Source organism: Canis aureus, chromosome 21 (assembly GCF_053574225.1).
Source record: "Canis aureus isolate CA01 chromosome 21, VMU_Caureus_v.1.0, whole genome shotgun sequence".
Classification (NCBI taxonomy): domain Eukaryota; kingdom Metazoa; phylum Chordata; class Mammalia; order Carnivora; family Canidae; genus Canis; species Canis aureus.
Window position 1 is genome coordinate 42,094,696 of NC_135631.1, and position 487,587 is coordinate 42,582,282.

Sequence of the window (487,587 nt, forward strand, 5' to 3'; positions counted from 1 at the left end):
GAGAAGTTACAACTGACACCACAAAAATACAAAGGATTTATAAAAAATGACATGCCAAGAAATTGGACAGCCTAGAAGATATGGATAAATTCCTAGAAACACAACAATCTCCAGTTACTGAATCAGGAAGAAATAGAAAATATGAATGGAACAATTTCTAGTAATGAAATAAAATCAGTAATAAAAAAAACTCCTCAATGAACAAATATCCAGGACCAGATGGCTTCACAGGCGAATTCTACCAAACATCTAAGGAAGAATTAAACTTCTTAAACTATTCCAAAAATTGAAGAGAAAGGAATGCTTCCAAACTTATCCTATGAGGAAAGTATTACTCTGATACAAAAACTAGACAAAGATATTACAGGAAATAAAAAATGCAGACCAATATCTTTGATAAACACAGGTGCAAAGATACCCAAAAAAATATTAGGAAACTAAATTTAATAATACATTAAAAAGATCACTTACCATGATCAAGTGGGATTTATTTCAGGGATGCAAAGAAGGTCAATATATACATATAAATCAATGTGACACAGCATGTTAAAAAAAAAACCCGAAGAATAAAAATCATATGATCATCTCAATAGATGCAGAGAAAGTATTTTACAAAACTCAACATCCACTCATGTTAAAAATTCTCAACAAGGTGAGTTTAGAGGGAACATAATAAAGTTCATATATGATAAGCCCATAGCTAACATCATGCTCAATGATGGAAAACTGAATGTTTCTCCTATAAAATCAGGAACAATACAAGGATGTCCACTGTCACCACTTTCATTCTACATAGTACTGAAAATTCCTAGCCATAGCAACCAGATTAAAAAAAAAAATTAAAGAGGTCCAAATTGGTAAGGGAAAAGGAAAATTGTCATTTGCAGATGACATGATATTATATGTAGAAAACCCTAAAGACTCCACCAGAAAATTGTTAGAACAAATGAATTCAGGGAAGTGGCAGGATACAAAATCAATGTATAGAAATCTGTTGCAGTTCTATACACTAATATTGAGGTAGCAGGATGAAAAATAAAGAAAATAATTCCATTTAAAATTGTCTCAAAGAGGGACGCCTGGGTGGCTCAGCGGTTTAGCACCGCCTTCAACCCAGGGTGTGATCCTGGAGACCCGGGATTGAGTCCCACATCAGGCTCCCTGCATGGAGCCTGCTTCTCCCTCTGCCTGTGTCTCTGCCTCTCTCTCTCTTTCTCTGTTCTCATGAATAAATAAATAAATAAATAAAATCTTTTAAAAAATTGTCTCAAAGAGAATAAAATACCAATGGGTGAATTTAACCAGAGAGATGAAAGATCTATACTCTGAAGATTATAAGACACTGATGAAAGAAATCAAAGGTGATACAAATAAATGGAAAAATAGACTATGCTCATGGATTGGAAGAATTAATATTGTTAAAATGTCCCCACTATACAAAGTAATTGATAGAATCAGTGCAATCCTACCAGAAAGCCAATAGAATTTTTTCGCAGAACTAGAACAAAAAATCCTAAAATTTGTATGGAACTACAAAAGCCCCTGAATAGCCAAAGCAAACTTGAGAAAGAAGAACAAAGCTGGAGGTATCACAATCCTAGATTTCAAGCTATACTATAAAGCTATGATAATCAAAATATATGGTACTGGCACAAAAAAGACACATAGGTCAATAGAACAAAATGGAGAGTTCAGAAATAAACTCATCCATTTATGTCAATTCATTTACAACAAAGGAGGCAAGAATATACAATGGGGAAAAGACAGTCTCTTCAATAAATGGTGCTGGGAAAACTAGACTGCAATATGCAAAAGAATGAAATTGGACCGCTTTATTACACCATACACAAAAATAAACTCAAAATGGATTAAAGTCCTAAATGTAAAATATGAAAGCATAAGACTTTTGGAAGAAAATACAGGCAATAATCTCTTGGACATTGGCCTTAGCAATATTTCTCTAGATCCGTTTCTTAAGGCAAAGGAAACAGAACCAAAAATAAACTATTGGAACTATGTCATACTAAAAAGCTTTTGCAAAGTGAAGGAAATCATCAACAAAACAAAAGGCAACCCACTGAATGGGAGAAAATATTTGCAAGTGATACATATGATAAGGGTCAATACCCAAAATATATTTAAAAACTCCTACAACTTTACACCAAAACCCCAAATCATTTGATTTTAAAATAGGCAGAAGACCTGAATAGACATTTTCCCAAAAAAGACATACAGATGACTAACAGATACATGAAAAGATGCTCAACATCACTGATCATGAGGGAAATGCAAGTCAAAACTACGATGAAATATCACCTTGCACTTGTCAAAATAGCTACCATCAAAAAGACAAGAAGTAACACATGCTGGTGAGGATGTAGAGAAAAGGGAACTCTTGAGCACTGTTGGTGGGAATGTAGACTGGTATAGCCATTATGGAAAATAGTATGGAGGTTCCTAAAAAAAAACTAAAATATAAGTTCCATATAATCCAGTATACACTTCTGGCTATTTACCTGAAAAAAACAAAAACACTAATTTGAAAAGATATATGCATCCCTATGTTTACTGCAGCATTATTCACAATACCTGGATATGGAAGCAATCCAAATGTTCATCAATAGATAGATAAAGGAGTGGGATATATATGCCTATGAAGTGTATATATATATATATATATATATATATATATATATATATATATATATTGGAATGTTATATATAATGGAATGTTACTCAGCCATATAAAGAATGAAATCCAGCCATTTGTGGCAATATGGATATAGAGGGTATTGTGCTAAATGAAATAAGCCAAACAGAGAAAGACAAATACCATATGATTTCACTTATATGTGGAATCTTAAAAACAAATGTACAAAGAAACAGACAACAACAACAACAAAAAATACAGCAACAGACTCATCAATACAGAGAACTGGTAGATGTCAAAGGTTAAGAGTGTGGGGACAGACAAGATGGGTAGAGGAGATGAAGAGGTACAAACTTCCAGTTACAAAATAAATAACCCACAAGATGAAAAGTACAGCATAGGGCATATAGTCAATAATGTTGTGAGGGGTGACAATTTTATGATGTATTTAATTGTTGAAGTACTATACTTCAATCAGAAGTATTTTATTTATACTTTAATAAAAAATAAAAAAATTTAAAATAAAAATGCAAAAAAGAGGGGTGTGGCAGCAACAACTACCCTTATGACCTAGTAGTATGGCTTTGAGATCTAGCACAATATTCTATAGCATCTCCTCGGCCAGTTAGAAGTTTATATTCTTTAAAAATCTTACCTCAGATCATGGGTCTAACTGAAATATTTACCTGAAATGGGTTTTTTTTTTCATAAATGTTAAATTACAGTAGACTAACATTGACACTTTGCTTATGTGGCGGGAAACATGTTTGAGATTTTAAACTTTACTTGTTTTCTCTAAGTATTTCCCCTTCTGCTACTCAAGCACATCTTCAGCAGTGTTCAGAGAAAAGCTACAGAATCTCCCAACTCTTGGACATGCAAAAACTTGAGTCCATAAAGGAGGTGTTTCTGGGGAAATTTGTCAAAACTAAGCAGGAACTCCCCACCATACTCCAAGGTACCCAGGAGCAGAGGAAACTATTTTAACAAGCAGAGCCCCTGGGAGGTGGCAATACTCCAGGGGGAAAATGTGGAAATGACATATCTGGGTAGATAGGCAGTCTTCGCTCTGCTGAGATTTGCATGCTCCAGAGAGGCAAGGAAATAGCAGAAAAATACCGGTGCCTCTGCTCATCTCAGGAAGTAAGGCAGAGGAAGGCTGGAGATATAGCAGCTGGGAGGACAGGAATGGGGATCTCAGCCCTGACATGTGAGGGCCATACCCAAGACGACACCTGTAGGTGTCTCAGTGGACACTGTGGTGACAGAGACCTTGATAAGATGCCCCCATCACTGCCACACCATCCAGTGCCTTGGCCCCCTTGGCTCCTTTAATGCCTCCTGGAACTTAAGACAGACCTCGAGAAATGGAGACTCTAAATTGATCAAGTTTTCCATCATCCTAGAAGAATGTAAGCCAGAAAGAGGAGTTAAGTAGAGTAGTTAAGTATTTTCTATTTTAATAGAAAAATAAAGCTATATTTTATGCTTACTTGAATTTCTGGACTGTAATTCACACATGGACATCTGTCATTGCATTACTTTCCTTTGTATGTAGGGTAAACAATATATTTCCAAACACAACTATATTGAGTTAAAATCTGTAATGGTAAGTATTTGTCCTTTCTGATGGCTGAGTAATATAAGAAATAGCACAGAGGATCATAGGGTAAAGGAGGGAAGACTGAATGGGAAGTTATCAGAGAGGGAGAAAATCCATGAGAGACCTTTGACTGCAGGAAACAAACTGAGGGTTGAAGGAGGGGAGACGGGTGGGGGAATGGGGTAATTTGGTGATGGGCATTAAGGCGGGCACATGATGTGATGAGCACTAGGTGTTACACACAACTGATAAATCATCACACATACATCTGACACTAAGTATATACTTTATGTTGGCTAATTGAATTTAAATTAAAAAAGGAGAAAAAATCTATAATGATAATCTAATAAACTGTTGTTTGTTCTGTTCACAAGAGCTCTTGAGCACTTCCATTGTGCCAAGCATTGTGCTAAGGATTTTAAATTCATTATTATATTAATATTTATGATAACTTTAAAGGATAGAAATACTTATTAGTATTTTATAGATGAGAAAGTTATTGAAAGAATAAAAAACTTGCTCACTGAGGCATAAAAAGTTGCATCCTATTTGTGGTCATGGCTTCTTTCAAGAGAATATTTAGATGCAATATTTATGCTACAGTAAGAGTTCTCGAGGGATCCTAAAGCAACTACACAGTATAGGAAGCCAAGATCATCATTAAGTGGCTTTTATAAATTGTTCATTAGCATGCCAAGGCATTCATTGAGGGCCAATTTGAACTAGAAGCCATGCCAGAAACTAGGGTTAATGATGGGATCCTCTCCTTCAAACAAACCTGGCTAACATGGTATTATTAAAAAGCTTGTCAGGATATGATCTAGATTTAATTTCTCAAGCAGATTAGCTGTTGACTTAGGAAACCACAGCTTTCAGAACTTAAAAGGACCATTAAAAATCAGCTCAGCAAGTCACTATCTCACATAGGCAGGGCACTACTATTCTACCTCTATTGGTGCCACAATCGAGTCCCTGAGTGATGAAGAGGTATAATGGGCACTTAATACAGTACTCTTCCCACACTACCATCTTGTCCCTCCCTCATTTGCTCCAGAAGATAATTATTTCTTTTGTGGAAATACCCCAATATTACATGAGATGACAAAAAGCAGACAATGGAGATTTATACTATTCTTTATAGGTATCTGGTTTAATCACAACAAAATACCAGCATATTAGTTAGGGTTGTCCAGAGAAAGAGAATAAGTAAGATTCTCTCTCTTTCTCTCTCTCTCTCTCTCTCTCTCCCCTCTATATATCTGGGATTGATTTCTTTTAGGGAATGCCATTGTGGGAGCTGGTTCATGCCATTGTAGGAGCTGGCAAATCTGAAATCCACAGAGGATGTTAGCAGTGTGGGAATTCAAGTAGGAGTTGAAGCAATTTTGAATCCAAAATACACATGGCAGGCCATGCAGGCTGGAACTCAAGCAGGGTTTCTGTGTTGCACTTTTGAGGCCAAATCCTTGCTTCTGAAAACCTCATACTTTGCTCTTAAAACATTAAACTGACTGAATGAGGCCTACCCACATTATGGGAGAGTAATCTGCTTAAAGTCTACTGGTGTAAATGTTAATCCCATCTAAAAAAAAAAAATTCCCTTCACAGAACATCTAGACTGGTATTTGGGCCAGGCCAACTACAATCACTGACCCATGAAGCTGAGAAGACTCTTCTAGTCCAGGGTTTCACTATTCTAGTCTAAAAAAAGATTGCATGGGTTTTTAATAAGTATCCAACCCCAAAAATTTCCATGGTCAACTTTTTTTGACTTAATGTCAAACATATTTATCTATCTTCAAAAGCCTTATGATGCTCAGTGAATTGGGAATCCCCTAGGCAGGGACACTAGTTTTCTGTGATCTCTGGATCATATCATCTTTTTTTGTGTGAAAGTCATCTCTCTGAAACCAATGTTTCCTGATGAGACACCATGATCAAAATCAATCTCTCCTTTTATGCAGCTAAGGAAACTGAAGCACAGAGACGTGAAGGTCCTTGGATCACAGAGAGTCAGTGGCAATTACAGACCCAAGTTTATTGACTTCGGTTCTCTTTCCAAATGTAAAAATATAAGTTACAAAAACTGGTAATAAGTGGTACAGACTGGAGCTTTTCCTAGGTAGGTGTTTGAGCTGGGGCAGGTACCTATGATTGATTCTGTAACTGGCATTTCTACAGAGCAGAAGTTAGGTCTGATTAGAGTAGATGGTTACATGGCAGAAATGACAGCCCAGCTCACTTTGGTTGGATGAAAGTTGTGTGTGTGGATTACCAATTGACAGAATCCTCTTTTTTTCCTAGTGTTCTATTTCTCTAGCGAGAGCCCAGTGGCCAGGAGGGGGTGGGGGAAGAGGGGAGAGGGTGAGTGGATCAATCTTGGGATTTTAGGCAATTGCCTCCATTTGTTGGACTTTGAACATGAAGATGACAGGAATTCCCATGTTTAATAAATTATAAGAAAGGCTATAAATCGATGATGGCATGTCACACAGAAGAAGCTATCAGAGTTTAAATTAGTAGAAGAATATCTCCAGAAGTTCTTTACTAGGAATGTGAAAAATCATTCTCATATTGATTCTTTTCCTTGGCTACTGACTTGAGCAGAGGATATAAAAGCTATGATTTCAGATACACACATACACACCTATATTTTATCTTTACAATGTGTGAATTTCTTGGATTCATTTTTATCTTTACATTAAAGATAAAATGAGATATGAGAACTTTACATTAAAGATAAAATGATATGAGAACTCTTTTGATCTCATATCAGATAACATCATAATACTGTTCATATTTTCTTCTATGATAGAAGCATCAAATATAGGTGCCACTACCTAATTTATTAGCCACACACCCTAATGCTCTCAGAAAACTACAGTTAGGACTGAGACATATAGTGAACCCCTACAATTATTCCACAGGGTCAGACTAGTGTTGCAAAGAGTCTGAAATGGCTTGCAGTAGTACTTCAGAAACTAAATTTGAAAATAAGGAGATAATCATCTATGCATCCCTTTTTCCTCTTTATAATTGGTATGGGCCCATGATTAGACCCCAGGTCGTCATAATTCTCCTTAAGTTTTTATCTTAGGGTTAAGAGAATTTACACGTTTAATGACCATGTCAAAAAATAGTTCTTATTGGGTTTCTCACCCCTGTACCCCATCTGAGGCAATCATGGTTTCTAAAAAATGCAGTGAAATAGATGCTATAAGGCATACGTGCTTTCCTTAAACCTGGTATCTTGGGTAGGGGTTGGGAGAATCGGTGCCAGGGACTCTTGCACCAGTGATTTACTGAGGGAGTGATCTTTGGCAAACTGCAATGGAGTAAGGGAAGATAGTGCAGAGGAGGAAGTTAAATCAGATGTGGCTTCAGCTAAAGTCTGGCTTATCGGTTCTCATGGGGAACTCTGGAGCAAGGATGGTGCCATAGAAATGACAAAAATTGAGGCTTTTGGGGTTTTTTGTACCCCTGTATTGCTTAGTTAATGGCTGCAGGTCATCCTTGGGGAAAGTGTAACCACTCAGCCATTTGTGCGTGAGGGGTATCATAGTTCCCTGGAGGAAGATGCAGCAGCTAGGGGAATGGTGCATTGTTCCAGTAAAGGATATCTGGGTAGGTCACCAAGAATATCTATTATACCTAGGCATAGGTAAACATTCATTTTCTTATAGTTTGAGTGGCCTGGCTGGTTTTTTGGGGTCATTTTTTTTTTTTCCTGGGAGGAATTTTATTCAGATGTTGGCTGGGGCTACACTCATTTGAATGCTTCATTGGAGATGGAATATTGCTCCAGAGGTGGCCTGGTCATATGGCTGGCAAGATGGTGCTGATTGTTGGTGGGAGGTCTCCATTAGTCCCCACGTGGCCCTGGACACAGGGTTGCTTGAGTGTCCTCATCGTCTGGCAGCTAACTTCCCCAGGGAGAGTATTTCAACAGAACAAGGAAAAGCCCCAATGGCTTTATCATTTGGTCACCCAAGTCAGCTCTGATTCTGTGGGGAGGAGAATGCATAGGGTGTAAGCAGAAAAAGGTAAGGATCAAGGGCCATCATAGAGGTTGGCTACAATAGAGCAGGGCATTCTTATATTCCTTCTCAACTATTTTCCTGCTTACCCCCTCCGCCCATTTATCAAGAATATGGCGGCACTTTACCTCCCTACCCATAACTCTTCATTGTGAATCCTTGATATTTCTCATGACTGCTACTTGAATTGAGTCATATAGGATGTGAAGCCAAAAGTTTATTTAAATTAATTTCTAGCAATTTCTAAGCTTTCAGAGTTGTCTAGTAACATTGCAGGAGCCGGTGCCAACCCCATATTCTCCTTATCTCTAAGATTCATGATTACATAATCTTCGATTATGCCTACTTCTGGTCTTCATCATTTCCCGGAAAGTCCTCATTTATAAAGCATGTCTGTCCTCCTGCAGCTATTCCTCTGTCCTCTGCCTAGGTCTTCCACCACTCACTTGAGTTCTTTGTCTACTTAACCACAAAGGTCCCACAATGAAATCTCCTTCTTGCAAGGTGGAAATGCTGAGATATGGCTGTAGTTCAGCCTGAGTTGGAATTGTGAAAGTAGTCAGGTTAGCAGGAAAAAGCTAGAGGCAGAGAGGCCTAATCTCAGAAGAAAACAGGGCTTTTGACCAAAAGCTAGCTTCTGTGATGTCAGATGTCAACGAGAGTGATTTTTTTTTCTTTCACAGTACCTAGATCTAATAGAATTGTAAAATTCTGACTGTGAAGACAGAAGCACCACACAATGTTTATATAAGGCTCCCTGCTTATCTATATGGGGTTTGAGTCATTAATGAGAATCTGTTGAAGCTTGACCACTCTACTATCTGTGGGCCTCATCCTCTTCCCACTTCTGTGATACTTTTCTGAGACAGAAAAACTGTCCCACTGGCACAGGCAATACCCCAACCCTGCCAGCTGGCTTACAAAGTGTGTCATTGGTCACTAGAGGAAATGAAAGGAAGAGTATACTCTTCTTGGTTCAAAACAAATCTCAACTAGAGAGAATAAATATTTTAGGTTTGGCAGGCCACATATGGTCTTTGTCACATATTGTTATTTGTGTCTGTTTACAACTCTTTAAAAATGTAAAGACCAATCTCAGCTGTAAGGGATGTATAAACACAGGCCTCTAGTAGAATTTGGCCCATGGGCAAATTTGGGTAATTTTGCCCATGGGTAATTTGCCCATGGATAATTTGCTAACCCCTGTTATATGTCAAACAACTTACAGATACAATAGCTCCTATAAAATTGGGGGGAAACCCACTAAAATACAAGTCATAGCCATTTGAAAAGGAAAGGTGCTGATAACTTTAAACAGCTATTATAATTTTAGTATAAACAGGAACCATCTTGCTAAAAAACAGGCTCATTCAGTGAAAAGGATCAGGAAGTGAATTATTCAGTAACAGAACTTATTTCCCCAAATGGGAGGTCATACAGTTGGTAAGATCTTAATAATGTGAGCGTGTATAATTATTGTACATAAAATGCTAGGACAAGATCAGTACCAGAAGCTGAAAAGTTTCCAAACTCTCAAACAGTGTGACAAGTTGAAGTATTGAAGACACATTACATGAACTTGAGAAGGTTTTGTGAAATAAATTGAAAGGACACACAGCTTCTTTATTTAGACTGATAATACAGCAGGTTTCACCTATAAATGCTGTGCATTGGTAAGATATGCAAGTAAGTGTAAAATTCAAGATCAGAAAGCATTGCCCACAACAAGTGAAGGCCAAGATATAATTAATATTTAGCTTTCATATCTACAAACAAAAGGTCTCTCTTGGGAGAGCTGTGCTGATTTTGTACTAATGATCCCTTGCCAATGGATTCTATGAGACCTTTTACATCTTGCTGAAAAATACATCCTCACATTGTCATAACACACTACCTTCTTCACAGAGAAGTGCTATTGTCAAACACTCTCGGAGATGAAATAAAGGAAACTTTGGGATAATGCTACAAAATGGCTAAATTTGATATACAAAGACTAATTCACTTGAGAATATAAAATGTGGGAAAACCTGGACTGCTTCATAAATATCATACTATACACATAAATATGCTTACTGGAGGAAGAGCTTTCAACAGGATTTTGAGCTTAAAGATGAAATCTATTTTTTAATATTTTATTTAAATTCAATTTGCCAACATATAGTATGACACCCAGTGCTCATCTCATCAAGTGCCCTCCTTACTGTCCGTCATCGGTTACCCGATCCCCCGATTCTTTTCCCTTTCTGCAACTCTTTCTTTGTTTTCCAGAGTAGGAGTCTCTCATGGTTTTTCTTCCTCTCTGATTTTCCCCCCAGTTTCCCACCTTTCCTTTTTAGTCCCTTTCACTATTTCTTATATTCACATATGAGTAAAACCATATGATCATTGTTTTTCTCTGATTGACTTATTTCACTCAGCATAATATCTTCTAGCTCCATCCACAACAGTGTAAATGGTAAGTATTCACCCTTTCTGATAGCTGAGTAATATTCCATTGTATATATAGATCACATCTTCTTTATCCATTCATCCATCAATGGATATCTCAGCTCTTTCCACAGTTTGGGTATTGTGGACATGGCTGCTATAAACATTGGGGTGCAAGTGGCCCTTCATTTCACTACATCTGTATCTTTGGGGTAAATACCCAGTAGTGCAATTGCTGGGTCATAGAGCAGCCCTATTTTTAACTTCTTAAGGAAACTCCACAATGTTTTTCAGAGTGGCCATACCAGCTTGCATTCCCACCAACAGTGTGAGAGGATTCCCCTTTCTCCACATCCTTGCTAACACTTGTTGTTTCCTGTTTTGTTACTTTCAGCCATTCTGACTGGTATAAGGTGGTATCTCATTGTGGTCTTGATTTGTGTTTCCCTGATGCCAAGTGATATGGAACATTTTTTCATGTGTCTATTGGTCACTTGTATGCCTTCTTTGGAGACATGTCTGTTCATGTCCTCTGTCCATTTCTTGACTGGATTGTTTGTTTCATGGGTGTTGAGTTTGGTAAGTTCTTTATAGATCTTGGATACTAGCCCTTTATCTGATGTCACTTGCAAATATCTTCTCCCATTCTGTAGGTTGCCTTGTAGTTTGTTGACTGTTTTCTTTGCTGTGCAGCTTTTTATTTCGATGAAGTCCCAAGAATTCATTTTTGCTTTTGTTTCTCTTGCCTTTGGGGACATGTTTAGCAAGAAGTTGCTGTGGCTGAAGTCAAAGAAGTTGCTGCCTGTGTTCTCTTCTAGGATTTTGATGTATTCCTGTCTCACATTTAGGTCTTTCATCCATTTTGAGTTTATCTTAATAATGTGAGCATGTACAATTATCTTTGTGTATAATGTAAGTAAATGGTCCAGTCTCATTATACATGTCACTCTCCAATTTTACTAGCATTATTTATTGAAGAGACTGTCTTTTTTCCAGTGGATATGATTTCCTGCTTTTTCAAAGATGAGTTGAGCATAAAATTGAGGATCCATTTCTGGGTTCTCTATTCTGTTCCATTGATCTATGTGTCTGTTTTTGTGCCAGTACCATACTGCCTTGATGATTACAGCTTTGTAATATAGCTTGAAGTCAGGCATTGTGATGCAACCAGCTTTGGTTTTCGTTTTCAACATTCCTCTGGCTACTTGAGATCTTTCTGGTTCCATAGAAATTTAAGGATTATTTGTTCCAGTTCTATGAAAAATGTCGATGATATTTTGATATGGACTGCATTGCATGTGTAAATTGTTCTGGATAGCATAGACATTTTCACAATATTTTTCTTACAATCTATGAACATGAAATGTTTTTCCATCTCTTCGTATCTTCCTCTATTTCCTTCAGAAGTGTTCTGTAGTTTTTAGGGTATAGATACTTTACCTCTTTGGTTAGGTTTATTCCTAGGTATCTTATACTTTTCGGTGCAATTGTAAATGGGATTAACTCCTTAATTTATCTTTCTTCAGTCGCATTGTTAGTGTGTAGAAATGCCACTGATTTCTGGGCATTGATTTTGTATCCTGCCACATTGCCGAATTGCTGTATGAGTTCTAGCGATCTTGGGGTGGAGTCTTTTGGGTTTTCTATGTACAGTATCATGTCATCTGCAAAGAGGGAGAGTTTGACTTCTTTGCCAATTTGAGTGCCTTTTTTATTTCTTTTTGTTGCCCGACTGCTGAGGCTAGGACTTCTAGTACTACGTTGAATAGCAGTGGTGAGAGTGGACATCCCTGTCCTGTTCCTGATCTTAGGGGAAAGGCTCCCAGTGTTTCCCCATTGAGATTTTCTCTGTGGGCTTTTCATATATAGTTTGATGATATTGAGAAATGTTCCCTCTATCCCTACACTTTAAAGAGTTTTGATCAGGAATGGATGCTGTATTTTGTCCAGTAATTTTTCTGCATCTATTGAGAGGATCATATGGTTCTTGTCTTTTCTTTTATTGATATGATCTATCACTTTGTTTTATGTGTGTTGAACCACCCTTGCATCCCCGGGATAAATACCACTTGGTCATGGTGAATAATCTTAATATACTGTTGGATCCTATTGGCTAGTATCTCGGTGAGGGTTTTTGCCTCCCTGCTCATCAGGGATATTGGTCTGTAATTCTCCTTTATGGTGGGGTCTTTGTCTGGTTTTGGGATCAATAAATGAGTTGGAAGAATTCCTTCCATTTCTATCCTTTGAAACAGCTTGTAGAATAGGCATTATTTCCTCTCTGAAGTTCTGGTAGAGTTCCCCTGGGAAGCCATATGGCCCTAAAGATGACGTTTGGAAGTGCTTTCAAGGTAATATTGGCCAGATTTTTTGCTAAGTGCTTTGAAGATGGACATGGCGGTACAAACACAGCCTTCTCAGCAGTTACTTTTCATTGTGTGAACTAGTTGAACAAGTTTCTGTAAGATACTGAAGAAAGTTTGACTTCAAGTGACAGGATTCTTGAATTCATTCATTCATTTATTTATTTATTTATTTATTTATGATTTATTTTTATTTATTTATGATAGACATAGAGAGAGAGAGAGAGAGAGAGAGAGAGGCAGAGACACAGGCAGAGGGAGAAGCAGGCTCCATGCCGGGAGCCTGACGCGGGACTCGATCCTGAGACTCCAGGATTGCGCCCTGGGCCAAAGGCAGGCGCGAAACCACTGAGCCACCCAGGGATCCCCAGGATTCTTGAATTTAAAGGATAACTCAGGGATCCCTGGGTGACTGAGCAGTTTGGTGCCTGTCTTCAGCCCAGGGTGTGATCTGGCCCAGGGCGTGATCCTGGAGTCCCTGAATCGAGTCCCACATCGGACTACCTTCATGGGGTCTGCTTGTCCCTCTGCCCGTGTCTCTGCCTCTCTCTCTGTCTCTGTGTCTCTCATGAATAAATAGATAAAATCTTAAAAAAAAATAAAAGATAACAGAGTATTTCTGGTTAGGCGATGATGGAATAAGACTCTTCTGGAAACATTCCCTGCAATAAACAACCAGAAAACCAAGACATAAAGCAAAAAAACCCCAATGACTTGAAGATACTAGAGAGAGAACAGAAGCAGACAAACACTAGTGAGGAGTAAATACTTGGAGGAGGGGAGCTGTATGAAGTAACTTTCCTGTATCTGTTGCTTTTTGCCTAAGTATGTGGTCAGTGCATGGTGCTGAAGGTTTCAGCAGGAAATATACTCTCGTTAGTGGGGGAATTCATAGATGATGAAGAGAGTTGAAATATCCTGGAAGAGAAGGAGACAGAAAGAATATTCACAAATTTTATCTATTGCTTCCTCTGACTTCTTCCTCAAGCACATATACATGAAACAGATTCAAGCCGCCTGAGCTAAAGACAGATGATCTGAACTGAGACTGCAATTGCCATACAAGAAAGAGTTACATAAGCAAAGGGAAACCACTTGTTAGAGAAAACAACAAAATCAAGAATTTATACAACTTACCTTTTACAAACTTCAGGATAAATCTAAAATTTTCCAACATAAAAAAAAAAAACCATAAAAATTAAACACATTCTTAAGAGAAAGGAAAACCAATTGAACCAGAACTTGAGAGCAACTAGATATTAGAGATAGCAAACAAGGACTTTTAAACAGCTAATATAATGGTTCCCAATGAAGTAAAACAAAATATGAGCTCGATAAATGAAAGGAATGGAAAACTTCAAAAGAGAAATAAAAATAAACAAAACAAAAGGAAAATTCTAGGGCAAAAATAAATGTCTGAAATAAGAGATTCACTGAATGGACTTAGCTGGAGATGACAGACTAAGTAAACTCAAAGATCAAGGGTAATTCTCATTTTTACTATTCTTTTTTCCTTTTACTGTTTAGGTTGTTGCTTTTCATTACCATCTTTCAGGTTGCTGATCTATTCTTCTGCTTCTCTAATCTGCTAATGTATTTTTTATTATAGCTATTGAGTTCTTTTTTTTAAGATTTTATTTATTTATTCATAAGAGGCACAGAGAGAGAGAGAGAGAGGCAGAGACACAGGCAGAGGGATAAGCAGACTCCATGCAGGGAGCCTGATGTGGGACTTGATCCCGGGTCTCCAGGATCACACCCTGGGCAGAAGGCAGGCGCTAAACCGCTGAGCCACCAGGGCTGCCCCAGCTATTGAGTTCTTAATCTCTGATTGGTTTTTTATGTTTTCTATCTCTGCTGAAATTCACACGGAGATCTTCCACTCTTTTCTCAAGTCCAGTGAGTATCCTTATGGCCATTACTCTGAATTCCCTATCAGACATACTAATTATCTCTATTTCATTTAGCTCTTTTGCTTATCAGATTGGGTAAAATAAAAAAACACAAGAAATAACAAGTGTCAGGGATGTGGAGAAAAAGAAACCTTTGTGCACTGTTGGTGGAAATGCAAACTGGTGCAGCCACTGGAAAAACAATATGGAATTTCCTAAAAAAAATTAAAATAAAAATTACCATATGATCCAATAATTTCACTACTGTGCACTTACTAGAAAAACAACTCAAAAAGATATATGCACCTATGTTTATAGCAGCACTATTTATAGTAGCCAAAATATGGAAGCAAAATAAGTGTTCATTGATAAATGAATAGATAAAGAAGATGTGATATTTATACACCATGAAATACTACACGGCCATAAGAAAGGATGAAGTCTTGCTATTTGCAACAACATGGATGGACTGAGAAGATATAATGCTAAGTGAAATACGTCACTCAAAGAAAGACAAATACCATATGATTTAACTCATATGTGGAATTTAAGAAACAAAACAAATAAACAGAGAAAAAAAGAGACAAAAGCTAGACTCTTAAATAACAGAACAGACTGATGATTGCCAGAAGGGAGGTGGGGGAGGATGGGTGAAACAGATAAAGGGGATTAAGAGTATACTTATTTGATGAGCATTGAGAAATGTATAGAATTTTTGCATTATTATATTGTACACCTGAAAGAAATATAACACAGTTTGTTAATTATACTTAAAAAAAAACAACCCAGGAGTTATGATCCAATGCAAAGAACAGAGAGAAAAAAGATTGGAAAAAAAATAACAGAAACTTTTACATAAATACAAGTGCTCTAACTTCTGTAAAATCAGAATCCAGAAAAGAGAAAAAAATTTAATAAAACATGGCAAAATATTTCCCCAAATTTGATAACAGGAAGAAATTTATAAACAAAACATGTTTCAAGGAACATCAAATAGAATTAAGTATGAACAATCTGACATTAAGACACATCATGGCCAAACTGCTGAAAGCCAGAGGAGCAAGTCTTTAAAGCATCCAGAGAAAAGCAGAAACAACACATTATATAAAAGGGAACAATAATTTAATTAATGGCTGTGTTTTCATCAGAAGCCATAGAAGATAGAGAATGAAATATGTTTTAAGTGCTGAAAGAAAAAAAAATATTCATCTGGTTTCTATCTCTAGAGTAAAAATCCCTCTAGCATGAAAGTAAGATAACGATATTTTAAGAATAATAAGACTAAAAGTATCATCACCAGTAGACCTGAACTTTAAAAAATGCTAAAGAAAGTTTCTTAGGTTGAAGGTAAATAATACTAGATGAATATTTGTGTTTACTCAAAAGAGCAAATAACATATAATTGTAAATGTAAAAGAATAACTTTTCTTTGCTGTTTTCCTCTTAATTTCTTCATATGAATCACATAACTCTTTAAAGAAAAATTATAATGGTGTTGTGTAATTTATAAGAAAAATAGATGCATTATATATAATAATTGTAACATAAATCATGGGAATGTATGAAAAAATGGCTTCAGATTTCTGTTGAGTGGTATAATATTTAATGTAATTGGATTATGAAAAGTTAAGAATGTAAGAGCAATTACTAAAATAATAATTCAAAGAAATATAGCAAATTTCATTAAGATGGAGGAACAGAGACAGGATATACCTCCCTGTCTAAAACAATTAGAAAGTTAGGGAAAGAATAGAATCATAAAGACATTGGATGTCAAGAAATAAAAGATAGTAATCCCTAAGAGATGAGAAACAAAGTACATCCTAAAATTACCCCAGCTGACTGGAGAGAATTTCAGGTGATAGTGCAGAGAAGGGGAAGCCAAAAAGGATCTAGTTCCCAAAAGAGGGGAAGCCAAAAGGGATCTCAGTTACTCCCTGAGTTGAAGACTCAGAGCTGGATAGTGGAAAGATCCAGGCAGCTACAGTTTGAAGGGCAGGGTCAGAGAGAGACGAGAGAGAGAGAGAGAGAGAGAGAGGAGAGAGAGAGAGAGAGAGAAAGAGAAACACAAGTACGTTCTGGACACTGGTACTGGGTACCCTTAAGCCTTCAGCTGAGTACTGATAAGTGACAGCATATGTTTGAAACTAGCCAAAGTTGGAGGAAAAAAAACACTCAAAAGGAATTAGAAGGAATAATATCTGGAGATAGCACAGAGTCTTGAAAAGTTACCATTCCCAATAGAGTGAAAAATCCTATTATGGAGAATCAGGTAAGATGTGTGTCTCAGCAGTCAGGAAAGAATTGGTTTTAGACTAAACACTGCTCTGATTCTGCCTAAGAAAGCTTTAAAAGCATCCTCTGAATTGATCAAACTGTTGCCAAGTAACCAAACTGTGTTTAAGGACAAGGTCAAGAATATTTACAGGAATAATGATTAAGCAAGTTAAAATTAACAATACCTGGCATACAATAAGCCATTACCAGGTATATTAATTTTCTATTGCTCAAAGGAAACTACCACAAACTTTCTGGCCTACCACACACACATTTATCATCTCACAGTTCTGTGGGTCTTAAGTCTGAGAAAGCTCATTTGGGTTCTCTGCTCAGGGTCTTACAAATCTGCAATCAAGGTGTTGGCCAGGGCTGATGTCTCACCTGAGGCTCAGATATTTTTTCAAGTTCGTTTGACTGTTGGCAGATTTCATTTCCTTGCAGCTGTAGAACCCATGGAGATGTGTCTTCTTCAAGGCCAACAAAAACACATCTTTGTGACTTCTAGATTCCTTGATTAGAGCTTAACAAAATATGTCAGGTTCACCAAAGGCAATTTATCCCTGGATTAATCCAATTGATTTGGATTAAATTCCTTTTGCATTATAGGAGTCCAGAAATAAAAGAAAAATGGGCAGAAAACTTATTTGAAGAAGTAATAGCAGAAAACTTCCCTAATGTGGGGAAGGAAACAGACATCCACATTCAGGAAGCACAGAGAACCCCAAACAAGATGAACTTAAAGAGGTCCACAACAAGACACATAATAATTAAAATGGCAAAGATTAAAGATAAAGAAAGAATCTTAAAAGTGGCAAGTCAAAAGCAACCAGTTATTTACAAGGGAAACTCCATAAGGCTATTAGATAATTGTTCAGGAGAAACCTTGCACTGCATGCAGTGGCATGTTATATTCAGAGTGTTTAAAGGAGAAACCTAGAAGCAAGAATACTCTACTCAGCAAAGCTATCATTCTGAATAGAAGGAGAGAAAAGAATTTCCCTGACAAACAAAAGTTAAAGCAGTTCATCACTACTAAATAGCCTTATAATAAATATTAAAGGAACTTTGTTAAGTAGAAAAGAAAAGGTCATAGCTAAAAGTAAGAAAATTATGAAAAAAATTTCACTGGTAAATGCAATGGTATAGTAAAGGTAGTAGATCAATCACTTATGAAGTTAGTGTGAAGATTGAAGACAAGAATAATAAAATCAATTATATCTAAAATAATCAGTAAGGGATACACAAAATAAAAAAGATATAAAATATGACATCATATACATAAAATGTGGAGGGGATTAAAAATGTAGAGCCTGCAGAATGTGTTCAAACTTAAGCAACCACTAACTTAAAATAGTCTTTTATATAGATAGAATGTTATATATAAATGCCATGGAAATCACAAATCAAAAACCTATAACACACAAAAAGAGAAAGAAAGTGAAGCATAACACTAAAGAAAGTCATCAAATTGCAAAATAATGGAGCAAGAGAAGAAACAGAGAAGAACTATAAAAATAAGAGAACAATTAACAAAATGGCAATAAGTACATACTTATCAATAATTATTATTTTTTATGGTAAAAAAAATTATATTTAGATGTAACCAGCTGGACTCGATTTAGGTGATCCCAATTTTGTTGGCAACATCTGAAGCATCAGAGTCAGGAGCCAAGTGAACATGTGCCTTCGTCTCTCCATTGGGTATGATCAGGGTGTTGACCTTGGCCACATCAATGTCATAGATTGCTTCACAGCCTGTTTGGTTTGGTGCTTGTTGGCCTTGATATCTACAATGAATAAAAGTGGATTCTTGTCTTCTATTTCCTTCATGCTGACTTGGTAGTTAAAATTGAACTTGACAATGGCATGGTGGTCAAGCTTGTTTCTCTGAGGAGTGCTCTTCCCAGGATATTTGGGCTCTTCAGAGATTTGGGCCATCAGAAAATAGGTGACTTGTGGATCTTTTTTGTGTGACTGTGGATGCCTATCAGCACTACTTTCTTGGAGTTCAAAGCCTTTGCTTTGGCTTCAGCTTTGGGAGGGGCAGGAGCTTTCTTCCTTGCCTGGTGCCATCTTTGTCAAAGTTCAATTACTTTAAATGTTAATGGCCTAAGTGTTCCATAAAGACATGAGGTGACTGAATGGATAAAAACGAAGACCCAACTATATGCTGTCTACAAGAGACTCACTTCAGACCTAAAGACACATACAGGGATCCCTGGGTGGCTCAGCGGTTTAGCGTCTGCCTTTGACCCAGGGCATGATCCTGGAGTCCTCGGATCGAGTCCACATCAGGCTCCCTGCATGGAAACTGCTTCTCTCCGCCTCTCTCTCTCCCCGTGTCTCTCATGAATAATAAATAAATAAAAATATTAAAAATAAAGAAAAGAAAAAAAGACACATACAGACTGAAAGTTAAGGGATAGAATTAGAGATTCCATGGAAATGGAAGCAAAAACAAACAAACAAATAAAACAAAACTGGGACAGATGGCAATAATTATACTAGACCAAAGAGACTTTAAAACAAAGACTGCAACAAGAGACAAAAAAGGGCATTGCATAATGATAAAGGGATCAATCCATCAAGAGGGTATAACAATTGTTAAATATCTATGTAGCAACCTAGGAGTGCCTTAAGAAAATATTAACATACATGGAGGGAGAAATTGACAGTATTACAGTAATAGGAGAGGACACCCAAATTGTATCAATGGATAGATCACCCAGACAGAAAATCAGTAAAGAAACAATAGTTGTGAATAACACATTAGACCAGATGGAAATTAAAAATATATACAGAACATTCTATCCAAAACCAGCAGAATACATATTCTTTTCAAAAGCACCTAAAACATTCTCAAGGATAGGTCACATATTAGGCCACAAACAAGTCTCAATAAATTTAAGAAGACAATCTCATGAGCATCTTTTTCAAACACAACTGTATGGAACTAAAAATCAATTACAAGAAAAAAATTGGAAAAAACCCCATAAACATGTGCAGGTTACACAACATGCTACTAAACAACTAATGGGGTCAATAAAGAAATCAAAATATATCTTAAGGCAAATGAGAATGGAAACACAATGGTTCAAAATCATTGGGATGTAGCAAAAAGTTGTTCTAATAAGGAAGTTTATAGTGATATAGGCCCACTTCAAGAAACAAGAAAAATCTAAATAATCTAATATTGTACCTAAAGGAACTTAAAAGAACAAATAAAGTCCAAAGTTGGTAGAAGGAAGGAAATAAAGAACAGAATTGAAGAAAGAAAATAGAGACTGAAAAACAATAGAAAAGATCAATAAAACTAAGATTTTTTTTGAAAAGATAAACAAAACTTATAAACTTCAGCTAGACTCATTAAAAGAGAAAGAAAGAGGAAGGGAGGGAGAGAGAGGAGGGAAAGGAATCAAGTAAGTAAAATTAAAAAATGAAAGAAAAGAAGTTACAATGACATCACAAAAATTCAAAAGCTTATAGAAGATGACCAGAAAAAAATTAAATGCCAACAAACTGGACAGCCTAGAAGAAATTGATAAAATCTTAGAAACATACAATCTTCCAAGACTGAGTAATGAAGAAAGAGAAAATCCAAACAAATTACTAGTAAAAAAATGGAGTCAGTAGTCAAAAAAATTTTAACAAACAGAAGTCCAGGACTAAATGGATTCACCTATGAATTCCAACAAATATTTAAATAAGAGCTGATATCTATCTTCTTAAATTATTCTGAGAAATAAAAGAGGAAGGACTACTTTCAAAGTCATTTTACAAGGCCAGCATTGCCTTGATAACAAAATCAGGCAATTATATTATTAACAAAAGATAATTATAAGCCAATATCCCTGATTTAAAGAGATGCAAAAATCCTTAAGAATGTTGGCAAACCAAATTTTAACAATACATAAAAGGTTCATTTGCCACAATCAAATGGGATTTATTCCATAAATACAGTGACAGTTTAATAGCTGCAAATTAATCATTTTATACCACATTAACACAATGAGGGACAAAAACCTTATGACTATTTCAATAGATGTAGAAAAGGCATTTTACAAAATTTAACATCCATTCATGATAAAAAAAACTCTCACCAAAGTGGGCTTAAAGGAAACATAACTCAACATGATAAAAGCCGTATATGACAAACCAAAAGCTAATATCATACTCAATGGTGAAAAGCTGAAAGCTTTTCCCCTAAGATCAGGAGCAAGACAAGGATGTCCACTATTGCCACTTATATTCAACATTATATTAGAAGTCCTTGCCAAAACAATCATACAAAGAGGAGAAATAAAAGCCATCCACATTGCTAAAGAAGAGGTAAAATTGTCTCAAATTGCAGATGACAAGATACTATTATGTAGAAAATCCCAAAGACTCTACCAAAAAGCTATTAGATGTAATAAAGTGAATTCAGTAAAGTTTCCCAATACAAAATTAATGTACAAAAATAGCTACCATTTCTATACTCTAATAAGGATGTAGCAGAAAGAGATATAAAGAAAACAATTCTATTTACAATTGCATCACAAAGTATAAAATACCTAGGAATAAATTTAACCCAAGAGATGAAAGACCTGTAGTCTGATAAGTAAAAGATAGTGATGAAAGAAACTAGACACAACACAAATAAATGAAAGATATACCATGCTCATGGATTGGGAGAATTAATATCGTTAAAATGTTCACACTACATGAAGCAATATATAGGTTTAAAGCAACCTCCATCAAAGTACAAATAGTACTTACAGAACTAGAACAAAAAAAAAATACTAAAATTTGTATGGAATCATGAAAGAGCCCAAAGAGCCAAAGAAACTTTGGGAAAGAATAAAGCTAGAGGTATCACAATCCCAGTTTTCAAGCTGTACTATGAAGTTATAATAATCAAGATAGTACAGTACTGGTACAAAAGTAGAGTCATAAATCAAATGGGACATAAAGACCAGAAATAAATCCACCCTTATATGGTCAATTAATCTATGATGAAAGAACCAAGATACACAATGGGGAAAAGACAGTCTCTTTAATAAATGGTGCTGGAAAACCAGCCAGCTACATGTAGAAGAATGAAACTTGACCACTTTCTTATCCTATGTACAAAAATAAAATTTAAAAAATGGATTACATACCTAAAGGTAAGACTTGAAACCACAAAATTCCTAAAGAAAACATAAGCAGTAAACTCTTGGATATCAGCCTTAGCTATATATATAGCTTTTATATATATATTTGGATGTGTCTCCTCAGGCAAGGGCAACAAAAGCAGAAATAAACAATAGGACTACATCAAACTAAAAAGATTTTGCACCAAGAAAGAAATCATCAATAAAATGAAAGCCAGCCTATTGAATGAGAGAAGATATTTGTAAATGATTCATCTGATAAGGGGTTAATTTCCAAAATATAAGAAGAACTCATCTAGCTTAACACTAAAAGAATAATCTAATTTTAAAAAGGACAAAGGACCTGAATAGAGATTTTTTTCAGAGATGTACAGATGGCTAAGAGACATATGAAAAAATGCTCAACATCACTAATCATCAGGGAAATGCAAATCAAACTCCAATGAGATTTCACACCATTCCAAATGGTTATTGTTGAAAAGACAAGAAACAAGTATTAGCAGAGTTGTGGAGAAAAAGGGAGCCTTGTGGACTGTTGGTGGGAAGGTAAATTGTTACTATGAAAAATAATATGGAGGTTCCTCAAAAAATTAGAAGTAGAAATACCATATGATCTGGTAATTTCCAAAATAATGAAAACACTAAAAACATTAATGCCTGTGTGGCTCAGTCAGTCAAACATCAGACTCTTGGTTATGGCTCAAGTCATGCTCTTAGGGCCATGAGATTGGGCCCTGTGTTGGGTTCTACACTCAGCTGGGAGTCTGCTTGAGATTCTTTCCCTCTCTCTCCCTGCCCCCCACATCATGCTCTCTCCGATAAATAAAAGATTTATATACTCCTATGTTTACTGCAGCATTATTTACACTAGCCAAGATATGGAAGTCACCTGTGTTCATTGATAGATAAGTGGATAAAGAAGATGTGGTACATACACACACACACACACACAAATATTACTCAGTCATAAAAAGAAGGAAATCTTGCCATTTGCAATAACATGAATGGACCTAGAAGGTGTTATTCTACCTGAAATAAGTCAGAGAAAGTTGAATATTATATAATTTCAGGTAGTACTTTGAGTGAGGGAGGTGGCAAGTTGGGCAAAATAGGTGAAAGGGATTAAGAGGTACAAACTTCCAGATATGTCAGTCATAGGAATGAAAAGTAGAGCACAGAGAATAGAGTTGATAATATTGTAGTGACTTCAGATGGTAACAGATTATAACTACACTTACCATGGTGAGCACTTCTAAATGTATAGCAATATGTAGAATCAGTGTGTTATACACCTGAAATTAATATAACATTGTATGTTAATTATACTTCCACTAAAAATAAAAAAAAAATGAAAAAAGGAAAGAGAAAAGGGATTCAATCACTGACTTTAGCTTTCACTTTAAGAAATTAGAAAAGGAGGGACGCCTGGGTGACTCAGCAGTTGAGTGTCTGCCTTCAGTTCAGGCATAAAATCCTTTTATTAAAAAGAGAGAGAAATTAGAAAAGTAGCAAATTATTTTTATTTATTTTTAAAGATTTTATTTACTTATTCATGAGAGACACAGAGAGAGGCAGAGACATAGTGGGAGAAGCAGGCTCCTCATAGGGAACCTGATATGGGGCTCTATCCCTGCACCTGGGATCATGCTGTGAGCGAAAAGCAGGCACTCAACTGCTGAGCCACCCAGGCATCCCAGAAAAGAAGCACATTAAACCTCAACTAACTAAAGGAAAGGAAATAAAAAAGATTAGGGTGTTAATCAGTGATTTAAAAAACAGAAAAGAATTAGATAATTAATGAAACCAAAAGGATGTCCTTAGAGAAGATCAATAAAAATGATAAACTTCTAGGCTGATCAGAAAAAAAACTGAAAAGAAAGAAAAAAAAAAAAAAGAAAAAAAAACTGAGAAGACACAGATTACCAATATGGAGAATGAAAGTGGTAACATAACTACAGATCCTACAGTTAATAAAAAAAAATAAAAAAGGATCATAACTCATTATGTCAGTACATTTGAGAATTTAGATGAAATCAACATATTTTTTGATAGATACAAACTACCAAAGCTCACTTAAGAAGCAATTAAAAACTTGAATATCCCTATATATTTTAAAGAAATTGAATTATACTTAAAATATTGTAAGAAGGAGCAGCCCGGGTGGCTCAGCCAGTTGGCGCCGCCTTCGGCCCAGGGCCTGACCCTGGAGACCCGGGATTGAGTCCCGCAACGGGCTCCCTGCATGGAGCCTGCTTCTCCTTCTGCCTGTGTCTCTGCCTCTCTCTCTCTCTCTGTCTCTCATAAATAAATAAAATCTTTAAAAAAAATATTCTAAGAAGAAAATTTCAGGGCCACATGGCTCTACTGGTACCAAACATTTAATGAACTAATATGAATTGTATATAAGCTCTTCCAGAAAGCTGAAGAGAAGGGAATAATCTCAACTCATTGTATAAGACCAGTATTACACACAAAATAAAATCAGATGAGGATACAAGTAAAGAAAACCACAGCCCAATACATCTCATGAAAATAGATGCAACAATTCTAAACTAAAATTTATAAATCCATTAATATATTAAAGGGATAACATGTTATGAATAGCAAGGTTTATCTTAGAAATGTAAGATTGGTTTAATTAAAAAAATTAGTGTAACTCACTAACGGACTGAAAAGGAAAAACCATGATTATTAGAATTGATGGAGAGCAACATTTGGCAGAATTAAAAATCCATTCCTGATAAGACTTCCAACAAAGTAGATACTATAAGAGCTAAAAAGTGTCTATGAAAAACACACTGCCTACATCAAACTTAATGAGGACAGACTGAATGCGTGGCCCCTAAAATAAGGACAAGGGAATGATATCCATTTTTACCATTGCTATTCAACATTGTACTGGAAGTTCTAGATCTTGCAAATGAGTAGCAAAAATGACCTGTAGAGAATAAAGCATCATGTTGTGAGTGGCGGCTACAACTACAGTTGGAGTGAAACTTGGGGATGTGTGTGCTTTCCCTGCAGTTTCTCAAAGGAACACAGGTTTGGGAAGAGGACCCTCTAACCAATGGGACTTCATGTGGTCAAATGGGATGAGGGTTCAGACTGTTGTTAAGAATATAAAGCTGAAGAAGAACTTGAAGACATCTAGGTAATGTTTGTATATATCAACTTACTGCTTTTACTGGAGGACAAATACTTCATGAACAAGGAGCTTGTGTTTGTCTTTATTTCCTTCACCAAGCTGTCCTGAATACACCAGATGCTCATACCTATTTGCTGGGTGAATGAATGAATGAAGGAAGGCATGAATATATAAATAGGAACATGGACTCCTCACAGAAATGTCATTAAAGTTCCTTCAAGTGCTCTTATTGTAGAACATTTTATAATTGGGATGATTTCCATATCTTTCTATTGAGTACAGTACAAAATATTTTTGTTACCTCTGGCACTGAGAATTATTAGCACAATATTTATGGCCAACAACATCTCTGATATCTGATTGGCTTCGGAAGGCTAATTTCGAAAGACTAGTTTCAAAATCTTCCCAGTGTATTCAAGAAGAGCAGAGCAAGAGAAATAATTTTCCTTAATTAGGGAGACTTTCACTAGAAAGAATGATCTACCAAGGCATGACATTGCCAGTCTTGAGCATATACTTCCAGTTCCTAGAATAGTGCCTAGAATAAGTAAATACTCAATAAATATTTTTGGATAAATGCACAAGTGGTTGTCCCCTAAGTTAATAGGACGAGGATTTGTTGACCTATAGTCATTCATTCAAAATTTGTCTTCTCATTGCCCCACATGTTACTCATAGGATAAATCTTCCTGTTGCAAGGAAGGCTTTGAAGCTCTGACTTCCCATCTAGAGGTAGGCTGTTGGAAGTGAGGAACAGACATTTTGTTGAAATATAATTGGGAGGTTGTAAGACTATTAAAAATTATTCCAAAAGCAATACACATTTATTACAAGCATTTAGACATAATAAAATTACATAAAGTAAAAGGATAAAGAAAACTTGTGGAGTCTTAAGATTTTTGGGGAATTACTGCAAAAGTAATACTCACTGTAAACATTTATATGCCATAGAAATACATAAAGTAAAAGGTGAAAGCTTCCCTTCTCCCTTTTTTAAGTCGGCTATCTTGAGAAATCACTGTTGCTGGTTTGGAGTATATATCTCAGATTTTCCTCCAGACCTATCATGACTATAATAATAATTTTAAAAATGAGTCATGCAACTTTTAAATAATCTTAATATATCTTGGTTATGGTTCCACATCAGTGCATGTATATCAAATGCATTATTTTAATGGCTGGTTATTAATTCATTGTATAAATAGTCTGTAATTTATTTAAATTATCCCTATTGATTGACATTTGGATAGTTTCTTACTTTTTGCTATTATTAACTGAACTCTAATGAAACATAATTTTTAAAAAATAGTCTTATGTGTATTTCTATAAGATGAATTTTAGAAGTGGAATTGCTGATTCAATTAGAAACCAAGTTAGGGTTAGGTCTTTAAGCAAAGGGCAGACAGTCCCCAAGTTCTTACTCTGTTGGAGAAGGTCTTGTTCTTTCATGTGGCTGCTAGAACTGTTCATAGGATTCACTATCCTTAGGAGATGGTAAAAGGAAAAGCTACCTTTGGGAAGAATTGCAATAAGTACTAAAGAAAGGCAGAGTTCAGTCAGGTCAGGTGAGAGCTCATCTGTTACAAAAAGAGCGTGTTTATTTTTCAGGAAAAATAGGTGCAGTTTGCTGGAAAGAGCCTGGGCCAGAGGGCTGAATTGTGGGAGGTTTCTGCTATCCACAGCCTGACAGCATACATACTTTTGAAAAACATTAGAGTCACACAGCTTTCCTGCATGTATAGGTCTGAAAGGCATGAATGTAGGAGACCAAAGAAGGAAATTAGTCAAATTTTTGAGTACAAGCTGGTCATAAAGGTATAGACCCAACTTAGCAGTATCAAAAATAATAATAGTGAGATCTGACCATGAGCTATGACCATGAGCCCTATCCTAAATACTCTTTTCATAAATGGTCATATTTCATTCTCAGCCCATTTTATAGATTTTGGACCAGAGGAACAGAAGTTAGGTAATTGATCCATGGTCACACAGCCAGGAATGGGCAATGTGAGATTCAAGCCCAGGCTTGGCGCAGAAGGCACCTAGTAAGTGTACTTTGAATAAGATGATAAGACTAGCAGATCAAGATAGGACAGGGGCTTTGACAGTGTGAGAGGTTTGGATCTTATTACAGCAACCTGGGAGGATCAAGAAGTCCAAGATCTTCACCAACATTCATAGAATTAGAGCAGGTATCCATATTGTGCTTGTCCAGATACTTAAGTGCCAAAAGACTCCACATAAACTCTTATCGTCTATTGGAAACCAGAAACAGGGTCCAGTGAAGAGATTGGGCTCATTTTTCCACCAGCAGAAAGGAAGAGAGGGTTTGCTCTTTAACTTACCTTCTTTCTGCTACTCTGCCCATTTGGTTCCCAGAGGGCATGCACTCTAAAGGGTTCATGACTCCACTGCCACTCTCTCTGGGGATTACTGAAGAATCCTCTGTATGTCACCATAGGAAGATCTTACTGTCTTTTGAAATATTTCAACCCCCACATTTCATTTCTTAAAAGTCTGTATCACATTATTCTAAGATAGGTTACTGAATGCATGCAATTCCCAAAGAGGAGACAGTTGCAGCAGGATCGAGCTCTACTTTCAGGCTACAATGAAATGTAAGTCCCCTAATTTTATTTCTGTCTTGGAGATAACTGTGGATGGGATTAGAAGAGTCACTAATTTTCAATGCCACTGAGGGCAAACTATAAAGTGTACGATCATAGCAATCATTGCCCTATAACTGCTTTGCTAATATAAAAGAAGAATGTTTAACAGAGTTCTTTTACTTTTAATTTGATGATTTACTCATTCATTTCACAAGGGTTTATTGGATGAGGGCCAGGCTCTTTGCTAAGCATTGCAAATACAGAAATGAGACTCAGTGCCCTAAATTTCACACAAAAGGTTTGGCTAAGCTGTGTGTGAACTCAACTAGCAAGGTTATTTGGCAATCTGCAGGATTAAGTTATGTTTTTATTTTTCAGCTTCTCTGTTCTATAGTTGCAAGGAGTAAGATTTCTTTTTGCATAGTCATAGGAAGTCCCTAGTTTCAGTCATTGAAGAATTTCATCATCTTCAAATTTCTCATGTCTTTCAAACTATTTTATAATGGCGGCAATTCAGTTTCCCCAAAGCCATGGCTTCAGTAGATACTTGATGCCTAGTGACCACATTTAGTAATTTGGTTACTATCAGTGATTCCTCTCCTTGTGTGCCATAGGCTGTCAGTTATCCATCTCTGATTGATTGCTTCAACAAGACAGATAACTAGTCTCAGATTTTATATTTTATTGGTTGCAACCCACTCCTGGATCCATTTTTTTTTTTTTCATTAAATTCCTTGGTTGCAAAAACCAGAATCAATCCCAGGTTAATTTGAAAAGAGAAAAGTTATATTAGTTGGATATTTGGTAGCTTCTAGAGTTCATGAGAAGTCCAGAGAACTGGATTTAGGAAATCAATAGGAATGGTGGCTGGGCAGCTTAGAGAAGCAGAATCTGTTTATAATGCAAACACAGGCATGACTATCCTTTCTGGGTCCTGGCTGCCGCGGCCACTGCAGTCCTAAACCTTCCCTGCTTCTTTGTATCATTCAGACTCAATTTGAGGTAGGAGCAGCTAACCAGCCAAACCTAGGTCTAGTACCAAGCCCCAGCTTCCACAGGGCCAAGAGGACAAGCAAATGGATATTCACCAAGACTCACACAATGGCAGTTTCTTTAAGACAGAAGGAGTTCAAATATAGCTTCCAAATTACAAGATTTTCTTTATAGATAGACAGAAAGTAATATGGCCCATATGAATATCAGAAAGCAGGTTGGATGAGGGATTATAATGATTGGATATTATATGGGGCCTGATGGGAAGTGTCCTTGAACCTGAGATGATGGAGCTTGATAATTTACTGGGTGTGAAGAGGGAGAGAGAGAAGGGGAGAGTGGAACCTAGGACCACTGTCAGGTTTCCAGCCAGGATAACTGGGTGATTGGGTATGCTGTTGATCTTACAAAAATACCAAGAAGTGGGGTTAAATTCTAGGTCTCTAATTCTAAGCCAGGCAGTAATACGTCGTCTTCTTTAGTTCAACTCCTAGCTGACCATTTTCCAGTTGTAAGATTTTGGATGTGTGACTTAACTACTCTATGTTTCAGTTTCCTCATTTTAAATGAGGTTAGTAATAATATCTGACTCAAAGAGCGGTTGCCAGGTTGAATGAGCATCTACATTAAAGAATTTAAAATAGTGCCTGACACTATTAAGTTCTCAATAAATGTTGGTCACTATTGTCAGCTATTATCAATTCAGTACTAGCTCCAATTAATCCAAAGAGTTTTTTTTTTGGGGGGGGGGGGTTCTTTATATCCCTATGACAAAGTTGACCTGAAAAACAACAATAGCAACAACAACAACCAATAGAGTGGTCTTGAGCAGTTAGGGTCTACCGGTCATACTATCCACCATGGAGAAATGTAGATCAGCCTGAGTATAGCCACTTACAGCCATTCAGGCAGGACAACAGCCACTTAAAGATAGTGCTCCACAACATGTTGACCAGAAATCCATAAAATAATTTTTGCAGATCTAAGGCCATGCCTTCTGCATATTTGGATTTCATTTTGTGAAACTACTAAATCACAAGTTACTTATACCAGGGGAATGACACAGCATTATGAAACCTCCACTCTAACATGAGCAAGTCAAACAGGTTTTTTACATAATAAAAGCTCTGGCATTTCACCAAGGGATTGGCTCCTTGCCAGCTCCTCCATCCTCTAGAAAAAGGTACCAAGATATTTGCACAGCTGGGTTGGATCCAAGCTTAGGGCATATGACATAGGGTAATGAGTAGATCAAGGCCGTGAGAAGCCAGTTCTACTCTAGCTCAGAGTGACTCTGGAATATGTGAGGTTGAATGCAAGTGGGAGGCAAATGCTTGGAGACCCTGGTATTTCCAACTCCATTTCAGCCTGATTGGGGGAGTTCTGGATCTAGACTGATCTGAATCCAATGGAACCTTCAAAATTCAATCTCTAGGAGTTATCTGAAGGGTCTTCAGTTCTATATCATGCCATTAAAGTTGGAACTATCCTGAGCCTTTCCTGGGGCTTAACAACCAGAAGCTGCATGAAGCACTTTTACCCACATTGAACAGTTTGCATAACAGAGCAAGTCTAAATTTCCTACAGAATGAAGAACCCAGGGCCAAGAAAGATAAAGATCAGATTTCAAGCTGGAAAACAAATATCCTTCTCTGCCAGGCTAATGCAAAACCAAACCAAAAATTTACCAATGTTTTTAGCACAAACATTCCATTCATTTTTTATTCTGGACAGTTGGGATATTCATAGAATACTTGTATTGTGACCACAAGATCTGACTGGAAAGAGTTAGTGAGTTCTATAAAAGACATGATCCCTCTACTTTTCTGACTTCCCTTACTCAGACAAAAATGGCTTTGAGACTGGGTGGATCCCCACTTCTGGCACATGATCTAAAATTTGGGGTGTTTTAATGTTAGGGAAATTAATTTACCAGGATAATGCTATTTTTGACATTACGTCGAAAAAGAGACAAAATGTAAGCCCTACATGAAGAGGACAAATACTCCATTTTATAGGCATTTGTTCCTGCAATTTTAGTGGAAAGAGTCTTGTTGAACAGGTAGGATATTTCTACCTTAGCAATGAGGATTGCTACTATTTATTATCAGGTATTGTCTTTGGCACTTTGCATGTATTATCCTGAATTGTCATAATAAACTTGCAAGGTATGTATTATTGCTCCATTATAGGGATGAAGAATTGGGTTAAGAGAAGTTACTGCTAACAAGGGGCAGACTTGCTACCACAAAGTACAAGCTTTTTTCCCACCGTACCCATGCTGTCTTTCCCTAAAGAAAGGAAACTTCCCTAGAGTGAGGGTATCTTTTGGTTAAGGTAATTCAGAACTGACTCATATTTGGCGAAATCATTTGCCAAATGATATTTTGGGGGTGGAATCATACTTCCTATAAGGGTCAAAGAGTTTTTGTTCAAGTGTAAGCAACCAGAGCAGATTAGCATGGAAATACCTACAATTTGTGAGCAGCTCTTGGGCAAGTGCTATTGAGAGCAATACCTGTCTACCCATATCTTGTCCTGAAGGCTGTGTTTGAGAGAAACTCTGTGAAAATCTGTTCCCCTTTGGGGTAGTTCCTACAAATACGTAATCTTTTTCATCTGTGCAAAAAGAGCCAACTCATCCACCAACCAGTCCCAACCCCTTTCAGCCCAAACCTATCAACAGTTACATCCCTAGAGGACAGAATCTGTACAGGCAAACCTATGACATATTGCAGGTTTGGTTCCAGACCACCGCAACAAAGCAAATCTTGCAATAAAGCGAGTCACATGAAGTTTTTTTTTTTTTTTGGTTTCCCACTGTATATAAAAGTTCTATTTACACTATGCTATAGTCTATTAAGTTTGCAAAGCATGATGTCTAAAAATCCAATGTACATACCTTAGTTTAGAAATATTTTATTGCTAAAAAATGCTGACCATTATCTGAGCTTCCAGTGAGTTGCAATCTTTTTTGCTGGTGGAGGCTCTTGCCTCAATGTTGATGGTTGCTGACTGATCAGGGTGGTTGGGTGGCTGTGGCCATTTCCTAAAATGAAACAACAATGAAGTTTGTCACATTGATTGATTCTTCCTTTCATGAATGATTTCTCTGTAGCATGTGAGGCTGTTTGATTTACCCAAAGAAGAGCTTCTTTCAAAATTTGAGTCAGTCCTCTCAAACCCTGGTGCTGTCTTATCCACTAGGTTTATGTAATATTCTAAGTCCTTTGTTGTCATTTCCATAGTCTTCATAGCATCTTCTCCAGGAAGAGATTCCATCTCAAGAAACCACTTTCTTTGCTCATCCATCAGAAGCAACTCATCATTCGTTCAAGTTTTATCATGAGATTACAGTAATTCAGTCACTTCTCTAGGTTCCACTTTTTTTAAAGATTTTATTTATTTATTCATGAGAGACACACACAGAGAGAGAGGCAGAGACATAGGTATAGGGAGAAGCAGGCTCCAGGCAGGGAGCCTGATCCGGAACTCCATCCTGGAACCCCAGTATCACGCCCTTGGACCAAAGGCAAGTGCCAAAACACTGAGCCACCCAGGTGTCCCTAGGCTCCACTTCTAATCCTAGTTCTCTGGCTGCTTCCACCCCATCTGCAGTTACTTCTTCCACTGAAGTCTTGGATCCCTCAAAGTCATCTGGGAGGGTTGGGATCAACTTCTTCCAAACTTCTGTTTTCGTTGATATTTTTGACTACTTCATGCAAATTATGAGTGTTCCTTTTTAGAAAAGAATTCCAGTATAATTAATGTGCAGTGTTATATTAGTTTCAGGTGTATGATATAGCAATTCAACAATTCTATACATTACTCAGTGCTTATCATGATAAGCGTACTCTTAATCTCCTTCACCTATTTCACCTATCCCCCTACCCATCTCTCCTCTAGTAATCACCAGGTTGTTCTCTATATTTAAGAGTCTGCTTGTCTCTTTTTAATTTTGTTCATTTGTTTTTTTTTTTTAATTCCACATATGAATGAAATCCTACAGTATTTGTCTCTGACTTATTTCATTTAGCATTATACCCTTTAAGCCCATCCACGTTTTTGCAAATGGCAAGATTTCATTCTTCTTTTTTTTATAGCTGAGGAATATTCCATTGTATACATATGCCACCTGTACTTGGTCCACCTACAATTGTGAATCCTTTCCAGAAACTTTTTAATTGACCTTATCCAGATCCATCAAAGGAATCATTACCTATGCCAGCCGTAGCCTTATGAAAGTTATTTCTTAAACAAGAAGACTATAAAATCAAAATTACTCCTTGATCCATGGGCTACAGAGTGGATGTTGTGTTAGCAGTTATGAGAACAACATGAATCTCATTGTACATCTCCATCAGAGCTCTTGGGTGACCAGGATAATGTCAATGAACAGTAATGTTTTGAAAGAAATATTTTTTTCCCGAGCAGTAGGTCTCAACAGTGGGCTTCAAATATTCAGGAAACCATGTTGCAAACAGGTGTGCTGTCACCCAGGTTTTGTTGTTCTATTTATAGAGAATAGACAGAGTGATTTAGCATAAAGGCCCTCCTATTTCCAGAATGGTAAATGAACATTGGCTTCAAATTAAAGTCTCCAGCTGCATCAGCCCCTAACAAGAGAGTCAGCCTGTCCTTTGAGGCTTTGACGTCAGGTGTCAACTTCTTACTGAAAAGCTGTTGTTTGGTGTAGCTACCCTCATTAATGATCATGGCTAGATCTTCTGGAATAACCTACTGCTCTGTTATGGAGACGGTTTCTTCCCTTAAACCTCATGAATTGGCCTCCATTAGCTCCCACCTTTTTTTCTCAACCTTCATGGAATTGAAGGGGGTTCTGAATTAGACTTTGGCTTAAGGGAATGTTGTGGCTGGTTTGATCTTTTGTCCAGATCAGGGAAACTTTCTCTATATCAGCAATAAGACTGTTCTCTTTCTTATCATTCATATGTTCACTGGAGTCACACTCTTCATTTTCCTTCAAGAACTTTTTCTTTGCCATCACAGCTTGGCTAGCCATTTGACATAGAGGCCTAGCCCCCAGTTTATCTTGGCTTCCAACATGCCTTCCTCACTAAGGTTCGTCATTTCTAGCTTTTGGCTTAAAGTGAGAGATATGCGACTCTTCCTTTCACTGGAACACTCAGAGGCCATTGTAGGGTTCTTAATTGGCCTAATTTCAACATTGTTGGGTCTCAGGGAATAGGAAGGCCTGAGGAGAGGCAGAGATGGGGGCATATCTGGTTAGTGTAGCAGACAGGACACATATAGCACTTATCAGTAAAATTTACCATCTTATATGGGAGCAATCATGGTGTCTGTCCCTAAACAATTACAATAGTAACATCTATGAAGCATAGTAAAGCATAGCAGTAAAATGAGATGTTCCTGTACCTGATTTATCTTTGTATGTGTTATACAACATCACAAGCTTGTTGGTAGCTGAGGGTCCATAGACGTCTGTTGAGCCAACAGGTGGATGTGAAGCAAGATGCTACATGCTACAAATAATTCATACTTCTGTCCTCAAGACAGTGTTTTCTTAATGGAGTGATAAGAAATCATCAGAAAAAAAATGAGTTTGTATTTGAATTGAAGATCTAAGTTGCCTTCATGATAGAGATCACGAATGCAGGAGGGAGCAGGGTGGGCCAGAGTCCTCAAGGATACTTCACACAAAAGGAGAAAGCTGGAGAATGGGAAGGATTGGGGTAGGTAGGGGAAGTAAGGTGGATAAGGGGGGTGTACATGAGGAGTGGGGGATGGGGAAAAGGGAAAGCAAGTGGAGGAAATAGCATCTCTGTCAGTATTTCTCCCGCTTCCTTCCTTATTACATCTCTTCCAGTTGGTCCTCTCCACAAGTTTTTGTTGTGTTCCCATTTCTATATATAGAAAGCCCCACTGGAGCCCCAGTGACATGGTGGGGTGTGGGGGCGGGGAAGCATGCTACAGTTTGAGTAGGACTGTCTTTTCCTGAGCCTCTGTCCTGGGCTGTGGCGTTCTCAGGTGCTTCTCAATCCTCCTCCTTAGGTGAGGCAGGATGGCTAGAAATGCTGGTGCTTAATATTTCCCTCCTCCTTGGCTGCTTAGGCTCCAATAAAACCCCAGTTGAGTAGATTCTGGACAACAGTTTTGTGCGAGGGCAGGTCTCATTAAGAAGAACAGAGTCTTCTGGCATTTTTCAAAATGGCTGCTTTCCCCTCCTCCTACTGGAAATTGGAAGCCAGAGGGGATTTTTCTTTCATCTTCCCTATGAGAACCTAGTAGTGCTCCTGGGGATAAAACTGACAAAAGTGTAGGTGCTCTTCCTAAAACTGTCTTTCCCTGGAGTTTCTATCTCTTCAATTTGTCCATACTGAGCTTCCAACAATGCATCCATTAGAGTTTAGGTTTTCTTACCTAGTCCTTCCCACAGAGCTTTCTGCTCTGGTGACCTGTGATTCTCTGTATCTGCTTGTCTGCCTCTCTCCAATGTTGGGGATTGCAGTTTGCCCTCTGATCTCAATTCTTTGAGGAATCGAAGAGGTGTTGTTGGTTTCTAACTTGTTCAGCTTTTTGTTGTAAGTACTGGAGTGACAACCTCCAAGCTCCTTACATGTAGGATCCAAGCACATGTTTCTAAAGCAGCATTTTCCTGCAGTATATTCTGCAAAACATGAATTTGATGGAGTTCTACAGAATTTTAGTGTTTAACAACAGAAGGCACCCATGACCAAACAGCTTTGCCTAATACTGGGTTTCTTACCACAGGATTTTTAAGTGCCTTTATTATACTAGTATGCATCTGATTCTATTATATTGTTTCCTAGTTGACATGATCATGAAGTTCTCTGAGTATTTTATAAGACTATATTCCTCAGAAGTTCAGAAATGTTGTCTCACAATCTTTCTGAATACCTTCCCCTTGCCTGTTGCCCCACCTTTGCAGGCACAGTTGACATAATTAGTCCTTTTTATGTTCATTCATCCCACAGGCAGTGTGTCAGCTCTAGTGGGTGAATATTAAATGTTTGGAACATGGTGCCTTTTAGAGTTAAGAGTTTGATATGGAAAGTGAGAAAGAAATACACAAAAATAATTCTAATTCAAGAAACTTTAAGGAAATGCTTCCCCAACATTTCTGTTTACAAAAGATAAACCAAATTAAATCTAGAGAGTTAAAACTGAAAACAACAACAAAAAATTATAATTAGCTGTTCACTTCCCACCTTTTATTGAGGTGCCAAGTTGGCTTCAAGAGTGAAAAAGGCTCTGGGCAGGTCAGGTTTCTGGGCAGGTCTTCAGAATATCATTCTACATAGAGCTGCCCATAACTTGCCACCTCTCATTCACTGATCTGTGCTCACTGCAACATCTTCTTATGATGTTTCTAGGGGTCCCTTTGGGCAAAATCCAACAGGCAGGAAACCAAGGGCTGAGTGACTTACTCCAGATGCTTATTCTCAGCAGGTGTTAGGGCTTTGCAAAAGAGTGAAGTGTAGGATCTATGGCACCATTCACCCATCATCCTTTTGCCCGACTTTGAGACACAACTTTTTCACACTAAAGGGCCATTCTCCAGAGTATCACTCTATCTTTGACTTACTGACAATACAAGAAAACAAAAGACAGCTGCTTTTGCACTGGGCACAAACATCAAGAAGGAACAAAAATTGGTAATGACTAACCAGTATATCAATTATTATAAAAAGAAATGATTGTGTACCCAGCAGGCAGTTTAGTGCAATCTAAGAGGACTGAGGAAATGCTCTCCCAGGTCTTTTTCCCCACCTGGCTCCCTCACCAGATGCAGCTATGCCTGAAATCAACCCTTAGGCAGGCTTTCTTTGGCTTAAGCAGTTCTTCTCTGGCAGTCATCTTTCTAAAAGGCACATACCTAAGGAGAGGAGGATATGACAAATTACAGCCTTTGCATGGCTGTTGTCAAATGACAACTTCTTAGGACAAAAGGAATCAAGGGAAAATAATTTCATTTCTTATTCCTCAGTTTCCTTGTCTGTAAAATGACAAAAGTTGAATTAAGAAAGATCTAAGTCATGCTTCCATTTTATGACTTATTACCACTCCCAAAATTGAGACAGTATAAGGGTGCTGGTAACTCAGGAGGAAAGGGGGAGAAAGCCTCACAGGCATGAAATCCAGTTCATAGGAGGTATTTATTTTTTTATAATGGGCAAGAATAGAGAATACTAGATTGTGTGTAAAAATAAAAGTATTGTTTTGTGAATATAAGATGTATATTTGCCCACTGGGGCTTTCTCCAGAGAAACAGACAAAAGAGGGAGAGGTAGAGAGTTACAGCCTGGAGGAAGAATTCCCTCTTCATGGGGTCGTTCAGTCTGTTTTCTCTGAAGTCCTTCAACTGACTGGATGAGCCCCCCTACATTATGGAGGATAATCTGCTTTACTTAAAGTGTACTGATTTAATGGTCAATCTCATCTAAAAAAGTACCTTAACAGCAACACCCAGTTTAATGTGTTTTTTTTTTTTTTTAATTTTCTGTTTGTTTATTCATGAGAGACACACAGAGAGAGGCAGAGACACAGGCAGAGGGAGAAGCGGGTTCCATACAGGGAGCCCGATGTGGGACTTGATCCTGGGTCTCCAGGATCACACCCTGGGCCTCCAGGATCACACCCTGGGCCAACGGCAGGAGCCCAACTGCTAAGCCACCCAAGCATCCCCCCAGTTTGATGTTTGACCAACTATCTGGCTACTGTTGCCTAGCTAAACTGGCACAACAATTTAATTATCACGTGTGTGTGTGTGTACTGGGTAGTGGAATAATGTATTTCTTATAGTGGTTTGTGGCCAAGAAGGTTGAAAACCCCTGTGAGTCCATAAAACCAATATAACACTGCTTCTAAGACAGTACTGTCCCTGGCATAAGAAAGGGAACTATATCCCCAAATGTGCTTCACAGCCTGCCTCTTGTCCCATTAAAGGAGACCTAGACACCATTTAAAGCCTCGTATTTGAACATCATCTCAGACGTCCCCACTGCTCATTTTGCTCTAAGCATAATGGAACTCCTGTTCCTTCCTTCATAGTCTCTTGTGTTCGCTTCAGCAGCACATACACTTCCTTCATAGTCTGCCATGTGTTCCCACCTCAGGGCCTTTGCATTTCCTCTTTCCTCTACCAGGAAGGCTCTTCCCCAGATCTTCACCAGAGCTGACTCCTCATCTCTCAGATTTCCACCTTACTACTGCTACCTACTCAGAGGCGCCCTCCTTGGTCAGCCCATTTAAAGCAATCCCAGCCCATTCCCCCCAGAACCCCATACATTCCCCAGGAAACCTTTATTCTATTACACAATTTTATTTTCTCCATTGTTCTTTTCATTATCTAAAATATCTTAGTTGTTTCTTTATTTTTGGTCATTCCTTTTAATAATAAATTTATTTTTTATTGGTGTTCAATTTGTCAACATACAGAATAACACCCAGTGCTCATCCCGTCAAGTGCCCCCCCTCAGTGCCCGTTACCCATCACCCCCACCCCCCCACCCTCCTCCCCTTCCACCACCCCTAGCTCATTTCCCAGAGTTAGGAGTCTTTATGTTATGTCTCCCTTTCTGATATTTCCTACCCATTTCTTCTCCCTTCCCTTCTATATTCCCTTTCACTATTATTTATATTCCCCAAATGAATGAGAACATATAATGTTTGTCCTTCTCCGATTGACTTATTTCACTCAGCATAATACCCTCCAGTTCCATCCACATCGAAGCAAATGGTGGGTATTTGTCATTTCTAATGGCTGAGTAGCATTCCATTGTATACATAAACCACATCTTCTTTATCCATTCATCTTTCGATGGACACCGAGGCTCCTTCCACAGTTTGGCTATTGTGGCCATTGCTGCTAGAAACATCGGGGTGCAGGTGTCCCTGCGTTTCATTGCATCTGAATCTTTGGGGTAAATCCCCAACAGTGCAATTGCTGGGTCGTAGGGCAGGTCTATTTTTAACTCTTTGAGGAACCTCCACACAGTTTTCCAGAGTGGCTGCACCAGTTCACATTCCCACCAACAGTGTAAGAAGGTTCCCTTTTCTCCGCATCCTCTCCAACATTTGTTGTTTCCTGCCTTGTTAATTTTCCCCATTCTCACTGGTGTGAGGTGGGATCTCATTGTGGTTTTGACTTGTATTTCCTTGATGGCAAGTGATGCAGAGCATTTTCTCATGTGCGTGTTGGCCATATTTTTGGTCTTTCTCCAACACAAAGGTAAGTTCCATGTCTTTCCTGCTCACCTTTTATTTTCAGTACCTGGTATAGTGCACCATAAAAGGTTATAAAATGACTGAATGGTGTATAATTGTTCATACTAGTCTGAGATTTATTGTATTTCTGTGATATCAGTTGTAACTTCTTTCATTTCTGATATTATTTGAGTCCTCTATTTTTTTGTGTATTTTTTTATTGGAGTTCGATTTACCAACATACAGCAAATCACCCAGTGCTCATCCTGTCAAGTGCCCCCCTCAGTGCCCGTCACCCAGTCATCCCATTCCCCCACCCACCTCCCCCTCCATTACCCCTTGTTCATTTCCCAGAGTTAGGAGTCTCTCATGTGTTGTCACCCTCTCTGATTTTTCCCACTCATTTTCTCTCCTTTCCCCTATAATCCCTTTCACTCTTTCTTATATTCCCCATACGAGTGAAACCATATCATGATTCTCTTTCCCCGATTGACTTACTTCACTCAGCAGAATACCCTCTAGTTCCATCCATGTTGAAGCAAATGGTGGTTTTTCATAATTTCTGATGGCTGAGTGATATTCCATTGTATATATATATACCACATCTTCTCTATCCATTCATCTGTCGATGGACACTGAGGCACCGAGAAACACTTTCTATAGCTTGCATTAGGAGAAAAACAGATTGTTGTTTTGTCGCATCTATGGCCTCCTTGTGTGGGGTTTGATAGCAACTTCCAGGTAAAATCTGTGAGTTGCTGAGTTAATGTGGAAGCAGATAACTCCACAAGGGTGCCCTATACCGCATGGCTTTGTGACAAGTATGCAGGTCCTATCGGACCTGCTCTGTTTTGTAAATCTCTAGGTAAGATATGTTTAGTCAATCTCCTACCCAGGAGCCATTCTGAGCCATTCCTTGCTGTACATCTTTGATTTTTTAAGTGTAGCTAGTGATCATCTCCTTCACTGGGGGTTCAGGCAGTTCCTTAGCCCAAGTAAGTGAATTGTGATTAAGTCAATGAATCCAATTACATCCTATTTTTCAGTATCTGATTTAGGAATAGGCATGTGACACAGTTCTGGCCCATGAAGGCTAGAAATCTGCTGTGGGACTTTGGGGAAAGTTCTCCTATCTTTATAACAGGCATCCAAGTGAGGGGTATTTTCCATGCCACTTGGTTACTTTGTGAAGGTGTGATGCCTAGAGACATCATCTTTTCCACCATGAGGGGTGCCAGTACAAAGGAAAAGTCAATGAACTGGCCCAGAGTGGTGAGAGGAAAGAACCATGTCCTTCATTGTATTATGAGCTGCTGAGTTAACCTAGTTTGGAATTACCTTAACTTTGGACTTCTTATGTGAAAGAATATATTTTTATTTATTTAAGCCGCTTTTAGTTGAGTTTTTCTGTTGCAATTCAGAGCATTATGATACAGAAATTAAGAAGAACTAACAAATGGCTATTTGTGTATACTAAAGGGGAAAGCATCCTTGGCACTGGGTAGGTAAAGATATTGCATGCTTTTGGATAGGCAAGGCTATAAGAACATGTACCGGGTTGTGAGTTGTCTTTGGGGTGATCCATGTTAGAGCAGCAAAGGAAGCCACTTTAGGAGCACCTGAATTAATCTCAGTTTTGAAGAGCTCAAAATAAGGGAGTCAAGAGCAAAAAGCCACTGTTATGGTGTGTTCCTGTAAGGCTTCATTAGTTCACAAGGAAAATGCCAAGTATCCAAAAGGTCTGAAAGCCTGGAATAAAGGTGTCATAGCATCTGTGAAGAAGATACATGTATGTGTGTGTGTAGGCAATCATGAAAAAATGTAGGGAAAGGAGAATTTTAATTACTGTAGCACCTGGTGATATAACCCAGAGTGAGTACACATTTACTGTATAGTTCATGTATGGGATAATAAAAGAAATTCTTTGCAAAACAGCTCTGGATGGCAAAGAAAGCTGTCCAGCTCCAGCTCGATGTCCATAATGGGTTATCCCAAGCTACAGGCCTCTTGGAAATACACCAACAACCTGGTTTGTGTCAGGACATCAATTCCGTTGAGAACAACCAGAATGATGAAAACACTCTTGATACTTGAAACTGCTCATATTTTAATTCACTTGTTACAGGATAAATGTGTGGCCTCTGTGCTCTGAAACAAATTCTGATGTATTTCTTGGAATGAAGGAAACAAATTTTCTAATTTCACAGATACTAGCAAATCCTCAATAACCAGCAAAGAAAGACTAAAATAGAAGACCGGCCACTTTCTCATAGCCTCCAAAGGGAATTTGGGCAAAATGAAGGCTTTAAAAAAATTATTTTTCTTAGAAGTCCCTGAAAAAGGGAAAAGTAGCCCCTGACATTCTGGAGCTGGCCTGGCACTCACAACTGAGCCCTGCCGTTCTCTTGTTAAACACAAATAATTTCACAGAACATCAACATGGGACAAGGCCACGGTGTAATCATGGCAGATCGAGACAGAAACAAGTCTACTTTGTAATCACATGTGAATATAGACACAACTTGAGCACTGTTTAAGTCACAATACACCAATACACCAAGCATTCCACTTTCCTGGATAATGGGAGTGACCACCCCTTTCCCAATTACAACTTCAGCCTTGCTCTATTCTACTCTCCCTCTAGACTAAAGGCTTGTAAGGATATTGTAGGTTTCCTAGGGCTTCCAGAGCAGATTATGACAAGCCTGGTGTCTCAGAACAACAGACACTTATTTTCTCACAGTTCTGGAGACTGAAAGTTATGAAATCAAGGTGAAAGGAGGATTGGTTTCTTCTGGAGGGTCTGAGAGAGAATCTGCTCCAGGTCTCAGGAGGTCTGAGAGAGAACCTCCTCACTTCTGGTGGCTGCTGGTAATTCTTGGTGTTCTTTAGCTTATAGATATGTCAATTCAACGTGTGCCTCCTTCTTCACATTGCCTTCTCCCCTGTATCTCCACTCTTTGTTTCGGTGTCTTCTTTTCTTATAAGGATTCTTGTCATTGCATTTAGAGCCCATCCAGTTAATCTGGGATGACCCTGTTTCTGAAGCTTTTGTTTAATTATATTTGCTAGGACCCTTTTTCCAAATAAGGTCACATTCACAGGTACTGGGGATTGAGAATTGGGCATATATTTTGGGGAACCATAATTCAATCCACTACAAATCCCTAACTGTAGAATTACCCCAGCTTTCTGACAGCACCCAATTCAGAGCAAAGCCTCACTTCCTTAAACCTTCTCCAAAATATCTGACACAAAATCAAATATTAGAATAAGTCTTTTTAAAATTTAAATTCAATTAGCCAACATATAATACATAATTAGTTTCAGATGTATTGTTCGGTAACTCATCAGTTGTGTATAACATCCAGTGCTCACCACATCACATGCCCTCTTTAATGCCCATCACCCAGTTACTCCATCCCCCCACCTCCCTTCCAGAAAACCTCAGTTTGTTTCCCAGAGTTAACAATGTGGTCTATATATACAATGGAATATTGCTCAATCATCAGAAAGGATGAATACTTACCATTTATATCCACATGGATAGAACTAGAGGGTATTATGCTTAGTGAAATAAATCAACCAGACAAAGACAATTATCATGTTTTCACGTATAAGTGGAATATAAGAAACAATGCAGAGGATCATGGGAAGGGAGGAAAAACTGAATGGGAAGAAACCCATCTTCTCTATCCATTTATCTGTTGAAGGATATCATGGCTCCTTCCACAGTTTGGCTATTGAGGACATTGCTGCTATGGACACTGGGGTGCAGGTGCCCCTTCATCTCACTACATCTGTATCTTTGGAGTAAATACCCAGTAGTGCAATTGCTGGGTCATATGGTAGCCCTATTTTTAACCTTTTGAGGAACCTCCAAACTGTTTTTCAGAGTGACTGTACCAGCTTGCATTCCCACCAACAGTGCAAGAGGGTTCCCCTTTCTCCACAGCTTTGATAACATTCTAACACTCTCTTACTGAGGCAGCCTACAATTCACTGTGATGTGTTCCACTTTGCTGCAATGAGTAATGAACCCAACTTTTTCAACTGTAGGGATATTCCTGTGGGGGTCTCTGGCTGGAGGGCATTGGTACTCCCAATACTTAACATGTCTCGAGTATCCTAGTGTGTTAGGCACCATGTCAACGCTTAGGTGCAAGAAAGCATTGGATCTTTGTAGCAACACTATGAGTAGGTATGACCAATCCTCATTTTATAGCTGAGAAAATTGAAGCTTAGAAACCTTAATACCTTATTAGTCAGGGTCCTCCAGAGAAACAGAACCAAAAGGAGTTAGAGAGGAAGGAAGTGAGGGAAACAAGATTATTTATTATAAAGAATTTGCTATGTGATCATAGAGGTTGAGAAGTCCCAAGACCTGTAGCTGGCAAGCTAGAGACCCCAGGACAGCCAAAAGCTTTGTTTCAGTCTGAGTCTTAAGGCCTGAGAACGAAGAGAGCCAGTGGAGTGATTATAGTCCTAAGACGGGCAGGCTCGAGGCCCAGTAAGAGCCAATGTTTCAAATGGGTCCAAAAGCAGCAAAAAAAAGCTGATATTCCAGTTCTAAGGTAGTCAGGTATGAAGAAGCCTCTCTTCTTCAGAGGAGAGTCAGCCATTTTGTTCTGTTCAGCCCTTCACCTGATTAGAAGGGGCCCACCCACGTTAGAGAGGAATATCTGCTTTACTCCTTTTGGTTTTATTGTTAATATTTTCCAAAAACACTTCCACAGAAACACTCTGAATAATCTTTTACCAAATATCTGGGCACTCTGTGGTCCAGTCAAGTTGACATACAAAAATCAATCCTCGTAGCAACTGGTGGAGTCAGAATTCAGAGTCCACAGTCTGCCATAATGCTCATCAACAATCTCCCTTTTTACAGGTGGGCTTCATCCAGATACAATCTTCAGTAGATTCTAGGCTAACTCTCTCTGATCTTGGACTCTGCACCGCACAACTTGGAGCTGCATTATGTACTGTTTTATCGTGTGTGAGTTTTTCTCCCTTCTCTCAATAGGTTAATCCCATTGGGAACAAGGACTGTGTTTTAGGCTTTAATAACAGCTAGCATTATTAAATACTTCAAGAACTTTACATGTATCTACCCATTTAATATTCACAACATCACAAGGCAGCTACCTTTATTCTCCCCATTTTACAGATGAGAAGACTAGACCCTGGATACTGATCCACCTACATAGGGCTACAGGATAACCCAGGCAATTTGGTCCCAGACCCTGTGTTCTTAAATCCTCTCTACCATGCTTCCTGTGTCTCCCCCAGTTGGCCCCCACTCTCAGGATCCATCTCAGTGGGTGGCACACACATAGGCACCTAGGGACTCTCTTTAGGAGTTGGTTTCAGGGAACAAGAGCTCTTTGAGGGTGCTGAATGGCTTTGAAGTTGGCTGACCATGTGTGTGGGGTGGAATCCACTCTGCAGGGTACACCTGGCTTGAAGTTGGGCCAGTGTTGCTCTCTGGGGTTCCCCTGCTCCTCTGCTGGCCTCAGCTCAAGAACATACTTCCTGGGGGGACACCTGGGTGACTCAGCAGTTGAGCGTCTGCCTTTGGCCCAGAGCGTGGTCCTGGAGTCCCAGGATCAAGTTCCACATCAGGCTCCCTGCATGGAGCCTGCTTCTCCCTCTGCCCATGTCTCTGCCTCTCTCTCTGTCTCTGTGTCTCTCATGAATAGATAAATACAATCTTAAAAAAAAGAACATGCTTCCTGGGAAGCCATGGTTAGCATGCCCTGAAACACGTCCTCTAGAGAGGCTCTCAGGCTAGTCTCACCTGCCTGCATCCTGGTGCCAAAACTAGGTCTTGAAAAATTCAATGTCACCCTGCCAGGCATCAGCTGGCTCCTGCTGTAGGAAATTCTGTCCAACCAGGAGCAGTATGAACAGGCTTTTTGCAGAGGAGGATGTACAGGTGCATCCTGAGGCTGGCGCAGTGCCTGGGTGCTGGTCACCAGGGGTGGATATACTTAATCCTCTCTCAGGTTGCTGGAACAAATGCTAGCCCAGCACTCCAGGGGGTCAGAGCAGAGGATCCATCCCCCAACTCCCCACAAAAGCACAGCACATCCACATTACCTAAACAAGCAGGTGACACTTTCCAACTCCCCTAAAGCTGAATAATTCCTTAAGTATTCCAGGAAGACTTAAATTACCTGAATAGAGTAAAAATCAGAATGAGTGTGTAGTTTTCAAAGGAAAGTACCTCTTACTGGTGCCTCTAAAGTACCTGCATGTCCTGCCCTAGCTCTTTCATCAATGAGTCATTATCTTCTCTTTCAAAGGCTAGACCATGAACTCTTTAAGAGAAGAACCATATTTTATGGATCTTTGTGTTCCCAGCACCAAATACAGGGCCTGCAACATAAGGGTCACTTAGGAACATCTTTCTGAATGGTAAGATTTGTAGGATTTCCCCCCGATTACAAGAAGGCAGGAGGTTGTGGTTAGGTCTCAGCTCAGGATAAAAAAGCTATGTAACCTTAGCAACCTAAGTTTACTTTTGGATCTCAGTTTATTTATCTGAATGAACGATAAGATTAAATCTGAGAAACTCTTAAGGTCCCTTCTAGTTTAATCCTAAGACTCTGCATGTGAAATGCTTGGCATAGAGAGGGTGTTATAGGAATGTGGTTCCTGCTGTACATGAATTTGTAGCTCAAGAGTGATAACATTGGCACAGACACACTGACCTGCCCCTCCTCCTCCTGCTCTGAAGCTAGCATTTACAGGAAATGATAGGAAAAAGGGTGGATTTGATTTGGGGGTGACAGCTTTCCAGAGCCCTTGAGGAGATGGGACTGCAGTGGGGACCCTGCTTCATGGTCATGGCACCTGCTGCCAGAATGCCCACATTAGAGACCTTCCCTAAAGCTCCCCATGCCTCTCACATTGGTACTCTCTGTAACCCTGCTGTCAGAATCTGATGCAGGCTCTCCACCTTAGGCCATATGCTTGGGAAAAACATCCTTCTTGCAGAGACTCCTGAGGGAAAGGAAGGACATAGCTCTTTGATCTTGATCCCTAACAAAGAATTTGTCTTGGAGATCTTTGAAATCTTGGGGGAAAAAAAAGACCTGTACCTTCAAAGCTTTCCTTATTTGATATATTTTAAAACAGAAGTATAAACAGAACTCTGAGGCAAAAAATTCCTTTGTTCTGGGAGACATTACAGTGGATATTTGGTTATGAAAAGGGAAAGCAAGTATTCTAGAATGTTGAAACTTAGACCCGGCCCTTTCAAGGGGCTCTTGTGTCATAACATAAGTTGTTTTCATCATGAGTAGAATTGCACTCTGCAAATTGTTTTCTATAAGGAATTGTTTCATTTTTAAAGACTTAGTCTTCAGAGTCTCTGAAAGCTGTTCCCTGCTCTTGGAAAATACATGGTCGTTCTTGTGGGAATGAAGGCTGCAATCTTGGGTGCGGATGCAGGTGGGGGCATTGGAAACTTACCCTCACTCAGGCAGATGGAGGGATCACCAACAGCACCAGACTGGGCAGCTCAAGGCCCATCTGGCTCATGTGTTTGAAGCCTAACACTTTGCAATATTCTAGACTAATTAATCCCGATGTTGGAAAAAGACTAATGTTTAATTTATTGCCTTCCAGTTCATTGTCCAGTTAGGGATCCTGAGGCAAGACCAACCCTTCTTGAGTGGTAAGGACATTTCGACTGTTAATCATGCTGAGACATGACAGAAGGGGACAGAACATGAGAGAGTCTTGGTAACACTGAAGCAGGGACTACCGGGTAAGGGCCCCAGGGAAAGAACCATCTCTCTGATGGAAGGAAATGCACAGAGTCTAGAGCTGGTAAAGCAGGCCATGATGGGTGGTGGCCAGCAGAGCTTGTCCGGGGAGAGGTTTGACCTGTGAACTTTATGAGTCCTCAATTCTAGTACCAGTTTGAACTCTCTCGGAGCTGTCATTCCTGTCTATTATCTCCAAATGCATATTAATGCCTTGTTACTCACTAAAGCTTGGGATTAGCTGTTGGGAATTGAAGGCCTGACTGATCACAACACTAGCTCACCTGACGGGTCTAGGAGGACTGGCAGCAAAGTGAGTGGGGTCCATGGAGGAACAGAAGCTAGAGACAGGGTGGGACTGAATGTTGGAGGCACAACTATGGTTTCAGATTAATGAGGCAGCTGCTGTGAGATACCCCCTCCTCAAATATACTGGAAGAAAAGGGTCTTCAAAGAGGGAGACCGGGACCTACTATTTATGCTGGTGGCACTTAGCACTTAGCAAAGTGCTGAGCACTTTGCAAAAAATTGAGTTCTACTTAGTAAGGTTCTCCTTTGCCTAGAATAACAAAGGGCAAAGGCTTTGCCCTTTATTCTGAGGCAGTGATCAGCACACAGACGGCAAGATGGGACAGCAATAATGATAAGAATGAGTGTGTGGAGAGAAGGTTTTGTTTTGGAAGCAGCAAATTGTTACAGAGAGACCATCAGAGACTGGTGCTTTGTCCTAATTTTGCCACAAATGAGGTGCAGTCACTTTTCTTTCTCTAGACCCCAATTTCCCCACAGCGAGTGATTTGTTTACTTAGGATGCTTCCGGTGTCTCCTGCTGTGTTCCCTCTCTAAGCAAATTAGCCACCATCATGCAGCAGTTGGAGATCCCTCCTTTGTAGTCTTTTTCCTTTTTAGAGACTTTCAGGGACTCTATCTGGAGCAGCTCTGATTACAGGACCTACTGGTCACAGTAGGAAGTACCTCCATGGAGCTGTGCTCCTCGGTCTGGTTACTCAAATCCAGATATGACGGTTTAGGGAAAAAGTTGTTGTAAGGGCTTCATCAGAATGATATACCTCAACAGTGCTAGCAGTGGTAAGGGTGGACTTTGTCACTTCAGATGCCTGTTTCAATTCTGGAAGAAAGTCATTAGTGTCCTAGAACCTGAGGTAAATACTACAGACATATGAGTAATTACAGAATTCCTCCTCTGTGAACTCCAGGCTCTCTTCTGCTTGTATCCTTAGTGACAGCATTATCCTGGCACACGTGGGAACTTAACATATGTGTATTGGATAAATGAGTTAATAAAATCTACAACAGTTATGAGAATCATGTTTCCCAAGCCAACCATTAGGTCATATTGTCTGCAAAGATTTTTATGCTGCTTCCAGATGTGGGAAGGAGTTCGAGCGATGTCATTAGATGCTGAAACTGGAATTTGGAGACCATTTTGGAAATTTCTGGGGACTGGCAAATCATTAGCTCCTAAAAAACCAGGCATATAATTACCATACAGTATTTCAATGTTCTCCTTGCCTGTAAGTAGCTTATTATCATTCTCAAAGCAGGATTCTAGGTAAAAGCCTGAAACAAGTGGGGGTTATCCTCATTCAGCCTTTTCAGTTCTCCTTCTGAATTCTTCCCAAGAGGCTGGTGACCTTACTCCCTTCCAGGCCATCTAGGACTCCTCTGCTGGCCACTTTACTTTCCTAACATTGACATCCTTCCTTGTTTTCCCTCAACTGATCTGAAGAGCATTCACCATGTTCTTATTCTGCTTATGGTTCTCTTTAAATTTCTATGGTCTTTGGATGAGGAGGATAGAGAAGCCCTTGTGCCTCATCAAACCAATGTGGAGCCCTATCGATATCCTCTGGAGACCTTAGGACGGCTACATGCTTCGATCCACCCAGGAATTGAAACATGTGCATAAATAACCTAGCATAAATCCCAAGCTTACTTTGTCACTTCATTATTCTTTATTTTGTGGGATGTATGCATTTTTTTTTCCCCAGAGAAGCCCAGAGAATCTGTTGAAGACAAATATTTGCTTCCTGAATCTAGTAATAAGGGGAGCTTGGGAGAATATTCCAGGTGTGAGTGTAGAGTGGCAAACGTTTGGGCACTGGTGAATAGAACCTACAGGTTTTGGGTTTTTTTTTGTTCCCACTCTGATCAAAACATCATGTGTCCCACCTTTCCATTACATACCTTGATGGATCAGTTGACATTGGATTGCTACAGTAAGGTTTTTGGGTAAATGTAAGCAGGTCTGGTGGGGCGACAGCTAGAAAGGCAGAGTCATGGTTAAAACTATGACTTGGGAAATGATTGCCTGGCTTCAAATCCTGGCCCAGCCATGCAGAAGCCAAGTGTCCTTAGGCAGGTTTCTTAACCTCCTTAAACTTGCTTTTCTCATTTGTAAATACCTATCTCACACAAGCTATAGTTACCGTAAGAAAAAAACACTTAAAATAGTATAGCAGGTATGATATATAAGTACCTGCTATTATCATCCTAGGTAATCCTTGGTCCTGTGTTTTTCCAGAATATTTACATGATTCCAGAACATAAGATCCCCCCCACCCCACCCCCGGGGCTTCCAGTCAATGCCTAAGGCTTGTGAGGAGAAAAGGAAGTCAATTGCTATTTATTGGGCATCAGAGAAGTAGGCCTTGTTCTCAAAATCATGTGCCTCACCAAGAAGTTCAGTCAGATAAGCATCTACCAGCATCCAAAATGTTGCTGTTGTGGGGCTTGGGAGACTGGTGCACAGTGGGCTTTGGTGTTGCCCCCAACTTGATCTGCTCCATTCCCACTGAGAGTCCTGTATCTGAGTAGTTACAATCGTGCTTGGAGTCAGGGCCTTTTCCAGATTCAAGGCTACACTTCTCTTGCCCTATGAGGAGAATGAACAGCCTATAGACCTTTACACGGTGAAGGCCCTGATCTTAAACAGGTGAGCCCAATGCATGCAGTTTGATGGATGCTTCTCCTAATTATGAAAGTTGAGCTGAACAAAGTCACTAAGAACTCCAAATTGTTTTGATATCGTGTCCTCCAAAAGCCCCTGAAATTCTTAGAGAGAGAACAACACTTCTCTTGTAAACTGGGCATCAGAGATGAGTCATCAAACATCAAAAATTTGAGCTGAAATCCTCTCAAGTCTTACACATTTAAAGACCGAAAAGCAATTTCCTTCAAATAATGATTAGCTCACCCACTTATGGGTCGTATTTCAATATCTTCTTTTATGAGGCTTATTCCGTTATCTCAGGGAGGAAAAAAGCAATAGGAACTACTGAAAGTAAAAGGCAAAATTTCCTATTAAATCCATCCTTAATGTAGAAGGTGATGTTTTATCAAAAGAATTGTTTAATAATAAGAGTTACTAAGAATGTCTTTGGTTAAGCAAACAAAGCTATACACATCAAAATGCTTGACATCAGGTTAAAAGGGAATAGTAAGTGCTAGAAAAATCAGGTAGCAAGGCCTGGGCATGTCTACAAAGGAGCAGCTCAGGGCACCCTTGTCCACTGGATCACAGCTCTCCACACAGGCAGCCCAACCACCACTGTGGCCAAGAGGGCGGAGGGAAGGGCCTTGAGTTCTGCAAGAGCCTGAGGCAGGGTGAACTAGAAGAGCTTACACTGACTTAGAAATTCTGATTTTCCAAAGAACACTCAGGAAAGACAAAGGCAAATCTCATTCCTCTGATCGGCTCATTCTGCAACCTTCTACCTCCCACATCTCAGATTACACAAACAGGAACTGAATCATATGACTTTAAAAAATGTGGCATTTGGAAGTGGACAGGCAACCTTCAGCAGATCCAATGTAGTTTTCAGCTATTTTATCCTTCTACCAATGCTAGGGAGTGATGCTGTGAGCAAGACCATGTCATTTACTAGTTGGCATGGGCTTGCCTTGCCTTACCCTCGATGTTCACTGATGGAGAAAAATCAGTTCCTTTAACAAACTTTCATTGTTCACCCATTATCTGTTAGGCATGGGGCAAGGCGTGACTAAGTCAGATCTGATCTCTGCCTCATAGTAGTCTCATGGTGAAGGAAGAGAAGCAGCAAAACACATTGTAATGAGTCCCATGATAAATTCATGATGATTGAGACACATAATAGTGTGGGCTGTGAGGATGGGCAGGTAAAGAAGGATGAGGAGCAGGAAGTGGGAGGTGAACTCCAGGCACAGAAAGTAGCACCTGCTCAGGCATTGGAAACAAGAAAGTGGCCCTTTGGAGGAGACAGGTGACCAGGTGAATGTCACACAGTTGGATAGTTGCAGAGCTGTCTTGTCAAGGCCTGAGGCTCTGATTGTATTTAGACTTAACACTTGTAAAAAAAAAGCAGATTTATTTGATTCAGGTTTACTGTAAACTATGATGGTAGGGAGATACAATTAGGAAGTGCTATATAAGCATCTGAAGTTGCAGGAATTTTTTTTTTATAATCCGTATAAAATAAATGAATGGAGGAAAGAACTGCCCAACTCTTTAATAAATTATAAAAATTGAAAATTAGTGATAAACCTCTGTGATTTCATTGAAAATTCCTTTGTTTCTGAATTAACAGGTACGCCGTATGATATTTCACTGTCTCCTTCACTTGACTTTTTTACTTTTCACAATGATCTAAAATACATTTCTCAACATCTTTAAGTCCAGATGGGTGTACGTTTTAGGTAGATTAAAATACGCTCTATAATAAGACTTTGTAAGAATTTCCTTCTATTTATACTGAATGTCAAGTATTCAACAAGTGTTTTTTGAGTGTGCATTGTGTAGCAGGCAGTGTTCTAGGTACTGGGGACACAGAAATGTCCAAAACATATGCAGTAGCTGCTCTCAAGGAGCCTGCATTCTAGTTGGGGAACACGTTAGACACCAACCATTGATAACATGTCAGGAGGGACTGACGTTATGAAGCAAAATAAAGGAGGGTGGGAGAATATAGGGAGAAAGCGAGGTATTATTTGTAGGAAGGTCAGGAAACTCTCTGAAAATGGTTCAGATTCGAGTGGGTGGTAGTAGAATACTGTGAGAGGTGGGAGATTCTTGATAGATTTCAAATGTAAAACCAGTAAATTTATGGAGGATGGGAAAAGGGCTGTAACAGAGAAGACTCTTAGATCAGGCAGGTAGGAGAGGATTTGGAGGATTTTGCTAATGATAGACTTAGACCAAGAGTCAAAGGTCTGGTGGGTTGGAGTGGGCTGTGACCTTGGGTCATATATGCTGACAGACAGGATGATAGTGACAGCCCAGATTCTTGGGCTTTTGAGGTGATGCAGGTAGCCAGGGATGTAGGACATGCCAGCGTTGCTCCTGGTGAGCTCCAGAGCAGGTTGTGATGATGAGGTAGTGAAGTGATGGAAGAGGATAAGGTGACACTCCCAGGAGTACACGGAGCTTGGTGAGACCTCACCTCATGCCACCAAGGTTGTGTCAACTTTGGCAGAGGGGTGGTGGCTGGAGCAAGTCAAGCTCTGTCATTGCTTTCTGGTACCAGGGCTACTGCCCCCACGATACATAGGGCCCCAGGCAAACATGTTTTGTTGGGCCCCTAATCTATATAAACAGCTTGATTAAAAAATGTTTGACAAAATTCATGGGTCCATGGGAGATATAGGATTATATTGTAGATATAAGTATAGGATTCATTCATGAAAATTTAGAATAATCAGCAAGGAAGTGGTAATTATTTTTAAATTTTCCAATGAGAGCTTATGATGATTTGTTATAATATCTCTATGACAGTAGGACCATAGGAGCTATCTCTTCCTATTTAGGTCCAAAAACCATAGTATTCATCTCCCTCCTTGTGAAATGTGCTCTACTTGATGAATTTCATATCTCCCACCACAAGGAAATAGTGGTAATGCATTAATTACTCATAGTGCCATTGTCCTTCAGATCCTCAAAACAATGTGAATCTTCTTGGCCCTGCAGTTCTTTAATATCATCTGTTTAACACTGGATATGTCATAACTCACGGCGTGGCATCATTTTTCATGCCACTCATGAAAGCTGGCTTCCAATGACTCTCACTGTGTTTCATTGATGGTGACCACAAATGTAAGCCTTAACTGGAGCATTAAGAAAAATGAATGATATTTTGCTCTTTTGTCATGCTCTTTTGTCTTTTTTTTGGATTTTGATAATACAAACATAGGAAAACACATCTTGTATAAATTCTCTTGAACTCTGTAGGTCACGATTACTGCATTCTTAGAATATGATCTCTTTTAATATTGACTGTATTCTGACCTTCATATGGTCATCAGTGAGGGGGACAGGAAAGTGGCTCATGGGCAGAGCCACTACAGTAGTTCCATTAGCCAGTGTGTGGAATCTCTGATCCTTTCCTCTGAGGGTTTAGGTAGATCTGAGAGATCTTGAGGTCATGATATCAATCAGAAGCAAAGGAAGACTTCAATTAAAAATGCCTGTTGAAAAAAAAATGCCTGTTGGCATTTACTGAGCAGTGGTTTCAAAAGCTCTTGGGAGATAGTTGTGGCCAGCTACAGAGTGTGCAGCCAGATGTGAAGGGTAGAGCCTGTGAGACTGTGGGGTGATCCTGGGTACTAGTGACAGAGGCAGTACAGGTAAAGGATCCTGGTTGCCACCCCTGCTGCCTTCAGATACTGTAGAATGGATGCAGCATCATGGCCTGAACATAAATAGGAAGATTTGACTGGTGGGCTCACATGGAGAGTTAGTAGCCCAGAGTTCTGAGCTTGTCGTCTATCTAACATGAATGAAAATCATTCCAAATCAGTGTGTCAGTACCAGTCAGGTGGTCCAACCTCAAAAGAAATCCTCTCTAGCCAACAGGATTGATCAGCTCACCTGGTTCCTTCCTTGGGGACAGACCCAGGTAATGGGACCCCAGATAGCCCTACAGGCCCAAGTCCTGGAGCTACTCCAGGCATCTCATTAACCCCAAACAGGAAGCACTTTAGAGGGTTGGAGAGCAACTGAAGCAAAACGAAAACCAGGCCTATTCTACATGGTTCTCAAGTGGGGCTCAGCGACTCCACCTGGTTGGCAGCCGTAGGTGGGAGACTTGTACTCCCAAGTATGTGCTCCCATCCCTCCTCCTTCCTCCTCTATACTGCCCAGGTCTAGTGGTGATATTGTCCGGCACCACAGAATAGACCCTAGCAAAATCAAGTGTAATTTTGCTTTAGACCTTTGCCTCAAACTTCTTAGCAAATCGACCTTTGATTTGTCCCTGAGTTATAAATGATCTTTATCTTTCTACAGTTTTATCAGCACATAAAAGGTATTTACAACATTTACCTGGCTAACAAAGTGCTTTTCAAATCCAAGTGATTTACTCCTCAGTTTCCTTTTCATTAAAGCCAATTCCCTTTTAAAGAGAGACTTGTATTACTGAGACTATATTTCTTTCTGAAAATGAGGCCTTACTTACACTATTCTCATCCACAGGCTAGAATGCAGACCTCCTGGTACTAAGGCCAAGGTCACCCAGGACACACAAACACATTTGTGTGTTCTTGTAAGTACTGGAGGCCATGGGCAACACAGTGGGAGTGAACCGAAGCCCCACTTCACCTCTGCCACACGAAACATCAGAAGGCTTTCCCTCGCCATCCTCTCTGCTGGTGAGCCCTTTTGCTGGGAGCCCTGCCTGAGTTTAAAAGTTTTGGTTTAGGGGATCCCTGGGTGGCGCAGCGGTTTGGCGCCTGCCTTTGGCCCAGGGCGTGATCCTGGAGACCCGGGATCGAATCCCACGTCGGGCTCCCGGTGCATGGAGCCTGCTTCTCCCTCTGCCTGTGTCTCTGCCTCTCTCTCTCTCTCTCTCTGTGTGTGACTATCATAAATAAATAAAAATTTATAAAAAAAAAAGTTTTGGTTTATTTCACAGTCATATTTTTTCTCTTCTTCTACCTTTACGTTTACTCCAGTTGTTCCTACTACTTGGGCAGAGTCCAAATCTATACTTTTAGGGAAATTCACAAAATTTTGTGAAAAATTTTCTAAATTTAAGGGTTTCCCCATAAAGTAATGAGGAAGCAATTTCTTAATGTTTTATCTTTCATTTAAGATATGAGCAGCAGCTATTCTTCAAAGAGATTTAGGCAGTCCTTGACCTTGACACAACTTTTACAAGGTCTCCCCATTATCGCATGTTGGATCTCCAGAACTCTGCTGAACATTTATACTGCAGGTGACAAATAGATATTAAGCCATTTTATGGTGGTTCTGTATGCCTCTTCACATTCTATTTTTGGCAATCATTATTTTTGGGTACCCATCCAATTATCTGAATATCAATAATATTTTGCTTTTATTTTCTTGTAAATAGGAACAGGAGGTGGTAAAATGAGAATGCCAGTACCAGTGATAACGCAGTTAGGTATGCTGACGGCAGGTAATCTTGACCTTCAGTAGATATTACATGGACCTCAAAAGGTTGACTGCGAGTTTAGTTGTAAAGAAAAATAACCAACTAAAGACTACAATGGTGAATCAATGGAGAAATTGGATTATCTGCATAAGTGTGATTGAGAATGAGTAGTGACCCACATGCAGGGAGAAGTGCATGAGGTTGCTGCTGACCTCTTCTCAGAGAGGATGGTGACAGGCATTCCACTTTCTCTTGAAAACCATTTCAAGAAAACTTATCTGATACCACTAAATAGAATCCCCACCAGCTAGTCCTTATTCAAGCTTTACTTTTTTATTTTAAAAAAATTTATTTATTTATTTATTCATGAAAGAGAGAGAAAAAGAGAGAGGCAGAGACACAAGCAGAGGGAGAAGCAGGCCCCATGCAGGATGCCCGACATGCAACTCGATCCCAGGACTCCAGGATCACGCCCTGGGCCCAAGGCAGGTGCTAAACTGCTGAGCCACCCAGGGATCCCCCTTACTCAAGCTTTAAATAAGTTTTTTCTCTCAGCTGTGATAACTGGCAGCTGAGGTAAGAAATAATTTCAAAATCCATAATTTATTACCTATATATGTTTGTTTTTAATGTATTAAATGTGTTAAATAATCTGTACACATTGCATATTCATGCAAAAAATGATGTCTTTAATCACAAGCATAGATTTTATAATGTGAGCTCTCTAGAAGTAGAACCCTCTTTATGCCTACTGTTTGACTTTCAGATCCTTGACTTTCAAATATGCTTTCAGGAGTTCATTATATACCAATGTAAAGGACTTTAATTATATATGATTTATTGGGGAATGATCTATCTCTCTTGTTAAGAATGCTGTGGTGTTCTTTTGAAAAAGGATGTTCTCTCTTACAATGCAAATGTTGAATCTGTTTTCTGTATGTTTCCATAAATAAATGAAGCAGAAGTGTCCTTCAGTATCCAGGTCAGTCACTTGCTCACTGGCTTTCAGGATAGGGACTCTACCTGGAGACATTTAAAAGGCAACAAACAAATAACACTCTAAACAAAGCCACTGACAGTAATGGGTCTGACCATGTGCTAAGAACACTGTCACCATGATTCAAATAGAAATGACCATTATATGTTGAAGAAACTAAGAATCAAGAGGATGCAGTTTAATCTTCATAGGAAACATGGAGGTAGACCCTACACCCACCCCCAAAGCTTGCCTTTCCCTGGAATCTCAGGTTTAAACAAAATCAAAACTTTAAAAAAATACTCATTGACCTTCAAAGTAGATAAAGTATAGATTCTGTTGCCAATAGAGCTGTTTTTATTTTTCTCAAATATGTTACAGTGATCTTTCACAGCCCAAAGCTTCTGGTGACCTATTTTTTAAACAGTTCTAAAAACATAAATTTCTAAATACATGTTGCCTTAAGTAGTTTATAATCTGAAGTTATAATCCCTTGTCTGTGATTAAATGTTTAGACGTATCAAAGTAAAGGTTTTTGGTAACAAGATATATCTTATTTGTATTTTGGAGAACCTTAAAGAATAAATTGTAAAATCTAAATATTTAATAATTGTACCCATAAATTTTAAAATCTAAACGTTTAATAACTGATTTTCTAGGTTAGCCTGTGTTTAAAAGATAGATTCTCAGTGGAAGCTGAAGGTATTCCCCTAGGAGACAATGTAATTGAAAGATTTATCTAAGATGTTGATAGATTAGGCTTAGATAAAGGGTCAGAAATTTGAGAAAGTGCAATTGAGTCCATAATATATGAAAATAATTTGGAAATATATATGCACAGGAAAGAAAAGTCTGGAAGGATAAATAAGAAATTGTTAACAGTGATTATACAGATTTTATGGGATTAGGTGTTTTATTTCATTCTGTTGTTAAAATTTTTATAATAAAAAGGTATTTTTAAATAAAAATAATAATTTTTAAACACGGAAAAGAAAAATTTTGGAGTAGGGAGTTATTGCTGTTACTGAGGCCTGCTATTCCTCTGGCTCTCAGTGGTCTCTCAAATGAAATAGGTGTGGGAGAGGCTTAAGGAGCAAAGGATTTCAAATTTTGCATTATTCCATCAACAATGCAATAATCCCACTTTGCATTTCATCTGGGAAGTTTTAATGCTCTCTTTATACCTAATAATAGAGCTTAAAGTCACCAAATAGCTTAAGTTCTAAACCTTGAATAACAACTTTCTAAACTTGAAGGTTTTAAAATTAAAAAAAAAAAAAAGACTGAGCCAACACTAAGGAGATGGTGCTTCTGTTCAGGCATAATTTGATATTTGTAGATATTTATTACAGATAAAATACATACTGAAGCCAAAGATCTGATCTTGATTAATCTGATCTTAATCAATTAATTGATTAATTCATTGTAAGGACCTAATAATTTTTTTATAGCACTTGTTTGGTCATTAGGAACATGTGAGTTAATGTCAACATTGTTTCTTACTCTCTGTAAATGCAGACTAAGAAGTTTTTAACTTAGGTATTTTAGTTTGTTTTTCTCTAAAGCAAAGTGGCTTTTCCAGTGAAGGCCATGGAAAAGAGCTCCACAGTCAGAGCAAACTCCCCTTGTGTCTGGGGGTACTGGGATTATTTTAAATTGTTATGCTAGCCTACACTAGGCCTTTAAGAATACAGTTAAATTTTTAGCTGATTGCTTCTTGTTTTGTTTTTTTTTTAAGATTTTATTTATTCATTCATGATAGACGTGGGGGGTGGGGAGAGAGAGAGAGAGAGAGAGAGAGAGAGAGAGAGGCAGAGACACAGGCAGAGGGGGAAGGAGGCTCCACGCCAGGAGCCCAACGCAGTACTGGATCCCCGGACTCCAGGATCACGCCTGGGGCCAAAGGCAGGCGCTAAACCGCTGAGCCACCCAGGGATCCCCTTCTTACTTGTTTTTATTCGGATCACCTCATCCTACCTTGCTCTGCCAAAGGTAAGGCTGTTCATTGTGTCAAGCTGTCACTCTCCAGAATGTAGTTCACCTGGTTGTCTTATGATCTCAGTTTTTGATGGATTCAAGAAAATTTGTGATTTTGTCAACTGCCCAGCTCTGTCTCATCAGTGTGGGAGCAAAGTTCTCTGGAAGCTTTCTCTATCCTAAATGGAAGCAAAACCAAAATCATCTCCGTCTCTTATAATTGAGGCCTAGAAAAAGAATGGCTTTTCCATTCTACAAAACTTTGGATTTTTAAACAATATTTACTTTCATTTTTGTCTGCCATTTCTTCCTTGAGCTCCTCTCTTTCTTGTAATACCTAGCCAAAGACAGCCACATACACTATTTACATTTTGTTTTCTAACATGCTCCCGAACTGCTGGCACACTCTGATTATGCTCTGCCTCCCCAAATGATTGCAGGTGGAAGCTGTAGAAAATGTCTTGCTAATGTATCATTTGGATCAGCAGCATTTCAACCTGTAATATCTGTGTCTTCACTGCTTTCCTTTAAAGAAATGCAAGAAAACACCTCAGGTGTTTGTTATGTAGCCTCCAAAAGGGACCAACTTCTAGTCAGGATGAGTTATGCTATGCTGTGCAGATCTCTGGCTTAACATAAAGGATTTGTCTCTATTACAGGTTTTATGCACACTGGGGATCCCTTCTTTATATGATAGCATTTAGGACGCATCGCCTCAAAAGTCGCTATGCCAATAGAAAGATGAAGAAAGCACATTGGCTTTAAATCACCTTGATCTAAAAGTGACCCCTGTACTTCTTCTCATGTTCATTGGTCAGAGTTACTCATTGGAGCCAACCTAAACGCAACAATGTTAAGAAACAGGGGAGGCAGGAACCCTGGGTGGCTCACTGGTTTAGCACTGTCTTCGGCCCAGGGCATGATCTTGGAGACCCGGGATCGAGTCCCATGTCAGGCTCCCTGCATGGAGCCTGCTTCTCCCTCTGTGTCTTTGCCTCTCTCTCTCTCTCTCTCTCTCTCTCTCTCTCTCTCTCTCTCTCTGTCTCTCATGAATAAATAAATAAAATCTTAAAAAAAAAAAGAAACAGGGGAGGAAATGGATATTACCTTTGTTACCCTATACTCTGTTTTTCCAATATGTGATCAGCAAAGGAATAAGACTACCCTTTCTCTTATTACTATGTTGAATCAGAGTTAGTAAATATATGTCAGACGTAGCATCATCTCGTAATGCACTAGGCAGGGCTCAGGCCACCTTAAATTGGTCATTAACTCCTGCTCTCCCCTTCCTTATATTTTCCCATGAGGCTCAGATGAAACTAACATTGGAGGACATTTAAGCTCATACAGCTCCTCCATGCCCATACATCACTACAAATGATTTTCAGGCCTTGAAAGCACTGATAACCAGAGGTGACGTTAGACTGGCACACACCAATGTGGTACACTGTCCTTTATACCCAAGAGCCATTCGGGCTGGTTGAGTATCCATCCTGCTGGATCAGAGCCCATGCCTTATGATTATTTATTGTTCTGACTACCACTTCTTCTTCTTTTTCTTCTTTTTTTTTTTTTCTGACTACCACTTCTGTTTACTATTCAAATATACCAAATTACTTCTAGATTGTACTAGATCCTCCCAGGGCTTAGTGTTTTTTGTTTTTAGACACCAATTCAAACCAAACAACATGAATGATAATGTAAAGATTTATGTTAAGTTTCCTTAAAAAGGCAGCCCAGAAGGCTTGCTCAGAGCGTATCACCTGAACCTTTCCATACATCCTCTCTTTGCCTCATTTAGAACTTTTCACTCATGGCGACAGACAAAATTTCCTTTTTCTCTTTGTGCACACAGTCATATTTCTATGAAATGGCTTTTTGAGTTCATATTCTTTTCCTATCTTGCCTCCTTTTCCTCTACAAACTGTACACCTGGCCCTCCCTGCTGCACAAGGCCATTTGGTAGGGTAGACTGATCCTACCGGGCTGTTTTACCAGGACTTAGAAATCTGGTGAATATATTCATTAGTCACTATTTTATTTTAGATCATACCAATTCTTACATCAATGATACTCAGATTTTTGTCACAAGAAAAAATGAGAAGACACCACTCTCAAGATGCTGACTTTTATTTTTTGTGCCATAGGCAGAAGCTGAGTAGCTGGCTCACCATATTGCATCGAGCAGGTTTTCAGAAAAAGAGTGTTTCTATCTCAGTCATTGCTGATGAAACCCTCCATAAGACTGGAATCTGCCAACTTCATCACAAATGTATGTGAACGACAGATTTTCCCTGCCTCAGACATTAACAAACTGCAGATGGTAAATAGTTCTTTGCTTTAAAAGCTAGATTTATTTCACAGTCTGCTAAAATGCAAATACCCAAAAAAGAACACAGCTCCTTGCTGCCACAGGTTTGCCAAAGTCTTTGTTCTCAAATAATCTTAAATATAACTGCCCTTTGAGAAGTTATACTCTTGGAATAAGCAAAATTTAATGCTTGAGTAATCAAACTGATTTTGTCCATGATATTATTATAATTTTTAAGAGAAAAATAGCATCAATCCTCATAGAAACTGCCCTTCTCTAATAGATAGCTTGAAATCGCAATTATTTTGCTCCCTTCTTCCAAAAAAGATATATAGATGAAAGACAGACAAACAGGCAATTATTTAACAGATAAAGGGACAAATGGATAAGTGAAAATGGAACAGAAACTAACATCACAGAGAAGCACAGTGCTCGGCTAATTGGGGGCTAATGCACCTATGTGACAATAAAGAATTAATAAGGATTCTTCTGGTCTTAATGGTGATGTAATAAAGACCCTGAACTCACCTTCTAAATGGACACACTAAATCTACACTTATTTATAGAGCAATTCCTCCTAAAGAAGAACTGAAGGCTGATTGAATAGTTTCTGCACAACACATGATAAAGAGATCACAAAGAGAACAGCAAAAGAGATGGAGACCTGGTAATGAAGGGAACCCTGACCTTCTAGTGCTGCAAGCTGTAGCGGAGAATGGTAGTACTGAGGGACTGTGAGCAGATTTGTCTGCTCTGGGGCACAGAAAAAAAAGATAGCTGTGACTAAAAAGAGCAACTTGAATATATGGGAACCAATCCTAGGACCCTGCCAAAATGGGGGGTGGTTGCTGGAACTCTCTCCAAGTCAGAGGGGCTGGTGAGTGCCATGGCTTCTATTCCCCTTGCCTTCCACTAATGTAAGCCAACTATGGCTCCTGGACAGACTGAAGTAGGGTCTTGCCTTAGTGAGCCCCAGGCCCCTAGCTCATACCAATCCAAGATATCACACCAGGGCAGTGTGCACACCACGACCCCCTTGCTCAGTGCTTACTACAGTTCCAACCATTTTGTCAAAGTGACACAGGCACAAGGTACCCTGAAACACTCTAGGCCAATCACACCTCAGGGCCAAATGATGTGGTTGGGTATCTTGATGCAGGGCATTCTGAGACCTGGAAGGCCAGGGTGCCCTGCATGAGGAGTGCCCTGGAACTCCTAACCAGCACCTACTTTGGGTCCAGTTGTCAAGCAAATCTTGTGCTGAGTACCCAGGACACCTCCACCTCTACCTATTTCAATTCCAGCTGTTCTGCCATGATGCTCACTGTATGGAGGTCCCTGGAACCCCATGTTAGCTTCACCAGTCCTGCCTGGGCACCCTCTGCATAAAGAGCCAAGAAACATGCCCACTTCAGCTCTGGTCATAAGAGAGGGCAGCTCCAGCACAGAGTGCTCTGGGATCCCCTAGCCCACACAAGCCACAGCTCTGGCCAGACAGCCATAGTCACCAGTCACACAAAATCTTTACAGGGGACTACCATACACAGACCATCACTTCAAGCTTAGGAGAAGTAGTTGTTCTACCCACTTCATAGGAACAAACACAGGAATTCAAGAAAATGAGGAGACAGAGGAATATGCTCCAAATGAAAGAAGAAGACAAAACCTCAGAAAAAGAACCAAATGAAATAGACATAATCTACCTGATAAAGAGTTCAAAGTAATGGTCATAAAGATGGTCACCCAGACTGGAGAAAGGAATGGATAGACTCAGTGAGAACTCCAACAAAGAACCAATCAGAGTTGAAGAATACAATAACTGAAATGAAAAATATACTAGAGGGAATCAACAGCAGGTAAAACACGCAGAAGAATGAATCAATGATCTGGAAGACAGGGTAATGGAAAGCACCCAAGTTGAACAGCAAAAATGAAAAAGAATTAAAAAAAAAAAGATAGGTTAAGGGATCTCTTGAACAATACCAAGTGAATAAACATTTGCAGTATAGGAGTCTCAGAGGGAGAGGAGAGATAAAAGGGGGCAGAAAACCTCCTTGAAGATACAATAACTGAAAAATTCCATGAAGTGGGAAGGAAACAGATACCCAGGTTTAGGAAACCCAGAGTTCCAAAGATGAACCCAAGGAGGTCCACACCATGACACAAACTAATTAAAGTATAAAAAATTAAAGACAAAGAATTTCAAAGGAATGAGAGTGAAGCTACTAGTAAAATACAAGGGAAACCCTTAAAGATCTCAGCCAATTTTTCAGCAGAAATATTCAAGCCAGAAGAAAGAGGCCTGATATATTCAAATGAAAGGAGAAAACAAACAAACCAAACTATAATGAAGAATACTCTACCTGGCCAGATTTTCATTAAGAATTTGAAGGAGAAATAGAGTTTCCCAGACTAACAAAAGTTAAAGAAGTTTACCACTACTGGGGAGGGAGGGGCAAGATGGCAGAAGAGTAGGGGTCCTCAGCTCACCTGGCCCCACAAACTTACCTGGTAACTTTCAAAACATCCTGAACACCTATGAATTTGACCTGAGATTTAAAGAGAGAGCAGCTGGAACACTACAGAGAGAAAAGTTTTTCATTTCTAACAAGGTAGGAAGGTGGAAAAAATAAATAAAAAAGAATAAAGTGGGGGAGGGGAACCGTGAGTGGCTGGACTAAAGTGGACCAGAGAAAACCTCTGGGGCAGGAAAGCCCAGCCCTGGAGAAGCGGGAACTTTAAAAGTCCACACTGGAGTTTCTCTGGATAGAAAAGTGCTTAGCAGGGAAATCGGGTGGAATCGCAGGAAGGGCAGTGAAGCCTCAAGATTCCCAGAATCACTATAGGAGGAGGGGCACCTGGGGGAAAGCTCACCGCAAACTGTGATCCAATATCAGTAAAGGGCTGGAGCACTGCAGGCCTCTGGGGCATTTGGGAGAAGCCAGTCGGTTAGGTGGGTTGCCTCCGGATGGAGGTGGCTAAGCCCCGTTCCCTTCAGAAGAGGCATTCCCTGGGGGCACAGGTCCAGTGACACAGGCCCTCGCATCCCAGGGCACCCAAGTGGACAAAGCTGGGGATCCTGTGTTGCCCCTGGGACAGGCGGAAGTGGGGAAGGCACAGGAAGCCAAGAACTCTCCTGCCACTGGGAGCCCCCAAACTGTGCAGATCAGTGCACCTGCGCTGGTCCAGGAGCATCTAGGCCAGGGTGGACTGAGAGACTGCAGTTAGTTGCTCAAGGGGAGCTTGACTCCAAAGCTGGAAATCTGACATTGCCCCTGTTGTTTTTCTTCTTTCTCTCACCTTGTGCCTGGGAGAGGTGGGGCCTCTGGGGAACAAGGTCTCACGGGGTAAACAGCTCCCACTGAGTTTGGCACCTGGCAGGGGGCGGGGCATCTCCACCCAGGCACAGACACTTGAGAAACAGCACAGCAGACCCCTCCCCCTGAAGACCAGCTGGGAGAACAAGGGAAGAGCAAGTTTACTGACCAAGCAGCACTGGAAAGCTCCAGGACCAAGAGAAAGTAGTATATAGAACTAGACTGTTCTTTTTCTTTTTCTTTTTTTTTTTTTTTTTTTTTTTTTTTTACCATTATGACTCACTTTTATATCAGACTAAAAATATTGGAAATTTTTATTTTCTCTCTTTTCCTACCTTAACTACAATATTTTACCAGCTCTTCATTTTTAAGTTATTTTCCTTTTGACGTTCATATTTCTACAGTTACATGTCTTAGATATATTTTCCACTTCTGGATTCCCTTCAACGTATTCAATTTAATTTTGGTAGATAGATGAGATATGGGTTTTGTTTTTGTTTTTTTCTGCCTCATTTTGTATTACAATGGTGGAAGTACCTTCTAAAGGTACCTTTAGTACCCTCTAAAACACAACCAACATACACCCAGAACCAAGTGGAACACTGTGTTAGTTCATCTTGTGAGATTATATTCTCACCTCCTTCCCATTCTGCTCCCCTCTTTTATGTTGTTTATGTTTTGGCAGTCAATGTGGTCAATGTTGGGGTTTTATATAAGTATTGCTGGTTTATATAAAATTTATATAAAATTTGGGATTGAGCATTTTCTAACATACATAACAAAATACACTCAAAATCAGGAGGATCACCCTCTAGGATCCCCTCAGGTGGATTACATTCTTTGTCCACTACCACTTCTTCACCACCACCACCATCCCCCCTTTCTTTCTCTTTTTTCCTCTTTACTTTCCTGTTTTCTTTTTCTTTTGTCTTCTTTGTTTTTGGTTTTTGGCTTTTTATTTTTACTACTTTGTTTTAAAATTTGTTTTTCACTTTAGTGGTCCTTTTGTTTTATTTTGTTCTGTTCCTCTTTTTCTTTTATTTTCTGGTCTCTGACATCTTCAAAATCATCTAGGGTGTATTTTACTTAGGTTGTGGTTGACATTTTTGACTCAGCCCACTCATACAGCCACTTTGCACTGGACAAAATGACTAGAAGGAAGAATTCACCACAAAAGAAAGAACTGGAAACAGTACTCTCTGCCACAGAGTTATAGAATTTGGATTTCAATGCGATGTCAGAAATTCAATTCAGAAGTAAAATTATAAAGCTCTGAAAAAAAGCATAAGGACTCTCAGTAACTCTTTGTTACTGCAGAATTGAGGTCTACTCAGGCTGAAATTAAAAATAGATGAAATGAGATGCAATCCAAACTGGATGTCCTAAAGGCTAGGGTTAATGAGGTGTAAGAAAGAGTGAGTGACATAGAAGACAAGTTAATGGTAAGGACAGAAGCTGAGGAAAAAGGAGAAAAAAAATTAAAAATTAAGAGACCATGAGGAAAGCCTTAGGGGAATAAATGATAGGAAGGAAGGAAGACTATACATCTAATTGGGATTCCAGAAGAGTCTGAGAGAGGGGAGAGAGAGAGAGAGAGAGAGAGAGAATGAACCACAAAGTAAATTTGAAGAAATCATAGTTGAGAACTTCCCAAATCTGGAGAAGGAAATAAGTATTTAGATCTAAGAGAGAGAGAGAAACCCCCCCAAAATCCATAAAAACCATTCAAACCTTGACATTTAATAGTGAAAATTGCAAATTTCAAAGATAAAAAGAAAATCCTTAAAGTAGTGTGAGACAAGAGATTCTTAATTTATATGGAGAGAAATATCAGATTCACAGCAGACCTCTCCACAGAGACCTGGCAGGCCAGAAAGGACTGGCATGGTATATTCGGGGTACTAAATGAGAAGAACATGTAGCCAAGAATACTTTCTCCAGAAAGACTGTCATTCAGAATAGAAGGAGAGATAAAGAGCTTCCAAGATAGGCAGAAACCGAAAAAATATGTGAAATATTTTATTAATAAAATCATGAATGAAAGAGGAGAGATCACGGCCAAACCAAAGAAATATAAACTATTTTAAAAACATATTATCGGGCAACCGGTGGTGCAGCGGTTTAGTGCCGCCTGCAGCCCGGGGTGTGATCCTGGAGACCCGGGATCAGAGTCCCACATTAGATTCCCTGCATGGAGCCTGCTTCTCCCTTTGCCTGTGTCTCTGTCTCTCTCTCTATCTCTGAATAAATAAATAACATTAAAAAAACATATTATAAGTAGCTATATGCCAACAAATTAGGCAATCTAGAAGAAATGAATATATTTCTGGACAACAACAAATTACCAAAACTGGAACAAGAAGAAATAGAAAACCTGAACAGGCCAATAACCAGCGAGGAAGTTGAAGCAGTCATCAAAAACCTCCCAAGACACAAAAGTCCAGGGCCAGATGGCTTCCCAGGGGAATTGTATCAAATGTTTAAAGAGGAAATAATACCTACGCTACTAAAGCTGTTCTGAAGGATAGAAAGGGATGGAATACTTCCAAACTCGTTTTATGAGGCCAGTATCACCTTGATTCCAAAACCAGACAAGTCTCCATGAAAAAGGAGAATTATAGACCACTATCCCTGATGAACACAGATACAAAAATTCTCAACAAGATACTAGCCATTAAGATCCAACAGTACATTAAGAAGATTATTCACTATGGCCAAGTGGGATTTGTCCCCAGGATGCAAGGGTGGTTCAACGCTTATAAAACAAACAACATGATAGATCATATCAACAAGGGATAAAACAAGAACCATATGATCCTCTCAATAGATGCAGAGAAAGCATTTGACAAAATACAGCATCCATTCCTGATCAAAACTCTTCAGAGTGTAGGGATAGAGGGAACATTCCTCAATATATTAAAAGCCATTTATGAAAAGCCCACAGTGAATATCATTCTCAATGGGGAATAACAGAGCCTTTCCCCTAAGATCAGGAACAGGACAGGGATGTCCACTCTCACCACTGCTATTCAACATAGTACTAGAAGTCCTAGCCTCAGCAATCAGGCAACAAAAAGAAATAAAAGGCATTCAAATTGGCAAAGAAGAAGTCAAACTCTCCCTCTTTGCAGATGACATGGTACCGTACGTAGAAAACTCAAATGACTCCACCCCACGAACTCATACAGCAAATTCAGCAGTGTGGCAGGATACAAAATCAATGCCCAGAAATCAGTGGCATTTCTATACACTAACAATGGGACTGAAGAAAGAGAAATTAAGGAGTCAATCCCATTTACAATTGCACCCAAAAGCATAAGATACGTAGGAATAAACGTAACCAAAGAGGCAAAGGATCTATACCCCCAAAACTACAGAACACTTCTGAAAGAAATTGAGGAAGACACAAAGAGATAGAAAAACATTCCATGCTTATGGATTGGAAGAATAAATATTGTGAAAATGTCAATGTTACCCAGGGCAATTTACACGTTTAATGCAATCCCTATCAAAATACCATGGACTTTCTTCAGAGAGTTGGAACAAATAATGTTAAGATTTGTGTGGAATCAGAAAAGACCAGAATAGCCAGGGGAATATTGAAAAAGAAAACCAATGCCAGGGACATCACAATACTGGATTTCAAGCTGTATTACAAAGCTGTGATCATCAAGACAATGTGATACTGGCACAAAAACAGATCATAGATCAATGGAACAGAATAGAGAACCCAGAAATGGGCCCTCAACTCTATGGTCAACTAATGTTCGACAAAACAGGAAAGAATATTCACTGGATAAAGGACAATCTCTTTAATCAATGGTGCTGGGAGAATTGGACAGCCACGTGCAGAAGAATGAAACTGGGCCATTGTCTTACACCATACACAAAAATAAACTCGAAATGGTTGAAAGATCTAAATGTGAGAAAGCAAAAATAAACTATTGGGACTTAAGATAAAAAGCTTCTGCACAGCAAAAGAAATAGTCAACAAAATGATAAGACAACCTACAGAATGGGAGAAGCTATCTGCAAATGATATATTAAATAAAGAGCCAAGATCCAAGGTCTATAAAGACCTTATTAAACTCAACAGCAAAGAAACAAACAATCCAAACATGAAATGGGCAAAAGACATGAACAGAAATTTCACAGAGGAAGACATAGACATGGCCAACAAGCACATGAGGAAATGCCCCACATCACTGGCCATCAGGGAAATACAAATCAAAACCACAATGAGATGCCACCTCACACCAGTGAGAATGGTGAAAATTAACAAGACGGGAAATAACAAATGTTGGAGAGGATATGAAGAAAGGGGAACCCTCTTGCACTGTTGGTGGGAATGTGAACTGGGGCAGCCACTTTGGAAAACTGGGTGGAGGGTCCTCAAAGAGTTAAAAATAGAACTGCTGTACGCCCAGCAATTGCACTGCTGGGGATTTACCCCAAAGATACAAATGCAGTGAAACGCTGGTTCACCTGCACCCCAGTGTTTATAGCAGCAATGTCCACAATAGCAAAACTGTAGAAGAAGCCTTACTGTCTTTTGACAGATGAATGGGTAAAGAAGATGTGGTCTCTATATACACTGGAATATTCCTCAGCCATTAGAAACGACGAATACTCACCATTTGCTTCGACATGGGTGGAACTGGAGGGTATTATGTTGAGTGAAGTAAGTCAGTCAGAGAAGGACAATCATTATATGGTTTCATTCATATGGGGAATAGGAGAAATAGTGAAAGGGATTATAGGGAAAAGGAGAGAAAATGAGTGGGAAAAATTAGAGAGGGAGACAAAACATGAGAGACTGCTGAGTCTGTGAAACAAACAAGGGGTAGTGTAGAAGGGCAGATGGTCGGGGGATGAGGTGACTGGGTGATGCACACTGAGGAGGGCACTTGATGGGATGAAAACTGGGTGTTATATGTTGGCAAATCGAACTTCAATACAAACAAATTAAAAATGAAGTTTAGCACTACTAAACTAGCTTTACAAGAAATGCTGAAGGAACTCAAGTTGAAAAGAAAAGGTCATAACTAGAAGCAAAAAGAATTATGAGAGGAGGGATCCCTGGGTGGCGCAGTGGTTTAGCGTCTGCCTTTGGCCCAGGGTGCGATCCTGGAGATCCGGGATCGAATCCCACGTCGGGCTCCCGGTGCATGGATCCTGCTTCTCTCTCTCTCTCTCTCTCTCTCTCTCTCCCTCTCTGTGTGTGTGTGACTATCATAAATAAATAAAAAATTTAAAAAAAAAGAATTATGAGAGGAAAAATGTTCATAATGTAAACACACTAAAGGTAGTAAAGCAATCACTTATAAAGTTAGTATTAAGGTTAAATGAATAAAGTAGTATAGTCTATAATGTCCGAAAAATTAGTTAAGGAGAATCACATAAGAAAAAGATGCAAGATATTTTTTAAAGATGCAAAATATGACTATATATATTTATTTATCTATAAAACATTGAGGCAGGCAGTAAAAAGGAGTTTCTTTAGAATATTTCTGAACTTAAGTGACTATCAACTTAATATAGGCTGCTATATATGTTGGAATGTTATACATGAACCTCATGGTAACCACAAACAGAAAACATACAGTAGACATACAAAAAATATAGAAAAAGGAAAACAAGTATAACATTAAAGAATGTCATAAATCACAAGGAAGAAGAACAAGAGAATAAGAAAGGAACAGAAAACTACAAAAACAATCAGAAAAAAACCTAAATGTACATAGCTATTAATAAGTATTTTAAATATAACCAGTGAAATGCTGTAATCAAAAACATAGGGTGACAGAATGGATAAGAAAACAAGATCCATCTATATGCTGCCTATAAAAGACTTGCTTTAGACTTAAAGACATTTACAGATTGAAAGTGAAGGAATGGAAACAGATATATCATGCAAATGGAAGCAAAAAAAAATGTAGGGGTAGCAATATTTATATCAGACAGACTCTATAAAAAAAGCCTAACAAGAGACAAAGGAGGGCAATGTCATAATGATAAAGGGATCAATTCAACAAGAGGATGTGATAATTGTAAATACCTATGCACCCAACATTGGAGCACCTAAATACATATAGCAAATGTTAACAGACTTAAAGGGAAAAATCAATGATAAAAGAATAATAATAAGGGATAGATCATCCAGTCATAAAATCAACTTGCATAATTGGATAGATCATCCAGTCATAAATCAACTAGGAAACAGTAGCTTTGAATGACACATTAGACCAGATGAACCTAACAGATATATACAGAATATTCCATGTAAAAACAACAAAATACATGTCCTTTTCAAGTGCACATGGAATATTCTCCAGGATAAGTCACATATTAGGCCACAAAACAAGCCTCAATAAATTTAGGAAGATTAAATCATATCATACATCTTTTCCAACCAAACGGTATCAAACAAGAAATCAGTTGCAAGAAAGAAACTGGAAAACCACAATAATGTGAAGGTTAAATAATATGGTGCTAACTAACCAATGGGTCAACAACGAAATCAAAAAGAAAATTAAGAAAATACAGAGACAAGTGAAAATGAAAACATAGTGCTCCAATATCTTTGGAATGCCATGAAAGCAATTCAAAGAAGGAAGTTTAGAGTGATACATACCTACCTCAGGAAACAAAAAAAAAATTTCAAATAAAAAAAATCTAACCTTGTATCCAAAGGAATTGAAAAGGAAGAAAATAAGTAGAAGGAAGGAAATAATAAAGATCAATAGAAATAAGTGAAACAAAGACAAAAAATAGAAAAGATCAAAGAAACCAAGGGCTGGTTCTTTGAAAAGATGCATGAAATTGAAAAATCGTTAGTCAGAGTTATCACGAAAAAGAGAGAGAGGACCCAAATAAATAACATCAGAAATGAAAGCGATCACTCACAATGATCAAGTGGAATTTATTCTGGGGATGCAAGGATGGTTTAATATATGCAAAGCAAGCAATGCGATACACCATATTAACAAATGAAAGATAAAAATCTTATTATCTTTCCAATAAATGCAGGAAAAACATTTCACAAAATTCAACATCCATTCATGATAAAAAAAAATCGTAACAAAGGTAGTTTAGAGGAAACATACCTCAATGTAATAAAGGTCATGTATGACAATCTCACAGCTAACATCATACTTGGTAGTAGAAATGGAGAGCTTTTCCCTTAAGATCAGAAACAAGACAAGGATGTCCATTCTTGCCACTTTTATTCAACATAGTATTAGAGATCCTAGCCAAGCTTTCTTTTTTGGATAAGAAGAAGAAATAAAAGGCATCAAAATTGGTAAAGAAGAATTAAAATTGTCACTATTTGCAGATGACATGACACTACATAGAAAATCCTACAGACTTCACCAAAAAGCTATTCGAAGTAATAAATGAATTAAGTTGTAAGATACAAAATTAATACACAAAAATCTATTGTACTTTTATACACTGATAATGAAGGAGCAGAAAGAGAAATTAAGAAAACAATTCCATTTACAATTTCACTGAAAAGAATAAAATACCAAAAGTTCATTCTTTTTTTCACCAAAAAGAATAAACTTAACTAAGGAGATTAAAGATCTATCCTCTGAAAAATATAAAACATTTATGAAAGAAACTAAAAACAACAGAAACAAATGGAAAGACATACCATGCTCATGGATTAGAAGAACTAGTATTGTTAACATGTCCATACTATTCAAAGCAATCTGTGATTTCAGTGCAATTCCTATCAGAATACTTACAGTATTTTTCAAAGAACTGAAACAACTAATCCTAAAATTTGTATGGAACCACAAAAGACCCTGAATAGCTAAAACCATCTTGAGAAAGAGGAACAAAGCTGGAAGTATCACAGTTCCAGATTTCAAGATATACCATAAGCTATGGTAATCAAAACAGTATGGTACCGGTACAAAACCGGATATATAGATCAATGGAACAGAATAAAGAGCTCAGAAATAAACCCACACTCATATGGTCAACTAATTTATGACAAAAGAGACAAGAACAGGGGCAGCCCAGGTGGCTTAGCGGTAAACCACACCACACTCCCTTCAGCCCAGGTTGTGATTCTGGAGACCCGGGATCGAGTCCCACATCAGGCTACTTGCATGGAGCCTGCTTCTCCCTCTGCCTGTGTCTCTGCCAATCTCTCTCTCTCTCTCTCTCTCTCTCTTTCTGTGTATCTCACAAATAAATAAAATCTTTAGAAAAAAGAGAGAAGAATATACGATGGGGGGACAAGACAGTCTCTTCAATAAATAGTGCTATGATAAATGAATAGCTATATGCAAAAGAATAAAACTAGACTATTATCTTACAACATATACAAAAATAAACTGGATGAATGAAATGGATGTAAGATCTAAATGTTAAGACCTGAAACCATAAAACCCCTAGAAAAAGTCATAAGCAGTAATCTCTTTGACATTGGCAACAGAAATATTTTTCTAGATATGTCTTCATAGGCAAAGGAAACAGAAGCAAAAATAAACTATTCAGACTACACCAAAATAAAGTTTTTTTCATAGCAAAGGTAACCATTCACAAAACAAAAAGGCAACCTATTGAATGGAGGAAGATATTTGTAAATGATACATACAATAAGGGGTTAATATCTGAAATAAATAAAGAACTTATAATAAGTACCCAAAGCAAAACACAATTTCAAATAAAAAATGGACAAAGGACTGGAATAGACCTATTTTCAAAGAAGACATACAATGGCCAACAGACATATGAAAAAATGTTTAATGCCACTAATTATCACAGAGATGTAAATCAAACCACAATGAGATATTTCTTCTACCTGGCAGAATGGCCAAAGTCAAAGGGACAAGAAATAACAAATGTTGGACAGAATGTGGAGAAAAAGGAACCCTTGTGCACTGTTGGTGGGAATGTAAATTAGTGTGACCATTTTGGAAAACAGTATGTAGTTTCCTCAAAAAATTTAAAAATAGAAATACTGTATAATCTAGCAACTCCACTACTGAGTATTTACCCAAAGAAAAGGAAAATACTAATTCAAAGTCTTCTATGTATTCTATGTTTATTGCAGGATTACTTATAATAGCCAAGACAGGAAAGCAACCTACATGTCCATCACTACTAAATGGATAAAGAAGATGTGGTATATATACACAAAGAAATATTACTCAGCTATTAAAATGAATGAGATCCTGGGGTACCTGGATGGCTCAGTCGGTTAAGCATCTGACTCTTGGTATTGTCTCAGGTCCTAATCTCAAGGTCCTGGGATCGAGCCTCACATGGGGCTCTGTGCTCAGCATGGAGTCTGTTGGGATTCTCTCCCTCTCCCTCTGCCCCTTCTCCTCTCCTTTCAAATAAATAGATAGATCTTTTTACAAAAAAGAATGAGATTTTACCATTTGTGACAACATGGATGGACATAGACGGTATTATATTAAGTGAAAAAAGTCAGAGAAGACAAATATATGTGATTTTACTTATATGTAGTTTCTAAAAAACACATGAACAAAGGAACAAAAAAAAAACAGAAATAAACCAAAGAACTGATACAAAGAACTGATGATTGCCAGGGGGAAGGGGCTGGGTGGATGGGTAAAATGGGTGAAGAGTTATGAGCAGTAGAGGCCTCCAGTTGTGGAATTCATAAGTCACAAGGATGAGAGGTACAGCTTAGGGAATACAGTCAACGGTATTGTAATAGTATTGTATGGTGATAGATGGTAGCTACACTTCTGGTGAGCAAAGCATATCCAATAGAATTGTTGAATCATCATGTTGTACACCTGAAATTAATATAACAATTGTGTGTCAATCAAAAAAAAGCACAACAAAAACTTGAATAAGCACTTCACTGAAGATGTTAGACATATGGCAAAGAAATAAATGAAAAGGTTCTCCAACAATTAGCTATCAGGGAGATGCAAATTAGAAGAACAATGACATATCACTACACCCCCACAAGGCTAAAATTTAAAATACTATTAATGTTAAGTATTGGTAAGGGTGTGGAGTAACTGAAACTGTCAAACATCGCTTGCATAAGTATAAATTGGTATAGCCAACTTGGAAAACAATTTATCATATGAAGGAATGGCATAGGAAGGAATAATTACTATGAATTCCACTTACAAAAAGTTCAAAATTTATGATATTCGAATTCAGGATAGTGGTTACCATTAGGAGGGAAGATGGAGATAATAATTGGGAAGGGATTCAGGGGTCTTTTGGGAGCTGGTAATATTGTTTTTCTCCATCTGGGGGACTGTTTACACAGTTTTACATTCTTTATGACAATTACTCAGCACACAGATTTTTTTTTACATCTTTATTATTGTTATACTTGAATAGAGTTTATTTTATTTTAAAGATTTATAAGAGAGAGAGAGAGAGAAAGAATGTGAACAGAGGAGGGGTAAAAGTAGAGGGAGAGAAATCCTCAAGCAGACTCCACACTGAGCACTGAGCCCCAGATGAGGGGTTTGGCTTGATCTTATGACCCTGAGATCATGATTAGAGCTGAAATCAAGAGTCAGAGGCTTAACCAACTGAGTTACCTAGGCACCCTGAATACAGTTTATTTTTTTAAAAGAATTAACTAGAAAAGAAACAGTAGTTAAATTTCTCCCATAAAAGAGCTGAGAATAGCTTGGGGGAAGGTAGATTGCCTGTGTGTTCTGATAAAAGGAAGACTTGAACTGAAGTCAGGATTGAGAAATGAACTAGCCTATAAAGTCTGAGAATTTCAAAGGAAAACTAAGCCTGATCCCAGGGATTGAACCTGGAAAGAATTCTGTTTTGTTGAGAATCTATTATTGTGAGAGACTGTGTGCCCATAATCACATGGCTGGAAATTGGTAGAGCCAGGACTTGAACTTGGGTCCTTCAGATCTCAGATTTGCTGCCTTTAATCATACCAAATAGCCACATATGAAATAAGGAGACAAGGACTATAAGAATGAGGAGGAGGAAAAGCAGGGAGAGAAAGAGGAGAAAAAGAAAGAGACAGAATGAGGGGAAGGGAGGGTGGAAAAAGGGAAAAAAGAAATTAAAATGAATAAAGAGGGGAGCTGGGTGGCTCAGCTGGTTAAGCATCTGCCTTCAGCTCAGGTCGTGGTCCCAGGGTCCTGGAATCGAGCCCCAAGTAGGCTCAGTGGGGAGCCTACTTCTCTTTCCCTCTGCCTCTACCACTCCCCCTTCTTGTGCTCTCTTGGTCTCTCTCTCTGTGTCAAATATATAAATAAAATCTTAAAAAACAATGACATGAATAAAGAGTGGTAGTCATGGGCATCCCAAAATGTAATACAAACAAGCAAATCACCAGCATGAAGTCATAACTTTTAATATAGATTTAAGATATAGAAATAGATACAGATAAGTGCTTATACATACATGTACATAGAATCACATTCCCCAATACTGATGAACACATCTTGTACCCAAATCTTTATTTCTAAATACCACTTTCCCATAAAGAAACTAGCAATTTTTCGGAATATGGTTGATTCTGGGATAGGCAGGGAAAATATACAAGCCTAGAACAACTTCTGGTTCTAAATAGTAAGAAAATGCTCAAAAAATGACATATTAGGGAATGTAGAAGCCAGCTCAAACAGGCTTCCACTAGCTAAGTGGACAAGTAAAAAAAAAATTAATAATAAAAATGGTAGCAATGGATTATAATCCACAGCATAGAATAATTCACAAATTTATGGGATGAGCACTGAGTGTTATATTATATGTTGGCAAATTGAATTTAAATTATAAAACTGTAAAAAAAAACCAAAACAAATTTATGCCTATATAAATAATAATGTTAAAAATAAGTAAATGGCAGAAATAGAAAAATTCTTCCTTATAGCAGAATTCCAACGGATATAGAAAATGATGGAAACTGGAAATCACTATTTGACTAAATTCCACAATAATAATTATTTTAGATAAAATCATTAATAAATGCTAATATTAGTGGGTGAAAGTGTGATGATACACATGACATTTGCAGTCTCAAAGTGTCTCCTAACAACATATCTATTTAATTACAAAGGGAAAAACAATATTGGAAGATTCCACTTTAACTAAGACTTAGGTTTTTTTTTTTTTTTTAAGATTTTATTTATTCATTCATGAGAGACATAGAGAGTCAGAGACAGAAGCAGGCTCCTTGCAGGGAGCATGATGTACGCTTGATCCCTGTTCCCGGGATCATGCCCTGAGCCAAAGGCAGATGCTCAACTGCTGAGCCACCCAGGCATCCCTAACTGAGACATAGTTAACATCATTGGTAGTGAAATCAATTCAAATTTTGTGCCTCTTGATATGATGCTCTAAGGAGGACATAATATCTCTGTCATATTTTTGCCCCAAATTTATCATATAAATTTAATACTTAGAAACATCAGACAAATCCAAATTGAGGAACATTCTACAGAATAACTGGTCAATACTCTTCAGGTGTTTCAAGATCATGAATCAATATCAAGGTGGTTCTCAACCTTGGCTGCCCTTTGGGATTATCTGGGGAGTTAAAAAATTTCCTGAAACCTAAAAACCTAGAGACACTGATATAACTGAAGAAATGGAAACTCAGAAGTGTGAGTGAAGAATGAAATACATTGGGAAGGTATTTTAAAGGTATCATTTGGAGAGGCACCTGGGTGGCTCAGTCAGGTAAGCATCTACCTTCAGCTCAGGTCATGATCCCAGCCTCCAAGGATCAAGCCCGGCATGGGGCTCCCTGTTCAGTGAAGAGTCTGCTTCTCCCTCCCCTACTCCCGTGTTCTCGCTCACTCTCTTTCCTCCTCTCAAATAAATAAATAAATAAAATCTTAAAAAAAATAAAGGTATCATTTGGAGATACCAAATGGAGGGATAGATTTCCCTTTGTTTGCCAACTCTTTTTGAGCACCTATTATGACCAGGTACTCTTCAAAATCTTGAGGACACAGTGAGCAAAACAAACTTCTTGGTTTCATGGGCTCACCTTCTAGGTGGGGAGATGGAAGATAAATACATACATTAAATATTTACCATATATGTAATTTAAAACTCTGTTAAGAACCACAAAGAAAAATAAAACCAGGTAATGGAATAGACAATGATGGAAGTAAGGGTGGGGAAGGCCTCATGGAGAGGATCACATCTGGGTGAAGGGAAGGAGGTAAGAATGTTCCAGCCCAAGGGCATAGCAAGTGAGAAAAGAACATATTTGGGCAGCAGAAAGAATGGCACGGCCAATATGCCTCATGTGGAGTGATGAGATAGCAGAGAATAGTAGAAATTTTCTGAGGTATCATTGCAGGGCTTTGCAGGCTGAGATAAGGAATTTGGATTTTATTTCAAGTACAGTGGGAAACTATTAGAAGGTTTGAATGTGGGAATAAAATTATTTGATATGTATTTTAAACACTTCTCTGGAACCTGGGTAAAAAATTGACTGGAGATACCAGAGCAAGGATTGGGAAGCCAAGCAGAGGCTGTGGTTTAGGTAAGAGATGAAGGTGGAGGTAGAAGAAGTAACTAGTTTGGGGTATATTTTTAAAGCAGAGTGGATAGAAATTGTTGCTACATTAGATTCAGTATATGAGGGAAAGGAAAGTCACATATGACTCTCAGGTTTTAGCCTCACCAACAGGGTGAATGGTGGTATCAGTGATAAAGATGGGACTATCCAATGTTACTTTGGCTGGAGGGGTTCACTCATCTGTGGCAAGAGAACAAAGCTAACACACAGGTGCTGTTGAGTCACTCCTAGCTGAATCTTGACTATTTCTTTCTAATGAATTTCCCATACCTTCTTGCTCTGTTGAGATGCTAGCCCCTTACCCAGTCTCCAGTTAAGAGTCTGGACTGGAAAAAAAAAAAAAAAAAAAAAGAGTCTGGACTGAGCTGGCCAGACCTAATGGAGGGAAGACATCTATGAGTAGGAGAGATAAGGGACCAGTTCCTCTTTCCAGAGGATTCAGTGCAGTGACTGACTGGCATTTCCTTTTTTTCCAAGACATTATGACCAACAAATGGTGAAGAATAAGCACATGGGAACTAAGATTAATCCGATGATCAAATAACACTTCCAAATAAAACTTAGACATATTTTGTGCTATGCATAATTACTGTGCAACATGGTAGATTGGCATATATGTTGTAAATTTCTGTAGTTAGGATTTCTTTCATATGGTCAGGCTGACCAATTATAGAATCAGTTCTTGTCTGAGATACCGAGGAAGACCTCTGAGTCCTAGGAGAAGTTCCCTCACTAGGGAAGCAGACAAGAGGAGCTCTAGAGAGCCTAGTACTCTTTCTTCTCCTTTGTCTTTCTTTTGGGGGTAGGGAGTACTTAAAAAGGGGGCAATTTCAGAGAAATAGTGTGGTCTAGAGAGAGAAGAAGGAAGCAGAACAGACTAATGATAAAAGTGTTGCAACCTGTTAAACACCCCCTAAGTGCCAGGCACTAGACCAGCTGCTTTGTATATATGTTGTCTAATAATGATAATGACCTTTCAAGGAGGATGCCACCATCCTGTATTATGTATAAGGAACTGAGGCTTAGATAAAACCAATATTATTTACTAAAGGCATTTGAATCACAGATAAAGTACTCATGATCTCATATCAGGTACCTCTGAACCATTCAGAATGGGACAAAGAATCCAGTAGCATTAAAATGATTCCACAGAAGAAGCATGACAGATGGAATTCTCTCTCTCAAAGATGATGTACATACACAACTGATCACATAGGGGACTTTCATGCTGGGGATCCTGTGCACACAGGATCTGCTAATCACCTCTCTAAACTCTCCCACTTCTCGAGAGATCAATACTAGTTCTTTCCCCTCTTCAATGGGGTCTGTGGTCTGCTGAATATGCCAGTCCACAACCTGTTTATCCCTTAAGTCCTTCATTCAAAGTTCTGGAAAGACCATCTATACAGAGAAAATATTGATGTTTAAGGAGAGAAAGAGAGTATTTAAGAGTATGCAAGGATAGTCATCCTTTCAGAGTATGTGAAAAATTCCCATGATGCCAAGCACTCATTGGCTTCTGTGGATGGGAGACCATAGCTGAGCCCCAGCAAAAGGTGTGGGAAATCTCTCTTTCTAGCCTTCAATGTTAATATATCAAGAGCTCGGAGCTTTAAGCACCGAATTTTACGTTGATGTAAAGTAAACACAATGGAGGAGCAGTTTCTACCAGACATGAGGGAGACTAGAATTTTTCCATCATGGAGAAGAGGATTCAAGGATTTATAGAATGATATTCTGTGGGATGAAACAAGTAGAAGGGATTTTGCACCCTCATCTCCTGGGGTTGAGTAGTGTTAGATGATAAAAACACAAATACAAACCTGAGGCTGATTGGAGGAGAGTCCAAGAACATCTAGGCTGGTGCTCTAATTTGGTCCTCCTTACTGTATTTTAAATTCTGTCCTTCAAAAAGATGAGTTGGTGTCCTAAATCCCAGTTTCTGTGAATGTGATCTTATTTGGAAATAGAGTCTTCGTAGATGTAATCAACTTCATCTAAAGGCATACTGGATTAGGGTTGGCCCTAATCCAATGACTGATTCTTTTAAGAAAAGGGAAATTTGGCCATAGGGACACCGAAGGAGAACGTCATATGATGACAGAGGCAGGTATAGCTACAAGTCAAAGAATGCCAAGGGTCTGCCAGCAACCACCAGAGGCTAGAGAGAGACATGGAACATGTTCCTCCAGGAGGAACAAACCTTGATGACACTTTGATTTCAGACTTCTAGCTTCCCAAACTGTGAAAGAATAATTTCAGTTGTTTTAAGCCACATGGAATATGGACATTTGTTAGGAAAGCCCTGGGAAACTAATTCATTCTTGCTATATCCAACATGTGGTAGATGTGGTTGGAGACCCCTAGTGGCGAGAATTGTCTGCCCTGATTTAAAGAGCCTGTGCTTAGGATGGAAGAGATACAGAGATTCCTGTGTGATGCTGTGAGGAACATAAGTGATGAGGGGACCTTATAGGTGAAGAGCCTCAGAAGTTAGTAGGGTACGTGACAGTTAAGATGTTTTCAAATACTGTTTTCCATTCCATAGGTTGCCTTTTCACTCATTTCCTTTGCTGTGCAGAAGCTTTTTAGTTTGATGCAGTCTGGCTTACCTAGTTTTGCTTTTGTTGCCTATACTTTTGGTATCTTATCCAAGAAATTATTGCCAAGACCAATGTCAAAGAGCTTTCCCCTTACGTTTTTGTCCTAGGAGTTTTATAGTTTCAGGTTTAACATTTAAGCCTTTAACACATTTTGGGTCGATATTTGTGTATGGTGTGAGATAAGGGTCCAATTTTATTCTTTTGCATGTGCATATCAGTTTTCCCAACACCATTCTTGGTATCTACCCCAAAAGAATTGAAATCAGGATTTCAAAGAGATATTTGCACTCCCATAATCATTGCAGCATTATTCTCTATCGCCAAAATGCAGAAACAACCCAAATGACCATCAGTGAATAAATGGATTAAAAAATATGGCATATATATACAATGGAATATTATTCAGCATTAAAAAGGAAGGAAATCCTGCCATAGATAACAATATTATAAGTCTTGAGGACATTATATTAGGTAACATGAGCCAGTCACAGAAGAACAAATACTGCATGAAATCACCTACATGAGGTATATACAGTAGTCAAAGAAAAGCAGAATTAGAGTTATGGTTGTTGGTATTTGGGGAGAGTGAAAAATGGAAAACTCAACAATGGAAAGTGGAAAATTCAACAGGTGTAAAGTTTCAGTTATGCAAGATGATTAAGTTCGGGAGATATTCATACAACATTGTGCCTATGGTTAACCTTACTGCAGTATATACTGCATTGTATGTATTTTTGTTAAGAGGGTAGATCTCATGTTGTTTTATTACCCCAATAAAAAGGGAACATTTTTTTAAGAGCTGATGTGGGGTATCCAGTGAGCAGGGGAAGAAAGTTGTGTTGCCCAGAGCAATCATTGTCTATTGTTAAAACCAAAATAGTAAACCAAAAATTGGACCAGCTATTGAAATTTTAGCAGGGGGTGCAGGGAGGATGGCAACTGAAGTCCAAACACTAGGAAACATGAATTACATTTCAGTGTGATCTCAATAGTCCAGAGAAAGATCAAGAGAGAATGAGAAGCTCTTTATCCTTGTCACCTTGAACACCCACAAGTCCTTCTGGGCCCATGTGCCACCTGGGGAGGAGACAGAAGTCCTGAGGATCAAGCAATTACCCAAATGTGATTAAATTTACCAGAAATAGACTCTAAAGCTAGAAAAGTTTGAGGTACCACAAATGGACAAGCTTTAACCATCCCATCGCCACTGCTTGCCAGCACTGGGCCAAGGATCCAGAGCAAGAGGAGATACATTCATTCTTTTAACTCACATGTATTGATTGGCTACTAGGAGTCTACAGAGTTCTAGATAAGCTACAGAAAATACAGTTACATCATTTTCATATGTGAATTATAATGCATACATTTAGACCCTGCTACACTAGTATGCTAATCCAGACTTACTTCCCTCCCATCCTTGTCGGAGGGATTGGCCTAGGCTGGTGGTCAAGAGACCCCAAGTGAGGGAATAGTCTTTAGGTATATATCTATTGAACACTTGCCCTGTGTAAGACACCATTGTAAGGAGAGTGGAGAGGAAGACAACACAACACTGGCTAACATTTTGAAGGTTCTGAAGAAAAGACCCAAACTAAATCAGGTGAAAACTTCCCTTCATGCCTCCTGCTGGAGTCCCCTTGGTCCTTAGGGGATTTCAGGATAGGCTTCATAGGAGAAAAGAAAGGACAAAGTTAATTCTAAGACACACACAACAAAGAAGAAAACACTCCTTGCGCAACCCTTCCCTGAAAGCATGTTGACAAACCTCAAACCATCCTCTAGTTGGCAATAATGCAAGAGAGCCTTGCTGAGGCCAAGTAAGCTATCAGAATCATTTGTATAGCTAAGAAAAATAAAACACCGGCAGAAGCCAGCTCAAAATGAGTAAAGATTTACCAAATTCATAATCAAGCAAACATGGCATGGGACAAGAACAAAAAAATAGAAGTCTTAAATGAGTTTTTACACCTCAAAGTGAACCAGATGACATTCTTTCATAACTATTTTATTCAAATTCTTAATCGAAGATTTTGCTTCTTAAAGGGAAATAGTCATTTCATTGTAGGATAGGATCTGATATTTTGACTTGCTTAGAAAAACCTGTTCTTCATCTTATATGATAAATACAGATTGTGCCAGATGCTAATATAAGCATTCCATATATATCAAGCAAAAACACGAGACACACATTTTTTTTTACTATACTGATAGCTATATCAGGGAAAATATGAGCTAATATTTCAAAACTTGATTTTATCAACCACAAATCTCATGGGGATTAAAATAAGTCAAATAAGAATTAGCAATGATAACATGAAATATCATGGGAAAGGAAGGGCTAGGTTATGACTGGCCATTTCCTGGATTCCTGCCTTGGCAAACATATAGTATAACCCTGGGATGACCTTGCTTTTCATTTCTATGAAACTATAACAAAAGAAAAAAAGATTTACTCCAAAAATCTTATTTCAAACAAAGAAATATGTAGTAAGCAATGACAACCACATGGTTAAGAGGATTGGCAATGATGAAAGAAAGCAGACACCTTTAAATTCTGATGGACAGGGCTTAGGTAAAAATAAGATGTTTCAGACCTGTGCATATTCTAGATAGGTACAGGTTTTCTCAGATTAACTGGATTTTTTATTTTATGAAAAATTGGCTCTGATCATTAGTAAGAGGGATTAAATTTATTTGATGTAAACCCAGAGGTCAGAATAGGATCCAAAGTTTCAGTAATGAAGGAAATGAGCCAATTAGGCTGTCCCACAATGCCACCTAGAGTAGGTGGCTCTCTCATTTAGTGACCTCCTGGTTCCTTAAAATATTCAGACACCTTGTATAAAATCATGTAAGATTTTGAAATTGTAATGATGGTCATACAAATCTATGGCAAAGCTTTGATCATTTCTCAAAAATAGCATCTTCCCTCCAGAAGACCGTGGGATCATTAGTGTGAAGTAGGTTGTCAAAGTAACGTGGACATTACTGTCAAGTAAACTGCACAGAATCTGATCATTTAGATGTGTCAGATTTTGCCTTTTCTCCTTAAACAATATATGTTAAGAGTTCCTATAACAGTAGTGGGATTGTGATCCCACCCTTTCTGTTCATGGTGAAAAACAGCTCTGCATGATGCATTTTCCTGGTTTTGAACTCTCCAGCTAATGACCACAGGAGAGGCCAGTTGTCTTGTTAGTGTCTGTGTCAAGTTTTATTCCATGATAAAAGGATTTTGTAAGGTCATTGCTTCCTAGGAAAAAACTGCAGGATGAGCCATCAAAGAGAACATAAGATATTTGTCGCTAAGCTAACTCCCTCTTTCATTGAACACAGCTCTTCTCTTCCCCATCTCAGCTCCAAGGGCTCTCTCTGAGAAGAAACAGGAACTTTGTAGGTAGACCAGTGGGAGTTTTGTCCTGGGGTCTGGAGGAAATAAAGGCATCGGTTTTTGGAAAAATCAGGTACAATAGAGAAGAGGCCTCTACCATCAGAAGCAGGGGTACTTTAAAGGTTTGATGAAAAGCAAGCAGGAAATGATTCTTACAGTGTATCTTTTAGTAAAAAAAAATTAATAATACATATTTTCTGCAGATTCATATATTTTTAGTAAATTCAAAGAAACATTTTGTAAAGATTTATGCTGTGTTGATGCTAGGTTACTCACAGTGATTACATTTGGGAAGAGACTGGAATTGGAGAGATGGCTAAAGAGGACCTAAACTACTCTGTATTGTTCTAATTTGTATAAGGAAATAATGTTCATACATTACTTCTATAATTAAAAATCAATTTAAAGAATGTACATACATATATACACACATAGAATATCTCTGAAAAGATTTTTTAAGAAGTTGATAATTTGATTCTGGGAGGGAAAACCAATTGGCAGGGAGGGAAGAGTTAAGAGAGACATACTTTTGAGTGCAAGGCATTTTGTACCATATGCATGCATTATATAAAACAAATCAGTAAACAATTTGACATAAGTCAATAATTTGAGAAGTTAATTTTAAACAATAGTGAAATCTGAAATGAACTAAAATTCTGTTTTAAAGATTTGACACATAGTTCAGAAAAATGAAGGACTGAGCTTTGCAGAAGAGTAGAACTTGGTTAGGGAGCGGGGGAGATCCACTGTCAGGTTGTTGGGGCTAGGATAGGTCAGAAGCTAATGGCAATGGAAAGTCAAATCCAGACGCAGAATCCTTGAAGCTAGGTACAAAAAAGACTTAGTATGTTTACCAACCTTGAATTGCCTTAGGTTAAGAAATCAGAATAGTGTACTTGAAGGTAAAGCCTTTGATAGAACTGAATCAAAAAGAAAGAAAGAAAAGAAAAAGAAAAAGAAAAAGAAAGAAAAAGAAAAAGAAAAAGAAAAGAAAAAGGAAGGAAAGAGGGATACCTGGATGCCTCAGTGGTTAAGCATCTGCCTTCAGCTCAGGGCATGATCCTGGGATCTTGGGACCAAGTCCCACATCAGGCTCCCCAAGCTTCTGCTTCTTCCTCTGCCTATATCTCTGCTTCTCTCTATGTTTCTCATGAATAAATAAATAAAATCTTAAAAAAAAAAGAAAAAGGAAGAAAAGAAAGAAAAGAAAAAAGAAGAAAAGAGATAGAAAAAGACACTGAGAGGGAGGGAAACTTTTTTTTTTTTAAGAATAAAAAAATCCCTAGATGATAAATGCTGTTTCTTTGCTTCTGTATTTTCTAATATCAATTTTTAAAAGTTTCCTGTTAATTATTAAGAAATCTAAGTCATAATAGCTGGAGACTTATAAGCTGGAGACTTATACACCAAAAGACTCCTGGTGTGACAACTCCAAGTGTATACACTGGAAAAGCTGATGGACATGAGATAGGTTGAAAGAGAAATAAAAAATAAATGCCAACAGTGGAAGTGGGATGATGATAAAAGGTAGCTACAACTGGAATTCTGCAAGAGATTTGAATTCCCAAATGCTAACCAAACTCTATTAACTTACCTAGTAGCTGACCATTTTATCCCAGGGCCATTTTATCCCAGGGCCAGTTAGAAGTAAAGGATGAAGGCAAAGGCATTTGGCTTTTCTAAGTAGTGGCTTAATTGCCCTTCCCTTAAACAGCATCCTTCTAAACCTGGCAACAAAATTAAAAGGATAGGGTACTTGTAGTTAACCATAGATTTTATTCTCCAGGAGCCTATTTAGTTCCAGGGAAGGAAGTGGATCTCACCACCTACATATGGCAGGAATTTTCAGTATGTGTTAGGGTTACTCCTCACAGATCTTCAAATCCAAAGTTCTCTACTAGGCTGTACCATCTTGAGATGGCTTGCTAAACACCTTTGTCGGTAGATTAAATTGTGGCACGATAACTATGTGACAACTATAAACTTGCACCGACATCCTCAGCTAGGCTGGAGGACGTTGGTGGGAAGATGGTTTCTACCATCCCAAATGCCTAAAGGCACACCATCATCTCTATACTCTCCTGCTTTGATGGATTTCATTTACTATCACAGAGAATTTTCTGCTGGGCATTTTCTTAGCCCCCAACCTTGTATTTAATATTTAATGCTATCTCCTTTTCTGTCATCAACTTAGATGATTTCCACAATTTATGAGTTATTTACATGTAGAACAAGGTAAATCACTCTCTACTTTTTAATATTTTCACACAATATACTCTAATTCATTGTCACCAGAACCAAGAAAAATGTTGTGAGTTGTCAAGAATGAAGAATTAGGTAACAGAGGATGTTCTCTCAAACCTCTCTACCTTTCGTTAATATCTGGAATTGTCCATTACAAATGAGTTTCTTATGTTTTGTCAATAAGCTGAGAAACGTTTTCCAATTTTGCAACCTGCTCCAATTTTTCCTAAGATTCACAAAATCCTGAGAGGAGGGATAGAATCTGTTCGAGAAAAGAACCATTTACTTAACAAAGGGAAGCTCTAAACTGATCACAGATTTAGGAAACAGCAAATAAGCAGGCATACAGCTCTGCAGTCTTCCTTTTACCAGAGACACAGTGGTAATCCCACTCTATGCCTGGAATTCAGAATCCCACTCTATGCCCAAATCATGCAGCTAGATGGCATGTTATCATGTACCCTGAAGATAGAGAATGGATTTCACCAACTTTTAGTTTGTAGAAGCAGGTGTGCTTAGGAGCATAAATTTGGCTTGAAGTTCTTTTCATCTAAAGTTTTTGATTCATTTACTAAACCTGAAATTTTTAAATAAGAGGCACAGCAAGGATTTGAACTCATGTTGACTTGGCTCCAAACTCTGTAGTCTATCTGTATCCTATGGCTTCTCAAGCTGCACTACACTCAGGAGGAGCTTCACAGTATTCCTTTTTAGGCACTTAAAAGTATAAAGCACCTTTAGCATGCTGGAACAAGACACATTCCTTACAAAGGCCCATTAGAGAAGACCAAAGACAAAGGTAGTTGAACCCTAAACATTGTGTGTTTTTCAGGATGTAGGGAGGGACAAGTTTAAAAGGGCAGAATCATAGTCTGTTCCGTTTCCTTTTTAATTTTTTGTTTTGTTTTGTTTTGTCAGAAGTTAATCTACTCTTGTTTACATACACCACTTAGATCTGTGGTTTTGCTACCTTTTTCCCTTTTCATCTGGGCATAGAGACAAAAGTGCTTCCGGAAAGAGTGATTAGCCCCTTGAAGTTTTATTCTTGATATAATTATAGGCTTAATTCCAACTCCAGATCTGCCATGGACAACACCAGCTTTCCAATACACCTGGGAATAAAAGCCTGTTTTCAAAGCAAAACATTTTTCTCTCATCTCAGTTCCAAAAAAGTCATTCAGGGAACATATATCCTAAGGCTAGAAAAGGATGCTCTTTTTTCTTTCTTTTCACAGGGGGCAGAGATGATTAATTCAAGGTCAAGTTGGAGACATTTGGATTTAATAATTTTTAAAAATAACTCTTTATTTACCAGGGCTATGTAGACAGGAAGGAAAAAAAGACCAAATATTTTCCTCACATCTCTGCCAATTCTTTGGCATAACAAAGTTGGTGAAGCCAATTTATTATCCTGTAAAAGGAGAGTAAAACAATTAGTTATTGTATAAGATATAAACCCCTTATTGCTGAAAGTATCTGAAGGCTAATAATCATGCAAAATTATGGAGGACAGATGAAAGTGTAACATCTTTAAAGGCCAGAAAAAAACGCTGAAAATCCAAAATTCTACAATCAGTGAAAATGGACTCCAAGATTGGAGATAAAGAAATTTTCAAATAAAACAAAAATAAGGGAATTTGTCTTAAGCAGAATTGCATTACAAGAAATACTAAAGAGAGTACTTCAGGCTGGAGGAAAATGAGGTCAGATAAAATCTCAGATCCCAAGAAAAGAATGAAAAACATAAAAAATAGTTACTATCTGGATAAATGATTTATCTTCTTCCTCCTAATATCTTAATTATACATATATTTGCTTAAAAAATGTGTGGACTTAAAATATGTAGAAGCAGTACATATAATAGCTATGGCATAAAGATCTAGAATGAAAACAGTTAGACCAATATAATTGCAAGATTTCCATATAAGACTTCCTGAAGTAGTACTATAAAAACTATTAGTTGACTATAAAAACTTAAAGATGTATAATTTCTAGAGCAATCACTAAAAATATGTAATGCAGAAAAGTATGACAAAAGCCAGTAGGGAAATTCAAATGAAGTTCAAAAATCATTCTAATACTCTAAAAAATAAAGGAAAGGGAGAATAGAAGGATAGAAAATAGAAGAGATGGAAAGAAAACAAGTAATAAAATGATAGACCCAAACTCAACCATATTAATAATTGTGTTAAATGATAATGGACTAAACTCTCCAACTGTAAGGTAGGAATTGTCAGAATGAGTAAAAATGTGTGACTCAACTATATGGTATCTATAGGAGATGAATTATAAGTGTAAAGACTCAGGTTGAAATTAAATGAATGGGAAAAATTAAACCATGCGAACAGCAAGCATAAAAATGCCGTATTGATTATACTAATAGCAGACAAAATAGATTGCTGTACTGTAAAAATTACCAGATAGAAAGAGAGACATTTCACAATGATAAACATATCAGCTTATTAGGAAGAAAGAAAGAATCATAAATGTGTGGCTAATGTAAGAGCTTCAAGCTACATGAAATGAAAACTTACTAAATTAAAGAGAGAAAGAGACATATTTCACAACCATAGTTGTAGATTTTAATATTCCTCAGCAAAGACCTGAACAACACTATTGATCACCTTGATTTAATCGGGTATTTATTGAACCGTACACAAAACAATGGAAAAATACATCTCTCAAGTTCACATGTACATTTGCCAATATAGACGATGGGCTGGGCAATAAAATTCTTAATACATTCATTTATGAAAAAAAGCTCTCGTCTATCTTGGTTTAGAAAAGAACTTTTTTTTTTTTTAAGAAAAGAATATTCTTAACATGATTAGGTACACCTACTAAAAAAGTCTATACGTAAATTCATATCAGCAATGAATATCTATTTTCTACTTAAAGTCATTAGCTAGTCAAAGATGTTCACTCTCAATACTTCTATTCAAAATTGTTTTGGAGATCCTAGTCAGTGCAGTAAGATAAGAAAAAGGAATAAAATACATAAAGAGTATAAATAAAGAAGTAAAAAAAAATCACTAGTCTTTAATTTGCAGATAATATGATAGTGTATGTTGAAAAATTTAAGGAATCTACCAACAAACTCCTAGAATGAATAAATTAATTTCATAAGGTCACAGAATACAAATTAAATATATAGGAATCAGTTGTATTTCTATATATTATCAATGAATAATTAGAAAATAAAATGTGTGAATTTCATTTACGATAGCATTAAAACAATAAAATACTTAGGAGTAAAGTTATCAGAAGATGTACAAATATGCATATTGGCAACTATAAAACACTGCAAAGGGTAATCAAGAAAAGATCTAAATAGATGGGGATTTATATCATGTTCCTGGATTGGAAAACTCGATATCATTAAGATAATTTCTCCAAATTGATCTACAGTTTGAATGGAATCTGAATAAAAATATTAGCAAATTTAAAAAGTACAAATGAAAAACAGATACTAAAAAATTAAATGTGAAGAGAAAGGACACGGATTAGCTAAAAGTTTTTGAAAAAGAAGAAGGTAAAAGGACTTATACTACTATGTTTCAAGACTTACTATAGGGCAATAATAACCTGGACAGTGTGGTATTAGTGTAAAGATAAGCATATAGGTTAATGAAACATAATAGAAAGGCTAGAAACAGACCTACACTTATATAGTCATTTAATTTTCAACAAAAGAACCACCATAACCCAATGGCAACTGGATATCTGCATGGGAGTAAAAAAACAATAAAGAAACCTATCCCTTAAAAAAAAAAAAAAAAAAAAGAAAGAAACCTATCCCTTAACTTTTGCTATGCATAAAAATTAATTAAAAATAGATCATAGCTCTAAATTTAAGAGCTAAAACAATTAAGGTAGAGAAAAAAACATTAGTGAAAATCTTTGTGACACTGGGCTAAGCATAAATTCTTAAACAAAACGCAAAAGGTACAAATCATAAAAGAAAATAGATTTTGTTAAAATGAAGTGTCTACTCTTCAAAAGACACAGTTAAGAAAATGTAAAACAAGAAAATGTAAAAACAGACAAGAAGAAAATATTTTATAACCTGTATCTGACAAGAGCTTATATTCAGAATATATTAAAAACTTTTACAATTCAATAATAAGAATATAAATAGCCTGATTTAAAAAAATGGGCACAAGATTTGAACATTTATAAAAATATATGCTAATGGCCAAGAATTACATTAAGAGATGCTCATCATCCCTAGTCACCATGAAATTGTAAATTAAAACCATAATGAGATATTATAAGACAATCTCTAGAATGGCTAAATTTTAGAAAGATAAAGGATCAAGTATTGGTGAGGATGTGAAGCAATTGAAATTTTCATATACTGCTATGGAAGTATAAAATGGTAGTCACTTTGGAAAATAATGGAAAATTTGACAGTATCTTAGAAACTTAATATAGTTATGATCTGATCTAGCCTTATCACTTGTAGCTACTTATCCAAGTGGAGTGGATCCATATAAAAACTAGTATGTAACTGTTCATAGCAGCATTACTCATAATAGCTCTCAACTAGAAACAACTGGTGAATTGATAAATTATAGTACAATGGAACACTACTCAGCAACAACAATGAATGAATATTAATACAAACAACAACATGGGGTGTCCGGATGGCTCAGTCAGTTAAGCAGCAGCCTCCTGGTTTCAGCTCAGGTCATGATTTCAGGGTCCTGGGATAGAGCCCAGCATGAGGCTCTGCACTCAGTCGGGAGTCTGCTTGTGGATTTTTCTCCCTCTCCCTGCTTGTGTGCTCTCTCTTTCAAATAAATAAATAAATAAATAAATAAATAAATAAATACATCCTTAAAAAATATATACAACATGATGTCTCTGAAATACATCATATTAAGTAAAAGAAGTTACACACAAAGCTACATATTGTAGGATTCCATTTATATAAAATTCTAGAATGGGCAAAATTATACTGAGAGAAAGCAGAGTAGAGACTGCTTTGAGCTACAGGTTGCAAAAGGGAATCAGTAAGAGAACTTACTAAATCAATGGGAATGTTCTGTATGTTGATTAGAGTGGTGGTGGTTACATGGCTACATATATTTGTCAGAAATTGGCTAACTATATACTTACAAAGGATAAATTTATTGTGTACATATTGTACATTAATAAGAATGAAGAAAATCATCCCTGGCTTTAGACAAACAAATATTTTTTAAAAGAAAGAAAGATGTTGAGGAATGTTCCCTCTATCCCTACACTCTGAAGAGTTTTGATCAGAAATGGATGCTGTATTTTGTCAAATGCTTTCTCTGCATCTAATGAGAGGATCATATGGTTCTTGGTTTTTCTCTTGCTGATATGATGAATCACATTGATTGTTTTACGGGTGTTGAACCAGCCCTGTGTCCCAGGGATAAATCCTACTTGGTCATGGTGAATAATTTTCTTAATGTACTATTGGATCCTATTGGCCAGTATCTTGTTGAGAATTTTTGCATCCATGTTCATCAGGGATATTGGTCTGTAATTCTCCTTTTTGGTTGGGTCTTTGTCTGGTTTTGGAATTAAGGTGATGCTGGCCTCATAGAACAAATTTGGAAGTACTCCATCTCTTTCTATCTTTCCAAACAGCTTTAGGAGAATAGGTATGATTTCTTCTTTAAACGTTTGATAGAATTCCCCTGGGAAGCCATCTGGCCCTGGACTCTTGTGTCTTGGGAGGTTTTTGATGACTGCTTCAATTTCCTCCCTGGTTATTGGCCTGTTCAGGTTTTCTATTTCTTCCTGTTCCAGTTTTGGTAGTTTGTGGCTTTCTTCTAGATTGCCTAATGTATTGGCGTATAGCTGTTCATAATATGTTTTTAAAATCGTTTGTATTTCCTTGGTGTTGGTAGTGATCTCTCCTTTCTCATTCATGATTTTATTAATTTGAGTCTTCTCTCTCTTCTCTTTAATAAGGCTGGCTAATGGTTTATCTATCTTATTAATTCTTTCAAAGAACCGGGATCCCTGGGTGGCGCAGCGGTTTGGCGCCTGCCTTTGGCCCAGGGCGCGATCCTGGAGACCCGGAATCGAATCCCACATCGGGCTCCCGGTGCATGGAGCCTGCTTCTCCCTCTGCCTGTGTCTCTGCCTCTCTCTCTCTCTCTCTGTGACTATCATAAATAAATAAAAATTAAAAAAAAATTCTTTCAAAGAACCAACTCCTGGTTCTGTTGATCTGTCCACAGTTCTTCTGGTCTCGATTTCGTTGAGTTCTGCTCGAATCTTTATTAACTCCCTTCTTCTCCTGGGTGTAGGATCTATTTGCTGTTTTTTCTCTAGCTCCTTTATGTGTAAGGTTAGCTTTTGTATTTCAAAGCCATCTATGAAAAGCCCACAGCAAACATCATTCCCAATGGGGAAGCACTGGGAGCCTTTCCCCTAAGATCAGGAACAAGACAGGGATGTCCACTCTCACCACTGCTATTCAACATAGTACTGGAAGTCCTAGCCTCAGCAATCAGGCAACAAAAAGACATTAAAGGCATTCAAATTGGCAAAGAAGAAGTCAAACTCTCCCTCTTCGCCGATGACATGATACTCTACGTAGAAAACCCAAAAGTCTCCACCCCAAGATTGCTAGAACTCATACAGCAATTCGGTAGCGTGGCAGGATACAAAATCAATGCCCAGAAATCAGTGGCATTTCTATACACTAATGATGAGACTGAAGAAAGAGAAATTAAGGAGTCAATCCCATTTACAATTGCACCCAAAAGCATAAGATACCTAGGAATAAACCTCACCAAAGAGGTAAAGGATCTATACCCTCAAAACTATAGAACACTTCTGAAAGAAATTGAGGAAGACACAAAGAGATGGAAAAATATTCCATGCTCATGGATTGGCAGAATTAATATTGTGAAAATGTCAATGTTACCCAGGGCAATATACACGTTTAATGCAATCCCTATCAAAATACCATGGACTTTCTTCAGAGAGTTGGAACAAGTAATGTTAAGATTTGTGTGGAATCAGAAAAGACCCCGAATAGCCAGGGGAATTTTAAAAAAGAAAACCATATCTGGGGGCATCACAATGTCAGATTTCAGGTTGTACTACAAAGCTGTGGTCATCAAGACAGTGTGGTACTGGCACAGAAACAGACGCATAGATCAGTGGAACAGAATAGAGAACCCAGAAGTGGACCCTGAACTTTATGGGCAACTAATATTCGATAAAGGAGGAAAGACTATCCATTGGAAGAAAGACAGTCTCTTCAATAAATGCTGCTGGGAAAATTGGACATCCACATGCAGAAGAATGAAACTAGACCACTCTCTTTCACCATACACAAAGATAAACTCAAAATGGATGAAAGATCTAAATGTGAGACAAGATTCCATCAAAATCCTAGAGGAGAACACAGGCAACACCCTTTTTGAACTCGGCCACAGTAACTTCTTGCAAGATACATCCACGAAGGCAAAAGAAACAAAAGCAAAAATGAACTATTGGGACTTCATCAAGATAAGAAGCTTTTGCACAGCAAAGGATACAGTCAACAAAACTCAAAGACAACCTACAGAATGGGAGAAGATATTTGCAAATGACGTATCAGATATCTATAAAGAACTTATTAAACTCAACACCAAAGAAACAAACAATCCAATCATGAAATGGGCAAAAGACATGAAGAGAAATCTCACAGAGGAAGACATAGACATGGCCAACATGCACATGAGAAAATGCTCTGCATCACTTGCCATCAGGGAAATACAAATCAAAACCACAATGAGATACCACCTCACACCAGTGAGAATGGGGCAAATTAACAAGGCAGGAAACAACAAATGTTGGAGAGGATGCGGAGAAAAGGGAACCCTCTTACACTGTTGGTGGGAATGTGAACTGGTGCAGCCACTCTGGAAAACTGTGTGGAGGTTCCTCAAAGAGTTAAAAATATACCTGCCCTACGACCCAGCAATTGCACTGTTGGGGATTTACCCCAAAGATACAAATGCAATGAAACGCCGGGACACCTGCACCCCGATGTTTATAGCAGCAATGGCCACGATAGCCAAACTGTGGAAGGAGCCTCGGTGTCCAACGAAAGATGAATGGATAAAGAAGATGTGGTTTATGTATACAATGGGATATTACTCAGCCATTAGAAATGACAAATACCCACCATTTGCTTCAACGTGGATGGAACTGGAGGGTATTATGCTGAGTGAAGTAAGTCAGTCGGAGAAGGACAAACATTATATGTTCTCATTCATGTGGGGAATATAAATAATAGTGAAAGGGAATATAAGGGAAGGGAGAAGAAATGTGTGGGAAATATCAGAAAGGGAGACAGAAAGTAAAGACTGCAAACTCTGGGAAACGAACTAGGGGTGGTAGAAGGGGAGGAGGGCGGGGGGTGGGGGTGAATGGGTGACGGGCACTGGGGGTTATTCTGTATGTTAGTAAATTGAACACCAATAAAAAATAAATTAAAAAATAATAATAATAAAATAAAAAATAAATAAAACGTATTTTTTCCTACTTAAAAAAAATAAAAAATAAAAAATAAAAGAAAGAAAGCCTAATCGCCACATGTAACAAATGAAATTGCTCCTCTAGCTCACACAAAAATCAACTCTCCCTGGATTAAAGACTTGATTGTAAGGCCTCAAACTATAAAATTCTTAGAAGAAAATATAGGGGGTTAGCTCCTTGACATTATCCTTGGCATTTTTTTTTTTATTTGACACTAAAAGCAAAGACAACAAAAGCCAAAATGAACAAGTGGGATTACATCAAAGTAAAGAGCTACTTTACAGCAAGGAAACTATCATGAAATGAAAAGACCACCTATGGGATAGGAGAAAATATTTGCAAATTATATATCTGATAAGGGGTTAAATCCAAAATATTTAAAGAACACATACATCTCAATAGAAAAAAAACAATCTGAGTAAAAATTGGACTAAGGAACTGAATAGATACCTTTCCAAAGAAGATATGACATTCCAATTGGTCAAAAGTTACACAAAAAGGCTCTTAATATTACTAATCATCAGGGAAATGCAAATCAAACGCACAATGAGAAATTGCCTCACATCTTAGAAAACTTATTATCCGAAAGACAAATGTAAAACAAAACTACTATGAAATATCCCCCGTACACCTGTCGGAATGGCTAAAATCAACACAAGAAACAACAGGTATTTGTAAGGATACGGAGAAAAACAAACTTTCATGCACTGTTGGTGGAAATGCAAACTGGTACAGCCACTGTGTAAAACAGTACGGAGTTTCTCAAAAAGATAAAAATAGAACTACATTATGATCCAGCAATCCCACTACTGATATTACCCAAAGAACACAAAAACACTAATCCAAAGGAACATGCATGCCTATGTTTATAGCAGCATTATTTACAATAGCCAAGAAAGCAGCCCAAGTGTCTCTCAATTGATGAATGGATAAAGAAGATATTATATATATGTATATATATAAAATATATAATTATATATAACGGGATATTATTCAGCCATAAAAAAGAATGAAATCCTGCCATTTGCGATGACATAGATGGAGCTAGAGAGTATAAGGCTAAGTGAAATAAATCAGGGAAAGACAAATACCATATGATTTCACACATTAACTCATATGTGGAATTTAAGAAACAAAACAAGCAAGCAAAGAGACAGAATAAAAGAGAGAAATCAAGAAACAGACTCTTAATATAGGGAACAAACTGATGGTAACCAGAGGGGAAGTAAGTGGGGAGTTGGGTTAAATAGGTGATGGAGATTGAGGAGCGCACTTGTCATGATGACCTCTGGGTGGTTTTTTTTTTTTTTTTTAGATTTTATTTATTTATTCATGAGAGACACACAGAGAGAGGCAGAGACATAGGCAGAGGCAGAAGTAGGCTCCTTGCAGGGAGCCCCATGTGGGACTCCCATCTCAGGACCCTGAGATCATGCCCTGGGAGGAAGGCAGATGCTCAATCCCTGAGCCACCCAGGCATCCCAGCACTGGGTGGTGAATGGAAGTGTTGAATCACTATATTGTACACCTAAAACTAATATAACACTGTATGCTAACTAACTGGAATTAAAATAAAAACTTTTTAAAAAAGGTAAGTCATAAATGTTGATGCAATCCTTTTGTATTGTTCATAGGAGTGTAAATTGTTGCAGCCTCTGGAAAACAGCCCAGAATTTTCTCAAAAAATTAAAAATAGAACTATCATACAATCTGGAATTTACCTCCGGGTATTTATCTGAAGGAAACAAAATCATTATCTTGAAAAGATATTTGTCCTCCCATGTCCAATGCACCATTATCTACAATACCCAAGACATGGAAAAAACCTAACTACCTGTCAAGGGATGAATGAATACAGAAAACATGGTTTATATAGATTTAAAACGGAATATTATTCAGCCATAAAATAATCCTGCCATTTTCACCCACATGGATACCCTGAGCACATTATGCTAAGTGAAATAAGTCAGAGAAAGACAAATACTATATGATCTTACTTATATGTGGAATCTTAAAAAAAAAAAAAGAACATATAGATATAGAAAATGGATTGGTAATTGCCAGAGGCAGGGAGTGGGGATTGAAGGGTGAGGGAATTGCGTGAAGGTGGTCAAAAGATACAAACTTCCAGTTGTAAGATAAATAAGTCTTGGGTACCTGGGTGACTCAGTCAGTTAAGTGCCTGTCTTCAGCTCAGGTCATGGTTCCAGGGTCCTGGAATCAAGCCCAACTGGGCTCTTTGCTCAGTGGGGAGTCTGCTTCTCCTTCTCCCTCTGTCCCTTCCCTTGCTTGTGTTCTGTCTCTCTCTCTCTCTTAAATAAATAAAATATTTTTTAAAAAAGATAAATAAATCTTGAGGATATAATGCACAGCATAGTGACTTTTTTTTTTTAAGAGAGCAAGAGAAAACAAAAGAATAGTAATGAGGGTACTACACTTAAAAGACAGTGTGTCCTGCTCCTGTTCCTCCAAGAAAAAGGTGCCATGAGGGGATTAGATGTGCAAGAATTTTATTAGGGGAAATATATGTATTGAAGGAAAGAGGGAGGAAGACAGGAAAGGCAAGGAGAGTCATTAGACCAAGATGCAAGGTACAATCAGATACTTGATAAATAATTATCAAAGAAATTAGAAGCTTCTTGAAGAAATTAAGTCATGGGGCAAAACAAATGAGTTCTAGCCACACAACTTCTTATAAACAATGACACTAAAGAATTCTACTGAAGAAAAAGATCTTAGATATAAACTATCCTGGGTCATAGCTATGAGAGCAAGGCTTTGATAAGGAACATGAGCTTCCTAGGGCCTGTGTTGGGAACAGCCATGAGTAGCTAATTTACTTGAGTGGTCAGAAGCAGACAAGTGCAAAGACGGTGAGCAAGAGGTATAGATGAGGAGACAAGCCAAGTCAGTACAGGTTGATTTATCAAGTCTGAGGAGTTATAAATAGGAGATGAGTCAAATATTCAGTAGCCCAGAAAATCAGGAAAAAGAGCTAGGTGGACTGAAACAAAACAATTCAAAGCTCACGTGGTAAAGGCAAGTGTTCTAGGGATTTTTTTTTTTTAAGATAGCTTTTATGGTATAGGAAAAAAGCCAGCTTGTTTTACATGTTATTGATAAAGCCCACAAAGATGAAAATATATGCTTAGTTTCACTGAAATAAACACCATTAGAATAGTTGGTGTGATAAGTAGTCATCACAAAGTTTTATTAAAGACTGGCCATGGGGTCCTCCAATCAAGTCTATGATATGTGTTTAGAATAATACATGTTCTGTGTGCTGTATTTAAAGACTTTCAAGGATTGCTCTGAGTAATGCATTTCAATGTGAGTGAAAAGATTAAGATGTAAGAAAAGAAGGCAAAAACCTTTAAGGGTTGGCACAAAACACAAGGAGATTAAAAATTAAAGCCTTGAAACCATTTTTGTAATATTGATTTGGTGCATTGGAGAGTACAGCATTAATTGTAACTCAATCCAAGGCTAATCAGGGATAATGGTGCATCCATCAATTTAAGAATTTAAACATGTTCTGGCAATGTTTTCTCAATACTTGAGGTTTATCCAAAAAGTAAAATGTACCTTCTCCCAAGAATTTTTCCTATTACTGATTGTATTTTTAAAAATACTATAATTCTGTGTAAAATGTACACAATTGATCAGAGCAGGAGAAAACTGGAATTTGAGGAAATCTAGTAGGAAGCTGTTGCTTAAAGTCCTGTAAGAAATTATGACGGTCTAAAAAGGAGACATTAAAGTATCAATGGGATGGAAAGAAACCAGACTTAAAGATATGTAAGTGGAAGGAGGATCAGGACTTGGTGATTGCTTGGGTGAGAAGAGAAAGGATCAGGTGTTACAGGGGTAGGTGGTTTGGGCAGCCATGTAGGTGGTCTATCTCTAGGGCATCCTACATTGGTAGGCAGCTGACTACAGGGCCCAGAGGTTCTTCCCTCCATGGAAATTTGCAGATTTATGCTCTCTCAATCTTTTTTTTCTCAAACTCACAGGGGACCCACCACACCTAACATGCTTCTCTACTCCTCCTTACGCTCCATTCATTTCCCCCCTGATACTTCTAAAGGATCCAAGGCTCATGCTTATCTTGAAAGTCCTCATAAAATCATCCCTTTCATATTTTCTCCTTCCTCCTCATTCTCAACAGGCCAACTAAAATAGCCACCTACAAATACTGTCTTGCACAGGAAGAAGCCATATACACACAGAGCCCTGTTTCCATTCATTTCTCCCTGGGAGCATTTCTTTCTCCTTCATTAACCCTACTATCATCTAAAACCACAACACTAACAACTCAACACAAATACAGAAGTTGCAGAGTGGTTCAATTGCATCTGACAAATTTAATTTCTGAATTAGAATGCCACAGTTTCCACACAAACAATGGGTGGGCTCTCATTTTTACTTTGGGGCAACTTAAGGAACTTTTTAAGTGATCTTTTTGTAAAACAAAGTAATAATCTTCCACAAAAGTGAATCAAAATCTCAATATTTAAGGGGAGGTGGGGAGAAACACTGCTTGTAACTTTTAGAAGATAGCTCCCTTTTCTTTCTTTTTTCTTTTTTTTTTTGATAGCTCCTTTTTCTAATTCCCATTTCATTATATAAAATATGTCCCAATGATGTATGATAAATATATTTTAACATATTGTCATCATATTATATACAGTTGACCCCCAAATGATGTGGAGGGTAGGGGCACTGACCCCCATTGCATATGTAATTTATAAATCCACATATAGCACTTGATTCCCCCCAAACTTTACTACTAATAGTCTAATATTGACCAGAAGCTTTATTGACAACATAAACAATCAACACATATTTTGTATGTTATATACATTATATACTATATTCTTACAATAAAGTAGGCTACAGAAAATATAATGTTATTTAAATTCATAAGGAAGAGAAAATACATTTATAGCACTGTTGTAAAAAATCTGCTTATAAAGAGACTTGTGCAGGTCAATCCTGTGTTGTTCGAGGGTCAACTGTACAGGAAAGTAGAAAAAAGGTTAAAGTCTTAGAAGAGAAATCTCTTGTCTATACCAGTTAGGATTACAGAGACCCTAGTACTGGTTTGAAAATGAAGGAAGATTATTTTTCTGTCATCTCCAAGTCTGGAAATGGGTATTCCAAGGTTACCGTGGGGGATCTGCCCTTCAAATTCTAGTGACCCTTGACTCCATATAGCCAGTCACTCTGCGATCTCTAGGTTATGGGCTCTGCTCTCCTGGTCCAAAATAACATCAAGAGGTCTAGGTTTCACTTCCATATTCTGGACAGAAGGATGGAGGAAGAGTCCCCCCTAAAAGGAAAGTGTGTAAAACAGGCAATCTTTTAGGAATTGAATTTAGGAATAATTGCAAGACTTTCACTAGTTAGAACCTGGCCATATGTCATGCCAAGGCATAAGAGGGGTTGAAAAAAGTGGTCTCTTTTCTGGATGGCCACCTGCTAGCAAAAATACGCAGTTTCTATTACTAAGGAAAAAGGGGAAAATAGATTTGGGGGAGATAACCAGTAGTTCCACCACAGATTAAACTTCTGAATACTTCCTTAAAAGAGATTTCTAAGTTACTGAGTTAAAATGCATATACATATTTAAAGCTTCTAGCTGAAACAGCTAACCACTTATCAAAATTGACATTCTTCTCTTCTCTCTGGGCACACAGACTATATTTCCCAGTCTCCCTTGCAATAAGATATGGTCATTACTGAATTGTGCCTAATGTGATTTGAGCACAAGCGACGTGTGTCGTTCCCTTGCCTGGTCCTAGAAAACTGCATATTTCCACCTTTCTAGCTTCTCAGAACGGAGATATGCCTCACACAAACTTGGCAGCCACAAATTAAAGATGGCAGAGTTGACAGCTCCTGTTCTCCCATCTAGTATTTATTACGTGACAAGAAATAAAGTTTTTAAGTTATTTTCTTTTTGGGCAATATTTTTGGTATAAGAATTAATTAATCTACATTAACAAGATCATGTAAACAAATACTATGAGATTATTTCTAGAAAGGTTTTTATCAATTTCCATCCCATCAAGAGAGATGTACAGACCTCTCTCTCTCCCTTAACACAGTATTATAATTAAATAAATGTTTGCCAATTTGATAGAAAAACACCTCACCATCCTGTATACATTTCTTTGTTTTATTGTGAGGCTGAATATTTTGAAATGTTTACTATCCTTTGTGTAACTATGCTCCCCTCCTTTTGGTTGCAGTCATAAAGTCAGTATTTTTTAGATGATTTATTTATTTTTGTTAGATTAATAACCCTAGTTGTCAAGATTGACCCTACCCTGGACAAAGCCAGCATATGAACCTTCATCCATCTTAATACAACTGATAAGCTAACGATTTGATAATTTGTTTTGTAAAGCAAAAAGAAATCAGCCTAAAAGGACAGGAATTAAGCTGGAGATTGAGAGACTTGTTTTCAAGTCAAACAGTAAATAGCCAGAAGAGTCCAAACTCATGTACTTCCAGCTGTAAAGATTTTAAAGTCCTTCATTCAATTAAGTAAGTAATAAGAAAGCTTATGTTTTTCATCTCATGCTTACGGACTGGGCTTGAAGTTTATCTAACGGTCTGTAACTATTCCTTATCTGAATAGTTGAATCTGTTAATGATTCAAAGAATACCTTGTAATAAAATCCTGGTTTCTGGAATTCTTTACATATGCATGAGACAGTTCTTCATAACTCTTCCTATCCCTGATTCTCCTTTTTTTCACACACTACAACCTGCTCAACAGCAAATATTATTAGATACTACTTATAGATTTCTGTAGTAATTTATCCCCACCCATAATACTTTTCACTATTGGGCCTTGGTGTATTTTAGAGCCTTTCTGGGGGATGGGATGGGGACATAAACTGATTGTAGAATGAGACAGAGACATAACTTAAATACCATGTAGTAGGTTGTATTTGTTTCTGTTTGTCATATATCTACAGTCTGCCCCTCTGGGTTCTCTTTTTACTCTTCTCCAGCCAGCTCTCTGCTCCTCAGCTGAGGTGGATGACAGTAACACAGTCTTTGTGTTGAGGTCAGCTCTGTCAATGGGAGTTCCAGGGGGAGAGAAAAGAGCTAGGTTGGGGTGCTTATTCTTCTGGTTCTTTCCCTGTGTCCTACAACAGATCCACTTATAGTAATCTCTCTCCTTCCCATCCCTTCTCCATCCCTCCATCTCATCAGGTCTAGAGATGTAAGAACTGTGCTATGACTAGTCCTGTGTTTCTGAAATAATCTTCTGGTCTCCTCTATTTTGCCCACATTTTTGAATTAGATATAAATAAACCCTTCTCAAAGTATTTTGAATGTGTCATCTATTTTCTGTTGAGATGCTGATTTATACCTACCTTGATGAAATATGTGTCACTGTTGCCCTGTTGCATAATAGTCACAAATTTCATTTTTCATTTTCATTCTAGTGAATTCGTTTTAAGGAACTTTTTAACATTTGATAGTCATTAAGTGATAAGTAGCTTTCAGGAATGCAAAGCCATATAGCTGTGTGTGTTCATACACATGTTTAAAATATTTGTTGACTATATATTTATCATAGGTACAAATCAGAATCACCTGAGGAGCTTTTTTTAAATCATGATACTTAGGCCTTACCTCAGATTTACTGGATGAGAATTTCTAGAGTAAGACTAAAACAAACATAGTTTTCAAAATCTTCATGAGCACTCCTACTTAAGATCTACTATATATGATATAGTCACAGAAACTAAGCTTCTACAAGAGTAACCACATATTCAGCATCATATAGATGGCATTTAATAAACCATCTGTGTATGCTGAATAATAGCAATACATTTCACTTATAAAATAACACCCATTCTAGGACATTTTTTAGATAACAATGATAAGGTAAAATTGATATCCTATCATTCCATAGGACAAGGCTCATTTCACTTAGTAGGAGGCCTTGATTTTACTTAGGCATCAATTTTACAATAAAGATAAGGTAGCCATTTCAAGAACATTAGTGGAGGACTTTGAACTTAATGGCATGACGTTCTCATTTTTGGGGAAAAAAGCTAAAATTACTAAATACCTACGTAATCTGTCTTTAAGCATTTTCATGAATATTAGTAAGAGCTGTATACATCAATAGCAAATTAGAAGTTGAAGAAGAATGCATCAGTGATCTAGAGGACAGGTAATGGAAAGCAACCAAGTTGAACAGCAAAAAACAAAAAGAATAATAAAAAATTAGAATAGGTTAAGAGATCTCTCTGAAATCATCAAGTGTAATAATATCCATATTACAGAATAAAGGCCATACATTACAAACCCACAGATCGAGGAAGGAAAAGGGAGAAAAAAGGGGGTAAAAAACTTATTTGAAGGAATAATATGTTAAAATCTCCCAAATCTTCAAAAGGAAACAGCCATCTAGGTCTAGGAAGCACAGAAAGCTCCAAACAAGATGAACTCAAGGAGGTCCACACAAGACACATACTAATTAAAATGGCAAATATTAAAGATAAAGAAACAGTCTTAAAAGCATAAAAAAAATCAGTCACATACAAAGGAAAGCCCATTACGCTATAAATTGATTTTCAGCGAAACTTTACATGGCCAGAAACTTTGCATGATGCATTCAAAGTGAGGACAGGAAAAGACCTACAACTATGCTATCCAGCAAGGTTGTCATTATTAGTAGAAGAAGAAAAAGCATTTGACAAAACTTAACATCTGTCATGATACAAATTCCACAAAGTGGATTTAGAGGGAAGACATATCAACATAATAAAGGCCATATATTACAAACCCACAGCTAACATTATACTCAATGGTGAATAACTAAAAATTTTTCCTCTAAGATCAGGAATGAGACAAGAATATTCACTTTCCCTACTTCATTTGAAATAATACTGGAAGTGCTAGCCATAGCAATCAGACAGGAAAAAGGAATAAAAGACATCCAAATTGGTAAGGAAGAAGTAAAACTGTCACTATTTGCAGGTGAAATGGAATCATATCTGGAAAACCCTAAAGATTCCATGAAAAAACTATTAGAATAAATGTATTCCGTATAGTTACAGGATCCACAATTTTTTTAATCTCTTAAATTTACATAAAACTAATAATGAAATAGCAGAAAAAGAAATAAAGAAAACAATCTCATTTAAAATTGTATCAAAAATATACCACATCAGGGCATGTGGGTGGCTCAGTGGTTGAGCGTCTGTCTGCCTTTGGCTCAGGTCATGATCCCCAGGTCCTGGGATCAAGTCCTACATCAGTCTCCCTGTGAGGATCCTCCTTCTCCCTCTGCCTGTGTCTCTGCCTCTCTCTGTGTGTGTCTCTCATGAATAAATAAATAAAATCTTTAAAAATATATATACCACATCATCCTTAATGAATAATTTAATTATACACATACACACATATACACGCACTGGAATATTACTCAGCCATAAAAAGAATGAAATTTTGCCATTTGCAATGTGATGGACAGAGCTAGAGAATATTATGCTAAGTAAAATAAGTCAGAGAAAGACAATACTACATGATTTTGCTCTTATGTGGAATTTAAGAAACAAAACAAATGAGTTAAGGGACAAAAAAAGAGAGCAGTAAACCAAGAAACACTCTTAACTACAGAGAACAAACTGATGGTTACCAGAGGAGAGGTGGGTGGAGGGATGAGTTAAATAGGTGATGGGGCATAGGAAGTGCACCTCTCATGATCAGCACTGGGTGTTGTATGCAAGTGTTGAATCACTATATTGTACACCTGAAATAAATATTACACTATATGTTAACTGATTGGAATTTTAATAAAAACTAAAAAAGCTAAACTAAAATAAAATTGCATCAAAAATAATAAAATACCTTGGAATAAATTTAACCCAGGAGGTGAAAGACCTATACTCTGAAAACTATAAGACACTGACGAAAGAAACTGAAGATGACACAAACAAATGGAAAGACATGCCATGATCATGGATTGGTAGAATTAATACTGTTAGAAAGTCCATACTACCCAAAGTAATCTACATATTCAATACAATCTTTATCAAAATACCAATTGTGTTTTTCACAAAACTGTAACAAATAATTCTAAGATTTGTATCTAGTCACCAATGATCCTGAATAGCCAAAACAATCTTGAGAAAGAGGAACAAAGCCGGAAGTACCACATTCCAGATTTTAAGCCTCTACTACAAAGCTATAGTAATCAAAACATTAAGGTACTGCTACAAAAATAAACACAGATCAATAAACCAGATATAAATCCATGCTTGTATGGTCAATTCATCTACAACAAAGGAGGCAAAAATATACAATGGGGAGAAGATGGTCTATTCAATGAATGGTATTGAGAAAACCAGAAAGCTATATGCAGTAGAAGCTGGGAAGGTGAGTCAGATTTTTAGCTCAGTACTTTACCAATTTGGGGTGAATTTCTTGGCTTTTATGTGCCTCGTTTTTTCATCTATAAGATGGGGATAAAAATATATAACTTGTGCTCTTGTGGTGAAGACTAAATGCATAGTAGTCACGCGATCTTTTCCAAAAACTTACTCTTAATTTCATTGATTTTTTTTCTCTATTGTTTTACTGTTTTCTACTTCACTGATTTTCATTTTTTTTTTAAAGGTTTTATTTATTTATTCGAGAGAGAGAGAGTATAAGAGCAAATGGGGGTAGAGGCAGAGGGAGAGAGAGGAAAAGAATCTCAAGAAGACTTTGTGCTGGGCAGCCCGGGTGGCTCAGTGGTTTGGCACTGCCTTCAGCCCAGGGCGTGATCCTGGAGACCTGGGATCGAGTTCCGAGTCCGGCAACCTGCATGGATCCTGCTTCTCCTTCTACCTGTGTCTCTGCTTCTTTCTCTCTCCCTGTGTCTCTCATGAATAAATAAATAAAATCTTAAAAATAAACTTATAAAAAAAAAGAAGACTTTGTGCTGAGCAGGGAGCCCAACTCTAATCGAGGTTCAATCTCACTACCCTGAGATCATGATCTGAGCCAAAATCAAGAGTTGGACACTTAACCAACTGAACCACCCAGGTGCCTCAATTTTCATTCTTATTTTTATAATTTATTTCTATTTTGAGCTTAATTTGCATTTTAAGCTGAAGTTTAAATTATTTCTTTTAGACTTTCTTCTTTCCCAATAGAAGTATTTAGAGCTATAATTTTCCCTCAGCAACTACTTTCTCTAAACCTTCTGACATTTGTAATAAACTTTTTCCCCCCTGCCCAGCACCAGGCTGCAAGATACAAACTCACCTCCCTCTCTCTTCTTTTCTTCCAGTCCAGGGGAGCAGAAAGGGGGAGAAGCAATGACACAAGGAGAGTGCCACAGGCCTGTGTCTGATTTCTAGCTTTATCTCGAGTAGCTTCTAGGTAAGAGCAAATTGCTACTGAGAAGTTTAGAAAATACAGATGAGCAGATTTAAATTCCATTCAGATACTCCTAACCAGGTGTGCTTTATGCACAATAGCTCAGAGGCCTGTCTGCTGTTGCAGAGGTTGCGGAGTGCAGGATTACTGAGTTATTCAGTTTTGTGAGTCTCCTCCTGATGCGTCTTTTTTGGCTAAATCACAATCTGACCAACATGAAGCATCTGCTAGTTCTCCCAGCCTCTCGACCAAACAGCATCTAATATGTACCACATGAACCTGGGCCTCTGCGGAGGTCATTAGAGGAGGCTGAGCTCACTGCAGCTCTGATAGCCTGCAGCTTGAAATCTGAGTGTCTTTATTACTCAGGGGTGAACACCAGCCCATCAATGGAGAAGGGAACAGAACCTGGATATCCTGGGGCCTAATCTCATTCCTGTGCAGTGGTTGCTTGGTTTATTCCCTGGGTGTGACTAATTAAAATTCTCCTGCTGTGATTTTCTTTTCTAGGAGGCTGAGTCTGAATCTCAACTATAATTCTGACATCTTGCAGTGATTGCGCACTCAAAAATGCTCTATTTAAATTATTCAGGCAGCTATAAACTTCGAGTGGTTGCTTGTTCCTGCAGAAGCAGAAATTTATCTTTCTAAAAAAAGAAGTAACAAATAATTCCTTTATTTTACATTTTTGGTTAAATATTTATATTAGAGCTATTTTTTGCCATCATATTACTGAGAAAGTCTTCTAATACAGCTTCTTTTGTTAGCAAACTTATATGTGCATCCTACTCCCTTGACCTTACTATATTGTGCCTTACAGGTTTTTTTTTAAATATAAATAAGCATTTGTTTTAGTCCCTGAGACATTCTAAGATAATTAAGTGACAAAATTTTAAAAAATGGTCCAATTAGTTGGTTCACACAATAAACACTGAATAAGCTATTAGCCTAAATTTTCCATCTTCCAACTGGTGACTATTGCAGCATATAGACAAAACTTAAGCTTCCTGATTTACCAACTTATGGTATTCATTCAACAAAACTGAGTGCCTGCTAGGCTATTATTAGCCCTGGGACATTGTTTCACACAAACGCGAAGTCACTGCTTTCATGGACACCTGACCAGTAGTAGATAAGTAAACAAGCAAATTAAAGAAGAAAATATCAATTAATGGTAAGTGCTTCTGGGTAACTGAAGTAATGGGATGCAGTGGAGAGTTCCTGGTTGGCTAGTTTAGGAATCCAGCCATGTGAAGACCTGGACCTGTAGGAGAATTCCAGATGAGTGAACAGGTACAGCAATGTTCTTGAGGCAGGAATGCATGTGGCTGAACCAAGTCCAGTGGCTCATTCACTCATACACTCAACCAAAGAGTGCAGTCAAGGGATCCCAGCTTCTGTCCTGGAGTCTGATTTATCTACAAATTTAAGGAAGTCCCTCTTAGTTCTGTCAGCCTTTAGCCCTCAAACGCCTAGGGTCATACTCACCCACTTCTCCATCTGTGGTTCTTTTGGCTCCTCAGTGGGAAATCTCTACATAATCAGGGCTTGCTTGGCGCAGCCACTATGCATCTCCCTCCTTGCTTTTCCAAGAAGGTCTCTGTTTACACACTTCAATGCCTGGCACCCGTTGGTTGTCAGGTTCATTCACTGGACCCTCAGCCAAGCTTCTCCATTTAGCTTTCTCTCTCTTTCTTCACAAATCTATTACTGCCAGTTCCATTCCATTTACTTTGACATGGATTGTGCTAAAATACTGAGGATAGAAGAGATTAAAAGCACAGAGCTTCAGAGTTGAAGGAGAAGTCGGCATCGTCCTTTGTGAGACATGTTGTGGTTTCTGTGGCCAAGGCCCCTGATGCTTTGCTCTAAAGAGCCTGGACAGGGAAGGATCTGGAAGCTGTTGAGATTCTCAGTATTTCCAGCCTAATTCTTTTCTAAGTGTTTCAAGTTGTGCCATACTCTAGTTGCTCACTGCCTAGACTATGTTTCTCAAAGGTTTATAATAAAGCACCAAGCCTTTTCTGAAAATTCCTGGGAAGCTTCTAGATTTGTTCCTTGGTCAGCACAGCACCTAAGGTTTCTTCCTTTGTCTTGACTATGTGGCTTTTGAAGGTTTCTTCTCTGGAAAACTTGATGAAAAGGAGATGTGATTATTAGCCACAGACATTTTACAGGCAAGCAGGCCTTTGTTTTTAAAATATCTCTGGAATCCATCCACTTCATTCCCTTAACCACTACTCCAGTCTGCCATCTCCTCTCACAAGGACTATAGCACTAGACTCAAAACTGTTCTCCTTTCATTCAATCTATTCTCCACTCAGCAACCAGAGTGTCTGCTTCAAAATGCTAGTCTGATTTTGCCCTTTCCATACTTAAAACCTTCTAGTGGTGTGCCTTTGCTCTAAGAAAAAGATAAAATGGATAAATTCCTCCATGTTCTGGCCTCGTCAACTCCATGGTCACCCTTCCAGACCTGTTTCCTTGCTGTGCCATCTTGGGCAATTTACTCGACATCTCTGGGCTATATAGTTCCTTTCCCTATAAAATAAAGAGAACAGCACCTATTGGCAATTGGGGTCATGTGTGCAAAAGGTCGGCATATGTGTGGGAGGCATAGGCAAAGAGGAGACAATTATGGTAACTCCATGTGGCTCCATGTGGTTCCTCATCTCAGCAGATTCAGAGCTAAGCAGTCATTTCTCTCGGGGCCAAGGACCCATTTCATTTGGAATAGCTCTGGCCCATAGGTTCTGACCCTACCAGGTGAATCCTCAGGGCTTCAGAGTTTCCAAAATGGAGGAGGTGGTCCAGGCTGGAAAGATGATGGAGGAGAGAGGGCTGCACCTGGTTATAGTCATGGTACATCAGCCCACTGCTTAGCGGCCTTGCTCTCCTTGGGTCTACTGCCTCCAGATTGCCAGAGAGGGCCCCCCAAGTGCAGTCCTTGGCCTTCGGGGTAAGCAGTCATCTTGGTACTGCAAAGTCATTTATTATTTACACCATGTCAAATAGCCTTGAAAAGTTGATTAATTGCCACTCAAGTTTCAAGGATGGTAGTCTATACTACTTTTCAAGGAAGTCTATACTACTTTTTTGGTCCTAGGTGGACAAATTTCCTCTAGCATTTTATGGCCTCCTAGTTTACCCATTTCAGCTTATTTCTTGAGTTGGAGCTAATGAACTCTAGCTTAAAATAGCAGTGGGTGGCCAGTGTTCTGGTGAGGCCTGATCTGCCAAAGGAGAGCGCCCATAAGCAGCCAGTCCTAAAGCTGGTAGGGACTCCGCAGGAGGTAGAAGTCATGGTTGTAGTACTGTGTAGATACTTACTCATGAGAGCCAGGTGCAGAATTTCACTAGGACACCGTCACATCCTCATGCATTAAGTGCAAGATCCTGTTTGCCTTTTTTTTTTAATTCAAATTTATTTAACATATAGTGTTATATTAGTTCCAGGTATATAGGATGGTGATTTAACAACTCTATGCATTACTCAGTGTTCATCATGATAAATGTACTCTTAATCCCCATCACCTATTTCACCATCCACCCACCCACCCACCTGTCCTCTGTATTTAAGACTTTGTCAGTGCTTGCCTTTAAAAAAAAACTCCAGCACTGTCTACTTGCCAGACACTGTCTAAGCACTTTATGCATAATAACTCAATTAATCTTTACCACATATCTATGAAGTAGAAACAATCAGGACTCTTACTGTACAGATGAGGAAAGAGCCACTGAGCAATTAAATGATTTACCCAAGATCACTTAACTAATAAATGAAAGGAACTGATTCCAGAGCCCACACTTATAATCTAGCCACCATCTAGACTGCCTGACCACGTGAACTGAACAAGTTGGTAAGTTTATAAAGCACTCACAACAGTACCAACAGTGCCTGTCCCAGAGTGAATACTCAACAAACGTGCTTTCATTTGTGTAGCAGCACCACGGAGTAATGATGAGAAGGATGGGCTCTGAGCCAGGCAGGCCGCTCTGCCACCAGATATGGGAACTTGGCAGGCCACGCAACCTCGTTTTCTTTCAGATACCTCATCTGTGAGCTGGGAATAATAATGGCACCTATTTCCCAGAGTCATTGTTATTATTAAATGAGTTAATATTTGTCAAGCACTTAGGACAGAGCCTGGAGCTTACTAGATGCTGCATTTGCTAGACCACACAGAAGTACACATGCGCAAGTATGCAACAGGGCGGGTCTGTGTCCTTAAAGACTTGGATTTCAAGTCTTGGTTCTTTTATACTGTCTGGGTCACCTTGGATAAATAACCTGCCTATCTAACCCTCAGTTTTTTTTACCTATAGAATAGAACCGAAAATACCTTCTATACAGCTATTTGAGAATGAAACAAGATAAGGTACACATGAAAGCACAGAATTAGGCACATGTTGGGTGCTTAGTAAATGCTTTTTCTTTTTCTTTCCCCTAGTAGGCCTCTTCTTGTATTTAATAAACATATAAGCTAATTTCTACTCTCAAAACAGTGCTCCTGTCTCATCAGAAATACTTTTTTTTTAAGATTTTATTTTTAAGTAACCTCTACACCCAATGTGGGGTTCAAGCTTACAACCCGTAGATCAAGAGGCACATGCTCCACTGAGTGAGCCAGCCAGGTGCCCCAGCCATGCTCTCCTGTTCCCTGCTTTCGGCCTCACTCTCTCATCTGCCACCCTGGGAACACTTCCAGCTTGAACTTTCTATAATACTTACTCTGGCATCCTTGGAAATTCTTAGAGATGTCTAATTACAGCAGTCTTGAATTTCTAAGGGGCCAAAGTGGACCACAGGTCAGTTGCCATTTTCCCAGACCTTTCCACACTGAGAGGACAGGACAAGTGTCTGTGTGTGTGTGTGTGTGTGTGTGTGTGTGTCCCTTCCAGACAGGTGTGGGCCCTATTCTGACCCCTCTGGACATGCAAATTCTGACTCCAGTTGTCAGTGGAACCCACATGGGATCCTTCTAGTGCCAGCCTCTCCTCTGATTCTGTCTATAGGAATGATTTACTTTGGACATATAAAAACATCTAAAAAATTAAGTAAGGAGAACTGCTGTTTCTTTGATACCCGTTTCAATTTGCCAACATGCTGTATGCTCCTCATTCAAGGACCGTATCATCTTCTTATCCACCAATCACATTCAGCAGTTAGATCCCTACAATTATCAACCCCATTTAACCTCAGATGATTCACTTATTGAGGCTTTAGGCTGAGACATACAAGGAGTAAGGGTCCCAAAACTAGATGAGCGTTGGAATCTTCTGGAATACTGGAAAAATCAGGGTGAGTTATCATTCCACACCTATATTCCATACCTGGAACGTAGAGGTGGAAACTATGTTCCAATGCTGGCCCTAGAGAGGCCATGGCCCTCTCTGCCTTGTGATTTCACCTGTACATTGATCATTGTACTTGCCTTCCTGTTTACTGGTATCATTGTGAGGATGACAGGTGGCTGAGAGGTACAAGCACTTGCCACAAATACGGGCATTTCCAGCTCCCTCAGTCATGTGTGTACCCCCTAGCTTGGCACTCAGTTTGTTAAATTTTAGGGTTGTTTGTGACATTGGAGCAGGGATGTAATCACCAGCATTTCCCAGCAATCTATTGAAATTAAGTTTAATGACTCCAGGTAACTCTCTAACCACATAGAACTATGGAAACTTTGGTCACAGTAATACATTTTGGGGGAAAAAGCATCTCTGCCTGAATAACTGAATTTCACCTTTGTTTTCATCTTGACTGGGCACAGAGTTTGCATTCTCAAGAATGAAACCCCAAAGAGGGGAGTTTCAAGTCAAGTAAGAACATTTGCTTGACTAGGTTTTCTTTTTTTTTTTTTAAGATTTTATTTATTTATTCATGAGAGACAGAGAGAGAGAGAGAGAGAAAGAGAGAGAGAGAAAGAGGGGCAGAGACACAGGCAGAGGGAGAAGCAGGCTCCATGCAGGGAGCCCGGCGTGGGACTCAATCCCGGGTCTCCAGGATCATGCTCTGGGCTGAAGGCGGCGCTAAACCGCTGAGGCACCCGGGCTGCCCTTGACTAGGTTTTCTAATGCAACACTTCTTTTCTTCCCTTGCTTCCAGTCTTTATTTCTTGACTATGGTTCTTTTACTTTCTTCTTGAAAAATTAGCCCTTTTATATCTGAGGCTTTCAGGTAAGTCTCCTGCAAATCCTGTTTGGAACTAAGTTGCTTTAAGAAATGTGTAACAAGCTGTGTCCCCCAAACTCAGCTCCTACTGGAGCTGGATCTTAATTACAAGAGACATAAAACAGTGTTATCAGATTTATTCAAATGTACTCTATGGATGCTCCAACCATACATCCCTACATCAAGCTTATTGCCAAAGTCTGGGATTTCTTCAGTGATTTCCTTACAGATATTGGGCATGATAGCCCTGTCACTAATGTGGTACCTGGCACTTTTCCCCTTACCTGCTGGTGTTTACTGGGCTGTCTCCATTGCTGCTGACACCAAAAGTGGCCTTTTGAGGCATCAGCTCCATGATGGGGTTCACCACTGCACCAGCTGTGCCTGTGCAGAGTGAAGTACACTAACATCTGCCTGGCTCTGGGCTGCTGCTGTGGCTGCTGCTGCTGCTTTTTTTTTTGTAAACTAGGGATGTTTGAGTGAAGATCTATTTTAGTTTTTACTTGCCTTTTTATTCCAATGTCCTCACCTTAGGACTTAGGCACAAGTTCCTGTGTACTAGGTCAGAAGACATCTGAGTGATAGTCACTATGCTGTTTCCAAAATCCTACAAGGACCATGCCAAAGCACACTCTAATCCTAGTCCATTGCAAATGAACCTTATGTAGGTGTCTTCCCTTTTGTCCTGTGTGGGGTGAGAGACTGCTATCCCTCAGGAACATAGGCCCACAGTAGGCACACCCCACAAATCATTCAGGCATCCTCAGACTTCAATCTAGATCCTAATGACGAATAGGCCCAGACCCCAGATGCATTGTAATAAATGAATAATTGGACAAATTAATGAACAAAAGAGTGATAAAGGAAGAAAAGGGAAAAAATAGAAAGTTAAAAAAATAGTTAAAGATTTGGGAAAGCTGATCTTAATCCCAGTTCTAAACTCCTCTCTCTCTCATTCAGTCATAGCAGGGTGGGGAAGGCAAAGGAAGAGAAGAGAGGAGATCCCACCACTCTGGTATCAATAGCTAGGTGTAGTAAAAAGAAATCATAAGCAAATTGGGGGGCTAAAGCTCCCTAAGACTGAATAAGGCCCTTTGCTCAGGCTTGGTTCTCAGGAAATTAGGAGCCCCTGGGGAAGGCAGGCAAACAGGAGCAAACTTTGACCCCTTGTCAATTTATCACTCAGATAAGAAATCTTTGATACTTGTTCTGGGATTTCCCCAGATCATCAAACGATAGTGATTTTTTTTTTCCGAAGCATGAAAAAAATATATATGCTGCTTGGAAGTTCTGTAACTTCCTGGAATAAGGATTCAGATATCCAAGCAATTAATTTGAGTTGCAAGAGCCTCTTCAACACTGCCCCACAGCTTAGCAACCCCAAATTGGCACAGTGCCACCCACCAAAAGCTTGGAAAGAGTCAAAGAAGAGGAAGACCCAATGAGGCCCTCTTTGTCAACTTTTGTGGGGAGATGAGTCATCTTGTTCCTGAGAACAGAAAAGCCTGAGGAACAAGCCGCTTACCTCCTTTGACCTTTTGCTTCATGTTCAGAAGATCTCAGGCTTCCATACACAGCTGGGTCAAGTATCTGGAAACAGGCCTCCATCATGGCCCATTCCACATTTGCAGAGCTGTCAGTATAGAGTCATAAGTGACCATGAACATGGAGTGAGAACACGCACCTGTGCATGGTCATCTTCACAGCCCGGCCTCAGCCTGGCTGCCATGAGGGGAAGGGTCAGAAGCTGGCCCCACCTTGCCTCTCCTCCATCTGCCCGGTACTCATTTACTCATTCTGGCTTTGCACTCACTGATCCTGCTGTAGCCTTTGCATGCCTCATCCTCCTTCCTTTACCAAGAGGTTAGAGGGCCACTGAAGAAGAGATCCAGTGATCCAGTGTTAGGTGGTGTTTGATAGCTACTGGTGAATGAATAAATAATTATTTCTAAATATGCATGTTAAAAAAGAAACATTTTATAAATAAGAATTTCTCTACCTCTATTTGCATTAAGGGGATGAAGATCAATAACTTTCCCAATAACTCGTTAAACTGAAGAGTTTAAGGAAGATAGTTTCTCATATTTGATTCCAGCATTAAAGAAAATTAAGAGGAGTTTTTATTTGGCCAGAGTGGGGGAGAGGGATGGTTGGGTAGGAAAGGGAGAGGCTTGGAGAAGGGGAGGAGTTCTCCTTGGTAGAGTGGGGGTTGACATCTACTGTTCTAACTTCACCCAAATAATTCCAAATGGCCAACTCCCAATTCTCAAGGCAGGCTTGATGGACGAATGTTGATACCTGACACCGACAACATGTGCTTCTCCTCAGGGTCTGCTGACTCTGAGCATGTTCTTCTTCCCCACTTCTAGGCTCTTAATGTTTGTGTCCCCCCCCCCCGAATTCATATGTTGAAACCCTAATCCTTAAATATGACAGTACTCGGAGATGGGGCATTCAGGAGGTACTTAGGTCTGAGGGCAGAGCTCTCACAAATGGGATGAATTTCCTTATAAAAGAGGCCCCACAGAGATCCCAGACCCCTTCTACCATGTGAGTATGCAGGAGGCTCTGTCTATGAACCAGGAAGAGGGTTCCTACCAGACCTCAACCTGCTGACACCTTGATCTTGGGTTTCCAGCCTCCAGAACCATGAGAAATAAATTTCTGTTGTGTGTAAGCCACATGGTCTCTGGCACTTTGTTGTGGCAGCCCCTTGATGGACTCTGACAACTATTATCTTTCTGTCTTCCTTTCCAACTCAAACTTTGTGTCAGACTGAAAAACTAGTCTAGACCTATTTTCCTGATAGATTAAAGCTACCTGTGTTTCAGAACCTATAGGTACCTCCTTGCTAATACAGCTCATTTGTTAAGAATTAGAAACAGGGGCTCCTATGACTGCCACAGCTCCACAGGTACATGGATAAGTGAATGAAGATGTTGCTTTGTGTTAATCAGAAAAATATTCTGAATCAGTTCTGGTTCTGACGAGAAACCAAAGACAGCTTAGAACTGAAGAATGCAGGAGAGTGTAAGGAACACACCATTTACGAAGATGTGGGCAGGATTTAGGGAAATCCATAAGACATGGCACAGCACCCTGGGGCTAGCAATGGTGGGAAGTCATTACCACCCCATCCTTGAGGAGCAAGAGGAGAGAATCCTGTGCTCAAAACCTGACAAGAGCTGTAGTTATGGGACTGTGACCCTCCATAAAGGGAGAGAGACCATTGATGGCCACCCAGGAGAGAGGGAGCTGAGAGAAATTAAAACTCTTCCCTTTCATCTTCTGCCAGTGTCTCCTATTGGTAGAACTAGCCAGAAGGTGGGGTCGAGGAATGCAGTCCATGCAGGCCAGCCACCCAGGGAACAGAGGAGGGTGAAGGATGGGAACTGGATCCAGAGAGGCAAATGGAAAGCATCCAGCCTAGGGCCCCTTATTCCAGACCGATGTGGCCCTGGCCAGACACACCTTAGGAGTATGTAGAGACCACACTTCAGCCCCACTTACTCTCCTTGGGCAGACACCCTTTTGCAGGACATAGACTGCATAACCATATGTGGAAGTCCCTAGAGCCTTTGAGGACCATACTCCTTTTCATGAGCAAAAATTTTATAAAAGGATCCCATGTCCCAAAGGTAAATCAAGAAAAATAAAACATTTCAAGTAGATGTCTCCTCCAATCATACTTCTACTCTTCTTCCAATTCTGTTCTGCCTTCTCCAAGAACTTCTTTCTTTTCTTCACCAAGTGACACAATCATCTACCCAGTCCATCTCCTCCCTTGTCTTCCACATTCAAACAAATGGTCACCAGCACATTGGTTCCCCTTTGGGAATCCATCACCTCTTCTCTATCCCTCTCATACTGCCACAGGTCATTATTCTCTATACTCACCACTGCAGTCATTTCCAAATTGAGCTCCCTGCACTCACATGTATCAAATCCCACTTTATGTTCTACTCTCACACCATGGTCAGAGGTATCCTTCTAGAAAGCACTGATAGGGTTGCATCATCCCGCTGCTTAAAATCCTTCTGTGACTTACCTTTTTACTCTTAGGCAAGTTCAAAATGCATCAGTCTGACACAGAAGGCTCCATATGACCCTGCCCCACTAATTCCTGCAGCCTCATTGCTCACTACATCCTGCATGTTCTCTTTGCTCCTGCATGCTGATCCTCTTGCGATTCCTCCAAGGCACCATGTTCCCTTCCATCCCTAAGGCTTTGCTCAGGCCATTCTCTCTGCCTAACGTGACTTCTCCCTTTCACACCATCTAACTAATGCCTATTCCTCTATCGAGGCATAGGTGAAGTAGCTCTTCTTTTTGGAAAACAGTCTTGGCCTTTTTCTCCTACCCTGCAAGATGACTTAGGTGTCCTTTACTCAGACTCATTTTCTGCACTCTGTTAACACCTCTGTGCAGCTCTCTTGATGGCATTTATGACACTTATTCTCACTGCTAATTTTCTTGTGTCACCCTCACTACCCTTGCAGTCCCATTGCTTACCACTGACTGGCTCTACCTATCATAGGATCTGCAAGTGCTAATTGAAATGAAGTAGGTTGTAATGAAAGGAAACTTTCCCTGGTTGGTGTTGCCTGACTTCAATCCAGTTAATCCGTTATCATGTGTGACTATTGACTCTGTCAACCTGCTATGCCTCCTTTATGGTTTATGACTAAATGTAATTTGCTTTGCCCTGCTTTCCTCATTGTTTATAAGCTTTTAAGACAGAGAGGACCCTATCTTCTAACTGTGAATGATTTCTCACTCAAATTCTGTTTGAGTATTTTGTCAGCCACTGAACAAAACCAAAGGAAATTAAGCCCATTAAGCAGGTCACATTCCATAGGCAAATAAACCTTTTCCCAGATATCTTAAGGGCAAAAGTACCTCTTCTGCTACCATTTACTTCATTCGCATTTATTTATATTTATTTTTATTGTGTTCAATTTGCCAACATACAGAATAACACCCAGTGCTCATCCTGTCAAGTGCCCCCCTCAGTGCCCATCACGCATTCACCCCCAATCCCCATCCTCCTCCCCTTCTACCACCCCTAGTCCGTTTCCCAGAGTTAGGAGTCTTTATGTTCTGTCTCCCTTTCTGATATTTCCTAACCCATTTCCTCTCCCTTCCCTTCTATTCCCTTTCACTATTATTTATATTCATTCACATTTAATTGAATGTGAAAGGAACCTGGAATGAGTGAATGAAATATATTTTTTTAATCTTACATGGGTAGGAACCTTGTCTTGAGACAAGAACCTGGGATACCTCTGTATTTGCTCCCTCAATCCTCTTACTTATTCATGTAATTCACATTTGTTTTTTTTAAGATATTTTATTTAGTTATTCATAGGAGACAGAGAAAGAGAGAGAGAGAGAGAGAGAGGCAGAGGCACAGGCAGAGGGAGAAGCAGGCTCCATGCAGGGAGCCTGATGTGGGACTTGATCCCAGGTCTCCAAGGTCAAGCCCTGGGCGTGAAGTCAGGTGTTAAACCGCTGAGCCACCCAGGGATCCCCTCACATTTGTTTTTTAATTGTGTGCCAAGTGTCTTACTAAGGTTATAAACCAAAGATTGCCAAGACAGCAAAAGTGGCTTGTACTTGCACAAGTGTTTGCCAGGTATAGAACACTTCCATGCAAGGCATCTGTCATTTAACTTTCACAGGCCCAAGAGGCAGGCATTGCTATTGCACTTGTTTTCCAGATAAGGGTATCAGATTCCTCAACTTTAAAAACTCTCTCATTATACCCCTCATTCCAGTCACTGCCTCATCAGCCAGCTCTATGAGGGACTGCCCAGCTTTACTCAGATACAACTCGACAGCATCTGTCCTTGGGTGTGCACTCCTGCTTCCTGCACTGGGGAGTTTCTGACATCTCAAATGGGCAGCCTGTTACATCTACTGCAAACTTAAATATTGTCAAACTTAGGAATGGGGCGGGGGGCTGTGCTTATATGGGCTCCCTCAGTCATCAGAGACCCATTTTATAGGGCTCCTCCCAAGGTTTAGGGGCCCATTGCTTGCAGCAGTGACCAACTCATAACATCATTTTGTTGGCTCTTCCTTATTCTCTATTTCACATTTCTACTCCTTATACTTTCATCTCAAATAAACTACCTGTACATAGCCTTTATACCTCCAGCTCTGCTTCTAAGAAGCCTGGACTAAAATCATGAGCTTGGATAACTTTCCAAGTATCCCAGTTTTTACATGGAAGACTGTAATCCATAGTCAGATCTTCTGACTCTCAAATACCATGTGTTTTCCCCTCTACCCTCCTCAGATTGAGATAACTATTAGTTTATGTAGCGGCTTAGATACAGAAATAGCTAAGTACAAAAGAGAGATGTTAAGTCAAAAGTAGAAGCAAATGACTTTGGAGTACAGAAAAGAGCGATTGCTTGAATGAGGGTGAGTGTGTGGGCTGGTGAGGAAATGCTTCACAGGGCAGGTGGCCAGAGGCCTTTCCTAATCACTCTCCACAGTAAGTCTCATCTGGTATTTTCTCTGCTAGCATAGTCATTTCCTTCTTAGCACTTATCACAATGTGTATGTAATATTTGTTTCTATTTATTTATTGTCTCTTTCCCTCAATAAGGCAGGTATCACGTGTTTATCACAATATCCTTCACATTGAGCACAGTGACGAGAACATAATTGGCAATCAATAAATTAACTGGAAAATTTTAAAAATCAATCTTAATTGATGAACAAACAAATCACCATTCATGAACAAATCAATCAGTAAATGAATGGTATCACAGGCAAGGTGAATAGTTTAAAGAAAGTCATGGAAAGGTATGAGAATATGACCTATCCAGAGAAAGGTCTGCAGTTGGTTATATAGGATGTATTTGTTTGGAAGCATAAAGAGGCCAGAAATGGCTAAAGAAAGTATTTCTTACAGTGACATTGAGGCCATATAAGTATTTTAGCTACATTCTTTGTATGGGAAGATAATATTATATTGGAAGATAATATTGCTCAATAACTAGTTGTACAACTTGGGTTACACAGTGTAGTAAATGTGCTTTCTGCTCTGTCAGACAGTTGGGGTAGGTATTGGCAGGGCTTGTTTGCAGGTGTGGGCTCTGGCATTGCAGGTATGCCTTGGGTTATCTGCTGCTGTTGTTGCCCAGTGTATTTTTTGCATTTGAGCATTGGCAGATCATGTCCTGTGCCCCACCTGCTGGCTGTACTTCTAGTTCTGCCTACCTCGGAATTTCTATTTAGGACACTTGCTGCCCTTCATTCTCTGCCTTGCCTTTCTCATCTAAACTCTGACAGCATATAACACCGGCCTCCAGACCCTTTGGAACAACAGAAGGCAGTATAGGATACCTTCTAATACATTTATTCAAACATATATTCCTGGCATACTATGGGACAGACACTATGCTGGGCACATGTCTCTCCTGGTTGACTCATGGTTCTATGTACTCTGCACTGTTCAACTGCTTTGTTTCTCACCTAAGGATTTAGAGAGTTACCGTTGCATTCTCTCCACCCTGGTTCGCTATAGTGGGCTCACCAAACCTCAATTCCTTTCCCGTGGACAATGTGTGCTAAGGACTCTGCTACAAAATATGATGGAATAATTATTTCCCTGCTACCCTGCCTTCAATACAACTCAAGAAAAAATCAAAATATTCCAGCCACCCTCAGACAGTTTCTCTTCTCACTCCCAGAAGTCCAGTTAGAAGTGGACAGCCAGCCACCTGTTCCTTTCTGGCTCCTTGACAGCTAAGATTATACCCTTGGTGTACTGGCATTTCAGAAACAAATGAAACTCACCTTTACCATGACTTGTTTTTAGTGTCTCTGCATTTATATTTAGAAAAGAGGTTCTGACAGGCCTCCAAGAGCAACATTCCTGCGATTTTTGTGGGAGCATGGGGAAGCCACAAGGAGGGAAAATAAGTCATGCATATAATCCACTATTTATTTCCTGGACCTGGTGACATTGCACAGGCACATATACGAAAAGAGGCAAAGCGAGAGCAAGAATCATAGCTCACCTCCGGTTGCTCACACTGGTCATTCAGCCAGACTCCTAGTAAGTACATGTTGGCTTCACTTGCAGAGTTCCTAAAAGAAAGGGCAAGTCAAAATTATGAGAGCTAGAAGAGGTGCTCAGTAACAACTAAAGTAAAAATCACTCCCAACCTACAACTTGGTACATTTTTTCTTCTTTTCAGTTTATACAAAACATTTTCCTGGGATTTTAAAAAATCTCTAAAGTAAGTATTATATTCATATAGCATAAAATTCAAAAGGAAGCTTTTGTAACATCTGTCATAGACAAAGGCTTAAAATATCTAATATTTAAAAACCTCTTGGATATTAAGGAAAAAAAGACCAAAAACTTGAGAGAAAAATGAGGAAAAGACATATACAAACAAGGACAGGAACATGTTAAAAGGACACACTGGCCAAATGCAAGTGGCACTTGTGAATGATCACATCTGGGCTAACGTGAGCAACAAAATACACGTCGATAGTAGATTATAATGTAGAGAATAAAATAAATATCTATGAACCCAATCTGACCAAATAGTTAAGTAAATAAGCAATTTAAGTGAGGGAGGGAAAGCTCTAACAGTAGAATTCTGATCCCTAAGTAGTAAAGAAATGACAAAAATATGAATTACTCGCACCTGGGTGGCTCAGTGGCTTAAGTGACCTACTCTTGATTTCAGCAGAGGGCCATGGTCTCAGAATCATGATATTGAGCCCAAGCCCAGCCCTGCTCCCAGCCCTGCACTGGACTTTGGGCTCTGCCAGGAGTCCCCTTGAGATTCTATCCCTCTTCATCTACCTTTCCCTGGTTCACCCCCACTTGCACTTGCTCTACCGCCCCACCTCTGAAATAAATAAATCTTTTTTTTAAAGGCTATAAATTACTAATCTGCAAACACTACAGTATTTAAGTCATAGGTAAGAATCACCAATAGGCGCTGAAGTTACTGGGGTAACTGGAGGGTATTATGCTGAGTGAAGTAAGTCAATTGGAGAAGGACAAACATTATATGGTCTCATTCATTCGGGGAATATAAAAAATAGTGAAAGGGAATAAAGGGGAAGGGAGAGAAAATGAGTGGGAAATATCAGTGAGGGTGACAGAATATGACAGAACATGAGAGTCTCCTAACTCTGGGAAACGAACAAGGGGTAGTGGAAGGGGAGGTGGGGGGATGGGGTGACTGGGTGATGGGCACTGAGGGGGGCACTTGACGGGATGAGCACTGGGTGTTATTCTGTATGTCAGTAAATCAAACTCCAATAAAAAATATACTAAAAAAAAGGCAAAAGCATTTGCATAGCTTCAAAGTATATCCCCATGAAATTGGGAAAAAGAATAACTTTAATTATGGAAGCTCACTTAACTATGTAATCAGAGTCAAGCTCATGAGACAGTGATATCATGGGGCTCCTGAAACAATGTACTGAGGAGGTCACTCCTCAGCACTGATCAGCACTGATTCTGTGATATTCTTGCCAAAAATGCATTCCCTGAATTTCATCAGGACAACACATTAACCAAACGCAAACTGAGTACATTTTGTATAATAACTGGCCATTATTCAGCAAGTCACAAAAAAACTCAGAAAAACTGAGGAACTATCCTAGATTGGGGAAGAGCAGGACAATGTGAACAGGTGACCCTGGAATAGAAAAAAGACATTAGTGTGACAACTGGTGAAATCTGAAAAAGATCTCTAAATAGCTAATAGTATTACAGTAAGGCTAATTTCCTATATGGTGGTTGTATAAGGTAGTTAAAATTTGAAAAGTAAGATACAAGAATTTTCTTTTTTTTGCAAATTTTTCTTAGGCCTGAAAAATTTTTAAAATAAAGAGTTAAAAAGTAAAAATAAATTAACTTTAAAAGGAAGAAAGGGGTATGTAATGTTCCCATCAACCTAATCTCCAGGAATAAATTTTCTTTCCAACAGATAGCTACTATTATAACAGCTTCTCTTATAGCTTTCCAGAGATATTCCATTTAATAAATACATGAATATTCATTATATGTGTTTATGCATATATTTATTAAGAGATCCTTCTGTATATGTCATCTATTTAATAACTATATATTATATAGATTATATGTATTACATATATTAATTTAATTACTGACAATCATTCATGATTCTAATATTTTGATATTAGAAACAATACTACAATAAAGGTTTCACTTACTATATATAGTACCTGTAGAATAAACTTCTAGAAGCTAGAAGTGTAATTGCTGGTTCCAAGTGTATAAAGATCTTAATTTTTATTGATATGCCCAAATTGGTCTCCACAGGTGATGTGCTACTTTATATTCTTGTCATCAGGGTTGGCAAGTGCCTATAATTTCTGATTTGTAAACACAGTGTATGAAATGATCTTTGCCAATATGATAGGTAAAAAACATACCTGATTGTAGTTTTATTTATTTATTTTAATAATAAATTTATTTTTTTATTGGTGTTCAATTTGCCAACATACAGAATAACACCCAGTGCTCATCCCGTCAAGTCCCCCCCTCAGTGCCCATCACCCACTCACCCCCACCCACCGCCCCCCTCCCCTTCCACCACCCCTAGTTCGTTTCCCAGAGTTAGGAGTCTTCCATGTTCTGTCTCCCTTTCTGATATTTCCTACTCATTTCTTCTCCCTTCCCTTATATTCCCTTTCACTATTATTTATATTCCCCAAATGAATGAGAACATATAATGTTTGTCCTTCTCCGACTGACTTACTTCACTCAGCATAATACCCTCCAGTTCCATCCACGTCGAAGCAAATGGTAGGTATTTGTCATTTCTAATAGCTGAGTAATATTCCATTGTATACATAAACCACATCTTCTTTATCCATTCATCTTTTGATGGACACCAAGGCTCCTTCCACAGTTTGGCTATTGTGGACATTGCTGCTAGAAACATCGGGGTGCAGGTGTCCCGGCGTTTCATTGCATCTGTATCTTTGGGGTAAATCCCCAACAGTGCAATTGCTGGGTCATAGGGCAGGTCTATTTTTAACTCTTTGAGGAACCTCCACACAGTTTTCCAGAGTGGCTGCACCAGTTCGCATTCCCACCAACAGTGCAAGAGGGTTCCCTTTTCTCCGCATCCTCTCCAACATTTGTGATTTCCTGCCTTGTTAATTTTCCCCATTCTCACTGGTGTGGGGTGGTATCTCATTGTGGTTTTGATTTGTATTTCCCTGATGGCAAGTGATGTGGAGCATTTTCTCATGTGCTTGTTGGCTATGTCTATGTCTTCCTCTGTGAGATTTCTGTTCATGTCTTTTGCCCATTTCACGATTGGATTGTTTGTTTCTATGGTGTTGAGTTTAATAAGTTCTTTATAGATCTTGGAAGCTAGCCCTTTACCTGATACGTCATTTGCAAATATCTTCTCCCATTCTGTAGGTTGTCTTTTAGTTTTGTTGACTGTATCCTTTGCTGTGCAAAAGCTTCTTATCTTGATGAAGTCCCAATAGTTCATTTTTGCTTTTGTTTCTTTTGCCTTCGTGGATGTATCTTGCAAGAAGTTACTGTGGCCGAGTTCAAAAAGGGTGTTGCCTGTGTTCTCCTCTAGGATTTTGATGGAATCTTGTCTCACATTTAGATCTTTCATCCATTTTGAGTTTATCTTTGTGTATGGTGAAAGAGAGTGGTCTAGTTTCATTCTTCTGCATGTGGATGTCCAATTTTCCTAGCACCATTTATTGAAGAGACTGTCTTTCTTCCACCTGACTGTAGTTTTAATATGCATTTCTTTTGCTGTGAATCAAGGTAAGGCTTACTTCACATATGTAAACTTCATTTGTTTTCTGTGAACTGTATATTCTTTTACTTTGCTTATGGAAGGGGGTGACTCATCAGCTTTCTTTTGCATTATTTTCCATTTTGATGAAACCTTGCAAAATAGGTATATTATCCCCATTTAGTAAAAGAATAGAGGCTCAAAGAGTACATTTTCCCAAAGTTAGAATGCTATTTGTATAAATGAGAATCCCCGTTTGCCTGACTTCAACTTGAGCTCTTTCTACAGACTTATGGTACAGATTAAAGTGAAAAAAGGAAGAAGGAGCCCTTTCTCAATTGTTACCTGAAGCACAACAAATTCCTTATAATTATAGGTGGACCTGTCCCTAGGTATTAAATTACCTCCCTATTTGCTGATACAGTGACCTCTGGACTTTTACCAACTCAATGGATCTCCAATTCTATCTATTTTATGTAAACAAAAGACAAAGAATAAAAATAGAAGAAAGACTTTGGAGGTATTCAAATGATTTCTGGAAATTTTGTGCAAATTATTGAATACATTAGAGAACATGGCCAGGTTGGTTTGCAAATTCTTGATTAATGTGTTCCTGTGTCTGGTAATGGAATATCAGAGCATCAGAATCTTTGAGGGTCTTGTGAAAAGTGCACTTCCAGGCCCTACTACATGCCTGTAGAATCCTATCTCTGTGCACAAAGTATTGGCAAGTTCCAAAAGCTCCCCAGGTGATTCCATCTAAAATTAATGAACTGCACTGCCATTCAAACTGTGACCCACAGACCAGCAATTACACCACCTGGGTGCTTATTAGAAATATAGAATCTCAGGTTGCCTCCTAATTAGTGGCTCAGAATCTGCATTTTAACATGATCCTTAGGGGAATTCATAGGTACATTAAAGTTTGAGAAGCACTGCCCTAGAATGAAAATGGATAAAGAGCATTAGGCATAGACATTTTATTGAGGTAAAATGAGCATAAACTGCATATATTTAAACTTGACAACTGGAAACTGTGCCATATGTTTTCTCCCAGGCAACTATCACCACAGTCAAGAGAGTAAACATATCTACCATTCCCCATGATGACCCCTTATAATCTCTCTTTTCTGCCTCTCCCCCAAATTCTTTCATCCCCAGATCACCACGGATCAGCTGTCATTATAAATTGCTTTGCATATTTGAATATTTTATATAGATATGCTGATTGTATCTGGCTTTTTTCACTCAGTATAATCATTTAGAGATTCAGACATATTATGCATATATTAATAGTTCATTCCTTTTTACTACTGAATCATATTTCATTCTTGAGCTATATCAAATTTATTTACCCATTTTTCTATTGATAGACATTTTGGGCTGTTTTAGTTTTTGGCTGTTAAAAATAAAGGTGTTATGAACACTTGCATATAAGTCTTTGTATGAACATATGATTACATTTCCCTTGGGTAAATACCTGAATAGAATGGCTGGGTCATAAAATATGCTTAACCTAAGTGCCAAGTTACCTAAGCGACTTTGGAAATGAGTGGAGTCTTCAAGACTAAAGGCAAAAAAACCCAAAAAACAAAACACCCCGCACATATCTGTATACAAGCACTGTATTCTAGTGGGTAAAGTTGTTTCTTTGTGTTAATAATTCTGATATTACTACACATGTATGCTGGAACTAAACAATTAAGTTAACGGGAAGTGGGTGGTAAGAGGCAGGTTTCTCACTGTTGAAGTGAGAATTTACTGATAAGCAAGGGAAGGTGGCCAGAATGATCCTTGTGCCAATGGATTGAAGTTGAAGATATCAGTATGAACTCATGTGTAGTATAATGCAGATACAGTTACAGGTAAGTATATACACATATATGCTCTTGCTCTGTCAGCTGAGAGGGCCTAGAACAATGAGCACTCCTAGAGTCCAAATTTTGATCTCTAAAACCCTTCTCCAATAAAAGGAACCAGGGATCCTTAGAGAAATGGCTATTCCTAGGACTGGGTAGGAAATGTAAGAATGAACTTGGAATATCTTGCAGTCCCACAGAACAAGGGAATACTCAAAAACAACCCACCATAATGATGGGGCATATAAAAGGCACGCTGAAGCAAATTGGAAAATTTTCCAATAGCCAAAGCTGGAGCAATTTGAGCAATGAAATAAACTATAACTGAAAATTAAATGAATATTTAACCGAAAAATTAAAATGAATATTTAGGAGTCCACATGGATATGTGAATGATTGAATAAATAAATAAACTGGGGAGAAGAAATAAATCTCCCTTAAAAGAGTTCCAAATAACGTATGTAAATATTTCACCCTCAAGGAGATGGCTCATAATCGTCCACTCCTTAAATGTGAGCTGTGTGCAGTGACATCCTTCCAAACAGTACAGTAGAGGAAAAGTGAAAAAAGAAGTAACCTTACTGTGGATAAACTTGACAAACATTATCTCAGCCATTATCTCCAGGTCAACATCAACCATGTTAAGGCATTTTAACAGCATGAACCTGTGATATGATATTATGAGAATTATACGTTGTGCCTGTGGTGTTCTCCCCCAAACCCACATCCCTAAGATAAGCATGAGAAAAACAGACAAATCTCAATTTATAAAATATCTGACCAGTACTTCAAAACTCTTATGATTATCAGAGACAAGGAATGTCTGAGAAACTGCCACAGCCAAGAGGAGACATTAAATGTAAGAAGGTAGCCGAGGTTGGATTGTGGAACAGAATAAGGACATTAGGTAGAAACTAAGAAAATCTAAATGAAGTATGGACTTTAGTTGACTTTAGTTAGTAGTAATATATCTAAATTGGTTCGTTCATCATAATAAATGTACCATGCTAATGCAAGCTGTTAATTATTGGGAAACAAGGTAGAGTTTTCCCATTCTCACATATGAGAATGTTCTATATCATCTTCTCAATTTTCTATAAGCCTAAAACTGTTCTAAAAAATAAAGTTCATAAAAAGAAAAAGAAATTGAGGAAAAACCAATAGATAAAGAGGCACAAGAAACATAACAACCAAATTACATGGTATGAACCTTGTTTGGATCCTGAGTCAAGCAAACATTTAAACACACTTATGTGAACAAAATCTAAAAAACCCATTTATGGCATTTATGAGATAAGCAGAAATTTGAGCACTAAATTTAATAGTACCAAAGAATTTTTTACATTTCTTAAGATGTAGTAATAGAAGTATGGTTATTTTTAAATACAATCTTTATATTTTACAGATAAACACATACTGGAATATCGACAGAAGAAGTATCTCTGGAATTTGCTGCCAAATAACCTAAGGTGAGGGTAGGAGTATAGGTGAAACAAGGTTGGTCATAAATTGATAGTTTTTGAAGCTGAATGATGGTTTTGTGGAAGTCAAACTATTCTGTCTACTTTTGTAAATGTTTGAAAATGTCCTTTGAAAAAGGATGAGAGAGAGAGAAATTTTTCAGCAACTAGAGTTCCAAGAGAAACACACAGTGCTCTCCAAGGATGTCAAACTTGTATCTTCTTCTTTGATCTGCCTATGGTAGGCTTTTCTGATTTTAACCCCTATTAGCCAAGACTGCAGTTGCACAACCATGTCCTGGATGCCCAGTTTTGTCAGAGGAAACAGGGTGGTCTTTGACAGCATACTTGGAAAGATCTGGAAGCCTCTGTGTGAAATTATGGAATCTCCAGAAACTGATACTTGAGCAATCAAAGCTTACTCTAGAGTTTCCAACATAATGTGGCCTTGAGCTCCATAGAATCAGGTTCACAAAGTCCATCTTTTTGATGGAGACATAAATCTGTCTTCAGACATACTGTGAACAACATAGGAGGTATACTTTAACTAAAGAAAGAGGGAGAGATAAACAGAGGAAAAGAAACAAGAAAACAGGGAGGAGATAATACTTTCTGAATTATCTTTTTGCAGACTAGAGTCAAATGAGTATAACAAAGTAACCATTAGAAAATGGGCACCTCCAAAGAGTTCAAAGGAATTTTGAAAATTAATAAAGGGTTGAAGCACAGTACTCATGGAATCACTGAGGTCTTAACAGTACTAAAAATTCTTAAATTTTCTTAAATTCTTTTAAGATTTTATTTATTTATTTGAGAAAGACAGTGCGAGAGCACAAGCAAGGGGAGCAGCAGAGGGAGAGGGAGAAGCAAGCTCCCTGCTGAGCAAGGAGCCCAAAGGTGGGGGGGTTCCTATCCCAGGACCCTGAGATCATGACCTGAGCTGAAGGCAGATGTTAACCAACTGAGCCACCCAGGCACCCCAAATTTTCTTAAATTATTTTTTAAAAAAAATATTGAGACATAATTTACATAAAGTAAAATCCAACCTTTTAATGCATGGTTCTATTTTGACAAATGTATTCAGTAGTATAATCATCATAGCAATGAAGATATGTAACAGCTCCATCATTTTTCCCAATTCCCCTGTGTTTCTCTCTGATTAGCTCCTTACCTCTACTAGTTACTATTAACCACTGATCTATTTTGTTTGTTTATTTGGTTTTGCCTTTACCAGTACGCCATAAGGTAAGTAGACTTTTGAGTCTGGTTTTATTCACTTAGCCACAATCTGTTTGGAATTCAGTCATGTTGTGATATGTACCAGTATTTAATTCCTTTTTACAGTAGCGTACTATACTACAAGTTCATCTATTCACCAGTTGAGGTTCATTTGGGTTATTCCCAGTTTTTGATGATAATGAATAAAACTGCTATAAACTTTTATGAACAGGTTTTTATTTGAACATAAGTTTTTATTTATCTTAGATAAACACCTAAGAATCAGTTTGTTGGGTCTTAGGGTAAGTATATAATTTTGTAAGAAACTTCCAATGTGTTTTCAAAAATGACTGTACCATTTTGTGTTCTCAATAGCAATTTACAAGAGATCCAGTTGCTTGGTATTCTCAACTGACATTTGGTATCCTCAGTTTTTCCCTCCATTCTAACAGGTATATTGTTGTATTTCATTATGGTTTTAATTTGCAGTTCTCTGGTGACTGATGATATAGGACATATTCATGTTTTTTTTTTTTCGATATATAAATCTCCTTTGGTAAAGTGTCTGTTCAAACCTTTTGCCTAATTTTTAATTGGATTGTTTATTTACCTTCTGAGAGCTCTTTATATATTGTGGACATAAGTCCTTTACCAGATGTTTGCTCTGCAAATATTTTCACTTAGATTATGACTTCTCCTTTTACTTTCTTAACAGTGCCTGGATGGTTAATTTTACGTGTCAACTTATTGGCCAATGGATATTAAGATTAAATATTATTTCTGGGTATGTCTGTAAGAACATTTCCAGATGAGATTAGCTTCTGAGCTGGTGGATTCAGTAGAATAAATTGCTCTCTGCAATGTGGGTGGGCATCATCCAATCTATTGAGGGCCTAACAGAAGAAAAGGCGGACAAAGGAGGGATTCACCCTTTTTTTCTTTCTAATTGCTTGAGCAGAGGCATTGATCTTCTTCTGCCTTGGTGCTCTTGGCTGTGAGGCCTTCAAGCTGGACTGGAATCTACATCTTCAGCTCTCCTAGTTATCAGGCTTTTGGACTTGGTATTGAATTATACCACTAGCTTTTCTAAATCTTCAGATTTCAGAGTATAGATGGAACTTCTCAGCCTCCGTAATTGTGTGAGAGCCAACTCCCTATAATCTATCTATCATCTATCTATCTATCTATCTATCTATCTATCTATCTATCTATCTATCTCTTATTGATTGTTTCTCTGAAGAACTTTGAGATACAATGGCTTTTGAATAGAACATTTTAATTTTGATAAAGTTTAGCAATTTTTAAAAATTTCATGGTTTGTGTTTCTTATATTCTCTTTAAGAAGTTTTTTTTGCCCAACACAAACTCCTAAATATATTCTTCTGTTTTCTCTTTTAGAAGTTGTATAGTTTTACATTTAGGTCTATGATCCAATTTGAGTTAATTTATGGTGCGAATAAAGGTAGAGTGTCATTTTACTTATTTTTTTACATTTGGATGTCCAATAGTTCCAGCATGATTCACTGAAAAGACTATTGTTCTCCTTTGAATTATCTTGTCACATGTCAGAATCAATTGACTGTATATGTGAAGGCCTATTTCTGGACCCTCAATTCTGCTCCATTGAATTATACGTCTATTCTTAGGCCCAAACCACACTGTCCTCATTACTATAGCTTTCCAATAAATCTTAAAATCAGTTAGTGTGAGCCTTCTAACTTTGTACTTCTTTTTCAAAATTGTTTGGTTATTCTATAACTATTGATTTTCCATATATACTTTAGGATCAGTTTGTCAAGACACAGAAGAAAGCCTGCTGGGATTTTGACTGAATTGCAATCTATAGCTCAATTTGGGAGAAATACATTTTAACAATATTGGGTCTTCTAATCCATGACCATAGGATCTCTCCGCATTTATTTAGGTTTTTTTTCCTTATCAGTTTTATAGTTACTAACATGTAAGACTTGCATATACAGTTGATCCTTGAGCAATGTAGGGGATAGGGGTGCCAACCTCTCACATAGTCAAAAGTCCATGTATAACTTTTGAATCCCGCCAAATTTAGCTATTAATAGCCTACTGTTGACTGGAAACCTTAGTAATAACATAAGCAGTCAATTTCCACATGTTTGATATGCCATATGTATTAAATACTGTATCTTATAATAAACTAGAGAAAAGAAAATGTTAAGAAAATCATAAGGAAGATAATATACATTTATAGTAGTTACTTATTGAAAAAGTTCTGCATATAAGTGGACCTGTGCAGCTTAAAACCATGTTGCCCAAGGGTCAATTGTATTTTGCTAAATTTATTGCAATGCACTTTATGTTTTCTTGATGCTTTTATAAATAATTCTGTCGTACTTAATTCAATTTTCAATTATTCATCACTCATTTATATACAATTCATTCTTGTACATTACTCTTATATCTTGAGAAACTGTTGTAGGATATGTAAAGGCTGGTTACATGGGGTTGGGTGAATGAGAAGAAGAAGGAATATCTGATGCAAAGGTACTGAGACATGAACAAGATAAGGCAGGCAGGACAGCAACCCTAAAACATTTTATATTAATCCAAGTGTCAGTAGCAAAGCAGGAGGTGGCAGGAGGTGACAATGAAAAGGGTGAATTATAGAGGGCATTTAAGCTAAGGAGTTAAGAGGTTTGGAGTTCATTCTATAAAGAGTGGGTAAGCCACTGACATGTTTTAAACCATCAAGTTTCATAACAGGTTGTCTTTTAGAGAGAATGCAATGATAACTATGAAGAGAATAGATTTGCCTGGGGGAGACAGGAGAGTGATGAGAAAGTGTGTGAGGCAGGGGGATTGGTTAGGGCGCTGTTAAAATAATTCAGGACATAAGATGATAAGCCAGAAACTAAGAGGACAAGGGCTGTGAAATAGGAGATTGCTGATACATTTGAGATTGAATCCGGTTTTGGTATCTCGGAACTCAGCTGCCAATCTCTCCTTCTTGCCCAAGAAGACCCCATCCACAATGCACCATAATGCCAAGTCTCTCTAAGCCCAGACATTTTCATAATTCTCTGTGCTATGCTGTCTGTAATTTACTTTTAAATATTTTAGCATATGCATATATGGTGGGTACATTTGTTCTAATTCAAATCTGAGGGATGGTTAATTATCATTTAAAGAGCCCTAATCAGAAATAAACTTTGCAAGGGGGTTAGCATTTGAGGTCAGCTTTCCAATTATATCTGTGTAAATATGCACTGAGGGAGAGGTGGTTAACATCAAGGAATCAGAAATATAGTTTCACTGGTGAAATTTAGACTAGACATCCTCACACTAGCTTGATTTAGGAACAACAATCTAATGAGTTGGTCGCCTAACTTTCTTTGAAGAACGTTCAAGGCCTAGGCTTCCCTTTGGATTTGTATTCCATCACTTAACAAGGGATTCTGATCCAAAAGAAGCCTAGTGGATTCTCCTGCTACTAACATGCTGTTACATCTGTTTTAAGTGAATCTTTCATGCAAAGCACTTGTCAAGTACTTAAAGATTAGAGAGTAAGGAGTGGCTTTAACAAAAAAGGTGTGACTATTGTCCTGTCTGCTAAGACAGACTTGCCTGAAAGGCTGAATTCCACCTGCTTTCATCATACACCAGCTCCGGGCAGTGAGGTTGGAGAAAAGGGTCCTAAGGTTCTCACTCACTTCCTCATTTGGTGTCTGTAATCTAAATCCAATTGCTTTTGATCAGCATTTTGGCAACACTTCCATTCCTTTCAGAAACTTCCAAACTCCCAATGTTGTCCCCACTAAACTCTGCTCACATAGTTTGTTACCCTGGATGGTTATTCCTGGGGCAGAGCTTTCTGGTCCTCTCAGTCCCCAGGCAATCCCTCTCCAACTTGTGTCTTATCTCCTCAGGGCACCTTGTGCTCTCCAAATATTATAGCTATCAGTGTAGCTGCTTTTGGTTCTCAGATTATTCCATATGTGATCTCCCCAACTGGGAGACAAACTCTTAGCGGATAAGGATCCCCTGTCCCTTCCTCCTTTTCATATTTATATACTTTGGTTAGGCACTACCTTTGGCACTGGTGAACAAGGCAAACAGCTTCTGGCCTAAGACAACATTCAGTTTAGTCAGTGAGACAAACAAGAAAATGGGTAATTTCGAGAGACCACGATAAGGGCTAGGAATTCACTTATTAACTTATTCATTTGCTTGCCCTGCTCATTTCACAAATGTAAATTGAGCTAATCCAACATTGACCACTGGAGAACACTGCTCAAGAAAGAGCCTGACTTCATTGACTCATAGTCTATGAAAGAGGAGGTACCAGAGAGGATTGCTAAAGGTGGGTCAACTAACCTACACTCAGAAGGGGAGAAGGAAGTTGAATCCAGAAGGAAAGGCAATTCTAGGTAAGGCTGATAACCACTGGCTAGTTGGTGCTGAGTGGTGCTTTAAATTGCTGGGAATCATCTGCTCCCTTTTCCCACCACAAATCTCTAATCCAGATTTTCTTCCTGGAGAAAAATAAAATCAAGAAATACTACACAATATTTGCACATGTGTCATGTGTGCACTGAGGTGCATCTCAATTTAGACCAAGCTAAATTTCTCCCAAGAAGCAACTCCTGAGGTGGAAATCCCCAGATTGTGGAAGGGGAAATCCACTTTTTCCCTTCAATAGCTGGGTGTTGTTTTTCTCCTGGACCCTGCTAAGAAGCCCTAAATTAAATTTGTATTTAACTCACAGGGATCTCTTTCTTCTTGAAGTAAATAATAGCCTACTTGATGAAATAGGTTTCTCAATGGGAACAAATACAGCAAAATGTAGTAAAACCAGTGGATTCACCCCTTAATTCTTTATCTCTATTTCAGAGCTAAATGGCACCAGGCTCCCTCACTGAACAAAGCCTGCATTTAGGCCACAGTTCTGGAGCTCTGTTTGGCCCAGCTTCTTCTCTGTGTCACAGGGTCTAGGGTGTTCCCAGCTACCCCAATTCCCTCCTCCATAAGCTCCACTGTGTGAGGATGAATCAGCAGAATTTTGTCAATGTTTGAGGAGGAAGGGACCTCCCATGGTCCCTCTGTATTATGGTTGAGGAAGTGTGAACTCATTTTTTCCAGTTGGCAGACTCTCCAGTTTGCCCAAAAATTGCCTTTCTGTGGTATGCAAAAGCTCAGTCCCAACATGACTTGATCTGAGTGTTAAAAAAAAAAAAAATCAACTGAGTAAATTTGAAGACCTAATTGACTTTATTGAATGATCCATAAATTGGGCAGCATCCCATCTAGCCAATAGAAAGGAGATCTAAAAGCTGTAGAAAGGAAAAGTTTTTAAAGGCAGAAAGGAGGCAGGAAAGATTTATTGGAGTGCATGGTTTCAGGCATCTTCCTGAGGGGGGTGAAAAGGGTGTATTTGGTCAATTTCCTGTCTAATGCTAACCAGATAATTCTGGATTAATTGGTTAAAGATTACATTCCTGGAGAGGCTGAACCTGCAATTTGCTTTGTAAAGCTTAGCATAAGTAACTCCATTTGGGGCCTGTAGTCTCTCTTTAAACAACTCCCTCTTGACTAGATTCTCAGCTAATCAGTCTCCCTCTTGACTAGATTCTCAGCTAAACTGAAAGATATGAAAAAATTTAAGGCATTAATAGCACTCCCTGAACAGACGTTCTCAGTATTTTTAAAAAATATTTTGTGTGGTACACACAGGTCATGACTTTTTGCTATTATTCTTTTGTTTTGTTTTCCTTAATCCCTGTGATATTCACAGGCCATGACTTCAGGTTCACAATTTTTTAGGTTGATCATTCTTTTCATTCCTTTTCTGATATTCCAGTCTTAGGGAGATCATTTGCTTGGTGGTTAGTAACTGTGAACATGTATTGAAAACCTTTGAGAGAATACAACGTCCTAAGGAGACTACCGTGATTATTATAAGTAGAATAATTTCCAATGTTTGCACTACCCTTTGGAGACATGGTCCACATTACCCAAAACAATCAAAATCAAATCAGTCAAAAAGAGATCACCCTGAAGGAGTCACCTTTTTAAACCAAATGGCTTGCTCAGTAATCTTATGTAACTGAGTTTCAATTCTCCACAAGTGTTAAACCAGGTGCAGTAAGTGGTGTTAACCACACCACAGACATTTCCTTGCTCAGCTAAGAGATAACTAAGGACTGCTGTTGCCAACAACTTTGGCCAGAGTCTATGAATTTTTGTTGGGCAGCTATTGTTTTAGCAATGGATTCCCAACACTTTCAAGAGTTAGAAAAGGAAAGGTCCTAGATGGTGACATAGAAAGACCATGAACTTACATTCTTCACAGACATATCAAATCTATAGCTATTTATAGAGCCATTCTTCCTGAAGAACTGAGGGCTGACTGAACAGCATCTGTACAACAAAAGAATAGAGATCACATAAAGAATGGCAAAAGAGACAGAGACACAGTAACAAACACCACACTCAGGTCTCTTACCCCATGTGGCAAACTGCAGTGGGGACGGATAGACCTGAGGGACTGTGAGCAGATTTCTCTGCTCTGAGACACAGAAAAATTGCCACGGGTTAAAATATCAACTAGAATATGGATAAAACTGTGCCAAACAGCAGGGAGCTCTCTCTGGGTTGGAGGGGCTGGCAAGCATCATGGTTTATGGTCCCCCTCTATCTTGAAAGTGAAGATAAGATGAGGGTCCTGGCATCCTAGCCAGTCTACCATCTGAGCAAACCCCAGGCCCTTAGCCCACTTCAACCCCATTGATCCCCCATCTCAGTGGCCCCAGAGCAGCACACACCAAGACACCTATGATCAGCCCCCACTAAAGCACTAGCCTTCTTGCTGAAGTGACACAGGTGGAAAGAGCCCTGAAACACTCCAGGCCTGTACCACTTTGACTCTGTACAACTTGTTAGAGGATACTTTACAGGCAGAGTGCCCAGGGGATATCCTAGTTTCACTTGTTTTGGCTCCAGATGACTTGTCAGATGACCCCATGAACAGAGCATCCCAGGATTCCCCAGGCCCATGACCACCTTGGCTCTTTGGGCACCCCTGCATGGAGTGCCCCAGGACACCCTGGCTTATGCCCACCTCAGCTTCAGGTGTCCTACCAAAGTGCCCTCTGCACAGACAGCCCCCGGACTACTCCCAGCCCATGCTGGCCACAGCTCCAGTTAGCCAGTCAAAATCACCAGGCATACACAGTCTATACAGGGGACAGATGAATATGATCCAAATGAAAGAACAAGACAAAGCCTCAGAAAAAGAATTAAATAAAATGGAATTAAGTAATGTACCTGATATAGAGATCAAAGTAATGGTCATAACGATGCAACTGGACTAGAGAAAGGAGTGGAAGAACTCAGTGAGAATTTCAACAAAGAGAAAATATAAAAAAGAATCAATTAGAGTTGCAGATACAATACCAAAATGAAAAATACACTAGAGGGAATCAACGATAGATTAGAGAATGCAGAAAAACAGATCAGTGATCTGGAAGATAGGAAAATGGAATGCTAAACAGCAAAAATAAAAATGAATTTAAAAATGCGGATAGGCTAAGATTTGTCTTGGACAACATCAAGCAAACATTTGAATTATAGGGCTTCCAGGAGGAAAATAGAGAAAGGAGTAGAGAATTTATTTTAAGAAATAATAGTTGAAATGTCCTAAACTGGGGAAAGAAGCAGACATCTAGGTTTAGAAAGTACAGAGTTCCACATAAGATGAACTAAAGGAAGGCCATACTACAACACAATATAATTAAAATGTCACAGATTAAAGATAAACAGAACATTTTAACACCAGCAAGACAAAGGAACTGCTTATGTACAACCCCATAAGGCTATTAGCTTATTTTCAGGAGAAACATTACAGGCCAGAAGGGAGTGTCATCATGCATTCAAAGTGCTGAAAGAAAAAGAAAAACCTACATTGAGGAATACTCTATCTGGCAAGTTTATCAATCAGAATAGAAGGAAAGGTAAAGTGTTACCTAGACAAACAAAACATAAAGCAGTTTGTCACCACTAAACCAGTCTTACAAGCAATGTTAAAGGGACTTCTTTAAGTGGAAAAGAAAATAATTAGAAGTGAGAAAATTATAAAAGGAAAAAAAATATCATGAATAAAAGCAAACATACAGTAAAGGCAGTAGAACAATCACTTATGAAGCAACTTAGAAGGTTAAAAGACAAAAATAATTTAAAAATTGTATCTAAAATTTACTTAAGAGAACTCATACAATAAAATGATCTAAAATATGACAACATATAATGAAGTGTGGAGGGGGTAAAAATGAAGTTCTTTTAGAATGTGTTTAAATTTAAGTGACCATTGGGATGTCTGGGTGGCTCAGCGGTTGAGCATCTGCCTTTGGCTCAGGGTGTGATCCTGGAGTCCCAGGATTAAGTCCCACATCAGGCTTCCTGCATGGAGCCTGCTTCTTCCTCTGCCTATGTCTCGATCTCTCTCTGTGTGTCTGTCATGAATAAGTAAATAAAATCCTTAAAAAAACAATTTAAGTGACCATTAACTTAATATAGGCTGCTCTTAATTTAGTATGTTATAAATGAACCTCATGGTAAGCACAAATCAAAAACCTATATTACATATACAAAAAATAAAGAGAAAGAAAATCAAGTATAACACTAAAGAAAGTCACCAGTCACAAGGAAAAAGAACAAGAAGAGAAGAAAGGTACAGAGAACTATGAAAAATAACCAGAAAACAATTAGCAAAATGGCAATAAGTATATAACTATCAATGATTACTTTAAATGTAAATGGTCTGAATGCTCCAATCAAAAGACTTAGGGTAACAGAATGGATATAAAAACCAGACCCATCTATATGTTGCCTATAAGAAACTCACTTTAGACCTAAAGACACACACAGATATTGAAGAGATAGAAAAATATATTCCATGCAAATAGAACAGAAAAATATATTCCATGCAAATAGGAAAATATATTCCATGCAAATAGAACAAAAAAAATATTCCATGCAAATAGAACAGAAAGCCAGAGAAGCAATACTTACTTACATCAAAGTAGACAAAGATAACAAGAGACAAAAAAGGGCATTACATAATGATAAATGGATCAATCCAACAAGAAGATATAATAATTGTAACTGTCTGTATGTCCAACATCAAAGCACCCAAATGCATTAGCAAATATTAGCAGACATATAGAAATTAAAAATACAATAATAGACTTTAATACCCTACTTACATCAATGGAGAGATTATCCAGTCAGAACATCAATAAGGAAACAGTGGCTTTAAATGGCATATTAGACTGGATGGATTTAACAGATATATATACATTCCACCCAAAAAAAAAACAGAATACACATTATTTTCAAGGGCACACAGAACATTCTCCCGTATCAATCACATGTTAGGTCACAAAACAAAGCTCAATACATTTAAGAATACTGAAATAAAATTAAGTATCTTTACCAACAACAATGGTATGAAACTAGAAATCAATTAAAAGAAAAAACTGGAAGAAACACAAACATGTGGAGGCTAAACAGCATGCAACTAAACAACTAATGGTCAATGAAGAAATTAAAGAGAAAAAAAATACATGGAGATAAAAGAAAATAAAACACAATGACAAAATCTTTGGGACACACAAAAAACAGTTCTAAGAGGGAAATTTATAGTGATACAGGCCTACTTCAAGAAATAAGAAAAACCCAAATAAACAATCTAAACTTGGGATCCCTGGGTGGTGCAGCGGTTTAGCGCCTGCCTTTGGCCCAGGGCGCGATCCTGGAGACCCGGGATCGAATCCTACGTCGGGCTCCCGGTGCATGGAGCCTGCTTCTCCCTCTGCCTATGTCTCTGCGCCTCTCTCTCTCTCTCTGTGACTATCATAAATGAAAAAAAAACTTAAAAAAAAAATCTAAACTTACACTTAAAAGAACTAGAAGAACAAACCCCAAAGTTAATAGGGAAAAAAAGGAAATAATAAAGATGAGAGTGGAAATAAGTAAAATAGACACTAAAAAAAAAAAAAAAAATAGAAAAGATCAACAAAATCGGGGAGCCCCGGTGGCGCAGCGGTTTAGTGCCGCCTGCAGCCCGGGGCGTGATCCTGGAGACCCTGGATAGAGTCCCACGTCAGGCTCTCTGCATGGAGCCTGCTTCTCCCTCTGCTTGTGTCTCTGCCTCTCTCTCTCATTCTGTGTGTGTCTCTATGAATAAATAAATAAAATCTTAAAAAAAAAAAAGATCAACAAAATCAAGAGCTGGCTTTTTAAAAATTAAACAAAATGAGTACACCTTTGGCTAGACCTACCAAGAAAAAGAGAGGACACAAATAAAATCAGAAATGAAAGAGAAGTCACAACCGACACCACATAAACACAAAGGATTTTAAGAGAATATTAGGAAAAATTATAAACCAAAAAAGTAGACAATCTAGAAGAAGGGATAAATTCCTAGAAACATACAATCTTCCATAACTGAATCAGGAGGAAATAGAAAATTTGAAAAGACTGATTACTAGTAACAAAATTGGATCAGCAATCAAAAAACTCCCAACAGGGATGCCTGGGTGGCTCAATGGTTGAACCTTTGCCTTTGGCTCAGGTCATGATCCCAGGGTCCTGGGATTGAGTCCTGCATCAGACTCCCTGCAGGGAGCCTGCTTCTCCCTCTGCCTATGTCTCTGCCTCTCTCTCTATCTCTCATGAATAAATAAAATCTTAAAAAAAAAAAAAAAAAAAAAAAACCTCCCAACAAACAAAAGTCTAGGACCAGATGGACTCACAGATAAACTCTACCAAAAAAAGAGTTAATACCTTTTCTCCCTCAAACAATTCCAAAAAATAGAAGAGAAAGTTTCCAAATACATTCTACAAGTCTAGCATCATCTTGATACCAAAACCAGACAGAAACATTACAAAAAAAGAGAACAGGCCAAAAGATGAACATAATTGCAAAAATCCTCAACAAAATATTAGCAAACTGGGTCTAACAATACATTGAAAGAATCATTCATCATCATCAAGAATTTTTCCTGGGTTGTAAAGATGGATCAGTGTTTGCAAATCAATCAATATGATATACCATTTAACAAAATGAAGGCTAAATGGAAGGCTCATTTTATCATCTCAGTAGATGCAGGAAAAGCATTTGACAAAACTCAACATTTTTTCATGACAACAATTCTCAAAAAAGTGAGTTTAGAGAGAACATACTACAAAATAATAAAGGCCATATATAACAAAATCACGGCTAACATACACAATGATGAAAAACTGAAAGCTCTTCCTATAAGATTAGAAACAACAAAGACTTCAGTGCTCACCACTTCTATTCAACATAGCACTGGAAATCCTAGCCTCAGCAATCAGACAAGATAAAGATATTGGAGGCATCCATATTGGTAAAGAAGAAGTTAAATTGTCACTTTTGGTAGATGACATGATACTATACCTGAAAACCCTAAAGATTCCACCAAAAAATATTAGAATGAAAAATGAATAAATTCAGTAAAGTTGCATGTTCCAAAATCAATATACAAAACTTTGTTATATTTTTATTTTTATTTTTATACACTAATAATGAAGTAGCAGAAAGAAGAATTAAGAAAACAATCCCACTTACAATTGCAGTAAAAAATAATAAAATTCCTAGGAATGGACTTAACCAAGAAGGTGAAAGACCTATACTTTGTAAACAATAAAAGAATTATGAAAAAAATTGAAGATGACACAAATGGAAAGAGATACATGCTCACCTGAATTGAAAGACTATTGATCTGGGTTGAAAGAATATTGATAAAATGTCCATACTATCCAAAGCAATCTACAGATTGAATGTAATTCCTATCAAAATACCGATAGCATTTTTCACAGAACTAGAACAAATAATCCTACCATTTGTACGAAACCACAGAAGACCCTGAATAGACTAAACAATCTTGAGAAAGAAGAAAAAAGCCTGGAGGTAACACAATCCCAGATTTCAAGCTATACCGCAAAGCTGTAATAATCAAAACAGCATGGTACCGGCACAAAACTAGACACATAGATCAGTGGAACATGATAGAGAGTCCAGAAATAAACCCACAATTATTTGGTCAATTAACTTATGACAATGAAGGCAAGAATATATAACAGGGAAAAGACAGTCTCTTTAATAAATGGTGCTAGAAAAACTGGACAGCAACATGCAAAAGAACGAAACTAGACCGCTTTTTAATACCATACACAAAATAAACTTAAAGTGGAGTCAAGACCTAAATCTGAGACCCGAAGCCATAAAACTCCCAACAAGAAAACACAGGCAGTAATCTCTTGGCTATCAGTATTAGCAGTATTTTTTCTGGATCTATATCCTCAGGCCTGGGAAACAAAAGCAAATTAAACTTTGGGGACCATATCAAAATAAAAAGCTTTTGCCCAGTGAAAGAAACCACCAACAAAATAAAATGGCAATATACTGAATGGGAGAACATATTTGCAAATTATATATTCCATAAGGAGTTAGTATCCAAAATATATGAAGAACTTAGTAGCAAAAAAAGAAATATAGCAGAAGACTCTAATAGACATTTTTCCAAAGAAGACATACAGAGACATACAGATAGCCAATAGACATATGATTAGATGTTGAACATCCCTAATTATCAAGAAAATAGAAATCAAACCCACAATTAGGTATCACCTTACACTAATCAGAATGGCTAGAATCAAAAAGAGAAGAAATAACAAATATTGGTGAGGATATGGAGGAAAGGGAACCCTTGTGCGTTGTCGGTAGGAATGTAAATTAGCACAGGCACTATAGAAAATAGTATAGAGGATCTTCAAAAAATTAAAAATAAAAATACCATCTCACCCACTAGTTCCACTACTGGGCATTTACCCAAAGAAAACAAAATACTAAATTGAAACGATATATGCTCCCTTTTGTTTATTGCAGCATTATTTACAATAGCCAAGGTATGGAAGCAACCTAAGTGTCCATCCATAGATAAACATATAAAGGATGAGTGGATGAAGATATATATAAACACAATGTGGTATATATAAACACAATGGAATATTACTAGCCCTAAAAAATGGAAATCTTGCCATTTGCAACATGGATGGACCTAGAGGGTATTATTCTAAGTGGAATACGTTTAGCTGAGAAAGATAAATACCGTATGATTTCACTTCTATGTGGAATATAAAAAACAAAACAGGGCACTTGGGTGGCTCAGTCGGTTAAACATCTGCCTTCAGTTCAGGTCATGATATCAGGGTCCTGGGGTTGAGCCTGCTCAGTGGAAAGCCTGCTTCTCTCTCTGCCTCTGCCTGCCACTCCCCCTGCTTGAGCTTTGTCTCTTTCTCTCTGACAAATAAAGAAAAATCTTTTTAAAAAATGGTAAAACAAACCAAAAAAGCAGAAATCGACTCATAAATACAGAGAATAAATTGGTGGTTGCTAAAAGATAGAGGCATGGGGGAGGGATGGGCAAAATGGGTGATCATAAGTGGGGCATACAGCCTTCCAGTAGGGAATACGTAAGTCACAGGGATGAAAGGTACAACATAGGGAATATAGTCACTGGTGTCGTAGTCTTGTTTGTGATGACAGATGGTAGCAGATTTGTGGTATAGAGTTGCCCAGTCACTGTATTTATTACATACTGCTTTGTCCTTTGAAAACCAAATTCTAATTTTGTACCAGCTTGCTTTTGATATTGAAACTCATTTGCTTAATTAATTCTAATCTTAGCCAGTTTGACCACACGTTAAAATTTCTTTCCCAAGATTCCTTTTCCACAAGCTCTTTCTACAAATTTCTTTTTCACAATCAGATTTTTGTCCTTTGTTTTTCTTTGTATTCTGAAATAACCAGGCTCAGTTTAGAACAAAATTACTTTCTTTTACCTTGATGAAAATGCATTTCCATTTCTCATACTTTTTTTTTTTAACCAAAAACATGTCCTACTTTTATTGCATATGGTGATGTTCCCATATTTCTAGTAGTTTTAATGACATGCATTGGAATTTTTAACACTTAGAAACCTTTAATTTCTAATGAAAACTAAGAAGTAAGTAAATCTGAACCATCTTTTGCATTAGCATTCTGTGGCTTGGCAAATTTATAAATACATTTTATAATTTAAAAAATATATGCTTTCTTACAGTAAAAATTTTAGTGTGGCACAAAACATGTTTTACTAATAGACCAAATATCTTTAGTTCTTCTGTAAAAGGAAGACAAAGTGGATAAATCTATGTTCAGTCATTAATACTTTAGTGATTTTTTGTTTTGAAATGACCCAGGGGAACACCTTGGGTGATTCAGTGATTGAGCATCTACCTTTGGCTCAGGTCATGATCCCAGGGTCCTGGGATCCAGTCTTGCATCAGGCTCCCCACATGGAGACTGCTTCTCCCTCTGTCTGTGTCTCTGCCTCTGTGTGTGTCTCTTATGAATAAATAAATAAAATCTTTAAAAAAAAAAGAAATGACCCATATATGTAATGATTGTCCAGCATTTAATTTAGCAAAACTTTAAATTTATTTATTTGGAAAATATCCTACCCATCACTCATTTCATTCCCTGAACAAAGAGATTATATTTAGAGGGACAGACAGATGTAAAATTCTATATCTATATATCAATGGCATGAGATTAATAAGAGGAGGCTTAGCATAGAATGCTAAGGCCAGACAGGCAGGAAGAGCATAGGTCCACCTAAAAGAATCAAGTAAGGCACATACCACTAGATGTGTGCTGGACACAGGCGGGGAAGAGCATTCTAGATAGAGAGAACAGTATAGGCAAACTCAGATGCGTGTGAAAAAAAAAAGGCATATTTGGCAGACAACAAAAATGTCTATACTGAATTAGTGTGTGTGTGTGTGTGTGTAAGGCTGCTTGAAGGCCAGTTTGGAAGGGTGGCCTCCTGTGCTAGGCACTGTGGAGTTTGCATTTGATCCCACACCAGTGAGGTGGGCTTTTAAGTAGGAGAATGGGTTGGAAGGGGAAGAAATTGGAGACAGGAAGGCTAGGTACAATCAGCTGTAGAAGTCCCAGAAATTACAGAAGACACCAAGCCCAGCCAAAATGGGCAGTGAATCAACAATGACATGACTTATGGACACTACAAAGGAAGACTCACTGTAAATAATCCAATTGATTAACAAGGACAGAAGACTAAAATTTCCTGAGTGCCCGGAGTCATTTTTGGTGTTTCTGTGAGAAATCTTTGCCATGGAGAACACAAACAAACTGTGTTCAGAAAGGTTGTTAGGAAGTGGGCAGAGGGTTTTGTGTTTTGTTTTCTTTCAAAGGAGTAGTAAAATGCTCCTTTAAAAGGCTTTAAAAACCACTGGGTTTTTGGTTTTTTGTTTTATCAAGTATGGCTTCTCATCAGAGAGGTCTATCACACAGGGACAGATAAGGTGGGGGCAAGATATTTCTTTATTTCACTTCAATTGGAGAAATTTCTTTATTGCTTTTGTACGATTTTTTTTTCTCCTGCAATTAATCTGCCACCTTGTGGCCTAATTGAGAAATTTCACATCCCATATACCCGAGAGAGGATTGATGAATTTGGAATCAATATTCTTTGACTAAAACAAGCATCAACACAGTACTGACTGTCACAAATAATATATCAATAGAGGGACATCTTCCTCTAACTATATAATAACTCTCTTAACTTCCATGCAAAAGACATTTTGTAATTTTCCAAGAATTCATGGAATAATAAAGTAGTGCTTAAATCATAAACACCTTTTACATTTGTATGCTTTTGACTCCATAAAAGGAAAACTAGAGTATGGTCCTTGTATTTTAATGGGAACAGAAATTGCCCTAAAAGTTATAGAGTCACATAAGGCTAATTTCAATTTATAAAATATCCTTTAAGAATAATGAGGTGAATTTACAAACATAGATGAAACCTGGATACTGAACACATCCACTAGACTAAACAGTAAACACAAACAGATAAATGGAATCTCTTTTCTCTAGTCAAGTCATGAGGCCAGTACATAATGATCTTGAGAGACAGAGTCAGCTACTTCTGTGTGAGATGGATTGTCCTTGAATTAGATCCTGCACAAAACAAATAAGCATCGACTATATCCTGCTGTTGTGTAGACTTTTATCTTTTTAGTTGCTGGATAATAGGGTGGCTGGGAGAGGAGTCCCAGAGAAAGGATGTGTGGGAGCACTGGAGCTAGGGACGCCTGGGTGGCTCAGTGGCTCAGTGGTTGAGCATCTGCCTTTGGCTCAGGGCATGATCCTGTTCCCGGGATCGAGTCCCACATCAGGTTCCCTGCAGGGAGCCTGCTTCTCCCTCTGCCTGTGTCTCTGCCTCTCTCTCTCTGTGTCTTTCATGAATGAATGAATGAATAAATAAATAAATAAATAAAATCTTAAAAAAAAATAAATAAGAGAGAGAGTGAGCCGGGCTAGTGCAGACTTCAGTCTTGCCCTTAGTTCAACCTATTTTCAACCTCAGAAATGCTGCCTACAGACAGACATCTTCTTTTAAAATTGAGATGTATTTGACACATAACATTAGGAGCTCAGTTCTTTTCAGCTGGTGAGAGAGCTACTGATGCAGTGTTGAGGCAGCAGTGGGAGCCACCCTTCCGACTGGCCCACTGCTGTCTCAATACTGAAGCCAAATGTCAGAGCCCAGTTCTTATCAGCTGGTGGGAGAGCTAGAATTAATTTTGCTACCTGAACATCTAATTTATCCAGCACACTCCCATTCTCGGAGAGCTACATTTTCCCTTCTCCCCATATTCTCCCAGTTGGTGTTCCTGAGTATCATTCCAGTACCTGTCAGAATTAAAATCGTGTTCACTATACCATCCCACTTTACTGGGACTCCCTTCTCCCCAGAGCTGAATTGTGACATCTTGTCACCTGCTGCTAACTAAGAACCTGGTGAAGCCTGACAGATTTCACCACTGGCTCACCACATTGGGCACCTCTGGTATCAATCCTAGCATGGAAAGAGTTAAGGTTCCAGAATCCCCTAGGACAATGGGATTTGCATTGCTAGCCCTTCCTGTTGGGGCCATCCCATGCCTGGGTAATGTTTTGAAGACTGGCTGCCTCCCCTTTCCCACTGGCCCACTGCTGCCTCAACACTGAAGCCAAATGTAAGCTCAAAATCATGCCACTCTGCTGGTGGGAGGGTAAAGCCTGAGCACTCCTCAGGAGGTTCAGATGTTTTGAGACATCTGTGGGAAGGCCCTTGAAGAACACACACCGGTCCTTCATGAACTCAATACTTGGAGTCGCAATAAAGTCTTGTGAAAGAAAGAAAGAAATCAGGGCAAAAAAGATGTAAGCTATGAAGGTAATATAACTGGAAAGGAGACGGATGCTTTGCTTCAAGAACTTGTCTAAAGCATATGTATGGCAACTGAATCCCTAATGGATATTCCCAGATCCACAGCAGACATTGCTCCCTGATTTCAGGATTCCTGTCTCTTGTACCCAGACTTGGACTTAAAATCTATCTTGATATAGCATTTCCAGCACTCAACTATGAGTCAATCATTTGTCATGCAAGTTGAAACCTATCGGCCACCCTGAATTTAAGGGAAGGTGTACCTTTCTTCTTCCTAAGTCATCAACACAATAATGGGTGTGCATGGAGGAGGGAGAGTCAGGACTGGAAACCAAGAGGAAGCCTGTGCTAGGGAGAAGCAAACTAACTTTTCAAGGTCTTGTGGCATTAGAATTTAATACTTTTTCTATTTAATTATGTGCATTTCATGCAATTCTTTCTTCTCTTCTAATTGCCTTCTTATGCCCAATACCATTTTCCCTCAACTCAGTCTTTCCCATAGTCCCTCCCCCTAACTTTGCTCCACCACCACCATCACCCCAAGATTGATTTGTATACTGTGGAGCTGAAAAAGGAACGTGGATGCCTGGAAGTCCTTTCTGATGTGCAGGCAGCCCGCCAAGTTAAGGCTGTGGACAGGAAAGATGCCTCGGGAGCAATCATGAGATTCAGGGGTACCTCTCCATGCTGAGTGGCCATTTGTGCCTACTGGAATCTAATGTGTGATCCTGCCCAAAACCCTGCAAAAGTTGAGGTTCTGCAGGTACCAAATGTTCCCTGAACATGTCCTTTTGCTCAAAGTCAAACAAGAAAAACAAGAACAGAACAGGAGGTTGTTTAACCTAGCCCCAAGGAAAAGAAAGGGAAAATACTAGAAGGTGAAAGACTGTTTTCAGTGCACCTCCAGGTGAGGGGTGGGATTGAGGGATTAAATTAAATTAAATATTCAAACCATTCCTTTAGAATCTAGGGAGCACAGCTTGGCAGCTATTCCTGGTTAAAGCTGGTGTCAGATCTCCAACTGTCAGCAAAATGTATCTACTTAGACTCCTACTGTCACCTATGAATGTTACTACCCTCCTACCACCCAAAATTAAGGCCTCAGAGTCATCATTGATGCCCCTTTTTTCTTAATAATCAGCATCTAACTGTTCAACGTCCAACAGATTCTCCTCTCACGAGGTCTCTGGATTCACTTCTTTCCCTCTTTGTTCAAGACTGTCCCCTTGTCCTTATCCTCATCACTACGTCATCCTTTTGGTCTCATTCATTCATTTATTCTCCAGTTTCAATCCCCTCCACTACCAGACCAATAGTCCTAAACTCAAATTTCATCTTTTCACTCCCTGACTCAATAAACCTCCAACGGATTCTCACGCTGACATTCAAAGCCTAAAACCCTCTGGGCTGCTATGCAAATCCCCAATAATAAGTCACCATATTTTCTATCTACATTACTATTAACTATTTCCTATTGGTATGCATGTGCTCCAAAAACCATGTTTCTACCCACAGAGTATGTATGGCTTTCTGCTTGCCCTTTAGCATTAAGCAGGGGTTCATGTGAGATCCTACAGCTTTGTGTGTTCCTAGCAAGACCTCTCCATCCTCACCTTGTCATTACCACCAAGGCTCTTTCACTGTGTCTTGTAGCACTGTGTGTGTTCAAATTCCAGGTCTCCTGTTCTATCACTTCTTCCTTTCTCTAATACTCACATGACCATACACATCCCCTTTCTGACCCCATCTCCCACTGTTCCCCACCTTCTGAAACAACTTCAGTGTGCTGTTTGGAACTTACAGTTCAGTAGCAGCAAAACTACATATATGCTCAACTTCTCTGAATATTTCCATTTTCTTTCCCTCACTGAAAGTTGACTCTGCCCTAAAGGTAAAGTTTGATAAAGTGAGCTGCTCATGTAGCTTTCTCAAATAGGGATTGCTTACTCTTCTACATCTACCTGGCCAGTAGGAGGGAGAGGGCCTTTGGTGTCCTCCTTTTTTCTCTTCGCTGGTTCTAGACTATTCCTCTCCCTCTTCTCTAAAAGCATACAGCTTTGATGTTATGTCATTATATTACACCGTCTACTGCTCTGCCTTGTGACAGTTACCTATTAACCCACTGCTTATAGTCCATCATTCTTTGAAGATTTTACTCCATTGTCACCCCCTCCATTATACTCTTGTACCCCTGCTATGGTTCTTGATGATATCAGTGGAAGTAATCCTCTCAATTGACTCCTCAGTTCCTTGACCTCATCTGTTCCAAAAACCATACCATAAACTTTATTTTTACCAACAGCTAGAACCTTATATATTATCATTTTCCAATAATTACTGCCTATATCTCTAGCTTACTTCCTCTAGTACTTGGCCTCCAAAAATCTTCTACTACACCCAAACCTACAATGTATTGTTTTTTCCACCTTTTCACTGACCTTTACTCCTCCCTTATCCTCATGTACCTCCTTTCCCAGATTCAGTTCTACTGTCAATCATTGTATTTGCTCCCTCGCTTACAGCCTCAGCTCCCTTGCCCCTCTCTCATTTTGTTGTTTCTTTGCATTAAAGTATAATAATTTTTTAAACCAGATCCTGATGCAAATATTAATTAATGCAGATCCAAACTTTTATTCAGTTAATTAGTTAAAGAGGGAATCAGAAATAAGTTATAGCCAGTTCAGAGAGCACTTAAGGAGCTGAGAACAGGATTACTAGATGAGGTACAAACCTGGTTAACATTCAACCAGGGTCATAAACTATGTGTTCTACTAGGCAGTCATTATTTGCATTCCTACTGAACAAAAACCTACAATATGCACCTTCACATATTACCTAGTACCTTTAATTAATAGTTAACTGTGAGTTGAATTAAATTTGTTCCCCTAGATAGTCTCTTGGTGGCCAGATGACAAAGAAGGACATTGGATTCAGTTTTGCCTTATTTCAGAAATTTTTTTTTTTTTTTTTTTTTTTTTTCAGAAAAAGAATTTTTTGGGAGCACATAAGTGGCTCAGCCAGTTGAGCAGCCAACTCTTGGTTTCAGTTCAGGTCCTGATCTCAGGATCTTGGGTTCAAGCTCTGCTTTGGGCTCTGTACTCAGTGGGGAATCTGCTGGAGAATTCTCTCCCTGTCCCTCTCCCTTCCCCCCTCACATACAAGCTCTCTCTCTCTCTCTCTCTCCCCTCCTCCTCCTTCTTCCCTTCCCCCACTCACACACACTTTCTCACTCTCTCTCTCAAGTAAATAAATCTTTAAAAAAAGAGAGAAAATTTTCTGAAACTTGATAAAAATCACAAAATGGCTAAACCCAACTATTATGCACTGGTATTGCACAGCTAAACATGTCTGGAGAAAAAAAAAAAACCTAAAGCTCTGACATGAGATTCATGATTACTAGTTCAAGAAGACTATGCTATACAGCATCCATATTCCATTATCTAGTTCATTCACTCTCACTCTCCTAAGGTGATTGCATCACACTTTCTCTCCACTAATTCCAGGAATTTTGTAACTTATTTTACTGAAAAAATACAAGCAGTAAAAACAAAAATTCTAAACTGCTGCTGCTACATTTATCTACCTATATGCATCTATGCCCAAACATTTCACTTTCTCATCTATTACTAGAAATGAACTGTCCTCACTCCTGGAAAAGGTCAAGGACTCAACTTCAGGCTACTAGCCATAATGGGGAACAGGATTGGACTTAACTTTTTACCTTAAATAACATGAAAATGAAACAAAATGTATGAAAGGGCAAATTTTATGCGTTTGACAACAGGCAGCACAGAACAATGTTCTACAAAAGAGGGGAAACAAATGAAATGAGCCCTGTTATTGTTCCAGCTTATCGTCCAGAGGACTTTACAGGCTACAATGCTAGGAAGGGAATTTCAACAAGAGCCTAATAGTCTTTCTGGGTTGAGGAGACATATACTGGAGTTTTGGGAGGCCAAGACATCTAAAAAAAATAATAGGAGGGAGAAGAGAAAGAACTGTGATGATCTACAGAGAAGTCCCTTTGAGTCTTGGACAGAGTACTGTATATTTCATGAGTAAACTATCCAAAGCTTGGGAAGAATGACATAGGTGGAACATATCCCTAGAGTTCACATAGAGTTGATTATAATTTGTGTTAGCACTCGCTAGAGCAAAAAGATTTCCTAATATGTAGAACATGAGGTAATGTCCTCAGAAGGGTATTGCCTTAGCAGTGGGGTTAAATTAGGCCTAAATTAAAGCCTTGAAAGGATCAAAATTATTCTAAGTAACTCAATATGTTCCAGACAAACCCCAAAGATATTAAAAACAATACTTTAAATCTGGCACCTAATCATGTAAAATTCACAATGCCAGGCATCCAAAAAATAAAATAAAATAAAATAAAATAAAATAAAATAAAATAAAATAAAATAAAATAAAATAACAGGAAAAATAAAGAAGCTGGAAAATATGGCCTATGAACAGGAAAAAGAAAAAGCTGTCAATAGAAAGAGACTCAAAACTGACACAGATGTAGAATCAGCTGACAATGAAACTAAAACACATTTTATAAATACACTCCATATGCTCAAGAACAAAAGCAGAACATTCACATGATGAGGAGAGAAAAGGAAGAGATTTTAAAAGACCCATGTTGAAATTATAGAAATAAAAATACCCCAAATTAAAAATACTCTGGATGGTTAGTAATAGCAGATGAGACACTGTGGAAGAAAAATAAGTGAATTTGAAGACATCGCATTAGAAACTACTCAAATTAAACACACGGGTGCGGCGGGGGTGGGGGGGGCAGAGGAAAAAAATAAACAGAGCACCAATGACCTGTGAGAAAAAATTGAGCAGCCTAATATATACATGTAATTGGAGTCCTGGAAGGAGAGGAGATGGGAAGAAATAAAAAAATATTTGAACAATCAGTAGCCAAAACATTTCCAAACTTGATGTTAACTAAAACGTCACAGTTCTCTGTGAAGCTTAATAAAACCCAAACATGAAGAAAAACCACACAAGCATGTCATAATCAAATTGCTGAAATCCTAGGAAAAAAATTAATCAACCAGAGGAAAAAGGATACATTATATATATAGGAACAAGGATAAGTTTTCAGCAGACTTGCCTCAGACTTGCAAGTCAGATGCTATCTGTAAAGTACTGAAAGAAAAAAGCTGTCAACCTAAAATTCTGCACTGGCCAAATTAAGGCAAAATCCAAGAGAAATGAAAGCATATTTCCAAATAAAGACATGCACACAAAGGCTCACAGCAGCTTTATTTGTAATAGCTGAAATCTGGAAACAACCTATATGTCCATTAATAGGATAAATAGGTAAAAAAGTTGTGGAATAAAATTGTCAATACATGCAACAGTAGTGAAACTCTAATAATTATGCTGAGTGAAATAAGCCAGATTTAAATGAATACATAATTATGATTCTATTTACATAAATTGCAAAACAAAATGCAAATTAATTGGAAGTTACTTTACTAACAGAAAGTAAATCAGTTCCTGCCTAGGGGAGCAGGGGCTAGGAGGAATGGGAAGAAGTTACAAAAGGAAATAAGAAACCCTTGGGGGTGATGGTTATGTTCATTATTTTGGTTGTAGTGATAGTGTCACAGGTGTGCACACATTTCAATGTTTATCAAATTATACACTGTAAATTTGTGGTTTATCATAGGATAATTATACCTCAAAAAAAAGCTGCTTTAAAAAATTAAATCAAAAAAAGACATCTCAGATAAAAAAAGAGAGATAATTCATTGCCAAGAGACTTGTACTATAAGAAATGGTAAAGCAAGTTCTTTAGAGGAAAAATAACACCGGATGGAAATTTGGATCTACGCAAGGAGTATAATGAGCAACAAAAATTTTAAGTGTATAAGCAAATATAACAGATTCTTTCTCATTATAAAAATATCTTGAAAAAATTTCATTATCTCGAGTAAAAATTACAAAATATTGAGTTCATATATATGTAGAAGTAAAATGTATGACAATTGCAAAAAGGATGAGAAGGGAATATAAGTTTACTTTTGTAAGATTTTTTACCATCTATATGACGTCATTTAATATTTGAAGGTAGACTTTGTTAACATAAAGAAATATACTTTAAAGCCTAGGGAAATGACACAAAACAAAAAACCAAAGAGGCATAATAAAGAAGCCTGTAAGTGAAATAATAATAGAAAACCCTAAATCCAAAGGAATACAGGTAAAAAGGGAGAAAAGAAACAAAGCACATATGAAATAAATTGAAAAAACTACCAGATGGAATATTTACACTCAATCACATTGATGATTACATTAAATGTAAAAGGTTACACTTTCCAATTAAAAGAGATGGTCAGAAGAGATAAGAAGGCTAGATCCAACTTCTGTTTACAAGAAGCACTTTAAATATAATGGCATTTAGAGACTAAAATGATAGAAAACAATATATCATACTAACATTAACCAACAGAAAACAAGTGGCTAGATAATCCTCAGAAGGTAGACTTGAGGACAGGAAAATCCATAAAGAAAGAGAATAGTTTAGAATGATAAAAGAGTAACTTCATCAAGAGGATATAACCACCCTAGTAAATGCCAACCACCTACCTATAAATTAGGCCCCATCTCCATTAACCCACTCAAGGTCAACCCTTGAACAAATTATTCTCTCAACAACTAGTTTTTCTTCTTTACTGAGTGTCTCCATTAGCATATAAAGAGGCTGTCATTTATCCTGTTTAAAAACAGATACATTCTCTCATACATTTAAAAACAGATATATTCCTCCAGCTAATAATGTTCAACTCTCTTTATATAAATTTCTTCTTTTGGGGGATCCCTGGGTGGTGCAGCAGTTTGGCGCCTGCCTTTGGCCCAGGGCGTGATCCTGGACACCCTGGATAGAATCCCACGTCGGGCTCCCGGTGCATGGAGCCTGCTTCTCCCTCTGCCTGTGTCTCTGACTCTCTCTCTCTTTCTCTCTCTCTCTCTCTGTGACTATCATAAATAAATTTAAAAAAATAAATTTCTTCTTTTTATTTAAAAATTTTATTTGTTCATTCATGAGAGACACAGAGAGAGGCAGAGACACAGGCAGAGGGAGAAGCAGGCTCTCCATGGAGAGCTGATGCAGGATTGGATCCCAGGACCCCAGGATCATGATCTGAGCCAAAGGCAGATGCTCAACCACTGAGCCACCCAGGTGTCCCTTTTCTTTATATAAATTTCTGTTAAAGTTTGTTTATACTTTCTCTTTCTAAATTCTTTTCTCTCATTCACTCTTAAATCCATTCCAATCAGACTGTTGCCTAACGACTCTACTAAAACATTTCTTTGTCAAGGTCACCAGTGATCTTCACCTCATAAAATCTAATAGTTCTCAGTCCTGATTTACTTGATCTAACAATAGAATTTTTTTAATTTTTTTTTTAAATTTATGATAGTCACACAGAGAGAGAGAAAGACATGCACACAAAGGAGTCTATGATAAGTTTATGATAGTCACACAGAGAGAGAGAAAGACATGCACACATGCATACTTATCATTTATCACTTAAATGATAAGTGATCACTCTCTACTCCTTTATAAGCTTGCTTTTCTTGACTTCCAAGACAGGAACCATACTCTACTGGTTTTCTGCTGCCTCCTTCTCAGTCTTGTTTCCTTTCCTTGTTTATTCCTAACTTCATAATATTACAGTGCTCTAGGGATCAGACTTTAGTCCTCTTTTCTTTTCCATCTACACTCACTTCATTGGTGATTTCACTGAATCTTACAGTTTAAATGCCATCTGTATGCTTGCTAATGACTTCCAAATTTATATCTCCAGGCTAAACTTCTCACTTGTTACAGGGACTTGAATATTTAATTACCTATTCATCATCCATAACCAGATGTTTAATGAGGATCTCAAATTTAACATGTCAAAAATTGAACTGGCTCTACTTGGACATGATGTGGGGGAACCTGGTGAACACTGACTTAAGACGATCACTCATAGATTGTGCCTGGTTTTCAGAGAAGTTCCAGCACTCCCTTAGAGCCAAGAAAAAAAGATTATGAGTTCAGATGCACTGGAGAGGGCAAGAAGGACAGTTTGACTTAACCTACATCACCCTTCAAGGTAGCACAGCCAAGAAAGATTTTTCCTGGATTTTGATTTAACCTGCAGGTAAAAGGGAGAGCATGTGAGTGAGCCCCTGTTTCCCCAGCTATATAGGACAAAACTGAAGGGGCTCATTTCTCTCTCATCCTATCCAGGATGCTAATCAAAAGCTCTATGATTCGGAGGGTGGGGAGAGGTGAGGAGAGTGACAGATAGAATTCTGTCATTGAATTAAAGGGACATTAAAGGGGACTAAGGAGGACATTAAAGGGACATAGATCCTAACTATCTTGTGTATTTTGTAAAGAAGCCTGTCCATAAGCTGCTGGGAATGACTCACCTGTGGAGGCCGAGAAAAATTAAGGCCATCCCACCCAAAGTTTAGCATTAGCACAAGTACAGCCATCTTAGGCCCCTGTGAATAAGACCTGAACTTTATGGGAAAAACTGCAGAATGTCCTCAATGTCCTCAGCAGGTAATCCCATATCGGAAAGACAACAGAGCCCACGCCCATGGTAGAAAGTCTCATATTAGAAAGAGAACAGAGCTCAATGCCCTTGAAAGCCCCACATCAGAATGTAAACAGAACTTGGAGAAATTCCTCCACCCCTTCTGAAAATCCCCTAGACCAGCCTATAAAAAACCCAGCTGTAACCCACTTCGAGGTCCAAGTCCCTGCTCTGCTGTGTCGGGTATATTTGGACCCAAGCTCAAGCTTGCTAATAAACCCTCGTGTGCTTGCATCAGTGTCGGCTCCTTGGTGGTTTCTCGGATTCGCAATTTTGGACACAACACACCCACAGGTCAATCCTAATTGGCTCAAAGGAAAACACAGTGCTCTGCAAGCCTAACCCTACCCACCCCTACTCTGCAGCCAGCTCCTTGTGTGTGCTCCTGACAGTAACACAAATGGGTTTTGGTAGACTGCCAGAGAGCACACACAGAAAATTGGCTAGTCTGCAGGCTAAAGAGAGACCACAAAATTGAGCTTTAGGGCCACGTGTGGGCAAACAAAAAAGTCTGTGAGTACAGAGCCTGATATGTTGCAAGATCCAGAAAAGACATACCAGTTTAAGAATTGTGCCACAAAATAGAGCAAGCAGCAGGAACAGGAGTACTCACAGAGGGCCTGAGATAGCCTCAAACTCTCTAGCAGGGCTGAAGAAAGGTATCTTTCTTCCAAATGCAATTAGCAAAATTGTAGGAAGTGATTGCTCCTGCCACTTCAAATAAAATGATAGCAATGCAAAACTTCAAGGAACATGTAAAATCAAGATAACAAGACCCCACCAACAATCACAACAATCTTCTTGTAAATGGAGCTCAAAGACATGGAGATCAATGATTTACCTGATAAATAATTCCAAAGAGCTGTCCTAAAGAAACTAGTGAGCTATAAGAAAACACAGACAATTCAACAGGAAATAATACATAAACTACATGAGAAATTTAACAAAGAGATAGAAATAATAGAAAAGAATTGAGCAAATATTGAAGAGCTGAAGAATTTTCTCAAACCCTTCCAAAAAACTCAAAAGGGGAGAATACTCATGAACTCATTTGATGAGGCCAGCATGACTTTGATACCAAAGCCAGATAAGAACAATTCAAGCAAAGAAAACTAAAGACAAAACCCCCTGGTAAATATAGACAAATATTCTCAACAAATATTAGCAAACCAGATTTAATAGTGCATTGAAGGGATCATACATCATGTCAAGCAGGATTTATTCTAGGGAGGCAAAGATGGTTAAACATATGCAAATAAATAAATGATATAGCACATTAATGATATGATATTAATGATAAGAATGAAAGGTAAAAATCTTTTTTTAAGACTTTATTTATTTGGGATAGAGAGCCAGCATACATAAGGAGGAGGAGGGCTAGAGCGAGAAGGAGAAGCACACACCGCACTGAGCAGGAAGCCCAATGTGAGGTTTGATTCCAGGACCCTGAGATTACCACCTGAGCTGAAGGCAGCTACTTAACCAACTGAGCCACTGAGATGCCCCTGGAAAGGTAAAAATCTTACAATCATCACAATACATGCAGAAGAAGCATTTTTCAAAAATAAAGCATCCTTTCATAATAAAAATTATCAATGAATTGGGTACAGTAGGGAAATATCTCAATATAATAAAGGCCATATATGATAAGCCCATTGCTAACGTCATACTCAATAGGAAAAGGTTGGAAGCTTTTTCTCTAAAGTCAGAAGCAAGACAAAGGTGCCCACTCTCACCACTTTTAATTTGACATAGACCTGGAAGTTCTATCCAGAGCAACCAGGGAGGAAAAGGAAGAAATTTTCATTTCAATTTTTCATCCAAATTGGAAGAAAGAAGTAAAATTGTCTTTGTAGATGATTTTATATATAGACAATCCTTGATTCCATGAAAAAAAACTATTAGAACTAATCAACAAAGTTGCAGGATTCAAAGTCATCATACGGAAATCAGTTGCATTTCTTTATATTAACAATGAGATACCTAAGAAATAAAGAAAACAATTCAATAATACTGTTTATACACATGAAAGTTGCTAACTAAGTAAATCTAAGTGTTCTCACAAGAAAGTAATAGTAATTATGTGATGTGATAGAGGTACTAGCTATACAATGTGGTAATCACTTTGCAATATACAAGTGTGTCAAATCAATACGCTACACATCTTACACAATGTTTTATGTCAGTTATATCAATAAAGTTGAGGAAAAAAAGAAGAGTCAAGTAGATATCAAGATTATACGAGTCTCATAAATGAATGCTTACATCATCTATGTTCAGTATTTGTTCATCTAAAGTATAAGCATTTAGTTACATTGCATTTCTCTCCAAATAATATTTTAGCTATATCCAAGAGTTTTGAAATAAGGTATATGCATTATCATTTGATCTAATTTCCCCCCTTAATTATCAGTGTATTTCTTCATAGACCTATAAGTTTTCTTGAAGAACATTTATGTACTTTGGAACTCTGTTTTCAGATTCACAAATATTTATTATTGTTATATATCCCTGATTTATTGACATTTTTTTTATTATCATGAAATAGCCCACTTCACTTCTAATATTTCCTGCCTTAAAATTTATTTTATATATATCTATGGCCACCCAGGTTCTTATGGTTACTATTTGCATGATACATCTTTTCCATCTTTCTGCTTTCAATCTATTTGTGTCTTTGAATCTAAAGTGTGTTTCTTATAGAAAACACACTATGGGATCATACTTAAAAAAATATCCAGCCTGACCATCTGTGCCTTTGGATTGAGGTATAATCCATTTACATTTAATATAATTATTAATACTCCTGGATTTGTGTCTACCTTTTCTATTTGTTTTCCATATGTCTCATGTCATCTCCTTTACTGATTTCTTTTGTGTTAAATACTTGTTTTTGAGGGTACCGTTTTAACTAATCTGTTGATTTTTAACTAAATATTTTTTAGCCATTTTCTTAGTGTATGGGATTATAATAAGTATCCTCATACTACATACATCAGGTTAATAGTGAATTGATTCTTGTAAACATTTCTCTGATTCACTTCCTCCCCTCTCCTTTCTGCTGTTGTCATATATATATCTCTCTATATGCCATAAACCAATAATATTGTATTATAATTACTGTCATATGCAAATTTATTTTTTAAAAGAAAATAAGATTTGTCTGAGAATGTCTTTATTTTGCCATTTTTTTGAAGGATACATTTGCCCACTATAGAAACTGCCTTGGTTGATGGTGTTTGTGTTAGCTTTTTGAATGTCATTCTATTGCCTTCTGGTCTCCATGGTTTCTCATGAGAAATCACTGAAAACTCATAAGCCATTTTCTCTTACTGCTTTTAGGATTTCTTTTTGTCTTTCAGCAGTTAGATTATGATTTATGTAGACACAGATCTTTTGTCTTTATTCTGACAAAAGAGTTCATTGAAGCTATCTAGATCTCCATATAAATGTTTTTCACTAAATTTGGTAACCTTTAGCCATTATTCTTTTTAACATTTTTTTTCTGCCTCTTTTTCTCTTTCTTCTCCTGGGATTCCAAGTACACATGAAAGATGTTATCAAAGAGTCTCTCTGAATCTCTCTTTTTTCTTTAATCTTTTTCCCTCTGTTCTTCAGATTGGATAATTCTATTGGTCTGTGTTCAAGTTTAGTTTCTTACTTCCACAATCTCAAGTGACTTTTAAGACCATCTAGTGACTATTTAATTTTGGTTATTATTTGGTCCTCTTCTTATAGTCTCTGTTTCTTTATTGATATTGCTAGTGATTATCATATTTCCCTTAAAATTATTTAAGCATGGCTTCATTTAACTCTTTTAACATAATTGTAAGAGGAACTTTGAAGTCTTTGCTTCTAAGTCCAACATCAGAGTCAGTGTCTGACTGCCTTTTCCCCCTATGAGACACATTTCCTGTTTCCTTTGCATGTCTCAGAATTTTGTGTTGGAAATTAGACATTTTAAATTACAGCAACTCTGAATTCTGCTACATATATACATTTTTTAACTCCTGAAAGTTGCTATTATTTTAGTGAACTTGCCTATATTTAACCTGAAGAACCTTTCTCCTCTGCAATATGTAGCTGTTAATATCTCTACTTGTTATTTTGTTTGTTTTATCCTTTGGCTTATAATTTTATTCTGGCTCCCTGGGATCACACCTGTTTGTGCATGGCTTAGTGGTCAGCCAACAGTTGGTCAGAAGTTTGTGTTCAAACAACTCTAGCTTATAAGCCTTCCATGCCATGTCAATGGAGCTGTGTGTGGGTTAAACAGCACATTTAAATTCAGGCATTTTCAAGTCTGCTTCAACTTTTACTTTCTAATGGACTCTTCTGAGCTTCCTGAATGCAGGCACCAGCATCCTGGTTGGCCAAGGATATATATAGTTTGTCTAATACTTTTATGATACTTTCATTGCCAGTATCTCTATACATTTCTGGCTGGTTTTCCACTCACTCTAATCAGACCAGACCCTAGTGTAACAGGGCTTTGGGTTTTTCCTGGTTATTTACTACTAAGTTTGCTACTTCTACTGACAATGACTCTAGGCATGGACTTTTGCTCTCTGCTTGCAGTCCCCTCTGGCTATGAAGCTTTAGCTTTTCACAGCCAGCTCTACTATGGAAGAATGACATTTCTCATCAGCTGAGCTGGAGGGGAGGGAGCAGCCCCAGGCAAGAAGGCTGGAAACTTAGTGATTTATTCTTACTCAAAGTGCTTGAGATTTTCATGAGTACATGCTTCTTAATTTTTTATTTGTTTTTGTTTAACCTCCAGAGCCCTTAATGGTTTTTTTGACAGTTTTGGTCGGTATCATACTTGTTTTTTGGCAGGGAGACTTTTCTTTTTTAAAGACTATTTATTCATTCATTAATTCATTCATTCACTCATTCATGAGAGACACAGAGACAGATAGGCAGAGACACAAGCAGGCTCCATGCAGAGAGCCTGGAGTGGGACTCGATCCCGGGTCTCCAGGATCACGCCCCAGGCTGAAGGTGGCACTAAACGACTAAGCCACCAGGGCGGCCCAACAGGGAGACTTTTCTAATCTCTTCATCATGGTTGGAAGTCCTGCCTCCAAAGATATTTTTACAATTTTTGGTTAAATCAATATTTGGTAAGTGTTATAAATACATAAATAATCTTATATCTCAAGTAGATAGCAAACCATGCTTATTCTGCACTTTAGTTCTTCCTGTAATTAAAAAGTACTTTATATAAATCTTCCAAGGTAAAACTCAAAGTTTTACTGTGATCAAACATTTCAGATAAAGTATCCACTTTTTCCCCTGTGGAAATATTTCTTTTACAGTCCTTAATTCCGCACCCCGCCCCCCTTGCCATGTGTACTTCAGATCTCATGTACAGTTATTTTGATAACTTTTTATCTCTATTCTGTGTTGAGCACATTTCCTGGGATAAATATCTTTGTCTTGGAGGCCGTGAAAATAGTGAGGAAAAACATGGGCTCTGGAGTTAGACTGCCTGAGTTCAGATTCCAGGTCTATATTATTAATTGTGCTACCTTGGAGACATTGTTTATCTATGTCTCAATTTTCCCATCTGTAAAATGGTGGTGAAAACACAGACTTACCTTATTCAGTTGCCCTAAAGATGAAATCAGCTAATATATAAGCTTGGAGAGTAGGGATGGGTGGAGCACATGTAGTTAGTTCTTTTTTTTTTTTTTTTTAAAGATTTATTTTTTTTATTTATTTTTATTTTTATTTATTTACTTATGATAGTCACAGAGAGAGAGAGGCAAAGACACAGGCAGAGGGAGAAGCAGGCTCCATGCACCGGGAGCCTGATATGGGATTCGATCCCGGGTCTCCAGGATCGCGCCCTGGGCCAAAGGCAGGCGCCAAACCGCTGCGCCACCCAGGGATCCCATGTAGTTAGTTCTTTTAAAAAAAAGATGTTGTTTGAGAAAGTGAGTGAGTGAGAGCGAGCACAAGCAGGGGAAGAGGCACAGTCAGAGGGAGGAGCTGACTCCCCACTGAGTGGGGATCCCCATGTGGGGCTTGATCCCAGGACCCTAGGACCATGACCTGAGCCAAAGGCAGACCATAACCGACTAAACCACTCAGGTACCCCAGAGCACATGTAGTTCTTTGAGAAATGTGCAGAAGTATAATTTTTGAGACTTGTATACTAAAAATTCTAACAGTTATCTGATTGAGTGTAGAATTATAAGTTGAAAATATTTTGTCCTCAGAATTTTATTTTATTTATTTATTTATTTATTTATTTATTTATTTATTTATTTATTTATTTATTTATTTTGTCCTCAGAATTTTAAAGGTATTGTGCTGTGTCTTGAGGCTTCCAGGATTGTTATTGATAAGTCTGATGACATTCTGACTGCCATCCTTTCTTATAAATGTTAATTTTTTTTCTTTTTGAAAGGTTTTAGGATGTCTTATTCCTAGTGCTTTGAAATTTCATGTGATGTATCTTTGAGTATGTATTCCTTTATTTATTGTGCTGGTTACTCCATTGATCCATTACTCTAAGAATTTTTCACGTGTTATTTCTCCGATAATTTCCTTTCCCTGTTCTCTCTGTTCAGGCTTTCCAGAACTCATATTCATTAGAGATTGGATCTTAGAGATTGAGTTTCTAATCAGATTATCCTTTTACTCCTATTGTCTCTATTTTAAAAATTTAAAAATTCATTGTGTTAGAGTTTTCCCCCAATCTTTCTATTATTGTAAATTTCTATCATATCTTTCATTTATAAGAACTCTTAACAATTTTTATTTTTTATTTTATATATCTTTCTGTTTTCTTTCATGGATAGAATATCTCCTATCTCTCTGATGATATAAATGATACTTTCTCTTCTCTTGCTCCATGACTGTGTTTTTTCAGAGGTTATTATTATTATTATTATTATTATTATTTGGCTTTGTACTTAGCCTCTCAAATTGGAGACTTTTTCAAATATTTAGTGATCTTTAGTTCTCCTTTGTTATATAAGAGTGATGCACTAAAATTTCAGAGAGAACAAGACTTGCTGACTGAATAACCAGAGGACTTTTTGATTATGTGATCCCTAAACATCAATATTGAACTTTTCTTTGGGGCTGATCAGTGTCACAATAGCAGAGCTAGGATAGGCTTAGGTCACCTGCAGGAATAAGTTAAAATTTAAAAGCTAAAATTTCAATGGCTTAACACAGTTAACTACTGACCACCACATGTCCAATATTGGTGGTGGTAAATTTGGCTCCAGATACAGAATTACTCCAAACTATCATATGGTGCCACTATTACTTCATGATACTCAAGTGTTTGTCATAGCAGGGAAAAAGAGAGTTACACATTGCCTCTTGAATGCTTCCACCTGGAAGTAATAGGCAGGACTTCTCATACATCATTGACTAAAGCAAATCACATGCCTGCTAACTACAAAGAGTTGGAATTGCAGTCTTCTCTAGGGCTCAGAGACAGGGAAGACCCAGCCATACCAGAGAGCAGCACTAATATTCACCACATGGACTGGGTGACTCAAAATTCTTGTTCCTGGTTTCCTCATTGGCCCTTAGTGGATTATTTAGACACTAAGCATCCACTTGTCAAATATTGGGAAATTGCTTTTTTCTTCCCTGATGAATATAGTATGTTGATTAAAATCAAGAAAAGCTAGATGTAAACAAAAAGATTCCTTTAGTACTAAGTTTCCTGGAGAGGTTAGAAAACAACAGTCTTCAATTTTTCTTTCTCCATCATTTTGCATCTTTTTAAAGTCATTCTTGATCTCATCACAGCACCAGTTAGGAGACAAAATGAGGTAGAGATAAAGGTAGCAGCAAATAGAGTTGCAGTTTGGATCTGGCTGTGGCCAGCTTCCCAGAGACTAGTTTTATAATTTACAATTACCTTTATGTGACTACACCCGAGAGGGAGTGAAGCTGATAAAAGAGGCTATGCTAATAATAGAAAAGTGTTTCAGGATCCAGAGCCATGAACAACAAGACACTTTATCTGCAGTGCCCAGGCAGTGACGGTGGTCAGGTTTCCTGGGCAGATGCAATTTAGATTCTTCAGTGATAAAGAAGAGTTTGAATTTGAAGTCATCTCCCTCTTAACACAAGCAACACCCAGAAGAATGCACAGGTCCAGGGCATTACTGTTTTGGAATACTGGATACAAAAGTGATGGTAACCCAGACAAAATTGTCTATACAAGTTCTTCAGAAGACTTTAAAACCCACCTGTTTTTCTATGTCTGGTTCCTTTGGAACTGATTACTTAAATTGCAGGTAAATGGTGCCTGGCTGTTTTTTTTCCCCCTTATGCTACAGGATATTAAATTGATAATAAATTGTATTAAATATATTTTTATTGAGCAAATACATGAACGTAAAATTATCATCCTTGTCATAAAACATAGATTTGTGCCAAAATTTGAAGCTAGACTGGCTGGCAAATAAATGAATGCTGTAGCCTAGCCATGTTGCCCTAAATCAGCTCTTTGAGCTCTATGAGCACAGGCCAACCCACACTCATTCTCCACTGTGAGTAGAGAGACTTGCTAAGAGAGTTACTAGCCCACTACTGGGCCTCCAGAAGTGGTCTTCTGGTGTACATCCTCCTTAGCTACAAACAACCCACACCTATTGCTCTTTGTACTCACCAACGTACAGAGTTCCTCAACCACCTCTGGAATACAGTATGAAAGATGCCATTTATACCTTTAAGGCCCTATACAATGTACCAGCTTATTTGCTAACTGAGGTCCCCATAATGATCAGTCACTAGCTGCAGGCCACTTTGGGGCAGGGCATAACTTTGCAGGAAGTGGCTCTTTGAAGATGAGACAATCCCTGAAGGAGCTGACAATTGAGGTCTGCTGTCCCAAAGCATTCCCAGGAGCTGGGACATGAATCTTCATTGAAGGGGATCTGAGTAATGCATCCCATTGCCCACCACACTGCTATATCAAGTCATTTCTCCCTGCAGACTAACCAGATTTTTTTTTCAAAGATTTTACTTATTTATTAAAATTCAATTTGCCAACATATAGTATAACACCCATGCTCATCCCATCAAGTGCCCTCTTCAGTGCCCACCACTCAGTCACTCACACCCCCCCCCCACCTTCCTCCCCTTCTGCAACCCTTTGTTTCCCAGAGTTAGGAGTCTCTCATGGTTTGTCTTCCTGTCTAATTTTTCCCCACTCAGTTTCCCTCCTTTCCCTTATAGTCCATTTCACTATTTCTTATATTCCACATGAGTGAAACTATATGATTGTCCTTCTCCGACTGACTTATTTCACTCCACGTAATAGCCTCCAGTTCCACCCACGTTGAAGCAAATGGTAGGTATTTATCCTTTCTGATGTCTGAGTAATATTCCATTGTATATATAAACCACATCTTCTTTATACATCCATCTGTTGATGGACACCAAGGCTCCTTCCACAGTTTGGCTATTGTGGACATTGTTGCTATAAACTTTGGGGTGCAAGTGTCCCGTGGTTTCACTGCATCTGTATCTTTGGGGTAAATCCCCAGTAGTGCAATTGCTGCGTGATAGGGTAGCTCTATTTTTAACTTTTTGAGGAACCTCCACACTGTTTTCCAGAGTGGCTGCTCCAGTTCACATTCCCACTAGCAGTGCAAGAGGGTTCTCCTTTCTCCACATCCTCTCCAACATTTGTTGTTTCTTGTCTTGTTAATTTTAGTCATTCTCACTGGTGTGAGGTGGTATCTCATTATGGTTTTGATTTGTATTTTCCTGATGGCAACTGATGCAGAGCATTTTTTCATGTGCTTGTTGGCCATGTGTAGGTCTTCTTTGGAGAAATGTCTGTTCATGTCTTCTGCCCATTTCTTGACTGGATTGTTTGTTTCTTGGGTGTTGAGTTTGGTAAGTTCTTTATAGATCTTGGATACTAGAGCCCTTTATCGGATATGTCATTTGCAAATATCTTCTCCCATTTTGTAGGTTATCTTTTAGTTTTGTTGGTTGTTTCCTTTGCTCTGAAGAAGCTTTTTATCCTGATTAAGTTCCAATAGTTCATTTTTGCTTTTGTGTCCCTTGCCTTCATAGATATGTCTTGCAAGAAGTTGCTCTAAGCAGATTTCAAAGTACCTCAAATTTCTACCTCAAATTCACTTTGTCCACATTTATCAAACCACTATGACTTTCCCCTAAACTTTCAACTCGTTCCTTTCCACCTCATTATTTTCCCACATTATCTCTGATTTGTCACACTGTCTTATGTGTATCTGTCCCTATAAGTAAGCTTAGTTCCACATATACGTTTATGTTCACTTAGTAACTTTCCTCTCTTGTTCTAATAACCAGCTCTCTGTCTATAAAAACAAAGAATTAGGCTCCAAATAAGAAAATACTTGCCGAATACATTTTCACCTTTTAAAATGCTTTCATTGTATAACTAGGGTGCAGACGGTGAAAGTAATTGACTTTCAATTCAGCTTGTTTGCTCCTGTAGAACTGGCTTCTTTTGTGTTTTTCATGAACCAAACTCCATTTAATTTAATGAAAAAAGTATATTCCTATTGGTCACAGGAGAAATCTACTTGTCTTTCCAAGGGAGAAGAGGACTCATTTTCCCAAAATGACAAGAGAAACTAGGCCAGCCAGAGTTAGAAAATCTCCTCTGGCCATTAACTTGGGGAGATGGGTTGATAACTTGCTCCCCACCATCCACACAGTAGCCTTAGTCCTATTAAGCTTCACTAGGATAAACAGCTTCTGAGTTTCAGTTTTTACCTAATAACACCTGGGTGCATTCTTTTAGGTTCAGTGATAAATCATTTCAGCATTCTATGGCTGCATCCATTGGCACTCCATGTACAATAGGATAAATTAGGACATACATTTTCTGGCATGGACTCCATTCAATTCAATACCTCTTCATATTTAGCTATAATCTCTAAGTATTGTACAGCATAAATGGTCTGTGTAAGAACTGTGAATTTCTACCCAACGTGGTCTCTTTTCCAAGCATAATTACACCCTAGGCTTAAAGGCTCACACACTCCTTACCAGGGCACTAGGCAAGACACCAACCTTGATTTTCTGACCTTTGGACCATCTCTTCTATCACCTCCAATTCCTGATAAAATCTTCCTGCTATTTCTAAGCAAGTACAAGTACTGTCTAAGTACACATGAACCAAAAATGCACAGAGAGACTGCAGAACAAAGTGAGATCCAAAGTAACTGTCAAGCAATATTTGGGAAGATGGGGTAGGACAGGCAGATATATTTGGAGATATTTGAAAAGCTAAATGAGACAGAAGATGTATGTATACTACCCAAATTATCTCTGTTTCCATGTGCTCTATAAGGAGAGAAAATTCGACGGACATTTTTGCACTTTGCATCCTTAAGAAGATATCATCACTCATAATCATCAAAGGACAATCCGTTTGATTTTTTTTTTTTTTTTAAGTAAACTCTAACCTAATGTGAGGCTCAAACTCACAACCCTGAGACAAAGAATCATATGCTCTACTGGCTGAGCCAGCCAGGCACCCCCTAAGGGGAATCCTTGTGAAACTCCAGTTGTAGGGATTGGTTAACATGAAAAATACGAGGATACTTCCTTTAGTCTGTAATCAGAAGCACACTTGATCTGCTTAGTTAGGTATGGTTAAAGATGTAGAGTTGAACAGGAAAGCAGTTTCTCTCTGGGATGCTATTTCACACATGGAACCTAAAATTGAGTACCTGGACCATTTTCTCAGCAGCTATTTGTCTTAGGAGAAGTGAATAATGGAAATTGTAGCTGTTTGTGTATTACATAAGGCCTTCAAATTTGTTGAGAATCTACAGACAATAGAAAAGACACTAATAATGTAAATCAGGAAAGACATGTTCCCTGTCCTTCAGAAACACAGCATCTATTTGAAGAAGCTTTAGAATGAAAGATTTAATTCCTTTTTGGGACTATAAGGGACTTTAAAGATCTTAGTTCAGGTCCCTCATTTCAGGAAAGGAGAATGCAGTACTGAGAGCTGACGTGATTTGTGATTTATTTAGAATCACATGGTCTGTAATGGTTCAAGATTAATCTATGAGTCAGTTCAACCTAAAACAACTTTTTCTTCCACATTTATTTTGTAAGAAGAATATTGCAGACATACAAAAAAGTACCAAGAATAATATATTGAGGCTCCTGTACCCAGCTTAAGAAATAAAATATTATCTATATATATTATAGTCATTATAGAATCTCTCTCTTTAATCTCTTTCCTATAAATCCCTCCCAAGAGGTAACCAGCATCCTGAGTTTCCTGTTTATCATTTCCATGCATATTTTAAACTTGACTACATTTATATATATATTCATAAATAATATATAGTATTATTTTCCATTTTTTAAAGCTTTATAAATGGTGCCATACTGTATATGTTATTCTGAACCCTGCTTTTTTTGCTCAACATATATTTGAGATTCGTGGATATTAGATATTAATAAATGTAATTCTCATTCAGTTTTGCTGCTATATACCACCACTTATTTATTCATTTTTATTTTTCTTGTCCATAAATAAGTAGATGGGTTCCAATTCTTTGCCATTTCATTAATACTTGCATACTCTTACCTTGGGCACATTGAGGATATATTAGAAGGAGTCAAATTGCTAGGACACATAGTATGCACATCTTTAAATTTTTCTGTATTCTAATTTAAGCTCTAGACTGCTCAGCTTCACTGGGTTTGACTTTGTAAATCTATGTGCTTACTTCCATACTGCTGACTTCTGAGCTGAGTGCTAGTTTGAGACTTCAGTGATGAAGGAGCTTAACAGAAATAGCTACCTAGTGAAGAATGAAGACCAAGGTTGGTTTACATCTTGGTAACACTCCTTGAAATGCAAACAGATAGATGTTGCTGATTGAGCTGGTGAATTTATCAGGGCTTATGGTGAACTCCAAAGGGAGAATTAACATATGTGTCTTCAAATGAAGAGATTGTTCCCTTGTGTCATCCTGGGGACATAGTAGAGAAGTACAGTCTTACCCAGTATGAGTAGACTTAGCCTTTCTGTAAGGGTAGTAAAGAGTGATTATGTGATATAAGTTGCTTGACGCTATGAGGTCTTCTTCCCAAAGCACTTTCCCTGTGGTTGTTCCTGAAATTTCAATGATTCATTTATCTAATACAGTCCTCCTAAAATGCAAAGAATGGGACAGGAGGGTTCAAGTCAATTACTAAGACATAATATTTATTTACATCTAAATTAGAAGGACATTGGTGGGGGAGGGGATGAGGTAAGGTATGGAATCTCCTGAGGTATATAGATGCCTAGAGGTTAATAGTAATGAAGGCATAGCTGGGCTAAGTCTTTAAAACACATTTTGTTTACATCTCCAGGAAGCACTCCCTGTTACTTCCGTCTGCAAGTAACCACTCTGCTCTGATCTCCTATTTTGTATCTCTTTCATAACAATTACCACATACTGAATTTTCCTATAAATGTATAGGATCAGGGGCCCATGCATAGTGGATCACATACCTGTTGTTGAACAAGAAACCATTCCTCAACTTAGTGGCTTAAAGCAATCATTTATTTGCTTATAGTTCTTCAATTTGGTCAGGACTCAACTAGGTTAGTTCATTTAGCTTCATATAGTACCAGCTGGAGGCTCTTGTGTGGCTACACCTAGCTAGGGTTGCAATGGCTGAGGTTTCCTGCCATTTTCCTGGATTTCTCTTCATGTCATCTCTTTAACAGGATAGCAGAGATCTCTTTACCTGGTGGCTCACTTCCAAAAAAGCACAAGTGAGGCTACTAGGCCTGGTAAGGATTAGGCCCAAACTGGCAATGTCACTTCTGCAACATTGCACTGGTTAAAGTAAGCCACAAAAACCAGCTTGGTTTTAAGGAAAGGAGAAATATACTCCATGTCTTGGTGAGAAGAACATTAATATACAGAAATGGAAGGATTTGCTGGAGGATATCTTTCAAGATAATATACCAGGCATAGTATCATATATAAAATATTTGATGGCTAAGTGAACAAAAGTGCTGTTTCCAAACTGGCAAGGGTGCTGAAGAAAAGCATACCTTTGAGGCCACCAGTGAATAAGAAAGTTAGTCTATACCACTGCTGGTAGCATGAAACCCAGAAATGGAACCACCAATGGACTTGCCTTCAAAGCAGTGCTTACCCAATTGGTTTGGTTGGAGCATAGTGTGGTAGTAATTAACTATTCACAAAATTCTCATTCTCTCTCTTGCCAAATGCACACTCCCCTACCCACTCTGAAATTAGATGTGGTCATGTGATTTGCTATGGCCAATAAAATATGAGCAGACATAAAATCTGTCACATCTAGACAAAAACTTAGGTACCAATATGCTACATTTCTCATTTTCCTTTTCCTGCTCTGGGGAGATGGGACATCTGTCAATCTGGGTTCCTGAGAAAGTACAATGAGATTCTCACATTCTACAAATTAATATTATAGTCTTTCTTAGAACCAACTTAAAAATCTGCATCAATAAGCTTTAAAATGTTCATTATCCTAAACTCAGTAAACTCAATTCCTAATATAGTCAAAATAAATGCTTACTTTTATGCACAAAAGGAAGGATTGCAAGGTTACTTATCAAATGAAAATATTGATGTACTGATGTAGCAAATGAAAATACATCAGTATTTAACCTTCAGAAGACTAGGTTAATTAAACCAGGTCTGTGTTATGGGCTGTTACATAGCCATTAAAAATTATATTTTTGAGATAAATTTATTATTTAAAAAAAATAAAATAAAAATATTTTTGAGAAATATTTAAAGACATGATATTATGATTATTAACTATGTTAATGTTACTAAATAGGATATAAAGTATATATAAGGAACCATTTCATTTAAAAGTAAGTATACACATGGAAGTAGATAATAAAAATATGACAATTTCAATTGTTTATATCAAAGTGAGAGAATTGTTACCTTTTTGTTGTTTAATTTCCAAATTCAAGCAATGAAATTATATTGCTTATAAAACCAGAAAAATAAATGTTATTATTTTAGAGCTTATAATAAATTTCTTGTACCTCTAGCACTTTCAAGGCAGCCATTCATAAGCTATTAATAGTACACAATAAAAATGTTCTTGTTTATTTGTGAAACAAGGCAATAATTTGTTGGCTCAGTTGGCATATCTGAAAGTACCTGAAAGTTGCAGAATTATAAATGATTTAATTATCCAGACATTGAGGCCAACTTTGACCAATTGTAAACTAGTCTGCATTTTCTGAATCATCGGGAATATGTGTGATTGGATAATCTAGAAGAAATAGATAAATTCCTGGACATATAAAATCTTCCAAGACCAAATCATGAAAACACAGAAAATATGATTAGATTGATTATTAAAAAGGGGGTTGAATCAGTAATCAAAAGCCTCTCAACAAACAATAAGAGTCAAGGACCAGATGTCTTCACTGGTGAATTCTACCAAACATACAAAGAAGAGGAGGGAATACTTTCAAACTCATTTTACAAGGCCAGCTACTAAAATCAGACAAGAACTCTAAGAAAAAAATTACAGGCAAATATCCTTGATGAACATAGATGCAAAAATTCTCAAAAAAATATTAGCAAACTCCATTCAACAATGCATTAAAAGAATCATATACCAAGATCAAGTAGGATTTGTTCCAGGAAGGCAAGAATCCTTTAATATCTACAAATCAAGCAATGTGATACACCACATTAACAAAATAAAGCTTAAAAATTACATAATCACTTTAATAGATATGGAAAATGCATCCAACAAACTTTAATATACATTTATGATAAAAATTCTCAATAAAGTTAATATACAGGGAATATACCTCAACATAATAAAAACCATATATGACAAACCCACAGCTACCAGCTTTTCAGGAACAATATAAGGATGCCTATTCTTACCACATTTTTTCAATATAGTATTGTAAGTCCTAGCTAGCAATTAGGCAAGACAAAGAAATAAAGGGTATTCAAATTGAAAAGGAAGAAGTAAAACTATCACTATTTGCAAATGCCAGGATACTAAATAAGGAAAACCCTAAAGATTCCATCAAAAAACTGTTATAACTAATGAATGAATTCAGTAAAGTTGCAGGATACAAAATTAGCATACAAAAATCACTTATGTTTCTATATAACAATAATGAGCTACCAGAAAGATAAATTAAGAAAACAATCTCCTTTATAATCACATCAAGAAGAATAAAATACCTAGGAATAAAGTTAAGGTGGTGAAAGATGTGTATATTGAAAACTATAAGGCAATGATTAAAGGAGCTGAAGAAGACACAAATAAATGGAAAGATACGCCAGGCTCAGAGATTGGAAGAATCTTGTTAAAATAACCATACTATCCAAAGGTATCTGCAGGTTCAGTGTATCTCCTACAAAAATCCTAATGGCATTTTTCACAGAACTGGAACAGATCATTCTAAAATTTGTGTGGAAGCACAAAAGACTCCCAGAGAGCCAAAGGAATCTTGAGGAAAAAAACAAAGCTGGAGGCAACACACTGTCATATCTCAAACTATATTACAAAGCTACAGTAATCAAAACAGTATAGTGCTGTCATTAAAATAGATACATAGATCAATGAAACAGAATAGAGATCCCAGAAATAAACTCACACATACATGAGTCAATTAACTTATAACAAAAGAGCCAAGAATATGTACAAGGCAAGGCAAATCTCTTCAGTAAATGGTGTTGGGTGGACAGCCACATGCAGAAGTCTGAAAACTACAATGTGTATCCTACATCATACACAAAAATTACTCAGATTAAGGACTTACATTCAAGTCCAAGACTTGAAACCATAAAATCCCTAGAAGAAAACATGGCCAACAAGCTCCTTGACATCATGTCTTCATGATGTTTTTTTGGATCTGACTAAAAGCAAAGACAACAAAAGCAAAAATAAACAAGTGGAATTACATCAAACTAAAAAGTTTCTGCATGGCAAAGGAAACCATCAACAAAACAGAAAGGCAATATACTGAATGGGAGAAAATATTGCAAATGGTACATCCAAAATGCATAAATAACTCATACAACTCAATAGCAATAAAAACATACAACCTGATTTAAAAATGGGCAGAGAGTCTGAATAAACATTTTTCCAAAAAAGTCATATAGATGGCCAACAGGCACATGAAAATATCACTAACCATCAGAGAAATGCAAATCAAAACCACAATGGGATATTATCTCATACCTGTTAGAATGACTTTTATAAAAAAGACAAGAAATATCAAGTGTTGGCAAGTATGGGGAGAAAAATAAACTTATCATGCTCTGTTGGTGGGAGTGAAAATTGATGCAGCCATTATGGAAAACAGTGTGGAATTTCCTTTAAAAATTAAGAATAGAACTACTGTATGTACCATTAATCCATTTCTGAGTTCCTGAAGAAAACAAAAATACTAATTTATAAGCATACATGCATCTCCATGTTCATTGCAGCATTCTTTTCAACAGCTGAGATATGGAAACAACCTAAGTGTCTACTGATAGATGAATGGATAAATAAGATATGGTGTGTACATACACACACACACACACACACACACACACACTGGAATATTACTCAGCCATAAAAAATAAAATCTTGCCATTAGTGACAACATGAATGACCTTGAAGGCATATGTTCAGTGAGATAAGTCTGACAAAGAAAGACAAATCCTGCATGAGCTCACTTACATGTACAATTCATACAACGATAACAACAACCAACACCCAAGTTCATAGATACAGAGAAAGATTGGTGATTGCCAAAGTGAGGGGTGAGGGGTGATGGGAGTCAAAAGTTACAAACTTCCAGTTGTAAAATAATTAAGTCATGGGGATGGAATGTACAGCATAGTGACTGTAGCTGATATGATATGGTGCTGCATATTTGAAAGTTGCTAAGAGAATAGATCTAAAATCTCTCATTACAAAAAAATTTTTTTTCTAATTTCATGATAGATGTTAACTACACTTATTGTAGTAATCATTTCACAATATATTCAAATATTGAATCATGCTGTATACCTACAACTCATATAATGTTATATGTCAGTTATACTTCAATTAAAAAAAGGAAATTTTTAAAAGTTTGGACTTTGGATCCTGATTCAATTAAAATGCCATGAATGAACTTTTGAGGCAATTAATGAAATATTCACTGGGTAATATGTGATGTTATTATTTTGTTAAACATGAAAGTGGCATTTTTGGTAGTATATTTACTTAAGGAGAGACTTCTGAAAAATTCATAGGTGATATGATGTGATGTAAGGTGGAAGACAAAATGTGATTGACAGATGTTGATGTTTGTTATGTCAGTATGTGCAATTCATTCTACACTTGCTTGACTTCTATGCATGATTAAAATTTTCCATATAAAACTTTAAAAAGAAAATCTTACAAAACTTTACCAGCAAGAAAACTAAAAATAGCTTCACTGAGTTTGAATTTCAAACAATCTGGTGCACTGAAGGTGGACAAAAAGAGCAGAGGCCTGCATAGAGAGGAGGGGAATGAGAGGTAGGGAAACCAGTTGGGGGCACAATGTCCATGTGTCCCGGATATACATCCTCTCAGCCCCCGACCCATTTATTCCAGAGCTCATTTATTTTAGGTAACGGTTAAGAATCCCCAATGGGCTGACTCAAATTTGGGATCAGGAAGGACATGCGTGTAGAAAGTAATTTCTATTCTTGGTATGTGGCTTTTACCCCCCCCTCCCCCCACGATCAAAGTTACTCTGCCTAAGCCCATGGCCCCTGGAGTTCTTGCCTTATTTTCTTGTGAAGCAAGCAGATGAACAGAAAGAGACTAATTAAACCTATAATCATTGAGAAGTCAGCAAAATCTAGAGGAGGCTTGAAAAATGGGACTCCCTATGGTTCAGCTACATGGACCAGCAGGCTTTTGAAGTCCAATGTATAGATGTATAATATAACAAAGGCAGAATTTGGGGGAAGAGCAAGGGATCTCGCTAATGGATATAGTCTGCTTTCCTGTTCCAACAAGGAAAGTCTTCCTACAATTGGTTATTTGCAGGTTTGTGTATTTGTTTCTTGGCTTTGAAAAAAGACTGAGTGGAGAAATCAGTAAGTTAAAATACAGAAAGTGCTATAATTACTTTTTTAAAAAGCCTGTTCTTTGCAAAAATCAACAAAATAAGCAAACTATTAACTAGTTATTCAAAAAAATAAAGGGAAAAAGCATTGTTATACAAAATAAGAAATGATAAAAGGGAAATCATTATTGGAAGAAGGAAACTTTAAAAGCCATGGGAGATTATTTTTGAACAATTTTAAAGAAATAAATTTGAAAACCTAGATGAAATGGGTAATTTTCTAGGAAAACAGGGCTCATCAAAACTGAATGCAGTAAAGGTCAAAGAGAAAAAAATCCTAGAAAAGAAATAGAGAAAATTATCAAGGGGCTACAACCCTCAAAGAGTACCTGCCAGGGGCATCTGGGTGGCTCAGTCAGTTAAATGTCCAACTTTTGATTTTGGCTCAGGTCATGAGTTCAAGGTCATGAGATTGAGGCCCTCACTGGGCTCAGGGTGTAGAACCTGCTTAAGATTCTCTTTCTCTCTCCCTCTGCTCCTTCCACCACCAACAAACACACACACTGTCTAAAAACAAACAAACTAACAAACCAACCTATCAAAGAGATCTCACTGCAAAAAATCAAACCATACAAGTACTTCAAGAAAACATGTGTGAATTTATCTATTACCAGGGCATGGGGGACAATTCAGAAAAAATAAAGGAAAATAGTTTTAAGCTCCAATATATTAAAACTTAAAATACTTTGCATAGCAAAGAACAGCATAATCAAATGAAAAAGAAAAATGTCCAACGAGGAGTAAATATTTCTACTTATATTACAAAAAGGGATTGATCTCCCTAACATATAAAGAGCTCTTAAAAATGTAGAGGAAAGGGACCAAAAATCTATTAAAAATGTTAAGCAAGGGATGCCTGGGTGGCTCAACAGTTGAGCATCTGCCTTTGGCTTAGGGCGTGATCCCAGAGTCCCGGGATTGAGTCCCACATCAGGCTCCCCACAGGGAGCCTGCCTCTGTGTGTGTGTGTGTGTGTCTCTCATGAATAAGTAAATAAAATCTTTTTAAAATGTTAGGCAAAAAACCAGAACAAACAGATCAGAGAAAATTAAATGTAAATAGCAATTGAATGCACAAGAAGATCCATAAATCTCATTCACATGAGAAATATATATAAGATTTCACTGATTTGACATTTCTTATATGGGCAAAAATCCAGAAGTTTGAAAATACATAGTGGGTAAGGGCACAAAGAGGCATACACTGCTGTTGGGAAAATAGTACAACTCCACATGATCAGGGATTTGGCAATCCCTAACAGCATTTTACATGAATTGACAGAGTAATCCCACTTTTAGACTGTACCAGGAAGATATACCATCATAAAGGAAATAATACATGCACAATGTTATTCATGGTGGCACCACGTATACTATCAAAATATTATAAACAACTCAAACACCTACTAAAATAAAGAACTTGTTGAATAAACTATAGTTGCTCCCACACAATGCTGTGCAACGTAGCTGTAAAAAAATAAAAAGATCTCTATGTGCTAATACAAAGTGTTTCTGCTGAGAACAGCAAAATGCAGAATGAGATGAGTATGCTTCTTTTGAGCTAGAAAGGAAGGGGACAGAGAGGCAGACAGATGATAAGTAGTAGAAAGAGAGAGATCTGCTCATTTGCTTATTTTTTTCAAAATGAGATACTAGAAAAACAAGTCAGAATCTAAGAAAATAGGCTTATCCATGTGAGAGATAGAGAAGAAGGGAGAAAAATGGAAAAACAATACTCCAAGGATTCCATTTTATACGGTTTCGAGCTTGAGTCACATAAATATTTTACTGCAGTCTAAGACTTAAATTAAGGCTTGATGTGATGTGCGGCCTTGACATCTGGTAAAATCAGGACTGTCTTGAACTGAGGTTTCCTCCCTGCTCTGCTCCTGGGGATATCAGGGCCTCTAGCCTCACAAACCTTCTTTTTCAAAGGGACCGGGCACTGTTTTTATGTATCCTGAGCACAGGGTTTCTGTTTTCTGCTGGCTCACAGAATGATTCCATGGAGCCAATCGTATCCTCCTGCAGGAGTCAGTCACATCCTCTGCAGGAATCAGGGGGCAGCCCATCCTCTTGATACTACAAAAGCCTGCCTCCCACAGCTCTTCTGTTCACTCTGTTCTTGAAAACAGCCCTGGTGTGACCCTGCATGAAGTAGGATCTCCTCCTCCCTTCTCCCCCATGCTGGGAGCATAAGTGTCTAATAAACTGCTATCTATCTTATTGGTCCAGTGTCAGGTATTACGTGTCTGGTTATTGCCCTAATCCTAGGGCGAGAACCTCTCCCTCATCAATGGGATGAATCGGAGGCAATTAAAACATTTACATGATCAAAAGCAAAATAAAACTTTTTAAAAAAAAAAAAAGTCAAACCAAAAAAATTGAAAACAAGCCAAATAGAAAATACATTCTTATATCAGAAAAATACTTCAAAAAAAGACTACTTCATAGGACTGTTTATTTTTAGACTATATTCCAATATTTAATAATAGTGGTATTGTAATTTTGAAATTTTTTATGTTTTGTGGTACAGAGAAAACTAGGAAATAAATGACTAGGGACCCAGATTTTCAGTGGAAATAAAAAGGTACACAAATAGAACATCAACAAAGAAAAATTGTAATGTTAAATGTTAATTTGAAATATCAATGAAAATTAATGGGTTTTTTTAAAGGTATGTAGGTAGATCACTGTCCATTACCCTTGATGCAGTATCATCCTTTAGTAATGAGCATCACTAGTCCAATCATTTTGATTTCCATATGCTATTTCCCAGCTAAAGAAACCAGGACTTTCTGGAGAAATGGTTTACGTACAAGGTGAGAGCAGAGTATCTTCTTGCATAGAAAGCACAGGAGTGCTCAAATATGACACAAACCAACTGAGAGGAGCCATTACTGGCAATATCTGGCCTAATTTAAATATCAAGAAGAATAAGGACTGTAATTCATTGAACAGATTGAATAAATAAAAATCCACAAGTCTGGGATCCCTGGGTGGCTCAGCGGTTTGGCGCCTGCCTTTGGCACAGGGTGTGATCCTGGAGTCCCGGGATCGAGTCCCACATCGGGTTCCTGCATGGAGCCTGCTTCTCCCTCTGCCTGTCTCTGCCTCTCTCTCTTTCTGTGTCTTCCATGAATAAATAAATAAAATCTTAAAAAAGAAAGGTTCCTTCGGCAGCAGCATGGAGCACAGAAAAGACTTGAGAAATTGCAAGACGACACGCTGTGGTGGTTCAGGTAAGGAACTCTGCAGTGAGGTGGAGAGGAGGCAACAGCTGTGGAATTTATTTGAGAGGCAGAGTCAACGTGACTTAGGAAGAGTAGAAGGAATGCAGAGATATCCAAACCCTTTACTTAATGGATGAGGAGTAGACAGATTGAGTTACTTGTTTAAGAATCAAAATTTAAGGGATCCCTGGGTGGCTCAGCGGTTGAGCATCTGCCTTCAGCTCAGGGCATGGTCCTGGGGTCCTGGGATCGAGTCTCACATCTGGCTCCCTGCAGGGAGCCTGCTTCTCCCTCTGCCTATGTCTCTGCCTCTCTCTCTCTCTCTGTGTGTGTGTATGTGTGTGTCTCTCATGAATAAATAAAATCTTTTTAAAAAATCCACAAGTCTGTGCTTATATTAAAAAACAAAAGACTCCAGAGCCCCAGAGTCACAGCCAATTCCTACTGCAGTCCCACATTTGCCCACCTCCTCTTTCCTTTCAACCTGACAGATGCCACTGTGCCTTTCCCCAAGGACTTCCCGGCTAATGGAGTGGCCGCTGCCACCAACAAGACCATGGTAGTGCTGGTGGTCAAGCTGCTGCTGCAGATGTAGCATGCCAGCAAGCAACTCACCACAGAGAAGCAATACAAGGGCATATATACTACCTGGTTCATAACCCCACAGAGCACCGAGTTCCGTCCTGCCTGGTAAGTTGGCCAATGTCAATGGATACTTCCCTGCTCAGGCTCTCAACTTTGCCTTCAGGGATGGATACAAGCAAATCTTCCTGGGTGTGGCCAAGAGAGCCCAGTTCTGGCACTATGCAAGGAATCTGGCATCGGGTTGGTGCCACTGGGGCCACATCTTTGTGTTCTGTGTATCCTCTTGATCTTGCCCTTACCAGTCTAGCAGTGGATGTGGGCAAAGCTGGAGCTGAAAGGAAATGCAGAGGCCTCGGTGACTGCCTGATTAAGATCTACAAATCTGGTGGAATTAAGGGCCTATAGCAAATTTAACATATCTGTGCAGGATATTCTCATCTACCGAGCTGCCAATTCCAGATCTGTGACACTGCAAAGGGAATGCTTCTAGATCCCAAGGATACTTCCATCTCCATCAGCTGGATGATCGCACAAGCTGTCACAGCGGTTGCTGGGTTGACTTCCTCTCCATTCAATACTGTTGTGGCCTTACGATGTGATGGTGCAGTCAGGGCACAAAGGAACTGACATCATGTATATACAGGCACGCTTGACTGCTGCTGGAGGAAGATTGCTCTTGATGAAGGAGCCAAAACTTTTTTCATGGGTGCCTTGACCAAGGTTCTGAGAGGCATGAGTGGTACTTTTGTGGTTGCCTTGTATGATGAAATCAAGAAGTTTGAGTAACTTATTTCCTAGTTTTTGCCCCTCGTGAACAGGTATGTTGTATCATATATGTTAAACATTCTTGACAGACTGTTGGCTATTTATCAACGGCAACTATTTACTGGCTGAAAATGGGAAGTAATAGTATTCACCTGACCAGTTTTCTCTTAAAGCCATTTCCATGATGATGGGACTCAATTATATTTTTTATTTAAGTCACTCCTGATAAATAAGTTTGAAGAAATAAAAAAAAATCTGAAATAAAAAAAATAAGTAAAAATTTAAAAAACCTGAAATTAACCTATTTGCCAGCATTAAAGATGATAGGTCATCTTCTTATTAAGAAAATCAGTAATTTAAGGGTAACTAGAATTTATCCTCCATCACTGGAAGGAAGTATAGTGCATTGTCAATTGACAAAGGGAGGTTTTTAAAAATGTCTTGAAACAGACATGCCTAATAATGAATGAAGGAGAAATGTCAGAAGCAGAAAATTATCCATATGACAAACTTCAATGAGATATATTTAGGCAAGAATCATCAATAAATACTAAACCATTAAGTAAAAGTTTGGGGGTGGGGAATAGGATATCTGCAGTGTGAGATGACCTGGCAATGACAAAGGGAAAACATAAGTGTACAAGGGAAGAAATCTGTCACCACCTTATTCTAATGATCAAATTAGTATCATTAATGGTGAAGCTGTGAGAGAGCACAAGCCTGTTGAAACGATACAGTATGAATTATGCAGATTACCTAGGTCGTGTCCTTACCAAAAATATTTACTCTGACTCTACTGGTCTAGTATCTTCACATGGTTAATGTCATGAGTAAAAGAATCTAGATTAAAAGAAACATCATAAGTCATGCATGGTTTTATCATAGAAGAAACTGCTATAGTTGGTCTTTTGGAGACAATGGAAAGTTGTATTATAGACTAGTTAGCAAATTATATATTTGTTTATCTTTTTATATATTGTTTATATTTTGGGGTGCAATACGGTATCATAAGGAAATACTGTTATTTTTAGAAGATATTTGCTGAATTGTTTGTAATGGAAATGTCATAAGACTGCAAATTACTTTAAAATCGTTCTGCAAAAGTTTGAGAGGTGATAGAGCATATATAGTAAAAGGGCAATGGTTTTTCAATGTGAGCGATAGACATAGGATTTACCATTCTTTCAAGTTTTCTGTGCAACTAAAAACATTTATAATAAAAATTTATAAGATTATCATTTTATAGCATCTACTTTTTAATATCCCAACAGTCACTTGTTTCTAAGGCATGGCCAAGCTTGCAGCTGGCCAATGATCCCACCGAGAAAAAAACCAAAAGAGGTAAACCTCAAAAATCCTCTAACGAGTCAAGGCATCAAAGAGTTGCTGATACAGCATGATAGCTGACTTTTGCAGCCGCTTTTGCTCTGGGAGATATTTGCCAAATCTGGGCTCAGGGCAGGAGGCTGTGCACCTGGACTTTGCTTAAGCACAGGAGCACTGCTGGGGGACAGAAAAACCAGAGACCTTCGGTGGTCTCGTGGAGAGACAAAACCAAAGACTTGAAGGGCTGATGGCCAGGTAGTAACAGAAACGCAGAGAACCAAGCCTAATGCATAGGCTAGCCTCTCCCCAAGACATTTGTCAAATTCTGGTTCTGTAGAGGGCATTAGGCTAAAAGCCAAGAAGAAACCTGCTAACAAGCTGAATGGGGTGTTCTGCAGTCTCCCTGCGATGTGTGTGGGGATTCAAGTTCAAGCCCACCAGGGGACAGTGCCCCAGTGAACACACTAGGCTCTTGGTTCAAAGATCTTAAAAATTATCCTTTGTATACAGAAGAAAATTAGAGGTGGACAGAACCTTTGAGAAACTGCAACCAGTCTTAACTCTGCCTAATTCCTGGCTGGATCAGAGGAATCAGCTATTACCCTATCTGCTGATAGAGATAGAATGATAAAGCCTCTGAGAGCAATTAATGTCATCTGGATCCTTTACAATGACCACCACAGGTCTCAGTGCCACATAAAGATGACAATGCCCAGAAGCAGAATAAGAAATGTCCCTTTATGTGCCTCTTTTAAAGAGCAAGGGGAGGGGTGCCTGGGTGGCTCAGTTGGTTAAGCAGCAGCAGATTCTTGGTTTTGGCTCAGGTCATGATCTCAGTGTCATGGGATTGAACCCCTTGTCAGGCTCTGCACTGAGCACAGAGTATGCTTGAGATTTTCTTTCTCTTTCTGCCTGCCTTTCCCCCAACTCACACTCCCTAAATGAATGAATGAATGAATGAATGAATGAATAAATAAATAAATAAATACATACATACATACATACATACATACTCTTTAAAAAAAAAAGAGCAAGGAGATATTTCCCTAAACCTAATCCCTGACTTCTCCTCACATCTTCTTGCCAGGGCCTACCTTAATCATAGGGCAAGGATGATGAGATGCTTAAACTGATCAGGGCTCATCATTCCCCTTACTCCCAATGGCTCTGGAGAGGGACTCAGCCTCTTTAGAAAGACATGGTCTCTTAGAGGAGGATGAACTTAATCAGACTCTATTAGCAAGAAAAGAGGGAACACTAAATAGGCAACCAACCATGTTGCCACAACATCTAGCAGCCGTTAGTATGGGACCTCAGGTAAGCTATTCAATCTCTTTGAGCTACAATTTTCTCATCTGTAAAATTTAGATAATACCTCAAAAAGGCTGCTACATATATTCAATTAAAAATATATAAAATATATCATTTTATTTATTTTTAAAGATTTTATTTATGTATTCATGAGAGAGAGGCAGAGACACAGGCAGAGGGAGAAGCAGGCTCCATACAGGGACCCTGATGTGAGACTCCAAACTGGGACTCCAGGATCACACCCTGGGCTGAAGGGAGGCGCTCAACCACTGAGCCACCCAGGGGTCCCAAATAGGTCATTTTAAATATATTTTAAGCATATTTTAAATTATGAAATGTCTAGCTTATTTTTAGTGATTCAATAGTGTTGGCTAATATTGTTTGCCATGGTTTTGAGTCCCTTCTTTAGACATCTTTCACATGTCAGTGTTTTTTTTTTTTTTTTTTTTTTTAAATTTTGTTTATTTATTCATGCGAGACAGAGGGAGAAGCAGGCTCCCTGCGAGGAGCCCGATGTGGGACTCGATCCCGGGACTCCAGAATCATGCCCTGGGCCAAAGGCAGACGCCCAGCCGCTGAGCTACCCAGGTGTCCCTCAGTGGTCTTTTTAAGCATGACTACCCAATTCCAATCCATGTGTCAGTGTGTGCTGAATGGCCCAGACAGTAGGACTAGTATCTATCTTGCTCTTCCTTCTCAACATGCTATTCTGACACCTGGAGAGGCATCTCCAGGAAAACAGGCCTCAGAGTGTGAACTAAGGCCCACAGGGAAGACAATTCTTTCCCCGCCATCACTCACGCTCTCTCTCTCTCTCTGGTGCCCCAATTCTGCCTTTAACCGAGTGTATTAATTTCTTATTAATTTCTTTCTTTTCAATTAATAAAAGTACAGGATTCAGTGGTAAGTGATATACGAACCACAGGACAAATGGCACATGCTCTAAGAGTTACATTTTTTACTGAGAGATTTGGGAGGGGTGGGGATGGAGAGTTAAATAATTTAATAAGATTTATTCTGAAATCAAATTCAATGAAAGTAATTATTACTTCATTTTAATACCAAAGTAGACGCAATATGGAAAACACAAAACTTCCATGGATCTTACAAACACAATGCAAGGTTTGAGGAAAATTTCCCTTTGGAATGACTGTCCATTTTCCTCTGTCACTACTATAGGAAAGGTTTTATGCTTTGTGCTTCTGATTAAAAGCATGTTCTGAACTTTCTCTTTTTAAGGAAATACTAGGAGTCCCTACTGAGTTTGGCATAGAATTTTTTCTTTGAATAACAGGAGTGATGGGAAAGCATGCTAGCAAAGGATACCTGTGGGGGAGGTGTCAGTCCCTGAAGTGCTTCAGGATAAAGGTCTCAACGCAAGCAGAGAAGGAGCAGTAGACACTGTTTTGCCAGGTTTAGCCACTCTCACAGGTTTAGCAAAATCTGATGAAGCAATAAGGAGTAGATGCTAAGCGTGTGGACAATGGCTTGTGGTTGTGCCATCTGCTGTTTTTATCACCCTGGCCAGTGTGCTTTGTGCTCCAGGCCTTGGTTCTTTCTACTGCCCCAAGGGCACAATGGCGCCTCCCTTCTGTGCTCACAATGAGATCAGGTGAAGGAAGCTGACATAGGCAAAGTACGGAGTACAGATCCTGGCACAAAGCAAAGTATTTAATAAACGTGATATAACCTATAAAGCTTACTTTACCAACTCAAAGGCCCCAAAAGCTTCTTTTTTGTAACTACTGAACTTATATTTATGAGCAAGGATTCTGTGATCACAAGGAATGCTATTCCTCCCCTACTGGGGAGACATGCCTAGCTGTGGTAAGTCTAACACCAGGGGGATGGATATTTTGTGCAATGAATTATCCCAAGATAATCCAGCCTTATCTTTGGTTCTATAATTCATTACTCCTGGTAACCTGCTTTGAAACAGGAGAGAAGATGATCTCTTTGCTAGTTAGTATAACCAAGTGAGCTGGATATAAGCAGGTTGGAAGTAACAAAGATAAATCAGACATAGACCCACTTTTAAAATAACCCTCAAAGGGATCCCTGGGTGGCACAGCGGTTTGGCACCTGCCTTTGGCCCAGGGCGTGGTCCTGGAGACCCGGGATCGAATCCCACGTCGGGCTCCCGGTGCATGGAGCCTGCTTCTCCCTCTGCCTGTGTCTCTGCCTCTCTCTCTCTCTCTCTCTGTTTGTGACTATCATAAATAAATAAAAATTAAAAAATAAAATAAAATAAAATAAAATAACCCTCAAAAAAACAACAACCCAGAAAAACCAAAAAACAAGCAAACAAAAAAAAACTAACTCACTCTTCAGAGATAAGGCATGCCAGAATGTATCATAGCAGGAGAGAAAGTGCTAAGTGTCCCAAGGTTACAAATAAAATACCTTGAAAGTTACAGAGAAACCACATGTTGTCTCCACTTCAAATCCAGATTAGTTACAAATGAAGGGGAACAAGATTTAAAGGATAAATATTTTCTTTTTTTTAAATATTTATTAGAAAGAGAGGGAGTAAGAGAGCGCAAAAGCCAGGCAGGGGCAGAGAGAGAGGGTGAAGCAGACCCCTCTGCTGAGCAAGGAGCATGACTTGAGGCTTGATCCCAGGACCATGCGATCATGACCTGAGCTGAAGGCAGATGTTTAACTGACTGAGCCACCCAGGCACCACTAAAGGAGGAATATATTCGTCAAATTATATTTGCAAGAAATAGACACTCATTTGCTTTAATACAGTATGGCTGCTGTCTTGAAATTCTTTAAAAATTTTTAAAGTAGGGGTCAGGAAAGTAGGTTGGGAAGCAGACAGCATCCAGGATCCACCAGAGCGCAGGTGACAAGTTAGTTGCTTGCAGGGCCCTGGGTTCCTCCATGCATGCCTACTATTTCTTCTACTATCAATGAATTACCTCACATTTTACTGCATTTATCTTTTGGATTTTGCTTAATTGTGGCTTTTGTTCACTCGTAACCTCTCAAAGACCTGTTGCCTCATGGCCTGTTCCCTGCACTCTACTAACTGTGCAGCTCTTTCTTTAGCTTACAGGAACCTGCCTCAGAGAGACTGTGATACAGCAATCGTGCACTCAGTCCTTCCCACAGCCCTCTGAGGAAAATACTGCCATTACTTCCATTTTCCACACGAGGACCCTTGAATTATTATACGATAGTGGTAAAAGTGACATCATACATAGGAATCAAGTGCTCTCAGAGCAAATAAAAATACTTGAACAACTACAAATTTGCTGGCTATATTTATGATTTCCAGGAGGAACTAACAACTGAGGTGAGGCTTTAAAGATCAAAAGCATTTTTTTCGGCTGAGAAAGACAGGGGATTATTCCAGGCAAAGGGAACAACATTAGCAAAGGCATAGAGAAAGAGAATATGTTCCTTCTGGACCAGACACATTGATTGGGGCTGAACCTGGAGTTCCCAGGGGCTAGTCTCTGAGACAGAGGTGGTGTGGGGAAAGAGATGGGAATTTAACTTGAGGTCGTGTGTAAGAATGTGGATTATCCCATAGAAGACCACAGGGTATTAGATATTGGGGGGATGAGTGGCATGAGCGGTTGTTTATAAAAGAAAACTTTAGCATAAGAGCGGAGCATCAGGAGGAAGCAGGGTTGAGGCAAGGAAGCAACGCATAGGAGAGGCAGTAATGGTTTCAATGGTTTGAACTGGTGCCATGAGGAAACTACTGCAACATGCACGCCAAGGGGAACCCTGACAGAAGTTACTGAGCCCTTGCAAAGGTGTCAGGACAGAATTCAATGTGCTCAGAACTGATGGGGAGGCTCCGTGATGACACAGGGATGGGCAAGGGTCAATGGTGACCACTGGAAAAGAGAGTGATTAAAATCAACGTTTTTTTCATCTTAATGACAATCAAAGAATCCTAGTCAAAATGCTCTGCTTTGGCTGATGGGACAGGGGATCAGGAGTAGTGAAAGGACTGGGAGAAGTTGAAAAGGAATTTAATTCTTCCAGTTTTGTCAGAGCTAGGGAAGCGGCAGGGTAGGCGACGGACCAGTATGGTTGCCAACAACTTCTTGGCGTTTTCTCTGGCTTCCCCACTGTCTGGAGACTAGACTCTCTCACAACATCCATTTTCCAGGTACACTGCACTTCTTCACCAGCGTGATAAATTAAATTCCTTTTTAGCTTTGATTTTCTTCATACCCACAGGAGACTACAGTGTGCAAAGTACAAAGTCAGCCGGTCTGACTTACAAGAGGCTGGGACATCCTGTTCCATAAACATCTGTCATGAGACCAAAATAACCCATGTCTTTAGTGGCCAAATTTTAACAGCTATAAACTGCTTCCTGCTTTTAGTATAGAATCACTGACAAAATTCTTATTTTGGGGGCCCTGCTGTTTAAAAACATTTTTAAAAATACAAATAATATAACTGTATTATAGAAAATACAAATGTGTATGGAGAAATTAAAATTCACCCAAAATATCATCACACAATGAAAGTCACCAATAGCACATTACAACCAGCCTTCTTCAAATATGTGTTTTTCAGTTGTACAATCTATACTATTTTGCAACTTTTTTCTTACCAATATTTTTATCTCCATTAACAAGACAATGAAAATGATTTTACATCTTACAATGATTCTTAATTGTAGAACATCTTCACATGTAAATGTTAAATGTGATTTTTTAAAATGTAATCTCTACCTCCAATGTGGGGCTCAAATTCATAACCCCAAAATCAAGAATGGCACACCTAAATGTTTTAATTTGGTTGTATTTATATTTTTCTACCTTACATTTGATTTTCTATATTCTCACCCTCTTAAGTCCTCTGTGTCAGCCAGTCTTGTGCTTTTATTTGCCTAGGTCAACAGGATCTTTATGTTTCACACATTGACCAGTGCTTCCTACTCATTAACAAAGTCCAGTCTCCCATCGACCTAGCCTATGATGCTCCCCTCCCCACACTTGCTGCCCTCTGGCTCCCTTCCCAAGACTCTCCTAGCAGAACATGTGCACATTCAGTCACCTAGCATTTTTAAAAAGGATAACTTGCTATGAAGATCATGGTGTTCTGTTCACATAAAGCCCAACACAGAGGAAAACCTTCCTTTCCCAAGCCATACCTCTAAGTGCAATCTTTCCCAACCATCTTGCAGACACCTGCTTCTGGAGAAAGAGAGGAGAGAAAAGGAGGGGGGTAGGAGGAGGAGGAAGACAGAAGGAATGGCTGGCTAATTCATTGCCGCTGTGAAACAGAACATAAACACCAAGGCCTACTGGTGCTCAATCTGTAATAGCAGCCTTATTTTATATCAAACACAGCTCTATTTGTCTTTCGTTTCAAGTCTTTAATCTTGAGGAAATGAGAGCATAAAAGCCTATGATATTAAAAGTTAGAGACTAACTGGCAATTTGCTGATAACTCAGGATTGATGTCACTGGGTAAAGAGAGGCACTAAAGAGAGGAAGGCTATCTGACATCACTAAGCTGTGGAAGGAACAGCTAAGGAAACTTATATAATCTCAGTTGACTTACATAACTCCTCTACACGTAAATTGCTGGATCTGTAAAATTGAGTAGTATATATAGTAAGTGCTCAATAAATGGTACTTTTTTTTTTAGTACCTTATACAGTGTTAGACTTAAAACACCTACTTGATGAGTTTCATGGAATAGATATTAATTGAATGTAATCATTGCTGCTATAGCAGAGGTATGTATTTCAGACTATTCCGTAGTCTGATAAAACAAACAAAAACATATGACAATCATTGTTCTGATTCTTCATTGTCCAAGCAATCTTCTGAGAAATTTGGGTTGTCTCAGGGAAGGCATGCCCAAGCATTCTAATGATTAGAAAAGACTGTTCTCTTTTCTTTTTTAAAAGATTTTATTATTTATTCACGAGAGACACAGAGAAAGAGAGGCAGAGACAGAGGCAGAGGGAGAAGCAGGCTCCATGCAGGGAGCTCGATGTGGTCCTCGACCCCGGGACCCCAGGATCACACCCTGAGCCAAAGGCAGACTCTCAACTGCTGAGCGGCCTACGTGTCCCAGACTGCTCCTCTCTTAAAATGAATGAGTGTTGGGGCACCTGGGTGGCATCTGCCTTCGGCTCAGGTCATGATCTCAGGTCCATGGATTGAGCCCCGAGTCCAGCTCCCTGCTCAGTGGGGAGCTTGCTGCTCCTCCTCCCTCTGCTCCTCCCCTGCTTGTGCTCTTTCCCTCTCTCCCATTCTCAAATAAAAATGAATGAGCATTATCTTGCTTGATTTGTGTAAGTCAGTCCTTTAGAACTTGGTCAATTCTTGGTGGATCAAAGTGTGTGCTCCACAAATATTTGTTGGAGGGAGGAATGGATGCATAAACGAATAAATAAATAAGTAAATTCATTTATTTGAGTTCTAATCTCTTGGAAGATAAATCATTATGTACCATTGATCCCATATTACTGTGACTTTCTCTACTTAAACCAGGGATAAAGTGCGTGGCTCCACTAACCAACTCTTTTGAATGCAAGAAGCATAAAGAAATCAATCATCAACATCATCCAGTTACAGAATTGAAAGGAAAAGCGGAGTAGTTCTGCACTATAATTTAGCCCTAACCTCATGAAATTTAAAATTTGAAGTCACTTTCCAGGTGTTTTTCAGTATCATTCCCTTCTCCCCACACACATACACATCTCTGCTTCCAAGCTTTGAAATGAGCTTCTTCCATTACCTTAGCAAGGAGCTCCCATAACAGAGCTTTACAGCTCTGGAGTAACTTTAGACATTGTTACAACCTGAACAAGACTCAGAATCTATAGGAATAGTGAGTCACCTAAGTTTTAGAACAACTGATACTAGAAAAATGTTGCTGTTTTAACCCATCTTATCTGGAAATTTTCTATAATATGGAACTCTACATCCAGGGGAATCAACACTCTTACTGTTACTTCTTTTAGAGCAATAACTAGGCTAACATTTCTAAATGTAGATAGTTGTTGATGGAACTGGTGGAGACAAAATTACTGGCTATTCAAAAGGTTAAAAAATTTTGCATGCGGGATAACTTATGCTGCCATACTGGGATGATGCTGGTTGTTTGGAGTAGAACTTAAAATCATAAATCCTTATTGACATGTTTCAACTCATATCCTACCCCAACAATGACTGGATGACATGATTTTTTTAAAAAGATTTTATTCATTTATTCATGAAAGGCACAAAGAAAGAGGCAGAAACATAAGCAGAGGGAGAAGCAGGCTCCTTGCTGTGAGCCTGATGCAGGACTTGATCCCGGTACTCCAGGATCATGACCTGAGCCAAAGGCAGATGCTCAACTACTGAGCCACCCAGGCACTCCTGAATGACATGATTTTTAAGGAAACTGTAAATTCCAAAATTTGATGATCGTATATTTACATTTTTACCTAAGGTGCTTTGGATAATATAATTGTGTATTTATATATAGGGAATGTGGGAGAAGGAAACATTGAGGAGATAGTTATGAAGAAGAGTTGCTTTCAGATATGGGCAGTAAATGAGATGAATAAAGTGAGCATAAGATGTCTGGAAACTACATATACCCTTTATGATGCTCAAAAACTAAAGAACAACAAAAAAAACACAGAAAAATTTAATTATTTTTATTGGAGAGGCTATATACTTTTACCTTAATGCAGCTCCAATGCTGAAAATTATGGTTTAAGACTTCATAAGCATTGTATTTATAGAGGTGTTTGGATGATACTTGACAATAAGATAAACAGTTTAATGGAAACCCTGAGACAGATTCCAGAGGACTGAGATATAAAAATAATAAAATGATGAGGAGCACCTGGGTGGCTCAGTGGGTTAAGCATCTGGCTCTTAATTTCCGCACAGGTCATAATCTCAGAGTCATGGGACTGAGTTCAGCATCACGCTCCATGTTCAGCATGGGATCTGCTTGGGATTCTCTCTCCTCCTCTGTCTCCTCCTGCTTGTGCTCTCTCTTACTCTCTCTTTTACTAAACCAATCAATCAGTCTTCAAAAAATAATACAATGATGATAATAAAAATGATAGCTACTCTTTACCAAGCCTTTACTAAGTGCCAGGCACTATGCTAAGACATATATAATTTCACTTAATCTTTACAACCATCCCATCTCACCCTCTTTTACAGATGAAGGAATTGAGTCTTGAGTGATATAGTAAACTGCCAAACATCTCATAGCTGCTAAGTGCTGATGCAAGAATTGCAACAATTTTATCTTCCTCAGAAACCCCAGGACTTTCTCCACCATTTGAAGTATTTGAGTCTTTGCTTAGCTACTTCCTGGCTTTTACCAGAAGCAAGTCACACAAACTCTTCTTATCTGTAAAATAATCAAGATACCAGTATCTACTTCATAAGATTGTTGAAAGGATTAAGTTACCTAACGTTTTTTAAAGTATTTAATGTATGATCTTGTTGCAACAAGTGTTAGCTGTTTACCCATGGTGATGCCCCTAGCTTCCTGTGTGGGCAGGGATAACCACCAAATTTTAGAAGCGTTACTTTTTTCTCATGGATAAAATGAAGAAGTTGGGCTATGTGATCTTACAAGTTTTTCCAGTTCTAGCCTTCTTACCTCATCTTTCCTTTCTGATAAAGCAAATGTAGGTAGCCAGGAATAACCCTAGCAGCAGGTGAAATGAGAGATGAAGAACAAGTAGGAAAGAATGACTGCCAAAAACAAAACAAAACAAAAAAAAAACTCCTGCTCCGGGAGAGTGGGTCAGAACCAAACAGTAAGACAAACTCAAATCTGTAAAGGTTACATTAGGCCCCGGGGCAAATTCCATAAGCAGCAAAGGAGATCTTTATCATAATTTCTACTTAATCCTATTTTCACACTGGTTTGAGAGCTGTTCCTTATTTCCTTTCTAGAATTATAAACCACAAGTTTCTTTGCTTAATTCTTTATCTCCTTGATCTTGAAGAAAAAAATAGACACATTTATGGTAGCCAACCCCACAAGAATATATAGCCTGCAAGTAGACAGACTTGTCCTATCTGAATGTCAGCTCTGGATATGTGGAGTTGAACTGTTTCCATGGTTTGCTTTACTGCATGTGGCTTATATTTTTTTTGCCTGCCATGAAAACTACATTTGGCAATGCTGCTATTCCGTCACCATGACAATTTAATGTCAAAGAAAATCCATGGGAAGAAAAAGGAAGCCATTTAATGTGTTGAGAGTTGACCCACCGGCTTTGAAGTTCACAACTTATTATTACAGCAAGTTATGCTGACATATTTTGACAACTCAGGACAACTATTTACTCAGTAGCCATCACACTTATGTCAACAAGGCTTTTGGAAAACCACTTTTAATCAGCAACATCAGAAATTTATAAATTCCTGTAGAGCCCAAGAATCATTTAGGAAAGAAGGGAGCCACAGAGAAAAGCTGAAAGACATTTAGCTAAGGGTCACAGGTGGAACCACCGTCAATTATATATTTGACTCTTATTGCTTCATTAAAAATTTTAGAAAATTCCTTCCAAGGTATTTATCAGGGTTAATAACTTTAGCTTTAATATGGGTGTTGATTTCACTGTCAAGCATGTATGTTTTCTGTCCCTGATGGCTGTTTACCTGAGTTTCCCTGTCAGTTGTCCTTTCATGGTGATATTCCTTGAAGATAAAGATGTATTTTCCTGATGTTTCCATAGTAATTATGCACCAAGAGCTTGGAGTGATTTAAGATAAAACAGAAGCTGACCAACTGGCTGTAATCGTTGTCCTCATCACCATGCCTCATGCTTCCCTGGCCACCATGCCAACCAAACCCAAGTCCAGTGTCTGCACATGACCTGTCCCTTTGGGCAGCACCCCACCTGGATCCCAAACCATCTCTTGTCACTGAAACATGAGTGTGTTTTCCCAAGATCTGAAGAATTATATGGGATCATGGACTCTCTTGGATAAAGCTTCCAGCTCCACTAATTTATTCATCTGTTCAATAGATATATTTGAGTGTCTGTTTTAACAGGCATCTTCCATATGCTTACTCTCTACAGCTTATGAATCAATCATTTATCTACAACATATCTATCACTTATCAAGTATATATTTAGCCATGTTGACCACATCTAAGATTGAGAAACCCATTATTCCTTGCAGTGTGTTACAACTTTAAAAGGCTTTGTTAGAAATTACTTGTTTTTTTTTTGAAATTACTTATTTGTATTCAAAGTGTACCTTCTTGAAGTTTCCATCATTAGTATTCCCTTTCTTTTTTTTATCCTTAATTACCTCCATCATTTTTCATATAATAAAATTATGAATTCATTTATTCTAAGCCCCTTCATTGCTCTCAGCCCTTCTTAAAGTGTAGTACCAAAGAAGTAAAAAAAAAAAAAAAATCCCTCAGATATAGTCAAGTTGCCCATCCAGAAGAGCATCTCAGAACTATGTGTGCCCCCCTCTTCTCAGTTGTGAAGTTACAATAATAAATATAATAGCTTCTATCATTGTATGATAGACATTGTGCCAAAAGAGAAAAATACTTTTGGGACGTGTTACCAAGAGGGATTTTTTCCTGATCATCTCACCACTGGAGTTAAGACCTCAAAGATGAATCAGACTATGCCAAATTAAAGCAGCAGCATGGTGCACCATACAAAGAAGACTGAGTATGCTGAGAGATGCGAATGTTTCAATCCTTACCCTTAAAAGTCTGACAGTGGAGATGGGGGTCCTCTAAGAAAATCACTAGCAAAGCCTGGGGTATCTGCAGGAAGAGGGACCAGGACCGGTAGTCCATACTCCAGGACATTTGTTCACATTTCTCCCACGCTACCATTCACTTCACCTCAGTGGGATTCAGCCCATGTCAGGTCCGCCACTTTGTCTATAATTTCTACCAATCTGAACTCACTTGATTCTATTTGTCAAACCCATACTCATTTAGTTATGAAGACTGAAGATGCAAGACACCAGAGTTTATAGTCCAGCTCAACCACTATTTATCTAGATGACTTTGGGCAATTCACTCAAACTCTCCATATCCTAATTCTTTTTATCTACAGAATGAGAATAACTCCTAGGCGTGTGATCACTGAATGAGTTATTATATTTAAAGTGCTTTACCAAGTGTTTCACACGTAATAGGAGTATCCTAAGAGTCCTCTCATATACTGATATTTTTATTACTATCCGTAGACATATCTTTGTAAACCCCTTTCAATCCTTCTCTTTTTCTTGTAACTCTTGTCCAGTATCGAAGGGAATTTTTTTATATTTTTTTCTAGCTTTTTAAAACTTTTAATTATTGTCTTTGCAAGCCTAATGGTGGGCTGATAAAAATAGAAGTACCACTACTGAAACCTCAAAGGAAAACAACACATTTCAATAGAAACAGGGCAACAAATGAGCAAACAAAAACTAATCCTATCAATTGTTAAAGAGCCTGGTAAGAGTTCATAAGACGGTTCCATTTTCACATCTCTACTCACTTCCCAAGACATACTAGAGTGACTTCTATTCCCATCAATACCACAAAAACAGCTCCTGTGAGGTCCACCAATAGCATCCACTTTCATCTATCAGGGAATTTCTTTTTCATTCCTTGTTTTCCTAGACCCACAGTAGCATTTAGCAGCAAAGACTACTACTTCTTTCTTAAAACTCTTCCTCCTTCTCACATCTTCCATGACACCACAATCTCCTGGGTTATTTTTGTTGTTTTGGCTTTTTTATACCTATCTGGCCACTCTTTTGCAGATTTACCAGGCTTTTCCTCCTCTACTTGCCATAAATATTAAAGATTCCAGAGGATTTATCCCAGAATCTCTTCTGCTTTCACTCAAAATTCTCATCCCACAATATTACCTATGCCTAAAGCTTTGGTAATAATCTAGACACTGAAAACCTTAATTTGTACCTTCCGTTCAAACTACTCCAGTAAACAAATCTTCTGGATTTGTTTTTCCATCTTCATGCCTAAATATCTCCATTTTGATAGAAAATTCAACATGTCTAAGGACAAACTCATGATCTTTCCCCCAGTACCTGGTCCTTTCCACTATTTTTTTAAATTATAGGCCTAACTATTATCCAATGCACAAGACAGAAGACCAAGATATTTCTGTGATACCCACTCCTCACAACCAATCCACAACAACCTCCAAAGGATCTCTGGAATCTGTTTTCTTTTCACCTGTTCCACTTTTCTACCCTAGTCCAAGGGCCCATTAAATCTCACTCACAGCACAGCAAAAACTTTCAAACATTATCTATATCTATTCTGGCCACCTTGCAATCTGCTCACATTGCTACTAGTCATTACACACACACACACACACACACACACACACACACACACACGAGAGAGAGAGAGAGAGAGAGAGAGAGAGAGAGAGAATTACTCTACTTATGATTTTAAGCTGAAGATCAACATCATTACACAAGGGTCTGCAAGGGCCCTGATTCCCTTTCTAGTCTTTTCTGCCGTTTGCCACTTCGACTTCTGTGCTCCAGCCATACTGGCCTTCTTCCCATTTCTCAGCCTCAGAGGTGCCTCCTCCTCTTTAGACCTTTGTGCACACAGTCCCCTTAGAATGCCCTCAGCCCCAGACAGCTGCACCAGTCCACAAATCACACATCACTGAGACGTCATTCAGAGATCTCAGCCCAAGTATCACCTCCTCAGGAAAGTTTTCCCCCACAACCCACCCCCAACCTTAGTCATACACTTTTAGGGAATGATACATTTTTTTCTTCAGAGAGCTTACCTTGATTTGGGATTATTTATTCATTTAGTGTGATAATTTAATTAACATCTGCCTCCTCCAATGACTATAAACTTTGAGATGAATTGTTTCAAACCACTGTGTCCTCCCACCTAAATGAGTGCCTGTCTCAAGGTAGGACCTCAAATAATACCTGTGAAGAGGACAAATGAATCAGTACCTCTTTATCCTACTCTAAATAAATTTGCTTTTCATTATACAATATTCTAAATATGTTTTGTAAATCTATTGTACTAAATATTATCTCTCAGCTAGGAAGTTTTATTTTACTATTTTCATCTAAAATCTCTAGTATTTCAGTCCATTGTGGGTTCAACTGCCTTTATAGCATGCTTCTTGATGCCTCTGTATCACCTGGGGATTTTATTTGCAAATGTAGAACCACAGGCCCCTTACAGAGCTTCTGAACCCAAACATCTCTGGGTGGGGTTGAATAATTCTTTTTTTTTTTTTTGAATAATTCTTTTTTAACAGGTACCACTGCATGATTTTTCTACACATCAAAATTTGAACAGGAATGCTTTTCTGGCTCAAACTAGAAATCAAAGAGAAATGTATTCTTAGACCTAAACAACTTTTATATAGACTTCTAGAATGAATCCTGTTTCTAAGTGGGAGAATGACTTTACTATGTTCTACAAAAGGGCCACACTTTTTTTGCTTCAGGAAATAAGTAGAAACAAAAGTAATGAAACCCAAAATATTGATGGCTTTCCATAGGCTTGACCCAAAAACCATATGGAACAGTAAGCCAAAAGAATTCCAACATGACTTATGAGACAATGAGCAATGGGTTTGGCCAGAAGTAACTCCTGAATATAAATTTGCATTAAACACAAGCTAATTCCATTTAGTATTGCAACTTGGTGTTTAAATTTTACTTTTCGGTTAGCTTAAAAAGACTGACAAGTTTGGTCTCCAGCAATTAGAAAGGTAAGTTTCTATTCATTCTCTTTCACATCTTTCCAGGCTCTTTGTTTAAAAAAAAAAAAAAAAAAAAGACTCATATTTTGAACATTGCCCCTGGTAGAGCCAGACATACTGTTTGATGCCTTGTCATGGAATGCAGCTGGCACACACTTCCTAATTGTATGATCAGAAAAAGAAACCAAGAAAAGTATTTGCTTCCTACTGTCAGCAATTGAGGGTCTCTCTGCTTGGTGCGCCCATGTGACTCAATGGCAAACATCTGGGAGAATAAATGGAAAGCAGCAAATCACTTAAGGAGAGCTTCAAGATGATATGAAGTAGGGTCCTTTTCTCCTTCTTCATTTTGAAGATGCTTATGGGAAATCGAATGGGTAGGAGGGCAGTGGTCTTTTGACATTCCAAACCACTAACCCTTCCTACCTGTTCTCCAGGATCATCTGTGACTTACTTGTTTATTTGTTTGTTTGCTTCTGAACCCAACCTAGAAACCAAGGCAAGGCCATGTGGAGAGGAATCAAGGGCTTGGGGTCACAGTCAGAATGGAGACCTAAGCTAGAAGCAGAGGTAATGTCCTGGCAGGTGTGCAGGTTACTAGGTTCTGGCTTGTGACTCACAGCTAAAAGATTAGGAATTGTAGGGGAAATGTCCTTGAATAAACATTCAAGACTAATGATTTCCAATTTATAATCCTTATTGGGAAAAGAGTTTTTGAAAAGTTGCCCATAATCTACAAATATTTACTTATTTATAAACTATATGCATGTACTACCCTAGTTTAACATAATGAACATTATAAGACAAAAATAGACACTGAATTCATCTACTAGAAAATTGAAACAGTAATTCTAATGTTTTTTCATATCCCTAAATATCCTTTTATTGCACTCAACTTCAGAGACCACTGGTTTAGACAAAGAGTTGCCTCTATACATATGCTAAGGAACTAGACTGAGGATAGTTTTTATTACTTGTATTTCTCAGGCGTTTGGGTCATTAAGTTTTAGTTGGAATGCCACAGTGGACCCATTCATGTTGAGATGGAAGCGATCTCATTATGAATCACCAAAAGATTCACAGCAGCATTGAGTAAATAGGAAAACAAAAGCAGTAAGTCAAATGTTAAACAAAGAGGATTGGTGAAATTAATGTTGCTGTATTTGTACAATGAAATATTTTATTGTCAATAAAAATGAAAGTTTCAAGGATGCTTTAATGCTACATGATGCTATATGGGTTGAACTGTATTCCTCTCAAATTCATATGTTGAAGTCCAAATCCCCAGTACCACAGAATGTGACATTATTTGGAAATAAGGTTGTTGTAAATGCAATCGGTTAATATGTGGCTATGTGGAGTATTGTGGATCCCTAATCCAACAGGACTGGTGTCCATATTAAAGGGATAATTTGGCACACAGGGAGATCGCTATGGGATTATTGGAGTTAGGCTAAGGAATAGCAAATATTGCTGGCAAACCACTAAAAGGTAGGAGAGAGGCATGGAACAATTTCTCTCTCACAGCTTTCAGAAAGAATCAACTTCACTGAAAACTTGATCCTGGACCTCTGGCCTTCACAACTTTGAGAAAATAGATTTCTGTTTAAGCCACCCAGTCTGTGATACCTCATCAAGGCAGCCCTGCCAGATAAAAACAGGTGACATGCTCAGACATCATGTTAAGTTAAAAAGACCTGACATAAAAGGCCTGCGTAGTATGATCCCAACTGCGAATACATGCACATACACATATGTAGATAAAACCCTGGAAAAGTTATTGTTTACCTTTATGCTGTGGGTACCTTTTTATGTCTCTTTCTTCATTTTTCCTCTATATTTTCTAAGTTTTCTGCGAAAGGATTAAAGCTTTACAAATATCTATATTCCCTAAGGTTTTATTTTTATAATAAAAATTTTATAAGCTTTAAAGTTTTTTTTGTTTGTTTGTTTTTTATTAAAAGGGGAGTTGGCATGGCCCAAAGAACAAAAGTGATTTGGGAGTCCTCAGGAAGCCTGTGTTGTAATACAAATCACAATTGTAGGACCCTGAAGCCCAGCAGTGAAAGCATTAGTGGGCAATGCCAAACAAATTAACAAGACGCAGGATTTGGTGATGCAGGCAGGGTGATATGTGGGGTGGTGCTGTGCCAAGCATGACACAGCACCCTGTCATGTGAGTCCAACTGTGGCACCGTCAGAGATTGAAACTGGCAGAGCCAGGAGGCCTTCCCAGAGTTCAAGGAAATATTATCAGCCCAGAAGTTCCCTCAGCAACTGTAGGCCAAGCAGGACTTCTCTGCAGCACTTGCCTTTTTTTTTTTTTTTTTTTTTACCTCTACTTTCCACCTAAGAATCCACAAAATGTTTTTATGTGTTTGTTTTTGCCTCCCACAGGAAAATGATTTCATTTTTGATTGAATATAAAAATTATACTTGTTTTCTGTAACATGTTCAAGCAACACAAAAGAGTATGCAGATGATGAAGAAATCACTGTCCTGATTTCATCCAAGTACCCCCAGGACATACAAGTGCCTGGGCAGGCCATGATTAGGCCTCCTATATCCTGACACTCTGTAACAATTAGCCCCCATTTCTTGACAAGGGTGGTTTGGTAAAAGTGACAACTGCTTATGACATTCATTGTTTTATCCCAAGGATTCTATTCCCATCTGATGGGATGAACATTAGCCATCATGGTACATCCCCCTGGTGGGATGGAAAATGATCCTTCTCTACTCAATGAGTTCTATGTAAAGAACTGAGTTACCTGTTTCTGGTTGATTCCAATGACATATCAGTGGCCCTATCTGATTTGATCTTTATTCCACCTCTGACCCCAAGGCACAGAAATATCCTTTTTTAAATGTTTGGTATCTGTTCTTTCAGATTTTTATTCTATGTATACATAAATTTATATATACAAGTGAACCACAAAAGGGGGGTAATACTCTATATACTGATCTGGCTTTTCCTCTCCCCAACTCCTCTAAGAGAAGGGAATGCCAATTGAGTATCTGAGCCTAAGTCTGTGACACTGATGGGGTCAAGGTCAAAGTCAAAGGTCATGCACATGGTTGTGTCCCCCTGGATACCCTCTTTGTGCTGCTTTCCTTTGTGTGGTGACCCTAAGGCTGGACTTTGGAGTCATCCAGAGTCTTGCTTTCTTTTATTCCTTTGCTCCAATGTTTGTCATTTGGATCATGGCTGGTAAGGTTTATGTTTCTGAGGAGATACTCCACCTAACCTTGAATATAAACCTCATATCTAGGCCAGTTTACCAGAAAGCTCTTCTGGTAGAAGACAGCTCATGAGCAGTGATAACAGAGTGGTACTTCATGTGATATTTATTTATGTTTGTTCTTTGAGGTTTTCACTCCTTCATGAACTTGAAAGTGAGAATGAGGGGCAGGGATAAAACAGGAGTTTAGCCTTCCTGGGTCCCAGGCCTGTCATCTCACTCAGTGTTGCAAAACCTCACATCCTTCACTGTTTTATTTCCATCATGCTACCTGTGGACAGTTTTCCACAGCAATACGTAGAGGCCTACCTTAGCTTATAAACCATGACTGCAGTGAACACCATGATACACTGTCCAGGATCCCCCTTCAGGGACAGATTTCTTGGCCCAGACCTGGGAATGCTGTCTGCAGACTACCTCCAGCTAGCTGTCAGTTATTTCAGGATGTGTCAAAGCGGTGGAGCACTGCTTTGCCCAAGGTCACACACTTTCTGGGGTAACAGGAAGTCCACAGGCAGTCAAGTGGGCATATAATGGTCAGGTCATTGTGGCCAAATTCAAAGCAGTTCTGACATGGCTCCCCTTGGAGTCAACCATCCAAACTGTCATTGAAGAGCGGCCACATAATCTAGCTTTGAACAACAACATAGCAGCACATGTCTGATGGGAATTTCTGGGAATTTTCAGTTTTCTTGATAGAAATATTATGTATTCCAACTGGTTTCTGTTAATGGCAGAATAATGTCCTCTGTCAAGATATTCACATCCTAATCCCTGGAATCTATGAGCACGTTACCTTACAAGAAAAGGGGATTTTGCAGATGTGATCAAGAAGTGATTAAGCTTCTTGAGATGGGGAGATTGCCCTGCATGATCCAGGAAGGTCTAACATAATCACAAGCATTCTTATAAGAGGGAGACAGGAATGCCTGAGTCAGGGATGATGTGAAGACAGAAGCAAGGGTTGTAGTCAGAGAGAAAGATTTGAAGAGTGAGGTCACTGGCTTGAAGATGGAGGAAGAGGCTATGAGTCAAGGAATGCAGAAGCCCCTAGAAACAAAAAAGGCAAGGAACGGATTCTCCTGAGAGCCTCCAGAAGGAACAGAGCCTTAGTATTAGTGCAGTGAAACTGATTTCAGATTCCCGACTTCCAAAACTGTAGGAACATAAATTTGTTTTAAGTTTCTAAGTCTGTGGTAATTTGTTAAAGCAACAATAAAAAACCAATCTAGTTTCTTTTCCCCTTTTTCCTCCCTCCAATCTAGACTGTGGCTAAAATGGATGGAGCTACAGCAACTACTTTAAGATTAGAGGAGAAAAGGTCAAAAGACAGGCAGAGAACTTGCCTTGAAATCCTTGAGCCACTGAACTAATGCCAGTAATTTCCTACCTCTAGATGTCCTTGTTTATAGAGAAACAAAACAAAAATAAAAAAGAACCTCCTTACATCCTTTTATCAGTTCAGTTACATGATACATAGTTTAGTATGATCCCATTAGACATATATACATAGTATTATATGTATTATTATATTATTTATAAAAACAATTTCCAAGGCTATATTCCAAAATGTTAATTGAAGTTTGCCATATTTTTGTGCATGTTGTGTTTTCTGTATGTTATTGTGTATGTGTAGCTTCTCTACCACATTTTGTTCTTGTAATGAAATTACATTAAGAGTTTTTAACTTTTTTTTTAAGGAAAGGAGATGAGGGCAGGAAAGATTTACCAAAAGTAGTTACAGGATGAATAAGAAATTAACAAGCACCAATGTTTAGTTGTGGGTTGAAGGAAAAAAAAATCAGACAAAGAATAGCTGACAAGGAGGGGTTGTGTCACAAGAAGGGGATGTTGCAAAGACCAGGCCAGACAGGCAACTGTCCCCTGCTAAAAATATTGTAATGGGGTCTCAGGAAAGTAAGTGAGAACACCACCCAAAGACTCAGAAAACTGCTTAGGTCGTATCAACAAATAATATAAAACACTTAGTCAAAGTTATATATTGTAATATTTTCTAAATAATAGCCATACTTTCAATGTCATCTGATTTTGGTCTTCCTTGTTTTTTGTCTCCCCCCCCCCCCACTTTATTTTTCCTCATTGTACTGATCTGCCATGCCCTACTCTTTACCTCTATTATCAATCTCCTTCTGCTAGAATTTAAGCCCCATGAAAGGAAGGTGTTGTACCTCTTTAGTTCATTGCTCTATTTCCACCTAGACTAGCACCTGGTACACAACAGGTGTCAGTATTTATCCAATGAACGAATGAACCACATAAATATTTTCTGCAGGGTCAGATAATATTTCAGCTTTTGCAGGCCAAGAGGCAGAATCAAGAATATTATGGAAGGCCTTGTGTAACAACTATTAAAAATATAAACATCATTCTCAGCTCACAGTCCTGTAAAAACAAGTCACAGGCAGGGTTTGCCCTGCGTGTCATGGTTTGTCAGCTTCTGAAATGGAGGGTTAAGAACTCAACAAAAATAAAAAATATCCTTCAACTATTCCTGAATCTCACCCATCATTTCTGGTAACTTTCAGGAACTCAGCCAATCACGCAAACGTGGAAGCCGCACAACAGTTAACCAAATGTGTCTTTATAGCATGAAAGATAGCACTCATTCTGGTCTAAATATTAGGAGGTGATAATTTAGGGTAGAACCAGCTCCTGGTTGTCTTGATTACTAAAGGCCTGTTCTGTGCAATGCCCTATGCCAACTATTAGTGATACACTTCGCTTTAAAATCCAGCAGTGAGATTTATTCTCAACACTTTGACAAAAGTAGGCAACTGTATTCAGATTACTCAGGTACCTGAGTGAATTCCATATTTAAAATTTCCATAAGGGTGCATATTAAAAAAAAGTCATCAGCTGGATTTGATAAGGGCATTGTGCTAGATCATATTCTGTTGTATTTTTCACTCATCAGATTATTTTTAAGTTTTATCCATGTTCCCGTATATACATTTATCTCATTGCTTTTAACCACAGCTTAATTCTCAGGATATACCCACCACATTTTCCTTATTCTCTAGTCCAGTGGTGGACCATTGCATGTGTCTACTCCCCATGACCACTGACACACTGTGATGAAGACAGCCTCCTAAGGTTCTATCAAAGATGCATTCCCAAGTGAGTCCCCTATTCATTAAACTTAAATCTTGAATTGTGAAGTAGTTGAATTTTGTGCTTTTAGGTTTTTTAAAAGAAAACCTCCCTTATTCAGAGGACATAAAGATTCTCTCACATTTTTTTCCTCGCTTTGTCCTTTACCATTTTTCTCTTTTATATTTAGGTCTTTAATCTCACTGAAGATTATTTCTGAACATGATGTGAGACCCCATACTGTCTCCACTATTTTAGAAAGCCTCCACTATCCTATGCCAAGTTTATGTATGTTAATACTGATATGTTAAATATGTATATTGTAGTGTTTTTGGAGGGAGTGGTAGAGAATGCCAGGGACCTGATAAACTGTTTCCAAATATGTAAGAATAAAGGTTCACAAAGGCAATTCTACAAAGGCAAGACTTAAAAAGGCGAAGCCCTACTACCAGATATTAAAATGTTTTATGGCACTTGATGGGATGACTACTGGGTGTTATACTATATGTTGGCAAATTGAACTTCAAAAAAATAAATAAATACAAAATTTAAAAAAATAAATGTTTTATGAAGTCAAAGTGAAAAGTGATACTTGCAAAGTAATAAAATAGCACAAATTATAGATACACAGTTATAGAGATACATTTATATGTATTTGTATATGTATATATTCATATATAGATATATCTCTATATTTATGTGCTTCAGCTATTTTCTTATCCAATAACACCTCTCCTGGAATTTCAACTGGAATTTCAAGGAAATCAATTAATATCTCTAAAATGTTGAATCCTTTTTCTCAAGAAACACAGAGAATCTCTCAATGCGTCCAGACCTCCCTTTATTTTTTCGGACACATTCCCAGAACCTGTCTACCAGTCAGGGCTCAGTTAAGAAAAGGGAAACCTCAGGAGACATTTCAAGTAGAGGGGATTTAATTCAGGGAATTAGAAACCTACACAACATTTGGAAGGGTAGGAAGAATGAAGAACAGGCAAAAAGTTCAGCAGGGCTTTCGGGAAATCCAGAGGAACAAGAAGGTAAGGAACTGCAGGCATCCCAGGAATAGCAGGGAAGCTGCTACTGTCCACTCTCAGCCACATGCAGCCCCCAAAGCAGTAGTTTACCCAGAAGCCGTGACAACTTCATGCCTGCCAACAGTTCCCACTTCTGTCCATAGCTGTTACCAGGGAATGTTGGCTTTTCCTATTATTTCCCCTTCCAACCGCCAAACAAATTTTTTTCTTTGGCAGAAAGTGAACCAGAACTACCCTGGCAAGAGATAGGGATGATACCAAGTTGACAAACAGCCACCCTGCACAAAAGAAAAACAAAGAGCTTCAGAAACATGAAGTGATTTGTGACAAGTTAACATTTAAAACCCACAATAACAAAATTATTTTAAGTATGATTCAAAGGAAGCACATTTTAACTGATTCAATGTTGTGGCATATTGTTTCACTTGGAAGTAATACAAAGATAACATTTGCAGAGTTTTAAAATACAGTGAATTCTTCACGAGCAGTTTGGTCTCTGCAAAGATCAGATAGGCAGTGTGATACAGTGACCCCTCACTCTTCAGCCCTGGCCATACCTTCATTAACCTGTGTCTAGTTAGAACTCCACAGTTGGAGGGGCATGGAGAATTTGATGACTGCATAGGCAGTAGTAGTAGCAGCAATAAAAAGGATTCAGTAAGGGGGGATGGACAGGATATATTTTACAAAACACACACACACACATATGGGTTTGTATATGACAGTAATAGTCCTAAAGTGTAAGTAGGATTGTTATCCAGCAGTGGTCTTCAAACTCTCCTGATAACACAACCCTGTCTTAAAAGATGCTTTGATACACACAAATACAGAAATTAAAAGAATGAAATAGAATTAGAAAGAGAGGTTCTAACATTTTTTTCCAGCATCCCAATGGATCATTTTAAGGAACCTGTGAGGTTCACACACCACTGGAGAAAGTGCTGACTTGCCTGCTCACCCCACTTTTTTCTGTATCCTCCATTAAGCTTCTCAAAGCCAGAAACGGCAAAAATGTTACCTGTTACATACAACACAACACCCCAGAGATCTAGAGTCAGTATCTACATCAAGTTCATGCAAATGACATCATAGCTGCCAGGAGAGGGCAGTGTGAGCAGGGTATAGGGAACTGCCTACCCAGAGGTCTATCATATGAAAGAAGAAAGCAGCTAGAGCAAAGTGGGGCATAGGCTCTAGAAAAAAAACACTGAAGAGAGCCCGATAGACTATAAATAGAAAGAGAAATGAAGTCTAAGAAATATTGAGCCACAACCAGGCCACAGAAGACAGCTGCCAAAGGCCACAGTAAGAAAAATGCTGGGGATTTAGGGGTCTGTGGTTCATCTTAGGGATAAAAAGGAGAGAGAGAGAGAGAGAGAGAGAGAGAGAGATTGAGAGAGAGACAGACAGAAAGAGAATGAGTAAGCAAGAAAGCTCTAGTCCAGAAGCCAAAAGGCCCAAAGCCAGAATCAAGGATCTGAATTCAGTGTCAGATCAAATTTCAGGAGCTGGGCAGGAACTGTCAGAGCTTCCAGGGCTCAGAAGTTTCTAAGGCAATCATCATGAAAATATGCCTACGAGTTAAGACTTTTGAGACAACAAACCATTATTCTCAGTCTTGTGATTTCTGATCTTGAAGATTTTTTCATCCTTTCCAGCCTAAGGAGGCATGGAAGGCTTTTGAAAATGGTACAGCTCAAAACATGAGTAGTTCTAGTGCATGGCCTGGCAGAGAGCACACGTTCTCTGGTGTGCTGAACACTGATTTATCCTAGATGAATAGTGCTCCATGGAAGGATGCCATACAGAAAGTAAACTGCAGGAATGTGAGACTCCCTGGGTTACCCTCTTGAGACTAGGTGCTGTTCCAGGCCACAGGGACAGAGCATGAGACAACAGCCCTGCCTTATATTCTAGTGGGATGTTAACAAGTAAGCAAACAGATAATAAACTCTAGGCAGTGATAGTCCACTGAGGAAAACAAAGCAGGAGATGCAACAGAGTGTGCAGGAGGAGGAGCAGATTGACTCTTTCACAGAGTAGTCAGAGACTTGTTTGAATAACATGAGCAACCCCCATGAATCTCTGAAGGAAAATTATTTCAGGTAAAGGTATCCTTAAGGAAGAACCAAGATCTTGGTGCGCTTGGAGGACACAGCAGGAGGGCCAATGTGGTTGGAGATGATTCAGCAAAGGCAAGAGTGTTTAGGAAGTGAGATTGGAAAGACAGGTAGAGCTAGACCTTGAAGGGCCTTGAAGGTCATGGTGAAAAGTCTAGATTTTAGTTTCAGCATTGGGGGAGGGACGAGCAAATTTATGCTCTTCAAAGAGACCATTCTGGCTGCAGCAGGGGTAGGGTGGGGGGAGTGGGGGAGAGGTTACCACTGGCTGGAGGAGCCTGAGAGAGGAAGTCATGGTGTGCTGGAGCCAAAGAGCTGTCAAATAGCAGTTCTGTGAACCTCTTGTTAAACACAACCATTATTAAAGTCAAATTGTATAAACTCACAATTAACATGATACTGAAAGCAAAGCTCATAAATAATGAAAAGTCACTGCTTCCTAACTCTTTTACTCAATTTAACCATTATCTATGGCCTTGAAGGTATGTGTATCTTTTTATCTGTAGCAGGGAAATACTATACAATGGGGTGCTACTACGTCTCTCTTCACAACTCCATGCTCAACGGGGCTCACGTAGGTAGCTTGAAATGGGCCACGGTGGGAGTGTTTACACTGCAGGATGGCAAAGTCTACAAGCAGAGCTTCCCCACCTCCACACCCAGAGAGGTGGCTGTTAAACATTTACCAGTACACTGATGACCATGGAAAAATGACAGGGATCTGAATGAGGGTGGTAGCAGCAGTAGAGTTCCACAGGCTCTGAGGTACAGTCAACAGAACTTGTGGACATTCCGGATGTATAAAGTGAAGTAAAGAGAGGCCTACGTAATAAGCTAAGCTTTTGAACGTGAGTTCGGAGGTGGGCTTCTGAATGTGAAAACAAGGTAGAAATCAACTCTTGTTGTAATATACTAATTAGAGTTTCCTGAGACAGTCTCTTCTCTAGGGCTTTCTGTTGAGGCTTTCAAGATAGGCATCCTTTCCACAAGACAGCAATAATCATGCACTTGATGTGGATAGAAACTCTGGATGTGGTAACTGCAAACTCAGGAGTGGTCTCTATCCTCCCATCATTTAGCACAGTGCCTGGAACTTAGCAGGTGGTCAATGTCCAAAGTGATCACCCCCATAGTGTACAATGCATCCTTATGTATTTGGGAATCTACAAGGGAAGCCATAGCGATTTCATCTGGATCTAGATATTATCAGCTTACTTGAAAGCAGTAGGTGAAAAGAACCGAGTCACTTACTGAGGCAAAAGGTTTCTCTAACTAGTTCTGTGTACCTACTGGGCTATATTCGTTGGTAGTAAAAGACTATGGTCTATGGGAGGTTATATCCTGTAGTAAGAACACCTTGTGTGGTTTTCTTTTGTTGTTCTTTTTAAAAAAACTTTTATTTAAATTCAAGTTAGTTAACATACAGCAATTATTAGTTTCTGGGGTAGAGTTTAGTGATTCATCAATTGCATATAACACCCACTGCTCATTATATCAAGTACCCTCCTTAATGCCCATCACCCACTTACCCCATCCCCTAATCCCCCTCCCCTCCAGCAACCTTCAGTTTGTTTCCTATGGTTAAGAGTTTCTTAAGGTTTCCTTTCCTGCTTTTATTTTTTCCTTCCCTTCCCCTATGTTCATTTGTTTTGTTTCTTAAACTCCACGTGAGAAAAGTTATATTGTATTTGTCTTTATCTAACTCATTTTGTTTAGCCTAATACCCTGTTTCATCCACATCATTGCAAATGGCAAGATTTCATTCTTTTTGATGGCTGAATAGTATTCCATTGTGTGTATATACATCTTCTTTAGCCATTTATCTGTTGATGGACATATGGACATATGGGATCTTTCCATATTTTGGCTATTGAGGGTGCATGTGCCCCTTCAAATCACTATTTTTGTATCCTTTGGATAAATACCTAGTATTGCAATGGCTGGGTCATAGGGTAGTTCTACTTTTAACTCTTTGAGGAACCTCCATAATATTTCCACAGTGGCTACACCACTTTGCATTGCCACCACTTTGCATTGTTCCCCTTTCTCTGCATCCTTGCCAACATCCATTATATCTTGAGTTGTTAATTTTAGACATTCTGACTGTCATGAGTTGGTATCTCATTGTGGTCTTAATTTGTATTTCCCTGATGATGAGTGATGTTGAGTATCTTTCCATGTATCTGTTAGCCATTTGTAAGTCTTCTTTGCAGAAATGTCTAAGATTACCTTGTGTTTTTTTTTAATAGACCAAGATTCATTGAAGATGAATGAGAAAAACAGAATTTATTAATGTAAAATTCAAGTTTAACTTTGAATGTCCATTAGCTACCTTCTATGACAACCCTTACAAAGTTGATGTCTCATTCATCTGCAGTTTTATGCTATTGCATCACTCAGTTTATTTTCTTTAAAACATTTATCACATTTTTTAATCAGCTTCATTATTTACTGGCTTACTTATTAACCGCTTGCCTCCCTCATCTGATTCTCAACTGTCATACAGAGAGACCTTGTCTGTATTAGGCACTGCTGTAGTTACAGCATCTATTACAGTGATTAGCACATAATAGAATCTCAATAAGTATTTAGTAAATCGAAGGATTAACTATTAAGTAATAAGCATAGAAAGGCACAAGAGTCCTGAAAGGTACAAAAGGCATTTAACAATTTAGCAATTAACAAAACTTCACACTGTATCAAATAAACAATTACTCTACTGAGGTCTAGCGAACAAAGTTTCATGAGTGAAACACATAAACTGTTCCTATTTGACATGTTGAAGAACATCTTTTTTGAGAGGTAAGGAACAGGGTGCCTCTGTAAAAAGTGTTATTTGTTGCAAACAGAATCCACTCCAGCTAGTTTTGCAAAGAGTGAATTTATTAATAGATATTAGACAGCTCATAGAATCTCTAGTAGAGCTATTATAGAATCAGGCTTGGATCCAAGGACAGCTCCCTAAAATGTATGTTCCCTGTGGTCAAACATAAAGCAAGCAGGGGTCACCCTACAACAGAATACAAGCATAGCTACTACCTTCAAAGCATGGAGTCTAGATGGCGACTGATCCTTTACGCTATTTTCTTCTACAACCACATCTTATTTGGGTATACCTGTAGATCCCAGGTAGAGGCAGAAATTCTCCTTTGGAGAGGTTGGACTCATAATCTGAAAATTACCAAAATAGGACAGGCAAATGAGTTGGGTAGACAAAAACATGACACATGCCCAGTAGGTCCACTTTTTCTTCCATATTCAGACTTCCAGATTATAACTACATTATCACCACCAACAACAAAATGGCCAAGTCAGCATAATCCAACTCTCCATTGTACAAACAAAAGCACATCACCCTTTCCTCAAAAGCAAAGGAACAAAAGTTCTATCAATCACTGCATTTGCTTGAAGTCCAGGATCTCCTGGAAATAGACCTTCCTCCTCTAACTCTGTCATGATTGTATCTGTATTTTCTGAATCCAGTAAGCTAAACTATAGATTTAACCAATACATTCCATGTAACAACAAAAATAAAGAATAGGAGAGGGAGAAAATGGACAATTATTTAAAATATATCTTTATATGATAGTAAGAAAGAAAATATGGGTAGGCATCATAATCCCCATTTCTGCATCTGTGCACATGTCAATGGTTGGTCTTTATGCTTTCTACCCCTCACTATTCATTCCAAGTTCTTTGTCCTCAGTGAGCACCTCGGGTGATTCGGGTTCTGCTCTCAGTAGCTTCAATCACACCATCTTTCCTAAAGGATTGAACTCTGGATAGTCCTGCCTATGTTAGATTGCTCATATCTTCTAACTTTCATTACAAGATATACTTTACCAAAGAGTACCACAGAAGATTCAACATAAAACTACCCCCCCACGCCTATCAAGTGCACTATTTTTCCTTAGTAATCAAGAGTAATTACCCTAGCCAATTCCTGTTTATTTTTTGCCTGCTTATCCAAAGGCATCTGCCTGCTTATCCAAAACATCTGGGCAGCTGTCTCAGCTCCAAGTGGAGCTGTTTTTGGATGTCCTGGTGGAAGCATTCCTTCCTTGGGTACTCAGGCCTCTAAACCAACAGAGGCCAGTGTCATGGGGCTCAAAAGTAAATATTCTGTGAGTTGACCATTAGGAATAATAGTGAAATGTGCCATTTTCATCTCCATCCTTGGTTGCCCGACACATGCTTGGCCAGGGGAGGAACTGTTTTGAGTATTGTATAGGGGTAGAAGAGACCCTTGTCAAATTTGTTTTTGCAAAAGTCTTACCAACAGCTTGTTGTTTGTAAAGCCACTGTAAATACTCAAACATCATTAATTATCAAAGCTAAATACTTTCCCTCATGCATCTGTGTCACCTTTGGGATCTTTCAATAAGCAGTTCTTTAGACTTCCAAATCATCATGTTTTAATGAATTCCTAATTATGAAATCAACACAGGATGAATCCATGGAAATAATAAGAGTTCTAGAATTCTTAAAGAAATCAGGTATCTAAGAGAAGAAATGACAATGGGACATTAGAAATTTTATTTCTACCATTTCAGAATAATGCCCTGTATCAGTCTGCTTATCTTAGATTAATAACACACAGCCTTCAAATCTCAAAGGTTTAGAACAATAAATAATTATTTTTTGGCCACATTATATATTCGCTTCAGTTTGGCTATGACGCTGCTTCACATCTTCAATCAAGCACCAAGTAAGAACAACGGAGTTTACATATCTTGGTACATGCAACTCAGTGGCAAAGAGAAAAAATAAATGACAAATGGAGGAACCTCACAGAAGGTCTTAATATTTTGCTCAAAAACTGCCATGTGTCAGTTTCACTTACATTGGCCAAAGCAAACCAAATGGCCTGGAGTGGGGTGGGAGCATCTTCAAGTCAGTGGGGGTGGGGAAGTACATACCTCAAAAATTACTGGGAACAGTACTATCTGTCACATGCCCTAACATTAGTATTTACTCCATTTAAGGCAGAGTAATGCAATTTAAACTACAATGTCTTTTTATTTTACTTTATTTAAACTACAATGTCTTTTTAAAATACAGAATATTATTGCATTAATGTTCAGACAGGTTAAATAAATTTCCTGAGGTCATGGTCACATTAAACAGTATATTCTGGGTTCAAGTCAAAGATTCACATATTTAACACATAATTCTTCCCATTTCAGAGAGAAAAGGCAACCCTTATTATTTCCTTGTTACTGTGTGAGCTGAGAATTTCTAGGATTTCTTGGTACCTTTGATGATTTTAAACCTCCTTGGGGACTTTAACTTAAGGATAAGCCTATGTCCTTAATTGTGTCACCATAAATGCTGCCCTGGGCATATTGTGCTTCATGGTTATGATTACATGTTTGACTATAAGCTTGAAAGAGAAAGACCTAAATAATGCTCAAACCAGATGCTGCTAGAAATACCAAAATATATATTGTTCCCATCAGAAAATTCAATATATTTCATTGATTTACTCTCTGAGTTGATCAAAGAATACTCAAATTCCATGACAGATCTAGGTGTATTGAATGTGTGTGAATAGGATGATCAGCAAGGAAAATGCTCAAAGAAATCAAGTTGTTCTCCAGCTATCAACATGATTATCTCCTATAAAGGAAACACATTGTAAGGGAATTTTTTCTTTTAAGTTTCAGCAGGCAGTTGATAACCTACCTTAATCATATTACATAAAGCACATTGGGGAGTTGTTGCATGAAGGCATTGACTAGAAACTGCAGCTGGAATTGATTTTTATATTTTAAAGTACTCTAAAGGGATATCTTTTATAGGCTTTACTACTCAACATAATCCGCCAGAGGAATTTTTTTTTTCTGCATGAGGAATAGCGAGGAATCCTAGTTTAATATACATATTGAATTTCTAAAATCATGAGTTAAAATTTTTATAAGGTAATAACCTTTTTCTGTGTTTGACATTAAGATATATGTTTTATCAGGACAAGGACTATCTTTACATCAATCCCCATTTTATCCCTAATACCTAGCACAGTATCGGGCGTACCCAGAGAACAGTTATTAAATAAATGAAATTATTTATTGTTTACTACTTAGAATTATTAGACACTACTGTTTCATACAGTGGGACTGCATATCTATTTGTCCTGTTTGAGACAATTATGTCTAGGAGGAAATATAAGGGTGGACTCTCACCACTTGTAGGTAAAAGATCAATGAAAAAGACTAACCATGCTCTAATGTAGACTGTCAGGGCAAATAAGACTTGAGTAGATTTCTCATAGTTATTCTGCAAACTTCAATAAGAGTCAATTCTGAATTACTGAAGTGTTGACAACTGAGAATTTGCCATTTCTAGCCCCATCAGATTTATGGACAACTTATAAAACAAACCAGAATAGATACTGATTTATCTACATCTGAGCATCATTCTCTTGTTTTAACCACAAACATCAGTCTTTACAAGGTAGTATGATCTAAAATTCCCACTTTTCAAGTCCAAGAACATCTACTCTGTATGTCTTAGAAGATCTGTAATAAGATTGTCCAAAATAGCATTCACTTGTTGATGATCAACCACAATGGAGTTCATTTAATATGGTAGCGCAGAACAAATTGTTATTATTGTTACAACTGTTATTATTGACTAAACTTCCTGAAGACTCATCATAGTGACAAATGGAGAGAGTAACAGTTCCTTTCACACCATGACTGCTAAAACAGTCATCTAGCACTTTAACACTGTCAGTTGTAGTGAGTAGAGCACAGGCATGATCAAAGCATACCCAGTTCCAAACCTCGATTTAGACACACACTGGGGCCACCGAAGGTTTTTTGTTTTTTTTTTCTATTTGAGAGAGTCAGTTGAAGATTTGTCCCTCCCTGGCTAGTTCACTGCTGATGCTGGACACCACAAATCACAGACACTGTAAGTTCACTTCCTAGTTTGGTCCCCACTCATTTGTGCAGAGCTATTGTCCCTTGATGCCAGGCTTAGGGAGAGGAGAACAATGTTAAAAGTTGTGAACATAAAATGATAAACTCTCTCTAACCCATCAGGGAAAAGCCAGATAATCTAAAGAAGGAGTCATACAGGAAGGCAAGTTAATACAATTAACCAGAGTGAAGGCATGAACTAGAGAATTGGTAGAAAAGAGAGGAGAAAACATAAGCACAAGTTGAATGGTCAAGTGGTCCAAGGCCAACATCCTTCAGTTAGTGTTGGAATTAAGTGGATGAACATGTAAACCCAAGGAAAAAAAATGAAGTAATATGGTTAAAGTGACTGGGAAAAAGCAATTCAGTCAGTTTCTGCAATGAAACAAGGAGGAAAAAAATCTCCAGAATGGAGAGAGGCAAAAGGAAGAGAATATTGAGAATTTAGTATAAAAGAGAGTAAAGGGAAGAGTGAATGCAATGGGAAATAAGTCAGAGAAAGGCACTATTATGATTCTACTTGTAGGTGAAACCTAAAGCAAACAAACAAAAAAACCTTCATAAAACACCAAATACATAGAAAGAGAGATTGAACATGTGGTTACCAGATGCAGGGGGTGTGGGAAGTGGAGGTGGTCAAAAGATACAGACTTCCAATTCTAAGGAAAATCAGAACTAGGGATGCAATGTACAACATAGTGACTCCAGTTAACACCGCTGTGTGGTATATTTGAAAATTGTCAAGAGAGTAGATATTAAGAGAAAAATCACAAGAAAATCGACATTAAAAAAATTTTTTTGAATCTATATTTTGATTAACCAAATTATTATGGTTATAATTTATTTTTTTAAGATTTTATTTATTTGTTCACAAGAGACATAGAGAGAGGCAGAGACATAACCAGAAGGAGGAGCAAGCTTCCCACGGGGAGTCTGATGTGGGACTTGATCCCAGGACCCCTCCCAGGATCCCTCCCAGGATCACACCCTGAGCTGAAGGCAGATGCTCAACCGCTGAGCCACCCAGACATCCCGTAGTTATCATTTCATAATACGTGTACAGCAAGTCATTATGCTTTAAATTTATACCATGCTGTGTACCAATTATATCTCAATAAACCTGAGGAAAAGGGAAGAGTAGAAGAGGAAAATTAGGTATGAAGACATTTTGAAAAAAGATATAATTTATTTTAAGATCTTTCCTTTGCATAAGGTCTTAGTGGGAAGTTGCCAAAGAGATGGGTGTTTTACCTGCCTCACAAGTGCCCTGCACAGTGTCCCAGGCACAGAAACACTTATAAAGGACATTTCCCACTCTTGGCTGATCCCTTCACTATGAGCTCCCCAGACTCAGACACTTCACCTTGAGTTGTAGTGAAGGCCACATAATGACATTTTTTCAAGACCTGTGAGGGTCTCAAGATACAACTAAATGTTTGGCAGTTATTGGTAGACTACAAAGCCAGCCATACCCTTCTTCACTTCATTCATTCCATCAGCCTGTCATTCAGTATGTCCTGAGCCCCCTTGCCTTCAAGAGGCATGGCACAGAAGAGGGGAATGTCTACCCTCAAGAAGCCTGCCCTCTAGTACTCAACTGCTTTCCCACCTGGAGGGAAGAGAATACACCCTCACCCTTTTGAGCAGATGGTTCCCCAGCTCCTTCTCTTTACCCTTCCCTCTCTAGAACATTTCCCATCCAGTGTCCCTCCTCTCCCATTCAAACTTGCTGAGAAAATAATTTTATGTCATAGGGGAGTGTTTTGGGAGCAGTAAAGATTTTCTGTGCCCTCAAGTCATTCCAAATAACCTCCTCCCCTCTTTACCTCTAGGTCAGTCTCATTCTTAGTTCTTACATCTGCTGCTTTTGAGGTGGTAGCATCAACATGAACTGCGACATCCTCAGTATCAGTCAAAATCATATCTTCAGTGGAAAGAAGATATGATTTGGCCTACTTTACTGAATCTCCAAGTTCAACATTACCTAAGAACATTAGCTACTCATTCACTACTGCAATCACCAAATCATCTGCTTTGCAGAGAGTAGGGCTCTGAAGGAATGAGCAAAGTACAGGTATTTTATAAGAGACATGGAATTTGACAGAATGGGTGGGATAGGGTAAGTGAGACACTTTAGAAATGACTCTTTAGGGGATCCCTGTGTGGCTCAGTGGTTTGGTGCCTGCCTTTGGCCCAGGGCCTAATCCTGGAGTCCTGGGATCAAGTCCCGTATTGGGCTCCAGGCATGGAGCCTGCTTCTCCCTCCTCCTCCTGTGTCTCTGCCTCTCGATAGATAGATGATGATAGATAGATAGATAGATAGATAGATAGATAGATAGATAGATCTTTAAGAAAAAAAAAAAAAAGAAATGACTCTTTAGTAGCCAGAGTGCTGGGCTCACTGAAAGAGAATAAGACGGAGACAAAAAACTAAAACAAACAAAAACTTTAGAATCAAGATGAACCTTGCCTACCTCTGAACCTCTATGAGGTTCTACTCAGTATATAGTTTGGAAAAATTCAGTCAAACCAGGTAGCTAGTGTCAAAACTGAATTGAGTCAATGGATGCCATGCCTAGCTGGTGTCCAAAGAGCTGGAGGATTGGTTGATTTTGCAGGGAGGGGAAACTACACATTTCATGTCAGAAGTGTTCTGTTGTTAAAAACAGACCTTAGGGACACCTGGGTGGCTCACTGGGTCCTGGGATCAATCCTGCATCAGGCTCCCCCCGTAGGGAGCCTGCTTCTCCCTCTGCAAATGTCTCTGCCTCTGTGTCTTTCATGAATCAATCAGTCAATCAGTCAATCTTTAAAAAGAAAAGGAAACAGATCTTAGGCTCATCGTAAACTCAAATTCAGGGACATTCTACGAAATAACTGGCCAGTACTTTTGAAAGTATCAAGGTCATAAGATACAGAGAAAGGTTGAGGGGTTCTCTCAGATTGGAAGACATGAAGGAGGATATTAGCACATATGAAACTAAATGCTCTTAGGATACTAGTTGGATCCTTAGAACAATCAAAAGAATATTAGTTGAAAGATCTGGTGAAATTCAAATAAAGCACTTGGGTTGGCTAAGGGTGTGATGCCCATGTTAACTTTCTCAGTTTAATGCTTGTAGCACAGTTATGTACAATGAATATTAGGGAAGACAGGTGAAGGGTATGTAGGAACTCTATTTTCTTTTGTAGCCTTTCTGAAAGTCTAAAATTATTTCAAAATAAAAAGTTAACAAAATTTCTCTTTAAACATTCCAAATCAAAGCAGTGGCACATTGTGAGTACCATGTGGGTTTTAAAGACAGACAAATCTGGCTTTGAATTCAGGCTCTATCACTTCCCAGCTCCATGAGTCCAGCAAGCCACTTAGTCTTTCTGAGCCTCAATTTCCTCATCCATCAAATGGGGAAAATAATTCCCATTTTGTAGCACTGCTCTGAGAATTAGGGATGTGTATTACTATGAAGCATAGTGGCCAGCACAGAATTTTTGGTGCTCAGGGGATGTTAAATTGTCCATTCTTAATAAATAAATATCTTTTACTTGTTTATGGCTGCTTGATATTTCTCAAATAAAGTTCCTATTTCTAAACACGTTTCCAGATCCTTGCTAGCCAGCTGCTCACACCTCCACATATCATGTGTTCATGCCTTTATATTCTCATGCCATTCCCCTTAGATGCATTTGCACCCCAAAGGGCCAAAGGTATTAAATAAGCAATGTGGTCGGCCAACGACCTAGGTTTGAGTCTGGCATTATCAAGGACTCAGTGATCTTCAACAAATCCTTACCTTTCTGTGTCTCCATATCAAAATTGAAGCCTCCATAAACAGGATAGCAATAATAATAGCAATAAAAATACCTTAAAGCACAGGGGGGAGTCAGAGGAGCTTGAGAAAGTACCTTATAAAATGCAACATGAACCTAAATACCTAGAAGTTCTCAACCCTGGGTGCCTATGAAAATAACACAGGAGTTGTTTTCTTTTCATACCAATTACTTTAGTGTCCTCCTGAGAGTCTTTTTTTTTTTTTTTAAGTTGCCCAGAGGATTCTAAAATGAAGTAAAACCAGGGTGAACTACTGATCTTAATTTAGTGCTTCTCAAAGTATGTTCCTTGGACCAGAACCATCAGGATCACTTGGGAAAGTGTTAGGCATACAAGTTTTCAAGCCCCACCCCAGACACACTGAATCAGAAACTTGTGGGTGAATCCCACATTTTAGCATGTCCCCAGATGGTTCTGAGGTACTGCTAAAGACTGAGACTGTGTACCTTAAGCAATTTTTCATCTCCAACTGACAAAATATGACTCATATTTCATGGTACAACCCACATGTCACTTCCTCTCTGCAAGGCCTTCCTACTCTTCCAGTCAGAATCTTTTGCCTAGCCTCTAGGAGCCTGTCTTACTGTGGTACTATTTCTCTTAAAATGCCTATCACAGTGTGACTTCTTGTTGAATGTTTGCATCATAGTCTTTCCTAAGATCTTGGGAGCAGTTTAGGGGCAAAGTCCATTTTTGTATCCTATTCCACAAAGAGCAGGTCACAACCCACTAAGTGTGAAAGCTGCTTAACAAATGTTGACTTGAAGAGATCTCTTTAAATCTTACTGTGGAAAGACTAAAGAGTTGTGTGAGGATTAGCTGATATTGAGAAAAAGAAAAAGAAGAAAGCTAAGTATATAAAAGAGAAAAAATTAATGTCTAAAATACCCTTCTTCATATTATAGCTACTATGGAAGCACATGCTTTACCCCAAGGCCTGATCTAAGTGCTTTAAATGGATTACTTCATTTAAGTCTCACAATAGCCATATGTGATGCCTATTATTATTTTCATTATCATCATTACTGACATGGCAAGTGAAGCACGGAGAAAAGTAAAGTACCTGGCCCATGGTCACATAGTTCATAAGTAGTAGTTGAATTTGAACTCAGGTAATCTGGCTTCCTACCTAGACTCCTAAATATTCCACACTACTACTGCTATACGGCAAAATATTATCAATTCATATTATTGCCAATACTCTTGTCTTCTGTTTTACTTATAGAAACTATGGATGATATGCAACTATCAACCTTTCTTTACACAATTCTAAGATAATGACTATATTAATGGCAGACATTTAGATAATGCTTTCTATGTGCTGTTTGTGTTCTAAGTGCTTTATAAATAAATTTATTTAATTCTTCAATGATCCTATGAGGTAAGTACTGTTATCATCTCCCCATTCATATATAGGATAAAGAAGTCAAGTAACCTGCTCCAGTCATACTAATAGTGAATAATGAAACTAGATGTGAACCCAGGCAACCTGGTTTCAACAGTCTAATTTTTTACTATTCTCCGAAGGAGTCTTTCTTTGTAAGGGTGTTTGGGAATCAAGGTCATGGAACTAAATTATATTGTTGTTTTGTTATATTAATATGTCCCTTGTAGGGTTGGTGTGAGAAATATATTATCAATAAATAGAAAGCACTTGAACAGACCCTGACAAATAGTAAGGATTGTGCTGATAGTTATTATTGTTTTGAAATTTTTAGATAGCCCATCTGGCTTATCAGATCACAAGTCTGGCCTCATAAGCCCCATTTGAAAATCAGGATTTTGTGACCTTTTTCCTGGGATCCTAAGCAACCATGGTTGACTTTAATGGGGGAGGAAGGCAAACCCACTTTTGGTTTTCTTCCCAAGTTTCCTGTTGGGAATAACATGGAGTCATATGTTTAGTAAAGAACCTTGAGCTAAGACTTATATAATGACAAGGTATGGTTATGGGAAGTAGAATGTGTACCTCTGGCACAATGTAAACAGCAATTTGACCAAGTGACATATATCAAGGTATACCAATCCATGTATGCTCAACTGCCTTTTAAGCAAAATACCCCATTACAATCCAAGGCTATAACACTCTGTCCCACTGCTGATTAAGGCCGAGAAGTCAAAACGAGCATCTGAGCATCACCAATTCCAGAGTGGGAAGTTCTCTATAGAGCATCCATCTGCCTTCAGACTCAAAGCTTTAGGGAGGGAGACCAATCTGCCCAATTTTATTCATATGGAATATGACTACCAAACCTCAGCACTCAATCTTTTCTTAAATTTGTCAACTTTGTGATGGTTCTGCTGAACTAATAAACAAAACTTCCTGTCCCTCAATCACCATGCCTCTCAACCAACAATATTTGATGTTCACTAGCCAAGGAGAAAGAGTCCCAACTTATGTCATTCCACTGGTGCCAACTGAAACTCCTAGCTCCTCAGGTTGGTCCTTAGTCTTCTCTAGGCTGAGAAAATCCTCTCAGCCATTTGTCTCTTGCCCATCTATTCTGCTTTCCAATTTGCACACCTATCTATATAATATTTCACTCGGGAATGGAGCCTTTTTTTAAAGATTTTATTTATTAAAAAGAAGATTTTATTTATTTATTCATGAGAGACACACAGAGAGAGAAAGAGAGGCAGAGACACAGGCAGAGGGAGGAGCAGGTTCCATGTAGGGAGCCTGACGTGGGACTTAATCCCGGGTCTCCAGGATCACACCCTGGTCCAAAGTCGGTGCTAAACCACTGAGCCACCCAGGCTGCCCAGGAATGGGGCCTTTTAAATGGAAAGATGAACCTTCCTTTCTTCAATCCACTGTAAAGACTCCAAGGAAACACTACAAAAATTTCCACCCCAGTTCTTTAGATAAGAATTAGAGTAATGATTCTCAACCATGGAAGCAAGTTAAGAATTATCAGGGGAAGATTTTTAAAAATATGTTCCAGGGTTCCAGTTCAAGAAGGCAACATAGCAGGCTCTTCCTCCCATGGACACACCAAACCCACAGCTACATATGGAACAAGTGCCTTTGAAAGAAAGCCAGAAACCAGCTGAGCAACTCCTATACATTAGGCAAACTAGGAAAAAATATTTCACACTAAAATGGGTAAGAGAGATGGGGATACAATCTCACCATAAACTCAACCCCTAGCAAAGTGACATATATTTGGGAAAGAAACCACAACTCCCAGCTTCTCCCTGAGGAGTGAAGGGTTTGGACATGCCTAACATCTAGCACCCTAAATTTCAGGACTTCCATCCAAGGAATGTGTCCCAAAACACCCAGTTCTGAAGCCAGTGGGGTTTACATCCCTGAGATTCACAAGCCTATAGGAAATAAATAGGCTCCCAAGGACTCACAGTGGTTATCTGCCCAGAGCTCAGGATAAAGGCAACAGATGGAAATGCTATTTTGCAGTCATTCCCTGAAAAACAAAATAAAACAAAACAAAACAAAACACAAACCTTTTTGCTTATCTTAAAAGCACAGACTGAGGGTTAAGCTCCCAATTTAACACAAATCTAGTACAGACTACAGTCATCTCTAGAAACTAGCAAGATTGTTGGGTACCATCTTTACGCTCTCCCCGTGCCCAGCTTTTCACACATCCAGTTGATGCTCAGAGGATGCACCCCCTTGATCATCTGGCTTTGTTTGCCAGTGGGCTTATGTTTACAGGTTCAATAGGAGTGTAGCCAATAGTACTTAACTGTCTATTCTCTCAAGGATCAGCACAAAGGTAGCAGTCAGAAATGGCCAATTCTTAGTTTTTCCATGTAACAAGCCTCTTTGCATATCTTAAGAGCTGCACCCTGAAGGTCAGGTTTCAAATGTGTCTGCCACTTGCTGGCAGGTACCACCTTTGGGCTATCTCTTTACCTTGTATCAGACTGTTGGTCTTTCCGTTAAAAAAGCTTCTGCACATGTCTGGTGGTCCAGCTTTTACATCTGCCACCCATGGGACACACGCCTTGATTTCTTGGCTCCAGTAGCCAGTGGAACTTACAGTCACCAGTACCTTAGTACTTACAGTCACCAGTACCTCCAATTCCTCTGGAGTCTGAAGAGTTCGGCACAGAGGGAACAGAGAAATACCCATATCCCAGTCTTCTCCTAAAAGAGGTCTAATTGCATACTTTAAAAGATGCTGCCTGAGAGTCTGGCTTCCAGACAGCCTGCATGCAGGTGCTAAGATCCTCCCATTTGGGACACTGTCAGATCTTGACATAGATCAATTCCTGGAAGCCACTAAGAACAAAAAGAGTTGCTTGGATAATCACAAAGGTTTGAGAGACAGTCACAAAGGTTTGAGAACTAGGGACAGGCTGAATGATAAGGTTCATTTTCTATGGAAGACCATGTGAGAGGTGGCTATTTTATCTAATGCACAGGAAACAACACAGGGAGTCAAGTAAAATGAAGGACCAGAGAAATATGTTCCAAACAAAAGAACAAGATAAGAATTCAGAAATAGACCTTAAAGAAATGAATATAAGTGAATTACATGATAAAAGAGCTAAAATAATGGCCATGAAGATGTTCATTGAGGTTAGAACAGTGTATGGATGGGGTGATAATTTCAACAAAGAGACAAAATATAAGAACGTACAAACAAAAGTGAAGAATAACTGAATTTTAAAATTCAATAGAGGGGTGCCTGGGTGGCTCAGTCAGTTCAGTGTCCAACTTTCAATTTAGGTTCAGATCATGATCTTATAGGTTGTATAATCAAGCCCTGTGTTGGGCTCCCCACTGAGCAGGGAGTCTGCTTGAAGATACTCTCCCTCCTCCCCTCTCACTGTTCATGCTCTCTCTCTCTCTAAAATAAATGAATAAATCTTAAAAAAAAAAAAGTTCAATAGAGCGATTCACATCAGATTAAGCAGAGAAAGAATCAGTGAACTGGAAGACAGGGCAGAGAAATTCATTCAAACAGAGGAGAAAAAAGAAAAAAGGAATGAAGATAGCTTAAGAGATATATGGAATACCACCAAGAAGACCAATATTTGCATTATAAGGGTCTGAAGAGGAGAAAAGAGAAAGAAAGGGGAAAGAAAGCTTGCTCAAAGAAATAATAGCTGAAAACTTCCCTAACCTGAAAAAGAAACACACACCCAGATCCAAGAAGCCCAGAAAGTTTCAAGTAAAATGAATCTAAAGAGATACATGCCAAGACACATTATAATTAAAAATCAAGTTAAAATAAGGAGCAAATCTTAAAAATAGCAAGAAAAAAACCTCACCTTTCTACATACAAGGAAACCCTCATAAGACTATCAGCAGAATTTTCAGCAGAAACTTGGCAGGCCAGAAGAGAGTAGCATAATATGTTTAAATTTGTTCTTCAGAATTGAAAAAGTGAGAAGGAGTTTTCTAGGAGGCAAAAGCTGAAGGAGTTCATCACAAGACTGGTCTTTCAAGTAATGTTAAAAGGATATCTTCAAGTTCAAAGGAAAGGATGATAAGAGGTAACAGGAAAACATATGAAAGTTGAAGTCTCACCAGTAAAAGCAAATATATAGTTAAATTCAGAATACTCTAATGTTGTAATTGTGATGGATAAATCACATATAAAGTTGGTATGACAGTTATAAGACAAAAGTGTTAAAAATAACTATAACTATGTAATTTGCTAAGGGAAACACACAATTAAAAGGTGTAAATTATGACATCAAAAAGATAAAATGTTGGAAGTAAAAATGCAGAGTTTTTGTATAAGTTCAAACTTGTTATTATTAAAAATAGACAATTATAAGTTGTTTTATATAAGCCTCATGGTAACCACAAAGCAGAAAACTACAGTAAATTCACAAAAGAGAAAGAGAAGGGAATCTAAGCAAACTACTACAGGAAGTCATCAAATCACAAAGAAAAACAGTGAGAGAAGAACAAAGGAATTGTAGCACAGCCAGAAACCAATTAATCAAATGGCAACAGCAAGTTCATACCTATTAATAATTATTTTAAATCTAAGTGGAATAAATTCTCCAATTAAAAGACACTGAGTAGCTGAGTAGATAAAAAACAAACCCAAATATCTGCTGCCCACAAAAAACTCACTTGAGTCTTAAAGATATAAACAGGCATAAAGCGATGGCTGGAAAAGATATTTGTGCAAATGGAAACCAAAAGAGAGCAGGAGTAGCCATACCTATAACAGATGAAATAGAATAGAAAAACTATAATGAAACAAAGATGGTAATTATATAATGATAAATGAGTCAATTCAACAAGAGGATATAACACCTGTAAATATATATATAAATCCAACATGGGAGCACCAAAATATATGAAACAAATATTAACAGACCTAAAGGGAGAAATAGACACTGATACAAGTATAGTGGGCACTTCAATAGCCTCTTTTCAACAATGGATAGATCATCCGGAAAGAAAATCAAGAAAGAAATATTGGACTTAACACATTAGACCAGATGGATATTACAGACATTTATATAACATTCCATTCAAAAGCAGAATACATATTCTTCTCAAGTGGAATATTGGACCATTCTCCAGGAAAGCTCAAATATTAGATCACTAAGCAAGTCGTAACGAATTCAGAAGCAGGGCAAGATGGCCGAAGACTGGAGGACCTTATTTCTTCTGGTCTCTCCCCTGAATTTAGTTAGATAAAAATCAAATCATTCCAAACACCTAAGAATTCAACCTGAGATTATAAGAAAAGAATGGCTGAAATTCTACTAATAGAAAAGCAACCACTTACTGCAAGGTAGGAGGTACAGAAAAGTGAATCTCAGGGGATATATGGGAAGATAAATGGCAGGGGCAGGGAGGCCATAAGCCAGCACCAGAAAATGATAGAGCCCTAGAGGGCAAAATTAGAACCTTTCAAAATCTGCTCCAGTGAGAGATGTCCTGCTCAGTGAAGGGACACTGAGGGACAGTGTGGTCTCAAGATCCCTGGAGTCACAGAAAGAACAAAGGTCCCTGAGTTAGCAGAGTTTCCAAACATTGGAGCAGGGAAACCAGTTATAGTCAATGAGCCCAGGAGGGGGCTCTCAGCTCTGTTCTCCATGAACTGCAAACTGGGGCATGATCAGGCAATCGCTCTCCCTCCAAGGACCCTTCAAAGGACAAAAACAGAGGACCCTCTGCCTTCACCTGGGAGGATCCATGCTGACACACACCACAGAAGTCTGCAGAGTTTGGCACACACAGAAATGAAGACCGCTTATCCCTGAGGCTTTACTTGAGAAAGGAGATGACGATCTTTCAGCTCCAGGGTTAGAGATCCATCCAGGGAGGCCATTTTTATTTTCATCCTCTAAAGAGCTGAAGAAAGCCTTCAGGGAACAAAAGCAACATAGACCAACCAGAAGAAGCTTATCCTGAGCCCAGCACCCTGGCAAGGGGTAGTACAACTCCATCCAAAGACACTTGAGAATCAACGCAGTAGGCCCCTCCCCCAGCTGGAAGAACAGGGAACACCAAGTTTACAGAGCACACAGGACTGCAAAACTCTATTGCCAGGGGGAATATAGTATACAGAATTTGAGATTTTTTTCATGATGCATTTATCCATCAGTTAAAATTTTTCCTTTTCTTTTTTCTTTTCTCCTTTTTCAGCTAGTTTCCTATTTTATCAATTTTTCTTTTTTTTCAACTAGTTTCTTATTTTATCAATTCCTTGTTTTTAAGTCTTTTTTAGCTTTCACTTTTTACATTTACATTTTATAGATATATTCCTCATTGTGGGCTTCCTTTCACTGTTCACTATTCAAATTTATTTTTGTATATATACAATTTTTGCTTTCTTTACAATTTTTGGATTTAGTGTCTTCTAACATACTGACCAAAATACATTCAGGACCAAGTAGACCACCTTGTTTTGTCCACTTGAGAGATTATATTCTCTCTCCTTACCCCCTTCTTTTTTCCTTTTCTTTTTTGGTTTCTGGCCTCTTCAGATTTGTCTAGTGTGTGTTTCACTTGGGTCATGCTGATATTAATGATTTTTTTTCTCTCATTCATCCATTCTTTGGGCAAAATGACTAGAAGGAGGGATTCACAACAAAAGAAAGAGCCAGAAGTAATACACTGCCACAGATCTAATCAATATGTATATAAGTATAATGTCAAAGTTGAAATTCAGATAAGGACTACAAAGTTATTAGTTGGGCTTGAAAAAAGCATAACAGACACTGGAGGATCGCTTAGTGTAGAAATAAAATCTAATCAGGCAGAAATTAAAAATGCTTTAACTTCAATGCAGTCTAAATTGGGTGCTCTAACAGCTAGGGTAAATGAGACATAAGACAGAGTAACTGACATAGAAGACAAGTTGATGGAAAGAAAGGAAACTGAGGAAAAGAGAAAAACAATAATGGACCACAAGGTGAGGCATTGAGAAATCACTAATGCTATATAACATTAAAACTACTGGGGCTCCAGGAAGGAGGGGGAGTAACAGAAGGTATATTTGAGCAAATTAGCTGAGAACTTCCCTAATCTGGGGAAGGAAACAGACATTCAAGTCCAAGAGGTAGAGAGGACCCATCCCAAAATCAATAAAAATAGATCAACACCCCAACATATAATAGTGAAGCTTGCAAATTTCAGAGATAGAGATTCCTGAAAGCCGCTCAAGAAAAGAGGTTGTCAACCTACAGGGGTAGAAACATTAGGCTGGCAATAGACCTATTCACAGAGACCTGGCAGGCTAGAAAGGGCTGGCATGATACATTCAGGCTATTAAATAAGAAAAATATGCAGCTAAGAATACTTTATCCAGCAAGGGTGTCATTCAGAATGGAAGGAGAAATAAAGAACTCCCAGGAAAAATAAAAACTAAAAGAATATGTGACCACTAAGCCATCTCCGCAAGAAATATTAAAGATCCTCCAAGAGAAGAGAGAGCCCAAAAATAACATAGATCAGAAAGAAATAGAGACAATCTATAGAAACAGACTTCACAGGAAATACATAGCACTAAATCTTTCAATAGTTACTCTTAATGTAAATGGGCTAAATGCTCCAATCAAAAGATACATGGTACCACATGGTACCAGGCTGGACAAAAAAGCAAGACTTATCCTTATGCTGTCTACAAGAGACTCATTTTAGACCTAAAGACATCTCCAGATTGAAAGTGAGGGGGTGGAGAGCCATTTATCATGCTAATTGACCTCAAAAGAAAGCAGGGGTAGCAATCCTCATGTCAGACAAATTAGATTTTAAACCAAAGACTGTAGTAGGGGATGAAGAGGGACATTGCATCATACTTAAGGGATCTTTCCAACAAGAACATCTAACAATTATAAATATTTATGCTCCTAACTTGGGAGCAGCACATTATATAAACCAATTAAGAAACACACTGATAATAATAGGGGACTTTAACACCCCACTCACAGCAATGGACAGATTATCTAAGCAGAAGATCAATAAGGAGAAAAGGTGGGTTTTTTTTAAGATTTAATTTATTTATTCATGAGAGACACAGAGAGAGAAGCAGAGACACAGGCAGAGGAAGAAGCAGGCTCCATGCAGGGAGCCCGATGTGGGACTCGATCCCAAATCCCAGGATCATGCCCTGGGCTGAAGGCAGGCGCTCAACCGTTGAGCCCACCCAGGCATCCCAGAAAAGGGTTTTTGAATGACACGCTGGACCAGATGGACTTCACAGATATATATAGACCATTCCATCCTAAAGCAACAGAATACACATTCTTCTCAAGTGCATTTGGAACATTCTCCAGATAGATCACACACTGGGTCACAAATCAGGTCTCAGTCAATATCAAAAGCTTGGGATTATTCTCTGCATATTTTCAGACCATAATGCTTTGAAACTTGAACTCAATCACAAGAGGAAAGTTGGAAGGAATGTGAACACTTGGAGGTTAAAGAGTATCCTACTAAAGAATGAATGGGTTATCCAGGAAATTAAAAAAGAATCTTAAAAATGCATGGAAATGAATGAATATGAAAACACAACTGTTCAAAAACTTTGTGACATAGCAAAGGCAGTCCTAAGAGGGAAGTACATTGCAAAACAAACCTTTCTCAAAAAATTAGAAATATCTCAAATATACAAACTAACCTTACACCTAAAGGAGACAGAGAAAGAACAGCAAATAAAGCCCAAACCAAGCAGGAGATGAGAAATAATAAAGATTCGAGCAGAAATCAATGAAATAGAAACCAGAACAGTAGATCAGATCAAGGAAACTAGAAGCTGTTTTTTTGAATTAACAGATCAATAAACCTCTAACCAGACTTATCAAAAAAAAAGAGAATTAATAAAATCATGAATGAAAGGAGAGATCACAACCGACACTGAAGAAATACAAATAGTTATAAGAACGTTATTATTAACAACCATATGCTAACAAATTAAGCTGTCTGAAAGAAATGGATGCATTCCTAGAAACATATAAACTATCAAAACTGAAACAGAAAGAAATAGAAAACCTGAACAGGCCTATAACCAGAAAGGAAATTGACGCAGTACTCAAAAATCTCCCAACAAACAAGAGTCCAGGGTCAGATGGCTTCTCAGGGAGATTCTATCAAACATTTAAGGAAGAATTAATATCTATTTTTTGAAGGTGTTTTTAAAAATAGAAATAGAAGAAAATCTTCCAAACTCTCTGAGGCCAGTATCACCTTGATTCCCAAAAACAAAGACTCCACCAAAAAGGATAATTACAGATCAACATCCCTGATGAACATGGATGCCAAAATTCTCGCCAAGATACTAGCCAACAGGATCCAACAGTACACTGAAAAGATTATTCACCATGACTAAGTGGGAAAGAACTTGGGCTGCAAGTTTCTGGACTGCAAGTTATTCTGGGCTGATTGAACAAATCAATCAGTTTGATACATCACACTAATAAAAGAAAGGACAAGAGTCATATGATCCTCTGAATTGATGCAGAGAAAGCATTTGACAAATCAGCATCCTTTCTCAATGAAAACTCTCCATGGTGTAGGGATAGAGAGAACATATCTCAATATCATAAAAGCCATCTATAAAAATCCCACAGAAAATATCATTCTCAATGGGGACAAACTGAGAGCTTTTCTCCTAAGGTCAGGAACATGCCAGGATGCCCATTCTCACCACTGTTGTTCAACATAGTACTAGAAGCCATCAGACAATGAAAAGAAATAAAAGGCATTCAAATAGGCAAAGAAGAAGTCAAACTCTCATTCTTCACAGATGACATGATAATTTATGTGGAAAACCCAAAAGACTCCACCCTAAAATTGTTAGAACTCATTCAGGAATTCAGCAAATTTCCCACTTATAATTGTGCCAAAACCTGTAAGATACCTAAGAATAAACCTAGCCAAAGAGGTAAAGGATATATACTCTAAAAACTACCTAACACTTACGGAAAAACATTCCATGTTCATGGACTGAAAGAATAATTATTGTTAAAATGTCTATGCTACCCAGAGCAATCTATACATTCAATGCAGTCCCTATCAAAATACCATAGACATTTTTCAAGGAGCTGGAACAAATAATCATAAACTTTGTATGTAACTAGAAGGACCCCGGATAGCCCAAGGAATGTTGAAAGAGAAAACCAAAGCTGGTGACATCACAATGCCTGACTTCAAGCTCTATTACAAAGCTGTGATCATCAAGACAGTATGGTACTGGCACAAAAACAAACACATAGATCAGTGGAACAGAATAGAAAACTCAGAAATGGACCCTCAACTCTATGGTCAACTATTCTACAACAAAGCAGGAAAGAATGTCCAATGGGAAAAGTCTCTTCAATAAACAGTGGTAGGAAAATGGGACAACCACATGTAGAAGAATGAAACTGGACCATTTACCTACACCATACACAAAGATAAAATGGATGAAAGACCTAAATGTGAGATAAGAATCCATCAAAATGCTAGAGAAGAACACAGGCAGCAGCCTCTTCAACCTCGGCCACAGCAACTTCTTGCTAGACATGTCTCCAAAGGCAAGGGAAACAAAAACAAATTTTATCTTGGAACTTCATTAAGATAAAAAGCTTCTATACAGCGAAGGAAGCAATCAACAAAACTAAAAGGCAACTCTAGAATGGTAGAAGATATTGCAAATGATATATCAGATAAAGGGCTAGTATCCAAGATCTATAAAGAACTTACCAAACTCAACACTCAAGAAACAAACGAGCCAGTCAAGAAATGGGCAGAAGGTATGAACAGACATTTCTCCAAAGAAGGTATACAAGTGGCCAACAGACACATGGAAAAATGCTCCATATCACTTGGCATCAGGGAAACACAAATCAAGACCACAATGAGATACCACCTTACACCAGTCAGAATGGCTGAAAGTAACAAGACAGGAAACAAAAAATGTTGGCAGGGATGAGGAGAAAGGAGAACCCTCTTGCACTGTTGGTGGGAACGCAAGATGGTATAGCCACTCTGGAAAATGGTATGGACATTCCTTAAGAAGTTAAAAATAGAGCTACTCTATGACCCAGCAATTGCACTACTTGGTATTTACCCCCAATATACAGACATAGTGACTGAAGAAGCACTTGCACCCCAATGTTTATAGCAGCCATGTCCACAATACCCAAACTGTGGAAAGAGCTGAGATATCCATCAACAGATGAATGGATAAAGATGTGGTGTGTATATATATATTACTCAGTCATAAGAAAAGATGAATACTTACCATTTACATTGTTGTGGATGGACCTGGAGGGTATCATGCTAACTGAAATAAGTCAGAGAAAGACAATTTAAGTATGGTTTCACTCATATGTGGAGTATAAGAAACAGTGTAGAGGATCAAAGGGGAAGGGAGATAAAACTGAATGGGAGTCATCAGAGAGAGAGAGAAACCATAAAAGACGCTTACATATAGGAAATAAACTAAGGGATGCTGGAGGGGTGGTAGGTAGAGGATATAGTAATTGGGTGATTGGGCATTAGGAGGGAATGTGATGTAATGGCCACTGGGTGTTATATGCAACTGATAGATTATTGAGCACTACACCTGAAATTAAGGATGTACTATATGCTGGTTAATTGAATTAAAAAAAGTTTAAGTCTGAATGAATTCAATAAAATGAAAATCATATCAAGCACCTTTTCTGATCACAATAGTATGAAACTAGAAGTTAGTAACAAGAAGTAAACTAGAAAAAACAAAAATGTAGAGACTAAAAAACAAAAAATGCTACTCGACAACCAATGGGTCATCAAAGAAATCAAAGGAGAAGTAAAAAATATCTATGAATGAAAACAGAAAAATCACATGGCAAAATTTATGAATGTAGGAAAGCAATTCTAAAAGGGACGTTCATAGCAATACAGACTTACCTCAAGAAACAAGAAACTCTTTAAAAGTCTAACTTTACACCTTAAAGAAACAAGAAAAAGAAGAACAAAGTCCAAAGTTAGTAAATGGATAGGAATAATAAAATCAGCATGGAAATAAAGGCCAAAAAGACAATAGAAAAGATCAATGAAACTAAAGAGCTAATTCTTTGAAAAGAAAAAAAAATGACAAAGCTACACCTATATTAACACACACAAAAAAAGAGGACTCAGAAAATCAGAAATGAAAGAGAAGTTACAACTGACAACATAGAAATACAAAGGATCTTTGGAGATTACTGCAAAAATTATATGACACAAATTAGGCAACTTGGAAGAAATGGATAAATTCTTAGGAAAACATAGTCTTTCAAAATTAAATAATGAAGAAATCGAAAATCTGCATAGACCAATTCCTAGTAAGGAAATTGAATTAGTAATCAAAAACCTTCCAACAAACAAAAGTCCAGAACCAGATGGCTTCACTGGTGACTTCTAACTAATGCTTAAAGAATTAATAACAATCCTATTCAAACTCTTCCAAAAAACAGAAGAGGAGAGAACACTTCCAAATTCATTTTACAAGGCCAGCATTACCTTGACACCAACCCAAACAAAGGCACTCTTAAAAAGAGAGAGAATTACAGGCCAATATCTGTAATGAACATAAATGAAAGAATACTCAACAAAATATTGTCAAATTGAATTGAACAATACGTTAAAAAGGTCATATACTACGATCAGGTGAGATTTATCTTGGGATGCAAAGATGGTTCAGCATCTGCAAATCAATCATTGTAATACACCACAAAACAAAATGAAGGGTAAATTATAGGGTCATTTCATCAGATGCAGAAAAAGCATTTGACAAAATCAACATCTATTCATGATAAGACTTCTCAACAAACTATCATAGAAGAACATAATAAAGACCAGCATATGACAGGTCTACAGCTAACAACATTCTCAACACTGAAAACCTAAAAGCTTTTCCTCTATGATCAGGAACAAGAACAGGATACGTACTCTCCCTCACTTTTATTCAACATAGTATGGAAAGTTCTAGCCAGAAGAGTTAGGCAAAAGTAAGTAATAAATAAGTAAATGAACGAATGAATACAATGAAAGGCATCCAGGTGGAAAGGAGGAAGTAAAATGTTACTATTTGCAGATGACGTATTATATAAATAAAAGCTTAAAGACTTTACCAAAGGAACCTTGTTAGGATAAATGAATTCAGTAAAGTTACAGGATATAAAAATAAACATATGAAAACTTGTTGCATTTCTATACACTAATAACAAACACTTGGAAAGAGAAATTAAGGACACAATCGTATTGTCAACTGCATCAAAAATAATAAAATACGTATGGTAAATTTAACCAAGAAAGTGACAGATCAAAAAAAAAAAAAAAAGAAAGTGACAGATCTATACAATTAAAACTACAAGATATTGATGAAAGAAATGGAAGACAACACAAGTAAATAGAAAGATTCCATGTTCGTGAATTGAAAGAACATTGTTAAAATGTACATGCTACCCAAAGCAATCTATAGATTCAGTGCAATCCCTAACAAAATTCCAATGCCATTTTTCACAATAACAGAAAAAAAAATTTAAATTTTATGGACCCACAAAAGACCCCAAATAGCCAAAGCAATTATAAGAAAGAAGAACAAAGATAGATATATCACATTTCTTGATTTTTAACTATATTACAAAGTCTTAGTAATCAAAACAATGTGATATTAGCATAAAAACAGAGATAAATTAATGAAATAGCCTAGAAATAAACCCATGCTTACATGGTAAGTTAATTTTTGACAGAGGGGCCAAGAATATACAATGGATAAAGGATAGTCTTTTCAATAAATGGTGTTGGGAACCTGGATAGCAACAGATAAAAAAACGAAATTGAAAAAAAAATGAAATTGGAAATTGGACCTTTGTCTTACAAAATGAACACATGGATTAAAGACTTGAACACAGGACCTGAAGGCATAAAACTCCTAGAAAAAAAAATTGGGGTTAGGATCTTTGACACTGGTCCTGCCAACGAGTTTTTTAGAACTGATATCAAAAGCAAAGGCAAAAACAAAAACAAAAACAAAAAAAACACAGGAATAAACAAGTGGGACTACGTCAAACTTAAAAGCTCCACACAGCAGCGGAAATCATCAACAAAGTGAAAAAGTAACCTACTGAATGGGAGAAAATGTTTGCAAATGATAAAGCGTTAATAGTTAAACTATACAAAGAACTCATAGAAAAAACTTGGTAGTAATAATAAGATTAAAAATAGGCAGAGGACTTGAGTAGGCATTTTACTAAAGATGACATACAAATGGCCAACAGTACTTGAAAAGGTGCTCAACATCCCTAGTCATCAGAGAAATTCAAATAAAACTACAATAAGCTATCAGCTCTCATCTATTAGAATATCATCAAAAATACAGGAAATAACAAGTGTTGGTGAGAATGTAGAGAAAAAGGAACGCTTGCACACTTTTGACGGAAATGTAAATTAGTGCAGCCACTATGGAAGGGTATGGAAGTTCCTCAAATAACTAAAAAGAGAATATCTTATGATCTAGCTATGCCACTTCTGGGCATATAACCAAAGGAAACAAAATATCTCAAAAAGATATCTACCTCTTCATGTTCATTGCAGCATTATTTACCATAGCCTATTTTGGAATTATCCCCAGTGTTCATCAATGAATAAATGGATAAAGAAAATGTGATACACACACACACACACACACACACACACACGAGAGGACTATTATTCAGCCATAAAAAGAAGGAAATCGCCATTTTCAACAACATGGATGGCCCCTGAGGGTGTTATGCTAAGTAAAATAAATTGGACAGAGAAAGACAAATATTGTATGGTCTCACTTTTAAAAACTGGAATCTAAAAAATTGAACTCTTAGATTGGTGGTTGTCAGAGGTGGGGGATGGGGGGTGGGGGAAGTGGGTAAGTGTGGTTAGAAGGTATAAACTTTCAGTTGTAAAATAAGTAAATCCTGGGGATATACTGTAGAGTATGGTGTCTAATTAACAATAATGCCTTGTATATTTGAAAGTTGCTAAGAAAATAAATCTTAAAAATTCTCATTATAAGAAACATTTTGTAACTATGTGAGCTGATATTAAATTTATCGTGGTGATCATTTCATGATATATATGTGATCAAAGCATTTTATTGTACACCATGGACTAATACAATGTTTTGTGTCAATTGTATCTCAATAAAACTTGTAAAATAATACAGATGTTTCTCAATTCCCAAACCGATTGAAACAGAGATTCTTTGGCATAGCCAGGGCTGAGAACCACTGATAAAGGACCGCTATCCTTCAGAGACAGAAGAAACCTTAAAGATCATGAGTCTACAAAGACTTAGACTGTAACATAAGGCCAGGCTAGTAATCTGCTTAGTTTCTGGAGTGTCAATAGCTTTTAAGGGACAGGGCATCCCCACAGATAGAATACTATGGACTAGACCCCACCTAGTATCTATGGCCTTATTTATCTAGAAAGTTTTCTCCCATAACACTTTGGTTAATCAATAGGCCTTGATGAGCCAAGTTCTGAGATATGTCTATTAAAACATGTTAGTCTGTTGGTTTGGTTTGTGGCTGGTGATTTCTCTTAAGGATAGAAATATCAAAAAAATTTACAAAAAGAAGAAAAATTAGAGATCTAAAACAGAAGTCTCACAATACCAAAACAAATACAAAATATAAAAAAACAAAGTACATTTTATTTAATTTACTCAATAAAATTAAAGAAAACTTGAATAAATGGAGAAAGTTATGTTCCTAGATGGTAAAGCAAAATAGATAAGGGCAGTTTTTTTAAAATCAATTGGTAAGTGTGAAAGTTTTCCTGTCGAAATCACAATGAGATATAAAATTATGTAGCTAAGTGATTGTAAAGTTCATTTGGAAAAATAAATGGAAAAGAATATGTAAGAAAACACAGAAAAAGGGAGAAGAACAAGGAAAGTGAGTTTGTGCCACCAACTTTTAATGTGTATTCTAAGTCCACAACAAGTAAAATTATGCTGTAACAGTGAAAGAATGGGCATTATAATATAAAGAATAGTTGTGAAACAAGCCCAGTATATCTGATAGTGTAATAAAGATAGCATTTCACGTCAGTGAAAATATAAAGGATAATTTTGAAAATACATTGGGGCAATATATTGGAAAGTTCAATATTTGGAAACAATTTTTATTTCAAACCATCTACTAAAAAACCAATGAGATACAAATCAAGTTAATATTTAAAACTATAAAAAAAAACAGTAAAACTGAGCATAAGATTTAAACATACACTCACAAAGAAAGATATGAATGACTAATATGTACATGAAAAAATGCCCAATGCTAGTCATCAGCGAAATGCAAACTAAAACCACAAATGGCACGCCCACTGAAATGGCTAAAATTAAAGACACTGACAACATCAAATGTTGCTGGGGATTTAGAGCAACTGGAACTCTTACATATTGTTGGTGAAAGTGTAAAATAATACAAGTTTTTTTTTTTAAAGTTTCTTCTAAAACTAAATATATACTTTCTCAATAGTTCATTAATTATACTTCTGGATATTTGCTCAAGAGGAATAAAAACATGTGCCCACAGAAGACTTGTGCAAGAATTCATTTATAGAACCAAGAACTGAAATCTGGTATGCATCAATTGGGCAATAGTATACTCAGCACAATGAAATATTAACAATAAAAAGGAATGAACTATTGATACTAAAAATAGTAATTTTTTAAAAGCTGAGTGAAAGAAGTCTTACATAAAAGTGCATGCTGAATAACTCCATTTAAAAAAGATTTAGAATAGGAAAAACTGAGGGGGGCACTTGATGGGATGAGCACTGGGTATTATGCTATATGTTGACAAATTGAACTTCAATAAAACTAAATTAAAAAAATAGAATAGGCAAAACTTATCTATAATACCAAAACAAAAACAAAAACAAAAACAAAAAAACCTTAGAACAGTGGTTGGGAATGGACATGACAGGCAATGTTAACATTTCATTTCTTGATTGGATTTTGGGTTACACAAGTGTATGCATTTGTTCAATTCAGAAAATGAATATTTTAAATTTGTGCATTTTCTTGTATATAAAAATTACCACATTTTTTTTTTAAACTGAGGATTTCCATATGGTTTTGCTGTAACTTGCTTATCCCAGATTCCAATTCTCTGCTCTTCCTGGGAAATTCAGTTTTGTGGTTAAAAAAAAAAAAACTTTTTAAAAGGTGTAAATAAATAATAAATGTCCACTTTATGAAACTTATGCTGAAGTGTTTAGGGTGAAGTATACTGACCTCTGCAATGTACTTGAAATACATAAAAAAAGATAAATTGATAAAGATGTAATTCCTATGTGAATATTAACTGCAGATGGAACTAAGTGAGCTAATCAGTTGATCAGGAGGCCCAGCACAACGACAAGGATCATTAGGAGTGGGGGGGGGGGAGGAGTAGAAGGGGGGGCAGAAGAGGAGAATCAGAGAGAGAGAATTTAACTATGGAAGAACGTTCAGACAGATGCCAGTGGCTGCTGGCTTTGAAACTGGAGGAGGGCAGGCATGAGCCAAGGAACACAGCAGTCTTTAACTTACACAACTACCTCTGTATCCAATATATGATTATCAAAGAGAAAGTGACAAGAAATTTTACAAATCAGTTTGAGAAAAAAGCACTAATAGAAAAACGTGGGGAAAACAAGCAAAATCACCAAAAAAAGATACACAGATAGTCAATAATCTTGTGAAAAAAATATTTGCCTTTATCAGGGTTTGAATATATTCCAACTGAAATGGGAATTAAAGTGTTGTCAAAGATTCATTTTTTAAATTATAATAGTATGAATAAAGACACAGTAAAGGTATATCCTCATATGGTCCTGGTGAGAATGAAAAATATTCGGCCTTGCTGTGGTGTATTTTTTTATATTAAAGGTCTTAAACATGTTTATTATCTATAAGCTGAAAACCTGAGCTTCAGAAATTTTATAAAGGGCTTTAGGTATATTCATTGAAGCATTGTTTGTCATTCAAAACACTGAAAACAATCTGAACAGTTCACAACAGAAGGAAGATTGAATTATGTTTGAATTATGAATTCAAAACATATTTTGAATTATGATTGAATTATGTTTCACACAAAAAAATGGAAAACTATGCTACCATTAACAGTATAATTTTTGACCATATTGAATGATGGCAAGTGGTACTGCTGGGGGGAAACCAGGATATAAAGCCATCAGCAATGCAATCCCATTCATGTTTAAAATTATATGTTTATATAATAAATATTAGAAAGGTTACCTAACTGTAAGTGGTGGTTATCTCTTGGCGGGGGGCTAAGGGGTTCTTTTTCTTTCTTAACACTTATGTGATATTCATCTACTACACCAGAATGTAAGCTCCTTGAAGGAAAAAAACAGCTCTTGTTCACCATCATACCTTCAGCTTCTTACAGCGCAGCATAGGAAGGATGCCCAGCAATCCTTGATGGACTTATAAACTGAATAGTTTTCTCTTTATTTACAAATTTGATTTTTTTTTTGTAATCAAATAGTCTTAACACAGTATCTTTAAAAAAAAGAATAAACCAAAACACATATAGATTTATGAGTAAAAACGTAGCACAATTCAAATGTCTAGTAGTTATTTTAAAACTTTGTTTTAAAAAGTGTTTGGTGAAAATAAAAGTGTTTGGTGGCCACTAGAAAATGCTTATTATATGTCTTTAAGGAAAAATTAGGAAATGAAATTATTCATGTAATATAATCTCCATACACGGACAAATATCTCCTAGAGAAAAGACTACAAATATGAGAATGTTAACCATAGTTTTTGGAGGTCGGAGTTATTGGAGTTATCTTTTCCTTCTTTATCCTTTATCTCCTTTCCTAATTTCTGACAGTAAAAATTTATTATTCACATAGTCATAAAGTGTTTAGGTTAAATTCTTAAAAACTAAAATACCAGAAAGAAGAGGCAGCAGAATGAAGTGGATAAGAGAAGGAGCCAGAACCAAACTGTCTGGGCTGGAAGCTGGCTCTTCCTAGCCATGACCTTGAGCATTTGGCTCAACTCTGCTTCCTTTCCTGTAAAATGAGAAAATAACAGAATCTACCTCACAAAGTATATCATCATAGTTGTTTTTACTTTGCTTTAAAAAGTTAACTCACAGCTAGGGGTGGTAGAAAGGGAGGTGGGTGGGGGGTAGGGGTGACTAGGTGACGGGCACTGAGGGGGGCACTTGACGGGATGAGCACTGGGTGTTATTCTATATGTTGGCAAATTGAACACCAATAAAAAATAAATTTATAAAAAAAATAAATTAACTCACAGCACTTAAAATAGCATCTACCACATAATAAAGGTTATAAAAATGTTTGTTAAAGTCCGTAATTAATGAACCAAGTTTCTGGAGAATAGAAAGAGCCACGTGGTAACCATAATTCTTTTCATCCTTTCCCCCGTTCCTTCCTTCCCTCTTCCTTTCTTCACAGGTTCCTCTCTCTTTGGAGAAGGACATGTGTGCAGGGAAGATGGGGCAATGGATTATCTAAGTCAAGGAATTGGGCCAGCAGCAAACAAGGACTTAATAACTAGAGAGAATATTGGAAATCAAGAAACAACGTGCCAGTGTTTCTGTATGTGGTGATAAGAAGAATCTGGGGTGGAGGGAGGTGGGAGATTGAAGACAAGATGAGCTAGGAGAAGGTCAGGAATTGGGGGCTTCACACCTCAATCATATCACATACCCAGCAGCCAACCCAGCTTGGATCATTCCACCTGAGGCTGTGAGGGAGTTCCTAGGAACAGGATGTGCCCACCCTCCACTCCACAAGGCAGCATTTTTACCAAGGGCGAGCTGTATGTGGGCAGGTGAGGCCCTAACTAGTCCCTTCCAGCCCTACCCTATTTAGCCATGTCCTGAGACATTTCTCCACCCAATTGTGGCTTCTTGATACCAAGGTTATACCTAGTCTGAGTCAGTTCAGGGAACCCCAGTGTGTTTCCCATCAGGATGTCCGCTCCATTGTTTTCTCTGCAGAATGACACCAGCACTTGGAAAAAAGGAAAACCTGTATTCTGCTTCATTTTTAGAGAACTATCATTTCTTCTTCCTGTAATAATGTGTCTGCCAGCATTACTCTCAATGGTTGTACTTGCTCTATTTTTAACATGCCCTTTCAAAGGGTTAACCATGAAATTAAACCAAAAAGACGATGTACGTGAAATCCACAGTCACATCACCTCTCTAGACAAATCTCAGAAAGCCGAGAATAAACAAACAGTTTAACCTGCAAATCAGTTATCCAGGGAACACTAAGGCGCCCACTCTTTAATCTTTTCATATTACATCAAAACCCTGGCTTTGGATCAGAATTGCAGAATGCTTGCATCTAGTCAGCCTGGAACCTATTGCCAGTCAGGCACATTACTCTTCCTTAAATGTCAAAACAGTGAGCACAGCATCTCCTGAGAACCATAAACAGCCTAAGGAGACTTAATAACAAGATGAAGCCTTTCCAGACATTGGTTTCAACTATTCCTCTCTTTTTACCATTTAATGAAAATTACAGTTTGGCTCTAATTTGAACACTTGCCAGACCATTTCCACCAGAGCTCTTAAAACTCGCCTTTCTCTGGGTCCTTTGAGGAAGGTCCTTTGTGATCTAACACATTTGGATTCAAAGGATGGCAGTTGCTGCCCCACAGTCCCTAAAGAGAAGCAGAAAATCCACCTAAGTAAGCAGAGAGTCCAGAATTAGAAAATATACGGTTTAACTTTACCACAGAGAAATTTCTAAAAAGAGGAGAGTGACCTCTCAGCTCAGTGACCTCCCCAAGTCAGTTCCAAAAAGAAACAAACTGCTATAAAAAGGAAAAGCTGAACCACATCTCGGTTGGCATAACCATAACTCAAGAGTGGACTGGGAAGACCCAGGGAAAGATATTCAGAGCTAAAGTTGTCCAAGAACAGGTTGAATTTGGATGTTGAATGGGATCAAGAGTTGTGGGGCTGAGAACAGTTGGATGTCTGTGCCAAGCAGGTCATACTCAGCCTGCAGTAAGTGATCACTGCTTTTGGCACACAAGTAAACCATTTAGGCTTAATTAGCTAATTAAACTATAATCCGGGCTTCTGATTTTGTAGCAGTGGTTATGGTTCAGGATATCTGGGGTTTATCTATTTAGGAGAACTTACAAACCAACGAGTAACCTGATTCTTAGCCAGTAAGGAGGGTGTTGGTCTGGGGAAAATTTTTTATTTTGTTGACCTTGATCTATCCCATTTTAGCCAAAAGGCAAAATTTAAATGCAGAGTTTTGTTTGGTGACTCATGTCATCTACTAGGTTTGTGGGAAAGCAGTACTAAGATTGATGACCAGAACTCACGCAGAATTTTGTCTCCTTCCCCCAATATGGTTCCCAGTTAGCCAACTCAACATCAGAGCACATGTCCATAAACACACATACTCCAAGCCAACCCTGCCTGGATTTTGCATCAAGATAACCACGTCTTCCTTTGGGTACTTACAATCAAACACTCATCTGCTAGATGATACAGTTAATAAAACAAGAATGCCTTGGAGCTGTTATCTAGAGAGCTCGCCAGAAACCGTGTTTTCAATTTACCTGCACAAGTGGACTCAGGGGACTTATTCAACAGAGGCTGACATAAAGTGGCCCATCATTTATTCCTTTTCAGAGAAGATACAATTTCCCAGTGGGCAATATCCCTGTGAAAGCTTGTAAAAACTCAAAATATCCTCCCCACAGAGAAGTCTACTTGCAGAGAAGACTTACACTCAGAAGGTTGTTGGATGAGCATCGAGTCTAAGCAAGAGGGTTTTTCTTGATGGTATTAATGCTAGGTACCCTCAAGTATTACCAGTCAGAATGCTGCCTCCCTTTCCACTATGGGCACATCCCAAAACCAAGTGAGTGGCCCGTACAGTTGGGGCTCCACCCTCCCCTCGGTATTAAAGGTACACCGATACATTCTATCTTCCCATCCTCTTTCCCAAATTCCATGGGACACCAGCCTTCTACTGAGATATTCTTGCTCATGCAATTTGCCCTCAGCTACCTGAATTCCTACATCTTTTCATTAAACAATTTCTTTAGTGGGGAGTAGGGGAATACTACGGATCACTGATTCCATCTCTTATACGTTGGTTCCATCTCCTAATTTCAATCTTCCTAATTTCAATCTCTGAGAATTTAAGTTCTTACATACGACTTTGCTGTCTTTAAATTATCTTTACATCAAAAGATCAAAATTGCAGATACAGAATTTGGACCCACTATGCAACTGTCAATGGTAGTGTGCACTGATTGAGGATAGGAGGGACTCCATCCTTGGACCACACAACTGAACACTTGAATTCAGAATTCCACATGCAACCATTTGTCCTTTGGCCACCGTGAACTTCCTGTGGTTCTTAACTTTGGTCCCAAAATCCAGACATCCACCCAAATTAGCTTAAGGAAAAAGGTCAGGAGTGGTTCTCAAATGATAAAGGGCTATGTGGTCTCCTCATCGCACATCTTTATCTCCTCTCACCTTGGTCAGTTTCCTTTAGTGTGTATGGCTCAACTAGGTCATCAAACCCACGGCTATAGGTCCGACATAAATCCACAGCTCCATGTTCCAAAAGTAAGTTCACATGGACACCAAGATGTTTGTATAAATGAAGAATAGAACTGGACTAGGACTAGACTGTAGAATAGGACTAAAATCAGTATGGTAATGCTACTTAAGGGATTGAGATATAAATATGGCTCTGAACTTACAGGGTTTCTTTACTGCCTTACAGGAGGTTAAAAATCTATTTGATTTTCTTTTACACATATACACATTGTATTCATTTCTTAGATCTGCCATAACAAAGTACCACAAACTAGGTGGCTTAAAACAAGATTGTGTCAACTCAGTTCTGGAGGCTAGTACTGTGAAATCAAGGGGTTGGTAGGGTCCTGCTCCTTCTGAAACATCTAGGGGACTCCTTGCTTGCCTCTCCCTGTGGTTAGTCAGCAACCTTTGCCATTCCATGGCTTGCGGGTAAATCACTCCAATCCTCTCCCTTCACACGGTGTTCTCCTTGTGTGTCTTCATATCATCTTCCCTGTATGTGTGTCTGACTTTGTGTCAAAATTTCTCCTTTTTATAAGGACACCAGTCAAATTCAATCAGGACCCACCCTCATGACCCCATGTGGATTTGAGTACCTTGGTAAAGACTTTCCAAATAAAGTCACATTCCAAGGTGCTGGGGGTTGGAACTTTCTACCTTTTTTTTTTTTTTTCTTTTAAGATTTTATTTATTTATGAGAAAGAGAGAGAGAGAGGCAGAGACACAGGCAGAGAGAGAAGCAGGCTCCATGCAGGGAGCCCAATGTGGGACTCGATCCCAGGTCTCCAGGACCACGCCCTAGGCCAAAGGCAGGCACTAAACCACTGAGCCATCCAGGGATCCCCCATATCTTCTTTTAGGGAAACAATTCAACCCTTAAACCACATACATAGAACTTTATATAAAAGCATAAATATGATCACATGCATGGAGTCTCATTTTTAGTGAAGTATTTTATTTTTTTCCCCTAAATTTGGCTCTACCTCCCTTGTCCCTTTTCAACTTTTATTCTTCTTTATCATATCACCTTCCTTTCCCTTCACCAAGGTAACCAATTTTTACAACCTAATATGTATCCTTCCTTACTGCTCTCTGTAATTGTCATCTCATTCAGATACATGTACACACTTCTGTCAATTCTTTTCCCTCAAAAATAGAATCGTTTTATGTACTTTGCTCAATATTATCTTATGAGAATTTCCACCACGTCGTCTGGCGTAGTTTTAATTCCTTTCTTTATTGATTGCAAACCTATTCCTTTGTGTGAGACATATCATAAATTATTAAGCTACTACTCTGTTGATGAGCGTGCCCTGTTTTTTCCCTCTAACACAATGCTGGAGTAAACCTCCTTAGACATGAGCCTTAGAACTGCTTGTATTTCTTGGGCTACACTCTTAGGTATTCAACTGCTAGGTCAAGGGATACATATAATTTTTATTTTATTTATATAATTTTTATTTTAATTGACAAATGTTTGTTGTCAAATTTCTTTCTCAGAATATTTTAGCAACATCACATTTCACCAGCAAAGTATCAGAGTACATCCCCCCATCCTCTCCTGCCACCAACATATGGTATTATGGCTCTTTATGCCAGTCTAAGTATAAAATGATATTTATCATTAACTTTAATTTGTGTCTCTCTGACAACTAGTGAATCTAAGCATCCTCTCATATGTTTATTGGCATGTTAGCAATTTGAATTTATTTTCAGTGAACTGTTCATTTGTATCTTGAGTATCTTTCATCATCTAGTTTTCTCCTCAAATTTAAGAGTTTATATTAGAGATATAAACCTTCTATTATATTGCAAATGTACTTTATCTATTGATTTTACAATTTTAAAAATTAACTATAATGATGCTATCTTTTATAGCTTCTGAAAGGGTCTTTCCCACCCTCAGAGTATTCACATAGCCTACCAGATTTTTAAACAATCCCTTTATTGCTATATTATTTTATATTTAAATATATAATCTATTTGAAGTGGACTTTTCCATGTAGTATGAGGTAGGAATCCATTTTTATTTCCTTCCAAATTGAGAGCCAGTACCATTTATTATATCCTACATCTTTTCTCCACAGTTATATATTAAATCCTCATTTCAATTGGGATTTGTATCTGAATCTTTCTAACAGCTAATTCAAAGAGAAAGCATGAGGGGCATCTGGGGGGCTCAGTCGGTTAAGCATCTGCCTTTGGCTCAGGTCGTGATCTCAGGGTTCTGGGATTGAGCTTTGCATTGGGCTCTCTGCTCAGCAGGGAGCTTGCTTTTCCTTCTCTCTGCTTGCCAATCTCCCTGCTTGTGCTCTCTAATAAATAAATAATATCTTAAAACAAAAAACAAAGAGAAAGCACAAAAGACTAGAAGGGTAACTGACATTTTGGCTATGATAGCATTGGTGTGGTGATTATTTTATTTATTTTTCATTTTGCATAGCTCTGTATTCTGATTTTTCCTAGAATGAGCATGCATTACTGGTATAACAAAAAAAAAAAAAAAAAACAAAGTGGAGAAAACAGTAAACACAACCAGTTTCATCATCCATAGTGTCCTAGGACAAAAACAAACTTCAGCTAGAGAGTAGCACAACTATTCCTGGAACAGAGACCTGAGACGATTTTCTCCCTGGGGGAAGGGGTGAGGAGAGACATGCAATAGATCTGTTCCCACAAGACCCTGGAAAATCTCTTTCAAGGCCAGTTTGCCCCAAGGAAGGTACTGATTAAGTTTTGGGAGGTCATTTCATTTTGGCAGTTCATTGTGAAATGAACTGCTGAGGTGGTGATTTTAAGTGTGACTGGCAGGCAACTTGTGTTCAAGCGCAGTGAGTTTAATTGATTGGAAGAGCAGGTTGTTCTGAGCTGATGCAATAACCACTAGGGCTGAGCGTTGGGTTTCAATGTGTGAAATGATGCAATAATTGCCTGTGTTAAACAGCAGCTGAATTACTAGCAGCAACTTAGGCGCTAAAGACAGATCTTTGAATTGGCCATTAGACAGCACTGTCAAATTATGTGAAAGTGACCCTCTCACTGTAACCTCAGGGTGCAGCATCTGTCCCTAAAGTGTTAAGGGTCAGTTAAAGCTCTGAAGTCTCATTAACACAGTCTCATGATGCTAATAAAACCCCTGCAGTAAACCTGCAGAGTCATGGTTGTTGACTACCTAAACTAGTTAAATGGTGGGGTCCCCCTTCCAGTGCAAAAGAACCACGATCAGCACAGCCCACTTAACCTGAAGAAACTCCTCCAGGCTTCTCCACCTGGTACATCACCCTAGAGAAGGTTAAGGCCAAAAGCTCCTCTACCTCCCTGTAAGGACTGGGACTTGGGGCCTCAGGGACTGGGGTGGGGGAGTGGTGGGAGGGAGTGTGCAAACAAATATGCATTCTGGAATTCTAGTTAATGCAGGAGGAATCCTAAAACACCGTGAATAGTTTCTCTAAAACCACTTGAATTAGTGCATCATCAAGTATCTTGATGCTGCTTCCTACGCTACTCCTTAGAGTGGTATATACATGGGGGCTCAGTCAAACTAGCCAGGTGGGAAGCCATAGCTTCGTGGTCCAGGTCAGCTGTTCCCTGAGGGTCTGTTAACCCAAGGATAAAGTTCACAGTGTGAAGAGTGTATTTCCTTCAGGTAATCCTCCTTAAAACACTACTTCTCGGGCAGCCCAGGTGGCTCAGCGGTTTAGCACCTTCAGCCCAGGGTGTGACCCTGGAGACCCGGGATCAATCGAGTCCCGCATCGGGCTCCCTGCATGGAGCCTGCTTCTCCCTCTGCCTGTGTCTCTGCCTCTCTCTCTCTCTCTCTCTGAATAAATAAAATCTTTAAAAACCCACTACTTCTCACAACTACACCCTTGACAATTATTGATCTTCCATAAGTTTGAGATAACATTAATGATGTATCCTTGGACTAGGGCTAGCCAATGATAGTAACATACAAAACTAAATGTTTTGGCAATCAGCCAAGTTGGGGGTGGGAGGGACACAGGGACACTCTTACTGACAGCTGGAGGGCCTCATAAGGTCTGTACGGAAGGCCAGTCCACCTGCTTCCCAAGGTAGCATAGGAATGGAACAATTTTGGGCTTCTCTATTACCAGACAGATACTATGGCTCTAGAATTTTACTTTATCATAATCATAATAATTTCCATCTCAAACATTTTGGAGCAGGTGTTTTCACATATCCACCTGGACCATTAAACAAACAAACAATAAAAAAATCTCAAAGCTCCTGTAGCTGTTTTAGCTTAGAGAAATAAAATAGAGTTTCCTGGTGTACCTTCGAAGACAAACTGGCTGGGAGATAAGTGCCTAGTTAAATATTGGGGGATGTCTTCCAAAAATTATTACTTTGTTTTAGAACTATTTGCATTAATTCTATTGTTTATCTCAGAAATGGATAAAACCAAAAGGGCCTTAAGTTCCCTTCTAGGTGATTGCTTTATATTATTTTTATTTCTCATCACTTAATGAAACTGGCCAGGATTTTTTTTATTATTTGAATACAATTGACGCACAATGTTATATTAGCTTCAGGTGTACCACAAAGTGATTCAACAACTCTATACAATGTACTGTGCTCACCACAAGCATAGCTACCATCCCTCACCCTACAACAGGCTTACAAAAGCATTGACTATATTCCCTGTGCTGTACCTTTTATTCCCAAGACTTAATCATTTTATAACTGGAAGCCTATACCTCTAACCGCCTTGCCTTCAGCCATTTGCCCATTCCTCTATTCTGGCCATGTTTTTGCACTTATTTTTGAGGAGTTTTTGTTTGGTTTTTGCTCTTTACTAGTTTGTCTCCCTCTTTCATAGTTATTTATTTGCTAGTGTATAGCCTATCAAATCTGGCCATTGAAGCTGCAGTCCCAGATGTGCCAGACCATTATGCAAACTGAATTAGGTTTAAATTATTAGCAACACCCTTGATAGCAGGTAAGAAGAGAAATTCCCTCTTCAAGAAACATGAAGTAGACTTGTATAAAGTTCCAATATGGCAGCAGGGTATTGAGTCTGTAAACCTCCACGTCCCTAATATCCTAGGAGCATGGCCTGTCCTCCAGGACTGGGAATTCAGTATTTTTCCAACTTGGAAGAATTCAGATTTTCTTGACGTGATGAGATAAAGCAATGACGTTGCTAGTGTTCTAAACTTCCCCACACTCACCACACACACACAAACACACACACATACACACAGTTTCCCTGTCCCCTCCTCCATCCTACCTGTCAGACCGGTTTTCCCATTTTGTGTAAGACAATCAGGTGGAAGAACTGAGGAGGAGGGGAATCTCTAAGTTGGAGAGAATGGTGTTGAGGGCTGTTGTGGTAGGTGAAAGGGTAGAATTGGATAATTAACAGGGAACGTTAAAGAGCTGATGACCCCTGCACCACCCTCATGTGGAATAAAAAAAAAAAAAAAAAAAGCCAACCAACCCCACAACAAGTATACATCTTCAATTCTTCTGATCAGTGTTAGAGATACAGTGTCTTCTCTTTCTACCTGTCCATGACCAACTCCTCCTTCTTCAGTCCAGCAGCCTCACTTCTTTTGGTGAGGGGTGGTCACTCCCCTCAGACTCTGGGGTTTGGGAGGGAGCTCCACAGGCCCTCTTCTTCCCCATCTCTGGTTTAAGGCCAGCATCGGACTCCAGCAGCCAATCAACTCTCCCAGGTCCCTGGAGTACGCTCAAGTCCCTGTGAATGAGAAGGCTCTCACCCAAGTAGATGGCTCAGCTACTGTCTGTGACCTGAGGCACCAACACTCACATCACCACATGGCCCTCAGAGCTCTCCCACTGGGAAGATCAGCCATATTGGCAGAAAAAACAGGGATGGAGATATTTAACAATATAATGGGAATCTAGGGGTGACCAAAGGCATTCCATCACTGGCTCCTTTCACCCTCATTACATTCCTCCTTTGTATTTTTTTTTAAGATTTTAAAAATTTATTTATTCATGAGAGACACAGAGAGAGAGGCAGAGACATAGGCAGAGGGAGAAATAGGCTCCCTGCAGGGAACCTGATGCAGGACTTGATCCCAGGACCCCAGGAACACAACCTGAGCCAAAGGCAGACGCTGAGCCACCCAGACATCCCTCTTTTCTAGGATTTTTATGGTTTCAAGTATCACATTTATCTTTAATCCATTTTTAATTTACATTTGTGTAAATATAAGTTTACAACCACTGAGCCATTCAGGCATCCCCCTCCTTTGTCTTGATCATCTTGTTTCTGTTGGAGTTTTTTTTAAAGATTATTTATTTATTCATGAAAGACACACAGAGAGAGGCAGAGACACAGGCAGAGGGAGAAGCAGGCTCCCTGTGGGGAGCCCAATGTGGAGCTCCATCCCAGGACCCAGGATCATACCCTGAGCTGAAGGCAGATGCTCAACCATTGAGCCACTCAGGCATCCTCCTGTTGGGGTTCTTTCTCCTGCAGCAGAGAGTTTCCTATTTCAGTGCTGACCACACTGCTTTGGGGAACAAATCATGTGGGTGTGAAATATACCTCTTGTAGCTTTCTCTCATTGGTGCTATTCTCCTGGAACCAAGAAAATAAACCTCTCTTCTCCTGTCATAGTTTCTCTAACACTCTCTTCTTCTGGCCAATATTCCCAGTTCCTTTATATTTTATGATATCTACTCAACACAAAGGTAAGAAGTCAGATGTCAAATCCTCTCCTCAAAAGGGTGAGAGGCTCCTCATTTGGGAGTTGCTTTTCTTGGGAACATGAGAACTAGTTGAAGCCCTGAGTATTCATTTAAATAAAACAGAAAAGGGCATTTCAAACAAGCAGTGCCACACGAGCCTCTAAATTTCATATTCTTGCCTGCAAGTCACATCAGCACAACCCACATCATTCACTACTTACACATAAGTTAGGTAACAACATACCTTAAAAATAATTTTCTGTAAATTAGGATAAAAGTTCTCTCTCAAATAATAGTCCTCTCATCCATTGGCCTTCTGTTCTCTCTTAAGAGGGAAAGGAAGAAGAGGATGCATCCAGGATTATAAGTGGCAGGCTGACAAATGAATGAACAATCATTCATCATTTGTGCCACAGGATTACAAGGGTGGAGAACACTATCTTGGATTAGAAGCCCTTTGAGGAGGTGGTTGAGTCTTACTTGCCCTCGTGTTTGCAGAGCCTCATTTGGAGCCTGACAATGCTCTGTATGAGGAATGACTGATTGGCAAACACAAAAATGAACAAGCATGTGCATTCCTGGAGCAAGAAGAAGAGTAACTTGGTAAGAGCTAGGTCACCTTCTATCAGATTTCTCAGCAGAAACTTTTCAGGCCAGAAGAGAGCAGCAGGATATATTTAAAGTGCTGAAAGAAAAGGGAAAAAAACATAACCAAGAATAGTCTTCTAAGCAAAGTTATCAGAGTTGAAGGAGAGATAAAAAGTTTCCCAGACAAGCCAAAACTAAAGGAGTTCATCACCACGAAAGCAGCCTTACAAGAAATGCTAAAGGGTCTTCATTAAGTAGAAAAGACCTTAACTAAAAATAAAGTATACAAAAGAAAGTATCACACTGGTAAAACCAAACATACAATAAAGGCAGTGGATCAGCCACTTTTAAAAAGCTAGCATAAAGGTTAAAAGGCAAAAATAGTGCAAATCAACCACAGCAAGTACTCAAGGGATATAGAAAATGAAAAGATGTAAAATATGATGTTAAAACATAAAACAATGGGGCACCCAGGTGGCTCAGTGGTTGAGCATTTGCCTTTGGCTCAGGTCATGATCCTAGGGTCCTGGGATCAAGTCCTGCATCAGGCTTCCCAGACGGAAGCTGCTTCTCCCTCTGTCTATGTCTGCCTCTCTCTGTGGGTGTCTCGTGAATTAAAAAAACAAAAACAAAAACAAAAAAACCATAAATCATTGTAGGGGTAGGGGAGTAAAAATGTAACGCTTGAGTCACTCAAGCTGATAAAATGTAACATGTATTTTTAATACATTTTATCAGCTTGAAACAGATATACATCAATAATAGATATACATCAATATATATGAACTTCGTGATAACCGAAAAGCCAAAAAAACGCAATAGATACATAAAAAAATTAACAGAAAGAAACCCAAACATTACACTAAAGAAAACCATCAAGTCACAAATGAAAAGAGAGGAGAAGAGAGAACTAAAAAATAACAAGAAAATAATCAACAAATAGCAATAGGTACATACCTATCAATAATTACTTTAAATGTAAATACTCTAATCAAAAGACATAGAGTGGTTAACTGAATGCATAAAAACAAGGGTCATCTGGGATCCCTGGGTGGCGCAGCGGTTTAGCGCCTGCCTTTGGCCCAGGGCGCGATCCTGGAGATCTGGGATCGAATCCCACGTCAGGCTCCCGGTGCATGGAGCCTGCTTCTCCCTCTGCCTGTGTCTCTGCCTCTCTCTCTCTCTCTCTCACTGTGTGCCTATCATAAATAAATAAAAATTAAAAAAAAAAAACAAAAAAAACAAGGGTCATCTATACACTGCCCACAAGAGACTTACTTCAGATCTAAGGACATATGCAAACTGAAAGTGAAGGGATGGTTTTCCCAACAAGTGGTAATGAAAAGAAAGGTGTAGTATCAATTCTCATATCAGACAAAATAGACTTTAAAACAAAGATTACAAGAGACAAAAAAGGGTGTTCCATAAAGATAAAGGCATCAATCCAAGAAGATGCACCATTTGTAAATATGCACTCAACACAGGGTCACCTAAATATATAAAACAAGTATTAACTGACAAGGTAGAAAAGGACAGTAACAATAACAGGAGGGGATTTTAATACCCCCCTTACACCAGTAGATCACCCAGACAGAAAATCATTAAGGAAACAATATCCTTCCTTAAACAATACATTAGACCAGGTGGACTTAACAGATAAATACAGAATATTTCATCCCAAACCTACTCAATGTGCATTCTTCTAGAGTCCACATGAAACGTTCTCCAGGACAGATCACATGTTAGACTACAAAACAAGCCTCAAATTAAAGACAACTGAAATCATATCAAGCATCTTTTCTAACCACAATGGTATGAAACTAGAAGTCAATTAAAAGTAGACAAATGGAAAAAAATTACAACAGATGGACCCTAAGCAACATGCTACTGAAAAACCAATGTGTCAAAGGATAAAAAAAAAAACCTAAGATAAGTGAAAATGGAAACTCAATTTTCCAAAATCTATGGAATGTAGCAAACACTGTTCTAAGAGGAAAGTTCACAGCAATACAGGCCAACCTCAACAGACAAGAAAAATCTGAAACAATCTTTCACCTAAAGAAACTAGAAAAAAGAAACAAGCCCAAAGTTAGTAGAATAAAGGGAGCAGGATCAGAGCAGAAATAAATAAAATAGAGACTGAAAAAAAATGAGATCAATGAAACTAAAAGCTGCTGGTTCTTGGAAAAGACAAACAAAAATAGGTAAACCTCTAGCCACACTCAAGAAAAGAGAAGATCCAAATAATAAAATTAGAAATGAAAGAGTAATTACAACTGATATCACAGAAGTAAAAGGGATCATACAAGACTACTATGACAATTACACACCAAATTGGACAACCTAGAAGAAATGGGTACATTCCTAAAAACATAATCTTTCAATACTGAATCATGAAGAAATAGGAAATCTGAATAGGCTAATTAGTAGAAAGAAGATTGAAAGTAATCAAAAATTTCCCAAACAGAAGTCCAGGGCAAGACAGCTTCACTGGTGAATTCTACCAAACATTCAAAGCATATTTAATAACTATCCTCAAAATCTTCCAAAAAAGAGGAAGTGTTCTTCCTCATAAACTCATTTAACAAGGCCAGCGTTACCCTGATACCAAAACTAGATGAAGACACTACAGAAACAAGAAAAGTACAGGCCAATATGCCTGATGAAAGTAGATGCAAAAGTCCTCAACAAAATATTAGCAAACCAAATTCAACAATGTATTAAAAGGTTCATATACTATGACCAAGTGGAATTTATTGCAGGGATGCAAGAATAGTTTAATACCCACAAATCAATATGACACACATTAACAGATTAAGAACTGCATGATCACCTCAACAGATGCAGAAAAAGCATTTGACAAAATTTAACATCCATCTGTGATAACAACTCTCAACTAAGTGGGTACGGAAGACATGTATATCAACATAATAAAGGCCATATATGACAAAGCCACACTCATCATCACACTCAACTGTAGAACCCAAGAGCATTTCTTTTAAAATCAGGAACAAGACAAGGATGCCAACTTTCCCCACTTTTATTCAATATGGTATTGGAAGTCCTAGCCACAGCAATTAGACAAGAAATAAAAGGCATCCAAATTGGAAAGGAAAATGTAAAATGGTCACCATTTGTAGTTGACATGATATTGCAGATAGCCAGAAAGACCAAAACTGTTACAACTAATAATTCAGTAAACTTGTAGGATACAAAATTAATACAAAATTAATATACGGAAATTGGTTGCATTCCCATACCCTTATAATAATCTATCAGAAAGAAATTAAGAAAATACCATTTACAGTTGCATCAAAAACAATAAAATACCTAGGAATAAATTTAACTAAGGAGATGAAAGACCTCTACAATGAAAACTCTTAGACACTGATTAAAGAAACTGAAAAAAATAAATAGAAAGATATTCCATGTTCATGGATTGAAGAATATTGTTAAAATGTCCAAAGCAACCTATAGATATGGACTCCCAAGTAGCCAAAGCAATCTGAGAAAGAAAAACAAAGCTGGAGGTTTCACAATCTCTGATTTCAAACTATACTATAAAACTATAGTAATCAAAACAGTATGGTACCTGCACAAAAACAGACATATACATATTGGTAGAACAAAACAGAGCACCTAAAATTAATCTCACACACATATGGTTAATTTATGACAAAGAAGTCAAGAATATACAATGGGTAAGAGACAGTCTTTTCAATAAATGGTGTTGGGAAAATTAGCTATCTATATCTAAAAGAATAAAACTAGACCACTAACTTATTCTATATACAGAGATTAACTCAAAATGGATTAAAGATTTGAATGCTAAGACCTGAAACAATTAAAATTATGGAAGAAAACATAGGCAGTAAGCTTCTTGGTGTTGATCTTAGCAAAAAAAAAAATTTTTTTTTTTGCATCTGACTCCAAAAGCAAGGTTAACAAAGCAAAAATAAACAAATAGAACTCTCTCAAGCTAAGTAGCTTTTGCTCAGCAAAGGAAACCATCAACAAAATGAAAAGCTGACCTATTGAACAGAGATCTGCAAATCATATATCCAAAAGGGGTTAATATCCAAAATATAGAAATAACTCATATAACCCCATAACAATAAAAAACCCAAATAATACAATAAAAAAATGAGCTAAGGATCTCAATAGACTTTTTCCAAAGAGGATATAAAGATGGCCAACAGGAACATGAAAAGATTCTCTCCATTTATCAGGGAAGTGCAAATAAAAAATATGGTAAGATATCACCTCACAAACATCAGAATGCTAGCAGCAAAAAAAAAAAAAAAAAAATATATATATATATATGTATGTATGTGTTGGTCAGGATGTAGAGAACCCTCATTCACCACTGGAGTAAATATAAACTAGTGTAAACCCTATGAAAAAGAGTAGAAGTTTCCTCAATAAACTAAAACTAGAACTACCATATGGTCTAGCAATTTCACTACTGGGTATTCATCTGAAAAAAAGGAAAACACCAATTAGAAAAGATACATGCATCCTTATGTTCATTGCAGATTTACAAGAGCCAAGATATGGAAGCACCCTAAGTGTTCATCAATAGATGAATGGATAAAGAAGATGTACACACAAACACACACACACACAATGGAATACATTTCAGTCTTAAAAAATGAAACTTTCCATTTGTGATAACATGGATAGAACTTGAGGGTATTATGTAAGTGGAAAAAAGACAGAGAAAGGCAAATACTGCATTTTTTTTCATTTAGAAGTGTAATCTAAAATAAAAAACAAAACAAATAAATAATACAAAACAAAACCTAGACTCATAGATACAGAGAATAGAGTGGTGGTGATAGCCAGAGGTAAAGGATGTTAGGGGAGGGATGGTACAAAATGGGTAAAGGGGGTCAAGAGATACAAACTACCAATTATAAAATAACTAAGTAAAATAAAAACACAACTCAGTCATGGGAATGTAATGTACAGTATGAAATTATAATAAATAATGCGTTCATTTTTAATGATGACATATTGGGTTGATCAGTTCACAATATATAAAAATGTGTAATCACTGTATTGTCATAGCTGAAACTAATAGAATGCTGTCAATTATGTTTCCAAAAAATGTAGTACATACACATACAATGGATTATTCTGCCATTAAAAAAAGGAAATCCTGCCATTTGCAACATGAAATATGTCAGTCAGAGAAAGACAAATGCCATATAATATCACTGATATGCAGAACGGCAACAAAATCCTGAGTATATAGATACAGACAACAGATTGGTGATTGGCAGATGGATGTCAGGAGTGGGGGGTGGGAGAAACAAGTGAAACCAATCAAAAGGTACAATTTTCAGTTATAAAATAAGTCATGGGGATGTAACATACAGCATGGTGGGTATAGTTATGCTACTGTATTGTATATTTGAAAGTTTGAAATTTTGATGGGGGAGAAAAGTTAAAATGATAGCTTCTGTTCTCTTATTTAGTTTTATTTGAGATCTGAAGAAATAGATTGGATTTTTCAAAGGTTTTAGACATTTAAGGAATCTGTATTATGTCCATTTTCACTTCCTTCTTAATGCTATAATTTTATCCCCAGTAATCTTAGAGGTAATGAGCCACAATTGGCCAATGGGGATAGGGCTCTAAACCAGAGGAAATAGATAAATTTTTGAAAGAGGTAACTTGTCAGGAAATTAAGGAAAAATGGACAAGAGAAAAGGAGCAAAAGTTGGGGTGTGTTGTAATAAAGAAGTCACTTGAGGAATAGCTAGTAGAGATCTGAGAGGATGATGTACAAAATTACCCTGGAAAGAAAGTAGGATAGAAGTGGGCAGAAATCCAAATCCAAATGCCCTCAGGGGTCAAACAGATGAATAAAAGAAGTAGCCTGGGTGTGAAAGTATTGAAACAGTGGGGACTATAGCAAACTCAATTTTCAGAAACTCAGATTTAATATTTCACACAAAGATGGGAATCAAAGCAAATACATCTCCAGGCTGAGTTTTGTCTGAATCTGAACCTTTGTCTGAGTTTTGTCAGAATCTGTGACATTAAAAGCAAATCTGGAGTCAGACTGCCTGGGTTCACAACCCTGTTTCATTCCTCAGTGATTCTATGGTCTGAGTTTTCTTATCTATGTAAAGATAAACTTCACGTCAATCCTATGAAGTAAGAACTAAGTAAGATAACATAGGTCAGGTGCTTTGCCAGCAGGCCCCAGTAAGTGCTCCAGAAATATCCACTAGAATATAATCCCTAAGTCTGTTTGTTGCCCTATCTCCAGTGCCTACCATAGTGTCTGGCACATAGTAAGTAGGTACTCACTAAATATTTACTAAATGACTGATATAGAAGGATGAAGAGAAGAGAAATAAGCCTAGGGAGGAGACGCAAGGTCACCAAGCCCCCATCAATGACTCTGAGTCAGCTCAGGCTAGAGCGATTAGCTAGGCTATGTTATAGACAGTATGAAGCAGGAGGGTTTCATGAACTCGAAAACTCTGAGAACTAGAATGTAATGAGTCTTGCTTCTGCTCTGTGATGGTTAATTTTATGTGTCAGCTTGACCAGGCCATGTGATGCCCAGATGGCTGATTTAAGATTATTTCTGGGTATTTGTGAGGGTGTTTCTGGAGGGATTAGCAATTGAATGAGTGGACTGAGTTACATAGATGGTCATTCCCTGCGTGGGTGGACATCAGCTAATCTGTTGAGGGCCTAAAAAGAATAAAAAGGTTACTTGTTTGACCGTACATGCTGGGACATCAATCTTCTGCCCTCAGCATTCCCAGTTCTCAGGCCTTCAGACTCAGACTGGAATCCACAGCATCAGCTGTCAAGCTTTCAGGCTTCCCGGGTTTCCAGCTTGCAGATGGCAGATCATGGAACTTCTAAGCACCCATATAAGTGGATACCTTATAATACATCTCTTTCTAAGAAGGTATGTACACATATACACAAGTGTGCATACATATACACACACACATACATACAGAGCAAAAGAAGTGGTTGCCAGTAGGTGGGGATTGGAGGAAAGAGGGAGAAGGTGGTAAATGGTATAAGCTTTCAGATCAAAGATGACTAATTTCTAAAAATCTAATGCAAAGCATGTGACTATTTGGTTGGTAACACCATATTATATAATTGAAATTTGCTAAGGAAGTAGAATTTAAATCTTCCCACCAAAAGAAAAAACAAAAAGATAAATCCTCAGGTGATGGATGTGTTAATTAACTAGATGGCAAAATCTTTTCACAATGTGTAGTATGAGCATCAAATCATCATAAAGTCACTTTAAATGTCTTATAATTTTATTTGTCAGCTATACCTCAGTAAAGCTGGAGGGAAAAAGCTTAAGAGCAAGACCTAAAAGAATAAAAGTGTTTCCCAAGAACTCTGTATCCCAGAACACCAAGAGTATTTATAGAAACACAAAAGTATCCAGCATCAAGCAAGGTAAAATTCATAATGTTTTTTTTATCAAATAAAAAATTACCAGGCATTCAGGTGATCAAGAAAATCTGACCCATAATGATGAACAATCAATCAAAACCAATCCAAAGTTGTCAGCATTAGCAGGCCAGAACATTAAAATAGTTATCATTATGTTCTCTATATCCCAAAAGCTAGAGGAAAGATTGAGTCTGTTAAGTGGAGGCACGCATAGTATTTTTAAAAAGATTCAGATTGAATTTCTGAAGAAAACTACAACATGTAAGATTTAAAAAATACACTTAGTCCTAGGATCAAGCCCGCATCAGGCTCTCTGCAGGAAGCCTACTTCTCCCTCTGCCTATGTCTCTGCCTCTAGGTGTCTCTCATGAATAAATAAATAAAATCTTTTAAAAATTAATTTTCAGGTGTCAAATCAGACTTTTATACCTGGGATAAATCCCACTGATCATTTTTTTCTTCAGTATTTTTTTCTCTTTTATCTTAGGTAATTTCTTTTGCTGTGTCTTCAAGTTCATTTCTTTCTTCTGCAACGTCTAAGCTTCCATCAATCCCACCTTACCACTTCTTTTCAACATCATACTGGAAGTTCTAGCTAATGCAATTTAAAACAAGAAAAAGAAAAGATATGCATATTGAGAAGGAAAAAAATAAAACTGTCATTGTTTGCAGATGATATGATTACCTATGTAGACAATCTGGAAGAATTGATTTAAAAAAAAAACTAGAAGTAATAAGTAATTATGGCAAGGTTGCAGGATACAAGGTTAATACTTAAAAGTCAATCACTGGGGCACCTGGGTGGTTCAGTTGGTTGAGCATGACTTTGGCTCAGGTCATGATCTCAGGGTCCTGGTATCAAGCCCTACGTTGGGCTCTCTGCTTAGCAGGAAATCTGCTTCTCCCTCTTCCTCTCTGTCCCTCCCTCCCATTTATGCTCTCTCTCTCAAATCAGTAAAATATTTTTAAAAAGTCAGTTTCTTTCCTATACACTAGCAACGAACAAGTGGAATTTGAAATTAAAAACAGCAAATTATATACTTAGATATAAATCTAACAAATTATAAGATTTGTATGATAAAAACTACAAAACTCTGATGAAAATCAAAGAATTAAATAAGTGGAGAGATATTCCATATTCATGGATAAGAAGACCCAATATTGTCAAAATGTCCATTCTTCCTATCTTAATCTACAGATTCAATGCAATCCTCATCAAAATTCCAGCAAGTTATATTGGGAATATCAACAAACTGATTCCTTTTTTTTAAGATTTTATTTATTTGTGAGAGACACAGAGAAGGAGAGAGAGAGGCAGAGACACAGGCAGAGGGAGAAGCAGGCTCCGTGCAGGGAGCCCGACATGGGACTCAATCCCGGGTCTCCAGGATCACACCCTGGGCACCGTTGAGCCACCCAAGCTGCCCCAACAAACTGGTTCTAAAGCTTATAGGGAAAAGCAAAAGATCTGGAATAGCATTATAATAACAATATTGTAGAACATATTTGTAAGTCTGGTACTGACTTCAAGACTTCTGATAAAGCTATGGTAATTAAGAGAGTAGTACTGGTGAAAGAATAGACAAATAGGTCAACAAAATGGAATACAGAGCCCAGAAACAGGCCTCATATAGAGTCAACTGATCTTCGACAATGGAGTAGAAGCAATATGAAGGAGCAAAGATAGTCTTCTCAAAAACATGGTGCTAGAACTGGATATCCATATATGAAATAATGAATCTAGACATAGATCTTACATCCTTCACAAGAATTAACTCAAAAGGATCATAGACCCAAACGTAAATTACAAAACTATAAAGTTCCTAGAGGGTAACATAGGAGATCATTATAGATGAATCTTTGGGAATGGCAAAGACCTTTAAACACACCACCAAAGGCACCATCCTTGAAAGAAGTAAATGATAATTGGTTGAACACAAAAGAGTGAAGAGCACCAGAAATGGGTTGAATTCCTTCTCTGTAATTTGGCTTTGGCAGTTGTGGGTTTGTAGGCTTTCGTTATTCCTTATCACAAGGACCAACATCTTTGTTTATATAAGTTATACACTGTATAAATATATGACTCAATCCTATGAATCATTCCAGACTTCAAAGACTTTTTCTTTTAGGGGGGTGATGCTAAGGAAAGTCCCTGAGAAGTTTGGGCAGTCTGGAGGGTGAACTTTGATATTTTGATCTAGCAGAAATAGTGTACTCATTGAACCAATTCCTAAGCTGAGGTATCCAAACAGAGGTAGGCTTGAACAGATTTGGTAAGATTTATTTCACCTTGGAAAAACATGAGCCTGACCAGCCATAGAATCACATCAATATATTATGTTTTATTACATTCATGGCACCATGCCCAGTATCGTGAATGTGGTCATCCTTTATTCACACTGTAACACAGTGGACAGGCAACCAAAAACCCTTGTACTACAATTTTCTTCTCTCTCAAATAAGGGTAATGTTCTAGTTTATATAAACAAGATAGGGAAGAGAAAGTCCTTGGCACAGTTCCTGACAAAGAGCAGGTATTTTGCAAATAATTGCTCTTTCTACTATCAACTCACTGGTTTCCCATTGGGCTAGACTCTTCTCCAGGGGAATGGTGAGTGAAGGGGAGACAGATTATAATCCAGAATCTTGCTGTGTATTGTGGTGCTAAGACCAGCAGCAACATTGCCTGGGAGATTTTTAGAAACGCTGCATTTCAAGACACAACCCAGACCTACTGCATCAGAATTTAGTGATTTGTATGTACATTCAAGTTTGAACATTTTTCTAGAAAAAAATTACCCTTTCTAGCCTGGACAATATCTCTTAACTCCCAAGCAATTCTTCCTAGATAATCTGCCAACCCCTTTCACCCTGCTTCTCAAGTGTCTGTGCTCTTTCCATTTATTTTGTCCAACAGACAAGAGGAGGAAACATTTGCTTAAGTTTTCAGCCGCTGTGTTAGACTGGTTACAAAATGAAAATCCTTATGCAACTATATAGACCACACAGGGAAGAGAAATAAAGGTTTCCATAAACAAGTTTTAGATGGGTATAATATTTTTAAGGCCTAGTCTTTAGAAATTTGCTTTACTAACTGTCGGAAGGACATGTCTAATATTAACACAGCCTCCTTTTAACTCACTTTTCAACAGAGAAAGGCTGGATGCCCTTGTTTACAAAAAAATAAAGAGGAAAAAAAGACAAAGTTTCTTTTGGAAGGTTAAGTTTTGACTCCACTTCAATCCCAAGAAAAGTCCCAGTACTTTCCTTTTGGTATATACAGAATTACTTTTTTTTTTTTATTGTATTTCACTATATTGGTAGTCAGTGGGACAAATCTGTCTATAACCCCTCTTGCCACTTGCTACAGAGAGGCTGTCATACCATACACATGATCACAAGATTCCAACAATGGGAACAATTTGCACCAGTACACAAGGTGACATAAGGCTGAAAGCAAATGAGATGGATAGTTTGAGGTCCAGGCTGGTTCCAGAAGAGCTATACCTGCCTTCTCTTCCAATAACCACTAAATAAACCAATAAACACTACCACCCTGCCCAAAGTGTTTCTCAACTTTCCTCTTTTTCTGTGGGCATTCAATACCTTGAGTAAATCTTATCCTTCTGTGATTATGGGATCTCAACTTCCTTTAATCTCAAGGATTGAGAGATGTTCAAAAACCTATTTTCTAATGAGTAACTAAGGAAACAGAACATAAGTATCTTGCATAGTGTTCTCACACCAATAAAATAGATCAGTTGGCTTGTCCATTAGTAAAACAGTAGGAGTGATCAAAGTGTCTGACAACACATGAAACATAGTCATCAATCCAAATGGATCTTAGCCAATACGTTAGGTCAGTATATATCATAGGATGTTGGTCTTGTCACAAGTGGGGAGACATCTTTCATGGCTGATCTCCAGGTTGCAAGATTCCTCCCTTGTTACTGTCTTTCTTAAAGAGGAATAATTCTTTGTGGCCTGGAGCTCTTTATTGTAGAGGTTTCGTTCTTCCTTCTTCTGGAAGTTTATAACTGGTTAGGGCTGAGAATCTATGTGTAAATTCCAAACACATTTGTCATTTGAAGAATGCTCCCTGCTTCCAAATTGGTCACCAAGCCTTGTCAATACTACTTTCTAAATAGTCTCAAGTCACTCCTGCATTTTTTTTCCCTGCAACTTAGGCCAGATGTGTATCACGTCCTGTCTGGATTTCACTTAACTAGTCCTCTGGGTGAGCACACCGTTCTAATCCAGCCTGCATGCACATACAGGGAGGGTCTTCTTCTTGGTCATCTTCATCATCTTATTCTTCTTCAAGATTTTATTTGAGAGAGTGAGTGAGAGAAAAAGAGCATAAGCCAGAGGGAGAGGCAGAGGGAAAAGCAGACTCCTCACTGAACAAGGAACCTGACTCAGGGCTCCATCCCAGAACCTGATGATCATGACCTGAGCCAAAGGCAGCAACTTAGCCAGCTGAACCACCCAGGTGGGTCCTCTAAGTACAGATGTGACTATGTCACTTCATTGCTTAAAATAACTAAACGCTGCTCTGAAGGACAAAAGCTTCTAACATTTTCAGGCACTTTGTGATATTCCCCCCCAACCCGCCCCCCCAACTCTCCAGTCAAAGGCTAATGGTATAACCAAGTACAACTAGGGATACCCAGGTGGCTCAGCGGTTTAGCGCCCCCTTCAGCCCAGGGCCTGATCCTGGAGACCCGGGATCGAGTCCCATGTTGGGCTCCCTGAATGGAGCCTGCTTCTCCCTCTGCCTGTGTCTCTGCCCCCTGTTCTCTCTCTCTCTCTCTCTCTTTTATAGATATATTTATATATCTCTAAAAAAATAAAAAAGTACAACTATGTAAAGTTCCCTGAAGGCACAGCATTTTCCCTCCCTCTCCATGAGCTGCTCCCCCTGTAGGGAACGTGGGCTATCTAGGACTTTGCCCTCCCATCTCAGAGCCTCATCACAAGGCTTCTATTGAGGTATGCTTTACAATCAGCACTCCTGTATCTTTGTCCCAACCCCTTACCCCACAAAGTGACAAGACCCCAAGAGTGGCAACCTTTAGGTATTTGGGAGTAAATTAGACACTGACTTTTGGATTGAGCAGATTGGTACAAAGAACTTGGGTTTAGGGTCTTAGGAGAATACTTACTACCTAGGTAAAATTGGTTAATTCACTTAGTCTCTATTAGTTTGGAGCATATGACATTGTCATTTTTATAAGTCATAAATGATAAAATATCAACAATTTCACATAGTTCAACCTAATATAAACCAAAATATTCTGTCCTGAAATGCCGCTCTTAGCCCTTACCTAGGTCTGCTGTGAGATAGTTTCACATTGTGGTTAAAAACTTGGGTGATAAACTCAGAACTGGATTAGAGTTCCTGCTTGAACCACCAGCTGAGTGTGACTCTGGACAAGTTATTTGCCCTTCTGGGACTTCAGTTACCTCATCTATTTAAAAAAAAATGGCGAAAAGAGCAATGTCTTTTCCATAGAGAGGTGGTAAGAATAATTTGCACAAAGAGTTGAATTCACAGTAAACTTTCTAAATGGCAGTTACGGTGAGCAAATACAATATCATATATGGCTTACTTTGCAAAGTGCTCCAATGGTAATTGTTCTGTGTATAGCTTAACAATATAACTCATCTGCAATGACCGTTTTGTTGATGAACATGATCTTTAGATCCCAAATACTATCCTCATCATTTAAAAGCCTCTATTCCCACTCAGTATTGATCAGGATCCTGGGTGGATGTGTCTATATGTTGTTCCCTTCTCTCCTGCAGTTAATGTTCTACCCATTATGACCTCAGATGGTTGGAACAGAATCACTGGAGACCCCAGCCCCTGCCCCACTCCCTTTCTCAGATTCCCATTAACTCCTGAAAAAAGCCAAAGAAGTAATCAAACAGCAGTATTTGGACATATATTAAGAGGCTCTTTAACTTGCCTCTTCACTCAAGTTTACCCAAGACAGAAGTAAAACCATCACTGGTGCCCACAGTAAGTCATAAGGTAGTCATGCTACTTTGAGGGGAGGGGTGTGTCCTGATTTGATCCCCATGGTTACAAGGTCACATGGAGCCCCAAACTTGGGTCCCCTAACTGATTTACCCACTGGCTCTCTCAGTACTCCACAGAAAAAGATACCCACAAAGTAATCTGGGCAGCCCAGGCTGGGTCCAGCATCTTAAAGCACATCATCTCATCCATCCTTTTACCATTTGTCTTTCCTGACCCTTTAGCAAAGGCCCATTGGAATTGGAGCACGTGGTTCTCTTCTTGCCTACTTCAGAAACAGCCTGGTGATATCTAGGTCCTCTCTGATTTTGAGGAAAATGTCTTATCTTTCTGAAAGGCTTCACTCTGAAGTTGAATGTGTGGGAAACAAAGACATACATTCTCCAAGGTGATTCAAAGCCTAAGTGCAGGGAAACCACAGTGCCAGCTATCCTGAGGTTGTCCTGTCCTGGGATTCCTTTGGTTCTGACTTTGAGCCCCTGTCATGATAATTGGCCTCCACATGGTTGAGGTAAAGAGGCCCCACCTGTTCCCAGGTCCACTAGCACTGTCTTGATCATTGATTGATACCTCAAGTCTAAAGGTGAACACCTGCCTCACTCCCACCAGCCCTCCCAAGGGCCACAGCCTCCAACCAGATTCTGGGTCTATTCTGAAAAAAAAAAAATGTCTGCTGTGTGACACAGTACAGTGTGGGAAGCAGCTGATGTTCATTGCTGGAGACAAGAGAATAAGCCATCCCAAGACAGGCAACAAGAGGTTAGTTCTTCTGCCTCAAATAGTTTTGAGGGATGGAATACAGCTTGTTTTTACCCACATGATCATTGGAGGAATCCAAGGGCTGAGAGACAGACAGACAGAGAGAAAATGCAATGTCAGGAGGAAACAAAGTTACACTAAGCATTCCTTCTCAGCTATTAATTTATTTTTTAACACAGGATGTGCAGCTGTGAGGCAGCAGAGACACTCCCAATTACTGCCTTTAAAAAAAATGTCTAGCTTGTTTCTACATCCTTGCTTCCTTTTTAACTTTGCCAAGATGCATACCTTGGAGGTTTGGGTCTTCAGTCTGATCTCAACTGCTGTGACATCTCCATCTACAACTGGTGCCTCTGGGGTTGTACCTGTAGAGCACCAGCAGCTGTATGTGGTAGCCCTGCATTTGATTCCAGGATTTCTCCCTCTTTATGAGAAACTTCTCTTGATTGGGTCAGTTTTCTAGGGCTATTCAGGAAGCATACAATGTAGATCCTCAATCCTTTATCAAAATCTTATCAAATTATGAATTTACCACAATCTCTTATGCATCTGTCACTATTTCTCCTGGCAGGATTTGCTTCCTGTAGCATTCCATTCCTTACCTCTGCCACTTGTAATCCACTGAGATGCAGGTATGCTAATAATAAGGGTGCTAAGGGCTTTGTAGGTATTATCAAATTCTCACAATCTGCGGTGCTAACTCTGGACTTCTATTTCTAGCAATATGATAGAAAAGAGATCTCAAAAAGCCTCTTTCTGCAAAACTCCTAGGAATGATTTATGAAATATAACAAGTAGACTTGTAAACACAAATCTGAGAAGGATTTACCCAGGAGTGAAAACAAAAACAAAGTAGCTGAAGGCCAGGGTGGTCAGCAAGCCCTAACAGCTTTGGCTGCCCTATGGCATTGGCTGCTCTCCCCAAACAACAAGTGTGGGTTTTAACAGCCATTTTGGGAAAGGAAGACTGAGTCTTGAGCTCACTCCAGGTGGAAAGTTGGAACTTAAATGTCTATATTAGAAAAGAAGGCAAAAAAAAAAAAAATCTAAGCACTCACATTGAGAAATTGTAGTCACAGAACTACAAATGAAATCCAAAGAAAGTGGAATAAAAGATGTCATAAAAAGCAGAAACTAGCCATATAAAATACAGGTATGCCGCCTAAAGCTAGAGCCCTTGAAGATGCATATCAGTGGAACGAGTGGATTAGAAAAAACGCTGTCCACTGGCAAAGGAAGACTGCAAAGAAACTTGCCTATCTTGGCCTAGTTCTGAATTAAGGACCGAAAGGCTCTTGGAAGTCATAAACACTGGCCTCCCCTGGCTCAGGTCAGATCAAGTAAACAACAAACGAATAAATAAGCATAGACTAATTTCCTGGTTGGCAAGGCCCCTAGAGCAACCAGCAGAAGCAAAGGCAAGGCCTCTGACACAGGACATGATCCAAACATGCTGCATCTACTCACCAGCAGGGGAAAGAGAGCCAGAAAAGCGATCACATTCAGTCAGTCCTCCGGCCCACCTCCATCCTTGAAGGCACTGATTCTAGGACCAAAGGTGTCAGCATCACCTGGAACTTTTTAGAAATGCAAATCATCGGCCCCAGCTCTGACCCACTGACTCAGGAGCTCAGAGGATGGAGCCCAGAAGCTCCTTGTTTAACAAGGTTTCCAGGTGATTTTGATGCACTCAGTTTGAGAAATTTATACCCATTCTTCCTCTCCAAGACTGCCATATTCAAAGACAAACATATTCAAGAAGTTCTGGTAAGATTGGGAATTCTTGCTCTAGATCTTAAGTATATCATATACCTACCAAACCTTAGCAAATAGGTGTTTTAGAACAACAAAGAGCATTTTTATTTTTAAATCATTGAAACACATGAATCATTCTTTTCATGGTTTTTGTTCATTTTTTTTTGCCCCAATCAAAACTTTATTGAAAAACTGACACCAAAATAGGAGAGGTTTTTGTTCATTTTTTAATTTTAAATCCAGTATAGTTAACGTAAAGTGTTAGTCTTTCCATGTTTTCTATACAATAAGACAATAGACCCTTTAAATAGGTAGGGTTTCAGCTTAAAAAATGAAATTTCCCATGATTATTTATAATCTATTTATGTAATAATTAGCATATGACTGAAAGATACCAATTACTTTAATATGAATAGAGCAGTAATTTACATAAATTATAATGCTAATAATCTTCTATTTTCAGTCCAGAATTTGGGTGGATGTTAGAACCACTACCTCTTCAATAAAATGAACGTTTATTCCGTTGCTCCGAAGACATGAATAATTTTGAAATTAGGACATTTAGCTTGGGACACAACTAACTCATCTGGTCACCTCTGATTCTTCACACTCTGAGTTGTTAGTTCTCACTTATAAGCTGTTCATAGTGTTTATTTCAACCTCATGTGGGTCCAAAATGGTGACTATCCTGGAAAAAAATAAGAATTTTATTTCATAGAATCTATGACATGTTTTCTGTTCCATATTGTTATTTCATCAGGAAATGTGTTCCATAAATTCTACTGTGTTATATTGTAACAAAGACAGAGATGACTTGCTGCTTTAAGCAGGATCTTAGGCTACTAGGGGGTCCTTTGTATTGGTGGGGCTACTACAAACCAGAGTTTATTTGTTCAGTTCTAGAAATATAGAATTGAAGCAGGTAGAAAAAAAAAAAAAGAATTGAAGCAGATAGTTTATTGTAAAATCATGAGGCCCCAAATATCTTGCTTAATTTGAGGATTTCTGACTAATACAGTCAGTGATCAGAATGGTCTTTTATACCATTTGCTTCTATTCCTTCCACTATGCACAGGGACAGGATCTATTGGCACATGTGCAATAGATGCAAGAGCAGTGTAATTTTGAGAACTGCCAGAGGTGGTATAAATGTTGCTAGGCATGCTTCCTGCTCTGCCCAAGCAGTCCTTGCTAGGGACTGAGTTTCAACCTGAGTCTCCTCCCCCAACATCTCCTGCTCTTTAAAACCACTCCCTTGGTTGCCCTGCCCCAAATGTGTTATCTATTCTCTAGACCCAACAGTCAGGCCTTCTCTTCTTGGCAGAAGGTATTTGACACAGGGCATCCAGGCAAATTCTGGCCCCTGTAATTCCATCTCAACTGGCAGAAGGATGAGTCATCACACAGAACAGCTCCACCTCTACTATCAAAATGATATGCATCCCATATATATCTCACCAGTATCAACATCTCCTTCATTTCCTATTCTTTATTCCCACATCAACAACCTCATCAAAATGCCAATGGGTCATGAACATCATCAACACTATCATTGTCGTGATCTCCAATGCCATCACTGTTTTCCACATTATTTGAGAGAGTAAATGAGCAAAAGAGAGAGACAACATGAGCAGGAGGAGGGGGAGAGGGAGAAGGAGAAGCAGAGTCCCCACTGAGCAGGGAGCCCCACATGATGTTCCATCCCAGGACTCCAAGATCATACCTGAACTGAAGTCAGACACTTAACTCACTAAGCCATCTTGGTGCCCCAGACCTGGGTGTTCTTAAAGAACACTTCATCGAGGCCAGAGGCTGTCAAACATTTAGTTGTTATGAATGGCAAAACTCTTGTTTCGAATAAAATCTAATGCAGAAACTCAACGTTGAAAACAAGAAAAGTTGAGCTGCTTCAATTAAAGCAGGAGTAGGGGTCCTATGGTCCTTTTACTCAGACCCCTTGTCCTCTTCATTGCACACCAGGTCAACTTTGCCCTGAGACTCCAAAAAGTACAATGTGAAAACCATAGGTCTAGGCTATATTCTCCAAACTAAATTTTATTATATCCTCTATCTACATTCCACAAAATTTTTGTTAGTTCTGTTTTCTCTTTGCTAATAATCTAAATGAAATATTTATCATTACATCTTCTAATTTGTATTGTTGTTGATACACAGGAAAGTTGCCTTTATAGGTAAGTAAATTCTCTTAAAAATTCCTCAAATATTTCAATTTATTCTCCTGGGGGTTTCCAAGTACATAATCATATTGCTTATGAATGATGATTTTAATCTCCACCTGGCCAATATTTTTATCTCTTATTTGTTTCTTGTTTTAAAACAAGTATGCACCAGAACTCCCAAAATAATGTTATATAAAAATGGTTATGATATGTATCCTACTTTAGTTCTAATTAGCTTTCTTGTGTACCAATTGCTAGAGTCCCAACCTTCTGAGATTCTGATTTTATTGGTCAGGGGAAGGTCTCAGGCATCAGAAAGTCCTAAAACTTCCCCAAGCGATTCTTAAGTTCAGAGAATTGAGACCTTCAGTCAGGTAATTTACCATGTTGTATGATGTTGGCTGCTTATTTAATATAGAATATCCTTGTCATGTTTAGGAAGAATTTACTCTTCCCAAATGTCTAGGGTTTGTTTATGTTTTTGTTCATTTATTTGTTTTTTAGTTTAGAAATAAAGTTGCAATGACCTATTGAGATTATTACATTATATATATATTCTTATTGGATATGTTAAAGTGATGAATAAAACATCCCTGTATTCCTAGGTTAAACTCAACTTGGACATGGTGGATAATTCCATTATTATTCTGAGTTCAGTCTGCATTTATATTTCTAATTTAGAATGATGGTTTTTTCTCTGTGTGAACACGCATATTCATTATTTTGGGTAGGGTTCAAGGAGCAGAGTTGCTGGGTCATATGATAAGTCTGTGTTTCATTCTTAAAGGAGTTTCCATATTGTTTTCCAAGCAAACTTGTTTTAAGAGAGAAACTCAATTTGTGTATCATACATGTGATCTTGTTTTGTATTTATTTTTCTACAAAATGAAAGTCTTTCAAAAAATTGTTTAATCAAAAGATTAGATCTCTTGTTTTTTCCACAATTTAATTTTGAAACTTTATTGGCAAAATTTTTATAATACCTTGAGCCATGATTTTTAAAAACTACCTCAAAACTGTCATTTGATATTAGATAATATAAAACCTCTTAAATATTGATTTGTATAAAATTCGATGACAAGTTTTGAAGTCAATATCTAAAAGGTTTTCAAATTCATTGTACCTGAAAATATTGCAAACATTGCTGAAATTTTCAGCAGCTTTTCTTCATGAATGATTTATCCATTAGGAACCCTTTCTGACTTCAAATACGGCTTAGAACATTAAAAGAAAAACCAAAGGCTCTACTTATATTGGATAAAATAGACTTTAAATCAAGACTAACAAGAGACAAAGAAGGACACCATATAATAATAAAGGGAACAATCCAACAAGAAGACATAACAACTGTAAATATTTATGCACCCAATGTGGGAGGACCCAAAAACACAAAAGAGTTAATAACAAACATAAAGGAACTAATCAATAATAATACAAATCATACGGGCCATTAACACACCACTTACGTCAATGGACAGATCATCTAAACAGAAAATCAACAAGGAAACAATGACTTTGAATGACAGAATACATGTTCGTTTAAAGTGCACACAGAACATTCTCCAGAATAGATCACATATTAGCCCACAAAACAAACCTCAACAAATTCAAGAAGACTGAAGTCATACACAAGAAAAAAATCTGGAAAGACCAAAGATACATGGAGATTAAATAACATGTTACTAAACACTGAATGGATCAACTAGGAAATAAAAGAAGGAATTAAAAAAATACATGGAAACAAATGAAAATGAAAACACAATAGTCCAAAACCTTTGGGATGTAGTAAAAATGGTCCTAAGAGGGAAGTATATAGCAATACAAGTGTACCTCAAGAAGCAAGAAAAATCTCAAATAAACAACCTGACCATATATCTACATCTACAGAACTAGAAAAAGAACAACAAATGAAACCTAAAGCCAGCAGAAGGAAAGAAATAATAAAGATTAGAGTAGAAATAGATGATATAGAAACTAAAAATCAGTTGAATAGATCAATGAAACCAGGAGCTGATTCTTTGAAAAAGTCAATAAAATTGATAAATCTCTAGTCAGGCTGACCAAGAAAAAAAGAGAAAGGACTCAAATAAAATAACAAATGAGAGGGGAGAAATAACAATCAACACCTCAAAAATAAAGACAATTTTAAGAGAATATTATGAAAAACTATATGCCAACAAATTGGACAACTTAGAAGAAATTAGTAAATTCCTAGAAACATATAAGCTACCAAACAGGAAGAAATAGAAAATTTGAACAGATTGATGGTTACCAGCAAAATAAAAAAGAATCAGTTATCAAAAAACTCGCAACAAATAAAGGTCCAGGACCAGATGGCTTCACAGGTGAATTCTACCAAACCAAACATTTAAAGAAGAGTTAATACTACCTACCCTTCTCAAACTATTCCAAAAAACAGAAAAGGAAGGAAAACTTCCAAATTTATTCCAGAAGGCCAACATTACCCTGAAACCAAAACCAGATAAAGACACCACTGAAAAAGAGAACTACAAGCCAATATCCCTGATGGACATAAATGCAAAAATCCTCAACAAAATACTAGCACACTGAATCTGACAACACATTTAAAAAATTGTTCGTGATCAAATGGGATTATTCCTGTGTTGCAAGGGTGGTTCAATACTCACAAATCAATCAATGTGACATGAGAAAGGACAAGAACCATTAATAAAAGAAAAGAACCATATGAATTTCAATAGATGCAGAAAAAGCATTTGACAAAGTACAACATCCATTCATGACAGAAAACCTCAATAAAATAGGGTTAGAGGGAACATACCTCAACATAATAAAGGCCATCTATGAACAAGCCATAGCTAAAATCATCCTGAATGGGGTAAAACTGAGAGCTTTTCCCCTAAAGTCAGGAACAAGACAAAAATGTCCACTCTCACCATTTTTATTTAATATAGTATTGAAAGTCCTAGCCACAGAAATCAGACAGCAAAAAGAAATAAAAGGCACACAAATCAGCAAGGAAGAAGTAAAACTTCTACTATTTGCAGGTGACATGGTACTCTGTATAGAAAACTTGAAAGACCACCAAAAAACTGTTGAACTGATACATGAATTCAGTAAAGTCACAGGATACAAAATCAATATGCAGAAATCTGTTATATTTCTATATACTAATAATGAAGCACCAGAAAGACAAATTAATAAAACAATCCCATTTACAATTGCACCAAAAATAATAAAAGATTTAGAGATAAACCTAATCAAAAAGGCAGACCTATACTCTGAAAACTATAAAGCACTGATGAAAGAAATTGATGATGACACAAAGAAATGGAAAGACATCCCATGCTTATGGATTTAAAGAGCAAATGTTAAAACATCTACATTACCCAAAGCAATCTACACATTTAATGCAATTCCTATCAAAACACCAATAGCATTTCACAGAACTAGAACAAACAATCCTAAAATTTGTATGGAACCACAAAAGATCCTGAATAGCCAAAGCAATCTTGAAAAAGAAAAGAAAAGTTGGAAACATCATAATTCCAGACTTCAAGTTATACTACAAAGCTATAGTAATCAAAACTGCACAGTACTGGCACAAAATAGGCACACAGATCAATGGAACAAAATGGAAAAAAAATAAATAAACCCATAAATATATGGTCAACTAATCTTTGGCAAAGCAGGAAAAAATATCCAATGGGAAAGGACAGTCTCTTCAACAAATGGTATTGGGAAAACTGGACAACCACATGCAAAAGAATGAAACTGGACCACTTTCTTATACCATACACAAAAATAAATTCAAAATAGATTAAAGACCTAAATGTGAGATCTGAAACCATAAAAAGCCAAGGAGAGAACATAGGCAGTAACTTCTTTGACATTGGTCGAAGCAACTTTTTTCTAGTTGTCTCCTGAGACAAGGGAAACAAAAGCAAAAATAAATTACTGAAACTACATCAAAACAAAAAGCACTTGCACAGAGAAGGAAACAATCAACAAAACTAAAAGGCAACCTATAGAATAGTAGAAGATATTTGCAAATGCATATCCAGTAAGAGATTAGCATCCAAAATATATCAAGAACTTATAATACTCAAAACCCCCAAAATAAATAATCCAATTAAAAATAGGCAGAAGAGGGATCCCTGGGTGGCGCAGTGGTTTGGCGCCTGCCTTTGGCCCAGGGCGTGATCCTGGAGACCTAGGATCGAATCCCACGTCGGGCTCCCGGTGCATGGAGCCTGCTTCTCCCTCTGCCTGTGTTTCTGCCTCTCTCTCTCTCGATCTCTGTGTGTGACTATCATGAATTAAAAAAAAAAAATAGGCAGAAGACATAAACAGGTATGTCATCTGGCCATCCAGATGGCCAACGGACACATGAAAAGATGATCACCACTTCCATCAGGGAAATGAAAATCAAAACTACAATATCACCTCACATCAGTCAGAATGGCTAGGATCAACAGCATAAGAAACAACAGGTGTTGGAGAGAATGGGGAGAAAAAGGAACACATGCACTGTTGGTGGGAATGCAACTCCGTAGTTCACTGTGGAAAATGGTATGGATGTTTCTCAAAAAGCTAAAAATTGAATGGATAAAGAAGATGTGGTTTATGTATACAATGGAATATTATTCAGCCATTAGAAATGACAAATACCCACCATTTGCTTCGACGTGGATGGAACTGGAGGGTATTATGCTGAGTGAAGTAAGTCAATTGGAGAAGGACAAACATTATATGTTCTCATTCATTTGGGGAATATAAATAATAGTGAAAGGGAATAGAAGGGAAGGGAGAAGAAATGGGTAGGAAATATCAGAAAGGGAGACAGAACATAAAGACTCCTAACTCTGAGAAACGAACTAGGGGTGGTGGAAGGGGAGGAGGGCGGGGGGTGGGGGTGAATGGGTGATGGGCACTGAGGGGGGCACTTGACGGGATGAGCACTGGGTGTTATTCTGTATGTTGGCAAATTGAACACCAATAAAAAATAAATTTATATTAAAAAAAAGCTAAAAATTGAACCACCTTACGATCTGCAATCACATTTATAGGTATTTACCCAAAGAATACAAAAACACTAATTCAGAGGGATACATGCACCCTTATGTTTATAGCAGAATTATGTGCAATAGCCAAGATCTGGAAGCAGCCCAGATGTCCATGGATTGATGAGTGGAAAAGATGAGGTATAAATCTACAATGGAATATTACTTGGCCATAAAAAAGAATGAAATCTTGCCATTTGCAAGGACATGGAGCTAGAGAGTATAATACTAAGTGAAATAAGCCAGTCAGAGAAAGACAAATACTATATGATTTCACTCTTATGCAGAATTAAGAAACAGAACAAATGAGCAAAGGGATAAAAGAGACCGAGAGAGAAATCCAGAAACAGACTTGACTATAGAGAACAAACTGATGATACCCAGTGCAGAGGGAAGGGAAGGGTGGGGTGGGTTAAATAGGTGATGGGGATGAAGGAGTGCACTTGTGATGACCACTAGGTGAGTATGGAATTGTTGAATCACTATATCATACACCTGAAAGTAGTATAACAGTATGTGAAAAAAATTTTTAATTAATTAATTAAATTTCAAAAAAAGAAAAAACCAAAGTACACATTAGTATACTTAATTAAATTCCTGGATTTTCTGATATTTTAGGTATCAAGAAATTAAATTTTGTACATATATGTGAATGACATATTTTTATGTATTCTGTGTCCTGTTTTAGTACAATCGTAATAGCATTATGTTTAGCATTAAGGGTGTTTGCTATGTTTCAGGGACCATTCTAAACTCTTTATATGATTCCTGTATTCACTTCTAAGTCTCACACATACGAGAACTGAAGCACAAAACAATTTTAAAAATTGTCTTCATACAACTAGAACATGATGAGACAGGATGTGAAATCAGGTAAGTTGACGCTAGAGGACATGATAGAGGACACTATTTTGTGCCACCTCCCTGCCATGACATGTCACCTGTATGACGTTGGGAGCAGAGAAGCTCCTTAATCTCTGAATTTCTTCAGGTTGCTCTTCTATAAAATGAGGATAATGATAATCCCTCCCTCATCAGGCCCTTCAGGACCTGAACTAAAGGCAGACTCAACCATTAAGCCATCTAGGTGCCCCTGCTCCTTTTTCTTAAATCAGGTTTAGATACTTATATTTTCTCCCAAACCATTCATTTTCTGTTTTATTGGCATAGGTACATAAGATTTTGTTTTTAAATAATAAAGGCTCTGTAGTGTTACCATGTTTTACGTCTCTAATTTTGTTTGCTTGAATTTTCTGTTTACCAAAAACAAAAAACAAAAACAAAACCCACTAATCTTAATTTTACTGGTTTTTGTTTACATTATTTTTTTCAAGAAAAAGTCCACGTATTTATAGAAAGCATTTAACACCTTAAATCTGCCTTGCACAACATATCAAACAATTTTTTATTGGTGCTATCTCTAATCAGCCTTCTCTTTGGGTGTTACTTCAATCACTTTGTTTACACTGTGCTCCTTTCTGGGTCACATTTGTTCTCTTCCCAATTGTTCTCAGGCTACTGTCACTTCAGGAGTTTCTCTTCTAAGACTCTTGACTCAGTTTATCTCCTTCCAACATATGGGGATTGTATATAACTGCAACAAGGGAAGGGAAATTAGATTTTCATGAGTTGTCTTGATCCAGCTACATGATCCAGGCTTACAAAGTGACAATTGATAGTTCTTCCATACAGACAAGAAGTAATTACAAATATAACTACAAATATAATAAAAGAATTGGTGCCATTTGCCCTATGAGAAGAAAAGGGAGTAGGAGGAGAAGGGAAGGAAGGAGGGAGGGAGGGGAGACGGAAGGAAGGAAGGAATAAACTTATCAAGGAACATGCAAGAAATATACAAAGAAGATATTCAGAAAACTTTAAAACTCTTCTGAGAGATAATTTTTAAAAACAGCTTTAGGGGGACACCTGAGTGGCTCAGTGGTCGAGCGTCTGCCTTTGGCTCAGGTCATAATCCCAGGGCCCTGGGATGGAGTCCCACATCAGGCTCCCCACAGGGAGCCTGCTTCTCCCTCTCCCTGTGTCTCTGCCTCTGTGTGTGTGTGTCTCTAATGAATAAATAAATAAAATCTTAAAAAAAAAAAAAAACAGCTTTAGGGGCACCTATGTGGCTCAATTGGTTAAGCATCTGCCTTTGGGTCAGGTCATGATCCTGGGGTGCCTCGTCGGGGCTCCCTGCCCCCTGCTGCTTCTCCCTCTCCTTCTGCCCCTCTTCCCTTATGCTCGTGCACTTTCACACTCTCTCTCAAATAAATAAAATATTTTTAAAATACCAGCTTGAATAATAAATATAGGGCTATTCTTTGTATTGGAATCAGAAAATTTAACATTCTAAGAATGTTAATTATCTCTGTTAATATGTTAATTTGTTGCAACCCCAATAAAATACTGATTCTTTTTAAATCAGAGCAGCTGATTCTAAGATTTTTGTATAAATATCAAAATTTGAGGTTAATCAGAAAAAAATTTCTGAAAAGGAAGCATAAGAATTAAGCAAATTCTACCAGATAATAAAGTATGTTATAAAGTAAACGTGGTTGAGCTAAATGAATGAATCATGACAGGGAATCCAGACCTTGACTCAAATGCATATGCAAATTTAGTATAAAACCAAGGCAACATTTCAAAGCAAATGCAAGATTCAATTAATAGTAATAATATTATTCATAAAGTTATAATACGCTTCTTACAAATGCTTTAGCTTTTATTATGGTTTATAGTTATTGTAGGTTATAATATTTTTTATCAGTGTTAATCATTTTTTTAATAAAAACAGATCTGTAAAATCCTAGGGGAAAAAAACAGGGAAGTTATTTTTATATTCTGGATGAGGAAAAGCCTTTTTAATATTTGCTGATCATTTGTTACTAAGAAATTTTTAAGCACTCTAAATGTATTTATTTATTTAATCCCCACACTATGTCATAACGTCCATTTGGCAGAAGAGAAAGCAAAGCACAAAAAAGTGATAGAAACTTGGCTTTTGTCCCCACAGCTCAAGACTGGAAGTACATAGTCAAATAGTTCTAGGGCTTGTGTTCTCAACTATTATGATAACAACTGACAAACACCCCCCCCAGGAAAGAAAATAACAACTGACAAACATCCCCCCCAGGAAAGAAAATAACTAAGATGGAGCCCAATAGCAGGTCCTGGGCTCAATCCCTCCTTGGCCTTAAAAATGTCCACAGATGGGTCATTGTTAGCACAGGCATAAAAATATCTTGGCATTATTATCTAACCTGTGAACAGGTAGTGGGATGGTCCTGGTGGGCAGAGAAAGAAATTGTGCCCACCACCAGGAAGTGAGAAGCAGGTGATGTGATGTGTGAAAGGCAGTCTTGTAGTCTAGTAAATAATTATGCTGGACATGGCAGGACATTGCCCTGGAAACACAAAATGCTATTGTAAACAACCTATGTGCTTCCCCTCAAGAAGAGGAAGCTGAGGAGGCAAGCCTACCCAGTATCTGCAAGTGGGAAGGCTCCTGGCATGCTTGGTTTGAAATGTATCTAATGTATGGGGCAGCCCCGGTGGCGCAGCGGTTTAGCGCCGCCTGCAGCCCAGGGCGTGATCCTGGAGACCCAGGATCGAGTCCCATGTCGGGCTGTGTGGTGCCTGCTTCTCCCTCTGCCTGTGTCTCTGCCTCACTCTCTCTCTCTGTGTCTCTATGAATAAATAAAATAAAATCTTAAAAAATAAATAAATAAAAATATAATGTATCTAATGTATGGATCAAAGTAAACTACAACTTACTTATGTAGATTTCTGTGTCAGAGGGTTCATTTGTGTCAACCCTCCAATACAGAATAATAGTCTACAGAATAACTTCAAATCTTACCTCACTGCCTACCCCAAGTTATATTCCAAATGGAGAAAATATTTTTTATATAAATCAATCTATAGGGGCATCTAGGTGGCTCAGTTGGTTAAGCATCTGCCTTTGGCTCAGGTCATGATCTCAAGGGTCCTGGGATCAAGACTCTTGTTGGGCTCCCTGCTCAGTGGGGAGTCTGCTTCTCTCTCTCCTTTTGCACTTCCCCCGCCCCCAGCTTGTGCTTGTGTTCTCTCTCTCCTTCTCTCTCTCTCTCTCTCCCCAAAATAAATATATAAATATTTTTTTAAAAAATCAATCTATAAAGGGGCACCTGGGTGGCTCAGTCAGTTAAGTGTCTGCTTTCCACTCTGGTCATGATCTCAGGGTCCTGGGATTGAGTCCCCAGTCAGGCTCCACACTCCGCCAGGAGTCTGCTCAAGGATTTTCTCTCTCCCTCTGCCCCTCCCCTCTCGTGCACACACACTCTCTAAAATAAATAAATCTTTTCATTTAAAAATAAATGTTATCTGTTATCTATTTAAAAATAGATCTATTTAAATGTGTCTATTTATCTATTTAAAAATAATAAAACAGGGACTTTAAGCTCAGATATTATGATGGTAGAGAAGGATCGTTTTTCCATATTGAATTTTTAAAATTTTGTGTAGAAAAAAAATAAAGTCAAAAAGCAAACGAAAATCAGGGAAAATATTTGCATCACCCCTAGCAAACAAAAGGTGAATTTCCATAATACTTGAGTTGCTTTTTTTAAAAAGATACACTATGCTTCTCCCTCTGCCTATGTCTCTGCCTCTCTCTGTGGGTCTCTCATGAATAAAAAAAAAAAAAAAGAAAGGAAGGAAGGAAGAAAAAAATCTTTAACAAATAAAAAGTCTGGTAGGGCAACTATATTCTATGAAGTGCTCAGAAATCTAGCTCTTTCCAGCTCCCCCTCCACTGGCCATCCAAAGGGTGTGGCCCTAGAGCTGCAGGTAGGAAGCAGCATGTAAATTACACCAACCAATAAACAACAAAAGACAAAGGCATGCGCATCAGCTGTTTCTCAAGTTTCTCAGAAGCTGCCACATGACACTTCCTCTTCTAGCGCTTTGGCTGCAAGGGAAGCTGGGAAATGTAGTCCTAATTCTGAGTAGCCCTGGGCACAGCTAAGCACTGGTAATAACAATGAAAGGAAGAAGGTCTGAAAGGCTGTGGAGGAGGTTATTTTCTTCCTGCTGACAATGCAGTTCCAGTTCTAAGAAATTTTCCAACATTTGTGCAAAAATGTATTACAGATCTTCCTCAATTAACTATGGAGTTAATTGTAAATTGAAAATATTCTGTCAAAAGTACATTTAATATACCTAACATATTGAACATCATAACTTAGCCTAGCCCATCTTACGGGTGTTCAGAACATTTGCATTAGCTGATACTTGAGAGACTTCACCTAACATAAAACCTAGTTACATTAAAGTGTTAACAGTCATGGGGCACCTGGCTCAGTGGTTGAGTGTCTGCCTTGGGCTCAGGTCATGATCCCCAGGTCCTGGGATCAAGTACCACATCAGGCTCCCCACGGGAGCCTGCTTCTCCCTCTATGTCTCTGCCTTTCTGTGTGTGTGTCTCTCATGAATAAATAAATAAAATCCTAAAAAAAAATGTTAACAGTCTCATGTATATCATTGACTATTGTGCTGAAAGTGAAACACAGATGGTTGTATGGGTACAGAATGGTTCTAAGTGTATAGGTTGCTCACACTCATGATCATGTGGCTGACTGGGAGCTGTGGCTGGCCGTGCTGCCCAACATCGTGGGAGAGTATCCTTCTGCCTATTGCTAGCATTTGGACAGATCAAAATTCAAAATTTGAAGTAGGTTTCTTCTCAATGCTATCATTTTCACATCATTGTAAAGTCTAATAACTGTAAGTCAAGGAAGCTTAAGTCAGGGCCTGGTTATCTTCCATCTATCCTTCCAGATGTACCATTGACACTACTCTGCCTGCCTGTACCCTGTGATCTGACGACCTTGGACTGCACCACTTGGGGCTTCCTTGTCCTGTCGCTTCCACTTGTTGTTGGCAGAGTTGCCAGTAGGTAACCAGAAAGCAAGAGGAGAGACAGCAGTCAGGATATTTTCTCTGAAGGCTGCGGTTTTGGTAGTGGCTCCAGTCCTCAGTCTATGGCCGCATCTGCTGTGGGGCGGTCTCTCTCACAGCTGTGGGCTCACTGGCTTCTAACACTGCTCCTTCTCCTTATCCCTCTGCTGAGGAGAGGTGAAGGCTTCTCTTGCTAGTCCCCAAGTACTCGATCATTTATTGTTGGGCTTGTTAATCCTGCCAGCACCTGTGTTCATAGTTCCTCCATTAAACTCTCTTCAGGTAAGCTTTTAGAGATACCATCTGCTTTCTGCTGGACTCTGGCAGACACACATATATACAAGTATTTTCACTGCAGCTTTGCTCGAAATAGCAATAGACTAGAAAAAATTAAATATTCATCAAGAGGGGACCAATTAAATACCCATATTGCAGTCAGAGTAGGAATATCATGAAGTATATTTTTTAAAAAGTTTCACACTATACTATACGCTTAAATTTTTAAAAAGGTAGATCTCATGTTGTGTGTTCTTATAACCACACACAAAAAAACATGTCTCTATAAACTAAAATGGAGAGCTCTTAGTGCTAAGATGCTACCAACTATGCTGAAAATACAAATATAAATATATATTTAGATTTGCATGTAGGTAGATAGATTTGCATGTGAGATATATATGTTAATATATATTATGTATAAAACATGCATTTATATACTTAGAGGTTCTGGGAAAAAACTAGAAAATCTTAATAGTGGTTACCTCTGGGGAAGAAGAATAGAAGCCTAGAGTAGGACACAGATTTACTTTCAATGAATAACTTTTGATACTACTATATGAGTTTTTACCATATATATATATTACCTTTAAAAAAAACTAGGGAAAAAATATTGTTTTTCTCGGGATTCATATAGGGAAGCGTATGAATGGGACAACAGCATTCCTTTGATATTCCAATAATATAATTTGGATTCCAACTTCCTGTCCTCCCCACTCTGTCCTCCCTTTATACTCTACCCCCACACAGGGCCACTAAACCCTCCTTTCTCCGAAAGGGCAGCACTTCATCCCCCTGGGGCTACCTGTCATCTTTACTGTGGCTGTCCCCCATGTGGTCACTGCTTTCACTGTGCTTGAGTTTCACCATGACCTAAAATCTTACATATTTCAAGTTCTAAGCTAACCTTTCAAAGTCTGGCCTCTTAGGAAATTAAACTACCTTTCATGTTTCTGTAAAAAGATCTTACTCTGTCAGCCTACAACTCTTGGAACATGGTGAATTCTCCCAGAGTTGATCAAAAAGACCGTCTAGTTAAATTCAAATGCTCTAGTTTTACCCTGGGTTGAATTGAAAAGTACCAAGGTCCTTATTGGGTCTTTTGCCTTTGGGTCCCATTCCTTCCTTCATTTATCAATTCAGCATCAATTTATGAAGTTTCTACTTTGTTCCAAAACTGTAGGAGGTGCTAGAAATTAAGAAATGAATGAGCCCTGTCCTCAAAAATATTAAGTCTTCTGGTGGGGACATTAAAGTGTCAACTGGAGTGAATATAGAGATTAGAGTCAGGACACAGAGAGTGGTAGATTTTAACTGGGGCATCAGGATGGGTGACTGAAGGGAATTTCTAAAAGTATGAGAGATGGGGGTGGTGGTAATGAAAGGTGAGTAGGAGTGTCCTAGGAAGACAAGTGAAAGGGAAGGACATGCAAAGCATTAGAAGCAATGTAACTTGAAGCAGGACACTTAAGGTAACTTACAACTGTTGATGGAAGGTTAAAATAGGTAGTTAATCTGTCAGAGGTCATTGGTGTCATCATCACCCTGAAAAGAATCAAAAGGGAAAGGTGAAGGAATGAATTGAGGGTCTACTACATCAACAGACACACTGAAGATGCTCAACATCACTAATCATCAGAGAAATCTGAATCAAAACGATATTGAGATGTTACCTCACACCTGTCAGAATGGCTACTATCAAAAAGACAAGAAGGGGATCCCTGGGTGGCTCAGCGGTTTAGTGTCTGCCTTCGGCCCAAGGCATGATCCTGGAGTCCTGGGATAGAGTCCCACATCAGGCTCCCTACATGGAGCCTGCTTCTCCATCTGTCTATGTCTCTGCCTCTCTCTCTCTCTCTCTGTGTATCTCTCATGAATAAATAAATAAAAATCTTTTTAAAAAAAGACAAGAAATAACACATGTTGGAAAGGATGTAGAGAAAAAAATACTCATGCACTGTTGGTGGGAATGTAAATCGGTGCAGCCACTCTGGAAAACAGTATGGAGGTTCCCCCCAAATTGAAAAAAAAAAAAAAAAAAACAGACAAACACCATATAATCCAGTAATTCCACTAATGTGTCTACCCAAAGAAAAGGAAAACACTAATTTGAAAAGATATATGCACCCCTGTGTTTATTGCAGCATTATTTAACAATAGCCAAGGCATGCAAGCAACTAAGTGTCCATTGGTAGATGAATAAAGAAGTGTGGTACACATAAACAATGGAATATTACTTAGCCATAAAAAGAAAAAAAATCTTGACATTTATGACAACACGGATGGACCTAGAGGGTTTTATGATAAGCAAAATAGGTCAGAGAAAGATAAACACCATATAATTTCATTTGTATGTAGAATCTAAAAAACAAGACAAATAAATAAAGAAGCAAACAGGCTCTTAAATACAGAGAACAAACTAGTGGTTGCCAGAAGGGAGGTGGATGGGAGGTGTGCAAAACAGGGAAAGCATATTAAGAGGTACAAATTTCAGTTTTAAAATAAATAGCTCACAGAGATGAAAAGTACAGCATAGGGAAGATAGTCAATATCGTAATAACATGGTATGGTGACAGATGGGGACTACGCTTATCATGGTGATGCTGAGTAACATATAGAATTGTCAAACTGCTATGTTATATACCTGAAACCAATATAAGCCTGTACATTACTCTTCAATAATAAATTTAAAATTTTCAAAGTATCTATTACAGTAATAATTCAGGAAAGAGAAAAAAGAATAGGTTAAATGTTTGCTGGTTGTTTTAGACTACATTAAAATGAGTTCATATTAAGATGCTGAATCAAAGGCAGCCCGGGTAGCTCAGCGGTTTAGCGCTGCCTTCAGTCCAGGGTGTGGTCCTGGAGACCCGGGATCAAGTCCCACGTCAGGCTTCCTGCACGGAATGGAGCCTGCTTCTCCCTCTGCCGTGTCTGTGCCTCTCTCACTCTCTCTCTCTCTCCCTCTCTCTCTCTCATGAATAAATAAATTAAATCTTTTTAAAAAAATAGATGCTGCATCAAAATGTTCCTATACTTATGGGGAAGGGGAAGACATCTAGATATAAAACAAAAACAATAGGGCCAATTAAGGAAATTGCTGATAGTTGCTCATGTGAGAGCCTAGGAGCATGAACAAAAGGCCAGGGACCAGTAAGGATGCAAAGGTGGGGGCAAGGGCTGGGTGAGAAAAGCCTTTCCTATAATGCTGTACCCCTTTAAGACTGGCAAGGAACCCTAAGGGTCATCTGACATGGGCAACCATAACGTTATAGTGAGTGATGCCAATGACTGTGGTTCCCTTTCAAAGCTCAGTAAACTGAGTGTGAGAGAGGAGAGGCTGCGAGAGGAAGGGACTCATCCAAGTTTCAGTGTGGGGGAGCCACAGCTTGGCCAGGCGGTGATGTAGGAAGGTGTGTATGTTAGAAAGATCACTCTCTCTAAGAGGAGTACAGATGTGAGGTCAGTTATGAGACTACTGCACTGATGCTAAGCAAAGGTGAAGACAGGATAGGCATACTAGAAATGTTGATGCTGTAGAATCAGCAGAAATTAGTTACTAGTTGAATTACAGAGGTGAGGAAACAAGAGGAATTATGGTAGGATAAAGAATTTTTTAAAAGAGAAGGACATTTGTGGAAAATATGTTAATTTGAAGTTATTTGTGGGATGGCCACATAACAAAGCCTAGGACACAGTCAAGAATAAGAATAATTCAATTTCCTATTTTTACTTATACCCTCTTCCTATATTCAATGATGCTTTTCTCTGCCTTCTAATCCTTGACCCTCCTGTCTCCTGCTCACTCCAACTTTGCCTTATTAAAACCTACTCACTCTTTAAAGATTAGCTCAAGCCACCACCCCATCTGAAAAATCCCTCATGACACTTCATCTCCTTCTCATGAAGGCTGAGTTAGGTGGCTTTTCTCCTCACACTCTTAAAATGCTCCATGTATATTTCAATCATTACCCATAATATCTGTCTCCTATACATGATTATAAGCTCCTTGTGAGTAGGGTTTATATCTTCTTCATCTCTAACATCCTCAGCATATAGCACAGTACTTGTTAGGATGCATTTGGCTCTCAGTGATCATTGAACGAATGAATGAATCAAGAGTAGGAAAAGGACATTTTGTTCTCATTTCTCAGACTGGGGTTGAGGTATTGAAGAGTGTTAAAGGTTGTGGTTATAGGGGCTGAGGGAGAGTTTGCAGGTGTCTGGAATCTAAGTTTTATCTATGAAATAAGAGTCATTTCCCAAGCAAAGGTGGAAAAGATGGGTTGCAGAAAATGATGGAGGTGGAGAGTGGAAATGGAAGGTGACCAGACCCCTTTGAGACTGGCAAGGAACCCTAAGGGTCAGCTGACATGGGCAACCATAACGTTATAGTGAGTGATGCCAATGACTGCGATTCCCTTTCAAAGCTCAGTAAACTGAGTGTGAGAGAGGAGAGGCTGCAAGAGGAAGGGACTCATCCAAGTTTCAAGGCCAGCAAGACAGAAGCACCAGAGGACAAGGAGGCTCTGACACACTGCGGGGTGTATACTAGATTAGGAAGGGAAGTGGAGACACAAGAGACAACAGACAGGGAAATGAGAGTGAGGGAGTATGGATCACAAGTGTCCATCAGACTGAAGAAGAGAAGTTGTGGGGGGAAGTGGTAGGACACCTGGTCAGGGGAGGCTCTTTTGAGAGGTCAGCTTGTTAAGTTGACGATTCTAGCATGAGTCATCTGGGTGACAGTAGAGCCCTGAGCACAGCCACAGAAGTGAGCTGCTAAAGGAAGCTGGTGGTTAAGGTTGTGGGAGCCAGAAAATTTAAAGAATACTGAAGCTACCCTGTTGGGCCAATTATACTAGGATTCTGAAATTGTCCACAACGGAATCATGAGTGAGGTGAGAAGAGTAGAAAGGCGGTTCCAGAGAGTTCAATGAGTTTTTTTATTGAATAGATGGGATGAGGTGGATGGAGCAGGAATTTCAGGGGAACAGAAACATACTGGCCCAGAGGTGGTAACAAGAGGCCTGTTGAACACTCACCAGCCTCTCCCCTACCTCTAAGGGAGTGTTCTCCCCACTGGAGCAAACTCTCCAATCTCTAGAGATTAGGTAGCCTTTATCTTTGTTCTTCATTCTGGCATCTTGATCCTGCTTTCTGAGACATCTCTTTTTTTCTTTTTTTTTTTAAACTTTTATTTATTTATGATAGTCACATAGAGAGAGAGAGAGAGGCAGAGACATAGGCAAAGGGAGAAGCAGGCTCCATGCACCGGGAGCCCGACGTGGGATTCGATCCCGGGTCTCCAGGATCGCGCCCTGGGCCAAAGGCAGGCGCCAAACCGCTGCACCACCCAGGGATCCCTGAGACATCTCTTAATTTGAGTCCTCAGTCTGGTATTCTTATTTTGCTTTTCCATGGGCATCACTCCATGCTTCAGACTATTGTGAGCACCAAAACTAATCCGTCCTGTTTTTCATTCCTTCATATGACTAATATGACCAATTCTACTGAAAGTAAGCTGGGTTTCACCCTCCGTGACAATGGATTAACACACTGCTCTACCCAAGAAATATATTTACATATTAGAAGATCCTCCCAGAAATAAAAGTGTTGCCCAACCCACTGTACACACTCAGCAAATAAGGCAGCCTTCTTGGTATACATCAAATCGCAACAGCTATGTGTTTCCAGGGCTGCTGCTTTTAGCATATAAGCAGGTAAACCACAGGCAATACTGTAAATTATTTTAAGTTAGGGAATGAAAGGAAGGTAAACTGCCATGAAGGCATTTAAATTGTTGGGAAGAAGGGGTAGGATAACAGTGTCCTCAACTCACATGCAGAACACCCTATGTTCCCAGGATTTCAGGTTAAGCAACATGTGGTTTATGTAGTCGAAAAAGCTCTATCTTTGTCTTTCTCATTATTCTCTGTCAATACCTGGTCACCATGAAAGCTGTCTGATATCTACTAAAAAAAAAACAATCAATAACAGATGGTCATTGCGAACCCATAAAATACTGTGGTAGGCATGTGTGGACAAGGGTATGACATATAGAACATGGTCCCTGCTCTTAAGAAATTTGCAATCTAAGGGAAACTGAAGCCAGGTAGACATGAACAATTAACTAACAATAAAGTCAGAACCTGTGTTAAAAAAAAATACTGCTTCTAGTCAGCATCAAGAATCAAACACTTTATTGCTTTGGAATTGTTAACACTGCCAATGTGTTAGAAAGTTCTCCTGAGTTTTAGAATGCTGTGGAAGGTTGGTCTTCTCTGAGCACAGGCATTTCCCAACCTGTGCATTGTGATACTAGCCAGTCAGATCAGCAGGCTCCTTACTCTCTGCTTCCTGCAGAATGAGCTGGCACTTTTGTCTATGACACCACCTGGCTTAGCAAAGTAGGTCACATTAGGGCTCTTGGCTCAGAGACAATGAGAGGCAGTGGAACATGCTGTAACTGAAAGAGACTGTGATCATATCTTCCAAAGAGACTTTTAAGAGTAGAAAGTCCAACAAGAAGATTATAGCTATAATCATTCTTTTTATTTTTAACCCATCCTTCTCTTCCTTTGTTTTACAGTCTATACTCTAGTAAAACATACAAATTCAACACATTTCTATTCTCTTGGTGCAGAGTGCTGTAAGAAATAGTATCTTACATTATGTGGTGCATTTTCATTTACAAAATCCTTCTGCATGTAGGTCTTTTGATCCTCAAAGCAAACACTGTAGAAGTGAGTATTATTGATCCAATATACATAAGTTCATTTGGGGTTCAGGCCCACCACTAGACATGAGTCAGCAATTACCTTATCCACCCTTAGCAGCAGGGGCTCCCCTCCTTATAGAGCAGCTGGGTCTGGTTCTAAGAGTCACCACTCTTTCTTTCTCTAGACCTTACCTCTTCTACCCGCCAACACTTCCTGCTCATCCTCTCCATGGAATTCAATTCAATTCAACAGGCAATCGATGAATGCCAACCATAAGCCAAACACTATGCTAGGAATCGCAATAACCAAATTGACACCCTCAAGGAGCGTCCAAATTAACTAGGGAGAGAGAAAGGCAAAATACTATAATATGGCAACAATTACAATAGATGGATGCACCGTGGTACCACACTAGGACCGAGAAGGGAGTAATTAACTCTGCTTCAGTAAGAGTGGTTGAGACAAAGGCTGAAAGATGAGTAAATAGGGTAGATGCAATTTAACTCACATCCTATCCATATCAACACCCAATGTAATTGGAGAAAAACACAAAACAGTTACTTAAGGCCACTGACCTCAAGTGAGGTCATGGGCTGCTCACTCACACCCCTAGACTATGACTTCACCACTTCTTTTTCTGCAAACCTCCACCTGTTCCCAACCCCTTCTTCACTCCCATCTTAGAACTTAGCTTGCTACTAAAAAAAAAAAAAAAAGAACTTAGCCTGCTCCTAAAAAAAAAAAAAAGAAAGAAAGAAAGAAAGAACTTAGCCTGCTACTGCACTGAGAACATCGAATCAGTGAGAAGAGACCTTGTAAAACCACCTGCTACCACAACTACTATTCCATCTGCATCTATTTCCATGTGCTCTGCTTTCACCAACATAAGTGTGAATGATCTATTCATCCCTCTGTGAGCCAACTCTTCTCTGGACACTAGACTCAAAGCACTCTGACCTTCTCAAGGACATTGCTGCAAGTAATTCCCCCCACCCCCACTCTCCTGCATTACTTCCATCAACAAAATGAAAGATACAAAAATGCTGCCATTTCTCAAATTTTAAATTCTTTTTTTTTTTTTTTTATTTATTTATGATAGTCACAGAGAGAGAGAGAGAGAGGCAGAGACACAGGCAGAGGGAGAAGCAGGCTCCATGCACCGGGAGACTGACGTGGGATTCGATCCCGGGTCTCCAGGATCGCGCCCTGGGCCAAAGGCAGGCACCAAACCACTGCGCCACCCAGGGATCCCCATTTCTCAAATTTTAAAAAGAAAAAAAGCCCTCTCTTGACCCTGTTTCCTTCCCTTCCCACTATTGCCTCATTCTTCTCCATGACTTTGTTAACAAAACTCCTTGAAAGAATTGCCTGATCGACTATCTAAGTCCCTCTCCTCCAAATCCCTGTTGAAGCCACTCCGATTCAGCTTTTCCTAGTGCTACTGAAATGTCTCTTGACATGTGTCAATGATCTCCACATTGCAAAATCCAATGATCATTTTCTGACCTCATTCTCTTTGACCTGCCATCAGCACTTGACCCTTTTGAGCCCTCCCTCCTCGAAACACATTCCTCACTAGGCTTCCAGGACCTGACACCCTCCTGATGTCTCTCCTCCTCCTTCAGTGGCCACTCCCTCCAGTTTCCATTACATCTTCCAGAACTTTAAGAGCTAGAGACCCCAGGGCTCAGTCCTTGCATGACTTCTCTTTCTCATCTACTCTCATCCCGAGGTGATCTCATGTAATGTCATAGCTTCAAATACCAAGTAAACCACCCATGAGTCCTGCCAGAACTTCTCTTCTAACACCAGATGCTTTTAACTAACCACAGGCTCAAAATGCAGCTTGGGTGTCTGACAGGCTTTCAAAATCACCGTGTTAAAGAAAAGTGACCCCTGGGGTGCCTGAGTGGCACAATCAGTTAAGCGTCCAACTCTTGGTTCTGGCTCAGGTCATGATCTCATGGGTCATGAGACTGAGCCCCATGTCAGCCACCCAGGGAGTCTGCTTGAAGATTCTTTCCCTCTGCCCCTCCTCTGTCTCTAAAATAAATAAATAAATCTTTAAAGCAAAAATAAAAACAAAAAACTATCTCCATCCTGTGGCCCAGCCCAAACCTTGGTGTCATCTTTGATACCTTGTTTTTCTCATACCCTACATTCAATGCACTAGCAATATTATCATATCCACCTTTAAAATATATACAAGATCATAATACTTCTATCCTGACCCACACTACAGCTATCTCTGGATTAATACAATAACCTCCTTATTCATCTCATTGCTTATATACTTGTCTCCCATCCCATTTTACTCCCAGGACAGTAGCCAGTGATTCTTTTAAGATGCAAATTAAATCATATCACTCAACTGATGTTCCAATTCATCTAGAATAAAATCCAAAGTCCTTATAATGACCTTCACATGCTATATGATACGCACCCCCCCATACCTCTCTGAATAAATGAATGAATAACTAAGTGAATAGGTGGTAGGAAAGAGGAAAATTGGATGAGAGTAATCCTGGAGACTTAGATGATGCACAACCTTTCAACCATGCCAGGAAGTAGCTTCAGATTTATTTGAATATAATGGGTAGTCATAAAAAGTCAAGAATTCTAGTATAACTATCTCTTGTAAGCTCTTATTTCTAGAATCCAATTCATGTGTCACCTCTATACAAATCCCGACTCTACCAATCTTCCATCCCCCATGGAAAACCAGCCACAGAAAACTTTTTGTTATTCCTTTAATGTGTAACATATTCAAACTTTCATGTCTTTGCCCTGTTTCTTCTGCCTGGAATGCCCTTCCTTACTTTGTCTGTCTGAGACATGTCTACTCTAGAAGACCATCAAGTGCCATCAATTTTGTAAAGCACTTTCTGGCTACCCCCGAGAGTCATGTGTTTTCTTCATTGGGCTTCCAGAGTACATTTATCCACTTCTATTACAGATGTTATCAATTCACTATGGTTAATTTGTTTACATATTGGCAAATCCCTGAAGGACAAGGTCCATGATCAGTTCTTGATAAGGCCTCTGCCCTTTGCATACAGTGTCTACAACCTAGTACATGCTCAATATATGTTTGATGAAGGAAAATGAGCCAGCAAAAGAGAATAAAAATTAGTATAGGAAATATATGAGAAGACAAGAGAGCAAAATGTCATAAAAAATAAGAGGGATTTGGGATACCTGGGTGGCTCAGTGATTGAGCATCTGCCTTTGGTTCAGGGTGAGATCCCTGGGTCCTGAGATCGAGTCCTGCATCGGTCTCCCCACAAGGAGCCTGCTTCTCCTTCTGCCTATGTCTCTGCCTCTCTCTGTGTGTCTCTCATGAATACATAAATAAAATATTTTTAAAAAGAGGGATTTTCAAGAAGTAAGAGGTAGTTCTTCAAAATTTTAAATAAGCTGACATGTCATTATACTTAAAAAGTAGGAGAGATTTGAAAATAAAATAGTCAAGGTTAAGTAGGAAATAACAGAATTTATCTGATATCTAAGCAGTAATTTAACATGAGCATTGGGGTGCTCAAAGCATCATTAAAAGGGCTGGATAAATGGGGTGTAGACTGCGCTCCCAGAATCCTTAGAAGGACACTGAAGAACTATTTTGCTGGAGTAACCCCAGCCTCTGCCACAATGGGAAAGCTAGAAACAAGGAGGCCACCACAGGAACTATTGACTCCAGAGCCATTACTCCTGCTAGGTCTGCACCAGACGAAACAGGTGTCCTACACCCTGTCTCCTGATACCAATGACTGATCCCTAAATCTCTGTTAATGCTTCCCTGGGAAAACACATCTCCATGACCAAGTGCATTAGTTTTCGATTGCTGTGTAACAGATTACTACAAATTCTTAAAACAACACCCATTTATTATCCCAATTCTGTAAGTCCAAAGTCTAGGCAGACTCAGCTGGGTTCTCTGCTTAGGGTTTCTCCAGGTAGAAGTCAAAGTGTCAGCAGCTTGGGTTCTTATCTGAAATCCCTAGAGAGGAATCTACTTCTAAGCTCATTTGGGTTTGGCAGAGTTCAGTTCAATCTACTTCTAAGCTCATTTGGGTTTGGCAGAGTTCAGTTCCTTGTTTTTTTTACTGTGGGCCAGGGGTCACTTTTAACTTCTGGTGGCCATTGACAGTTCCTGACAGGGGCTTTCTTACAGGCCTTCCCACAGCATCACAGCTCGGACAAGATCCTTCTTATGGAACCTGCCTCCCCTCTGATTTCCATTACTGCCTCCAGCCAGAGAAAACTCTCTGCTTTTACATGAATTTGTGTGATAAAATTGGCCCACCCAGGTAATCTCTCTATATAACACAACACAATCACAGAAATAGTGTCTCTTCATACTCACAGGTTCCCAGGATTATTAGGGTATGGAATCTTGGGAGCTATTTTTTAGAATTCTGACTACCACATCATGTTTGGAAAAAAAAAAAAACAAACAGTAGAACCAATTTCACCTTCTTTTTTTTAATTTTTATTTATTTATGATAGTCACACACAGAGAGAGAGAGAGAGAGAGAGAGAGAGGCAGAGACATAGGCAGAGGGAGAAGCAGGCTCCATGCACCGGGAGCCCGACGTGGGATTCAATCCTGGGTCTCCAGGATCGCGCCCTGGGCCAAAGGCAGGCGCCAAACCCCTGCGCCACCCAGGGATCCCCCAATTTCACCTTCTGAATTAGTCTAGATTCTCCAGAGAAACAGAACCAATAAGATAGATATATATTAATATATTATTTATATATTTTTAAATATATGTGTGTGTGTATATACACACACAAAAGGAGATTTATTATAAGGAATTGGCTCACATGACTGTAGAGGCTGACAAGTCCCAAGATCTTCAGGATAAGCTGGCAAGCTGGAGACCCAGGTGAGCTGATGGTATAGTTCTGATCCAAAGGCTGGCAGGCTCAAATTCCAGGAAGAACCCATGTTTCATTTTGAGCCTGCAGAAGAAACCAATGTCTCAGTTAAAGGCATCCAAGCAGTAGGAATTCCCTATTATCTATGGAGGGGTCAACCTTTTTATTCTAGTCAGGCCTTCAATTCATTGCATGAGGCCTATCTATATTATGGAAAATAATATGCCTCCTCAGTCTACAAATTCAGATATTAATCTCATCTAAAATATCATCAGAGAACACCCAGAATAATGTTTAATAAAATATCTAGACCCTTGTGGTCCAGTCAAGTTGACACACAAAATTAACCATCACATCTTCCAAATTTCACGCAAGTACATCCAACTGGATGACTTAAGTCTTATCCAGAACCCCAGCTACAAAGGTATCACATTCACATGCACACACTTATACACACACATATAAATAAATGAAACAAAATTTCATGAAACATTAGTTACCCTTACTAAGTATAATGTACTTTTATATTTTCTTTATGGTTCCATTTCATGTTAAACCATTCTGATTTTGGTCCTTCCAAAGAACAAGGCATCATTAGGAAGGTGGACTGATTTTGAGGGTCAATCTTTGAGAAGTAGTATTCCTTCAGTTATATGCTTCAGTTATATGTAATGCTGTATTTGCAAAGTTGAACTGAATATAGAGAATAGGCTTTCAATTCAATTCTAAAATGGACTAAGAAAATTCTGGATCCTTTTACAGGGGTATATCCATAACTATCCAATAACATCAAACAATTCAGAAAGACTAAATTTGCAAGTCCACTGAAATACATGGGACCTATTTTTCAGGGGAAAATGACCAACAAGGGCGTGTTCATGTGCAAAGTGCACACACAACATATCTAAGTGTTGAAGCCTATAGAAATTGTTCACTACTGTGCTTATAACAAGTGCTTGGGATGCCTGGGTGGCTCAGCAGTTAAGCATGTGGCTTTGACACAGGACTTGATCCTGGAGTTCCAGGATCGAGTCTCACATCGGGCTTCCTGCATGGTGCCTGCTTCTCCCTCTGCCTGTGTCTCTGCCTCTCTCTCTCTCTGTGTCTCTCATGAATAAATAAATAAAATCCTAAAAAAAACAAAAAACAAAAAACAAGTGCTTGATTCCCTTTGATTATTGTGTCAGTGCATAAGACACAGCTTAGAGAATGTTGTTACTCAACAATGGCAGCTCTCGGTTTCATGATTCTTTTACACTCTCAACCTCCAAACGGTGAACTGTGTCTCTGCAATAGGAAAGGCCCAAAATAATTCATCCACTTCCCACCATTCGGTCTCCCTTACTAAGCTGTTCTCCAGGGAAATGACTTACTTGTTTAGATGCTTGGTTTTTGTACCTTGGATAACTAGTAAGCATATTTCTGAGGGTAGCACTTCCATTTAACCGGACACATGCCCTAGACAGCTTATTAAGATCAGCCCACGGAGTCAACTTGAACTGATCCTCTTCACTCTGTTGCTATATCACTAGCAGAATTTCACATAGTCAGATTTAGTTCTTTCTGAGTGAGAACAAAATGAGGAATTTGGCCTTTTTAAACAAAGATCATATTATGGAGACTTCTTCATTCAGCTGCACAGGACTGTGAATGAGAAGACAGGGGCATTGTATGATCTAGGAAGTGAGTCTGTAGGGCTAGCTTGTGGTGGTTGTCACAAAACTTCAACAGTGCCAAAAGACTGGAAATGTTGATCCTCTGGGGACTCTTACCATAAGAATTGTCAAAAATCTGGATATATGTCCCATACAGAAGCAATAAAACTCAATCATTCATTTATTATAGATTTAATGGGCACCTATTATGTGATATTTAGAGCTCTACTCTAAACACAGAAGTGATCAAGACAGACCAAGTTCCTTCTTATATAGTAGAGGGAGGCAGGGGACCACTAATTGGTCAAGTAATTAAGAAATGGGCAAGGTAATTGGGGTACTGGGATTTAGCATCTGGGACCTACCACCAGCTCCAAGTTACCTAAAGTAAACATATACTATGTCACCCATCTCATCTATGGGCTGCAGTTTAAGAATTGTGACACATTTATAAATGCTACACATTATAACTGCCAGGGTATCTCCCCTTTCTCCCAATTACATTTATTTTTAAGAAATGATGTGAGTTACTGAAAGATACTGAGGATTCAGAGAATCAGTGAATGCTGGAGGGTTATATTTGAAATAGCAGCTCTGAAGGTCAAAGGCACAATATCTAATTATGTTTTCCTTATCAATAGCTTAATTAAAGTATAACTGATATACAATAAACTGCACATATTTAAAGTACATAATTTGAAAGTTTTGACATATGTATACACCCATATACACATTACATCAAGGAAAAGAACATGTCTGTCACCTCTAAAAATTTCTTTGTGTCCCTTAGTTCCTCATTCCCCACACCTCCCCAATTCCCATTCCTAGGCAGTCATTGTTCTGTTTCCTGTCACAATATATTATTTTGTATTTTCTAGAATATTATACAAATAAAATTACATATGACGTACTCTTTTTTTGAGGGGGTGGCTTCTTTCACTCAGCATTTTGAAATTTATCCATTCTGTCATGTGTATCAGTAGTCCATTACTATTTTGTTTATCCATTAACATGTCAGTGGACATTTGGGTTGTTTCCACACCCAAATAGTTCCACACCCAAATATAATAGTTGGCCTATTATAAACAAAACTTCTATAAACAATCATGTAAAAGTTTTTGTATGACCATATACTTTGATCTCTTTGAGGAAAATACCTGAAAGTAGATTTGACTAAGTCATATGCTAGGCTGCATATTCAACTTTTTAAGACACTATAAAACTGTTTTCCAAAGTGGTTGTATCACTTTTATATTCCCATCAACAGCATAAGAGAGTTCCAGTTATTCCATATCCTAGCTAATGCTTGGCAGTCTAGTCTTTCAATTCTAGACATATTAGTAGTTCTGTAGTGTTATCTCATTGTAATTATTTGTATTTTCCCTTGTGATGTTAAACACCTTTTCATGTGTTTATCTGCCATATATATATATATACCTTTTTCCATAAGGTGTCTTTTCAAATCTTTAGCCCATTTTTATCAAATTATTTATCTTCACAATATTGAGTCTTGAGAATCATGTATATATACAAGTCCTGTGTCTCACATATATGATTTGCAAATATTTTCTCCCAGTCTCTGTTTTGTCATCTCAAACTCTTAACAGTTCTTTGAAAAGCAGAAGTTCTTAGTGTGATAAAGTCTCATCATATATTTTTTTTTTGTAATGAATGATGTGCTTGGTGTTATAGCTAAGAAATCTTTCTCTAATCCAAGATCATAACAATTCTTCTTTAGATACTTTAAAAATGTTGTTCTACTATGTTCTAGATTACCTTGGTTCTGATGAGAAATCTGCTTTCAGTTTTATTTTTTTTCCTCTGTATCTCTGGATTGAAGCAATTTGACTATAGTGTGCCTCCATGTAGTTCTTTTCATGTTTCCTGTGCTTGAGGTTCACTGACCTTATCGGATCTATGGTTTTATAGTTTTCATCAACTTTGAAAATTTTTGTCTGTTATTTATTCAATTAGTTTTCTTGCCTGTCCTCTTCCTTGGAGATCCAATTACATGTGTATTAGGCCATTTGAGGTCTTATTTTCTCTGTTTCATTTTAGGTGGTTTCCATTGCTATGTCTTTAAGTTCACTAGTCTTTTCTTCTGCAGTGTTTATATGGCATTAATCCCATTCAGTAATCTATAGGCCAGATTTCTCATAGTAGTAAGTGAAATTTTTGTCTTAGAAATTTGATTTAGCTTATTTATTACTTGCATGTCTCTAACATGCTCAATCTGTCCTCTAATTTCTTAAATATATTGAATATGGTTATAATAATTATTTTAATATTCTTATCTACTAATTCTATTTGTGTAATTTCTGAATCAGTTTCAATTGATTGATTTCTCCCTTCCTTATTGGTTTTATTTTCCTGCTTCCTTGCATGCCCAATAATTTTTCATTGGTTGTCAAACAGTGTGAATTTTACCTTTTTGAGTGCTGGATATTTTTAGATCTCTATAAATATGCTCAGTCTTTGTTTTGGAATATAGTTTAGTTACTTAGAAATAGTTCAATCCTTTCAGGTCTTGCTTTTAAGCTATTTTAGGCAAGACAAGAGCAGAAGTTAGTTGAGGGATGATTTTTTTTCCCAGCACTGACACAGATGCAAGTATTTTCCAAGTGGCATGTAAATTATGAGGTCTTCCACACTTGGGACCGTGTGACAGTGAGTCTTCCCTCTGATCCTTTTGGGTGTTTCTTCCCCTCACCTCTGATAGTTTCCTCACATACAAGAGCTGAGCAATACTCAGGTGAATACTCAAGGCACTCTGTTGATCTCTGGAGTTCCCTCTCTGAGTAACTTTCTCCTCTCTGATACTCTGCCCTGTGAAATCTAGGAGCCTCCCTGAACTATGGACTTCCTCTCCACAATTAAGGGAAATTGCTGGGCTCTTCCAGTTTTCTCCTCCCAATACCACAACCTCAAAACTCTGCCAGTCAGTAAGCTAAGGTCCTGTAAGGATCACTTCATTTATTTCCCAATTTCAGGGATCACTGTCCTTCATTGCCTGATGTCTGATGTCTTGAGAACAGTTTTTTCATATATTTTGTCTACTCTTTTATTTGTTTCTAGAAGGAGTACAAATCCAGTCCCTCTTATTATATTTGGCTGGAAGTAGAAGTGTTAACTCCAAATTATGTTTCAGTATTGAGTCTTCCTTCTCTGGTTTTATTTTTTAATTTTTTTCTTCTTAGTAGATTTAACGTGGACATATGGAGAATGGCAATTGCTAGACATGGGGAAAAACTAGAGGGGATGTGCTGGCAGATGGAAAGCAGAGTTTTAAAAGGGAAGAAAAAAGAATGAGAATAAGCAAATCATAAAGAAAGGAATGGATAGGGATTATCAAAGGACTTGAAATCCCAGTTCTCACCTTTAACACACCTAATCTGTGGCTGCAGGACGATTCAAGCTATTTTCTTCAAGTTGGAAACTTTAATCTTCCAGTAAGCTTTACTAATTTTACTGGTCTTCATAACACAGAAACAGAAGCAAAGCTTAGGAATTTGTCATCTGTTTCCCAGAGAGAAAAAAACAAAACAAAACTATTGAGTAAGCAACAAACTCAAAGTCACCCAGAGTACAGTGCCTAGGTGAAAACTAGAAGTCTTAAACATATCTTTTTACTATTTCTGGAATATTCTAGATTGTTCAGGAATCTGTTTCCTGATTATTCAGGAATTGTTTCTGATTATTCAGGATTGTCCAGGATTGTTTCATTATTCAGGATTGTTCACCTTGGGAGAGAGTGAACTCCCAGAGGAAAATACGCTGGACATGGAGCAGACACCTAGAGTTTCGGCCCAACACGGTCACGAACGAACTAAGAGACCTTGAGGGAGTCACTTTACTTCTGTAGGTCTCAATTTCCTCAACTAGAGACTAGAATAAGGACTCCCACATGAATGGGTGTCAGTGTGAGATAAATGAGATGATGCATGTCAGGTTTTATAGAGCCTACCACTTAATATTACATGGAAGGTTCTTTGTATTATCTTTTCTAGAAGGATTTGTTTTTTTTCTTTTTCCACTGGAAGGAAAGATATGAATCTGCAACCACGGACTGTATAAAAAAAGAGCTGGATAGAGGACTAGCTTACTGGTCTGCTTCCTTCTACTCACCTAGCCATCCTGGCCCTGAGTTCCCTCCAAATAGAAGAATCAGTGTCAAAAGACCTGAGATTCACCCGCTAGGTGTTGGAACCCAGATAGATTATTTAGCCTCTCTTGGATATTAAAATGAGAATAATGATAGCTGTCATTCATAGAGCACTTGCTCTGGGTTGCTGGATGCCATATCAAGCACTTTGTACATATAATCCTTTAATCCTCACAACCCTTTGTTGTTATGTCCATTTTATAGACAACTGAGGTTCAGAGATGTTAAGTAACATGCTCAAGATCACACACAATTCAAGGGGTGTGGCTGGGATGGGCACCAACTCTGCTTCTACACCAACACATGCGTTCCCACTAGTAATGTTACACCACCTTCCCATCTGCATGATGGTTCAGTGGGCTAAGGGCTACCAATGTCATGTGGCTAAGGGCTACCAAGGTCATGTGTGGCACGTTGATGCCGTAGCTAAGCTCTTCTTCCCCTCTCTTACCCAGAACATTTTCATGGTAACTGAAATACCACTCCCTATACAGCACAACCTCCCTCAAATGGCTCTCAGAATAAAGGCTGCTCATTCTTACGTAGCTTACCCATCTCCCATTCCTTAGAAGGTGAGGTGGGTCTTCATATAAGGTTTTGCTGCCACATCGAGACTATGGTTCCACCACTTTAAATCACTTCTGTAATTCCTCCTGCATGAGTCTCATGCATCAGCTGACAGTCTTCATGCCCCTCTGCCTATCCTCATCCCTGTCATCTCCTTCTACCCAAGCACATACCTGTACTCATTAAAAACATTAACACCTGATTCCCAGGCATTCTCTGCCCAGATTTCTGTCATCATCTAGATAATTTTAATATCACTGATGTCGCATCTAACACTCAAGTCTCATGGTTCCTAGACTTCCTTCCATTTCAGCCCCCTATTTCTCCCACTGACTACAACAATACACTCATCAGAATATAAAGAGCAACTACTTTAGAAACTTATAAATTAACAGCAGGTGAACAGAGGAAGGGAAACAAAACTTGAAGGATGGCTTTGTGATGGTTATTACTATGGGTTTACTTGAGTGGGCCATGGGGTGCCCAAACTAAACATTATTTCTGGGTGTGTCTGTAGAGTGTTTCTGGATGAGATTAGGATTTGATTCAGTGGACTCAGTAAAGCAGACTGCTGTCTCCAGTGTGGGTTGGCAGGATCCAATCTACTGAATAGAACACAGGACAGAAATTTTCCTCTTTGCTCCTTCCTCATTGCAAAATCTGGAACATCAGTCTTCTCCTACCTTGGATTTTCACCATTTGCACCTGTTCTTGGGCCTTTAGACTTAGACTGAACTACACTGCTGGCTTTTCTGGGTTTCCAGTATACAGACAGCAGGCTCCATAATTGTGAGTCAATTCCTCATATTAAGTCAAATACATATAATCTCTATTGGCCCTAATTCTCTGGACAACTCTAACTAATACAGACCCTTATGTGAAAAGTTTGTGTTTTCCCTGTTTTGTCTCCTGTGATTGACCTGAGGGTGACTCTAATGTGAAACTCTGAAGCAGGTATAGGTAGCAAAATGGAGAGAAAACCTGACTTCCTGGCCAGAGACTCCTATTAGTCAGAGAATGTGCAAGAAACCTGGGTTTTTTTTTCTCTTTTTTCTTCCCTTTACCTTACCCTAAGAATATGCCCTACGAAACTCAGTTGCAGAGCTATATCCTAATGAAATAGGTATCAAAACCCCAGGAGAAAATTCATTTTTTGACCAAATGTACCAAGAAAAGCAGTCCTGCAGCATGGAGGTGGGGGAGCGGATCCTCACTATTTTTATTTTTATTTTTTTGCTATTTTCTTGCCACTCTTCCCCTGGGGAAACTGAGTCTAGAAGAAACGTGCAATAGAAGGATAAGTAAAACACCAAAAGAAATCCTAGCCTTCTAGGTGAAGGACAAAGAATAGGATCCTTTCAGAGTTTTTTGCTTTTTGTTTTTAAGTTTTTCTATTTGAATGTAGCTAACACACAATGTTACGCTTGTCTCAAGTGTACAAGATAGTGATTCAACAAGTTTCTACATTACACTATGCCCACCACAAATGTTGCTACCATCTGTCACCATGTAACACTACTACAATATCACTGTCTATGTTCCCAATGCTGTGTCTTTTATTTCCTTGACTTCTTCATTCCATAACCAGAAGCCTGTTATCTCCCAGTTCCCTTCACCTGTTTTGCCCACTCCTCCATTCTCCCTCCCCTCTGGCAACCACCAGGTCATTTTCTGTTTACAGGTTTGAACCTGCTTTTTATTTGCTTTTTTTTATCCATTTTTTTTAAAATCCCACATATGAGTGAAATTGTATGGTATTTGTCTTTCTCAATCTGACTTATTTCACATAGCATAATACCCTGTAGGTCCATCCATATTGTCAGAAATGGCACAATCTGATCCTTTTCTGGTTGTATAATATTCCGTTGTACATTTGTACCACATCTTCCTTATCCATTCATCTATTGATGGATGCTTAGGTTGCTTCCATATCTTCACTATTGTAAATTTTGCTGCAATACAGAGATCCCTGGGTGGCTCAGCGGTTTGGTGCCTGCCTTGGGCCCAGGGCATGATCCTGGAACGCGGGATCGAGTCCCACATCGGGTTCCCTGCAAGGAGCCTGCTTCTCCCTCTGTGTCTCTGCCTCTCTCTCTCTGTGTGTCTCTCATGAATAAATAAATAAAATCTTTAAAAAATCTTGCTGCAATACACATAGAGGTTCATATCTTTTTGAATTAATATTTTTGTTTTCTTTGGGTATACACCCAGTAGTGAAATTATTAGATTATATGGCATCTCTATTTTTAAATTTTTGAGAAAATTTCACATTGTTTTCCACAGTGGCTCCTCCAATTTACATTTCCACCAACAGTATACAAGAGTTCTTTTTCTCCACATCTTTGCCAACACTCATTATATGTTGTATTTTTGGTTTTAGCCATTCTGACAGGTATAAGGTGATATATCATTGTGGTTTTGATCTGCATTTCCCTGATGATTAGTAATGCTGAGCATCTTTTCATGTGTCTAGTTGCCATCTGTATGTCTTCTTTGGAAAAATTGTTAATTCAGGTCCTCTAACCCATTTTTTAATTGGATTTTTTTTTTTGGTGATGGCGAGTTGTATTCGTTCCTTTTACATTTTGGATATTAACTCCTTATTGGATATATTATTAGCAAATATTTTCTCTCATTTATTAAGTTGCCTTTTTGTTTTGTTAATCATTTCCTTTGCTGTGCAAAAGCTTTTTATTTTGCTATAACCTTAAGAGTTTACTTTTGCTTTTGCTTCCCTTGCCTTAGGAGACATATCTAGAAAAATGGTGCTATGGTTGATGCCTGTGTACTCTTCTAGAATTTTTATGGCTTCGGGTCTCACATTTAAGTCTTTAATCAATTTTGAATTTATTTTTGTGGTGTTATAAAGTGGTCTAGTTTCATTCCTTTACATGTAGCTATCCAGTTTTCCCAGAATCATTTATTGAAGAGACTGGTTTTTTCCCATGGCATATTCTTGCCTACTTCTATAAGATGAATTGACCATATAACCATAGGTTTATTTCTGAGCTATATATTCTGTTTCATTGATCTCTGTGTCTATTTTTGTGCTGGTACTATACTGTTTGGATTACTACAGCTCTATAGTATATCCTGAAATCTGGGATTTTGATACCTCCAGATATGTTTTTCTCTCTCAAGATTGTTTTGGCTCTTCAGGGTCTTTTGTGGTTCCATACAAATTTCTAGTATTTTTTCTAGTTCTGTAAAAAAATACCTTTGGTATTTTGATAGGGATTGTATTGATCTGTTTTTGTTTTTTGCTTTCATTTGCAAGGCAAATGTTTTTCCATCCCTTCACTTTCACTCTATATATGTCTTTAGGTCTGAAGTGAGTCTCTTGTAGGTAGTATATAGATGAGCCTTGATTTTTTATTCATCCTACTATCCTGTCTTTTAATCAGAGCACTTTGGCCATTTATATTTAAAGTAATTATTTTTAAAATTTTATTTATTTATTCATGAGAGACACACAGAGAGAGAGAAAGGCAGAGACATAGGCAGAGGGAGAAGCAGGTTCCACGCAGGGACCCTGATCTGGGACTTGATCCCAGGTCTCCAGGATCACGCCCTGGGCTGAAGGCGGTGCTAAACCACTGAGCCACCCAGGGATTCCTATATTTAAAGTAATTATTGATAGGCATGTACTTATAGCCATTTTGTTCTTTGTTTTCTGGTTGTTTTTATAGGTCTCTATTTCTTTCTTCTCTTGCTCTCTTTCTTTGTGATAGATGAGTTTTGGTGGTGCTATGTTTGGCTTTCTTTTTCTTTATTTTTGTGTATCAATTATAGGTTTTGAGTTTGTTGTTGCCATAAGACTCACAGATAACATCCCAGGTATATAACAACCTATATTTTTATAACAACCTATATTAATTTGATGGTCATTTAAGTTCAAACACATTCTAAAATTTTTTTAATATATTTTTACTCTCTCTTCCATGTTTCATGTAAATGCTGTCATATTTTATATCTTTTAACTTATAATTCTTTTATGTCTACTTATGGTTATTTATTTTCCACTTAAAGAAATCTCTAACATTTTTTGTATGGCTAATAAACTCTTTTATATTTTGTCTGGGAAACTATTTCTTCTTCAAATCTGAATGATAATCTTGCCAGGTAAAATATTCTTGGTGGTAGGTTTGTCCTATCTGCATTTGAATATATTACGCTATTATTTTTTCAGATAAGTTTTCTACTTAACCTATTCTCATTTTTAAAAAGTTATTTTCTTTTTGCTATTAATCTTAGGTGTTTTCCATTAATCTGTCTTCCAAATCACTGATATGTTCTTCTGCATTCACTAGTCTGCATCCACTGTTGATTTTCTCTTGTTTTTGTTTTGTTTTGTTTTAATACTTTATTTGACAGAGAGAGAGAGAGAGAGAGAGAGAGAGCACAAGTAGGTGGAGTGGCAGGCAGAGGGAGAGGCAGAAGCAGGCTCCCCACAGGACCCTGGGATCATGATCTGTGCTGAAGGCAGACACTTAACCGACTGAGCCACCCAGGGACCCCTTTCGTCGCTCTTTTAAACTGGAGCTTTTTAAAGAAAAAACAGCTTTTCTTTTTCCCTATCTCAGTGCCACTGAGGCTGGTGTGTGTTTGTGCACCTGGGGCTTGCTGGGGCAGTAAGCCAGCTATGTCAACTGGACCCTATTCTATGCTTTTAAGGTGGATGGAGAATATAAACCTGTCATTCTCAAGTCCCTATGACTGAGAGAGTGTTCTCATGGCTCTTCTACTGTTGGTGGAGTTCTAGTACTGTCTTTTATAGGCCAGTTGCTCTTTTAAACTGTGGCTTTTTTCTCTGTGCCCAAGGGCAGAAGAATCTGTTCCACTGCCATTCACAGGGTTGGGGGGTTCCCTTTGTTATCCTCCTTGTCTCCATGCTTTTGTCTTTTGGCATTCTCTCTATCTTGTGCAGAAGCTGTTCAGTTGGCCCTCAGTTCTTCTTAAGAGGAATTGTTCTATAAATAGGTGTAATTCTAAGGGGGCTGGATTAATTGAAAGTATGGCTCCTGGCTGACTCACCAAAAATTGTAGCCAGGGAGCTAAGGTGCAAGAGCACCTAGCTCCAGGGAACCTAAAAAGATCATGTTTGGCTACTCACCACTAAAAAATTTCAAAGGCATAAAAACACGTAATGGTAAAACAAGAAAGGAATTTATTCAGTGAGGCTAACACCGGGAAGGCAGTGAACTAACATCTCAAAGACTGTCTCTAGACTGCCAAAAACACTTCCAGGTTTATATAAGGAAAATGTGGGACAAAGTATAAGTGAGCAGTAAAGATTAGGTCAATCATTGTCTTGGAGTCCAGAGCAACAGAGTCTTACTGGCTCTTGGCAATCCTTATTGCTTGAGGAGGTAGTTTCAGTTCCCATAGAGGATGCCTTACCTTCAGGGTATTTTACCTGTTTTAAGATATAAACTGGAGGGATCCCTGGGTGGCGCAGCGGTTTGGCGCCTGCCTTTGGCCCAGGGCACGATCCTGGAGACCCAGGATCGAATCCCATGTCGGGCTCCCGGTGCGTGGAGCCTGCTTCTCCCTCTGCCTGTGTCTCTGCCTCTCTCTCTCTGTGTGACTATCATAAATAAATAAAAATTTATAAAAAAAAAAAAAAAAGATATAAACTGGAAAAAAGAACTTAATCAATTAGAAAGTTTAAGGTCAAAATGGGGGCAATTGAAGTCCTCTTTCACCTTGGAGGAGGTAAATTCAAGGTCTTCCTACATTACCATCTTGGACTGGATGTGGAAAGTATGGGAGAAATCCAAGAAAGGAGAGAACCAAAGAAGGTAATCCCCAAGTCTATGTATGAACTGACACAAATACCAGTACCTCCCCTGAGTACTACCTACCCTGAGCATGGTATGGACACAGTGAACATAGAAAAGGCTTACAGATTGGAAACAAAAGTAAAACTATCTCAACTCTTGAATGACATATCAACAACATGAGAGAATCCTAATGAGCTACACAAAAAAGTATAAGGTCACTATATAAAAATCCATTTTATTTTTGTATAATAGAAATGACCAATTAGAATATGAAGTTTTTTAAGGCATCATTTAAAAATCACACCAAAAAATGAAATACTTAGATTTAAATCTAACAAAACATGTACAGGATCTGTATGCTGAAATCTATAGAAGGCTAACTGGAGAAATCAAGGAAGATATAAATAAAGAGAGAGATATGTCATGACCATCCATGGAAGTGTCAGTATTGTTAAGATGCCAATTCTTCTCAAATTGATCTATAGATTTAACATAATCCCGATCAAAATTCTCGAATTTTTTGTAGATATCAACAAGCTGATTCTAAAATGTATCTGAAAAGACAAAGGAACTAGATAGCCAAAACAGCTTTGGAAAAAGAACAGTTGAAGAACTCACATAACCCAATTTTAAGACTTGCTATAAATCTACAGTAATCAAAGGAGTGTTTTATTGAAGAAAGAAGGACACATAGATCCAGGAAACATAGCAGAGAATCCAGAAATTGAGCTATACACAAGCACAGTCACCCAATTTCTGACAAAGATGCATAGCCAATCTAATAGAAAAAAGATAGTGTTTCAATAAATGTTACTGGAACCATTAAATATTTGTAGGCAAAATAGGAATAATAATAATAATAATAATAATAATAATAAGCCTCAACCTAAATTCATAACTTATACAAAAATTAACTCAAATTAGGGCTCCTGGGTGGCTGGGTTGGCTGGGCCTCTGACTCTTGGTTTCCTCAGGTTATGATCTCAGGGTCATGAGTGAGATTGAGCCTCGCATAGGACTCCCTGCTCAGCAGAGAGTCTGCTATGCCTCTCTCCCTCTTCCTGTGCCCCTCCCCCCACTCATGCACTGTCTTTCTCTCTAAAATAAATAATAAAATGTTTTAATAAATTAACTCAAATGTATCATAAATATAAATATAAAGTGTACAATTATAAAGCTTTTATAAGAAAAAGGTGGAAATCATCAGAAAGAAAAGACAGGCAAACAGTCTTAGGACATGAAAAATCATGATCCATTCATTTAAAAAAAAAAAACAGTAATTTGGGCTTCAACAAAATTAAAAGCCTCTGCTCTGCAAAAGGCACTATTAAGAGAGTGAGAAGACAAGCTACAAACTGGGAGAATATATTCATAGATCACATATCTGACCAAAGGTACATGCATCCAGAATATATTAAGAATTCTCTAAATGCTAAAATAACAGACAATCTAAATGGAAAATGAGCAAGAACTGAACTTATCCTTCACCAAAGAAAAGGTATAGGTAGTAAATAAGCCTGTGATAAGCTGCTTAGTAGCATTGGTCATTAGGGAAATGCAAACCTCAACTTCATACCCACAAGGAAGAGTATAATAAAATAAGACAAATAATAACAAATGTTAGCAAAGAGGTGGAGAATTTAGAACTCTCACATACTGCTCGGGGAAATGTAAATGGTACAGTCACTCTAGAAAACAGTTTGGTGGGCCTTCAAATATTTTAGCATAGAGCTACTCTATGACCCAGCAATTCCACTCTTATGTATATACCTCCAAAAATGAAAACATATCCACACAAAAACTTGTACACAAATGTTCACAGCAACATTATTCATAATAGCCAAAAAGTCGAAAAAAAATGCAAAAATGCATTGCTGGTAAGTGGATAAACAAAAGGTAGTATATCCATAAAATGGAACATTTGACAGCAAAAGGAAATAAAGTACTAATATGTGTTACAACATGGAAGAACTTTGAAATCATTTTGCTGAATGAAAGAAGCAAGTCACATATTGCATGACTTTATTGATATGAACTATCTGGAACAAAAATCCAGAGAGAGAGAGAGAATAGATTAATGGTTGCCTAGGTCTGGGAGGAGGGGTGACTGGCCAGTGACTGCTTAATGGGAACAGGATTACCTCTTAGGAGATAAAATATCTTGGAACTAGACAGAGGTGATGGTTGCACAACACTATGAATGCACCAAATGCCACTGAATCAGACACTTTAGAATGGTTAATGGTTAATTTTATGTTATATGAATTTTACCTCAATAAATTTTTTTTTAAAGCCTGAAATCCAGGGCCAATCATGTTAACCATGCTCTCATGAACACTCCATAGTTCACCTACATTTTTGGTCTTCTTCTCCACTGGCTCCTACAATTTCCTAACCACAGATTAGTCTATCCACTGACTAAATACTGGTGGTTCTTTGTCAGTATTTGTGAGGTCCTTAACAATGCCAACTGCAGAAGTTGCTCCAAACTTTGCCTTCCCTTCTAAGCAATAACGACACTCCTCTTCCCAAATGGCATTCATCTGATAATGCAGAGTAAGTAGAAACTATCCATTTTCTGGTACTTAGTAGGAGCTCAATAAACATGTACTGATTAGATGAATAAGCACCCTCCACTCTCCTACACATCACTACCTCCAACAGCAATAACTGTATCTTTTGTTCCCTTTCCTCTTGTCCAAAAAAAAAAAAAAAAAAAGTGTTGCTTAATATGCCTCCTTCCCAAACTAACATGCCTATCGCTTTCCATGGCTTCTTATGCCCTCAGGAGGAGTCCATACTCTTTATTGGGCCTTTCCAGCCTCACTTTCTCTCACCTCCTGTCACAGGAACTGTTTACCCTCCACCCTCACCCATCTCTGCCCTTTCTTCTACCTTGACTTGGAATATTCAGAGTCAGTCTTCAACATCTACCTCAATGCACATGAAACCTTCCCCAGTCCCTCCAGCTAATGAAACTTCCCATTGGATTTGACAGTGATCGTGATGTTATTGGTAACAAGCAAAAACCATCATGAACCTTTGGGAAGACTGAGTGCACATGACAAACTGAAACAGAGTAGAGGGTAAATCACATAATAATAATAACAAGACATTATTTACATTTTCACTTTGACTCTCTCTTGAGTGGACAGTGGAGTCTTCTAGAGGCTACACAGAAGGCTACATCGCAAAAGATTGAAAGGGGAAACAGATATGAGAACCCAGCTATCTTCTATTAAACCAATCATTAAGGAGATTAGCAAAAATATAAAACAATGCTCATCTCATTGATTGTTTTTGGAAAATATTATCTTTCATAAAAATATGTCCTTTGTGTTAACATATATTGACTTTATTGCTGTTTTTAAATGTTTTTGAAATTTCTTGGTTTTAATTTCTAATATAATAAACACTCAATATGTATGATGCACATAAACAAAAGCTCTTTGGAGCCTCAGTAATTTAGTATGAAAGAGGTTCTGAGACCAAAAAAATTGAAAACTCCATTCCAGGATTGCTAAGCAGAGCTGTGGGCCTGCCTGAGGCTGGGTATTGCATATTTGCAATGGAGCTGGTTACTTGGTTTTCTTCAACAGTGCCTATGGGCTTTGGAACAGAAGGAAGAACAAGGAAAATATATTTTTGAGTTGATCCAGTATTGCTGTTTGGCAGAATTGCTATGGACAGACTAGGTCAGGCTGTCTTGTTCTTCTAAATAAGGAGGATAAACTCCATCATCTTAAAAAATTACTCTTCACAGTTTGCAAGAACTGGGAAGATTAAGAAGTTCCTTAACCCTGAATTTCCTTTTCCTTCATAAATTCCCTTTGAATCATTTTAATCTGGTTAATTATGTACTCAGAACAGTTTTTCCAGCTTCTTATTGTCTGGCTATTATGTTCAGTGACATAAACAAAGACCATTTATTCAATTTCATGGTTTGATCTGTCTCTGAGGATGTACTCTGAGTGGGTCATGTCGAATAATGGAGTGTGTTAAATTATGTATCCAATTGCTCTGATCGGATTATAAATTTCTACACAGCATGAATATTCAGAAAGGATTCCTGATGAAGATGGGCGGTTGGTGAGGATTATGACAACAGCGATGTTGATTCATTCAACAAATATTTTTTTGAGCATTTAGAGTGAGACAGCATAGTCCAGACACTGAGAATTCAGCAGCAAACAAAAGGAGCAAACATCCCTGTACTCTTTGTGCTTAGCCATCCAGTGGAGGAGACCGACTAGGAAAGATAATAGAAATAGAAACTATGGTAGATTATAATGAATGCTAGCAGGGAAAAAAATAAATAAATCTTGGAGATTATATAAGAATTGGGGTTATATGGGTGAAATGCTAGTTTGGGTGACCAGGGAAGGTCTTCCTAAAAAGGTGGACATTTCAATAAAAACTTCAAGGAAGTAAAGGAGCCACATGGTAACAGGAAAGTGATCCCGGTGGAAGGAGTCACAAAGTCCCAAAGGCAGGAGAGTAAACATATACTGATGAGCAGCAAGGAGGTCATTGTGGCCAGAGAAGAGAAGGAGGAAGAGGAGGAGGAGGAGGAGGTGGGAAAGAGGTGAGGAAGAGGGAGGGAAGAAAAAAGAAGAGGAAGAGGGAAAAAAAGATGTAAAGACTGTGGGCAATAGACAAAGCATAGCAGAATTTGGTCATACCAGCTCCTCCCCCTCACGTTATCTGCCATAATTCTTTTTCTTTTTTAAATTGAGACATAACTAATATTCCTTAGCCTGTTTTCTGCACCATTGCAAGGCTCATTCTATTCTTACCTTCTAATAAAAGCAAGAAAATGGAAAACTCTAAATGTCTGACAATAGAGTTTAAATAAGTTATGGAATGCTACGTGACCTTTAAAATTCATAGTTCCGCAGAACGTTTATGACTTAGCAAGATGCTTATATCACTAGATGAAAAAAATGGGACTCAAAGTTATATAGCCAATTTTGTTTAAATGCATGTACATATACATCTTCCTGGAGGATTATGCCTGTGTTAGAAGTGCTTGCCTCCAGGTGGTTGAATTCTGAGCATTTTTCTTTTTATTATTTCCTAATTTGTCTAGAATAAACCTATATTATTGTCAAAATCAGAAAAAAACATTTAGAAGTGAATTAAATTATTTGGTCCAGATGTTTCAACCCATAAATTTATTAGGCAACTTCGAGATATCAAGGGTGGTTTAAAATAGTGTTAACCCTGCAAAGGTCCATATTACAATGTGAATCTATAAGACATTACATTTATTTGAAAATCATATAATTAGCTTTATAACAGATGCTATATGCTTTAGAACAGAATTAAATGAACAGATTCATCTTGGACCTTATTTATTGTGATTAATATAATCAACTTCCAAAACATTGTCCTAAGGAGGTCTGTCTCCAAGACTACATTATATTTTTCAAAAACCAAGAACCAGTAGAAAAGTAAGACCCATAATGATAAATGTCACTGTAAACTTCCATTATTATTATTATTTGATCAAACAGCTTCTTCCAAAAGATCGTATTATTTTATATTACACGTGAGTTTCGTTAATTATTTCAGCATACAGATTTTAGAACATACTGAAATGATAAAGCAAAAGCTCAATTTTATATTGTATGACCTTAGGCCTCTAATTTCCACAAAGCTCTAAAGAGAGGACATTACCAACACCATGAATTCCTTTCCTATGATCACTCTCAATTACTGCCCCATCTCCCTCCTCAAACCCAAATCAGTATCCTGCCTTTTAACAACGTAGGTTAAATTTGTCCATGTTTGAATTTTATAAAAATAGAATGAAACAATATGCATTTATTTATGTCTGGCTTCATTCATCCCACATCACGAGGCTTATCTATGCTGTTTTGTGTAGCTGTAATTCAGCTATTTCTACTGCTATATTATATTCTCTTGTATGAGTATTCTATAATTTAGCATTCCATTCTACTGTTGATGGCCATTTGGGTTGTTTCCAGACTGGAGCTATTATAATGAAGGCTGCTGTGAACATTCCCATTCTACTGTGCTTAGATAGAAGCATATCTGCTACAGCATGTTAATGTTTAGTAAGCTGCCTTAGTCTTAAACCCTGGCTGCATAGTGGAATCACCTTGGTCCCTGGCCCACAGATCATTCTAATTTGACCTTTGGCTAAGAGCCACTGAGCTAGATGTTGAAATCCCCAGACAAAAGGAAGAGAGGAATCCAGTTCAAGGAATTCTGAATGGTTTCTGGAAAGAGAACAATAAAATGCAATGTAAAAATTAGGCTGTGTCCGTATTGACATTGTCTTTCCTTTTTTTGAGTGTCTAAACAAAAAGACTACATGTACTGGCTTTACAATGCTGTAAATGGCTTCCAAATTATTTTGAACATTCCCCAAATTCTCAAAGAAAAGAACTTTAGACATGTTTTAAAGATACGAGTGCCATGATTTGGCACACGTCGGGGTGGGGGGATTAGGGTATATCAAAAATCTAGACAAACAGTAGTTTGGTGTCCCAGCCCCATAAATATTGAGACGTGAAAAGGCAAGAGTTAATTTTCCTTGGTCCAGATCACAGCCCAGAATTAAATGAGATCTGCTTAATAGTTATTGTTACGACTGAAAATTTGGTTGGTGCTATTTAATTCCCTGGTTTCTTGAAACTGTTTTTTTGGATCTATGCCCAGAAGCTGTCTTGATGAATATATTTCAGAGAATGAAAACCAAAAATGAATAACGTGGCTCTAGAAAGTACAGCAAGAGATAGCATTGAAATATCACAAGGCCCTAAAAATATGTCTTATTCAAGTTCGATCTCTAGTATGTATTGATAGATAGCAGAAAACAGAAGCCATGATATATTTATTTTGTGATATGTGCAAAAACAATATTATTTATGTGTAGTCAGATAGTTGTCTTTAATTTGTAGGGCAAAAGTTGTCTTAAGATCCCACCTGTCCCAGAATACCGCTTCACCAGGCTTCCCTCCCACTTGACTTAACATAAACTCAACCATTTGACCAACCACTTGTCTTAAGGTCCCACCTGACCCAGAACACTGGTTCACCAGGCTTCCCTCCCACCTGACTTAACATGAACTCAACTACTTGCCCAAGAAACATTTTTAAATTTTGACCATATGTGAGGACTTATGAAAGTTTCTAGAGGCATATAGAGACCTCATCCTTGCCTTCAAGAAACTTACAATGTTTGGGGACAGAAAAGACCCACATTCATACAAAGAAAATTAAAATTGCAAGACCAAGTTCGATGTGTCAAAGGAAGCCCACTGAGCTGAGTTGACCAGTAAAGGCTTCTCAGAGGCAGTAGCACAAACTGAGTCTAAAAGGATAGTCAAACTTCAAATCGGCAGGCAGGAAGGATGAGGCCATTGCAGATAAGGGCAAAGGTGTGGGAAAAGAAAGGGGCAGATGATCAGAGACCAATGAGAACAATCCTGAAGTTAAAGTTTGAGATTCTTCTAACATAGTGGTTATTAAAGATTTGTGGCAATGACTAAGGCAGAGCAGAAGATGATGTAATAGTACATAACCCACCAGTTCCAAACTCTTGTGTAAGATCTTATTGACAGCAAAGAATGGGAGACCATCAACTAGACAATCAAGATGCTAACTAAGCAATTTGGTAGAAACAAAACAATCAAGAAAGAAAAGCAAAATTCCCTAAGAATATCAATTAATACCCAAAATTGCAGCAATTGAAACTCATGATCAACTTAAGACCACTCTTGTGATGTTCTGTTAATGGGGCATTGTTTTTAGCGGCTCAAGCAGGAAATCTGCCCTTCCTTCATCAACCTCTTTTCTATGATCCATCCAGCAGCAGGTGCTCTCAGCTCTGCCTCCACCCTATGCCAAGCCAGGTGGTCTCTCACCACCTTCTACCTACTCTCCCTGCTTTCTTTCTTAACCTTCATGCCACCCTCATCCTTCCCACCCAAGTCCCAATTCCTTCTTCTCACTGAATCACTGAATCTGAAATGTCATTCAAAAATCCTGAATCTAAGCAGTTCATTCCCCCTGCTGAAAACATTCCTATCATCCTCACTGTACACAAAATAACATATAGAACCTGTAACGTGACCACAGAACCTTGGTGGTCCTGCCTTGTCAACCCTCTGCCATCTTTCCTCATGCTCTTTTTCATTAGATGATTGGGATCTTCTCTTCTCCTGGTTTCTCCAACCAGATTCACTTCTCCCAGGCTCCACTTAGACTGCATTTTGCATCCATTCTTTTCCCAACTAGCTCCTGGCATAGGTCAAAGCTTAAATAAAGCCTGCTTTGACCAATACTCCCATCTAAATTTTGTCCCCTGTATCATTCCCTTTCATAGCCTTTAGTCTTTTATTTCATGGCACTTGCCACAATCTATAATTACACATGCAATTCTTGTGCTAAAGTTTGAAGCATCATGAAAATATGAACCATGTATGTTTGATCCATCACTGTGTACCTGAGCCTAGAAGCACCTGACACCTCATATGTTCAACACATATATTCACAATGCATGAAATTGGGGAATTTCAACTACCTCTCCATGTGCTATAATGCAATATAGATTCAAGGCTTTGATAATCTCTACCAACAGATTTAGTGATTCATTTGATTACTTGTAAGTATTCATAATATAAAGAAGGGAAGGGTCATATCCCTCAAGCTCAGAAGAAAAATTTTGTATTTGTGACAGCTTAGGCCTCACATGAATGACATTTTGACCTACAAATAGGCCTTACCCTTGAGATATAGTACATATGGAAGTAGTGGGAAATATGAGGAAATCAAAATAATAATACAGTGTTTATTGAGTGTAACGTGTCAGGCTTCCTGCTACACCTTTTACAGGCATGCTCTATCATCTCACAGCTATCCTGAATTTAGGCATTATAGCCCCCATTTACAAATTAGAAAAGTAAACTCTGAGAGATTATTTACCCATAACCTCAGAGCTAGTTGGCAGAAGGAATTGATGGAGCAAGGTCTTTTTAAAAACCCACATTTTGCCCAATGTAATGTCTGTGAAATTAGAAAAGCAGTGTGGAATTTCCACTTCTGTATATATTTCCCCTTTTGGTTGAAAGGACATTTAGCAATCTCATCTTATTTTTCACCAGAAGCACAAATGCACTTTGAATAATAAAAATTAGAATCCACAAATAAACATTTCTTTTATCTCAAAGTTTTGCCTGGAGAAACTTTAGTACTTAAAAAATCAAATTAAGATAAGTTTATAAATAGTATGTATCTGACCCAAATGATAAAAAATAGCCTTTGACCCATATACTTGGAAAATGCATGTGGCTCCCTGGTATGTGCCAGTGAGTCTACGGGCTGGGTGAGCAAACATTTAAGCATGAGTAAGAGCAATAATGGCTCCTTTGGAAATCCTAAATGCACTGGCATGCACTAAAACCATAAATAGTCAAGGAGATGCAGCACTGGAATAGAAAGAAACCCAAGTTGACCTGGCATGAAGTAGATGGACTGAGAGTTTTGAAACTTCTTCAGACTAGGATATTCTAGAATCCTGGAAAGGAGCTAGTCTGCAAAAAACCAGGAGACCTGCCAGGTAATCCTGACTTGGGGAATACAATTAAATTCCTTTCTTTATGAGTCTTAAACCAAACTTTTAAACACCACAGACTATTTTACAGAGAACTGCCACATTCCTGTTAGAGAGAAAGATCTTCGTATAAGAATTAAGAGAAAGAGAACTACTATATGCAGGAATTTTATATATTTCATCTTTTCCATATAACTCTCTGAAGGTGGAATTATTTCTCACTTGAAAATGAGGAAATTGTGGCCTAGATAATTTAATTAATTAACCCATAATCTCACAATTTGTAACAGGGCTGGGATTTGAACATAGACTTCTTGATTTCAGACACCTCTTTCTCTGGTAGTCAACTGTTGAGCATGGCTAAAGGAAGATTGGTGGATTTATCATCTAATGGGGAAAACTACAGAATCACAAGATTCTGTGGTTAAAAGATGATATATTTTCAGCCTTATATCGTATTTATCTTTGCATCTCTTACAATGCTGAATGCCTTATAGGTACTCCATATGTTGATAGGAGGATGAATGGATGGAAGGAGAGATGAGGGAAGAAAGGATGGATGGATGAATTCCATTATTCCTGAGTATTCTAATTGCCTATCTTTTCTATGTTGAGAAACCATTTCCCAGAGGACAGCAGGCAGTAGCCAATAGTGTAATATTGTGTCTCTTCCTCTGGGCAAATGCACAGAGGTAAAATAGAAAAAAAATGTTTAACAATTTGTCACTAATTTTTTAACCACTTTTCTGGGAAGTTAAATACTCATGTAGCTGCTTCTGTCCTATGAAGAAAAGGAGCATCTCACCACTTAATTTAAAAAGGTGAGCTATATCTTACTGCAGCTGCTATAGTACAGTGAATGTAGGGAGTATTGCATCTCTTTATATATTAGGGTGTCCCACCTCCCTTTCTGGGATCACTCCCTTTTGCAAAGTCCTACACATAAGCATTAGTCCTGGGAAGCTAGTTCTCTTCTCTCTTTAGTTCAATGCCACAGGTTTAATTCTTGCAAAAGCCACCCCCAAGGTGCCCAACAATTCTGAAGGCATCCTACGTGGACTTCATGTATGTGTCACCATTGAGGCTAAAGAAACTTCAATCAGATTCAGTCAGTATTATTCTTTCTTAGTCTTGCCACTGTCTAACATAGAGTGGGTACAAGCAATGGGGAAAAGAAACAGCAGCTGAGGCCATCATTAGAAGAGCTCCATCTTCATACTGTCCTCAGCTCCCTTGTAGTAAGCAAAGAGGGTATTCTTGGGAACAGGCTGGCATCACTATGCTTGCATGTGCATGTTCTCTCTCTCTCTCTCTCTCTCCCTCTGACTACCACATCTCATCATCAACATTATTTCTCCCAGGAGACTTTGTTTCCTTGCTTGGTATTTATGTTTGGTCTCTGTACACTAGATTTTCTCTCTTGGCTAAGGAGAGTCTTATTTCACAGTCTTTTCCAGGAGGGAGTTTTTTTTGTTTGTTTTGTTTTGTGTTTTCCAGGAGGGAGTTTTTAATTCTGCTCAGGGAGTGCTTGAAAATGGTAATAAATCTCATCTCTGAGTCTTTTTTGCTTAAAAGGTTCCAAGTCATCAGTTTGGGATAGTTTAATTAGTCATTCTTCTTGTTATTTGATATTCACAAGCAATGTTTTAAGTTCATCAAATAGCAAAGCCTGTGGGTCAGGAGACATGGGAACTAATCATACCACTTTAAATAGTTTCGGCATCCCAGCTACTGTTTCCTGCTGGCTTTGGAGCAGAAGAAGCATGTGGCCATAGCCAGAATTGGCAAAATGGTGGAGGGAGAGAGACTCTAAATCCTCATTAATAATAAACACTCTTCAGAACACCAAATATGATCTTTCTAACCTTAAAGTCAGAAGGAAGCTATCTCCCATTTATTCCAAGTAGCCAATTATCAGATGATTTTTTCTAGGTCACCACCTTGGTGGAACAACTGATGTAGACATGATGTTGGGCCCTGTCATGGGTAGAGTGGCCTCCAAAAGATATATCCAAGTCCTAACTCCTATACCTATAACTGTGACCATATTTGGAAATAGGATTTTGTAGACATAATTAAGGATCTTGAGATGAGATCATCCTAGATCTAGGGTGGGCCCCAAATCCAATAACTGGTGTCCTTATGAGAAAAATAAAAGGGGGATTTAACATACAGACATGGGTAAGAAGAACTGTGAAGACAGAGGAAGACATTGAAGTTAGGCCAGAAGCCAAGGAACACCAAAAGTTGCTGGCAGCCACCAGAACCTAGAGGAGAGGTATGGAGTGGATACTTTCCAGAGCCTCCAGAAAGAACTGTCACAGCTGACCCTTTATTTTGGACTCTTGGCCTCGAGAATTTTAAGAGAATAAATGTCTATTGTTTTCAGCCCCCCAGTGTGTGTTAATTTTTGGCAGCAGCCCCAGGAAACCTATACAGGCCCTAAACCTCAGGTCTGAGTATAGAAATGAATGGGAAATGTCACACAGAAAATGCTACTTTGGACTACTGCAAGAACCTGTTTTACCAGGATTTATACAATATTTGAACAGGAATAATTTCTATATTAGAAGAATATGTCAATTATAGGGATCTTATCTGAAAGCTCTATGACATTGAAGCAAGAGGCCAGTGAAAAGGTCTATGCCTACTATACCCTTGGTTGAATTCAGGATGCCTGAGTAGGCCCATCAGGGTTTTATTTGCAGGAAAGCCCTATAAGCCTCAAGAGGACAGTGACTGCATCCCATGGTACTGGTAGCCATCCTGCAGGGTGAATACTTCAAGTGTGTGGAGACCTGGGGCTGCTTCTTCACCTCTAGGACTAGATTGAGGCTTGGGAAGGTACTTGTACCAGGAAATGAGGAAGGAGGGGTGGAGAACAGGCTTAGCCTGCAAAGGAGGACAGTGCTGGAATGCAGCCCAGTCTTGTACCTTCTACCTTATTTTCTGGCCCTTATCCTTGTGTCAGGTACTTAGAAAGGGGGGCAGCAGTAGGCTGAAATGCATCAAATGATTGATTCAGCACCAGTGGAAAAGAGATTACGAGTATACAGTGCTATTGGGGACTGATGGGCAGTGAGAGGAAGGCAGTTAAGTGATTGGGGCTTGATGGCTTTTGGAGCAGACCAAAAAGGAGCCACCCACCAATGTGGAGGTATCGTGAGAGATGGCAAGGGGTGGCCACTTTGAACATGATTTCAGCAACAGAATGACATCCAGGTCTAGAAGAAACACCACAACAATGACCAGGAAAAAGCAAGGGCAAGAACAATGGTACAAGCCACATTAGAAAACTCTATGGAACCCTCAACTAAAAGAGATGATTTGAGAGTTGAAGTTGTAGCTGCTTTTAGCTAATGAAAACTGGAGCAAAAGGCCACAAGGAACTCTCACCTCACAAACAAACAAAAAAGCAACCCCCCAAAAACAAAGTAACAGCTATTGGTGAGGATGTAGAGAAATTGGAACCCTTGTGCACTATTGGTGAGATGTAAAATGGTTCAGCTACTGTGGAAAACAGCATAGCACTCTTTCAAAAAATTAAGTATAGAATTACCATACTATCCAACAATTCTACTCTTGGGTCTATATCCCAAAGAATTGAAAGCAGGGTTTTGAAGAGAGATCTGTACACCTATGCTTATAACAACATTATTCACAATGGTCAAAGGTGGAAACAACCCAAGTGTCCACTGAAAGATATGAATGGATGAACAAAATGTGATACATGCATACCATGGAATGTTATTAAGCCAAAAGAAGGAAGGAAATTCTGACGTGTATTATAACGTGGATGCACCTTGAAGGCATTTTGCTAAGTGAAATATGCTAGTCACAGAAAGACAATTATTGTGTGGTTCTAGGATTTGAGGTACATAGAACGGTCAAATTCACAGAGATAGAAAGTAGAATGGTACTTGCTGGGACATGGGGAGGGTGCAAAATGAGGAAACATAAATTAATGGGTACAAAGTCTGTTTTATAAGAGGAAAAGTGTTCTAAGGATGGATGGTGATGACAGGTGCGCTATAGTGTAAATGTACCTAATACCACTGAACTGTGTGTTAAGACATGTATGTTATGTATGTCATGTATGTTAACTGTATGTATGTCAACTTAAAATTGTTAATTTTCATTGTAAATTTTATGTTGTCTGTATTTTGCCACAAAGAAAACAAAGCAAAACAAAAGCCATGACTTCCTTCCCACTTTTACCCTGAACACCTGCACACACTCTATCACCTTATCCCCACATTACTGCATGAGGCTAGGATGACACAGTTCACATTCCATGCTGCTGAGCAAAGCCTGAAAATATCTGCTCCTATATGACTAAGTCTATAAAATAAATTGTCCTTTAATGTTTAGGGCCTGATGGGTATCATAAGCCATCTGTCTGGAAAATAAAAAACCTGGAACTCAATTTGACTCCCTGTCTCCTTGGTATCTATCACTCCTTGGCCAGGTCTCGTTCATTCTGTCTCCATGATATGTTTTAGATCTATCCTTCCTCTCTACTCATGCATCTAGTTCAAGTCTTCTGGTTGAGTTTAGCAACAGTCTCCTTACTCATCTCTCTGCCTCTGATATAATTTCTCCTAGACTCATCTCCCCCAGGGCTGCCAGAGGGATCCTGCAAAAACACAAGTCTGCGCATGTCCCAGTTCTGAGAACCTCCCAGGTGTTGTCAGCTGGCTCCAGGATGTGCTCCCTGATGCCTGAAAGGTTGAAAGGATCCCCTCACCTAGCCCCATTCTTGGGACCAGCCTGACTCTCTAGCCTCATCTCCTACCTTCTGCCAATTCCCCATTCCTAATATATCTTCCAAATGTCATCCTCCAGCAGTATTAATAATCATCTTCTGAACATGCTGTTTCAGGTCTATGATTTTTTACATGCCTTCCCTGAGTCTAACTGCCCTTCTGACTTGCCAACCTGACAAGCTCTAGCTTTCCAAACACAGCTAAGACCAGAAACTTCTCTCATCTCTCCATCACACCTCTATCCCACCCTGAATAAATTTAACCTCTTCTCCCTCACTATTACCTCTTTCGCTTAAACATAATTCTATGTGCATGTCACATGGCTTGAGAATGTGTGCCTTTTTTAATATGCTTCACTACCCTACAGAACTGAGGTTTCTTAAGAATACAGCATATTCAGTATGTGATAAATGTTTGCTAAATGAAACCTGCTAAAGAATTCAGCCTCTTAAAGTGATCATAATGATAAGACTTCTGGCCATAATTATGAAATTAGATCAGATTTTTATTAAAACTAGGTGATCATAACTATCATCACTTTATTAAAATTAAGGAACCATAATTATAAAATTTCTGTCAATCAAGGAATTTTTACATTCTCAAGGAACTCCAGACCCCATCTGGTCCTGTTTCTCAGCCAGTTATAGCAGAATATCAGGATTTGGGGCCTGAGCATCAGTATTGTTTAAAGCCCTCTGACTGGAGGAAAGGATTCCAAATCCACTGGTAGCCAAGTTTAAAAAAAAAATTCTAATCTTATCTATTCACCTATGAGTGGGCAGTAACTTCCTATACCCATCCCAGAAAGACAGACATCTTAATACTTTTTTATTGCATTTTTTAAATCTCTAGGAACACAATGCTAGACCCTCCCTTGCCCTATAAAATAGCGTTCCATTTTAAAATAAATAAATAAAACCAGGAGTTCAAAATAACAGTGGCTATCAGAATTTATTTTTTAAATACAGGATTAGTTTTATCATTTTAAAACAGTTCTGAAGTCCTTTTCTGATCATCTGAACTTTTATCCCCTGTTTGGCATGATGTTTTCTTAATTTGCTCTCCGTTTGAAAAATAGTTTCAGCGTTACTGTTTCCTAAGAAGTGTGGGGTCATGACAGAATGAGCTGGCTAGCAGAGTTTATTTTTAGCCTAGTGATTTTCATCCAAGATCCATAGTGAGTGGTAACACTCAACTTCTTTTTCCTGACCTCACACTTTCTATGCTAGTGGGCAAATCATCTTTTTCAGGGAACATCTCACCTCTGAAACGTTTGTTTGGCTACAAATATTTCTTAGCTCCCAAGCCAAAGTGAAGCCTTTAACACCCCTAGATTCAAAACTTTGAAAGGTCCTTTCAGCACTGTTGTGTTCTGTATTATAAACAAGGGCATCTGTGTAGGAGGCCATCTGGAAGGAACGATGATTATGAAGATCACTCAGGAATGTTCTGAATCTGAAAAATTGTATGTAAATCCTGAGTTGTGTCATTAATTTAAGAAAACACCACCTTTTTTCCTACAAACTCAAATAACTTTTATTTAAAACTTCAGGCCCAAACCAAAATTCATCTGTCCTCTACAATCATCTTAAAAATTCATGCCAGTAACAGAGCAGAAGCAGAATGCTGATTTCTCACTCACCCCAGGTGCACCATCACCCATTCTTGCATGGTCTTTCTCGTATTTATCCTTTCCTCCATTTCTCCACTGTTTCCCTCATTGCCCCCAAATCTTAGCTCCATTTCTCTACTGTTGCCTTCCCTTCAGTCATGACCAGGACTCATCCTCATAGCTATAGGAACAAGCTTTACGAGCTCTTTTCCTTTCTTTCTATGGCTGCTGTGACAAATTACCACAAACAGCAAATTAAAACCATACACAGTTATTCCCTTATAATTCTTGGAGGGGGGTGGTAAAAAGTTCAAAATGACTCTGATGAAGCCAAAATTAAGGTAGGGATAGGGCTGCATTCTTTCTGGAAGCTCCACAGAGAATCTATTTCCTTTTCACTTCCGGTTTCTGGAGGTTGCCAGCATTCCTTGGCTCATTCGTTGTCCCTTCTTCCTTCTTCAAAGCTCATCATTCCCATTTCTCCTTCTGCCATCCCATCTTCTTCTGCCTTTGACTCTCTTGTTTCTCTCTTACAAAGGCCCCTGTGACTTCATCATGCACATCCAGATAATCAAGCATAATCTCCACCTATTAACATTCTCAGCTTAATTACATCAGCAAAGTCTTTTTTTGACATATAAAACAATATATTCACATATTTCAGAGATTAGGATGTGAATACCTTAGGGAGGAGGAGCATTACTCTGTCTACTACATGTCCTGATGATTTCTAACCAAGAACCATTTGGATCACTTCCTCCTTGTACTGCTATAATGCAATATGTTGAATCGTATCCACCCCCCATTCCTGTCAAATTCATGTCCACTTACAACCTCAGAATGTGCCCTTTTTTGGAATAGGGTCTTTGCAGATGTACTTAGTTAAGATAAGATGAAATCATACTGGATAGAAGTGAGCCCTAAATCTTACATGACTCATATAATTATTAAAAGAGAAGATGTAGACAGAGACACAGGGAAGACTCCACATGACAGTGAAGGTAGAAAGAGTGATGAAGCTACAAGCCAAGGAATGCTGAGGATTACTGGCAACCACCAAAAACTAGAAGGAGCCAAAATGAGATTCTTTTCCAGAAGCTTCAAAGGAATCATGGCCCTCCCAACAGCTTGATTTCAGACTTTTGGTCTCCAGAACTAGGCGAGAATAAAGTTCTGTTGTTTCAAGCCTCCAATTTGTGGTACTTTGTTATAGCGGCTCTAAGAAACTAATACAGATGTGTTGAAAAAAGAAGCACCCTATTTTGTTCATGTGCCAGGTTTACTGGGAGACAGTCTGACTGACATGGCAGTGATCTTCATGGCACTGACCAACCCTTAAACACTTTCTTTGTTCCATTTATAATGTTTAAGGATATTTGTAGATTATTGGCTCTGTGCATGGGGCTTATTCATTTGAGTACTCAGACCATCTTCTAGCACACAGGAAGTTGAGAATGTCTAGGTCAGGGGTCCGCAAACAGTTTCTATAAAGGGATGGATAGTAAATATTTTAGGCTTTGTAGACCAAGAAGCAAAGTCAAGAATGTGCTACAGACATTTAAAGAGAAAAAAGCAAATTCCCACACATTTTTTTACTGACAGAATGTAAAACATAATAATAATTTGATACTTTTTTGGTAATAAGCCTATTATGCAATTTTTGTATAGTTCCATAATGAGAAGAAAAAAATTCTTTCTGAGGTGATAACATTTCATTTAATTGGGGCTCAAATGTAATTGGCACATCATCATTGCTAATGTTCGTCCGTTAATACTGATCTCTAATGAGATTTTTACCTCACTGAGTATTTCAATTCAAAAATGAATATTGCATCTTTGAAAATGTCTTCTCACACAGAAAAGTCCTGCCAAATACTGATATCAATTCATGAGCATACAACTTGAATTGAGCATATTCATTGCTTGAAAGGCATTTATAGAGTTCTATTAAACTTTTCTATTGATATTTGTCTTTTAGCATCCCATTACTTTGCAGATTAATCACTTCCAATTGAAGGTAAGATGGAAACTCCTCAATTGCCCAGTTAAATGGATTTTGAAATATGGAAATTTGCATTTGCAAATTGGTCCAAAAACTGCTGCTGGAACCAAAGTTTGATCTCAGAAAACATATTCACTGAAAATTTGCATGGAAATGGAGATCTCACTTCTTGTTTTATCTTTTGACACCACTGTAAGTGTGTAAGGCAACTTGAGACTCAAACGATATTAATTGTCAAAATGACTTACAGCAGTGCAAGTTTTTCATATGAGTGTTGTTTGGCTTTGAGATTTTAGTTTTAATTCATTATGAAACATCAAGAATGCAGCAAAAACTAATTTTCAGAGCCACTCAGTGTTCAATAGTAGTGGCTGAAGGCAGTCCATCTCATTTCAAAAAATTTCAATCATGGCCCTGAGCTCAGAAAATCGCAATAAAACTTTACCACTGCCATTGAACTGTTGTGTGGCACAAGTCAGGATATTCAGTTTCTTTTTCTGGCAAAAATTCATGGACCCAACTATAGTAACATCCATGAGAGCAAATGAGTTCACCAATGGAGCTACTGGATGGAGCTACACATGATAGATTCAAATATTTTCTGCAAAGTACCTGCTAATATATAACACAATAAGTAACCACAGGATTTAAATGCTTTACATTCATTACATTTCACTGAAAAACTAAAAGTCTCAACAAGTTTATTTTCTCTGGACACATTTCTTTGGCTGCTTTAATCAATCATAATTTAGTTAACTCACCATTGGAAAACAGCTTTCCTTGCTTGGCTAATAAGTGGGCCACTCAGAAACATTTTTTGGTGGCAGGCTCATTTTCATTGTTTTATTTATTTATTTATTTTTAAAGGTTTTATTTATTTATCTGACAGATAAAGAAAAAGAGCACAAGCAGGGACAATGGCAGGCAGAGGGAAAGGGAGAAGCAGGCTCCCCACCAAGTAGGGACCTCCATGCAGGGCCAGTCCAGGACCCTGGGATCATGACCTGAGCCAAAGGCAGACACTCAACTGACTGAGCCATGCAGTCACCCATCATTGTTTTATTTTATTTTTTTATTTTTTAAAAGATTTTATTTATTTATTTATTTATTTATTTATTTATTTATTTGAGACAGAGAGAGCAAGGGGGGGCAGGCACAGATATAGGCAGATAAAGGCAGAGGGAGAAGCAGGTTCCATGCAGGGAGCTTGACATGGGACTCGATCCAGGGTCTCCAGGATCACGCCCTGGGCTGAAGGTGGCACTAAACTGCTGGGCCACCGGGGTTGCCCTCATTGTTTTATTTTTGTGAAGAAATTATACTGTGATAAGAAATTATTTTAGGTTTTTCTAGCCATTGCTTTCCTGTGAGCTAGAGATATTGTGATAATTAGTCTGGTTGACATCCGTTGTATTCTTTCAGCATAACTATATCATTGCACAACATGCAGAATGCTTTGCCACCTGATTCTATAACATAATCATCCACACTCCATTGTGTCTTCGAAGAATGATTCAAAGTCCACTTTTCCTTTCTTGTTTTGACTTACTGGATATTTACTATAAATGTAAATGAATACGTGAGGGGAAGAAAAAGAAGGAAGTAAAGGAGGAAAGGAAAGAAGAAACAAAAGAAAAAGAAGGGTAGATGGGAGGGAGGAAGGGAAAAAGGGAAGGATGTCATCAGATGATATTTTAAATGCTGTGGAGTTAGAACTGTATCACTGCACTTTGCAGGGTGCCAAGGATTAGTCCAAAGTGATGAGAGTGCCACATACAGTCTCACAGGGCAACCACTCAATTCTGTCACTATAGCTTGAAAGCATATTAACAATATGTAAACAAATGAGCATGGCTAGGTTCCAATAAAACATTACTTGTGGACAGTGAAATTTGAATTTCATGTAACTTCCATGTGTCATGAAGTATTCTTCTTTTTTTAATTTTCCAATCATTTATAAATATATAAGTCATTCTCAGTCTGTGGACCAAAGAAAAACAGATGGTATGCCAGATGTGGCTGGCGGGTTATAGTTTGTTGACTCCTCTGTAGGTTCTTAGGATCATTTCCAAAGTTCATCCAGCTCAATATAAGATGCCCTTGAAAGAGTAGTCACTATCGTCTGTTCCTTTGCACAGGGCACCTGTATACTACTGTTTACTTGAATATTTCAAAGAAATGTGTTTTAAAACTGAAACTTGTTTTTTACCATTTTGTCTTACTTTTGCTGAATTGATTCTTTATTTCTGTTTGCTAATTGTTTACTTTTTTTTTAAGTGATAGCACAGAGTTGGAAGCCATAGTGCATTACATTACCTGGGATCCACAAGAAGGAAGTTTCCTTTTTAACCTATTCATGTCCCAAAATACACATACCATGACAGTCCCAGAAGGTTCCCAGTCTCAACAAGCAAACAATTTGGAAGTCATCCCTCCTATCCACACAACAAGATAAAAACTGAACAAATTGAAAATCAATGACTTCTTAGACCCATCGGAAAATTGAGGTCACATGGCAAAGTGCCACCCTAACACTAGAGAGACAGGAGAATACAGAGAACCAAGGATCAGATCAACTTACTGGGAGCAGAACCCACTGGAGCTAGTAACTGCTAGGAAGGTTTAAGCCATAATTGATGCATTCCTAAAGGCTGAGTGTGGACTAATTTCAGACTTTAAAACCCTGGGGGCTCAGTCTTAGGGAACCTCCACACTTTCATGGGTTTTATCTCTAGAAACCCACCATGCTCTCAAGGTAAAGACTGTAGAAAAAAAATTCTTTTACCTATCCTTTTGGCACAAGAGGAAAAAAGTAAATATTTTTAACTATACTCAGATTTTCTCCGTAACAAATGACAGCCCTCAGAGGAAACTAGCAGAGGCTTAGACGGCCTGGGGAGAAGGCAATTAGACAACTCCAGTCCCCTCTAGCCTTCCTATGTCCTATAACAGGAGAATAAAAGGCTAAGAAATGCTTTAGAAAGTCATAACCTAGACTCAGACCCCTAGACAAAATTGAGATTTAATATGAGATTATAAAGTTTTCCCGATCTCTGTCTTACCACCACATCAACTGGGTTGTAACATAATAAAAGTAGATTACAACTGAGAGAAACACAAGATAAAACTCTGTCCATGAATAGAGTCTTAGAAAAAAAACAAAACAAAAACAACAAGGCAGGAAGGGTAGCTGGCAGTAGGGAAACAAAGAAACTGAAGCCTCTAGAACCTGTAACTACAGAAAACATTAAACATAATCAGGTTCCTAGCCAGATTAACAGAAAACTTCAATCTAAAAACCTGATTATCTTAATTCCTATCATCAGGTACGCCATGTCTGGCTTTCAACAAAAAATTACAAGACACATTAAAGACCAGAAAAAAAAAAAAAAAAACAGTATGAAAAGACAAAACAAGCATCAGAACCTGATTTAAAGATGGCACAGATTTTGGAATTTAAAGATGAGGGCCTAACTATGATTAATATGTCAAGGACTCTACAGGAAAAAGAAAAAGCAGACAATATCCAAGAATAGATGGATAATGTAAACAGAGAAAGGAAATTAAAGAAAGAAAGAAAGAAAGAAAGAAAGAAAGAAAGAAAGAAAGAAAGAAAGAAAGAAAAAGGTAAGAATAACATAGGATATCTCTTCAGAAACCATGTAGGCAAGAAGACAGTGTAAGGAAATATTTAAGGTGGTGAAAGGACAATTGAGAATTCTATATCCAGCAACATTATCTTTCAAAATTGAAGGAAAAATAGACTTTCTCAAACAAAAATGGAAGGACTTTATCACTAGTAGAACTACCTTGCAAGGAATGTTAAAGATCTTTAAAGAAAAGGAATGTGATATAGATCAAAAATACAAATGTACATTACAAGAAAGAATATTAGAGAAGGAATAAAAGAAGGTAAAATAAAGTCTTTTATTTTTCTCATTCCTAATCAATCTAATAGATAACCATTTGTTTAAAGTAATAACAGCAGCAATATATTGGGTAATTATAGCATGTGGATAAGTGAGGCAGATGACATCAGTATTAGAAGGGATGGGAGGAAAGAACTGGAAATGCTCTGTTATAAGACACCTGTACTACCTGTGAAGTAGTATAGTGTTATTTGAAAGTGGACTTTGATTAGTTGCAAATGTGTAATGCAAACAAAAGGGAAACCATTACAACTTTTTAAAATAGAAGTATAATCAGGATGCCTAGGTGGCTCAGTGGTTAAGCATCTGCCTTCAGCTCAGGTCATGATCCTGGGGCCCTGCTCAGTGGAAGCCTGCTTCTCCCTCTCCTGAACCCCCTGCTTGTGTTTTCTCTCTCTCTCTCTCTCTCTCTCTCTCACTCTCTCTTAAATGAATAAACAAAATATTTTTAAAAATAAAATAAAAGTATAATCAATATGCTAAGAGAAAGAAGGAGATGGAATAATATAAACTGCTCAATTAAAATCGAAGAAGGCAAAAAAAGGGGGGAGATTAAAAAGAAACAAAGTATAAATGCAGTAAATCTAAAAAAGTTACAAACATGATACATATAAATCCAATGCTATCAATAACTACATCAAATGTGAATGGTCTAAATATACCAATTAAAAATCAGAGATTGGGGATACCTTGGGTGGCTCAGCAGTTGAGCATCTGCCTTTGGCCCATGGCGTGATCCTGGAGTCCCGGGATCAAGTCCCACAACAGGCTCGCTGCATGTACCTGCTTCTCTCTCTGCCTGTGTCTCTGCCTATCTCTCTGTGTGTCTCTCATGAACAAATAAATAAAATCTTTACAAAAAAATCAGAGATTGTCAGAAGAGATACAAAATCAAGGTTCAACAATATATTGTCTATAAGAAACTCACTTTATAAAGATACAGATAGATTAAAAATAAAAGGATGAAGATATACCATGCTAACAGTAAACAAACCAAAGCTGTAGTAATTATATAAATTTCAGACAAAGCAGACTTCAGAACAAAGAAATTCAGAGAGATAAAGAGGGTTATTATATAATGACAAAGGGGTCAGTTCTCCTATCCCTAACTTGTCTATATCCAACAATAAAACATCAAAATACTTGATGGAAAAACTCATAAAACTTCAAGGAGAAAGAGAAAAAACCATTATCATAGTTGGAGATTTCAACACCCTTCTGTCAGTGATTGACAGATCCAGAAGGATATAGTTAAGGATACAGCTGAACTAAACAACAGCATCAATTAACTAGATCCAACTGATATGTATAGCATATTTCATTCAACAATAGTTGAATAAACATGTTTCTCTAGTTCACACAGAACATTCACCAAGACAGAACACATTATGAGCCATAAAACATGCCTTAACAAATTCAGAAGAATAGAAACCGTACAAAGTATGCTCTCAGGCCACACTGGGATTAAACTAGAAATCAATAACTGAAAGATAGCTGGAAAAATCCCCAAATATTTGAAATTAAACAACATAGTCCTAAGTAACACATAGGTCAAAGAAGGCATTTAAAAGTAGTTTGGACTTGGCCTTGGCTGTAGCAACTTCTTATTAGACAAATGCCTCTGGAGGCAAGGGAAACAAAAGCAAAAATGAACTATTGGGACTTCACCAATATAAAAAGCTTCTGCACAGTGAAGGAAACAATCAACGAAGCTAAAAGGCAACCTGCAGAATGGGAGAAGATGTTTGTAAATGACATATTGGATAAAGGACCAGTATCTAGAATCTATAAAGAACTTACAAATTCAACACTCAAAAAAAAAAAGTACTAATTCAATGTTAAGACATGAGCAGAAGATATGACCAGACATTCCTCCAAAAAAGGACATACAAATGGCAAGCAAACACATGAAAAAATGCTCAACATCACTCATTATCAAGGAAATGTAAATCAAAATCACAATGTAATACGACCTCATATTAGAATGACTAAAATTAACAGATGTTGCTGAGGATGCAGAGAAAGGGCAACACTCTTACACTGTTGGTAGGAATGCAGACTGGTGTAGACACTATGGAAAATAGCATGGAGTTTCCTCAAAAAGTTAAAAATAGAGCTACCCTATTACCCAGAAATTGCACTACTAGGTATTTATTCAAATGATACAAAAATACTGATTCAAATGGGTACCTGCACCCCAATTTTATAGTAGCAATGTACACAATAGCCAAAATATGGAAAGAACTCAGGTGTCTGCTGACAGATGAATGGATAAAGATTATATATATGCACACACACACATACACATACACACACACTGGAATATTACTCAGCCATCAAAAAGAATGAAATATTGCCACTTGTAATGACATGAATGGAACTAGAGGGTATTATGCTAGGTGACATAAATCAGTCAGAGAAAGACAAATACCATATGATTTCACTCATATGTGCAATAATAAGAAACAATACAGATGAACATAGGGGAAGGGAAGGAAAAATAAAATACGTAAAAAACAGAGGGAAAGACAAATCATAAGAGACCCTTGACTGAGGGTTGCTGGAGGGAAGTGGGCAGGGGATGGGCTAAATGGGCGATGGGCATTAAGTAGGGCACTTGTGATGAGCACTGGGTGTTATATATAAGTGATGAATCACTAAATTCTACTCCTGAAACTAATTCTGCACCATATGCTAACTTACTTGAATTTAAATAAAATCTTGGAAGGAGAAAAAAAGTAGTCTGGACTAAATGAAAATGAAAATACAAGCTATCAAAATGTGTGGGAAGCAGTGAAAGCATTGCTTAAAGTGAAACTTACAGCATTGAATGCATATATTAGAAAAGAAGAAAGATCTTAAATTACTAGCCTAACTTCCACCTTAGGAAACCAGAGGAGGAGGTACAAATGAAGGCTGAAGCAAGCAGAAGAAAAGAAATGATAAAAAATAGAACAGATATAATATAAAAGACAGAAAATTAGTAAAGAAAAACAGCAGAGGCCTTGAGTTGGGCTTCCTGTTCAGCAGAGAGTCTGCCCTCTTCCTCTCCCTCTGCCCTTCCCCAAACTTGAGCACACCCTCTCAAATAAATACATAAAATCTTAAAAAATAAAAATAAAAAAGAAAATCAATAGAGAAATCAAAAGCTGGTTCTTAAAAAAAAAAAAAAGCTGGTCCTTTGAAAAGATCAATAATATTAATAAACTCCTAGCCAGGCTATCCAAAAAAAGAAGGCACAAATTGCTAATATCAGAGACAGGTAACAAGTACCAATTCCACAACATCAAAAGGATACTAAAATATATTATGAATTACCTTATGCCCCAAAATTCCATAACTTAGATGAAATAGTTCAATTCTTTAAAAGACACAAATCACTAAACCTCACATAAGGAAAATTAGGTGAACTAGAGAGGCCTATATATATATATGAAATACATATAATCAAGAATGAATAACCTTCCAAAAAGAAAGTATCAAGCTGAGATGGCTTCACTGATGAATTCTACCAAACATTTAAAGAAAAAATGATGTTAATCCTCTACAATCTGTTCCTGAAAATAAAAGCAGAGGGATTATTCCTAACTCTTTCTAGGAAGGCAGCATTCACAAAACAAGATATAGCTATTATAAGAAAGGAAAACTGGAAACAGGATCTTGCATTTACACAGATGCAAAATCCCCAATAAAATGTTAGCAAATCAAACCTAACGATGTATAAAAAGAATTATACGCCCATAACCAAGAGAATTTAATGCAAATATGCAAGACTGCTTCAATACTCAAAAACCAATTAGTGTAATCCATCACAACAAGCTAAAGAAGAAAAATCATATGATCTTTACAACACATACAAATAAAGCATTTGGCAAAACCTAAATCCATTGATAAAAAATTAAAAAATCCTCTGAGCAAATGAGGAAGACAGGGAGACTTAATCAACTTGATAAAGGACACATCTATTCTTTTAAAAAGGTACAAAAGCCTACAACTAGCTTCCATAAAATTTTCATCATTTCTAATGGTGAAAGATGGGATGCTTTCTGAAATTTTATTGTAGGTTATTACAAAGAGGCCATCTATGTGGAAGATACCAGGAAAGACTACCTTCCCTGTAATACCTTCATGGACTCACTTCCTAAAGAAAAATACACCCGTTGGTTCCACTTTTTGGTATACTACCATTTCTCAAAGGGGGATCAATAGTCCCTCAGTAAATAATCCTTACCCTCATCCCTCAAATCATTTCTTTGGATTCTCCAGGCAGTGATTCCTTTTTTATTATTATTAATTTTTATTTATTTATGAGAGACAGAAAACAAGCGGGGGGGGGGGGGGAGGGTCAGAGGGAAGGGAGAAGCAGTGTCCCCACTGAGCAGGATCTTGACCTGAGCCCAAGGCAGAAGCTCAAATGACTGAGCCACTCAGGCATCCTTTCTTAAATAATCGTTTTTACTTACTTGTGATATTATACACCCAATCTTCCCAAACCTTCAGCACTCTTCACTAATTTCTCCATTTAACTTATACCCATTCTGAAGATACAATCTTATTATGTGCCTTCTCTACATAAAAACATAATCCACCTGATTTTGAATAAAAACAACTCAAAAGTGGGACACTTGCTTATCCTTCCAATCCCTGTGTCCCAGTGCAGCATTTTAGAGCCGGTATCAATGATGAAGGTGATGATGTTGCAACACACTTAGAACAAAAGTTCTGTTCTGTTGCATTTTCCTGGTTCTGCTGCAACACTGTTGATCAATTAACAGTTTGTAATCCATCTTTAACCAGAAGCAAGTATTCAGAATATAAAAATCTCATAACACTGAATGGTATATTCATATTGTCAGAGAGAACTCATGTGACACCTCAGAGTTTACTCAGAGGTACTCAGAGTTAGTAATACATTACTCACAGCCAAAATATTCCCTGCAAATGGCATTTCTGTCTTTATATTCTGTTGCTTTTTATCCTGCTTTTTATATTCTGATGCTTTATTAATTATTTTTTTGCCAACCCAGAAGTGCATAAGGGATGATTGCTATAAATATTAAGATTTTTTTTTAAATTTTATTTATTTATTTATTTATTTATTTAAGAGGGAGAGAGAGAGGTGAGGGAGAGAGAGAGCAAGCACAGGAGCAGAGGCAGAGGGAGAAGCAGACTCCTCACTGAACAGGGTGCCCAGCTCAGGACTTAATCCAGGATCTTGGGATCATGACCTGAGCTGAAGGCAGATGCTTAACCAACTGAGCCATCCAGGGGCCCCAAGTCTTAAGTTTTTAGTCATTTGTTTCGATGTGAGTTTCAAAATCATGGCTGTCTAGACAATAAAAACTGGCTGGCTGTAGGGAGTTTCCAATTTCCATAAATGCAAATTAACAGAAAGAAAAAGCTAAGGAAACAAGCCTGAAAGCATGATTTTGCTGAAACCCCAAGGACAGGCCATCAGCTAGTTGAGAGTCAGTAGGAACAAGTTAGCTTTAGATGGTTCATAGACAGGAGCTTCTTAAATACAGCTTCCATATAGACTCCACATAATGGAAATAAATGGGAAGAGAAGTAAAATAGAACCACAGCAAAGATAGCAGTCTGTGCAGTAGAGAAGACAACCAAAGAAATAATGTATGGTTGTACAAGCTGTACACTTTACAGTTCTTGGGGTTACCATTCACACAGTAGTCCATGTAAATCAGGCCTCCTAGAATTGTGCAGTGCACAACTGGTGCAATCATGAGCAACAACCTGAAAATATTCTGATGCTAGTATTTAATAGCAAATGCATGGCAATAAAGAGCACAGATTTATGTCTGAAGTTACAAGCTTTATAAATTGGATTTATTTAAAAGAAAAAATCAATAAATTGGACCTCATCAATATTGAAACCTTTGCTGTATAAAAGACACTGTTAAAAGAACAAAAAGACAAGCTATAGCCTGTGAGGAAATATTTGATAATCATAGATCCAGCAAAGGTCTCATATCTAGAATATCATATATTTAAGTACATGAAAAGATCAACATCATTAGGCTTTAGGGAAATGCAAATTAAAAGCACAATGAGATACTGCTATACACCTATTGAAATTATTTAAAAAAAAACAATACCAAATACTTACAAGGATGCAACTCTCATGCATCACTGATGGGAATGCAAAGTGCTATATCTGCCTTGGAGAATAGTGTGATAGTTTCTTATAAAGTTAAACATACACATCATATGACCCATTAATCCCACTCCTAGGTATTTACTCTAAGGAGCTGAAAACTTATTTTTATACAAAAACATGTACACAAATGTTTTACAGCACTTCTACTCACAACTACCAGATGGAATAACACAAAAGTCCTTCAGGAAATGAATACTTACATGAACCCTGGTATATCCATATAATGAAATACTAAGAAATTGATGTATTGGGGCCCCTGGATGGCTCAGTGGGTGAGTATCTGCCTTCGGCTCAGGTCGTGATCCTGGAGTCCCAGGATGGAGTCCCTCATTGGGCTCCCCACAAGGAGCCTGCTCCTCCCTCTGCCTATGTCTCTGCCTTTCTCTGTGTCTCTCATGTATAAATAAATAAAATCTTTAACAAACAAACAAAAAGAAATCAATGTTTTGTAAAGGCATTATGTTGAATGAAAAAAAAAACAGTCTTAGAAGGTTAACTCAATAAGGTTCCATTTATATGATATTATAGATGGAGGTGGGTGGCCGTCAGGGCTTAGGGGTGGGGAATGGGTTGACTACAACATGGGGGAATTCTGGGAGGCGATGGAACTGTTCTATAGTATGACTGGAGTGGTGTTTACATGACTATACATTCATTAAAACTCAGCACTATACACCAAAAAATGGTTTTTATAGACAACAAAAAGCACTTTTAAAATAATCCCAAAGCTGTCCTCATCTCTCCACTTCCTGACCACCCCCTGCCCCACTAATCCTTGTCATTTTCAGCTCTCCTGCCCAAAAGCAATGACTCCTCACCAGATTTCTTCCCAATTGCAATCTTTAAATCTTTTTCTAATTAATTAATTATGAAATTAACTATTGTACAAAAGGTTATAAAGAAAAAAATCAGTCAGATATAAATAGCTGTACCCCTTTAGATTAAGCATGGACACTACTCCTTATGTCATCTCTGAACTGAGACCCAATGTGAAATTAAAATAAGCATCAGAAATAATATGGGTTTGTAGTATGTTACACGCTTATCCTGCAGTTCCACAAAAGCAAAGAAAACTTAATTGTAGTGCTGGAAATAGTCGGGGTTTTTTTTCTTATACCCAGCCCATCTTGCTCAGTTGCAGTTCATTTCTGTGTCTCCTACCCTAAACACATACTGACTGCCTCTAGTATGTGCTAAACTAATCCTAGTTGAATTGAATTTCTAGCTATTTCAACTCAGTAGATTCTCTATCCTATTGCCTTTGTCATGCGGACGTGGAGCAAAAATCAGTGAAAGAATTAACACCCCAGGCCTGGCATGACAATATTAATGCCTGGAAAAGAGCAACAATCTCCCAAAGATAGCAACTATTAAACAATGAATTGCCTATTTAGGGAAACATGAGCCAGAAGAACAAAGAAATAGAACTTCCCAAGGGATGCTAAAAAAAAAAAAAAAAAAAAAAAAAGCAGCACTGGAATTGAAAAGTGAAAAAAAAGTAAAACAAAAGAATTTCACCTCAATGTTATTGCAAGTGTTTCTGGATTGACTAGATGAACCTGAGGCGAATGATTTCAAAACAACAACCAGAAAGTTTTAAAATATGCATTGGTATAATTTAGCAGGTAATCAGGGCTGCTGAAAACCACCCTTATGTGGGAATAATTAGTGTACCATAGCTACTCAGAGGAAACTCACTTATTGCTAATAACTGATGCTCAGGTGGTGCTGATCATTCTATCACCCAAAACTAATTAAGGGTCTTAAAAAGGAGGAGGGAACCCACATAGGGAAAAAGAGATGACTGAACAGATGGGGTGGCTCAAGGGCTCAGTGAAACGAGAAGCCTTCATGGCAAAGTGAACAATTAGACTGAAAATGCAGGCGGTTCAGGCACACACACACACACACACACACACACACACACAGGCCTCCAGGCCCCTGGCCTGAGAGCTGGGAATAGAAGGAGCAGAGATGAACTGACCTACAGCCCCTGACCTCTTTCTCTGTACCCTGAGTGTGACCTGAAGGGAGCTTCCCAATCACCCCCTTAGTTGAGGCCATAGGAGGCTTTGTAATCTGCTCAAGCCCACACAGCTAAGACAGTCTTGGAGATGACCTTTAAGCCTAGGTCCATGACCTTCACCATCACATGTGCAAAACCAAGCTTTGGTGACCCTTTTACCATCATTGATAACCACTTCCACAAGCACAGTCTTGGCCTGTTTTCAGAAAATTTCTACTTGTAATTCTCTTTCAGAATTTACTTATTTTGAGAATTCTGATCTTTGATCTGGAATAATATGCAAAACAAAATTTTAAATTTATTTAAAATTAGGGGCACCTGAGTGGCTCGGTGGTCGAGGATACGCCTTTGGCTCAGGTCATGATCTCAGGGTCCTGGGATCGAATCCCATATTGGGCTCCCCGCGGTGAGCCTGCTTCTCCTGCCTGTGTCTCTGCCTCACTCTATATCTTTCATGAATAAATAAATAAAATCTTTAAAAAATAAAAAATTAAAATAAATAAATAAATAATTGGTTAACATATTAATGTTATCCCTTGATCTCAACAATGTATTTACAACAATCAGAAATATAATGTTATAGTAAGAAGCCAAACCCTGGAGGAGAAGCTTTGGGGCCAGCACATGATTTTCTTTAGTCATTCATCCTCCCCCCATAAAGCCAGAAAATAGAAAAAATAGAACTTCCCAATGGATGATAAAAGAAATGCACTGGAGTTAAAAATTGAAAAAAAAATAATTTTTTTGGACTGTTATGTTTGCTAGTAAGTTTCCTTTAGGTTACAAGAAACAGAGATCCACTCAAGTTTTCTTAAGTAATGGAAGTTTATTATAAGGGTAGATGTGGAAGTAGAGAGCATAGGATTCCCAGCTTCTAAGCTAAACCATATGGAAAAAGAGGAACCACAACAGAGCCAGACTGTTTTATATATTTATATACATATATAAATATTTTATTATATATAATAAAGATACATAATGTATATAACATAAATATAATATATATATACTAATAAAAGGTCTAGTCAGCAAATAGTATTGGAAAAATTGAATGCCCATACAGAAAAACAGAGCCAGGCTGATATATATTAATACATAATAAAACATTTATATATTTTATAAATATATATAAATTCTTAAATATAAATTATATATACATAAAAATTTATATTTATATATTTTTATAATATATAATAAAATAAAATACAATATATACATTATATATTATACATATTAATTAATAAAAGGCCTATTCAGCAAACAGTGCTGGAAAAACTGAATGCCCACACAGAAAAAAAATCAATCTCAACATTACTTCAGATCATATGCAAAGTGTAACTGAATATGTATTATAGACCAAAACCTAAAAGCTAAAACTATAAATTTTCACAGAAAAATATTCTATAGAAAATCATTGTGACTTTGGGACAAGCAAATACTTCTTAGATAAGATACATACAAAAAACAAACCATATTCATTGGTTATGACAAATGAACCATATTTACATTAATAGAGGGAAAGTGTGTTGGGGAGTATGAGAACTCTTTGTGTTATCTTCACAATTTCTTTTATAAATCTAGAACTATTCAAGCTAAGAAGTTTATTACAAGAAAGCATGAACCATAAAATTAAAAATAGCTAACTTGATAAATTAAAACTTTTGTTCATTAAAAAGACACTATTAGGAAATTGAAAAGATAAGCTATAAACTGGGGAAAATATTTGCAAACCACATATCTGACAAAGGAATTATATATAGCATATATAAAGAACTCTCAAAACTCTATTAAAGAACAACTACAATTTTAGAAGACTTAAATAGACATTTCACTAGAGAAAATATATGGATGGCCTATAAGCACATGGGAAGATATAAGGCATTAATTACTAGGAAAATTAGATTCCATTATACACCTCTTAGAATGGCTAAAATTTTAAAACCGACAATTCCATGAGTGTAGAGGATGCAAAGCAACTGGAACTCTCCCAGCTGGTAGGAGTACAAAATGGCACAGGCACTCAAAAAGAGATTAGCAATTTCTTACACTCACAAAATGACTCAGTAATCTTCCCATGGTGTCTACCCACAAGAAATAAAAAGATTATGTCCTCTACTTGTGGTTCACAATCACCAGAAACTGGAAACAATCCAAATAAATGTCTATTGACCAAGGAATGGACAAACGTCTCTACAATGTAATGGGGCACCTGGGTAGCTCAGTGGTTAAGCATCTGACTCTTGATTTCAGCTCAGGTCATGATCTCCGGGTGGTGAGACCAAGCTCTGTGCTGGGCATGCATGGAGCCTGCTTAAGAGTCTCTCTCCCACTCCCTCTGCTTCTCCCCAACCCCCACTCCCCACCCCCACTTAAAAAAAAGTGAAATACTGATGCACACAGCACAGATGTATCTCAGAGATGAAGGAAGCCAGATGCAAGGAACAGCATACTGCAGGATTCCATTTATCTGCCATTCTGGAAAATGTGAAACTATACTTTGCCAAGAACTGAGAGTAGAGGAAGAGTATTGACCACAAAGAGCAAAAGGAAAGTTTTGGTGGTGGTAGAGTCTATATCTTGTGGTGATTATTAAATGACTACACATTTGTCAAAACTAATCACAAAATATACCTGAACAAGGAAAATCTTACTGTATGTAAATCATATCTCAAAGTGTTTTGAGGTATTTGATTAAAAGAAAACTGGGAATATATCTCCTCCAGTGCTTTATATATTCTTTCTCTTTTCCATTTAACATCAGAGCACTAAATGGGCTATAAAAACATGACTTTAATGACTACATAAAATTTCACTGGGTAGGTATGTTGCAACATAATTATTGTCCCACTGCTGCATGTCGTTCTTTTCTAATTTTTTAATGTATGTTCTTACATAAACATCTCTGTACACCAGTTTAGTCTTTAATCTCTGATTATTGCCTTAGAACAAAATACCAGGTATGAAATTACTGAGCTAAAAGTATGAGCAGCAATAGATAAATGTTCTGAAAATCATCATGACTACTTGCCAACTTACTCTCCAGAAAAAGTGGAAACAACTTACATCCCACGGCCATCATGATAGGAGTAGGTATATAAGAGAAGTCTTTTTTTTTATTTTTTTAACTAATTTATTCATTTATTTATGATAGTCACAGAGAGAGAGAGAGAGAGAGAGAGGCAGAGACACACAGGCAGAGGGAGAAGCAGGCTCCATGCACCGGGAGCCCGATGTGGGACTCGATCCCGGGTCTCCAGGATCGCGCCCTGGGCCAAAGGCAGGCGCCAAACCACTGCGCCACCCAGGGATCCCCTAAGAGAAGTCTTAAGTACATCTTTTTAAAAAAAATATAAAGCAATCCTATAAGAAAAGACTTTCTCTAAGTATCTGAGGGAGGCAGCACCCTGTCAGATCTAGAACACCAAAAAAAAAAAAAAAAAAAAAAAAAAAAAAGATCTAGAACACCAAATTAAAACATCAGAAAAGAAGGTTTATGGAGTAGTGAGAAAGTGAACAAATCTACAGAAAAGAGGATCTTCTGTAGAATTTCCAGGAGCCTTTATATTAGCAAGGTTTTCTCGAATAACATTTTTTTTCTCAGGAAGAGAGGTTAGTTTTCCATATATAATACATTATTTTGTGTAATAAAGAACAGTTAGCAAAATAATTCATTGGAATCCTATTTTACAATCCTATTTTCCAGAACAATTATGTATTTCAACCAAGATTTCACTCTCCTTTTGCCCATCACAGCAACTCAGTCACAATGTTGGAATTTTGATAATCATCTTTCACCATAACAAAGACCGTATTCCGCAATAGACTCACAATATTTTTTCCATGTGCTGGTCCCTATCTTCAAAGCATAGTTTATGCTAATAGATGACTCTCCTTTATATTAGAAACAGAAAAACCTTATGCATTAATTTTCGAGTGATGCCCCTATTCAGACGTTAGCTCTACCATTACTAAAATAAGCATTGCTTACTGAACATTTTAACTAAAAAGTGACCAAAACGGAAGACCTAAACCTGCACAATATTAAGTTCAGTTTCAAAATGTCCTCATGGCAAATGAATCACATTTCTGAATCTTGGCCTGGGATCCTGGAGTTCCAATCATCATTTTCCAACATTGATTTGAAAGATGAACGTCTGTCTGAATAATTCCATCAGAAACCCTCTTTCCCCAATGATTCACGCAGATGGGAGGTTTGATTGTACACGATGCATGTAAAACTTTTAACCTGTGTCATGAAATTCTGGAATAGAAAGAACCCTGTTTTGCTAAAAACCTCACCATGGGTTGGAAGTTGTGCTGACTGTGAACTCAGCTTCCAAACAGTTCACTCTGTACTCACCCCATTTGGCCTTGCTCTACATTGACTGGAATAATTCATCTGACTATACATTTCAGGTTTCTCCTACCAGATGCTCAATCTGTGAAATGAATGAAAAAATCTCACTGATAAATACAGAAAACAAAATGGTGGGAAAAAAAAAAAGAAAGAAAAGAAAATGATGATTGCCAGACAGGAGGGGGCTAGGAGGATGGGCAAAATGGGTGAAGGGGTGTGGGAGGTATAGGCTTCCAGTTATGGGATGAATAAGCCATGGGGATGAAAGGTACAGAACAGGAAATAGTCAATGGTACTGTAATAGTGTTGTGTGCTGACAGATGGTAGCTACGCTTGTGATGAGCATAGCATGATGCATAGAGTTGTCAAATCACTAGGTTGTATACCTGAAACTAGTGTAACATTGTGTGTCAACATTATTCAAAAAAAAAATCACACCAATGAAGGTGCCATTCCAGACCATCTTTAATATTCCATCATATCTTTCAGAATTCAGAGACCAAAACCAATTTCTCAAATCAGAGAAACATTTAGAAGGATTTTTTTTTCAACAATGCACATCAAGTTCTAGGTCTGATTTTATTATTTATTAATATTATTATTTTTAGGACCTACTTTTATTTTTAAGGACAATGCCCCATGATCTGAATCATTTGAAAATGTCACTTAAATAGGCAATCAGAATAAGTATCACACACCCCTCCTGTATCCCCTCTCCTTCTCTCTCTCTCTCTCTCTCTCTCTCTCTTTCACACACACACACACACACACACACACACACACACCTATTTCTCACAGACTGTGAGGAACCTATACAAGGTGCCCCCTCCTTCCCCTGGCCATTGCCAGTATACAAAATCCACTAGCGCTCAGGACCAGACATCCTAAGGCCAGCCCAGAACAAAATGGAAGGAAACAAAGCATCCCTCAAACTCACTCCCCTGCTGCTTCAGTGTTCTCTCTCCTGCCAGGTTTCCCTGCCTCCCACCCCCTTTGCTGTCACAGCCCCTTCTATAACTACCTGAGAAACCTACCTTGTACTTGATTCCTGCAGCAAAACATAAGAAAGGTCCAGAAAGGGCTAAGCCCTCCCAGGCAAATGAGTCGGCAGAGAAAACACTAGACCGAGAATCCGACTATGAGAATCCTCCTTCCAGCTGTACTGCTTAGTAGTGGAGGACAGACAGGGAGGCTCTCAGCCAACAACAGGCTAGCTCCACATTCAGAGGCCCTAAGCCCAACTGCATTTGCTCCCAGGTTTGGGGACTCAGCCAACAACTTTGTCTCTTGAGCCCCTTCTGAATTGTTTTGCTCTAAATATCTAGCTCAAGAGTAAACCAACTTTAGGAGGAAAAATATGCACAATTCACCAAGATAATAGACACATCCAGGAGTCCGTTCACTATAATCACCCATATACCCAAAGCCCTGAATTCCGCCCTGCACTTAATTAGAGGGAAGAAGCAGGCAGACATCTGCCAAATGACAATGAAAAAGCAACAGAAGGTTCTGGAGCGACGCGCCTGATGGAGGAGCTGCAAGCACAGAACATAGGAATCACCCACTGACACCCCCAAGGCAGGTGTTTGCCTCTAAAACAGATCGTGTCCCAGGGGATCCCTGGGTGGCTCAGCAGTTAAGCATCTGTCTTCAACCCAGGGCATGATCCTGGAGCCCCAGGATTGAGTCCCAGGATCGAGTCCCAGGATCGAGTCCCACATCAGGCTCCCCGCAGGGAGCCTGCTTCTCCGTCTGCCTCTCTCTCTGTGTCTCTCATGAATAAATAAATAAAATCTTTAAAAAAAAAAAAAAGATCTTGGCCCATAGAGGCCTTCAATCAAATTTTGTTGAGTGGCTGAATAAAGCCAGGGGTAAATACATGAACTGAGAAGCAAGCGAGAAAGTCTGGCACAGGAAAATCTCTCCATTCTATAGTATTATAAAGAAAATAGGTGGCTTTTAGCAATACCAGCCAGAGGGTCAACATTATAGGGCAGGAGAATGAGTGGATTCTGGTGGTTGATTTCTCCTCTGATTGCGGGGGGCAGCTGGTCCATCCTCGGGCTGTGAAGTGGATAGTAAGTGGACACCGTGTGCCAGGGACAAAAAATTCTGGTGCAAAGGAATGCAAGTGGCACCTCCCCAGCTTTGCTAGAGTGTGAATTTCCGTGTAAAGCCCCTCCCAAGTGCCCCCTCTCCCTCTCTCACCTCCCCACTGACTCCCACATATCCCATCCTTATTGCAGCATATCCCTTGTGCCATACCCATTACTCCATTTGGTTCTGTTGTATTCATCAGCTCAGTAGTTTATCTAAGTAAAACCTGCATTTCCCGAAGCATACAGCATGAGCGTTGAGTATTTGTGAAGTGAGTAGAACTTTATGAAAGTATTTAGGAGGTGGAAGGGAGTTAGGATACACTCGGAACCTAGTCCGTGTTATCACCTGTAGCAGTCTATGGAGCTGATGTCATCATAAATCAGAAGTGTCTGTGGGGGGGACAGTGGGGCGTGCAAGGTTGAGTACACAGAGGTTCTAGGATGGCACTTGGGGGTGGGGGAAGAAGGGTTTAAAACAGCATAGAATCCCACGGATTGCATCTGTGGTCTGCTTTTTTACTGGCCTACAAGTAATTTGAGACAAACGTTATACTAAATAACCTTCTCTCTCACCTGCTATGACAGCTAAAGCAGGAAGCACATACAATGGCTTAAGATGTAAGCCAGATTGCCCTGGGATCCTCAGCCAAACTAAACAATCTCATCACAGGAGCACGGAATTCACACTTCTGTTCATTCATTCATAAACTTACTCATTTCACAAATATCACACACCGATGCTGTAAACTATGAGAGATCCAATGATAAACAAAACAGCGTTCCTAAACTGGCTCTTTCCCCCTTGGGATTCCATAGTCCTGTAGTATCCAGTCCTATATCACCCAGGGCATGACTAATTCATTTCACTTCTTCTGAAGATGTTTATAAAGATTAGCAGAGGGAGTTCAAGAGATATGGGTTCAAATCCTAGCTCTGCTACATAGATGTGGTATTTGGTAAATTTGTTAACCTTTCTAAGCTTTAGTTTATTCATCTATCAAATAGTAGAACCATGTAATGGTATAGGTAGTAATAGTAGCTATCTCACAGGACTGTTAGTTGTGCCTGATAGAAAAACAAGGATGAAGTACAGAGAATAGTACCTGGTGTACGAGAGGAACTAAATCAAAGTCAGTTTGTTCCCTCTATCCTATGGATTTCCAGTCATTTTGCAAGCAGTTTGTACCGAGGCCAAGTCTTGCGCATCCCTGTGCCCTAGGGCACCCTCTGCTACTTACCACGACCAGTGAACTTGACCTCATTCTCCCAAACAAGTTTGACCTTGTATGGCACTTTACATCCTGCAGCTTTTCTTTGCTTTCAACACATGCCAAGACGAAAATTTTAAGTAGGCAAGCAGAGACTTTGTTAAGGTTTTTTGCGTCACCACTACTAAAGGCTGACACTTATTGACTCGAAGCTAACCAAGTTCCAGGCACGATTCTAATGTTTTGCCCGTGTTACCTTGCTGAATTCAAGTAAGAGCTCTGTGAGGTAGGTGCTGTGCTGTGCCTATTTTTACAGCAGAGGCAACTGAGTAGCTTGTCCAAAGGCCTGCTGCTAGTCAGGAAAGGAAGGATGGATTTTTGAACCCAGGCAGCCAGGCTCCAGGGGCCACCCTCTCAATCACTGTATTATATTAATTCTTGCTAAGGGACTCTAGAGTCGTGGTTATTAAGTGTTATCGGGTGGCAAATAAGATGGTAAGAGGTGGCAAGGTTTTCAGCCAATTGATTTGATCATAAAATGCTAAAATTAATCGAAAGTTAATTATACAGGTGTTTATAAAAAGAAAGAGAGGGAGAGAATCTCCACTGCAGATGGCTTCTGTTACACATAAAGCGGAAAGGACACCGATAGTTCTGTAAAATTTGGGAGCCTATGTTCTGGGTTTATCTAAACTCCATCAGTGCATTGCATTCATCCCATGCATACCGGCTCCTCTGCACGTGGCTGGCACTGCTGTAATGACACACAGATGAGAAAGACAAGTCCTGCCAGGGAAGATCACCTGGTCTAGGAAAGGAGCAAGAGACACATAAGGGGGTTAGTTACAGCACAATTAGTGTGAAGAAGTATTGTGGACACACAAAGGTGAAGTAAGTATCCCCCAAGACAGTTGACTTAATAAAACAAAGGAACAAGTCCCAATGAGAGTTCTGGAGGCATCCGTCATGTGGGCTCTCATGAATGTATTCTTCACTAATTCCACAACAATGGAGAGCTGAGCCCCTCTGAGCCAAGCTTTTCCAAGACTTTGGAACTTCCTCTGCTCCACTGGCTTCAGGTAAACCCAGGTATTTTGCACTTCTACAGTCTCCCTGTCCTACCAACCAATCTCCAGCACTCTCAATGTTGGAACTTCCTCTACTCCACTGGCTTCAGGTAAACCCAGGTATTTTGCACTTCTACAGTCTCCCTGTCCTACCAACCAATCTCCGCACTCTCAATGCCTAGGTTTCTAGAAAAATCAACATATAAGGTCAAATCGGACAGTTCCTTCCAGAGACAGTGTCTCCACCATGTTACAGATTATTTCAAAGGAATCTTGCCAAAGGGCTGGACATAGAACTCTAAGATATAAAGGCAAAGTCTCTTCATTTGGTTTTATGAGAAAATACTTGGTTTTATGAGAAGTTAAATTCACTGGGCTTGGGTTAGCAAGAGTCAACATTATTCCCAATCTCAGAGCTGGTTTTGTACAAAGGAGAGAGAGAAAAAGAATTAATACACGAAAGGCTTTTTAAAAAGCTCAGCTTTAAAATGGCAAGAAGAATTTGGAAAGATAGAAAGAGATGGAGTACTTCCAAACTCGTTCTATGAGGCCAGCATCACCTTAATTCCAAAACCAGACAAAGACTCCACCAAAAAGGAGAATTATAGACCAATATCCCTCATGAACATGGATGCAAAAATTCTCAACAAGATACTAGCCAACAATACATTAAGAAGATTATTCACCATGACCAAGTAGGATTTATCCCTGGGATGCACGGCTGGTTCAACACTCATAAAACAATCAATGTGATTCATCATATCAGCAAGAGAAAAAACAAGAACCATATGGTCCTCTCAATAGATGCAGAGAAAGCATTTGACAAAATACAGCATCCATTCCTGATCAAAACTCTTCAGAGTGTAGGGATAGAGGGAACATTCCTCAACATCTTAAAAGCCATCTACAAAAAGCCCACAGCAAATATCATTCTCAATGGGGAAGCACTGGGAGCCTTTCCCCTAAGATCAGGAACAAGACAGGGATGTCCACTCTCACCACTGCTATTCAACATAGTACTAGAAGTCCAAACCTCAGAAATCAGGAGATAAAAAGAAATAAAAGGCATTTAAATGGGCAAAGAAGAAGTCAAACTCTCCCTCTTTGCAGATGACATGATACTGTACATAGAAAACCCAAAAGTCTCCACCCCAAGATTGCTAGAACTCATACAGCAATTCAGCAGTGTGGCAGGATACAAAATCAATGCCCAGAAATCAGTGGCATTTCTATACACTAATGATGAGACTGAAGAAAGAGAAATTAAGGAGTCAATCCCATTTACAATTGCACCCAAAAGCATAAGATACCTAGGAATAAACCTAACCAAAGAGGTAAAGGATCTATACCCTACAAACTATAGAACACTTCTGAAAGAAATTGAGGAAGACACAAAGAGATGGAAAAATATTCCATGCTCATGGATTGGCAGAATTAATACTGTGACAATGTGAATGTTACCCAGGGCAATATACACGTTTAATGCAACCCCTATCAAAATACCATGGACTCTCTTCAGAGACTTCGAACAAATTATTTTAAGATTTGTGTAGAATCGGAAAAGAACTCGAATAGCCAGGGAAATTTTAAAAAAGAAAACCATACCTGGGGGCATCACAATGCCAGATTTCAGGTTGTACTACAAAGCTGTGGTCATCAAGACAGTGTGGTACTGGCACAAAAACAGACACATAGATCAATGGAACAGAATAGAGAACCCAGAAGTGGACCCTGAACTTTATGGTCAATTAATATTCGACAAAGGAGGAAAGACTATCCAGTGGAAGAAAGACAGTCTCTTCAATAAATGGTGCTGGGAAAATTGGACATCCACATGCAGAAGAATGAAACTAGACCACTCTGTTTCACCATACACAAAGATAAACTCAAAATGGATGAAAGATCTAAATGTGAGACAAGATTCCATCAGGAGAACACAGGCAACACCCTTTTTGAACTCGGCCACAATAACTTCTTGCAAGATACATCCACGAAGGCAAAAGAAACAAAAGCAAAAAATGAACTATTGGGACTTCATCAAGATAAGAAGCTTTTCCACAGCAAAGGATACAGTCAACAAAACTCAAAGACAACCTACAGAATGGGAGAAGATATTTGCAAATGACCTATCAGATAAAGGGCTAGTTTCCAAGATCTATAAAGAACTTCTTAAACTCAACACCAAAGAAACAAACAATCCAATCATGAAATGGGCAAAAGACATGAACAGAAATCTCACAGAGGAAGACATAGACATGGCCAACAAGCACATGAGAAAATGCTCCGCATCACTTGCCATCAGGGAAATACAAATCAAAACCACAATGAGATCCCACCTCACACCAGTGAGAATGGGGAACATTAACAAGGCAGGAAACAACAAATGTTGGAGAGGATGCGGAGAAAAGGGAACCCTCTTGCACTGTTGGTGGGAATGTGAACTGGTGCAGCCACTCTGGAAAACTGTGTGGAGGTTCCTCAAAGAGTCAAAAATAGATCTGCCCTACGACCCAGCAATTGCGCTGCTGGGGATTTACCCCAAAGATTCAGATGCAATGAAACGCCGGGACACCTGCACCCCGATGTTTCTAGCAGCAATGTTCACAATAGCCAAACTGTGGAAGGAGCTTTGGTGTCCATTGAAAGATGATGGATAAAGAAGATGTGGCTTATGTATACAATGGAATATTCCTCAGCCATTAGAAACGACAAATACCCACCATTAGCTTCGACGTGGATTATGCTGAGTGAAATAAGTCAATCAGAGAAGGACAAACATTATATGGTCTCATTCATTTGGGGAATATAAAAAATAGTGAAAGGGAATAAAGGGGAAAGGAGAAAAAATAAGTGGGAAATATTATAAAGGGAGACAGAACATGAAAGACTCCTAATTCCGGGAAACAAACTAGGGGTGGTGGAAGGAGAGGTGTCGGGGGGTGGGGGTGACTGGGTGACAGGCACTGAGGGGGGCACTTGATGGGATGAGCACCGGGTGTTATTCTGTATGTTGACAAATTGAACACCAATAAAAAATAAATTTATTAAAATGGCAAGAAGAAAATATAGGGGGAAAAATGTCTTTTCATTTCATGTTAAAAGCTGAAGTAAGAAATTTCTTTGGCTTTGAAGAACAAAGGAAAAATGGCAGTACAAAAACCAAATTTTAAAGATAAGTTTTATAATCTTATTATGGAACTTTTTCGTATCAAATTTACAGATGATGGTATTTCTCATAACTCCTTGCTGCCCTAGGGAAAAAAATACTTAATTGCCTAACTTTTATCTGAGTTCATGGCTATCTTTCCTTTTATTTTTTTTAAAGCACAGCTTATTTTAATTAATCACATAAAAAGTTTGTCTTTTTTCGATGACAAAAATCTGATTTACACCACTGACCTCCTTGTTCCTAGCATGCTTCCTTGCACATTTGTTTGCTTATGTGCAGAAAAAAAAAAAGAAAAAAAAAAAGAAAAACGACATTGGTTTACTTATTCTCTTTCACAGAGAGAACCAACTCCTACCAGAGATAATAAAATATTTGGGTATTGAATATGTCAGTGCTCTTAAATGTTCATATTCAATTTGAAGAAAAGTTTATTTGACAAGTTTGGTCAAATGCCTAATGAAACGATGCAAAGGAAGTAAAGAAAGCTCTGGAGAAGACAGCATTGAATGGTAATAAAAAAAATTGGAGAACAGGATCCAGTTATCAAAAAGTTCTAAATTTATACTCACAAAGACCTTCCAGAGCTTTGCTAACCAGGTTAGAAACAGTGCTTTGAAAATCCAAAGAGCTAAAACTTTTTAAGGCAGGGTTTCTTAAAGTGTGATCTGCTACCTCTCCCCTCTCAGCAGAATCACAGAGTGCTTAATAAAGGCCCAGATTCCGAAGTCCCACCTCCACCTTTTAAGGTAATTTGCTATTTTTTGGTAAGATATCTAAAACCAGTACCTGCATTCCAATCCTCAAAGGATGCACGAGCCCCATTTTCCCATTTTCTTGATCATAAAGTTTAGGTTAGTTTGGTAAGTGGATGACAATGACAAAAATACATCAGTCTGCAGGGAGAAAGGAAGCCTTGAAGTGCCTGAAATTTATATTGCCCTTTTCTCAGGCAGAGCACAGACACTGCTTGATGGCCCCTATCAGGTGCTCCTGTCAGAACTAGCCCCACTACTCAGGCCACAGCCAGTCATAAAGATTATCCAGAGAAATTATCGGTATTTGTGTCTGTATCTAGAGACTCATTGGAGGCTCACAGCAGATTCTCACTGCTGATGGGGCTGAGAGGGAGATAAATAGACAGAAGCAGACAAACCCAAGTGGCCAAGAACTGGGCGGAGTCCACCCTAACTGCTACCATGGCCACAGCTGAAGTTTCCAGAGCTGATGCTACACCCAGGGCCATTATTGCTCTGTAATGATATTACAGTGGTTATATGACAGTAAGAATTAAATGCAATGAAACTTGTTAACTTAGCATACATTAGAAAATGTCAACAAGAAGACAAAGCAAAAGGCTCTTTTTACTTTAATTGGTAATTATTAATAGATACAAAGGTTACAGTGCCTCCTGGTAGGCAAGGTTCTCACCAACAGAACCACAAAGCCAATACACCCACAGGATCACATTCCAAGGATCCATTCCAAAAGTATACTGAACAGCATGGATCTTTAATGTGTTTTTGAAAAGTCTGGACTGGTTTCTCTACAACCCACAAGTATTAAATTCTAGAATTCTTAAAAGTTTCCTTGATGCATTGATAAGCAAAGGAAGTCTTGGAGGGATTTTGGTGAAGCCACATACTCTAGGAATATTACAGCTAATTTTCCACTTGGAGAAGAAGAAAAAGAATGACTTCCAAAAAACATCAACCCTTCCACCTCTTCAATTTGCTGTGAGCCTGAAATGCTCATACATGTAATACACCTGGAAGAGGGTAAGCAATAAATGACCAGTAAATATTGGTATTATTAGTATTAATGACTGCTAACATTCTTTCCAATATTTTGTAGTAGGTCATAAAGAAATTGGCAGCTCAGCCATTCCCTGCAGCTTGGTGCAGATGACATTATTGCCTTAAAGTAGTATGGCCTGAGCTTGTTTTATAAGTAAAATTCCATTCAAGCCATGGGTGGCAGCTTTCTGAACACGTCCCTAATGATGCCACTTGCATTTAGTCAGTACCATTGAAATGTAGTCTCAGATTTTATGAGCACAGATAACAGCAACGATATAACCCTTATAGAAAGGTGAAATTAAGAACTTTACGACAAAACTGAACAGATGACATTTGAAAAAAAGATGCCAGAAAGGTTTCCTAAATGAAGCAGAGTCTTGGAGAAACCCAGTGTTCTGTGACATAAGCATACCCTCCCAGGGTAAACTGTAGGGCCTATGGTTCTCTTTGTTATTGTATAAATGGAAGGTTAGGAATATCATTCCTTATCAGTCTTAGCAGAAGTGCAAGGTAGAGAAGGATTTACTTAAAAGAATCCCAGAGAGTAAAATGAGTAAGGGCTTTGGACCCACAAACTCCTACAATCAGTAAGTAGACACACAACCATGCAGCTGCAGACACAGGCTACCTTTCATGAGAAAGAAACAATGACTCAAAGGATGAACACAAGAACCCAGCAGGAGCTAGACCCATGGAAAACTATTCCCAAACCCTGAGTCTCATGTTCTGTCTTCCTCACTGATATTTCCCACTCATTTTCTCTCTTTTTCCCTTTACTCCTTTTCACTACTTTTTATATTCCCCAAATGAATGAGACCATATAATGTTTGTCCTTCTCTGATTGACTTAATTCACTCAGCATAATACCCTCCAGTTCCAACCACGTTGAAGCAAATGGTGGGTATTTGTCTTTTCTGATGGCTGAGGAATATTCCATTGTATACATAGACCACATCTTCTTTATCCATTCATCTTTCGATGGACACCGAGGCTCCTTCCACAGTCTGGCTATTGTGGACATTGCTGCTAGAAACTTCGGGGTGCAGGTGTCCTGCCATTTCACTGCATCTGTATCTTTGGGGTAAATCTCCAGTAATGCAATTGCTGGGACATAGGGTAGCTCTATTTTTGACTCTTTGAGGAACCTTCACACAGTTTTCCAGAGTGGCTGCACCAGTTCACATTCCCACCAACAGTGCAAGAGGGTTCCCCTTTCTCCACATCCTCTCCAACATTTGTTGTTTCCTGCCTTGTTAATTTCCCCCATTCTCACTGGTGTGAGGTGGTATCTCATTGTGGTTTTGATTTGTATTTCCCTGATGGCAAGTGATGCGGAGCATTTCCTCATGTGCTTGTTGACCATGTCTATGTCTTCCTCTGTGAGATTTCTGTTCATGTCTTTTGCCCATTTCATGATTGGATTGTTTGTTTCTATGGTGTTGAGTTTAGTAAGTTCTTTAATAGATCTTGGAAACTAGCCCTTTATCTGATAGGTCATTTGCAAATATCTTCTCCCATTCTGTAGGTTGTCTTTGAGTTTTGTTGACTGTATCCTTTGCTGTGGAAAAGCTTTTTATCTTGATGAAGTCCCAATAGTTTATTTTTGCTTTTGTTTCCCTTGCCTTCTGGATGTATCTTGCAAGAAGTTACTGTGGCCAAGTTCAAAAAGGGTGTTGCCTGTGTTCTCGTCTAGGATTTTGAGGATTCTTGTTTCACATTTAGATCTTTCATCCATTTTGAGTTTATCTTTGTGTCTGGTGTAAGAGAATGGTCTAGTTTCATCCTTCTGCACGTGGCTGTCCAATTTTCCCAGCACAATTGATTGAAGAGATTGTCCTTTTTCCAGTGGATATGATATTCCTTCTTGCTTTGTCGAATATTAGTTGACCATAGAGTTGAGGGCCCATTTCTGGATTCTCTATTCTGTTCCATTGATCTATGTGTCTGTTTTTGTGCCAGTACCACACTGTCTTGATGATCACAGCTTTGTAGTACAAATTGAAATCCGGCATTGTGATGCCCCCGGCTCTGGTTTTCTTTTTTCAATATTCCCCTGGCTATTCGGAGTCTTTTCTGATTCCACACAAATCTTAAGATTATTTGTTCCTATTCTCTGAAGAAAGTCCATGGGATTTTGATAGGGATTGCATTAAACATGTAAATTGCCCTGGGTAACATTGACATTTTCACAATATTAATTCCTCCAATCCATGATAATGGAATATTTTTCCATCTCTTTGTGTCTTCCTCAATTTCTTTCAGAAGTGTTCTGTAGTTTTTAGGGTATAGATCCTTTACCTCTTTGGTTAGGTTTATTCCTAGGTATCTTATGCTTTTGGGTGCAATTACAATGGAATATTACTCAGCCATCAGAAACAATGAATACCCACCATCTGCTTCGACGTGTATGGAACTGGAGGGTATTATACTGAGTGAAGTAAGTCAATCAGAGGACAATCATTATATGGCTTCACTCATATGGGGAATATAATAAAGAGTAAAAGGATTATAGGGGAAATGAGTGGGAAAAATTAGAGAGGGTGAGACAAACCATGAGAGACTCCTAACTCTGGGAAATGAACAAAGGGTTGCAGAAGGGGAGGTTGGTGGGGGGTTGGGGTATCTGGTTGATGAGCACTGAGGAGGGCACTTGATGGGATGAGTACGGGATGACTACATGTTGGCAAATCAAACTTCAATAAAAACAAAAAAACCAAAAAATTGTCAATTAAATGTGAGGACAGAATAAAGATATATTCAGACATGCAAAGTCTAAGAACACTTAACTCTATTCATTCTTTTTTAGGAAGTTATCTGAGGATGTACTCCAGCAAAACAAGGGGAGAAAAAAAAAAAAACAAGGGGAGGAGAAACAAGAAAAAATATAATTGATAATAGCTAGTGTTAACTGATTACTTATTTTTGTGCCAGGTAGTCTTCTAAGTGATTTTCACATATTATTCCATTTAATCATAAAACAATCCTATTAAGTATATACTATTACTATTATTATCTTATAGATGAGAAAAACTGTGTTATAAAGAAACCAAGGAAAAAAAAAAAAGAAAAAGAAACCAAGGGTGCCTGGGTGGCTCAGTGGTTGAGCGTCTGCCTTTGGCTCAGGTGCTCAGGTTGTGATCCTGAGGTCTTGGAATCAAGTCCCTGTGAGGTTCCCTGTAGGGAGTTGAGTTCTCCTTCTGCCTGTGTCTCTGCCTCTCTCTGTGTCTCTAATGAATAAATCAATAAAATCTTAAAAAAAAAAAAAAAAAGAAGAAGCCAAACAGCTTACCTAAGGTCACACAGTTGGTGAGTGGTAGGACTAAGGCCTAACCCCAGGCAGTCTGACTTACGCACCCAGGCTCTTCAACACTCACTACCTTCCCAGACCGTCATGTTACCATGAAACTATGGAACCGAATTAGGACAGCCACAAAGGAAAACATCAGAATGAAAGCTATGAAGCAGGCCTACTGAGCCTCCAGGCTAACTTGGGGCAGGAGGAGAGAAGCATCCAATAAGACAACTCTAAGAGGAAAACACGATGACTACACATGCGGCATGATTTGAGAACATTGAAAGAAAATAAAGAAATGCAATCAGAAAATTAAGGAAAACCAAAAAATATCCATGAGATGGTCTTAAGTCTGAATGAGCCAACCAAGATATGGCGTGGTGTAAAGCACGATGGACCACAAAGTAAAAGAGTCCATTTCACCCCGATGCTAGAGCTGTCCTAAGTCAAAAGGTCCAAGGGTTGTAAGGAAGGATCAGTAATTCTAAGATTTGGATTCTATTTACATAATCACAACAATGTAAACCATCTATTTACATGGACAAGCTAAAAGAGACTTGATTACAGGGCCAAATAACAATGTTAACAACTATTACAAATAAAGGTCCAAATCTAACTGGGGCAGGAGAGAAAGAAAAAGTGCCAGAAGGATAAGGAAGGCATTTATCTTACAATGTAGGGAGTGAAAACTGAAAGAACAAGTAAGAGAAATTTAAGTATCTATTTTAAAATTACATCCTGCAATTCATGTTTCAACTTGACTGAGCCATAGGGTGCCCAGATATTTGGTTAAACATCGTTTCTAGTGAGTCCATGTGGATGTTCCTGAGTACAATTAACAACTGAGTCGGGACACTAAGCAAAACAGATTGCCCTCCCACATACTGGTGGGCCTCATCTAATCAATTGAAGTCCTGAATAGAACAAAAGGCTGAGTAAGAAAGAACCCACTGTTTCTATCTGATTGTCTTCAAGCCGGAATATTGGTCTTTTCCTGTCTTCAGAGTCAGACTTGGACTAGAACATACAACATAAACTCTCCTGATTTGTAGACTTTTGGATTCAAACTAGACTACACCATGGGCTCTCCTGGGCCTGCCCCTCCCAACCTCCACGATCATGTGAGCCAAATCCTATGTTTACCGACTGTCTGGAGAACCCTAACCACACACATATGTAACTTCATCCATTATGCCTGTTTGCCCTCAGATCCAGTTCCTGAACTTCTCCTACAAATTCTATTTCTTAGTTTCCTTGTCAACTGGCTTCCAGAGTGGTTTGACCAATGGAAGCCTGGCTGGAAAAGGGGAGGACGGTATAAGCTCAGATATTGTCCTCTCTCCCGTCGTACTTTCTAGCAGTGATTTTATCTCCTCAGAGATCCTAGCTCCTTTCCAGGCAGCCTCTTCTATTCCCAGCTCTACCAGGCACAGTTCTATGATTCTGCAGCCCTGGGAGTGGAAATAGCTTTCTGATGATACTTATTCCTGATTGCTTGACCATCCTTCGTTTGGCTTCTGCACCGTCCCATCACATGTATAACTCTTTAAAATACCTATAGTGACTCATTGTCTGGCTGGATCCTGACTGAAACAGTAATAAAGACAGGAATTCAGTAAGATAAGCATACAGGAAGGTGAGGCGAGAGGAGAGAGGTGGCTTAACTGAACTTATGTATCGTCTTCATAGAGGAAGTCAGTAGATGGTGCCTAATACTGATAAATCATAAACAGCAGTACAGTATACTATTTAGAATTACAAAGATAACCAATAAAAGAATAAAAACCTGAAACCGTTAAAAGTGTTGCCTCAAATTCTGGAGACAGTAAAGAAACCTGTAGTTGCCAGGAACTCGGGGGGAAGGGAGAGATGAGCAGACGAAGCACAGACAATTTTTACAGCAGTGAAACTATCCGGTATGATAGTGAAATGCTTCAAAACATGACATTATGCATTTGTCAAAACTCACAAGACTGCACAACATGAACGGTGAACCTAAAACAAACTATGGATTTTAGTTAATAATATTCTTAATATTGGTTCATCAATTGTAACAAACGTGCTACACAAACACAAGATGTTTATAATAGGGGAAAATATGTGTTCGGGGGACAGGAGGGAGAACAGAGGAAACCTCTGTACTTTCCAGTCCATTTTTCTGTAAACCTCAAACTCTATTAAAAACTGAATTCCCTTCATGAAAGGAAGGAAGGAAGGGAGGAGGGGGAGCTGGGAGGGGAAGAGGAAGGAAGGGAGCTATCTAAAAGACATGGAGGAAACTTAAATGCCTATTACTAAGGGAAGGAAAGCCATCTGAAAAAGCTACATGCTTTATGATTCCCACTATAATGACATTCTGAAAAAAAGTACAACCATGGAGGCAGATAAAGAGACCAATGGTTGTCGGGGTTTAGGGTGAGAGAGGAAGTGGTGAATTGGTGGAGCACAGGGCATTTTTAGGGTGGTAACTATTCGGAATGATGCTGCAATGGTATCGATACCCGACATTTTGTGTTCATCAAAACTTAGGAACCTATATAACACAAAGAGTAAATCCTAACAGTAGTTAATAATAATGTGTCAAGAATGGCTCATCCATCACAATAAATGTACCCACATTAATGCAAGGTATTAGTTACTGTAGAAACCCATGGGGGTGGGGAGACTGTACTTTCTGTGCAATTTATCTTTAAAACTAAAACTGTCCTTAAAAAAAATAGCCTGTTTAAAAAAAAAAAAAAAAGCCAGAGTTTGGGACACCTGGGTGGCTCAGCGGTTGGGCATCTGCCTTTGGCTCAGGGTGTGATCCCAGAGTCCTGGGATCGAGTTCTGCATTAGGCTCCCTGTAGGGAGCATACTTCTCCGTCTGCCTATGTCTCTGCCTCTCTCTGTGTGTCTCTCATGAATAAATTTTTTTTAAAGTGTTACCTCTAGGAAAGAGGTATTTGTGGGTGAAACGGAGCCTTTTGTTTTTCTTATTGCAAGTCCTTATGTGCAATTTAAGGTGGTTTGCGTATGTGTGTGTTTTATCATTTGTACACGTCTCTTGAACTGAAATGTTTTAATATTTAAAAAAAATCTGTTGACTTTGTGGAATAGCTAAAATGAAAAGGATAAGAGATAGCAAGTGTTGGCAAGGCTATGAAGAACCCAGAACTCTCAGGCACCACTATGGAAGTTCATGTAAATCGGTACAACCACTGTGGAAAACTGTTTGGCAGTATCTCACCAAAGCTGATCATTTGTATAACATGTGACCCAGCAAATTCACTCCTAGATTATTGAGATTTGAAAAAAAATATTCACCAAAACATGTGTTCTATAATGTCCACCGAAGCTTTATTCATAATTGCCCCAAACGAATCTACCGGAGTGCTCATCAAGAGTTGCAGAAACACTCTAGACTCTATTCACACAATGGAATTCTACACACCACCGAGAATAAAAGGTTTATAACTACACACAATTACATGAATACCACAAACATAATTTGAGTGAAAGAAGCTTAGGCATAGGACACATAATTCCATTTCTATAAAGTCCAAAAACAGGTAAAAGTTATCTATGCTGTAAGAAGTCAGAATAATTGTTATCGTCAAGGGGAAACATTGACAGAAAGAGGTATAGGGGTCCCCTGGGGTACTGGTAATGCTCTGGTTTTTTAATGAGTGCTGGTTCTACAAGCATACTGAATCTATGCAATTTCTTCAAGCCATGCTTATAATACATTTAATATATGTAGCTTTTATATGTATACTATGCTTTAATAATTTTATTAACCTTGGAGTGTACATCCCTAAATCACACCCTTTTATCTTCACTCTCTCTATTAGCATTTAAAGTTAAGGAATAGGGGGATCCTTGGGTGGCTCAGGGGTTTAGCGCCTGCCTTCGGCCCAGGGCATGATCCTGGAGACCTGTGATCGAGTCCCGCATTGGGCTCCCTGCATGGAGCCTGCTTCTCCCTCTGCCTGGGTCTCTGCCTCTCTCTGTCTCTCATGAATAAATAAATTTAAAAAAAATAAAGAATATATACTTGAAAAACTCACAGGAAAGAGAAATATATATATATACAGTTTACATAGCTAATTTCAGTACTTGGGAAAAAAATCTCAAAGTTAACATGTCTTAGAATACTTTCAAAGGCAAGAGAAGTCCAGTTTGGAGTCCAGTAGAAAATTTATGAGAACTGGTTGGGCAGCCATACTGTTTGGTGGTGTTAGGAGCACTGCCTTCCAGCCGGGGGTCTGCATATGTTCATCATGTTATGAATTACAGTTCAGGGTGACATTTACCAAGACAAGTGAGTGCTGACACTGAAAAGTCATTGCTCTTGCGCAATCTGCAATCGGGCTCAGTTTTGAGCTTCTTACCACTGGATAACATCCATCTAGGGAAATTCTTCTTGTGTTCATCTCAGAAACTGCAACTTTGGCTTCCTCACCAACTTAGAATACATTGTTTTTCTTTGTGCTGGGAGGAATCAGAGCTAAATTACAGGCATTAGACCCAAAATCTAAAGATGAGTGTGTCAATGCTCCAAATGTGAGAATATTTTTTCTTTACTTTTGGTAATAACTTAATGCTGTTTCAAACCTAACTATTGCACTCATTCATTTCCTTTAACACAGGAAGTACAAAGCTTACACAAATTGGTTCTACTTTAGTTCTGCACATGTAAATTAACATGGTTTTTAAGCAAGCCTCACTGAGCTTACTCCAAGTGAAAATTTAATGCTGAAATTTGGCAAGTTCTTGATCAGTAACTTTAATCTACCACTTTTATAAGTTCTCAGTTTAATATACATAACAGCATATTTTGAGTATCTTTCAGAGCTATGATAAAAGGGCCTGACATTTTTAAGAAAGGCTGGAAAACCTCCAACAGTGAAGTTTACTTACCTAGTAAATAAACTTAATCCAACCTCCTGCTGTCTCTATCTTCAATTTAATTCACCCACAAATTACCTTCTGATAATTTGTCTTTGGCTGTCCCAGACCACACTCTACTTTTAGGATACTCAACTCCCAAAGGGCCACTCCTTTTGAGTATTCCTTTGAGTGTATATATATACTCAGCACACATCCCTTCAATTAATAGCATTTATTAAGCATTTCCTATGAGTTCTCCTGTTACTATTCTTTTTAATCCTTTCAATAACCCAATAGTTTCTTTTACTGCCTACATTGGATACATGAGAAACCTAAAGCACAGTACATTTTTGTAATTTACCCAAAGTTCTAATGTTTGCAAGTGGTAAAAGCTTTAATCCCATCCCAGGCAATGAGATCCACAGCCATTACGCCACTGCCTCCAGTTACTGGTAGGAACTCTTACATAAGAACAAATTCAGGCCACATAGTACCACGAATCCTGCTCTTGTCAGCACTCCCACTTCTACCTACTAGACTGCAATGAAAATTCCTGGCTCTACTCTATTCAGTAGAACAGCCTTTACTGCTGCTACTCATGTTGAGTACACTTACTTTCTTCCATAACATGAAAAAACGTGAGTGATAGACTTTTATCACCACCACATGGTTGGGGGGGGGGGCAGGGGGGGCAGGATTCAAAATTGAATTTTGATGCGTTTTTTAAAGTCTCTATTGATGGCACACTGGATAATGGCTTGGGCATACAGCACTGTTCTGGAGATTCACTAGATCGTCAAGACAAAGCTGATGTGTAACACTGACTCCCAAGATAGCATAAAACACGTATCTCAGGACCTCCAGGATTTCGAAGTCCACAAAAAGAAGTCAAAACTTCATCTCATCATAAAAATACTTCCCAATTCACGTGCAAACATAAAATCCCATCTCAAAAACTTTCAACACCACTGAAAGACCAGACACTGTATATTCTCTAAAATTTATTTACAGTTAATAAATTAAAAAGTACAACCAGATTGCAAATCTTAATCATATGCGCACATCAAACTGTCCAAGAAAACAATTCAGTTCCATTACAAACAATTGCCTTCTAATGCACTTAAGACATAACAGTCTACCAAAATTATTTTAAACACACCAACAAAGTAAATATTATGTATATATGTGCATTAAAAAACACCAATTTAAAGAGTGCTGTGGCAATCCTTTAAATAACGAAAAACTTCTGAGTTCAAAATTGCTCGGGTTTTTTTTCATATTCAAATATTTTCCATGTGTTTTTACGGAACAGTTTCCAGAAAAATAGTACTATTGTTTGCACACAGCAAATCAGTATGTGTCGGCCACCAGTTTAACTTACACCTGTCCAATCAGGTACTCAAACTTGGACAAAATAAATACACACCACAACAGTGACACTTTGCACTAACAACAATGAAGCTTGCCCTCAACCATCGTAACGTTACTGGATTCGGTAAAGAAAAAGAAGCTGCTGGTTGACAAGGAGGAGGATAATAAGGACATTAGGAATTGAAAAGGTTATCTGAGGTGCCGGTCACCACATTTAGGCACTCAAGACTAAATAAAAGCATAGCAAGGTGATAAACTTCTTCCTCCTACTTTCCCCCTTTACTTGTGCCATATGAGATATAAAGGTAAGAGAATGAATAAAGATTATGGGATTTCTTTCAAAAAAAAAAAAAAGACTATATACAAGCTAAGCTACGGACTCACTTTAGAAGACAGTAACTGAATGCCTCACCATAAAGGCCACCGTGCCAAGTTCCTTTTCACATTCTCCCCAAGCGTATCCATAAAATACTTCCATTCTACTATTAATATACTAATCAACTATATTAGTTGTTTCTTCACATTTTATAAGTCGTAAAACAACTAACTTTAGCAAGGTTTTGCTAAAGACAACTTGGCAAAAATAAAGATTTTTTTACATCTTATTTCACAAACTAGAAATGGCATGATTTTTTAACAGGCCAGATAAATAACATATTGAATTTAGGATGGGCAATCAGATCCAAACCGAAACCAGATAGCCCAGATAATCCAAAGTATTTATGCAAGTTAAAGCGCACTAAAGTAATGAGGAAGGCATAAGAGGAAAAAAAATAAGATTCTCAGTTAAAATAAATGCATGGTGTCAATGGTTACGTTTCAATTTTGTGCTGAGCAAAGTTATCCTCCCAGCTACACCTAATTTCAAAATCATCTGGGAACCTCTCTAGATAGGCTATATGTTGAAATTACATTCTAATATGGCCATTGGGTTTATTTTTTTACTTATTATAAAATTATATACAATAGTGAAGTGGTACAAATACATATTCTTTTTCTCAGGTGCTAATCAGCTAAAAAAGTTAACAATTTGGGAAGAGGGGAGGAAAACCCTATGCATTTAAGTACAGTTGGCAATGGAAGCTAATAACCAAAAGAATATATATAAGCTTCCTATCACACAAATATAATTTAACACTCTCCATCTTCTAAGTAATTATTCACTTTTATTTACTCATGTGACAGTATTTGTAACAACACATTATCATTGAGTAGTGAATAAAAGAATATGAGGCTTACTGGGAAACTGGCATAAAGTCATATATATATATGTATATATATATATAGATCTTTTTTTTTTTTACAAAACAAGAACACTGAAATTAAAGTCACAAAACTGCTACTGTTAACTATTAAACTTGAAAAATTCATTTCAGAAAGCTATGCCATTTGAATTCTAAAAACACAAGAGTCAAAATCGCAACTCTCATTATTCCCCTAAGAAGCTGCCAAGCAGAAAGAAACCTTGACATTGAAGATTTCATAGGTCATGTTCCAGCCTGGTATGGATGGTTCCATAGCAGAATACTTAAATTTGCAATAACAGTGGTGCAAAGTCACTACTTGACCCTTTAGATATTGCAGTAAAATCTGGCTGTGGCACCACTGGCTAAAAACCATCAGTCTTGCTGCCACCAATGACCAAAGGCACTTGGATTATCCAGAATTCCACACTGGGCCATATGGTATAAACACTATTACAAAAGTGTAAAAGAAGGGTCAGTATTCTGTGTGGCTCGCCTGTTCGATTCCTGTGGTTTTCGGCTGTCAAACAAAAGACCAATAACTGCAAACATAATTACGAATGGAAAAGAAAAAAAAAGTAATAAAGGAAAATTCATGGCGTACAACGGTCAACGAATTATGATGTTTTTAAGAGTGATGGATAGTAATCTGGACATTTCTTGTTATCCAACAACAAAAGCAAGGAAGGAAAATCTTATTTTGCCCAGTCAACTTCGACCAGTTATTTGATACCAAGAAATGCCTCACCCCTCTGGATGGATCATGAATACTTGAGAATTCCAATGGGTATTCTGTGTAGCATTTTAATCGCAGCGTTTACACCTACTCATTTTTCCTATGCGAATTCCATTTTAAAATAAATTATCCTTGAAATGGTCCCAGGTCGGTATGTGAGACGAGTACAAGGAGGCCAAATCATTTGCAGTCGGATTCCATCCATCTCTTTAACCAACACCAGTTCTTTAGAATCATTCATTCATTCTTTTTTGTTTGTTTGTTTTCAATCACAAGCCATGTGGTTTCAGTGCACTTTAAATTTTATTCGATTAAAAAGGATTTAACAGGTCAACTTTTCCTAAACAAAACTTCACGAGTTTCTACCACTTTCCTTTAGGAGCTCAGTAAATATAAACATTAAGTCTCAATATAAAAAATCTTTTAGAAACACATCAAAAAAAAATGTTTTAACAGTCATACTTTGCATCTCTTTGTTTGTAGTCACTGAGCCCACGAAATTCGAAGCCATACAAATCCTTACACTACTGACAGTCGTAGCTTGAATTCCCTAGAAAAATATCCTTGGTCAAAGCTTTGGAATCCAGTTGAAACGCGGAAACGAGTGGGATTCAGAATACCCTGAGCACAGACTGGTGCAACACCTCTGAAAACGTAGTCGATCTTTCCTCCAGAAAGAGGGGTTGGCAGTCCCGACAAGAAAAAAAGAGGAAAAAAGAAAAAAAAAAAAAAAAAAAAGGTTGGGGTGGGAAGAGGTGGGGGGGGCGGGAAGGCCGATGGATGGACAGCCAAGTAAATTCTAGCTTTATTACACAAGCGCGAAACCAAATTCCTTTGGGGAAAAAAAAAAAAAAAAAAAGAATGACTTCGGAGGACTTCCAGACCAGTGAGGTAGAGAGTCCGAAAGGGGAGGAAAAAAACGGATGTGCCCCGAGCGTCCTGGAGGCGTCTCCACGCGGGGCTGGGGGGCCGGGGCTCCGCGGCGGGTCCTGCTGGGTCCTCCGCCCGCGGCCCGGGGGGCGGCCCGGGGGCGGCGGGGGGCGGCGGGGGGCGCGCACCTGCCGGGCCGGGAAGGGCGCCTCCGGGGCTCCCCCGCCCGTAAAGTGCACTAGGGGACGCGGTCCGGGCCGGGTCTGTAAACACTCGACTGTCACTGGGCGGCCGCTCGGGCCGGGCCGGGCCGCGGCTCACGCCCGGGGCACCGGGAAGCGGCGGAGCCTCACCACGGGTTCCAGGTTCACTCGCAGCACCTGGCGCGCTCGGCGCCGCGCCGCCGCCAGGCTGCGCTCGCCCCACACGTCGCCGCCGACGCGGATGGTGGGGAAGGTGGTCAGCGTCGGGGTGGCCGCCCTCCAGATCTCCTCCAGGCTGCGGCCGCCGAAGCAGGGCCCGGGGGCGGCGGGGGCGGCGGGGGCGGCGGCGGCGGGCGGCGGCGGGGACAGCGGCGGGGACGGCGGCGGGGACAGCGGCGGCGGGGACGGCGGGGACGGCGGGGACGGCGGCGGCGGGGGCGGGGGCGGCTTCCTCCGGCGGGCGGCGGCCGGCCGGGCTCCGCGGCGCCTCCTCCTGGCGGCCGGGCCGCGCGAGTGGCGGCGGGCGGCGGGGGGCGGCGGCGGGTCGGGCACCAGGGCCCGGCAGGAGGCGTAGCCGTAGACGTCCTTGCTGCGCAGGATGTGCGGCGAGAACTGGTGCTTGAGGCTGCAGAGGAAGCTCCAGAGCTCCGCGTCCGAGCTCATGAACTCCGTGCTGCGGGGCACCAGCAGCTTGAAGGCGTCGCCCAGCGTCTCGGTGCTGTCGGCCAGCGACAGTTGCGACCGCGAGTACACCACCTTCTCCTCCCGCGCCTCGGGCCCGGCCCCTCCTCCGGCCCGAAGGCCGCCGCCCCGGGCGGCCGGGGCCGGGGCGGCCGGGGGCCGGCGCCGCCGCCTCTTGACGCTGCGCCGCATCGGAGGCCGCTCGGGGCCGCCCGCGCTCGCCCCCGCCCGCCCTCCGCCCTCCGCCCTCCCGCCCGCGTCCGGCTCCGCGGCGGCCGCCGCTGCTGGCGCCTCCGGGCCGGCGCCGCTCTCGCTACTTTTCTCGCCTCGGCCGCCGCCCCTCCCCCTCCGAGGGCGGAAGACGCGGGCGAATATCCTGCCGCCCGGCACAAGATGGCGGCCGGCGCCCACCCCTGGGCTTTGTCATTGGACGGCGCCGGGCCCCCCGGTTCCTTTCTTCTCCTCTCTAGCCTCCCTTCGCCCTCTGCCTTTCTTTAAATGCGCCCGCCTCGGGCCCCGCCCACCGCGGCCCCGGCTCCGCCCATTGGGTGCTCTCTGGGAGGGGGCGGGGACTAGCGGAGGGGGCGGGGCCGAGAGGCCAGGCCCTGGAAGATGGTGCTGGGCTGGGTGCTGGTGGAGGCCCTTGAACGCCAGTCCACAGTTGGGTGGGCGTGCGGGGACGGCGGCCTTCCGCCCCACCTTGGGGACAGCCCCCCTCGGAGTGAGCGGGTGCCTGTGTGACCCACCAGTCTGCACGACACAGGCGGTCCCTCCTCTCCCAGCAGGGAACTGGGGGTGGGGGGTGGGGGGGGTCCAACCTACAGGGGATGGGCCTTGCCCACTTCCCTTCCAGACCGTCCAACACCTCCCCTGGCATCTTCAACTCTTCCTTCCTTTGGCCCTGATCCGTCTCAGGCAACCAACAATAATCCAGATTCCTTCGGGTCCTGAGGGCAGCGTTGGCGGGATGGTCTCCTCCTAGGCCATGGAACCATCTTCCTATTTAAGAAGACGCTCTGCCTCCGGGGGAAGCAAGGGCCGCTATACCTGTAACACTACCCCCTCGTTGCTCCAGTTGATCAGAGACCAATCACGGCACAGCCGTTCTCCTTGATGGAAACAGCCCTGGTTTTATGAATGAGTCGTTCTGTCTAAATGACTGCGCTCCACCTTTTCACTGAAGTTGTAGCAGGTGCCTCTGCAGCACCCTCTCTCTCATCTAGAAAAGCTGCAGCGTCACAATCGATAAAGTTCTCTTGGTAATAAGTCCGTTGTTAAGGACACATTCCCTTCTGCGTTTGAGGGGAGAAGGGCTGGGAAAGTAGGGCTAGTTTCTTCTAGTTCCTAGGACTGTCCTGAGACACTATAAAGTTTATGGGAAGTTCTCGGATTTTTCTCCTTAAGGAATGGCTGGCTGTCTAACGTCCTAAGTTTTGCTCCTTTACTTCTCGTGGGGAATGATGCTTCCTACATCAGATAACCAAGTGATGGATAATGAGAATGTTTATAGGGGAGTGGTCCATTCCCTGGTCCTTCTCTCTCTCTCTCTCTCTCCTGACTGGCACTCCAGTGGGCACTCCGTGTTTGCTAAGTCCATCAGTGAAATCCTGCGGATTACTTGCAATGGGGTGAGAAAGAAGGATATGGTGAAATGGCTTAGAACAGCACAATTTTATATTTTGCATTTATGATGCAACTTTCTCCTAACTCCCTTACATTGTTAAGGTGGATCTCAGTACGTAGAACTTTGACGTAAGCATGCAGATTTTACCCCTCAGTGAGCATCTTACTTTCCCGTCAAAGACTGATAAAGCACAGAAGTTTTCTGATTTGCATATAGTTCCTAATAGTCCCCCTCCAATATTTGAGCTGAAAGACACCAAGTTCAGTCTCCTTATTTCACAGATGAGGAAATCTGGACCCACGGAGGCTCACTAATAGGGCTTGTTGATAGCACCACCGGGACTCCTGTTTATTGGATTCCTAACCCAGAGGTCTTTATATTTCACTGGAGGCTTCTGTGCTGCCTAGACTCGGAGGTTCAGCAGAAAATGCATAACGCATGAGACGTGACCAATGGACAGAGCTGTACCCCTATTTCTACTTCAACTCTCCCCAAAATGGAGCAGTTTTGATCGGTGTTGTATTGGAATGAACAGATATTTTGTTTGAACGAGGTTTTAATAAAAACTAAACCAAAACTATTCTGAAAGTTGTTTCCCTACACCACCAGAACGCCTTCCCCACACAATGGGTTTATGGCAAATACAGAACTTCCTATCAAGAGACCAGTTCTCTGCCTACCCAAAAATCATGGCAGCTTTCTGAAGAGAAGATCATTTTCCTTTCCTGGAAAAACACACCTAACGTCAGACCAATATTAAGGAGCCAATTACCAGCTTCCTAAGTCCTTATAAAGAAATGATATTACTACTTTTTACATCATGACTAATTTTCTTGATAATTCTGAGAACACATATTAATGTGAAATTTGAATAACTTCCACTGGAATGCCCCTGCATACTGACAGATAATCTCACAGAGTGAGCCAGCAGACTGATAAGGGGACTTCATAATAAAAGAAGAGGGTGAAATAAGGATTTATGTACTCCTGGCTTCTCATATTGTTTGTTATTCCTTTCCTTCCATGTTTATCATATTATAGGTACTTCAGGGGGTCTTTTGCCACATAAATACATAACGGGCATCTACACAGACTTACAGATTTGATTTCAATTAGGAGCCTAAATCTTTCTTTAATGCAATTTTGATTCTAAGAAAACATAAGATCTCAACAACTTGCAAAGCGTTCAGCAGTTCTTTTATATAATACATGTTCATTTAATTTACCTCAGATAAAACTACTTTTTATGAAATATTTTTAGGGATTAGTATCAGGTCAAATTGCTTACATTTTCATATACTTTTAAATCTGACATTGTCTCCTCTCTCTATTCTTCTCTTTTCTCTACTTCTTTTTTTTCTTACATTTCTTCTTGACCTCTACCTTTTGATTAACTGAAATCTTTATCCGTTCACTATTAGCAACTAAAATTTACTCATAAAGATCATATGTTTCTTCTAGTTCCTAGGACTGTCCTGAGACACTATAAAGTTTATGGAAAGTTCTCAAATTTTTCTTCTTAAGGAATGGCTGTCTAAAGTCCTAAGTTTACTCCTTTACTTCTCATGGGGAATGATGCTTCCTATATCAGATAACTAAGTGATGGATAATGAGAATGAACAGGAAAAAAAAGGTAGCTGTATCTGTATACTTCTTAAATATATAAATGATGTAGTTTAAAAATAAATCTGAGCAGAATAAAGTGATTGGAGAAAACTAAAATAAAATACATCTCTAGCTACCTAGACCTCTGCTTTAAGGTCCCCCATCTATTAAACAATGTGCTTCTTGAAAAGTGGCCAGAACATAAAAAAAAGTGTATGTAAGTGAATATAGTCAACTAATCTATGAATGACAGAGGAGACAAGAATATATTGAGATAAGGAAAAGACAGCCTCTTCAATATATTGTGTTGGGAGAACTGGACCACTTTCTCACACCATACACAAAAATAAACTCAGAATGAATTTAAAATTAAAGACCTAAATGTGAGACATGAAACCATAAAATTCCTAGAAAAAAAAAACAAAAAAACACACACAGGCACTAATTTCTTTGACATCAACCTTAGCAACATTTTCCAAACGTGTCTTCTCCTCAGGCAAGGGAAATAACAGCAAAGTTAAACTATTGGGACTATATCCAAATAAAAAGCTTTTGCACAGCAAAGGAAACCATCAACAATACAAAAGACAACCCACCAAATAAGATATTTGTAAATGATAAACCCTTAGGGTTAATATCCAAAATATATAAAGAACTTACACAAACAAACAGCAAAAAACACAATCCAATGAAAAAAAATGGGCAGAAGACCTGAACAGATATTTTCCCAAACAAGACATACGATGGCCAATACACTCATGAAAACATGCTGAATATCACTAATTACCAGGGAAATGTGAATCAAAACCACAGTAAGATATCACCTCACACCTGTCAGGATGGCTAGTATCAGAAAGACAAGAAATAAGTCTGGCAAGGATATGGAGAAAAAAGAACCATGCACCGCTGGTGGGATTGCAAGCTGGTGCAACCACTGTGGAAAACAGTGTGTAGTTTCCTTAAAAAATTAGAAATAAAAATATACAATTCAGTAATTCTACTACTGAATATTTAACCAAAGAAAACAAAAAGACTACTTAAAAAATACATATGCACCCCTCTGTTTATTTCAGCATTATTTACAATAGCCAAGATATAGAAGCAACCCTAGTGTCCATTGTAGATGAATGGATAAAGAAGAAAGGGTATGTATATATAATGGAATATTACTCAACCATAAAAAAGAATAAGATGTTGCCACTTGTAACAACATAGACCCATAAATACAAACTGCTAGTTGCCAGAAGGAAGGGGGTGCAGGGTGGGCAAAATGAGTGAAGGGAGTGGGAGGTACAGGCTTCCAATTACAGAATGAATAAACCACAAGGATGAAAGGTACAGCACAGGGAATATAATCACTGGTATTGAAATAGTCTTATATTGTGACAGATGGTAGCTATACTTGTGGTGAGCATAGAATAAAATCACTATGTTGTCTAAAATCATTATGTTGTCAACTAATATAACATTGTATAAAAACTATATATCAATACTTTAAAAGCTATTTTTTAAAAGCATATATAAGTGGTTGTGAACATCAATTTTGGAATCAAATATATCTTTATTTTTTTAAATCCTCAGGAAAAAAATATCCTGAGACACATTTTTTAACCTTTCTGAGCCTTAATTTTCCCCTCTATAAAATGGATATAATCTCTTTTTTTAATTGATCAAAGACTGGATGAAATAACATTCATAAGCTATTTATTATAGTGCCTGGATCACACTAACCATCCAATAAATAATAGCTATTCTTATTTTTCTTATCAAATCATAAGGATTTTACTTGATTTAACCAACATATTTCAAACCCTGTATTATAGTGGGAGCCTAGAGATTTTTTTAAAGTAATAAATTGTTGAGAGAAAAGTCAAATACTATTGCCAGAAAGAAATTTAGAGATCATCTAATGAACCCAACACTCTTAATCCAGATGACAATATTGAGATGCCAAGAAATCTACCCAAGTTCACATGACTGGATGGTGGAAGACTGTGAACCAGAACCCAGATTTCTGTTAGTCCAGAGTCATTTCTAACATTCTTGTATTTAGTCCAAAGAGATAGCATTAGTTTTTAGTTTGAGTGAGATTAAATAATTAAATTTTCATGAAGAAAATTTTTGGCCTTTTTATTAGAACACATCTAAAGTAATTTAGATTTTTCTACAAGTTATTTCAAAGCTCTGATATGCTCTAATTAATATTGCCAATGTGAAATACATAAAGGCCATATAAACTGAGAGGCTAGGATTTCCACCTCCAGGAGGATGAGATACATTTGCTTTCCATGTTCCCCCTGCTACTTAAAACTTTACACTCTGGCCATAACATGAACACAAGAAGACTGAAAAATGAAGAGGAGAAAGCAGACAGGCAAGGGACCCCAGAGCCCAAAGAACAACACAGCAATGAGTTGTCTAGGTTTTTTTTTTTTTTTTCATTTCTCTTTTCCACACATATCTCAGACTGACTGCTGGAGAAGCCAATGACCCAGAAATGTCAACAGATGTAGATATAAAAAGCCCCAACAAAATTTTGTTCTAACTATAGGTTCAGGAAAGGAACAGCCTAGCAAGACAAAAAAACTTTTATAAAATAATCTACTACAGCAAACCACCAAAAAACAAAAAACAAAACAACAATAAAACAACAAAAAACAAAAAACCAGCTATGGCTTTGATACTCACCAAGCTGTAAAAAGGCACCCACTAACCCTGCTGGGCTAGTGTCAGAGAAGGTTAAACAGGGGATCACAACTCTCATCCCTGCTGGGCAGTAAAGAGGCAATGCTTCCCCATAGTGTCAGTGGAGACAACATGGGGAGCAGTAACAAGACATTTCTATCCCTTCTAGTCAGAGATCTATCATTAAAGGTCTGGTGGGGAGCCAGCGTGCTCCAACCCAGCAGTAATGAGAAGTCTCTTTCCCTGACTTGGGTAACATGGGAGACAGGGTGGGAAACCTGGGCCTCTGCTTAGCAGTACAGAGGCAGCATCCCTCCCATTCCCTGTTGGGACAATGTTGGAGAAAACCACCTAAAACAGACAGTTTAAATAATATCCAGAGTCTCATGATGTAAAGTCCAAAATGTCCAGGTTTCTATGAAAATCACTTATCATACCAAGAACCAGAAACACTTCACACAGAATATAAAAAAGACAATCAATAGATGCCAACACTGAGATGAGAAAGATGTTAAAATTATATACAATTATATACATTAGAATTATATACAATTGTATATACAGAAATATATATACAATTATTTAAATCCCCATCATGAAGACACTAACAAGCAATTATAAGCATTCTTGAAACAAATGATAAAAGAAAAAGCTAACATAAAGAAATAAAACACCTCAGCAAAGAAATAGGAAGTGAAAGAAAAACCAAATGGAATTTTAGAACTGAAAAATACAATAATTGAAATCAAGAGCTTAGAAAATGGTCTGGTCTCAATAGAAGAATGGAGAGGACAGAGGAAAGAAATGGTTAACCCTAGCCCTAACCCTAAGATATAACAATAAATATTATCCAATCTGAACAACAGAGAGAAAAAGGACTAAAAAAACAAAAAACAAAAAACAGAACGGAGCCTCAGGGACCTGTGGAACTCTAAAATCTGATATTTGTGTCATTAGAGGCCTATGAGAAGAGCAGAAAGAAGGGTGGGGCTGAAAAAAGTATTTGAAATAATATGTAATAATGACTGTAAATGTTCCAAATTTGGCAAAGATACAAACCTACAGATTCAAGAAACTGAACAAACCTAGAGTAGATAAATCCAAAAAATCCAAACCAACTCACATCATTGTCAAACTTTTGAAAACCAAAGACAATGAAAAACATCTTGAGTATAGTGAGATAAATATGACACCTTTAACTGTAATGGAGAAACCATCTGAATGACCAGATTTCTCATCAGAAACCATAGAGACCAGAAGAAGGTGGCTCAACATTTTTCAAGGGCTGAAAGAAAAGGACTGTCAACCCAGATTCCTATGCCCAGTGAAAATATCCTTCTACCACAAAGAGGAAATCAAGATATCCTCACATGAAGCAAACTCTGCAATAGTGGCTAAAGGAAGTTCTCTAGCAGAAGAGAACCAATAAAAGAAGGCATCTTAAAATATTAGGAAGGAAGAACTACAGGAAGAAAACTATGTGTAAATATGATAGACGTTTCTTTTCCTATTGAATTTACTCAATTATGTTGGATGGTTGTTACGAACTGAATGTGCTCTTCCAAATTCATAGGTTGAAGCCCTAGCCACTAAAGTGACCCCCACCCAGGGTCTGTGAGCAGGTATTAAGGTTAATAAAGAGTGGGGTCCTATTCCCATAGGGACTGTATCCTTATAAGAGGAAGAGACACCAGAGTTTCTCTCAATCATGTGAGGACAGAGAGAGAAAGCATCAGGAAAAGAGCTCTCACCAGGAACTGAATCAGATAGGATCTTGGTCTTGGACTTCTTGGACTCCAGAACTGTAAGAAAATTAATTTCTGTTGTTGAAGTCTGTGGTATTTTGTTATGGCAGCCCAGTAGACTCATACACAATGGTTGAAGTAAAAATTATAGCACTGTTCAGGGTGGTTCTAAATGTATGTAAAGGAAATATTTAAGACAAATGTATTAGAAACAGGGAGGATAAAGAGACATAAAGGGAGGTAAGGTTTCTATACTTCGCTGAAACTGGTAAAATGACACCAATAGACTGCATTATGTATATATGGCATCATGCCTAGAGTAGCCACTAAAAACCTACCAAAAAAGATATACTCAGAAATATTATTAATTGCACTCACTATGGTAGGACATATGCTAAAACTGGAACAACAAAGGGAAGATTAAGAATGTACAATGGGAAAAAGATAGTCTCTTCAACAAATGGTATTGGGAAAACTGGACAGCTATATGCAAAACAACAAAACTGGAGCACTTTCTTACATTATATGCAACAATAAACTCCGAATGGATTAAAGATCTAAATGTGAGTCCTGAAACCATAACATTCTCCTAAAAGAAAACAGGCAGTTATCTCTTTGACATCAGCCACAGAAAGAGTTTTCTAGTTGTGTGTCCTCAGCCAAGGGAAATAAAAGCAAAATTAAACTATTGGGACTACACCAGGATAAAAAGCTTTTTTTTTTTTTTTTTTTTTTTTTTGGCACAGCAAAAGAAACCATCAACAAAACAAAACAAAACCCTACCAAATGGGAAAGACATTTACAAATTATATATCCAATAAGGGGTTAATATCTAAAATATGTAAAGAACTTATACAACTCAACATCAAAAATAATCTAATTAAAAAATGGGCAGAAGACATGAATAGATAATTTCCCAAGATGATATACAATGGCCAATAGACACATAAAAAGATGCTCAATGTCACTAATCATCAGGGCAACGCAAATCAAAACCACAATGAGATATCCCCTAATACCTATTAGAATAGTTAGTATCAAAAAGACAAGAAACAAATGTTGGTGAAGGTGTGGAAAACAGGAGCCCTAGTGTGCTGTTGGTAGGACTGCAAACTGGTGCAGCCACTGTAAAAGGCAGTAAGTAGTTTCCTCAAAAAATTGAAAATAGAAATATCATACAATCTAGTAATTCCACTACTAAGTATTTACCCAAAGAAAACAAAAACATTTATTTGAAAAGATATATACACCCCGATGTTTATTTTAGCATTATTTACAACAGCCAAGATATAAGCAACCCAAGTATCCACCCATAGATGAATGGATAAAGAAGTGGTATATATCTATATATGTACACACACACACACACACACACACACACACACACACACACACACAGAGGAATATTACTGGGCCATAAAGAAGAATGAGATCTTGCTATTTGCAACAACATGGATGGATCCACAGAATGTAATGCTAACTGAAATAAGTCCAACAGAGAAAGACAAATACCATATGGTTTCATTCATATGTAGACTTTAAAAAACAAAGCAAACAAGCAAAGAAAAAAAGGAGATTAAAAAAAAAATAAGGTCTCGAAGAGAATTGGTGGTTGCCAGAAGGAAGTTGGGAGGGATGGGTGAAATAGGTGAAGATTACTAGTACACTTACCTTGCTGAGCAACTGTGTAACGTACAGAATTGTTGAATCGTTATACTATACACCTGAAACTAATATAACACTGTATGTTAATTATACTTGAATTAAAAAACAAATTTTTAAAATTTTGAATAAATCAAAATAGAACTCTAAAAAAATGTTTCAGTAACCCAGAGGAAGGCAGGAAATGAAAATAAAGAAATGAAAAATAGAGAATAGGCAGAAATAAAAATGAGAGGATAAATCTACAATGTAACATTGTATATTAACATTTATTGATGAATGATTGATCAAATCAGAAATTGGCCATATGGAAAATCAACCAAGAAACTGGTCAGACTTAAAATTAGTCAGGCCTGAAGTTAACCAAAATTCTGTGTTCCTTGGGTCTAGTTTAAAGAGCTTTCTTATGTTTAATTAAAAACTACTTTCATTTTACTTTTACCTGTTGTCGGTTCTTGAGCTTTGTAGAATAATCTCAAAAACTAAATTTTAGACTGTCAAAACTTCAAAGTAAGCAACTTCTTCATACTGTTAACTCATATTAAATTTAAAGTCAAATAAAAATCTTAAATTTTTTCCCACATGAACTTCTCCAAAATTATGTATGCTGTGTACTATATTGTACTTAGAAGACTTTAGACTTATCCCTATTAAATTACATTTTATTAGCTTCAGTCCAATATTCCTACCTATTGCGACACTATGGGATCTGCGTTCTGTTATGTCTGATTTTGATTAATCCTTTTAGAAAATTAAACAAGCACCTTCCACCTCAACAAGGTCATTTATTAGCACATCTCAATGAGAAAGGCCTCTGTCATTCTAAAGGGGCCTTCTGCATGCTGACACATGCCCACTTTTTGAGTATGGTTGATCCATTAGCCTCAAGCCTGCCTTATATTATCATCACCTAGCTCACACTCTCTTATTCAAGAAGATATTATTAAGAACTCTGTCACATTTTGTTGAAACCAAAATATATACGTCTGTGGGCTTTTCTCTAATCTATGAAACCTGATATTCCTGTCCAAAAAATGAAATCATCACAATTTTTTTATAAGCTCTCCAACTGTTCGATCTCAATTGTAGATTCCACTTGTTCTATTCCTTTCCTTAGTAACTTTGGAACTCAGCTGTAATTACATGTAAAAATAATCAGCGACTTAGAGACTATTCGTAACAGATTGGAAAAATATTAACATATTGAATCATAAATGTGGAAAAAGAGAACTAAGTATTAAAATGAACTAGATAAATAGAGTCTATGAATTAGTGCTATAACTTTAAAAACTATATTGCTTCTTAAACACATATATAGATTATGAGAAGTAATTGTTTTTGTAATTTTGTTTAATACTGCCCAGACTAAATTCCTAACACACAGTTCCAATCCTACCCTTTAGTCCTCAGAAATCCTCAGTAGACCTCCATTGTCTTCCAAATTAAGAATAAACTCTATAGCCTGATATTAAAAACTTTCCAATTATGACCCTAACGAATCTCCAAGACTGATTTATGCCTAGACCAAAGGAAAACTTTCTGCCAAACTTCATCAGCATATATTCATAGAATGCCTATTCATTCAATCTTTCAAATAATTTGGGGGCCTATTCTGTACCAAGACGAATGTTAGAAGTGAACAATGAGCAGAATTGTATCAAAACCTGCCTCAAGAGGCTTACAGGCTAGCATTATTAGTTTCTTATTGCTGCTGTAACAAATTGCCACAAACTTGGTGGCTTAAAACACCACCAATGTATTAGTGTAAAGTGCTAGGGGTCAGTAGTTTGACGCTGGACTCATTGGGTTACTATCAAGTTGCCAGCAGGGCTGCATTCCTTTCTGGAGGTGCTAGGACTGAATACATTTCCTTGCCTTCTCCAGCTTCTAGAAGTCAGCCTCACTCCTTAGTTTATGGCCTCTTCTACCATCTTCAAAGGCAGCAACGTTACATCTCTCTGACTCTTCTTCAATATTCACATCGCCTTTTGTCTCTTCTGCTTCCTTCTTGAACTTTTCAGGATCCTTGTGATTATGTTGAGCCCACCAGAATAATCTCCCAATTTTAGAGTCACCTGATCAGAAACTTTAGTTCCATCTGCAACCTTAACTCCCTTGTGCCATTTAACCGAACATATTTGTATGTTCCAGAGTTGAGGATGAGAACATGTTTGAGGGACTCTTATTCTGCATATGTAATTACAGGTATGACTACTAATAACCCAGGTTTAACATACACCAAATATTCATATAGCCAGACTCCAAGAGTCACTTCATTTCATCTTCCCAAGAGTTCCATGAGGTAAGTACTAGTCTATATACCCCATTTTACGATGAGCAGTCTAGAACTATTCTTTCCCATCTACGTTTCTTTGCTCATTTTCCCCATCTTTTTCTTGTATCCATTTTTTGAGGCTCTTCAATAAAGCCATGTGACCTCCTATGTGTTCTCTTCCTTCTCTGAGGCTGTATCGTTTTGCTTTTATCTCTCCCATCCATTCCCCACCATATTCTCACCTCCAGGAAAACCACTATTACTGAGGGGAATGTAGTATATCCTTAAAGTGTGCTGGAACAGGGGCAGCTGGGTGGCTCAGTAGTTGAGCATCTACCTTCGGCTCAGGGCATGATCCTGGGGTCCTGGGATCGAGTCCCGCATCAGGTTTCCCGTGGGGAGCCATTTCTCCCACTGCCTATGTCTCTGCCTCTCTTTATGTGTCTCTCATGAATAAATAAAATCTTTAAAAAAAAAAAAGAAAGAAAAAATTGCGTTGGAACAGAAGAAAGGTTGTGAACCATGTAGATTATAAACTCCTTCAAAGCAAGACACATTAAAAGGCAGAAACATTTAAAGATGTGTCTTACTCATCTTTCTACTTGTCACTTATTTGTCATGTATATAGCAATAATGTCTTAATATTTTTCTCAGCATATAGTGCTTTATAGTACAAAAATACTTTAGCTATTTAATTCTCAAAGAGTTAGGTGAAGGAAACAAGAAAAAATGTTATTATACTCATTTTATGGATAAGGAAATAGAAGCCTAGTAAATATAACTGTTGTGTTCAAAGTTAAAATAACACAGCAGGATCCTGAACCAAAGTTCTCTGATTCAAAGACTGGTATTCTTTTCCGCACTGTTTCTCCCTGTTCATGGTAAAAACCATCAACAATTATTTTGAAGCAAATCTTTTTTTTCTTTTTTTTTTTTTTTTAGATTTTATTTATTTTGAGAGAGACTGTATGCACACGAGACAGGGAGAGGGGCAGAAGGAGAGGGAGACACAGGCTCCCTGCTGAGCACAGAGCCTGATGTGGGGCTCCGTCCCAGGACCTTGGGATCATGACCTGAGCTGAAGGCAGACCCTTAACTGACTGAGCCACCAAGGTGCTCCTTGAAGCAAATCTTTCCATTTCTAAGATTATAGAATCTTCTTTGGCTCTCTTCATAACTTTGCCCTTCCTGTTCTCATTTTATTCTAATTTTAGCCTTGAGTGATGTGAATAAACTGGATAACCCTTTATCTTTCAAATCTTTGAACAAAAGAGATAAAAAATAAATTACTTTTCAAAGATGAGAAGACATAAAAAGTAAAATATTATGGACCAGTAGTTTTCAACTAGTAGGAGCAATAAGCCCATGTGGGTAATGCAGTCGCCCAGGGTTCATGGCCCAGGGCCCCTAACAACCATGTCCAGTGTGGGAGATGCCAGCCTGGGTGCATACAGAATGCTTGTCAACTGGAGCTAACATGTCCATAGCAATGGTTCGTTTGGCAGTGGTTGCCACATCCTAGCCCGGGCACTGGAGAATTCTCAGGGAATAAAATTTTGGTATGATTTGGAAAAAGGAAAGAAAAAGTTAGATTGGTCCTAGTTTGTGGGCCTTTGTAAGATCCACCAAAGAACCTTAGGGTATAAGCTCAATTTGTGCTGCCTTGGCCACTTAGTATTTGCATGCCACTCAGTGGTGAATTCAAAACAAGACAAAATTCTTTATCCCTCAAGAAAGGGCCTCTCCCCTTTAATCCCTACACCACACAAGAACCAGTTCCTGGCTAGAGAAACTCTCCTCCTCCACTGGAGGAGCTTTTTATTAGCTATAATCAGTAGACTTTGTTTAGAGGCTTATTTTCACTGCTTCACCATTATAATCATCATTTAACCCAATTCAGCCCAACGTCTGAGGGATATGACACACTGCTTGCTTATTCCTGCTCTGTACTCTAGAGGGGGAACCATGGTGATTGAACTTTCATAGCCCCCTTCCAACAGTGAGGCAAAATCCTGGATCTGAAATGCAAGCCAAGGATGGTGGGAGGACTAGAGTCTAGATCCTCAATGACATTGTTGATAATCAAATCAACCCCGAGAATGCCCATCCCAGACATCTAGTTAAGGAATCAGTAGATGTTCCTATTACTTCAACTACTATTATGTGAGGCCAAACACATCCTAACCAATACAGACCACCTGGTTATTGTGACATGAGCTCCACCCTCACCCCACCCCCACAGCTGTCCTCTAACACACCTGCCCCCGGGATCCCTGGGTGGCGCAGGGGTTTGGCGCCTGCCTTTGGCCCAGGGCGCGATCCTGGAGACCCGGGATCGAATCCCACGTCGGGCTCCCGGTGCATGGAGCCTGCTTCTCCCTCTGCCTATGTCTCTGCCTCTCTCTCTCTCTCTCTCTCTCTCTCATAAATAAATAAATAAAAATAAAACACCTGCCCCCACTGACTACCAATATTAGAACTTCTGACAAAACTGTTTATTTCAGAATATGTAGGCATGCAAGCTGATGCAGCCACTGTGGAAAACAGTATGGAGATTCCTCAAAAAAAAAGTTAAAAATAGAGCTACCCTGTGATCTAGCAACTGCACTACTGGGCATTTACCCAAAGAAAACAAAAACACTAATTCAAAGAAATACATGAACCCCAATGTTTATAGCAGTATTACTTATGATAGCCAAATTGTAGAAGCAGCCCATGTGTCCACTGATTGATGAGCGGGTTAAAAAAGGTCTGTTTTTATTATATATATTTTTATTATATATATATTTTTATTATATATAATGGAATATTACTCAGCCATAAAAAAAGAATGAAATCTTGCCATTTGCAATGACGTGGATGGAGCTGGAGAATATTATGCTAAGTGACATAGTCAGAAAAAGACAAATACTATAGCTCTTTCACTCATATGTGGAATTTAAGACACAAAACAAAGCAAAAAAGATACAAACCAAAAAAAAAAAAAAAAAAAAAACAGACTCTTAACTATAGAGAACTAAGAGTTACCAGAGGGGAAGTGGATGGGGATGTGTTAAATAGGATTAAGGAGAGCACTCGTCCGGATGAGCACTAGGTGATGCATGATCACTAGGTGTTCCATCACTATATTGTACATCTGAAATTAATAAAATGCTGTATGTTAATTAACTGGAGTTTAAATAAAACTTTATAAAAAAACACAAAACAAAATAGGTGGAAATTTCCCTTTTGAGAAATTCCCCTACATTAGAATCTCATAGTAAATCGTCACTGTCTAAATTAATACATTATTAATCTAAAAAATAAGTAAGAGGAAAAAATACCAGAAAGACCACAGGGTTTTGTCATGTGTAAAATATTCCATTTAAATTACTTAACTCTGATATTTGGAGATTTGTAGCAAGGTTTTCCTGGAATTGTGACCAGATCACTAGTTCAGCAACCTTCCCCTGCTCTGTCTAGCAACTAAGCTGTAGCTCAGTGACCCTTCCTTCCCATACAGGTGAAAAAGATCCAGGATCCTCTCCCATGCTGTTTTTCCAGCTTCTATCACATTTCCCCCACCAGTGATTTTTCAAACTAATCAGGCAGTGGGAAATAAGGTAATGGACTTTGATATAAAATGCATTTATTGCAAAGATACTATTAAAGTAACATTTTGACTTTTTAAAAGTTTACTCAGTAATATCAAAATTCAATTAGCTATTTTCATGTTTCCTTAGTTCTGTCCAACTTAATGTCCTCATACAGGTTTTCTACTTCATGTAATGCTTCCAATTCTTCATCACAAAATATTTCTCTTATCAGGATGTTCAAATACAATACTTGGACATTTAGAACATAAGGACATTGTTTTTAGTTTTTCAGGATTATAAACAATGTTCAAATGTGCCTTTTCAACATTTTTTCTTCTTTTCATTACTTCCCTAGGATAAATGACCTGGGTCAAGAATTAAAAAAAAAAAATTGTACCCCCCCCTTGATACATATTACCATATTTATTTCTAAGAAGATCATACCAACTCATAATACTTCAGCAACATATGAGTATGGTTTTATCCAACCTTCTAGTACAAGATATTTTATATATTTTAAGCATTTTGACCTATAATTATTATTTCATTTCTATTTCTTTATTCCTAGTAAGAATGAATATTTTTTTATATTTCTTAACTTCTATTTATCATTGATTTTTCTCTTCATGTTTCTTTCACAATTATTTATTGTGGTTTCTTGGTGGTAAACATTTAAAAGAAAACATATTGATCTATTATGCTATTAAAATAAATTTTTATTACATATCAATGTATGTATTCCAAGGTTAGTAAAATTTTCACTGAAATTTAGAATTAAGGTCTACAGAGGTCATATTTTCTTTAAAGGCTAGTTTCCTACTACCATACTTATATAGGCATAAACCTTGTTTTAATGTTTCTGATTAGGCTGTGAACAGCAATTTCTGATGCTCCAGCTTTTATCATTTTCAACATTTCTTTCTGTGATTTCAATAGGATGATAGGTGGCAGGCTTCTCAAACAGAGTTCCCATAAAGTCAAAAGATAGCGAATACCCTTCTGAACCCTCTGAAACAATGAACCAATTCTAAAACATGTAATTTCATAGAAATTAAGTATAAAGTTTAAACCTGGGGTCTAATAACTATAAAAATATAACATAAAAGAACTGTATCTTAATAGCAGCACATGTTTAAAGGAACAAAGGGGTTCGGTTGGCAGCAGGCTTAATATGAATCCATGGTAGACATTTGCTGCCCAAGACCTTCCTTATATGATCCTACAATTATCCAACAAACAATTGCTTTGCTCTGTATTCCTTAGACCATTCCTGGAGTATTGTGTATGGTTCTGGGACACAGGTGCACTGGAGCCTATTTCCCAGAAGAACCATCAGGATGATAAAGTGACTCCACACTAGGTCATGGAAAGAATGGGAAATTGGCTTGGGATATTTTGCCTGGAGACTAGCAGTCACATATAGGATGTTGTTACTGACTTGCAAACATTTTGATATTTGCATGTTCTCTGAGGATCTCATTAAGGGAGCAACTAGCCATGGAGCCATTCATTGTCTGATTAGAGAAAAGGACCCCATTGGACAGATGAATTCAAGAAAAGTAGCCTCTTCTCTGGACAAACATTAGGATCACACTCTGGGGCAGACTATGGCAAAGGGAATGTGGCTGCATTCCAGTCCCTGCTTGTCCCCTTGGTCATTCGTTTTTGTAGTTTAATTGCATACAGGGGCCTCAGTGCTAAAGAAGGATCCATCAGTTATGGTCAAGGACCAAAGCCGGCCTGTCGCCTGTTTTGATAAATACAATTTTGTTGAAGACAGACACATTCACATGTACTGCCTGTGTCTGCTCTCCCACTACCGTCAGTGGCAGAGCCGAGTAGTGCAGAGGGCTTGTGAGGTCCGCAAAGCCTAACACATTTACCATCTGGCTCTTTCCACAAAAAGTTTACCAACTCCGGCTTTATAATGTTTTTAAAATTTTCTTCTCTTTGCAAATACCAGAATTTGGGGAGGGGGCACTAAGGACTTAAAGTGTTCACTTTCAAGAAGATTTTGGGAAAACAATTTTTGAAATTTCCCGATCATTATGCTATTTGGTTGCCCTTCAGCAATATGATGTTGTTAGAGCATGTAGGTGTTAGATGCTTCTGCTTGTGAATAATTGAAAGTCACTTGACTTCTATTAAGCAAGCAGAGGTTATTGGAAGGGTAGCTTGGTTATCTCTGAGAATCCGATGGCGGAGGTGCCACTGGACCTCAGGTGAGGACCAGAAGCAAGGGCCAAGCTTTGTAGGGAACCTAGAAGTCCTTGATCCCCATTCCCTATCTCTGCTTGTCTCTGTGTACCCAACTTATTTCACTTGTAATAATTTTTTAATCCAAAGGTACAACTATATAATTTTAAAACTCACGGTTCTATAAGACAGATGAAGAGCAGTCCCTGCCCTACTGTTTCTTACACCTTGGTTGGCATTTCCCAGAAGCAACCATTTTCAACTCTTCTGGCATTTGTTCTGCCCATGTTCCTAAATAACTCACATATACTGCCATTTCTTGATTCTTCAGTTTTAAATATTATTGATGTATTTCTTCCTATGGAAGATGAGGATGTGCCTTTCCTCTCCTATTTATATCACATATTTTTGCTAAAGTGGTATCTGATGTTTACATTGCTATGGCTATGTGAATAAAGCAAACTTTCTAAGAGTTAAACTCTTCCAAAAATGGAAGAAATGTCTTGTGAGCTCACTGAGTTCCTGGAAACTGTTAAGTATCTGGAGGGCAGGTATTTTCTTATTTATTTTCAAATCTCCAGTACCTTCTATAATACCAATATATGTGAAGTAATCTTTAAACAGGAATGTATATTGTGAAAGAATATGACATTTAATATTTGCCAAAAAAGCATCAACGTGGTAATCATGGGGGGAAAAATCATGTGTCATAGGAATAGCACTTTTATTTTCCGCTAAGAACTTCTGCCTGCATTCACAACTTGGCTAACTGGTGCAAGAGGCCTAGCTTTCAGCCTGTCTTGACTTTGTCATGCCTTCCCCCACTGAGCTTAATCATTTTTAGATTTTGACTGAAAGTGAGAGACACAGACTCTTCCTTTCACTTGAACACTTAGAGACCACTGCAAGGTTATTAACTTGCCTAATTTCAATACTGTTGTGTCCCAGGGAATAGGGGGACCCAAAGAGAGGGAGAGAGAAGAGGGAATGGCCAGTCAGTGGAACGGTCACACCCCCACCCCAACATTTATTAAGTTCGCTGTCTTATATGGGTGCAGTTCATGGCGCTCCAAAACAATTACTATAGAAACATCAAAGATCACAGATCACCATTAACAAATATAATAATAAGCTTGAAATATCTCTGGAAGTACCAAAATGTGACACAGAGACATGAAGTGAGCTATTACTGTTAGAAAAAATGGCACAGATCAACTTATTTCACACAGGGTTGCCACAAAACTTCACTTTGTTTAAAAAAAATGCAGTATCTGTGAAGCACAACATAGCAAAGCTCAGTAAAATGAAGCATGCCTATATAGAAAGGAGCAGATAAGAGGAGGAGAGCCACAACCTTTCAGTGCTTCCAACTTCTAAAGGCATCCAGAGGTCCTGAATGTGTGGATTTAGCACATCCACTTCACAGCAGAAGGGTATGTTGGGGGCAGCCCCAGTGGCCCAGTGGTTTAGCGCCACCTTCAGCCCAGGGTGTGATACTGGAGACCCGGGATCGAATCCCTCGTCGGGCTCCCTGCATGGAGCCTGCTTCTCCCTCTGCCTGTGTCTCTGCCTCTCTCTCTCTCTCTGTCATGAATAAATAAATAAAATCTTAAAAAATAAAAAAGAAGGGTATGTTGGTTCAGTAACAAAGATTGAGACAAAGTCTAGTTGAAATTTAGGTTAGTTTTACTTCTATCTGTTGTGATGCTATATAGTTCTATTTTTTTAAATACGTGAATTTTCGTTACAACAAAGATTACTAATATTCAGACAGAGCTGGAAGCAAAGCAGGAAATGGGATTCTGTGTAGAACCAGATGAGATTGTAGGTAACTAGGAGGCATACCAAAGTCAAGCCTGGGCCTTTATTTAACTTTCAAGAACATCATCTTGACCTACAGGATTACCATCGTTGGGACCATTATTAGTACTGGGATTTTATATTATAATTATCATTCACTTTATTTTTATAATAATGATGAGTCCTCCATTCCCCTGAAACTAAACTGATTTCATGTATTAATGTTTCTCTTAGTATAAAATGGGGGAGGCAGGACAGTTGCTTTTATTGAGCACCAATACTAGTCTCTAAGTAGGATACTTTACCACACTGATAAGAAAGATTCCATAAGAACCAAGAAAAAGACCAATAGAAACTTTCTCTACTTGGAGCTATAGAGTTGGTCTTCAGTGAAGGGACATGAATTCTCCCTAAAAGATTTTATGAAAGATGAATTCCTGTTTTGACATAAGATGTAGCCTTTGGTCAGGGGTTGCAAATCCACAGAAACACTTCATTAAAATTTGCACAGATTTAATAACTGTGAAAGTTCATAAAAGAATTATAGATCTCTGCCTATTCTGAAAAAATTGTTACTTCTATCATCACTGGGTCCTCACTCAACATGGTCACAAGGGCTGGACCTGAACAAGTTTTATAACCTGTGTGTCCTCAGAAATATTTAAATTCACAATCCTTGGACTCTGAAACCTCAAGGTTATCAAATCAAAGCTAAAGACCTTAATACTGGTACTATTTCACCCCATTTCACTATTTATCAAGTCTTGGGTACCCTCAGGAAAGTGAAGTTATATCTTGGTGCTCTGAGAACTTTTACACTATCCAATAGATATAACACTGTCATGATAATGTTTAACAATTTTTTTTAAAACTCTGTCTTCTTGAAACTGGTCTTCTGTTTTTATTTGCTTGTTTCTCAAATTTTTTATATTTATTTTTATCTTATATTTGTGAAGCCAAAGTTCCTATGGGTCATCAATTTCATTAAAAAGGTAGGACAGACAACATGGTGAAAAATATTCTTTCAATAGGATACAGTGGAGAAGATATTAAGTAAATTATTAATTCATGTTAGAAGAAGTAGGACCATATTACAGTAGAACCATTTTACAAGACACCATTTCCCTGAATTCTCTGAGGATCTTTATAAATCACTAAAGATACTTAGACCTCACTTTGAAAACCAGAAACTACAATGCAGAGTCACATCAATGATATTTATGCCACTTCCCCACCCCTGAAGTCAGGATACCTAGTGAACAATCTGAAGACTAGTAGGTAGAAGTTTTTAAAAAAAGAATGTTCTTATTTTGTTTTTATTAATACTATTAGCACAGCTCCTTATGTAACTTTTGAATACGTATCTGAATTTTGGTACTTATCATGTTATTACATAGTGGTTTACAGTTCCTTTTTCCTAAAAGTCTTGAAGATGCAAATTAAGTCCAACTTCCTTTGAATCCCCAGCTTTTAACAGAGTACTTAGGTGTTCAGTAAACATTTGTTGAATGGATAAATATATCAATTCACTAATTATACAAGACAAAAACCTTTGGGGTAATTACCATTACTACTCAAATGTTCAAATTTTAAAACTTGGGTTCTAAAACAATTAAATGATTTATCTCTTCCTTAGTTTCAAGTCTCTGTGTGTATGTGTGTTTTCCTACCATCTTCCTTTTACTTGTCATCTTCTAAAAATGTTTATGTGGCTGATGTCATCCTACAGAAGACTAGGTCTTAAGCTTGACAAAACGCCCAGTCAGTCCCATGAAGCTTACAGGAGTTACAGTTCACTGCAATAAGTATAAGAGGTAGACTCTTAGCCAGGAACACCAGGATTTCAGTTTGGTTTCAGGAGTGTTAGAGTGGGAGATTTTAGATGATGGCAACATCAATCTGCTTGCACCAGGTAAGGTCCTACCAGGTGCAGGAAACATTGAGTGGAACCTCTTCTATCCTCCAGTAATGTAACTATGCAACTCCAGCATAATTACCTTAAATGACTTGTGGAAATAAACAGCTGCTTTTCACAAGCCAGATCACCCAGACTTCCCATTCAGATGGCTGACACTATTTCTTGCTATACCACCAGCACCTTCCTGCCACATTGTCCACTTGTTGTACAATAGTGCCCAGGCATGAAATATGCTAGCTGCACCTGTGGCAGTAACCAGTCTGTGGGCACACTCCCATAATCAGAGCAGTGGTTCTTTTAGCATTCAGCAGAATTTTATGGGGAACTTGCTGGACATATATTCCCAGACTCCACTCTCAGATATTCTAAATCAGTAAGTCCAGGATGAAGCCAGTTAACCTCCGATTTCAACAAGCAACCTAGTGATTCTGATGAAGGTGGTTCACAGCTAACACTAAGACACACTTTACTAGAGACGATATTATGTATTATTATGCACCTTTTCAATGACAGCAATTGAAAAGGCCATGTTTCACTCCCACCTCCAGATTTCCATGTTTTTTATGAATCTTTCTCCCATTGTAACTCAGATTTCTCATTGTAACTACAGGCACAGACACACAGCTATTCCCTTACTGTTTTTAATATCTTCTATATGCTTTATTCTAGACCAGCAATTTTTATGATAGGTTCCATGGAAATCCAAGATTGTATGAAGATTTTCTAAGGGATTTTAAATTATTCATAGGAAAAGAAATGTTTTCCTTTGATGTATACTTTATTTGGAGACATAAAAAAAATATGCACCATTTCCAGCACCTTGAAAAGGACAAACAGAAAGCTTCTAGAATAGTTGACAACTTCATAATACATGTATGAATGTCTGCTTAGTTTCAAAAATTCTTTAAAACTTGCGATCAGTGTTTCCCATACAAAACTTCCCAAAAAATTCACAGGTGACAACAGAGTAAGTCAGCTAAGATTATATCCTATGTTCACTGCAGGTCAGACAGGCTTTCTTGCCATCTTTGATTTATTTGTAGCTATATGCACTCTCCAAGCAGAGACAGACTCTAATCTTTATAGCATTAGGGGTGTAGCCTTCATGGGTAATATTTGAAGTATGAGAATTAAAGGCAGAATAAAGTTTCCAGAAGCCTCTATTTTCATTAAACCAAATTCTTCCATGCTTCTGTGCTTCCTGTTTTCAAATGCTTTTCATTCTTTTGTGAGGGTCTGGTCCATTAAGATGTCTGAAATGTGCATCCTTTGGGTGTGCTTAAGTAAAAGCCCCGCATGGCTGGTCTGCTAGAGTCCATTCCCTGTGAATGAAGTTGAATGCACTTGAATAAGCAATGATGTATGAATACCTTAAAAAGAACAGCACTGGTGATGGAGTTTCAGCTCCATTCTAAGCACTGAATCCTTCAAGATGCAATGGAGCAATCTCCGCCAAGTCAATTGGGAACACAAATGTAAACCATCCAGCTCTATTTAAGCAGCAAGAGGAGGAGAAGAAATGCATGCTTATGATGAGGGTTTAGTGGGCCTTAAAGAAGTCATGCTAAATCAGCAAATATTTATTGAGCACATTCCATGTGCAAGACTATTAACGCAGATGTTTATATTACTGCAGGACCCAAAAAGCTATACAATTTCACAGACATACCCCAACCTCTAGATTTATCTGCAGGGGACTTGAAAAGAGATATGTCTGCTCCAATGTGAGATGGTCCCATTGGACCCTGCTCAACTCCAAACCACTTAAAGACTCCTATGAGAACAATTGGCCAGAGGACAAATAGTGAGTGGAAATCAGTAAGTTTTCTGTGAGGAGTAAGGTCCAAAATATCAGATGGTTGAGCTAGATTCATGTTTTTCAAATTATAGTTTATGAAATAATTAGTAAGCCATATCCCAACATATTTTGAATACAGAATAAAATAAAGAGGAAAAGAAAGTATCAGCCAGTCTTTTTTCTGAAGTTTATTTATTACTTATTATTTGAGTTATCTCTACACCCAATGTGGAGCTCAAGCTCACAACCCTGAGATCAAGAGTCACAGGCTCTTCCAGCCAGGTGCCCCTCCATTCACTTGTAAGTCCTGCCAGTTTTCCCATTTCAGACTCCACTAAAAATCCTTTCCCAGCCACTCCTTCTGGTTGTCCTCTAGCCTATTATAAATAGTAAGTCTAAGTATTGTTCCATGAAATATATTAGTTAAATGAGAGGAGAGGATGAGAGAGAGACAGAGTGAGCGCATGTGCGTGCAAGCCCTAAGTTTTTCATAAATACATTCTAATGGTGAGTAATAGTCCAAAACGATTGAAAGCTACTGAACAGATAATGTACTAAAATCTTTTTCAACAGTGAGATCCTGCAGTTCTCAAATTTTCTAATTTTCTACATGATTTTTAAATTACTTTGTAACAATTATAGTTTTAAAATTCCAAATCTCAAAATTTTAAGAAAACAATCAAAACTCCAAATGTTACCTCTTCCCTTCCCAATCTCCATTCCATAAGAAAAGTAGTAAATGTTTGATTTACAGGTGAGAGATCACTTTTCTATTTATAACTGTTATGCTAGTAGTTAGCTCCATATTTCAAACAATATGCTGTCATACTGCTTGACTTTTTTCATATTAAACATTATCTATTGATTCTTTCCACTGAGAGATGAGTCTTGCGCTCCCTTACATCACACATATGCACACACATACCCCCTTCTTCAAAATCCAATCCCATTAGTATCATGATTATGTTTAAACTAATTGCCAATATTTATATTATGACAGTATGATTATTATTTCCTGCTGAAAATATGGAATGATATGATTATATATCTTTCCTTGATTATTTTTTGTTGTTCCTGGAGTAAGTCATAGATTTTTTTCTTTAAATTTTTATTTAAATTCTAGGTAGTTAACATAGAGTGTAATATTGGTTTTAGGAGTAGAATTTAGTGAATGATCAGTTACATATAACACCCAGCACTCAACACAAGTGCCTCCTTAATACCAATCACCCATTTCACCCATCTTCTACCCAACTCCCTTCCAGCAATCCTCAGTTTGTTCTCTATGGTTATGAGTCTCTTATGGTTTGCTTCCTTTTCTTATTTTTCCTCTTCCCTATGTTCATTTGTTTCACTTTTCAAATTCCACATATGAGTGAAATCATATGGTCATATCATTTGTCTTTATCTGACTTATTTCACTTAGCATAATATACTCTAGCTCCATCCACATCATTGCAAATGGCAAGATTTCATTCTTTTTTATGGATGAGTAATATTCCATTGTATATACATACCACATCTTCTTTATCCATTCATCAGTTGATGGACATTTGGGCTCCTTCCCTAATTTGGCTATTGTTGATAATGCTTCTATAAAGACTAGGGTGCATATATCCCTTTAAACTAGTATTTTTGTGTCCTTTGAGTTAAATACCTAGTAGTGCAATTGCTGGGTCATAGGGTAGTTCAGTTTTTAATTTTTTTCTAAGGTTTTATTTATTTGAGAGTGAGAAAGAGCATGAGTTTGGGGGAGAAGCAGAGCCAGACGGAAAGGGAGAGGCAGACTCCCTGCTAAGCAGGCAGCCTGATGTGGGGCCTGACTCCAGGACACTGGGATCATGACCAGAGCTGAAGGCAGACGCTCAACCAACTAAGCCACCCAGGCACCTCTATTTTTAACTTTTTGAGGAATATCCATACTGCTTTCCAGAATAGCTATACCAGTTTGCATTCTCACCAATAGTGTAAGGGGGGTTCCCCTATCTTTACATTCTTGCCAACAACTATTGTTTCCTGAGTTGTTAATTTTAGCCATTCTGACAGGTATGGGTGGTATCTCATTGTGGTTTTGATTCATATTTCCCTGATGATGAGTAATGTTGAGCATCTTTTTATGTATGTTAGCCATCTGGATGTCTTCTTTGGAGAAATGTCTGTTCATGTCTTCTGCCCATTTCTTAATTGGATTATCTATTTTTTAGGTGTTGAGTTTGATAAGTTCTTTATAGACTTTGGATACTAACCTTTTTATCAGATATGTCATTGCAAACATCTTCTCCCATTCTGTAGGATGTCTTTTGGTTTTGTTTATGGTTTCCTTTGCTGTGCAGAAGCTTTTTATCTTGATGAAATCTCAACAGTTCATTTTTGCTTTTCTTTCTCTTGCCTCCAGAGGCATGTCTAGGAAGAAGTTGCTATGGTTGAAGTCAAAGAGGTTGCTGCCTGTCTTCTCCTCTAGGATTCCAATGGTTTCTTGTCTCACATTTAAGTCTTTCATCCATTGTGAATTTCTCCTCGGGTATGGTGTAAGACAGTGGTCTACTTTCATTCTTCTGCATGTGGCTGTCGAGTTTTCCCAACACCATTTGTTGAAGACACTGTCTTTTTTCAATTGGATATTCTTTCCTGCTTCGTTGATTAGTTGACCATATAGTTGTGGGTCCAATCCTGGGTTCTCTATTCTGTTCCATTGATCTATGTGCCTGTATGCACCATACTGACAGCACCATACTGTCTCAATGACTTCAGCTTTGTAATATAGCTTGAAGTCCAGAATTGGATGCCTCCAGCTTTGCTTTTCCTTTTCAAAATTGCTTTGGCTATACAAAACTAAGAGTTGGGTTTTATGAAATAATTAACATAATTGATAAGCCCCTAGTCAGACTTATCAAAGAGAAAGGATCCAAATAAATAAGATCACAAAGTAAAAAGGAGATTGCAACCAACAGCACAGAAATATAATTGTAAGAGAATATTTTTAAAAACTATCTGCCAACAAACTGGGCAAACCAGGAGAAATGGATAACAAATTCCTAAAACCATACAAACTACCAAAGCTGAAACAGGAAAAAATTGAGAATTTCAACAGACCCATAACTAAAAAGAAGTTGAATAAGTCATCAAAAATCTCCCAACAAACAAAAGTCCACAGCCAGATGGCTTCCCAGGGTAATTCTACCAGACATTTAAAGTTAAAACCTATTCTCAAAGTGTTCCAAAAAATAGAAATGGAAGGAAAACTTCCAAACCCCTTCTACAAGGACAGCATTACCTTGATTCCAAAACCAGACAAAGACCTCACTAAATTCACTAAAAAGGAGAATTACAGGCCTATATCCCTAATGAACATGGATGAAAACCTCTCAACAAGATACAAGCAAATAGAATCTAACAGGACATTAAAGGAATAATTCACCATGTTCAAGTGGGACACATTCCCAGACTCCAGGAGTGGTTCAATATTCACAAATTAATCAACATGGTACACCACATTAATAAAAGAAAGGATAAGAACCGTATGATCCTCTCAATAGATGCAGAAAAAAGCATTTGACAAAATACAGCATACATTTGTGATAAAAGCCCTCAACAAAGTAGATAGGGCAAACACACCTCAACATCATAAAGGCCACGTATGAAAGACTCATAGCTAATATCAGCCTCAAAAGGGAAAAACAGAGACCTTTTCCTCTATGGTCAGGAACAAAACAGGGATATCCACCCTTACCTTGTTATTTAATATAGTACTGGAAGTCCTAGCCACTGCAATCAGACAACAAAAAATAAATAAATAAAAGGCATGCAAATCAGCAAGAAAGAAGTCAAATTTTCACTATTCACAGACATGTTATTCTTTGTAGAAAACCTGCAAGACTAGCACTGAGACATGAATTAAGCAAAGTCACAGTTATAAAATCAACATACAGAAATCTGTTGCACTTCTATACAGCAATAATGAAGCAGCATAAAGAGAAATCAAGAAATCGGTCCCATTTACAATGGCACCAAAAACCGTTAGAGATCTAGGAATAAACTTAACCAAAGAGGTAAAAGATCTCTGAAAACTATAAAACACTTCTTAAAGAAATTGAAGAGAACTCAAAGAAATGGAAAAACATTCCATGCTGATGAATTGAGAGAATACTGTTAACATGTCTATAGTACCCAAAGCAGTTTATACATTTAATGCAATCCCTGTCAAAATACCACCAGTAGGGGCATCTGGGTGGCTCAGTGGTCAAGCATCTGCCTTTGGCTCGGGTTGTGATCCCAGGATCCTGGGATCGAGTCCCACATCGGGCTCCCTGCAGGGAGCCTGCTTCTCCCTCTGCCTGTGTCTCTGCCTCTCGCTGTGTGTCTCTCATGAATAGCCAAATAAAAAAATATATACCACCAATATTTTTCACAGAGCTAGAACAATCTTAAAATTTCTATAGAACCATTAAGGACTCTGTATATTCATAACTTCTTTTTCATTTCTTTAGTTTCTATATGTACTATCTCTTAATCATATATAGACTTTCAACAAAACTATAAATACTCTCTCAAAACTGTTAAATGCATCTGGCAAAATGTCAGTTTCATTACTTCTTAGGGACTTCCCTTTTGGTATCTTCAACCCTCGTATGCCATACTGAATTAGTTTTTCTTGACCTGCTTGTCTGCTGCCATCCTGGATTCCTCTTTACCAACAGCTTGGGAAATCCCTGCATCTCTTTCCTGTGTTGGATCTCTTTGGATAGTTGGATCCTATGTCATCATCTTTCTTGGTCTACTCCTTCATTTAGGGGAACACCTCCTCCAGGAGCTTCTTGGGGGGAAAAGGTGCATATACACTAAGTTTTCGGAGGGCTTTGTAACTAACTCTCACAATTGATTAAAAGTTTGACAACAGAATTCTGGGTTGGGAAGCACTTTCCCTCAGCCTTTTAAGGAGACTCTTCTACCTTCTTCCAGTTTCCAACTTTACTGTGGAGAAACCTAATGCAATTCTGATTCCAAACCTTTATATGTGACCTACTTATTTCTTCTGGAAGTTCTAGCATCTTCACTTTGTTCTTGAAGGTCTCAAAATAGGTGACTCTTGTTTTGTTGTGGGTTTTTCCCCCATGCATCATACTGGGTACTTCATACGGGAACTCAAATGTTTTCATTCTGGGAATTTTTTGTACTATTTCTTAATTTCTCTCCTTCTGTTTTCCTATATCTAGAACTCTTTTCCTTTGCATAATTTCTTATTTCTCTTTTCATCTCTAAAATTTGGGTTTTTTGCATATTGAAACTTTCATCTTTATCCTCCAACTTGTCTATTAAATTTTTACTTCTGCTATCATATGCTTAATTTCTAAGATTTTTGCTGTTGTTCTCTGAGTGTTTCTTTTCACTTACTATTTTCTCTTAACTCCCAAATTTTAGTTATAGTTTTCTAGTGGTTTCTGCCCCTTACTGTGTCTGTGTGCCCTCCACACTCCTTTTTATTTTTTCTTCCAAGTTTTTAAATTCCAGTTAACACACAGCATAATATTAGTTTCGGGTTGATTCAACAATTCCATACATCAATTGATTCAACAATTCCATACATCAGCAGGTGCTCATCATAACAAATACACTCCTAATCCCCATCACCTAGTTAGCCCATCCCACCACCATCCCAGCCTTCCTCCTTCCTGGTAACCATCAGTTTTGTTCTTTATCATTAAGAGTCTGTTTCTTGGGCAACCTGGGTGGCTCAGTGGTTTAGCGCCACTTTTAACCCAGGGTCTGATCCTGGAGACCCGGGATCGAGTCCCATGTCAGGCTCCCTGCATGGAGCCTGCTTCTCCCTCTGCCTGTGTCTCTGCTTCTCCCTCTCTCTCTCTCTCTTTCTCTCTCTCTCTCCCTCTGTGGGTATCTCATGAATAAATAAATAAAATCTTTTTTTTAAAAAGTCTGTTTCTTGGTTTCCCTCTCTTTTTCCCCTTCCATGTTCATTTGTTTTGTTTCTTAAATTCCACATATGAATGAAATCATGTGGCATTTGTCTTTCTCTGACTGGCTTACTTAGCCTAGCATAATACTCTTTACCTCCACCCATGATGTTGCAAATGGCAAGATTTCATTCTTTTTTATAGCTGAGTAATATTCCGGTGTGTGTACATTCCATATCTTCTTTATCCATTCATCAGCCATGGATATTTGTGCTGTTTCCATAACTTGGCTATTATAGATAATGCTGCTATAAGCATTGGGGTGCATGTATCTCTTCAAGTTAGTATTTTTGTTTCCTTTGGGTAAATACCCAGTAGTGTGATTGCTGGGTCACAGGGTAGCTCTATTTTTAACTTCTAGAGGAACCTCCATACTGTTTTCCAGAGTGGTTACACCAGCTTGCATTCCCACCAACAGTGTACGAGGGTTCCTTTTTCTCTGCAACCTCACCGACATGTTGTTTCCTGTGTTAATTTTAACCATTATGACCGGTTCCAGTTCCTTTAAAAAATATTTTTCCTTCAGTTCTGGATACTCTATTTCATATTGGAGACATTCTTCAATTTTCTGGTGATCCTTGGGTCTTCAATCATATTTAAGGCTGAAGTACGGAAAATTAGACACTGAGTAGACATGGCGTTTCAACTTTGATTGGACAGAGACAGAGACATTTGTTGGAAATCCCAAACCAACCAACAGCATCTTTCTTTCTCTTGATTGATGAGACTCCAAAAAAAAAATACTCCAAGTTCCTGCCTGGGGTATGTGAGCCACCTTGTCAAGATCTTCTTCATAGGCTGGGTACTTGGAGGGCCTGGATTTTGTTTGTTTGCTTGTTTGTTTGTTAAGTAGGCTGCACACCTCGTATGGGGCTTGATCTCATGGCCCTGAGATCAAGAGTCACATGCTCTACCAACTGAGCCAGCCAGGAACCCTTCTGTCTACATTTTCTTGGGGCTGTAAGGCTGAAGGAAGAAAGAATTCCAGCTATTTCATGCATAAAAGCACCCTGTTTTCATGGCTGTGTTCCACCCGCAGGTGTGCTGGTAGTCCTTGAGGCCAGAGTCCTGATTCAAAGAGTCACTTTCCCTGGGTGGCGCAGCAGTTTAGCACCTGCCTTTGGCCCAGGGCACGATCCCGGAGACCCGGGATCGAATCCCACGTCGGGCTCCCGGTGCATGGAGCCTGCTTCTCCCTCTGCCTGTGTCTCTGCCTCTCTCTGTGTGACTATCATAAATAATAAAAATTAAAAAAAAAAAAGACTCACTTTCCAACTTCCTCCAGGCTGGGAGAGGAGTGGTTTCCTGGTACCGGGGTATGGGAGAGAGACCTAGGGGCCTAACTAATTCTTTGGAGTTTCAACCTAATTCACTTTCAGATCCAATTTCTAGATCTTTCTGAGGTTCTGCAGCAAAATCTTACCTGCCCTTGGGCATTCTTCATTGTTAAATTAGTCTTTAGCTTTATGTGGTCTCACTATTTGTTTTTTGCACTCCTCAAATTTTGTTGCAGCTGTCTTCTCTTTCACTCGTCTTTTGTGGGTTTATGCCTTTAAATTTTTATTTTGAGGGATCCCTGGGTGGCGCAGCGGTTTAGCGCCTGCCTGTGGCCCAGGGCGGGACCCTGGAGACCCGGGATCGAATCCCACGTCGGGCTCCCTGCATGGAGCCTGCTTCTCCCTCTACCTGTGTCTCTGCCTCTCTCTCTCTCTCTCTGTGACTATCATGAATAAATAAATAAAAATCTTAAAAATAAATAAATAAATTTTTATTTTGGTAGCACAGCATGGGTTAATAGATGCCATGGTTTCTTACCTTCTTTAAAAAATTACACAGAATGCCATGGCTTATAGACCATTTTCACATCAATTTTCAATCATAAATTCCAATGCTATGCAATACATTTAGAATGGGAAAGAGATTAAACTGGCCTAACAGTTGTATCTTTAAATGCAGTTTGGTTTTGGATTATCAATATAGCATTTTTTAATCTAATGTATTAGAGAATTAGTTTAAGTTAAACTAGACAGTTCTGTTTGATTCTCAAAAGTGGAAATCAGCATTACATAGAAGGGTATAGTTTTCATTCCCTCCCTGCTCCTTCCCCAAGGCACTGAGCCACAGACACATCACACAGATACTTTGTTTCCAAGCATAACTTGGGACCTGAAGAATGCAGATGACAGCAAAGCAGAAAACAAATTGTCCAATGATTTTATTTATTTGGTAATGCCTGCTTCACAGTCAATCTGTATGTACTTTTTGTATCAGAAGAGAACATTCAGTTGCTTTACTGGCTTCCTTTTCTCATTGTACTTATATTTAAGTGGCATTGAAAAAAACCCTGCCATTGGGCACAGAGTGCTATGCAAGGAGAATGAGCAAGCAAGCAGGGTGGAAAGGATTTACCTGTCTCAGTGTTTGAACTACCTATTCATTGCAACCTCCTGGATGCCATGAAAAGATCGGGGCAAAATATCAGTGACCAGAATAGAAAATAGTTTTCCATAATGGAAAATGAGATGAGAAAACACATCTCGTGTCAAATTGTTCTTTCTCTTTCTTTTCCCCTTTTTAGATTACAGGTGCATTGCCTAGACAGAAAATCTCCTCCGTGGACTTGGGAAAGTCTCTTACCCATATCCTTCATTCACCCTTATAAATACTTCAGAGCACCAAGGAATTAAGCATTCCCTGATTCTACTTTTTCACCAAAAGCTATAGAGGTACTTTAAGTAAACTTGATAAACTACTATTCATTTCTGAGATTCCCTTAAGCTTCTCGACAAACACTTCTTGTCGCGGATGAAGTCTGAAATTTGTCTAACGGACCCACTATTCTGGGAGTCAGCCTTGCTCCCCAGACTGGGTAAACTGTGAGTGGCATGCATGTACCCCCTCTACCCCACTGTGTATGTTGGAGGACGTGGTCCTGGAGTGCTAGAAGGAGCGCCAGCTCCGGGAGTAGATGCATTCAAACTCTGGCTCAGTCATTTATGAGCTGGTTGATTTTGGTTGAGTGTGAATTTATGTGTCCTTTCAACAGAAACAGAAAGCTATGTAACTTAATTGCTTCCTTTTTTGCCTTGGTTTCCAGAAAACATGGAGCTAAATCCATCACTCCATTGTACCAGATGACTCATTTCAGGTAGCTGGCAAAGTCTCTTCCCTTTGTTTCCTTAAATGATCTTTACTATGTCTGATTGCCAGTGTCTCATTTTATATTTCTATTTTAAGCCAGATAAAGTCATTGCATATGAATCTAAAATAATTTTTCTGCCATTGACATCTCTATAAACTGTCACCAATTTAAGCTGACCTTTCTCTAGATGGCTCTTGATGCTTTATTCTGCCCTCTGACAATTCTTCCTAGGTGAGTGGTGTGACATGATGATTTCATTTAACTTCATGTTCTCCCTTTATAAGTGAGTGGGTGCTGATAGTTGAAAGTCTGATTTTCAAAGTTGTAGAGTTTTCTGAAAACTAATGCAAAAGGAGCTACACATGGAGCTACGCAGCTTTTACTTCCTATAAGAAGAAATTATACAAGTTCATAAACATAAACTTGACTTAGATCTATCGCCGAGAATTTCCATTTCTTTTTAAGTATACATGAAATTTATTCAGCAAGCATTAATTTAATATCTATTATGTGCCAGACTTGTACTTATCTCTCAGGATACACATGAAAAGACAGACCCTGTTGCTGAACTATCTGGCAGTCTACTGGGAAAAAGTAATATGAAAATATACAAGTACAATAAAGTGAGATGAATGCTATAATAAAATGCTGTGGGGCCATGGATTAGAAGCCAACTCTTTCTAGCAGGAATCAGAATTCTGATTCTTGAATGGTTTTGAATATGTTTAGCCTTCATAGATATCAGTTTTCCAAAGGTGAAATTGGAAAAAAGAAAAAAAGTTGAAACTGATTGAGACAATTTATTGTCTTACCAGCAACGCATTTGTGTTTCAGTAACTTCACATCCTCACGAACCCTCACTATTGTAAATCCCCTTAATTTAGCCATTCTGGTAGATATGTCATGGTAACTGATTCTGGTTTTCGGTGATGAGTTGATAGAGGCTACAGGGGAGGACAGGTGAAGGGAAGAAGAGGCTTTGGTTTTTGGTTTTGCTGTCTGTTTCACTGACAGATGGCATTTACCAGCTTTGGAAATAAAGAGAAAAAGCAGACAGAGAGCATGGTGCAATGGGAGAAGGTAGGAAAATTCATTTGGGACATGTTAGATTGGAAGTGGTGGTAGAAGCTCCAATTAGAAAGATCTTTTTCCTTTTGTAGCCCCAAATACCCAGAAATCCAGCAGAACATTCTGGAGACCCCATATTGCCTTGCCTTAGAGAAAAGTTAAGAGGGTTTTGTTTTCAAAGCTTTAATCTATAGGAGTGATAGACCTATACTTCCAAAGGAGAATACAGCCTTGAGGGTTGAAAGAGGAGATGAACATGAAGTGCCATGGCATTCAAGAGGAGGAAAAGGCAAATTCTGAGGTAAATTCTGCAAAATAAAGAGTGATGCTAGGAGGTGCACTACTCTCTCTCTCTCTCTTTCTCTCTCTCTCAGAGCAGCTGACAGTAGTCAAAAGCAAGACTATAGAGCAGAAAATAAAGTCAAAGATGCTGATCTCTGTAAATCTACAGATTTCACTGGTTATCATACTGGTCATCAGCATGTGTAAGGTAGTTAAAACCACGGAAAAGGGTGAGCTTTACTTTAGGTCTACTTACAGCGTGAGAGGAGAAAAAGGCCAATATAATGGGAAACATCAGTGTTTTAAGAATTGGCAGTGGAAAAGGAAGAGTCTGAAAAAGAACATCCAGAGAGGCAAGAAAAGAAGTGGCAAAGAACAATGTGATGGAAGCAAGGAAGAGAGTTTCTTTTTTTTTTTTTTTAAGATTTTATTTATTTATTCATGAGAGACATGGAGAGAGAGAGGCAGAGACACAGGCAGAGGAAGAAGCAGGCTCCATGCAGGGAGCCTAACATGGGATTCGATCGCAGGACTCCAGGATCACACCATGGCTGAAGGCAGGCACTTACCCGCTGAGCCACCCAGGGATCCCCCCAGGAAGAGATTTTCAAGAAGGAAATGATCAACATGGCCTCGTGCTAGAAAAGATGTTAAACAATGTAAGGATTTTAAAGGGTTAGAAAGTCATTAACGACTTTACCAGAGCCATTTCACTGGATTGATGGAGGATAAGCCATAGTATGATGAGCCGTAAAGTGAATGAACAATGAAGAAGTGCAGGGAATGTTTTATATTCTTTTCTGAGGTTTAATAATGAAGTGAAAACAGAAATACAGAGTGATCTCTAAGAGATTACAAGTTTGGGGAAGACAATTTTCCCTTAATATAGTAGAAACTTAAGCATGGTAAAAGGCTACAGAGAAGAAGTCAATAGTGATAGATAGAGACATTGAAAAAAAATGAGAGTAGAGGCTAAGAAGGAGTACCTGAAGCATTAGAGGGAAAACCAGCAAAGAAGTCTATGGGATGATGTTGTCAACCAATTGCTTTTAAGAACTGATAAAACTTAAAGGCAGTAAATAGTTTCCTGGATTTGTCAACTAAGATACCAGTAATGGCTTTTATTGAGAAAGGTTGAGTCTTAGAGACAGAAGCAAGAGTGCAAGGAGCCGAGATCTAAAGGGAACATGGGGAACTGAAAACACCAAGTTTAAGATTAGGTTTTCAAGATACTTAGCTGTGATTGGAATACATAAATGTACTAAACCTGTCTATTGGGTACCTGGGTGGCTCAGTGGTTAAGTGCCTGCCTTTGGCTCAGAGGTCATGATCCTGGGGTCCTGGGATCAAGTCCTGCATTGGGCTCCCTGCAGGGAGCCTGCTTCTCCCTCTATGTCTCTGCCTCTCTCTTCTTCTCTCTCATGAATAAATAAATAAAATCTTTTTAGGAATAAATAAATAAACCTGTCTATCATCTCTGCTGGTCTCCATGAGCGGCCAGTATACTACCAACCTTGCCTTGCTTATGGGACTGGGGGTGGGCCCTAGTCAAGGGAAGCAAACTCTACAGGCACCGATATCAATCAAGGTGGGGCACCCAAAGTACTACATGTTTGCTTTGTCTTGATGAACCCTTTTCTGCAGACAATTAAAAGTCCACTCATGGTTCAATGACAGTTGCACAGCAAAACGACTGGAGAGATTCTTATGTTTTTGGAGAAATCCTCCCCTTTTTCTTAAGGATTAACTGATCTCCAAGATACTTAGCTGTCCAAATAATGTTCAGAGATATAGTATCTGTTGGATTGCCCTTCAGAGATCACATCTTTCCTTTTCCATATTTGCCATTATTTTAAGCCATGAAAGAAAGCAAAGGGCCATCAAGGAACCTATAAGCCAAATATTTTTATTTACATTATCATGATCTCAGAATATCTAAGTACTAGGTCAATCTCCCTCATCCCAAAAAAAGCCAAGTTAACAATCACTGATGGAGTCTGACTTGTTTTCATACCAACTTACTCATTCTGTAAGCATGGGTACTTATAATTATGTCCTTAAAGCTAACCAGGATTTTCAAAAGTCAAGTGTAACCATGGGCTGTGGCTTTTATTAGTCACGGCCTCCAGAAGTGTTGATTCAGCTGAGCAGGAAGCAATAGGAAGATTGACTCTGACTTAGTTAGTAGTCATTTGTGGGGGAAGGGTACAGAGTTGGGTAGAAGTTGAAAAAAAATAAGCAAATGTTTTTTAAAATTACATTTTAAAAACCACCTAGGATTCAGGAAGTAGCATTTTCTATACTGTTATGTGTTCAGCTTCCTAATGGGTTATGAAGTTTGTTATATTATTTTAGGGGTATCTGAGCAGAGCAAGAGCAGAGAAGAAATTACCAAGCATGAGAATAGGCAACTGGTGATAAATACTTTTGCACCATTAAAAATATTTAACACCCTCTGCCTTTACTATACGAGAGAGTATATTATCATTTCATTATCATTTTTTAAATATCACAACTCCAGTAGTTGAGTTACCATGTCTAATTTTTTAGAGATGAAAAAAAGAAAACCATCATTGTTGAAAAATCCCCAACAGGGGGATCCCTGGGTGGCTCAGTGGTTTAGCGCCTGCCTTTGGCCCAGGGCATGATCCTGGAGTCCCGGAATCGAGTCCCACATCGGGCTCCCGGAATGAAGCCTGCTTCTCTCTCTGCCTGTGTCTTTGCCTCTCTCTCTCTCTGTCTGTCATGAATGAATAAATCTTTAAAAAGAAAGAAAGAAAGAAAGAAAGAAAGAACAAATTAATGTACATCAATTTGGAGATACTCTGCCTGAGTACTTGAAAACATTCCTCAAAAATTTTACCACACACAAACAAAAGCCAAAGCTAACTCAAGATAAACATTTTCATTTCAAGAATCATTTGGGTATGGATAGACTTAATCTTTCTGAGAGGAAAGGTCTTTTGGCCCACTTTTAAAATCCCACTTCCATCCTATCTTGCCCACTCCACAATCTAACACAGTGCCTGATGCACATTTATTCCAGAAATATTTATTGAGCTTTTTTTTTTGCATGCCAGGCATTCACTAGAAATGGGGACATAGGAATAAGGAATAAGGAAGCACCTACTTTGTATTAGTCAGTATATGGGCTAATACAAAAAAAAAAAAAAACAGTTTCATGATGTATTCTATACATTAACACTTAGGTTTTATAGATGTGGCATCAGAAATTGGTAAAGGAAAAAAAAAGAAATTGGTAAAGGATACACAGCGTGCTACCTATGCAGAAATGTCCAATGGGTCAGGAAAAAGTGGTGTCATAAGCTATATTTGGTTGGAAGATTTCTCTCTGAGGAAAGTGATCAGACTGAGAGAAGAGACAACTAGATACTAGTGAGATATTTGAGAGTCCCACAGTAAAAAGGTCTGGGCCCTCTCTGATTACCCTATAGCAAAGACCTCCAACAAAAAACCCAGCCTCTACACACAGAGCCTCCAATCAGGTTTTAGTACCTTCTCGCAAATAGGGGAAGACAGTCAAAGATCACCAGATATTTGAGGAAAGCCTCCAATGTGAAAGATGGAATCCAAAACCAATCCACAACAACAAGAACTCAAGAACAATTGTTCTCGAGAACAATTTGAGAAGAAATACACATTAAGGAGAGATAATTTTTAAATATCACAATGGGTATTCTTAGGAAAATATCAGAAAAGATTATGCATTCAAAGTCGGAGATAGAAGGCTATGGAGAGGGACATTCAGAGAATAAAATAAATTTAAAAGTTATATTAGAATTGTAAAACTCTTAAATAAAATCTTCAAAAATGAAAAAAAAAAAAAGAAATGTAAAACTAGAAGAGGTGAATGACAAAATTGGGGAAGTCTCCTAGAAAGTAAAATCAAAAGAGGATGACTATAGATGATCCAATTTTCAATCATATGAGCTCCAGAAAAAGAAAACAAAAAAAGACAAAAAAAAGGAAGGAAAGTATCAGTGAAATAATTTCAGAATTTAAAGATAAAATTTCCAAAATACGTCCATGGAGAGCCCAGCAAAATATCAAAAATTTCAGAAGTTCTAAAGTCCTCGGGGTATAAGTGAAAGACAATTACTTTCAAATGATCTAGAATCAAGATGACATCAGATTTCTATTGCAAAACTAGTAGCAAAAAGACAACAAATGGAAAATGCTCCCAAAATGTGAAGGACAATGCTTCCAAAATGTGAAGGAAAATTGACTTCAACCTAGAATTCTATACTCAGACAAAATATCAAGTGGTAGGGACTAGAGACATTTTAAGACATTCAAGTTCTCAAAACCAGGCTCTTTACTTCTCTAGAATCCTTTCTGAGGCTGGTACTGGAACATGTGCTCCACTGAAACAGAAGTGTGAGTCAAGAAAGGGGAAGGCAAGAGATCTTACTAGAGATCCTATAGGAGAGAGGTGACTGTGAAGCCACAGGGTGACAGTGAATGGAAATTTCAGGATGGCAGTTGATGCAGGCCCAGAGAGCACCCAGGCCAGACAAGAACAAAATGAATCACACTGAAAGAAATACTCCCCTCCCCCCAAAGTAAAATAGAATATCTGAGTGTCTGAGTGTATTGAGAAAAGAAACAGATCTTCCAGACAGCTCGAACATGAAATAGTGAAACATAAAAGTAAACCAAAAGTGAGGGAGCTTAAAACAAAGAATTGTACAAGAAAGGAAGTGAGTTAATAGTACACTGCATGGCTCAGGTGGGAATACTGGCAATGCAGCCATAATATTGTAAATGGTGAATACCGATCTTGCTAAAAATGTAACCATATCAGAAGAAAAGTGAGGAGGATGTATGATGTCCTGAGGGGTGAAAGAAGGTAAGAGAGCATGAAATACTTATTTTTTATAATCAGAATTCAACAGGTCTTCTAAGTGTGGGAAAAAAATCAGAAGAAAGCAGTATAAGGGTGCTACTTTGAGAAAAAGAAGCAAATACTACCAGAAACACCTAAAAAGATTTCAAAGTAGCTGCCAAGAAGCAGAAATGGGGGTGTATGCCCAGACAAAACCTGATTTTTATTCTTAAAGAAGCCAAAATACTTAGAGAATTATGACACTTCACTGGATCTCAATGTACTAAGAAGCACTATTTTATGTACCACTAAGAAAGAAGCCAAAAAATTAAGACAAAATGCTCTCCTACAGCATAGAATTTTTTATATTGATTGAAAGAGCTATTTGGGGCTTTCTGTAGATCTTTTTATCATATTTTATACATACATAAAAAAGAAAATGCAAATGAAACAAATTAGCTATAGTATTTCTAAAGCTTCCCCCTACATAGTATTTCTAACTCTTCTCAGTTCTCTTGGACTCAAAATGGTTGATCTCTGTATTTTGCCAGACACGATTGATCTCTGTGCTACCCAGAATATTAGCAACATACAGCATCTATTAAAAGAGTGCTAGCTTTGCCTTCCTCAGTAAGCTACTTAATACTTTAATACTGTCTTTGGGTTTTCTTCAAAGCTGCTGACACCCATTCTGTAGCTTTTGATGCTGTCATGACTTGATTTTACCAGAAGGTGTCAATAAAAGTTTATTATACAACAGTCAGGACTCATTTTCCTTCCTAAAATGGCCCTTGAATGATTGTTGAATAAAACACAGGGAGCTGCAGTTGTCCAGTGATACCACCCCAAATAGCATTCAAGTGTGTGCAAACAGATGATGATCTCCACATTGGAACATCTTCGTGGCTGACCTCAGGTAGGACATGTTGACAACTGTAGGATGTAATCCCAATTTCAGATATGTGAAAGTATAAGAACACACCAAAAACACAATTACCTTCAATACATATTTTAAAGCTTAGAAGAAGAAAAAGAGGAAAGTGAAGAAAAAGAGGGAGAAGACAAGACCATTCTAAGAATCCAGACAAGAACTAAGGCCAAAGAAGTGGGGATAGAGAGATGACACTGCATTCAAGGCATATTTAGAAACTGGAATTGACAAGTCTTGGTGCTGATGGAAAGTTGAGGATAAGAGCAGGAGAGGAACAGAGGATGACTCAAAAGCCCTAGGTTATGCACCTGGATAGGAAGCAAAAAAAAAAAAAAAAAAAAGCTATGAGGGGGGGAAAGTTCAATTTTTGGGTACACTGAATTTGAGGTTTTATTTGACATTCTAGATAGAGATGTCCAGTAGGCAGTTGGGACTATAAATCTGCAGCTTACAAAACCAAAGACCCAATACTATATTAGTCATTATTTACAAAGTATATATAAAGCAAAGAATTCACTGTGACCAGTTTAAGAGGAAAGGACTTTATTACAAAATAGTAAGTGGCCTACTTAGGAAGACTAATGGAAAAGACTTTATCCCAAGCCACACTGCAGAACTGGGCAACTAAAGAAGCTGCTGCCTTTAACATGATCAGAGCTCTATAAAATCAGGACATTGTCTGCTACATCAGAAACTACTGTTACAAGTACTTGCTCCAAAACCACACACATTATGACCCTTCGAACCTGTACCAGCGAAAACATGCCCTCGTGCCCTGACTTTCTACACTCAAATTAGTTCCAAATCCAAATCTCACACAAGTGTATGAACTTAAATTACAAACAGAACTCTAAGGCATAAGAAAAATTCTTTGCTTTGTTGATTTTCTTTGTTCAGGGGTAGGGGTGGTTTGGTTAGCTTTCCAAATGTTTGAAGGAGGCTGGTCTGAAATACATGATGAGAAAGCCAAAGTACATTATCTACCCAAAAGATCAAAAACAGAACATTGGGGAAAATGAACACTGGAAGTGTGAGAAACCAGTAAGGAGACAGAGAAGGCATGGTCAGAAGGGTGAGCACCATAATGAGCACAGTGCAATGGAAGTCAGTAGAAAAGGGAATTTTTGGAAGAAACGAGTAGTAAACAGTGTCAGGGGCTGCTAAGAAGTAAAAAGTTTGAACAGCAAGATAAGGTCTAAAGATTGAGTGATGGAGTTAACAAAAATGTTATCTTTAGTGATGGTGGCAGGAGGAGTTTCAGGGAATTGGTTAAGGGTAATGTTTGAGATGGGTTAAAAAGTGAATGGAAGGCACAGACTGTTACTTCATGGAGTTTAGCCTCATCTTAAATATGAAGTAACCTCTGGGAGCCTGAGGTTCCTCATCTGGTGGAATGGATTTGTGCACGCCTTGTGGATTTGTTCTAAGTGTAACTTAGTGTGGCCAAGCCTTTACCACCATAGTGGAAATTTAAAAAAAAATAATAATAACCTCACTTTTACACCTGGGGTCTCCCCATGTACCTCCCGTTTGGGGATTTGGGGAGCTCAATCCTTCACCCCCCTCATCACTTCTAGCTCCTTTCTCCATAGGTCATGACCTACGTAAGTCAAAATATCAACTTTATTAATGGTAAAGCTAGAATGAAGAAAACAGCTTGGGCTTGAGGCTGAACTGAACTTGTACTTCCAGCCAGGGAAAGGAGCTAGACCCTGCCGGGTCTGCTTGCCACGGCCCTTTCCTCATTTTTGAGGCAAGGAGCAGGAGAGCAAGAATCAGGAGATCAAGCCATACATGAGCAATGACCCTGCCTGGCAAGAAAACAGGAGGAGAAGGAGACAAGAAAAGGTTGGAGAGAACAATGAGTGTTTCCTCCATGGCACATCCTCAGGAGGATGGAAGTGTCTATAGAAACCATAGATGGGGAGAGAAAGGGTCTCTCCGCCAGAGCAGTAGGGGTAACTCTCACTGCCCATGAACAAGATGGCTTCCACATCATAGTCCTTGCAGGGTGGAGGATGGCTCTCCTCCAGTTGGTTCTTCATTTGCCACACAAGCTCACAAAAGAAATGGACAGGGAGAAGCCTGACGAACAGCCTTCATTCTACCTGTCATTCTAGACTAATAAATTGGTAAATTCAATTCCTTAAATAGGATAGTTGCAACACATAAAGAGATACTCCAATTCCCCTTGCTGACCAGCAGCCAGAATTCCAACCGCAGACAGCCACCAGATGATGACATAGTCTTCAGGGTCTGAGTCAGCTTCAGAGAGTTTCCTCACCTGACCTCACACCATTCCCAAGCAGCCTGCATCCAGTGACTCATTAAAGCAGGAGTATAAAATCCTGGCCTTTCCTGTCAGACATGAAACAGCCCTGACATGCAATATTTGGTCCAGGGCTTCCATGCAGCTTTCCTGGGCTGCACTGCAGTTCACTTTTGGATCATCTTACTTTGGCTCCCTTTCTTTCTTTCACAGATGTTGCTCATTAATTAATGTTTTGCCTCCCAAACTCTATCCCTGTCTCAGCGTCTAGACAATCCCACCTTCATCAACAATGTAGGGCAAATCAAGATCAAACTAATAACAAACATAGCTATTCCCTTTCACTTCCCCAAAGAAGAAGGTGGCTTCCAGACCAGGTTTCATAAAAAGGCTTCTTCCCTCTCCTTGTGAATCTGTACCCCAACCTTCCTGCCTCACTTCAATTTCCCATCCCCCATGACCCAGTCTCCCCTCCACGGTTCTCAGTTTGGTAACTCAACTCACCTCCCTGACAAAAATCCATCTCATCCCTTAGGAGGCTGTACCACTCTTGCTCTCATTCCATATTTGCTGTCAGATGCAGAGTCTCATGACTTCAGCCAGAAGCTTGCTGAGGCTCTCCTCTTTTAGTCACCACTGATCTCTGAAGATACAGAATAAAAGAGCTTGGGTTCAAGTGTGAGCAAGGTGGATATGAGTGCTTTAAACCCAGTTTCCACTAGAGAGAACTGTGACTCCCATATATATGACAAAGGACTTGGATTTGGATATATAAAGAACTCTTAAAATTCAATGTTAGATAACCCAATTTTCAAAAGGGCAAAGGATCTGAACAGACATTTCTCAAGAAAAGAGAGGTACGAATGGCCAATATGCACATGAAAAAATGCTCAATATAATTCCCCACCAGAGAAAAAACACAGTGAGAAAAGGTTTTTCAAGTATGCTGTGATTGCATTAAGAACTATAGACATCATAATTTCATACCTATTATAATGTCTATAATCAAAAAGTCAGAAAATAACAAGTGTTGACAAGGAAGTGAAGAAATTGGAAGCTTCATTCAACTGCTGATGGAAATGTAAAATAGTACAGTCACTTCCTCAGTTAAACAGAGTTCTCATGTGACCCAGCAATTCCACTCTTAGGTATATATCCAAGTAAGAACATACGTCTACACAAAAGCTCACGCATGAATGTGTAGAGTAGCATTATTCATAATAAGGTGGATGTAATCCAAATGGCCACTGAGTGATGAATAAATAAAAAATGAAGTCTATTCATATATTAAAATACTATTAGACCATTAAAAAGGCATGAAGTACTGATACTTGTTAAAATGTAGATGACCCTTGAAAACATTGAGCTAAGGGAAAGAAACCAGTCACACAGGGCCACACACTGCATGATTCTATTTATATGAAATGGCCAGAATAGGCAAATTTATAGAGAAAGAAAGTAAATTAGTGGTTTCCCAGGGTTGGAACAAGGGGAGAACAAAGGGGTGATGGCTAAGGAGTTTCTTTCTGTGGTGATGAAAATTTCTGAAAATTGATTGTAGTGACAGTTGCACAATTCTGTGAATATATTAAAAACCACTGAATTGTACAGTTTAAATGGGTGAATCATATGGTATGTGATTTATATTTCAATAGTGAACTTCTGAAACTGAATAAAAGAAGTGAAAGAAGTTGTAAGTATAAATAAGTTCATTGGTTGGGGTCAAAAAACTGAAATTCCTAACTGAAAACCTCAGGGTTCTTGTTGAAATATAAGGCAAAGCCACCTGCTAAGGAGTTTATAAGATGTCCAAGAAAAAGATGACAGGGGTGGTCCAGTCTTCTTGAAATCAAGTTTCAATATGTGTCATGAGAGTGAGTGACTGAGGTGGAGTGAAGAGATAGGTGTGGGGGCCCAGGGAGACCCAAGGCTTAATTCACCTCGAAAGTATGTGTTTGAATCAAAAATTATGTCCTCTGTTAGCCCGAGTATGAGACAGCATTAAAGTGTCAATATAGCCTTAAAAATCTCTTAGAAATTGTCACTACATTTGCTCTAGGAAAATCTCATTTTCATTTACTAAATTCAGAAATGGTTGTAGGAGTTCAAATGGAGGCCATGCTCAAGTTATCTTTCTCTTACGGAGCAGGGAAAAAAAGGTTTTTCAAGCGCACTGATTGCACAAAAGATACAAAAGCTACTTAGAAGAATAAGCATCCAGATAATGATAGGCAAAACAACACCTCCTCAGAACAATAAATAAAATATAAACACCTTCATCTACTGATGAGGAAAGGTCACCTGGGACCCTCTTCCTTTATCCCTCCAAGGTAAAAAGAGTTAGAAGAAGATGTCTGGGAGCTCTAAAGGCTTTCCCCCTTCACTTTGCCCCTAAATCCAGAGCATCCTCTCAGGTCCCAGCTGATCTTCAGACCCCTAGGATGAGTCAGGTTTCTTTTCATAGAGAGCACCATTCCCTCTCACCTGTGAGGTCCCTACACTCCCCCATCTCAAAATATGGCTTAGAGTTGACATAATGTCCACACTTCCCTTGCACCTAGCATCCCCCTCCCTTGTCAAGACAAACAACCAATGACAATAAGAGCTCAAGGTTTCAAAAGAAACCAGTCTAGTTATATTAAGCATAAAGGAACTTACTAAAGGTAATTGAATGTCAACAAGTTAACTAGAATGGTTGGAGGAGCAGGCTCTAGGCTGAGCCTCTAGGACTAACTCCCAGAACAACGCAGAACTGACCAGCCAGCAAGCTACTAGCTCTACAACAATCGGGATGGGGAGCAATCAGCAAGCAGATACTGGAACTATTGATTCCATGAACCAAATGGCTCACAACCATCATTGTGATGCAGGGATCAGAAGGGAAGAATCAGGAAGCTATTGTCACCACACTACAACTGCCTCTCAGCACCCATGAAGCTGGTGGCTGCACATTAGAGCACCATTTCAGAAAAACCTGCAAGCTCTTGTCCACCAGCAGAAAAATAGCCAAAAACCAGAAGGGAGATGGCTTCTGTTTCACTTCTGCTTTCTACATGGAAACCAAAATGTATATAATAAAATACATCCAGAAGAGTCCAGGCAAATGTAGCTTCCTGCTTTTCAGCCTCTGCAGTACTGGAAGACACCAAAATGAGATGGAAATGGATGCTGAGTGCCATTGAGCCATGTACAATTCACACCTACGCCCGCAGGCACACACCACACACGCGCCACGCATGCACACACACACACATACTACCCATGATGGTGAGATTACTGACCCTTTCTGTTATGTGGATGTTTCTGACAACTGTCACAGGAAACGTACTGGGAAAATAAATGAAAACCATGGAAAATTATGAAAGTTCCAACATTTCACATGAGCAACTGAGTCCTAGGCTCTAGAGTCCCTGGTTATTGATATCCTCTAAGGGATTAAGGAAATATCTGATGAACAGCCCTGTGCTTTTATGTTTTTAAAGATCTTATTTATTTATTCATGAAAGATCCACAGAGAGAGAGGCAGAGGGAGAAGCAAGCTCTCTGAGGGGAGCCTGATGTGGGACTCGATTCCAGGACCCTGGGATCATCACCTGAACCAAAGGCAGATGCTCAACCACTGAGCCACCCAGGTGTCCCAGCCCTGTGCTTTTAATACTCTGAAGGTCCAAGTCCACCAAGGCTCTCTGGTACTCTGTAATAAAGAGCCTGACGCCATTTTTGATATTTGATGGCTGACAACATTCAAGCCCTACTCCTCCTTCCCTTTGGCTCCACATCTGGGCAGTTGATAAGCAAACCCATGTGCTCCCTTCTTTGGCACTGGGAAGAAGTTCAGACCACGCAAATCTTGGCTAGTGTGAAGGGAGGGACCCCTCATGCCAGCCTCACATTCTAACCATTACAAACTGAAGCCAGTCACGCCTCTCTGCTCTCTCTTCAGACCTACTTGGGAGCCTGCCTTGCTCTCCTCCCCCGCAAAAAAAAAAAAAAAAAAAAAAAAAAAAAAAGCTACATCATGTGAATAATAAATCTTTCATACCCTCTTGGTCTGCATATGGCATCATCAGTCTTGACATCAGAACCAAGTTTTGGTGGGAGGTCCGTCTTGTCCCAAGGGATGAGCACAAGGTACTCCACCCTACCACCACACACCACAACCCTCCTACACCATATATTTCTGACCCCCATCCTTGCTTTCCAGTGGTCCCTGGTTCCTCCCTACAGACACCTTCATGGCGGAATGATGTCTCTGTCCTAAGAGGGGGATTGACCTCTCTACAAGACACGATTGCATCAAGTTCCAATTAACCTGGGCTCTGCTTTGCCCAGGAATGTGTCTTCCAGAGCATTTCCTCCCAGGGACCACATTACCTTTCTCCTCATTGCCAAATCCAGATGAATGCCTCTTGCCCATGTAAAACTCTCTTAATGGATGATTTTATTCACAATCACTTGCTTCTGTCATCTGTTTGTTCTTCATCGGGAGCCTGATGCCTGGTTTAGCACCTTCACCTCACCTCAAGACTCTTTTAAACTGGGAGCACGAGTGATGCTACCCCCAAAGTTCAGACACATTCAATTCCAATGGCATTTACCTACAAACAACTAATACCAACATCCTGCCTTACATCATAGTTATCCTTCACTGCCAGCCCAAATTCAGACGTTTCCAGCCTCCTGTCTTCTTCCATTGTTTCTTCTTGATACTGCTCATTTTGCCTGGAATAAATTGCTTTTATATCTTTAATTGCATAACTCCTTCCCATCCTCCTAGACTCTGTTCTAAGTTCTCTCTTCTTTGCCAGCTAAGACTGTCCTGCCATTGTCCCCACCACAAGGGTAAAATAAATAAAAGATAACAGGGACTGCAAACTGGCAACTTACAGTCTGATTCTGGCTAGAAGTTTTATTTTATTTGGCCTGAAGAGGGCTTAAAAAAAACAAAACACTTTTTTTTCCAAAAGAACTCAAAGCAGGATCTCAAAAAGATATTTGCCCACTCATGCTTACTGCAGCATTATTCACAATAGTCAAGAGGTGGAGGCAACCCAAATGTCCATCAAGAGATGAATGGATAAAGAAAATGTGGTCTACAATAGAATATGGTATAAAATAAAATATTATTCATCCTTTAAAAAGTAGGAACTCCTGTCACATAGACACACCTTGAAGACATTATGCTAATACTGAACCATATCTAAATGGTTTGAATAAAACTTACAGGCTTTTCATATATAATTCCTTTAATGTTTTGCTATTATCTTTTCTAATTTTTAATTTGTATATATTATTTATATAATTTCATAAGAAATTAGTAAGCAGTTTTTGTCTTTATACTGTTTTCTCAAATTTTGGAATCATTTCAATGATAATTTTCTGTCCATACTCTCAAAGAGCTTAACTGTTTTTTTTTTTTATTATTTGCTTCCTGAATATTTGGAATTTACCTATAAAACCTTCTGAACATGGAGGCATCGTGGGGATAAATCTTTAAATTTTTCTAATGTCAATTTGAATGCCTTTTATTTCTTTTTGTTGTCTGATTGCTGAGGCTAGGACTTCCAGTACTATGTTGAATAGCAGTGGTGAGAGTGGACATCCCTGTCCTGTTCCTGATCTTAGGGGAAAGGCTCCCAGTGCTTCCCCATTGAGAATATTTGCTGTGGGATTTTCGTAGATGGCTTTTAAGATGTTCAGGTAAATAAAAATTAAAAAAAAAAAAAAAGGGATCCCTGGGTGGCGCAGCGGTTTGGCGCCTGCCTTTGGCCCAGGGCACGATCCTGGAGACCCGGGATCGAATCCCACATCAGGCTCCCGGTGCATGGAGTGCATGGAGCCTGCTTCTCCCTCTGCCTGTGTCTCTGCCTCTCTCTCTCTCTCTGTGACTATCATAAATAAATAAAAATTAAAAAAAAGAAAATAAGATGTTCAGGAATGTTCCCTCTATCCCTACACTCTGAAGAGTTTTGATCAGGAATGGATGCTGTATTTTGTCAAATGCTTTCTCTGCATCTATTGAGAGGATCATATGGTTCTTGTTCTTTCTCTTGCTGATATGATGAATCACACTGATTGCTTTACGAGTGTTGAACCAGCCTTGTGTCCCGGGGATAAATCCCACTTGGTCATGGTGAATAATATTCTAAATGTATTGTTGTATCCTATTGGCTAGTATCTTGTTGAGAATTTTTGCATCCGTGTTCATCAGGGATATTGGTCTATAATTCTCCTTTTTGGTGGGGTCTTTGTCTGGTTTTGGAATTAAGGTGATGCTGGCCTCATAGAATGAGTTTGGAAGTACTCCATCTCTTTCTATCTTTCCAAACAGCTTTAGTAGAATAGGTATGGTTTCTTCTTTAAACGTTTGATAGATAGAATTCCCCAGGGAAGCCATCTGGCCCTGGACTTCTGTGTCTTGGGAGGTTTTTGATGACTGCTTCAATTTCCTCCCTGGTTATTGGCCTGTTCACGTTTTCTATTTCTTCCAGTTCCAGTTTTGGTAGTTTGTGGCTTTCCAGAAATGCGTCCATTTCTTCTAGATTGCCTAATTTATTGGTGTATAGCTGTTCATAATATGTTTTTTAAAATCGTTTGTATTTCCTTGGTGTTGGTAGTGATCTCTCCTTTCTCATTCATGATTTTATTAATTTGAGTCTTCTCTCTCTTCTTTTTAATAAGGCTGGCTAATGGTTTATCTATCTTATTAATTCTTTCAAAAAACAAACTCCTGGTTTTGTTGATCTGTTCCACAGTTCTTCTGGTCTCTATATCATTGAGTTGTGCTCGAATCTTTATTAACTCTCTTCTTCTGCTGGGTGTAGGATCTATTTGCTTTTCGTATATAATTTGAGTTTTTTCTCCAGCTCCTTTAGGTGTAAGGTTAGCTTTTGTATTTGAGTTCTTTCCAGTTTTTGGATGGATGCTTGTATTGTGATGTATTTCCCCCTCAGGACTACTTTTGCTGTATCCCAAAGATTTTTTTTTATCTCAAAGATTTTGAATGGTTGTATCTTCATTCTCATTAGTTTCCATGAATCTTTTTAATTCTTCTTAATTTCCTTGTTGACCCTTTCATCTTTTAGCAGGATGGTCCTTAACCTCCACATGTTTGAAATCCTTCCAAAATTCTTCTTGTGATTTAGTTCTAATTTTAAAGCATTATGGTCTGAGAATACGCAGGGGATGATCCCAATCTTTTGGTATCAGTTCAGACCTGATTTGTGACCCAGTATGTGGTCTATTCTGGAGAAAGTTCCATGTGCACTTGAGAAGAATGTGTATTCAGTTGAGTTTGGATGTAAAGTTCTGTAGATATCTGTGAAATCCATCTGGTCCAGTGTATCATTTAAAGCTCTTGTTTCTTTGGAGATGTTGTGCTTAGAAGACCTATTGAGTGTAGAAAGCGCTAGATTGAAGTCACCAAGTATAAGTGTATTATTATCTAAGTATGTCCAATGTCTTTTCTGAACATACTCACATTTTACACTTCTCTTTTAGTAAAATTTAGAACGTTTTATTTTCAAATTTATCAACACAGCATTTTATCTACTATTTTAAATATTGTCTTTTTAATGAGTTTGCAAGCAGCCACATTAAGAATGTGGGAAATTCAGGGGACATAGAACTTTGTGTCTTTAACAAATAGTGTCTGGGGGGGAAAGGGATGGAATAACTATGGTAGAGCTGAGCAATAGAATAACTAAATGTAATGTGTGAAACTTGTTTAGACATGGATTGGAATAAAGCAATTGTTAAAAAAAAAAAAGTTTGAAACCATCAGGGAAAGTTAAACACCAACTGGGTATTAGATGGTATTAAGAAATTAGGAATTTGTTGAATGTAAGGATGTCATGGTTAAGGTATACATTTTCAAAGTCCTAAGTTGTTAAAGATATATATATATACATACTGATGTGGATATAGGTAAAATGCTATGTTGCATGAATTTTCCTAAAACACTCCAAGGGAAAAAGAAGTGCAGAGGGGAGAAAGAAAGAGTAATAAATAATGAGAATGATAATATGTCAATAATTGTTGACATGACTGATAGGTACATGGCGGTTCACTGCATTATTTAAAATATCTGGCATGTCTAAATTTTTTCCCTCTGTATTTATGGATCAACCTTTTCATCATTCTGTTATTTAGGTTTTCTCCATGTCTTCCAGATTGATCTTCTAGAGATATTTTCATTTTGTTATGCTTTCAGAGAGCAAGTTTTTTTTTTAATTTATTTATTTATGATAGTCACAGAGAGAGAGAGAGAGGCAGAGACACAGGCAGAGGGAGAAGCAGGCTCCATGCACTGGGAGCCCGATGTGGGATTCGATCTCAGGTCTCCAGGATCGCGCCCTGGGCCAAAGGCAGGCGCCAAACCGCTGCGCCACCCAGGGATCCCCAGAGAGCAAGTTTTTAAATTTGTTTACTAATTATTCTGCTTTAAAAGTTAAGTAAGCTTTTATCAAAAAAAAAAAAAGTCATTCTATTATTTAAGTTAAGGGTTTTCTTTGTAAAGCTTCTTGGGTTGAATAATTTATTTCATTACTCATCCACATCCTTAAGGCTAGGATTTTCCCTAGGAGTATGGTTTTTGTGTATCTCCCTAAATTTTGACAGGCACCATTTTTAGGAAGCGAGAGGAAAAGTGCATAAGGTAAACTGGATCTCAATATTCATCCTACTGTGCTTCTTAGGATGTGCTTTCCTGCACTGCAGAACCTGGAAAGCTAAAAACTCCACTTCCCAGATTCCCTAGGAGATAGAGTGTGAAGGGGATGTAGATTTGGCCAATCAGAGGTATCCATGCAAGTCTGGGAAGACAGAAGAAAGGCACAGGCTGCTTCTGCTGTTGGGCATTGCTGGGAGTGATTAATTTGTCTGCAGCAGAATTAGCAGAGGCCCCAGTGCTAGTCACTAGCTTTCTGAATGTCACTTGGCAGGCACAGGGCATCATTTCACTGGTGCAGATCACAGCAGAAACTGTCTGGTTCTAGAGCCTGTAGCGGTAATGATGGTTTCCTGTTTGTGGGTGCCTCAACAGGACAGTAGGTTTCTGTAGCAGTGGTTTAGGGGGAGCTACAGATACAGCAGCTGCTTTGAGGACACCATTTGCAATGTGGTTTTCAAAGTCATTTCTTGAAAGCTCAACCTAGCATCTGGTCTTCAGCAGACTCTTAACATTTCTACAAGCCACATAACTCCCTTTAATAATTCCCTTCCTACACTGACCTGAATGAATTCTGTTCTCCGTAACAGAACCTTGACTAATACAATAAATGAAATTAGCACTGTGGCTTCATACTACTTATGACGTGAGATCCGTTGCACTTGACAGGCACAAAGTAGCAATGACTTTAAAAAATTTGAACTAGGGGCACCTGGACGGCTCAGGGGTTGAGCATCTGCCTTCAGCTCGGGTTGTGATCCCAGGGTCCTGGGATCGAGTCCCATGTTGGGCTCCCTGCATGGAGCCTGCTTCTCCCTCTGTCTGTGTCTCTGCCTTTCTCTGTGTCTCTCATGAATAAATAAATAGAATCTTTGAAAAAAATTTGAATTATGTTTCTCTCTAGTATAAATGTCTGAGCTGGTATGGCTGTTTTGTTCTGCAAAGTTTAGGCCCTTTCTAGCTTTTTGCTCTGATGTCCCTCTGTTTTTGCCCTTGTCCACCTGGTCCAAAGCAGCTCACTTCTGTGTCCAGCCAGAGAAAAGAGAAAGAATGCGGGGGGGGGGGGGGGGGTGGCGGGGAGGACATCCTTCCTTCTAAAGGTATAATCCACAATCCAAAAGATGCTCACATCCCACTGGCCAGAACTGTATCACATGGCTGTACCTGGTTGCTGGGAACAGTGACCTCTTTTACACTGGTTTCTGCCTCTTGATATGTTGACATATCTTATTATGATTATAAATCTCAAAAAAAAAAAAAAGTGGCCTGGCCTAGAAAGAGGAAATATCCTTAATTGTGCCACATCCTTTCCTGCTTATTATTTTCTAAATATGTTGAGGTAGTAGTTTTCATCTCTTCTTTCGTCCAAGAGTTATTTATAACCTTGCTATTCCAGAGCACCTGGGTGGCTCAGTCAGTTAAACATCTGTCTTTGGCTGGAGTTGTGATTCCAGGGTCCTGGGATCCAGCCTGCCTCAGGCTCCACAGGGAGACTGCTTCTCCCTCTCCTCCTTGCTTGTGATCTCTGTCACTCTCTCTCTCTCTCTCTCAAATAAATTATAAAATATTAAAAAAAAAGCTTGTTATTCCAAGTATGCTCTGTGGGGATCATGAGCATTACTTGGGAGTTTACTGAAATGTGGGATCTCAGGCCTGACGTCAGACCTCCTGAATCAGAACCCACATTTTAACAAGAAGCCTTTGTTCCAAAGTCAGACATCTACCTCCGGATCTAGAAGTAGTGGAAGCAGCAGCACCCCTACCCTCTCCCCCACTCAACTCACCCTTCTCTGTAAGAGAGCTTCGCGGAACCTATCTGGAGTCAGTCAATTTATCCTGCCCCTGTGGTGAGCATAGCAATATAAGACAACAAGGTGTCACTGGAACTTGCTAGGGTTCAATTCCAGTCTTTTTCTGTGCTCACTCCACCAGCTTTCTCTATGATTTATTTCAACCAGCATGATTTTTTTCTCTTCTGCCCTTACAGCTCCCTTACCCTCTCTCTCTCTCATGCTCTCTTCTCTCTTTCCTATTTCTTTATTTTGGGGTTTACGAACAGGGCTGGAACTCACATGTTTTGATCAGCTCTCATATTATTTTAAGAAAATTTGAATTTGAATGCCTTTAGATAAGCACGTGTTCTTGAGGGCACCACATTCCCCACCAAGCCCTATAGTCTTACACCCTCCCCACTGCATTAATATTTCACTAATTTGCATTAATACTTCCCTGACCCTTATGAACATATGAGTCTGTGAATCAAGCAAAGGCCCTTTTTCTTACACCTGCTGGAATCCCTTCAGGATTGAAGAGTTTACCATCCTCCACTGTAAAGGGACCAAAGTGCTGCTGTTGACCAATTCCTTTCAATTTATTTCCCTTTTTTTTTTTTTTTTTTTAAAGTTTTGCATTTGGGACTTTATTTTTTAATCCCTTTTTAAAAGATTTTTATTTATTTATTTGAGAGAGAGAGAGAGAGAATGAGCAAGAGGGAAGGACAGAGGGTGAGGGAGAAGCAGACTTCCCGCTGAGCAGGGAGCCCAATATAAGGCTGATCCCAAGACCCTGAGATCATGACCTGAGCCAAAGGCAGATGCTTAACCAACTGAGCCACCCAGACGCCCCTATGTTTTTAATTCTTAATTCCAGTATAGTCCACATACAATGCTACATTAGTTTCAGATGTGCCCTACAGTGATTCAACAATTCCATACATCACCTGGTGCTTATCATGATACATGCACTCTTATTTCCCTTATTTTTATTATGGAATTCCCCACATCAGTTATTTCCTGTCTCTGAAATTCTCATATCACATCATCTCTAGCCTTTTCTCTTTCTATTGTAACATATCCTAGGAATGTGAACCTGATAAGCTAGTATTGCTGGATATGAATTTAAAATGGTTTGTAACTAATCATTCCTGGCACCTTACTCAGGCTTAGTCATCACTCACCTTATGAGACTCTCAGTTGCATTATTTTCTTCACCATACTTTATCAGTAGATTGTTCTTTATTCTTTGGAAATCAGTTATTTTTTATATTCAAAATCCACATAAGAAGCGTTGTTGCCCTATGTTTCAGTAATTTCACTATTAGGTATATTCCCAAGAGGAATGAAAACATTTGGCTATTTACAAACTTGTTTAAAAACACATATAGCAGTATTATTCATGACAGCCAAAAGGTGGAAACAACCCAAATGTCCATCACAGATGAATGAATAAATAAAATGTGGCATATCCATGCAATGGAATAATATTCAGGTATAAAAAAAGGAATGAGGTACTAATATGTGCTACAATGTGGACGACACTTGTAAACACTGAAGTAAGTGAAAGAAGCCAGCCACAAAGGGCCACATGTTACAGAATTCCATTTGTAAGAATTTTTCAGAATAGGTAAATCTACAGTGACTAAGGGTATATTAACGGTTGCCTAGGGCTGAGGTTGGGGGTGGTTTGCAGGTTAGAAGGTAACAAGGTTACCTTCTGGTTAGAAGTCTGGGTTTCTTTTTGAGGTGATAAAAATATTTTAAAACTGATTTTGGTGATGGATGTGCATGACTCCATTTAGTATTTAATGACTATACTAAATAGCCATTGAATTGTATACCCTAAGTGGGTGAATTATATGGTATGTGAGTTATATCTCAATAAAGCTGTTTTTAAGATCCACAGATACAATCAAATGATTTTTAACAAGGATGCCAACCCCATTCACTGGGGGAAAGGATAGTTCTTTTCAATAAATGTTGGGAACTAGATATCCATATGCAAAAGAATAAATTTGGGCCCTACGCCAATTTAAAAATTTAACTCAAAACACATCAAAGATCTGCAACTATAAAACCCTTAGAAGAAAACATAGAAGAAAACCTTTATTACATTGGATATGGCAATGATTTCTTAGATAGGACACCAAAAGAATAGGCAACAAAAGTGAAAAATTGCACTATATCACAATTTAAAACTTCTGTACTTCAAAGGACACTGTCAATAGCCTGACAAGGCAACCTTCAAAATAGAATATTTGTAAGTCATATATCTGATAAGGGGTTAAAATCCAGAATACATAAAGAACTTCTACAATTCAAAACAAAAAACAATCCAGTTAAAAAATAAGCAGAGGACCTGAACAGACATTTCTCAAAAGACATACAAATGATCAACGAGTATATAAAGAGATGTTCAACACACTTAGGAAAATGCAGATCAAAACCATGAGATATCACCTCATACCCATTAGGAGAGCTGCTATCAGGAAAAGAAAAAAAGCAGAAAGTAACAACTGTTGGTGAGGCTGTAGAGAAAGGAAACTTGTGCACTGCTGGTAGGAATGTAAAATCATCCGCTGTGCAAAACAGTGTTATAGTTCCTCAAAAAATTAGAAATAGATCCCCATATGATCCAGCAGTAGTATTCCTGGGTTCCAAAAGAACTAAAAGTCTTGAAAAATATTTGCACACCCATGTTCATAGCAGCATTATTCACAATAGCCAGAATTGGAAGCAACTCAAAGGCCCATCAATGGATGAATCCATAAGCCAAACGTGGCATATACACACAATGCAATATCATTCAGTCTTTTTTTTTTTTTTTTTTTTAATGACAGATACAGAGAGAGAGAGAGGCAGAGACACAGGCAGAGGGAGAAGCAGGCTCCATGCACCGGGAGCCTGATGTGGGATTCGATCCCGGGTCTCCAGGATCACGCCCTGGGCCAAAGGCAGGCGCCAAACCGCTGTGCCACCCAGGGATCCCTCATTCAGTCTTTAAAAGAAATTCTGATTTCATTCTGATTACATTCCATAATACAAATGAACTTTAAGGACATTATACTAAGTTAAATAAGCCAGTCACAAAAAGACAAATACTATATTTCATTTATATAAGGTATCCAGAGACATCAAATTATTAGAGATGAAAAGTAGTTGCCAGGGGTTGAAAGGCGGGAGGAATGGGGAGTTGTTCAATGGCTATAGAGTTTTAGTTTTGCAAGATAATAAGATAATAGATATTAGTTGCACAACATCCTGACTATATTTAACACTACTGAACTGTATGCTTAAAATGGGCTCCTCACTCAGCACTGTATATCCTACCTGCTACCGTTCCCCAGAGCCAAACTACTCATTTTGAGTCCCTTTGTTGTTCCAGGTATGGGGCTCAGGAATGTGTCTTGTTAAAAGGTGTTATACCAGATGTTGGCAAATCGAACTCCAATAAAAAAAATATATACAAAAAAATACAAATAAATAAATAAATAAACCTAAAAAAATAAGAAGACAAAAACCTAACTTGAATTGCATATGGAAACTATATATTTTACTCTTCATACATACATTTTTTGTGTAATTATTTTCAAATTTTACTTCAATCTATATTGTGTCTCCATTAATAAAGATATATGGCTATGCTTAAAAAATAATAATAATAAAATAAAAGGACTTCAGAGATTTCTGATGACAGGTATAGAGCTAGAAACCTGTGTTCCAACCTTTGTCTTTTCCCTGATTGTCTTTCAGAACCCATCTGCCCCATTGATTCTCATCCCCTTAAGCCCCCGAAATTAGTTTTCCTTTATACAGGGGCAGGTATACTAAAATATTTAATTTTGGCTTAATTTACTTGACCCCATGGCCTTTCCACCATTGAAACTAGATTATAGGGCTGAGTGACACTAAGAAAGGCCGATCATGGAGAACAAAAGACAGATTTGGGCTCTTCGTTTCTAAAAGAGGCTCTTGAATAGATTGAAAAGCCAAGGAATTCAATAGCTAGAGTCTGTTCTTTTGGGGTCTATTCAGATCTGAAAAGATAAGGACTTGGTGCACAGGGTTTATGCCTTAAGCAAAATAGCTGGGGAGATTCCTTGATCGAGGAAGATCCAGTGCTCCTACTTCAAAAGAATTAGTCTAGCATAAGAAATGGAAGGATTTAATTACTGGGACCTTGTGCTCAGCACAGGGCAAGAGGGGACCCAAGGGAAACCCAATAGGTTTGAGTCCTACCCAGTGACTCTTGAGGAGGTAGCAGACTTCCCAGAGTTGTCCTTGTCTTCAACAAGGAACAGCAGCCAAGTGACAGAAATGGCATCCAGTGTGTCAGCTAATCTTCTAAGTCTCCCTTAGACCCAGAGGGACAAGACTTCCCAAGGTTTTCCATGCATACAGGAGGATTTCAAAGGTGGCAGAAAGAGGAGTGATGGATGAGAAAGAGCTCTGGGTCCATGAGGAGATGCCATCAGGGGGAGTGGCTTAGATGACACAGGCTGGCATCCACAGCCGGACCTGTGGTTTTTGCACCAGAACAGAGGCTGCCCCACCAATGGCCATACAGACAACTTACATCTCAGCAGAAACTGGAGAGGACAGAGAAGCAGCCAGCACCTGACACTCCTTCCCATGGGTGTCTTAAGCTCCTCCCCTCACCTGTGCCTCTCTCGAAATAGCCAGAACTCCAAGGAGACTGAGGGAGATGTTGCTCTGAATTAACTGGGAAATCTCTGAAGTGATTGAATCTGACTGGAAACGACTGGGTTATACTCTGTCAGCAGAAATGGGGGCTTGAGGTAAGACTAAATTTAGTAATGGGGGCGTTACATGCCTGAGATTGGCAGATTGCGATCATTCTTAGTAGATACGTAGGAACCTAAAAATAGTGCTGAATCGTATAACTCAGTAATAATGTGATGATTCTTAATTGTACATTTTGTTGGACACTTTGGGACGCTCAGTGGCAAATATGCTGACAGAGGTACTTTGAGCAAGTCTTGGTCCCAAAGGAAAATGAGCGCTGCTGGAAATTTATAGAAGCTTACAGAAGGCTGTCCTAGCAACTGAGAGCAGTATGTTCAGGGATCCTGTGGTTTATTTTTAATCTGAAGCCCAAATCTGTATAGAGATGTCATTAGTGCTGACTAATGATTTTCAGATGATTATTCTGGGCTCCGATTTATCAGACAGTGTGGCAGTGATTGTGAAATTTCTAAAATTTACATCTTCAAGTGCGGATCTTAAAGCCAGTTTGATAGATCTTATATGGTCTAGAGCTGCGGTCTTCAGACTTCCTTATCAAGAGGATAAATAAATAGCTAAATAGTTCTGAGCAAGCAGCCTCAGTAATTGTGAGCATGCAACCCCAAACCCAGCCTTACAACTGCTAATTTCAGAGGGGTCTTTAGTAACACCTGCCAACCCTACCGCATGCATATCATCAGTTTATTCACTTTTCCTATCCTCCGGGATTATGTTCACCCCTTCTTCATTCTCCTTAAATCTCCACTTCTCCCCAAGCTCAGTCAGCTGTTGACCTTGCCTTTTTAATTCATTGAAAAAACACAGCAGTCTAAAGAAAACCTCCACTTCCTCCATCCCCACATCCCCCAACACACCCACTCTCCGCCCTATATTCTGCTTTCCCTCTAGTTACGAGGAATGCACTGGGTGCTCAGATAAACCAACTGGCCCCCTCTCACCTACTCCATGACATGTCTCCAAGTGGGTGCCTTCTTAAATTCTGCACCCACACTCTTCTGCTTGCCTCACCGAGTCCTGGCTCCACCTACTGGCACTACCTTAAAAATGTATGCAGCCTTGGCTACTTCCTACCACCTCTACTGCTGGGGACCTTGGCCTCATTTAAACCAGGACAACAGCTCCTGTAGCTAGTGAACCAGCTGGTCCTTCGACTTCACCACCCTGGCTGACTATTCTCAACAAGGCAGACCTAATTCTTTTTCATTGTAAGTCACTTGAGGTCACTCTTCTCTCAAGGTCCTCCACTGACTTCCCCTCTACTCCAAGCAAAAGCCAAAGCCCTGGCAGTGGCCTAACGGCAGACATGAAGACGTGATCTGAGGCTAGCTACTCCTCCGACCTCAGCTCCTACCACGCACTCTGCACCACCCCACCTCCACCCCTGCCCCAGCCCCCCGCCCCAGCCACCCTGACCTCCCTGCTAGACTTTGAATGTGGCAAGCACACTCCAGGACAAGGCCTTTGCTTTTGCTGCTTCCTCCACCTACACTTCTCTTTCCCTGGATGCCTTCATGCTTTGGTGCCTGTTTTTGACATCTCTGTTCAAATTCATTCCATTATCAGAAAGGCTTTCCCAACTGCCCTACCTAGAAGAATAATCCCCTCTATCCTGAGGGATTGTGCTCCATAATCTCACACCATCTGACAAACTTCATTCTCTCTTTCCTCCCATTCCCACCCAACTAGGATGTAAGCTGTATGGTACCTTGTCCACCATTTTGTCCACTGATGTACATAGCAGGCCCTCAATAAATAGGTCTTAAATGAACATATCCACATTTATAATTCTTTTCATGCACACCTATCAATCCATATATAGTATTAATAAATATTTTTTTCATTTTGGGATAAAAGTTCTAATATTCCCCTTTCTCGTCACCCCATCTTATTCTATTAAGCTTCCTTAGGACTATTAGGCCCAGCCCATGCACCACCCCTTGAGGGTCCCTTGTTATGGTGACCCAATATTCTGGAGAGCTGGTGTCATACTTTCCCTGCCTGCTCAGGAGAAAAGTAGGATGAGAACTACTGGCTCAGAATTTACTGTGTTATTTTTACCATAACATTTCAGAAATGGTCTACTGCGTCTATCAAGGAAATACAGCTGTTCTCCAGAATTCCATTTTTAAACCACAAAAACATCTTGACGCCCCCCACCCCATTCAGTGATGATGAATTTATTCAAATCTAAATTAAAAATTAGGGGAAAAATTCACTTATATATAAACATATTCATATGGCTATATAATATGTATGTAGATTAAAATGTTGCTACTTATATAAACGCATATACATGTTTAGCAACCTATCAACTTTGCATATATGCTTCTCTTAAAAAGCAAAGCTGTTGTTAATTAAAAATTAACTGTAAAAAGCTATAAAAATTAACACCAACTGTTACTGACCCAAATGAAGTATTTTTAAATATAATCTAGGGGGTGCTTGGGTGGCTCAAATCAGTTAAGTGTCCTACTGGATCTCAGCTCAGGTCACGATCTCAGGGCCCCATGTTGGGTTTCTCACAGGACATGGAGCTTGCTTGTCACTTCCCCTCTGCTCTTCCCCCACCTCTCTCTAAAAAAATATTTTAGAAAATAAATAAATAAGTGTAATCTGGGTGTTGCAAAATGCAAAGCTTTCGTTCATCCTAGTCTAAAACAATAACTCCCTGGAAGTCAACCAAAGACACATTTTCCCCCCGTGGTTTCCTTATATGGAAATAATTGGAGTCCGGGCTACCCCTTCCCCACCTCTGCTTTGTGACCAGGGACCTTTCTATGTCCCACCTTTGGGCTCCGTGGGGAGCGCACAGGAGCAATGCAGACGGTGAGCAGGAGGGGCAAAAGCACTGTTCCACTCGGGAAGGAATCCAGGTGGTTGGAGGAAGGGGGGTCAGGGCTCAATTTTCCCAACAACAAAAACAGAGGTGATGCTCATGCTTCTCCATGGAGAGGATGTCCCCAGAGGTGCAAAGTCAGCACAAAAGGCGATTTCCACAGGGGGAGGGGGTGCCAATGAACAGGCATGCAGGGAGAGGGGATCGGCCCCTAATTTCTCTCCTGTTTGTTTGGAAGGGCACAGACAGCCTGACTTTAGCCTGTTTTCCTTTTCTTTCCAAACAAAAGGTAGCCCCAAAAGTTAGGCAGGGCCAGAACACCGTGGAGAGCCCTGGGCGCTGACATCATCATAAAAGAGGAGCCACTGAGACACGGATTCCGGGCTTTACTGGACACAAGTGGTCCCCCCGTTGGCTTTCACTCGTGCCTGTGCGCACCTCGAATGCACACCTCCACCTGAGCCCCGCCACTGAAGGGTGCCTGCCGCAGGCCCCCGCTGCTGAAGCTCGGGAGCCAGGGCAGGGAGGCGACATCACCCGCCCATTTTTAAAAAACCAAAACGGAGGCTCGAATGTGCAACAGGGCCCCCGGGGAACATTCACGCCGACGCCTCCGGGGCCTTCCACGCTCACCTGGCCGCTCACCTGGCCGCTCACCTGGCCGCTCACCTGGCCGCTCACCTGGCCGCGGCCCCGCCCGCGCCGTCTCTTGGGGCCTGCTCCCCAGGTGGCCGGCACGGGGGACAGGGGAGGGAGGGAGGCCAGAGGATCTGAGTCAAAACTCGCAGCCCACCACCTGTCCCCACGGGGGCCGTGCAGAAGGCGGCTCAGAGCGCAGGTGAGAGCCCCTGGCGCGCCCGCAGCTCCGCACCCTGGGTGGGTGGGTGGGGCGCATTTACACCGGGGGGGGGGGGGGGGGCGGTCCCCGGGGGCGGGGGACAGCGCGTGGTCAAACACCTGGCCCGGACTCGGTTGTCCTCCACCCTAACCTCTGGCTGATGCTTTCAAAAGTCCAGATGCGGGGCTCCCCGGGTGGCTCAGCGGTTGAGCACCTGCCTTGGGCCCAGGGCGTGATCCTGGAGACCCGGGATCGAGTCCCGCATTGGGCTCCATGCATGGAGCCTGCTTCTCCCTCTGCCTGTGTCTCTGCCTCTCTCTCTCTCTCTCTGTCTATCATAAATAAATAAAAATAAATCTTAAAAAAAGAAAAAAGTCCTCCTCCTAGCTAATTCCGAAAGCATGAGCCCAGACTCAAGCTCAAGCCTCTTGGACACACAATGACTCTTTAGGAAAAGGTAGCAAGAGGGACACTTCCCTTTCAAACAGTTTCAGTATTTAACTGAAATAGTTTTTATCAGTCCTCTTACGATATCGCTGGGACAGTATTAGATCACGCAGAACAGTACAAAACATGGACAAATCTTCACGCTTACCTGCCTTGGAGATCAGCTCTGCTGGTGTTTTTTTTTATGTGGCTCTTGCACCCACATGCGTGTTCAGGTGTGTGCTTCGTAACCACCTTTTCCTGCTGCAATTATTTTTACGAAACAATACTTACTGTAAAATAAGTACTTTTTAACTTATTTGTAAATACTTATTTACGGGGCAGTATTTGCCCAGGGATACAAATTTCAAACAACGTCAGAGAGGTGAAAAGACCTACCCTCAAGTCCTCCCCCCTTCAGCTTCAAACTCCTACTCCCTAGTGTAACCACTAACTGTCTGACAGTTTGTGGGATAGTCTTCTAGAACCTTCCCAGAGAGAAGGGTAGACTTTTTTTCATAACCAAAGACTGCATCATGTATACTGTTTCACCACCTGGTTTTCACTCAGTAAAATAGAGGTATATTTCCATGTCAATACATATAGATTTGTGTGAGTCTTTTAATTACTGCAGAGATTCATAATAAGAGCATACCCGATTCAGGCACCTGGGTGACTCAGTAGTTGAGTGTCGGCCTTTGGCTCAGGTCGTGATCCCAGGGTCCTGGGATCCAGTCCTGCATCAGGACTGTCTCTGCCTGTCTCTGCCTCTCTCTGTGTCTCTCATGAATAAATTAATAAAATCTTTTTTTTTTAATTAATAAAATCTTTAAAAAAAAAGAAAAGAAAGGAAAAGAAAAGAGAGCATACCGGATTTTCTCCAAGCATTGCCCTATGGGTGTAGATTGTCTTCTCCCTTCCTTCCTTCATCTATTTATTCATTTCTGCTGGTACAAACGATTCTGCAATGCCCATCCCCACACCCAGACTTTAAACACCTGCTTGAGAGCTCCCCTTTGTTGCTGCTCACAGTGAATTCAGACCACCTGCTGGTCTGGGTTTCCCTGGAATCCGGTAGGTCGTCCTGCTTCCCCTACAGGAGGGCTGATTGCAGACTCCACGTGAGCCGCAGGTGCTTCATCCGGGTGACTGACTCCTCTAAGATCCACAGGGAGAACCACCAAAGTTGGTGGAACACTGGCCAAACTTCTCCTGCAGTTGATTGTTTTCTTCCTTAGTCTCTGATATGGACACCTGGAATATGCTCAAGCTCAGTTCTGTGTAGTCATCATGCCCCACGTCTATCCGAGGAGCCTGCCCCTGTCCCAACCAGTCCGTCACCCAGCAGTATCTGTGTTTGGCCCCAGTACCCATTCCGTATGCACTGTTGAGGAAGCTCTGGAATCTGGTTGATCCTGTGTTCCTGATGCCCTGTTAGTGCCTGATAATTGACCTCTTTAGTAGTTTACAAGCCATGCCTGTTTTTCATAGTCACTGATTCTGACATTAGGGCTTCTCGGTGATTCTTGGGTAGAAGTATCTCAGATGTTTTGGCTCTGGTGTTGTTGTTGCTGTTCTGGTTTTCTCTATTCATTTATATATCAATCCTATCAAATTTTATCTCCTAGGAGTTTCCCAAATTTTCTGTTCTGCCAATGGCACGGTCTCTTGTTTTGCAATGTTATTATCATTTCACTCCTTTTTTAAAATTTTAATTTTCTATACTTTTAATCATAGAGAGGAAAGGGGAGTTAATGAATATCATCAGTCTGCCATCTTGAATTTGATATATTGTGACTTATTGAGTTTTTTAAATTTTTTCTTAAAAATGCATATATATGAATGTACTTATTGTAAAAGTTTTAAAATATGTAATGACGTGAACTAGAATATGAACTTATCCCTTTCCCTACCCATCCTCACCCCCAAACCCTTCTTAGGAGATTACAACTTTTAAAGTTCAGTGGGCAGCCTGAACTTTAAAGTTCATACATGTGATGCATTCATAGGTAGTAAGAGGAAACTCACTGGAAGGACTGTTCTGTAACAAACTTTTTTCACTGACAGTACTTCCTATGGGTATTTTCATTCAATGCATATATATTTATCTCATTTTTTAATAACTGCATTGTGTTCCATATTATAAATTTGCCATAGTGTGTTAAGCCCCACCTACATTAATTGGTTATTTTCAGTTATTTTGTTATTAAATTAAAACAATGTTACAATGTACATCCTTGCACATACATCTTTGTACCCATGTAAGTTTTTCCAGAGGATAAATTTCTAGAGATGTAATGTTGACTCAGAATTACTCACATTAAAAAATTTGATGGATATTACCAAACTGCCATCCAAAAAGATCCCACGAATATATATCCCTCCGATAATAGAAATGTTCTTTTCCCTATATCTTGATCAAAGCCATGTATTAAATTTTTGCCATTCTTAGAGATAAAATTATCTCCTTTTAAGGTTGTATTGCCTTGGGGGTACCTGGGTGGCTCAGTGGTTGAGTGTCTGCCTTTGGCTCAGGTCGTAATCCTGGGGTCCTGGGATCAAGTCCCACATCAGGCTCCCCATAGGGAGCCTGTGTCTCCACCTATGTCCCTCTGCCTATGTCTCTGCCTCTCTTTGTGTCTCTCATGAATAAATAAATAAATCTTTTTTTAAAAGGTTGTATTGCCCTGATTGCTAAAGAAACTTATGTCTTTTTTGTAATATTTATTTATTTGGGTGGCGGGGGGCAAAGGGAGAGAGAGAGTCTGCTTAAGACTCGCATCAAGCACAGAGCCCAATGCAGGACTGGATCCCAGAACCCTGAGAACACAACCTGAGCCAAAATCAAGAGTCCAACACTTAACTGCGCCATCCAAATGCCCCATAAAACTTACAGTCATTTGCCATGTATAGTTCTTCTTCCACAAATTGTTTTATTTACATTCTTTGCTTGTTTTATTAACAATATTGTCCTCATACCTCATTGATTATGAGAGCTACTGATATAATCTGGGATATATATGTTTTATATAAAATGTATGTTAGCTATTTTTTCACAGCTTTCCACTTTAAATTTGTGTTTTGTGTAAACAGATAATTATTTGTTTTGCAAGATTTTGTTTGTTGTTACTACAATGAGTACATATATGTCAGTATGTTGTTTGAAAACTTGTGATTTTTGTACATTATTTGGGAAAGCCATTCCCACCTTTAGCTCATAAAAAATATTCTCCTATATTTGCTTCAGATACATATGCATGTGCTTTTGAGCTCCTTTTCTGAAATTTACTTGGGAGTATGATATGAGGTATGAATCTAATGTGATACTTTTTAAAAATGGATAGCGAATTTCATAACATGGTGTACTGAATTGTCAGTTCTTTTCCTTGTTGATTTAAATTCACCCTTTTGATATAAACTAAATCCCCAGGTTGGTTTCTGAATCTCTATGCTCTTCTCTTGATCTCTTTGTCTATTCTCATGACAATAGCACACTGTTTATATAACAACCGTGTGGTGGCAGCTGCTAAGATGGCCCCCAATGATTCCTGCCTCCTGGTGTACACAATCTTATATAGTCTCCCCTATTGTACCCAGGCTGGTCTGTGTAATCAATAGCATAGGACAGAATCATCATTTGCTGTGGGGAAAAAAAACAGATGCCATGTCCTATAAGCGGCCCCATACGGAGGCCACTATAGCAAAGAACAGAAGCCTCCTGCCAATGGTGTGAGCTTGGAAATCAATTCTCCAGCCCCTTCTGATAACTGTGGTGCTGGCCCACATCTTGACTGTAACTTAAGCCACTCTGGATTCCTGATCCTCAGAAACTGTGTGAGATAATCAAAATTTGTTGTTTTAAAATGCCAAATGTGGGGGCACTCGGTGACACAGTAATAGATAAGTAGTGCCTATTGTTTTTATAATGCATCTTGGTATTTCATAGAGCAAGTCTTCCACTAAAGCTCAGTTCCGCCACCACCCCCCACAAAGTTTTTAAGCAGTATCTTCTCATTTTATGAACTTCAAAATTCACCTTGCAAATTCCACAAAGAACCCTCTTGGGATTGAGACTGAGACTACACTGATTTTAGAGATTAAGTTTGAGATATTGGACAACTATACAAGATTGGATCTTCCCATCTGGGAGCATGGGTATGTCTCTCCATATATTTAGGTGTTTTTTCAAATCCTCCAGGAAAGTTTTATAGTTCTCTTCATAAAAGACTGTCATATTTATTAAGTTTATTTTCTAAGTCTTTTATGGGGTGTAATGCCATTGTGATATCTTTTTTCTCATCATATTTTTTGAATTGTTCAATGCTAATGTGTAGGGAAATTACTGAGTTTTGTACCTTGATCTTGAGCCTTTCTCTTTTACTTTGAACTCCCAGTTCAAGTAATTCTGCCATTGATTCTCTTGAATTTTCTAGGGAGGAAAATATCACCTGAAAATAGTAACCATTTGACTCTTTCTTTCCAAGATTGATTCCTCTTCTATTTATGTTTTATGACACTAAGAGCCCCAAAATAATGTTAATTATAAGTAGAGATAGTAAGCTTGCTGTCACTCTAGTGAAAATGGGTGAGGGCTTCACAATTAATATTGATTTCACTGCACTTTTCCAGTAGACGGTATTTATCAGGTCAAGAAATTTCCTTATAGTCCTGGCTTATAAGTGATTATTTTTGTTGTTGTCATTATTATGAATTCATGTTGATTTTTTCCAAATGCTTTTTTGGCCATCTATTCAGATAATTATATTCTTTTTCCTTTAATCTATTATTATATTCATAAGCTGATATTGAATCTTCCGTGTGCAAATAATAAATTCTACTACATCACGATTTATTAGTCTTTTAATATCCTGCTGAATTCTGTTTTCCAAAATTTTATTTAGGGTTTTTATTTCATAAGTGAAAATAAATTGTAGTCTTTTTGTGCTATTTATTGCATGGTTTTGCTATTCAGACTATGGTAGTATGGAATGAGTTAGAAAGCTTCTCTACATTTTGTATAATCTGAGTTTCCATAGTACAAGAATTTTTTTTCTTATAGGTATGAGTGAGTTTCATGGTTAAACTATCTGTAACGGTACTTTCAATTCTTTTAATAGTTCTTGAACTATTCCACTTTTTAGTTCTTCAGTTAATTTTAATTATGCAATTTTTGCTAGAAAAGCATCTCATTTTGTTTACATATTCATATTGGTTGCCACACAATGTACTAGATAATCTCTCACAATTTAAAAAAAGAATCCCTCTGTATCTATAGTTATCTTTATCATTCATAATATTTATTAGTTATTTCTCTCTTTTCTTCATCAGACTTGTCATGAGTTTGTCTACTGGTCTTTTATAGAACTATATTTGGGTATTGATCAGCATTACAATCTTGGGAGGCTTTTGCTTGTTAGTTACTTTTTGAATTATTTTTAAAAACCAATCATACATGAAGAACACAATAAATGACATTTAAATATGCTATATGGAATAAATAGCACATTAGAAGAAGCAGAAGAATGAATCAGTGACCTGGAAGACAGAGTAATGGAAAGTAGTCAAGCTGAGCAGGTGATAGAAAAAAAATTATCCAAAAAGGAATAGATTTAGAAAACTTAGTGGCACCACCAAGCTTAATAACATTCACACTATAGGTATCCCAGAAGGAGAAGAGAGACAAAAGGGGGTCACAAAATTTATTTGAGAAAGTAATGGCTGAAAACTTCCTGAATCTGTGGAAGAAAACAGAAATCCAGGAGACACAGAGATCCCTCTCAAAAATCAACCCAAGAGGACCACACCAAGGCACATAGTAATTAAAATGGCAAAAGTAGTGATAAAGAGAGAATTATAAAAGCAGCAAGAGAAAAGAAAATGGCTATATATGAGGGAAACCCCAATAAAGCTGTCAGCAGTCTTTTCAGCAGAAAATTTGAAGGTGAGGAGTGGCATGGTACATTCAAAGTGTTGAAGGGAAAAAATCTGCAGCCAAGAATACTCTATCCAGCAAGACTATCATCAGAATAGAAGGAGAGATAAAGAGTTTCCCAGGCAAACAGAAGTTAAAGGAATTCATGACTACTAAATGAGACCTACAAGAAATGTTAAAGGAAAGGAAAGACCATAAGTAAAACTAAGCATGGAAAGGAAAGACCATAAGTAAAACTAAGAAAAGTAGAAAGCATAAAAGCAGTAAAAATAAGTATATCTTAAAAATCAGTCAAGGGAGTCACAAAATAAAAGGATGTAAAGTATAACACCATATACCTAAAACATGGGAGAGAGGGGAGAGAAGTAAAGAATGTATCCAAACTTAGGCAACCATCAACTTAATATAGACTTCCATATGCAGAAGTTATATACAAACCTAATGGTAACCACAAATAAAAACCAGCAATAAATGTCCAAAAAATAAAGAGAAAGAAATCCAAGTATATCACTAAATAAAGTCAACTTAATAGGAGAGAAGAGAGCATGGGAAGAAAGGAAAAGAACTATAAAAATAGCCATAAAACAAGTAACAAAATGGCAATAAATATACATCTATCAAAAATTACTTTTAATATAAATGGACTAAACACTCTAATCAAAAGACATAGGGTGATGAGATAGATTAAAAAAAAAAAAAACCCAAGACCCTTCTATATGCCTACAAGAGATTCATTTCAGTCCTAAAGACACATGCACGGGATCCCTGGGTGGCGCAGCGGTTTGGCGCCTGCCTTTGGCCCAGGGCGCGATCCTGGAGACCCGGGATCAAATCCCACGTCGGGCTCCCAGTGCATGGAGCCTGCTTCTCCCTCTGCCTGTGTCTCTGCCTCTCTCTCTCTCTGTGACTATCATAAATAAATAAATTAAAAAAAAAAAAGACACATGCAGATTGAAAGTAAAGGGATAAAAAAGAAAGAAAGTAAAGGGATAGGGAAGTATTTATCATGCAAATGGATATGAAAAGAAAGCCAGGGTAGTAATACTTATATCGGACAAAATAGACTTGAAAACAAAGACTGTAAAAAGAGACAAAGAAGGACATTATATAATCATAAAAGGGACAATTCAGCAAGGAGATATAATCATTGTAACTATTTATATGGGAGTACCCAAATACATAAAACAGTTAATGGCAAACATAAAGGAACTAATCAGTAGTAATATATTAATAATAGAGGACTTTAACACCCCACTTACACCAATGGGAAGATTATCCAAACAGAAAATCAATAGGGAAACAGTAGCTCTGAATGATACATTGGACCAGATGGATTTAACAGATAAACTTGGAACATATTATCCTAAAAAAAGCAGAATATACATTCTTTTCAAGTGCACATGGAACATTCTCCAGAATAGATCACATATTAGCCCACAAAACAAGTCTCAACAAGTCAAAAAATCAAAATCATACCATGCATCTTTTCTGACCGCCACACTATGAAACTAGAAATCAGCCAGAAGAAAAAAATCTGAAAAGCACACAAAAATTTGGAGGTTAAATAACCTGCTGCTAAACAATGAGTGGGTCAGCCAAGAAATCAAAAAGGAAATCAAAAAATACATAGAGACAAATGAAAATGAAAGCAATGGACAATGATCCAAAATTTTTGGTATGCAGCAAAAGATGTTCTAAGAGGGAAATTTATAGCAATTTCACCACCAGTTTAACAGAATCAAAAAACTCACAACAAACAAATCCAGGACCAGACAGCTTCATGGGAAAATTCTACAAAACATTGAAAGAAGAGTTAATACCTATTCTACTCCAACCATTCCAAAATATTGAAAAGGAAGGAAAACTTCCAAATTCATTCCACGAGGCCTGCCATTACCCTAATCTTAAAACCAGATAAATACACCACTAAAAAAGAGAACTATAGGCCAATATCTCAAAAATCCTCAACAAAATATTATCAAACTAAATCAAACAATACATCAAAAATATCATTCACCACCATCAAGTGGTGTTTATTCCTGGGATGCAAAGATGATTCAATATTCACAAATCAATAACTGTGATACATCATGTCAATAAGAGAAAGTATTAAAAAAAACTCATATGATCATTTGAGTAGATGCAGAAAAGACATATGACAAATAAAAAGGAATAAAAATGATCCAAGTTGGAAAGGAGGAAGTAAAACTTTCACTATTTGCAGATGACATGAAACTATATATAGAAAACCCAAAAAACTCTACCAAAAATCTGCTAGAACTGATAAATGAATTCAGTAAGGTTGCAGGGTACAAAATGAATGTACAGAAATTTCTGTACACTAATAATGAAGCAGCAGAAAAACAAAGTAAGAAAACAATTCCATTTACAGTTGCACCAAAAACAGTAAGATACCTAGGAATAAACTTAATCAGAACCTACTTTAAAACTACAATACACTGATGAAAGAAATTGAAGATGACACAAACAAATGGAAAGATATTCCATGCTCATGGATTGGAAGAACAAATATTGTTAAAATGTCCATAGTATCCAAAACAATCTACACATTTTTAAACTTATTTATTTATTTATTTATTTATTTAATTTAAATTCAATTTTCCAACATATAGTATAACACCCAGTGCTCATCCCATCAAGTGCCCTCCTCAGTGCCCATCACCCAGCTACCCCACTCCCCACCCACCTCCCCTTCCACAACCCTTTGTTTCCCAGAGTTAGGAGTCTTTCATGGTTTATCACCCTCTCTAATTTTTCCCACACATTTAATGCAATCCTATCAAAATACCAACAGTGTTTTTCACAGAACTAGAACAAATAATCCTAAAATTCGTGTGGAACCACAAAAGATCCTGAATAACCAAAGAAATCTTGAAAATGAAAAGCAAAACTAGGATCTCATTCCAGATTTCAAGTTATACTGCAAAGCTGTAGAAATCAAAACAGTATGCACTGGCACAAAAATAGACACATAGATCAATAGAACAGAATAGAGAGCTCAGAAACAAATCCATGATTATATAGTCAATTAAAAGTGCCAGGGTATCCATTTTTACAGACATTAAAGAGTTTAAGAAATCTATATTTTCTCTTAGATTTTATACTGTTTTACTTTTTATATTTCAATCTTTAGATTTATCTGGGTTTACTGTGCTATCGTACATAGGGAAGATGTTTAACTTTGTTTTTATTGAAATAGCAATCCGTTATCCCAGCACCATTTGCTAAACAATCTACATGGAAGATTATCTCTCACCAGCCATGGTATTTCTAATACAGCATTTATATTCCTGTGAATTGCCATAGTTGACCAAATCACAGTTATCAAGCGCAGGGTCTCATAGAAAACAGGGAATTGCTTGGGAAAACATGGTATAGATAAAAAGAACTACAATAAATAAATATTCTAGGAAATCGAATCCAATTTTGAACCAAATCAGTTTGGGCTGGTAAAGTTCTCACTGGTTAACAACATACCAAATTATTCCATAGCACTTACTGAGTGCCAGGCATTGTTCTAATAACTTTTTATGTATTCAATGCCTCATAACAAGCCTCTGAAGTAGGCATGGTAGTTATCCCTATTTTACAGACAATGAAAAAGTTAAGATACACAGAGGTTATGTAACCAAAATACTTTGACCCATTTCTGCGCTCTTGAATTTTATGGATCCTTCTAGCTCTGCACCTCAGTTCTCATTCCTAAAGCTCTAAAATATATTTTAATATGTGGTAGGGTTTAGTTTCCCCTCATAACTCTTCTTCAAACATTCCTAGTGAATCTTATATGCATATTATTCGGGGTAGATTTTTTAAATAATTTTCTACAAGTTACAAAAACCCATTAGGATTCTTAAGAGATTGCATTGTTATTATGACAAGTTCCACTAAATTAAGCCATTGATACTACAGAAACTTCTTGTCCAGGTTTTTTACCCCTTTTGATTAGGTCTTTCTTTATTTACCTCAGTAGAATTCATAGTGTTGTCCTACAAGCCCTGCACAATCCTTACTAAATTTGTTCCTTAGTATTCTATGTATTTTTTCTCATCTGGCTTATTTTTCACTATACTGCTTAATTAGTTGTTGCTAATAGAGAAAAAATAAATTTTTTAGTATGTATAGTCTATCTGACCTCTATTGATGCTTTTACTAGTTTGTGTATTCCTTTTTTCTGCTTTCTACAGACAATCGTATACACTGTAAATAATAATTTTATCTTTCCAATAATTATGTGTTATTTATTATATCATTTTTTGCCCTATATTGGCTAGAGCTTCAAGAACAATTAAAATGCTTTTGTAAATGATATGTGATTCAACCATGTTATCCCCAAAAGCTTTCTTGTACTTAAGTAGGCAAATCCAACTGTGAGCTAAATATTTAATGCATGCCTATTTTTGCTTGTTTATGTTATTTCCAAGTTGTATACATATAGTATTATATATTGATCATTACATTCCTGAGCCTTCATTAGGTATGATCATTTTATGAACATGATCTAAAATTTGTAATGCAAATTTCATATTCCGAATAATCATAGAACTTAAAATGGTTGTATCATTGTTTTCATGATAAATTATTAATTGAACCTAAATGTATCTGATGCCAAATGCTGGCTCATGAACATAATTCTTATATGTAATGTTTCTATGGAAAAGTACAGTCTGCTTTTTGACTATCCGCTTAATTTGGTTTCCAAGATCATATTCCAGCAAGAAGCAGGAGCTACACATATAAAGTTAGCTTTAGATATTAAAAGCCTTCTATAAACTGTTGAATCTCAGGAGGGAATGCTGGGTATGTTGATATTGGAATAGTGAGCTAGGGGCCAAGTTGGGGTATCCTAAAAGCAAGAAAGTCACAAATATTTCAAGTCAATGAGGCCAAACACAATAATATAGCTAACAAACAAAATCTCTCAGGACCTATAATGACCATTGCATACATTAAATATGAACTCAAGAGAGAATTTCCCAAACTGTTTGGATCACGGTTAAACAGACAGTTTCTGCAGATTGCTTAATACAAAGTAAATGGTGTACAAATTGGCATTTCCTGATCTCTGGTTTTGTGAGAGTGATTCCCCACCCCCAAATCCCAGAACATATTTTAACAATTTAATAACTAAGTTCTATTAAGGTGGCTTCAATTTAACTCTTTTGTTCTTTTCCTTGAGCAATCAATGACCCATGTGACACCCCAAACCGAACCCAGATCACTCCTCTCTTGTGCTCTTTTGTGACAAAAAGCAAGTAGCCCCTAGGGTAGGAGGTGGAGTTGAAAACCGGTTTGGAGGGCAATGGTCAGGTCAACTGGAGTTGGCAGTCCCCACCCAGGAAGAGTGAGTACTGGGATTGATCCTAAAGGGCCTCTGCACTGTGGGCTCTATCATCTCTCTGAAGCATTGACAGACATACAGTTCTTGGTTGCCCTTAGCCCTCCTGAGGCACAAAATAGAAAATGGGATTTAGATGCAGTTTTTACCTCCAAAGAAGGTGGAGAAGATGACTTCCCACAGCTCTGATGTCAGAGATGTGAGAAAAACCCCTATAAATGCCCAAGATTGGCCAATCTCCATGTTGACCTGTTTTCTGGTTCATCAATAATGTCCCCAAATACGATGGGTTTACAAAAACTTTAATAAGAAATTTTAGTCAAAGGGATCAAAGTTCCTTATTTTATTTCTCTGGAAACCAAGAATGTGTTTCATTCTGTGAGCACAGCCAATTACCCTGGGGAAGTGATTCCTTACTGGTAAACAGTCAACCTGCCAAGATCTGTGAAAAGTCTGAGATTTTTCTCTACTTGCAAGCTAACAAATTAGCTGTTATCATTTCATGGATGCTGGAAGAAGGGACAGGACTTCTAGGTTGGCCACAAAAGACTCTAATCACTCAGAGCGTAAAAGGCAACTGTTCTCCAGCTCCCCAGTCCTACAGAGCACCCTGGGTGGATGCTGCACACGCAGATTTGCATTACAGATGAAAATTCCAAATTAGAAGAACCCCGGTCTTTTATAATGGGCTGCCAGCAAACCTGTCTAATTTTTGCCTGCAAGGAGAAATTTTCTTTATTACATTGGGTAGTCAACAAAACTGCCCTCAGCTCCATAGAGAAACACTATCTTACTTATTCTTCTAATGCTGTTCACTATACAAACATCCTTGAAAAGATAATCTACAAAATGTACCCCTAAAACTAACACAATGTGATATGTCAACTATTACCTCAATTAAAACACACACACACACACACACACACAGGGAAATGAAAGAAGAGACAAAAGACAAATCCCACGGGGGGAAAAAAAGAAAGATAATCCAGAACAAAGAAAAACAGTGCCTCTGCATGCAAAATGTGCAGAACTGTTAGAGACTTGTCTTAGTCAGTTGAGGCCACTATAACAAAAATAGCATATATTGGTTGGCTTAAATAACATATTTATTTCTCACAGTTCTGGAAGCTGAGAAGTGTAAGATCAAGGTGCCGCAAGTTCCATGTCTGGCAAAGGCCCACTTCCTGGTTCACTGATGGTCATCTTTTAACTGTGTTCTTATATGGCATAAGGGGTGAGGGACATTTCTGGAGTCTCTTGCAAGGTCACTAATTACATTCATAATGACTCCATCATCATAAACTAAGCACCTCCTACAAGCCCACCACCAAATATCATTACACTGGGGATAAGATTTAAACACACGATTGGGCCAGAGTAGCACAAGCATTCAGTCTGTAGCAAGATCGATGAAGAACTGTCCCCCCACACAATTCTATTTATCAAGCTTTCAAAAAAAAAAAAAAAAAAAAACCACAATCTACAGACTCACCACTGATATCTTATCTCACATTGATAAGGAGGAAAAAGAGTGCTTTCTCCCTCTTTGTAAGAGAGTTTCAAAAGAGAACCAAAGCTTGATTTGGAAGGGAATAAGGAACATGATGCCAGCAGTGTATAGTTCTCCTTTTGCTATTCTCCATCTCCCAGCCTTGCAACATTACAAGCCCAGCTGTTAGCCACATGCAATCACTTGAGCCACAAAGAGTATGAGAATAAAAATATTAGCATTATTTCCATGGCATTGGATTCACATGGTTGTTACAGAAGTAACCTCAGCATACTACAATAGTTATTTTGCTCTTGAATGTCTTAACAGCCAAGGGAGTGGGGGGGGATTCTCTTTATTTGAAAAGGGTTTAAAATGAAAGTACCTGTTATACATCTTTGCTGGAGAATGATGGGAAATGAATTTGCTGAAACCATATGGAAGAGAAGAAGGAATCAATTAAAAACAGAAATCTAAAAACAGAGAACCGCAGTATGGTAATCATACTATGGAAATGGGGATCAGGGATCCATACAAAAAAATGTTTCCTAGAATTCAAGATTCCATACGTCATCAGCTAATTCTACTTTTGACTGAGGACATATGGTTCTGACAAATCGCCTTCAATTTTTTACATTCTGAATTGTCATTTGCCTTGGTGGTGAGATGGAAATAATAATTGAACTGGGAAGTCAGGGAACATTATTGGATGTCTTCTCAGAATGATTTTGAGTCTTAGTTTCCCCACCAGTAAAATGAGAAGCTACACACCCTGTGTCAAGTTTTCCAGCCTTCAAACACTAGTGCACTCTTCAGAGAAGGAAATTTAATTCATTTTAATACATTCCCATTATTAATTGATGCATAGTCATAACCTAAACGAACCATTCATGCCTGAAAATGGAAATTTTCATGAATGGAAATCACAACCTAAGCTGGTAAAATCCAGATAAGGTGAACAAATTCACGTGAATCCTTATAGCTTATCTACTTCATCATCCCATTTAATGTGGTATGTGCATTCCTTTTTCATCAATATAACTTTAGAGGACTCTCCATACTGCCCCTTTAGAACAAAAAGTCATCCCTTTAGAATGTGATGATTGAGAAAATACATGAACAAAACAACCAGTATGAATTCCATAATGCTTTTAATATTCAAATCTATTTTACTTAATGCATGTATTTGAAAAATAGTAAATAATTCACATTATTAAAGAGAATACAGTACTTTGGGTGTATATGATCTCACAGACTCACTGCAGTAACCAGTGTCTTTACCCTCTCACCAACCCCACCCCAAGTGTCTTCAGCCCATATGCTGAGAACTACTCCTCTACAGCATGCCATCATAGACTAATTTGGGGGGAGAAAGGGAATTCAATAAATATTTTTATTTTAAAGATTATTAGAAATGGAGTATTAGAAAACAATCAGTAGCAAAACTAAAGTTAGATGTCAGATGTCTTCTTTATTTCATTTTTATTCTGGAATATGACCAGTCATTCTTTTGTAGATGGTGCCAATGGTGCCCTAGCCAGATCCCATTTACCTGGCCAATACTTTGATCCTTCAACTGCTCTATGGGCTGCAACCAGCTCACAGATGTACTCCTCACCTGAGAATTGCCTCCAAAAGAGCTGCCTTGTCTGGAAATCCTCTGAAGGTTACACCTCACACTTCACACACACACACACACACACACACACACACACACACAGAGGCATCTTATAAGCAGTAATGGACTGATGTAGGGGCACAGAAGACCCACTTCCCTTGCTCAAGGCAGGACACCTCTGTGATACCACTCATGCTCCAGAATTCCATGGGGTCAGGTTGAGGTTAGACTTTAGCTGAACTTTCATCTTTTCCCAGCTTCTTCCCCTGCCCTATCCTGGTTCCCTTACTTCTCTACAAGTTTTTTCTGAGAGTACTCTGTCAATGATTCACTGGCACAAAAATCCCCAGTTCGGGCTCTCCTTCTAGAGAACATGACCTAAGACACTCTCCTTCAACTTTTCCATAAATGGAACTGACAACTCTATGAAGCATGCCCCTCTGTTTTTGGACAGTTGTTATAATGAGAAAGTTTTATTTATTATTATTATCATTATTATTATATCCTAATTACATCTGCCTCTGTGATTCCCACCCATGGGTCTATGTAGAATGAATCTCATTCCTTTTCCACATTGACAATCCCTCATATTTGAGAGGGAAAAAGCATATGTCCTACTCAAATCTTGTTTTCTAGGCTGTGAGGAAAAAATAAAGTCTTCTGTTGATTTTTTTTTTAATCACAGAATGATATTTTAACTCAGGGTAATGTCTGTCTGACGACAAAATTGCATGACAATAAAAAATCTACCAAAGGAAAATTTGAAGAAGACTATGTTCCTTCCAATCCACTGTCTGAGGGGGCTGAGGTTGGAGGGAGTGTGGAGAGACCAGCCCGGTACAAGAATGAGAAGAGCAAATCTCAGAAAAATAAATAAATCAGACATAAATTACTTAAAACCAGACACAGTGGAAGGCTGCAAAGGTCCCATGGAATAGAAACCTTCTCAGGAGGACATCTCGTATAGGTAGGTCAGAAAGAAACTCTAGGACTCAAATGTGTATATGTCAATGTACACAGCATGTATATACTTAAGATTTTTTTAAAATATTTTATTTTTTTTTATTTATGAGAGACACAGAGAGAGGTAGAGACACGGGCAGAGGGAGAGGCAGGCTCCCTGAGGGGAGCTTGATGTGGGATTCAATTCCAGGACCCGGGGATCACGACCTGAGCCAAAGGCAGATGCTCAACCACTGAGCCACCCAGCCATCCCTATATTTAAGATTTTTAGATATGAAAAGGTAAATACTGTCTCAGAATCATGAAGATGTATTGATGAGATGCATGCCTAGAATACAGCACTAAAAGAGCACAGTATGCCTTGTTCGAACAGAATGTTTAATTTGAAAGGATAGTGTGGGGAAACGATGTCAAGAACGCATATAGTCTTCCTATACTTTCCACTCAATGAATCATTCCCTTTTGAACAAGACATACTGTACTCTTATGGTCCTGTTCTTGACATGCATCCCCCACACACATACACACACAAGAATGCATATGTTCCTATGAAAAAATATACTTGAAGCTTTTGTTTGAACTGGGAAGAAATATCACTAGGTGACTTTACAGAGTTTTCTGAATCTAAGATTAAATAAAGCAAGCGTCTTAAAGGTTCAATGATGTGAAAAAAGATTCCTGAGAATCATTGACTCTTAAAGCTACAGGAAAACTTGAGGCCATCGGCATTCCAAGTAAAAGAAATTGTAGCCTAGAGCATAATCCACCTACTTTAATTCTATTAGGAATGTATGAAACCCTTGGAGCACTTCCTCTACTTTGTTTCATCTATTCTTAGAGTGCTTCTTGCAGGTAAAGCAGTCATCAATAACCCTGCTTTACTGACCAGAAAATGAAAGTGACTCCCCAGCTAAGCAATTCCCACATGGCCAGGCAGGATGAAAAGTCAGTTCCTGAAGGCATCTGGTAATCTTCCTACGACATCACTGTTTTCCCAGCTACCAGTTATCTCAGCAAATGTTGCCAAGATTTTCTAAAATCAAAACAAAAATACGTATTCTCTTTAAAACGTATACATATTTACATACATACATGATATGGATAAGAAACACATTCGAGAAAAGAAAAAACTGGTCGGGAGTTACCACTCCAAAAAGACTGGAAGTCAATATTTATTTAAGGCTTCCGGTCAGTCGATACCACTTTGTCAGACATTTAATCATGTGACTTGAATCTCTCCATCCACGTGGTTCCAGGCAAAATCATTAGAAGCTAGTAAATAAGAGCCATGTTTAGATGAGATTTTGCAAAGGCCGCCCTGGAAAGGCAGGGCAGCGCCAAAATTCCAGGACTGCCCTTGCAAAAGAAGCTCCGTACTGGAAATCCGGGATCATATTCTAGTCTGGCTCTGAGCCATGTGACCTTGGGTGAATCAAGTCAACACTCTGCACCTGAACTTCTCGCTTTCTAAAATTGATTCAACTACCCTGATCAACTTCTGTACTGTCTAAACTATCAACGATACTGATCAGCCTCAACTATACCGATCCCCGACTTGCAACATCTCTAAGTCATCGCCTATCGGGAAACCTGGTGAGAGCTCCCCACTCTCCCACAGTCTGGTTTAGCTTATAATCCTCTTGATTTGCAATGTGTTGGAGCCAGCTCAGGTCAGCAGGAAAGCTCACAGGTATGTTTAGCCTGATTTCTGCAATATTTTTAAAATATCTAAAAAACTTAACCAAGCAATTATTTCTTTGATTCGCTCAATTGGGGATAAAATTTTTTAAAGAGACTGTAACTTTATAACTCTCGACCATACTACTACTATTTTGGTTCAGCAATATGCTTCTTCTTCCCTCCTCCCCGCCTTGCCTGTATTAAGCGATGTTAAAATATGCTGTCACACTAGAGACTTGTGGGGGATTTAATGCCAGACTTCATGTTTTGGCACCCATAAATAGTCGGCCACAGTTCCAATCTGAGAAAGATATAGATGCATCTCGAGTCTAGCTATTGGCTCTCAGCTGGTGGCTTCTCAAATGTCTCCATTTCCCTCAGCCCCTTCACACTCACTACCAAGCAAATAGGTAGGTTTCTAATGAGATTAACTGCTGGGTAATGATATAAAATGGTGTGCTAGGCTGAAATACAATAACCTAGATGAAAACAAAGCCCCCTATCATTCTCCACCCCATGCTCTGGCGCCTCACCACCTGGGTCAGTGGACCTGAGCTCACAGCCCTCACTGGCCTCCTGCAGAGGAGCCAAGGGGGAGCTCAGCCTCAGCTCCTCAGTCTCCTGGGGGATCTTACTCCCCAAAGTTTCCCCCAGATCCTATCTCAGATGTCCAGGCTCCCCGTGGTGGCTGGGGCTATTCTCACAGCACTGACCTAACTCCCTGACGGATCTCACACACCCATCATCCATTGTCCCTCTGGGAGCAGAGTGGGCCCCTACTCCCCTGGGCAGGGTCTTGATAATAAAACAGTATTGTTTTGCAAAAAACAAAAACAAACAAACAAAAAAACAAAATAAAAAAAATCTCTGTAGTTAAATATATGTTACCAACCTTGGACTTTCAGTTTCTTAAAAGAAAAACAAACCAAAAGTAGAGACAGTGCATTCATCTCATTACATCTAATTCTCCACCAACAAGAATACTCAAGTTTCACTATCCAGTTGGGTGTTCAAATGAGGACATCTTTCTAAGGAAAACTTTCATAATTTCATGACCTAGTAGAATTAATTTTTCTTTTCACATTTTGAATTGCTACCATAAATACAAATACAAATTCAGCAGTCAGAAATTTTTAGCACCTTAATTTAGGTAACCAATGACTGCATAACTTGTTTATTTGTATATTAGATATAAGCTTTTAAGTATATTGTAACATTACCAGTGTTTCTTTGGCTGAATTTTCACAATTATTAGTGACAAATTTTGAGAAGGGAGGGAGTTTGGGTGAGTGGGAGCCCAAGAATGTTTACTTAGCTGCCTTTCTTTATTCACTGTAAATATTTCAGTTAAAAGAGTGTTGGGGGCTTCTGGGTAGCTCAGTCGGCCGAGCATCTCTTTTGGCTCAGGTCATGATCCCAGGGTCCTGGATTGAGCCCTGCATGGGGTCCCTTAGCAGGGAGCCTGCTTCTCCCTTTCCTGCTCCCCCTGTTTATTCTCTTGCTCTCTCGTTCTCTCTCTCTCTCTCTGTCAAATAAATAAACAAAACCTTATATAAAAAAAGCCATGTAAGAGCAGGTGGTTGGATCTTTCTGTTTAAAAAAAGAAAGCAGTTTTGCTTTCATCACTCATCCCATCCCATCGGTGGCTGCCTAATCTCACTTGCTGGTGTCATGCAAGAAATGGATGCTTTTAGATATCAAGCTCTTACACATGTTCATTGTGTTCATCTTTTGATCCTTCACCTCCCTGCTCCTTTGTGATGTTAAAACACCTCAAAGCTTTGACTCAAATGGTGTCAAAACATAAAGACACAGTGTTGAATCCGCTCATGAAGCCTCAAAACCAGTTATTCTATCCTCGCCATGTGTCCGCCATTCGCAACAGAGTAGTGAATCACAGGGCAGGGAAGTGAATCACAGCCACACCAAGAATTCCCCCTTTCTACTCTACCAGCTGTTTCTAAAGAATTGTAGAGATCTGAGCTCAAAGTGTACCCAGAAAATTTGAGATGGACTTTTTCTCACATACAACGTGTCAGAACTACACAATCAACCACCTTGACAGTCATCTGTTCATTTACAAAAAGAGTAAGTCGTCTGTTCATTTAAAAAGAGTAAGCATGTCACTAAAATTTATTTCCAACAGCTACAGAACAGTTCATTAATTTTATTATAGTCAGAACCCATGTTACCCACATGTGGTTCTTTTTCCCTATTTCCTCTTCCCTCTCTTCTCCCTTTGTTGCATTAAATTGATCCTATGTCTCCCTTTTTACTGCTTTGTCCTCGTTCCCCTCCTATGGATCCCTAAGGGGTTGCCCCAGGACTGTATAATAATCCAAGAAAATTCCTGGGATTCCAAATGTAGGGGGTGGTTCAGGAAATCTTACACAGAGACCCTGGAAAGACAGAGTGGTTCCTGTAAATCCATTCATATGGTCCAAGTGGGTGAGGGGATTGGCTGACAAACATTAATGTAAAATGCTAAAATCCAAATCTCCACAAAACAGCCAAATTTGTAAAAGAATTTTCTTCTTCTCAACAATTTGTTCACTCCATATTTGTCCTTCCAATATTTCCACCAGTCATGATTCCATTTTTCCACTGTTGTCTCCTGAACTTGGGCAAACCTGGTCACCTAACACATCCAATAAACTGAAGTTCATTCACTGGCCCATCTCTGTATTTGCTGAAGGTAACCAAGATTAGAGAAGAAATTCACCAACACTAGGAAACAAACTAAAAAGATATGCCACTAATTAGAGTGAAAGCTAAGTAAAACACACATGCACACACATACACACACACACACACACACAAGAGGCCTTCTACCTGTCGGATTCAACAATTTCGGACATCAGACGCAGGGATGCAACTGTCCTGTTGGCGGGCCCCTCTCCTCTTTAGTGCTGCTATCTATGCCCCCGTTTTAGATGTTGCCTGGTACCAATGTGGGCTTTTACAGAACTTCAAATCATATGCATATATGTAAATAATGTTCTGTAAATACAAAAATCAACACTGCTTTTTTTCTAACAGCTCACTCTTCCCAAGAAGTGTTCCTATAACAAATAAATGGACAAGTTTTTACTTCCCTCTAACCCTAAATTGTGGCCTATTATTCTGTGGGACGGTAATCAGTGGCCAAGCCAGCAGGGACATTGGAATATCTGCAGTGAAACCCGTCACCACAGCACCTGCAGTCTATTGCATCACTACTGTGGGATGAGGGCACGTGGATTTTTAAAGGTATTTTTTAAAAGCCTTTGAACACAGACAGACCCTGACTTGCATTCTATAGACCCCTGATTGGGTCTGTAAAATGACATAGCCAGGCCGGCCTGCCCCGCAGCTTCTTCACTTTAATCTGAGGCTCCCAAATGGGCCTTTATTGGGAAGGAGGTAGCATGTATCACTCAGTACTTTCTAAAGGCAACAAAAGAGTACTCGCCAAATTGTGCTTAGGAATAAGCCAATTTAATCACCTATTAAATCACACATCAACCTTTATACCACAGCTTTCAAGTAGCATCCAGATAAAACTGCAGAGTGGTTCTGGTGTTAACTGGCTCACTTCTTTCACAGCACTCCTAGCCAAGGCCACCGTCCTCCTTTTGCCAGTCCATTCTCTTTTATTGCCAAGTTCTGGGTAACTCTCCATTTGTTCACCAAATATTTGCTGAGTACATACTAGGCATCGACAGTGTTCTGGGCTTAGGGATAAAAAGAAGCACCAATAAACATGGAACTCACTGGGGCACAATCAGTTAACATCCAACTCTTGGTTTTGGCTCAGGTCATGATCTCAGGGTCTTAAGATCAGGCCCTGCTTCTGTAGCTCCATGCTCAGCACAGAGTCTGCTTGAGTTTCTCTCTCCCTCCTTCTCCACTCCTCCGCACCATGCTCTTTCTCTAAAATAAATAAGTATATTTTTAAGATATTATTTATTTATTCATGAGAGACACAGAGAGAGAGGCAGAGACACAGGCAGAGGGAGAAACAGGATCCCTGCGGGGAGCCCGATGCAGAACTCAATCCCAGGACCCCAGGATCACAATCTGAGCCAAAGGCAGATGCTTAACCACTGAGCCACCCAGGTGCCCCAATAAATAAATCTTTTTTTTAAAATCTCATTCATTTGGGGAATATAAATAATAGTGAAAGGGAATAGAGGGGAAGGGAGAAGAAATGGGTAGGAAATATCAGAAAGGGAGACAGAACATGAAGACTCCTAACTCTGGGAAACGAACTAGGGGTGGTGGAAGGGGAGGAGGGTGGGGGGTGGGGGTGACTGGGTGACGGGCACTGAGGGGGGCACTTGACGGGATGAGCACTGGGTGTTATTCAGTATGTTGACAAATTGAACACCAATAAAAATAAATTTATTATTTAAAAAATCATGGAACTTGAATTCTACTGGGTGACACACAGAATAACCAACAAACATAATATATAAGTATGTCACATAGTATATGAGGATGTAAAACATGTTATGGAGAAAATGCATCAGGGTGAAGGAGGCCCAGGACGATGGGCAGGGTCTGGAATTTAAACAGAGGTCAGGGATGCTTCACGGAGAAGGTGACATCTGAGCAAAGATGGAAGGCAGTGAGCAAAGAAGACACAGCATTACTTGAGGGGAGGGCAGTTCAGGCAGAGGGAATACACAGGGCTGAAGCTAGAGGCAGGGTGTGTTCTTGATGCAATCAAGGAAGAGGAGGGAGAGCAGCCTGGGAGGAGAAGGAAAGCCAGGGAAGAGGAAGAGGGACGGGCAGGAAAGTCATGGTGGTTCCCAGATCTGGGAGGACCTCGTAAGGACTTCAGCTCTTATTCCAAAATGACGCGGAGAGCCATTGTAAGGTTTGAGGAGAGGAGGGATTGATCTGGCTGGAGTGTCACACAGATCATTCTGGCTGCTGCCCTGCAACAGACTGCAGAGATGAGAGGCTAGTCAGAGACTGAGGCCATCATGGGAGTGGTGGTCGCAGTGGGCATGGTGAGAAGGCATCGAACTCTGGACACATTCTGAAGGGAGAGTCAGCACCAGTCCCTATGAGCTGTGAGGGAAAGGAGGCTGACTCCGGGGTAGTGGCCTGAGCAAGTGAAGGATGGAGCAGCAGGGGTGGGGGTGAGATTGGGAGTGCACATCTGGATATGTTGAGTTGGGAGACATATTAGATACCCAAGTAGGGAAGTTGAAGAAGCAAATGCATATCAGCCTATAGCCCAAAGGAAAGATCCAGGCTGGAGACATAAACTTGATTTGGGTCACATCTAAACCCATGAAACTGACTGAGATCACCCGAAGTGAGTGAAGATGGAAAGGGCAAGAGGCCCAAAGTCAAAGCCCTGGGTTCTGCAGAGGCTGGGAGTAGGGGAGGTACCAGCAAAGGAGACTGAGAGAAATGGGCCAGTGAGATAAGAGGAAAACAAAGGAGCATCCTGGAAGCCCAGGGAAGAAAGCTGCTTCCAGAAGAGAGTGATCAGCTATGTTGAGTGTCAATAATAGATCATATAAAATGAAGACAAAATGGGCCATTAGACATCATAATTTGAAGATCTTTGGTAATCTTGACATGAGAATTTTGGGGAGGGGGACATAAATTTGATTGGAAAGGAAAGAGAATAAAAAGAGATGAACTGGATATAATAGGTATAGACAATTCTAGAACTGTGCCGTGAAAAGTGGCAGTTGGTAGAGCTTGGGAGAGAAAGCTACTGGCAGATGTGGGGTCAAAGGAAGTTTTTTTTATACCATTAATACGAGAGAAATATGAATATGTTTGTATGGTGAGAGCAACAATTCAATAGAGAGGAGGAAACTGATGATATAGGAGAGAGTATGTTTGCCAAGCAGCATTAAGAGTCCATTTAGGATTTATATTCATAAATTTAAAATGATAAGAGTCAGCACGGTTATTTTTCTCCAGTCACATTCAGCTGCATGGGATCAAGCACTGAGTAGGTGGAAAGCTTAGCCAAGAAAGTTCAACAAAGTGAGAGCTGCAAGGGGACAGGCAAGGGAACGGTTTTAATGAGATATAAGGTATTGATAAGGAGGAAGGGGAAGGCAACAGGGAAGCACACAAGATAAGAGTATAGGTCCCAGTAGAGTTGAAGGATTGCTGGAGATAGTGTTATGGGCTAAATTTGTGTCCTCTCAAAAATCTATATGTTGAAGTCCCCAGTACCTCCAAACATGACCTTACTTGGTAATAGAGTCAGTGCAGAAGTATTAGTTGCATTAAGATGAAGCCATATTGGAATATGGTGGCTCCTAAATCCAATATAACCAATGTCTTTATAGAAATGGGAGATTTGGGGATCCCTGGGTGGCGCAGCGCTTTAGCGCCTGCCTTTGGCCCAGGGCGCGATCCTGGAGACCCGGGATCGAATCCCACATCAGGCTCCCGGTGCGTGGAGCCTGCTTCTCCCTCTGCCTGTGTCTCTGCCTCTCTCTCTCTCTCTCTGTGTGACTATCATAAATAAATAAAAATTTAAAAAATATGTTTAAAAAAAAAGAAATGGGAGATTTGGACAAGACAACACACATAGGGAGGACACCATGTGAAGACGAAGGCAGAGATTGGAGTGATGTATCTACAAGCCAAGGAATACCAGAGATGGCCAGCAAACCACCCGAAGACAGGGGAGAGGCATGGAACAGATTCTCCCTCATAGCCCTCAAGAGGAATCAACCTGCCCACACCTTGATCTTGGACTTCTAACCTCCAGAACTGTGTGAGAATAAATGCCTATTGCTTAAGCCCCCCTGTCTATGGTACTTTGTTACACAGCCCTAGAAAGAGTGCTAGTGGGAGTGCACTGGAGTAGGGGGTAGGGAGGAGTCAGAGAGTAGGACCCATATGTCACAATCACAGATGGCATACACAAGGGTTAATGACAGGGTCTGGTATGACCTTGGGAGTAACAGAAAGTGCCAGACCAGACTATGAGAAGAGAGGTAGACAGGGAACTGAGGGACCAGGGGAATGGAGGGACTATCTATCTATAGGTTGAAATTGCCAAGAACAGAGACTGGAATTGGACCACGACGGTGAGGCCAGAGCACCAAGGAACCAGCTAGACATGACAGATGTCAATGAAGTGAGACGACCAAGTGGCATGACCTGACTACCTGAGTTTCAATACAAGACATCTTTAGGGAGGAAAGAGACTAATGCAGAAGTGACAAGGAAGAGCAAAAAGAAATTGCATCCCACCTCCAGGTCTACTAGCACAAAACCGTGAGGGAGAAAACAGCCACCACGTGACAGGGCTGCAGGAGAAGAGGAAGACGGCGTTCTCAGTGAAGAGCTGGGTTTTCATTAGAGCAAGATGGTGATGAGCATTCAAGGGCGAGGCTAGAGATATTGAGCTTTGCTAGCAAAGGACTGGCAGGGCTGAGACAGGGGAAGAAATGTCCTCCTCCATGCTCTTGAGCAATGCTGATCCAGATTGGACTAATTACCTTCTTTGCTCAAAACCGATATATGAATAGCAATAAATATTCAGTCTCCAGCTGCAGTTACTCACTTTATCTTAGAGGACTCATCAAATCTCCATTTTCTGGCTCTAGCTAGTTCTGTTCCACATTACTATACAGTTCAAAGCAGTAATGCAGCGTGGCTTTTTTCTGGGACCCACAGAAATCATGGCTGCTGCACAAATTTCTATTCCTTCTAGAAAGGCATTCTTTGCTGCAAGGAGATGGGAGATAGCAAGGGGAAAGAACCCAAATTCCCAGCTGAGCATCTCCTAAGAGGCTCCCACCATTTTTTCAACATATGGCGTCATCCTGGTATCCTCTACTGTTTGGTTACCTTGAGGGTCTCCCCCGCACACTTGCCCTTTCCCCTTCCAGCCCAGAGGGGATTGATTTCATGCTCATTTAGGGTGGGCCATGGAAGTGCAGTCTTCATTCCTAACGGTACACTGACAATACAGCAAAGGCTGATAGTTGCATCCTTGTGGGTCATTCATTTATTATTCAACAAATATGTAGTGGCAAAAACTCGTTAAATATATAGCCAATAAACAAACTGATAGGTAACAGAGGATCCAGTAGTGAAAAGTAATATGAAAAAAAATAAAGCAGAGTAAGAGGAAAGAAAATGCACACAGGGAATGCCATGGTTAGTACCAGTTTTCCTCTCTTCATGTCTACAAGGTAAACCCCTAGTACGCTGCAATCGATTTCAAGCGGTTTCAAAGGATTGCATGCAACCGGCCTGCTGTTCTGCTCTGGACATTATAAGGCTGCAAAAGGTCACCACAAGTGTAGTACCTTCAACTTTGCTGATTTAGAAATCCAACGTTGTCAGTTCACCCAGGAGGAAAGACTCTGGGGAGCTGACTCCAGTTAACCATACAATGGGAAATACTTTTTAAACCAGAATGTTTATTTCTTGACCTATAATAGGAGCCATATCTGACCAGATAGCCAGGATCTGCTCCCTGCTCAGGCATGTCATTCTGGCAGAGAAGTCCTCTTGGGAAAAAAAAAAAAAATAGTGTACCTTATTTAAATGTTTGGCTATCATGACAATCCTTAAGGACCCTCCTGCATGGATCCAGGCCTGGAGGTCCGTACTTGATGGGCAGGCTGTGACTTTTTGTGATTAGAGACTCCCTCATGGTGGATCAGGTTCATGAGAGCCACTCAGCTTGACAAGGAGAAGCTAGCCTGGATTTCAAACCCCACTGATTTATAGGGTTGGTGTTCTTATGCAGTAAACAACCTGGACAACTGTATATAGCACACCCAATGGAAGCAGAGAATTAAAACAAAAGTAATTGGGTGTAAAAAGGAATATTTCCTAAAAAGTATGTGGTACATGACAACAAGAAGGGTGAGTGTCATGTAACAAGTCCTTTTACACCTTCTAGTCTATTCCAAACATAAAAAATAAATCAGATTTGCTTTGTTAATCCACTTATAAAGTAGTTGATACAACCCTGAACAAGTCTTTTTTTCTTCTTCTTCTTTTTTTTAACATTCAATTTTGGTGGAAAATATTTTAAAGTCATTCTGAAAAATGTTCACATTTCCTGACTCTGTCTTCCTCCAAGAATAAATCAGGGCAACTTGACTGATGTGGGAGAGGCTGGAATCCCGGAAAGAAGGAGGTTAGACAATCTGAGTTTTGGCCCATCCAAAATAGCTGAAATGGTCAGTTCAGCAGAAGAGAATTATGCCCCCCAGCCCCACCCCCCAGAGGAGAGGATAGCAGACAGGCTTGCAAAGGCTGCCCCGAGCCTCCCCCTGCCCTACAGGCCTGATTCTCTCCCTCACTGGGCCACCCAGCATGGCCGAGCCCAAGGCCACATTTTTCTTTTCTTCTTATCCGTTTTTCCTTCTCCCAGGCTGGGCTTGAAGGACAATTTCTTAATCAGAAGAAATCAATTCTAAGACACTAATAATTGAACACACTGATCAGATCTGCCCCAAACATTGTGGGACATGAGGCAAGAATACGATGAAGTCCCAGAAACCAGACGTCTACATATTTAGAAGTTATAAATCAAAGCTAAAGAGCTGCTCAATGAAACATGTTCTGTTCTCCTACCTCATAAATGTGCCTTAAAAAGGCACCTGGAGGGGATCCCTGGGTGGCTCGGCGGTTTAGCACTGCGTTTGGCCCAGGGCATGATCCTGGAGACCTGGGATTGAGTCCCATGTAGGGCTCCCTGCAAGGAGCCTGCTTCTCCCTCTGCCTGTGTCTCTGCCTCGCTCTGTCTCTCTGTCTCTCATGAATAAATAAATAAAATCTTAAAAAAAAAAAAAAGGCACCTGGAACACCAGGTGTAAGAATGCAGGGGTACAGTGGGAGAGACTGATCCCAAGTGTACTCCAGCTCCTCCACGGCCTGGCTTCCACGTGGGGCTTCCTCCAGCCACTAGTAGACACGGCAGTTCCCAACAGTGGCGCTTCATCACCATCCCCACAAACGGCTGCCCCCAGCCTCCGCTGAGGCCTAAGGCTGTCTACAGTAGCATAAAAGCCTGTGCCAAACCTGGCCAGCTCAGGGCCATTTGAGCAGAACCTTCCAGGGGCCCAGTACCCTGATGGTCATCTAAATGCTCAGTCCCAGGTTATAGGTTGGTATATCCCCTTGAGCCCACAGACTCCCCATTGCATGGGGAGGGACATGACCAGAGCAGGTCCTCCACACCACTGAGCCCAAATTAGATCCTCTAGCCTGGATCAAAGGGTGGTATTGTCACTGAATATTTAATTTTTATCTTAAGCACTTCAATCCATCTAATCTTCTCAAAATGTGGTCCAGAAGAAGCCTGTTAAAATATAAAGTCCTGGGGCAACTGGGTGGCTCAGTTAAGTGCCTGACACTGTTTCGGCTCAGATCATGGTCTCAGGGTCATGAGATCAAGCTTGCCCCACATGGGGCTCCAAGCTCAGCACAGAATCTGCTTGCACCTCCCCCTTTGCTCCTCCCCCTGCTCATGCTCTCTCTCTCTCTCTCTCAATAAATATTTTAAAATGTATATATATATATAAATTTATAATAATATAAATATAAAAATTCTTTAATCCCAATCCAGATCTATAATCAGATTATCTAGCTGGAGTTTCCAAACAGCTAGAGGTTAAAGCAAAGGAATCTGCTTTTCATGCTGAGTCATCAACTCTATCCCCCAAAAGCTGGGTCCCTGAATGAACTGATAAACTGCCCTCCCTTCTAGAGACATTGCGATCTCAATAACCCCGCTGGCCCTCCAGAAGCTGAGGCCAGACTCTTCAGCACGGTGTTAGATAAACATTGCTGCGTACATGGTACTCTCCAATTCCAGGAAACCATTACTTAATTCCTGGCAAGTTGCAATGTAATTTGAGTAGGTTGCAGCTTCTTTATACCAGTTGCAGTTAGCCAACTTCCTGGGAACATCATGGTCTCTTGATGAAGATCCTGGAAATAGGCATGGTTTCCCAATTGTAGTGTAGCAATTTTTATTATTATTATTAAGCTATGTACTTTTAAATTCCTGTTACCCTTTCTTTCACCTACTATTCAGCAGCCAGTGGGCACTTTCTGTACATGCCACCCTCAGAGTAGGAAAATCCAGGCAGAGTACAAACCATGGGTTAGGAGCTAAATCTATAGCAGAGACTATGTTCTGCAGGCCATGGCTTTCTATTGTAAGTGGCAGGTGTTCAAGAGAATAGAAGGTTTCTTTTTTTTTTTTTCTTTAAAAAAAAAAAGGCTGAACTTTATTTTACTTTAAAGATTTTATTTATTTATTCATGAGAGACACACAGAGAGAGACAGAGACAGAAGGAGAAACAGGCTCCCCATGTGGAGCCCAATGTGGAACTTGATCCTAAGATCCTGGGATCATGACCTGAGATGAAGGCAGATGCTCAACCACTGAGTCACCCAGGCATCCCAAAGCTTAACTCTAAATATCAAGATCCAAACACCGAGGATTCAGAGAACCTTATGCCATGGACCATTGATGGGAGAAGAATGTAAATTAGATTAAAAGTAGATAGAAATTTAACAAATGGGGAGATATGTGCCTATATCACAGAAGATATAACTGGAATTCAGACACTGGTAAGGCCCTGAGAGTGTCCCTACCTCTCCAACCCCAACATGCAAGCTCTAAAGGGAACATGAGGAATAGCAAGTTAGACAAGCAGATAGAAACCTGAGATAAGTTCATGGAGGACTCTAAAGGAGAAAGGCCAGAGCCTGGCATCCTAGTGAGATGCAAGCCCCCAAGAGAAACCAACATGGCATGTGAATGATAGATGAACAATGGTGGAAGCACATAGCCAAGCAGATGAGTCTCAGAGAGCCTTGCATACCCCAGCAGGGCACCAAAAAAAAAAAAAAAAAAATGGAATTAAGAGGTACTACATGCTGGAAAAGGGTTCTCGGACCAGAAGTGGTCCCTGAGAGAGAAGAACATGGAATATATGAACGTAACAACTGAAGGCCATGATGGCGCCAGTGATGTCACCATCCGTTCAGCAAGAGACAAAATGCCCAAGATCCAGTAGGATGAGTCATACCTTGGCAGAGGCCAGCAGAGACAGAAAGTACCTTAGCCTGAATTTACCTCTTTCCACCCCACCCTCATGCTAGAGCCCCTTGCTGAAGAAGAACGAGGAGGAAAGGAATCTGAGTTCAAACTTGAAGCAATTGTCACCTTTGTCAATTTCCATCATCTACCATTGGCAGAGATTAGAACCAGAAAGCAAAGTTACATTTCATTACAGAATAATACGATTACGTTTTTGCACACTGGGGTCACACAGCCTGACACCGTAACATGTAAAATACCAAACCTGCCAGAGAAGCAACAGATTTCTTGGACCTCGTTGGTTCAGTGTGTGGCTATTTCTAGACCAGTGAGTGTCAATTTTTGCCAGCTTCCTTTTGTGAGGTCTTTTCCTGACTCTCAGATTCCTGAATTCAGATTCTGGGAGTACACGTCCTCTGAAGCCCTATATGAGCCCCGTCGTACCTTACACATCCTCACACACTATCCTCAAACGCCTAACCAGTGCATGTCACTGTCATGTCAGGTCTGAGACTGGATTTTACTCTGTGTACAAGTGAATCAGTGACTCTGTTACCATTCACAGATGCCGGCAAAAGACATGAGGTTTGTAGGCCAAAGACAAAGGGCTTGATTACTCTCAGCATAGTCAGAAGCATGAGTTCCTATTTGCCCATCTATATCTGAGTTTATATTTATCAGTATATTTGCCTTGGTTACAATTACCCTCAAAACCCGTAGGGCAACGTCATGGGCCCAGATCGATGATAGGCATGCAGTGGCTTTCCATCATAACTGTCTTGGAAGGATCCATACTTTTATAGCAAACAGTAAGGTAGATTTACAGCTCGGAGTGCTTGTTATCAGATCTTCTCGAGGTTACCAGCTCCATGAACAACCTTGAGAAATGGTCCAGGTGAAAGAGTGGTCAGGGCTTTGCAGACTGGTATAATAGCGTGATGTGTCGGAACAGAAGGGGCTCGAAGGGGGCTGTCTTTCCCATTGTGTGGGAGAGGAAACTCAGTGCCTCAAGCTCTAACATGGTCTTAGGGGCAAAGGGCAAAGTAGGAGCTTCAAGGTCATCCTGGGTTCTATCCCATTCTGCCATTTAGTAGCCCTATGATGTGATCAAACCCACCAAATCCTTCTAGGCCATAATGTTCTCATCTCTGAAGTGAGAGTAATAACACAGGTCTTGTCTGCCACAAAGGATTGTTGTTGAGACCAAATAAGCTATTTTATGTGAAATCACCTTAAAAACTATAAAACACTACACATGTATATGGAGCTGCTATAATTATGACAAATTCATCAACACCTTCTTTAAAAATAACTCAAATGGCATGTACTTCAAAGATTTTATGCAGAGAAACATGGGATATAAATGAAAAGTACTCAGAGCACATGTTCAGTGACTTCCAACTCAAGATTATATTAACTTCCAGTTTCCTTCTATGCCATACACTCCTCAAGAGATCTTCTCATCATGCCCTTCTTTGTGTCTCCAGCACCTAGCACAGTGCCAGGTACGGAGGAATCACGGATATGATAATGGAGTCTTGGTCTCCAACCTAATTAAATCCATCAGAAAAGAGAACCAATTTTAACATAAATCTGCTTTGCAAAAGCTCATCAATAATGGATGAGGCCATGCCTCAAGGATGCCAGCCAAAAATTCAGAACTTTGGGAATTGTGTATAATCTTGGGGTTTTTTTCTTAATTATTTCCCCAACTCTACTTTTCTATCACAAGAGCTCCTATCAACAGCACACCCAAGTCTGTCTTTCTCTATGCTCTAGGTTTCTCTGTCCCCTTTTCCCCCATAAAGTCCATCATCATCAATTGTTAAGATTTGACATGTCAAATCAATGGTCTTCAAACTTTTTTCTCACATACCTCCTAAAAGAATGTTGAAAAATTGTGTATCCTCTTGCACATTTTCAAGTAGACACATAAAATTTTTCATCACAAACTTGAATATATTTAAAATATGTACTATCATGTTGGGAATATTGATTTTTTTATTTTATTTCTTTATTTTCATTTTTACTTTTAAGCAGGCTCCATGCACAGTGTGGAGCTCAATGTGGGGCTCAAACTCACAACCCCGAGACTGAGACCTGAGCTGAGATCAAGAATTGGATGTTCAACTGACTGAGCCACCCAGAAACATTATAAATATCGATTTTTAAAAAAATATTTTATTTATTTATTTGAAAGAGAGAGAGAGTGCAAGTGAGCATGAAAAGGGGTAAAGAGGGGCAGAGGGAGAAGCTGACTCCCCACTGAGCAGTGAGCCTGGCATGGGGCTTGATCCCAGGACCTTGGGATTATGAACTGAGCTGAAGGCAGCCACTTAACCAACTGAGCCATCCATGCACTTCTAAATATTGATTTTTAAACAAAACTTGTATCACAGTTTCTACCCAATGGATTCTAAATGCCAAAGTAATTTGATACCTATTTTCACTCATTTAAAAAATTCACAGACAGGCTCCGCGGTTTAGCACCACCTCCAGCCCAGGGTGTGACCCTGGAGACCCAGGATTGAGTCCCACGCGCCGGGCTCTCTGCATGAAGCCTGCTTCTCTCTCTGTCTCTCTCTCTCTCTCTCTCTCTCTCTCGTCCCTCATGAATAAATAAATAAAATGTAAAAAAAAAAAATTCACAAATTCTTTTTTGACAGATGGAAATGTATGTCATTCTTTTTTCTCCTTGATCTCATATTTCCCAAAAAGGATCTCATTAATGTAATATATTTTTATATTTGATAAATTTTGTCTGATCACTCTATTAACTTCACTACCATTACAAAAATAATTGTCTTTGGGTTGAAATTAAAACATTGTAATTTTGTATGACCATAATGTTCTAAGTATTTTTAAAGTTTTCTGGGTTATCTGTACAATGATTTTTAGTACACAGTTGACCAAAGTAGCATACATACATAGCATATTTTGAGAAATAATTCTCAAGCATATCAAGTAAAGCTTTATCAGAAAATCAATACAAATGAATAAGTGAATCTTTTTTAATAAGTTCATTTATCTAGGCTGTTACCTGTTATCCTGTTAGAATAAGACAGGGTTCGGCAGCAATTCTGTCCCATTTTTCAATTTTATATACATAAGCCCTGAGAAATCTTATTCAATTAAATAAGTAATGAGAATGTTAGGCATTTTCTCATGGAAATGTCACTCTTTTATTTGAATACCTTCATAATTATAAGTCAAAAAATGTACAGTAATCTATTATCAAAAAAGTATTTTCATTATCTATCTGTGGTCAACTTGGTTAGGTCCTCCTCTAATTTTTTTTTGAAAACGGAGAACTGGAAACCACCTAATTAAAAAACAAAACCAAGCAAAACCATTGCTATCCAGTCTCTAGAGTTCTGCATTTTTTCAGTTTTTAGGAAGTATGACCAAAAAAATTTTAACCAAAACTTATCACGTGACTATTGATTATACTATTCATCTTTTTTAGAGGCATCTTGCTCATGGAGCTAACATAGATAAAACTAGGGTTAAAAGCAAAATTATATAAATTGTGCATGTTAGGACTTTTCTCCTTGACTATGAACAAAGACCAATGCCTAATGTCACATTTCATTTTTTTATGGACATCTCAAAGTATGTAGTAAAGACACAACAAAAAGACAGACACAGATGCTGGATGATATTTATCCCTATATTAGTGACTTCTTCCCAAAGTTGGCTGAGGTCAGTTATGTTTATATATTATATATTTCACAGAATTGGCAATACATTAACATCTGAAAGGGAGAAATTAATGCTAATTAAACCGGTTTTCTAAATCTTAAGTCATTCTATATTTGCTTTGCACCTGGGAAAAATTGTGACTTGTTTTTGAAACTAAATAGGTGTTCTGATTTTAAAAGACTAGTTAAAATATCTTATGTAAATTGATAGGAAGAGTAAAAACCCAATCATTAATAAGTAGAAGCTTACAAAAAGTACATTAAGGATGGTTGAGCACATTATTTAGAGTACAATTTGCAACACATTGGTGTTAAGTTAAACCCAATGTTATGGACTGAATTGTGTCCCCCGCCCTTAATATTCCTATATCAAAGCCCTAACCGCCAATATATTTAGACACAGGGCCTGTGAGGAGGTGATAAAAGTTAAATGACATCATAAGGGTGGAGTTCTAACCCAAAGGGTGCCTTTGTAAGAAAAGAGAAAGACTCCAGAGTACTTTCCACCATGTAAGGACACTGAGAGGAGGTGGCTGCCCGCAAGCCAGAAAGAGCCCTCATTAGCACTATGCCTGTAACCCTGATCTTGACCTTTGCTTCCAGAACTGTGAGAAAACCAATTTCTGTTGGCTAAGCCATCCTGTGTGTGGTATTTTGTTATAGCAGTCAGAGCAGTCTAATACTCCTAATAAGCACATGGTAGGATTCGATATCTGAGCAGAAAAGTCATTGGTGAGTGACAGTGAGCAGGAGACTGGTACCTTCACAAAAATGATCATGGATTTCATATTTTGCCAACTTTTAGCAAAAATTAATGCAATGTTTCTCTTGTAAATTTGAATAAATACTGAAAAAATGCAAAATATTAACTTACCTCTAATATATGTTTCTTATTATAAAATACAACATTGTGAGATTTCTGTTCATGTCTTTTGCCCATTTCATGATTGGATTGTTTGTTTCCTTGCTGTTGAGTTTAAGAAGTTCTTTATAGATCTTGGAAACTAGCCCTTTATCTGATATGTCATTTGCAAATATCTTCTCCCATTCTGTAGGTTGTCTTTTAGTTTTGTTGACTGTATCCTTTGCTGTGCAAAAGCTTCTTATCTTGATGAAGTCCCAATAGTTCATTTTTGCTTTTGTTTCTTTTGGCCTTCGTGGATGTATCTTGCAAGAAGTTGCTGTGGCCGAGTTCAAAAAGGGTGTTGCCTGTGTTCTCCTCTAAGATTTTGATGGAATCTTGTCTCACATTTAGATCTTTCATCCATTCAGAGGAAGACATGGACATGGCCAACAAGCACATGAGAAAGTGTTCTGCATCACTTGCCATCAGGGAAATACAAATCAAAACCACAATGAGATACCACCTCACACAAGTGAGAATGGGGAAAATTAACAAGGCAGGAAACCACAAATGTTGGAGAGGATGAGGAGAAAAGGGAACCCTCTTACACTGTTGGTGGGAATGTGAACTGGTGCAGCCACTCTGGAAAACTGTGTGGAAGTTCCTCAAAGAGTTAAAAATAGATCTGTCCTACGACCCAGCAATTACACTGCTGGGGATTTACCCCAAAGATACAGATGCAATGAAACGCCGGGATACCTGCACCCCGATGTTTATAGCAGCAATGTCCACAATAGCCAAACTGTGGAAGGAGCCTCACTGTCCATTGAAAGATGAGTGGATAAAGAAGATGTGGCTTATGTATACAATGGAATATTCCTCAGCCATTAGAAATGACAAATACCCACCATTTGCTTCGATGTGGATGGAACTGGAGGGTATTATGCTGAGTGAAATAAGTCAATCGGAGAAGGACAAACATTATATGGTCTCATTCATTTGGGGAATATAAGTAATAGTGAAAGGGAATAGAGGGGAAGGGAGAAGAAATGGGTAGGAAATATCAGAAAGGGAGACAGAACATAAAGACTCCTAACTATGGGAAACGAACTAGGGGTGGTGGAAGGGGAGGAGGGTGGGGTTGGGGGGTGACTGGGTGGCGGGCACTGAGGGGTGCACTTGACGGAATGAGCACTGGGTGTTATTCTGTATGTTGGCAAATTGAACACCAATAAAAAATAAATTTATTATTAAAAAATAAAATAAAATAAATAAAATAAAATAAAATACAACATTGATATGTTGGAAGAACTTGTGGGTCTTTCCATCTTGAAATCATGCAAATTATACCACTGAGATGAGACTAAAATGCAGATAAATGAGAGTACTCAAAGAACTCATCCTCATTACTGAGATGGTAAAATTGCAGAGAAAGTAGAGCTCATGGCCGACTGGCATTTTCCAGGATGCTTCTAAAAATCCTGAACATTTCAAGATAGCTAGCCAGCTGAAGTACAGAAACCCTACCATGAGTTTGTCGAATAACGTGCTGCTATCATCAATATTTTCAGGAGATGTTCTTTTTAACTCCGTTCTCAAAGGATTCTTTCCTCAAGAACAATATCTTCTTTGCTAGTAGTGAAGACACACACACACACACACACACACAGAGCTATCATTATTCACTTCATCCCCTGCCTAATCCGCAGTATACTTGAAAACCAAACATCTAAATATGTGTCAGCACAACTGTTTACATATTTGTCTTAGTTCAGGATGCTATAACAAATTACCAGACAGCTGGCTTAAACAACAAATACTAATTTCTCACAGGCCTGCAGTCCAAGATCAGGTGATCAGGTGCTGGAAGATCTGGTTTCTGATGAGAGTCCTCTTCTCGATTTCCAGATGTCCATCTTCTCATTGTATCCCCCATGTGGCAGACAGCACAAAGGGAGCAGGCTCCCATATGTATCTCTTCTTACAAGGTGTTCATCCCATTCATGACGATTCCACTCTCATGACCTAATTATCTCCCAAAATCCCTGCCTCCTAATACAATAACTTTGGGTGTTAAAGTGTCAATGAATGACATTCATTGAATTAATTCATTCAGTGGATGAATGGAGAGAGAAACATTCAGTTCTTAACAGTTAGTTATGCTTTGCCCCAACAGAGATAAGCATAAGACAAGGAAAGACATGATGCCTTATTATGTTTGGTTCATGGTGTCATTTTGAATAAAGGAGGCTCTCAAATCCCTATAGATTAAGTTGCCTTTGTTTTGTATCCGAGAGCTTTCTATATCCATGGCAATGCACCATAGTATGATTTGAGTTGGATGAGATATTTGTCTCTCTTTTGAAAGGCAGATGAGGGGAAATTATAAAAGGAAAGATGAAAAAGGAGAAGCAACCTGATGCAGGCATATTTGCAAGCAGATGAATAGAAATGTAGAATCTGGAAATTATCTTCCTTAAAATGATCTGAATCTGTCTACCTCTTTAATGTCTTTATCTACCTCCAAACTAAACAAAACCCAGTCTGAATTAAATATTACTGTTATCGCTAATAATTATCATTGCTATGTACCTACTTTGTTTATTTAATTTTCTGGGATAGAAAGAGCATGCATGGGGAGAAGGGAGAGGCAGAGGGAGAGGGAGAGGGAGAGGGAGAGGGAGAGAGAGAATCTTAAGCAGGCTCCACTCTCAGCATGGAGCCTAACACAGGAGCTCCATCTCACAACCCTGAGATCATGACCTGAGCCACAATCAAGAGTCGGATGCTTAACCTATTGAGCCACCCAGGCACTCCTGATCAAGAGCCTAGTTTCAGTATTGTATTGGGTCTTTAAATATATCAGCTCATTTACATTGAGTCTTTAATGTGATAGTCATTATTAACCCTATTTTACAGATGAAGCAATTGGGACTCAGAGAAGGTAAAAAGTTTGCCCAGAATCTCAGAGCGAGTGTCAAAGCTAAATTCAATCTAGCTCCATCTGACTCCAGAGCCTGTGTTTTGTGACAATCCTATCTGGCTTGTACATGTGTCCTTGACTGACAGCAGCTTAATAATGTCTTCCTCCTGGAGAGCTGGAACTCCAAGAAAAGTTCCCCAATGATGGATTTTCAGGATTTTGTGGCTAAATTTTGAGAGATATTTTCATCAAGACTATCTTCCTAATGCTTCTCCAAATCATGAAAATATATATACAGATAGTATATGCATATTTCTCTTCTCCTGAGACACATGTTACTCTATTTCTCAATATTAATGAGGTTGCAATGGGGAACTCAAATGTGAACAGCAAATATACATTCAAACTAAGAAAACTTGAGGTTATTCCAAGGTCTTTATATGGCCCACTATTAGAAATTCCCCTCTCATGTTTTCATACTTAATTTGTGGTCACTGTATTTTTTTCCCCCAAAATATCCTCCCAGAGGACTAATTCTTTAACTTTCAATTTTTGGTCTAAACCTGTGAATACTTTTACTGATTAACTACATAGTTAAAAATTGAAGGCAATGATGATCATAATGCCCATAAGAACAAACCCTAAAAAATACTGTTTTCTGCAAAAAAACAGACAAATTTATGGTACTTTTAAAAAAAATTATTCTTTTCAAACTATTCCACACATGCACAATTTCAGTGTAACTGTGAGTAAAGTGAATCTACAGTTGTATTTCATAATATTGACAATATGTAACTGTTTATTCTTTAAGACAAATTCGAACTTGGTTCTTTGGGTAGACTTAGAGCCTGTATTTTTTCAGGCATAAGGACATCTGAGAAGTAATAAGGCATAGGGTGAACAAGCCAGGTCAGTCTCCTACAGTACACATTTAGGAGAGGAAAGTAAGCTTAATGATCTAACTAGAAACATGGTATGGAAGTTACAAGACAAAAGAGCACCTATGATAAAGCGAGCCATGCCACACTGCTGAGACACTGCTAATAAGGTGGAGAGGGGAACCAAAAATCCAAAGGCCAAGGGAGCAGGAGAGGGAGAGGGAGATTGTGTTAAGGTATATGCTACAATAAGAATGAACAAAGAGATTCTAGGGGCAAGATGGCAGAGGAATAGGTCCCCAAGTCACCTGTCCCCACCAACTTACCTAGATAACTTTCAAATCATCCTGAAAACCCACGAATTCGACCTGAGATTTAAAGAGAGAACAGCTGGAATGCTACAGAGAGAAGAGTTTGTAACAAGTACAATCCATTTTTAGCCACTCTGCACTGAGAAAAATGACTAGAAAGAAGAACTCACCGCAAAAGAAAGAACCAGAAATAGTACTCTCTGCCACAGAGTTACAGAATTTGGATTACAATTTGATGTCAGAAAGCCAATTCAGAAGCACAATTATAAAGCTACTGGTGGCTCTGGAGAAAAGCATAAAGGATTCAAGAGACTTCATGACTACAGAATTTAGATCTAATCAGGCTGAAATTAAAAATCAATTAAATGAGATGCAATCCAAACTGGAGGTCCTAACAATGAGGGTTAATGAGGTAGAAGAAAGAGTGAGTGACATGAAGACAAGTTGATGGCAAAGAAGGAAGCTGAGGAAAAAAGACAAAAACAAAAGACCATGAGGAAAGGTTAAGGGAAATAAATGACAGCCTCAGAAGGAAAAATCTATGTTTAATTGGGGTTCCAGAAGGCGCCAAGAGGGACAGAGGACCAGAAAGCATATTTGAACAAATCATAGCTGAGAACTTTCCTAATTTGGGGAGGGAAACAGGCATTCAGATCCAGGAGATAGAGAGATTCCCCCCTAAAATCAATAAAAACTGTTCAACACCCCAACATTTAATAGTGAAACTTGCAAATTCCAAAGAGAAAGAGAAAATCCTTAAAGTAGCAAGAGACAAGAGATCCCTAACTTATATAGGGAGAAATATTAGATTCACAGCAGACCTCTCCACAGAGACCTGGCAGGCCAGAAAGGGCTGGCATGGTATATGCAGGGTCCTAAATGAGAAGAACATGCAGCCAAGAATACTTTATCCAGCAAGGCTCTCATTCAGAATAGAAGGAGAGATAAAGAGCTTCCAAGCTAGGCAAAAACTGAAAGAATATGTGACCATCAAACAAGCTCTGCAAGAAATATTAAAGGGAACCTTATAAAAGAAAGAGGGAGCCCAAAGAAACAATCCACAAAAACAGGGACTGAATAGGTATTACGATGACACTAAATTCATATCTTTCAATAGTAACTCTGAATGTGAATGGGCTTAATGATCCCATCAAAAGATGCAGGGTTTCAGACTGGATAAAAAAGCAGGACCCATCTATTTGCTGTCTACAAGAGACTCGTTTTAGATCTAAGGACACCTACAGCCTGAAAATGAAACGTTGGAGAACCATTTACCATTCAAATGGTCCTCAAAAGAAAGCTGGGGTAGCCATCCTCATATCAGATAAATAAAATTTTATCCCAAAGACTGTAGTAAGAGATGAAAAGGGACACTATATCATACTTAAAGGATCTATCCAACAAGAGGACCTAACAATCATGAATATTTATGCCCCAAATGTGGGAGCTGCCAAGTATATCAATCAATTAATAACTAAAGTAAAGACATACTTAGATAATAATATACTAATAGTAGGAGACTTCAACATGGTGCTTTCTGCAAATGAGAGATCTTCTAAGCACAACATCTCCAAAGAAACAAGAGCTTTAAATGATACCCTGGACCAGATGGATTTCACAGATATTTACAGAACTTTACATCCAAACGCAACTGAATACACATTCTTCTCAAGTGCCCATGGAACTTTCTCCAGAATAGATCATATACTGGGTCACAATGAGGTCTCAACCAATAGCAAAAGACTGGGATTGTCCCCTGCATATTTTCAGACCATAATGCTTTGAAACTAGAACTCAATCACAAGAAGAAATTTGGAAGAAACTCAAACACGTGGAGGTGAAAGAGCATCCTGCTAAAAGATGAATGGGTCAATCATGAAATTAGAGAAGAATTAAAAAGATTCATGGAAACTATGAGAATGAAGATACAACTGCTCAAAATCTTTGGGATACAGCAAAAGCTGTCCTAAGAGGGAATCCTACATTGCAATACAAGCATCCCTCAAAAATTGGGAAAAACTCAAATACACAAGCTAGCCCTGCACCTAAAGAAACTGGGGAAAGAACAGCAAATAAAACCTACACCAAGCAGAAGAGAGTTATTAAAGATTCGAGCAGAACTCAATGAAATAGAGACCAGAAGAACTGTAGAACAGATCAATAAAACCAGGAGTTGGTTCTTTGAAAGAATAAGATAGATAAACCATTAGCCAGCCTTATTAACAACAAAAGAGAAAAGACTCTAATTAATAAAATCACGAATGAAAAACAAGGGATCACAACCAATACCAAGGAAAAACAAACAGTTTTAAAAACCTATTATGAGGGCAGTCTGGGTGGTTCAGTGATTTAGTGCCTGCCTTGGGCCTGGGGCATGGTCCTGGAGTCCCCGGATCGAGTCCTACATCGGGTTCCCTGCATGGAGCCTGTTTCTCCCTCTGTCTGTGTCTCTTCCTCTCTCTCTCTCTCTCTCTCTCATAAATAAATAAAATCTTTTTTAAAAAAAGAAGAAACAATACCTATTCTACTAAAGCTGTTCCAAAAGATAGAAAGGAATGGAATACTTCCAAACTTATTCTATGAGGCCAGCATCACCTTAATTCCCAAACCAGACAAAGACCCCACCAAAAAGGAGAATTACAGACCAGTATCCCTGATGAACACAGATGCAAAAATTCTCAACAAGATCCTAGCCAATAGGATCCAACAATATATTAAGAAAATTATTCACCATGACCAGTGGGATTTATCCCAGGGATGCAAGGCTGGCTCAACACTTGTAAAGCAATCAACGTGATAGATCATATCAACAAGAAAAAAAACAAGAACCATGTGATCGTCTCAATAGATGCAGAAAAAGCATTTGACAAAATACAGCATCCATTCCTGATCAAAACTCGTCAGAGTGTAGGGATAGAGGGAACATTCCTCAACATCTTAAAAGCCATCTATGAAAGCCCACAGCAAATATCATTCCCAATGGGGAAACACTGGGAGCCTTTCCCCTAAGATCAGGAACAGGACAGGGATGTCCACTCTCACCACTGCTATTCAACATAGTACTGGAAGTCCTAGCCTCAGCAATCAGACAACAAAAAGACATTAAAGGCATTCAAATTGGCAAAGAAGAAGTCAAACTCTCCCTCTTCGCCAATGACATGATACTCTACATAGAAAACCCAAAAGCCTCCACCCCAAGATCGCTAGAACTCATACAGCAATTTGGTAGCGTGGCAGGATACAAAATCAATGCCCAGAAATCAGTGGCATTTCTATACACTAACAATGAGACTGAAGAAAGAGAAATTAAGGAGTCAGTCCCATTTACTATTGCACCCAAAAGCATAAGATACCTAGGAATAAACCTAACCAAAGAGGTAAAGGATCTATACCCTAAAAACTATAGAACACTTCTGAAAGAAATTGAGGAAGACACAAAGAGATGGAAAAATATTCCATGCTCATGGATTGGCAGAATTAATATTGTGAAAATGTCAATGTTACCCAGGGCAATTTACACGTTTAATGCAATCCCTATCAAAATGCCATGGACTTTCTTCAGAGAGTTAGAACAAATTATTTTAAGATTTGTGTGGAATCAGAAAAGACCCCGAATAGCCAGGGGAATTTTAAAAAAGAAAACCATATCTGGGAGCATCACAATGCCAGATTTCAGGTTGTACTACAAAGCTGTGGTCATCAAGACAGTGTGGTACTGGCACAAAAACAGACGCATAGATCAGTGGAACAGAATAGAGAACCCAGAAGTGGACCCTGAACTTTATGGTCAACTAATATTCGACAAAGGAGGAAAGACTATCCATTGGAAGAAAGACAGTCTCTTCAATAAATGGTGCTGGGAAAATTGGACATCCACATGCAGAAGAATGAAACTGGACCACTCTCTTTCACCATACACAAAGATAAACTCAAAATGGATGAAAGATCTAAATGTGAGACAAGAGGAGAGGAGAGGAGAGGAGAACACAGGCAACACCCTTTTTGAACTCGGCCACAGTAACTTCTTGCAAGATACATCCACGAAGACCAAAAGAAACAAAAGCAAAAATGAACTATTGGGACTTCATCAAGATAAGAAGCTTTTGCACAGCAAAGGATACAGTCAACAAAACTAAAAGACAACCTACAGAATGGGAGAAGATATTTGCAAATGACGTATCAGATAAAGGGCTAGTTTCCAAGATCTATAAAGAACTTCTTAAACTCAACAGCAAAGAAACAAACAATCCAATCATGAAATGGGCAAAAGACATGAACAGAAATCTCACAGAGGAAGACAGACATGGCCAACATGCACATGAGAAAATGCTCTGCATCACTTGCCATCAGGGAAATACAAATCAAAACCACAATGAGATACCACCTCACACAAGTGAGAATGGGGAAAATTAACAAGGCAGGAAACCACAAATGTTGGAGAGGATGCGGAGAAAAGGGAACCCTCTTGCACTGTTGGTGGGAATGCGAACTGGTGCAGCCACTCTGGAAAACTGTGTGGAGGTTCCTCAAAGAGTTAAAAATAGACCTGCCCTACGACCCAGCAATTGCACTGTTGGGGATTTACCCCAAAGATACAGATGCAATGAAATGCCGGGACACCTGCACCCCGATGTTGATAGCAGCAATGTCCACAATAGCCAAACTGTGGAAGGAGCCTCGGTGTCCATCGAAAGATGAATGGATAAAGAAGATGTGGTTTATGTATACAATGGAATATTCCTCAGCCATTAGAAATGACAAATATCCACCATTTGCTTCAATGTGGATGGAACTGGAGGGTATTATGCTGAGTGAAGTCAATCGGAGAAGGACAAACATTATATGGTCTCATACATTTGGGTAATATAAAAAATAGTTAAAGGGAATAAAGGGGAAAGGAGAGAAAATGAGTAGGAAATATCAGTGAGGATGACAGCACATGAGAGACTCCTAACTCTGGGAAATGAACAAAGGGTAGTGGAAGGGGAGGTGGGCGGGGGTTTGGGGTGACTGGGTGATGGGCACTGAGGGGGGGCACTTGACAGGATGAGTACTGGGTTTTGGCAAGTCGAACTCCAATAAAAAAATACACAAAAAAAAACAGAAAATAAATAAATTTTTTAAGAAGAATGAACAAAGATACACATATATTTGATCCACAATGAAGTAAAATCATGTCAGATATTTGTTTTGCTTAAAGAACTTTCATGTAATTGATAACAGCCCATGGAGTGTGCAGCCAGACACTCTTATCATTATGAGCCAGAAAAGGAAACCCAGGCATGGAGAGAGTGGGTAAATTGCCCAGTGCCCCTCAACTGCTTTCTGGAAAAGTAATGAACAGACTGCAGTCCATGGGAGGCCCATCTCTTTCTAGGAATCGGAGGCACTCTTCACTTCCCCTGTCCTCCCTCTCTTTTAATGTCTAATATTTGCAGTATCTTCTTCCTCTCACTTCCAGGAAGCTCGTTCTCCACCTAGTCAACCCTCCTACATCTCCACCTCCCCCTTTTCCTCATTTTCAGCAAACACAGAGACCGTATGAAAGATCCTTCTCCCAACAACTTTCTGTTGGTGGTACCAAGGGCTGGAGGCCGGAAGTCCCCACTATGAGAGGCTGAGAATCTACATGACCCCCACATCAGGTTATTAATATGAACTCTGGCAATGCCCTGCTTCCCTCCTGCTGAGTTATGATACCTACACAGAAATTGTGACCTTTTTCTAATAGCTGATAATTTAAAATAATGACTTCACTTTGTAAAATGTCAACAAGAATATGAAAAATGCATTTGAGTATCTACACAGTCCTAAACAGACTCCTGTTTTCACTGAATGGATTTAAATTCCTTGTTATTTCAACCCTATGTAAACCTTGTTATTTCTGGATGAAGACATGTTTATAAGCATATATAATCAGACAAAAATTGTGCAAAGACATGTTAAAAGTTTCAAATAAGTTAGGTTAACTTCTCCACTTCTTTGTATACACCAGGATTTCTTTCCACAGGCACTCCTTCCTTGGTTGGGTCTCCCCTGTGATTGCTCAAATTTTATATAATAGGCAGCATTTCTTTGAATACAGTTCTAAGTGTTCCGTTTGTATTATCTCATTAAGTCCTCAAAACAACCCTCTAAGGCAAGTACTCTTATTAATCCCATTTTGTAGATGCAGAAACTCAGACATAGAGAGATTACCAGACTTCCCTAGGACTCCCAGGCAGGGCAGGCATTTGAAACCAAGCCAGGCTGGCTCCAGAACCCACACCCACATTTTCTTTTTTTTTTTTTTTTTAATTTTTTTTTTTATTTATTTATGATAGTTACAGAGAGAGAGAGAGGCAGAGACACAGGCAGAGGGAGAAGCAGGCTCCATGCACCGGGAGCCTGATGTGGGATTCGATCCCGGGTCTCCAGGATCGCGCCCTGGGCCAAAGGCAGGCACCAAACCGCTGCGCCACCCAGGGATCCCCACACCCACATTTTCAACCATCACATTAAACTCTGATATTGTGCATATATATATACATATATATTATACATATATTACAATATAATATATTATATATATATATATATATTTTTTTTTTTTTTAAGAAAGGAAGGATGGGAGGAGGAGGGTCAGAGGAAGAAAGAGAGAATCTTAAGCAGGCTCCATGCCCAGTGTGGAGCCCAATCTCAAGACCCTGAGATCATGACCTGAGCCGAAATTAAGCTTAACCAACTGAGCTACCCAGGCAGTCCTGCATGCTTATAAATTTTATCTTACTAGTTTATCCTATATTCCAGGAGCTTGTATTACCTGCATATCTATCTTATCTTCAACCTCTTTGACTTTAAAAGTTGAGTCTATTAACCTACAATGACTTATGGACTGAAATGTAAAATGTAAAATGGTAAAACTTTTAGAAAATAGATGGGAGAACATCTTCAGGATTAGGTGAAGACATTTTAGATTTTACACCAAAATCATGATCCATTAAAGGAAAACTTGATAAATTAGACCTCATCAAAATGTAAAACTTCTCCAAAAGATACTGTTATGAGGATACACTGGGAGAAAATATTTGCAAGTCATATATACAATAAAGGACTTGTATTTACAATACATAAAGAACTTTCAAAACTCAACAGTAGGAAACAAACAATCCAATTAGGAAATGCACAAAGACATGAACAAAAATTTCACTGGAGTATATACAGAGAGTATACATATGAAAAGATATTCAACATTTTAGCAATTAGAAAAATGCAAATTAAAACTTCAACAAAGTATTACTATACATATATCAGAATGGCTAACATTAAAAATAGTGATAACACCAAATGTTGGCCAGGATGCAGACAAACTGGATCACTCAAGCCTTGCTGATGAGAATGGTACAGCTATTTTGATAGTAATTTACTGAATTGTTAAAACTAAACATATAATTATCATATAACCCAGCAGTTGCACTTTTAGGCATTTATCCCATAGAAGTTAAAACTTATGCTCAAAAACTTGTATAAAGGGCAGCCCAGGTGGCTCAGCGGTTTACCACCGCCTTCGGCCCAGGGTGTGATCCTGGAGACCTGGGATCAAGTCCTGTGTCAGGCTCCCTGCATGGAGCCTGCTTCTCCCTCTGCCTATGTCTCTGCCTCTCTCTCTCTCTCTCTCTCTCTCTATGTTTAAAATCTTTAAAAAAAAACCTATATAAAAATCTTCAATAGCCTCATTAATAATAGCCCAAAACTGGAAAGAACCCAAATATCCTTTAGCAGGTGAATGGTTAAACTGTGGTATGTCCATACAACAAACTATGTACTACTCAGCAATAAAAAGCAACAGACTATTGAGACACACAATTTGGTTGGATCTCAAGGAAATTATACTCAGTGAAAAAAGCCAATCTCAAACATTGCATACTATAGGATTCCATTTATACCACATCCTGGAAATAACGGAATTACAAAGGTGAAGAACAGATAAGTGGTTGTCAGATAACGGATGGGGATGAGGTGTGGATGTGGCTATAAGGAGACAGCAGGACAGACATTCATGATGACAGCTCTATATCTTGATTGTGGTGAGGTCACATGAACTCATACATGTAATAAAGTTGCGCAGAGTTACATATACACACAAAGACATTCATGTAACACTGGGTAAAAGCTGAATAAACTTTGGATTGTACCAATACCAATTTCCTGGTTTTGATATCACATTATAGTTATACAAAAATGTTATCAATGAAAGAAACAGAATGAAGCATACTTCTATGCTATATATTTTTCTATATATTTTTCATAACCTCTTGTGAATTTATACTCATTTCAAAATAAATCATTAAAAAAAAAAAAAAAGCTGAAGAGTCAGGCCCAAGACCTTAACCCTATGGTACTCCATTAGGTATCTCATTCCAGGAAGAAAAATGGTATAGTCAACACTATTTGGATAAAGTTTTTTTCTACCAGCTGAAATTAACCTAATAGTATGATCAAGTCTGCATTTCACCATCTCAACAAAAATAACAACAAAAATCAAGTGGGACTTTAATCGCTTTTCTGAAATTAAGATAGATTATGTTCATAGCCTTCCTCCAACCAACAAGTCTGAAGACTCTACCAGTGAGATCACTGGCAAACCAGTCCTTGATGAAGCCATGCTGGGTCCTGGTGATGACTCCTCTAAATGCTCATAAACCGCCCTTAGTCAAGTTTTCTGATTTCCTCATTTTCCATTACCTATTGGTTGGTCTTGACTTCCTTTCACTCTTTCATTTATTCATTTATTCATTCATCATACACTTGGTAAATGTTCATCTTACATGCATTGCTGCTCCCAAATGGGGTCCATTGCCTTTCCTCTATCCCTTGGCTCCAACTTGCTTTCTGTGGAAATAGAGGACAGAGGAACTAATTCAGCCCAGAGGGACCATGCATCTTCCCAATGGGGGCACTTAAGTTGGTTTACCAGAATTTTCTTCTCCCTCTTCCAGAAAACTGAATGGAAAACTTTTTTGATCAAGGCAGCAATTCCTCTGCCAAACAAATTCTTCTCACTCTTTGAAAGATCCACTCTGTTGTGTTTGGCTAAGGTCCAAGAAATGTAATCTACTTCTCTAAGCCAACAACAAAAGCCAACTCTTCCTTTCCTGAGTCCCTTTCTTCCAAAATCAACTGAAAAAAAAAATAAATGAAAACTCTTATCTATCCTCTAAAGCCCTCTATTTTCTATTCAAAACTCCAACAACAGAGATAAAATTCCAACTTCTTCTTACAGCCATGGAATTTTGTATCAGAAATGGATGGTAGCGGCCAGCTTCCTCATTATAGAGAAGAAGAAACAGCCTTGGGGCAATAGTGCAGCATGCCAAGAGTCAGACAGCCTAGAGAATACAGACTGTCTCCCAGCCAGTGCCCGTTCCACTCTGCCAAGTTCACTAAATCCTTACCAATATTTCTTGGTATCACACCTTAGGATAGCTGCTCTTGGAAGAGCATCCCCTGATAGACTATATCAGATTCTCCACTACTCTCTTGTGTTCTAAAGGAACAGGATAGGCTTCTTGAAGGTAACATCTGAGCTTCCTTCTGCCTCTCTCTCTCTCTCTCTCTCTCTCTGCTTGTCAGGGGCTGAGTCTCAAGAAGTCAACATTTACAAAGTTCCTACTGCCTGACAGAATCAAAAGGGAAGCCCATCAACGGTCTAAGCTCCAGATAAGATCAGAGAACTCTTCCTCACATTCTCTTCCACGTTGCCTTTGGCAGAGGACTGTTCATGCTTCTGGAAAAGAGTCCAATCTACCAACTCCCCAACCCTCCCACTCCACACCACTATCATCCTTGAGACCATCAAGACCAACCTCAGCATACTTTTAACCCTCTTTGTGTCACCACGAGAAACCCAGAGCTCGTTGTCTCCCATATAGTTCTATGAGCAATAAGCAACCATCTCCCCCAACACACAAACACACACATACACACACACACACAATCCCTATCACTCTTCTTGCCCTATTTTTTTTTAGTTAGCACTTTTTGATCATCTGACAAATTATATGCTTTCCTTGCTTTCCCATCCTCCTTTCCTGGTATAAAAGCTCTATAAGGCCAAGAATATTTTTATGTCTTACTCACTGCTCTACCCCTAGTGCTGGCACTTTGTAGAAGTTCAAAATTGTTTAACAAATAAATCCCTATGACCACTTTTTTTAGTCTGAAACAGACAATATGAGGACCAAAGTTTGACTGAGAGGTTTGAGAGAAAAACAGATCATTTGTGACAACCAGGAAACATGAAGACAAGAAGGCTTGAGCCCTAAGGACTTCCAGAAGTGGCATCTATCACATGAAAGAACTGTTAACCGGGGGATATTCATACTGTATTCAGGGCCGGACATGAGCAAACAGTGTGCCTTTTGAAACAGGAAGTAAAAATAACTTGGTACTTACTATGTGCCAAGGACTCTGTTATTAATTTATCATGAGAACTATACAAAGTGGTATTGCTGTCTCCATGTACAGATGAAGAAACAGAGGCAAAGAGAAGCTACAGAACTGCCTGAGATCCACAGTTGAGAAGTGGGGCTCACCTTCAGACCTGTCTCTCAGTGTCCAAAATCCATGCCCTCTCCTCTCTCTGAGCCTGCCCGGCTCTCCAGTCCAGGCATCCAGCCACCTTCCAAGTATACCTGGTGCCAATCTCTCAAGGGCTCCTCCTCTAAGCCCCAGATAACACCAAGATCTATTTTTTCCCAGACACGTGTTACCGAACGCTATCAGGCTTAGACTCTGGGTATGGTCTTCCTCTCTTCTCTTTTTTTTCAGCTCTACTGAAGTATAATTGACAAATAAAATCATATGTATCTAAGGTGTATAACATGATTTATATGATATATGTATACATCAGGAAATGTTTGCCACAATCAAGCTAATTATCATAACCATCACTCACATAGTTATCCTTTGTGTGTGTGTATGTGTATGTGAGTGTGTTGAGAACACTTCTTAGCAAAGATCTACTCTCTTAGCAAATTTCAAGCAGACAATACAGCATTATTAACTATAGTCGCCACACCGTACATTAGATCCTCAGAAACTGAACGCTTGTAACCTCTGACCAATATCTCATTTCCCCAATCTCCCAGCTCCTGGAAACCACCATTCTATTCTCTGCTTCCATGAGTAACTTCTTTGTCTTTTTTTGAGATCCCACATATAAGTGATACCATGCAGTATTTGTCTTTTTCTGGCTGGCTCATTTCATTTGGCATAATGCCCTCCAGGTTTATCTACATCGTCATCAAAAATGGGAGAATTTCCTGCTTTTGTATGGCTGAATAATATTCCATTATATGTACATATACACACCCCCCACATGAGAAAAGCTAGAACCCTTTAGAAAGTACTTTCAATGATTACATTATTTTTCCCAAATCAATACAGCTTTCATTGCATCTTTAAAATATCACAAATAAGTCTGAGAAAACATCCAGCATCTTGCTGTTTCTGCAGCTAGACAACTTAGATCTTATTCATCAGCCTGCTGAACTGTTCCTTTTCCAGAAACATAGATACCATCCAAAAATTGTCTGTCTTTGTTTTTAACCATTGTGGAACGTCTGAATCAAAGAGGCAGAGTTGATACAAGCTCAATGCCATTTCCTTCAAGAGTTAACTCGTCTTGGGCTACCTGGGTGGCTCAGTGGTTGAGCCTCTGTTTTTGGCTCAGGTCATGACCCCAGGGTCCTGGGATTGAGTCCTTGAGGCTCCCCATGGGGAGCCTCTTTCTCCCTCTGCCTGTGTCTCTGCCTTTCTCTGTGTGTCTCTCATGAATAATAAAATCTTTAAAAAAAAAAAGAAAAGAAAAGAAAAGAAAAGAAAAAGAATTAACTCCTCTTTCTGGGCTTGAGCTACTGAATAAGGAACACCTGGCCTCATCCAAACCCTGCTGATAGATTTTTCACCCAAAGAATTTCAGATTTCAACAAGAGAAGCATTCTCCTGAATAGCAATGTTGATGGGGACGGGAGCACACACAAAGCTCGTCTTGTAACAGAAGCTTAGTGTAACACCCTTGGTCGCCTTCTGACATGACCACAGACCACCAGGAGCCAGTCCTTTTCCAGTCCCCCACCATGTGTCAACTCAGAGCCTCTTCTTTTTCTTTCCAAAGAGACTGAGCTCTATCTTTACGTGATTGTGGTCCCTTCAGTGTTCCTCTGGGGCTCTTTGCAGTAACGGCGCCTCCCTTCAGAGAGATGGCAACATTTTCTGCAATGTCGGCAGTCTGATTGCTGAGAATGGTCTTTATTCTTTCAGTAGATACAGCAAAACTGATTACATTATTAACTAAAGAAAAATTACAGTAAAAAGGGTTTGGGGGTGTCTGGCTAGCTCAGCCAGCAGAGCATGCCACTCTTGATCTTGGGGTCCTGAGTTCAAGACCCATGTTGGGCATAGAGCCTACTTAAATAAATAAATAATGTATAATAATAATAATATATAATAATATATAATAATATAATATATAATAATATATAATACTACATTATATAATATATAAAATAGATATAAACTTATATATAATATATAAAATAGATATAAACTTATATGTAGTATGTATAAAATTATATTTTTATGTATAATGTTTATATATTATATATAATAAATATATATAATTATTCAGCCTAATTCTAAAGCTCTTTACTACCACGTTATACCACATTTAACACCAGTTAAAGGCTCACTCTGTGCCAGCAAAGGGATTGGTAAGGAGATAATTAGAATGTAACCTACTGGCATATTTTGTAAAGTTTTTATGAGTGGATTTTGATTAATCATTTCCAAACCTTAGGAGAACAGACAGAAGAGACTTTTAGATCAAAGCAGGGAAGAGATGGTTTTATAACGCAGTCGCATGAGGATGATGATGAAACATTCAGATGAATTTTTCCTGGGGTCGTGAGTCCCCGGAGAAACCTTCAAGGAAAGAATTGACCACATTCATTATGGATGGTTCTTTCCACCATCGTGGAGAGCTCTCAAGCCAGATTAGAGGGCGTCTGGCCGCCCCCACCGGTGGGGGAATCTAGGGGGGAGAATGCTCCGTACTCTGCATTGGACCCACTTGACATCATCCACTCAGGGCTGCAGTGCTTGCAGAATTAAGGTCACATTTAATAAGCGTGATTACATGGTAAGTAGATCTATGGAATGACTCTGATTAAAGGTACCTCGGCCTTTTAATATTTTAACTGAATGAAATCATCACACCCGAGAAACCTCACATCTAATACAGACCTTTACTCCTAGTAGGAGAGTGGGAAATGAAAGCCTAAAATAGGATTGTCATAAGAAAGATGCTTCCTAAAGCTAAATGCAAGGAGGAAGTCAGGACTCGGCTTAACTAGGAGCTGGACCTGACACCAGGGTGGCGGCTCCCGGGGCTTTCCCCACCTGCCCAGTAGGTGTCAGTATAAGACAGTGTTCCTACAACGGACCAAGCTTAGGGCAAAAACAGTATCAGGTTATAAAACAGGGAAGATGTAATAAAGATGGGGCTAACCAAAATTTCACATGAGCCCTTAAGGGTCATCATCTAAAGAGGGCTGACCTAAACAAAGTCTCCTCACGACTAAGGTGACAGAGTTGGACCACAGGACCCCAGAAGACACCATCTGACTCTCGCAGTCTTTGTCAGCTCAGTGAGAATTCCTGGAGCATCTTGCAGGGCTTCTAGCCAACTGGGCGTTGTTCTAAGAGTCAGTCCCCGTGATCTAGTACAGAAACCAATGAACAGCACGTCTGGCGGGAGGGGGGAGCTCAGTGGTTGAGCATCTACCTTTGGTTCAGGGCGTGATCCCGGGGTCCTGGGATTGAGTCCCACATTGGGCTTCCTGCAGGGGGCCTGCTTCTCCCTCTGCCTGTGGCTCTGCCTCTCTCTGTGTGTCTCACATGAATAAATAAATAAAATCTTAAGAAAGAAAGAAAAGAAAGAAAGAAGAAGAAAGAAAGAAAAAGAAAGAAAGAAAGAAAGAAAGAAAGAAAGAAAGAAAGAAAGAAAGAAAGAAAGAAAGAAGAAAGAAAGACCAATGAAACGTTTGGCCAGGTGTACTCACTTTGAAAATCAAGTATGATTCCCACTTCCCAGGGACACTATTAACATAGAAATCCTGCAATCCACAGGAATAAATCATTACAAGGCTTACAAACATGGAAAAGACAGGGGAGTCAAAGTTTGAATGTGAGTTTTGCTCACATGTGTTGAGTCAGTCAGAGTGAGCTTCCTGGAGGAACGGCCTTTGAACTGTGACAGAAAGAAGAGGGGCATAAAACCAGAGCTGCACCCAAGCCCCACCTTTCTGCTTTGCATTTAGTTTTCCTCCTCCAAATACAACCACCCTATAAAGAGACTAAAGAAAAAGAAGAAAGAAATAGAAGAAAGGAAAAAAAGAAAATAAATATGACTTATCTTAAAAATACACTATGTGAAGGTACTATTGATACTTTAAAGGGAAAAGGATATGAGGGGGTGTTCATCTAGTGAGTACCTAATACACACATACATTGTGTCATAAAATCCTTGCTAAAATCCTGAATGTATGTGCTTTATTCTCATTTTTAGGGAAAGGATCTAAGACTCACAGAAGTTCTATAATTCACCCAGGATTATGATACATATATTTATGAATAAATGGTTATTCTGCAACAGTGTTAAACTAAGTGCACTCACAATCGGTGAGGACACGACTTACTGTTCCCATTTTGCAGAGGTGGAAATTAAGTCTAAAGGAAAATAAATTACTGCTTCCTCAAGATCACAGGACTCCTGATTAGTTGAAATTCAGACTCAGGCGCTGCGAGTTGGGTTCTCTGGGGAGCAGCCTGACAAGGGACTAAGGCCGGGCTGTGGGCTGGGGAGCACCTGTAGGACTGGCACCTGTGGAAGGAAGGAGGAAGGGGCCCAGGCAGGGCCGAGCAGCTGGTGCACGCCCGCCTCGCCCATCGTCGGATGTGGGCGCCCGGGGAGCCCCTCGGGGCTGGTGGGTGCCCCGCTGCGGACTGCGCGCCCAGGGCTGGGACCGCGCGCGTCCCGGGGGACGCCTGTCCTCGCCCCCCCCCCCCCCCCCCCCCCCCCGCCCCACCTCCCCGCGGTGCTCCCAGCCCGGCTGGTCTGCGGCGGGGCCCGGGGCGGGGCCCGCAGGAGGGGGGCTGCGGGGAGGTCGGGGCGGGCCGGGCCGCAGGCTTGGGGGCACGGGCGCCCCTGTCCTCTCCTCCGTCCCCCGAGAGCATCGGCTCCACGTCAAGAAAGGGGGCGGGGCGCGGGGTCAGCAGCAGGGCCAGGCAGTGGACTGCGGCCCTAACGGGGCCCTGGGGGTGGGGGGGGACCCCACGCAGACTCCACGGTCGGTCCGGCTACTTCTGCGGCTCAGTGGCACCTGCCGTCCGGCCGCCCTGGTGGCCCCACGGCCTGGGGACAGTGGCACCGGAGCCGAGCCCCGTGAAGTCCTCCCTCCGCCTGAATTCAGGCAGCAGCGCCTTGACAGCAGGCAGACCCGGGTGAGTTGCCTTCACTCAGGGACAAAGGAGCACAAAGCAAAACCAGCTTTCCCTGGTGAGATTCTTCTGGAATGTCATCCTGGTCGTGCACGGGAGAGAAGCCTGGGGACCGCAGGAGCGGGAGTGCGGACACCTCAGAGCTGCAGGTCCTCCGCACCCTCACCCCCACCCCACCCCCACCCTCACCCCGCCCCCGCCCCCGCCCAGGCGCCTCATTACCTGGGACCGAGCCGCTCCTTGCTCTTGGGACGCGGCCTCCCCTTTGCCGCAGGGAGTAACCACCAGGCGAAGCCTTGGTTCAAATCCTCCCGGTGCGCTCTCCACCCGCACCCTCCCCCACAGCAGTTCCCCTCACGATTCCTTCGCGCCTACTACAAAGCAGTGGGAGTTCTAACATTTTAAATTGTGCATAAGAACCACCCGATGTGCTTGACTAAAAGCCAGAGCCTTTGGCTCTGGGCTCCAGATCTTCTGGTTAATCAGGAAGACAGAGGCCTGGGAATCAGCAAGTTTCACAGTCGGCCCTCATGTTCCTGACGTCTCGGTCTGCAGAGGATAGTTTGAAGAATACTGGCACGGGGCTTTTAAAGGGTTTCTTCCCTCCACAAGAAGGGGGGACACGCTTGCTGCAGAGTCTGTGTCCTCCTTTGAAGCGAGTGTTTCCATGCGAGCCGAGGACAGAGACCCAGTCTTCTTTATTGCTCGCTCTCTACATTTTGCACATAGCATAGTGATTCGCACACAGTAGGTGCTCAAACAGTGCTGGTCAGCTAAGAGTCTTTCTGGTCTCCTGATTGATTTCCTTTTTACTCTTCCAAATGGATTGAGGTTTGTAGGGAAGCCTGCCCCTCACTCCCGTCTCTCACGGACTTCCTCCCGTGCTCCCTCCTGCTCAAAGATCTATCCTGCACGCCACTTGATCTGCCCTTCTGTGGTCCCCGTTTAGTGGGTATTTTAGTCATTTAACAAGATTTGGGCACTACTTTCTATTCTCTATTTTACAAAAGATCATATTTATTCTGATTTTTTATATCCATATCCACTGGGCATCTTTTAGAAAGTACAGTTGACCCCTGAACAACACACGTAGGAAATGTGTGGCCTCACTTGCAGGTGAATTTTTTTTTGACAGGTACAGCACAGTGCCGGTAAATGCATTGTGTCTTCCTCACGATTTTCTTCACATTTTCTTTTCTCTAGCTCATTTTATTGTAAGAATGTAGTATGTAACACACTAGAGCATACAAAATATATATGCGTTAAGAACTGTCATCGGTAAGGCTTCCGGTCAACAATATGCTATCAGCAGTTAGGTTTGGGGGGAATCAAAAGTTATATGCAGATTTGCAAATGCAAGGAGGCAGGCACCCTAGCCCCTGCCAGGTTCAAGAATCAACTGTGAAAGTATTAAGAAGAAAACTTAGCTGTAACCCTCATTTCCTATTAATGCACATTTTGCACACATCCTGAAAAGATCCACCTTTCTGGGGCTCTGTCAACAGTCTTCTTTACCTTTGGACTGCCTCTTCCTTTTCTGAGAAAGCCAGGATTTTATTACAGATTAAGAAGGGGAGAGAAGGGGATCCTGGGTGGCTCAGCGGTTTGGCACCTGCCTTTGGCCTGGGGCGCGATCCTGGGGTCCCTCCCGGGATCGGGTCCCAGCATGGAGCCTGCTTCTCCTCCTCCTGTGTCTCTGCCTCTCTCACACTCTCTCTGTTTCTATCATAAATAAATAATTTAAAAAAAAAAAGAGAGAGAGAAAGAAGGGGAGAGGAGCCAGGCTGGCTCAATCGGTGACTCTTGATCTCAATGTTGTAGGTTCAAGTCCCCACATTGGATGTAGAGATTAGTTGAAAATAAATTTTTAAAAAAAGAAGAAAGGGATTTAAGGAAAGGAGAAAATCTAAAGTCTATGTTAAAAGAACAACAGTTGTTCTATGACTTACCATTCCCCCCATCAAAAGTTAAACAAATATGAAACGACTAGGCCAACTTTGACCAAGCACACTGCATAGGGGACAGACATTTGGGCAACAGTATTTTAAGGAATTCAGTCTTTTCCTGGCTTTCAGAATCCACTTAGCACAATAGGTAGACAAAGGTGGCTACGGTATAATAATAATGACAACACAATAGCAAACCTATGTTTCTATGTGTTGGGCACTGATATAAATGCTTCTATGCATTAGCTTATTTAACTTCACAATAGCCCCATGAGGTAGGAATTATTATTGCCACCATTTTACAAATGAGGAAATGAGTCACAGAGAGTTTAAGTAACTTGCCCAAGTACACACAGCTAGTAATTGGCAGAGTAGGAAATTAAACCTAATCAGGCTCCAGAGTCTATAATCTCAACCACTAACTGGAAGCTAACTAGTGTTGCCCAACAGTTAGAACATGTTAGTCACTTAAGGACCTTAAGTAACACCAAACTTGAACTTTTGTCCAAGACCCCAAATACTTCAGAGTGTTTTCTTGGGAAACAGCCCAGAGTTAAGCCTCAATCAAACAAGTGTTCCACTCCTCATTACCACCACCCAGTCTTATCTGACAGAGCACACATATAGCCTGGTTAAATAGCCACACTTAAAGAAGATGACTCTTTTATTCCTGGACTTGGTTGTTCTTTTGATTTCTTTTCCTCAACAACTTTATTGAGCAACTACTATGTGCCAGGCATTATTCTAGAGACACACACACAGAGAGGCAGAGACACAGACAGAGGGAGAAGCAGGCTCCATGCAGGGAGCCCGATGTGGGACTCGATCTCAAGACCCCAGGATCACAGCCTGAGCTGAAGTCAGATGCTCAATCATTGAGCCACCCAGGGGCCCTTATTGCAGGTTTTTGAACAGAAACATGAAACATGTTTTAACAGGGTTTCTCTGGCTGTTTTCCTGAGAAAGCAGCAAGAAGACCAGTTAAGAGGTGACTGTAATAATCCAGGCATGGGACGATGATGGCGCCAACCAGGGTGAGAGTAGAAATGTTCAGAGTCTGGCTACTTTCTGAAGGGAGAGGATAGAGGTCAGAAGAGGTCGTTGTGCTGCAATAACCAGAGACCCCCAGCAGCAGCTCACCACCCTCCTTGCAGGTGTGAGGTGGGAGTGGGCTCCAGCTTGGCTCTGTGTCCGGGTCCAGGCTGTCAGAGCAACCTGTGTGTAGACCACTGTGGCCTATCGTAAAGAGGCCTGTTGTAACATCACCGGGAGAGCGAAAGAGTAAATGGGGCATAAAAGTATGGCATTAAAGGCTCATTACCACTGGGTGGGGGGGGGGGGCAGTGTGTGTTCACCGGTCACAGTCTGCTGCACAGGAGGAGGGCGGCCTTGCATTGATCCAGGGCTGTGGTTTGGCCAAGCAGGGAGTGTGATGTGGGAGGGGTGTGCAAGGGGGGTTGTTGCGATTGACCACAGCGATTATGATCCTCAAAACAGGGCTTTATGGGCATGTGGACTGTACATCAAATCCAATAGCAGACTGAAATAGACATTGTGGCTATCAGGGTAAAAACATAAAAAAAAAAAAGGTAGATAGAAACATGCAGGTATTTTAGCGAAAACACTTGATCGTTGATCTATCGTGTAATCAGCATCACTGGTGCGATTGCATCTTATTCTGTTAAATGTATTCACGTGCTCTTTGAAGAGAGACTATTCCAGGGAAGAGGTCCTCCTTGGGAAGGGCAGGCCAGAATACGTTAGTCACCGCATGCACGTTTTCTCGCTCTTCAGCACATGGGCCCATGGGGCAGCCATCTTTGCCTTGCTGGGTTCACGAGCAGTGAAGTCCACCACTGCCTTCCACCAGGACTGGCCTCATGGTAGATGAAGTGGATAACGGCCCAAAGGATGGGATTCCAGAAGCACAACTAAATTTTTTACTCCTGAATACATTTCTTGCCTCATGTCTTGGGCAACGTCTAAATGTCACCGGAATTATAGTCTTCCGGCGTAAGGCTTTAGTCATAAATTACAAGTCAAGTGATCTTATTATCAGTAAGTCATACTTTACACTTGAATTTTTCCCATCCAGTCTTCTGCACTTCAATGTTTTGACAGAGGCTGAAGGGCTGAGAAGCTCCTAAGACAAAGAGTTCTGTCTTAGGATTGACCATCTCCGTAGCCCTCTTGCTGCTGAGGGCCCCCCTCGTGGTCCCGCTGCTCCGAGGCAGGGTCTGCAGACACAGCCTAGACCCTCTTTTGCTGCCTTGACTCTGCAACCCAGCTCCCCCGATTCACCTCACACCAGCCTGTTTGGGACAACTTCTTTACTGGAGGGTCAAGGTAACTTGAAAGGGAACGTAGGTAAGGAAAAGGTAAGCCAAAAGCTAGTTTTGATTTTCTTCAGAATCCAGAGGCAACAGGAGCCTAAGCTGTTAACTCTGCGCATCAGGGTCCCCACTTGGGCTCAGAACCAACCTGTTCACATCCCAAATCCAATGCCTCATATCGAAGTATCTCCCTCAAAGAGAGTCTTGTCTCTAGTTTTCAGAAGGAAAATCTCCACACCTTCTGGAAAATTGTGCCCCGCACCCAGAGGGATCCATTCTCACCCTGGAATCCACTCCTCATGATTCCTATTAGAGCACATCCCACATCTGGGCCTCTCAGCAGGGGCTCCATGAAGACCTGGCAACAATGTCTATTGATGCTTCCATGTTCCTGGACACCCAGCAATTGGGAGGCAAGGGGCTGTTCGGGGGGGGGGGGGGGGGCTCCTCACAACAGTGAGCTGAGGGCACTCACCTGTCTACTTAACACCTATTAGTTCCAAGGAGAACCCATTACACCAGCTCCACCCACACATCCTTCAGGGACAAGCATTCGTGCTCATGGACAGTCTAAAGCCATAGAAGAAAATACTTACTGAAATCATCGTAATTTTTCCTCCCAAATAGTCAGGAAGTCACATTATTACACAGCAGAAAATCCAGTTTCTTTCTTACACCCACATTCTTGGTGGATGCTTCCTAGGTTAAAACCAAAAGCCCTGAGATAAGCATCTTGGGGGAGGGGGGTTGCTCTTGTTCTCCTCAGCTCTCATCTTGTGTCAGGCCAGGCGGTGGTCTGCTTGGCTCCTCTCCATACTGAGGTCTACGTGTAGGGTAATTGGATTTCCCAGGTCCTCCCCCTCTGCCTCCTCACACGGGGCCCCCCACCACCACACTTAAGAGATTGGTGTGGGCTGAGAAGCATTCCCAGCATGGCGACCAGAGGAGGCACAAACTTGGGCTGCAGAACTCAGATGGGGAGCCGAAGTTTGAAGAAAGCATGTAGTGGGGTGACAGGCGCAAGCCTTAGTGGCACACAGAGGAAGGTCACAAACAGACTTAAGCAGGTCACGCTGTTCCTAGTCCTTTGACAACATAAGCAAGGAATTCTGGGGTCTAACTTTGTCAGATTGCTAGCCCATCAGTGGCCCAGAAGGCTTTTGCAGAAATAAAACTTTGCGGCCTATGGATTTCCCAATATGTTTTTTGTTTCTTGGTAACAAGAAAACACAAAAGAAAAATTTAACGACTCTTTGTTCAACAGACATAGAGAATAACAATAATTTTTCAAAATATCAATAAGACTGCTGAATAAAATAGAGAAGCAGTCGGCAGGAAGTAAAACGGTGACAAAGCGCTAGTGCACCATATGGTAAGCGACAGATGAAACAGTGCACCCAGTAAAAATTCGAAGAGCGACTATAAAGCACCAGTGCGTTGACACAAAAGTCCTGATTCTATTAAAATCTATTCACAACTAAAAAAAAAAAAAAAAAAAAAAAAAAAAAAAAAAAAAATCTATTCACAAATATTTTGTCTAAACCCTACTTACCAATAATGTGACCTGACATTTGCCCCGAAAAATGCTTTCACCTACACGGCTTCACAAAAAGCCTGTAAGCAGAGGGTTATCACCATTTCTGTCTGTGAGAAAAGACCTCAAAGAATTCAGTGGCTTGCCCGAAGCTACACAGTGAAAATGAGACAGCCGCCCACATCAAGGGGACCCGGCCGGTTCCTGCCACAGGACCTTTGACCTAACCATTTCCTCTGCTTGGAATGCTCTTCCCCATGCTTCACAGGGCTGGCTCTCTTCACTGCTCTACTTTCACCCCAAATGTTGCCTCCGCAGAGGAGTCTTCCCTAACGGTGAGGTCGAAGGTCACCATCCCCCACTCCAAGTGACACTTCACCCCAGGAGGCATCAGACTACATTTGCAGGCCAAACCTGGCCCACCTGTTATTGGTTCGGGGTTGTTTGTTTGCCTATTGATTTTTGTAAACCAAGTTTTCTTGGAACTTAGCCGTGCCCATTCAGTCCCACGTCACCTGGAGTTGCTTTCCTACTGCAGCCACAAACTTTAGTGGTTGAGACAGATCATACAACCTGTAAGTCTAAGATGTTTGCCATCTGGCCCTTCACAGCAAAAGCTGGCCAACCCTTGCTTTGCTCTGTTTTCTTCAGCGCCCTTCCCATAATGTGTGTCTATCCTGCCTCTAGAATGTAAGCTCCGTGCCTGTGGTCTTCACCACTGTACCTCTAGCGCCTAGATCAGTAGGCGAGCAACACATATTTGTTGAGTGATAAATGGCTCTTGGAGGGTTCTAACTTCATAGTCCACGGGCAATTTCCTCTTTACAGTTAGGCTGACCAAAGGAGAAAACTATCGGCCGGCTCCCCTTTGGTGTTACAGATTTCATGGTCCATTACCAGCACTCTTTTTTGTTTTTCAAATAGGTGTCTGAAGGGCACTGGAAATAGTTCATTTCAATATTCTTACATTAAATTATTTAAATTAATTGATTACTGCTTCATTTTTAACTGATAAGGAATACTGGCATTTTGATGATGATAGTAACGCTCATTAATGAAGTCTCAAAATCCATAATCCTTAACTGGAAAAACCTAATGCCTTAACACGATACCTATTTTTCTAATAAAACAAAGCTGGGAAGCATGACCTACCAGAAATTATGCAGGGTGACCATGATAATCTATGTCATATCTTCTCTCTTCTCTACTAGAAAAGCCCTGAGATATTTATCATGGAGAATAAGAAAGGCAACTATTCTGTTCCTCTAGCAAATTCCTGTTTGGCTTCTTCAGTCATCCCCTCTTGACATCTCTGGCCCAAAAGACCAACGAGCAAGTAGGGGTGGTAAGATAGTAGGTAAGTGAGCTTTGCCAGAAATTTCTTCAGGTGAAATACTCAGGAGAAAGAATTTCTAAACCAGCACTCCCCAGGAAGATTCCCTAGCAACATGATCCCAGACGTTATTAAACTGGCAATCGCTTGAGTTTTAGCTTGAATCAGTGACAGGAGTCCAGTCACCTCTGAAGCAGAAGATCCAGGACTTGGCCTTGAATATCCCCTCTGCAACACCACCACCTCGTCACACATCTTTCTTTCAAACGTCTACTGTGTCATTTAGGTTCTCCAGGATCTTCAGTTTTAAACTTTAAGGGTGTCTTTATGTTCTAAGCCAGGTAACTGTGTTTTCCTCCTTCTCAACTCATTTATCCCTCAAATAACTTAGATTATTTTTTAAAGTTCTCAATCAGAATTGAGATGCTTTCCCATGTGCATTATCAGAATTCTTAACATCCATAACCAGTTTTCTTTGACCTCTGCTTCCCCAAATATTTGCCTTCAGAATATTTAAAAATAAATGCGGAGGGGAAAAAAAATTTAAGGTATTTTATTTTATGTTTGTTGTTCCTATGTCAAGAATACCCATTGTGATGGTTTTATTCAAATAGAAGACTCACTTCCCTTCTAGGAGCTCCCTGTGAAAGAAGTTCCCAGGGTTAGGAAGAAACAATACACAATGCCCGTACTTCCCAAAGGATAGCCCCCTGGAAACTCAAATATATCTCTTATAAAATTTGTTTATTTAATTTACCCTGATGACCTTAGCTATCTAGTGCCCCCAATCAAGGTCTATTCCCTTGTCCCGCTTTAAATTCTTCCTAACGTGTATCACCATGTTACTAAGTCATTCACAGAAGACCTTACTTGTATTATTTGTCTCCCCTCACTAGCACAGAAGCCCCAGTCTTATATTCTACTCATCCCCCAGACTTTGAACAGTATCTGCCAAATAGTAGGTGCTCAATAAACATTTGCCAAGCCCAGCAGACACTGGGTTCTTCCGCCTGACCACATCCTTTTTGTCCTTGTAGTGTTTCTTTAAAATATATATATATATATATATTTTATCTATTTAATCATAAGAGACACACAGAGAGATGCAGAGACACAGGCAGAGGGATCGAGTCCTTGCGGCGAGCCTGATGCAAGACTCGATCCCAGGACCCCGGGATCACGCCCTGAGCCAAAGGCAGACATTCAACCACTGAGCCACCCAGGCGCCCCTCTTATAGTGTTTCTTTGCATCTCTTTATGGGCTTTTGATTTCAATGGCCCCATCCCATTGATTCCTCTTCACAGATCTGCTCTGGGGCCACCAGAAAGGAGAGGACCTGAGTGCCTGGTGTTTACACCTCCCTTGGCCAGACCCCATCCAAGGATGGACTAATGTGCAAGTCTGAGAGCACAGCTCCCTTGCCCATGAGTCCCCAGCTCAATATCTGTTTCTAAGGAGCCCGACCCAGGACACTGAGTGAACTGAATGAGTGTGCTAACATTTTACACGAACTCAAATCGTTCCTTGAAAATTTCACAATAATAATAATAATAATAATAATAATAATAATAATAATGGCGTTGCTCTTGATTCTCCTCAAAACACGAATGGATTGATATTTACCACGTGCATCTATGGTATAATTAATTACCTGGGGCACTTTAGAAAGGGCTCAGCCTCAAAAGTAATCTCCCGAACAATAACTATAAAGCGTTGGAAAAAAGAAATGACTGAGTCAGTCCCTGTTAACTACACAGAATTATACTGCTATGATTTGAAAAGCACTGCTCTTTTAAAAACGACAGAATTATAACAAAAATCTTAAGTATATTTGCCTTCAGTGCTACCTGCTTCTCATAACGCCCTGCTAATATCTCCAAGTCTCATCCAAACGGGGGTAAGATACGTTTATTTTGCATTCTTCAGAGTCTCATTAGCAAAAATGATAGCATCTCTACAAGACTAATTTTGATCAAATTGTGCTTCATCTAAACAACTAAAATGCCAGGTTTGCTTTTCAAATGTCCTTTACGTAGCGTGCACTGCCTCCTGCAATTCATTCTCCTCCTCTCAAGTGGTAAAAGGACACCATGTCAGAGGCCAAATCCCAACCATGCCTGGTGGATCTAGAAGTAGATAATGGTAGCGTTTTTGAGTCTAGGTAAATAGAATTTTCTGAAATCAATTCTAATGAACAAGACAGCCATTTACGTTTCCATTTCCCTGCCCTGTGGATCTTGCAGCTCCGCAGGCAGCAAATCGTTTCCAGTAATGCATTTAGGATCATGACTAACATTTAAAGGAATAAAGGATGACAGTTTTTATAAGCAGTAGCTGGAATTCACTATAGTAACATAGCTCGAGTGCCTCCATTCTTCTGCATCCTGTTCTCATATATGTAGTTTCCACAGCTTGTGTCAGCTTGCTACTTTAGCAAAGGCTTACCCTGTATCTCTCTTGACACTGAAAGTATACTAATTAAGAGTAATTCTCAACAAAAATCCATAGTGTCTTGGGGCGCCTGGGTGGCTCAGTGGCTGACTCTTGATTTTGGCTCAGGTCAGGATCTCAGAATCATGGGATCGAGCCCCAAGTTGGGCTCCACACTCAGCGGGGAGTTCGCTTGAGGATTCTCTGTCTCCCTCCCCTTCTGTCCCTCCCTCCTGCTTATGTGCACTCTTTCTCTCTCTCAAATAAATAAATAAATCCTAAAAATAATTCAAAATGTCTCATTTTATAGTGTATGTATTTCTCCTTAAGTCCTCTGGCTGTAACCATAATACCACACCTTCAAAGGATTGCTATCCCTGGGGTCAGCTCTGCAGAATTGATTTTAGAGTCTAAGTCTCAAAAGATTCTGTTCACTGCATGGTTTTTGCTCACAGGGACTTAGTGTGGACCTATGTTCTCCACAGTCACTTTTGGTGCCAGCACTCACTTTTGATGTAGGGTGTTTCTACAAAAGCACGTGGGCCCACTCATGGCTTTACACGGACACTTCCTCCACACTTGAGAGGGACCTACCTGGACCTCCAGGGCATCACATATTTGCTCCATTCTCAACCACCTCACCAAAATCTCTGTAGAAAAAATATCTCTGGAGCTAAATCAATGCTGGAACTTCATATAGCCACAGAAAGTACATCCTCTGTTTTATGCAGACAACTCTGAGACGTGTGCAAGAAACTATGATAATTGTATATATGTGAACTGAGTTTAGTGTTATCAAAACTGTGAAGGAAAACTCATTCAGCACCTTCGGGGATGAGTCTAACAGTTTGTAGCATAGAAATTATGCATAAACCGTAAGCAGTTCTCAGAAGTTGCTGTGACCTCCTTGGCCAGAGCAAATTTTATAGTTTATGTTATAATTGTGTTTATTTGGTTTTTTCTATGCATGTGTGGCTTGATAATGTTTGTAAATGTCAATATAAGCAAATTCCCCTAACATCATATAAATCCAAACAATAAGAGACACCAGTCCAAAGACTGACTCCCCATTTGCTGGGGCTTCATGGGCAGTAGACCTCACCCACTGACCCTAAAACCAGATATTGTGTTCTAATCTTCAGTGTGTCTCTTATCCTCCAGGTGGTCATCTCCCAGCCTATTCACACCAGTACTTACTCAACTTGAAAAAAGCATTATAGAGTCAATTAACACTGTTCTTTCTTCCAAAAAGCTGGGCCCCATTTTCTAAAGGCCCCACATGTTACAAACATATATATGTATCAGAGAACCCATGGTCACCTCTGTACCTTGGGAGTCTGGTTTTCAGAACTGACACATTATAATCCTTAATCCTAAACATCCATACCCATAGCTAACACCATTCAGATTCCAGGGCAATATTTCTTTACATGTCTTGTCCTATGGTCTATGATCTCAAAATGGAAGCTGACTGCAGCTAAAATGATGTGAAAGTTTGTGGGATGTATCTTTGCTAATTTCGGGGACCCTGCTTGGACTTTGGGGGAGATCTGAGATCCAGAGGCATTAAAAGAAAATACAAATTAATTTCTCAAATCTTTTCTCTCAAAGTGAATGCAGTAGATTCTTATATTAACCAATGGGGTCAAAGCTTCACGTTCCACCTCCAGAGGGATTAGTTCTGGGGTACACACAAACTACCATTATATTGACAACACTTGTATATTGGCCCTTAGGAATATAGATCTAGTATTATTAACCAGTTCTTGTTACTGTTAAATTATACACATGTGGGTTTGGATGTGACATTCATGAAACATGATACTATTTTTTTTGTTGTTTTTTTTTTGATACTATTTTTAATACTGCTGCATGACTCTAGATATTGCTTTAAGAGACTAACAAATCACAATTATCTATAATAGTAACTTCTATGACACAGAATGTAATAATGTGTAAACTTTTGGTCCCCAAATCAGAAAGTGTTTCAAAAGAGTAGACTCTGACTGTAAAGAACGTTTAACAATACTTTTGACGACAATTTACTTACTTCTATTTTATTTTTCCACGGGTACCATCCAAAGGCACTCTTAAGGTATGCCTATGACCACCTGAGAGTTCCAAAACCCTTTCCAGAGACCCATAACATCAAATTTATTTTCGCAATAATACTAAAATATTATTCTTTTCACTGTGCTAACATTTGCCCAGATGACACAAGTACAGTGATGGATATGACTGCTGGTGCCTTAGCACAAATCAGCTGATGGCATGAAATCTAATAGTAATTGCTGTATTCTTCACTACTGTACACTCACATTAAAAAAAAAGAGGGGTGCTTGGCTGGCTCAGTCGGTAGAGCTTGTGACTCTTGATCTCAGGGTTGTGAGTTCAAGCCCCACGTTGGGACTAAAGATTACCTAAAAATAAAATCTTAAAAAAAAACAGAATATGAGATCCCTGGGTGGCTCAGCAGTTTGGCACCTGCCTTTGGCCAGGGTGTCATCCTGGAGTCCCAGGATCGAGGCCCACATCCAGCTCCCTGCATGGAGCCTGCTTCTCTCTCTGCCTGTGTCTCTGCCTCTCTGTGTGTCTCTCATGAATAAAAAAATAAATAAATCTTAAAAAAAAATACAAACATACCTCAGATCACCACATTTTATCATAATAAAGTGAATCAAATGAATTTTTTAGTTTCTTAATGATTAAAAGTTATGTTTATGCTATACTATCGTCTGGTAAGTGTGCAATAGCATTGTGCCTAAAAAAACAACATGCATAGCATAATTTGGAAATCCTTTATTGCTAAGAAATGCTAAAAGTCATCTGAGCTATCAGCAAGTCATAATCTTTTTGCTGGTGGAGGGTCTTGCCTCGATGTTGATGGCTGCTGACTGATCGGGGTGGTGGTTCTTTTTTTTTTTTTTTTTTTTTTCGGGGTGGTGGTTCTGGAAGACTTGGGGTGGCTGTGGCAATTTCCTAAAGCAAGACAACAATGAAGTTTGCCACATTGATCAACTCTTTTTTTCATGAGCAATTTCTCTGTAGTATGTGATGCTGTTTGATAGCATTTCATCCATAGTAGAACTTCTGTCCAGATTGGAATCCATTCTCTCAACCCCTGCCACTGCTTTATCCACTAGGTTTCTTTCACGTCCTCAATCCTTTGCTGTTATTTCTATAGTCTTCACAGCATCTTCTCTCAGAGTAGATTCTATCTCAAGAAACCACTTTCTTTGCTTATCCATCAGAAGGGCCTCCTCACATGTTCCAGTTCTATCAGGAGATTTTAACAGGTCAGACAGGTCAGCCATGTCCTCAGGCTTCACTTCTCATTCTAGTTCTCTGGCTGTTTCCCACTCCTTCCACAGTTACTTCCTCCACTGAAGTCTCCAACCCCTCAAAGTCACCCATGAGGGTTGGAATCAACTTCTTCCAAACTCCTATGAATGCTGGTGTTTTGACTTCTTCTCATGAATCATGAATGTTCTAAATGGAATATAGACTGGTGCATCCTTTCCAGAAGGTTTTCAATTGACTTTACTCAGCATCATAAGAAGAATCACTATCTATGGCAGCTATAGCCTTATGAAAAGTTATTTCTTAAACAAGAAGACTATAAAGTTGAAATTACTCTTTGATTCATGGGCTACAGAATGGATGTTGTGTTAGCAGACATGAGAACAACATGAATCTCACTTTTACATCTTCACTGGAGCTCTTGGGTGACCAGGTACATTGCCAATGAGCAGTCATATTTTAAAAGGAATTTTTTTTTTCCTGAGCAGTAAGTCTCAACAGTGGGCTTCAAGTATTCAGTAAACCATGTTGTAACCAGGTATGCTGTCATCCAGGCTTCGTGGTTCCCTTTATAGAGCATAAGTAGAGTAGATTTAGCATCATTCTTAAGGGCTTTAGGATTTTCAGAATGGTAAATGAGCACTAATTTTGACTTCTAGTCACCAATTGCATTAGCCCCTAACAGAAAAGTCAGCCAGTCCTTTGAAGCTTTGAAGCCAAGCACTGACTTCTCTCTTATTATGAAAGTGCTAGATGACATCTTCTTCCAATAGAAGTCTGTTCCATCTACACTGAATATCTGTTGTGTAGTGTAGCCACCCTCATTAATGATCCCAGCTAGATCTTCTAGAATCATTTGCTGCAGTTTCTACTTTAGCATCTGCTGTATCACCTTGCACTTTCATATTATAGAGATGGCTTCTTTCCTTAAACCTCTTGAACCACTTCTACTAGCTTCAAAGTTTTCTTCTGCAGTTTCCTCACCCCTCTCAGGTTTCAAAAAATTGAAGAGAATTAATGTCTTGCCTTGGATTAGGCTTTGTGTCAAGGGAATGCTGTGGCTGGTTTGGTCTTCTATCCAGATCACTAAACCTTTCTCCATGTCAGCAAGAAAGCAGTTTCTCTTTCTTATCATTCATGTACTCACTGAAGTAGCACTTTCAACATTCTTCAAGAACTTCCCCTTTGCATTCACAACTTGGCTAACTATTTGGTGCAAGAGACCTAGCTTTTGGCCTGTCTTGTCTTGGACATGCCTTCCTCACTGAGCTTAATCACTTCTAGCTTTTGACTGAAAGTAAGAGATATGTGACTCTTTCTTTCACTTGAACACTTAAGAAGCCATTGTTGGGTTATTCATTGACCTAATTTCAATATTTTTGTGTCTCAGAGAATAAGGAGGCCCAAGGTGAGAGAGAGAGATGAGGAACAGTCATCACAACAGTCAGAACACATACATTTATCAGTTAATCTGATCACTCCATCTTATGTGGGTGCAGTTTGTGGTGCCCCAAAACTACAATAGTAACATCAAATATCACTGATCAAGGATCACCATAACAGATATGATAATAATGAAAACGTCTGAAATAGTATGAGAATTACCAAAATGTGACCCAGAGACACGAAGTGAACAAATGCTATTGGAAAAATGGTGCTGATAGACTTGCTCCATGCAGAGTTGCCATGCTTATCACAATTTTACCTCGGCTCTATTAAAGAATATTAAAAACTATATCTGTTCTAAAATGGTGGTGAAAATATTAAGCCTCAGTGCCATTAAAATTTTCTTTAATAATAGATTATCCTCAATTTTCTATAAACAACAGAGAAACAAAAAGTAACAATTTCTAATTCTTTTTTCTAACCCATTGCAGAAAAAAGCCAAGCTCTCAGGCTGTGGGACTGCACCAAACCTTATCTGCCTGTGCTGACGACACAGGCAGCTGAGCTCACAAACTGGTAAGGTGGGCCTTGAAGACCTAGGAAGGCCCTTTAGGCCCTTTCTCCCTTGCCATGCCTTCAGATTTAGAATTCCAAGCCTAGAGATCAATTCACTTAATGCTAAAATAAAAATCTCCCCGAGAAAGGTGAAACATTTGGGGTCTCCTGCCCTTTGTAACTAGTGGAATTGATTTTATTCACTTCTCCCCAAGTGGGGCCTTGGAGCTTTCAAGAGGGTACCTTTGCTCCCTCTGCCTGGATATCCTGAGCAGTTTCATTCGGGGGTCCTCTTGCCTCCCCAGGCACTTCCAGGAAGCTGAGTCTAGGCCCTTGTACTCTTTCACCCACTCCTCTCTTCTTTCTTCCCACCAAGCACTAGGGCTAGGGAGAAATGGGAGGTTGTATTTCTAGTCTAGAGTAAAGTCTCTCTAGCTATTATTTCTGACCTAGACAAGTTGTCTTTCCCACAATCCACACCACCATCTACTCATAAAGTTATGGGAATAAGACCAAGAGTTTTTGTTCTCTTGTCTTCTGTATCCCTTCTCTGAAGCAATGGGCACAAAACAAGAGGTCCATGATAATACGTTCTAGGATGTCCTAATTCATGCATAACAAGCCTGCCATGAATTCTAGTCCTCCATCTAGCCCTCATTCTCAAACAAGGATAAGTTAATTATGGCAATCTCCTAGGAGGAGCGGAGGAATGACATGGAAGTAAGAGCAAGGCTGGATGGGAAGATGGTAGGCAACCCCAGATGAGAGAGCAGGAAGGAAGGCAGACTTCCACCCACAAACCTGAAATTTCTGCAATAACCACTGTGGTCCCAGAGGTCCTGGCCAGGAACAGGACTCAGATGGCCCCCACTGATATGTCAGCTGTAGTGAACCACTACCATCAAGGATGTCTAGGCAGACCCATATAATTCCTGATGAGCTAGTCATGCAGACTCACCCCAGGCATTTCCCTACTCATGAAATAACCCAGCCCCACAGCCTGTTACTGATGTTTTTAGATCCTACTCTTCCTATTCTTTGTGGTAGATACTCACTGTAGATATTATGGATCCTGCTTAATTTGGGGAAGAGGGAAAAGAAAGATACAGGAGTAAAATAAATATATGTCTTCATCTCACATAACATCCTACTGCAAAGGATGTAGGAGGTCAGGTAGCATTAGGTCACCCAGATACTGCATGGTGACACCTTGGACTACAGTTGTGGCAGTGGGACAGAATGAATGGATGTATAGTGAGCATTATTTTGGAGTTCGACTTAGCAGAACCTGAGGTTGGTTGGATACAGCTTATGAGAAGCAGGAAGGGTCAAAGAGAATCCCCAGGTTTCTGGCTTGTGCATCTGGGCAGATGGTGGTGTCATTTAATGAAATAGGGAGCACAGGAAAAGAGGGGGTGTCAGTTGTGGGAATGCTGTGTTCAGCTTTAGACCATTGGTTTTGAGATGCCTGTGGGACAGCTTAGCAGATTTCGAGGACACAGCTGCAAATCAGAAGAGGAAGCAGCCAGCTGTATCAGGGGTGGCAAACCGTGCCATCCTTTGTTCTCTGCAGCCAGGGAGAGGCCTCCTAAAGATGGGCCGGCTGATTGGTAATTAAGTATATCAGAGTGGAGGCATACATCTCCATTAGAGTGGCTACAGGCCATTAACACACTCTGCAGCACTCTTTACTTAACGCTGCTCTCAAACAAATAGCACATCTGCAAAGTTAATGCCAATTCCATAGCCATTAGGGTCTGCAAATCAAAACTTGTCTCGCAGTAACATGCAGAGTGAACCAAAATGGCATTCAAAGGGGCTAAGTGATTATTTCATGCTAAGTGATGCTATTCATGAACCTCATAAAGAGTCGGCTTGTCATGGTTCATTAACCAGCCCACCTTGCTCAATCCATAATCCTAAACCCTGAGTGGGGTTGTGTTTGTGTCACATTCTATAAGAAATCACAGAAACAATTCAGCATGACGCTCATTAATAAACTCTAGCCATATATTGTCTATCACATCATCAACAGCAATTGCCCCCATGTGCCACAAGGCTTGACAAAAAGAATCTCCTTTTTTTCCCACAATTGAAACCCAGTGTAAGCTGGAAAATATTTTGATCCCCTTTACAAGACAGAGCTATCAGTATTTCTGTGTTGCAAACCAACCTAAGCTAATTTGATCAATCAACAAATTGTCAGGATAGAAGTAAGGCTGTCACTCTACAAACTATTAGGTGGATAATACAACAGAAATCTCAAATCTAATGTCACATACATGAATTTGTTAGTAATCAGGAACAAAACCTGGTTACCCTAAGAGAAGTCCCTGCTCTCTGTCCTAGGCTATATATTCCAATAAACCCCTTGCGAAAAGTGTTCCCTCTGAGGCGGGTCCAACAATATTATGAGAGCAGAGTCAGCAAACCTAGGTGGCATGTTCCTTCACTAAGCAGAGAACACAGGACCAAGTGGATTTCTAGAACTTAGGTCCTAACTCCAAAAAAGTGTTGTTGCTGGGCCTGCTGGCTGTTACACTTTATTTATTCAAGGGCCTCTCAAATCTTTCTAACTTACCACATATTTTTAAACCACATATTCCACCAATGAAATATTATTCCCAACATCCCTTATGCTAATTAACAAGCCCTCTGGTGTAGACTTGCATGTCGCTGCTTAAAACACTAGTGCTAACCTCCTTGGAATA

At 38.8% G+C, this 487,587-nt stretch overlaps 1 protein-coding gene, 6 long non-coding RNA genes and 2 pseudogenes across 9 annotated transcripts; 5 read left to right on the forward strand and 4 right to left on the reverse strand.

The window, feature by feature from the left end:
• The first annotated feature begins 44,229 nt into the window (after positions 1–44,229).
• Positions 44,230–54,960, forward strand: LOC144293478 (uncharacterized). The gene is made up of 3 exons (XR_013360703.1): positions 44,230–44,339; positions 46,976–47,117; positions 54,581–54,960. It is a non-coding gene; the product is annotated as an uncharacterized LOC144293478 (long non-coding RNA).
• A 3,416-nt stretch (positions 54,961–58,376) lies between these two features.
• LOC144292966 (uncharacterized) lies at positions 58,377–470,458 on the reverse strand. Of its 3 annotated transcripts, none has more exons than XR_013360389.1 (6): positions 470,281–470,458; positions 286,793–286,930; positions 276,728–276,791; positions 119,969–120,038; positions 113,458–113,565; positions 58,377–58,634 (listed from the first exon to the last, which is right to left on the reverse strand). It is a non-coding gene; the product is annotated as an uncharacterized LOC144292966 (long non-coding RNA). The 3 variants fall into 3 exon arrangements; XR_013360388.1 differs by lacking the exon at positions 470,281–470,458 and adding an exon at positions 291,878–292,011; XR_013360390.1 differs by lacking the exons at positions 276,728–276,791; positions 470,281–470,458 and adding an exon at positions 291,878–292,011.
• On the forward strand, positions 176,525–178,106 carry LOC144293127 (ADP/ATP translocase 2 pseudogene; annotated as a pseudogene).
• Positions 226,133–237,078, forward strand: LOC144292965 (uncharacterized). The gene is made up of 3 exons (XR_013360387.1): positions 226,133–227,142; positions 232,438–232,540; positions 235,397–237,078. It is a non-coding gene; the product is annotated as an uncharacterized LOC144292965 (long non-coding RNA).
• Positions 255,520–259,168, reverse strand: LOC144292964 (uncharacterized). Its single transcript, XR_013360386.1, has 2 exons — positions 258,867–259,168; positions 255,520–257,571 (listed from the first exon to the last, which is right to left on the reverse strand). It is a non-coding gene; the product is annotated as an uncharacterized LOC144292964 (long non-coding RNA).
• Positions 351,955–356,267, reverse strand: CCDC71L (coiled-coil domain containing 71 like). The gene has a single exon (XM_077864014.1). It carries the CDS (start codon positions 356,261–356,263, stop codon positions 355,505–355,507), a length of 759 nt encoding a protein of 252 aa, XP_077720140.1. The 5' UTR covers positions 356,264–356,267; the 3' UTR covers positions 351,955–355,504.
• LOC144292963 (uncharacterized) lies at positions 356,311–358,272 on the forward strand. The gene is made up of 2 exons (XR_013360385.1): positions 356,311–357,699; positions 357,977–358,272. It is a non-coding gene; the product is annotated as an uncharacterized LOC144292963 (long non-coding RNA).
• Positions 433,387–440,579, forward strand: LOC144293480 (uncharacterized). Its single transcript, XR_013360704.1, has 2 exons — positions 433,387–433,822; positions 440,336–440,579. It is a non-coding gene; the product is annotated as an uncharacterized LOC144293480 (long non-coding RNA).
• LOC144293128 (large ribosomal subunit protein uL6 pseudogene) lies at positions 466,031–469,265 on the reverse strand (annotated as a pseudogene).
• Positions 470,459–487,587: the final 17,129 nt, after the last annotated feature.

Bases quoted from the DNA above. Each gene is read 5' to 3' on its own strand.
- CCDC71L (XM_077864014.1), bottom strand. From the start codon at position 356,263: ATGCGGCGCAGCGTCAAGAGGCGGCGGCGCCGGCCCCCGGCCGCCCCG.